The 542,385-nt window shown below is 39.5% G+C and overlaps 26 protein-coding genes, 1 long non-coding RNA gene and 1 pseudogene across 47 annotated transcripts; 15 read left to right on the forward strand and 13 right to left on the reverse strand.

Moving 5' to 3' along the window:
• Positions 1–53,964: 53,964 nt before the first annotated feature.
• LOC108046144 (POU domain protein CF1A) lies at positions 53,965–56,575 on the reverse strand. Its single transcript, XM_017125719.2, is given in 1 exon segment — positions 53,965–56,575. A coding segment is annotated over 1 exon segment (2,166 nt). The 5' UTR covers positions 56,465–56,575; the 3' UTR covers positions 53,965–54,298.
• A 29,939-nt stretch (positions 56,576–86,514) lies between these two features.
• On the reverse strand, positions 86,515–87,124 carry LOC108044407. The gene is made up of 2 exons (XM_017123409.1): positions 86,947–87,124; positions 86,515–86,891 (listed from the first exon to the last, which is right to left on the reverse strand). The coding sequence occupies exons 1-2, from the start codon at positions 87,070–87,072 to the stop codon at positions 86,628–86,630; spliced, it is 390 nt and encodes a 129-aa protein (XP_016978898.1). The 5' UTR covers positions 87,073–87,124; the 3' UTR covers positions 86,515–86,627.
• A 1,342-nt stretch (positions 87,125–88,466) lies between these two features.
• LOC108044406 lies at positions 88,467–89,227 on the reverse strand. Of its 2 annotated transcripts, none has more exons than XM_017123408.2 (3): positions 89,034–89,227; positions 88,755–88,967; positions 88,467–88,688 (listed from the first exon to the last, which is right to left on the reverse strand). In XM_017123408.2, the coding sequence occupies exons 1-3, from the start codon at positions 89,157–89,159 to the stop codon at positions 88,638–88,640; spliced, it is 390 nt and encodes a 129-aa protein (XP_016978897.1). In that variant the 5' UTR covers positions 89,160–89,227; the 3' UTR covers positions 88,467–88,637. The 2 variants fall into 2 exon arrangements, with proteins under 2 accessions (XP_016978897.1, XP_016978895.1); XM_017123406.2 differs by having other exon boundaries at positions 88,755–88,970.
• Positions 89,228–91,266: 2,039 nt separating this feature from the next.
• On the forward strand, positions 91,267–99,910 carry LOC108044419 (radial spoke head protein 3 homolog B). Of its 2 annotated transcripts, none has more exons than XM_017123428.2 (4): positions 91,267–91,681; positions 97,912–98,002; positions 98,072–98,487; positions 99,084–99,910. In XM_017123428.2, the coding sequence occupies exons 1-4, from the start codon at positions 91,476–91,478 to the stop codon at positions 99,598–99,600; spliced, it is 1,230 nt and encodes a 409-aa protein (XP_016978917.1). In that variant the 5' UTR covers positions 91,267–91,475; the 3' UTR covers positions 99,601–99,910. The 2 variants fall into 2 exon arrangements, with proteins under 2 accessions (XP_016978917.1, XP_016978916.2); XM_017123427.2 differs by lacking the exon at positions 91,267–91,681 and adding an exon at positions 94,073–95,212.
• A 688-nt stretch (positions 99,911–100,598) lies between these two features.
• LOC108044409 (IST1 homolog) lies at positions 100,599–103,455 on the forward strand. Of its 6 annotated transcripts, none has more exons than XR_001769299.2 (5): positions 100,599–100,881; positions 100,940–101,654; positions 102,140–102,190; positions 102,354–102,550; positions 102,786–102,845. XR_001769299.2 is itself a non-coding variant. In XM_017123414.2 (5 exons), exons 1-5 carry the CDS (start codon positions 100,700–100,702, stop codon positions 102,996–102,998), a joined length of 1,224 nt encoding a protein of 407 aa, XP_016978903.1. In that variant the 5' UTR covers positions 100,599–100,699; the 3' UTR covers positions 102,999–103,455. The 6 variants fall into 6 exon arrangements, 5 of the variants coding, with proteins under 5 accessions (XP_016978903.1, XP_016978905.1, XP_016978906.1 ...); XM_017123414.2 differs by having other exon boundaries at positions 102,488–102,550; positions 102,786–103,455; XM_017123416.2 differs by lacking the exon at positions 102,354–102,550 and having other exon boundaries at positions 102,786–103,455.
• Positions 103,456–103,606: 151 nt separating this feature from the next.
• Positions 103,607–104,889, reverse strand: LOC108044411 (ribosome maturation protein SBDS). Its single transcript, XM_017123420.1, has 2 exons — positions 104,534–104,889; positions 103,607–104,465 (listed from the first exon to the last, which is right to left on the reverse strand). The coding sequence occupies exons 1-2, from the start codon at positions 104,662–104,664 to the stop codon at positions 103,838–103,840; spliced, it is 759 nt and encodes a 252-aa protein (XP_016978909.1). The 5' UTR covers positions 104,665–104,889; the 3' UTR covers positions 103,607–103,837.
• Positions 104,890–105,093: 204 nt separating this feature from the next.
• Positions 105,094–113,796, forward strand: LOC108044412 (polyhomeotic-proximal chromatin protein). Of its 2 annotated transcripts, XM_044458317.1 has the most exons (9): positions 105,094–105,764; positions 106,334–106,424; positions 106,481–107,182; positions 107,257–109,671; positions 109,730–109,841; positions 110,876–110,994; positions 111,065–111,281; positions 111,688–113,144; positions 113,257–113,796. In XM_044458317.1, the coding sequence occupies exons 2-9, from the start codon at positions 106,344–106,346 to the stop codon at positions 113,581–113,583; spliced, it is 5,430 nt and encodes a 1,809-aa protein (XP_044314252.1). In that variant the 5' UTR covers positions 105,094–105,764; positions 106,334–106,343; the 3' UTR covers positions 113,584–113,796. The 2 variants fall into 2 exon arrangements, with proteins under 2 accessions (XP_044314252.1, XP_044314253.1); XM_044458318.1 differs by lacking the exons at positions 105,094–105,764; positions 106,334–106,424; positions 106,481–107,182; positions 107,257–109,671; positions 109,730–109,841 and adding an exon at positions 110,614–110,772.
• Positions 113,797–115,431: 1,635 nt separating this feature from the next.
• On the forward strand, positions 115,432–130,439 carry LOC108044408. 7 transcript variants are annotated; one of them, XM_017123411.1, is made up of 12 exons: positions 115,432–115,591; positions 116,520–116,641; positions 116,865–116,953; positions 117,016–117,701; positions 117,763–117,987; positions 118,791–120,002; positions 120,783–121,331; positions 121,559–121,683; positions 121,748–125,968; positions 126,378–127,481; positions 128,099–128,806; positions 129,256–130,439. In XM_017123411.1, the coding sequence occupies exons 2-12, from the start codon at positions 116,614–116,616 to the stop codon at positions 130,074–130,076; spliced, it is 9,768 nt and encodes a 3,255-aa protein (XP_016978900.1). In that variant the 5' UTR covers positions 115,432–115,591; positions 116,520–116,613; the 3' UTR covers positions 130,077–130,439. The 7 variants fall into 7 exon arrangements, 4 of the variants coding, with proteins under 4 accessions (XP_016978900.1, XP_016978899.1, XP_016978902.1 ...); XM_017123410.1 differs by having other exon boundaries at positions 115,432–115,549; XM_017123413.1 differs by having other exon boundaries at positions 115,432–115,549; positions 121,194–121,331.
• Positions 130,440–141,835: 11,396 nt separating this feature from the next.
• LOC108044414 (tyrosine 3-monooxygenase) lies at positions 141,836–147,262 on the forward strand. Its single transcript, XM_017123423.2, has 7 exons — positions 141,836–142,324; positions 143,332–143,443; positions 143,712–143,834; positions 143,960–144,043; positions 144,393–145,212; positions 145,509–145,635; positions 146,010–147,262. Exons 1-7 carry the CDS (start codon positions 142,256–142,258, stop codon positions 146,406–146,408), a joined length of 1,734 nt encoding a protein of 577 aa, XP_016978912.1. The 5' UTR covers positions 141,836–142,255; the 3' UTR covers positions 146,409–147,262.
• A 165-nt stretch (positions 147,263–147,427) lies between these two features.
• Positions 147,428–150,534, reverse strand: LOC108044415. The gene is made up of 2 exons (XR_001769300.1): positions 150,443–150,534; positions 147,428–147,818 (listed from the first exon to the last, which is right to left on the reverse strand). It is a non-coding gene; the product is annotated as an uncharacterized LOC108044415 (long non-coding RNA).
• A 2,454-nt stretch (positions 150,535–152,988) lies between these two features.
• Positions 152,989–159,649, reverse strand: LOC108044417 (ras-related and estrogen-regulated growth inhibitor). The gene is made up of 3 exons (XM_017123426.2): positions 158,968–159,649; positions 153,520–153,650; positions 152,989–153,452 (listed from the first exon to the last, which is right to left on the reverse strand). Exons 1-3 carry the CDS (start codon positions 159,050–159,052, stop codon positions 153,048–153,050), a joined length of 621 nt encoding a protein of 206 aa, XP_016978915.1. The 5' UTR covers positions 159,053–159,649; the 3' UTR covers positions 152,989–153,047.
• On the forward strand, positions 155,656–156,848 carry LOC108044416 (cell cycle negative regulator roughex-like). Of its 2 annotated transcripts, none has more exons than XM_017123424.2 (2): positions 155,656–155,807; positions 155,877–156,848. In XM_017123424.2, the coding sequence occupies exons 1-2, from the start codon at positions 155,742–155,744 to the stop codon at positions 156,510–156,512; spliced, it is 702 nt and encodes a 233-aa protein (XP_016978913.2). In that variant the 5' UTR covers positions 155,656–155,741; the 3' UTR covers positions 156,513–156,848. The 2 variants fall into 2 exon arrangements, with proteins under 2 accessions (XP_016978913.2, XP_016978914.2); XM_017123425.2 differs by having other exon boundaries at positions 155,787–155,807; positions 155,873–156,848.
• A 1,517-nt stretch (positions 159,650–161,166) lies between the features above and the next one.
• On the forward strand, positions 161,167–177,225 carry LOC108044413. The gene is made up of 6 exons (XM_017123422.2): positions 161,167–161,332; positions 173,279–173,497; positions 173,716–174,552; positions 174,895–175,052; positions 175,110–175,911; positions 176,262–177,225. The coding sequence occupies exons 2-6, from the start codon at positions 173,416–173,418 to the stop codon at positions 176,627–176,629; spliced, it is 2,247 nt and encodes a 748-aa protein (XP_016978911.2). The 5' UTR covers positions 161,167–161,332; positions 173,279–173,415; the 3' UTR covers positions 176,630–177,225.
• A 23,949-nt stretch (positions 177,226–201,174) lies between these two features.
• LOC108052493 (uncharacterized protein CG32395) lies at positions 201,175–202,356 on the forward strand. The gene is made up of 2 exons (XM_017134881.1): positions 201,175–202,143; positions 202,198–202,356. The coding sequence occupies exons 1-2, from the start codon at positions 201,175–201,177 to the stop codon at positions 202,354–202,356; spliced, it is 1,128 nt and encodes a 375-aa protein (XP_016990370.1).
• A 1,247-nt stretch (positions 202,357–203,603) lies between these two features.
• Positions 203,604–205,409, forward strand: LOC108052498 (eukaryotic translation initiation factor 4E1). The gene is made up of 4 exons (XM_017134885.2): positions 203,604–204,111; positions 204,361–204,460; positions 204,541–204,628; positions 205,038–205,409. The coding sequence occupies exons 1-4, from the start codon at positions 203,771–203,773 to the stop codon at positions 205,196–205,198; spliced, it is 690 nt and encodes a 229-aa protein (XP_016990374.1). The 5' UTR covers positions 203,604–203,770; the 3' UTR covers positions 205,199–205,409.
• A 33,552-nt stretch (positions 205,410–238,961) lies between these two features.
• LOC108052501 (glutamate receptor 1) lies at positions 238,962–251,707 on the reverse strand. Of its 2 annotated transcripts, XM_017134890.2 has the most exons (14): positions 251,583–251,707; positions 251,075–251,393; positions 249,255–249,407; positions 248,795–248,922; positions 246,416–246,545; positions 243,576–243,829; positions 242,665–242,850; positions 242,332–242,571; positions 241,324–241,684; positions 240,941–241,203; positions 240,424–240,882; positions 240,121–240,365; positions 239,371–239,761; positions 238,962–239,304 (listed from the first exon to the last, which is right to left on the reverse strand). In XM_017134890.2, exons 2-14 carry the CDS (start codon positions 251,208–251,210, stop codon positions 239,269–239,271), a joined length of 2,982 nt encoding a protein of 993 aa, XP_016990379.1. In that variant the 5' UTR covers positions 251,211–251,393; positions 251,583–251,707; the 3' UTR covers positions 238,962–239,268. The 2 variants fall into 2 exon arrangements, with proteins under 2 accessions (XP_016990379.1, XP_016990378.1); XM_017134889.2 differs by having other exon boundaries at positions 251,075–251,707.
• Positions 251,708–256,772: 5,065 nt separating this feature from the next.
• LOC108052494 lies at positions 256,773–270,289 on the reverse strand. The gene is made up of 4 exons (XM_044458058.1): positions 270,150–270,289; positions 261,503–262,186; positions 258,947–259,595; positions 256,773–258,139 (listed from the first exon to the last, which is right to left on the reverse strand). Exons 1-4 carry the CDS (start codon positions 270,186–270,188, stop codon positions 257,913–257,915), a joined length of 1,599 nt encoding a protein of 532 aa, XP_044313993.1. The 5' UTR covers positions 270,189–270,289; the 3' UTR covers positions 256,773–257,912.
• Positions 270,290–271,184: 895 nt separating this feature from the next.
• On the reverse strand, positions 271,185–277,438 carry LOC108052499 (small RNA degrading nuclease 5). The gene is made up of 4 exons (XM_017134886.2): positions 277,232–277,438; positions 276,937–277,164; positions 272,801–273,593; positions 271,185–272,740 (listed from the first exon to the last, which is right to left on the reverse strand). Exons 2-4 carry the CDS (start codon positions 276,987–276,989, stop codon positions 271,448–271,450), a joined length of 2,139 nt encoding a protein of 712 aa, XP_016990375.1. The 5' UTR covers positions 276,990–277,164; positions 277,232–277,438; the 3' UTR covers positions 271,185–271,447.
• On the forward strand, positions 274,566–276,510 carry LOC108052500 (innexin inx4). The gene is made up of 3 exons (XM_017134888.1): positions 274,566–274,976; positions 275,036–275,337; positions 275,811–276,510. Exons 1-3 carry the CDS (start codon positions 274,682–274,684, stop codon positions 276,336–276,338), a joined length of 1,125 nt encoding a protein of 374 aa, XP_016990377.1. The 5' UTR covers positions 274,566–274,681; the 3' UTR covers positions 276,339–276,510.
• Positions 277,439–278,081: 643 nt separating the features above from the next.
• On the forward strand, positions 278,082–287,570 carry LOC108052497 (serine protease nudel). The gene is given in 16 exon segments (XM_017134884.2): positions 278,082–278,100; positions 278,801–278,944; positions 279,005–280,335; positions 280,337–280,832; positions 280,883–281,955; positions 282,014–282,505; positions 282,586–282,919; positions 283,027–284,302; positions 284,367–284,536; positions 284,597–284,710; positions 284,781–285,765; positions 285,830–286,299; positions 286,356–286,647; positions 286,704–286,811; positions 286,876–287,019; positions 287,083–287,570. Coding segments are annotated over 16 exon segments (7,866 nt in total). The 3' UTR covers positions 287,501–287,570.
• A 1,990-nt stretch (positions 287,571–289,560) lies between these two features.
• Positions 289,561–339,215, reverse strand: LOC108052495 (calcium uniporter protein, mitochondrial). Of its 4 annotated transcripts, XM_044457610.1 has the most exons (9): positions 339,060–339,215; positions 338,042–338,304; positions 325,495–325,609; positions 295,573–295,818; positions 290,963–291,194; positions 290,801–290,906; positions 290,644–290,745; positions 290,300–290,503; positions 289,561–290,238 (listed from the first exon to the last, which is right to left on the reverse strand). In XM_044457610.1, exons 2-9 carry the CDS (start codon positions 338,150–338,152, stop codon positions 290,002–290,004), a joined length of 1,353 nt encoding a protein of 450 aa, XP_044313545.1. In that variant the 5' UTR covers positions 338,153–338,304; positions 339,060–339,215; the 3' UTR covers positions 289,561–290,001. The 4 variants fall into 4 exon arrangements, with proteins under 4 accessions (XP_044313545.1, XP_044313544.1, XP_044313546.1 ...); XM_044457609.1 differs by lacking the exon at positions 339,060–339,215 and having other exon boundaries at positions 338,042–339,025; XM_044457611.1 differs by lacking the exons at positions 295,573–295,818; positions 339,060–339,215 and having other exon boundaries at positions 338,042–339,012.
• Positions 299,993–324,386, forward strand: LOC108047474 (protein javelin). The gene is made up of 6 exons (XM_044458221.1): positions 299,993–300,054; positions 314,734–315,248; positions 315,887–316,214; positions 318,520–322,144; positions 322,597–322,843; positions 323,253–324,386. Exons 1-6 carry the CDS (start codon positions 299,993–299,995, stop codon positions 324,137–324,139), a joined length of 5,664 nt encoding a protein of 1,887 aa, XP_044314156.1. The 3' UTR covers positions 324,140–324,386.
• Positions 339,216–340,720: 1,505 nt separating the features above from the next.
• On the reverse strand, positions 340,721–409,163 carry LOC108054026 (bifunctional heparan sulfate N-deacetylase/N-sulfotransferase). Its single transcript, XM_044458293.1, has 6 exons — positions 408,366–409,163; positions 367,921–368,941; positions 358,035–358,244; positions 344,818–346,702; positions 343,382–343,734; positions 340,721–342,196 (listed from the first exon to the last, which is right to left on the reverse strand). Exons 2-6 carry the CDS (start codon positions 368,487–368,489, stop codon positions 342,094–342,096), a joined length of 3,120 nt encoding a protein of 1,039 aa, XP_044314228.1. The 5' UTR covers positions 368,490–368,941; positions 408,366–409,163; the 3' UTR covers positions 340,721–342,093.
• LOC108054025 lies at positions 370,784–373,003 on the forward strand (annotated as a pseudogene).
• Positions 409,164–409,638: 475 nt separating the features above from the next.
• On the forward strand, positions 409,639–413,738 carry LOC108044680 (vacuolar protein sorting-associated protein 8 homolog). Its single transcript, XM_017123755.2, has 4 exons — positions 409,639–409,870; positions 409,937–411,244; positions 411,303–412,160; positions 412,220–413,738. Exons 1-4 carry the CDS (start codon positions 409,769–409,771, stop codon positions 413,639–413,641), a joined length of 3,690 nt encoding a protein of 1,229 aa, XP_016979244.1. The 5' UTR covers positions 409,639–409,768; the 3' UTR covers positions 413,642–413,738.
• A 97-nt stretch (positions 413,739–413,835) lies between these two features.
• Positions 413,836–416,338, reverse strand: LOC108044681 (regulator of MON1-CCZ1 complex). Its single transcript, XM_017123756.1, has 7 exons — positions 416,177–416,338; positions 415,629–416,112; positions 415,176–415,568; positions 414,863–415,121; positions 414,402–414,801; positions 414,131–414,335; positions 413,836–414,068 (listed from the first exon to the last, which is right to left on the reverse strand). The coding sequence occupies exons 1-7, from the start codon at positions 416,282–416,284 to the stop codon at positions 413,989–413,991; spliced, it is 1,929 nt and encodes a 642-aa protein (XP_016979245.1). The 5' UTR covers positions 416,285–416,338; the 3' UTR covers positions 413,836–413,988.
• A 307-nt stretch (positions 416,339–416,645) lies between these two features.
• LOC108044679 (zinc finger protein 43) lies at positions 416,646–418,867 on the forward strand. Its single transcript, XM_017123753.2, has 2 exons — positions 416,646–417,392; positions 417,723–418,867. Exons 1-2 carry the CDS (start codon positions 416,706–416,708, stop codon positions 418,590–418,592), a joined length of 1,557 nt encoding a protein of 518 aa, XP_016979242.2. The 5' UTR covers positions 416,646–416,705; the 3' UTR covers positions 418,593–418,867.
• Positions 418,868–418,977: 110 nt separating this feature from the next.
• Positions 418,978–486,288, reverse strand: LOC108045996. Of its 2 annotated transcripts, XM_044457825.1 has the most exons (7): positions 485,658–486,288; positions 461,345–461,366; positions 447,047–447,533; positions 431,213–431,315; positions 427,056–427,078; positions 420,879–421,210; positions 418,978–420,193 (listed from the first exon to the last, which is right to left on the reverse strand). In XM_044457825.1, exons 3-7 carry the CDS (start codon positions 447,429–447,431, stop codon positions 419,831–419,833), a joined length of 1,206 nt encoding a protein of 401 aa, XP_044313760.1. In that variant the 5' UTR covers positions 447,432–447,533; positions 461,345–461,366; positions 485,658–486,288; the 3' UTR covers positions 418,978–419,830. The 2 variants fall into 2 exon arrangements, with proteins under 2 accessions (XP_044313760.1, XP_044313761.1); XM_044457826.1 differs by lacking the exons at positions 461,345–461,366; positions 485,658–486,288 and adding an exon at positions 449,518–449,905.
• Positions 486,289–542,385: the final 56,097 nt, after the last annotated feature.

Here is a 542,385-nt window from a genome sequence, read left to right on the forward strand (position 1 = left end):
AGCCTGGCTTAATGATATCCGCTGAGCCCAAGGCTCGTGGGCTGCCACACATAAAACAACAAGTGATTCTATATGATTTGAAATAATTTATATTTGTATTCAGATACCGCAAGAGTGATAAGCGCCTTTGAAAAACACGGTCATAGAAAATAATTTAATAAATATTTGGCAAGCAAATAATCTTCAATATACAAATACAGGTCACCAAGACCACATGTAAATTTAACTTATAAATTATACTAACATAAACAAACTATTCGTTAATGATTACCTTTAATAAATAGGAATATAAAATTTGTTGAATCATAAATAAATTGATCTCTTTGTTTAAAAGAAATTAAATTATAAAAGAGAAATAAATATAAAATGACAATATAATCTCTGTTATTTAAGCCGATCTATATTTTTTCCTGTGCAAAGACTCTCCTGCCTGATGGTTTCTTATATCTTTTTTTGTGAATGAATGCCAGACGGCGAAGAAGTTGTAATGATCATGACGGCGAGAGATCCATTCATGAAGCTCGCCCTGGTTTTTGGTCCCAGTTTGGTGCCTGTGTGTGGCTGTAATCAGTCCACGCAATAAAAAATGTTTGCAAACCCGGCTTGATTCTTTTTATTGGCTTTTTTTGGGGCCTTTGTATTGTGTTGGCTGTATGGCTGCTTTGAAGTTTTGCTTTTTGACAGTTTTCGAGGTGTGTTGCCAAGATCTCGTCGTTGTTGTCGATGTTGTATGGTCGCAGCCATAGCTTTTCCTGCGTGGCAGTCAGTCAGTCAGTCAGCCCAGTCAGAGGCTGTCGAAGTCTGCGTCTGCGGTGGAGCCCGGCCCCGAAAGCTGTCAATTAAATTAATTATTATTTCTGCGTTTAATGCAAAACTGTTGCATGCCAAATGCAACTAGCAGCAAAGGTCGCTCTCAGCTGGTTAGGCCAACACCTAGGCCCAGTTTTTCTCCTTTTTTTTCACATATCAAATTCTTTTCGGCTGGGTATGTCAAAAGTATGTCAAGCATTTTGGGCCCGCTTAATTCGTTGGCTTTTTCTGTTCCTTTTTTTTTTTGTTTTAATTAATTGCCAACCGCTGACATGTGGATGGTTCCACTAGAGCACAGAAATTGAGGGGTTGATAACAAGCTGAACGAAAATGTTTCTTCTAACAATAGGCGAAGGTAAAATGCCCTGAAAAAAAGTGTAAATGGAAAAATAACAAGATAGACTTCCAAAAGTAATTATGTAAAAACTTTTGAGAACAGAACTCAAGAAAATCTGCAAATAGATCAGTTTGTCGAGGAATGAAAAGCACAAATTTTAATAAGCCTGTTTTTGAAATGATTTGAGTCTGTGGATATTTCTATCATAGAAATTCTGTCCTTAATATGTTATCTTCGACGTACTTAAAATTAATTATAAGTTTGAATAAAAAATTATTATTGAGAGAATCTACATTTTGCCATATTAAATATGATTCAAAAATTTATGCAAAATTTCAAATTATTATTAAATTAATTTGAGATAGGCGTACTACCCCATTAAGTGATCTGTAGTTTATTGTAACCAGGCTGAAGCAACTCGAAGAGTTCCAGTTCTACACCGGAGCCTATAGTGACACATTTTCCGCCCCTGTAGGCGCGATATGCGCATAATTAATGAGCCTTTTATGGTTTATTGAACCGCAAAAGGCGGCAGGAACACGCACTCACACACACGGGAGATGTCATGGCTAGGAAGGCGAAAGTTACCTCAGTTTGATAAGACTTGGCCACCATCAGTGGCTGGTTTCGCTTGGCTAACTTCGAATGCGACTGTGGCACTTGACTGGGTAATTTATGTGGCCGCCTTTATTGTTATTACATTTGTGGCTTTCAGGGCAACACGGCGAACTTTGTGAGTTCTGGATAGTTAGGAACCATCGTATCCATTAGTCAGGCCCAAGCGACGATAGACAAAGCTGCGCTAATTGCTCTAATGACGCTCCCAGCGAATTCCAACCGATATCTTCTTTTCGAGAGCCATTAAAATTAATAATTTGCCACACTCTTATCGGCATGTTTTTATCAACATCTGAATTGGGCTTAATGACTAAGGGGGGAGAATTTTGAATTTTAATTTCAAGTGTTGCCAGAAATTAATTTCTGCAAGGCAACCCTTAACCCTTGACTGCCGGCAGTCGCCAGATAGCAGCGTCGATTGCTGTTGTTCCTCATCATCGTCATTTTATTTCATTTTATTTTTCCATAAATAAACTGCGTTGATTGTCGTCTGGGTTCGGTCTCTCCTCTCGTTTTATGTTGCCACCCTTAACCCTTTTTGGCCAGCGGAGGGGGTCGGAAGAGCCCCCTGAGTGCTTTTAAGTTGATGTCGTTGCGTTGATAAAACTGCAGACGCAACTCAAACATGAGCAGGTTTCTGGTTTTGGTTCTGGTTCTGGTTCCTGGCTTTCCAGGATCCCCAGTTTTCAGGACCCCTCGCCCCAGTCCTTTCGTTCCGCTTCGTATCTTTCAAATTGTTGCCAGTTGCTGGGCGGCTGATTGTTGACTGGGGGCGGTTTTCTGGGTGGTGGACGGGGGCGTGGCATTCACATGTGTGCTTAACAGACCGTTTGCCATTTTTGCATATACGGTACGTACATCCATCCATACACCATACAACATACACCAAAAACATACACCATACAACGCACTGATTATATGGCAGCCACACGGACACACACTTATATAAATTTAATTGACTGTGGACATGTGTGTGTGTGCGGTGGGTTACTCTTTATTTTGTGGGGGTTTCAGGGCTGTGATTCTTGAGGTTTTCAGTGCGGTTAAGTTTAAATACTCGACAGCCATCAACAGGACATAAAACATTTAACAAGAGTGTGTGTGAGGGAGTGTGAATGTGGTGGACAATCGACTGCGAAAAATTAATGTTGCCTACGCACAGGCGTTTGAAAAGGATATTTAACTAGGAAAAGTTCAAAATAATGTATTTAAATTTAAAAGAAATTTTATTTCGAATTAAACGATAGCAAATAATGGCGTTTGAAAAATATATTTAACTAGGAGATGTTTAAGATATAGTATTTATATTCCCGGAATTTAAAAGATATTTTATGTCAAAGTAATCATACCATCCAATAACTGCGAAATTAAAAAAAGGATTGTGGTTGAATTTTTACAATTTACTTGTGGTCAAGAAACATCAAATATTCTATGTAAGAAAGAAAGTATCTGAGAAGATGTAACATAAACAAACAAATATTTAGCGACAAAAAAATAAGTGTTTATTTTTATAAAAGGTAATACGGCTAAGCTTTTATCTCTTTACTTCCATTCTCATAGAATTGTACATCTTAATATTTTAAGTGTGAAAGTTGAATTTCATATTAACTTTGAGTGCACAATAGACGGCAAAAAATAGCCATTGTATATATCCTTGCACCAAGGAAATTAACATGTAGACAGCAATTCCTGCAAAAATCTGCAAAAATTATCATAACCAATTCAATTTGCAAATGTAATGGAGCATTAGGCTTATTTTAAGCCACATCAAAGCCCCGGCCGACCGGTGGATCAGAAGTCTTTATCTGAGCCCCAACTGTTCCAGCTATAACTCTGGCTTACGCACGTACGCAGCTCACTCATCTTCACAAGTTCTCTACTATCTTTTTTCTGTCCCCTCGTTTTTTCCCACTTTTTTTTTTTAGCAAACGGAAAGAAATCTTCTCGGGCAACACGTAAAATTAAAACACCAACGCGTCTTTCGTATTTTTTGTATGAATCCCAACCATCCATCCAACAATTCAGCAGTCAGCATTGTGTATTGCATTTTGCTTATAATCTTCTGCTGCTGCTCGTTCTTTTTTGTATTTCGTTGTGGGGGAAAAGACAGCGGTTGAAGACGAGACGAATTGTATTGAGTGGCACTAAATATGTTGAGAAATGAGCGGGGCATAATGCCATGACCATAACTCCCTTTTCCCCCGCATTTGGTACTCGTACCTTCAACGCCAACGTTCCAAAGTCAGCGTTCCTTCTGTGGCAGCACGCACGTTTTTCATTCAAACGTATGACATGGATGGACTCAGTCGCAGTCTCTGGATTTTTTCTGGATTTTTTCCGTCTTTCATTTTACGTATCAGCGCTCATCGTTGACAACGCCAGAAAAAGCGGCACCAGCGGCAGAAGCGGCGACGCACGAATGAATGGCCGCAGTGGCGTAGGAGGAGGGGGTGGAGGCGGAGGCAGGGGCGGAGGCGGAGGCGGGGACAGTGGCTTAGGGGAGGGGGTGGTGCCAGTGGCGGGGGTGGAGCAGCTCACTCGCTGTACAGCCGCAAAGCGAACCGTTGATCACGTTTGGCGCAGGCTTCCGGTTAATGCCAGAGACAAGCTAGCCATAGGAGCTGGAGGAGCTCCAGCTACACAGGAAGAAAACATGTGTACAACTATGCCAAGCTCGTAAATATATCAAAAAAATATTAAGCAAACACTGCAGTCGCAAACCCATTTTGGAAATAGTTTTAAAAGGCCTGCAAATATTTTAAATTGGTTTTCAATAAAATGCATTTTGCTTGACAAAAAAGAAAATGTTATTCACGGAACAACTTTTCCCAAATGTACTTTGCAGTCTTTGTCTTCTAATCTTTTTATTATATTTAGTTAACTGGGATCCTTTTTATAAAATATGTTTGAAAAAACTGATTTTGATCAAATATATATATATACTAAAATATAGTACTATTCAAAAGTGTGACAAGACTTACTCCCTGTTTCACGGGGTTTCGATTAGGAACTTTACAAAAATAGTTTTAAAACTATTAATTAAAAAGTAATGTTTTAATTTATGCATCGTTTTTTGTAATTTTAAGATGCAGTTTGTGGCCTATCTTTAACCTGGCTTAAAATACTCTTAAAAAAGCCAGGATGTGGTTTGTGGGTATTCCAATATTTCTTTCTCTGCACTCATATATAGCCATATAGCTTTTCTGTCTCTGTTACGGAGCGCGGACCTTATCACTATGGTCATACGACGGCGACGCCCGCGCACGTTGATGGATCGCAACGCACGCGCGTCTCTCCTGCTGACGTTGTTGTTGTTGCTGCTGCCGACGCTGCTGCCAAGTGTAAGAAATTAAAACGTTCCCAACTTGGACTTTGTTTGGCCGGGACGGGAAGGGACGGGACCGGAGCTACGTGTTTGGCAAGCCGGCGAACGTTGTCACAACGATCCTCAATTTATTTATTGTATTCTTCTACCTATTTTTTTTGAGCTACCCGGTGCTGCCAGGGGGAAGCAGGCACGCAGGGGGGAAGTCATAAATTATGTAAGCCTTCAATTGTGGCCCGTTGAGTTTTCGGTCTTTTATGGCCCTGCAACTGCACGCCTTCCAACAAACAGTGTTTCGTCCACAAACCGCAGTTAACTACACTCTTATCAGTCAGTCCACAAAAAAAAATGCAAAAAATAAACCCACAAACTCAAACAACTTTAAGGCCCGATAAGACAACCGAGAAAGCCCCACAGACAAAAATAAACGGAGTAAACAACATTTAACAACTTAGACAAAAGAAATCAGAGCAAATGCTTTGGCGGCATGTCAAACAACTTAAAGTCTCATTTATCATGTTGTGCGAAAACTTTAAGGGAAAATTTATGCACAAGCGAGCAGGGGTTGGGGCGGAAAATAAATAAAAAACACTTTGGTGAAAATAATTTTTGCATAATTTTTCTCGTTTCGGAAAAGCAGACATGACCTACAGCAAGTTTTGGCTACCGAAAAACGTCAGCTCAACAAGTGGCACCACCACCATAAAAATGAAGAGCACACAACAGGCGAACGCTGAGAAATCCATAAGTCAATTTCCAGAAATTATGCAAAATTATTTAAATTGCAGAAGGAGAGCAGAGGCGGCCGCAAAAAATCAACAGGAGACTACCGAAAATACCGAGAGACTGCTCTCGATTTTATATTTTTTTGGCAAGGCAAGCAAAGCGCATGCAAATGCCAAACGGAAATGGCAAACAAACCATAATGTGACGACGGCGGTGGCAACTTCCGCTCTCGGCCGAAAATGAAGTTCTCTCAGACAAAATCGTATGCAAATCAGCTGGCAGGCAAAAGTTCAGCGTACGCTTAACTTTTCACCGGCCACGCCCCCTTTTGGAAGACCCGCCGCCCTCGCAGCGCGCATGAGCACCGACATTGTCTGGCTCATTTGCGCCAATTTTTTAACATAAAAATACAATAACAGCAGCAGCGGCGAAGAAAAAAAATGCGAGTGCCCCCTTTCTACCCCTGATTTTTTTTGCCACCCATCGCCTCGTGCCACATTTACATTTTACAATTTTTTTTCGCCGCTACTGCTGAACTTATTTTCGCATTTTGTTTGTTTGTGCGAGTGTGTGTTTGGTTTATTTTTTTTTACTTTACTTTACATTGATTTTGCATAATTTTTCAAGGTCGTCGTCAGTCGGCGGCGGGTGTTGCATACATTAGCATTTGGCCAACTGGCGACGCTGCAAGGCGCCCACCCAGGAACGAAAGAGAGGGCCACAGAGTTGGCCATTTGTGCAACCAACCCCGGGAGTTTGTCTTTCGGCGTTACGGAGGAAAAGTTGTTGCCACAGTTTTGCATAGTTCGCTGGCCCATTAAGCCACATTCGATGTGCCACTATTTCTGGCAGATATGGTCAATGAGGTGGGGTAGGGGGAATGTCAAACGGAGTTTGAATTCGGGTAGGCTTGCGGTTAGATCAATATTTCTATGGAGTACTACCTCCTCATATTTTAAAATAAATGTGAAGAACAAATATATTAAGCATCAAGGTTATAAAAACACAAGTAAGTGTCTTATTCTTAAGTTACATATATTGTTTTTATAAGTGTAGGTGGATAGTAACAATGAGATATTTATTTTGAAAAATATAATTTAATGTTTAATCAAAAACGGATATTCAGAATTCGTCATATAAGATTTAATTTCTAAATAAATTCGTTTTCTATAAGTCATTGTTGTTATTAAAAGACTTCGTGTTATAAATAAGTAAAAAACTTTTCTGAACATTCTTTGGATTAATAGCTTAAATTTAATGTATTATACAAATTTTGCTTGGAATCGGACCATTATTACATTACAATCAGTTAAATTAAGTCAAATTAAACTATCAAATTGAACTATTTTAACGTTATTGTTTATTTCTGCTCAGATTAAATGTATCCTTATTTCATGTGTATTTCTACTCTCCCTCCGAATATTAAAAAAAAATGTTGGCCAATGGGCTAATGCAAAGCCTCAAGGACTAAGACGGCATTTAGGCCAAATGCGATAAGTGGCCTAGTTCAGCCTTGAACCTGCGGTCAGAGTGGCGACACCAGCCCCGACCACTTGACTCGGCCACCTTTTCCACCTTTTAGCGGGCTGACAACCACCGACTGCACCGCCAAATGCAACTGCACCACTTGGCAGCTGCTCGCCCTCCCATTTCCACTTGGCGATAAGAAAAAGGTAGTCGGTGGTAGTAGGATGGGGGAAAAGTCGCATACTTTCTCGCTGCCGTTTGCCAGACGTCGCGACCATCCAGCGGAGCGTTAATGAATTATAGCCGCGAATGCGAGCCGCTGACTACCATGACATGGCAAAAGGTAGAAGACAATGGACAACGGAGAGGTCCGAGTGGCGAGGACCCCAGCCCGAGGGCTACAGTAAAACACCTTGCCGGAGCGACGGGATCCTTGTCGATCGTTTCGGCCAGGACGACAACTAATTACCGTGCCTGGAACAATTTTTATGGCATTTATGCGCTCAGTTGAACGCGATCGTTGCACCTTCGTTTTTTCTGTGTTTTATATACATTTTTCTTTCCTTTTTTTTGTAGTTTTTTGATCAGACACAGACACCTTTTGTGCGCTGCACAGGTACACAAATTATTTTGTTACCAAAACCGAAGTCAAGGTGCGTCTGGCCAACTTCTTACCGCTCCTGGGCTCGTTTAGATATCAGTTTCAGTTTCGGTCTCAGTTGGCTTCCTTTGCTTTTGGACCGGAGTTTTCTTTCGGCCTTCGTTGCGATGGCTGATAGGCATCTTTCGGGTTGGCCATTGTCTCCGGTTTTGTTGCCAATTATTAGCACTTGAGGTACGAGAAATCTCGCCAAATTGAGTGAGCATTGTCTGCGGCCGTTCAATTAATAACATTTTGTCAAATCAGAGAAATTGCACCTAGAGCTGTGTCGAATTTAGTGCACCGGTTTGTGGGCAATAATCTGATTTAAAGAGAACCAGTTCGATTCGCTCCAGTTTGTCATTGCCCAAGGACGGCAAATTGGAAACGAAAAAGATATCGCAACGAAATTAGCCGACACGCACTTGGGCGATTTATCAATTTCAGGTCGCATACCAAAATGGTGACATTTAACAAGGTTCTAAACATATTTCGCTTTTGGCTTAATCGCAAACAGCGGCGGCAGCAAAAACACCAGCCGCCAGAGTTTAACAACAAGGAGAACCAGAACAACTTCGGCGCGCACCTGGTGATCAAAGTGGTTTTTCAAAATGCAGCCACACAACAAACAACACACACGGCTACGAGACCAACAAATCATAACAGCACAGAAATTATTGAAAGATATTAGAAATATATTAGAAATGCTCAAGTATTCAAAATGTGTGTGGGAATATAAATGAGCTGTGAACCGATGAAGACATTCTTGAGGCAAATACGAGTATTAAGAAAAGGCTATTTATTATTTACAAAAATAAATAAGGGAAAATGAACAAGCCAAACATTAGCATAATAAAATAAAACCACCTGAAAGCATCTTAATATTATTTTTAAAAAGCAAACAACATTTAAATTAAATATTATATATATGCAAGCACTTCTCCAAGTCTACTAAAAGTATTTCCACTAGGCATCAATTTTATTTTTTCAATAAAATGTATTCTTAAAAACATTAAATTAAAAGGCTGGAACCACTTTCGATTTCCACTCTTCACAATATATACTAAGAACATATATTTTTTTAAATAAAAAAATTCAAAAAAATACCTCAAGCTATCTGGCTGAGATTATAATGTTTATCCACAATCCAGTGTAATCTCAAGTCGCCATAAACAGGCTGGAACCACTTTCGTTTGCCACTTGCAAACACGTTGACCAATTTCCAACTACAGCCGATGGATCTTCCTCGGGGATCCATTTAACATTTTGACAAATCAAACAAAGCCAAAACCTGTGAAATCTCCAGTGGGGCCTCTCACTCCCGCGCCGTCTAAAAATTCCAATGAAAATCGAAAACGCGTCAAACAGATGGGGACAATCTATGGGTTTTGGTTACGGGAGACTGGAAATTGTCGTGTTAGACTTTCAGGCATCTCGACGTGCAGCGCCAAAGATTTCATGCTATTTATGAAGAGCAAATAGGAGGCACCGGCCAACATGGACCGGCAGTCCAGAGGCCTCCGGCCAGGGCGGGCAAACAGTAATAAAAACATGACGACAACAGCCAACAGCCAACAACCAACAGCCAACAATCCAGGGAGAGCAGGCTGAAAGCCAAACTCAAACGTGGCCAACAGTACTATGTAGTACTGCTGCGTCGACGTAAAAGGTCAACAATTACTTGCTCCGTCCGTCTTTGGGTTTGACGAATTGTTTGGTCTGTCTAAACTTTGGCTACCAAAGAGTCTAGCTCGGCCAGACTCGAAGATGTTTTGTTCGGGACAGCACAACGGCAGCATCAGGAGTACACTCCAAAAAATAATTATTAACAAAAGTACTTCAAAAGTTTTTACTAGGAATTTTTCATTCGCAAAAATTTTAAAATATTGAAATATTTATATCTTCTTAAAATGTTTTTTTTTTTATATGCCATGTTTTTTTGGTAAATTTTTTGAAAAGTAAATAAATATATATTTTTTAATTCTATATAAAAATGTTTTAAGGTTTATGTTTTGAAACAAGGTTTGAAAACGTTTAATAAATGAAACTCGTTTAAGATCATTAAATGTGGATTGTTCATGAATTGCCTCAACCTCAGAACTTTTATGGTTTTAGAACTCGCTTTTTATTTTGTAGTTTAGGGTATTACACATTTAAATATTTATTTCTACTTTAGAAAGTCAGTTTTATTTTTCCAATACAAATTATAAATAAATAAAAACTAATGTAACTTCAAAAGGCATGAGGTTTTTCTTAATGTGAAGACGACCACGTCGATGATGATGACAAACATGGCCCAAACAATTGTCAATGCTCTCGACGAGCGTTTAGAGCAAATTGTGGGCAATGTTGTAAGTCCGACCAGGTCCGAACTCTTGGAGTTGCAGCAGCCTGGAGAGGCCGCACATGTAAACATCAATAAATCAATTAGGCAAGCATTGGCCAAGTGAATGGACCAAGTGGAGTCTGAGCCCAACTGGCCAACTGACAACTGAGGAATCCAACGCCAACAAAAGTGTGACAATATTTCCATGAAATTGTTCATTAACCGCTTGGCACACATTGCACTTGCCACGGCCCGAAATTCTGGCCAACTCTTTGCCTGCACCACTAATTGGATGGGCCAATAGCCATACTTCCAGCGCCATTGGCCGGTGCATTTCTTCGGAAGCTGTTCGGCTCGCGTTTGTCCGACAATTCGAGGAAGTCCCAATCCCCCCAAGCCCACTGGTCATCGTTCCCGGGTTCCTTTTTGTATCGAAAGGTGTGAAGATTAGTGCGCTCGAAAAAAAACCCTCGTTGGCCTGCTAATGGACTTGGCCCACTCGCCCGTAAGATGAAGCTTGTGTGTTCAAGAATTCACGGAATTCTGTGTGCAATCGGAGAATGTCATGGAGCTGAGAAAAGCTTGGGCAAAGAAATGCCAAGACATGTGTAGACAAGCTGGCGGGATTTTTTCGGGGCTAACAGCTCCTTTCTCCTTTCACTTGTGTCAACTTAAACGATGGCCAATTGACGGTTTTTAAATTTCATTTAATTATTGAGAGGGTTTTAAGCTGGAGACAGTTGATATGAATGAAAAAGAACTTGAATATTATACATAGTTAGAATACCTTAAGCAGATATATACTGAGAATAAACAAGAAAGAAATTATAGGTTTAAAAAAGTTTAGAAGTTTGTTTTGACATTTTCCAAAAAAGTATCATCAAAATGAATATAAGTTTATATAAGCAAATATTATAGTTAAACCTTGATTTTAATAAAATAACTTTAGGGTACAGAAAATATGTTTTTATGTTTTATTTAAGTAAGTGTGACATGTGCTGTCCCTTAATCATAGAAAATCCCTCTCTTTCCCATTATAACCCCACAAATCAAATCTCTCCAATGACAGGGGCAAAAATTATGGCAAAACAAAAGTTCTGACAGGCCGGGCCACCAACTCCCAACATTTTCAACCAATCAAGCGGGCCAAAATCAGACAGCAACACCGCCAACGACAACAGCAGCAGCAATGCTAACAGCAACAGCAACAACATGTGTTGCACATTCAGCGTGTTGTTGGTAATTCCCATATGCCCCGAGCCGGGGCCGCTGACATGTGGTAACGCGGTTTTGGTTTTGCTTTTCGGTCCGCGGTCTTGTAATGCGTATTCAATGTTTCCAGACAGGAAGACAGAAGGACGCACGGACGGGCTGATGGGCCGGAGTCCTCGCTTCTGACCCCCAGACGATGTGGCAGGACACACGCGTTGCTGATGTTGTCGTTGCTGTTGCTGTTGCTGTTGCCACTGCTTCTGCTGCCGTTGTAGAATTTTCCACATTATGCGACGCCGGCCCATGTTGCCTTTGATTGAGTTTTCCTCGGCAGCTTTTCCACGCCGTACTTTTTTGACATTTTCCCCTGTTCGCATACTTTTTCTCAACTTTGAAGCGTGTTAAAATGTTTGATTTTGTCCGAATGTCATTTACAGATGTTTCGGTGCTGCTGCGGTGGGGAAAGTAAGTTAACCACGGTCTGACCACGGTTTCGCTATTTGATGGATGTTTCTCGGTGGTTAGACGGGGTTTTCTAAAGAATCTGAAAAGTAACTGAACTGAAAAAATATTGAAATATAGAAAATAAAATTTAATACATTTTTTATTTTTCATATTTTCTTTTATCATAAAAACCTAATATCTATTTCAACCCCAAAACGATTTTAAATGCAATGTACTATGTATTGTTCAAAAAATATCCTTAATTAATTAAACATTTTGAACATTTAAAATTGACTACTTTGTTGGTATTGAAAACACGAATTGTTTATGTAAAAAAGAGCAGAATTATAAAACTAAGAATAATATTTTGTAGTGATCTTTATTCAATTGTCTTATTTTCAATACACCTTAAGGCCATTTGAGATTGTATTATAAATCGAATTGAGTGAAATAAAAAGTCGTCTAGTAAAATTTTTAAAGAATGTTTTTTGTTACAATATTCAGAGTGGCCAGGTAAAGTTAGAATGTCATATGCCTCAATCCCTCAATCTAAACCAATATATAACATATTTTTGTCCGTGTGCTTGCACTTTCGGAAAAAGAGTTTCCCGCTAGACCATGGCTAATTATGGGGACTTAAACCTCTTCATGCAGCGCTGTAATCTAATCCAGAGCCATAAACTGCAGAACCTTTGTTTTGGTCTGTTTTGCATGTTTGCTTCGAGTGGCACAGGCTGACGCTAATGTTGCAACTTGCAAGCGACAAACCAACAAACGCCGAACACAACAACACACCCCCTGAAACGCCGCCTTTGTTTTGCTGGTGTGCTGGAGCAGCGTTAATTTACGACAATCCCCTGTCCCACGGATTATGGCCAGGAAAATGCAGCAGCAGTGGCGTGGCAGTGGCGATGCCGGGGGTTTCCATCCCGCCCGTGTGAAATGAGTGCGCCCGAGTGCCACCTGATGTTCGTGGTCGATAACGATTTATGACACCAACAAGCACACAACGCACAACTGACAGACGGCTGCTGTTCTATGCTGGCCGTTGTTGTCAGCAGTTTGATATTGCCATTCCATTCTGGATACTTTAGTTTTTTACTGCACTATACAAAAATACGCCGAAATACATAAAACTCTAAAATAAACGAACTCTCGATTTAAGTATATATTAATATTTGAAGAAGACTTGTGGAAATATAAATGTATAATGCAACAGTTTTGGAAATTAATTAGTTTTCAAACAAATTAATTGAAATGAATAAATATGATTGCATTTAAAAATTACCAAATATATTCAAAGAAATATGCAAAGAAAACCCCTATATACAGCTATATACCTTACAAATAATCTGATTAAAAAATGTAATGATAGAATTAAAAATGTTTATAAAATTTTAATACAATTTTTTTATTGGTTACTTGGTTGGCAAACCTTTGACCCTGGCTATAGTATTTCTCTAACACTATCCAATTCCAATTATGTAACAGACATAATTATTATAAAAATTATATAAGAAATAAATTGATGAAATCAGGAAGATCATTTTTATTCCAAGTGTAATCCGTTTCGGAATCGACAGTGTCACAAAACGAAAGACAGAGAGAGGATATACGAATGCGCCACGGCTTAGATGTTTATCACGATTCTCCAGACGACCTGGTCCAAGGGTTGTGGTTATGTCAGAACGGAAGTCAGATATCCTTTGTGGGCCTTTTCCTGGGGACAGGTGCCGGTGCCTCTGCCTGTCAGCAAGGCAAGTCAACTTATAAATTAATCTAATTTACACCCGGCACAACTTTTTCCCACTGCCTGGCTCACTCTGGGGCATTCCTCAACTAAATCTTGGACCCGCACATGGCAAATGGAAAATTCTGTTTCTGTTTTCGAAACGAGTTTGACCCGTTTCGCCAGCACTCCGCATTCGATTTAAATGGTGCGCAAATTAATAAAATACAGAAACAGAAAAAAAACCTGAACATGGAAAACTCAGCTTGGGCAATTTCTAAACAGGGAAAGGGGTAAATGATCAGTGAAATCCATTTCGAAACTTAATTAAAAGCATAAATTATAAGCCGAACATGTTAGGCTGACATTTTCTCTCATAATATTTTTACATTTTTTCCCAAATTCCTCAATTTTTTCCACAATTTTCTTTTTTATGTCTCAATTCCCGAACAGCAGGTGCAAAAAAATGTGGCAAAGCTAACCCTTGCTGTGAGGCAAAAACCCTTTCGACCATTTGCCCGCCACTTGACCTCACCGCCCCACCCACCGACACTATAATTAACAGCTGTTGGGCAGCCGAGGGGGCGGGGACTGCAGCAGCGTAAAATTATGCAAATTTCTTTGTTGTTTTCGGCTGCCTTGCGTGTCAATAAACAATTTTTGACCTACATAATTATGCCAAATGCCGTGCTACGAAGTAAAAAATATATATATACAAAATACCGAGCGTCGAAAAAAATCTCTAAGCAGAAAGGAAGCCGGCAAGTGGCACAATTATTTAAATTATGAAGGTCCTTGTCCCGGGCGAATCGACGACGCGTGTTGCTCGAGTGCCGGTGAAATATGCAAATCGGGTTAGTTCCGGCACAGCTTCTATGCGATCGACGGCTGGATAATCCTGGGCTGCGTTAAACTGAGCCAAATTTGCATAATTATTGGGCCTCAATTTCTGTGGTCTAAGCCTGTCTGGCACCCAAGGCAATTTCCAATATCGAGGAGTCGAATATCGGTGGCGACGGCGGCGTCTAACGATCCGTTTGATCGGCAGTACTAAGTTGGGATGGCGATGGGATTTTATATTTTGGAGACCCCAAGAGATCTCTGGAAATTTATGGTCTGCCCTTTTTTTTCCTTAGTCGTGTTGCCCTAACGAATCTGTTGGCTGCACTTGCTGGCCGACTTTCTTCCACCTTTCTTTGGGACCTTTCTCCCCAGCTGGACACTTTTTTGTATCGCTCGGAACCATTATGTTCGCCAGCCGAATTGTCAATAAATTTTAGTCTCGGTGTGTGTATTTTCCGTGTCGTGTTTTCCCAATTCTTTGGGGTCACAGCTTCCCAGCGCGGCTTTTTTTATTGTAATCACCAGATCCCAGATTTGTTGTAATGAGTCGCTGTCGCAGTTAGAGGTTCTCTATCCCATTTGGTTGTCCCTTCGATAAAGTCTTCATTGATTTGTGACCCTTAATAATAGCGTTTAGACCAGCCCCAGATAGCAATGACCTTTTTCCCGATCACAGCGTGTAACATCTAAGGGATGCTGCCGACTCGGGTTAATTATGTATTTGGACCATTTTGGAAGTTGGGTCTTCGATTTCCCAAAATCCTCCACTTTGACTTTTTGGGGACAGGTGATGCTGTCGCTTTGTTGTAACTACGAATGAGTCGCACTTGCAATTAGTTGACTCACCTGTGAATCATCGATGGGCCATTCACCACAGAGAGTGCAAAAAAATTTAAGCGCTAAGCTTAGGCTATCAATCGACGTTTTGATAAATGAGCTTTTGTCGGCGATGCGTTGTCTTAGAAGAAAAAATAAACAGAAACCAACAACATACTGAAAATTCCCCGAGTGTCGAGTTAAATACGCCGCCAGCTATGGGCCAAGCAAATACAAGATTTAAGCTAAAACAAATAGCTAACTTGGACTAAGACGATATTAAGATACTCTACGAAATCTGAAACATTTAAAAATGTCTTATCGAAACAATTGTATCTAAAATCCTAATAAGGAAATTGGTTTTGAACTACACAAGCTAACTAATTAATTAAAAGAAAATAAACTTTTCTGACAGAAATAATAATGCATCAAAAACCTGAAGGCAATTATAACCGGATATTTGTAAAATATATTATATATAATATATATATTTCAATAAAATAAAAAGTCTTACATTAATTTAAATGCAAATTATTTATATGCCTCTTTTAATAGTACTTACGTTTAATTAATTTATGCACGTTTAAATATTATATATTTAAAATAAATATTTTTGTTAATTGCGAAAACAGGAAACTTATTTTATGTTGTGGATACAGATAAATGTTAAAAATGTAATAGCTTTTGACCATTTCCGAGTAAAATAAGGAAATGATATAACAGTTAAGTAAGGAAAATTTCCAGATCTTAAAAAGTTATTTAATGTTAATAAGTGTAAGCCTCAAATTAATATTTAATGATTTTAAATATTTGTAAGTAAAGGTTCAGGATTAAAAAAATGACTAAGCCCAAGGTAAAAAAATCGTTAAAATTATTGGGTAAGTATTCTTAGAAAGTCAGCACCCATATACTGCTGCTTAGACGGATACCCTAACTTTAAGCTAAGCGTTTTGTTTAGTTGGCTATATCAAAAGTGCGCAGTGTCTGTTTCGGATCTTGTAGTTAATGATAGAGCACATCGAGCAATGATCGAGGGAAAGATTCTCCAGGCAGCTTGTTTGCTAATCAGAGATCACATAGCTGGGTTCCAAACAGTTAGCAGTTGGGTTCGTTTCGGCGGACCGAGTACCGTAAAGTATTTGTCCAAGTTTCTCGGCTACAAGACTGGGTTGTTTCTCTCTTGACGTCATCTACTGCTAAGCTATCTGTGCGAAATCAAATGCCGGACCCGTCGTTGTCAAGCACAAAACTTTCGATCGAATTTTATGTATTTATTTCGAAAAGCCAAAGAAAAAAGCGAACGACGCAAAAACACAAAAAAACAAAGCGGCCCAGACAGCGGCCAGCGGCAACGCATCAACAACGAGCTGGCTGGAAACCTGAAATGCCTCAACACTCGGACCCCCACCGAACATCTCTGGCAATCGAAACGGCCACCAATCCACCGATCCAGCGATCACCCTATCCACATATCCACCGATCGCCCCGATCGAACCGTGCAATCGTCTCTCACACGGATACTGAATACAGACGCAGTGCGGGGCGCGTTTCTAGCCGCAGCAAAGTAAAGGTCTACCGGTGGACATAAATTTAGCTGTAATGCGACAGGTGTATTTTTTATCTATGGAGCGGCATAAAACGAGCCAGCGACGACGGCAACTGAAACCACACAGCAAAAAAATATGGGACCATCTCACCCTTCTTAAAAGATATATTCCACCCTTTGAAATAACTCTAGTGTTGATTGTCTCGGTGGTAAAAAATTAAGAGATTAGTTTTACTCTAAGATCTTGAAATATTCTGAGTATAAATAATGTAGTATCAAAGACAAAATTTTTTGATTGGTAATAGCTCATTTTTTTCTGTCTAAAAATATGGAATATTTAACATAAAGAGAATAATAAAATTAATTAGAATTTTACAGGTCTATAATATCCCTAACTTTTAAAAGCTTTTCAGACAAGTTTTAATATTTTTTTCTAATCAAAATAGAAGCTGTTCAAACTTTTTAAAATTATAATTTTTTATAACAATTTTCTTATGCCAATAACAAATATTTTAAAATTTATTTTAAGAAATGTAGAATTTATTTTCAATATAACAACTTTTTTCTCTGTGCACCCAGCGATCGACTTCAACTTTGTTGTTGCTGCTGTTCCCGCTGCGCATGTGCAACGCATTTGAAACTTTTGAAATGAAATAAAAGTTTTTTTTGTTTTTTTCTCGTATTTGTGCTTGCGCTGTTGTCTAAACAATTTCAATGCTATGTCTCAAATAAATTCTTGATAGGAAAAACGGCAAATGACAACTTTTTGACAGGCGCCGCTGCCGGGCCAAGTGGTTGAGTGGTTCAGGTGGCTGCGGCGGTGCCGATTGCTCATCGTCAGCAGCTTTAACCCGCTCGCCTGCAGTTTTTTCATCATTTACAATAGCCGCTGATTAAAGTCAATTTGAATTGGCTTCCGTGATGGCCCGGCGATTGTGGTCAAGTTACTGGTTTGGCTTAAAGTGATGCGCTCAATCAATGATCAAGGATGAGCGATAAGTGCAGCAGGCAACTTGAGTCGTTTGATGAACGATTAAAGATATATAGCTCTATGGCAAGATGAGTTATACGGATTGATTGTAACTATTATTTTATAGCCCAATGTGAACAGTGTTTGTTGGTTTGGGGCACTAAATATATTAAAACCAATTGATACGTAAATAATTGAAGCATAATTCTTTCAAATTAAAGGTTTGCGCAAACCAATAGCAACAATGCATACATAATGGTTTCTTTAAAAACTAAAATCAAGAAACACTTTATACTACAAAAGTTTACGAACATATAAACACCACAATTGGACAATTTGTTATTATTATCAGGCAATTTTAAGTAACCAAAACAAGCTATTGACTTCAGAAAGGAAGGCTTTACAATGTTCTACAATAAATCGAACCCTTCTACCTGCCATCTCATCTCAGATATATCGACCATCCAACATCCCCAGATTTATCTGAACATATGCGCTGTTCGCGCTGACAATAATTAGCCTTGCCAAAAAGAAGCAAAAAATTGAAAGAATGGCGAGAAAAATAGGAAAGTAACGCCCTGGCTACTTAGCGCAAATCGTTTTCGCTTACAGTAGCAGTCACGTCAACGACATATGTCCAAACTGGGCATGAAACCACCACCGAGCCACCGAACCCACACTCAAAGCCAACCACATGGGTTCCCAATACCACCGGGGGGAAGGAAAAAAACCAAAAAGTAAACACACCATCCTCATATGTGTGTGAGTGTCTCATATTTGCGATTTTTATTTGCAATCAATCATAAAATAAACTGCCTGTCTGTGTCCTGTATTTTGGGTCTGGACAAAAGGGGCGCGCATGAAAATGAAAATGAAAATGCGACTAAGGCGTGGAAGTGCGGATTACCGCAGCTCGCAGCATGTGATCGATCGTTGCTAGTTTTTGGACCAGGAAATCGAGGGAAAAGGTGGGGTAATGGCAGAGCTGTAGACGCCGCCTGCGACACGTATTTTTATACCCGTTACTCGTAGAGTAAAAGGGTATATTGTATTCGTGCAAAAGTATGTAACAGGTAGAAGGAAGCGTTTCCGACCCTATAAAGTATATATATTCTTGTTCAGGATCACTAGCCGAGTCGATCTAGCCATGTCCGTCTGTCCGTCTGTCTGTCCGTCTGTCCGTCTGTCCGTCTGTCCGTCTGTCTGTCCGTATGAACGCTGAGATCTCGGAAACTATAAAAGCTAGAAGATTGACATTTTGCATGTAGTTTTGAAGTTCCTACGCAGCGCAAGTTTGTTTCAAAATGGTGCCACGCCCCCTTTAACGCCCACAATCGCTTATATACGATTTTAAAAATTTAAATATTTTGGAAAAGTAAAAATGCAGTTTTATTGTATTTATCAATACCTATCGAAATGTAGAAGAAATTTTTCAAATCGGACCATTCGTTAAAAAGTTATGCATGATCAAAGTTTCTATCTCCATCTCCCTCGCACTCCCTTTACCTGAGTAACGGGTATCTGATAGTCGGGGCACCCGACTATAGCGTTCTCTCTTGTTTTTTGTATGTTTTTCCGTGCCTCCACAGGAAGTGTGGGTTGTCAGGGGATCTCCTATCCCATCCTCTCCACCTCCATTGACAATATCATGCAAATGCGGCTTAATTAACTTGTTGCACGTCGCCCCGGCGAGAAGCTGGAACAACGACAACACGCATGCGCACTCAGCTTCCACCAAAAAATACAGGAAAAAAAAACCCCAAACACGACCGCCAAATCAGCGCCAAATTGAAGCGGGCCTCACAAGGTGCTGGCCAACAGCCTCGCCCAGCGAGACCAGGTCTAATTTCCGAAACTGTTGCCTCATTTACATTTGGCGCCAGAGTCTGTTCTCGAATCGAATTCCCTTTTGGCCCTGCTCGACTCGGCTCCTTTTTAATTAATTCGATATCACAACAATTTTTTTGTCGGCTACCGGTCTTGATTTTTTTGCGGCATGCCATTTGCATTTGGACAGGCAGCAGGGACACGAAGGACTGCGGCCAGCCATCGATACGAATTTCGGGACATACGAATTTCATTCAGAAATAATTTTTATGTCCAAACGCTGGGAGTCGGATGCTGCCGCCGCTCCTGCTGTTTTGGCCTTATCCTTTTGAACTTCATTTGCATAAACGGCATGAAATAAAATCAACAGTTGCAGCAGCAGCGATGGAATTGGACGGACAGGCGGTCGGACATTCAGACAGGTAGCTAAAATAAATAAAATAAAATTTGGTATCGCATGGCGAAAGATAAAACGATTCGAGGGCAAATAACAGGCTCAGATTGCTACTGTTTTTTGGGTTTTTAGGAGATGATGCTGTACTTTTTATAAAATAACTAAGTTGAAATAAAGGGGAAAGTTCATTTTAAGTTAATTTCAATATTCTCCAAAATTTTTATTTGATTTATTTATACTGAAAATGTATTTACTGAATCGTAAAAACTACTTCCAACTTATCTATGCTAACGAAAACATAAGACAAAAAGTCTGATATATATTTAAATACTGTAATTTATAACCGACAGCGTTTCTTGTTTTAATAGTGGTAAATTTGAATTAAAGACTTATTTAAATACTGGTCAAATATTTTAATTCTGTTTAATTTATCATTCAATAAAAACATTCCTAGTATTGTTATTTTGATAAAACACAGCATTATACTATATTTTTCATAATTCTAGGGAATTCATTTTAAGATCACATAACAAGGAGCTACTAATTGTCTTTTAAAACTCAAATTTCCCCTAAAACCCTTACTGGTTGCTATATTAACCCTCTCTTAAACAACTAAAGACCCAGATTAGCAATTAACCGATCTTCTTTCGGCTTCCTCTCTCGGCAGCTTCCTTCCCAGCATGAGATTGGCTAATTTTCTGTCTCAACACTTTTGTTGTCGCAAGCCATAATCCCGACAGTTTTGCTACCAAAACACCGGGAATTAACATTAGCACTTGGACACCTCCAGCGACTCCTAGGTAGGACCACTCACAATGATCAATCAGCCAGGACAGAGAGGGAGATGGAATGGAATGGTTCGACTTGGGATGGGATGGGACGGAAGGACACAGGACGACGAGGAGTCACCGCAGGAGGGCGTGCAAAAGACAAGATCACGCCTCTTAAACGCATTACCCGGCCATGAAGAAAATGCCGAAGAAGAGGCTCTGAGTCAGACTCAGGCCAGTGCCAATTAAGCGGGCATGACCGAAGACCGAAGCCACAAACGAGCTAATGTGTCAATTATGCGGTTTACTTGGGCCTGGGTTCACTTTCGCGGTAGCTGAGACATCGGTCGGTTGCTCATTCACCCAATCAGTCAGTCAGTCAGTCGACTGGCGAGTGTGACAAATGAGTTGATAATATGGGAAAAGTTACGGTTGCGGCAACGGCTAGAGAATTCTTTAACCTTGAATTAATTTAAGATCACATATCAAGACGTTAGAATTTTAAACAGAAAATTGAGGCTGGAAACAATTTTACCAGATATACGTTACTTTCCAAAGTAACTATGAAAAAACAAATAATTTAAAGCCGTAAAATAAGTTAATATTCAAAATTAACTAATCATTTAGTTATGAAAGCTAATTAAAACGTTGTGTTAAATAAATATTATAATCAACCTTGACCACGAGTTAAGCAAGCAAATAAAACTTTGATTTACAACACATATCAAAGAAAAATTAATTTAATTATATTTTGAAAGCAATTAAGGTCCGTTCAAACTTTTAGAAACCCTTTTTCGCTGTGTAGCCCATATCAAGCTCTTAAATCTGGAATTTACCTAACATTTTCATAGTCATTAAGTGGGGGTATTCTAGAAGTGGAACAGGTTTCTTGAACTTCCCAAAATTCATCTACGATTTCCAAGAACCAAATTTTCTCATGATTCACTTTCAGGCCGAGACATCTTCGATGTCTGACTGGCTATGGCGGGGCTTTTGTTTTGTTTGCTCTCAATTGAAATTGATTGTCCGGAGTTGAAGAAGGAAAGAGTTGGGACTCGGTATTTTTTCTAAGCTTGACCCGTGCCATGGGAAGTGCCATTTAATCAGAGGGAACACCAAAAAAAATGAAAGCAAAGAAAAGCGAATCAGTGCAAGTGTGTCTGTGAGATACATAAAGTATCTAGCAGCAAGGCGGCACGCTAATTTGGCTCGCGTGTTTCCTCAAGTGGCAGTCACTATGCCACTTGGCGAGCAGCAATCGCATAAATTCACCCCCCGCCACCCAGTTCTCTAAAACTTTTCCTAGGCTTTTCAGGCAATTTCCCGCTGAGCTTTGTTTGCTCATTGGGCGCATCCGTTGCCGGTTTGATTCCAAGTCTCATTGTTGTGTCAATTGTTGCCCATGATGTTGCAGCAGTTGTTGCATCTGCTGCTATTTGTCATTTGGCGTGCAAAGCGCACAAATCTGAGGCACACACAGCACTTTATCAAGTCGCAGTCATAGTCAGAGATCAAGGGAGCGCAGGAAAAATGGCAAACTGGGTCAGGCTGCACTTAAGCGAGTCGTGCGTCCGCCAGATCTTTTGGCATTGCCAGTCACTTGGTGCTTGTTTAGTCCCCAATCCGATCCCACCACCCTTTGCTTCGATCCCCAGCCGTTCTATACCATCCCATCCGAGCCGATCTGATCCAGGGCTAATAATAATAGACCCGGTCAAAACCAGCGCACAGTAGCCAACAACAAATCACAAAATCGTTTAACAATCATTTTCATGAGCCCAGCCAGGGCTCCGATGCGATCCAGGGCCAAAGGGAAAATTATAGCGCGATCACTTAACTCACGATCGCGATCGCGATCAGTTGGGGGCATTGAGATTATCCAGCTACTGGCAACGGAAGTTGCCTCGGACCATGGAAACGCACGAAGTCACACAGCGAAAAATGTGCACTAGTTGGAAAATCCAGAATTTATTCTTAGCATCGGGAGGTCTTTAGCATTGAAATATTGCATGTTGATAGAAAAAGTATTTTTGAATTAATAACTCCCAGAGCAACAACTCCAAGACCCAAATCCCCACAATTTAAATATAGTTTAGCTCCCAGAGCAATATACTTATTTATACTTATGTCGTCTAAAAGTATTTTCAATATCTACTTTTTACTAAACTTATGTTATTGCTTTGAGCTTAAAACATCGAAATATTAATGAAGTTTAAGGAGGTTGAGATTTAAGAAAAGAGAGCATTACCGAAATGTAATCGAAAATAGATCAAACTAAAAACCAACTTAATTTGCAAACATTTAAATTGGATTTAATTATTGAATATTTAAATACCAACATATATAGCTATGCAAATTCCAAGATAAATGAACAACCAATATATTTTAAGATGTAACTTTTATGATCAGTATCAAATGCTTTATTTGATATAGTGGTGGATTGTTTTCCCCAGTGCAGCAGCACTCGTTCTCCCTCTCTATCCTGTTCTTTCCCTCGAAATAATTTTTATTGAATAATTTTTCATTATTTTTCGTTTCAATTGAGAGGCAGCAGTAGCCACAGCAGCCGAATCCGCAGACAGAGCCTGGCCAACAAGACCGGAGACCGCAGATCGGAGACCGGAGAGCAGAACAGAACCTGGCCTTCTTCTCCTGGGCCGTCAAAAACAATAAAGTCCAAAACGAGCGAACAATGTAAATGGCAAGTCATGATTTCGCTGTTATGCGCTGTTAAAAGGGGCGCTCGCCGTTCGACACGATCAAGAACAAAAACCAAAAACCCAAAAACAAAACGCCAAGCCGGGCTAAATAAAAAAGGGTGGGGGCACAGGATGGGGACTGGGACTGGGATTCGGATTGGGATTGGGCCAAAAGATGAGGAGGATGCTACCGTTGCCAACAACGACGCCAACGCCAATGCAAACGATGGCCCGAAGACGAGGACCAGCGACATGACCCAAAACAATGCACACAAGCCCCGATGAGATCCCATCCCAGAAGCAAAGTCAGCAGCCTCTGGAGCACCAACAAAATACTTTACTCATACTTTATGCCCAAAATGCTCGAGAGCCCGCGGGTTGACCAGATCAATGCAATTGTTTGCCCCTTTTTAGTCAAGTTGTGCGCACTTCATAAGCAAATACAACAAATCCAAACAACAACACATCCGAAGAAAAGGGCCAAAAGAGCAAACAATGGAAATAACCATGCTTGAGTGCGGTTCTGCGTTTATTTTTTTTTTATTTTTTATTTGGAGGAAAAGACGAACAGAAAAGGAGTCAAGTCAAGAAGGTAGTTTGGCACTTTGATTGGAACTACCGAAAATTGAAGGAGAGAACTTTCTTTCTTTTGGTTAATCGAACCCCAAAATACCCTTAAACTAAGGAAATGATATATATAAGTTTTTCAATAATTAAGCAATAAAAAAAGTTATATTTTCAAAAATGTCCAAGTCCAAATATATGTCACGTCGCCGTTGTTTGCTTAATTCTTATAATTTATTCATCATTTTAAGAATAAGTCACCCGTTTTAAACAATTTAATAATACAAAAACTGACAAATATAAAATTTTGTAGACAAGTATAAGCTAATAGGAAACCAAATAACAAATGACAAAAAAAAATGTAGCTTAAAATGAAGAGCATTTATGTTACGCAAGTCAACCTTTAACATCCCACTTTCTTGGCTTCAGCGAAACTTCTTGAGCCAGTTAAACGTAACTCAGTCGCAATTTGACATACTGACGTGTTTATAAAGTTGGCAAAAAAATAAAACTGGGGACAAACCAAACGAAACTAAATCGCAGACGGTAACAAAACTGTTTCTGACCTTGAAGACGAAGCTGGGATGTGTCTTGAAGCATTTTATCATCATTTCCGACGAAGATTCATTCTTAAACGTGCACACAGCGACAAGCAGCAAACAAACAAACAAAAAAAAAAGGCAGAGAGGAAACAAGCCAAAATGCAACAATGAAATGCGGCGACAAAAAGCCAGAAGAGACCTGCCCCCAACTCGCCCGAGCCCTGAACATATATCCCTATATCATACCCGCAAGCGGTACCGTTTTGTGCGCATGCGTTGCGAATGGCGGACGCGGCTCAAAGCGAATGCCGCCGAGCAACCTTCCGCCGAAGATGGTCGAAAGGGGGTCTGTGGGGGGGTTCCAGGGGGCTACTAAAATTTACGCGTGTGCTAAACACGAGACTTCCACGAACCCGAAAAAAAGGAGACCTTTATGTGGCGTGGCCAAAGGCTACAGTTGTCGTCTGCCTCCTTATTGTTTCTAAAATGAAAAACGAAATTCCTCAAAAAGCGAAGAAAGGAGAAGTAACATTTCGTTGCTTGAAGGATTTCTATTGTTCGGTCGTCAAAATCGTAAGACGAAATTCTTTTCACTCCCCTGAAAAGCTAAACTCCATTTGATTTGATACACAGAAAAAAAATAAAATGTAATACACACATTGTGGCAGAAATAATTGTATGTTCAGTCAGTTTTTAACAGTTCTAAATTTTTATACCCTTGCAGAGGGTATTATAATTTCAGTCAAAAGTTTGCAACGCAGTGAAGGAGACATTTCCGACCCTATAAAGTATATATATTCTTGATCGCATCACCAGGAGAGTCGATCTGCCTGTCCGTTGTCCGTCTGTCCGTCCGTTTCCGTCTGTGTCTGCCGTCTGTCCGTCCGTTTCTACGCAAACTAGTCCTCGTTTTAAAGCTATCTGCTCGAAACTTTCCCAAAGTTGTCTTTTTTGCGGTAGTATGTCGGAACGAGCCGGATCGGGCGACTTTCTTGTGCCATATAACTGACGATCGGAAGCCTAACTTTGGTTTTTTAAAGATGGTTGGGACTTTCTTGGGTTTTATTTTTGGCCATCATCCGACTCCATTTTAGGATCGGCCGACTTTTTTGCTGCCTATAACTGATTGATCAGTGCCATAACTTTGGTGTTTGTAAGTTAAGTTGGGATTTTTTGGGTTTTATTTTGGCCATCATCCGACATCCATTTCTAGGTCGCCCTATATCTTATGTGTATAACTGACGATTGGTGCCACTTTGTGTTTTAGTTGTTGTTTTTTTTAGAATGCATCTTGATATTTGATTAATATTTTCTTCCTTTGTTTTCTTGTTTTTGTTAATTTTAAGTGTACTTTAAAAAAGCAACATAAAAGCTATAATTATAATACATAACTTCTAGTCCCTTTGACTTTTTTGTAAAAACTATTGCAAACGTAATGTTTTGTTATAGGAGTATAATTTATTTTCAATGTAGCTTTCAGCAATGATTCTCCAGTTCTGGGCTAAAGATTTTTTAATTAATTTGTAAATCCTTGTAAAACCAAATATAAAATTTCTTCCCGTGCAGCTATTTTGAAAAACAAACAACAGAGTGGAGCTGCAACCACATGAACATCGGATCATGATCATTAAAACCCGGCCAAAGACATTCCACGTCGTGGTGGGTTTATGGCCAGCGATCGATTACAACGCGAAGGTCGCGCCATCGATCGATCCGTCGCTCATTAGATGCCAAAAAAAATGCGGTATAAAAACATCAACCAAATTGGCTGCGAGACATTTGCGTGTGAAGCGGACAGAAAACAGTTTTGTTCGCCACAAGTTCCCCTACCGAGTGTTAGCACGTTCTATGGCCCATAGCCACTTGACCCAACTGGCGCCACTAACTGAAAACCCAGAGCTTTTACAGCTGAAAAGTGAAGAAAAACTGATGGTTCGGAACACTATAAATCATGGGGCAGCCAAAAAGACGAGAAGATTTCACGGAGACAAAGACCACCAGACGAAGTCGATGGGTTGAATGAGGAAGAAGCAGCCAAGATGAAGCTCTGATCGCTTTTAACGCCCCGAGCATAGGGTACTAAAAGCTAACAAAAATGTATACAAAAGGTACAGCAATCTATCGATAAGGTGGATAAGAGATTGACAACATTTTAATAAATACACTTCTTAAATTTAAACGAAACTTATGAGGATTATTGTAAATACGGATAAACAAAAGAGCCTTATCATATCTTAGTATTGTTAATAATTATATTATCAAAAAAATAAATTAAATTGAAAAAATTGTATCTAACTTATAATTTTTTAAAGCATATAAAACAAAGCTTAAAAATGGCTTTGGTGTTATTTCGCTTATATATATTAATAGTTATTATAGTTAACTTTTATTTACCGACAATTTTTCCTCTTAGTTAGTACCCACTGTCGCCTGTATCAGTATCGCCTAATGTCCGCTGCCTGTGTGTGTTTATAAATCTTCTTTTAATTTGTGACAAGATCAACAAGTTCAAAGTTGTTTCAATCAATTGACCTCGCGGCTCCCAGGGGCTACAAATATTGTAACAGATCAGCCAAGAAACGAAAACAAAGCCGAGGCAACAAAGATGGAGAGGAGGGCAATACGCAAGTGAGTCGAGGCGAGTATCAAATTCCAGCGAAATTTGCGCAACAATCAGCGAATTGTGCACGTGCAACGGACGGGCATTTAATTCACTCACATGCCGCAGATCGTTGCAGGTTGACCTGCATTTTCTGGCTGAGATTTGCAGCGAGCTTATTATTCAATTAAATGGACGCAGCGACACAGAATGTGTGCGTTCGAGTGCCGATTGCAGTGAAAGGCCGTTGCGTATACGCGGCGTGTGTCGGCCACCAGTGCGTCATGTAACCTGTCCTCAGCCAAAACAGACCCATTAACCCAGTTACCCGGCCCCTGTTCCTCTTTCGATGATACTGCTACTACTTGCTGCCTTTGTTTGCCTCAATTTAAAGTTCAATTTCATTGGCCCTGGTCGCGGCTCTCAAATTGATGTGACAACTTTGAAGACGAAACGTGTGGGTCAATGAGCTCAATGCTCTGGCTCAGATCTCACTGCTCTCATATGACGCCTGAGTAATCTGGGGAATTGATAGAAAATGACTTAAAATTTGCATGGAATGAGGCTTTCCTAAGTTTACCGAAAAAAGTGGACATCAATAATGGTAAAATCATCACAAATTATTCATATTAATATTTTAATAAGAAAAAACTTTAGTTTAAAGATGACATTGTATTCACACTTATAGATTAACAATTAAAGATTTTACCTATATTTTTTGTACTTCAATAAAAAACAAGAGAGAACGCTATAATCGGGTGCCCCGACTATCAGATACCCGTTACTCAGGTAAAGGGAGTGCGAGGGAGATGGAGATAGAAACTTTGATCACGCATAACTTTTTAACGAATGGTCCGATTTGAAAAATTTCTGCTACATTTCGATAGGTATTGATAAACACAATAAAACTGCATTTTTACTTTTCCGAAATATTTAAATTTTTAAAATCGTATATAAGCGATTGTGGGCGTTAAAGGGGGCGTGGCACCATTTTGAAACAAACTTGCGCTGCGTAGGAACTCCTAGAATCTGCATGCAAAATGCCAATCTTCTAGCTTTTATAGTTTCCGAGATCTCAGCGTTCATACGGACAGACAGACGGACAGACAGACGGACAGACGGACAGACGGACAGACGGACAGACAGACGGACAGACGGACATGGCTAGATCGACTCGGCTAGTGATCCTGAACAAGAATATATATACTTTATAGGGTCGGAAACGCTTCCTTCTAGCTGTTACATACTTTTGCACGAATACAATATACCCTTTTACTCTACGAGTAACGGGTATAAAAATTTGTCTTATTAATAGTAAGGAAGAGCACCGAATCAACATTGTTGACATTTTCACGGCTCTATGATGTTTAGGAGCTCCTGAGTAAAATTCCAATACAAAGCTTTAACAATTATCAGACTAGCAGAAAATATTTTGTATACCCCTTAGACATAAACCATTTTAATTAATAAAATGCATATTTTTCGATAAAAAAAATGTAAAAAAAAAAATTCAGTTGACCCTGACAAGCTAATTTTTATACCCTTGCAGAGGGTATTATAATTTTGGTCAAAAGTGTGCAACGCAGTGAAGGAGCATCTCCGACCCTATAAAGTATATATATTCTTGATCAGGATCACCTCCTGAGTTGATATAGCCATGTCCGTCTGTCCGTCTGTCCGTCTGTCCGTCTGTCCGTCTGTCTGTCCGTCTGTCTGTCCGTCTGTCTGTCCGTCTGTCTGTTTCTACGCGAACTAGTCTCTCAGTTTTAAAGATATCGAATTGAAACTTTGCACACACCCTTCTTTCCTTTGCACGCAGTATATAAGTCGGAACGGCCGGGATCGGCCGACTATATCCTATAGCTGCCATATAACTGAACGATCGGGAATGCCATAACTTTGGTGTTTTTAAAGTTAGAAAGTTGGGATTTTCTATGGGTTTTACATTTGGTTAATCAATTTGACGTACCAAATTTTATAAGGATCGGCCGACTATATCCTATAGCTGCCATATAACTGAACGATCGGAAATGCCACAACTTTGGTGTTTGTAAAGTTAGGAAGTTGGGATTTTCTATGGGTTTTACATTTGGCCAATCAATTTGACGTACCAAATTTTAAAAGGATCGGCCGACTATATCCTATAGCTGCCATATAACTGATTAATCGGAAATGCCATAACTTTGGTGTTTGTAAAGTTAGGAAGTTGGGATTTTCTATGGGTTTTATTTTTGGCCAATCAATCCGACCTACCAAACTTCATAAGGATCGGCCGACTATATCCTATATCTGCCATATAACTGAACGATTGGAAATGCCATAACTTTGGTGTTTTTAAAGTTAGGAAGTTGGGATTTTTTATGAGTATTAAGAATGCATCATATGAATAATTTTGGGGAATATATTTTACAGAGTATTCTGCAAGGGTATATCAACTTCGGCTCCGCCCGAAGTTAGCTTTCCTTTCTTGTTAATATGTAATTTTTTCTCCTTACAGGAAGTGCTGCAATTGGTCTACATGATTTATGGACCCCCTGTGCAGCCTTGGCTTGGCCCCATTAATCAGCCAACTTCACTGAAAAGTGCAGCACGCAATGGCCCACCCAGCATGCCATGCACCACCCTCTACCACCCCCCATCCAACCCCATTTTCCAGGCAGCCTCAAAATGGCGCCCAAAAGCACACAACAAGAAATATTTTATGCATTCAGGCAGCTTCACAAGCCCCTCCCGAAAAAAAGTGAGAGTGAGCGGCGACCATAAAGTTTAATGCATAAAATATTGAATTTTTGCAGACGGATTAACCTTGACTTTCACTTTCGCCGGAGGAAAGCTGCTGCTGGTGTAGCTGTAGCTGGTGCACTGCGTCCTGTCAAAGGATATAACTTTGAGTGGCGCGACAGCTCGCAATACAAATGTAGCCGCAAATGTAACCAGACCAGAACCAGACCCAGACTCAGACTGAAACTCAGACTCAGGACATTTGTATGCGACACATTCAGAGAGGTGGTGGGGGGGGAGGGGTCTAAAAAGGGGGAAGACATACACTTACAACCACATGTGGCTGCAGCACTCGCTCTAACTGGCTAAATCGAAAGCTCCGCTGGCCACTTTTGTATGCCGCGCAGCGTTTCAAAATATTCGTCCTTGGCGGCGACGAAAAATTGTTTCTCCCCTCCCCGAAATCACCCCCTTCCGTGCATTTTTTGTTGCTGCTTTTTTGAATAATTCATATCGCCGCTCGCTGGCAGGACATTCAAAACACACACGCGATGCGATGCAATCTGAATGCCAAACAAGCCAAGGCGAAGGTGTGTGGGGGGAGGGGGTCGTGAGCTTGGCATGGAAAATCCCAGATTTCCTGTGCTGGGGATGTCCTTCCACATGTTGCTTAGTTGTCAAATTGAGACGCATTTGTGGCCAATTAAAAAATGTGCACTGCATTTTGTCTCGACTTTGAAATAGTTGCGTAACTTTATTGATAAGGATAAAAAGGATATAGAAAGAGGTGGCTGAAAAGGAGTGGTTGGGAGTGGGTGGTGTGGAGGAGTTTCCCTGGCAGGAATTTCCGGTAGCTGTTTGGTATGCAGGATGCGTTCCACACACACAGACACACGGAGACAGAGCAGCCAACGACCTCGTTACGAAACTGGAGCGAGCGAGGTAGAAATAAAAGTAAAAGAGAGGGGACATTCAGGACGATGGAGAGGGTTTTGTAGAGCAAAGGAGAGCGAGCTGTTCTTTTATTTTCCCCCCTTTTTTTGCTGCACTGTCTCGTCCTGTCTCGTCCTTGTTTGTTATCCTGTGTAGGTGTTGCGTGTTTGTGCATTTGAGCATATGATTAAACTACATTTCAGCTGAGAAAACCCCCTTCCCTCTTTGTCACCAAAAAGAAAAGGGGTTAACGACACTTGCCACAGATCCTAATGATGCAGGCCGTGAGAGAGACACCTGCATCGTGTTGCACCCATAGAGATACGAATCTCGAGGGTTACGAACGACAGGTCAAAGGGCAAAGGAAACAACGAGCTCGAGAGGCTGAAGTGTCGTCTCGACTTGGAATCGAAATTCTCACGCAGTCAAGTGGGAATGTTTTGCAATACCGTTGCATAATTGCAAGAAAAGTAGGTAACAATAAGCTGAATCCTTTACCGTTAAAGGATTGAAGACGAGATAAGTAAAAATACAGTTAGAAATGTTTTTTAATGATGGGAAAATCAGCGAGTGATACTCATGTGAAGTTGGAAAATCACTATTTCCCTATAACTGTTGCTGATTAAGGGAAGAAAGGTTGGTGCAAGCGATGGGAATTTTACATGTCTTTTAAAACTAAAACATGATATTATGTCTTATTATTCCCATGTTACTTTTTCTGTTCCCGTATTTGGCAATGGAAGTATTTAACACTTTACTTTGTATATAACATATATTCCATCTGAATCTGAACTCATATTCTAAAATTAATCGTAACTAGGCAAGTTATTTCGACATCACAAATAGGTACCTAATAAATTAAGCCAAGTCTTTATAATCTGCCGGTTAAAGGATCCACGATTTCTTGTAACTTTTTCGAGTTTCAGGGCCCTACTGGATTACCTCATCCCATAAATGGCTTTGCTTTTTGCCCAACTTGTGACGCACATTCCACTAATCAAAGCTCTATTCCCCCATTCAAACCGCGGACTCGTATCAAATGTTACCCGGTTAAATATATACGCTTAAATCGAACCATAGAGAGCTCTTTTTTTCGGCTGCCTTGCCCATCCCTGATATCATGGTCGCTTTGTAATTTATGACATTTTTGTGCGTCTTTTGTGTCGCGCTTGTATTAAATTTACAGCAACAACAACAGCAAAAGGCCAAGAGAAGAAAAAACCCCGGACAAGTCCAAAGCCAAAGTCGAAGAGTCTGAGCCACATTTGCCTGATTTTCACTGCAGAGGGCGAGACGAAATCGAAGACGAACCAAAATTTAAAACGCACGCACAAAAGTCTAAGACCCAGCTGAAAAATTGGGAAGAGAAGGGGGTAGCGAAGCCAAGATCATTTCGATTTTTTTTTTCTTTTTTGGCTTGGGTATCGATTTGGGTTTGGGGCCCTTTGCGAGTGGAAATAATAATAATAATAATAAAAATAATGATAAGGTTGACCTGTTGTTAAAAGGCATTGAATGCCCTTTGGGTAATAATTTATTTGTGGGACACCATCGTGCTTAGATTCGTTTTTAGTTTTTGGGTCTTTTCTTTGCCTCCAAAAAAAAACTTGTTTTAAGTTATTGGATTGAGACTAGCTTACTGATATCGCAGAGTGTTTGTGTTCGGGTTACCTTCTTGAGTCCAGTGAAAGCTGGGGCATCTTAAGACGATATCTGGCTGATATATAGCCTGCTTACAGGTTGCCCAATCAGCTGGAGTTGTGTGGGGGAGACTCGAAAGTGGATCGTGTGACAAAGTCGAGGAATCGATTACCCCATCGATCGAGGGATCGTTTAATTGACTGCAGGCCAGATTGAGCTGGCCGTACAAATCTCTATGATTAGATGTAATTAGACACAAGCGTTTAAATCGCAATCAGTTGTGCCACCAGCCAAACCAACACACACAAAAGCCTGAAATAGAAAAACAAAAAACGTCAACAATACCAAGCTCATAAAAAATGAGTTGTTATGAGGCTGGACTGGCTAATTGCAGGTGCAAAACACTGGCAGGTAAAAACAACAACGGCAGCGGCAAAACGTCAAGCGTTTGGACACCGTCTAAGTGGAATTAAGTACGTGACATAAACTGTAATTGGATCTATTAGAGAGACTGTTTACTGGGCTTTCAGTTGATGGAATTTTAAGTGTTTATAGTCACCAAGGGGTTGGCCAGTGATCTTCTGAATTGCGTCCAATGAAAGTAAGTGAGCTTTAGAAAAGTTCTTATTAATCCTTACAATGACCTCTAAGATCAACATTTTATCTTATTATTTGTTTCCATTTTTTTTATATATTTATTACCGCTAATGCATACAACAAAAGTCAAAAACCAAACACTCATTAATCTCTTAATCATTTACAAAAGCGAAACAAATTGCTACTTTATCCGTACACTAAGTCAACCATTAATTAACCAACATACAAGAGAAGAACAATTAAACATTAAATACAATAGCTTACAGCAAAAAAATTAATAAAATGCAAATGTAAATATTAAAAAAAGGCGCAAAATCGTGACAGTTAATTTGTCAATCAAAAAGTGAGATAAACAGTAAAACAACACCCCAAAAATCCATGATAATTATTCACTTGCTCTCGCAGCTCTTGAACCGAGAAATCATTCATTAAACAACGCAAAATACAATTTTTAAAACAAACAAACAAGCAGCAAACATGTGTAGACGCCGTATGGAACGGAACTCAAAAAATAACAAATAAAAAATAAAATATACAAGAGACGCGCGCCAAAAATGCTGCGTGTATCGCTTAAATAATTAATATTTTAACACTTGGCAAAAATTTTAATTTTTTCACAGATACCGAAAAACACAAGCAAACAAACGACTGCATTGTATTTTACATTTATTATAATAAATTAACGCGAATAAGGCATAATTGCTTTGAATTGGATTAGGCAGGGAGATGTTGTCGCGCTTGTCGATGGAACGCGGTCCCAAATTGATTGAAATGCTAAACTGTCCGACGAGTTGTCGGACGGAATGGAAATTAGTGGCCAGAAGAGATAATCCAAAAATTATTGTGCCAGTGAGGTTCTTCAAACAAGTATTGAGTTACTGCTCCGGAAGTTTTATAACGATTATAAAATAAGCAGAGGCTTAGATATTATTTTGAATCACCTGGCGTCTTCTAACTATTTTCAACTATCCAAAGACATATGCATATTTTCGTATACCCAACGGAAATGAGCTTCATTACCAAAACAAACAGAGAGCCCGGAGAAGCTGCCGTCGTCAGTCGAAGACCCAAAGAGATGACGGACTTTGACTGACTGACTAATGTGTGTAGAATGGGCTGGTTGAAATGGAAATTGAATACCTGTTTGCCGTTTAATTATTTCGTTTGCGTATTTTTTCTCCACTTTTTTTGACTGATTGTCATTAATTAATTTTCTGTATAAGCCGCTCGATCTGCCGCTGTGTGAGTGCGTGTTTTGGCCAAGCCTAAACTGATTTGCGGTTCATTCATAAATCGCCCGGCCCGGCAATGGCAAATTGAATTGTTTTTTAAGTGCAATTGGGGAAGGCATTCCTCCATTAAGCTGAGCACGCGCCGAGCCCAAAGCGAGGATCTCAGACATCCGATGATTGCGCAAATTGCACCTACACAAGCGGCAAAAAGTGCGTGGTACTTGCCAACATTCATCACAGATCAGCGTGGCAAGAGGTGCACTCAAAAAAATGCTCACCCATATTAGATATAACTCCTTTAAAAATGTTTATATATTTTTATTATTAGATATATCCCAAAAAAAACTATCAAAAATCTATCTATCAAAAATCAAAGTCGTATTAAAAAAACTGGTTATGTGAATTATTAAATAAATAACAGATTATATATCAAAAGCACATTTTCTTAAGCTTCAAATAAGTTTTTACTGTACACTGTATACATTAAAATGTGCACATATCAACAAAGGCGCAAATGTTAAAAAATTAAATTGATACTTAAAATAAACAGGTGTCTGAAATGATTCAATTAAATATTTATTGTCCCTTATCTACCATGAAAATCTGATTTTTAATAACATATATTGTCACATTTATAACACCCCAAATTAATTTAAGATGTAAAAATAATTTGATATTTTAATTAGCCCCAAGTGTTCTCTATATTATACATTTGAGTAGAATAAATATTAACTTTTAAAGCATTTCTAAACATTCTATAAGACTATTTCTATTATTTTACACCTTATTGAAGCTATAATTTATTAACAAATATATATATAATATTTCTGAGTGGAATACAGCGACGAGACCAAGACGAATGCGAAAAAGAATCCGGCACAGACAAAAGGCAGTCAATTTTTCTGCACCAAACACACACAGGAAAATTAGTTGCCAAGACCGATGAGTCTGAGTCTGAGTCTGAGCCTGAATCAGAGTCTCAGTCTGAGTCTGGATCCAAGTTTCAGTTGGAGTTTGAGCCTTGCCTTGCCTGTGGCATAAATCACTTGACAGGAAGCGTTGCAAGCCTTGTTGCGCCCACAACAACAGCAACCACAAGCCACTTCTCTATGTGGCCATTAAAAGACATTTGTTTGTTTGTTCGTCAGCCGGTTGGTTGGTTGGTCGGTCGGTCGGACGGTTTTGGCTTTTTGCATTCCATGAACGATGAAGCGCAGCCATTGCAAATTGAAATCGAAATCAGTTGCCAAAGGAGCCGGGACAGCTCGTCATCGTCATCCGAGGCTGGAGTAGCAGCTCCATCATCCGCGCAGCATCCGCATCATGGCTCTGGGGCATGGTTGAAGCCGGCACTGCGTAAGTGCCCTGGTTGACCACGAGACCACAGCGCAAATATGTTGTGCCGCGGCTCACACTGAAAGAAAATACGCGCTTCTGTGCCTAAATCAAAAATCCTGAAGTCTTTTTTGAGAGCTGTAGGAAATGTTGTAAACTCAATACCCGATTTTCATCTTATTCAAACTATTTTATTTTTTATGATTTTTGAGGCTATTATGAACGATTACAAATGTATTTATACTGACAATTCACCTTCAACAGTAAAAGATATTTATTGCCATTATTTTAACAAACAAAAATCTTATTTTTCTATAATTTGTAATAACAAGAAATGGGCAATATTTATAGACAGACAAATTTCAAATTTAAAAATACTATACGAATATTAAATAAGTCTGCTTAAAAATTGTCATTGCCCTTAACTTTTTGCTTCCAATTTAATGTTAGGTATGTTTTTCCCGCAGTGTACTCCTTTTTTCGGTGTTGTACTTTTTCCCTTCCTTCGCTCGCTCGTTTTCCGTCTGCACTTTGACTCGGGTCCTGAAGGGCAAAAACTGGACGAAAGGACCTCGGCAGGGAGGTCGCGGCGCCCCCAAGAGACTGGCCGAGAAATGCCGCAGAAATAATTATTTCTGTTGGCCATATCTCTGTCTCCCGTTTTGGGTTCGGCATTCGTTGGGATCAGCGTGTAGGAGGCGGTCATGTGTGGGTAGATATAGTAAGTGAATCTGAGCTTACAAAGTGAAAATCGCAGTGATAAATGACAGGAACAACTTTGAATTATGTAGGAAAATGAAGGTCAACGAAATGATAGGAAAAAAGCTAATGAGTGCAATTAATATGATATAATAATCGTGAAGAAATTCATAAGGCGAACAATGAATGAGAACCTGTGGAAAAAGTGCTCTAACTTTTAGAAAGGTCGACCACAATTAATTAAATAATTTAATTGAAATAATTTTCTATTTATAAGTGGGAAATACAAAAACCACACAATAAATTTAAGTACATCTGGCACTCCTACAACTTATAGCCTAGGCCAAGGTAATTCCCATTTATGATCAGATATTTATAGATGAGGGGCTTTTGTAGATCATTTTATGCGATACCCTGATCTCGGGAAAATAGAAGCTAAGCCCGAGCTATCGTCGGGTTTTTCCAGTCAATTAGTTGTTTGATTAATTAGCACAACATTTAGCACTTAATGTAGCCCTATAACTAGTTAGTACCTACAAGCTTAAAAATATATAAAACCAGCTGAACCGCAAAATATTACCTCGTGCAAAATGTTAAGTATACGACATGTTTGAACTGCGGTTCAGCAGCATCGAAAATCGAGCGTGAAGATAATTTCAAGCATTTTATACATTTTATGTGACAGCTACAAGATTCGATATCATTAAACTGTTTCGAATCGATTATGGATATTGGAGAATCGGGTGCGCTGCGCACGCGCCTTCGATTACCGGGCAATTCATTTTTTGTATTTTAAATTGAAAATACCCACGCTCCCTCTTTCAACTCACGAGGGGGTGTCGCGGCATCATTAGCCCAGGCAAATCAAAGTTGGTCATAATCAATCAAAGCCAAACACAGCTTTGCAGTTGTTGTGACTGGGCTGAAACAAATATGCCACTAATTACAGTCGCAGCCAGCGGTTGCGGTTAAGAATGCCAAGACATCGTGCATTATGTGCATTATGTGCATTATGCAACCCAAACCCAACCTATGTGCAATAATTTCGTGGCTGCTATATCCACCATTGTTTGCCGTGACTTGCCGCAGCGTCTCTGTGAATCGCCTTTTTATACACAATTACATTATTTATCGTTTAATTAACTCAACCCGCAATTATTTCAATTAAAAATGCTGCTCAGCCGCCCGGTCGCTGAGTAATGCACACAGTTTTAACTCACAGTTGCATTTGCCGCCAAATGGCAACCTGTAGGGTCTCTGATTGTGAGATCTATAGCCATATCGCTGACTGAAAATGGGCGTGGGCCCGCCTCTGACTCAGCCTCGTCGACTGTCTGTCCAACGCGTCAGCCTCGATGCCTCGGCTCTCTATCTGCTTGAGTTTTTCCCACAACAAATTTGATCAGCAATAAAAAATGAGTCGGGCAATAATCAAAATGGAAAATTTTCTGGTTAGATTTTAAGGTGATGTGGGCATACTCTATGCTGAAATAAATAGATCTTAGATTAAAATCAGTATATCATTATCACTTTTATTGAGTTAGCATTTTGTATGGAAATGTTAAATGTACTCTAAAACATATTCCTTATTTTATCTAATTTAAAAAGAGATAGTGGAAAGACTTTGATTGTATGTTATAGTTCTTAAGTTTTTATTAGTTTTATTAGTGAATACACAGATTTTTAAAATATTTTTTTTGGTTCTTAAAGCATACAAATACAATTAAATTTGCATTTGGTTTTGAAATATAATTAAGGAAATATTTCTATTAAATCATTCACGACTCCTGATAACTACTGATATTTTTTACATTTATTAAATAAAAATACCTATATTTAGTAAAACGTTTCCCAAGCCTCTTGAAGGGCCATACTAACCTGCCCAAAAGAGTGATCGATACTAAAACCTAAAACAAGCGCCAAATTAAAACTTACAAATGCATAGAGGTAGAAGAGGCCGCGGCAAAGTCGATCAATCCCACCGATAAGCGATCGTGGCTAATCAAAGAGCCGCCAAGACACTTGTTACCGGGGGAGAGCGATATTTGTTCCGAGCCATCGACGCCTTATCGAGACTCTGTAATTAAGCCAACGACCAGGCGAAGCTCCAAAGCGGGTTCAAAACATTTTCAGATCGAACTCTCTAACAGCATAGATTTTTTCAATCTTTTACATGTGGGCTAAGACGGAAATTTATGGCAGCTAGCTACCCCGAAGTTTCAGAGTCGGTTGGTCATGGCGTTGATTAGCCCAAAAATGAGAAGAAAAAAAAAAAAACTAAAGAAAAAATACAAAAAATACAAATAAATAAACGGAAAGAAAAAAGCAAGTTAGTCGGGGCACAAGTGACACAGCATGGCGCAGTCGCAATCGCTGGGAGATGGAACCCGGAATGGACGGGGCGATGGGGCCTTTGTGTCCAAAAACCATTTGCCGCCATTTGGCTGAGACTGAGCTCGGTTTCAGCTTTTCGTTTTGGCCTTTCTGTAAATTTATGTCTCATCGAGTTGACAACCTAAAGAATGGGCTACCTACAACAACGTCGGCACCAACAACAGACCCAGAAATCTATGCGTTGTTGGATTTCAATAAAAAGGCGTACCGCTAAATTCGAAAGTTACATTTTTGGAAATTGGAAGAGGAGCCGTCAGGTTTCTTTCTCATTAAACTCTTGTGGCTCTTCGGCTCGCTTTTTTAATTTAATACATTTTTGGCTTTACGATGATAGCCAAATGAAAAATATATATAAATATATCTGTTTAAATGAACTAGAAGTCAAGTTCTTTTTTGGCGCTCCTCGAAATGTTGCATAAATTTGCAATTCATTAAAACTAAAATTTTGCCTAATTTTTTCAAGGGATTTTTGTTGTTCTCGTATTTTTGTTTGTTGCTGGCAATCACATAATTTATGCGACAAGTTCTACATTTTATTTACGTGATTGTGATTAAACTTTAATGGGTTCATTGATTGGCTTGATTCGAAATGCTTTACACGTGGCCAAAGGCAAAGCCAAGCCGAGAAATTCATCAATGGTGAAGCTAAGCTTACCCGTAGCTTCTTTCCTGTGTAGAAGGGTTCATAAAACAAATGCCCAGGCAGAGTGCTTAATAAATTTGCTTAGCTAATTTTGTTAAATGCAATAAATTTCAATGAAAACGTACTAAAAACAAATCAATGTACGGCGGGAGAAAAATAGATTGCTCGTTTGATACCCTGTGTTAAGAAGAAGGCAATTTGTTTTTAGATCTAATTTAAATGAAACAAATAATAGTCCGTAAAAGATTATAATTTCATAAATATTTAATTTCGGTTTCAAACAAAGAAATAAAAGATGACTATTAAATGTGTTCTATAAGTTCTTTTTAGATTACAACATCATGGTTTAAAAGAACATTTTCCTGTAGGGCAGCACATCCGTCGAGATGCGTTCTTTAAGCCCACTTCTCACTTGTTTTATATTTTGTTGTTTCCGAACAACATGTGTAGCAATAAAAGCACTGACCAAACAAAAAATTCTACAAAACCAAAACCGAAATATACAGCCATGCCAATAAAAACCAACACTGCGAGAGAGGAAAACAACACAAGACAACACAGCTCGACACAACAAGAGCAAACAGCAAACATCAAACACGATTTGTTCAAATGTACGCAATTATTTATCGGACCCGGACCCGTAACAAACTATCGGGACTGGGCACTTGAGATGAGTTGAGTTCAGTTCAGTTGAGTTGAGTTGAGCCGGGCCAAAAAGTCGGAGGAGCAGTGCGAGATTTATGCACTTGGCCAGGACCCTTTTGTCCGGTCGGGGAAACTCCAGCGACTCAAGCTGCTGCTGCTGCTGCTGTTGCAATTGAGTAGTAAAAAATAATTTCGCTTTATATGAGATTTATGTGGCTTGTTTGCACATTTGATGTAGCCAACACCAACACCTCGGAAAACAGGGGGGCATTCGCGGCAGAAGATCGACTCTCCGTGGCATATAAATTGCAATCAAATATAGAGTCAGTGTTGGGAATGGGATCGGTGGGAGCTCGGCCACGCCCTACTTTCTATCTCTAAACGGTTTTTTATTTCAAATGAAACGGAAACTTTCACCCAAAATTGTCATTGATTTTAATTTTAGTGCCCCCAGCTGAGCTCATTTACTTATCAGTTTGGGGAGTGGGGAGAGATCTACTTAGAGCGTGTGCCGCTTTGAAATTAGTATCAACTAATGGATCCATAAAAACCTCGAAAAACAATTCCGTGCAATTGCACAAATGGCAGTTATAAAACCTAAATAGAGGCAAAACAATGGTAAAATAGAAACTAATAAAACTCCGCTTTAAGTAGCTATAAAAAGCAGAGCAGTGAAAAGAGTAAATGCAAATTGTTACTTGGTACACACATTCTCTTATTTTCTGGGAAAATAAACTTCAGATTCGTTAGAATAACTAAAGAAAAGTGTTGAGCCATATATAATAATTAAATTTTCCGATCATTAAACAAATAAGTTACAGAACTATTTAAATTGTAAATAAATGATATAACAGACAGACAGAAAAATTTTCTTGCACAAACTTTGACCTATTTAGCTTTAATAAACAAGGCGATAATTATTTGAACTATAATTGTATGTCTTTTAAACAAAAATACTTCAAAATCTTTCATTTTGTATAGTAAATATAAATAATAATGTATTAAACAAAGTTGGAAATGCTAATGACAGAGCTAAATTTAGCTTTTAAAATTGGTACCACTTAGTATTTCTCAATTCATCTGAGTTTACCTGTCCGAAGACAACTTTATATCAAAACCAACTCAACGTTAGCCCCTATAAGCTAGCAATCATATATTTAATCGATTTTAAAATGTCCGTAAAATAAAACTCGGCACTCACAATATTGTCTTTCTGTTTGGTTTGTTGGCAACTGAAATAAAATTTGACTTTTTATGTCGTCGTTGACCTTCGTCTAATAAGAGGAACAGCAACAACAAAGGCAGCAGCAAAACAAGAAAAAATTTAACTTTAACTAATGAAAGAAAACAAATTTATAGGCATCATAATTATGCGAAATTTCAACGAACCAAAACGTTATCGAAACCCAGAAAAAAACAACAGACATCGGGCATGATAAAAGTTGAGTTTGTTTTTTATTCGGTTTTTTTCAATATTTTTTTTGGCTAATAGTAAGTTATGAAGTCGCTGGGCGGGAAAGAGACACAAAATTCGTCCATAGATGATTGCCGTTTGGCCAATCAATTTCTGGTTAATAAATTTGGCGCAAAATTGTCAACGGCCAGAAGACAAGGTATTTATGACGATGTGGCTGCTGTTGTTGTAGTGAAATTATTGTTGTCTCCGCCAAGTTGTTTTTGGCTTTGGCCGTTTAGCTTGTTGTTTGTGTAGTGAGGCGTTTCGGATTTTTGTGGTTTTTATTTCAGCGTTTTTTCGGAGTACGGGTATTTCGAAAACGGCACGTGCGCCTGTGTCAGGTTTTTTACGAGCGACTAATTTTGTGGCCCGGTCGGTTTTGGTCTTTAACTCTTGGCCAGAAAGACACTCCGCCGATCTGGGACTTAGTTTCCTTTGTAAAAATTAAGTGACTATGACTATGGGGATATAAGCATATGGTGGAATCGATAACGCTGGTCAAAGCCAAATCCATAAAAAATACAACAGCGACTCAATAAAGTTTTTGTGGAGTCTAGTTTGAATTGTTTATGCTAAAATATCTGATGGATTGATTTGTCGAAGCTATGATTGAGTCGTTTGGCCATTGACAAGAAGGGAATTAAGCTAAAACGAAGATTAGATTCTCTGAAAATAAGGTTATGTTGATAAATTATAATGGAACTAGGCTAAAAAAAATATTTGATCATAATAGTTATATTAAAATGTATTTTATTTTCTTAAATTAGTTAATCCTAATAATTCATTGGAGCTTTCTAGAAATACATCTATTGGCATCCACAATTAATTTGTTTTCGAAACAACAATCAATCAATTAATAAAAAATTACTTATCTCTGAAATATCTTATTTTTAGTGTGTTGACCATTAAAAATAATTAAATCATTACAATTCTCTAAAAGTAATAAAAATTATATACTTTCAGCCCCATCTTAAAGTTAAGATACTCAAGCTCCCTCATGAAGCAAAGAAAAACCCAACACTCCCTCTCGTATTTCAGTCAAATTGCTAATGCCAAATAATCTGATGGATTGATTTGTCTTCACTACGAATTAACTCGTTTTGTGGTCAGAGCTGATGATGATGTGACTTCCTATTGATTTACAAGCTGACAGAACCCAGACATAAACCAACAAACACACTAGCACTCGAAGACAGTCACTTAGCAAATCCTTTTTTATCTTTATGGCTCTGCGTCCGAATGAGTCGTCTGCGGCCAGAGATTCAGCCTCAAGTTCAGTTTCCAACTGGGCTCCATTCATTCATGCAAACTGGTAGCCAATTGCCTGCTGCCAAAGACCCATAAAATTGGCCAGCGATCGCTCCATTAGGCCAAGAACCCCCCCTCTCCGCCTTTTATTCGTTGTGTAATTGTCAACTGGCACGATCAGCAGCATCAACAGCTCATCAGGCTCCTCGGGCTCGAGCTTCAGCTCCTCGGACAACTCAATAAACGAGGCTTGGGACTTACACCTGACCACAGAAATAAAAAAAAAAACCCATTGCCAGGGTCACTTCCCTCCGCCCCTCAATCCTCGCAAGCCTGTTTGATTTCATTTCATTTCGTTTGCTGCGGCTGTTTTGCATGCTTATTGCCAGTTTTGATTGCAGGCGCTACACAGCCACATCCACATCCACAACCACATCCCAGATTCCCAGTGCCCAGTGTTCAGTGCTCAGTTCCCAGCTCCCAGCTCCGCTGCACTGCCTGCTGGCCTGTTAAGAAGGCGTTAAATGCATGATTTGTGGCCACAGTTGGTTAATGGTAATGAAGCTGATGGTCAGTAAGCCAAACAGGCGACGACCGGCCTACCAAGCGGCCAGCATTCGGACTTTGCCTTTTTTTACCTTGATTTTTTTACTTTTTGATTTCAATTAAGCAGCTTTGTGTGAATTGCTGAAATGTTTATAGCCTTGGTTAGGGTATGAGTGGCCCGAATCGATATCAGTTCGGTTTCCCATGAAATTTTTTGGAGAAACCTGAAGTCGCCCGGTTTTCAAGTGATAGTACTTACCACATAAAGATAACATTTCTTACTTAATTGAGCTTCAGCTCGATTTTTCAGTAAGTACTTTAAAATGTGGACATTTAAAAGTTAAAAAAGATTATAAGTTATTAGAGTTCTTAAATGATTAATATATGTTGGCCTTTTTTGTTTTTCGATTTAGTGCTCACAGTTAAGTTTTTCAAACTTGTTAAATTCAGGTGTGTTTTAATATAACCAATTTTGTTCAGTAGTTTTTAGGGTCCATTTTAGATTACCAAAACTCTTACCTATATTTGTTGCAATTTAAAAATCCACCGTATATAGTTTTTTACTTTACTCGAAACTTATACAATATATATAAAGTCATACCAATAAATTTATATGGATAATACAATAGACAATCGTTCATCTTACCAATGAGATTATTTTTTAAAAATAAATTTGAGCAAATTTGCAATTTTTTTAGCGAAAGAATTTGAGAAAGGACAAACTAAGTCATTTATGAAGTGTATTTAAGTATCGTTTACTTCATTTTTGTTTACATTTATTTGGATTTTCATTTCTACAACAGCATTTATTAAGTCTGCCCCTTTCCAAATCGGCTGTATATTTTCGGTCAAGCCAAGGAATCCATCTAGATCCGGCCCTGACGTCACGGCCAATTGGCTGCAGTTTGTCACAGGGCAGTCGAAGGGGCCAGAACCGGCGAAGTTAAGAACCGAAGTCTGTGGTACGCCCAGGGCGCCATAATCACAGACGACGCGGCGTTTTGTAGGTCAAGTCTGGCCGGGCTTATGGCTTATGGCCGCTCTTGCCTGATTTTAGAGCCGAGTGTGGGTGTTGGTGTCAGTGGCGCTGCATAAAACTTTTCGCAGCCGTCAACGGCGGCCAACCTTGTGCAACTTTTCAGACAGCAAAAGAATCTACAAGCTCGACGACTGCGAACTGCAAAAATTTAACTGCAGTCGACGGCGGCGGTGGCGGTGTCGCGACAACTACACAATTGCATTGGCCTGCGTTTGGGGTCTGGGTCTGGCCAAATGGCCAAATGGCCAACTTAGCTGCCAATGCGACTCGGCATCATAAAATTTAATTTCCTGCGCTTTAAGTTGGCCCAAATATGCTGCCCACCCTCCCCCTTGAATGGCCACCAAACGCTGGAAGCCCGTTTTAATTGCGCTTTCATTAACGCGACTTTGATTTATGGCTACCGCGTTGCCAAAGGTTGTTTTTGTTTTATTTTTATATTTTTCCCCCTTTTTTTCCAGCTCCAGCGATTTCTTTTGCAAATATTTAAGCATTTATTTTTTTCCAATCTTTTGCTGGCCTCTGTTTGCCGGGCTGTTTGTATTGATTTTCAGCCACGCTGAGAGGGCTTTTTGTTTAATACTTTTCGGTAGTCAAATTGCCTCCAACACTAACAACATTCGGCCAATAACAAAAGCAACACCAACAAAAATCCAATGCGTTTACGAAACTTTACTTCTCCTTTTTCTGTTTGCCGTTGTTGTTGCCGCGGACGCTTGGTTACAGCTGAATCAACGCATATTTTTGGATTTTTTTCGATGATGATCTGTCAGATTTTGAAAGTCTAGACAACCCGACGACAATACTCATAGCTGGGAGGTCTTTTCGGTTTCTACGGCTCTATTTTTGTTACCAAAGATTTGCATCTGATCAAAGTATAACGACAGGTTAGCTGCGGCTATTGAGAAGCGCAGAGAGAGGTCTTAAAATGTATTGAAATGAAGAACAAAGGAAATAGAATTAGATGTTTTTGCCATTTGCAAACCAAAAACTTTGGCAAATCTGTGGAAAATGTTTTCTTTTTATGAATTGATTTTCTTTTGTACATTTCATTTAATTTATCACTATTTTTATAAAAATGTTTGATTACTTTTCAAGAGTATTTCTTTCTAAGAGATTTAATTACCAGTTGGAGACAGTTGAAATATACATCGGTGATAACCAACAAATTATTATTATTTTAATATTTAGGGAATCCTACTTTTTTTAAAATTTTCTGGGCTTTCGTTAAATAAACTGACAATCTGAAAAATGTTTAATTTTAAAAGTTGTACAAACATTTTTGTTTTCAGATAAATGTTATCATAAATTTCCGCTGATTTTAAAATTAATGCTATAAACAACAACTACAACAAATTTCAAATATATTTTTATTCAGTACCTTAATGGATATTTTTCAGAGGTCAGAAGCAGTGCCTTTCGGGCTGTAATGTGAGCAGGAGGAACCGATGAAGCGGCGCCTCAACATTTTCCACCTCTGCCATTTCCATGCCGCCCCGAGCAGCCACCGCGGCGTCATTGGCGTTGCATTGCAAATGCAAAAAATGCTGGAAAAATTAGAAATGCAAATGCAGTCGATGCTGGCGCTTTGATGAGTCGGTCGTCGTAGTCGTCGGTCGCAGTCGCTGTTGTTTGTCTTTGTCTTTTGATGATGCGCATGCGCAGCGTTGGCCGAGTGCAAAAACGTGCGGCCACGGAAAACGTCGACTGCGTGGCATCGACATCTCCTCCTGAAAATACATTAAGGCAGCCAGCACGTGCGCGCATGCGCAGCAAATAACTCGCCCATCTCCCACTTCCATTCCTCCTCAAAAGTGAAAAACCACTGCATCTTGGAGTTGGATTGTTCATCCCCCATTGAGAAAGGGGCATGCCAACATGCCCGGCTACTTTGTTTATTAATTCTTTTGCGCATTTTTTCGCGCTTGACTCTGGGATGCTGTTTCGGTTTGGCTTGGTTTTCGCCGCCGGCACAAAGATTATTGCCGGTTTTCATTAAGAGATTTATGGCAGCCAGCGAGCTGAGCAGACTGCACCACATCGGCATCGACATCGGCGTCAGTATCAGCTGCTCCCCATGCACTTGACCGCCGCTGGATGCCGATGGCATTCGTTCACGGCCTTTTGCCGGTTCGAAATTCAAATTTTAAAATTCTCTGCTGCACCTGAGATGCACTGGAAAATTTTATTACGCCGTCTGCTATTTTCAAAATTTAACTATACACAGAATTGTCAAACGATTCATATCCTCTTTTAAAAATTACAGAAAATATTAAATATCTTTGAATTAAGGTAATTCAGATTTATCTGATTTTTCCTTTTAGCCCAATTGTTTTCCCACGGAATAAAAAACAAAAATCATTAATTCCCTAACTATTTCCTTTTGGATCCATAACTTGTTCGTGGCCAAAAAGTATACCATCTTCAATTTATTAACAAAATAAAAAATATGTTTATCTAATATGGAAAGTGTAAAAATGGATTAAAGTCATATGTTAAATTAAATTTTAATTTAAAATGCTTTTCTGAACATTAAGAACTTTATATTAAAAATCGTTTCGAATTATAAGGATGCTTAAAATATACAAAATAAATCCCATATGCCAACTGTTAAAGTAAACATGCTTTCCCCATAATTTCTCCCAGTGAACTTGCCTACTATTAACATTAAGATAGCTATCTTGAGCGCTGGGCGACCTTGTTGCCGGTTTTGGCCAAATGTCAAGCAACGTCTGCGACTGTCTGCAAATTGTGTGTGAGAACATAGTTTTTTTCCCATATCGTTTTTGTAGTTCGAAATGGATTCGAAACCCGGGCCAGGGTGGCCCACAGTTTGACTTTATCTGCGCGCCACCCCACCCATTTGCCTTTTTATTTATACGTTAAAAATGTGTGCAAACAGCAGCGAAAAAAGCACCAGCGGCGCACTGCCAATAAAAGCGGCAGAAATAAAAACAGCGCAAAGTGGTTGGCTTTGACACTGCGCCGTTCGATCGCGGCGGTCTTGGTACGAAACTCGGACTCCGGCTCGGACTTCTCTTAGCCAACTACCACTACTGCTGGCTACTGCTGCCAATTTGCTTGCCAAAGCCTCCCCGGAGGTGCGGATCGAGGTGTAGCAACGGCAGCAGCTTATAAAGCCATTAATAACCCGCGCATTTTCAACAGTTTTGGCCGGGACTGCACACCAGACGTAAATGGCGACTGCGGAGACCGGAGATCGGCGACAATGTCATGGTTCAGCCATCAATTGCGTTTGCTTATTAGAGAGATGTTTGTTTCTGAGTCGAATCTCGGTGTAGATGTCTGCGAGGGTGACCCAAGAAGTTTTATTAACTCACGAGTTTACATAATGTTATACTCTAACTTTAAATTGGATCAATTACATCCCATTTCCAAGAAGTCTCAGATTGGGTTCAAAATACAAATATTTTATGAGAATATAAAGTAGATGCTTCTTATAATTTTCAAAATTTTAATTTATAGTCCAACAAAGTCAACCACAATTTTTTTTTGAAAATTTACCAAAAATTAACTTATTCTTTAGATACTTTTAATTTAAATTTATTACTGTAGGTGATAATAAATAAAGCAAATGTTCATTAGCTTTTAGATCAGCATTAAAAAAAAGACTAAGCCCTGAAATGCCAATTTTTTGGTAATGATGCCCGTAAGCCCTTGTAAATTAAATTCTGGACAACATTTTTCAGACTTGTCTTTCCAAGAGAATAAGTGGTGATAACGAAAGGCGCTGTTAGATTGGTTAATAAATTCCCCCTTGTCTGCCCAAACATTTTAAACGTCCCCCTTGATGATCCCCGAAGCTCGCTTGCATACATATATCACAATGATCTTCCATATATAGCATGCCCGCATTATTTGTCTAGGTGTCTGCTGATCCAGCGCTGTAAGTGCCTCCACTGTCGAAGGTGTCGAATGGCAGCCCCCGCACCACCGAACCACCTTCGGAAACAGCACCACCAGCACCACCACCTCCACCTGCCGCATCCCAATTTGTGGCTTGTTTCGCTTGCACTTTACACATTTACACACAGTCACAGCTTAATTCGCTGGTGGGAGTATCTCGCTTTCTATATATATCTTATTTTTTGTGGGTAGTTAAAAAGAATTTCCAATGCTTTTGACTGCATTCAACTTACGTATTCGAGGGCTCCGTTAAGAGGCAATAAATTTTTGTAATTAGCGCCAGGTTTTATAATAGCAGACGCACCGATTTGGCTCGGAACGAAACAAGAATATCCAAGTGCACCTATATAACTTTATATATATGTACTTCCCATCTGGATAGTGTTGTTCATCCGTCTTTTCCTTTGTTTTCTTTGCAGAACTGTCGCACACGAACGCACACGGCCAGAACTCAAAAAAAGAAATAAGAGCGCGGAAAAAGAAAATGAAAATTCCCAAAGGAAGCATAGATAATGAGCACAGAGTCCCCGACACTCCGAATGGCAGTGAAAAAGTCGCCCAGCCGGAGCCAAAAGCCAAGTCACACAAACGGAAAGTGTGGCCCAATCACAGGTCCGGATTGACAGAGTTCGGAGTTTTCGAGGGTTTGGATAAACTCTTTAAATTATTAAAATTTACAAATGGGAATTCCAAATCGTGTGTGTGGCTATTTAAAACTTTAAAGTCTTTGACAATAAATTGTTGCTGGAACTTTACATGAAATAAGGCTATCAAACAATTTTAAAACGTTCTACTTATTGTAAATATATAATTTAAAATATATATTTATTAACTCCCAGATAATTACATTTGCAAAATAATTTAGTTTAGCTTGAAACTATATGCCGAACTTATAGGTTTTTATGTTAATAATTTAAAATAATCAAAGAACTAAGAGAATTAAAAGGTAGTTTTATGAGTCTACTTTCATAAATTCAAATAGAAGTAACCAAACAATTAAAACTTAATATTATGATACTTTAATTATTTGTTTATGTTAATTTATTTTATACGACCTGGATAGTATGACGATTTTGAAAGAGGTTTAGATTTTGTATTTTTATTTGCATTTGAAAAGGAAATGATTGTAATGAAAAGTTGTATAAGTAAGCTAATTAAAAAAGTTTAATCTTGAAACGTGTTATTATAGTATTTTTAATCAAATGTATTTATTTCAACAAATTTAACAGATTTTTTTAAACTACAGATAAGAGGTACCTCCTTAAAATTTTGAAATCCAAACCGAAAACTTGGCCAGTCCGCTCCTGGGGGATGGTCAGTCGGTCAGTTCGTCAGCCCGTTTTCGGGTGACGTTGACTAGTGTCAGCCATTTTGCCAGATCTGCGGCAGTGCTGCCACAATGGCAATATGCCCGTCCATTGTGGCCCGACTCGCAGTTACCAACTTCTGGTGCCGGCTTACCAGCTTCTGTGTCTCTCAGCTGCTGCTTCTGCTGCTGTAGCTTTTGTTTTTAGCCATTGTTAGTGGGACGCTGGTACTTCTGCTGCCTTTGCAACATTTGAATGATTCTCGTTGGTCGTGTCAGTCCCACGGGTAATTATTGACACGGTTGTATGCACGCAGCCCAAAAAGCACACACAGTGAAATGTACAAAAGCAGGCGGCGTGTTGCTTTGCCACGCGAAATAATAAAAAACCAACTCCACTCGAAATAATAATGAAAATGTCGGTATTTGCCTCGAGGAGGGGTTTCTCTATACAGATATATATGATCGGGGAAATAGGGGAGGGTGTGCTGGCGTGTAGGGGGTGTTGCCGCTGTCGCACTCGGCACGCACGGCAACATTAAAACCAATGAAAACTACAATTTGCCCTCGTATATTAGTGGTTTCTTTTATCATCAAATAGTGTGGAATGTGTTTTACCTATAGAGTGACTCTATAAAAAGGTAGTATAACTTTAATAACAAGAGAAACGGATAAAGCTATTGAATTATATTGACCTCATATATAAATTTACCATTAATGTTCGCTAACCAGAAAGATATTCCGAAATTTCTCTCAAACAGGCATATAAAACTCAAACTCTTTAATTAACTTTAAAAAAGATACATTTAATGGATGTAAATAAATATACTATGATTAATCTTCAAACAAATTTTTAAATTTACATTACAAAAGCTTTAACAAACTTCCAGTCTATTTTGACCTACCAAATGTCTAAATATGCCCCAGTAGAAAATTATATTACACAAAGATATTAAACAAAATAAAGATATTAAACAAAGATATTACACTTAATATTTAAATCAACCAAATCCATTAACTATGATTAATCAGTCTGGAATTTACCCCAATTTCTTTTGGACAATCCTCCAAAAACCCCATAAATTCTTAAAGCGTATTTCAACTAGCACATGACCATTAAAAAACCTTTCCTTTCCGTTTTCCATATAAAAGTTTATACAGCCCGAGGGGCAGGTTTCATCTACACGAGTGGGTGTGCGTTTTTGTGTGTGTGCCTCAACTACCCCAAAATGGCAGGTGGCAATAGATAAACGTATAAATAGGCTTGTGGGCAGCCATGTTGTTTCCCCATTAAATTTCATTTCATTTTGCCGTCTACTTTTTTTGTTAGAAAATAATTAAGAGAGCATAGAGAATAATTATATGGGTGGATATATAATACTGTCTATATATTGTTCAAGTGCATAGAGCGCATCGCGTGGGTGTTTGCCTTGTGTAGAAAATATAATTTTAATTTTTATTTTCCATTTTCAGTGCGGTTTATTGAAACATTATAAACCACGCGCCAAAAGTTCAATTTCAACAAAAATAACAACAGACATTTTTATTTTGTTTAAGCATTAATGCCGTCGCATAAATAAAAATCATTGCACTTGCGCTTCTGTATTATATATATTATTGTTATTATTTGTTGTTTGTTATTGTTTTCGCGGCTGTTGTTTATATATTTAAGCCTAAAACTGGCTTTCAATTATGCGAATTTATTTCGTACACAAAAGCGGGTGAGGGCTCGGGATATATTTACAGGCTGATGCAATTTTTATGCAGAATTACTAACCAATATCATCTCGGTACGAAATTGTTAATCAACATCCAATGAAATATGCATTTAAATTATGAATTAAATGTGAAAAGCGTGAGATACATTAGATGACAATGAGGTGGCAGGGGGCAATGTGCAGACGGAATGAGACACATTTAATGATATTTTATGATTTTGTTTTGCATTTTCGGGGCCTTTGAAATAAGTTGGGGGAAAATACTAAAGCTATAGGTGGTTGCAGTATCTAGGAACTCAACCGAGAATTTGGTTCCCAAATATATATTTTGCGATGGAAAAAATAAAATAATGATGAATGTAAAGCTGTATAAGTATTAACAGAAAATGAAAAACAATGTATAAATTAAATATTGAACTGATTTTCCTTCTTTTTTTTTTGCCGAATAAAATAAATTACAAATGACCGCGTAAATCTGGCAAATTGTCACTTTAATCGCCTGCCGATTGACGTCAGATTTTTTGACGATTGTCCATTGACCAGGGACAAACTGCGATCCATCAAATACTTCCAGCAGCACTTATGGCCTTATAAAATGGTAATTTCACGAAATGCCACGCTTTTTAATGGCAACTTTCATTAACGAGCCCAATAACTCGATCTCCGAGGGGTGTTGTTAGTTAATTGCCGATTGCTGCGCTCTGACGTAGGCAATCGCATTATAATATGCCCACTTAATTGTTTAATGGCTTTCCGAACACTTTAAGCAAACAAACGAAATTTAAACGCCCTATCGTAACCAGCATCTGCAAAAGGTGGCTGTAAAATTCCTGTAAAACTGTCAAAACCAACGACTCATAAACTGGTGAACCAAAAACAAACGAAAATAAACGCAAACAAATTGAACCGCTAATTAAATAATAATAAAAGATTGGTTTTTGTGAATAATATTCTTTTTTATTTGTTTTTTAAGAGTTTTTTTTTTGTTTTTTAATTTTTTCTTCTTGGTTTTCCTCTGTGTGGATGTGTGTTTGGGTGGAAATGCACCGCTTTGTTGACTTTGCTGTTGCATATATATGTACGTCTATATAATTTATTATACAGTTGAGGGCATGGCTTAATCTTAAATATTCGGTTTCACTTCTCTCGCTCTTATAGCATAGTTTTCAACATACCAAAACAAAGTACACTAAACAAAAATTTCGTTTAATTCTTAAATATAAAGATACACCCAAAAGATAAAGTTTGATTTTCTTTTTTTTTTGTAAATAAGAAAGTAGAAAAAGTACACTAAAATGTAAACGTATATCAAAAAACACAAAGAGGATTTTTTTACACAATTTTCGTTTATTTTTGTTGTTGAAATAATTTCAATTTTGTTGTTTAGCATTTAGTTTGCCTTTTGTTTTTAATGTACATCAATTAATATATTACAATTTAGCATTTGTTGTATTTGATTATTATTGGTTTGTTTAAATTTTAAGATTTAGCTATATTCTTGTTTGTTTTCCATTCGATTTCCTTGCTTATATAGAAAGTACAGTACTAAGTAACTAAACTTCACGTGCCTATTCATTAAAAATTACCGCCTAGAAATTACAATTTATATTTTGTAAATGTTGTTTATTTTTTTCTGCTGTGGTTGTATTTTTATGATTTTTTTCTTAAAGGGTTTATTAAAAAATCTACAATTGCATTTAAAGCTAAAAAATATGACTTAACTGTAAGTTTTTATTTACAGATGTTTTGGGGTTTTCCATATTTTACTTAATCTTTTTCATCTCATATTTTTGTTTACTTCGCCGCGCGTTAAATTCTACGTTTTTCGTTTTTGTTTCTTGATTTACGTTTTGTTTGTTTATAAATTTTTTAGAGTACAATCTACTGGCTATATATATATAATATATATAAACACGGCTTGCTTATGAACCTAAACCCTAGCTAGAACCGACCGAGTTGCCTTACTGCTGCCGTTTTATTGAGCCTTTTTAACTTGATCTAGACGGCGACAAAGTGTTGAACGAAAAAATATTTTGTGGACTTTTGGGCATGGAAACATTTACCTTGCTTATGGAGAGCAGCTGAGGAATTTGTTTTCTTTGCATGTCTTTTTTGGTTTCTTTAACACTTGGGTCGCACTTTTAACTAGTTTTTTTTTCTTTTAGTTTAAATTTTAGCATTTAGTTTTTAGGTTAAAACAACATCACTTGGTTTCACGTTTGATTTGAATTGCGTGTTTCTTTCGCTTTATATAAAGGAAATTTTTCGTTTACATTTAATTTAGTTAATTTGATTTAATTTAAGCAAGTTTTTCAAACTTTAAAACAAACTAAACTGGTGGATGGCAGCCTCCCCATCTCCTCCACTCCCTGCTCCTCTTTAAGCTGAAGTTTAACACAGATTAATGCACTGGTAAAAAAGACGATCTCTCAACCCCATCATCGGACCTCATCTTATTTCTATTTCTAAAGATCTGCATACAGTCGAACTTGTCTAATGAGAACCTTGAGATGTAATAAATTTTGAGTTAAAGTTTTAAAATTGTTTAAATTTTGTTTAGGAGCTAAAACTTGTTTTATAATTTAACAAGTTTCTAAATATTGAAATAAACTTAGCTTGATAACAAATTCAAATTTTTGAACTTTCAAAAACAGTTAGTATTAAGTATTTTTAAAAATACATCACAATTTAGTTTGATTCTTTAAAATGTTTTGAGAACTTTTTATGCACTTGGAACTTTTAAAAATTGAATTTGAGTTGTAAAGTTAAAATTGTATTCTGAGTTAGAACATATGATTTATAGAGGGAAATTCCAAATATAAAAATTTCACTTACGAAACATTCTAAAAATCTCAGAGCTAGTACAAATTCAGGAAACTACTTCTGTGTGCATGGAATTCACGTTAGAGAAGTTCGACTGTACGGTTCTAGGGCTGCTCCCGCTTGAACTGCGGCCACCCGTTCGACGCCGAGTCCTAGGAGGACTCATAGCCGAACCAGGCGGCCGACGAATGCTATTCCCCACCCGCTCCGCCCGCCCCACCGAAGCTGTTGAAGTGGCGTACCGCTCCCGGCGCCGCCGCCGCTCCGAATTGCAGACTCAGCTCGAAGAGGCGGCGGGCGTGCAACTGCTGTTGCTGCTGCTGGTGGTGGTGGTGTTGCTGGTGATGGTGGTGCTGGTAGTGGTGGTGCTGGTGCAGCGGATTCAGATTGAGATGTCCGCCGAGCACCGAGGATGCGGATCCCGCCGGCGAGGCGGAACTGGGCGGCTGGAGCGGTAGCCCACTATTGCTGCCGGCGCCCGGGGACAATTGTGAATTGCTGCTGGTACCGCCGACGGGTTGCTGCTGCGAGTGCTGCAACTGATCGCTCGTGTGGAACAGGTGCGGATGGTGGGCGGGATTCAGGTGCGGATGCTGGTGCGGATGCGGATGCGGGTGGTGCGGATGTTGGTAGCGCATGGGATCCATGTACATGGCGGCTGCTGCAGCGGCTGCTATGCTGGATGCCTGCTGTTGTTGTTGTTGCTGTTGTTGTTGCTGCTGATGGTGTTTAACTTGCTCCTCATTATTATTGTTGTTATTATTGTTGTTGGTGCTACTATTATTGTTGTTGTTATTGTTGTTAGCCTGATTGCCAGCGGAGGAGCTGCCCAGCGGACTCTGCGGCGACATCACCTGGCTGGTCATCGTAGCCGAAGATCCCGCACTCGATGACGGCGTATTCGGTGTGTGTTGCTGCTGCTGATGTTGCTGCTGTTGCTGTTGCTGGTGTTGCTGCTGCTGCTGCTGTTGTTGCTGTTGCTGCTGCTGCTGCTGTTGTTGCTGGCTTAGACTATTGAGGGATGCAGGAGTGGACGCAGCTGCAGCTGAGTTCGACTCCTGGATTTCTGATTGCTAGTGGGCCGCCAACTGGTGCGCCGACACCGCCGAAGATTGCATGTTCTGTGGGCTCAACATCGGCGGACTGTGCGAGTGCGAGTGGGTGCCCATCGGACTGCCGTGCATGTCGTGGTGCGGATGATAGCCACCGTGGTGCATGTGACCCGGCGGCATTCCGTCCATCATGTCACCACCCAGCGTATTCGGCGGCGTCATCCGCTTCTCCTTCTGCCGCCGATTGCAGAACCACACGCGCACCACCTCCTTCTCCAGCTGCAGTGAGTCGGCCAGCGAGGTGATCTCCTGGGCGGAGGGCTTCGGCTGCTTGTGGAAGTGCTGCTCCAGGGCCCCCTTCACGCTCACCTCGATGCTGGTGCGTTTCTTGCGCTTACGCCCCTGGGCGGCGATCTTGTCAATGGACGTCGGCGAGCCCGTGGTGGAGTCCGCCTCCTCCAGCCACTTCTGCAGCAGCGGCTTCAGCTTGCACATGTTCTTGAAGCTCAGCTGCAGGGCCTCGAACCGGCAAATGGTGGTCTGCGAGAAGACATTTCCGTAGAGGGTGCCCAGAGCGAGCCCCACATCGGCCTGGGTGAAGCCCAGCTTGATCCTGCGCTGCTTGAACTGCTTGGCGAAGGCCTCCAGATCGTCCGACGTGGGCGTGTCCTCTTCCCCGCCGCTTATGGCGTCCCGGTCGCCGCCCATGTGATGGTGTATGTGCAACTGGGGCGATTCCCCGCGCAGCGCATGATGCAGTGGCGCCACACTCTGATGGTGGGCCGCCGCAGCCGCATGGGCCGGATGGTGGAGCATCCCGTTCATCGCATGGTGGTACTGGAGCGGCGAGCCGCCCGTGGTCGCATAGTGTCCGGCGTGGGGGGCGTGCCAGGCGGCGTGGGGCGATGCCATGCCCTGCTGGATGCGCGTCTGCTGCGAGAGGTGCATCTCCTGCTTAACGGTATCGGCCGCCGAGGCGACGGCGGCGGCGGCGGCGGGATGGTGGTGCGTGTGGTGCGTGGGCAGGGACCAGGGGTCCGGATGGAGGGCACTCCAGGAGCCCAGGCCGGAGCCGGGTCCCAGACCCAAGCCCGTACCATTGCCCTGGCCATTTGGCGACGGCGACGAGGGCAACTGATGGTGGGCGGCCGCCGCGGCAGCCACATGGTGGTGGTGATGGTGCTGCATGTACTTCATCTCACCGGCGTCCGCCGCCGAGCGCGGCGACGAGGTGTGGTAGCCACCGCCTCCGAGGGCCATGTCCAGGTCGCCGCTCGGCGGGGTCATGTACGAGGTCGCGGCCATCCCCACCGCTCTGGGGCTGTTCAGGCCCTCCACGCTGGCGGGGTAGGGCTCCAAGTTGGGGCTCAGTTTAACGACTTTGTACACCGATCGATCGAAAGGAAGACCAGGGTCCCTATGCTCATTCCACTCGAACCGTGAGGCAACCGTCTTGACGTCTTTTACGGGCAACGTGGCAGGCGCAAAAATCTTCTAAATCTTTGTTTTTTGGTTTTCGGTTTTTCGGGGGCGTGGCCCTCGAGCGCGCTCAACAAGTTTGGTTCTTATTATTTTTGTCTGCTCAACTCAAAAATCCGACGGCAAATGCTTGGCTTTTTCACGGTTTTTATTTAGCTTGACTAGCGGTTGGCTAACTTTTGTTTGATTTGGGTATTCTATTTCTTTTTTTTCGTTGTTGTTTTGTTAGAATTTCGTTTAGCACTCTTAAACACTTGGCACTTTTGTGACGAATTTCGCTTCGGGGGAAATTTCGCTTTGGATCATAATATTAATCAGTGGTCAAAACGCGAAACTCTGATTCGGATACAGATTGAGATTCAAATTCAGATGCGAGTGTGTGTTTGTGGGTTGACCGATTCGATGCCGATTGAGATTGTGTGTTTGAGACTGAGAAGTCAAGACAGCCGAGAGCCCAGGGAAATTCACGTGCAGACTCGTAGAGCTATCGAAGTGAACTAACGTCATGTCTCGCACCGCAGCGCTACGTTGAGCGCTCTCGACGCTCGGCGGTACGTCACACGGACAGGGCGACGCACACACTCGCACGCTCTCACGCACACCACCCTGCGAGCGGAACCAGTTTGTCCGCTGGCCTTCCAGCCTTCTATGGGTGCGAGCAGCACGGCCAGCGGTGCGACGAGTGAGACGGCCTGTATCGTAGCCACTGGAAGGGAGACTTGCGCTCTATTGGGTTCGCCGTATTCCAGCGTTACGCCCCCAAAAAATGAAAAAAATAAGGAAAAGAGTCGAAGAGCCGGCTCTGGGAAGTTTCCTCAATGCATTCCCATGCAGAGTGACATTTTTAATTGCCCAGTGCGAGAGCGAGAGGGCGAGAGTAGAGCGGCGGCGGCGCATCTCTCGATTTTTTGCTCAACCGCTGGCTATCGGGAATAAGGAATAGGAATAGGAATAGGATTGGGATATGGAATACCTGGCATGGCTAGTAGGCCTCCCGGTTGGAGCTTTTCCATCCAGGACTTCTCTCTCCCTGTGGGAGCTTTGTTTCAGTTCCTTGCAGCTCCTTGGCCAGACAACTTTTGCTTTCGTTTTGTGAGTGTGTGTGTTTTTATTCGAAAAAGGGGAGGAAGTCAGTGGAGGTAGCCATTGCGATTCTGAAAATATATTAGTAACAATCGTGGAAAAGGAATAAACCAAATGTTTAGAACAAATATTTACCTTTTTATCGCTGTGATTTTACTAAGCTTTCAAAATGTATAAACATGCCGGCACACATATTATATTGAACTGTATTATTCAGTTGGCGTTTGTTTATCTTTAAATTTTTAACAAAACATAAAATTAAATGGAATACGGGTTTGCACAATTTGTTAGTGAATTTTAAATTAAATATAATTAAGTTTGTTTTACTATTGTCTTCACAGTTTTACAAATACATATATAACTTCTAATCCACTTAATTTTACGAGGGACAACAAACGTGTCAAACTTACCTTAAAGAAATTTTCTTTAAAGTATTGCTGATTATAAAATGATAAATGTAATAAAATAAAATAGTCACGATATTTTAATACTGGTTCTTAGTTCATTATTTACGTTATCATGTAATTAAGGATTGTAAAAATAAAAGTGAAAATATCAAAGTTGAATCCATTGCCTTGTACACTTAATTACAAAATTAAACGAGATAAAAACCAATATTACTTGGTGAAGCACTAATCGTATTTCTTTTGTTATGCATAATTATCATTGGTTTTTCTATTAAAAAATGTGCCTTTCTTTTTTCGTTGACGTCTTTCTTATTTCCTTTGTGAGTCTGACTTTGTTTTGACTAGTTAACAGTTAAATGATGTCGCATTGACATTAGTTATAGATTTCCATTATCCATCAGTTTCATTGATTCTATGAGCAGTTTGCGAAATTGCCGTAAAACTGGCAACCAATTTGCATGGCTAAAGAAATTGGCATCGTTATATTTTGAATACAAATACCCCCTTTTGTCTCTCAGTGTGCAGTTTTTAAGTTTTTTATTTATTGGATCGCTGCGCCATAAAGGAAAGAATCGAACGGAAATCATCTTAAAGAGTTTCTGTTCGCTAAAACAATGAATGAATGGATCTAAACACAATCTACTGATATATAAGTTTTATTGCACACTTAAAGCAATTTATTCTATTTACATTTCTATAAAATGACGTAATAAATTTAGTTTAACCATATTCACCTTTTTAACCAGCTTAGAAAGTAGACACTTAATCCTTTTGAATATTTATTTTTTTATGAGCTTAAACTTTGATTTTACCATCTACGCAAAAACTACAATTTAATTAAATGAATTTCCATTTGTTAAATAACTTTAACTATTATTGCTATTTTAATAATTATTTTCATTAAAATAACCCAACGTTTATTTTTGATATGTTTTATAATGAAAACCAACCGCACACTATTTCCTGTTTAATATTTCGTGACCTAAATAATTTATCTTTTTAGCCCGTAAGCCTTTTTCTGGAAATGAACTCCCACCCCATACAGCATAACATTCTTAACATAGTTTTAGACCTCTTTTGAGGCAGGTCAAGAGCTCAATCAAAAATTATGCAAACTAAGGTCATCCAACCGAGCAGACGCAAGCCAGACAAGTTCAACCGTATTTGCATGAAATTTGTTTACATTTTTTTCCATGACCATATCCTTTGGCCACGCACTTGGGCATAATTAATAAGCCAACAACCGCTTCCATCCCAAAAACCCAGTGACAAAATAAAGTCACAGTCACTCTCGTTGACTCATTGTTCATCCTTAGACAAAAATTTACATGATAATTAGGTGGCGGCGCTAAATAACAACAGCGAGTGAAAAAAACAGTATTTAAATTTCAAATGTCGAAGGAAAAATCCTGTTTTTGCCGGCCATCCTCCCTCGGTGATTCTGTCTTTTTTTTCCCACTCCTTTCGACGGCATATGCTAAATGCGCACGCGCCGCGTTTTTGGTTTTTGTGGCCAGGAAAGGACTTGTTGCATAATTATGCGCCGCATGCGAGTAAATAAAAAAATAAAAAAAAAAGATGAAAAAAAATGAAAAGGAAAAAATCAACTAAGCGCTGCGTTTATGAATGGAAGATCTCTCGTGGCGGCCGAGACCACGGCGCCGTTGATTTGGATGATAATGAGCTCGATTAGCATTTCGGCTGCATTTTTATATGGCCATCTACCCGCTCCGACTCCGTCTCTATCTCACACCTCGTTCAGTGCCCGTTTTGGGCGCACTTGTTTATAATTATTAGCATAATTTTCTTCTTATTTTGCATTAATTTGTTGTTTGGCAAGCGAGAGTGAGAGACCCAAAAACCTCGACGTCTGCTTTGGTAATTAAAGTGCCATAATTTCCAAATCGAGACATATAAACTGGTCTGCTTTTGATCGCTTTGTTTATCGCGCAATACAATTAATGCACACACACACACAAACTAAATATGTAGGGGGAATACAACGCCACGACTAATTTGTGGCAAATGCAAAGCAATTTTATTTGCTTTAGCTGTTTTTAATGCATTTAAACAGGATTTTAAGTAAGAAAAACATTATTTTATTGGACATGCCAAATGCGGAATTAAGTCTAGCTGTGGGAGTAGTTTTATTTAAGTGGCAACCCCTCGTAACTTGGCATTAGCTAATCCGATTTAAATAATTTTAGCGCCAATGAAAAATCTTAAAAGGAATATGGGCTGAGGTCGACTTTTAGGGTGACGTATCAGTCTGAAGTATTAATATAGTAACAATTAAGGTTGTAAGGTTAAATTTAAAAGTAATATTTAAGTTTGACAAAGTCCTGCTTCCGAATTATTATATAAGATAGAACGTTTTGTTTGCTCGACCTCAAGCTATTTACCTCATCTTCTGAAACTTGAGTTTCAGATAATATGATCTTCTTTAGAATAATAGCTTATAGAACCCTATTTGATTTTAAAGGTAACCCAAGGAGAATCGATTAAAAATCTCACATACAATTAATCCTTACTGTCTGTCCTACCTACATCATCTTGAAAGTAAATTTCATGCAAATAATCCTTGCATCATCTTCCCAACCCCTTTTCACCCTATCCTTACCCCACCTCCCCCCGACTCTATCTATCTGCTCATTTGCAAACAAACGTTTCATTAGAGAGACACATCGAAGGCATCATCATCATCCTCATCCTCAGCTGCAATCCATTTGCGTAAAAAAGAAGCCTCGGACAACTCGTTACCATATGCCCGACTCTCGATTATTTTTTTGCGCGCCAAAAAAACACAAACACTTAAGAAGACAACAGGATGGGAGGAAGTCCTGAAGACGAGACCGCCGAAGACAACCCTTGAGCAACCCTTTATTGCTTTTTTTCGGCAAGGTCAACTATCATGTAGGCAAATTGCATATAGGCAAATGCGAATCTTCCCGTGGATGCAACCCAGCCATTTATCATTTTTTTTTTGCCGACCTCCTGCAATTTCAATTTTTGCATGCAGCGGCCGTTAAAAGTCTCTGGTATGCAATCAGGGCGCTTATCCTTTGGGCCCTCGGCCCGAATCCTTTCACTTTCGCTACCTAGGAGCCGAGACAAGCTGGCAGGGCAACCCAGAAGTGAGTTTGCCAAATTCCGGCACACACTCTCGCTCGCACGCACTGGAAACATCCTTGCTGTCATATGCAAATTAGTCCAGCCAAAAATAGAAAATTTCGGCGTCCCGCCAAAAAAAAATACAGAGCGGAGAAAAAATAAAATGCGAGTAGAGCACAAAATGGCAATTGTTGTCCAAAAGGGTAACGGGTAGAAGTAGAAGCGACCCGTTTGGGTTTAAATGCATTTTTGGTGCGCCTCATTGGCTTTTGGCATTGAAGCCCGACGCCCAACTGTCAATGAGACCGCGCAAAGGGCAAATATGCAAATTAGTTAGCATTTTTCCCTTTTATTTATTAACTAATTTATCTCTGCGGCGCTGTGACACGTCCCATAAGCAGAGCGAACCCGTCAGGGTCGTGAATTATTGGCGAACGACATAGAGGAGGTACGAAAAAAGCGTTGCAACACCTGGACACAAATTTTTTTGTTCAACTTTTTCGTGGGGTAAGCGTTGCTTTCAACGCTTGTTAAATAGTTAAGTAGGTTATGGTAAAGCGGATTAGATCGACGAAAATTTACTTAAATGTTTTTAATAAATGCAAAATAAAATACATTTTAGCTGTGTTTTAATTGTGATCAATTACAACTTTCTTATTGTGTTGCACATTATGACTAGTAGATTTCTGGCGCCATAAACTTTTAATGTATCTTAAAGTTTCGATTTTTATGTCCCAAGCCACTTTATTTCAGTTAAAGATTATATATGTTAGAGTAGTAGTAAACTACTAATGAAATAAAAAAATATTTTATTAATCACAGACAGAGCTTAGCAAAATCATTAATTTAGGTTACAAGCTTGCGTTATGTTATTTTCCAAATATTATTTTTTAACGATCTATACACTTTAATTAATCCCACCGCAATGGTTTTATAGTCAAAAACATGTTTTGAAATAAATTAGTAGTTACAAGCTATACTACCCATAATAAATATATCATAAAATCAAGACTCAGCTTCATTTAAAGTTACAAAACTTGCATTCGCTTAACTCACTTTCAAGATCTGATTTTTATTGTTTCGATTTTGGTTTCATTTTTGGGAAAAATCCAACAAAGAGGAAAACTAGAAAAATAAATAATTCATTGAGGTGTAAAATCTCCATAAACTTCACTTTTGAGCGCTGGGCTCTCACTTTCAATCGCTTCGAAATGCAATCCAAAGCACTCTGCGACAGAAACCCAACCCAAGAAGTATAGCTGGAAAATGTATGAAAATTAAAACTCTGTTCACACCCACCGAAGTGGCGACAGGAAACCCAACGAAATACATACAGGCCGGGCAAAGGGAAAAACATATGTCAATAAAAATCTCTTTTCAAGGAACATTTGCATAATGCAGTCAAAAGGGCAACGCGTTCTCCGACTCTTCCTCTTCCTGTGCCCAGGTGACTGGGACTTCAAACAGAACCCAAACTTGCAAACTATGGCACAACTACGGCACGCATGTTGGTTTCCTTCGAAAAACAGGGAAAAAGTACGATTGCGTCAAACGATATCCATCGCATTTGAGGGGTCGCGGCCTTTTAGGCCCAGGGGTGCATATCATTAGCGACAAAAACAGTGGCACACATTTTCCGACTGACACTTTTTTCCTGGCTCACCAAATGCCTCCTGACACATCAAAGGCCAATCAACTCTTCCAATTGTTTTTATGCTTCGAGTTCTTAGTGTTTTCGAGTCTTATAGGAAGCGGAAGTGAACCCTTCTAACCCCCGACTTAGCCTGTCCACAAACCATCTGCCCGTGGGGTGGGTTTCGAGCGACGCGTGGTGAGTTTCCTTTGACCTTGCCATAAAAATTGCGAATTGGAAAATTGTGTTCGAAAGAAGCCGCGTTTGCCAATATTTTGCACTAATGAGGTAATGTCTAAAATTATTTCTATTTTTTAATTAATTTCCTTAATAAGAATTGTATTTTATTTGTCTTATAAATATTTTAGATATGTATTTTAATCAACTATTAATTTTAGATCAAATGTAAGACGAATACTATCCCGGTTATTCAGTTTAATTCAGGTAATTACATAAAATGCATTTTAGTATTGCATTATTTACTAAGTTATTAAATTACACACTTTATAGAAAGAAAGCATTAAGTTCTGTACTAAACAAAATTAATCAAATACTCTAAGCTTAACAGCTGGCACTTTAAATAATAATTATAATAATTACTGTATAACTGCAAAATACATATTAATATAACAAACAATTTTAAATAAAAGGTTATGACATAAACAAAATCAATGGTAATTTTTCTTCTGGATAGGTATCTTAATCACGCCCAATACGCCAAAAACATCCTACCATATTACATAATTTCTGTATTTATTTACAAGTTTGGTTAAGTGAATTTTAATTGAAACATAAACGACGATTTTATTTCGTAAATCGCACGCGCCAAGCGGCTGGGGCACTTATTTACCGAACGCAAAAAAATGACGGCGCAAATTGCGCAGAAATTGCAAATCGCCCATAAGGCATAAATGAAATTTTTATAATCGAAACGACTGCCGAAAAGTGCCCGAAAGTTGCGCATGTGTCGAATACTTGGTTTTTGCTGCTGCCACCGAAATTGCTTATACTGTAACTGTTATTGTTATTAACTTTTGCGGACAGTGACAGGAGTCGAGAAAAAACTTTTGTGCCGACAAAGACTTGACGCCCTGACGTGACATGGTCAACTTTTATTTTTTTGGCCAGCAGATAACGCGCTTTGATCTGCGGTCGGCTGGCGGAGGTGGATATATAGCACGTGCAGAAAATCCCAGCCGGCGATGGTATCTTCGGGTCCACTATCCTCCAGAGATGTGGCGAAAATCAAAAGACTTTGGACACAAACGCGTTTTCATTGAAACCGCTTTGAGCGCGATGCTTTACACCTGATAACCGACCAAAAAAAAAAACCAAAACGCAAAAAAAAAAAAGGAAAACCTCCATTGAGGCCGCCACAGGACTGTGATGTAATCAGAGTCGGACCCCCGCCCCTGCGATTTGCCGTACGTGATATTGTTAAAAGCTTTTAATTGAAGTCATCTTCTTGCTCAAAACAGGTAGCTGCCCCCAAAGAGTTGGCTTCTTCGCCGGCTGCCACTGCCGCTGCTTCTGCCGTTCGATGTCGAGCATTTTTATGATTAAACTAATTTTTCTTTCCCCATAGCAGGTGAGATGGTTCCCCGAGCTCTCTGATCCCGCCATTCCTGTGCGTCCCTCTAGCCAAGTTATTTTAATAAACTGCGCGACGTGCCGAGCATTCTGAAATGCGATCAGTTTCAATTTTATTGTAGCTGGCTCTGCTGCTGCGGTTGCTTCTGCTTTTCTGCTTTTAGATTATGTAGTTCCAGCACTTGTAAGTGTTGTTAGAAGGCAGCCCCAAAGAGGAGTGCCCCGGACACGGCTGACCAGGCCCAACGTGCTCATTTAACAGTAGCCAGCAAACGTTCATATTTCCCTGTTGTTTGTACCTCTTTGTATAATAATTTAAAGCGGCGTAAAAATATTTTAATGATAAGATATAATGGCCGTTCAGCAGGCGGAGGCGCTTGCTTTGCCCAAGTCAAACAAATCGGTTAAGAGGGCCTTTAAAATTGAAGACCGGCGCTGGCTAGGAATTTTTATCGCGGCTTTGTGTTATAACATAATAAGCTGAAAGAACACTCTTAACTAGGCGATTAGGTATGGTACAATCTGACATTTCCTTGACAAGACTTTCTTGCCTACTTTAAGGTAAAGAATAGTTACAAAAATGAAATTAAATCTTTTCCAGCTTTCTTTAGTAAAATTATTTATTATAGCATTTCTAAGTTCATATATCTGATCTGATTAGTATTGTTATATTTTAATTACTTTACAATTTCTGTTAATTTAATAGTTGTTTATTTAAAAAACATTTAGGGGATAATGCTGAAAGCTTTTGATTTATTTGGAAATATTTTTCATAAATATTCAATTCCAAATAGAAAGCTTATTTAAAATTAATGAAAATGTCTTAAAACTTTTTCTTTTAACTATGCACACAAGCGAAAAATGATGCAAATAAATTCACATTTTTAAGGATAATAGATAATTATTCATCGAGTTATAGAAAATGACTCAAGCTATTTTTTTAGCAAATTCCTCCTTAAAGAACTCATTTGTTTTCCCCCTTTTTCAAAATATCTGCATTGGTTGTAGGCAACCTGTACGACGTTTATTTATTTTGCAATCCTTACCCCCTGAAATAATTTATGCGCTGCAATGACACTTGCTCATGACCTTATCGACGTCGTCATCGTCATTGCAGTTGGGCCCGGACTTTAGCCACAACTTTGGCCAGCGGCACACATTTTTTTTATGGATTTTTTGTTTTGGCCAGTCCTAAACGAAAAACCAATAACAACAATTAAGCACATATACACGACCATGCACAACAACGAGCGCAGAGTTGCCATGAAATTGTATTGTTGCCATTTTTCTTTATGGTTTTATGCGTTTTGGCATAGAGTTCGAGCCGGAGTCGAAGGAGAGTTCGATATTGAGCAAATAAATCAATTTATTTCAATTATAATTATAGGCTCGAGTGCAGGCCGAGGCAGAGACTTCGCTTCTCGCTGCATCCTTCTGCCTTTTTGCCTGCAGGTAATGTTTTTTCCCCCTTTTTTACTGGGAGCGCGCGTGGCCAACTGCTCATTACTTTTGTGGCAGCACACGCCCCGTTTTGGTTATTGAGGCGTAGTTTTGGCCAATTGTTGAAAAATGAAATGGTCTGGCACATAGTTATGCCCCGGTATCGAATCGGCATCTCCCTCGCTTCTGGCTAGCATTCATAAGTTACATGGAGATGTATAAATTTCATTTTTGATTTTAATCAATAGAATCGCCTGTTATTTATACGCCACCGCTACTTCACAACTTTATTTGAATGCCCCAAGCTTTGTTCCTTTGAGCCCTCTCTTTGGTGGGTTTTTTTTTGTTGGTTTCGGTAAGGTTGCAAATTATATGCATTACGCATACGCAGCAGGGAAGTGCTCCTGCTCCCAACTGAAAGCCACTGCGTTTTGTAAATTAACTTATAAGTGGGGCCCAGAAAAAAAGGCTGCAGCGATGAGTGCGATAAGAAAGCGGAATTACCGAAGGTTTTAATCCATATATCATTAATTTTAAGGCTCTTTTATATAAAGTTTTACTGATATGGCGGAAAACGCTAAGACTTTTAAATCAAATAAATCCATTTTAAAAATATATGAAAATGGTTTTCTATGTATATCAATAGGGAATAAATAGGTCAGGTTGTTGGTTTCCATAGAGTGCAAAAGCTATCTATTCAGAGCCTGTTTTTTCAATTCAGAAGTTTGTGCGTCTTAACTCCTAATCAGAATTCGCTAAATAAATTAGTCAGGGTCTGATATACCAGCAACTAAATGGTGCCCTTTACCTTCTGACATTTTCTCACCTTTCGGAAAAAGTCACAGGCGATCTCCAATCTTTATCTCGAAACTGTACTGCACCTGCTATCCCCCAGTTGTCAACGACAGTAGCTCGGGACCCAGTCTTCAGAAATAGTTGTGCCCATTCCGTACCTAAATATACATACGTTGAGATGCCGGGTCCGATGCCTTGCCAACCTGTCTCACATTTCAAAATACATAATTAAGTATGCACAGCGAGTTTGTTAGATAAAAATCTTAAAAACCCTTAAAAAGCTTTAAGCGCCTAAGACAAACACACACTGGAAATTATTCACCTGTATGGAGCGGGTAAGCGAGACAAACGGTGGAGGCAATACTTGATGGATAACTTGATGGGTATCAGAAGAGTTTTTCTCTTTCTGTTGGCGACTTTTTTTTCTGTATCACAACACAGGCGTGTGTGCATAAAACAAGAAAAAAGCTAGAAATACAACAATATATTCAAAGGCAGCAACAACAATCACGTATTCGATGTATGATACAAAAACACTTTGGCGACAATCATGGGAACGATTTTTTTTAGATTTGTGTGCGTCGCTGGCTGCGACCATTAAAATGACCAAACCCAAAGAAGAGGTCAGGCCGATAACGAGCGAAAGCTAAAAAGGCAGTTAAGACGGTCTGGCACCTGATGGTGGTTTTAGTCGATTTGTAACAGAAAGCTTTCACATGTGTCTCCAAAAACCAAAAAAGTAAAAACTAAAAACCAAAACCAAACCGAACCCCGGCGACCAATCAACGACAGAAATCGATAAAGTTTCCCAATGTCAGAGAGACACAGAAGAAACTTAATTAAAAGGTCTCTGTTAATGCTGTTAATTTGAAAATATTGTCGAAGGAAACGACCTGACATACCAGCACACTCACACTAACAGGCCTCTCGAAATCAGACAAAAGAGGCTGCATTATAAAATGGTAGAAGAAACGCCATAAAAACGGCAGCCAACAGCATCAACTAATTTTATGGCCCCCGCATTTTGCGTCTGCGTTGACAGACATCTCGGCGGGATCGGATCCCCTCGGATTCAATCTCGGCCGGTGCCACCTGGCTAATCAGGCCCCAAACGCAGTTGATCAACAATTTCGGCCTGATGACAAACAAGTTCGTTGCTCAACGCATTTGCTCTAAATATTTGGCTGGAAGAAGCACAAACATCGAAAACCTTTTTCAATAACAAGTTCGTTGCCTAAGTCTTTTGTTTTGATTTAAATTAATTATAGAAAATGTGGCAGAATATTACAAAAATAGCTCGGGGTCTATAATGTATTAATTTGCGATAAGCTAAATGATCGTATAAATATGAAAAATGTTTTAAAATCGTTTATTCCTTGTGCTCAGGTGTATATTTATCGAAAGCGGAAGCCCAGATTCATAGAAATAAAATTTGAAGTAAAAATAAGTAAGAGACCAAAAAAGTTTTTTTTTTAAATTTTATCCTACCAACCCAAGTACTTCAAAATTTCAATCATTTAAACAATGAGCTTGGTAGTTAGAAGTAAAATATTTAAATTTATACATATTAAAAAATTCTAGAAAAAAGTCTTATCTACATAAAGTTATTTCCGTATTCCTTTTTTTATCAAAAGTATTTTTGACATAATAACAATTAATTCAGTTTTTTTATTCAATACTATATTTAAATTATGCATAATTATTGTTGCTTGAAAAGTTCCTTGATATGTACCTTAAATATTATATTTAATTCCCCTAAATTTTTGATACGATGCCTGTAAATAGTCTATGGCTCAGGCCTTTGTCTTTTCCCACTTCAATTAAGACCTTAATATATGAGAGCGACCACCGCTCTGCAAATGCACTTCTCGCATACAAATGACTCCCATTTGGCCTTAACCAAAACGAAAATTTCACTGAATTTTCAATGCGACAACCGATTTCCTCAATCAAAACGAAGGCATTGAAAATTAAGTCCCCCCTCCACCGCTGCCCCTTAATAATGGTAATAATCAGGCATAGAGTCGAAGTTAAAGAGTAACATCGGCAACAGAAAACAACCGTGATGCAGGTGGTTTTGGGGTGGGTGAACGGATGGGTGGATGTGTGGTTGGGGCCAATTGCGATTGCTGCGTGGCCTCCGTTTCATTTTTCTATATATGTATATAAATTTTGTGTGTTGTTTGTTGGTACGCCCGAATGGCGTTGCACGCACACATAGACACCCACATATGCACACACGCACTAGCAATGTAACTTCAACCTTCAATTGTTGTTGGCCGTTGTCACGAAACGTTATTCGTGCGGCGGCCATGCGAGTTCACTGCCTCCCCGCACTGCGCGTGTGTGAGTAGCTTTTGGTGCTTTTCACATACAGTGAGCCCTCGAAGGGTTGACCAAAAATTTGGCTAAGAAAAATATATATTAGAGGCGGAATTACCAAAAAAAATGCATACCAAAATCTCTGTTAAAATTATCAACTGTTTTTAAAGTGCAATGTTTATAGTATAACAGAAAGGCACTGAAATATACATTCCCCTATGACTTTTTATGAAACATACACAAAATAACTTGCACCTATTAGAAGTATTAATTAAAATACATTTATCAAGCTTGTCTACCATTTGTCTAAATCATACATCAAAAGACAAAAATTATAAAAGCTTTCAACAACATATTGCATATGTAACACTTGAGATATAACAGTTAAAAATGAGTATATTCTGATTAAATTAAGTTGTATCTTTTTTCAAAAATTTTTAGAAAGTCTTATTTATTATTGTTTACATTTATTTAATTGCATTTGGTTTTTTAATACAGAATCTTTGGATATTATTATTATAATTATTTCTTTTAATAAAATAACTAATAAAATAAAAACGAAATTACAACTCTCTAGTTTTGACTGTACAAAAACACATTGTATAATGTTGTTAGCCATTTGCCGTTCGCTTTGTTTTTATTGCTCTTCGCCGCATTCGTGGCTCTACCAACAGCAACAATCACAGTGAGCTCCACACCATGGCGGCCATATTAACATTGCTTAGAGTACAGTTTGCACCTGCAGCTAAGGAGGGACGTACAGAAAAAAAAACGAAATATCGTTAACTGCTCACAAGTTTAACGACAGAGAATCTATTGTCGAGCACTGCACGTGATTGAATCGAACCAGAGAAGGAAAACCACAAACAAAAACACTGAAAAATTGCGTTGGCTTTTGGGGGCGCATTAGAAAACCCGCTCACGATCAAAGCCAGCTACAAGAACACAACGAACAACAAGCTAAAAACCACAGCAGGGCGAAACGGAGAATTATAGTAAAAATTTCCAAGCTCCGGGCCTGCTAATTGGTCAAGTCAATAATAACAATACGTATTTTTTCTTTATTTTTCGGCAATTTGTCGGCTGTCAACACTCAATCATATCAGTAAATATTTATGGTCGGCTCTTTTTATTTCGTTAGCTATGAACAATAAATATTTTGCATGCCTTTTAATTTGTTCAAATTCTTGTAATGCTCGGTACCTTTAAATATAGTAATCAACCTGAGGAAAAACTAAAAAAGAGAGAAGCTTCCATTGCTGTTTAATTGCCAAACCACATGCAAGTGTAGGAGGTGGGTGAAGATCGTGGTGAGAAAACCCATCAACTTGGCTCGCTGACATGCAATTATAATCTAAATATATATAGCTATATGTTTGTGTGTGGATTAAACCAAAACAATGCGGGGCTCACACAATAAATTCATTAGTTATTGTCTAATTGGCGCATATAACGAAGGCAATTTCAAGTGCTCAATGGGCATGGGGGAATTACTTTTGGCAGACATATGAAGATATATAGAGCAGGGTGAAGAAACTTTCGATCACAGATTAAGACTTCTTCGGGTGTTTTCTTCCCTGACTTTAATATCTTTCCTTGATTTTGTAGATGTTGCCTACTTAATTGATTCATTACTTCCTTTGTGGAGCCCATTTTTTTTCTTGATTCCATGACAATAACCCACACTCGGCAATTAATTTGGGCTGGAGCTTGTTGCCATTTTACGATCGCCAATAAAACCGAGGAGGCTTCCTCTAAAAGGCGCTGTATTCCCCCATATATTTCAACAACATTTAACGACTGCCATTAAGCTCACAACATTTGACGCTGATTTTCTGATTAGGGGAAGATCAAGAAATTAACCGGTCTGATAAAAATAAGTCGGCAGCCAAAAGAGCTATCCCTAAAGATTTTACTTAGATAATATTTTAGTGCCCGCCCCATTTTCCGCTCTTTTCAAGTGTTAATCCTCTGCCTAATGTGCGAAAAGTGTGCAAACATTGTAGGTTGAAATTAAATGAGTTTTATTTTCAATTTTGCCCCGGGCTTAGCTTCATTTTTAATTATTGCCCTCCCACCGATTAATATTCATGAACTCAAGTGTTGCTCTCATGGATCAGGGTCTTCAAGAGAACTCGTGATTGGCTGAAAAGAATTTTGATGAACATCTTCGTTTCTTTTTTCCAGTGGCTTTGGCAAAAGGCGTCACTCGCTTAGAAGTCAATTAAAAAGCGGAAGTTTTTGTGTCTCACTCGAGATAGCGAGTGTCCACGCCCTTGACAGACATTCCAGCTGCATAAATCAGAGCTCCACGCCGAGCTGGCTAATAACAGCAATTGTTGTCAATTTGCCACAAAAGCAGGCGCGAAAAATGCAGACATAATTCTGTTGTTGCTGTCGTTGAGCTTCGAACACACCCTGACAATTGGCTGAATTTAAATTGTTTATAAAAATAGAATATGTCCCAAAACACGCGTCACACACTCGCACTCAACCGAAAAATGCAGCTCACCCTGGCTGGCTGGCAAGTTCGTGCCTTAAGTCTTTCGTTTTGGGGCTACGGCGACAATGAAAGCCTAGGATAGCCGCCTGCATTTTCGGTTCCGTCGCAGTCTCGCCACGAGCATGCAAAATGCCATTAACAATTTGCGCACATAATGCCAAGGCAGCCACAAAAAAAAATCTGTTCCACGCACAACTTAAAAGACCAAAAAAATAAATATAACCGCAAAAAACTGTCTACAAGAGTTTTGAATTTATTTATGTCAGCAATTATTTTATTTATATTGTCATTGCACACAAGCACACACTGTCTCTTTGCATTGTCCGCATCGCCATTCTGATTTCGTAGTCAAAATATGTTTGCAGCTTATGATATGCTACCCGTTTTGAGCGTTTCTGCCGTTTTTGCCGCTTCTGCTGCGGTTGCCTTTGGGGCTACTGGTCTTGTGGTGGCAACCACGGACGGAAAGCCTTTGGACAGATGCAGAAACACACGATTAAAGCACGTAGATCACATGGAAAAAGTGAGGGAGTTCTTTTATGAGAATAAGATGGGATTTGAAGTCATTAAGTAGACGCTACAAATATCAATTTGGACCAGAATAATTCAAAATTACATTACAAAAACGAAAACTTTTTTACTTTGACTTTCAAAAATCTGTTAAATTTGTTTCATATTTAAATATTTATTTATTACATTTGTAGCTCAAATATTTACAGAGTTTATCACCATTAATATTATAATAATTACACATTATAGCGGAAAAATAAAAAAATGAGGTAGTTTTAAGCTTTAAGTTTCCTAAGTTTAAATATTATTGTAAATTTTTTTTTGGGCGTTACATTTTTTTTTTAATTTATACATATTATTTATGATTATTACCCCATATTTAAAGTAAATTGTATTAGTTAAAGAACTTAAAAGCTACACCCTTTCGCTGACTCCTCCACAGAACACATCCAGAATAAACCAAAAACGTCAGCGAAGACGACGCGACACCAAATAATGTCATTCCTCCGCCGCCCCCGATTTCAGCAGCCTCGATTCCTGGGACCAAGCAACAACAGTAGCCTCCAGCACACGGCAGTCCGTCAATTGTCAGCAACAAATAAATTTTTGAAGCGAAACACCAAAAAATAAAATACAAAAACCAAACCAAACTAAAACGCAACCACAAAAATCGCATTTCAAATTCAAAACGCGATTTTTGCCGAGGTTAAACTATTTTATCATTGTCACAAACGGAATTTTTCACCAGCGATCGGATCGTTTCGAACGCCTGTCCCTCGCCCTTGCTGCCACGCCCACCGACCCTCTTTCACCGCAGCCCCCATTTGCCAGTGCGTGCGAAAACGCAGCAAAAATGAGAAGAGGAAAAAAGTCGCTGATTGTACGTTTTAGGGCGTTTTCTGGCCACGGTTTTCATTCTTTTCTCGGCCGTCTTTTATTTTCCTCTTTTCCTCATAAGTTTTGCGTATGCAGTAGGTAGGAAGCGGGGGGCTGAACTTGGTTTATATCTCTTCATTTGCCCGGACCGGCCAGTTATTTATTGTATTTTATGTGCTTGCTGTTGTTGCTGTTTAATTGAAGGCCAAGAGCTGCCGCATTGCTGCATGCATGGCAAACATGTCCTGGTTGCTGCTGCTGTAGTTGTTGCTGTTGCTGCTGCTGCTGTTGCTGATGCGATTGCTGTTGTCGCCGCTTTGCAGCTGATGGCCACTGGCCAGACATGCCCTTATTTGCGCTGCCAGCCAAAACGTCCAGTGCATAAATTATATATGCCAACAACACAAATTTTTCGCTAAATACCCTTGATATTTGGTTACGGCAACATTGTGAGGGCTTTAAGAAAAATGATCAGTTTTCAAGAGTGGTCTCGCCATATATTTATTTTGCGGCTTTACAATATTTCCGACTAACTTAAACTATAGTTATATTTATAATTATTCATATAATTATTATTATTCATATCATTAATAATACTCGATTAATATGTTTTCAAAATTTGTGGATAATTTTATGTACTTTTAAAGTAATCTGAAAAACGATTTTCCCTTTGAATTTGTTGTTAATCAGACAAATAGTGATAATTTATTCTTAAACATCGCATATTTTCTAATCTTTTTAAAAGCGAATACTATCTAAGGATATACATAATTTGTATTAAAAAATAAAATTAAAAATCTAGGTACATTGTACCAAACAAATTATATAAAAACAGGAAAATTGGTGTCGACACTAAAGACTAACTTTGAAGTTTAGAAACATTTATTATTTAACTTTAAACAGCTAATAATCTTTTAAAATCGATAAGGTTGAGCATTTAAAATTTGTTGGGTAAAAGGTTTCTGTTCAAAAATTTGCACCCAAATTGATCTTGGCCTTATTGAAATTAAAACCCTTTTATAAACATTGTCACCAATCCAAAAAAAAAAAAATAATTTTCACGGAAGCAGCTCTATCACCTTTTTACATTTTGCCCTCGAAAGCTTAAATAAATTCTCGGAGTACCTGCAGAGGATTTCGTTTCATGTTTATTAAATCGCTCTTTATTCAGCGAATCCGTTTCAGTAGATGCAAAATCGAAGTCGACGACAAGGGCATTCCTGATTCGGTACCCTGAAGAAAGCCTTCTCTCACCGCGACAGCAACTTGATTTTCATTTTGGCATTGGCTGTTTTTTGATTTGGGCCTGACTGACTGACAGTTTTTTTCTGTTCTCTGTTGTATGTAATCGCGGGACAGAAACAATTTTGTTTCTACATATTTGATATGTACCAGTGCACTGGGGGAAAGAGGACTTGCGCAACTTGGGGCGAACCACTTAGAATATTGTAGCAATTGTATTTGACATCCATAAAACATGCGATCGATTGGCCTCTTTAGGCGGGTAGCTCGCAGATCATGCAAATCGGTTGAGTCGACGAGATCAATTATAAATGCAACAGCCGCCGTTGATAAACATAACTCGGACGCGGCGGTGCCAAATACAGTGGAGATCCCCAAAGACAGACTCGAGGGGGTATATAAAAGTATTGCCAGCCACTCGATAAGAATCTTGGGTCTGGCCCGCCAGTTTATATAAGCAGCCAGCATCCGTAGAACGCGATCGATGTGACAGACATCGATCAACGAGGCGACCAGCGACATTAACGCTGCATAAATTGTCATAAATTACATCAAACAGACTGCGAGTCGAGATAGAAACAGAAACCGAATCCGAAACCCAAGCCGAATCTCAGACCCAATCCCAATCCCAATCCCAAATCCAAATCCCAGGCCCGAAACTCCACGCATTGTGTGGGTATGATCGTAACAGAGATATGCGCACTGCTGTTTTGTAATGCGATAAAACCCGAAAAAGTCAGCATTTAAACCAAAAAGAGTTTTTTTCGCCACACTCGCTGATGGAACACCCCAAAGACAGATCCAACACATCGGGCACATCCCAGAGCGCTACCCAGATACGCATCATCGTTTGGCTAAATGCTTACCCAGTTTGGTCTTATCCTTACCAACTCCCCTCCCCTCCCCTACCACCCCTCACATCCCCCCCACAAAACGTAGATCGATATGTTAAAAATCACGATTAAATGCGTCGAGCCAAGACATTGTGACAAAAACTTTGATTGACACAGCCTTTGTGTTGGAATTGGATTGTAGACGAATCACGGAGAGTGACGAAGGGACTGGTGGGAGTTCTCAAATGGCTATTGTAAAGGAAAAGATCCTTAAGGACGATGGAATGACACGATAGAGTGTGTTTAAGGTTAACGAACTTGCATCCTGGAGGGGAACATTCCGATCACTCTTGGGGTAACAAATATTTTGCACATATTTTCAGAATGCCACAAAATGAAATATTCAAAAAATAAATAAGTATCTACACATATCTAATAGGTATGGATTTAAAGTTTGAAATAACTTTTAATTAAATAAACTTAATAATGTTTTTTTTATTTATTTATAAGCTTAGTTATCATTTTGTTGTATATTATTAAATTTAAGGGTGTTAATACTTGCCTGTTTAAAGGTTAACAATTAAATCATCTTAAAAATGATAAATTTACATAACAAAAATGTAACCTCTTAGTTCTAATTATATAACTAGTTAACCAAAATAAAAAAATGATATCATTAACATGCATTAACATATAACTAAATTCAAGTAATTCAATGTGTTAAAACAATTTAATCATTCAGTCTTAAGCTTCAAACTCGAAAATAAACTAAATGCATTATCAAAAGTGATTAAAATATATTTTTGTACTACCGAGGAAAACTTTTGCCTTGACCATATAATCCGTTTTTTAACCAAATCTAAGCAAAGCCTAAAATGGAATAATCGCATCATAAACGCTTCATAAACATGTGCAGATATTTGAATTGTAATGCAAATGACACAAAACCAAAACTCGCAGCGAGGAAAATCAAAATCAAGTCGAGAAACAAAAGCAGACTTGGCAGGCAACAGGCATAAAAGTCGTGATACTAACAAATTTCATTAATGTACAACAGCGGCAACAAGTTGCAGGCAGGCAAAGTCGCTCGATGATCCTCATCCCGATCCTCATCCTCAACTCAACTTGTAGCCTCATCTGCAGGCGATTCCATTCATAAAACGAAGCGCACTCAGGCCAAAAGACAGACAACAAACACTAAGCGCATTGCATGATTTTGCATAATTTTATGCAAATTTACGCTGCGAGACGATCGGTGGTGCGCAGTCGCAGATTCGAGGCAGTTTTGAGAGGGCGTTGGGGCTTTGGGGCGTGGCAATCGCCATGTCTACGACGACATGATATATGCCACATGATGTGGCCCACGATGCGGCGAACAGTAGCAATTGCTTTTGTTGTACAAGGACACGATTATGGACAGTCCAGGATACGTTGGCAGTTGGATTTTGTTTAAAGTTAAAACTCTTCCGAAGTTACGACTTCACACAATTTATGCAAAGTGCAAAACGTGGCAGCCAAAAGTAGATTTCTGCATTTTTTCTTTTGTCTCTCGCATTTTGTTTTCTTTTCTTTATAAATAATTTTTGGCCAAAATCGAGGAAAAAATCACTGACCGTTTCAAGGCAAGGCGAAACATAGAGATGACAATGAAATTCAATTTATGGCTCAGAAAAATATGGTTTAAAGCATAACCACTAAAGGAAGTGTACTTTTTGAGGGGATCGGAAGATTTTAAGTTCTCGGTAAAGAGGCCAGCAAACCCCACACAAAAATTTAAACAAAAAGCACAGTGGATCAGGTGAATATAACTAAAAATTAAATAATAATAAAAGTTGACTTATTTTACAAGATTTAGTCGGCAGAAGGTTATTAAATGTATAATTATTATTACATAATTATTTTCCCCTTGATAACTATTTGGCAAATGGGTTGCTCTTTCGTATAAATTGTCATTAAATTCAATAAAGTTGCAATGTTTTTAAATTTTGTTTGGCAATTTCGTCAATCAAAACGGTTGTATTGTAATTCTTAGATCTCAATTTATTATAAAGATTCTATTAACATAGTACATCAAGAACTTTCAAATCCATATATAGCTTAATCAATATTTTTGGCTTAACTTTGATTAGAAATAACTTAACTTATTTGTTTAAATGTCATTAGGAAGTTTCCCAACTAATATTTGTCATTCTTGACGTTCAAAAGATCAATTTTAAAATAAATATAAAGGTAGATTTTTATTGCTGAACAAGAACAAATTAAGAAAATTTTCTTATCAATGTTTTGTGTTATAAATTGAAACAGGAAGTTATTTCCAATTTATCTTAGATGATTTTGGCCATCGATCCCCACTGTACGTGATGGAGGATCCCTCGTTGTCTGTTCCTGCGAATTGTGTTTGCAGTGGTGCCTCCGGTGGCTCAATGTCTCAGTGGCTCACTGGCTGCAGTGGTGCTGTGGTGGTGTGGTGGTGCAGTGGTTCAGCGGTTGTGTGGAGGCCGCATGTCAGCCAACGTCAAGTTGGAGCGATGGACGGACGAGGACGAGGACGATGAGGAGCTGCCTTCTGCCTCTAATCAGATTCAGATGTCGTCGAAAAATGCGCGACGCGCTGGCCATTTTAGCCAGCATCGCGTAACACGGTAGTTGAGCCAACTTAGGGCTCCTTCGCTGCCCTCTGTTTCGTTTTTAGTCTCTGATTCTGATTCCAGTGGCATTCAGCACCGGCCGGTGGCAGCTGAAGATGAGGCCGAGGCTGAAGAAGAATGACGAAGTCATAGCCGAGATGCGTCAATTTTAGATTCAACAAAAATGATTGCAATGCATGTTGTGGCCGGATTCCCGTCCTCGATGGATTGAGGATTGAGGAGACGAGACGAGACGAGTCGAGGCGAGACGATCAACCAGTTTGGTGGTGGCACAGACCGACCGTCTGTCAGGGGCAACTTGTGAAATGCCAATTTATTCGTTAGCAAATATTGCATCTGATAGAACGGAGCAGGGTCTCTCCGAACCTGAACCCGAACCCGGGACTTCTGATTTCGATTTCGAGTGGCAGTGCAACATATGCAGACATGACTGCCAGGATCCCGGGACTCGCGGGTCTTCTGGCTACTGAATCATGTGTAAAAATCTTAAGTGCAAACAATTGTACGCGTTTATCGTGTCTCTGGGGCGACGACCACCATTGAAGCTCCATCGCGGAGCCTCGGAAAACACAGAGTCGAACAGAAAGGGCAGTGGAGCGTCTTCGGGCAGACAGCAGCATCCGAGGATCCGTGGCCCAGGAAGAGATTCCGTTTAATTAAGCTTGCTGATTCTTTGCTCTTTTTTTCTGATTTTTTTTTTTGCTTAGTAAAAATTGGTTTAAGCATTTTTTGGAAAGCCCTTAAGGTGGTACATCGATCCGATCGATCGGCAGTCTTTTGCCAAAAATATCCATCAAATTGATCAATGCTCATAAATCAAATGCGGATGCCACAGAGTATTATAAAACTTTGACTCGCTTTTACTGGAAATTGCCCGCGAGAGGGCCTGGCTGGCCGAAATTAGTTTTGCCCTTGCCTTTTTCGTTTGCCTGATGCGTCCGTTATGACGACGCACGCTGACCCAATAATTATGCCCCCCCTCCACCTCGTTCCACACCTAACCACCATTCCTCCTCCATCCGACCAGCTATCCATCCATCCATCCATCCTCTCGAGAAATTGAGAGTGAAACGCAAGCGCAGACATTCTATCCGATACATTTACTTAGTTATTTTGGGAGGGCCCGCGGCGAGTTAACCATTTTTGCTTATCAGTTAGACATAGCCTAAAGATTATTATCTGACGGATACTCTATAAATGGCCATAGGTACTTTACATTTTATAAGAAAGTTTATGGTTTTAGAATTATTATTTTTTGAAATAAAACAAAATTACATACTCAACCAGCTAAAAATTCAGAATATACATTGCTAAATTTTTAATGTCTAGAAAGCATATCTTTTTAATAAAGTAGCAAGACTTTATTTGCCCGTTTTAAGCCCATTTTAAATATTTTCAAATAGTTTTTATTACATGGAAAAAAGGATGAAATGATAAGATTAAAGGTATAGGTCTTAAAAGGTCATTGTGCAAAACAAATTTGATTTCTTTAAAGAGACCAAATTATATTGAACGTTTTTGAAGGCCCCTAGTTTAGTTTTTCAAACTATTCTATCATTTATTATAAATAAATAAATATTGCACGTTTAAAAATTTTAATTTTTAGGTTTAAAAACAGAGATATCATTTTACCAAAAAACAGATTTAAATGCAATAACAACCAAGATTGCAATCTTTGTTATTTTTAAATCCATTGAGTTCAACTTATTAAATTAATGAGCTATTATTGCTATATAGTTGAAATAAACACCCCTTTCTTTTTAAAATTTGGTTTCACAACATTAATATTTATCTGAGTATAACATATTTTTTATTCATAATTTTCAAATAATACCTTTCCCAACCATTTCGTTTCCCTACTTGTAAATCTAATCATTTTTTAGGGTATTAAAACTCCACACATGAAACACCTAATATTTCGCGTTTACCTAATGTTCCAATGATTGGCTAAAATATAATTTTGTGATTGCTGGCAATACAGCACGCGACACACACGCATATCGTATAACATAATAGAGCCCCCAGAAAGTGGCTGAGATATGGGAGAAGATCGGGCCGCGGGCGAATGTCACACCACGCGATAAGCAGGGGGTTTCACTTCGTCTAGACATCTTCTAGAGGCTGGGATTAGGGCTTTGAATTTGGTATTTGGTATCTGGGATTTCGAAGTGTTCATTTTCAGATTTCTGATTTCGGTTTCAGCTTGACCGGGCTAATCAATTTTAAATGTGTTTTTGCGTGTCAATCGCTTGTTTGCGTGTGCGACTTTTATTGATATGCTTTTTGGTCTTTTGATTGTTGCCAAGGCATTTCGGCTAATAATTATTGCCTGACTTGCCTTGAAGTCACTCCTCCCCGATAGTTTCTCGGTCCCTCGATTGTTTTTCTGAGTGAAATTCATTTGATTTATTGCACAAATTATGGAGACAGCGACTGGCTGTCGTTTCAGCCAGTCCGCTGCTGGCCATTATGCAAGACGACAACCTGAAGCGGTGGCAAGCGACAACTATTATGACCACGACGAGAGGAGCCAGCCAGCTTTACACTTGTCTCTTTGGCGCATTTTTACAAATTTGGCACGCCTGCCCATAAAAATTGGTTCGAATAAAAAAGTGTGAAACTGCAAATGGCGTCGCCTTGGTTAGACGAGTTCTTGACTCGATTTGGCATACCGACGATTAGCATAGTTGCTGCCAGATAAATATATCTTCCATACATACACATCGCACCCAGTGATAGATATATCAACTGCAATCGGGGTGGCGGTGTTTCGGGGGGCGTGGCACTGCTGCACGCGCTGCAACGGAAGTCCAGCTCATTTGGCCAGCGAAAGGAATCGAAAAATGCGGCGCGAGCGGAAGGGATTTCTTTTTTAAACGCATCCTGGACACACGTTCGAGGACAACTTCATTGATATATGGTCTGTTTTTCCTCCTTTTTTTAGACCCATCCACGTTTCCTGTGTGCGGCCTTTTGTTTGCCAGCAAACGGCCACCGAAAAAGTGTAATAAATATTCCCGAATTTGGTTCCGTCGAATGGGGGGGGCTCGTTTTATGAACTTGTCTAACCATTTCGAGCTGGCCCAGCTACCAGCCATAAAAATATATAAGAAGTATTTTCAATAATTAAAAACGAGTTGCTTTTTATCGATTCGAAACCCTCTAGAAAATAATAAATAAGGCCAATAAATCCAATGGAGCCCCACAAGGAAAGCCAAGAGTTGTAAAACATTATGAACCAGGTCTGATTCGTTGAGAGCCCCACGCAGCGCCACCCAAGAAACAAAGAAAAAGTCCGTAAAATTCCATTGATTGGTTAATTTCTTTCATAGTTTCCTCCGTTTTTATGGGCCCACAAAATCTCTTTTGTGGAATATGCTCCTTCAATGGCGAGGCGAATATGTTGACAATAAACAATAGATTGCGAGTGAAGTGGATGACTGTTGAAAGTTTGATGAAGTGAGATCGTATCGCCCGATATCCGAGTAGTATTGCTCATAAGGCGATAGAGGGTGAGCCATTAAATACCAATTTGTAGGCAATCGTTAAGTTGCAAGAGGATAAATCTGGGAGAGGGGTTCGAATCACCGCGAATCGCATGAAATTGTTCTATGAATATGTGATTTGATGATGATTTGTGTGGAAACTTCCGTTGATCGAAACAATGGCTGTAAAGATTATGTGGAAAGGAGAAAGAACCGAGTGACTAAAAATACATTTTTAGTGGTTTTTCATTGGTGTTTATTTGGTTTTTATAGATGAAATTATATAAACTTTAAGGTTAATAAATCTGAGATTATAAACCGTAAAAGGTTTAAAATAAACGTACCTTCTAATTCATTGAAATACATTTTTATATTTTAGATAGGCTAATACATTCATGAATTTTACATTCTTATGGTTTTGATTTCGTAATTTTGGAGCTTCTTCTATATATTGTTTTTGGTAAGTTTATGTTTATTAGACGGTTAAAGTTTTATGACTTGAAATTTTTTAAATAAGAGCTTCTTTATATGGGGTCTGTTAAACTTTCCAAAAAAATTATTAATGTCTCTTAGATTGAAACACTGATTAAGTTTTATAGGTCCAAAAACACTTATATAAGCAAGGTAGGTATAAAAATGTGAAATAGATGATTGAAATCAATATTAAATTAATCATGCTGACACTAAAATAGAAATCCAAACCCTTCTGTAAACTCTAACTGTAAAAATAACTCATCATCACACGTTTCTAATCCACGTATAATTCTGAACCCGCTAACACTACGTGACTCAATTTCCGTGTCCCGGTCACGCGCATCCTTAACACTTGTTCTCGATAAAGTCCCAACAGGAAGAACGTTTTCCACACCTTTCGTATCGCTTCCACGGAAAACGGAAGTCATCTCCCAGTTGTCTTGTAGTGTGGCCACAACAGATAGTACTTGGCTAATAAAGATCCTCACTTCTTAACACCACACGTAGTCCTTGGAGATTTTCCGGCTAATTGAGTTATGAGCCAAAACAAGGCAGCACCCAAGAGATCGATTACGATCGAGGCCCAAAACAATATTGTTTACAATTTTTCCAGGGAACCTTTGAGTGTTTTGCACGTGTGTAACAGGTAAATTCCGGGGAAATTCGTCTAGCCAGGAGAGTGAAAGTGTGCCCAGCAAAAAGATCTTTATCCTGGCCCTCATCGTTATCCTTGCAACGGGATAAGGCTGCCACAGGTGGCGCCTAACGGTGCTGCTAGTCATAAAATCCCTTATTTATTTGTGTGGGTGTGTGAAATGTTTGCCATCAAAATCTGATAAAAAGGAACAAAATGTTGCAATCATAAATACTTTGGGATATGGTTTATTAACCTCCTAACATTACAAAAACAAATTAAAATTTTGCAGATTTTAGGAACGAATAAATAAATGTGGATCAATAAACATATTCTCAAATTCACTTAACTTAAAACTTATAATTGTATTATTCTATAATTTATTGGATTGCAAAACATTTATATTTTTTTTTAAATAATAAATAATTTAATAATATATAAATATTTATTTGACATTAATATGGGCTAAGGAACATCCAATAACGAATTGGAATTCCAACATAAATAAACAATTTTGATATATTACAATAAATAAGTTCAATGAAAATACTACAAATACACACTAGTCTTTATTTAATAGTTAAATATACATATATATTTAAAATATAAATATACATTGTTTCATTTATTAGTTATCTAATTATTGGGGAAAGTTTTATACCCTTGCAGAGGGTATTATAATTTTGGTCAAAAGTGTGCAACGCAGTGAAGGAGACATCTCCGACCATATAAAGTATATATATTCTTGATCAGGATTATTTCCTGAGTTGATATAGCCATGTCCGTCTGTCCGTCTGTTCGTCTGTCCGTCCGTCCGTCTGTCCGTCTGTCCGTCTGTCCGTCTGTCTGTCCGTCTGTCTGTTTCTACGCAAACTAGTCTCTCAGTTTTAAAGCTATCGAGTTCAAACTTTGCACACACCCTTCTTTCCTTTGCACGCAGTATATATGTCGGAACGGCGGGATCGGCCGACTATATCCTATAGCTGCCATATAACTGATTGATCGGAAATAACATAACTTTGGTGTTTGTAAAGTTAGGAAGCTGGGATTTCTATGGGTTTTATATTTGGTCAATCAATCCGACCTACCAAATTTCATAAGGATCGGCCGACTATATCCTTTAGCTGCCATATAACTGATTAATCGGAAATGTCATAACTTTGGTGTTTGTTAAGTTAGGAAGTTGGGATTTTCTATGGGCTTTATTTTTGGCCAATCAATCCGACCTATCAAATTTCATAAGGATTGGCCGACTATATCCTATAGCTGCCATATAACTGAACGATTGGAAATGCCATAACTTTGGTGTTTTTAAAGTTAGGAAGTTGGGATTTTTGATGAGTATTAAGAATGCATCATATGAATAATTTTGGAGAATATAATTTACAGAGTATTCTGCAAGGGTATATCAACTTCGGCTCCGCCCGAAGTTAGCTTTCATTTCTTGTTTTTACTGATCTCTATATTATTTATTGCACTACAAGACAATTAAATAGCCCTTCTATAAATATTTTACATTGTTAGGATTTCACAGATTACAGACTCCAGTCATCTGCATATTTACTTCCCCATGGGGATTCACACCCACAGCCTGGCAGAGCAACTTTTCAGTATGTAATTGAAAAATTGCGGCTTTTCCAACTGCATTTCATTTTCCAACTGGCAGACGAAAAAAATCTCAGCTGCAGCAAATGAAGTTTGGCCATTCTTTCTTTGGCTTTTTTTGGGTGGAAGAAACTATTTCCGAGTTCGAGAGGGCGACTCAATTATGAGGAATGGTTTTTGGTTTCGGATTCCAGGGCCCGAGTACTGCCGCAAACATTCGCATCAATTATGCATACGCCAACGCACACAAAGGACTCGGGCAGCTCCTGAAATCCTTGCAGTTGCTGCCTGCAACTCGGCAGTTTACCGCATGGCAAATTCGACGAATTTCCTGCGGTTTTCAAGCATTTCACTTGCCTTGGCCAGAACCCGAGGGGTGAGGGGGAATCCTCGACCGCAACAGCATTGGTCAAATTCAATTTATTGTAAATGTGCAAAAGGATTTGTTGCGGGCCGAGAATGCGAACCGAACCCCAAATGCAGCTGTACTCGAGGCGAAAAAGGGGAACAGTTGTCTTCTCGTTAACATGGCACATCCGCATGTCAAAAATGTCGCACAAAAATCAATCGGGGTCCACTGGGGTCCAAAAGGGAGGGTCAGGCGTACCAGGAACCCAACGGTGGCCCTCGGCACTCGGTAAAAAATAAAGATAAATAAAAACAAAAACAGAAACAGAAACCCAAAGGCAAACCCAAGCCAAAACCCCGAGCCCACTGAAAAGCAAATTAGCAATTCCGATGCGACCATTTATATTGTTCATTCTCATTGTTGTTGACGATCAGACGATCGCGTTTTTATTTTTATTTCATTTTCTATTTCCCCCAGTGTGTGTGTGTGTAAAGTAACAAAAAGCTCGCACACACAACGCTCGATTTTTAAAATATTCCGCCGTGTAGTTTGGAAGCGATCGGCAAACGGATTTGACTGTTATCAAGTCCCGACCCAATGCAAATTAGACGCACAAAAGTCAATCGAGTGGCGAAATGGGAGGGGCGGCAATGTCTAATGTCTGACTAACCGACTAAAACGACATTTTCACTTACCTTGCACATTTGTCAGGCGAACGAAGAAGTTAAAGAGCCATTTATGCTCCGAATGTCGGCAATCAATAATACTTGGAAATATTTCAGTCATGCAAACTTGTACCCCCAAAAAGCCACAAATATGTTTGCGTGTTTTGCATTTCTTATATATGGGGCTTGTCATTAGGAGAAAAATGGTTATATTTATTTTAATTTGGGTGAGTTTGTTTATTGGCTAAAGTTTGGAGAGGGCCAGAACGTAGCTTCATTGTAAATATATAATCTGGCAATTTGAGTCCGTTTTGTTGCCAAATTACCTCATCACATTTATTGAACTCCTGCAAATTCGGCTGGCAATTAATCATCATGGATTGCCACAACTAAAATAGTTCAAATACATTTGGATTTAAAAATAACAATTATTGAAACAACATTTTGTTTTTGTTTATGAAAAATAATAAAACCAAATTCAAAAATTAGTATTCCGTATTTGATTTATTTGCATATTTCATTGTTTTAAAGCCAGTTTTGGCACCAATAATTTTTAAGCCTTGTTAAAATGAAATACGTTTAAAATAAATCAACAATACATTGAATATCCGAAAAATTCATTCGATTGTAAAAGGTATTTATTTATTTTTATTTATTTATATTTATATATTTATTTTTAAATATTTAAAGAATTTTGAGTTCTAAACATTTTTAGCTTTAATATTGATTAATTAATTTAATTGATATATAAAACATATATATAATGCATATATTAATATGTCTCTCATAATTAAAATGTAGCCAAACCACACACATTTTTGTTTTGAATCCGTTTTACACTGTAATTACACTGTGTTACCCATAATGATTTTATTTTTCTGTTGGCGCCACTGCCGCACATAAATAACTCATAAAAAGTGCCCGCAGATAATTAAACAATTGTCTACCGAACGTTTTTTAAGATACCCTACCGTTAGGTACTCGAAGATCACTTTCCCTTTGGCAGCGGGTAATAAATTAATCAAATTTCGAACTGGACGCACTCTTTCCTGGGAAACTGCAGCTCACACCTACGCAGGAGTTCGGGAGGTGCGGGGATGCGTAAATGATTTGTTTGACAACAGGCCAACACACTCAGTGGGACACTTTTCCGGGGGACTTCGCAGAATCCGGGCACTCGTATCTCGTACCTCGTATCTGTGCAAATGATCGGGAAATTGCTGGACAAGATCCCAGTCAGTCGCCAGTGGTCTTCTGTGTGGCCATCATTAACCCTCAACCATTCCGAGTGTCATGTCCACTTATCGACTGTTGACTGAATGTCCCATTGCCCCTGTGATCTTATTAGGCAGTCCGGGATTTCAAGGGGCGCGGGCACAATTATCACCCCCGCATAAAGCGAATCGTCATCGTTGACAGCCACGTCATTGTATTCCGAATTGTTTGTTAATGAATAGGCAAAACAGGACAAAGGATTCAATGTAATTCTAACAAAAAAGGGGGCGATAAATACAAATGACAACCATGCTATGAGTCCAAGATATGGATATGCCTCGGAAAACCTAATTAAATGACACGTTCCAGGGAAATTCGATTCAGGCGGGCCTATGTCAAAACGATTTAACTGACGGCAAAAGATTTAACTTCTGCCGTGATAAATTGCACAAGAAATTAAAAGTCAGATTGCCTTATTCCAAGGAATTAAGGGGATTTTAATAGGGTAATCCTCAATTTAGATGGATTGCAGGATAAGTTTGGTAATTGCGGATCAAATTATTCAAACATCAAACATAATTCGGAGATGATGCACTGAAGCGTTCGGCTGGCGAATCGATTACTTCGATGATCAGTGCATTGGACTTGGACTTAGTTAGCTCTCCTCCAGCAATTTCTGGTGGTCCGCCAGCGGTTGCAGGTGTGGTCACCTTCATCACCTCATCAGGGCCATGGTCATCGGCCTCCGCCAAGGAGTACTCGCCGTTGTGGTCATCTTCTCCATCTTGCTCCTCAATTTGCAGCTTGTTTTCATAGCGATGATGGGAAGTTTTCTGAGAAAAAGCTATCTTTAAGAATTTTATTCATCAAGGAATCATGGTAACTTACAGGTGGCTTTAGATAGGCGATTTCCTTGCACAAAGTCAGCAACTTCACGGCTTCAGAGGCCAAAATCTGCCCCGACCCCAACGAAAACTCGAAATGAATATGGTCGGTTTCTAATAAAAGACTCATTTTCGTACTTTGGGTAACTTTTGATAGAAGAAATTATGACAGAAGAGCCTCAATGGTGATGACGATAATTAATAATTATCGATGATACATTTATCAGTGGATTGTGACAGAAGAGCCTCCAATGGTCATGTCGATAATTTATAATTATCGATGATACACTTATCAGTATCGATAGGGGAATTAATTTATTTTCGTTCAACATAATAGCTTTAAAGCCTTATTTTACATAAAATCAAGACAGCCAAAATAGATTTGCTACATTTTAATAGTTAATACACATACTAATAAATAAAGGACTAAATAAAGGACTAAAATAGCCCTAATTATTTTTTGTAGTCTGTCGACTATTTTTTAATTAGGCTTAGTATTTTCCAGATCGATGTGTTCGATTTTCCGGATAATAATATATATATATAAGGTACTGCAAAATAATATTATTTTATGTAAATTTTCTTTTTTTTTCTTTTTTGCGAAAATTTATTAGGTTTCCGTTCCGTCGTTGTTGTTTATTTTGGATACAAATTCTAGCCAATGTCAGCTAAACACAACCAAAACCGAAATAATATTTAAGTGAATAAATTAAAAAACCAATATATATAACTGCTTGTTATTTTGCACTGCTTAACTGCTTGCGAAAAATAATGTTGCCACATGGTTTAAAAAACATCGCCACGGCTGCCCAATCAAAATTAAGGTTGCCGTATAACTTAAGAAACATCGCCAATTAAGAATAAAGTTACCACACCGTTTGAAAAACATCGCCTTGGGTACCCTTACTGTTCGCAAAACATGGCAGTTGATATTTGAAAAAGTAAAACGTAGGATTGCATTTATTTATAGATTCAATATTGAGAAATATTAATTTATTAAAATAAAGACTGCTCGAAATTTAGTACTCCACAAGTCTTACTGTTTATATTTATTAAATGGCTTTAAGTGGTTATATAATTTACGTTGATTTAGATCCTAAATTTAGCACCTTTCTAAAGCAAAATAATCAAAAAGAAAATAAAAGCAAAAGAAAAATGAAGTCATTACTTCACACGTCTAGCTTAAAGCTGGAAAAGCTCCTTCGAGTAATTTGTGGTTCATTAAGTTTGATTGGGAGAAATAAAAATAGATTACTCATACTAAAAGACAGTCAGTAGTGAATAATATATAGAGAAGTTGAGTGAGAAATAAATAAGCGGAAATTCGGATGGGAAAACACCGCGCAAGGCAACCAAAATTTGTAAAAATAAGAGACAATTCTGTCAATTTGAGAGCGAGATTAAATAAATATTTAAGTAATTAATTAATAAACAAATGTGGATAAGATATTGTAATGCAAAGGACGCTAACTATTCCCAAAAATAGATTTAGCGTAACAAATCAGTCATAATCAAACATGGTACTTAAATGCAATATCTTTATTCTCCATATATTGACGTTAATAACATATCGGTTAATGAGATTTATATAGGCAGGTGCACTTTGGAAGTACTAAAGCGGTAGATACCGCTGGCTATATGTATATATGTTTCCAGTACATTGAACCCGACTTCTAATTCAATAGCTCGCTACACCTATATTTCGTCGTTGACCTCCTTTGACTTAGCCGCCTGTGCCTTTAAGACCTATTTTTAAAATAAATAGGATTGTATTAAAAATTGAAACATAAAAAAATGGTTACCCTTGCTTACCTTTCCATATCTCTTTGAGAACACGTGTTTCTTCTTTTTCATTGCTTTCTTAGTACTATAAATGGGATTCGGAGATGTCGCACTGTTTGGTTTGGTCCACCAGGTAATTCCAGATCTGGTCACCTTCATCTCCTCATCACTGCCATGGTCATCGGCCTCCGCCAAGGAGTTCTCGCCGTTGTGGTCATCTCCTCCATCTTGCTCCTCAATTTGCTGCTTGTTTTCGGAGAAAAAGCTATCTTTAAGAATTTTATTCATCACGGAATCATTTTAACTTACAGGTGGCTTTAGATAGGCGATTTCCTTGCACAAAGTCAGCAACTTCACGGCTTCAGAGCCCAAAATCTCCCCTGACCCCAACGAAAACTCGAAATGAATTTGGTCGGTTTCTAATAAAAGACTCATTTTCGTACTTTGGGTAACTTTTGATAGAAGAAATTATGACAGAAGAGATTATGACAGAAGAGCCTTCATTGGTGATGACAATAATTTATAATTATCGATGATACATTTATTAGTAGATTGTGACAGAAGAGCCTCCAATGGTGTTGACGATAATTTATAATTATCGATGATACATTATTAGTATCGATAAGGGAATCAATTTATTTTCGTTGAGATTTCTCAATTTCGGTTCAAGTAATAGCTTTAAAGCCTTATTTTACTTAAAATCAAGACAGCCAAAATTGATTTGCTACATCCATATAGTTAATACACATACTAATAAATAAGGGACTGAAATTACCCTGCAGTTCCGAAATTCATCACTAAAATTCATCACTGTTTATCAGCAGCGGACTGCGACGCCGGCGAGCCAAGGCAAGTCGGCAGAGCCGGGTGCGACGCGGCGGCCGAAACTCTCAGTCCCCGTGAGAAAATTTATCTCCCTCTCTTAATTGTCTCTCTCCCCATAAAATGAGCTGAGAGGTGGAGGACAATGTATTAAAATCAGATCGACCTTTATACACCCTTGAAAATCAATTAGCATAATTTTTGTATTGTAGTCGTTGATTCTTATTAATTATATTATTTTATGGAAACACTTTTTAAAATAAAATTATTATGATAGTTTTGAAGGTATTGATTCCTTTTTAAGTGAATTTAGTTTGTATTATTTTTATAGTCGGACTGCTTTTATATACCCTGCTTTGACGCGAAGCGAAACATGTAAGACATTAGGCAACGGAAGAACAACAACTGAGTTGTTTTCGCGGTTTTTACGTGCACTTGCTTTGAGAGAACGGGAAAACAGATCGAGCTGGATTTTTGTGAAATTTTATAACTAAATTTATCGAAATTTAGGTAAGTGTTATTTTATTAATTATTTTGAACTGTACCTACATATACTGTTATATATTTATTCATTATTTAGGCGAAGCTTATAATAAACTGTTGGGCCAGATAAACTAAGCTGGACTTGGCCGGCGGCAAAACAAACGGTAGTTTTTATTTTTTAGTAATTTTTCTTTTCAGTATACTTGGTCAGGAAGAGCCAGTACTAAGCACGAAGTCTAAAAAGGGCACGGAAACCGAAACATCCTCAACACCTCCGGGACAACTGAAACGTCATATGTAGATTGAATTAAGTTAAATTAATTAGTTATATGTAATGAAATAAATGAAATAATAATGAAATATTGTAATAAAATAAAAATGAAATTTATATGAAATTTACTGAATGATTTTACTGATGAAAAAGCGATGAAAAGCGATGAAATGCGATGAAAAGCGATGAAGAGCGATGAATGAGATGAAAGCGATGATTACTGATTAAAGAGTGATGAATTACTGTGAAATGTGATGAATTTCCTTTAATCAGTATTTTGTTATCTATTTTCGTTTTATCACTCGTTCATCGTGTTCTCAGTAAACGCTGTTCAAGAGTGATGAATTACTGATTAAAGAGTGATGAAAACTGAAAAGAGTGATGATTACTGATTAAGAGTGATGTTTTTTGATTAATTCCTAGGACATGCATGTTAATTCTCACTATTTGTTGGTTTTGCCGATTAATCGCGTGATGTTTTGGTGATGAAAATTAAAGGTTGCGGTGCGGGTAATATAGCCCCAATTTTTTTTGGCAGCCTATCGACTGTTTTCAGTATTTGCCAGACGCTTGAGAGAAAATAGAGATGGAAAAGAAAGGATGTTCGCGGTCATCGATGTTCCGACTAATAATATATATATATAAGGTACTGCAAAATAATATTATTTTATGTATTTTCTTTTTTCTTCTTTTTTGCGGAAATTCATTGACAGAAGCGCCAAGCAATCAATTTTTTGTATTTAAAAAAGAAACATTTTTCGATCAATTTTATTTGAAAAACGCTCAACATTTATCGAGTGTTCATACGAATGCCACGCTTTGCAACGGAAACCAACTTCATCCTGTTACATGCAAAATCCCATCCCAACACAGCAACAGTTTAACAATGCCGACATTGAATTTCCATGGCAACTGCGGAAATTCCGCCGTTGTTGTTTATTTTGGATACAAATTCTAGCCAATGTCAGTTAAACACAACCAAAACCGAAAATAATATTTAAGTGAATAAATTAAAAAACCAAAATTTATAACGTGCGGATAACAAAGAACACTGTGAAAATGTCACAGTTTATAGAATCACTTTTTTACACGTAAATTCGGCAATCGGTTGACTTTCACCCCATAAATAAAATAATTTTTTAAAACCCGAAAACGTATCAAAGGAAAAGTTAACAATGCCGACGATCCCCAAACGGGACTACAAGCCCAATGGCGGGCGGAAAAGCTCCGGCATGGATTTCCTCACTTCCGGAATCAAAGGCACCGAAGTCACCGAGATGCAGCTTAAGTGGCACGAGAATCCTTGCCCCGCGCCGCCCTGCAAACAGGCATTCTGGTGGGCCAGCCATCCCAAGCCAATCAAAATCAAAGGTTGCCCCAAGTGAGTAGCAAACAGTAAACACCCAAGGAATTTTCTTTAGGTACCCTGTCATTATGGTAGAACAAATTGGGGTATATTTTAGTCCTAATTCAATGGTTAAGTCAATAGTTTTAAGAACTAAAAGCAAAATTCTTTAAATGGCAAAACATTTTTTTGGAAGGTTCTTTTAAAAATTATATTTATATAGATTTGTATTATTCACATTATAAACTATATAAAAAAGAATAAGGTATTGATTTTAATATCTATTATCAAATAGATAATTGTGGAGTATTTTTCAAAATCTGAAATTGAAAAACTAACAAAAATAATAAACGTATGTGAATCTTAAAGATCACAGAAATGCTATTTCCACCGAATGTTCAGAAATATCAGAACTTTCTTAAACTAGCATTTGCCATCTTTATAAGCGATTAAATAATATGTAAAGTAAACACAATTTTGATGATGGGAATCTCAAAGTTGCAAAAGTAATGACTTTTTCAGCGCCTTGGGGAAGGGATTTCCTATATGTCTCCCCTTTGGGGTCAATGGAATCCGAGACCAAAAACGAAAGTCATAAATTGCGTAAATAAATTATTAAACGCTGGCCGTGTTCGGGTGATGGTCAATACAAAAGCCCAACTAAGGACACGCAAACCGGCTACCATTTTGAATGGAAACCTTCGTGTCCCGAAAGGAAACAAAGGATGAATAGGTGGCAAGGGTGATTGGCGGGGAAATTATGAGGAGTGTGCAAGTTGTTGAGTGCTTAAAACTAGAAACTGACGCACTATCATAAAAAATATACATATATATATCGGACTAAAGATAATGACGGGGGCTGGACTTGGGTCGGATTAAGGTCAAACAGGAATTAAGGATGATCCGAAAATGTGATAAGAACACAGTAAACTTTAATGTATCGATATCAAGTTATGGCCAAACTCTCATCCTCCTGAACTCGATACTTATAATTAGGGAAATACTTAAATAGAATTAATAGAGAATCCGTTCAATCAATAGTCTTAAGGTTGTATTTTAAGAAAGTATTGCTTTAAAGTGGTAGACCCTCAAAGGAAATAAATCTAAATTACCCATTTATTAAAACATTATTGCTAGGTCTTACTTCACCTAAGAAAGACATTTCACAACCATCTAATTTCGGGTAATTAGTGTTTTTTGGTTCCAATCATCTCAAAAAACATCGGAATAATAACCCCAAACCCTTGTTTCTCAATCATATAGTAGACCTTTTGAGCTTCTGATGTATTTCCTTATCAAACCTAGTAACAATAATCTCCGATCTGCGCTCTGACCTTTCCTTATTTTGACCTCTCCATGAGCACCTCCTTCGAGTGCCAAGAAATCCACTTAATTATGCTCACTTTGTCGCTGAATTCCGCTTATCAGGCAGGCCAAGCAATCGACCTTGGCCATTGACATTAGCCGGGAGGAGTTCCAAGTAACAGAACCACCCACCTCCGATTTCAATGTCACCAGCGAAATGCGTGAAGTCATCTCCAACATGTGACAGGAAATGTGGACACTATCGAACGAAATTCAAGGTCCTCCGCCGGGCAAGACCTTTAATTGGAGACCCAACGACCTGCGTGGAAAAAAAGCTCTTATGCAAAGTAGAATTCCTGGGAACTTGGATTTGGCCATGCCAACACCACCGACTGTTAACAGTTCGCATTATTATTGCAACACCTGCCCGTCAGGTGCCCCAAACTAGGACTCGAACCTCGAGGAACACTGAGAAATATTGGGGTAAATTCGCTCTGATATCGGAAAGCAATCTATGAATTTGATTTTCTATATACGACCAATATATTTCACTTCATTCAATTAATTCCTGATTTCTATTAAAAGCTAAGGTAGAATTATTTTCACATTATTTTAAATTTATTAATAAAAAAATAAAAAAATATATATCTATTAATATTATATAACCATTACATTAAAGTTTCTTGTATAGCCAAATAAAACTAAACATATTAAAAATATTATTCTTAAGCTGTTTTGAATAAAATCGTATATTTATTTTTATTTCTTTATTTATCTACAGCTAACAATTAGTATTAAACTAAGAGCCTTCAGCTCGGGGCTTAATAGGTTTACGGATCTAATATAAAATCGTATATAAATTATTATTTTCAAGAAAAATCCGACCATAAGAAGGGTGTGTTAAGGCATTGTTTCTTAAGCATTGTTATGAATAGCTTTCTTTAGAGAAATGCTAACCGAATAAAATCAAGGACAATGAGGAGGACAATTTCCTAGAACTAATTTCTAATATTTTTCCGACTGCACAACCGACTGCTGACCACGGGGCGAATAAAAGTCGAAGCGGGGTCCGAGCGCGAGTCCTGCGAGTCCTTTGGTCATTTGGCGTTTGCCATTCGAACCGTGCGGTAGTGTGTTCCGCGGAGAAAGCCAAAACCAAACGAAGCAACACCTCACCGGGCAGCGAACCACAAAAAATATAGGAAAATTATTGATTAACTTTTTCGGTGCGCTGGGCGAGAGAACCCCGTGTGGTGGCTATTTATAATGAACGAAGTGACCGGTGGCCGGGAGCAGGGATAACCGCGGAGGAATAACGAGGAAGACCATGCCAGAGACGGAGCAGCAGCAGCACCCAGCACTCTCACATCCAGAACCGCCACCAGATCCAGACTCAGAGCACATCCCCGCCTATCGACAGGATCGCGTGCAGAACTTCTCCTTCGCCAGCAGCTATCCCTACGCACCAGGCCGCAACTCCTCAACTTCTAACTCGAACTCGAACTCCAACTACAACTATAACTATAACTACAACTCATCCGGCTTCAACGTTCAGCGGTATCAGAGTCCCTACAATTTCCAGCACGTGGTGACCAACGCATTCTCGGTGCTGCGTCATCAGCCCTCGGAGGAGCAGGAGCTCGATTCTTATCCAACGCGACCTCAACAGGCCATCGTGCGTCCCATCAGACGTGAGGAAGCCAACCCGTCGGATCGCCAGGATCAGCATGTAGAGCCCGCCGGGCATCCGCCCCCGAGATCCTTCTTTTCGCGCAGCACTCAGGAGGTGCGCAGCTTCGCCGATGAGCTGAGCCAGAAGCTGCGGTTCCTGGCGCCGGAGGAGAACAACTACGGTGGTCGCCAGAGCGCCAGTTCCGGCGCCTGGATGGACCCGGCCATGGCCCAGAGACCCCGATTCGAGACCACAGTGCCGCAGGGCATATTCCTGCCACCGCCGCATGAGGTCCAGATGATACCGGCCACCATGCTGCGGCGGCATGTCTACGCCTACTCCTCGTATCCCATGATCCTGCAGGGCTACTACACCAAGGAGCCCGCGGGCGAGCCCAAGGAGCAGAAGGAGCAGAAGGTGACCGCCACCCGGCTGAATGGAGTGCGTGCCACGGCGGCGGTGGCCGCGGCCACAGCTGCGGCCTCCAAATCCTCCCACGATCCGCAATCCCTCGCCGGCGGTCTGCACATCACCAAGGCGCAGTTCCAACAGCAATTGCAGCAGCGACGCGGCAACAACAGCGACAAGAGGTAATAAAAAGGCCAACCCCTAAAATGGTTTGGGTTTGGGGCCAAGTAAAAGAGGTGGGAAGGTCCAACCAACTGACCAAGGCAAAGTGGGCCAAAATATATTACCATAAATTCAAATGAGGAATATACTGCCCGGCTGGAATGGAAATGGAACCAGAACTAAACTCCCCTTTTGGCCGCAACAATATGGCTTACTACCTTTATCGATTGACACCTGAACATTTCAATTATAAATATGTTTCGACTGCAAAGTGGTAATATTCAGTTGGATTTTTATACGACCATATGTACGCATACTATTTTGAAATCGACGTTGGTACAATCAAGTGTGCCACAATAATCTTTAAAGCTTATCGAAGCGAAGCCTTTAAAAAAGTGTACCCAGAAGTAAACTTTACCAGAAAACAAAACACTAATTCCAAATTTTCGGGGGGCATTATCATTTTTAGTGTTTTGAATGTACTACTCTTAAAGTTAGCTAAAAAATTCTCTACCTTGTTTCAAGCTCTACACTGCATTCCTAAATATCCTTTAGCATTTTTAAACAATCAAAAAAGAAGGACACAAAATGCAGGCAAATAGAATAGAAGGTTCTTCCCAAGCCAAGTTTTCCCATATTGTGTAAATATACCACCACTTCTAACTTAGTATTGACTGTTTACCAATTCAATTGGAAATGCTTTCCCAATAGAATTTGAACATTGTAAATTCCCTGAACGGTTTGATTAATTTATTTAGCGCATTTTCGAATGGGAAACTCGTTTGACTTGCATAAAAGAACATGCGAGCAAAAGGACAAATGACCCTCGAATGTGTCGTGCCAGCGGAGAATATCCTATATTCCCAACTCGGGGCTTTAATAATTTAAATCAAGATTTCGTAAACAACAACAATGGGGAAAACAGCGAAAAAACTGTGCCACAAATGGAGGGAAATTAAGTTCAATTACCACACCAAAGGAGCCAAAAGGACACCTATGGAATAACAAAAACCAAACGGGTCCTGGCGGGTGGCTCCCCTAAATGGATGTTATTCTGGTAAATGGCCTTTTTTTTTGGTCAGAGAATATTATGAGATATCTTTCATTGTTGAAATGAGAAGGGCTTAAAAGAGAAGACTGAATGCAAACCGTTTTCCCATCCTTTATTAAGGATAATACACACAGTTAAATACAAAAGGTTTAAATCAATTTGATAGTTTCAGGTCAAATATAATTTATCTACTATTGGCTCTATATTAGCTGGCTTGGGAAATATTACTTTGTTATATTGTGAGATAAATTATTTGAATTTTAATACTATTCATAATCTTGCAACTCTGCAAATCGATATTCTTAAAAATATGATTCTAACCTGTGCGATATAATACGCAGAAAATAATACCAAAGGTGGAAGTCCATAATTTGATCGAAAACATTTACACAACAACAACAGTTTTCAAAACATTTTTTTCTAATTATTGTAATTTTGTATATTCTGTCCGAAACTACGAATTTTATATGTATGTTTTTAAAATATCAAATCTATATTTTCAAAATGCAAGTTCAAAAATAGCGTCAAAACTTTTTAAAAACGATGTATCTATACACTTTTTAAAACATTTATGTTCTATATTACAGCCTAAAACGAAGCTTTTTAAAAATCGAGTTTTCTTTGTTTTCGAAAAATCAACAAACCCATTTCAAAATCACATACATTATCTCTTTTGTGCAGGGTATGTATATCCCAAGTAATAGGCATAAGGAAGCCGGACCTCGTTCCTCGTTCCATTAGCTGATTGCTTTGGTCTTCAGACCCAGACCCAGAGAAACGTTGTTAGACATTCGCCAGCAACTTCAATGTGACTTCCTGTTTGTGGGCCAAAAGTAGCTGAAAATTTGCATAGGTCACGAGTTCAGGTGCCAAGTTCTCGTAGTGCAATGTCTGACAATGTTATATACCTCGCGTATGTGCAAATGCGGTAAAAAATGTTTGTTTCCCCGATTTCTTGCCGCCGGGCCATACATATAAATTAGCAAGTCATAAATTACCAGCAACATCGGACTGGACTCGCGTAACCTTAAAGCTTTAAATCGGTGCCCCACCATCTGACCCAAAAGTGTACTGAACTTTGGGGAAATTGATTCGAATCGGAGATGACTTGACAAGCGGCCTGCGAGGGCGTTGAGAAATGCACAAATGTGATGTTTATCGCCTTGATAGTGCAACAGATTTGGGTCTGGGAAAAGCACAAAGGCGTACTGAACAGGAAGGGTGTAAATCAGAAACGAAACTGGAAAATATTACTTAACAATAACTTGATAAATCCATTTCCAAATCCAATCTTTATAAGTATTTGTTTGAATAATCTAAACTTAATGGCTAATTTCTCCTTATCACATTAGCGATATAACTCACTTAATATTAAATTTAGTATAGTTTTAAGGTGCCTTAAGATGTTAGGTTTATTTATCACAGATATTAAAAATTATAATAATATATTTGATATATAATTTGTTGATTTAAAGGCTACTACACATAATTATTGTATATTGTTATTTTTAAACACTTACATTTTATTATTAGTCTACATTTAAGAACCTTTTCAAAAGGATGCAGTTATTTTTCTGCATGTGGAGTTTGTTGAACTGGGTCGAGGTTTACTAATTGATGGCTCTCGCCTTCCATCGCCTCCTTGCTTTCCACTTGCTCCTTTTGCAGACCCATCGTCCCGCCGCCGGAGCCTTACAAGAACGTCATGTACGACCGTCGCGTCATAAAGGGCAGCAACTTCGGCAACTCCTCCATGGTGGTGAGTTTCTCTGGCTCAGTTCTCTGCCAGCCCTGACCCGCAACTAATCCACTTTGCTTTCCGCTCCAGACGGATGTGGATCCCTTCGACAAGGCCGCCGAATTGAGGCGCCGCAATATGTTGCGCAAACGGACGATCCAGTGCCGCAATCAACGTAACGTCCTGGGAACTCCGCCGCCAGTCAAGGGCCGGAAACACGAGACCATTCAGACGGAGAAGTACCTAGAGAAGCTGGTGCAGCGCCCGCCGGAGTTCTCCATCGACACACAGACAGACCTGTTCCTGGAGAAGCCGCCAACGCCTCCATTTGTCCCGGCCAAGGTGGGCGTGGACGTGGGCACCGAGATCGGCGACGGCGAACTCTTCCACTTCGATGCCGAGGCCCAGCCGATCATCGATGTCCTGGTGGACGCCTGCATCGAACAGAGCATGCTGGAGGTGGCCCACGAGATGGAACTGGCCAGTCTGCGCCGCAAGCAGGAAGAGTAAGTGGTCCAGAAATTGGGAAATGATATAGATTTCTCTTTTTTGGAATTATTGTGCTCTAAAATTTAAAACAATTAATTTCCCCCAATCATAAAGCTCCGAAATTTACCCTATCGTTAAAGGGCTTTAAAACCTTTTAAAATTTGTTCTTTTTAAGGGATCAGATATTTTTAAATTCGAGATTCAGCGCTTTAATTGTAACTAATTTTCTTTTATCCTATGTCTTAAAAAATTTTTAATTATTTATAAATTCTTATTGGGATTGATAATCAGATACTGAGAATCTTTATGATATTTATATTCGATATTTATATTCAAAATTTAACAAGTACCCTTATTCTCGTAATATTATAAAATTGCAACTGTAAAATGGAGCTTGATTTTAAATGTCCTAATATTTCTTTTCAAATGATATATCTTCTATCTTCATTTCATATTGAATTTTATTTGTCTCTTGTTAGAAATGGTATTATACAACAACTTCTAGATTTGATAAAATGTTACTTTCAAAAGCAAATATATAGTCAATGATATGTTATTATTAAGATAATCATCCATAAACTCACAATAAATGCTTTTAAATGATTACCAACAGATTCCTGGCCCAACGGGAGGCTGAGCTGGCGGAGCTGCGTCGCCTGGAAGCGGAGGAGATGCGCCTGCAAGCCGAGAAGCAGCGCAGGCTGCGCCAGGACGAGATTGCCAAGGAGCTGGATGCTGAGATGCAGAAGAGCGTGACGGCGGCCAAGTTGCTCCAGGGACACATCGCCAGCTTGGTGCCGGAGGTCCTCGAGAACATTGAGCCGGCCAGTGATGCCGTGAAGAAGGAGCAGCTGATGAAGAGCATCTGCCCGTGGCTGTCCGCCGAGGTGGCCGAGGAGGTCGGCCACATTGTGGACTCGCGCGAAATCCTGACGGCCATCATCCAGGAGATCATCAAGCAGCGGGCGGAGGTGTATGCCGGCTACAGGGAGCCTGAGTCGGAACCATCCGCCCCGGATGCGGGTGTCTGCGAGGAGGAGGGCTGCGCCATCGATGAGATGGAGGCGTGTCCCTGCGAAACCGAGGAGGAGGAGTGCCCCACTCCGCCGCCACCGCCCCCTCATCTCTAAATGATTTCGTTTGAGTTTAGTTAATATTTCGAGTCCTTCAAAATGGCGATTCCTTATCCCGCACACAAATACCCCACACACACACATACACCTGCGAATGTACCGCTATGAACTCGAGGATGGCTGCAACTTTGTAATTGTGTCTGGCGAAGGACTCGACTTATCGCAGGATCCGCGATCGAGCGCCAAACACAATTGCACAGCGGCGGTGGCGAAATGGCATCGAATGGCAAATTGTAAACTGAATAATTGTTAAAGGTTTTTGTGTTACCGAAAATTCAACGAATAAAGCTCAACAAAACCAACCGAATTTAAAGCCAGCCTTTTTACTCTTTTGGCTTTAATCATACACTCTTAAATGGCATTAGCCCTATTAAAAAAAGAAGAAGGAAGCAAAGAAATATATATTTTAGGGTCGGAAATGTGCCCTTCACTGCGTTGCAAACTTTTGATCCTCTTCAAATGTATAATAACTTACATGAAAATGGATCAAAAAAATTAATAAACGTTTAAATGACAAATTTGAATGCATATTATTGGAAAACCAAAATTCTAGTCTTAAGGGTAATGTCACGAAATCAGAAACTTCGAAATAACTATAAAGGAAATGGGTCAAAAATTTATTACGTTAAAATGACAAATTTGAAATTGAAAATTTAATATTCTATAGTTGTCCGATTCTTATAAAAGGAAAACCGAAATTTTAAAAATTACCATATCTCGAAGTATATTTTATCTTACTTTCTTTTTTTTTGATATAGTGGATAAAAAAGGGGATGATATATAAAGTACATTGTACCATATATCATCGGTCAAAACCCCTGACTGGGAGCCAATCAGCAGCCGGCTATCCATCAAAAATAATTGCAGAGGAAAAAAAAAATATATAAAAAAATTTTAAAAATGAAATGATTTAAATTTATTTCAGTTTGCCTATTTCGTGTGGCCGTTCTGCGGAAAGTTTGTGTTTTCACGCAATCGCCGTACGGTCACATAGCTTGTGACGTCACATTAATTTGTTTTTCTATAGTTAATGAATCACCGTCGCAAAATTTCTTGTTTTCATTAGTAAATCTGCTGCCTAGGGCGAAGTTGAGAGATGTTTTCCAGCGGCCCCAACTACAACAAACTGAAAACCAATCTTCGATTGGCTCTGAATCGCCTGAAATTGCTGGAGAAAAAGAAGGCGGAGCTGACTCAAAAGTCAAGGAAGGAGATAGCCGACTACTTGGCCACGGGAAAAACGGAGAGGGCTCGGATTCGTGTGGAGCATATTATAAGGTGGGTGCTCGAATATAACATGTATGCGAACCGCTTAATATATCAGCTATGCTTAAAGGGAGGACTACCTGGTGGAGGCCATGGAAATGGTGGAGATGTACTGTGACCTGTTGCTCGCAAGATTTGGCCTTATCACCCAGATGAAGGAACTGGACACCGGGATCGCCGAGCCTGTAGCCAGTTTAGTGTGGGTGTGTCCACGTCTGCAGAGCGATATAGCGGAGCTAAAGATCATATCGGATATTTTTGTGACCAAATACGGTCCGCAATTCGCCGAGCAATCGAGAACGGCCACAGGGGAGCATTATGTATCGGAGAAATTGATGCACAAGCTCACATTGCAGGCGCCGCCCAAGCTTCTGGTGGAAAAGTACCTCATTGCCATAGCTAAGAACTACAACATCGAGTACGAACCGGATCCACAAGTCATGCAGGAGGAGCAGCCACAGCAGCCGCATCTTATTGACCTATCCGATCGGAACAACTTGAGTGGAGGCGGTGGTGGTGCTCCTCCTCCGCAAATGGGCTTCATTGGTTATCCGGCTATGCCACAACTGCCCGATATGCCGGTACCGCCAAGCACCAAGCCTTTCAACTACCCACCCTTTGGTGGCGGAGGAGGAGGCGGTGGAGCCGGAGCATGTGCTGCACCACAGCCGTTTCAGCCACCTCCTCCATTTGCTTACAACATACCGCCCAATCAGCCGGCACCACCTGCGGTCTTACCTGCTAAATGCGCTGAGGAGAAAGATCTGAACACCAACTTCATCAATGTAAATATATTTATATGATTTTTTATATTATGCCAGAGGCAAAAATCATGTTTTAGCAAATGCAGTTGCAATTAGACTAGTTTTTAAGTAGTTTTTCTCGATCCGAATTTTTTATGAAACGATTTTGTTTTTAATTTACATATATTCAAGATGAAAATATCTTTTATTGGAACGAAGAATTTAAAATTTTTTTATATTTAGCTAAATAAAAAAAAAAAAATTTGGGATATAAGTTAGAAAAATTTATTTTGTTCTTAATTTATTTGTCAAAATTTCCAATTTTAATTTTTATTGTTTCTTTGTTTCATCAATTAATTTTGAGATATTTTATTATTTTAAATTAAAGAACTAACAAATTGGCTTGCTTTTGGGTTTTTTCGTTGTTGATATTCTAATCGCAACTGCAGCTACAGTAAAGACCCCCTTTGGAAAATAGTTTATTGTTAAGCTTTCGCATGTTTTGCATGATTTTTGGGCTGTTGCAGAGTGAATCGAACAATACGGATGGCTCGGGCAGCCCGGATGAGAATATTTTGGTAGGTTTACTTTGTGTAAAATGCTGTTAATCAAACAACTAACTCGCTTATCGTTCTGAAACATCACTAAACAAATGAAAAACGCTTCCATGGGTTCTTCCCCCAACGCTATATCTGTGTGACGTATTTTTCCCGTCTGTGCCTACTGTGCGTGTAAGTCCAGTCATCCAAATGATTCATAGTTTGCTGCCCACTGTCTGCCCACCTGTTATCATTTGATTGTTATGCCTTTTGATTTGTTATTCCAGTGTTTTTTTTATTATTATTTGCCTTATTTTCTTTAATTTTGCTTGACAGCGCCCCAAACCTGAAAATGATCCGCCTCCGCGTTACACCTCTATTAATCCTGTAAATCTCCAGGTTATTATTTTCTTATTTCTTATAAAACCTGTAATCAAACCTTTCTTTTCTGATAAGTTCTAATATAAGAAATGACTCATTATATTATGAAAAATTATGTTAGGCAAATCAGAAAAACACTTTATTGGAATCATACTTTTTGAGCGGTATCAGATAAAGAAGGTTTATTCAATTGTGTGGCATAGGACTTTTAAAAACTCCGATATTAATTGTTTTCACTCTTTTCTTTTCACAGAATGCCAACAAACCCAAACCTCAACCCCGATCTAAGCTGCCGCCGGGTAATCCCACTCTGCCAAGTGCTCCTCCGCCGTTGGATTTCCCCTCGCTGCCCAACGTGCCCAACGATCTACCGGATATCCCGGGTGCTGAAAAGAAAAACGACGAGGAAGAGATTGATTTCGACGATCTCTCACGCCGCTTTGAAAACCTCAAGAAACGAAAGTAGAGCTGGCCTGCAGACCCATTCTTAATTTTACAGTATATTTGTTATAATCTCTGTCCTTCTTTATATACATAATCACAAAAAGAACTTCAGATCCTTTTTAATTATTAATCCTATTAAAAAGCTTGACAGTTAAACTTGTTGTCCTATCCTTCAAACGTATTTTTCCCACAACTTTTCATTACTAACAATCACTTGGACCCGTATATGTAAAATAAATAGCTAGTATCTGATTCAAATTAAAGCCCATGAAGATATTTGTGAGCTTAATCTGAAATCCCAATTCATCACATTTTATGTTAAAAATTTATAAAAGCTATCTATTGCTTCTTCTGTAATCTCGATGATTCATTTATAAACTCGCAAAAAGAAATACGATCAACTTAAAGCGGCAATGACATCCTACTCCATTCTCGTATTATGCCAGCATATAATTAAATAAATGTAAGATTGTCCCAGATATGATTTTTGTATACAAATGTTTATCTTAAATGCAGAATACATGGTCATAGAGAATTGGATAGAGATTTGGATCAAAGATCCTCAACATTTTCTGTTTTACATACAAAAACAGTTCATACCACAATTCACGAAGCAATAAAAAAAACCTCTTTTTCAGAAATAATAGTCCTTATAATTTTCACATATTCTCATTTAAGTTTTACATAAATATTAACAAATGTACAATGAAAACGATGATGTTTAAGGAGAGCCTTTTTATAGAAGAGTTCCTCGCTCTTGACGACTTCCTTGAGCTCGAGAAGCTCCAATAGTCCTTTGCCATTTGTTTCCTTCCTGACCAGTTCATCTATGACGCGGTACTAGCCAAGGAGAACCTTTTTCTAGAAGAGTTCCTCGCTCTCGACGACTTCCTTGAGCTCGAGAAGCTCCAACAGTCCTTTGCCCTTTGTTTCGTTCCTGACCAGTTCATCTATGACGCGGTACTGGCCAGGATCTATGAGCAAAGTGAGGTGCAAAGTGGCCTCGTCCCATTCCTCGTGCTCCACGGTGTTGGCCAACTTGACCACCGATTCCTTGAGCTTGCCACCTCCCTCTTTTCCTGCAAAGCTAACCCGCAACTTCATACGGGATCTTTCGATGGGCAGGTGCTCTCTGAGCATCTTGATGGCCTCCAGTGTGTTCTGCTTGGTATTCCTGTTCATCTTTACCGAGAAGTGGGCATCCTTCAGGGATTTCTCGATAATTGAAGCGGAGTATGGACGACGGGTCTCCGGATTTACACATAGAGCAGCCACCGAGTTAACTATACTGTTTAGCTGGGTGTCCAGGCAACTTTGGCGCTCCTTTTCCGACACTTGGAGTTCTCCCTTGCTCAGAATCTCCTTGCAAATCTCTGTTTCATCTGTTTTATTAAAGGCCTTCTGCAGCTCGTCCTTTTTTGCCGCCTGTCCTTTGGAGACATTGGTGAACACTGTGTGGGTCTGCAGCACTTCATCGATATCCTTTTCGCTTTGTAAAAATGAGGTTGAATTATAATAGATCAAAATAGAGCACGTGCCGGAAATCGTGGATTTTACCTGTTGCTCCTCCAAGAAAGGACCTTATTTTTATAACAGGCTATTTCGAAACGCTTGCCTCCCTTTTTTAGCCTCACAATTGCGACATTTGTAAGGCGAATTTGATTTGTAGGCGTGAATATTTTGGACATTGTTGTGAAAATAAAATCTGCGTAATTAGTGATGAGCTACTCAGCAAAAAAAACTTTCGTAGGAACTAAACGATAGGTGGCTTGAAAATTTGTTTGTCTTATTGTATTTTACAGTCGATAAGAATTAATAAAATTATGAAATATAGTTTATGTTTACATTTTTAACTGGCGTAAACAGAAACTGTAATAATTAAGATATTAAATTAAAGTTTTCTTCTTCGATTTCTATTTTTTTTGCTTTTATTCTTTAATAAACAATAAAAAACATATAATTTTGTTTTACATTTTTTTAAACAAGCAGTTTAAGCAACTATTTTGCAATCTGCATCTTTAAGTACGTAGATTCCGATGTTACATTTTTTAAGATATATCAATTTATTGAATGAATCCATAATTATATTATTTTAGCAAAAATAAATATTTTCTTCCACCCATAATTTTCAGGGCTATCGCCTCACGCCTATCGCCGTTCTCTCATCTCTTCCTTCTGCTGTTGTTGTTGTCTCTCTTCTTCTTCTTCACCCAATTTGTCAGAGCGCGCTGCAAACAACAAAACACAGAGTGCCTAAAACCGCGTTATCAACTACAAAAAAAATCGTTATCACTCGACTTTCGCTGAATAACTCCACCATGGTGCCCACAAAAAGATCAAACAGCAATAACCCGCGCTTAGTGCGAAAAAACGAAGATTTTAAGCCAACTCCAGTGGCCCGACCGTTTAGAGGTCCCCTCGAACAAGCTACATGCCAAACAGAGGGACCTCTAAACATTAGGCGAAGACGATGCCACAGGGAAGACATCGATAAACCAGCGGCCAAAGCAACACTGCAAAATGTTTGTAAACAGCCTCGCGGCCGCCAGGTGGCGCTCTTGTGCGAGCATTGCCAGATTGAAAAATTCACCGAATGCTGCCCTGCATTGTGAACGCCATTTTTATTGCACGAAAGAAAGCCTGAATTTTCAAGCAAAAACGCGAGTAATTAACGTGTGATAATTGTGAAAAGCCAGCGCGAATATGCTTTAATCGAGGAATAAGTGTTTCGGGGTGCGAGCACAGCGAGCGACGCTAAGAAGTTGCCGTTTTTGGAAAGTCGAAGGAGGTGTGTGTGTGTGGGAATGGCCAAAAACGAGGCACAAGAAATGCCCAGTAATTGTATAATAAATTTGCTTAAAAAAGTTCAAATACGCAGAGAAATTGGCAAGAAACATGTGCATTCTTCATCCTTGTTCATTGAACTTTGTATATTTCCATTTTCTGTTTAGAAACCTCTAAGTTACTAGCTCCCTGATTGTGTTTTTGTATGTGTGTAAATGTCTCAAAAATGAGACGCCAGCAATGGCGTTAAAATTGTTCATTAAATGTGTTTAAATGGCATAAATACGTGTCAAAAGTTGGCTTTGCATCTGTTTAGTGAATTGACCCTTATAATAATAAGATCTTTAACAAACTGAAACGCGAAAATAATCCCTTTAATAGTAAATTTAATGTGTTTTAAAATAATAATCATTTCACTTGGTAATTGCTATAACTTTTATATAAATGTAGTATGCTAAGGAATTTGTTAAAAGGCTGTTTAATAATGAGACTTTAACCTGTTTTAAATATGTTTTAAGTGGCCCAACTCTGGATAAGTTAATTAACAGTTAGTTTAATTTTTACCCTTCTTAGGTCCTTGAAAATGGAGCAATATATAGTGCCCCTAGAGGAGCCTGTCTACTCGGATTTGCAGGTAGTGCAAGTGCCTCAAGATGAGGTGGGGGTGAGTAGTATCTAAAATTCTTGGTAAATTCCCTACTAAATCATTATTTCTTTCAGTCCTTGGTTCTGCAAGACGACCAGCAGTTGGTGTTTAACGACCAGCAGCAAGTTGTCTACCAAACGGCAGCTCCTGCTCAATATCAACAGCCCCAGCAGTCGGCTGCACCCACATACCACATAATCGGAGGCGATGATCTCGCCCAGCAGCAGCAGCAACAACAGCAACACCAGCAGCAACAACAGCAGCAGCAACAACAACAGCAGCAGCAACAACAGCAAGTTGTAATGCACCATCAGCAACATCAAGTGCAGCAGGTTCACTACCAGCAACAGGATGCACAGCAGCAACAGCAACAATTGCACCTGGAGCAACAGCAACAGCAGCAATATGTGCAGCACCAGCAGCAGCAACCTGCCATCCAGCACACGCAGCAAATTTATTACACTTCTGAGCAAGTTTTGCAACCTAATGCCATTGTTCAGCATATGCAACAGCAAAAGAAGCAGCAGCAGGTGATGCAGCAGCAACAACAACAGCAGCAACAACAGCAGTATCAGCAACATGCACCCGCCTACCAAGTGCAAGCTTCTCCCCAAGGGCAAGCCCAATTGCTGCAAAGTCCCCAGCAGCAGCACCAGCAAGCGCAGCAGCCACAGACGCTGCAGTTGCAGACTTCGCCGGCCCAGCAGCAACCGCAGCAGCACCAGCAGATTGTCTACCGCATGACCACCACCCAGCAGCCACAAAGACCTATAGGGGTAAGTTGGGGATCTATGTGGCCTTGATTTTACCGATCATTTTTACAATTAATTATATTTTTTCTAACATTTAGATGCTCAACAATACGCACGTGATTGTGCAGCAACAGCCTGTGTTAATCCAGGCCCAACAGCATCAGGAGCTGATTATGCGCCAGACGGCAATTCATCCATACAACAATCGCGTCGTTTATGCCACTTCTCCACAACAGCAGCAACAGCACGTCATCCAGCAACACGTACAGCAGCAAGTGCAGCAGCAACAAGTCCAACAACAACAGCAGATGCAACTGCAGGCCACAGGCCAAACAGCTCACTTGGTTCAGGCGCGTGTTGTGCCGCAGCAAACACAAAACGTTGTTTACCAGCAACTGCAAGTCCAAAAAGTTCCACAGCCGCAACAACAGCAGCAGGCACAACAGCAGCAACAACCACAGTTGGTGGCTCAACAGCAACCGCAACTAGTGACCACCACTGCATCAGGAGGAACCCAACTTGTCAGAGCCTCGTTCAGGAAATCTCCCCGAGGAGGAGCTGTTTTGGGCAGGGCAGGAACTCTTATTACCACCAGGCCCACGCTCACGCCCACAATCGTACGGCAAGTTCGCCCGCGAGGAGGAGCTGTGGGCTCAGTGCCCGGCGGACTGGTTAGGAACATGCGTCCTACGGGCGTGCGACCCACTCGGGCTCCATTGATGGTGCAAACCAGCGGCAGTGAGGGTCAGACTATGCAAATAGTAACTCCCGGCCAGATGAAACACATCACCATCAGCACGAATCTCGGCCAACCGCAACAGCAGGCACAACAACAACAGTTGCAACAGCAGCAGCCGCGTCACATCTATCGCACCCACATGGTTACCGACGGGAATCCCCAACAGCCGCAACCGCAACAGCCTCACCAGCATATGCTGATGGTGCGGCATTCTCCGATTCGTTATAGAGCCCCTGTAACGTTGACCTCAGCTGTTTCGGCACCAGTTCCGGCACCTGCTCCTGCCGCAAATCCCGCAGGCGGAGTGGTTCAATCGAGTAATATAGGCATGGATTTGGAGGAGCGGATTCAGGCGGCAGTGCTGAAGAAGGAGCAACAGAAGCCTCCGCCACCAACACAAGCAGTGGCCCCCAATCAACTGCAGTCCATGCAAATAGGAACGGGCACCACTCTAACCACTTACTATCCGGGAGGAGCTGCTTCGCAAGAAGAGGAGCAGCAACAGCAACAGCAGCAGGTGGCGCAGAGTCAGGCACAAGGAATACGTCCGGCCAGTGGAGCCAGCATGACCCTGGCGGAGTACAAGAAGAGGCAAACCTTGTCGGCCTCGCCAGCGCCTGTTTCGGCACCAAATCCGGGCCTTGCACCCATACGAGCCACTACTCCTGCAACCCTGGTTCGTCCGACCGCCAAAATAACGCCCACACAACCACCGGCTGGAGCTTTGACCCCTGGCACCAGAATCATGCAGCCTCAAAGGGCGGTACCGCCCGCAGTGGTGGCACCACTTCCAGCGCCAGCATCGGCTACCCAGGGATCATCCGTGATGAAGACCTCGCACAACAACTACGAGATCCACTCGCAGCATGTACTGAATAACCGAGCTGGCCAGGAAATAGCAGACCGCGATAAGAACAGTGCCAAGATGCTGGTGATCCTGGCAAGCGGCGAGCAGCGTTTGATAACCTTTACTTTGCCACGTGAATCCTGCACGGTGCAGGATCTTCTCGAGCAGGTCGGCGTGCCATTCGACCATACCACCCCCATCCAGTGTGTCGAGCATCGCGGTGCCAATGTGGACTTTGTGGTCACCGTAGGCTTTACGGTGCAAGAATCAACCAGCGAATTGATTTCACGGGCGGAGGAGAGTCTTCAGATGACGCGTCCGCAGGATAATCAAGCACCAGTAACCGGAGCAGCAGCTAATTCTAGTCCTGCCACCTCGAGTCCTTCGCCTGCCTACGCCCAAGCAAATGCCGCAGCAGAGCAGGCGAAACGCGAAGCAGCCAGTTCGGCAAGTGGAAATACATCGGTGGGGGCTGTATCATCTGCTGGATCCTCCGCATCTTCTCCCTCGGAGGGCAGGAAATTGATCGATGGGTTTTTGGCCGTCTGCCAGCTGTGTGGCTTCACTGGAATGGATCATGCCCGCTGCGAGCGTTGCAAACGCGTCTTCCCGGAGCCTCCAAAACGCAAATCCTACATGCCCAAGCCCAGTGCTTCATCATCACCGGCTTCTTCGTCCTCCAGCGAACCCGTGACTGCAGCTGTATCGGCGGCGGAGAAGAAACGAGAACTGGCAGCAGCTAGGTTATGCAAACAAATTGGAATGTCCTATTCATCCTCAGGAGTTGGAGGACGGGGTCGAGGATCCCTGGCCATGAGGGGAGGAAGGGCTAGAGGAGGCAGGCGAGTGGCCGAAGTTGATCCGGTGGTGCTGCTGAGCAGCGAGGACGAAGCTGATGACGCCGAAGGAAACTCGGAGGCAGGAAATGTAAGTAGCTTTTTCCCTTATGGTTATACCTTTTAAAATTGTTTTATTACCTTTGCAGCAATCATCTAATAATTCCAAACTGAATTCCAATGGCAATCTTCATGAACTTCCCGCCGCCTTTGCCTGCGAACCAAATCTGCCAGAAATCGATGAGGAACCTTTGTACAAAGGTAAGACCTATATAAAGCACCTATTTTTATCCGAAATCTTTGATAAAGTATCGGATTTTGTGGTCTTAATTGTCTCACGTGTCTATTGTTTGCTTCTATATGTAGTCAGATATTTATTTATATATTCTTAGTTAGTTTAGTTTGTCGGGGAATTTATTAATAGCCAGTCGCTTTCTATTTAAAAATTTAGTTGTTTGATAATATTTTTAAACAACGGTTATTTTAAAAGAAAGACTTAATTAGGTAACAAATTACGCAGATAATTTGTTGGTTATACAAAGAAAGAAAATTAGAAATGTAAAATAACAGATATTAAACATGTTATTATAAATTTAAAAAAAAAATGTATCCAAAATCTACTGGTTTATTTTGTTTTAGATTGAGATACAAATACTCTATTAGATGTGAGAATTTGAGTTACGTTTCTTCTGTATTAAATTAAGATACCTGTTTTTTGACTACTGTAATTGCCTTTTTTTTTAATTATGTGTGTGCATTGATAAAAGGGAATTGAAATTTGCATTTAAAAACAGCTAAAGTATTTTTTTACAAATAAATTTGCGAAGATGTTTTGTATTTTATCAAAAAGTAAACAACATTTAGCCTTTTGTCGCCAGTTATTTTTTGCGATAGATATAGCTAGCCGCATCACTTATGCATTGCAATGTCGCGTGTAGAGGTTTTTTGTGTTGGCAACGCCGTCGACCAAGCGGTACTTCGATAATCCGCCAGGGGGCGCCCTCGTTGGCACGAGCACGCCATTTTTATGGTCGGCTGAGAAGAAGAAGAAACGCAAAGCGAATGCGTGAAAACACATCGTTTTCCTCATTCTTTTGCAATATTCCAAGACTCGCGACTTTAAATTAGTTCTAAATAAGCTATTTTAACAACGCAGAGCAGCGGCTATATAAGGACACAATGAACGACGAAGGTAAAGGCGGTGGAATCAAAAACGCAACGATTGGAAAATGTGACTCTTGCAGCCACGAGGAAATGGCATTAATTAAAGGCCTACTGATTTGTTACCTTTTTAGACTTTTCCCGCGGTGATGTTACGGATTTGTCGGATATCTCAGAAACAGAAAAGTTCTCCACATCCTTAAACTGCAGTTGCGTGCGTTTGGTGCCCTACAAATTCGAGATTGCGGAGCCGGTAAGGCCTCACCCCTGCCCCTAAAATGTGTATAATACATTTTGGTAATCTGGTAATTGATTATCCACAGGTATGCTTTACCTCCAAGGGCGTCCGGATTGCGGGCATCCTGAAGGACAAGGACGAGAAGTTTGTGCTGCACATCCATAAGCAGGAGGTCATCAAGGTGATAGCCCACTTTGGAAACGTCGAACCTGCGCGGCCGCTGGTCACGCTATATCTGCTCAAGACCTGCGCGCAGTATGTCAAGAACCAGCTCCAGTTGCCCGACGATCAGCCCCATGAACGTGAGTCATTAACTATAAAGATTCTTTCATTTGTAAAAAAAATAAAAATTTGCATTAATTGTCATCATAGTCCCAGAAAATTAAGTTTCCGAGTTAGTATGGTTCAGCGTCAGCCCTTGACTGGCACGATATAATAGTACTCCTGACGCTCTTTAAAATGTAATTTTGGAAACAAGCTCAAAATATAGTCTATTCGAGCCAAATCTGAACATTCTAATAAATTCTTTTTTTGTTATCATTCATCTTTGACTCGTTTTCAACTTTGTGAGAACAGTATTCTAGGGTATATGTCTGTACCACACAATAAAAAAGATATAATATTCATCCACACAAAAATAAAAGCATATTAATAAAAAACAAATCTTATTTTCTAACTAATAAATATATTGACCATTGATAATTGCAGAAATCGGCTTTAAGACGCACAGCTATCGCACGCGCCGACTGATTCTGTTCTTCGATAGCGTCTCCTCATCCGCGCGCGAGCTCATAAAGTCAATGTTCAGCTGTGTGGACGAGATTTCCTCCACTGATGCAGCCGAGATTCTCGAAAGGTTCGCGGATTCTGATCGCAAGACGCAGGACAAGAGCTCACAGCCCGCTCCGCGTCAGCTGAGAGCAGACGAGCAGGTCAGTCTACTCATGTATCCGCCGAAGGGAACTGGAAGCCTTTGCATCCGCATGGAAGACTACGTGTGCCTCACAAAGGAGTCCTACCTCAATGATATCATCATTGATTTTTACCTGCTCTGGCTGAGAAACACGCTGATTCCAGAGCCGCAACGTGAGAGGACGCACATTTTCAGCACATTTTTTTATAAGAGATTAACAACGTTAACGCGTCCAACAGACATGAAACAAACGGCAGCCCAGAAGCGACACGCCAGGGTGCAAAAGTGGACCAAATTGGTCGACATATTTGATAAGGATTTTATTATAGTTCCTATCAACGAACAGTCGCATTGGTTCTTGGCCATAATATGCTTCCCCAACTTGAAGGGTCCTGTGACGTTCGATACGAATCAGCCTGTGGAACCGCAGCATCTGAAGCGGGCCAGAGGCAAAAAGGTATCGCTCCAGATTGGCAACACCACCATTACCCCACTGACAAAACGTGGAGATGGTGGCCAACTTCCTGCAGCTTTGACCGCCGACAACGTGTGCCGAATAGCAGACGATGAAAGCGAAAGGGACGAGGCGGAAGGCGATGACAGCGACATGGCCTCGGAAGACAGCGAAAACTCGAACTCGGCGAAGGAGGCAGCGGCCACGCCAACCTCGACTACTACTAGCACCCCCAGTCAATCCAATTCACAGTCCACTCCTAGTGGTCCAGCGAGAAACATTGCTTCCGACGAGGTACCAGCCGTTAAGCAACCTCTGATACTCATCTTCGACTCACTCGCAGGCGCTTCGCGAAGTCGCGTTGTGGCCACACTGCGGGATTACCTCACATGCGAGTACCGAGTGAAGAAGCCGGATGCGCAGGCGCACGTCTTCAACAAGGACAACATGCCGGGCCACTGCGTCAAGGTGCCGCAGCAGAACAACTTCACCGATTGCGGCCTGTATCTCCTGCAATATGTGGAGCAGTTCTTCAGCGAGCCGATCAAAGACTATAGGCTTCCCATCAAGCAGCTGACCAACTGGTTCGACTTTCTCACAGTGACCAAGAAGCGTGAGGACATTGCGAATCTCATCCAGCAGCTTATGGACGAGGGCAACCAGCAGCAGAGGCAGATCCTGCCGGTGATTGAATTTCCCACGCTGAATGGGCAGTTGGTGGAGTATCCTGAAGATACGGAGAGCGCTGAGTTTGAGGAGGAGGAGGGCCACGATGACGAGGATCCCAATAGTGAAATGGTGAGTTTGCAATTGGAGCTGATGGTGATTCGAAAACCTTTTCATGTTTTGAAAAAAGATATTTGTTATGTAACTGCTGTAACATGATTACTAACTTTAAATTTACTTGCAGCACGAAGACAACAATGCCGGCACAGACATGGAAGTAGATCCCGTGAATGACGAGCCGGCTCAGGGAGCAAAAACCACCCCGATAGCCACCGTGACCACGACAACGACGGCCACGACTGGCAAGCGGTTCGTGCTGAAACGGCGCCTGCATAATGGATCCATATCGAGTCCCAGCAACGGAAACGGAGAGGCCAGCAGCAATGGAGGCCCACTGATGATGCCCCAGCTGGTAAGCACGGCGACCGGATCGGCGGCCGCTTCGCCCGGAGTCGCGCACGTTCCACGTGGACCTAGCGGTGGTCTGAAGATCCGTAAGATCGACCCGTAGCCCCAACAGACACTCGCCCTGCGAGCCCGCGATCCGGATGCACATATGCCCCACCTGCCTGCGCTGCTCCAGCTGCAACAGCTGCGGCACCACCTGTAAATACACATTACATTTTACATTGGCTATTAACTAAATGTTGCCCCTAAAACTTAATGAAAGTAAACTAAACTAAACCTAAATAAAGACTACATTCGTATGTATGCAATACAAGCAGTTGGAGCGGGTTATAAATGCAAATTTGGATATGGGGAATGGAGAAAGTTCAGAAGCCTTAAGCCAACTTGAATAAACCGTAGAGAAAGGCTATTGTTGGAATTAAACAATCTTTTAATTTCTACTCTTATACGTTTTCAGTTGGCATAAATTAAAAATTATTAACTATCTTATCGCTTTTGCTATTATATAAATCATTATCAAAAATGAGTCTAAAGAAAAGGCTATTGTTAAAATTGAATGTAATTTTCTACTCTTATATGTTTTAGTAACATTTATGATACATTAATATTTATTTACTATCTAATCGCTGTTGCACTTATATAAATCATTTTTATCAAAAATAAGTAAATTGAGTCTAAAAATTATAATTTGAAAAAGAGTGTTTTTATTTTTATGCATGGAACTTTTATTAGTTTTTAATACTCAGCGATTTTAATCTGTTACAAATGTATTAAATAACTGTTCTGCTATTCTAAATACACTGCACATCAAATCTTATTTTATTATAAATAAGACAAACAAAAATGATGTTTTAAAATGTGCGTTCTTGGGGAGGCTTTTCAGGTACCATTCCATTTTACAACCAATTTCGACGTTCCGCCCTTGCCCAAACCAGTTTCACATGTCTCGCCATGTATGTCGGCTAGAATCGCCATGTAGATAAAACCTACATGGTGGGACTCCCCGGGGCAAAACGACGGATGTAATTGAATTTCGGCTAAAATTACCAAAAGGTAAGTGGAGAAACTTACCAAAATTTTCAAGAACCAAAACTTTCTTTGTGCTTTTGATGGTTTTGCATTATTTTGGTTAATCTTTAATTGATAGCCCCTCGACCCGCGATTTATGCCATGTAGTTACTTTAGAATATACATGGCGACCTACATGGTGACATGCACGCACACACGCACACGTGCATGCAAAGCAACAACACACACAAGCACGCCACCATGTAGTTTACGGGCCAAAATGTTAGGTTAGACTCACAGCTGCTCGTGTAGGAGGAGGGGTAAGGAAGGGATGGAAAAAAGAAAGAAAAGCAAGGGGTGGGAGGTGGGAGAATGGCCAATGGCAAGCGCAAAGCAGGCGGCAGAAGTCTATCGTTATATCGATTTCGAAAGACGAGGGAAAAAATTTATGATTGTTCATTGATTATGGATACATTATTATTATTTATATCTGCACAACAACATACCTAATTTATTTTTTGTTTAAGAATATTTATTTAACTTGAACTGAACTAATTAAAATAATAATAAATTTTGACTTCTCTTTGTTATTAACATATTTATCACATGCAATAACAAACATTTTACGTATTGTATCGTTCATAAACTACTCATTCGTAAATATTCTATTTAATTATGTGCTCTCACGATAACCAAAGTTGTAAGGAACCGCAAATAATAGAAATAAATTTATTGAAAAGGTAACTTAAGATAAATAGTTTTAGTTGTTATTTTAATTATGCTTTTTATTGATCGATTTCACTAAAGGATTAGTTTTCTAATTGTAATACAATTTGCATGCTTTCTCAACTATCGTTTGCCCCTTCTGTCTTCTGCCATGAACCATCTCTTGCAAACTATCGATTTTGGCGTGTTGACGAATTCCCGGCCATCACTAGTTATCGAAAATTTTACAGCCGCGTTTGCTGCTCGCTGAAGGAAAATAAAATTAACCAGGAGCGCAAAAAAACGCGTATCGTAATTTATCTGCGCAGCTAGGCAGATCAACGGGATTGAAAAGGGTTAGCAAAGTATTTAACTAATACCCGGCAGCAGTTTGTTAAGTGCGTTCCGTTGTTGTTGTGAAATAATTAATATTATTTTAAGGCAGATGGAGCCCCTCTTGTCCGTGGGGCTGTGTGCGTGCCTTCGCATTCGTGTGTGTGCGTGTGTGTGAAAAAAGAAATTGAGGGGGGAAAGCAGAAAGTAATGAAGAAAAGCTGGGAAATGGGCGTCTCTAAAGTTAAATGACATTTTCGCACGTAACTGAAAAATATATATACATGTATTAATAAAAATAAATACACACTGGCCAGCAGGCAAAAAACAGAGGCGGAGAAAAGCCGTCGGTCGTCAGCCGCCGCGCGCATGCTCCCAAATTGGGAGTAAAATCGTTGGATTTATGCTTATATTCCTCAACTAAATCCAGATATAATCCGGAACAATCGCGTGCGAGTACTGGCCAAAATGAAACCAACTGCCCAAGAACCGTGTAAATTGCATATTATAATTGCAAAATAATCGAGTGCAGTGTAGTCAAAATAGTAGTGACGTGCGAGAAAGAGATGGCAGGCAAACGTGAAAATGTGAGCGGCTCGGCTATTGGCTTGGTGTTCTAGTGCTATCCCGTTTTGGTGCATACATTTGCCGTTTGTCGGCTGTCTGTTTTGATTTTCTCTTCGTGAAAATAAGCGCGCGAAAGGGGTGCTCGTGTACTTTCTTTTGACCTACCGCCCACCGTCCACCCACTTAGCCCACACCATCCCCTTTCCCACCCTCTTGCGTGCATCGCAATGTTTGATAAGTGATAAAGCCAGATGTTTGTGTATGTATCGGCGCCCAATATCCCGACGACACTCGCACACACACATGTTGCGCACATTTTCTCTCGCACTTTTTGCCGCCTTTCCGACTTTTCGGCGACTTTCGGCCGCGTAACTTGAGCCTAATTCGTTAACGCCTGACAACACTCCTTATATTTAATATATACAGCCTGACTTCGCCGAGAGGTACCAAAGAGGCCCAGGAATAGTTTTAGTCACATCTCAAAAATCCCGCAACGTTTCCAATAAGCAAGCATACATAAATGGTTTCTACTTTTATTGGTCTATTAGGTGAGTAAAAACTATTTATTCTAAAGTGGTCAGACTTAAACGCGATTCAAATGCAAAATAAATATATACTTTTGACGTTTAAGAAAATCTTAAATTTAAAATATTATTTTGTCAATAAATCATAGTATTTAACTTGGCTAAAACGTATCAAAATTCTGAAAACACTATTTAAATATGAGTTTAAGGTCAAATAAATATAGAAACAATGATTCCTCTTCCACAGACATTCAATCATGGTGGGAGATACCGTGTATTTCGCATTTCTGTTCATTGTTTAGTTCCGCCTTTGATCTGCCCGACATCGACATCGAGGTAAGAGTTTGCTTAAAACAGTCTAAAGACAAGCCAATAAATAATTTCCATTCACTCCGCAGGACCTCGAATCGGCGCTGCTTTCCGATGGTACCAGCGATGAGGATCAGGTCGCCTTAGTGCCAGAGTTAATTGTGCGCCTGCTTAAGGGCTGCGATGCGCTACAGTCGGTAGCCAAGGAAATCACACACAGCAACTATCAGATGTTCTTGCGTCGCTTCCTGCGCCAACAGTGTCGCCTGCACCAGACCGAGAACCACTTCGACACGGACATTGACTTCCAGTCGCTGCCCGTGCGCAAGCGCCTGCACATCCTGCACGACCTGTGTCACTTTCGCCTAGATTCGGCCGATGTGCAGGTCATTCTCAGCAATCTAGAGGCGGACAGTCTGCGCGTGGAGCCCCTGGGCTACGACGCCAAAAACTCCGGCTACTGGTATTTCTACGGCACGCGGCTCTATCGCGAGGACAAGGCAGCGGCAGCCTCCAGCTCGGGTTCGTCAGGTTCGGGATCCGGAGGCGACGGATCAGCCTCTTCTGGCGGAGCATCGAGCAGCAAAGGCATCGGCAGCAACGGCACAGTCTGGCAGGTCATCTGCTTTACAGAGGAGGACTGGCAGAACTTGGCCGCCAAGTTCAAGACCTCAACGAACGCTAAGGAGCGCGAACTTTTCCACATACTCGATGACAACTTTCTGCCCAAGCTTCCGCAGCTTTTTCGTGAGCGTGAGCGTTTGAGGCGCAGAAAGTAAGTGCGACTTTAAATGTTAAAAACATTTCCTTAAACGCATTGCATCTTTCTAATCCAGACTTCTGCAAGTGCGTAACTCCAGTCGCATTCGCAATATAGCTGAGTTGAAGGCGCGCCAAGAGGAGGAACGCCTGCGACGCGAACGGGAGAGTCTCTACCAGGAGCGGCAAAACGCGCACTGGCTAGCACCGCCCCAGCAGCAACAACAGCAGCAGCAACAACAGCAACAGCAGCAGCAACAACAACAGCAGCAGCAGCAATCCCAGCAGCGCACACGCAGACGGTTAGCACGCCAATGTTCCTAAGAAGGCTCGCGGATTTGACGGCCACATCCCACCCATACATCAGGAACCGAAACCGAAACAGATACATCCAACACACTTGCATACAAAAAGCATCTTTGATTTAAATTTTTAATTGATCTTTTGAGTTGCCGTAATTTTATGATTTCTTGAAACAAACACTTTTCGCTTAAAATTTGTGTTGCTGCAGTAATAGAAACTAAATCAAATCACCATCATCAGCATCTACGTGAAACCCGGGACCAGAATGAACGGAACGAGGATCAGCACTTAATTTGAGTTTTGCCCATCATTTAGTTTTGTATATGGGAGAATTGGTTGGATTTCGTTTTCAAAAAAAATCTGTAAGCATGCTTTTTGATATATTTCTATTCGATATATGTCTTATCTTATGATTTAAGTTTGTTTAAAAATTAAATTCTCATTTTCATTTCATTCACGAGCCACAGACATTGACATAATGATATCAAATTTCCATTTATCATCAGATTATGATATCGTAAAAAAGCTGATTCGTAAAAATATTATTCAAATTAGCCAAATCTCCAATAATTGAACATTTAATTTTAATTTTTCTTTTTTCATATTGGCTCTAAACTGAAATGAATAAACTTGATATTAAATCATGTTTCTAATTTCAAGGTATTATCCCCATATCTTCACTAGGAAATCTTTCATATCAATCAAGAAACATTAAATCAGAATTGAGTTTTAAAGAATAAAAATTATTTCTTGATATTTGGTGTACCATTTAAATAGCTTTGTTTAATACTGTATGTTTTAGATCGCAATCAACATCGACGGCTAGTGGTATTTCAACCTATGCAAGCTCCCTTAGACGAACAACCACAACTAATTCGAGCGAATTTCTGTGCCACAGGGAAACCTTCTGCCTCTCCCCAGAAAACGACGAAGACGACGACGACGAGGCCCTTGACGCGGAGCAGCAGCCAAATCAGCCAGAGCAACAAGAACATCAGCCGCGAGAGGAGGAGCAGCAGCAGGAAGCGGAGGAATTATTAGCTGCCTCAGCAACTGGCGACGATTTTCGCTCTCCAGAAACACCAAAATCGCAAACGCCGGTGGAATTAAAGAGCAAGAGCGGCCACCACCACCATCATCATCATCACCACAAGAAGAAAAAATCGGGCAAGAAGCAGAAGAAGAGACACCATCGGGATAGAGATCGTGAGCGAGATCGCGAACACCATCATCATCATCGGCGTCGACACAAGTATGCTTCAGAGGCGGACGAAGGCGAGGACGATAACAATAACCACAACAGCAACAGCAATAGCAACAGTAACACCAATAGCACCAGCAGCAATAATAGTGCCCAACCAAAACGGCGACGCAGTGGCCACCAGCAACATCAACAGAATCAGCCAGAGGCACAGGAACCCACGACTTCTCTAAGTCCCGAGGACAAGGAGAACTTTTGTAGGCAGCTGCAGCTATTAGACACTAATTCGGCGGCCATCGCGGTTGCCACGAGTATTGCTGATCTCAGTCTGCCATCGCCGGTGGCACATGAGAGTGAAACGGAGCAGGACGAGCAGGTGGATCGGCCGGCAGCAGCGCAACTAGAGCGCCCAGCGATAGCTCCTTCAATGGCGCCAGCGGCCAATGTTAAATTGCCAGGCAGGCAGACAAACAATTCGCTGAGTTCGCTTACTGGAAACATATTTATACCGGGAGGAAGCGCTCAGCAGCAGCAGCAACAATCACAGCAGCAGCAATCGCAGGAGCCTCAGAGCAGCAGTAGCAGCAGCCATAGTGGTACCACCGTCAGCACAGTGCGTTCCAAGAAACAAAAGGCCGTGCTGAACAGCACTGGGAGTAGCAGCAGCAGTAAAGTGGCGGACAAGGCGGATCGCAATTTGAGCAAGGCGGAAGCGGGCAAGTCCAAGAAGTCGACGGCGGGCTCATCGGCGTCCTCATCCTCTAGCAAGGCGGAGCGAAACAGCGGTGCCTACTCGGACAAGAGTGGCGATGAGTAAGTGAGGGTGGAGAGATTCAACCCCCAGACACAACACAATCGTACTATCCGTTTTCTCTCGGCATATCCTTTATCATTCTTTATTCTGCTTGCTGTTGGAGGTGTGGGCATCATGTCATAGATATACGTACATCTTGATTAATAATAAACTTGATATCATACTTAATCTCGGATTTTCAACCCTACATTTTCGGTCAATATTAGTGTTAAATCAGTTATCTATTTAAGTAAAAAGTTTTTTAAATGATAAAGTTGATAAATTTAAATAATAAACAAAAAATCAAAGCACCATCATAAAAACTATGAATAGTATTTCAATATATTAATTATAAAAATTAATAATTAATTATACAAAATTGGCTAATAAAACAAGGCATACATTAAATAAATTTAAAACAATTCGAAGCAGAATTAATCAAGGTATAATTGTATCTGTTATGCAAAAGCATTCATGATGCTCAACTCTAGTATTGTTGTTGATTTTGAGTTTGGGCCAATTGCGGACGTTTCGGTTACTTTTCTATTACACGTCCTCTTCCTTAAGTTGTAAATTTCCATTATTTGTTTCAACTTTTTAAGTTCCATTTATATCTATAAGCCTTGCATGCTGTCGGCTTCTTTCATCCATTCACCCATCAAATTGTATATAATATGATCAATTGATTAACATATTTATCATTGTTATTGTAAACTTTTGTACCCACCCGCAAAAACAAACGAAAAAAAAAAACATTCCGACTGTTGTTTATCAAAAACCCAACACCCGATAAAATGTAGCCATGTAAATAGTAGCAACCGTAGCACCACCAACAACAACAGCAGCCTTAACAACAACAACCATAAGCACGCGTCGCACCACAGTCACAACAACAACAACAGCCATTCAACGACGGCATCGGCTATAACAACAGCAACAACGACAACGTCGCAGGGATATCATAATTCGAATCATAATCATAATCAAAATAATCACAACCACCATACCTCCCACTCACACCACAGCCACCACCACCACCACCACCATACCACTAATAACTACAGTAACAAACATAAATCCAAAACGCACCACTCCCTAACCCACAACAACAATAATCACACAACAAATGCAACAAGCACATCACAACACCTCCCAGTAAACACAAACAACAATTCAACGTACAACTCCTCCAATCATGCGAATCTTCTTAGCTTCACCGAAACGGAGGAGGTCCTGCAAATCGGAATGCACAAGGTGCTCGTCTATGTGAAAAACCATCGCGATGCCTGGCCATTTGTGGATCCCGTGGAAGAGGATATAGCTCCACGCTATTACTCGATCATCAGGAGGTGGGTAGCACTTTTACATATAAGGTTTTCTGCAAACTTTTTTTAGATATCATAAAAGATTTTTATTAAGAATAAAAAATCAACCAGATATTATTAAATTTATTTTTGTCCAAAATAATACAATAAAACATTATTGCTCAGAAAATTGTTGTAAATAAGTTTTAATATAGAAATTGATGAATTATAAAATATACTTAACCATTAATCTCTTTTACTTTGTTATACAGACCCATGGACCTGCTGAAGATGGAAGACAAGCTAGACAGTGGGGAATATCACAAATTCAGCGAATTCCGCAATGACTTTCGCTTGATTGTCAACAACTGCAGATTGTACAATGGGCACAATAATGGTAAAAATAGCTTTCTAAAAAAATAATTTCTTAAAATCCTTATATTGCCTTTCTAATGCTACAGAATACACAGAGATGGTGAACAATCTTCAGGATGCTTTTGAAAAGGCAACCAAAAAGTACTTTGAGAATCTCTCGGACGACGAGGACGATGATCCCAATCTGAGCTATCCTGCAGCCGACTCAAAGATGAATGTATTCCGCGAAAAGTACTTCAGCAAAAAGGCCAAGGAGGAGACGGAGAAAGATGCGCCAGGTCGTCTGGAAAGTAGTGCCGAGGACGATCTCAGCGAGATTGAAGCGGAGGCCACACAAAAAGCCCAAAAACGCAAGCGGAAGGAAAAAGACAAACGACGCAAAAAGAAAACCAAGAGCAAGGCAGATCCGGAAACGGATGATGAAGACTTGGAGCCCGAGAGGGAACCAACGCCACCGGCACTTCCTCCTCCGCCAATAAGCAAGAAAAGCAAAACGGGCAAGTTAACCAAGGAAAAAGAAAAGGAAAAGGATAAAGAAAAGGAGAAAGAAAAGGAAAAGGAGAAAGAAAAGGAAAAGGAGAAGGAAAAGGATAAGGATAAGGAAATAACTTCATCTAAGCGAGGACGCAAGACTAAGGGCGAAAAGTCTGCGTCTAAGCCCAGCAAACTGCAGCAAAAGACCAAAAAAGGGGCCAAGAAGTCGGCGCCCGAATCCGAGCCCGAATCAGATCCAAGCGACAGCCGCGAGAGCGAGGACTATAGCGATGATGACCACATATCGTTGGCCAAGGCCAAGTCCCTGATCAAGCCCACAGCACGAACGATAGCGGCCCAGAAGAAGAAAATAGTACCTGCTGAATCCAAGGTAAAGATGCCCACCCCAGTCAAACGCCAAGTAAAAGGCAAGGGAAAAGGTGGACGCAAGGTTAAAGACGACTCACTAGACAGCGAGCTTTCCGATGTGGATGTGAAGAAACAGCTGCCACCAACGGCAGCTGCTGCTTTAGCTGAATCCGCCGCCGAGCTGGAAGATGACGACGATGATCAGCCCGCGGATGAAGACGAAGATGAGGACGGCTCGCGGTCCCGAAGCATGTCACCCTTCAAGGTTGATCTCCACAAAAAATACTCAAAAAGTGCCCTTAACGATGATCTCTCCGAGCTGCTGACCACTGTGAAGAAGGTTCCCACGGCGGAGACCACAAAACTGAGTGCTCGGCACCAGGACGAAGTGGATGATGACGAGGAAAAATCCTTCCGAGAGTCCGATGGGGACTTTAAATCCTTAAGTAGCAGTCGGGCTAGCTCCCCTGAGCGTCCGCCGGTGGCAAAAAAGGGCAAAAAGGGGGACAACTCAAAAAAGGAGAAGGAAAAAAAGAGCAGGGATAAGGAGAAAGATAGGGATAAGGACAAAGACAGGGATAAGGATAAGGACAAATCCCGCAGCGCTAAGCACAAGAAGAATAAGGAAGAATCCCCACTTTCGGCAGCCGCTTCGGCAGCTGCAGCCGAGCAGGCTGAGCTGGAAATGCTGCTGCCCTTTATGGACAAGTACGATGTTATCAAGTTCCGACGTAGTCGTGCAGCCTTGAGCGGGTCCAGCGCCTCCAACTCGATAGCTCCTTCCGAGGATTCCAAACCAGCAAGCACCAAAAGCAGTAGGGATAGCAAAAGAGCAGCAGTAAAACGGGAAAAATCTCCCGATCCTGTGGAGCACAAGCGCGGTCGTAAGAGTAAAGATCAAAAGCGATCAAAGGACTTGGATAAACTAGAGAAAACTGATAAAGTTTCCAAAGCCGATTCCGAGAAACACTCTGAAAAGTCAACGAAAAAAGAGGAACAACCTAAAGTAGTGGAAAAACCTCTAAAAGAGAAATCACCTGCTCCGGAAGTCCCTCTAGAAACGATAAAGGAACCTCCTGCTCCAGCTGCAGCCCCTGCACCTGCACCCAGTAAAGTAAAAGAAGCCGCTGGAAAAACGGCGGCTAAGAAAAGACCCGACAAACAAATGCCCCCGCCTCCCAAACCAGCTGATAAACCAAGTGAAAAGGGCTCTGGTAAGAAAACTTCCAACAAAAAAGGAGTCCAAAAGGCAGGCCAACCGCAAACCAACAACAACACAAATCTGGAAGCTTTGGATGTGGAAACCGAACAGACCCTCAAAGACATAAATCGCTGGCTGGAGCTTACGCCTCGCTTTACGGAGTTCAGCTCGGCTAGCAATTCACCATCTCGTTATAATCTCTTGGATGATTTTGACTCAGGAATGGGAAGTAAACTAGATGGAGCAGACTTTCGACGACCAGTCGCGTTGGCTGCTCCAAAAGCAGAATTGGTACCAACTAAATTGGCGGAGGCTCTCAATGAACTGGTCAGCGAACCGAAAGAGGCAGCCAGTAAATCAGAATCGGAATCGGTGGCCCCAACGCCCAGCAGTGTGAGCAGCAGCTGTGGAACCCCACCTCATTCGATGCACTCAGGGAATTCCATTGGCAGCACATCCGCCACTGCAGCATCCAGTTCAAATTGTTCTAATAATTCGATGCCCACGCCCTTACCTGTAGCAGTTACTCCAACGCCAACACCTGCTCCTCCACCACTGCTTCCCATTCCCAAGCCAAAGGAGCCGAGTACAACTCAGCTGCTTCTGAATCCACCACCACCGCCTCATATCAAACAGCAACTGGCTAAGGAGGCCAAGCGCAAATCCCTGAAAGAAAAACAGGCGGCTCAAGCAGCCCAAGCTCAGCAGGTGAAAGCCAAGGCTAATGTTATGAGGACAATTGAACGTCTTCAGCCAGGCAAGGCCAAGGGTAATCTTCTGCAGAATGTAGCTGCTGGGAAGTCAACGGAGGAAAGCGGAGACTCCCACGCAAGTGGGAACCCGGTTGCCACCAAGGTTAAAGAGCTGAAGAATGCTCTCATCACTGAAACCTGCGAGGGTGCACCAAAGCTGAGTTTGGGTACGGTTCTCAAAACCCAGGACTTTTCACTGAGCAAAACCCTTGAGGAAATGTCAGGGAAAAAAGCCACAGATGAAGATGACAGCCCCAATGAGGAAAGCAAATCGGAGAAGCCTTCTACACCCACAACACCGAACAAAGAAGCACCAAAACCGTTTGAAGCTCTTTTAGAACTCAGTAAAATAGTCAAATCCTCAGAGGGAACGAAAACGGAAGCGAGTCAAAAGGAAAAGCCTAATCTGAGCGCCTGGCTAAAAGCTTTTGGTGGTCCAAAGGTTAGCAAAAAGTCCGAGGAGGAAGAGAAACAGCAGACGTCTACACAAGATCTTCAAGGTGATGCCAAGGTGGCTCCACCAGCTCATTCGCCTGCTGGGGACAACTTCTCTTTGCCAACGGTGATGCGTCAAAGAAAACCAAGCACGGGGAGCACGAATTCGGAAAGGAGTTCCTTTAGCCAGGACCCGGATTCTCCGAGAATAGCCATCGATGAGCGTTATGGATCCTATGCGGCTGGTTCTTATACCTCGCCAATTGGCGCCTCACCTATTGGAGCATCTCCCATTATGGTTTCCCCCAAGCCTAATGATGATATGGGCAAACCAGCGTCTCCTTATCCCCTAAATGGAGCTATCAAAGTGGGATTCTACCAGGACACTACGACGAAAAGCAGTCCGGACAAGAGTTGCAGTCCCAGGGAGATGAACTCTCCATATCCCCAGTACTCCCAGCATATCTACTCCTCTGCGTCGTCACCCAATGTATCCACTCCGGATATGAGTGGAACTTCTCCCTATGGAGGTGGAAATAGCTACAATCCCTCGGGCTCTGAGGCGTCCAAGACTCCGGCCTACTCTTCCACATCCCCGCTTCCTATTTATGACCAATACAAGCAGCCGCGCTCCCAGGAATCTGACTACAACTCTTCGATGAGTCCGAGCACCCCTAACCCACACTCGCCATACCAGCAGCCCCAAAGTTCTCCGTACACCACGCCACAGCAATCGCAATCGACGCACCCCTCGCCATATCATGGCCAGTCGCCGTACCACCAGCAGCAGCACTCACCATATCATCCACCAGCGGCTCAGCAGCAGCAGCAATCCTCGCAACCTTCCCACAGTCCGGCGGCCCATCAGCAGGCTCTCAGCCCAATGCACAGTGTGGAATCCCCGGCATCGTCGGCAGCTACCCAACCACCTACTCCGCTGGCGCACTCGCCGGCGGAGCAGCAGCACTCGCCGTATCAGCAGCCCGTACTGTCACCTTATCAGCAGCCCCAGCAACAGGTGCAACCACCCGTTGTGCCGCCTGTACAACCAGCAACAGGTGTTGTGCCTTCAGCGGGTTAGTATTTACATATGCTTTTATTATGTTAAAAACATGAGAATTTTGAATTAACAGTGTCAATATTGATTGCATGTGTGTCAAAAATAGTCTGCTTTAAAGTAGAACATATGATACAAAAATGTTTGAAACACACAACTCGATTGTGTAATTTACATTTACATTACATTAATCTACTTCTTAGGATTAAAATTAACAAATACAAAAGTAGAAAAGCGTAACTACTCTTCTGCTACAGAATTCGATCAAAATTTGTTTAATAAATTCATTTAATAATGCTCTCTCACTATAAATAATTTTTTTTTAATTCAGTTATTTTAATTTATTTTTAAATGTTAATAACAAATGTAAAATACAGTATGACTTACTGAATCTGATTAATATTCACCCACTTTCCTCTTTATTCCAGCTCTGAGCAACAACGGTTATGCGCCCACTCACGACAGCTACCAGCAACTTCAGCAGCAACAGCGATCCTTGTATAATCCAGCCACTTTGATTAATCCTCTGCCAAGTTCTACAGCTGCAAATTCCTCCATAACCAAGCCGAATAATGATTGGAGCCTAAATCGCAGTCTGTTGCCGCCCACCATTACCAATACTGTAAATCAGGCAACACAACAGCAGCAACAACAGCAACAACCTGGGCAGTTGCAACAGCAACCGCAAATGCAAGCGACGCCACAGCAGCTGCAGGCAACAACCCAACAGCAATTACAAGCAACGCCTCAACAGCAGCAACAGTTGCAAACCCCACAGCAGCAACAATTGCAGACACCACAGCAGCAACAGTTGCAAACACCACAGCAGCAACAATTGCAGACCCCACAGCAGCAACAACAGGTGCTGGGCCATCAACAGCAACATAAACCGAAATATCCAACCTATGCGCAATATCAGTCAACAAATGCCGCAGCTAATGCTGCAGCAGCAGCAGATGCGGTGGATACGATGCAACAACAGCAACAGCAACAGCAAAAGATTGTGCCTCCAACTTATGGCAGTGATATGGCCACATTTATGCAGCATCAAATGCAGCAGCCTCCCAAAACAGATACATTAATAAATCCTCTCAAACGACCTGGAGAGGAAATTGGCACGGATTACAGTGGAAACGCGGCAAATAAAATGCCAAAAATAGACGAATCTGCCACGCAGCTACCGCAGCCTCAGTTGCAACAACAACAACAGCAGCAGCCACAAAGCCAGAATCAAACTCAATCCCTGCTCAACAAACAACAGCAAATGTTCAATAGTTTCTTGGGTTCCATGGCTTTCGGCAAACCAATTGGGAACATTGCACCCGACAAAGCGTTTGAGATGTATAACAGAGCGGCAGCTATGGGTTTTCCCAAAGACTTCGCGAAAGACAATAGTTGTCAGCTCCAGCAGCAGCAATCGCCACAAGTCGCTACCAACAAGCAGCAGACAAACCAACAAGCGCAGCAACAATTGCAAACGCCCCAGCAACAGCAGCAACAAGAGAGACAACAGCAAACGCAGCATATGATTGGTGAGTATTAGTTAAAATAATTGTATTATATACTATAAATGTTTTACTGCATTATTGAGGATTATTTGCAAAAATACCATATTTATTCAGGTTTTACTGTGTTAGTGTTATTATTTACAAGCATTTTACTATAAATAATGTATTTTTACTTTGTAGTTTTACATTATTTACCAGAATTAGAATATATACAGTGTTTATAAGAAATTAATTACTTATTAAACTATTTAAATAATCCTATCACGCAAAGTGATCTAATAAAACTATTTTGTAAATGGCTTGATTTTCGATAATACTTTCTTCTATACTTAAAAAAAAATACTTTCGTCCTACAAAGATCTACCTTTAAACTATTATTACCCAAAGAATTTTGTTACAATTACAAATTAATGGACACATTTCTTGTTGGGGGAAATCGAACTCTAACGAAGGTCAAAAATATGCGGCATCAGTTCCAATTCTTTAAAAATCAAATTGGCATTGGTTAATTACCAGAGAAGACAGGCTACTTCGAATTCGTGTTAATATATTTTTTTATTTATTTCCCGATGAATTTCCGATGAACTTTATAAATCTACTTTTTTCATTTCTTCTATTCATTCGATTTTCTTTTCTTGCAGGAATGAGTCACCAACAAAAGTCTAGTCTGGAGATACTACAGTTGCAGCAGCAGCAACAGCAGCAGCAAAACCAGGCTCAAAAGTTGCCACAACAGCAGCAGCAACAACCGCAACAAATTAACTACCAGCAACAGCAGGCGCAACTCAACCACAATTATACCGCGCAGCAACAGCAACCTACAGTGTCTGACAAACCTACTGTACCACAGTCTGCAGTTGCTGCAGCGGTGAGCGATGCCAGCAGCAACATGATGCACTTGCCTTCAACCGCCCACCAGCATCATCTCAGCCAGACGCATCATCTGGCCGCCTACAACAAGCCGACGCCGCCTCCGCCCCAAACCTACAGCAACCCCTTGATGCAATCGATGTTGGGCTATGCCGGAAACTACTTCGACAAGACCATGCCGCCGGCGGCCCATATGTACAGTGCCTCAAGTTCAGCGGCCACGGCCTATGGCAATCCGGCTCAGCAATTGCCCGGTAACTATGTTCCCGGGAACAACAATCCTGCACACCAGCAAACGCAGCAACAACAACAACAGCAGCCGCCTCCTTCAGTTGCCCCAGCCGAGGTCAAGGCTCCAGCGAAAAGAGGAAGGAAAAAGAAGGCGGCCACAATTGCAGCCGAAGCAGCAAAGCAGCAGCAGCAACAACAGCAGCAGCAAGCGCAGCAACAACAATCACAACAATCCCAGCACATGATTGGTGAGTTTTATTTACAAGAATTCGATTATGTAATATTAATGTTTTACTTTGCAAGATTGGTAAGAGCTCTTAATTTTTGAATATATTTGATTTTAATGTATAAAGTAAAATCATCTTTCGGATGAGAACTTCTCTGTTTGTTTTTGTGCATTCCTTTCGCACGCCGGTAACGATTTCTCCAAACTTAGACTACTATTTATTAAAATTATTTGATTGATTGGTGATTTTTCGCTTTTTAGTTTTTTGGAATACAAATTGGCATATAAAACTCACATTTTTCAATGTCAATATTTCGAGAAAACGTTTAAATTATTATTAGGTCAAAGATCAAATAACTATTAAAAACGATTGTAAAATATTTAATTATAAGATAATTAATTTTACTTTCGTTATTTTATAAACCTACTTTATCCATTTCTTTTAATTACTCCACTTTATTTTTCTTGCAGGAATGAACCACCAGCAAGAACCTACTCAGGAACTCCTACAGTTGCAGCAGCAAAATCAGACCCAAAAATTGCCACAACAGCAGCAACACCAAGCCATGCCCCAATACAACATGCCCCAGTCGGTGTCCTCCGTTTCCGCAGTCGCGACGACCAATAATCAGCTGCAGGCACATGCGCAGGCGCTGCACCAAGGCTTTCAATTGTATGCGGGCTTAAAATCCGGAGGAGTATCCTCGCCAGCAGCAACGCCGACCACTAGTGGAACTACCAGCAATCAAACGGCGCCTGATGCGGCAGCAATTTCGCTCAAAACATCGACAGGTGGAATGGTGCCGGGAAGTGCCTTCAATTTTGCGCCTACTCCAGGAGCTCTGGGCTTATACGGGGATCAAGCAGCGGCGGCCAGTAGTTATCTGGACCAGTTCAGAGATGCACCCAATCCCTATTATATGCCACCGGCACCGGCACACAGCGGTGCAACAGCAAATCCGGGTGCGAATTCCGCCGATAAGAGCCAGAACCCACTGAATACGGCAGCGGGATCGTATCCCTTCCTGGCGGCGGCACATCCATCAACGCGGGCAGCAGCTGCTGCAGCAGCCTATCCGTTTGCGGATCCCAACTCGCAGCTGTATCAGCAGTACCTACGACGCGATGACTTCCATACGCGGATGATCTTCAACCAGAGTCTGCTGGGCGGGCCGGCCGCGGCGGCGGCAGCAGCCGGATATGGGCAACCGCCGCCGCCGCCTTCCGCCTACCAACGCGCCACACTGGGCATGCCCAAGCCGTATGACATTAATCGGCAGTCATGGTTTTAGCAGTACGCCAGTGCCGCCAACGTGGATCTCCAAGGGGACGACTTGACGGGGGCGGCAACTGGAACAGCATCGGGATCAGCGGCAGCATCAGCTTCGGCGGCAGCCACTCAGCGATAAGATCGAAGGAGTTTACAGGCTTAGAAAGGTTTCAAACCCACAGGCAAATTGGTTCCAAAGAGGTTAACAACCACCTGAGTTTTCGTTTCGTTTGCCGGAATTAAAGTAGCTTATTTTTTGACCCCCGCTCTTTGTTTTTCAAATTCTTAATAATGTTCAAAGATTTTTATAGTTTTGATGTCCTAAGCTGTCAGAGTTATCCCTATCCCTATCAAATTATTTAATATAGACAATATCGGCAACATAGCAGTTTCATTTTATAAAGTTAAATTCCTGCTAGGAAACATAATTTCCATTGTTCATACATGTGGTAAACCTATGGAGGCGAGATTGTTTTGTACTGATATTTGATATTCATTTGCTAGACTCGAATTCCACTGCCCGCCCCTCGATTTTAATTTTGTTGTATTCTACGACCATTTTTTTGTGCAATGTTTCCTTTTGACTGCAGTTGCGCCCTGGACTTTGGCCACGCCTAATTAACAAGTTTGTTGGGTTTAGTTTGTATCTTTTAGTAGTCTTTAGATTCTAAGTCTTGTGTTTATGACAATTAATTTTAATAGGTTTAGCCAATTAGGCCTCTAATCTAATTTAATTGAACTTAATTTGTTTAAAATGCTTAACAAAAGAAACTAAGCAGAAAAGCAAAATAGAAATAATGCAAAAAATTCAAAGAATTACTCTAAAGCTCCCCCTGACTATAATTAGAATTTAGTTTTTTCCAGAATTTAACTCGTAACTTTAGAACTCGTGTAAATTAACTACGATTATTAATTTTATTACTATTGATTATGTACTATGACTATTATAACTATTATCGATTCGTGCTGCGGGCGATTTGTTGAAATATTTATTAATCCAACTAAACAAAGAGATTCGCAACACACAACTAAAGCTAAAAATAAAATTGAAGTGAGGGAAACACTTTTAGTTTGTAGAACGCCAAGCAGATGTATAAATTTTTGTTAAATATGCTAAGTTAAATTTACGGTCTAATCATTAGGTTCCCCATCAAGTAAAATAAACCACAGAGCTCACATGTGCAACATTCCGCCTCAGTCCCTCATCCCCTTCCAATGCCCATAAAAACATATTTGCTGTACATACAAGAAGGAAAAAACAGACATGTAAAAACTTTTCTCGTTTTTTACACATCTCAAATTGTAGCTTTAAAACACTTAAGAAATCGATCGATATAGATTTGAGGAAAAGCAAAACAATTGAAATTAATGAATTATGAATGAAAAAGTGTCTTAGTCGCTATTAAAAGCGAACAGAGCAGATGAAACGAGAAAGAAACGCATTAACCGAGCGCCCATAATATTAATAAATATATATATATATTATATAGTGAAAACAATAAACAAGAGAACCCGTATTCAGTTAAGTTGTTAAAGCTTTCGTTTTGCAAACGTAAATTTTAAATTTCATTACGATAACATAGTTGATAAACCACAAATGAGGAGCGATACGAAATTGCGAAGAGACGGTACCTAGAGCATAAAAAAGCAGCAACAAACATATTTAAAGAACCACAAGCTAAATATTATATTAATAATGAATATGTATACATAAATTATATATATACACAAACATATATATTATATGCAGTAAGTGCAGCGAGTGCACATTATACATAAATCTGTATGTATAGGCAAAAGCAGCAAAAAAAAGTAAATTACAATAAAGAATTCTATTGCATATTGTACGAAAAAATCCAAAGAACCCATGTTTCAAATCAAGGCGATAATTTCACCCAACAATTATTATGCAATTTGAGGCTCTCGACACGGCACGCGTTCATTTGCATACAATTGCAGTCCGGATAGCGACTACTGCCCTTCACCAGCTGGTGTTCCCAGTTTCCAATTCCCAGACTGCAATTGCAGACAGCTGTGCGCTTGATTGCCGATCGAGCGGCTATAGCCATATGCCATTTAGCTTCTAGCTCCATCGATCATCTGTGCAGGTCTTCTAGAACGGCACGAAGTCGGGAAGCGTGTTGCTAATGCATTGTGCCATTTACCGGCCTCTGGACTGAAGGCATTCGAATCAAATGGACTCGAATCGCTGAAAGCAATTGATCAGATTTAATTATCAGCGCCAGGGCGATTACAACATTGTCTTGGAGAGTGGAGTGACATGTGGCGAGTGGCGAGTTATCCCAGGAATCTTGACTTTTCGAGAGGGCAAATTCCCTGGGGTGAGAGGTCAAAACTCCGGCGATGACGTGGTGCAAAGCAGGTTAAGGAAAAACACCCAATTACCCCGAACATGCTGCTAATTAAATATAAAAATCTTAACCCAAAACACGGTGCGTGACTAACGCAACCTGTAGCCCCTGTTCTGATCCAATGCCCTCTTCTTTGGCTGGGTTTATCCGGCAATTAGCGGAGCCATTACATTGGTTTTCAACACCCATTAATACGTCGTAATCTATATCAAAGACCGTCTTTGACTCATACTTCTATATTTAAATGGTTTTAGCGGGGCGGCCAAGTTCTTGTGATTAATGATCTAAACCCACTTTGTTTGTCGGTGGTAAGCGAAATTTTCATCCGGTTAGAACCTGTTGATTTGATTTTTATTTATTACAATTATTGTGTACATGTTAATTGGTTTATTCACCAGCGGTCGAAACAGTTTGAAAATGTATGGAAATTAAAGCAAACACAACGCCAAAAAAAATTCAAGTCAAACCGGCGCGCAAACATTTAAAATTATAATGAAATGCAAGTGTGCATAATAAATTCGAGAATATTTAAATTTCAATTTGTTAATTAAATGCCGGCAGTTGCGTAACGATTGTTATAATTTTTGAGCTCGAAATTCTTTCGATGTTATTGACACGCAAGCATTTGGTTTTGCCTTTGTCGATTAACTTGAGAATTTCAGATATTCAGATATTCTAATTGGCCGAAAATAGGCGTGGCAATACGTACATGGGCCGTCATTGTGTTTAGTCACGCTGCGATTTTCACCTGCCGGCAAATAGCAGCATTCTAAAATAGCCTCCGGCTCGAGATTTATATGTTGCAGTATTGCATAATTTACGAGCTCGGTGCTGGAGCTAAAACTAAACAAATAATACATAATAATCATGTTGAAAGAGTGAAAAAAAAAATTAAAAACAATATTGTGCGTCGTCGTTACGTTAGTGACCAAAAAGGTCATTCAATTTATGCAGTCGCACTCGTAATTGTTGCTATGGCGTTAAGGCACTTTATTCCATTCTATAGGTATATAAGGTATATGTTTTTTCAGTTCTCGCCGCAATTTTGTTTCATTACGATTCGAAGAGAACGTGCTATTTAATTGGGTATCACAGCTGGTCGAAGGTGGTTGAGATATTCATGATGATAATTTCAAATAACGGGGTTAACTTATATTTGAAGATGTTATGATTGGAATTTAGTCCTACATACATTTTAGAACATCTATACTAAATAAATTTTAGACAAGACACTTCTTATTTAATTTCACTAAAATTAAAGCTGGTGCGCAATTAAATAAATTTTAAAATCCAAAATTAGTTTTAATTTCTAATAGGGTTGTAAATATAAATACTGAGAATTACAAATGCAATTTTATTGATTTATTAGCTAACTAAAGGCAATTTATAGATTTAATTTTAGCTTAGAAAAATTTTAATTCATGAAATCTCCCTTTTCAATGTCTTTTTATCGTTAATATTATATTATTATTTTCGATTAGTTTTCTTTTGCCGAGAACTTGCTATAGAAAATATTGCCAATCAAATACCAATTAAATCATATTTCACGATCGCTTCTTTAGGGCATTATATAAGCCCCGTCACAAATGGTTCTTGGCTAAGTAATTATTACATTACATTTGTAATGGGCACGTTAAAATTGACTTTTATTGATTTCGTGTGTAGTTAGCGGCGGTGTTAATCAAGGAAAATGTGCAAATAACATGCAATCAGTTTGGCGAGTCGCTTAGTCAGCCAGTATACAGTATTCAGCATTTGTTTATCACACATAATGCACCTTTTACTTTCTAAATTTAAATTACAAGCCTTGCTCCGAACACCATACCTTACATTGTCGTCCAATTTGCAAGAATCTCCTTAGTCGGTTAGTCAGTGCTTTACTTGGACTTCCGTTTGTGAATCAACTGGGAGAAAGATATCCGCGCAATTAATGCGAACAAATCAAATTAAATCGAACTTAAAAATAGCGTTCCCTTGGCCCCCGTTCATTGAACCTGTGCCTCAGTCTTTTTTCTTTTTTTTCGGAGCTGCCGGCCTTAGTTGTCAATATGTTTGTGGTTTGCCATTAAGACAATGCTTTATAGAGGGTGCGGTTTGAACTTGGCCTTTGAATGAGCGATTATACAAAGGCTGTGTATTTGCCTATGCTCAACAGTTAATAGTTAGTTGCTAATGTAATACAGATCGCGCCCTGTCATCTTTGATATTAGATAATTGCCGATCACAACATTGTTTGGCCACACTTTGATGATTAATGGGTCATTAGAAGAGGATTATGTAGTTGTTGGGCCGGCGCTCACGTAGACGCTGAAATTTACATTGCCGTTTACAAGATAAAATGCCAACGTCGCACATTAACTCATAATCGAGCGTTTCCGACATAATCAAAAGACGAACGCGACTTCCTGCACAGGTGGAAACCAAAACCAACCTGCCCAGCATTCAAGTTCAATGGAATTTTCGTGCACGCGCCGCAAAGTGAAGCGAGAAATTTAAATTTAGAATGCAATGGCAGTTGATTAAATATTGCATTACATAAAATGCAAAGCAAAGTAAAGCAAACAAATGAGCTCACCCCACCGGCGACTCATGACACTTGACGCTAATTAGTCGCCTTTTTTCACCCTCGTTTAAGCATTGAAAGTATCTTAGTATCTTGTTGTAACTACAGCTAAGAAACATCATCGCAGCTGGTCTAATGAAATTGTTACTTGTTTTTATGGGCAGCTGCTCGATTGAATCGTAATTTATGTTAATATACAGGAGCCCACTAACTAACACCCCTGATTCCAACACAAAAAGGCCTTAGAAAGTGCTTGACCTTCGTTGGGTCTAAGCAATTGGCTTAGAATTTCGTATGGATTGCCTTGACAACTTGTGACAAGAATTTGGGGCTGGATTTTGAACGTTCTCACACGGTAGCAAACAAAACTGGGCGTTAAGTGGAGCATATGAAGCAAATTATGCTAAATAGATTGGGGAAAACCAGTTTGATGGCGACAAGCCGATGCCGAAAAAAAAGCTCAAGTCATTCTACTAGCGATTGTTTACCATTGTGAAAATATTCGTATATAGAATGTTTCCTAGGAAATAACCGACGAAGAATTATGCAAATCCCCCAGAAAACCCAGAGCAATCGGAGACCTCTTCTTCGCTAGATTAACCGCAGCATTTCCGATTAGTAAATTAGCACAAAAGTGCCAGAACCAAATCAGAATGCCGATCTCGCACAAAAAACCCCTTGTAACTGGGAAAAATATCCACTTTTTGAAAGTATCTCAGCTGACAGCCGGCCATGACTCAGATAGCAGCAGTAGGCAGCAACAGTCGCTCTTGACGCAAGTGCGTTGGGGAAGACCAAGTCGCGTCAGCTAACTGGCTTTTGTGGCACAGACAGAGCCATCAATTAGCATGTGACTTCTTTGGCTTTAATGGCCCCGCTGCACCTGGCCGTAGGGAATCCACCTCTTTAAACAGAATTTTGTGTGATTTACATTTGGCAAGCGAATCAAAACCAGAGACAGGCACTTGTGAAATGAAAAGCCAGGAGGTTGGTTTCCGTTTTCGGTTTTTGTGCCCACCACCTCACCGCACCTCACCTCAACACACCTGTCACCAGCAGGTGTCTATTGATTTTTGAGCTGACCATCCCCCAACCCTCTTGCTAAACGGGTCAAGGGTTTGGCCAGGGAAAAACATTTTCAAGTGGGCAAAAGGGCCCGTCATCGACACCATTTAATTGGCCTATTACACACGCACTTATCAGTATATGGTATATTTTTATTTTAAATTCCTATATATCCGTATAATCAGAGTACAAAATCTTCCGCGCTTCTTTGGCGCTTTAATTTTAACTTTCTTTGTGCAGTATAGTTGACAAGGTGCAACAAACTGGTTTAGTTCCTCACCGCTTTGTTCAACTTTAGCCGAATTTTTACGACAATGTGATAATAATGGAAATATATATACCTGAGAAAAGCTACTTTTTACCGATTATTTTCGGGGGCTCGTTCCGATACGTTGGTGATTAAGTTGGTGTTTATTTTTGGTCCTCTGCGTGAACACGCCTTGGAAATGTTTTGGAACACATTCACGGTTAAGTAAGGCAAAGTCGTTAAAATCAACGGCAAGCTAAATATAAAGTTGTGATTGGCAGCAGGGAACACGAGCCGGAGTCCTGGCCAGAATCCGTAAATCCCCCAATCAGACGTGACGATTCTCGAACTGTCCGTGGAAAAATGCATCATCAAATTGCAACCTTGCTAAGTGACTTATTTAATTTAATGAGTAGTTTAGTATTCCACACTCATCTATCCAATTTTCCAAAGCTTGCTTAATCTTCCATAATAGATTTTAGGAATAACCCATTCCCCTGGAATGTTTTCAATTCCCACGAATTCACTAATCAATTTTAATTATCAACTCAGCTCAATTTATTAGCCATCATTTTAGCTGGCACACTCATCCAAAAGAGACGTTAACAGGTCCTGGCCAAGAAAATCCCCTGACTCGAATTTATGCTACGCTGCAGTGACTCTGGGATTTTTTTGAACATGTTTTTTGTTTGCCGCACGTGACGCAAAATAAACAGAAAAACAAACGAAATAAAAAAATGGAATAAAACAAACCAAAACAAACACGAAAAACAAAACGAAATGCGAACGAGGCGCGCGGCTATTTTGCATATTCAAATGAACAATTTTACTGCTAAATGCGGGCAATAAAAACACAGCCACAGCAGCCGGCGTCATCTTTGGGCCCCAAGTGAAGTGAATCAGAGGCAAACGAGTTGATCTTAGAAAGCGGAGAGATCCCCCGCCTCCGAACTCAGATTTCCAGCACGTGATTGACATATCATCGGTCTCGGACTCCCCCTTCGACAGCTCATCGACATGGACAATACTACATACCGACTGCATCGATTTGGGAAAGCAAAACCTCAATATTATACACTAATTAGCAACAAAAATGATTGCCATTTGTAATTAATGCACATAATTGCTGGGCCAGATTGGTGCCGTAGAATGTGGCTCAGTAGAATGAAAAAAAAAACTAAATTGAGAATTGAGAATTTTTGAAATGGACTCGTAATTGTATTTATTAATTGCGCTTAATTGAATTATGAATAATATTTGTTCGCCCCATAGGAAGTGCCGGACTGCTGGTACAGTCCTAGCACAGATTTGTATTCTCGGAAGTCCCCAGCAAGGGCATCCAACGAGGGCTGGGAAACTGCCACTTCCAAGTGGATCGCCGCAAGGCTGCAAGATTGTGCGATTTTTATTCGGATTCGGAATCGGAGACGGGAAACAAAGCGATCCAGAGCGGAAGGTTGGGAAAAACTCTGGTTGCACTTTCTGGTTTTATTTAATTATTTATATAATTCTTTAGGTTTTGTTATATCACTTATTTACAAGCTTATCGATTTAAATTGTTACTTATGATTTAATTTCACAATTTCAAATTTGACTTCTATTTATTTATTACTTTTTATAATGCCTTAATAGGGCTTTTTATGAACGAACATAAGTGTTATTTTTTAAATGGAGATTCTATTTAATTTTTTTGGTGTTTTATTCAGTAACATTATTCTGAAAAGTGTGAATTTTATTTTGATTTAATGAACAAACAATTGTTTGTTACATTTATCGTTCAAATTCAATTTACAAAAACTATGATTGCAGTGAATATGTATTTTTAATTATTTTATTCCTTAAATATATTTTTTTCAGTATCGACTGCAGTAACTATAAAAAACTATATTAGTAAATTACGACACCTCTAATATATATCAATAGATCTTAATTTTATTTACCGCTTAGCCTGAGTATAAACTCATTAAAATTTATCTTAAATTTATCCATTAAAATAATCTTTAGATTTGAATTCCAAGTGTTAATCCAACTTTAAATTGATTTCATACATAATTCACTGTATTTTTGTTATTAGTATCTTAATATCGCAGTTTCAAACAAATGACCAACAGGAACTGCTTTCTCCGGATTTTTTGAAAATTTTTTTTAGCATTTCATGCTGACAAATTTGATTGATGGAATGGATACAACAAGAAACTGTACTTCGATATTCCCAAGCTGGGCAAAAAAGTGGACTACGTGACCGAGGCAAACATAAATACACTTTTTAATAGAACAATGAATGTGTGTGGCACAGTAAAAACCCAATAAAGTCCGAAAAGGTCGTTTCCAGCTATGGCCGCTTGTGAAATTTTTAATTATAGAATCTAATTTGTTTGAACGCTCTTTTATCTTGATGATTGATCATTAGGTCTAACACAAAAAAAATACAACATAAAACAAACGAAAAGAAAAAAGTAAATCCGTCTTATGTAACAAATGTTAAAAATTGCAAAAGCCAATATCATCGACCTTCAAGCGCGAGCCAAATTCAGTTCTCAAAGGAGCCATTTCAAATTTATTGTGGCAAACAATTAAACATTGTTTAATGGGAGGGAGATAGAAACATCAAGGGAGGCGGGGATCGCTTATATAGACTGTTTTACTGATTATGGTTTGATCATGAGACTTCAATAAAACAAACAAACTGGTTGACCAAATGCGAGGGGGATAGGGAAAGAGTTTTAGACGGGGGATCGCTTAGGAGCTAGTCAACCGTTAAAAGGTTCACGGCCAAGGACAAGGAAATCCCAGTGAACGGCCACCGCCTCCATGAATCACGACTAAAAGCTCTAACTCCATGTATCTGAAACAATTTTGTGACTTCTGAAACCTTGGGCGTGTGCTCGTATATTCGTTTGCATATTGTTTGCCGTCTTATATCTAATACCTCTAGAATAGGCGGAGCGTATGCGCCGTGCACAATTAAATTTAAATATAAGTAAAAAAAAATTAGAGAATTAAACAGCAAAAATAGAGGCTGTGCCTTAATTATGCAGCGCAAAGAACAATAGTAGAAAACTAATGTCGGAAGAAAAGTTTGCTTCAGCCGTGAAGGTATTCGAACGTGTGAGAGATTAAGATATATACTGGCATAAATCTATAAAAACCTTAAACTGAAATTATAGTTTGATTGGCTTCCTAAAAGATTGCACGAAAATCGGAAGTAAATGTTTGGCCAAATGTGAATGTTATGGAGGCTAATGTGGGAACTTTTGCACATGACTAATGGCTAATATAGTACGCAGTTTAGTTTATAGGCTTAATTGGTTGCAATCTATTTGGAAATAGATTATTATATGTCTTCATTTTGGAATTAGCTTTTAACATGATAAACAAACCAATGATCTTATCTTACTTTCCAGATCTAGACATAAGATTAATAAAAATTTAATGTATTTTTATATAAAATAACATAAACATCTTAAACAATAATATTTTCTAAAATTCTAAGCAATTGCAATATTTTAAAAATATATAGTTTTAATAATACAATTAACATTGTTTTTCAACGGCAATTCCATCAATTAATCTCCATTAAAGTTGTAAAATTGATTTCCTAGCTCCCACAATCGACACCGAACTGAATCATAAAGCCCACTTGATCGATCCAATTTGTATAATGAATCTATCAATGCAATGATTATGTTTTTGCTACTCCAGATGTTATACAACTCGGACACTTAATAACTTAATGCTACTGTCCGATCGGTGCGGATCGAATTGGATAGACGTCTATATGATGTGTTAGCTCATTATCGGGCTCGTTAGCTCAATCAGTCGATTTGATCTACTAATTTGATCGGTCCGCATTAACATCGGCACAAGTAAGTTAGTCGCTAGATGCAGGCTGCAAGGATGACCGGATTGTTGGCAAGTACAAGTGCACATATGTAGATCAATGGCAAATCGCGTCGATCTCGAGCGGCGCTAACTGAATTTGGTTAAAAAGCTGACACGATCGAAAATAAAGTTGCCACTGCCACTGCCACTGAAAATGTCATTCGATGGCGGCCCGAATCCAATTTGAGAAGCGGCGGCAGCCTTGCCAGCGTTATCAACTTACAGGAATATATATTCAAATGCGATCTCGTAATCCGTCAGCTGCCATATGCAAATTCCATTCGCCAGATGTTTTGACGCGGCTTTCAATTAAGCCATAGATTTTATAATATGGCTGTACTTATCGCCCGGGCTTAGTTTAATGTGCTACATTTACGCATGCAAATTAGTTGTTAAATGTGCTTTTAAAATTTAATCGATATGGCCGGGTGCCGCCTACTCAGAACTCAGCCACGCACGTACACATGCGATCGGTACTTCCTGTTTATCATTAGTTTGTTTTTCTGCTCACTTTCACTTTGTCCCTACATATGATCCGCTTCTGCATCCGCTCTAGTTCTGTGGAGTTTCAGTTGAGTCATTCAGGATCTATGGGCATTTGCTCGGGGCTTTGACTGCCACAGATCTGTGACTGTAATTACACCTCGAAAAAATTGATCTAAATAATAATTCTGTAGGCATAATATTTGCTTTGAAATATTACAAAATACTCTGCCTCACTATCTCTCATATGTTTTGATTTAAGTTTAAATTTGTTAAGCAACCAAAAATGAAATATGGAACTTTATGAATTTAAATTTGGTGGTTCAGCAAATTATTAATATTTCCTATACACCTAATAAATTTCATTTAAATCCCATTCTATTTGTACTTTGATTACCTGTCAAAATAAAAAGTAAACAAAGAAATATATTTTGTTTGAAGCTGTTTTTTGCTCTTTGAAACATAAATAAATACCAAAACAAATCTACTTTTTTTTCTAAATAATGGAGCTATTTTAGGGAATACATTTTCGATACTTTTAACTTAACACAGTTTTTTTTGTTTATTTTGAATTTACTAACGACCTTAAAAAGTTTTCAATCAATAAAAAAATTGCCTATTAAAATCAGATTTCGACCCAAAAGTAAACCAAGTAATAGTCTTATTATTTTCCTCCGTGCACGCGGCGTATACTTAACATTTGGCATGTCTTGGCTTTGTTTTGTTTTGGTTTTTTCTGTATGACCTGTTGAGGCTTTTCTAATGACGCCCCACCTGGCCGAGACAATTCCAAATGCTTTTGGGTATTCTACCACTCCACCGACTGACGCGCACGCGCTAATGGTTAACCCCGCTTTTTAACCAAGAGACAACCAGCAAAAACATGGCCAATGCGACGTTCTAGCCTGTTGCCGCACTTGAACTTGGTCGAGTCAGGCCCCGCGATTCTCGACCCACTGCTGGTGAGAGGAAACCCCACGGCATCTCGGCATTAACCCGCTCCAGCTGGGCAACTACGTCACAGCCGCGTCATGCGAAAACCAGTCATCGTCGTGGGTAAAGCTAACATCGTCGTCGGCAATCGGCCGAAACGTTCGTTAACTTGGCCGTCGGAATCTGGGGGTATTTAAGCGGCGGCAACTCGACCTGGAGCATGCATTGATTCGCTATCACTCGCTCTAAAGACTTGTGCCCAGCCTCAAGTAGTTTGCTGACTCTGTTTGTTGTAATACAATTAGCTGACAAGGATAACCATCATTCCCCAGTGAAACACATCAGTTTCGAGTTCGCGAAAGGATCCAGAAAAGTTATACACACATATCCCGCCGTGAATCGAGAGTTCTTGTCCAGCTCAATTCTAGACGCAATCAGTTCAGTCCCAGGAGCGTATTTCTTGCCCAGTTTAAATCAGCCAGATCGCCAATAAGCAGTGAAAGTGTCAACACATTTCGAGTGCTTATTGCAAATCAAACAAGAAAAGCGTAACCGAGCACATAAGCAAATAGTATTCTAAGTGTTTTTGGCAACACTTTGCGTAAATTTTTGTTAATTCAACTACCACACAACAACCAAAACACACACAAAACAAAATGATGGCCGTTGCAGCAGCCCAAAAGAACCGCGAGATGTTCGCCATCAAGAAATCCTACAGTATTGAGGTGAGTCCACAAATCAAAACAAAATCCCAATTTTCGAAATCCTAAAAAAAATCAGAAACAAAAATCCAAATAGAGTTACAAGATTTGGTCTACGTGACTAGCTAAAGGTTTTGTGTTTTGAAAAACAAACCAAAACTGAAATCGTAATCGAAACCAGTTAGCCGGGCAGTCGGCCCATTTGGTGATCCCGCATTTCTTTTCGCAAATTCAGGTGGCCAATTCAGTTGGCCAATAAGTCACACCTCTAGAACAGGCGGCCCAAATCGAAAGGCCCAATCGCCATCGGGCACAACGAGTCGTTTGTTAAGTTATTATTTAACAAATAAGTGAAAGTGGCTGCCTTTATGCCCCTGCACTTAGCCTGGTCGAAACAGTCGCGCCTCATTGTTGACTCGTCTCTGTTTATGTTTATGCTGCGGCTGACCAAAACAAAATATGAAATCAATAAAAATGATTCAATGAGTTGGGCATCTTTCATCAGCCAAAGCGGTGGCCCAAAAAACCAAGAAAAAAACCGAAAAATCCCACCGAAAACAAACAAAAACAAGATGACAGTGAAAACTGCAACTGATGGAAACCTTTTTTCCCCCAAAAAATGAAAAAAAACCTTTAACGGTTGACAGTTGCATTTTTTCCCCCCAGAATCGCATGGGGATTTTCGATGGCTTTCAGCCACACACAAACCAAAAATATCAGTTATCTTCGCACCTTCCCGGCTTTGAATCGGTGACATCGCATTAAATTACCATTTGGGGCTTTGAATCACAATCAATGGAGCGAGGTCTATGAATAGCGAGGTCTATTCAAGAAAGCCAAAGAAAAGATCTGAAAATAACGCTTTCACAGCCATTTTATATAAGTTTCAAAAATTGCGCAATAGTCTGCTTAGCAGCACCACCCAAGCGTGGAGAAAAAGCCACCCAGGCCTGAAGGTCAAGGCGACCGTCCAATTTCCGCTGCATATCCTGCCAGTGTCACTAACACGGATTCATCTCTGTCCTTTCCAGAATGGGTATCCATCCCGCCGCCGCAGCCTGGTGGACGATGCCCGTTTCGAGACCCTGGTGGTCAAGCAGACCAAACAAACCGTCCTCGAGGAGGCGCGCAACAAGGCAAATGGTAAGTCTCAAAAATTCAACAAGTGGGTGGAACAAATATCCAGTAAAGTAGCTTAAATCTGTCTTTGGAAATTCAACAAGTGGTAGTCTAAAAAAACTTAAAGTAACTTAAATTGGGGCCTTAAATTCGGCTTGTTTATCCTTATTCTTTCATATTTTAAATGCTGTTTAATTTAAATTTGATCTTTCATGGTTTCTTAGCTTTTAGTTTATTATTTATCCCTTCATTTTATTTATTATTTCCTTTTATTTTTATTTGAATTACAAAGATGATTCTCTGGAGGAGTGCATTCTGCAAGCTCAGGAGCACATTCCTGCCGAGCAGAATGTGGAGCTGCAGGACGAGCAAGCCAATCTGGAGAACCTTCCCTTGGAGAACGAATATGTTGCAGGTTAATATCAATGCCTTTTGCTTTATTCCTTTTGTCTGCCTCCCCGTTTCCAAGCTTATTATCTTTGATTTGATTTTGATTATGATTTTCATGGGTTTTATTATTTTTATTTCATTCGTTTTTAGTTGAGGAGGATGTTGAGTTTGAGACCGCCGAGCCCGAGCAGTCGCAGGAGCCAGAAGGCGAACGCCAGCAGCCGACCAAGAACGGTGAGCAGGGGGTCTTCGTCTACTCTACCACCATAAGTAGTACTTAACTTCTGAGGGGCTTTTGAAAAGCGTGCGACATTGATTTAAGTGCTTAATATGATAAAGTGCCGGGGCAGAGGAAAAGCACTCAACACACAGCCAGCCACACGGACAATTGAGTGGGAGCCGTTGAAATGTCGCATTTCCCTTTTTCATTTGTTACGCTCGACTTAATAGAGGCAATGTGAAATGCGTTTGCCTGGCAACCAGTGCCACCGTCGCCACGTAGCCCGCTTATCGCTTACGTGACCCAAAGCCTTAGATGATTGCATCTTTACCATATTTTTTCCTTTTCCCTCCCCTTTTGCAGATTACGGTCTCACCGAGGACGAGATTTTGTTGGCCAATGCCGCTTCGGAGTCCCCGGAGGCGGAGGCTGCCATGCAGAGCGCCGCCTTGGTGGTGCGCCTCAAGGAGGGCATCTCCTCTTTGGGCCGGATCCTCAAGGCCATCGAGACCTTCCACGGCGCCGTCCAGCACGTGGAGTCCCGGCAGTCGCGTGTCGAGGGCGTGGATCACGATGTCCTGATCAAGTTGGACATGACCCGCGGCAACCTGCTGCAGCTGATCCGTTCCCTGAGGCAGTCGGGCTCCTTCAGCAGCATGAACCTGATGGCCGACAACAACCTGAACGTGAAGGCCCCCTGGTTCCCCAAGCACGCCTCCGAGCTGGACAACTGCAACCATCTGATGACCAAGTATGAGCCCGATTTGGACATGAACCACCCCGGATTCGCCGACAAGGTTTACCGCCAGCGCCGCAAGGAGATCGCCGAGATTGCCTTCGCCTACAAGTACGGAGATCCGATCCCATACATTGAGTACTCCGATGTGGAGGTCAAGACCTGGCGCTCGGTCTTCAAGACCGTCCAGGATCTGGCCCCCAAGCACGCCTGTGCCGAGTACCGTTCGGCCTTCCAGATGCTCCAGGACGAGCAGATCTTCGTCGAGACCCGTCTGCCCCAACTGCAGGAGATGTCCGACTTCCTGCGCAAGAACACTGGTTTCTCGCTGCGTCCTGCCGCCGGTCTCCTGACCGCCCGGGACTTCCTCGCCTCCCTGGCCTTCCGCATCTTCCAGAGCACCCAGTACGTGCGCCACGTCAACTCGCCCTACCACACCCCCGAACCGTAAGTACCCATCGCCTTCTATATATACATTCGTTTGGGGGGTAACAATCACTTCAAAAGGGGGAAAGCTCTTTGTCCTAACCTAATTGCATTTGCCTGCCTGTGTGTGAATGGGTGGCGGCGTTTCCTTTTCCGCTTTTCCGCTTCTGCGAGGAAGCGAGGAAACTTTTCCTGGAGCCCAGGCAAATTGGCTGCAGGAACTGCGGCAGGCTGCCCAGCTCATTTACCCAGGCTAATTGCTTTATGCGGAGCACATTTTCCACACTTTTAACAAGCACTATTCTCTGCCATTACAGCGATTCCATTCACGAGCTGCTGGGTCACATGCCGCTGCTGGCCGATCCCAGCTTCGCCCAGTTCTCGCAGGAGATTGGACTGGCCTCGCTGGGTGCCTCCGACGAAGAAATCGAGAAGCTGTCCACGGTGAGTTTTTAATTGAGTTGCAATAACGACCTTAGCCCCGAGTGCAGCTATGACGAAGCTGGTTTTTGTTCACAGCCAAGATCGTTGTTTAGTCACTGTCAAAGTCACACAGAAAAAGTCCGATTCAATGATTTTTTATACCGAAAAAAACTGGGTCTTGAACAGTGCATTTTTATAGATTTTTTTTAAACATTTTGGTTATTTATTAAAGAGAAATATAGTCACATTTTAACCTTTTTATTATTAAATACGAAATTCAATTTAAATTATTTTTGCCAAAACACCGAACACCTTGATCTTGAGCTATCTGTTCCCTTTACTTTTGTTTCGAGCATTAGTTACTTATTGGCTATTTTTTCCATTTATAATTCCAGGTCTACTGGTTCACTGTTGAGTTCGGTCTCTGCAAGGAACACGGTCAGATCAAGGCTTATGGTGCTGGACTTCTGAGCTCCTACGGCGAGCTGTTGCACGCCATAAGCGACAAGTGCGAGCACCGTGCCTTCGAGCCCGCCTCCACCGCCGTGCAGCCCTACCAGGATCAGGAGTACCAGCCCATCTACTACGTGGCCGAGAGCTTCGAGGATGCCAAGGACAAGTTCCGTCGCTGGGTCAGCACCATGTCGCGTCCCTTCGAGGTGCGCTTCAATCCGCACACCGAGCGCGTCGAGGTCTTGGACTCCGTGGACAAGCTGGAGACTCTGGTGCACCAGATGAACACGGAGATCTTGCACCTGACCAACGCCATCTCCAAGCTGCGACGCCCGTTCTAAATGGAGGGGGGAATAGAAGAAGCACCCAAAACCACGTCCAAAACACCCCACACCCCCCACTCATATACAGGTGCAACGGTCTCATTTATACAAATTAATTTTAAATTGACATACCGCACAATCCCTCGTACACGTAATCCTTAAAACAAAATTAAGGCATCGCGCATTATTTTTATTTTTTTGTTTATTGTTTTCTGTTTAATTTTATTGTCATCTGAAGTTCTATTTGTCAAATCGCGCACATGGTAAAAGCATATTTATTTGTTAATCACCCAATACACCCGACCCGCATATTTATCACCGCAACTATTATTGGACCAAAAAATCGTTAGACGTTTAAGTGATGTGAAAACAAAGCCAAGCAAAGCGAATTAAGTGAAGTGAAGAGCTGGGAAAGCAAAGTTCATATACATCCGCACTTAGTAGGCAAAGTACCACACAAAACCGCTTGTATACTCAGACACAAAATGTTTTTGTATTATTATTATCTTCTTTTTGTCTCTCACAATATTTACCTAGACTATATAGACACGCGATATAGTATACCCGGTATTTAAACTTCAATCGGAGAGAGTATTTCAAAAGTAAAATCCAAAAAAAAAAAAAATAAACAACTTCAAGCAAACGAACAAAATGGAAAAGATCAAAATGAAACGGAATACAAAATAGAATTTTCTTACATTGTACAATAACTGTAAACGACAATATTACTATTGTGTACTATTATTATTATTATTATCTATTATTATGCTTATGACTATTACGTATTGTATTGTAGGTATGTAGAGTTTAAACATTATTATTTTATTTAAGTTTTGTGTATTAATAAAATTAAAAATGCAATTGAAAAATAATTACTCTTTGGTTTCTTCATTTAATTATATTCTTTGGAAATTAGGAACTCTAAAGTCTGATTCTGTTTAGGGAACATTTTACGACATGAAAAGGGAAAATTTGTTTGAAATATTAATATTATTATTATAATAAAAGCAATGATGAAAAGAAAGTAAGGGATTGAATTTGTGAATTTTAAAGATATATTTATGGGTAAGAACAAGAGAACGAAATAAGAAAAGTGAACAAATTGAGCTATATACAAATTAACTTAACATACTTAAATCTATCGAGAAATCAAAAAACCCTTGGACCAAAATATATACCATTATAAAGTAATTAATATCCAAACGTTTTAAAGTGGATTCAAGAATGGGATCAAGAATATTACATATTTAAAGTTAACGTAGCGTGGAATTTTATTGTTATTGTTCGATGTAGTTGCAATTGGATCGAAAGCCAACCAAGTGTTAACATTTCAGCAAGCAATTAGCCAAACTATAACTAATTATATTCGCATAAAAATATATATACAAGTTAAAGCGCAGTTGGTCCCCAAGCCAGGCTTTATTGGTTCTGAAAAAAAACAATACATGAAAATATTAATACATGAGTAGTGCGCAAATCGTGCAGATATAAGAAATATAACATATATGTCTCTCTTTCTCTATATGTGTGTTTATTCGCTATTATATAAATAAAGTTAAAACCGTTTAAACTTGAAAAGGAACTAAATTTCTGGGAGGGGCTGTGGCACTTAACAACGCCTCCAGCAACTGACAATGGTTTGGTTTTTTTGCACACCTTGACTTGCCAGAGATCCTGTAGTCATGATTAACAATTGGAAAGGGGCCTCTGATGGAATTATTTAATTCTATTCTCAACCTATGCCAATTTATTTTAATTAGCGAGTTCTAGTAATTAATCTTAATTACACACGAGCATGCTATAATTACTACAGTAGAACTTTTCTTTCCTAACTATTATTTTATATGTGGGATTTTCGGTGTCCGCGATTTTGATAAATGTAAAGTATTTATTTAAATAGGTTTTTTTGATCTCATTATCATAAACGACAGCTGTTTCAGCTGCTTAAAATCATGACCTACCTCAGCATATCAATCTTGGAAAGGAAAAAATCCGATAAATAAATAACACCTGAGCGGATTTATCATACGCCAATTACAATATGTGTACGAGTACGAGTTTATTGTGATATAATAATTGGCTGTGTGAATTGGAATTGGAATTGAATGTGCTAATAGCTTCGAAAAGCGGCGGCACAGCAACTGCGACAATTAGCAACTGCTGATCGGATGTAGGCGATATGGAGTGGACTCGTGGGAACGCCCACGTTGTTGTCCAATTATAATGATATTAATATAAAATCAGAACGGTAAGGGACAGATGTATCGAAGTGAAAATGCCCTCGCAGGTGTGCCGATCATCTGGATGGGCTGAGCTTATAAATGAACTAGGGCCTGGGATTTCCCTTAAGCGATATATATTAGCTAATTATTTCTCATGATTCTTATACCTAGAATCTTTTGCAGGTGTTCTGAAAGTATACTAATTTTATTGACTTAAAAAGTTTATGTTTATGCTAATGTTATAGCCATTATAAGGCACGTTAAGTTAATAAAGTCAATTTGATTTAAATTATAATAAATGGTATCTGGTAATTGTGTGCAGAAAAAAAAAGGGGCGTTAGTACTAATTTTTTAAAATTATGGTGTTAAAATCGACGAGTTATTTGTTCCAACTTTGTCTTCTTTCAAAGCTTTATGCTTCAATGGAGTTATCCACTTGATTAAACCTGATATATAAGCCAAGTCTTGGGAATTCCCATGGGTTAAAGTCATTGAATTTATGTGAGATTATTAGCTAATTTATAATTACAATTTTAATGAATCTTTTGCAGGTGTGCAATCATGAAGGTCATTTTACGAGATCAAAAGGAATACACATGTATTATAGTTGTATTTAGATCGTGAGCTTAAGTTATATATCTAATATTTGCTAGCTAAAAATTATTTTTTATCTAAAATACAGTTTTAGAATTTTTTGAATTTTATTAGCAATGATATAAGCCAATAATAATAGTCTCTCACTGGTGCGCTGAAACTATCTTTACTATCTTCTTTTCTGTATTAACAATTTTAGATTAATTCTTTAAATAATAGCAGTTATAATTTTACAGCCCTTAGGCGTGAAATAAGTATTGAATTTATTTATCAACTTGACTTTAAAGTTTAAAATTATATAATGAATTATTATGTCTAACTAACCCCCTGCTTCGATATACCCACTTAACACTTGGTATGCTATAGTTAATGACAATTGCTGATATATCTCCATTATGGCTATTACTTGATACTACAAAATATGAACAGGCAGCGAAGTTCAGCTGGAGCTAAGGTTGGGCATTTATCAACATTAGTTAGCGTTTGTTGGGGTTGTAATCGGCTAATTGTCCGACTGATTTGGGTCAGGTTTAAAAGGCTGGCCAAATAGTTTGCGTTGAGCTTGGCGTGGGCAAACATTTGCACTTGATTCGATTGCCAAGAGCGGCGGACTACGTGCCGCTGGTCAGTTCGGACTGGTAGGCCCATTCGCATAAGGTTCTTATGGTCTTCTGTCAAGGCCACTGAGCAAATGGGTTAGGGTTGCAGGAAACGCGAGGCTGGCACGGGTTTGTTGAACCGACTACGGCGAGATAATTGCCGGAAGCCCAATGCACTTTGCAATTAAACACTTTTCATTAATTGTTTAAGTTTTTTACACTGCCGAGAAGAAAATAAAAATAAAAACAAGAATAAAGGCAGTGGCAGTGGCAGTGCGCAGAGCTCAGAGCGAAACACGTTTCATTTACAGCCGCCGCAACATTTCAAATTTGGCTAATTAAAGCCGCATAAAACACAACGAACAAAACCCAAAATACAAAAGCCAAGGTTAGCTGGAGCTTGGCTTTGACAGTAGCCAAAGGAATTAACTAGAACATGTCTATGGCTATTATTGCTATTACCAGTTGGTATTTGAAATTTGGCTTTGGCTAATCGAATATCAAAGTCAATGACTTACAGCTGGCATGGCCAAATTCTGCATTTGGCTTTGGCATTCTGGCCGCCATTTCGTGCCAATTAATTGCAATCGAAACGCGAGTCTTGAACTTTTCAGAGATACTAAATCTAGTCTCATACTTAGCTGGAACCGAATATCTGCTGGAGGTGTGAATATCTGCAGCCAAACCGTTAGCCAGCCCACTGCCAACTACACGGGGCTTTTGCCCGAGGCGCACCTGTTGGCCGGTTCTAATTTAAATGATCGAGCATTTATAATCGCAATAGCTCTCGGGCTAATTAGAGTATGAACAGGTTTCCACCCCGCAGTTCTCGCGGGGATGCAGTGCTTCCAGGGGCTGGGAGGACTGGTCGTAGAACCCCTCATTTGCATGTCCATGCTCCAACAGCTGGTCTTATGAATATTTAGGGGCGTGAGAGATGCATCCATAAATAACTGAGATATTTTTAGATTAAATATTCGTAATAATAGATTTTTCCCCGTTGGAAATTATTTGCTATCCATGTTTTTATGGGGTATCCCTGAATAGTGACACACAGTAACAAAATCCTACAATCCAAAGGCATATAAATAAGAACTTATTCGATGGTCTCTCGCTTTAAAACGAAGGTTTATTTTTTAAAAGGTGATTAATTATTTGGAACAACTGTTACTTATACAGGTAACATTTAAATATAATTCATATTCTTATCAAAGGCTCTAAAGAGCTGGATGGGTATAGATTCTACTATACAAGTTTTCCAGTCGCAGTTGATAGTATGATATTATATCATTTTTGGCATTTTGTTTATTTAAAAACCAAAAATCCATCTTAGATTAACTATTCATTTATATAAGACAAATATTTATAATGCCTTCTTGAAGGCACAACTATAATACACAATCTTAATTACTGCTTTAAAAGAACCGAAGACTGTAATATATATTCCGGTTTAAACACATTCCATTTATGAAAATAGTTTAGTGGCTAAGAATGAATATTCCATCTGGTTTCTCCGGGGCATGCAAAGGCTACCTCCAGAACAAGTAATGTCACGGGTCCCATAATTAAAATCTATTACAGCACCAATTGGCTAGACAATTACTTCCACGGGTGCCAGCTGCGCGACTGCTAAATAGTCCAAGCCACTCGGAATACGACACCTGGCCCAGATAAGTGGTGCAACAGTAGCTAAGGGCCGAGATACCAAGACCACTTTCGATCATAAATTAAAATTAGAATTTTAAATGTGAAACTAATTAAGCAAAATTGCAGAAAAAGGGGGGAGATAATAAGTATTAAAGGTAGGTGGAGAAAACCTGTGAGATTTCATGCCAAAAGCCGTCAATGTTGTTAAACAATTGCAAGAAAATCGTGCATATAATTTCCCATTAGCGGTTGCCAAGCAGCCGCCCTGTCTGGCTTTTGATGTTAAAGCCAGGTGGTCGTCTTGGCCCGGACAGCGGGGCGTATGAGCGATAATGATTGCATACTGGCAACGGCACGCGATTGGTTCGAAATCGAAATTGAAATCGACTTGATTTGGGCCTGATTCTGCGCATCATTGTAGCCATTCATGGGTGTCAATATTATGGTTTTAGCTGGGTAAACAGATCGGGTAACAGTCGGTTACCCACAAAAAGAGAGCTGACGCAATGTCAACAATGTCCGGAGTGATCTGTTCGTTAGTCCCATCTCAACATCTGATATATAGAGTCTGGAGCCGAAAGTCTTAAGTAGATTTACACGCTCCACTGGACCACTTGTTGACTCTGGCTAATTAAAAGTATTGCACACGAGCTCTCAAAGCGGAAGTTTGTCCAGAGCTGGGGAAGATGCCAAAGGTCGGCGATGAAACAGGGAATCACCTGCCTTGTGATCTGACACATTCTTCTTTAATAGTGGGTTTTTGATTGTTCAATTAAAGTCTAGGTATTTATTACGAAAATTAAAGTTTTAAGTCGATGTCTTCTCTTTAAACATATTTGAAGCCATTATTAAGTTTAAAAATAGCTTAATGGTTTTGTTTTAAATACTGACTTTTTTATAAATTGATTGATAAAAATTAAAAAGCAATTTAAATAAAAATAAAACCCTCGGCCTGTGCCAACAATTATCCCGATAAAATGCTTCTTTAACTCCTTGGCGTTGATCAGCACCTCGGTCAAACCGTCATGATTTGCAAAGCCAGGGATGCAGAAGATTTGCATGTATTTGGGGAATACATTGCATCGCGAAGTATTTTAGACTCAGAAGGTTTATAATTAAACATTTAAAATGACAATAAAAAGAACAACATTTAAAAACGGCGCCCAGAAAGAGTGTTCGCCCTCTATTCCGCAGTAAATCCCGTAAAGCTTTGTAAGAGTAGCCAGAAACCAAACCAAATGCTTAATGTAAAAGCTTTAAAAGTTGTTAAGTTCTGACAAAAGCTAAATGTTGCGGCACGCATTCCCTTATTTTTAAAAAGCATTAAAACAAATATTTTAATTAATAAACATTTATATCCGCAATAGCTATATAGGAATTATGTATAATAGATATATTAAATGTATTTTTATGAAGCATGTCAAGCTGTACATATTTATTTTCTAGCTAAGCAAAAATTATTTCAAAATAAGACATCACCAAAAGTGGCCTGTTACTTTTCTTAGAAAATTAGTTAAAAAGAAAAGCTGAAAACAATCCCGTTCGATTTTAGAAAACAATTTACATTTATTTACATTAAAATTCCATCACCGCTATCAGTCTTTTGGCAAATTGCTGTCGCTCTTCCCTCGGCTGTAAGGACGAGCTCCGCCGAGCATCCTTTCGAGCAGACTCTGCTTGGACTTGCGCTTGGAGGCCAGCACCTCCTTGCACAGCTCGTTGAAGACCTCGGCCACTTGGTCCACATGGTCGGCGGCGGAGACCTCGCTGAACTTGCACTCGAAGTCCTTGGCCAGGATTTCGCCCTCATCGCGGCTCACCTGGCGCAAGTGCACCATATCCACCTTGTTGGCGCAGAGTTGGACGGGAGTATCTGACTGAAGATCGGATTTGGCACGGCGTATATAGTTGAAGCTTTTGCGATCTGTTATGGAGTAGACTAGCAGTAGGCCATCGGCCCATTGCACAAGCTCAGCTGCATTTGGGTATTCGTCTTCGGCCTGGGAAAAGAAATATATTACAATTTTAAACGAATTTATCTTTTAGTAATCGAATGGCTTTACCCACCTTGGGACATGTGTCGAGGATTTCAAAGAGCACCGGCTCGCCATCCACCATCGCCTCGTGCTTGTAGCGATTCTCAGTCTGATGATCGTACTCCCCGATGTAACGCTTTGTCAAGAAACGCACAATTAGGGCTGCAATCAAATTAAATAACCAAAACCATTTACGTAACATGAATTTAATTTATAGCCGGGTTCGCTATCAGCGGGATCAGGTGTAAACCAGGGTAACGCCCTCCAGTCCCGAGCAACCCTCGTCCTGGATTTGGGTCAGCACTTAAGCGAGCGTGAAGTACGAGTAGGAATGCCAAAAGGGATTGCAGGGACAGAAATGCAGAAGGACCCGCGACCGGGGCAGGTGGAAATGCGCCTTGTGGGGTTAATAAACCCGATTCGGCTGCCCGGCAACAAATCGCTGAGCCCTAAAGTTGCGTGTCTCGAGCCAACAAACCCTTCGTCCTTCGTCGTAGGCCTCGTGTCCCATCAAGAGGGTGAAGTTCGTTCTGGCCTGGTCTTTGGTCATTTCCTATGCAAGTCCTTTGAACTCGCGACTAAGCAACAACAACAGCAGCGCTGGGAACTAAAACCTCTGGGGCCACTTCAAGCAAGGATGACAATGTATACAATATACAGTAGAACCTCTGTTATGTTAACTACTATCTGATATGCAGATATGCCCTTTAACCTATTCAATTACATTCTTAAATATAATAGTGTCAGTTTAGCAAGCCTTTACTTCGTATTGTTATTTATTGTTAAAATACATTATCTATGTCTAGAGAATTTAAATAAAACCAATAAAAGCTTACTAGAAATGTTTTATTGTGTTTAAAATCACTAACAATAAATTTCCATTTAAGCTGAATAATTATTTGACTATTAATTTGAGAATTCAAAAAGAATATAATTTAACTCAAATCCATTAAATTCTGAATTGGCAATTATTTTGATATATTATAATACCACTGGCGACCATGTATTTACGCAAAATTAAATAAATATTTTAAGTTGTTCATACAACTACACCCGATTAAAATATTTATCCAATGATAAGTAGTCCTAGTTTTATAAAATTATAAAGCTGGCGAAGTTTGACTGTACTTAAGGTTTTTTGCGTTTGCGTATGAGTTTTTTATGTGGCTAGTGGTTGCCTTGGTTGCCTCGCGACTTTTTAATGACATTTTCATCATTTATTTTCCCAACACCGCATACATTTGGCCAGCGTTTTTCCCTCAAAATTTATGTTTTCCTAATTTTCTTTTTTATTTCCGCGAGGTCAACGTTTAAATTCTTCGACGCACGACGCCGGAATAGCAATGGGGATGGCGTCTTCTCCGCCCGATGGGCAATGATCGCGTCTGCGTCTATATGTCTTATATTCCTATATGTCTATATGGCCAAGTGCGTATGTGTGGCTGCACGGCGGATTCCGAGGGGCGGTGGGAAGTGGGCGGTGGGCGGTGGGCGTGGAGGTGGATGTGGATGTGGGCGATTTAATTGCCCCACCGCATGCACAGGCATAGACACACAGTTGAATTAAATATTTTCCCTGGTCTTTGGATAGAGATTTTGGCGGAGTGACATTAAAATATGTGGCAATAAATTTATTAAACATACGAGTATATGCCTTTGTCATTAAATGTTGTTGGCTATTGAAGGAGGAATTCCATTTGCTGTTTTGTTTTTGCGATACAGGAACTAAGAGTATTTTGTTCTATTTTGTTTGGTTCACAAGAAGTTTAATAAAATGAAATGACATGATTGATTCTTGAAATTAGAAATAAATATAAGTACAAAATAGTTTGCTTTTAATGACCATTGTTTTAAACCATTAAAGTGGTTTATTAATATTTCAAAGGGTTAGAATCCGTCTAATTTTAAAAGCCAAAGTCATTAATAACACCTAGACGTAGCTCATTCGATTGTCACAAAAGTCACACCCAGTCGTAGACTGGCTGCATGTCGTGCTGTTTTTTTCTTGTTTTGTTTTTGTTTTTTTTATCCACATTATATTTATTAATGGAGCATATTTTCTAGTCATATTTCAGACGGCTCGACTGTCCACGATCTTCGGCTGGCCCCGCCAGTTTTTCTTTTTTGTTTGCACTCAGAATTATTTGTGACCGGGGACATATAGCACGCAGGTGTAACCTGAAGTAGACAGCCGGAATAAATATCCCGGCTAAAGCCATCATCATCATCATCTCATGGCTGGGATTTAACAAAATGATACAAATTCAAATTATTTTGGGGTTCCCCAGACAGGAAACATCAGTTTTCACTGAGAAAATTGTAAGAAGAAAAATCGGTCAGCTTGTCTTCAAAACAAGAAACTATATATTTTGTGACTTTTAAAGAAAGATGAGCGCTATTATGCAGTCAGGAACTCCATCGCCTTCGACGGATCTCCACACTCCGCTTTCTGTAATTCATGGCTTCGTAAAAGCCGTTGAAAACGGCTCAATATGCAAAGAACTCGCCCAAGAATGCATTCTTTATGTTTTTGGGCATAACATTCAAGGTGTTTCTAAAGCCACACGCTATTTGAGCGCTGAAATCAAGAATGTATTCGAGCACGAGCATTTCGAGGAGGCATGCTTTCTGAGAGAAGGACTGGAGATCATCATGAAGGAACGGTTTGCTCGAACCTTTGACATCGAGCGACGTAAGACCTCGCATCTATGCATGGATCGTAATGTCTACAATGTGCCTGGTGACATACTGGTGACCCCACCGCGTCCAGCCAACTTCGACATGGACAAGTTACAATTCATCGAGGCCACTGGCACGCTGAAGCGTTTGAGGGATAGCGAATCAGGTTACACTTTTGGTATAGGACACTCTGCTGCAATTCACTTGACTTTGGGCTATCGACACCACAGTCAAGGCATCGAGATCTACCTGGCAGTATATGAAAAGTATTATCCCATCAGCGTGAACATGTCATCCTTGCCCTATAATCCACCGAATGGTAACGACACAGAAGAGGATTCTTAATCAATTCTTGCAGTTCTGGGTACCCAATTTTCAGGATCTTAAAAAGTATTTCAAAGTTTCGGTAGCACAATTTGGCATTGGCGTTTGGTGGACCACAAGAAAACTACCATAAATAAATTCCGGGCTATTCGCAACTATTTGTACCTGTTGTACTTTCGACAAATATGTTTTGTGTTTTATAAAGTCTGTTTATTTATAACTGTTAAAAATTTATATTCCATGCTTCAAATACTCCTTATTCGGAATTTGTTAAATTTGATCTTAGAAAAATGAGAAAGTGTTTGGAATTACTTGTTTTTGAATATTAATCAATAAAAAATTGTGTTGTAGTCGCCATTTTGTTCTGTTTTTTTATCATGCATATTCCGGATTCCACTCTCCAATTATTTACTCGTATATTTCCGAATTGTCAATAAAAGATGTTTTTTTTACCTTTCAAATAATATAACAATTTTGCCACAACAGTGCTAAACTATATAAGGTACTGAGTGAAACAATTTAAAGTAAAGAAACAGGTGTGTGTTTTTTATTCACCCAACAAAATACAAAATTTTAAATCGCAGTTGTCTTTCAGTCCGCTTTCTAGGCAGAACATCAAAAGTAAATCGCTTCCTTAACAACTGATAGCTGAAAATATTAAACAAAATGAGCGATATTGGAACATCATCGTCTTCTCTAGATCTACACACTCCACTGGAGGTCGTGCAGGAATTCGTAAAGGCCATTAACGGTGGACTAGTTGACCAGAAACTGGCCAATATTTCTAGACTAAATTGTTTTAAAATTGAGATGTGTGGATCAGCAGAGTGTAAAGCATTTCTAAAAACTCTCACTTCAAACTATCATCATAAATGTTTTGAAAAAGCAGCGGTTCTGAAGGATGGGCAAATAGATCTTATGAATGAGCTCCTAGGAGACCAGTTGGTCAAATACGAGTTGAAGTTTGTGGAGGCGTTTGGAGTGTTGGAGGACTTACAAAAATCCCACAGTAATGACGAATTAAAACTTGGGGACTCTAAAAAAATTCATTTAATATTGGGATACCGACAGACGTCTCCAAAAAATAGCAACGACCGTGGAATTCAGATATTTACCGCTGTATATCAGCAAAGTCCAGCCATCCTAACTTAGAACTTAAAACTCTGGATGACTACTTTTGGATTCATTTGTTAAGGAACCCAAAAAATTCATGTTCATACGATTCAATCATCACATACTGAAGACTCAGGACCCCGAGATGAATCGTATTGAACAGCTTAAAGTTATTTACTCCTGTTAATTGAGTCAAGGCATTTCCGCTTTACACGTATCAAGAATATACCTATTTGTTTTACTTATAAGTTCATCCTTTTTTTGTGAGTAGAAAGCTTAAATATTTGACTTTAGGGACATATGCAGGGGTATCATGAAGTTGACAGCCGCGGAATAAATTTTCCTGCTAAAGCCATCATCATCATTAGCGTCGTCTTATAGATGGAACCCAACAAATGTTACAAATTAAATATTTTTCGGTGAAGGCATACGTGATGGCCGCCAGGGAACATCAATTTATGGTAAGTCGTTCGCATCGAAGAAATATGCAACGTCTCGGCTGCAATGATCTGTGATCTCTTAAGCCTATACACTATAAAAACCAAAATCTGTTTATTTTATTTTAAAGATTCATAAACATTTGTGCTGAGATCCTCTCATTTAAAAGTTTGGGATAATCCCAAAAATGTGAACAAATTGTAGATGTGTTCTTAAATAGGTCGCAAATAAAATTAATTGTCAGTGTAGTAAGAAACTCAATGCACTGTCGCCCACAATTTGCTAATTTGTTTTTTTTTTAGCTCAACTTAAAGTCCTAAGAACTGTTATTATTTTGTTTATTTTTATTGAGAAATTTTAATAAGCTTATATTTTTATAAATAGCGTTTTGAGAATGTAAATTTTTATAGATTGAAAATAATTGGTGTTAAAAATGGAAAACTTAAAAGGTCTGGAAAACAATAAAACATGGTGGAATAACTCAAAAATTTTCTGTTTTATTTTCTTTACATAAAAAATACTTTTTTTGTCAGTGTACTATGCTATGTGCTCATGGGTCGTCATAAATTAGAGTATGGCCTGGTCTTTTGGCCAGAGCCGCTTGTCAAATCAAACGGTGGAAAGCGATTAAAGCGGCAGGCAATGCCAAAGTGCCAGCAGCCGCCACACACACACAGATACTCCCGGCTGCAAGAGTGTGTAAGTGTGTATGTATCTGCATCTGTCTATGTATGCTGCCACTTTATAAACAAAACAAACAAAAGTCTAAATATACACGAATCGGCGATTGCTCAACTAATTTGCTGTTGTTGCTCGGCATCCATGCTACAAGTATCTATCGGATACGTCTGCTATTGCTCGGATTGTTTTGGTGTTGCTGTTGCTGTTGCTGTGGAATCACTCGGCATGGTATTTCGAATCTTACCGCTCTTGCCAACACTGGGTGCCCCGATCACGGCTATCTTCAACTCCGTCAGCGTGGACTTCTTGCGCCGAATACGCGTGGTCATCTTCTCGATTTCCCTGAGCTCTCCAAATTCCCTGATTTATTTTGTTTTACCCAGCAGATAGGTGGATTCTCTGTTCAGACAGCAGGTGTATACCCGTTGGCGTGTGTTTTCTCCGTTTTAATTATCCGATTGTTATTGTTGTTTCATTTCAATGTCAAAACAAGCGCAAGAAATGCGTTTAAAATTACAGCCGCACACCGAATTTCGCATCCGTGAGATACGTTCATTTGTTTTTTGGGGGGTATTTGGAAAATTAATGAGTTTTCCGCTGCTGATGTTGCTTTTTGCCGTTGCTGCAGGTTATTTTCGAAATAATGTTGCGGATTTGTGTCTTATGCTTTTGGGCATTTTTATTATGGATACGGGAATCGCGATCCGGCTGTGAAACGCGCACTGCACTTTCGACGCGGACCGAAAACTCATTTATTTATTTATTTTAACCATCAATTTTGCGTATTTTTCAGTCCGCTTATCCGATCTGTTGGTAAATGTCTTCTCTACCTTTTCTATTGTTCTCTGGCTGATCTGATTCGGTATATCATGGATTTTAGCCCGCCCGCATCCGTGCGATTTGCGCGGCCAACAGATTTCTACTGAAAAGAAAGAGCGGCGGGATCTGTGCTACGCCGGAGTGTAGATCCCATCGTCCGATCGACCCGATGTCTTTAGCTTTTCGCGAGTGTACGAGCGGGCACCAACCAAAAATAGACAGCACGGAGAGCAGAGCAGCGACCAATTCCAATTCCAATCCCATTCCGAGCCCCATTCCCAGACACGCGCCCTGCAAAGGGTTAAAGTTAAAAGATTTCACTCGGCTAATAGGCTAATCGGTGCCATCGAAAATAGCCCTATCGATGTGGCACATCCGATCGCTATCTGCGGCGATTTGGGCTCGTTTGTGAGCGCCATCATCATCACTCTTGTGGCCCAAGACAAATGCAACTGAGAGTGGCTGACGGCAAATGTCGCCTTAAATTAAATTTAATTGGCACTCTGGGGCCCGGCGAAAGCAGCTGTGGGTAAGCAACTGTTTCTAGATATATGGAAGTCCTCCTTCCCATAGTAGAAAGCCCTATTGAGGTACTAAAACAATTGCAGCTGTTTCGGGAGATTGTGAAGAAAAGTTTGTTTGGTTATTCAAGGTGGTTGCACCTGGCTTGTGAATTAAGTAATTACCATTTGGGGGAGGTTAGGGCAGGACAGAAAGGATTATCATTATTTAAACTATTAATTATTAAGCAATATACCGTAAAAGACTACAAATAAGAATTCGAATTGGTGGAAGAAAAAGTGGAGGTGTTATTCAGCACTACTGATGCAAATTACATTTTAAATAAAAGATTTGTTATCCAATTTCTTAACAAACTATATTTATAAAACGGTTGTTTTTTACTTATTTAAAATAAAATTAGCTTAAGTAGAACTTTGTTAGATATATAAAACAATATAAATAATAATAAAACGTTAAAAGTTACAACAATTTTTGTCTGCCGTGGGAAAAAACTGGTCGTAGAAAAAGTATACTGCATTATAAATAAATCTTAACTGTCAAATTTAACGGGTGGTAAAAGTCAAATAAAATCTACCAAAACAATCATGGATATAATATTTGTATTTATTTAACGTTCCTTCCCCATGCTGACAACTTATTAAAGACCTTTTAGTTATGCATATTAGGTCAATATTTTCTAGTTCATTAAGGAAATGGTCTGTCCATATGCATATCAGCCAGACAAAACACCCTCAGCAACACTGCACGTGTGTCTATCTGTATTGTATTCCCGAGGAAATCCCTTTGTGGGGGTGTTTCCGTGCAAATGTATGCACTGTGTCCTTTGGCTAAGGGTTGAAAATTCCAGACAGCCGAAAAAACAGAAAACATTTCGTTAGCCGGGAAAATCTTGGCAAAAGCCAAAGTGGCTAGGAACAAAAACCGTGGCATAAATAGAGGGCTAACCATTTGCGCCGGCAGCCAAAAGTATGCAACGCTATTTTTCAACCGGCTCTTAAGTCACAGTCGCGTCCCCGCGAATAGGAAAGCCGGCGGACCGGAACAGCTGGCTGAATATTCTCTGGTTTCCCGACCACTGGGTTTAGTTTTCTTTTGAACGGCGAGGCGTTTGGACGCGCACGCGGATTGCCAGACGGAATAAAATCGAAATTCGTGAATCGAAGTCACCCACGCCGGAGCTTCTTTTGTCTTCTGGCAGCTGCCGCCAAAAAATAAAATAAAAACAAAGTCGTTTTTATTTGAAGCAGCCGCGCGACTCGCGCCTTTCGGTGTGTTTCCTTTTGGCTTCTTATACATAGTAATAGTGTTTCCTTTGGTTGCTGTTTTTGAAAAACTTATTTTTGTAGTCACAAACTCGTATTTAGAAATTGCTGCGCGTTTAGTTCGGCAGTGTCGCTGTTATTCTTGTGCCAGCCAGTGTTGAATTTAAAATATTTTCATTTAATTTGAAAAAAAGAGAGAAATAAAAATACAATCAAATACGATTTCGAATTCTCTGGCGACATTTGGCCAGATACGAACAAGTGCTCGTGTTCTTACTCTATATGTGTGATTGGTGGTGTGTGCTTTATGTTAATGGAGAACGTATAAATAGCAAATAATGAACCCCTAATAAATAAGAAGCTTCGAATTGTTGATTAACTGAATAATTAGCCCAAGCAATTGCCACAAGAACGGAAACATTATTAAGCGATATTCGGAAAAACTTAAGGCAACAAGGCAAATTAAATACATATAATATTGATTTTATTTGCATATTGTAATGGAATTGTGGACAATAAAATGTAAATTGGCATGTACATTTTAGTTTTAAAAATGAAAATAAATATGGATATAGTTGGTAAAAGAATATAAATATCACAAATTGCAGAATTTAATTGGCAATTAATAAAATCTTATCAGTATAAGAGTTTACTGTAATGATAAATAGATTACAAAAACTTCGATTCTTAAAATTTGTCTTCGATTTGTCAAGCAACATTATTTCTGAGAACAGAACAATGATTTTAAATTTTATTAAAATTAAACTTTATATATTAAACTTTATATATTCTGAAGAATATTATTATGATCTTTATACTATTATACTTTTTAAAAGTCTTAAGTCTTATGTAATTCCTGATATATCTTTTTTGTAATATCCTTTTTAAGCCCTACATTATGTCCTTTTTAAAGCTTAGTCATCAATCATTTCACAAACAAAACACACTGACACACAATCAAACCCACTCACAAAACTGTGATGTCATCTGGTTTGGTGGCTTCTGCGGTCATCGGTGGCAGCCAAAAGGCGAAGTTAAAAGCGAAAATGATGTGACTTACTGAACTCAAAGTAGGACTTCGTTTGCCTTCGGTCACGTGTTGCATTCGCTTTGAAGGATTCTCGTGATTCTTGTGTGTTTGGGTCTGAAAATGAAATCATCAGTTCAAGGAAGAGAAAATCAATGAAATTGTAGGGGCAAAGTTTTTGGGTTGACGCACTGAAAAGTGCAATTTTCGCGGCGACTCACTGACGCGGAGACTGCCTGGCGACATGGCCATGGCATAAATAAAAAGGACAATTGCTTAATGCACTATGCAATCCCCTTCTCCATTCTCCTTTTGTCCTTTACCCACACTCGTGCACTCGGGTAATTTAATCAGCCGAGCGCTCAATTGACGCCAGGACACTAGGGATGGGATAGTAACCTTGGTAACTACATAAAAGGTCCCACAACCATAAGCCCTGCGTGTTACTATTTGCCGCCCCCTAATGCCAAACACTGGGAAGGGGGCGGGGCAGCCGGCAATTTGCTGTAATTTTTATTGACATTTTTATTTTCCACCCATGACGTCGGCAATCGGTTCTACTTACCATGTTGCAACTGTTGCGTTTCCTTTTTAGCGAACCACATTTGCACCCGTTTTCAGCCCATTTATGCCTTCTGCCAGTGGCAGACGGGCCCCTTTAGAGTTTTCCTTTTATGGGAATGACCTAATAGTTGATAAATAGGTTTATGACTTCAGCGACAAAGTCATTGGGAAGGTATTTCCCAAAATGGTCATTTAAAAAAGTCATTATTTAATTAATTCATTAATTAAATTAGTTCAAATAGCTTTTATTTAACTTTTAGGTGTTTTGTATTTATTAATGTGGACTTCACTGTTCACTATTAGTTGATTCAAATTTGCGCTGTTGTTTAAGGGGCTTTAAAAAATAAGTTACATTATTGTTTTTTAATTGCATTCAGATCATTTAAATGGCATTCCATTGTCGAATTTAAAAGGCTAGGCAATATTTCCTCCAAATATTGTGTAGTTGAATTTCAAAATAAATATTTAAAACGATTGTGTACGTATACATACATCAAAGTTATTTATTTTTAAGCAGCTTATCAAATTTCAAAATCATGCCCTAGCCCTTTATATAGAATTTTTAACTAGCTGAAAAAATATCCTAAGAATGAAATATGAGAGGGCAGCATAAGTTTAATTTTGTTTTTTTTTTTCTTTTTTTAATGTATGGAAATCCTGACACCCCTCTGTACACCATTGACCCAGATATTCTTACATATTTCATGATCTATCAATGAATTAAGCAATTTATCATCACCCTAAGTTACCATAAAGTAGACAAAAAAGTAAGTTATGTGTGTGGGATTTCGAAAAAATGCCAATAGGGTGGAACAAATGCCGGTACGTAAAACGTAAATAATAACAACCACCCCTTTGCAATAAAAGAAGGAAATAGGCATTAAAACACGCCAGGCGTTGCCGTCAATCAAGCCAAAAATGAAATCCAAGCAAAAGAAGAAGGCCAAGAAGCGCTGTTAGAAATGGCAGGAAACCACCCCGAAAGGTGGAAAGTGTCGGGAAACACCCTTATAGAAAGCATTAGACAACCACCCTGTTTCTAAGAAAGCGTAGAAACTTCAAGATATCTCCACCTTGCTATTGTTTTTCTGCCTTACTTTCCGTGCGAGTTTTTGTTGTTTTCAATACACACAAAAGGTAAAATACAACAAAATACATCCGCGTCGTCTGTTGCTTGAACTTGAATTTTGCAGAAGGCAACACAGTCGATGAGGTAGTGTGCCGATCTTTGCAGACAAAAACCCGACAAACAACTTTAGAGCTTAAAACCGGCAGACAAGACATTCTAATGGCAAACAATGGAGCTATACCAATACAAAAAGCCACAATCAATGGGCCAGAGGGGCCGGGATAAAAGGCACATAAATATATATAGGCGGTACCTACATTTATTGGTATGGGTTTAATTTGAAACACAAAACCCGAAACAAGCTTTAGATATAAGGCATTCGAGTGTGTCCGTCGAATATGACATCATTTTGGCGTCATCAGCGATAACCTCATCATGATCTTCCGCTGATCTCTCTGCTGGCCTGTCAGTTTATTTGCCCTCGCATCGAAATTATGTTAGCTAAACTCAAATTCTGTGCTGATTTTTCAGAATTTTAAATTGTCCATATGTATATTATGTTGTGGGTTATATTGTCGACATTTTGAGCCTATCCATCCGCACATGTGTTGGGGATACATTCAATGTGTTCTGTTTTTTTATTTAAACGACCAGGCATGTGGGCAAATAAACGAAATCCTAGTGACCAAAATAATCTGGAAAACATAAATAAAAAATAATATAAGTAAAAAGAGAGAAGGAACGGAAGTAAACATCAAAATGTCGATTGTTTTCTTTGGATCGTTAATTGTTTTGGTTGGTGAAATTGGTTTTTAGGGGGAAATTTGTCACCAAACTGGAGCAAATAAATATTTAAAATTGTGTGGCCTTAAGCAAACATATTCCTTTAAATAATACCAATACATTCGAAGAAATAAACATATTTCCAAATGTTAATTGAGCATCAGCCACATGAAGGGAATATACAAAATAGATTTTGATCTTTAATTTATTTAGATTCTAAAGTGTCGTCGGTCTTTGGCAAAAATCCAAAGAACGACGACATTTTTCAAATTTATTTTGAACTTCTTTGTTTTTTCCCGTAACTGTGTTTGTTGTTGCACAACAAAAGTAAGGTAAAAATAAATAATAAATAGGTTTTTTCCAAACGATCGATCCTTTGTAGTTGTCGTGCACTTTATTTAGTTGTCTAGACTCTTCATACATACCCCAAACAGTTTTTCTTTATGTATGTCAAAGCTTTTGCAAGATTCGGATGACTCAGAGGCGTCGACGCCTCCTTCAGGCTGTCTCAAAGAAATATACCTCTAAATATATATATATGCACAGAGAGCAAGATACTTGTGAGGCTATTTCGGCAACTGTCTTGGACCCGAAAGCATTTACAGTAGCGGCTCGGTTTGTTTTTATTTATGACGCACCACTATTTTGGCGGACCAACGAAACTAGGCCAAACTTTTGTTTGCTCTTTTGTTGATTTTTGGCGACCAAGACTGAGAGTTGGGTCCTGCCAACATTACCAATAAGTAAGGCAGTTAAATAACGCAAAATTTCAATGTCAGACGGCGCCATTGTCGAGTCGAGAACAGCCCACGCCAAATAAAAAGGGATTTGCTATGTCTCTTTTCGGCGTCGAAAAACAGACAAAGGAAATGTTGTAAACCAAGAACCGAGAACATGTTCAAGTTAATGCTGCATTCGAGGAAATGTTTTCCTGTTTACGAGTATCTGCCGCTTGAATGACAGGCCATCGTCAAAGCCAACTTGTAGCTACAAATGTATCTACGTATCTCCTTTTGTGGAGCTCTAGCTGGCGCTCTTGGGGGCCGGTTTCGAGAATTGCATTTGCTGCCATTGAATTGGAAATCAAGTTTTGAGGAAATGTCTGCAATGCGTGACTTGACTTTGTCCATTCCTCAAGACTCTGGGTCGTGTCAGCGCCACTGGCCTCCCCTGACTTCGATTCCCTGGCTCCAAATTTGTAAAGTCCCAGGTTATCATACGTTTATGGTGGGCCCACACTGCGCCTGCGCAACTGATGTCTCAATTGTCGGCGCCGTCTATTTAACTCTGTTTTCGGATAACGGCAATTAGCGCACTAAATAATTAATTGAGACCCAAACTGAAGCCATTACACTTCCAATTCAATTAAATTCCAATTGCATGTCGCAATGGAAACTTGCAAAACTATTTTAAAAGTGTTAGAAAGCGGGGAGGGGGGTTTGGCCTGCACAAATATTTTCACGCTGCAGTGCCGCGTTCCAATTGCATGGGAAAATACGAGGTTATATGCAAATATCTTATTCATTGAGTCAGCATGCTCTGGGGCATGATATCATAATTTGCCTAATGGTGGAAAATTGATTTAGAAAATCTGAAAGGCATGAGCGTCTTTCGTGACAAGTAAATAAGCTTATCAAAACTTTTCGGTATGATATCATAATTTTGTTAGCTGGGAAATAAGTTTTGAAAATCAGAAAGAGGCATGCACAAAACGTGTGAAAAATCAATAAACCTTTCGTAAGCTGCCTTTGTCATTGTGTTTTTTAATGGTTCCAGCCAACCTTAATGTTTTTAATTACTATATTTTAAGTTTCCTTCCTTAGTTAAATTGGATATTTGATTTAGAAATAACCACGCTCGCACGTTCTTCAAGATGAACACATTTATTCATCGGAACCACTCGAATGTGAGTCAAATAAATGTCCCTTCGCCCCCTGTTAGTCTATGATCTGAGTGCCAAAAACTATTTAAATATAGATCGCCCCGAAAAATATTGCGTCAAAACAGCCAGATGATGTCATCGAGGCATTGCTCCAAATATCTCTAGAGAAACGTAGACGCTAAATTGTTGTTTTCGTTGTCGCTGGGGTCATGACACTAACAAATTGAAGCTGAAATAAGTTTCGGACAGTTAAATGGGACTTGCTTCACCACCGACGGCAGGGAAAAGCAACCAGAATTAAATGAGAATATTTTTCGCAATTTATCCACCCACCTCTGCTGACCAGTTTGTCAGACAGCTGACTGAGCAGACATGAAAAACGGACAAGAAACAAGTGATGTAAACAAAAATGCATGAGGAGGCAACAAGTTGCATTTGCTGCCGGCCGGCCCCATTTGCATTCAAGTGCTGGCTGGCCTCCACCTCTCACCACGATAATCCAAACAAGAATTTAATTCTTCTATTGGCTTACCTGAAAATGTACATGTGCCACAGATTCCCCATATTGTGCGGCCTAAAAATAACAATAAAATTGTCTGGAAGACACCCTAATTTGGGGAGACTTTGATGTTTGTATTTATAACTTGTGTATTAAACTACGAATTTAAAGCAAACAATTGTGGGAAATCCTTAAAAATACTTGATATTGATGAACATTATTATAAGAATTTAATTTGAATAAAATTCGTTTTTATTTCAGCAATCTGTTTTGTTTAGATATTTTTGCATTAAAATTGAGGCTTGTGGTCCATATTGAAACTAGATTCTCAATTCAAATATAAACAACAATAAATTCATGCTAGACCGAAATATTTATGAATTTATTTTTCTGGCTGGCGGCGAAGACAAATTTTCTATTTTTGTGTCTCGCACTAATTGAGAGAATTTTCGCCATAAACTATGTGGAAATTATTTCCCCACTGGATTTGTTCATCTGCATAACTTAACCTCCGCTCCCTTGCCGAAATCGGAACTTGTCTAGTTTTCCCTTCGCCCCGGAAAATGGTGACTTGCGTGTGTCTGCTCTATAAATTGCTCAATCATGGGCTCCGCTGGCTTTGCATTTGCACATAAATTCTTGTTGGCCTGTAGGAAATTTTACGAATTTTCCGATTCGGGGAAACATGAAGATCTCAGAGGGTCGGGTCACTATTCCCACCCGTTCTCCCCCATGCACTTGCCTTGTTTCTGTTATGTTGACCCAGTTTCTTGGGCTTAATTAATTAGCCGACAGCGAGCACGAGCCAACATATGAGGTGCACCAGGGGAGAAGGGATTGCGTGTGCCACCCAGTTTGGGGCGTGCCCAAATGGATCCTCGGGGGAGCCTGCTTATCTTATAATACTGTAAATGGGAATGCGTTTTTAAGTGAATTGCAGGCGGTCGTAAGATGCTAAGTAGATTGTAATTTGGACGAAGGCAAGTGGGTGGAATGACTGTAAATAGACTTGATGTATCTATACATTGAAATACCTATGGCACTGAACTACATTTTTTTTTACATTAAATACGCTTTGACTTTCAAAAGCGAATCAATATAAAATAAATATTAAGAAAATTCAATGAAACCAGAAGATTATAATTTGTATTAAATTGAAATAATTTTAATGAAATCAGTTTACTCAGTAAAAACGTACACTTAGATACGTGTATATATGAAATAACTTCAAACTTTCCACTTCAATCAAAAACATTACGAAATAAAAATTCAAATTCAGAATTTAGCGCTTGAAAATTGTATTTTGTCTGTATATAGAAATTGGAAACTCGAAGGGTTTTCGGTTAAAGTTAGTTACTTCTAATAATTTACTGGTCTTAAAATTTCATTTTTATAGCTTTACTATATTTTACTATTTTTTTTTTTTAAATGTACACTAATTTTTGTAGTCCCGTGTAAAAGTTAAGGCCCATCTGAGCTGGCAGCATTCCAGACAAGTTGTCAACACACGATAGTGAGTCAGGAAAATGTCTTTATGGCATTTCCATTATGCACAGGGGACTGGCAATGCCAATGCAAATCTCGCATTCGACAAGACCTCACACGAAAACAATGAATTATTGCACAATATCATTAACAGAGCCCTAACGGAAATGGGCCTTAAAAAATATCGCCAAGGTTTGTCCCGAAGGCGTGCGATGTTGCCTCACCTTAAAACTACCCGACGCATTCATCAATAAGTCACTCTATAACTTACCCAATTGATTAACGGTGCGGTACTTTATTCGTTCATTCAACTATAGATTTTCGAGTGAGTGGGTCTATGAGTGTGGGTCGTTCCAATGCAATAGTAATACTGAAAATAAACCAGAACCTCGCTACGTGACCACAATGTAAACACACGGAGAGCCCCAATTAAGCGTTCAATCTAACGATACAATTGAATTTGTCTTCAAACGAAACAAAAAAGTGAAGTAAACCTATAAACATGTGTTAGTCGCCAAGCTAAGCTAGCGAAACTGATTTGCGTATTGGGAAATTTATGCTGGCTAAATGTCAAAAGGCAAGTGCCAGAAAGTGTGCAAATATACCATTCGGTTTGCAATTGAAATTAACGCTTTGTACGCTCGAGCGAAGCCGAAATGAAAATGAGGAGAAATGTTAATGTTGCGTTTACAGGCGATTCAAGACATTAATAGTGCATTGACTGGCCGAAAAATCTGGCAGAAGTCCAGGGGAAAACTAAACACATTTTCCCAATACATTTTTACTCACTTTCATTGAACCTTTTCGAGAGTCCAGAGTCTAGACCTTCAATGACGCTGCACTTGTCGTGGCATTCGGCCCACGTAAGCTCTCGCCGCCCATGTTGGGAGCCAAATTGCTGACACAGTTCGAACGGTCGCTCAATTTATGCATTTTAAATGTTAATTAAAGCCGTCACAGTGTGCCCAGGCCACCGCACTCATTCATAAATTCTACTAAATGCAAGCGGCCTTTGTTGAGGCTTTTCTATTTTGCTGCAGTCGTGTTACGCATAATTAAGCGGGCGGCGCGCTGTCTGAACACAAGCCCCAAAAAAAGACAAAATCTAAATAAAAACCAATTGACCCACAATGGCTAGTGAGATGTATATGAAAGGCGCGACTTTGTGGCTAAGCATTGCACTCAAGAAAAAATATTAGGCAGTGGCAAGACATCAAGTTCCAGCTGCCAGTAAAGGTGTTAAAAATCGCTTGGCAAACAATGCGAGTAAACAAACAACTGCAAACCCAGCCAATTCGATGCTAACAAATACGATTTGCATAAGGCTTGGGCAAATATATTACCTCATTTTCTTTTGATTTTTGGTCTTTGGCTTTGGCCTTATCACTAATTGACATTTACAAAGTGATTTACTAGACAACTGATAAACAGCAACGACATTAATAGAGGGTCATGCTGATTGCCGTTGGTTGCAATTAAATTTCTATTTTCGGGTAGCTACAGAGTGGCACAATCGTACATAATTAACGAACCGGTGGCGACGCCATCAAGATCCCCCACCAAAACAAATTCAACATGCACGCAGAGTTCTCACAGTTGGTTGTTATTTGGCAGTACACACAAAAGGCAGAGGCATTGCCGCCACCCAAGCGGAAAAGTTGCAAGCGGGCGTGTGGCGAAAAACCGAAAAGAAAACTCGGATAATTTGCTCAGGCGGCAAAGCCGTCGATTGGGAAACCAGATAGGGAAATACCCTAGTTAAAACGTACAAAAACGCATCGGTAATATTATGGTTTTGATCATGATTAGCATTGACTTTGAACTTTTTCTTTTATTTTACAATTGTAAAATCTTTAATCCATTTTTACTTGAAACTATAACATATGAATATAATAAATAATCTAAAAACATATTACGAATAACAATCGTTTTTATTTTTGTATTTATAAATTCGGTTTATTTTGCTTTTAATATCGCGAAGTAAAGATAAAAGCTTTAAAATTTGATTTTAATGGTTCGACAGCAAATAAATTATGTGTAACAAATACTTGTCTCTAAATTCAATAATATTAATTTAAATCATTTTTAGTATAGGAACTACCAAATTACACAAATCCAAAATACAAAACAAGTTTTTATTTCGATAAGAGGATTGGTAAATCCCCTGAAATTTGTTTAAAAGAGACCACGGAATTTCTTGAAAGCCGCGTGGGCGTCAAGGGCAGCAGAATCCCAAAGATAACGAAATGGATTTATAAAGCTCAAAAATGATTTATTTTGAAAATGGAAAATCTAAGTTTTGTGGATACTTTCCAGATGTTTGTCGCCTGCACAGATATATATGGTGTACTATAAACAGTATGGTTAATTGTCAAAAGCCCGTGGGCATGTTCCTTGGACTGAGGGCATCCGATGGCACCTCTTCCTCCGATCTCGAACCACCCGAACACGCAATGGGGAAATGCCAGCCATTTTGTTTTCCCATTTTCCGGCTTTTCTGGGGCTAGCGCCGGCCAAAGTTTACCTTAGGTCATAAATAAGCGCACTGTGTCATACGTAGTGCCCATGTGGGGCAATCACTGGCAGTCCAGGTTGTGCGGGGTGTGTGGGGCTCGGATTTGGATGGTTTTGTTTGGGGTTTTTAGTTTTTTCTTCTCTCTATTTTTTGGGTGTGTGCGTGCTGGGCGTTTTGTCATTAAGTTGAAACTGAAGCTTCTTTTTTGTTTTTGGTTTTTTGCTGCTGGTCGTTGGCTGGTTACTAATTTGAATTTCGGTCTCAAACCCAGCGACATTTTTTATAGCTGCTCTCGTATTGTTTTCGTTATTATTTGGATTACGTCATGCTTTGCTAGTTTGTTGGCTTTTGTTTGGCAGTTTGACCTTTTTTACTACCTCCAGCTAAATTCAAAACTGATGCCTAGATAAGCTCCAGCTAAATTCAATACTGACGCTCCGATAAGCCGGCAATATTTTGTATTTTATTTGTTATTAAAGAAATTTGTTGCAGCCATCAACTGATAACCCAGATTTGTGTTCATCTATTTAAAAGATTACAGGGCATTTCTAGATGATTCATTGGGCAGTCCAAATATTATGTTTACTTATCGATTGGCTTGTGTTTAGCTTGACCTTTGGCAAGGCCGGCGTATTTTACATTATTGATTGGCCCTAGCGGCAGTGTAGCATTAGGAGCTTAGCACTTTATAAATTGTGTGTAAATAAGACCTTGGTGTGTGTTTGAGTTGTTCAATTAGCTGGTGGTCGCTGTAATATTTTGCAGATGGCAGATGGATGCCCATCTGCCTGGCCTTCCTCCGTTTGGGTTGGGTACGTTTCTTTTTGGGGGCGTAGATCACACGCAGAGTCAGTCAAATGTTTCGCTTTTTGCTCGGGGTGATGTAATTTGCTTAGCCGACAAGCCAGACAACCGGTTTTGCCACAAACTACTTAAATCTCGTTTCTTGCCATCTGAGTTCTCTCGAGGGGCTGCGCAGTTGGAAAATATGATAGCCGTCTGGCACTTTCCTTTTCCTTTCCTTTCCGAGTCCCATTGTCAATGTTGAGGAACAGAGCTCACTTTAAGTATCATCTTGCAAATTGCAATTCAGACGGCGAAAGAGTGGGCTTCTTGCTCGACACATGCGTTTTAGGTATTATCAAGCAATTTACTTGTCGAGAGGGTTTAATGCACTGTCTAGTGGATGCATTAAGCCTACAGGAGGGGTCACATAAATAGCAGACGAAATAACAAGTGTGTTCTATATTATAGTAAAGAAGTTAATTCTTAGAACTTTTTTCTCAGTTTTTAGTGTACTAAAATCGGAAACTTGTTTTTTTACCTTGATAATAACTCATGTTTACAAATTTGCAATAAAATTTTGCAAGATAAATGCATTTAGATATGCCAGTATGAATATATGCTCGAATGCTATAAAATTGACTGCAGCTGTATATATCACAATTACCCCTGAAGCCTTTCCTTTTGTCATAATCTCCAGCAAATAGTTTGCTGATGATTAAAGCTACATGCCATTGACAATTTCGTTGACAGTTAATTTAAATTTATGTCTAGGGCAGACACAATATATATTTCATTACTGTTTTGCTGTTGTCATTCCGTTCAATTACTCTGTTATTTTAGTTATGTTGTTGCCCCGTCTGCCGCTGTGCAATGGTGCGTATGTGTGCTATGAATGTCGACTGTGGCCTATTGCCTATTGACACTTGTTTATTTTTGACACCCCATTGTGACACGTATATATTTATATTACATTTGTAGCAGGGGGTCCCTAAACGAGCTCTCAAATGATTTTCAGCATGTTGTGTTTGCCCGCCGATTATCATCGATGATGGGTGGCATGAAATGGCTTGATTGCTTTTTGATATGCCCACAAATTGGGCAGAGTAGCTTCATGTGAAACTTACTACAGGGTGAATAAATAGTTTTTACAGCCTCTGATATCTTATTGTTTATGCGGTTTCAGTTGGTAGCCAGCAAGTTGGTGTTATTTACTTTTGTGGTTGCGTGAGACACTAGTATTTCAATGTCTTTATATGTTGTTCTGTTTACATCTCAGAAATTTTTTGAAATTACATCTTTCTTACTTCGTTACTAACTTGGTTTCTTTCTCTCCATTTTACAGAACACATCAAGTCTAACATGATCAACTGAGTCCCAACGAAACGAAGAGGAAATCAACGAGAAATAACGAAACCCCCGAAAGGTGGCCTAATTACTGAGATTATCTTTATATAGTTTGTAGTCACCCAAATCGACGAAATGGGTTTCAATGCGCAGCACAAGCCGCGTGTCAACAGAACGTTGATATCGCTCAAATTTGTGGTATTCTTTGTCCTTACCGGTGAGTACTTTTATATAGCTTTGAGCTAACAATTAAACAAAATTATCTTTGATTAAAGCTTTAATAAAAAAATAATATTATACACAAAAAAAATGTAATTGAAACAATTCTAATCTTCTGTTTTTCAAAGAATTTGTGTTCAATGCTAATGAAAATAAAAAATTACATTAATTTGTTATTAAGCCAAATAATTTACGAAAATCTTTCTTACTTTGCAGGCCTAGCAGCTTTGCATATTTTGCATGCCACAAAGCCCCTGTTGTTGGGTCTGAACTTTTCGGAATTCCGCACGATCACAATCGTGGCGCCATTTGTTTCCATTTTGGGTCCTTTGCTCGCAGGTCCTTGGGCGGATCGCCTGGCAGCCAGAAACCCGAATACGTTTGGTCGCACTCTGCGAGTGTTGACTGCCGTTTGTTTGCTGATCTCGGCCTTAATCTATGCTTTCCTGTTTGCTGTGCCGAAGATCAGTTTGCGGGGAGATGTCCAAGGGCCACAGGTCAGCTTTGGCTGTGACGAAACTGGAGGATTTCTGTTCCAGGAGCGTTGCGGTTCCAGTTGCAGCAAATGGGAGCAGATGGAGGGTAGCCTCAACCTGTCCGGTTGCACCTACAGTTGCCAGAACCCCAACCTTTACGAGCCACTGTACGTGGCCTGGTTGGAGCAAGTTCCCACGGCGGCCCCTTCCACGGAGCAGAGCTCGGAATTCGATTACGAGGACGAGGGCAGCACTGCGGTCACAGAGAGTTTGCGCGTGAGGAGGGACTTGGAGGGCTCAGATCCCGCCAGCAGTGCTGGTGTGGAGGAGGCGATCAGTGGAGAGCGGCAAGGTCACCGGTCCGTCAGAGAGGTCAAGACGCCCCCCCGCAAGGTCTACGTCCAGCCCCCGCACGTCTGTCTCACCGAGCGCAACCAGGAAGGCAAGAATGTGGTGAAGCACTGCCACGCCTACACCGAGGACACCACCAGCGTGGAGATGAATACTGTCATAGGCTCGGCGATCAGTCAGGAGGAGCACTTCGAGGACTCCGAGGGATGGTGCCAGTATCCTCTGGGTGAGTTTATAGTCCATAGTGTAGTCTAGTTTTGAGACGCGAAGTTTACAAGTATATTTATTTTTCGTTTAAGAAAAACAAATACAATTTAAAAAAAAAAAAGTTTTTTATTTTGCACAGATAATACCTTAATCCCCCTTAACAAAAAATGTATATTTTGTGTTTCATAATCTTTACAATTTTGCATTTGTAATTATATCAAACCAAAAACATTTATTTTTCATTGTATAAACTATTTATGTTGCAAAAAAAATATATGTTATATATCATTCTTATTTCTAATTTATTTTGTAATTCGTAAATATAGTTTTAATAATTTAAACTTTATCCTGACATTTTCAGAGGGTTTCCAGTGCCACATTCCCCCAGCACAGGTGACTTACATGAAGGAATTCAAGGAGTATAAGCTGAACGACAGCAACTGCAAACCGATGATCGAGTGCCAAGTGGTGAATCCTTACCATAAACAGAGCGTGCTTGCGGAGAGTGAATGTACGAATGTGAGTAGTTTTTGAAATGTCCTGAAATATATACTAATGTTTCAAGAAACCCTTTAGGGCACTGCCAATGTGGAGGAAGTCTTGGGGGCTTATAGGACCATCCGCCTGATTGGAGACATCTTCCCCATGGCCGCTCTGACCCTTCTGAACACGGCCATCGTGATCGCGGTGCGTGAGACCTCCGAGGGGAGGGGCGAGGTGTGCCGGCAGTATGTGTGGGGTGCCATTGGCTATGTGGTGCTCTTCTCGCCGCTGGACCTGCTCTTTATCGGTGACGATATCAATAAGGACGCCGACTTTGCTGCTTCTGCTGCTCTTGCTGCGCTTATAATATTTATTGTATGCTTTGTTCTGGGCGCCGTTGTGCTGCTCTGTGCCTCGCAGATGCCACTGAGTCCGCCGGAGTGGTGGTGGCACACGAAGACCGGAATGTTGGTGGTGCCCATGTCCGCCATCCGTCGCTACAGTCCCGAGATCTTCGTGCTCACACTGGTGTCCATTCTGTTTGGCACCTTCTGGAGCAGCATTCACAGCTACCTGCACTGGACATTCGTCGATCAGTATGCTGTGTGCTATTCGGGCTTGATCCTCATTCTAGTCCTGTTCTTCAACGTGGACAAGTTCATCGAGTACTGCGGCCACTCGAATATCTTCATCGGCGGCTTGGCTATCTATGTCATTAGGTTCGCGGCGTTGAGTGATGAGGGAACCAAATGGTTGACCGTCGTCATGGAGGCTATCGAGCCGGCTGTAATTGGTCTGATTTGGATCACGATTATTTTGTATATGCGTCATGCCATGCCGAGGAAATTGACTGCCACTGGACAGGCCATCGCCGTTTTGGCCTTCTTCGGATTGGGTAAGTGTTCCAAAAAAAAGTTTTTATTTAATCGCCAGATTTTAAAAAGTATTAAATTGTGTTATGGGGCTTATATAATAGAAAAAATGACTGAAACAGACAAATGTTTTGAGTTTGAATGTTCTAAAAATATTCGAAAGAAATTAATTTTAGCATTTACATTTTTTTTCATTTGCATTAAAATATCTAAGTATTAAGATAAGATGTTTAAGTTTTTTTAATTGGAAAAGAAATAGGTTTTCCAATTAAAAAAAGGTTAAAAGTTTTCCTTATTTAGAATTTCTTATTAAGATATTTAAAATTTTTATATATATAAGATACTTAGTTCTGACGTTAATTATTCTTTTTAGGCAAAGGCTTTGGAGCTTTGATTGGATTGGCACAGGAGCAGCCTGAGTTGAAGTACTGGTCCTGCACCTACCAATGGCTGGCCATTGTGGCCTGCGTCGTGGCTCTGGTTTACTTCGGGATCTACAACCTGGTCCTCGCCCCACGCTGCACCGCCAAGCCACAACACTCCGAGGAGTTGATCTCCGGATCTGCATCCCAGAACTTTGGCAATACGGGAACCGGAACCGGAAACGGGGCTGGAAATGGCAATGGAGCCGGAAACGGAAACGGTGCCGGTGCGTCACTAAACGGCAACGGAAATGGCAGCTACTCACCACTGAGGGTCTACCACAACGAGAGGGGGAAGAAGGGACAGTTTAGATACTAAGATGCAGTGGGAAATTCAGAGAACAATGGATAATTTATTCTTTGCATGGATCACTAATGCTCCGCCTCTCTCAAATCGAGTGCGAATGATATTCTAGGTTTTAAATGTGTACACCACGCCTCGTCCTTCTCCACCTACCGCCCCCCCGCCCGCTCGAGGGCAACACTGCTAATAGTTTGTAATGCGTATTTTTGCTAAGTGTATACACCAGGAGGAAGAAAAACAAAAGAGAGGAAAAAAAACGAAAAACAAAATAATTAACTTTTTTACATAAATCGCATGTAAAACTTATTTTATTTGTTATTTAATGCCAACTAAGCGAGTTCATAATTTTAATTAAATCGCAATGGGGAAGCAAACAAAAAAAGGTTAACCAAAATCATCAACTGCCCGACTATAATTGCAACAATAGCCATGGAAACAGCAAAAGCAATAACGACTTCCCCAGACATCACGTTGTTCTCTTTACAACGTTACAAAAATGAAGGCATCAATTTTTAATGAAACATTTGCGTGATTTTACTAAGCATAATATATGATGCACTATGAGCATATAAATGTAACAATAAAACAGAAAATGTAATTATACAAAAATATAATTAATGGTAATTAAATGTTTTCAAATTAAGCGTAATAACTGCTGAAGAGGTTTTTGTTGGGGGCTGAAGCAGGAAATATAAATGCGAAGCGGAAAATGTAATGATGGTAAGCGAGGAAGTAATTTGGCCCATAATCCAGGTAATAATCTCTTGAAGAGATCAGCCCAATTTCATGTCTTTATGGTCGAGCGCCATCTACATTTGGCTTTTGCCAGAAAAGTTAAGATTTCTTAGACAACGACCTTTTTAATGGAACTTAGCTGCTCGGAAAAGCTAGATAAGAATTTTCTGCAGCTTTTCTCTGGCAAGCTTTTCTCTTACTGAAAGCAGTTTTCTTTAAATCCAACGCCTTGCTTAATTATTATTATTATTTGCTTTTTTCATTTTGTCCGCCACGATTTGCAATTTATGAGTCCAATGAATTGCATTTACTCAGTCAATGACGTAGTGCAAATATTTTTCCAGCACTTGGCCGGGCAATATATGAGTCCTTGTGTGGAAAGACGGAGACAAGAGCCACAGGATGGCGGTCTCTTGACCCCGAAGGATGTTGGCTGGCTGCTAATAGCCCCAAAACTTAAGAGCAGAAGGGCAGTCACACTGAAAAAAATATTTGATTATAAATATTAGCTCTTTAGCGAAGATTATTTTGTTTTCAGGTTTCTTGTATTAAATTATGATTTTTAAAGAATTTTAGACTAAGCCGAATATAATATAAGATATAATAAATAGATCAATCAAAAATTCAATATTGATCTTAAATCGGGTCTTAAACTGGAAAACCAATAAAAGTCAGATTAAAATGTCTTAAATAACATATAAAATGCTTTAAAATCATATTATTTATATAATGTCATATTGAGGGTGATACATTTTTTTTCCAGTACTTCCAACTCGCAGGAAGAAATCCAGTGACAGTGTCCACTTAACCGAAAGTAAGTAAACACACACAGGCGAACAACCACACACACCCACACCCCTTGGCTATTTACTTGGGTGTACATATTTAGTTGCATAAAAGGAGTAATAAGTGCGGATTTTATGATGCGACGCGACACAGACACACACTTACAGGCACAGTGTGACTCGATTGCCTTCCCCTTGAGTCCTCGTCATGCGTCTGCCCTTTGACATTACACACACACACTCACATGTGAGCGCAAGGACTCGCTGCATGTGTGGGTGTCAAAGTGACAATAAGCCACTTAAGGCAGCGCGCACTTCATTAGTTTTCTTTATTGATATTTTCACAGCAAGCCAAACAGTTATGAGTAGTTGCGAGCCAGCGATTTAAGCGTTCGACTTGTTCAGCGCCTGATTTTGATGATTCAATAAAAATAACGCACAAGTTGTTGCTTTAATTTTATATCTACGGACTCAACGATGCATGGGATTTTTAGGAATTAATAGGGGATCATAAACAAAAGTGGCTTAATGATAGTTTTCAATGGTTGGGGATGGCTTAAATGTGCAAAAAGTTTGGGAGCTAACCCATTCCTATCCTATGCTAATGATACCAATTTATGATAACTGCATTCGGTTCTTAACTGCAGGGATCTCCTTATATGCTTATGGGTAATGAGCAGAGGGCAACCGGGCTTGGGAGTTAAAAAAAATATTTAGTAGTTAGTGAAATATAGTTAAAACCTGATCACTGTTTTTTTTTTTTTTTGTAATTTCTAACCAAGCATCTTACTAAACTTTTAAATGCAGCAACAATTTTACAAATGACAGTAATTTACGATTACAAGTAAAGTGATGGCGCTGCACTACATTTAAATACTTTTTCGCTGTACCACAGGGCGTGTGTGTAATAAACTGGGGAAGCTGCGCTTTGGGGTTTTTGAAATTCAGAATTTAAGGTTTTTCAGGGGGATTGGAGTTGGGGCCGTTGGCCTGAACCAGGGTTCTTCTTTCGGTCTACCAAGCAGCAGAAAATCTTGGCAATTAGGCAGTGACAGCGAAACAAAAGCCCGACCGAGGGTTAGCGTGTGGGTCTGGCTTGTCTCTTCGGCTGGCAGGGAAAGACAAAATTATTGTCACTTGGCACCTCGCAAAAGACAACAACGGAAACAACGGGGAGCGGGTAACGATGGCAAACGAGATCTAGGGGGAGTTTTGCAAGCGCTTTGCCCTATGAAAAATTGCTGTCATTTGCACAGCATAAAAATAGGAAAATTCTGGAGAGAGAATGAGGACAGAAGGACGAGGGCAGGATGCACACATAGAGACTGCTAACCATAAGTTAACGGAAATCCACAGAACCACATGGCCACATCCACATGCAGGCGACATGGGCGGGCTGCAAAGCACTTGTGAAAAATAACTTTGCACATCGTTGAATTTGGTGTGCAATTTTCCCACCAACTCCATCTCTATCCACTTCCTCGTCCCTATTCCTTCTTCCTTTTACTTTTAATTTTGTTTGTAAAGAAAACTCATTTTCATCATTCTGGAGTTGCAACTACGCTTGTCTTTTGTGCGCGTGGAGTGGTAAAAAAGTGAGCTACATGTAATTATTTTGATCATTTGCATTTGCATTTGAGCAGAGAGAACCGCAGAATAGACATTGAAAGGGAGACCCGGACCCTTTAAGGATTTAACTGTGACCCCACCCAGTCCAACTGCCATCGCCTCGTCATCATCATCACCATCAGCATGGCGGTGGCAATTTATGAGCTTGCATGCACCTCTTGCAACTTGCACGTGTGAAAATTGTTTTGCCCGAGTTGGTTTTTGGCTTGCCATGGTAACGCAGGGGGGACGGGCAGGGGAGAGGGTCCCTCCAACAAAAACCCTATACCATCCGCTAACCCCTCGACTGCCCTTTGTCTGCCCCAACATTTATTACTGTCGCACATTGTGTCATAATTCCAGCGTACAAATCTGCACGAATGCACAATTTAATTTTTATGAAATTCTCTCCTTTTGGCTTCATGCATAAACATTCCCTCTGACTTGTGATGTTTACCCACGGCGGTCCAGCTTCAGATCCTGCTCCCTGATGCGTCACCCATGGCTTGAGCTTAAGCGATAAAAACCTGCCAATTGTATGAAAAATTCGTATCCATTTCAATGCTAATTTGTTATATTGTGGAATTTTTTATTGCTTCGTAGGCGTAAATAAATGAATTTCATTGCATACATTTGGGGGGAAAAGCTAGCCATTTTTTCTACGCAATTTATTCATTTCGAAAGTTGGCGTTCTGAAGCGAAACGGTGGAAATGACTCGGCCTTATACAATTGAAATATGGCTAGAGGTGTCGCCTCACTGAATGAATAATACTTTTCATGCGAGCACTAAGAGAATAAATTAGCTTAAAAGATTTTATTTTTAAAAAGGAAATCAAAAATAAGCTTTTATCCTAAGGTTCGTGGGCCAAGCTTTTTCATTAAAAATATAGCTCAAGAAATTGAATCATTTTTTTATACCAAAAACAGTTGTTTATAGAAAATAGAAAATCGAGGTTCCCAATTCACATTAAAAACAACACAATTTTATTTTTACTTAGATAGCCAATGGAATTTTTTTTTTTTGTGCATGCAATAAATTAATTCATTCTCAACGGCAATCAGTTTGACTGAGTGGCTCTTGAAAATATGGTTGAAGTCTGGAGTGGATGTGATTATCGCAGACCGAAAACACATGGCTGCTCATATCAAAGTTATGCAAATTCTCCCCTCATCTAGTCCTCAAAGTTCTTTGAAATAAATTGGATTAAGCCCTGCTGTTGGTTGTTCGGTTTGGTTTGGTCGGATCCAACTATATTCGGGCTATCATTTACTCGTACTTGGGGTCGAGAGGGCTTTTCATTAGATCCGCCCGCCTGACAGGCGCCTACAAAAAAGCCGGATGCCCTTTTGTTTTTAGGCGCAAAACTTTGCTAATTACTGTGAAAATTTTCGCAGCGTGCGACTTTTTTGTTTCTTCAAAGGTGGGGACATCCCGTCCCGTGGCCCCAAGCCATTAAATGTGTGAGTTCAATTCAAGGTGTTGACTTTTTAATTGTATGTGAGGTGAGGGTGAGAGGATGGGGGAAAAAAGAAGAGAGCGGCGGGCACAATGGGATGGGAGGGCTTTAATTTTCCCCCGTTTGTGCAGTTAATGAGAAGCCCTCTTCTTTTGTCGCGGCCCCTTGCAATTAACGCTTTTATATATTACAAAATTTATTTTGAGTCTCGCCAAGGATTGCGACTTTTTGTGGGCCCGTCCTTGATATGTATATGGGAAAAACTTAACATTTTTAATTGGCTATCCATGTGTGAGCCAGGCGTGGACTTCATTGTCTGCATTGAGCTGCTGTCGGCATAATTAAACTTGTAAAACTTTATGCCCGCCACATGCGAAAAATATTAAATAACTTTAACAGGGTTGAAGTGTGCGAAATCAGTATTGCCAAAAGTGCAATTACCTGGCCTTTTTTCATTTTGCTCAAGATTTTGGGAAGCTGCTGTAAAACCTTCTGTTGGCGTTCCATAAATTGTTTGAATTTTATTTAAAAAAGGTATTAAATTTAATTTCGTTGGAAACGACGGTGGCCACGTTGTGATAAAGTCAATATGGTTGGCTAAAAACTACAACCAAAGGAGTCTTATTCAAACTTTGACTTGAAGATTAAAGTTTTAAAAAAAGGAACGTTTGTAAGAGGAAAAAACTTTCTGCATAAAAACTGTTAACTTTAATATATTAATTGATTTATTTACTCAAAGCTAACTTTAGTCATGCCTAGATAAATGTTCTATATATTTTCTCTGTCATGATAAAATCTGTAATTAAATATAAGTTATTAAAATTGTCGTTTGTTATTTCAGGAAATTATCATTGAACTTGTTTCACAGTTCTATAATTCAGTATACGTCTTAACTTTTTAGTTAAGAAAATATAACTTTAAAAAAGCTGGAAAAATAATTTCTAAAGTATTAAATTCCTTGAATTCTTTCTTTTTGTTTCTGAAATGTCTGACTTTAAGAAAAGCTAGCTAAATATTTTTTAAAGTATTAAATTCTCTAAATTCTTGTATTTAAATTGTGTTTTCATTTCTAAGGTGCAAGGAAAACAATTCAATTTCAAAATGCAACTTCAAATCACAAATACATTGTTGATTTGGTTATTTAAAAATTTGTTTTTTTGCCAATTACGGCTGAGATTCAAATAGTTTAACGAAATTTAAAACATTTCAATTTTGCCCGGTCAGCAGACCGCACGCACACACGTTCCACGAGGGGCACGGGGCAGGGGGCGGGGCACCGCCTCTTTATTAGCCGCCGTCTTGAGCTTCCAAAGTTTTTCGCTTGCCAGTGCAGTTTTCATCATCAAAGGATAAGCGTCCCTGCGGGGGCGGGAATTGGGATGTGGGCTGCAGGAGTAGGGGGCGTGGCCAGTACGTCGCTTGCATTCAAAAGCGCACAAATCGCATTTTCTTGAGAGAAAATGTTGCTTCATTTGTGCAGCACGGCGGTTTGTATAGAAAAATGTTTGAAAGGATTTCTCTTTCTATTCGCTTCGGTGTGCGTAGGTAGAGCAGTCAAGAAGCAGCTGGGGACAAGGAAGGACGAAGGGGGTCCAAATTGCATGTGCTAAATTAAATAAAAGCGCAAAGCCATAAATGCAATTTAGCTGCAACGGCAACTGCATTGATAAAATAGATATCAATTGATTTTTAGCTATTATTTAGATGTCACGCTGATTCAGCAGCGAATATAGATTTTCAGGATGAGCATTAGTCCGATAAGAGTGGAGTATTTTCTCGAGGAATTAATGTCCACCTTTATAACCTCTTAGCCAAAATTTATGGGCAGAAATTCGTCGAAAAACAATTAAATAAAATTACCTCCAGCAAGAAGAAGTATTAAAAATCCATTAACATTGCATTGCCATTAGGCACAAATTGTATGAAGTAAGTTATTTTTATTTGTCGTTCCGTTTCGTTGGCTTTGCTTAATTCTTATACCGCCCCGGCGCTGCGGCAATAAAAGATAGAAACTTATTTTATGGCGCTATTTATTTTGCCTGATTACAGTTTTTACGAGGCGATGGCGACAAAGCGAAAGCCGGAAAATGCTGCATACCTTTTGGCGCAGCAACCGAAAACCTAACTCATATTAAAAATTTTTTTGTGAAGGAACTTGGAAAAAATCCAAAAAAAAAAAAATTTTTTTTTTTTTAAAAAAAATTCCTTTCTTTGTTTAACAAAAATTAATCAAAAAAAAATTTTAAAAAAAAAAAAAAAAAAAAAAAAAAAATTAAAATTTTCCCCCCCCCCCCCCCCCCAAAAATAAAAAAAAAAAAAAAAAAAAAAAAAAAAAAAAAAAAAAAAAAAAAAAAAAAAAAAAAAAAAAAAAAAAAAAAAAAAAAAAAAAAAAAATTAAAAAAAAAAAAAAAAAAAAAAAAAAAAAAAAAAAAAAAAAAAAAAAAAAAAAAAAAAAAAAAAAAAAAAAAAAAAAAAAAAAAAAAAAAAAAAAAAAAAAAAAAAAAAAAAAAAAAAAAAAAAAAAAAAAAAAAAAAAAAAAAAAAAAAAAAAAAAAAAAAAAAAAAAAAAAAAAAAAAAAAAAAAAAAAAAAAAAAAAAAAAAAAAAAAAAAAAAAAAAAAAAAAAAAAAAAAAAAAAAAAAAAAAAAAAAAAAAAAAAAAAAAAAAAAAAAAAAAAAAAAAAAAAAAAAAAAAAAAAAAAAAAAAAAAAAAAAAAAAAAAAAAAAAAAAAAAAAAAAAAAAAAAAAAAAAAAAAAAAAAAAAAAAAAAAAAAAAAAAAAAAAAAAAAAAAAAAAAAAAAAAAAAAAAAAAAAAAAAAAAAAAAAAAAAAAAAAAAAAAAAAAAAAAAAAAAAAAAAAAAAAAAAAAAAAAAAAAAAAAAAAAAAAAAATATTCAAAAGCCACAAAAAAAAACAGCAGTGCCATGAGGGAAAATCAAGGAGGGTAAACCAAAAAGCAGCGCAGCCAGAGCAATAAAAATGCATTTTTATGAGCAAAACTACCAACAAGCATAAATCTCTATCGAAAGCTGCTTTGCATTGCCATCGTGTGGAGCATTCCACCTGAATTTTCCCCGGACTCACAATGTGGGCGGAGATGGCAGTACATATGTAGCAGCAGATATACCCGTAAGATAATGCGGCGACTTCACTAAGACTCCTGCGACAGGGAAGCCGAGGCAAACACAGTCGGAGAACAATAACAAATGCATGGGAAAACAAATTACAATTCGTTTGCAGTGGGAGAGAGGGAGCCGAGAAAATAATCCCATTTGTAAAAATTGATTGCACTTTATCGATAAAGAACGTTGCACCACAGTGGCAGTGGCAGTGGCAGGGGCACGGCAGTGGGGCAACCTGAGCAACCGGAGACGGCAGAGAAAGATGAAACACGTTTGTTAAGTGGAACGTTGAGACCAGCAGACGTTGACCAGGCCAAAAGGAGGCACACATCCTGGCTGGCCGGACCATCCATAGGCCATGCCAGCCATATAGAGGCTACATGTGTAAAGCACAGATCATTAGTGTGCCCCGACAGACTCGTGTGGCCCGACATTAGGACGTGATTAATGGACAGATGACGACAGTAACTCCAGACTGGACAATCAGCTCTGCTCCTGGTCAATTACCCAGTCGGTGTTTGGCTCTGCCTTCTCCTCCATTTATTAGTGCATTTTTTTGTGTTGCGACATCTTTCTGGCTTGCAAATTGGTCACAGGATTCGCTTGAGTTGCGGTTTTTTCGCAATCGGAGCTGGCAAAGCCACCAACTTTTTGCCTTTGCTTACCTTATACAAAAAATAGCTCTAAACGTGGGGAGTGGCCTGCATTCAATGGAATTGTGGCAAAAGTTTTCGTATTTTTTGGTCAGACTTTCCTCCTCTTTTTTTTTGTGCTCAAGGGCTACAAATGTTGCCAAGCCAGGGCGCTGCCACTTGCGGCCGGAAATCTAAATTTACAGCATTACAACTTCCGGTAAGCTGCTTATTGGCATAGAAACTCCGACGCTCAACGGTCGTCCAACTGCGAATAAAATCCGACAATAAAATGATTTATAAATAAACGTTTGCCTCGCCATATAAGTTTACATAGCCGCACAGCGTGGTAGGAGGTTGAGAAAACAGCAATGACTGCTCGATTTTTGCAATTTCAATTGGCCAGCATTTGTTGCAGTGGCCATAGCCATCGCCGTTATCGGTATCGCATTATTAGCTTTTGTGCGCAATTACACGTGAGTGGCGGCAATTTTGCGGTAGTTTCGAGGGCCAGGCAATCAGCTAACAAAAATTTACCTACTACCAATCCCGACTGAAGTGGAGTTCAAGTGTCCACGCAAAAGTGGTTATTAATGTTTCAGCCTGAAATGACTTTCGACAAGTTGAAGGATTGTTTAATTGATCGTGATTATTAATATATAAATATTTAAGGGTAAACGATTTTAAAATTAAATTTAAGTGGGTAATATAATTGGAAGGGCCTGTTTCAAGTTTTAAAAGATAAATTAAATAGAACTATCGCAAAATTTTAAATCAACATATAAATGCAGATGTATTGTAATCTAAACCAAATAATTTAAAGATGAGTACATATTTTCCCGGATTTTAATTCTATAGACCAATAAGTGTTGGTCCAGTTTGCGGAACAGACCATCTAATAAATTTCTGTATTTCTCGAAGTTTCAATGTGCCTCGCAGGCATATTTCCCTCACCATTGTCAATCAACTTGGAGGGCAAACCTTTCCGAAACATTTCTGGAAATTAGTGGCTTGCACCTTGACTTTGAATAGAGTTCTGCTCGGTTACCTGCAACAGCTAAGCCCAAATCCAAAACTTTGCCCACGACTTTTGCACTTTGTTCGGTTAAGTTAACTTACTAACCAACTGGCAAAGGCCTGTCGGAGTTGCCAAAACTTACGGCTCATTCTGGCACTGGTTTGTATAGGCGACTGTCAATCATTTCCATCAAATAGCATGGCCACTTAAAGCGGCTAAAACCGCTGGCCTGGGCAGGGGCAGTAACTTTTTAACAAACACTTCATGCAGAATGTTGGCCAAGTTCTCGTTTTCCATCTCGGCTCGCAGAACCTTGAAACAATGTCAAAAGAAAGTTGCTACAAAGGGCAACTTGTCACAAATTGCGCATACGCCGCGTTGTCAACAACTCGGCAACAAACTCCGACCATAAAACCGAAGTCAAGTTCTGCTTGCTGTGGTAAATTTGCGCCATTGTTTCGCTTTCGACACATTTGATGATGCCACTTCTTTGGGGCCTCGTGAAATTGAAAACTTTACAAATTCAGGTTGGGTCACACTCAATACTTACTTATTGCAAATACAAAATGGTTTTCCTCTCCCGCCGGCGCTATCCACAACACGAAAAATAATAAAAGAAACCGAAAAGAAGCCGAAGTGGGGCCATAAAGTTAAATTGAACATAATTTAATTTGACTGTGGACCGCAAAAGTTTTGCGTTTTTAATTAAACAAACAGCAACAGTGAAGGAATCAAAGAGCAAAAACTGCGTCAAGACCTTTCAATGCTTTCACCCAAACCCATCCTGCCATCCTCTGCCACTGCTATCCTGTTTTTGCCCATTCCAGGCCAAGGACTCTACATAAATCATGCTCGGCGTTGAAATTTTGAAAAATATTTTTGCAGCGATAACTTTGCATTGTGCTGCGTTGTTGTTCTTGCCGTTGTCATTGCGATAATTAATCAACATGGCGGCATAGTCCTAGGCGCTGGCATTATCAATTACCAGATGATAAATTGTACAGCAAAGAGTTCTTTCTTTAATAAAATTTATGATGCAATTGTTAAGAATCGGATAAATAATTTCAATGGATTCCATGGACAGCGCAGGCCACAAAAAAGAGTATTAAAACGCTATTAATAAGAGGCATTATTATTTGTGTGCACACGAGAGTCGATGAACGTGTGTGTGCATGGCCATCAAAGTTCAATGTCCTCGCCAAATATCAATTAGTAAGCGCCGTCAATCGCCGAACTCTTTATGCTTTTTATTCCAAAGAAATCCAATTTATTATGACAAAAACCCTTAATCAGTTATTATCCCGCGAATCGCAATTATTTGCTTCTGTAATGCTGTGAAATTGTTTCCCATAAAAATAACAATTGAGAAATTAGTTGGTCCAAGGAGGAGGGCAGAAGAACAGCAACTTGATATCAAACAACCTGCCTTTTGTTTTGCAGTCGAACTTAATTGCAATGGAAGGGGCGGGAAAACATCCAGGACATTGGCCAGGAGCAGTGGCAGGACCTGCTCTGTACCGAATTCTCAGGCTCAGGAGAAGCGACAGCAAGAGCAGAAAATATAAATTGCATGCGAGCAAGGGCAGCTATTACCTGATGCACACAGATACACAGATACAGATACGGATACAGATGGAGCCACAGATACAGCTGCACACTCACAACGACTCGTCCAAAGGAAAAGAAGGATGTGTGTCCGTGTGGCAGGCTAACATGCAGCTCCCCCGCTCTGCATCTGTATGAGTGTGTTGTCTTTTGTGTGTAATTAAACAGTGCTGTTGGCATGAAATAAAATATAAGCACTGGCAGTCAACAACAAGAATCCTGCGAGGGCAGCAGGGTCGAATTGGGCCGGGTGGGCAGCAGTGGGTTAAGGCGGAGGGGCAGAGGGGCAAAGGGGCGTACGATGCGGAAACGTACAAAGCATAGCATGAAATTTTCTTGTCTTGGCATCCTGTCGCCGGATATGTTGCCTCAATATGGCCGCCGGATGAATGATGCGTGCACATACAGATGCGAATACATCCAAAGCTACAAATACTGATTCACATGCCGTACCATACAGTACAAAAGACACAGATACATCCTACAGCTGAGCACCAGGACAATGGATATTTTATTGAATTGTGCCTTTGGAAATGCGTTTCGTTCGGATTCTATATTGTTTAAAATTTTAGCTATAAAGTATTTCTTAGGCCATTAGTTTGACACTTGAAAATTTAGTGCGCAACAAGGTTCGAATTCGATTGACCCCCGCTTTACCCCTTTTGCACTTGATTATGGGGCATTCCTTGGCTGCAGTTTATTTTGTGTCAGGGAATGGCATTCAACTAAAGCCAAATGTGCTGGAAATAAAAATTGACAAAATGGTGGGCATAGAAATAAAACAGTATACAAAAAAATACAAAACGAAGGTTTATGTTTTTTTTTTTTATATAACCTACTATTAACTGCAATGTGGCATTTTTGTGACTTGTCCCAAAACTTAAGTATTAATTTGTCGCTGCTAAATTGTTATTTTGAAAAATACAACCCATCCTCTCAAAAAAAATTAAAGTTTCTTTGTATAAAAGCAGAACATATTCATATTTTTACTATGGAATGACTTAAATGTAGAACTTTAAAATTATTCCGACTCAATTTATTGATTATGAAGGTATTCCGTTTAAAGTTTAATCCATGATTTTTATTTTCGGTGCAGAGAGAAACCTGTACAGAGAAACTTCTTAGTTAAATTAATGGTGGTGTTTCATGAATTTGTAATTACAAGGCGCATGTAAACCGCAGACAAACAACAACATCTAGTCGCTCATTAACACAGGATGCAATTCAGCGGCAGTTAAACGAAAGCTAAGCGAAATTTGAAAGCGCCAAAAGCCAAAGACCAAGTACCTCTTCCCAGTTCTCCACTACATGCTGCCTGGTATTTAATTACCTGCGGTCGGGGCTATAACTTATGCCGTCCGCCAAATGTGTTGCAATATTTTGCACCTTTTGTTGCCTCTCGCAAGTCTGGGGAAAGCGGATTTCCCGCTGCCGTGGAAATTGCATGCAATTTTCTGCAGCTTGTGCGAAAATTGATAATAATATTAAAGTTTGTGCGCTGGAGAAAAGTGCGAGTAACAGCCCGAAGAACATGCCGTGTTATGTAGCCAAGGCATCAGCAGCGGAAAACTAAAATACTCTGCTAAGAAGCTTTCCCCAACAAAGTTGTGAAAATTTAAAATTATTTAATTGATAACTCTTAACATGCTTAAAATTTTTGTTTGATTTTCCAGGGTACTTAATGGTGCTTACGGACCCATCACAAACTCATTAAGTTAACCAACATGCCCACGCCGCAGTTGAGAGTGTAAAATCCTTTTTTGTTCTTGCGCCTCGCACTGGAAAATTGCTAAGAAACTTTTATTATTCTCGCATGTCGACTGGCAGAGGAAGAGGTCGCCTGATTGCAAAATAAATGCAAAGGCAAATGCATTTAAAAACTTTTCCAAAGAACTTCTCACAATGGCAGCAACATTTTCCAAAATCGCTCCACGCATTTCAGAGGGAATGTCCCAAAAACCAATCAACTCGCTTCGAGTTGCATATCAAAATGAGTTTTGTTTTGCTGTTAGTTAGTAGGTAAAATGTAATAAAATGCAGCACTTAAACATTTACACGGCGACATCAATAACACGCGAAACACATTAAAATAAAACTATTTTTATGCGTTCCCTACCATTTACGTTTTATACGTTTTTTTTTGCCAAAAATTTCATCGCACTTTTTGGTGTACTGCTGATTGTTATTGCTATTCCAGCTATTTTGTTTTAGTTGGCAATTAAAACCGATTTCAGAAATTCGCCGGCAGCTGACTGTGTTTTTCGCCCCTCCCCTCTACACCTCCCCCCAGCGTTCACCTTCGACTGTCGTAAAAGTCACGCACCATAAAACTGACAGCTGTTAAAATGTTGTATGATTCGGGGTAAAGTGTGAAGTAGTGGGCGCTGTGAAAATTGAGAGGGTGAAAATGCGGGGGAAAAGCTGCGGTTGCTTTGATGAGTTAATGTGCCATTAAGCGTGCAACCTCTTAAATCCCGCCATTGTCTGAAGATCACTTGAAAAGCAACTACAACGGGAATATAGCTGAACAAGTAATCGAACGGAATGCCTCTATTTAGCTAAATTGTGGCATAAACTTGATTGGTAAATAGCCATCAAGTCCAGGCGGTAATTTCGGATCAATTTATAGATACCAAGTTTATTTGCTAGCACTTCCATCAATATCCGCAACAACTATTCCATATGCAATGTGTGATATTTTGACAATGGCTTCAATTACTCCCCGCCGTCACATATGCAGCTCAAATCCGTTCAATATCCGGACGAGATATTGGGAACCAGAATTTGAGCCATTATATATGGCCATTTCCGCATCATTTTCATTTGATTTTTGTTTCGTGGGGGCAGAAATTTTAAATGTGCAGCGGCTTGCATATTGATGTGGCATCATTTTGCATTTCGGTATTGCATAATTTTGGGCATCGTGGTTGAGAGTGACGCAGCTGCCGGGGCTCATGGTAAATGCTTTATGCAAATATCTGTAAAAATCACAATTAAAATCGGCAATTCGAGTGGAGTTTTAGGCCAAATCAAACGAGACAATGGGGCGTATGAGTGACGCACGGAAATAGCCAAAAGCTTTTGAGAATTTTGTCGTTTATTCTCGGTTTAGTCGTAAGCCCGGTCAGCAGTAGCAGGACTAATTTATTAGGGCCACGTGTAATACTGGCAATTATTGAAAGCGTGAGACAAATAAAAATATATGGCAAAATCTATAGGGAAGACAAATGTGAGCGGAGTTTGTATGTGTGTTTGCGAACAAATTGCAGTTGCCCGGCACGTTCGTGGCCAACAAATCACAAGCAATTATAGAAATTTAAGAAGAAATAGCCTGTCCCGTTGCCAGTTCGGCAAGGACCAACAGCTGCCGCTGACGCAGGACACGGCCATAAAAGTTGAGATGGGCACGAGTATTTGTTTAGTCGCCGACTATATCGAAATTGTTCGCAGATAAACGTTAAACATAACGTGACAGTGGATGGCAAACGGCGGACGGCGGACGACGGACGGAAATTGTATCTGCGATTAGTGAGCCTGTGTCAGGATGTCAGGGGTTACACTCGTAAGCACTTTATTGTTAAATGTACAAGAGCGATTATCGCCCTGTTCTACATATTTGTGTTCATTACAAGAGATTAGTGCACGGCAATCGATCCGTAATCCGTTTCGGAGGCCGTCCTGTGCATATGCACTGTATGTAGGGCGATTGGTGTCGCGCCCTATAAACTCCATTAATTTGCATAATTGCACTCAAGCATGTTTAATTTGTATTTATTGCGTTATTACGCATATCAACGGACCGCAAATTCAACGACAACCGCCGAAACGCAGCGTGCTCAGAGCTGCAAATGCAGTGGAGGAATGCATCCAGATGATGCATACCCGGAATGATGATGATAACGATAATGATGATGGGCCAGGCCGGGCTCAACGGCGGTCGATAGTTTCAAACTATGCAGCGCGAATTGCGAAATCCGTTGGCTGAAATACATTGTGTATCAGAGCAGGCTTTATACCGTAACACCGCAGAGAAGCTAATAATTACTCAGAGGTAATCCCAAATCGAACTATTTTGAGCACAGAAAAGTGGTCCTCAATGATGATCAATGGGCTGTCGGCATAAAAAATTCCTCCATCATTCCGTCCATCATCATCAAAGTATTCGATTTTTCTGATATATTTGAAGTTCTTTAAAAAGTGTTTAGTACTCAGGTATCAAATATTTATCCCTTTTTGTTCGAAATTAAAGGTTCTTAAAGTTTTTTATAGTATACAGAACTGTTCTGCCTTTAGTGTAAGTACATATTAAATTATATGATTTATAAAAGTATTAGAAATACAATTTCCTCATTAAGATTATTTATTATACAGTAAGCCAAAATAGACTTTGATACAAACAACACTTACAAGTTGAGAAAAAAATTGTTGTTTCTGCCGAATTGTTAATTATCACTAATAGTGAAACAATTTGCCAAAAGTAATCAAGGTTCAACAATACATCTAATATACCCTTTTCAATTTCCATCTTTGTAATAATTAATTAAGCCATACGGATTTGAAACAGTTTCTATCCTTGCATTCTATCTTATCGGTACTACCTTCACCACACATTGTGTGGGTATTTATTTATGGCCAACGGCTTTCGGACCCAGCTTCTCTATTCAGGGCAACAAGTGGGCGATATAGATGCATATACAATTCCTGTTAATTATTTAATTAAAACTTTTATCTGGCCACGCACACGCACACCAGATTTCCACCCTTTGGGTTCGAGCTGAACTGAAGTTTTTGTTTCTAGACTGTTTGAGTTTAGTTTGGCCAGAGTTTCCATGCAAATAGTTTTCTTCGGAAAGTTTTTATCAAGTAGCTGCAATGGAAATTGCAATTGTTGTGTGTATTTGGATTTCACCCGCTTACGAGGGGCTCTTTCCAGTTTTTTTGGGGCGTGTGATGGGGTTCGGTAATTAACATCATGAAGGGTTTTAGATGGATGTGCATGATTTATCTTTGCACGTTTTGAAACACACTCAAGAGGTTCATTAATTCTCGCCTCACACGTCGCAGATTACTCATACGCAACTTTGCCTGCCTGCTGTGTATCCCACATATAGCAACAAAGCTGAAGCGAGCAATTAAAAGCTCATTAGCATTTGCATTTTTCACGCCAAGTACTGTAAAATTCATCCGAGCAAATCCCTGTGAGACTTGTCTAGCGGATTTGAGTTTTTTCCCCTGCTCAAATAAATAATGCTCTGTTGACTAGAGAATTTCTCACGCCGCATGTAGTCTCTCCAAAGTTTTTATTAAATTCTTTTTTGCCTCGCCGACTTGCAACAATCAATTACGTGGCCCGTCCGACATTTATGGCTTTTGTTTGGCGGCAACGGCAGGGAAAGCTAAAGCAAAAGCAAAAGTTATTTTTATTATAATAATTTTTGCAAAGGTGGCCAGGCCGAAAAATGATTGCAAGAGTTAAAATTAAAAGCAAATGTAAAATCATATTTCTATGTGTAAACTTTTGCCAAGGCCTCAAGGTCCTTGCCAGCCCGCTAGCCGAGTGAAACAAAAGTTTTTTAATAAAATGTTTGCCTTTCCACAGTTCAGAACTTTATTGAGAGCGGTGGAGCTGCAGGTGCTCCATCTACAGCTCCGGGAAAAGCAGAAAAAATCGCCGAGCTCACAGTTACAATACCAGAGCGCAGAACTCAGAGCAATAGGCCACCTCAGAAAGGTAATCGAGTATGAAAATTGGTATCGAAGCGGCTGCCCTACGCCCACACACGTTCTTTAGAAAGCAGGACTAAACAAAGGAAGCCCCAAGAACAACGCCGCCTTCGGGAAATGAAAACGAGCCGCCAAAAGACAATTGAAGGCATTTTGCCCGGGCTCACGGTGCGTATGCGTGTTATTGCAGCTGTATTGCTTTTGCGAACGCCAACGCAAAACTAAACATTGCCCAAGGCGCAAATTTGAAGTTGCCATTGTCAATCGCAGACAGCGGAAAAGTTCATTTAATTTTATCATCGATTTACGAAACTCGATAAAAATCTTGGTCCTTCCACTCGAGGGCCAAGGTGCAGATTGAAAATTTATTACATTTTTATTGCTTTAATGTGCGCGATAATCGAAAATTTATTTAACAGGAGGTGGCTGGCGACTGCGGGGCATCGTCTATACAGGGGGCGTGGCCAAGTTTGATTTGTGGCCACAACCGTAATGGAACTACCAGAGCTTTAAACTAGGGGTATAAAGATATAGATAGAAGTATCTACAAGCAGCTTTGCATGCATAATTAACCGGCCAAACGAAGGCAAAAAAAAGGATGGGCAAAACGAAAATCCCGGGAAGTGGAGTGGCCAAAGTTTGACCCACAATGGTTATTGAGCTGCTCTACCTTTTGCGTTTTGGGCTGGCCAACTTAATTGTAATTTCGAAGCAATTTCCTGAACCAGTGTTGATAATTAGTTCTGCAGAGTTATTTCTTTGACCGACGATACGAAATGGCTCTCACAGCCAATACTCCTCGAATTTACCTTCCTGGCATCGGAAAAGATAGGGGAAAGTTTGCTATTCAAACATTTGTGTTAATCTGCAGGTAACCAACTGCAAATAAGTTGCCAACAAACTACAGGCAGCGTCCTCAGTGGGTGTGTGTGTGTGTGTTTGTGGGAGTTAACATTGTAAGCCGCTTATGCTGAGCCAAAAATTTTTGTTTGTTTTCTGAATTTAAGCCGCAAAATGGCGCATGTGTGTGAGCATTATAAAAATATACAGCCATTCAGCTGAACAGCGCTGGAACTATGCTGATCCTTTGCACACAAAAAGGACTCCCCGAGCATTGCGCATACGCCGCGTGGCCGAGGTCGAAACTCAGTTGAGGGCGCTCGTTAGGGAAAAATATGCAATTATTACGAGATGTTTATGGCATTCATTAAATAAATATTATAATTTCAGGCATTCACTTGGAATTACAGCGAAATGCAGTTCGCATATTAAATATGCTCCATAGCATTTGAATTATTAATTACTATTCAAATAAAGCAGCAAAAGTTAAATTGAGAGCGTTTTAATTTAAATAAATATAAATACAAATATGCACAAATGGGCTCTATAATGCGACTGCAACAGATGGACTTCAAGGATTTGCAATTTTAGGGGGCGATGTTACTGATAATGATTTTCATCATAATTCGTAAATGGTCTAAAGTAATAAATATGTAAGTAATATTGTTAAACTTAAAAAAAAACTCTAAGGAATGTATTTAAATATCAATTAAGATTTATTGATTTAAAATATGAAATTTATTATGATTGGCATCATTGTTTGAAAGATTAAATTGTTTTCACATATTAATAATATTCTTTTTCATTATCATTATTATGGGAAGTAATTATATATATAAAGTAATAATTAAGTAGTGATTATAACACTTGTAATTATAGCTTTATAATTTAAAACAAATTCGTTAATGATCTACTCGAGAAGAAATTCAATGTCGACACATATGGGATTAATTACAATTTTTATTTGCTTTGCTCCCTACAATGAGCTTGTGTTTTTCTGCGCCTTTTTTGTGCAGTTTCAGTGACAACAGCTGCCGTTTTGGGCAAATAAAAATAAAACATTTAAATGCATGACATCGAATGGAAATTGACACATTCAATTTGGCATCAATTTAGCCGGCCAGCTGCAACAAATTGCCAAGAGATTTACAAAGCCAGCAGCTGCCAAGTGCCCTAACGTATCCCGTGTCCATGTTCCCCTGCCGGATGCCCCATCTTCCCAGCCGAACTTTGCTTTTGCAGCAATTTAAGTTTTGACTGGCTCGTCTTGATTTCATTTTGAAGTTATTCCCCATCCCACCACCACCACCCCCCTGCAACTCTCAAATGCAAAAACTTTGCTAATGCAGCAGCCCTGCCAGTTGGCAAAAGTCAATCGACAAATGCATTTCTGATATCAAACATGCTCTGTTTCAGCCCTATCTGCATATACCATTCTTATGCCGATTGCGAAAACTGAAAAGTTGCAATTAAAAGTTCCTTGGATCCGTTTTACAAGCGCATTAATTCTGTGCAACGCATAACTAATGATTTAATTTGTCCTGCCCACTGGCTCTGGAATGTGGGGTTGCTGGGCCTGTTTTGCCATCATTAGCAACTTAAAAATGATTATTTGCAATGCAAATTCAGTCGGGGAAAAACGGAGTCTAGAGAATATGAAATGTGTGCCATCTGCATGAGAAATGCAGCAATTATACCAGACTCTCAGGGCAGAGTAAAAGCAGAGCTTGAAATTTAAGCTTAAGCTGAAAGGCAAGCGTTTTTAAAGAATGAAGGCAACAAATTCCCCAGATTTTCGGTTTCTACACCTTTGAGGTGCCGAATATTATCACACTTTGCACACTCACAACAACCGCTCCCCAGATGATCCCAAGGATAACTTTCTCTATAAGCGTAATAATGACCTCGGCATAATAGACAGCAACTAGACGCAATCCCCACAAAAATTGAAATACAGCTCCCAATGCACACATTTCCCACGGCCAGCTGGGCGGAAAATCTGACGGGGCGAGGGGGGAGGACTGGGAAATGGGGACCACGACGCTGTAGCATTTTTCACTGCCTACATAGCGGCGAGGCGGCCATAATGTCATTTAATTAAACGCCAGAGAGCAGTTGCCCGGGCCTCCTGGCTGTTGTTTGCTGCTCTGTTACTTGTGTTACATTTTTGTCTTTTTTTTTTTTGGGTTACTTGTGCGGGGTCAGCGGCAGCTAAACGGTTAACCAAAGTTAGCGGGAAGCCGACTCCACATAATTTGGCCAACTGAGGGGAGGAGGGGCGAATGCTGAGGCCAAGGACCAGCAATTTATGTTCATTTGCATAGATATTAAAAATTGTTAGGAAGTCATTAGTAGGCATCAGTCAAATGACGCAGCCTGCATATAAATTAAGCATAATTTTATTAGGCGAACTCCCCGGGAAGGTCACCCACTTGACAAATGTCCGCGGGGGGCCAACACTGGAGATGGCCTGGCTCCGAAAAACGTGTGCTTGTTGTCGTATTAATTATTAGTTTTAATTGCGTTTTGTTTGTGTATCTGGGTGGGAGAGTTTTTTTTGTTTTGTTTTTGTTAACCAAATCAGCAATTCATCCCCCAGCGAAGTAAATCTCGTTTATCCCTGACCAAACCCACACATATATATTCCCTGTTTGACTTTGCCATTTTGGGCAAGGACGAAGGGCCTGCTCGAATAACCCTAAAAATTGTGTGCAATTAAATACTTTAAACCATAATGTATTTTTCACAAGTTGAGCAATGTTGACCATTTGGTTGCGGATGTGGTTGATGCCCCTATTCTGGCCCCACCGCACCGCAACCCTGCTGTTCAGTGTAAATTACATGCACAAGAGGCCAACAAAGAAAACTCATTTGTATTCCGAGACCCAAGGACCCCCACCGACCACTTAACCCCACACTGACCACCGCCCGCAAGTCAAAAGCTCAACCACAAGCAATTTTATTATTTTTTCCTTTGCTTCTGCTATTTTTTTTTGTGTGTTTTTTAACACATCCAGAGAGATAACTAATTCGAGTTGCGTCTGCTGTTTGCTTATCAAAATTTTAATTGCTTTTTTTTCGCTTTTTGCCAGCTGCCTTTGAGATTTGCCGCCGCGGCTTATCTATTTATTATGTGTTGTGTGGATTTGTTTGGCCAACTGTTCGATCTGGGCTTCCTTTTTGCCGAATCCGCCAGGGAGCCTTGGCGCCATCACAGCCAGGAACAAGTAGCCAGCTAGCTCACGTTCGAGCCCTGGCTTCCACCACGGGCAAAAACTCGCACTCGCACTCCCACTTCCGCATCCGCTCCGATATTAAATGGTGCGCGTAATTAGATTTTAAATTTATTGTTCTGTGTGCTGGTATTTATTTTGTCTGCCTTGGTGTGCATAACAATGCAATGGCTGCAATAAATAAATAAACAAAACGTGAATGTGAATTCAATGGCGCGGTATCTGCGTCTATGTTTGTGCAGGGATAGCTGGGCCTCCGAGGAGCAGCCCGATAGGATCTACACAGAATAAAAATGCACAGTGAAATCACAGCCAAATTTTTGGAATTTAAATTTTAAAGATATCGAAATAGAATAGTAATTACTTTGTATGTTATGCCAAAACATTTGACATCTTTCGAAATATATCCCTTGTACTAACAAACATCTTACGAAGCGTATAAAAATATTGAGATAGTTAGTTTTTTATTTTGTGTCATGTAAATTGTGAGAAGAAATAATACATTTTTAATAAAAATATGATAATTGTGATTTATTCATATTTTTAAAGTCAACATGAATACCCAATTAAGAGAAGTATATGTTGCTCTGAAGTACAAAATCGATAAAATTTTGCTAGAGTGCGTTCATACCAGCCTAAAAATGTTGAATTTCTTTCAATTCAAAAAAATTACAAACAGTTGGTCAGTACGGCAATTACTAACTTAAAGAAATGTAAAACATGTATGTAAAGTGATACCTTTTTCCGTCAGACTTTTACAAGTCCCAAAAACAAATATGTGTATATTTAGTTTCTCAAGTAAATTGCCAATGTTTCGCACAGTGTAATGGCAGCTGTGGCGCCTGGCCAAAATGGCTCCTTCAAAAGTAAATTGAATTTGGAAATCGATTACCTGATTGATGCTGCAAATCTCTGAATGCTCAATCATTGGTTAAGGTACACTTCAAACATGAGCAGATTTAAGAGTTAATCATGGGGCCTCGTTCACGTTGTACATGCACTCAGCCCGGCAAAGTCCGACCCCCTTTCCGACTAATTTATGGCTCATCTTTGCCGAGCTCCTGCCACAAAACTGCGGCCATCCGGCGACCGATTCATGCACTGTCATCCCAACCGCAGATAAGTGGCAACACAGACAAGATACTGAGGCACTGGAACACGGAGAGCTGCCATCAGACCATCCACTGAACGGACAGATGGACAGGTGGACAGTTGGACACGCGGACATATGGACTGGCAAAGCCTTTAAATGTACATAAATTTTCGGGATGGCGGCGTGAGTAATGAGCGCTTAATAAGGCGCCATTGGCATATTTTTAAGTTCCGGATGGAATACAGTGCATGTTTCATAATTTACATATTGCGAAAATATTTGTGCTCATTAAATATGCGCAAAATAAATGCGAACGTGCGACTGCAGCTGAAATTGTTACTCGCTGTTTGCAAAATTTCATAAATCACCGCTGTTAAAAACATTTCTGCCGCTGATGATGATGAGTTGTCCGGTGCTAGCCGGCGGCAATATCAACTGGCATATCCTGTGAAAGGCAATACTGTTTGGGGCGTGGGTTGCAGGAGGTGCTCGACCATCTGCCTCGCCTTGTTTACACATGTTCAAAACGCAAATGAGCCGTAAAGCAGTGATAATGCAACAAACTGACAATTGACGATTTAACACATTGAACGGAACACCATCCCCGACAACAACTTTAAAGTTTCCATACAAAAATTAAGTTTAAACAAAATTTGTACTACTTTTTCAAAAGAAATGAAGCGAAAAAAATCAAGAAGCATCAACTCATTCATACATATATTTTATTTTATTAAAACTAATTTTTTTTTTTAAATAAAAAAGTTAAATAATTTTAAGATTAATAGTATCAAAATCAGATTATGTATTCAATTTAAAAAAGTAAGCCAAAAAACAACAAAGCACTTATATTATTATTTTAAATGGTTTGAAAATTATTTGACCAAGCGACTATCAATAATTTTTACTATTGAACTAATGGTGTGAAAAATTAAACTTCAGATAAGCAAAATAAAACATTAAAATGGTTTTAAATCACCATATATATTTTTATCAGTATGAAAATGTAGGTCTCTTTGTAAATTTTGATAACGTAATATTTTCAAACTGATAATTGACATGGGTTGGTTTTGACAAATCTTAATTAAGCATGTGCGTTACCCATATTGTTTTAACTTGAAATTCGAGTGAGAGAGATTGACCCTCCGATTGACATTCATTTGATGGAATTTTTCGATGTGCACCTGACATCTGATTCAGGTTTCTGGGCCATCTGCTCATTGTTTTTCAGTGCCCCGACCGCAATGTTATTATTCTTTTTTCCGGCGTTGATAGAGTCATTCCATCCTTGAGCTCCTGTCTATATCAGTTTGCCCCGACCTGTCGGCAGCGTTAAAAAATATGCCAATAACACGGCCAGCTCGCCGGCATCGCAAATGATGCGTTCTCGTTTCAGAGGCGAATCAAAATGAGCTGCCTGCCAGGAGAGATAGCTCATGCATGTCGGCACTGGGCGGGAAAATGGGGCGGACCACGCCTCCTTCGGACAATGGCGCGAAATGTGTAACGGAAACCACAGCTGAGTGCACGGCAGTGAACGAGGGATCGAAGGATTGAGTCCAAGTCCGGACTCGAACCCGGATCTGGGTGCCGGTCCAGTAATGCGGACAATAAAATTTTAACGTAAATGTTGCGTAATTAAATGTGCTCGCCGCACGGCAGCGTAAAACGAGATTGAGATTGTTTTTCCTCCGAATTGACCGGCAAACAAAGGAGAAGAAAGATATGCCAGCCGGCAGTGGAGACCGTTTCGAATCTGTTTAAAGAGCACGCAGCATAACTCAGAACTTATTGGGGTTAATGGAAGTGGAAGTTGCACTGAAGTAAAACTACGATAATAAATTGCAAGAGTGGTTTTCTGTCAGGTCAAAATGGTGCCTTTCTTCAAGATTTGCATGTGCATAGCAGCCAACATTTTTTATTTAATTCGAGTTATTAAACAAAATGTTTTTAATGTACAATATGAATAGGTTGACCATCAGTTCAATTAAAAATATTACTTACTTACTTAACTTAGTTTTTGGATTGCGTTATTTTTTATTCATTAATTTTAAATAATTTATATAAGTTTATTCTTATTTTATATGAAAAATACAGCAATTGATTACAAATAATTGCAAAATTATATAACGCCTTAACTTTTTGTCCTAATTTGACCGCAGCTCTGGTTATTAACACTCTATACTAAAATGATTTTTAATTGTATTTATTTTATACATCCAACTTTGTGTATTTTAAATTGTGCTAAATTTTTATTTATTATAAATAAAATATTTTTTATAAGTTGGTGCTTTTTTATATGTCAACCTATTGCCAAAAACATTTTAATGTGGTTAGGCCAAATACAAATACAAATATCTACCAATTAATTACCAACTAAACCACTTTTATTAAATTAACCGCAGCTCTTGGTACTTTCTTTCTACCTTAAGCTGATTCCCAATTAAAGTCCTTGTTACCTAATCCCTTCCTCGGCGTAATCAAAATGGTGGCATACTTTTGGGCGCTGGAGCGGTAACCACAGAATATGCGCTGCGGTCGCGGGACAAGAATTGCGACGTCGTCATATCGATTAAGCCATCAAAACTTCGACCGCTTATTAATGCGCGTACATCAGCGCTAAAGTGCGGTCATAATTCAAATGGGCACCCTCTGTTTTCGGTCCTTGAAGTGCGGGAAGTGCGGGTCTCGGATCAATTGTTTGGCTAGCCGCGATGAGGAAGGTGAATCTGCTCAACCGCTGTACTCGAAAGTTTCTGTTTCTTATCGTGTTGGTGACCCAAATCTGCGGTGTCACCACTTTCGTCTACTGCTCAAGGAAGCAATGCTTCCGGCAATCCGGTATTCTGCGCTTGCACTCCAGCGTAATTCTTTCCATAACCACATTTATTCTCGTTTTAAACATAAGTCAAATGTTGGGTAAACCAAAAGAACTATGGCCCAGTTTGGTGGGAAGTATTGTGATCCTGGTGGTACGAGTGCATGGTTTTATGGAGAGTCAGGAGATCGTAAAGCTATTGAACGAAATGCATGGAATAGTGAGGCAGGTGAATGTCATGGCCAGACATCCGAATATCTTCCGCCTGAGACACCTGATGCTCCTCCTCCTCGGACTTCAGAATCTCCTGCGATCCCTCAGCATGTTGGTGGGATTACGCAACCTCTCCAGTGATGCATATGACACTTTGCTTAACAGTTTTTTGCTCCTGATTTTACTAGGAGTTCTTCTCAGCTTTCTCATCCAAGTCACCATCAATATTTGCCTTTTTGTGGTGCTCATTGCTTGCTACAACGAAATACACCTATGCACACGAAGAATCTCAAATGATATGGATAAACTTAGGCAATCTGAAGTCCTCAGTAGCGGACAGTTTCTGGTCTTGGTGAAACAACTTCAAGGGATCACTAAGAGGTTGATTCAACTGCGTTCGAAAGTTTTTCATCTGACACTTCGGATTATCCAGCACTTTCGGTTCAATTGGCTATGTACCATCGTCTACGGGCTATTACCCTTTTTGTGCTTCACTGCTATTGATTGGGATGGTTTTTATTATCTCACTATTTCTGCACTGAACTTAATATTCCAGTGTACAATATTTAAGATTCTGTCATGTGAATCAAGGGTGACCAGGAGTTTTTGCAGTTTTCAGTTGGGCAACTATCACAAGGAAACCGACAGAACCGTGAGTAGGTATTATATTTTAATATAAAATGTAAATAATTTCCATCAAAAATAGATTGACGAATTACTCCATCAGGAAATCAGGGAACGCATCAGGATCAACATATATGGCATTACGCTGGACACGAAATTCCTTTTAAAAGTGCTGTCCATTTGCGTGTTCTGGGTGTTTGTTAACCGACAAGGATACTTGCACTTTCAAAGCCCTCAATAGATACTGCCATTTAACTGTCCAATTAAAGTCGCTGTTCTTGCCAAAATTTCGATAATTTCGCTATTGTCTATTATTAGCATTAGGGCTGTCATATTATCGCAACTGTTGTGCGGGGCAATGTCAATTGCACAAGTCAAAAACTGTCTCATAGATGCCTTTCGAGATACTTTGCCGGCAATTACGTAGCCGTTTCATTGTTCCTTCAGCTCGAACAAGCTTCATAATATTTTCACTTTTATGGCAGGCAACATAAAAGACGACAGCTCTGGCAATAGCAACAACATCATCATTATCAACACCATCAAAGCCCGGAAAATTCCACCTTCTTCGAGTCCTCCCCCATTCGCCCCTGATCCCCCTCAATTGTCATAAAATCATAGGAAAAAAGAAAGGGAGGCAGCAGAGGCGAAAAGTGTGAGTGCGTAAATTTCTCTCTGGACTTGGAGTCGCTCAAGTGTCCTTCCATTCTGAGTCATAAAATTAACGCTTTATATGAACGAAAGCATAAGGCGCTCGATTTTTATCACCAAGGCCAACAAGATGGCCATGAACGAATCCGGAACATGGAACTGCAGTGAAGAAAAATTATAGACTTATATTTATTTGAACTACTCAGAAAGTATTTCTGTTGAGACTTAATAATATATGTTGAGTATTGTTATGTAAACTTTTAAGGGTAATTATGGTTCTAGCAATGTATCATTTCCTAAGTAACCTTTAGGACCCTTATACCAAATACAAAAATGTCTGGGATAAGTCTTTTTTTACTTACCTTGTATTCCATTAAGTAATAAATATTTTAAAAAATATATAAGGAACTATTTACGGTATTATTAAGCATTTATGAAGTTTTAAACATTTAAAAATGTGGCATCTCCACTAATTATAGTACCGGACTATTTTCAAAGAAATTTAGATTACCAATTTTACCCTGAAATCTTTGTTAACTTACAGTTAAGTAAAAGAATATTAAGAAGATATTTATTTGTAATTTTTTAATAATAAATTTCATTAATTTTTTGTAATATTTTCTTTCTGCAAGTTATAATCTTTTAAGAGAGTAAAAAGTTTAAAGTTAAATTAGAAAAGCAGGAAGTGGAATCCAAGGGCTTGAAGAGATGGCCCAACGAGTGTGTAATTATTTACATGCAATGCAAGTTATGAATTGGGGCCATCCAAATCGGGGCAAGTAATAATCCGCACAGCCCTGTGCCTTTACTGTCTGGGTTGTGTCAGATGTCTGGGAACGAAGTTAGTCTGGTTTCGTAGACAGGCCCTTAAACACATTCTCGTGTTGTGTCTATGTGTGCAATCTTTATTCCAAGTGCTCTGAAATTTCAATAGCGTCCAGTGGTTACCAGGCGTGTTATAAATTTGTTTCAGTAAACTAGACAATTTACGAACATCCTCGACAATGCTCACGGCCAAGCAGACCGACTTGAAGATGATGGACTGCGGCACGGAGATGCTGCCCGAGTCGCGTTCGAGCTCCAATACGGATCTGAATACTCTGGCGGAGATGGATCTGCGCAGGCCCCTCAAGGAGATCGTTGATCTGCGCTTGAAGCATCCTCTGGAGCACACCTGGACGCTCTGGTACCTGGAGAACGATCGCAGCAAGTCCTGGGAGGACATGCAGAACGAGATCACTAGCTTCGATATGGTCGAGGACTTTTGGAGTCTGTACAATCACATAAAGCCACCATCCGAGATTAAAGTCGGCAGCGATTATTCTTTGTTTAAGAAGGGCATACAGTGAGTGAAACATTATTTATTTGTATGTTTTTACTAAATTAAATAAACAGCAATATGTTTCTGCTACCGAACTGATTTGGTAACCAGATCAGCTTAACAATTTCAAAATTTTCTCTGGACTTAAAAGATTTTTCTTTATTATAAGTAAACATTTCAGCAACTTGAATTTAAAATTTAAATGGAGTTGCATTCGATATCGTTTCATCTTATCTATCCCTTTTACTCTTGCCTGTTCTGTTTTTCTTTCAGGCCCATGTGGGAGGATGATGCCAACAAGTTTGGCGGCCGCTGGGTCATCAATATGGGGCGTGGCTCCAAACTGGAGCTCGACAAACTCTGGCTGGATGTGGTAAGTAGCCAGAGGAGCTTTGTGTCCGTCGACTGTCATATCTGTTGCAACTGAACAACCTCTTTTCCGCCCACTGACAGCTACTCATACTGATTGGCGAGGCCTTTGAGCACACTGAAGAAGTCTGCGGCGCTGTTATCAACTTGCGCGGCAAGAGCAACAAAATTTGTAAGTAAAACGCAAAAAAAATTGATTTTGAAATATTCCATTTGAAAAATTTTCGAAACATAGTTATTGTTTTATAACATCTTAATTATGTTACTTATGTATTATAATTCCCAACTGGTTCTAGCTCAGCTTTTTCGTATTCTTAGTCAACAACTGTTAACTCTTAATGGTTATTGGTACATTTCTTTTTAACGCAGACCTGATGAAATATATTTAAAAATTTTATCTTTTCTGGTGTTCATTTTAATTATTGATAAGAGCCAACTTTTTTTTATATTTTAACAAGTACAGCCAGGGTACTAAGAGACATTTAAAGATATCTTACTTTTTTTTTTGCAAGTGCCCTCTGCGTCACTAGCCATTGAACAGTACCATGACAACTTCTAACGCAGAGCCTCTATTCCGCCAGCAATTTGGACCGCCAACGGGCACAACGAGCTGGCCGTCATGGAGATTGGACTCAAGCTACGCGACCTGCTCGTCCTGCCGCCCCACCAGCTGCAGTACCAGCTGCACAAGGACTCGATGTCCAAGCAGGGATCGGTGGTCAAAGCGGTTTATTGCGTGTAAGCCGCCCTGGTCGTTGATGCCCCCAACCAACGTAAAACAACCAACCAACCCACATCCACTTCTTCCATGGCCGCCACCGTCGGTTGCTGTTTTCAGCGCGTGTATTCCAAAAACGTAAAAAAAATGTATCTTGACACAGAACGGGTTTTATGAATTTGACCATGTTAAAAATTACAAAACAAGCTGTAAATATATAGGGTTCTATATGTGACAAGTCGGCGTTAAATTTCTAGGCTTTAAGGACTGAAGTCGAGCCCCAAGGAGCTCTTTTTATGCCGCTAGTTTGGGCTCTTTACGCTCCACGAAATGTTATGCAAACATATGCCGCACCAGAGCGCAAATAAAATGGTTTATATACACTTGCAGTTTGTACTTTTGGCCGGGCCAACTAGAAGTGCACAGTGACTGCAAAAGATAAACGTCCACTTGGCTCGCTTGGCTGGCCGAGCGAAAAACAAAGGACCGAAAAGGGTCAACAATGGCACGCGGATTGTCCGTTTTAGCGGGAGCCGTTTCCAGAGCTGGATCTCTGGGATCTGGTATCTGGCACTGGCGTCGAGGGCCCCGAACTGGAGACAATTGAATTTTGATGAAAGGCCGAAACGGTGGTGCCTCCCCCAGCATTAAAATTCATGCTAAGTGCTTCGAGTTGCTTGAAAGAGGGGCTCTTTAACTTGAACATGGGTAATATTTATGTAATAAAATGGTTCTTTAAAAAATGTAAATTATTAAATAACTTAAACCTTTAAATAGTTCAACTCGAAGCTGCACGTCAAGCGGTGCAGACGTGTAAATTAATATGCCCTGAGGCCAAAATGTAAAAAACGTTCTATTTAAAATTTAGCTTTCAACAAAAAACCCCATCGACCTCGAGCTGGCTAACAACACCCTTAAATAATACATTGTATAGGTTTGTCAAGATTTTTGAATTATTTATTCAATTAATCTTTGTGCTATTCCTGGAAATTTTCAAATTTATTTACTAAGTACTTCTTTTTCAGTTCTTTAAGTCCATAATAAAGCTAAGGGGACTTAAAAGCGGTTGATCCTTTGACAAAAAAAGAAACAAAAATCCCTTCTGTATCCGTATTTCTCTGAACCAGAGGTCACCTGGCCTTTCAATCAACATTCAAATTCCGATGGCAGCAGCACGTGCAGTAGCAACTTCATTATGAGCCACTTTAAGCTGACAAAACTCATCTCTATCCGCATAGCTCGTTGACTGCATTTTATGGGTCCAGGTGGCGGCGGCTTACATGGGGAGCTGTTAAACCGAAACCGCATCAAAACCGCACACGTCCCACATGGCATGCAACTGCCTTCACCTGTATTTTAGCCCACCTCTTGCACCTGCCCACCCACTTCGCGTTCTTGCACCTTTGACATATTGCAGGGATAGAGGTGGTTTGCTGGTGGAGCAGCCCAGACCCACACAACACCGCAAACTTTTTGCCTTCAGACGAATATTTACAAATTAGTTGCTGGAAACGTGACATCGAGAATGTTGTTGCACTTGCAATTGGAGTTACATGGTAACTATCTGGCTTTGGGCCGTGCCTTTCCAGAAATGTAGGTAAAAACTTTGGCAGCATGCAACTTAATTAGCACATAAATAAATTATGCTGCCATTAGATGCTTTTCGACACGTCTGGGTGAAGACCAGAACTTCTCAGATTAAAAGCATATAATTTGTGTTCCTAAAAAACAGCAAATTTTATAAGAGGATGTCACCACTATCATATGATACATCCATTTAATTGGAATCACGGACAATCACATTGATTTTTTTTATTTGTTGTAGTTCTAATATAAAATTGCCAGATTAAATCTGCAACCGAGTGAGGGCCAACCATTTTAGCTCGCTTATAGACTGGTATAGATCTATCACCCCATCACTCTCTACCTCCACGTTGGCCATGCATATATCAACACTTTTCATATGGCCAACACAGACCACATTGAGCTCCAGCTTTGGTTTTTATGGCCACACCAGCTGGACAAGCACTACGGCAGCACCACCCGGAAAACCACCCATCCACCTACACACTACACACTACACACTTCCTTCCAATTCTGCTCAGCTTTTGTTTATTTTGTGTATTGTTGGGAGTCGCGCGTTTGCTGGTTGTAGCTCTTTGGGTTGGGTTTGGCTTGGTCTTTTTCTCTTTTGGCAAAACAACACTACACAACATAAAAATAAATTGCACTTCTGACACTTGAATACAGTGGAGGAGTTGGGGAAGGAGTGGGATTGGAGTTGGATTCGGGAGTGGGAGTGGCGATGGAGATGAATCTGGAATCGGAGGAGAGTTTGGGGGGCAGCTGCTACTGTTTGGGCAGCGACACATGATTAAGTGGAGTTTGCGGTTGGCTTTGTTTGGGGAATACGCATGTAAATCTATTTGGGTATACATTATCGTCGTCCAGTTGAAGCTTAACTTTTATCATATAATAAAATGTAATTTTCCAACTCGTAACTCTCTGGTAATTAGAATTTATAGCGAACTTAATCGCTTTTGGCACGCAGACTAAGTGACGGAGGGTGGATCTAGTGCCGGATCTGCTATCAGCATTTATATCATTAATTTACGCAAGAAGAGAATTTCATTAGCCGCCTAACGGCAAGGCATGCAACAATTTTTGTGCAATTCTCGCCAAAAGGCATCACAGTATTTCCGCTCGTATCAAACAGCCAGACCGCATCAATGCGGAGCATTCGAAATGAAATATTAATTTCCAAAATTCCTCAGCCCGATTCGCCTGGCTCTTCACAAATTTTTATTATAAATTAATAAGAATTTATGGCGCAAACAAAAATGAAAACGAATTTACCAACCGCAAGGCCTGGGATTGTACTTTTGAGTTCACCTTCAAAGAGGCCCGAGAAACGGCAGGAGACGACAGCCAGCCGAGATATTTGTCTACAAATATTATTGCTATTCGAAATGTGTAGTAGCTGCTGCGCCCTTGGGTTCGTTTGTTCGTTTGGGCCAAAAAATTCCTGGCTGGCAAATATGCAGGAAGAATGCCTCTCCTCCACCGCCTGCTAATGGCAAAATTCAGTGAGATAAAGGCCAGTTCGGAGACTCAACCTATCCCCCCTACCTTCCCCCATATAATTCTTAATATTTCGCTTCATAAATATGTAAATAAATGCCGACACGGGGGCGGCCGAGGAGGGAAAGACAAAAGAAATCTTGGCCTGCTCTCCTGTACTTTGTTAGCCATTTCCCAACGAAGATGTTCGGGTGATAGAAACTATAAAGGAATCCCGCAAAAACCGCACGGAACTCACAACGGGATATTAAGCACAAAAGTTGGCCACAAAGATTTTCGGATCGAGCCAACTTAATGAAATAAAGCACTCGCTTAGCACACACACACATACTATACACATTCGAGGACCCGAATCCGAATCCGAGTCCACGGCCAGGACCTTAACCTAAAGCATAAGAAGTCAGTCATGAAAAGCGTACGTGAGCAATGAAAAAGTCGCAAACACTTTATTATACGTGGCGCGAGGAGATGTGGAGGGTGATGGGCTGGCGGTGGTGTGGCAGCCACATCAAAATGCTACGCGGCGCGTATACGAAATAAGTCCTATGTAGATGCAGTCCAACAACCCCCCCACGCCCATTACTCATACGCCGCGTCATTGTGCCGCAGTCAGATAAAGACCGAGGGCGAAAGACAAAAGATGGCCACGGGACGCAGGACACGGGACACTGGACGGAGCGGTGGGTGGAAAGGGGAGGGCGGAGGTGGCAGGACACCAAGGACGAAGCGATGGCAATGCACATAATGGCACAGCACCCGCTCCCTGTTAGCCGCTTGGTGCGTGAGCTAGGTATTTTGGTATTTTAAACATGTGCCCGGCAGCTAATGCATAGTTTATGGGTCTCTGGGCCTATGGCCAAAAGTGTTGGTCAAATTTGGTCAGCGATTTGAGCGTCCTCCCAAGGCGCTTGTGGGCTAAACTGATGGCCTAACTTTAACTAAAGCGTACAATCAACTAAAATTGTGCTAAATAAACAAATAAAAATGGTACATCTTAAATGATAGTAAGACAAATCTAATAACCTTTTATCTAAGGCAGTATTTTGCTATGGATTTCTGTAGCCAAATTTTATTCCTACATTTTTCTTACACTTTTTTGCTCAGTCATTTTAGGATGACCGAAGCATTTTCTTTCAAATTTAACATTGTACTGCTTAAAATATTCCAAGAGATGGCTTCCATTCTTAGTAATACAATTTATACATATAGTTTATTAGCTGAGATAAGCTTTAGTTAAAATTAATTTCCATAATATTTGATAATAACTTTATCTTTGTAATTATATCAGCCAATAAACCGATGTCTATTAAAACAAATGTCCATCTCCGCAGTTAGGTGAAAACTTTTGCTTTTAATTTCACACACAATCAATTTGTGTTTATTAGCTCATTATAAACATTTTGAGGCTGCCGAACACCTTCTTTCACTTGGCAGTCCCGGCACGTGGGTCGTATACTTAATTTGCTTAGTCAACGAAGCAAATCATTGACCGACCAGCCTTTGCAGGACGTGCGTGAGATGGTTAAGGATTTATGGAGAGGCCCAGACAAATTTTATAATTTGAACAACAACCAAAGGCGAACGGCGAACGGCGAAACTACAAAGTGCACTAATTTGAGGTGTTGAAATGGCCCAAAGCAGATCCGCAGCATGAATCCCAGCCACAGGCTTTTGATGTGCACTCAAGGGTTGAAAGGTGGTATAATCAAATCAACGTCTGGACCTGGATCTGAACCCTCGAAAAGGTTTATTTGTTTTCTTGGAAGTCTCTTTGTTTGGCCGTTTGTGGTCATGTTTCTGGTCCGACACTTAGTTGGCATGCCAAGCACATATCCACAACTTGAGTGGGATTTTGCAAATCTCTGGGTTTCGTCCTTCTTATTAAGTGTCACTTGGCATAATTTAAATATATAATCCAGTACGACTCATATTCTTTTTAATAAATATGCAAATAGCACTTTCACAGAAACGCGAATTTCTTCGCTCAAGTTTTGTTTTCCAAATTTCATGTAATTTGAGTTTGAGTTGCTTGTAGTTGTTTATTATTTTCCCTTCTGGTGAAGTTGCGTCTAGACATTTTAAGCGCGTCAGAGATTATATGAAATTCATAAGCGACACTTTGGTATGAGGTTGGTTCTTTGGGGACTTAAAATACCAAAATGTTGGTTAGCACGAGTGTGGATGGGGAAAAGACCTCAACTTTTCGGGATTAACACTTTTGCTTAATTTTTTAAAGCACACAATGTTTACAAAATATACAAAATTATTTACTTGTATAATTTTTTTCTTTTCTGATCCAGGAATGAAAGATATTATATAATAATAATATAGTTTCAACCAAATCATTTCAAATGATTATCTATTACCTTGATTAACGTAAGTAAGAATAACAAATTTATTTATTGGCGTGAATTTATAAATTAAAAAGGTTTTAATAAATATTAATTTAGTTAATAAAGTTAAGTGATAAATAATTTTTTTCTGTGTACAACATCTTTCGGAAAATACATATCAATTGGATTTTTTAAGATTAAACAAGTACTCCGATTGATCAATAGATTTTATACTAGCATGGTGGTACATCGATGGAAATAGTTTCTATACCATTATGATACATCGGAAAAAACAATTACAAAAGCAGCACATAAACTCCACTATATCATCTTTCATTTCCGTGTTGCTTTTATTCCTTTTACGATTGCCAAAGCAAATTGAATTTGTTGCACTTCAGCAGTAACCACAAAGTGAAAAGAAACATCGTGTAAAGCGTTATGAAAAAGGGGTTTTTTTTGTGGGGTAGCGACAAAGTGCTTGCAGTTTCCAGCAGCTAAAAATGGGTAAGCGGGTATAGTGGGCAGATAACCGTGATCCAAGGATGCACAATACCGCCAGGCAGCCCTTTTTTCTACCGGATCCTGCTGCTTTATATTAAGTTAATTACTGCACGAAGCTGTCATAATTTGCCACCTATGCATGCCCTTTGCTTATTGCATTTTTATGCACAATATTCGCAGATGTATATATGTATTAAAAGTATGAATGGAAGGGAGATTGTTAATACTGGGTACACACATTTATGCGTCTGCGTCCCCATCGGTCGCCGCCAGCAATGGACGCTTACTTAAGCTAAAAGCTTTTGTGTATAAATTTTAATTAAAATGCAACAATTAAATGCACAGCATTCTGGCCAGACTCGTTCTGGATGTGGTACCCGTTTCATTTGCCGCCTTCATCGCCGTTGGCCATGCGTGTAAGTTGTAGTTACAGCGGCGGCAGGCGATGCATAAACCAGTGTTAAGCTCAAATTAATGACATTAATTTACGGCCACGCCCAGCGCCCACCGACCATGAGGTTGGGGGGTGATGGGGGGCAACACTAACGCCTCATTGCGTTTTAATAAGTTAACAGAAATGTATTGCCTACTTTGCAGCGCCCGCTAATTTGTATTTTGTAATTGAAAATGCTCACACTTGGCCACTTGAATATCGACGCTAGAGCTCTGTAATCAGGACTGCTTAAAGCCAATTAGCCGCAAATATGGCCGGTAAACCACCCAATTTCGCCTATCCGTTGGGGGGTTTACTTCGTAAATGGGGCATGAAACGCGTTTTGTTCGCATTTTGTCCATGCCACGCCCTTCTGTCCACGTTTGCGGTTTGTTTGGTGCCGGCAATTTTGTGATATGGCCGCTCCTTTTCGTTCCGCTCGAACATTGTGCAAACGCCGCGTTTGCCGGTGAGGTGTACGTGTGTGCGTGTGTGTGTGTGTGCAAATAATTGGCAACATTTGCGCTGGCCACACACCCACACTCACACTAGCGCCAAACCTCGCCCGTTAGATACCGCTGAAAATTGCACAGCGAAATGAAATTTGCAAACTCACAAAAGGTGTTGACAATTATTTGCATAACAAAGTAAATTCCAACTCCCCCGCTGCGCCCAACCTAAAAAATATATGTATATCCAACGGAATCAACATTAGGAATTTAAACTTAAAGTTTGCATTGAATTAGTTGAGCATTCCAGTCGGCAGGGCTTATGGGAAGGTGGGTTCAATTTGTCACCTGTCCGCAGAGGAATTCCAGAACCAGCACCAGCCACCCCCAAAAAACCCTGTAACCAGCTTTTCACTTTATTTGATGTTAACAAGAACAAAGCTCACATGCAGGTGGGCCCCGAGACGAGGTCCATTCGAAACCACTGAGGAGTGGCGCCCCTGATTAAAGACGCCCCAAGGACCGCAAGTGTAAAAATAGCCTAAAAGCCCAATACGAGATGGCCAATGGGGAGAGTAGTTGCGGGTACACTGGGGATAACACTAGGTAACAATATTAATTCTAAAATTATATTCATGAAATTATTATTTATTTTTTGTCGACTTTGTGTTGGCTTTGAGAAAATGTTCACTTAAAAACTAAGCAACTACAAAATAAGTTGGCCAAAGAAAAGTACCTAAAAATTTACTTAATTGAAATTAAAAAGGTTGTTTGTGTTTGATATTTGAATAAGGTATAATAAAATGGTCTAACCATAATGCATTTTTCTTGGTTTTAAATATAGTATATAGTAGAGTATATTTCATGCTATTTATACATATAGTATAATAATTTTTTTCCTATGATATGGTCATTAAGTTCTTCAAAAGTTTTTTTGGGGTACTAAAAACTGTTCGATGCTATTAAATATGTCATCAAAACAGTACAAAGATATTTGACAATATATTTTAAAAATACATTTTAATATGTCCCTAATTACATTTCTAAAAAACCTTTAAACTTAGAGCAATATTTTCTCTTAGTGCACAGGCACCACAAAAACCAGCGAAACATTGGCAGATTAATGGCGTGTAGCGTTAAGTGAATCAATTTGGTTTACGTATGGCCCAGTGGCACAAAGATACCATCTCCGAAACAAACAAAGCAGTAGGCCATGCGTGATGGCAAAGTTTCCTGCTATCTGTTAATTACATAACATTCAAAGTTATAATCTGGCCCCATCGTCAAAGTTCCTCCCAAAATAAACTGACAGCCAGATGGTCAAATGTGATTTTTTAAGCGAGTTTCCTTTTTCCCACGTCCTCCTCTTTTTTTCTGCTGAGATTTCGTTTCGGCTAATGGAAGCCACAAATTTGAGTGAGAAGTGGTCGAGGGAGGCGACATAGACAGACTACAATTTGACTTACACAACTGCCAATTTGCAGCACAAAACTATAAGGAAGCACCTCCGCAGTTCCCCGATTCCGCCCCTCGACTTGTCGCACGTTTATGGCTCCGACGAACATTTTTGAGTAACAACTTTGCTGCGTGACACGAATGTCGAGCAATGAGGCACTTATAAAATGTCTTGGCATGTGATCAGCGGGTGCCTGCTGATGGCGATGATGATGATGGCGGCGATGATGATGGCAAGGTGACAGGAACGTGGTTGGCTCCGAAAAGGGTTTCCGCAGGTCGCATTATTTCGTTGATAAATTGTCCCAAAGTGACCCGGACTAATAGAAACCGTGAGTGAGAACTATTTAAGAAATCGAACTGAGGAAAGTTCATTTACCCACCTGTCATACATAAGTCTTCGTTGATGGAAAGTATCCAGTGGATCATAAGTGTACACACACAGCTTGGTACCTATTTACATTGATTGGTACTAAAAACGAAATTGGTAAAAAGGATATAAAAAATACTACTTTGTATTTTTCTAAAACTAAGCTTGAAAAAAAATATATAATGAGTTATTGGAAAAGAATGCTAATGTACACTCGAAAAGTAAGGTGAGCCAAGCATAGTTTTGTGAGTTACAATTCTCATAATAAAAATTTTGTTAACCTTTACTTAAAGTTTAGAGCTTATACCATACGGTAAAATAACGTTTTCAGCTCTATCTAATTTAATATTTAAGTCTATCTATTAAAACTATTCTTCATCATAACTAGAAAAATGTTTTACTCCATACACGACAACAGAGCTTGTTACCTCTTTATTTAAATTTACAGAATGTAATAAGCCCTTTGATGGTGCTTCCTGGCCAACAACCCACGACGATTCCATTTATCAGGTGAGACCGAAAACCCATCAGGAAGGACTTAACTCCTCAACCAAGGAGATGTTGACAAATTCTTTATCGTTTGGCGTACACTTTCCGCTGATATTTATACAGAGCGTTTGCAACTGGCATTGTTGTTGTTGCTCCAGCCGTTTGTTAACCCATCATCAACAATCGTGACAAAAGGCTCAAATCTGTCACATTCAAAACACGTGAGCGAACATCATTTATTTTGTGGGCTTCCCCCTTTGAAATCGCTTGTAAATGTTTTTATTTCCCTTTGACTAGGTCCCCACCTGTGTGCGTGAGTGTTTGTTTGTGCCAAACGCAATCGGAATTCACAAATTTCGAATTTGAAATAGCATTTTTTATTTGTGTCTCTTTTTATGGATTTTTTATTTATGTAACCGCAAACAAATTGACTTTGGTAAAATGAATTACTTTGCATTGAAGCCTGAATAATTGGTTAGATATTTTTGATGACAAAGTCATAGATTGATCAATCAAAATGTACGTGTACTTTCGCTGTTTTTCAATAGTTTCACGATAATATAAAAAAAGTCGCAGTCAAACAAGCTTGGAGTTAATAGCAGGGATCTAAATACAGTTTGCAGTAAGCCACGTTGGACTGAGGTATTAGAACACCGGTTGACCTACATTTGACAACAAGTAGGTATGCTAATGTCTCGAACGAGTCGAAAATCCTGGCCCACATCTCGGCCATCGATTGGCCATTTTCATTAGAGTACATTGCTTTGTTCTCCGTAGCCGGAACTATGAAAATCCTTGGGTATTATTTTTAATAAGTCCCGGCAATCCGGGCAGCCACTGTCGCTTGATCTTTATGCCAAAAGTGCTTACTTACGATACACTCGAAGCCACTTAACGTGAGTCAGCAAAGCGAATCTCATTAACAGGCTTTAATTTTGAAAACACACTTAAGTGCGAGCCTCAGCCTTCCCCCTTTCGGCCAATCTCCATCTTCGTCCTCAGTCAAGTCGACAACTCGACAAGCCGGCAACGGCAACCCTCATCAGGAATATAGAAGGACAACCAGTCTGAGACTGAGAGCAAGAACGAGAGCAAAGCAAGGCAAGCTCATCATCAGCCGACGGAGCCCGCCGTCATTTAGTAGTCTACTTAACTCGTCTAAGGATGCTAGTGGCAGGAGGAGCTGAGAAAAAGCAGAAGCAACAGCTTGAGCAGCCGTTTTAGTTTCCAATTGGAGGCAAAGGAACAAGGACGCGCCATGGTGATGGCATCTGCCGGACCCACCAACCGTCTCCATATCCCTCCTTCCCACGGTTAATGAGCTCACACAGGTAACTGGCTGCGGAGGAGGAACTACCTCTGATGGCTGAACAATCCCGCACACTATCTCCGGGAAAAGTCCGCAATCTGCTGGTAGTGACAGCGCACAAAGGGGCAAGTCTTTCGCCATAACAGCAATTAATTGGCCCAAGTGGCTGACAGTAAATAAAGAGTTTCTTTTTATATTTCGCCAGCACAAAGCTTTTTGTCGAAATGGAGCTGATGCTGATGCTGAGTTGCCCTTTTCAAATGAGCAATTACCCGGGCGAAATTGAGCTCGGAATTTAAAATTAACTTTAGGATGGCTGCTGGATAATAAGTGGGTAAATACCATAAAGGTTGAGGGCACACTTAAAAGCTTGAAAACTTTTCATTCAAATCCGGTGGAATCCCCAGCGCCCAAAGGCTGCTCCATGGTTTAATCCAATCATTGTCACGTATGCGCCTGGGGCATCGTATTTGTTTTATTCCAGGAAATTAATCATAAACACATGAGGAGGCGAGAACTGCATTCGACAGTCTGTCAGTGGACCCGGCGAATTTTAGGCTTTTTTTCCTGCCGCCCTTCAGTAGCCATGAAAATTTCAATTTATTTTCGCCTGCGGCTGCAACATTTTCTGCTAACTGTCTTCGTCGAGGCAGTCTTTAATTTCCGCCTGGTCCCGAAAGTAAACATAAATAATAAATCTATATGTTTGGATAATTATTTTGCTTATCAAAAATGCCCAGAATGCTAGCTCGTGTGTAAAAATTAATATAGAAAATGGCCAAAGTTCCCTTAGCTCCAAAAAAATAAAAAAAAGAACAAAAAAAATGAGAAGAGAAAACATTTCAAAAGTTGGAGCAACAACAATCAGAAAATTGCTCAGCAGGAGGCAGGAGACGCAAAATGGGTGTGGCCACTAAAAGCCCACTTAAGTGGCTGGCCAGCTGACAGGGGGGTGGGGGGACTGACCCGCATGAGGCGCCTGGCCGAGGTCGAAGGTCAAGCTCGAGACGAACTGCCCTCTGTTTGCCGTTTGTTTTAGCCGCTCGCAAAGTTCTGGCTGCATAAACAGCATCAAATGGCTAGACTTTAATGTTTTCTTAAACGCATCCACTCAAAAAGCTTTGATGTTTTGTAATCCCATCCCTTTTTATTTTGCTGGATGAAAATCGCTTGAAGAGGTTCTAACTTAAAGGGCCACTAAGCTGCGGTCTCTTCGCAGAAAAGACTTGGATATTATTTAGCTTTCGCCCGCACCAATTGACAATTTCATCCTTTTCAGCAGGCTCCCCCATACAAAATTCCTCCTTTCGCCTGGCTGCCTCGAATGCTGCCCATATACCCTCGTACATATTTATACAATTCCGGTTAAGTACTCAACTCGGTTGCCAAGAGTAATTAGGGCAGTCGGAGGCATCGGATTGGAGCTCAATGGGCAGATTCAAGTGTTCTCGAGTGCCTCGACGATGCGGCTGGTCAACAGCTGCTTATCGGACGGGCATCGGTTGTAATATAATCTCTATATATAGATGGGTTGCATTAATTCCACCGCTGGTCGGTTGGGGAAAATTTAATAAACGTGTAATGATGTTATGCAAACTAATTTCATTTCCCTGTATTTGCTGTTTAAATGAATTTCCATTGTTTGCCTGCTGATAATTTACACTCCCACTCGTTTTACACCCCTTCCATTCTCCCTTTTCTTGCCCTCGATTTCAAGACAATTGAATTGTTGGGCCCTAATTAGAACATGAACTCTCTTCGAAACGGACATAACTGATATGAAATTAGACATATGCTTATCGTATAAATTGTTTTGCTTCACCTGAAGGCTTATATATGCTGCATTGTCCAGGCAGTGACCTTTCGAAAATGACGATTATAGCCCAATTTAAGTCCGCATTCCAATCAGTCAGTCTCAATTGCATTTGGAATATTAGGAAGCAATTTTCTGAAAGAACGTGGTGCCGAAAAACATTTATAATCAGGGCATTCGCATAGGATTTAACTTCGCCAAGTACTCGTCTTTAATATGAATAATATATGTTAACATCGCTTTTACTTTACTGTTCCATTTAACAGGCAAAGGCTGCATTGGTATAAGCTCATCTTAGCTCGCTTCGTCGGCGTCACCTCCTCGAACAGTTAACCTAGCAGGAGGTGTTCTATTTGTCTGACACGACACTCAAGGCGTCATCGGCGGTTAGGTCTTCTTCCTGGTTCTCCAGGATGGGTCCACACATTCCTCGGCTCGCTTCCTTTAAACCTGCAGACCTTCGCTGCAACTAGGTCATAGGCCTGCTGCAGCGAAAATACTGCTGCAACTTCCTTACTGGAACGGTTCTCTCTTCCTTCAATACCTTTTCGAATTGGTTGTGCAATTTCTTTAAAGCTGCCTTGGAAGCCCTCTCAGCCACTTTTCTAATCTAGGGTCAATTTCGCAAACGCGATAATGGGATTCCACTAAATCTTTGAAAATTTGGAGGAGGCGATTGCACCGTTGCGTCAGGGCTGACATGTTGCTGGCAAGTGACAGTCAAAAAGCTTGCAGCCACTGAAATGCATTCAATGCGTCGCTCACAGTGGTCCCCATTCCAAAATATTTGGCCTACCAAATTTGCCTTTGCAAATTGCAAAAATCAAATTTGCCAATTTGGCCCATTGTGCAGGAAAAATGCTAGCTGCAATGTGCGTATGTATTGTATTAAACATTCAAACAAAATTTTTTCAAAGAACACGTTTATTTGTTCGAGCCAAAGCGAGATGACTATAGCATCTAATCTTCATAACTGTAAGGCATAAAAACACATACATACATATATAAGTGCTACATATTATTACTACATATATATATTAATTACCCCGTGGAGTCGAAATCCAAGTCCTCCAGTAGGCAGAGAAGGCAGATGATTCTCCTCAGGTTTAGCTCGCTGAGATTTGGCTCAGCGTAAAGGCCTCGACCATTAACTCGGCCGTCAAAGAGGCCCACTTCTGGCCGGTGGTCTCCAGGACTCCGTTGTTCGCCTCCCTCGTTGAACGGCGTCGAGCATATGGTAAACCGGCGGCTCACAACGTCCCGTAGCACGCGGATCTCGCGCACATGCGCCTCTTGGCACTGCCAGGAAAGTGGCTCGTCCTGCCAGGCCAGCTCCAGCTTCTCTGAGCGTTGTGCTCCCGGAAAACCATCCGCCTGTGGATATTGAGCAGGAGTTGAGAACATGGTTCATGTCCGCGGCAACTATTTTGGCCAGGTGGTTTAGGTCTGCCATCACCGGATAGCCACTGTGGACATGAAGCAAGGCGTTGTTGGGGCAATCGTCCACAATAATTGCAATTAAATGCTTTTCAAACTCCACTAATGCGATGGCCTCCGCACCTGCTCAAACGCCGCCATGATCTGCATGCACTTTTCTTCTATATAGGTAAATAAATATATTTAAGTACTTACCTGCCGTGATCCTTTAAACGATTTACGCCGTCCAAGTTTTTAAGGATCCCGCTTGGCCGAGCGGATCATCCACCTGTGGGAGGTGCTTTTCCACCTGGGCGCGCAGGTGCGGCATGGCAAGAATTTAAGACTGAAAAGGTCCATTATATAAAAAACGCAAGTATTGTCACTTAAAAGTTTGAACAACGGCGCTAAAACTGTATGACCACCTTGGAGAAAACGGAGAATGTCCCGTAACGCCATGCGAAAGTGGCCAAAAAAAGATTATATTTGCGTTGAACCCAAAGGTGGTCACACTGCCTGGACCTGAAATCTGTGTGTCGCGAAAGCCTCCGTTCGCCGCATTTCGCGAGAAAAAGTGACGTCGACGGGAGTGATCGAGTACACAAAATTTCCCTCGTATATGCAAAATACAGTGCTGCCAGACCGTCAAACTGAACTTTACCGGTTTTTCCCAATTTCTCAGTTTTCCGAACTCGCCCTGAGACCCCAAAAGTTGCGCCCGGCTACCCCCCCGACCCTGGGAGACCCTCAGAAAGCGTGGAAACGCTCCCAAGCCTCCCACTGTTCCCATTTAACAGGGGAAATTCAGCTGTTATCTTCTTCTTCAATTATAGGGGTTGTTTCTATGTGAACTGCAGTTGGTAATGTGGAATGTAAATGTTGCAGAGGGGTAAATAGCAGAAATGTTAAATGAAAAGGGGATGATTTTTTATAGGAAAGGACAACAGCTTTGTCAAGCCTTAAATTCTGTTAAGGATAAGTAAAGGATATCTGTTATTTAGGCTATTTCTTAAACTAAGCGTATTTAAAGCACTTGTTAAAAAATTAAAAAACAATAAAATAGACTAAATAATAGATACAATAGTATATAGAGAAAAGGGATGAAAGTAAATAAAGCTTAATTTGTTTTTTAATTGCCAACTACATTTAATACTTAATACAATGCCTTATGTATATTGTATAGAATAAGTATTATAAGTCAATTTGGCTTAAATCAAAACAAAATATATCGTTGACAATATTATACATTGTATATATACATATAGTGGAACACACAATACAAAATTCGCTTTCACTTCGAAAATTATAATAATTTCAGTAATTATTTTGATATGCTCTGAAGCTTATATTTCAAACAAAGGATATGTGTTATAAGCCAGCCTTAAATACTGGATCACTCATTGAAAACGTCAACTGTGTGGGCTTGGTCCCACAAGAAAATCAAAATCGAAATCAGGCGCAGGGCAAAATGCCCATGGCCGCAATTCAATTGTGCGACATAATTGGAATATTAAATGTTTACAAAATGCAATATACAAATACGATGCCGGGGAACCGGTTAGTGGTGAACAGGGGGTTAGGAAGGGAATTGAGAGGCATCCGTAACATGGCTACAATTTGCACTTAAATGCACACGCAATGGGCATAAATCAAATAGCAATAATAACAACAATAGGCCCATATCCTGATGGTGTGGAAAACGGGGAAAATGGGGGAGTTTGGGGAATTAATGGAGACAATGCCTATGCTCTTCGGAGGTCCTCCTGTGTGCTGTTTAGTGGCCTAGTGGGATGATTTGCATTTGAAACAATGACAGCAGTTGGATACCGATCTCCTCCCCAACGCGTTGCCTTTGTTCGGGCTGATTAAAGCGAACATTATGGACACTGCCCGTGGAGTGTCAATCGAGTGACCAATAATGTAAAATTGATCCAAATTATTTCCCCTGTGCACGTCGATAGTTGTTTCTATTTGGATTGTTGTCCGGGGATACCCCACTTGATTTCAGCTTTCCGCTGTTTGTATGTCAACAAAATTTTGCCAAGTTTTACCACCACAACCACCGAAAACGACAACACCAATCAGTTTTCAAACGCTTCCGTTTCGAGGTAAAAGGCTTTTGCCACAAAATAAATTATAGCTAAACATCGGACTGACAATATTAACTGTTGATCCAGTGGTGAAATTGTTAAATCAAGTTTTTATTAGTTTTGCAATTGACATTTGCTGTTTTAAATCAATTCCACATTTATTGGCATTTTTTATACATGATAAACTAAATAAAATGCTGTTTAATGATGATCAATGAAATCATTTCTTTAATTGGTTGACCATCTAGACAAAATTCCCCCTTAACATTCTAAACATATTTTATAATTGCCTTTAAATTTTAGTTTGAAAAAGGCTTCTGAAACTCTTTATATCTACTAAGCCGTCTTAGTAACTTAAATGAAGGGCAATCTATCACTATTAAAGATTATTTTTGGTCTCTCAATGTACAAAGCTCTGGAGAGAGTCTTGACTGTGAAATATCAAAGCCATAATGAATAGACCACGCCCACCGACGACAGGCAGGGGGCGCTCCACATGTGCAGCTGACAAAAGCACAAGCACATGCACAGGAAATACAGAGACGGAGAAAAAATTAGTTTCAGAGCCAAGAAAATTGTTTGCACTCAAAACATAAATAAGAGAAATATAGAAAAATCTTGGACTGTTAGTCCGGTCCTTGGTTTTTAGTTTTAGCCCGGTGGCCGGCAGCACAGTTTTCCAAGTGCGGATATTTTATGAATTTTATACGCTGCTTGAACTGCCTTGGTCAACACTCGCCTCATCCCTCACCCCCCGTGGCTCACTTTTAACCCCCCCTCCCTTTCCAAGCCCCATAATATTCCATTGTTTGTGTTTATTTTGGACTTGAGATTTTTCGGGTTCGAGTTTTGTCGCATCGCTTGGGGGGTAAGAATGTTTAACTGGAATGTGACGGCTTCTTGGCCCAATGAATGTGGTCCTCTTTTGGAAAATTCCAATAATAATTAATTATGTGTTGCGCCTCTCAAACAAGAGACATGCTGAGATTCCGGTAATTGAGGCTTAAATAATCAATTCGGTAGTCACTCAATTATTGAGCCCTTCATTATACACACCCTCGAAAGCGAATTAACGCTTTAAAGCAGACCCAATGTCGAACATCCTGGATAACCGCACACACATGTGAGATATCCTTATGCGGACGAGAAGGCCAACTTAACCGAGTGTATCCTCAACCTGCCCCATCCTGCTGACCACTCAATGCTTAATGAGCAACAAATGTAATTTATTTATGTACGGCCCGCCAACATTTCAAGTCCTTGGCCAAGGGACCTGCGCAGACCGCAAAATGCTTCAAGTTTTCAGCACAATTACCATAAGCACACATAGAGGGAGATGGGGATACGGGCTACCAGAAACAGAGAGAGAGAGAGAGAGGGCGATAAATTGCTGGCCACTTTTAGCTGAGCGTTCTCAATTGCTGGGCAGCAAAAGTGTTGATATTTATGGATCATTTGCATGCGAGACTCTCGATTCGCATTCGTATATGTGTGCCAAAGCTGTGTGGCAACAATGGGCCAAAAAAAGCGGAAAGAAATACCAACTGGCGAGACAGTAAAGCATTTGCTGCCACTTCCGCACACACAACACACACTCGGGCAGAAAAGGAGCAGGATGCTGAAGCTGCTTTTGAAAGTTGTCCAGTTGCGGTAAACATAAATTCTCGTTGACACGTTAATATTGTTCCCTTTTGGCTTTGTGTATGTGTGTTTGTGTGTGAGAAAGCTGGTTGCCTCCCATTTCCCAGTTTTCTCCCCCAATTCTCCCCGCTTTCCCGGCTTACTGCTGCTGCTACTGCAGACTGCAGCTACTACTACTGAAAATGTCCAACAAAAGCTTAAAAACATTTAAAAAGGATTTATAGACATTTGGGGAATATGCTACGAGGCAGCCGGCATTCAAAGCAAGCCATTCCAGGACCAGACCCAGGATCACACTCCCCTGCACACACATACACACACAGTTACGTAGCCAACACACAATGCTGTGCAAAAGTCATTTAGCCAGTCAGTTGGCCGAAAACAATAACAATTTTCAAGCTCAAAATCTAATTCATGATTTCATTACCAGAGGGTTGAGGGTGGCCAGAAAATCATTTCCTGTTTAGCACTCCTTTCGGGGAGGGGTGGTGGTAATGGACCACGCCCCCTGAGTAGTTGTCTTTTTTACGGCTTCACGATGGCCATTGAAAGTGTCACTATCGATGAAATGAAAAGCCATTAAAGGAAATTACCCGACTTGACTTTGACACTGGTCCGCGCCGTTAAATGGCACATTAACAATGAATTTAGGAGCTGAAAAGGTTCTATCGTTGCTGCACGGGGAGGGGGGGATCGAAAAACAAAGCCCAAATTGTCTATGAAGTCATCAAAGTGCCTGCTAATCACATTGCCAGGCGTTGCTCATACGCACTGTATGCCGAGGAGCCTGGAGCAGAAGAAGAAAAAGACGAAGAAACCGGCAAGGCAGCTCGCTTTGATTCAGTGTAAATTGAATTGGCTTTTGAGGTAGGCCATTAAATTTGATTACAGCTCAGGGTGTGTCAGGAAAATGGCCTGCTACCTGAGCACAGTAGCTCCAGTAGCTACATTTTATACTATTTTATTTATCACACAGTCAAGCGAATAGGAAACTTCGCCACCTTTGTGAAATCATTGCCAGGCTGAGGAAAATATGTATTATTTGTTTTCACCCATGTTGAGTGGGATTATGCATTCAAATATTCTTATTTCCTGCATCTGACTGGGCAAATTGTCAAGCTGACATGACAGGCAGATTGGAATTTGAAAAGTGCCAGCATTTAAAAAGAATTTGTGTATTTGTGTATAAATTTTGTACATGTCTCCGGCCACCAAGTGCTGCATAAAATATTCAAAATCTAATTTCCAACCTGCCAAGTTTTTCCACTCATTGCCGTTCGTAATTTTTATAAGCTTTTCAACACGGCCAAATGCTAAAATCGCTGTCCGCTCAAATCGCCTTGCTGTCAGCCACTCTGACAAACCGAAAACAAAAATACAAGAAATAAAGCATATATATGTATATGCGCTAAATAAAATGTCAACGGAAGGCCATTTAGGAGCGCGTGCTGTAAACTGAGCAAGATTTATGTCCAGACAACAATAACGCAGGCCCATTCCGAATATTTACAGCTCGGCATTGTTAGGCCAGGAAATGTGTTCGCAAATGCAAATCAAAGCAGGCCTCTTCACCTGCTGGAGACATCCGTTTTGAAGAGCCAATGACACTGGCCATCACATCAAGTCAAACTCAGGGTTATGGCCAACATGGAATCGCCATTAAGCTCGGCTAAGGCAAGTGGAAATGCAGTCTTTGGCCCAAAAATATGAGTGACGTCTCGGGTGCCCTTCTGTGGCTCAAGTCCTGTTGATTGGACGATTGAACGATCCGTACTCCCATCTAATAAACAGATTGAGGGAGGTCTTCATCAATGTCGGAAGTTTGCCTTGCCAACAACTCTAAGTTTTGTATGGCACAAGCCAGATACCTTCGACAGCGAATCAGTCGGTAAATCAAAAGTGAATTTATATGTGCCTTTGTGTTTCATTAAGGCTTTATATTGAAATCGAGTAAATTCAACAATCTGTGAGTGAGGACAAGCCTAATTCTTTTGTTGATATTAATTGATTTATGGTATTAAACGATTCAAACATCTGCAATCTCCGCCTCTTATTAAACTATCCCTTAAAGCTTTTTATACAAATTTACAAGCAAACAACTTTGTTTACTCAAATGATTAAGGTAATGGATAGTTTAGATCAAACACCTAAAGTGTTTTGAGTCATGTATTCTAGAGAGTGTCTCTATTAAATTTTTTTCCGTGAAATAGTTTGTCTTTTCTTTTGTTTTGGCTTTCTTTTTGGTACTATGCATATAGAACATACGAACTTCTTGAGTGGTTCACTCTTATCATCGTTCTTTGTACGCCAAATGGCTCTTGACAAAAACTTGCCGCAACCACTTCCGTTGTTGTCCTGTTTTCTCAGCCACCTTTCCCCCAATTTAATTGAAACCCAGTGAAAACATGCCACAGAGTCATGACACACAATGCAGTCAAATGTGGCCAGGAGGCACCTATGCTTCAAAGTGTGACCAACTTGTTTTCCAGGCTACAAAGTGTGACCGAGTTGATCATAACACTGAGTGAACTCTACATTCCCGGATTGATTTGTGGTTTCATTATTGCAACAAGAGCAGTAAAACCTCAATGGCAGAGTGAACTCCCCCACTTTGGATGCTGCGACACATTTTCTATTGTTCAAGTTTGGGTTTTTTGCTCTCTTAACGATTCCCCATTTGCCCCCATTTTCCCCCTCGACCATGTTCCATTTTTTGGCTTTTTCCAGTGTTGAGTTCTTTTCATGACTTTACTGCCTTTTCTCCATCGGGCTACTTCTCTCTTCACTTTACTCTTTTTTTTTGACATAAATTTGAAACTTTTGCAGTTTTTATTGTTGGCAGACTCGTTGGCAGTAATGGATTTCAAATAGAGTTACTCATGGGTAAAATGCTTCATACTTTGGGGTATTAGCAAATCTGCTAAGACGACGACGCCGAGACTTTCCAGCTCGTATTAATATGTGTGACTCCTCTGGACTGGATTCGCTGCATTATTTTGTTTTGTTTTGTTTGGTTTTGCATTCCCCAGCACCGGCAGTGCATTCTTTTTGTGCACACTAAAAGCCTCAAGTTATTTGTTGCATGCCCTCTGCTAATGCACATTTTATTGAAATAAATTCCGTGCCCGTGGCTCACGGCTGGCCCGCTGATCCACTGGCACTTTGGTGTTTTGTGGCTGCTTTTAGCTGATTTTATGGCCCTAAAAGGAGCCCGCAGTGGCCCTGGCGTTGATTTGCTGCCGCCCGCGGTTGCCGCTGCCCCGGGGCCAGTTTATAGCCGTGGCTTAACCTCCAGTTGGCCAGGTTCCTCCGGATTTTGCCAGTTTGCCAGCTAGCGAGCTGCTTAAAGGCGCGACTCGCTGCCCACGGCGCTCCACTTAAGAATGCAAATGATATTTACGTTTGCTCGCTTTCTTGCCCGCTTTCCCGCGTTCAAACTGCTCCTCCTGGTTAAGTGCAAAGTTAAACGACGCCCCGAAGAATGCAACAAGGGGGTCTCTGAGCAGCGGGAGGAGGTGCCGGCTTGGCCTGCATTTTTAATTACACTTGGCAAATCAGCAGAGATAAACGCACTGAAACAAAATATATACAAAAGTTTAGGCAAATATTTTGAACATTTCTTTGTGAGAAAAACAAATAAGAATGTAAAATTATATGCCTTTTTTCATACATTTAGGTATAATTTAAAGTTCAAGTAAAAATTCTTGTTTGTGAAAATAGAGATATAAAGATTAATTCTTTTCATTACTTAAAAATTAGAAACCAAATTTAATTTAATTTTAAACCGAATTTATATGAGTCATACACAATTTTCTATTATTTACATTATGCTATTTCTAGGTATTAGGTCCTTAGCTTGTAACTATGTCTTTTAATGGATAAGAAAATGCGTTATAATATGTTCAACAAAAATCGTAAAACCTGATCATAAAATATGCTTAAAGGGAATTTTCTTAAATACTTCAAAATAATTGGTTCGAAGTTTGACTATAAGTTAAGTACACAATTTTAAGGACAATCATGCTCAATACTTTCGTTTAGTGCAGTACCCTCCAATGAACGTGTTCCGGCTGGTAGATCTATCTCCATTCCGAGCAGTTTTTGAGCGTAGTCGCCAAACCGATAGGTATAAAGTTGGCATTGTGGCGTTAGTGGGCGCCGGAACACGGCCATATATCTCTCGCCTATATATGGGCCACACTTCCGCCAGCAGAACGCCAAGTTGGCGCATTTTAATGGCCTCGTCTTGGCACACTGCATGGGGCTGCATTTCAGTGTCATGCTGGCATTTAATTTCACTCACTGCAAAAATGTTTTATGTCTTGGCCAAACACTTGGGCCCGAAAGAAAAAGAGAGTTTTATGCGCCGCACGACAATTTAGCAGCTGCTGCTGTTTTGCATTTCGTTTTTCCTCCAGTTGCTCTTGTGTACATTTCTCCCAGAATTTCTTGTGTTTTTTTCATTCCTTTTTCTTCCGTTTATTTCGTTTTTTGGTAAAGTGAAAGTGAAAAACGGCAACAAATATACAAAGCGAAAAACGCAGCATACAGGTGCAAATTTTATATGCACACTTCGCACCTTTTGCGGCGTCGCATGAGTGTGTGTGACTGGGTGGAAATTTGCTACTTTAAATGTTGGCGGGCAAAGGGTGCACGCCTGGATGGATCCTGTCGGCCGAAAGTGGAAAGTGGGGTGTTCAGGGGTCCAGAGGTGAGAGGTCTGGAAAAGTGGGCCAAGAGCCGCCAAAGTGTTGCAAAATCAGAGCACAAAAGAATTCAATCAGCAGTGCTTAGCTGGGCGCCAGCCATACCAACGCACACATCCACATCCACATCCACATCCCATCCACACTGCAGCTGCGGTTAACAGGCCAAGCGTAATGTAAACTTGAGCTCAAAAGCAGGAGAAAGTCAAGCGAGAGAGAGAAAGCGGTGAATGCTGCCACGTGTGTGTGTGTATGTGTGTGCGTGGTATTTATTTTTGCATTTTAAGCTGCACAAAACAAGCGAGGCAACAGCAAAATGGACGCCTCTGACGTTGGTAACGACGTCTCCGTGGCAAGCGCAAAACCGGAAATGCACACACACCCAGTCACCCCGCACACACACGAAAACACTCACACACACGCTCAATCACACATGCAGCAGTAAAGGGCAGCTTTTAAACTGGCAAACAAAGGTGTCAGAGTGGAAAAGCCGTCACCAGCTTCGATTTGTTTGCCCTTTAGGTAATACCTCCATATTTTATTAAATTGAAAAAAGAAGGAATTTTTGGTCCTCAAATCAAGAATACAGACTTAGTATCAAATAACAGAATGCAAAAATAAACAAAAAAATTACCGAAATAAAAGCTAATTTATTTGCTAACAAAAAGTAAATGATATGTTATTTCTTTAATTTGACCTCGAGTCTAGTTTTTTAGTTTTGGGGTTCAGATAAATAAACGTTTACATAAAAGAACAAAAATGTCAAAATGTGAGACAAAGTACCAACATTTTAAATTTTTTAACGAAAATTATTCCATCAGACTATCATTTGTAACAGCCAAAATTTATTTGAGCATTATCTGCTAAAGATTTAAGATGGTAATGAGTCAAATTACAAAAGAAATTGGTTAACTTTCAAAAGTTTTTAATATGCTTTTTCATTATTTTGACTTATTGTGTTTTATCTTTTTGCTTTAAACTTTACTCAATTTTCTAGCGATAATGCTTTAAACTTGGTGTAATTCATTTTAAAATTTATAATTTCGTCTAATATTTATTTATTCTCATTTGACCTCGAAAGGTGATGAATGATACAAGAACTGTCCACGTTCAGAGCCATCTGTAACAGGTGAATAAGAGCAACAATAAAATATCCCTACCAGGCCCAACTTCATTTCGAAATTCATTAAATTTTAATATGGTCCGGACGGCAGTTCATTTGTCAAGCGAAACCAATTTGCAATTTGTATTTATTTTGCCTTAATGAAGCGAGCTCTCCTCAAACTGATAAACAAATATGAGAGCGGCAACAGCTGTGAACTCCACCGCATTGTGGGAACCCCAAAAGAAAATGGTATGTCAAGCTTTTTGGGACTCCAAAAATTGGAGCTGGAGAATTTCCTTGTTTCAGGTGGGTTGGGGCAGGAAGATGAAAACTTGCCCTTGGCCTGTGGGGCATTTACAGCTAAGGCCAAATTATGGTTTCGCCTGTTGTTGTTGTTGAGTAAAAATTTTCCACAAATTGTATGCTGTCTTTTTTTTGCCAGACTGCTGCTTTGCAAGCCACCTACTAATTTTGAGGCGATACAAACGAAATGTATGTAATTTCCCTGGAGCGAAATTGACATAAGCAAACGTAAAAACGCCAACAGCCATATATGACAAAAAACGTGGAAGGGGGAGCGTTTCAAGGGCTGGCAACATGGCTTCAATCATTATTCATCATCCATCAACGTTGCGAATTTTCCTTTCCTTTTTATTATATATATCTTCTGTTCTGCTCTCTTCCCTTTTCCACACATTTTTTTTTGGCAAGCAAATGTGCAAGTAAAATTTTGTGAAAAAGAGGAGTGAAAAAATAAATGAAAATTGTTGCCGCCGGCACTTTTGCAGGACGACTAATTCGAGCCTGCGAAGCGAACGGAGTATAAATTATCATCATGGAAAACAAGTGGAAAATGTCATTTATCATATTTTCGGTGCACCGAAAGAAGAGACAACAAAGGCACAGGCTGTCAGGTCTATGAGCACAACTCCGCCCACGCACGCCACGCAATCACAGCAGCCATAATCGTAGTGACCATATGCGATCGGATGTATCATCAGCAATGGCCGGAATTTCACTCTAAATCGAAGGCTCCCCGAAAAGCAGTGTTTTAGAAAATATTGTTAACGAAATATTTGGCCAAACTGGTATTTAATATACAACGCAATTCAGATATCCCTTTGACATCGTTTCAAGTAACTGAATTCATATTGGTTTAGGGCATAATTTTATTAGGTATCACAGGTTGGGTAGGTCAGAATCAAACCTTACTTACAACATTTTCATGTGGCTTTCTAGGGCACAGTTAATTTTTATTTTATTTGATAAGGATATTTTCTTTAATTTTTTTTCTCATGCCCCGCAAAAGACTTCAAAGCGGAATTGATGGATGCGGTGGATTCGGTCTTGATGCCTGGCGAACTTCATTAACATTTTTATGATGCGCCTTGGCAACCGCAAATGTGGCCAGGGTTCGCGGCAGGAAGCTGGAGGAAGAAATAGGACTGTCCGGGACTCTTTAAGGACTCGAGGTCCGCAGCGAAATGCTTTTGTTGCTGCCGCAGCCTTGGCGCATTTTTTGTGCTCTCGCCATTATGATGATTTTTTATCTAACTGTTTTTGTTTTTTTTTATGTTGCCTTGGCCGGGGACTAAGAACAATGGGGCGATGTCCTTCGCCTCCTTTCGGGCCACCTGAGCTATAAGCCACGAGCCATGAGCCATGACCAAAACAAAGCCATTACAGTTATTTGTTGTCTATGCTGCGCTCTCTCTTGTAATTTACACAATAAACATTGACAAAGGGGCCGTCCACTCAAATGAAGCGAGTCCTGGCCGAGCCATCTTCAAGTCTCCGAGTCGTTCAGTTTTCATTTGGATCCTTGGGTGGATTAAAAAGGCAGGGATCACATCCCAGATGCCACACCAAATGCACAGTGAGCAAAATAATATTACTTTTGTTTATTCCTTTTTTCACTTTCTATTTATTTTTAAATTTTATGCATTGCAAATAATTGAAAATTTTAAACATTGACTATGTGACCTAATTTGCATATACTAACAAGGTAACAATAAATTATTTACTTTTTTTAAACATTTGTAAAACAATAAACTTACAATTTTTACATTGGCTTACTGTTGACTGTTAGTCTCAATATTTCTTTATTTCTTTAATATTTTTATTTATTTTTTTATTTCGTGTTGAACAGCATTATTTGCCATATTTTTCCCAGTGCCAAACACATGACTGTTTGAACAGGCCATGGCATCTAACAATGCCTTTCTCCACCTTGGTCTCAAGTTCTCAGTGGCTGAAGCTATCCGAGACTTGACTTCACTTCAATTTCCCCATGTTTGCCGTTCGCTTTATTTTCTTATGGCTCGCTTTGAGCGTGTCCCCACTTGCCCGCCCCCTGCCACTCCCCTTTGTCGTCTTGCTAAGCGTTTTCGACTGCAATCACGACTTTTCCGCAGCTTTCGAGTGCCATTTTTTACGCTCCTCAGTTTCGTTCCTTCTTCTGGCTCCTTGGATCCTTGGATCCTTGCTCTTTCCTTGCTGACTGCAAAGAATGCAGCATACCCGCGTGACAATGTAGATTCTGTGGGCGGGGGGAGGTCGTGGCAGCGCAGGGGGTGCGGAGTGCGGGGTGCGGCGTTTGGATGGGCAGGCGAGACTTTGATGCTGGTTGCAGATTGTCGGCAAGTGTCAATTGTTTTTGGGAACCAGAACCAGAGGAGGCCAGTCAAGCGTATGTGGCAGCTGAACGAGCGAAAAAGGCAGTCGAGGAGATGAACTTGACTCGAGATTGACTTGCCCATAAGACAGACATTTGTCGGCGAAGACAGCGAAAAGACTCAGTTTAGCAGCCAGGCAGTTGTACTGACAATAAATTAAAGTCATCTAAGATATACAAATATAACTCAGAGGACATATAGACGGTTTTAAATTTCGTTATTTAAAAATGGTTAGTGTAAAAGTAAAATATTAAATATCACATCACTGTTCTGATTTTTAATCAGTAATACAAATTAATTTTTGGATTTGGAAGTCCTTTCAAATTAAGAAGATTGTCTGTGTTTAGAACATTTGAAAGATTTTATGTGTATATCATGTTTGTTATCCTAACAATTGCTTTTATTAAAACAGCTCTTATTGTTTAATTTGACAAGAATTAAAAACTCTGTAAAGTGAGATTAGCTGTCTGATAACACGAACTTTAATTGACAGAAGGCGTTTTTCCTTAGGTGCCAGAGCTCAGCCCTGCCGGCGGGCCTTAAAGCAATCAGAAGCTACCTGGGTGATTGCATTAGGGCCGTCCTGTTTCCCATTACCATTAGCCGGAGCTCTGATTTCATATTTAATTAGAGACCCCAAACTGACCCCCTAACCTCCATTAGCTAAACCCTGCGGCTGACTGCGGTTGAACTGCTCGCAGCTCGCTCAATATTTCAATTTCGCGCTACACTTTGTCTGCCAATCAATAGCCTCGCATCGCCCTCAACCGACCACGAGAGTTGCCAATTTAACCGATGTTCTAGCCAAAACTACTAATTCAGAGAGCTATTTGGGCGGACTTTAATTTGATCAAATAATTTTCAACCATGGGATTTAACACTTCAAAAAATGGTATACCTCATTCAACTAAGAAAGAGATTCTTATAGATTGTCATTTAAAAATGTAAGCATTTTGTTTTCATACCATGTAAGCAAAAAAATTGTTATTGACACCTTTGTCCAAAAATCTTTTCAATCGAAATCAGTCAATCATATAACTGCCAATGCTGCTGTCAGAATCAGGAATAAGAAATGGGTCAATACCAGAACTAATTAAAATAAATATTAAAACTTATAAAAATGGGCTGTAAGAACTATTTAATAAATAATTTTGCATAATACTAAAGAGTGTATATTTTACAAATATTTAAAGGGTTTTCTAGCGGCTTTGCCCTGACGATCTGCAGCTGACAGCACTGTTGGTCTACTGGGCAGCCAACTAGTGAGCTGCCAGAAGTCGTGGTGGCATTCTGCATATGTGAGGGTTCGGATTCGGGGCCTGGGCCTCCACTCTCGACTCCGGGACTCTATCGCTGGCATGCCTGAGATGCCCGGGCATGCGGCTCACAAAAAAATGCCAATAGTTTTTTGTGAACGCCGCGGGGCAAGGCATTTTTTAGCGCCAAAACCTCAAAACATCAAAAAGCGAACACACAAGGGGCCGGGTGATGGGCTGAATGGGCAAATCGGGGGCGGAATCGTGAGCGGAATGATGCAGCCCGGATGAGCGGGCATATTGGCCACTGTGACCGCGACCAGGACTTTGGCATTTGGGTGAAGGTTGCATAAAACATGCCAGCGATAAATTTGTGCATGCCGCGCATAGATTTCCGACCCATTCCGCAACCATGGGCGGAATTTGTGGGTTGGTCGGGGGCGTGGCCTTTGTAGTTTGTATATTTATTTTTTTCTTCGAAATTCTCTATTTTGTATTTGTTTTTTGTATTTCGCGGCACCGGATGTGGTATGAAAAACGGCTCAAAGTGCTGGCTGATTAACTTTATGAGCTACGTGCGGCTTTTAATGCCAAAAGGGTAGGCCCTTTTGGCCTTATCGAGCCCGCGGATGTCTCAAGTGTAACATTGCGAGCACTTTAAATTTATGCAGGACAGCGATGCACCAGCACTTCCCGCCATTCCACTTCGTTTTATTTTATTTTATTTGCATTAATCACGTCGCCAGCGACGCTATTGAAAAATATATTTGCCTGCTGGGAAATTTCTCGCTCTCGCTGGCTGAGCACAGCACAAAATGCACAAGGACGTTCGGAGTCCTGTGTCCTGAGTCCCTTTTCCTGCGATCTGGCAGTTGCATACGCTTCGCTTTGGCTGTTAATGTGAAAACGATGGCAGCAGGTTTTTGGCTACCACGAGCGCAAAAGAAGTGCCAAAGAAAAATTGCATAAAAAAATGAAAATATACAAGCGTATAGTACCTGCAAATACATATATAAAGTCTATATATATACTCGTACTTCGCATTGTAAAAGATTTTCCCGCGTAAGCTGCAAATATTGTAGCAACATTTTTATTGAGGTTTTGTCTGTTTGCACAACAAATGCGAGGGGCGATGGCGTTGGACGGGGCGGACGGAGTAAATCTTTCCTTTATTGTGGAGGAGTTGCCTTGTATAATTTCAATGTAAAATTGCAGCAATAGTACTTTCGTGGCGGTGGAGAAAAGCAAATGCATTGAGGCACAGATACACAAAAGCCAGCGTGGCGTATGCGCAATTATTTGCAAAAAAATAAAGAGGGACAAGGGAAAAGAGAAAGTTGCGGCTTCAGATTGAGATTGAGGCCGGTATCCAGTCAGTGCTAAAGCCTGGCTAAAGTCTCTTCAAATTTGGGATTTCATTTTGTGACGGCTTACATTCCATTCAATGCGATGAAAGAAAATTTGAAAGTCAAGGCGGATTAAAAGTCCTTTTTTATTTCCGGCACTCTTAGGGATCAGTTCAAGGATATTCAATAGGGAAAAGGAAGCCTTGACAAATTAAAATATAAATTTCAATGTTTATTCATTTTTGCCCAAGTTAGATATGACAACCATAACATAGTATGCGAAATAGTATTTTAATGTCAATTAGTCAAATTTGGTCATGACCTAAAGGAATGAAGTATCCTAATTGGGTATATATTTGAAGTGATCTTTAAAATCAGAAAATATGCAAGCAAAGCAAACTATCCAACATACATATTTTGCAGAAGTGTGACATATTAAATAAAGAGTTTCTCTTCGATATTTTTCAACTATTTTCCGGCAGCTAATAAGCTTTTCAGAAGTGCAAAAAGAAAACTACCAGATATGCGAAAATCTTTTGTGCTGCATTTAATGCATGCCTCTTTCCACCCACGCTCACAAACAATATGCATTTTAATTTGTTTCATATTGCTACGTTTTGTTTAAATGTAGAGCGCTTTGTTTGCGCTGTTCTTATTGTTTCAGTTTTTGTTTTGTTGATTTCAACTTGCCGCGATGTGCGGCGTTTTATGAAAATTCAATTGGATGCCGAAACGACAGAAACGACAGAAACTGAAGCTGAAACAGCGACATCAGCATTGGCAGGAACAACAGAACTCGGCGTTGCCGTCTCTGCATATTTGGTTAAAATCGTTGCCTTTCACTGTTTGCCATTTCAATTATGTGCAACGCGGCGTATGCACAATGTTGTAATGAAATGGGCATATAGCCCCGATTTTCCTCGCCCCTTTTCCCATTCTCCACGCATAAATATTTTGGCCAGCAATCGCCGGAGGGCCCAATTGCGCAAAGAGTTGCTGTTTTTCTCCGCTTTTTGGCCCTCCAAGTGGACTCTGTTATTTAAAAAGGCATTTTGTCGACGACTACAGCTGCAGCTGTTTCTGCATAGTGTTAAAAGTTCATGCATATTTATGGTGTCATTCATTTTAAAAAACGTTCGAGTATGAAACGCATTTAAACGGCCTCCGATTGTAAAATGCCCTGAATGGGGGCCAAATCCAGTTGAAATGCATTGCGGTTTGAATTGAAATGCACGCAAACAGTTTGCATTTAGAATTTTTTTAATAGTCTTGGTTAGATTTGCAGGACTTTTGAAACAATAAACAAATGAAAGACGGGATCAGAGTGCCCCAGCAAATTAAATGCAGCTCTCAGAAAGTCTTTTGTTGACCATGGCTTTGCCTTCGGTTTGTCTTCCCGTGCATCATAGGGCTTATTTTCGCAAAAGTTGCCTTTGGCTATTTGCAAAGTTTCCTGCAAGTGGTGGGGGGTACACAAAATCCACCAGAGATCGACAATCCCCACTCACATCCACCATTAGCAGCTACTTTTCAATGCGGTTAGCTGGCAAACAAAGCGTTGCACATTTGCGCAGATAAAGTTCTGGCTCAATACAGAGGGGAAATGGGGGAAAATAGTTAAAAATATGTAAAAGTATTTCGCATTTTTTTGCCTTATTTTATTTACGAAAAAGTTCAGATGAAATGCACAACAAAAGTTGCCCCTGCAAAACTCCCCGCCCATACAGCAAAAGTTAATTGCATGTGTATTTGTGTGTGGAAACTAACTTTTTAGGTAAGTTTAAAAAGTGGTGCGGAATGTGGGGGTCAGGACAAGGTTCCTTGGCAATAATTAAACACACATTTTATGCTGCTAATGAAACATTAGTTGTTTACATTTAATTTGCTATTTAGAAGCCCCGGCGCGCATAGCACCCAGGAACACCCATCCATTAAGTCTGGCAGTTGCATCGACCAATGACGAAAAGAAAAGTTCATCTGGAGTCCAGTTCAGAGTAGCACACAGAAAGAAATAATAACATTTTTCTTACGAAGCTGTTAGCTTATTTATAAATTCATTTTTTTCGTAACTAAATATTCGCGCCCAGTTCACACCAATACACCTTTTATTTGTAACCCTTAAATATGCAATAACTTATATTTTATAATTCATTTGGATTAAATGAACTTGTTGAATTAAATTATTCGATGTACTTATATTTATGTAAATTTATAGTATAATTTATGCCTATTAAATGCCTTTAGGCTATCAATTATTAATAGAGACTCTTGCAACCTGCATTACCTTAACTTTGAAAAGCTTAAGATTTTTCTCAGTGCCCTAACTAATCTATTCAAAATAGTTACAACATTTGGGCTATTATTATTTTTCTGGCAATCAACTGCGCTTCATTGCCTTTGGCTGCCGTGCGGCTTTTTGGCTTTTGATTTGTTGATTTTTCAGGCAGAGAGATTTATGAACACACCAACTGACACACATGCCGAAATAAAGTTGCCTATATTTGGACCGACAAAAGCAGCTTATATATGCAAAATTTTCCAGCTTACACACGAAAAGTTCCTCCCATCCAGCTTAGTTGTAATTTATTGGCTTGATAAAAACAAATGAAGAAATAACAAGAAATTCTGCAATAAAACAAGGCAGGCAGCAAATATGCATTGTGCAAATTTGACTATGTGAAAATCGTTGCAAAATTGAAATCGTTTTTGATCCACATTCGGTTATACATAACTATTCCTTTTGGTTGACACACATTCGGAACTGTGAAATTTTTCATTTACTTTGATTTGCTGCCAATATCTCTCAATCATCTCAAGGTAGCATAAACCCCAGCTCTGTGGTTTGTAATTTATGAACTTCTTCACAGTGCAGTGGCTGGAATTTCACATTAGTTACCGTCCTTGGCAACATTTTTTGGCGAATTGTATGCAGCGATGCGTAAATTTCACTTATGAGCATGTGCCAGCACATGTGGTTTTCGGAAGGCGGTTTTGGGGGGCATGGAAAAACCAGAGCAGAAGGGTGCTCGCAAAAATATTAAAAACGGCAAATCAAAGTGCTGCCTACATATTTTTGGGCAAATGTTTGCGGTTGGGAATGATCCTTTAGCTGGATTACTTTCATGTGGCTGCAGTACTTCTCAAACAAAAGAGCCTGCACACTCGTACCACCCCTTTTTTGTGTATTACAAAATTAAAATGGATTTTCTGTTTTTAAACAATACGTTTTTTACGCTAAATGCCGTGCACAAAACGCTTACTAATTGAAACTGTCAAAAGTGATGGCTGGATTAGTAAATTAAATAATTCATTGCCCTGCGGCAAAATCAATTCAAATTAACTATTACATGGTAATAGATTTGAAAAAGGCCACACAATTGACAGCAGATGTAGACAAAAATTATGTTTCCAATTGACGGTGGCTTTTTAATTATGCAACAATTTTAGTTCTATTTTGAACACAATTTACTGGTATTTTTATCAATTTCGCGAGCCAGAACAAAGGCAATAATAATTTACCATAATGGAGCTATTAAATGGTTAATTAATAAAGGACTTTGAATCAGCTCTTTGTCAGAATTAAAATTCATATTGTGCATATGCTGGGTCAGCATTTTCCGCTCAAAGTTCATAGATTTTGCAATAACAGAATTATGAATTTGTTTGTGCTCGCAGAGTTGGCATTACGACAAGTTTATTGCAACTTTTTGCTTATAACCCCCGGAAAACTTATCAAAAACTTTCACGTTCATCATTTGCAAATATTATGAGTTTCTATGCGAGACACACATTCGCATATAGGAATTCCAGAGCATAAGGAGGGCGGGCATTATATTTCTGATTGCGAGTGCGTGGCGCATCTGACAAAGCATTTGCCATCCTCCAAGGATCCCCGCTGACAGTTGGCACCACAAAGAATCCGTTGTGATTTCTGGCCATTACCAAAAGCAGCCACGCTTATCTCTGCCAGAATGCAAAGACCCATGCGGAGATACATGTATCTATGCAGATACTTTTATCGCAAGTCGGGGCAATTCCTCAGGAGAAACTTTCAGCGCACAAGGATTGACAAAATAAATAAATATGAAAATTTACGGCAAAAGTTCGGGTTTTTTTCCACCCGCTCCCCGCTTTCACTTAAATCGGTTTGTATGTGGGGGGTTGTGGCTTTTAACTTTTGCTACTGAATTTATTGAAAAATCGATTGTGGCATTAAATGCGGCATGCAAAAAGGCCCGAGTACTGCCTACTGTGTCCCAAATCCTTTGGCTTTTCGGCAAATCATATCGGCTTGCAGCTGCAAAACTGGCGCGTGACTCTGTCGAACTCGGCCGGAAAATTTATGCAAAGCGCTGGCAGATACTTAAAGTAATGCCAAAGCCGCTGCAGCAAGTTTTCCTTGCGCTCTTCATCTTAGTCGAAAGTTTGAGGTACAGAATTGGGTTGGCAGATGATGGGTAGCAAAATAAGATTTGCATAAAGCTGCGAGCTGTCGAAGGGCAAGCCACGCCCTCGAGCGTTTCAATTGGATTTTATTTGTCCACGCTATTGTATTACAAATTAACAAAGCCCCTAAGCAGTTGCCAGCAAACCAACCAAAAATGCTAACAAACAATGTGCAAATTAGGCCACAAAAATACACCCAGCCGGGTAAACAAAGGGAAGGTGGCGACACAAAATGTTGGCTAAACGCTTGGCCACAATCGAAATAAAAATACCGAAACGCAGCGGAATAAAATCAAATCAAATAACGCTAATTCTCGCAAAGCCGATTTGGCCGCAAATTTAGGCAAATTAAAATAATTGCAAGACATTTATACAAAATCAAATTCCATTTCATTTGATTGCCGATATCTAATTAAATCAGCAAAACCGCAAACGCGCAAGCAAACACAAACATACAAGCACAAACAAACAAGTGCGCAGGAAATAACAATTAAAATAATTATATTTGCATTGGCTTACATTAATTTGAACTCTAATTTAAAATTAAAACAATCGACCGAAAAACTATACGCAGCAAATAGAATGTGGCTAAGGATTATCCCGATGCCATGTGTTTGCCTTAAGTTCGGTATGCTTCTACATAATTCAGCGGGTAAATCGGTTACAACCACCGCAGACGCACAAAGTTTCAGCCGAAAGCCTCTTAGGCTACAGCCACGCCCCCTTCATACCCTGCCGCTCATGGCCACCCTTACCCTTACCCTTACCCTTGCCCTTGCCGGTTTTGTTAAAACTTTAAGTCAACTAAGCGGCTTACCTTGCGCACACACATCGCTCATACGCCACGTGCAACCCCCAACAGGAAATTCCAGCTTTGGCTTGCTTAAAACATACGCTTTATTTTTATTTCGGGATAATTTTCACTTAACCTATGTACAGTTTAGTTTAGTTTAGTTGTAGTGGTAGTCGTAGCTATAGTTAATTTATGCACTCACTTTGTATACATTTATCAAAAATACAATAGTAATTATTCATGGTTATTCTGTACAGTTTTTGAACGCCGCCGCCTGCCCGTTTGACCCGAGAGTTGATTGCCAGCGTCGTTTAGTTATGCCTTTTTCATCGTTACCGGATAATGCCTTAATTATTTACAAGATACTCGCACAGCTGAGGGAAGCCCTTACATGCTGTATTGATACCGCACATTGGAGGCCAACTGGGGGTTTGCAGAAGGGGGTAGATTATGGGGATTCTTCAGGAGATTATTCCGATAAAAGCTCACCTCAACGCCCACCAATCGCTCGTCGTACTCGCTGCTCGCCTGCATCGCCAACTTGGCCTGCGAGTGCATGATGGCGTCGGAGAGCGAGTCCCGCTGATATGTAGAGGAGCCCAGCATCCCGGGCACACCGCCGGCAGATCCGTTGGACGGCGCCTTCAGCCGGGCGGTCTTGTTGCGGCAGAAGAACTCCACGATGGCCACGATCACCGCCAGCAGGAGGCCCCCGATCAGGATGTAGTATATCCCGGCCACGTTGCTCAGCGACAGCTCGTTCGGTGTGGAGGTCTCCTGGTCCAGGTTGCACTCGGTCTTGTCGAACCACCATTTGTTCCGAATCCGCAGCAGCTCGCCGTTCTCTTTTAATGTGAGCACGGCCTCGTTTAGCCGCTTTCTATATTTTTAATAGATTTATGGTTAAAAAGGGAAAAATCTATTACTGTACTAAGGGTTTTTGATAAGTTATGGTATGAACAAAAATTTGAAAAACTAAGATAAGTCACATCACTATATAAATGACAACATTAATATTATTGACTAAATTAAAGAATATTTCTAGAGTAACTTAAACTACATAATGAACTTGGTTCATTCGTTAATTTTTTAGAACTTTATACTTCATTACGAGTCAAATGGATACAAATTAAATTAATTATTTAATAAGATTCAGTTCAAATCAGAACAATTACTAATAAAAATGTATAAAACGTCTTTATAAATTCATATAATATGATAAACTTCCCAAAAACCTACCTTAATGGCGATCCTATGGGCGTGGCCACGCCAAATCCCTTAGTGTCGATATTTCGGCCCACCTTCATCGTGTCGCATGGAGGCCTGGCATTCACGTACTCGTTTTTGGGGGACTCCACCAGTAGAGCATACTTTCCCTTGGAGGCCCTCACCCGCCGAATGCCCTCGTCATAGGAACGCACTGAGTGATGTTGGTTGGCATTCATGTACTCCCACATTTTGTTGTGCAGACCGATTTGTGAACGCTAAAAAACAGCTCTATTCAGAGGGGAACACAAAGGAGCAACTAGCTTTTGCACACACCTTAAAGAATTCCCAAGTGGAGCCGTGTAAAATTGTTCCGTAATTCACATCCGTTTGCATGGCCAAGTCCTCGGGCGTTTTAATAGGAGCCACCATGCGTTCCACCGTGAGGAAAGCGGCCAGATTGGCGGTGTACGAGGATATCAAAATGATGGTGAAGAACCACCAAACGGCAGCTGCAATTCGTCCGGCAATCGAAGGAGGCGAGAGGTCGCATCCCTGCTGCATAAAGGCAGCCAGGGAATACCAAAAGGAGTTTAGCAAAGTGAACTCATTTGGCGGAACCGGTGGCTGATGCAATTGCGATTCACTGAGAGTAGCACCTCCAATGATTCCCGGTGGTTGCTGGGCATTGGAATCCGGCTGCGGTCGCCTCACAATTCGCCACTCATAAGGTGGAAAACGGGTCACAAAATAGAGAACCAAACTAACTCCCACATAACTGAGAATAACACTTATCTGAAATTTTATTATTATTATGAACTATTTTTGAATCATTTTGTAATTTTCAGCTTACCCAAATTTCCTGGGACAGAGGATTTAGGAAGCTAAATACTCCTGGTGTCTGTTTCACTGGTTTCTTGATCATAATGGATATGCCCAATGTCATAAAGGGTTTGCTGAAGTCTATAACCCGCTCTCTTTCCGCCGTGATAGTCATGGCCGCAATGGCTATATCCGCCTCCTTGCGAACTAGCTCACCCACCATGCCATCCCAACCACCAGGAGCATACTGATTCTCCGCTCCATAGTTGCCATCTTGCACCAAGCGGAATTCATCTAAGGTGAAAGAAATATATTTATAGAAAAATAACTAAATAACATAATCTCCTCAAAATACCCCTGAATAAATTACCTAATATCAAGAAATTACTTTTTTTTCTCTCTCAATTAACTCACATTTTATTCCCAACTGGGCGGCCAGCATATCGGCCAGGTCCTTGCAGTATCCTTCGAAGCGATCGTTGCCCACCAGGTGCTCGCCGTAGGCGTATGGCTTGAGCCGCAGATAGGGCTCCTCCATCACGGTGCTCACGATGTACGTGTGGTTCCGGGCATAGTCTCCGGTGCTGGCCGACGCGGAACGCGATGACGTCGCATAGCTGTGGCTGTGCAGCGGAAGCAGTCCGGCGTCATCACGCCACTCTGCCACCTGCTGCAACGTGCTGTTCACGGACATCTCCACCACGTGCAGAGTGTAGTTGATGCGACGTCCGTCCTCGTCGAAACGGATCTCCCCCGACAAACCATCAATTTCCACCTGGCGAGGTAAGAACAAAGGGAGCACAGGATTATGCACAGAACAAAATAATGCTTTCTACTTCTCCTCAATTTCAGCACACAAACAAAACATATTAAAGAATTTTATAAGTTGTCTCCGTTGAGAATCTCTATAAACAGTAAATTATGTGAGCTAATATTTTAACAGCCAATTAATTTTCAACTATTAAACCAAGGGCAATGTTCACTGACATGCACCCAATTAACTGAAGAACTTAATTTTCTTTATGAAATTAAAAAAAACAGCAAATGTCAAATGAAGAAACAAGATGCATAACAAATATAATCCTTTAAAACTTTACTGGATTCTGTACCCAAACAAAAGAAAGGTAGTTTTCAAAATTTACGAATACGTTTTTACCTAACACTCTGCAAACCCTTTATATTATATTATAATCCGTAACAAACAAATTTAATTCTTTTAAAGAAGACAAATATTTATATGCAATCATAGCATAAAATGGAATATTAAAATATCAATTTAGGGATTAAAAAATTATTAAAATATTATAAATTTAGGGATTAAAAAATTATTAAAATATTATAAATTTAGGTATTAAAAAATTATCCAAAGGTGATATTTCAACTTAAATTTCTTTGTTTAATTTTTCAAGTCCTTCCACTCACCTTGCGAAGTACCCTGGATATTTTCTCGCCCTGCTCCCAGGGCGTGACCCAGCCCTTGCTGGTGTTGCAATCAAGGAGGGCACTGGACTCGTTGGTGCCCGTGGCGGAGGAGGAGGAGCTGCCCCCGTGGCTGCGGCGCTGCAGATGATTGGAACGGAACTGATCCGGCTTCTTGCGCAATATGCGATTGAAGGCCTCGACGAGCACGAAAACCGCATCGTACATCAGTGCTGCCTGGGCCTGCAAAAATCAAGTGGTGGTAGGGGGGGAAAGGGTTTGGTTTTGGAAACTAGAGTTGCAGGCGAAACAAATCAATGACGGCTGACAATTTACCGAAATGGCCGGCAAGCTGTTGGCCCCCGCTGCGTTCTGGCTTTGGCTTTGGCCCGTTGGCTCCAAACGCTTCCGGCTGTCGTGGAAATCACGCACCGCCCGCCGATTAGAGTCGACAATGCGAAAGCCGGTGATGTTGATGGCCCCAAACTCGACCACATCGCTGGGCCAGTGGTTGTCCATGACCTAGAGGTGGGAGAAAATCAAGTAAGAAAGGTATATCCGAGTGCTATGGATTCGAGGTACCCGGTACTCTTTTAAAAATCTAAATACTGTATCACTTATTTTTCTACTTCAAAGATTTTGTTTGATAAAAGGAAATACTATCGCAATGATTAGTTTCAATAAAAAACCCAAATTAATTAATTAATTAATTTTAAGCGTCTTCTAAAATATAATCAGTTATATGAATTTGTTATATTCAATAAGTGAAAGATGTAAAATCACTAAGATAAATGTAATACATTTGAATGAAATATACGACCAATGTTACGTAAATATATGACATAATTGTTTTGAAGTTTATATAGACGCACTTGAATATTTTCTGATTAAATGTGTTAAAAGGAAAATGATGAAATCTCTTAATAAATTTGGAAATATTTGGTAGCTCCAAAGCACTTTATATATTTTTGATAATGCTCTAAGTCTCAGTCATCTAGCTATTTCCAGTAAAGATACAGATAAAATAAAAGTACCCTTGCCAGAAGCGATATCACTTGATTTCCCCTGCTCAATAAAGCTACAATAAATAAGAAATGCACATATAATCCGAAAGTACCGGGTATAAAGAACCGACCGCCGCCAAAAAATGTAACAGGCGAAGGATCCCCGAAACGGAAGCCGGCAATAATTGCTTATTAAAGTCTCCCAGCTGCGGAAAAGGAGACTGGACCATGGGCTCCACTCACCAGTCCGCTGAGCAGGTAATGATAGGTGCGCCGGCCCAGCTTGATGTCCCGCACATGCTGCACGATGATCTCTTTGGCCATTTCCGCCGGGCAGTCGAGCACGATGCGCTTTTTGCTGAAGCGCCCCAAATCCTCCAGCGTGTGCAAAAATTCAATGGCCATCGTTACGTTGGCGATGCGTTTCACCATTTGCACACGGAACGTTTCATTTCCGGGCTTCAGTTCTTGATAGATTTGCTGCAGCCGTAGTAAGCCTGTCGGGGCATCCAAAAGCGATTGTCGGTCGGTTGAACAAAGAGTGGCTATTGTGGATGTTCTTTGTGGGTTGTGGGTTGAGGGTGGTGGTGGGTGGATTAAGGTATCTGGGGTATTTGGGGTTTCTGGGGCCATAAAAAACAATCTGATAATGCAACGGACTGAGAGCCGGGCTTTCGGTTTTATGATAATGCCTGCAATCTATAAACAATTTCCAAGCTGAATGAATTTATTCGAATAGATTTATCTCTCTCGGGAAGCATGTGTCATTTAATCATATTCTCGATTCTCTTTTTTGCCCGCAGTCGAAAGCGAAGCTTCATACCATCTTTCAATCTCGTTCGCCCTTCAGATTCCCTCACAAGCCGCAAGGACGAAACAAAAAAATATATATTTTCACACGCCATTTGTTGCACGTCCAATATGGACCTCAATGTTGTTGTTGTCATTGATTTGCTGCCTGCATTGATTCGCCAAAAAACCAAAAAAAAAAAAAAAAACGAATAACAAGAATGGAAAAACAAGCCAACAAGGGAGGAAAAGCAGGAGCAGTAAACACTCGCGTGGAAAAGCGGAAACGGAAGTGCACACACAATTGAAGTACTTTTTTGTGGTGTCCTGGTAACATTTCAATAAATAGCAGCCTGAAAAAATCCACAATGCGTGCGGGTGTGCTTCTGGTGCTGCCGTTTTATTGAATGTTTCCTATATAGTCGAAGGATCGATGGGGCTGCAGGGTTCCTAGGGTTCCCTCATTCGCTGGTATTCATGAATGCGCCAAAAAATATGCTACCAATTTGTCGCCGTGTGCAGCCGTTTCAGCCAACCCAACCAAAGTGATAACAAGGCACAAAAGGGGCGTTGTTGGGGCGTTGAACAAAGCAATAACAACAAACTGCTGACAGCGGCATTAAAATATAAAGTCCCGCTGTGGTGCCTTTCGTTAACAATGTAAACGCCAGAGTCGAAGTCGGCCAAAAAATGGAATGGAATGGTATGAAGTGCCTCCTCTGCAAAACGGAGCAAGTGGAACTGATGCTGCCGCTGCTGCGGCATTTCCTTTTCCTGCAACGAATGCCAGCGGCAACAATGTCGGCCTACTTTTCGGCGCCGAGGCAAATATTAAAAAATGGCCCAAAAAGGCAAAATAATAATAATGTTAAGGCAGAACTCAGCGCACAGGCAGCAGTTGCATAAAGTCATAAATTTTATTTCACACAGAGTCATTAACACATGACACACACACACACACATACAGACGCGCACACGCACACATGAGCGGGCTTACAACGGCGTGTGAACTCATTATAAAGGAGACAGGACGAAAAAAAAAGAGTGGGGGAAAAATCACTGCGGCGTATACGTAATATGAAATTTTTACAGAGCCTGTGTGTGTGGCGGCTGTGTCTTTTGCTCCATCTGATGTCTTCATCTTTGGCCGTAATTGTTGCCGTCGTCGTATTGTCCCACGTAGAAGGCAGGAAATTGCTTTGAAATAAATTTCAATACAACAAAAAGCAGCCTAAGACCCATACAAACACACACACGGACAAAGTGTGTACGCACAAAGAGCGGGTAAACCCGAGCATATGTGTGTGTTTTACATCCCAGTGTGTGCGTGTGTCCTTCTCTTGGCTGCTTAAGCTCGTTGAGGAGCCACTCGAAAGAGCGCTCTTGAAGGCACTTGAGCGTCCTGTCTGCCGAGCTCCTCCCCCTTTTTAGACGACGCACGACGCTCTTTGTGCCGCTTATTTAATTACATATTAGCAGAAATGAAAAGACACGAGCTCGAGGTCGCCGAATTAAAAAATAAAGTGGAGCAGAGCTGGCACATAGAAAAAATTAGAAGTTGTAGGTAAAAGCTATGGGGACTTTATACTGCGGGAAAAGTAAAGTTGTTTTATAAATTCGATATTAGCTATTCCAATACCATTTAATTTTATTGTAAAGAAATTAGGATTATTAAAAGGCAATTAAAGAGAAAAAAGAGCATTAAGATAAAATCAAATCAATGTAAAAAATGTGTAAAACATTGTAACAATAAATAAATTCATAAAAAACATATTATTAGATTTTAAAATACTACATTAAAACAACTAAAGAGAGTATCAAAAAATGATTTTCTTAAGTTTAATAAAATTCAACATAATAAGTTAAATGTGTTAATAAATTAAGCTTTACACAATTTTACATTATAATCAGAAAATTTATATAAAAGTATAAAATGAAATGATTACGGTCCTGACCAAAAACCAACATTTAACGTAAAAAACTTATAAAATAAAAATGCTTGCTGCCTTTCAGAAAACTTTAAATTGAAGTGCATTTAAAACCGACTAAAAGTCAAAGGCAAAAAAACACTTCACTCGACCCTCGCACTGACACACTTAATCCCGAGCAGAAACATTGCCATAACCGCTACTTAAATCCACTCCCACCCGATTTACTCCCTATTTGTTTATGGCAAATGAAAGTCAAATGAAATGAAATCGAAACACAAAGCAACCAAATGGGCAAACAAACAAGGCCGGGAGATAATGTGTGGCTGGATGGGAAGGAGTATGGAATGGGTCTGTGTAACTCACCATCGTGCGAGTCGTAGAGATAAATAATGCTCTGCCAGCCGTAGTACTGGATGGTATCGATAATCGCCTGATGATAATCCGGACGCATGCTGATAGCGAAATCCAGCAATCCCGACGACGGCGTGAGCACCTACAAGTATGCAAAACAAAACCATGGCCTCATGAACTGCTGTAACAATGTAATGTGCACGCTACATGAAGCAATAATAAAATGAAACGCGTTTCCGCTTTGCGCCCCGCCAGCGACATGTAAGTCCATGGAGGGCGGTGGCGGAGGGGTTGGCTGAGGGGGGCGGCAGAGGGGGCGGTAAGGCGACGCCAACAAGCAGATACATCCAAAGAGATACACACAGATACTCGTTTCCGTTTAGCTCAACGTACACATAAACAGAGAAAAACCATATAAACAATTGTTTCGCTTGGTCTTATTAAAATGCAAAATCTCTGTATATCAAAAAAATATATAAGCAAATATATAGATTTTAAGCTAATAACATAATTGTCTAAACTAGACAATGAAATCCTATAAATAAAGTCTGTTTATATCATACATAATTTTTTTTTTTTAATTTTTATATTTATAGTAGGCTGCTAGTTTTTGAATTCATTATTAATAGACATCAAAATATATATTTAAAATTGAACTTTTAATTCCAAGCCAACTTTTATTGAATGGACACTTTTTTATTACATCAAAATTAGATTAAGCTTAATCCTAATTATGCTTTGATGAAAAATATTTGTGCTTAATCAAAGTTAGTTTTTAATCGAATCTATCTATCTTTTTATAAAGTTAAATAATTACGTATACTTTTTTCATTCATTTTAATCCTATAATCCTAATAAACGAAAATTATGTTAATACGTGTTGAGGGTGACTTCTCAGCATTTTTTTCTTCATTGTTACTTCTTTTGACATTACATTTGCTACGATAAATTTTATAATAAATAAGATATCAGGAGTACTTAAAAATTAAAAGTAATATTTTAGCTGTAATTTTTCTCTGTGTATGAGACCGCCCCGAGGAGCACGCAAATGCGCAGTCAGTGTGTGTGTGAATCTCGGTATGTGTGCTGGTGCTTTGCTGGCTGGAGTCGGAGTTCTGGTTCTGGTCCTTATACTTTCGCCCCCGCCGCCATATCTTGATTTATAGTGATTGAAATAAAAGAGGCCAAGAGCGTGTCATAAATTTTTTCGCTCTCAGTGTAGGAGTCGCTCCTCGTTCGCCGCTCGTTTGGCATTGTCTTCCGGATGGCGGAGCGTTTGGCTTTCTGTTTCGCAAGTGACAACAACAGCAGCAACAACCGTAACAACAACAACAACTGCTGTCGCACTGCCTGTCCGCTTTGTTGCTGTTGGTAGTAAATTTTCTTCAAATTACAATTATTATGATTTGTGCTTTGGCTTTGATTTAGTGCAGTGTCTGAGGGCACCGACGAACACACAATTGGGCACTGTGTGTGAACTGTGAACCCGCTACGACACCCAGTGCTCCACTTTATGCAATGACTTCATTTTTACAAAATCGACGAACTGGCTTGGGATTAACTTCCGCACATTCTTTTGGCATGTGGGGGTTACGATCCCAAGCTAATGTGATTGGTAATTGAAAATGTAAAACTGTTTGGGGACTTTTCGATACAAACTTTGTGAATATAGATTTTAGCCTGAAACATATAAAATAATTGTATAATTCTATCGTGCTTTTGTCCTTATCATTTTAGACTTGGAGTCAATAGAATGGGAATCGCGTACTTTATAATTTCATATACTTATTCCCACTCTGATAAATAAAAAACCTTGCTTGTTTAATGTTTTCTGAATTTGGTTGATAAGCTAAATTGTAATTTTAAGCCAAATATACATTGATAAAATAGTATATGGCCGGTCCCCAAAGAAAATTATACATTCTTAAGTAATATTTATTACTAAAGAATTCTATGCTCTTAAGCTTCATTTCATTTTCTCTTGTACTCTAGTTAAACCATTTTAAGTGAATTAATAAAATAATTTAGCTGGCTACTTCTTATCTCTTGTTCTTCAATTAATCATTTTATTCGCTGTCATTTGCCATTATTTCAATGTCCTACTTCATTAACCAGCCAAGCACATAATTAAATAGTTGACTACGGCTCCCTGGTTTTAATAAGTGTTGGCACTTTAAAAACTTTCCCTTTGTTTCTACAACCTTTTGCCCAACTTCATTAACGCATAACTGAGTAAACCGTACCGCCCCATTCCGCCTGTCCTATCGCTCACATCAAAACCGCAAAATGTAAATAATTGCGCACAGCGACACTGAAATCAATTACATATGACAGTTTTCCTTCTTTTTTTTTTGTTCCCCTCCCTTCGGATACCCATGGTGCAGGACTTACCTTCTCGGGGAACCAGGGCGTCACAAATGGCATTTGGAACGTATTCGAGTAGGAGTGCAATGTGTCAAAGGAGTCCGGCGATACGGCGCCCAGCATTGAGTAGACTCCGCGCGAGAATTGATTGCAAACTGGAGGTTACAGTAATAAATTCGTTTTGTGTTTTTCTCTTTTCGTTTCAGTGGCAGAATGGGTGGAAAATTGATGGTGGTGCCGAATGGGTGTGGAATGGAAATGGAATGGAAGGATCGGAGACAGTGTCTAGGTCGGGAGCAGAGTGCGCACAATTAAATTGCAGCTTTGAGTGCGGAGTGTGGAGACGTAAAGTAAAACCAATTTTCAATAAAAAATGCACATAATTAATGGGGCACCATGTATTGTGTAAAGGTTCTTATTTTTTTTTTTTGCATGTTTTGGATGGGGTTGGTGAAATGACGGGGTAGTGCTTGATAAAAACACATACTCAGGCGGGATAATTTGAATGCATCCGCTGTATTGATGACATCGACATACGCCTGCAGCTCGAAGCGTCGAGAGCTCACATTCAGATTGTGATTGAGCATTGCATATTTAAAGGCTGATTGCACATCATCCGTGCCCTGTTCGAAAATTGCACCTGCGGGGGGATAGAAAAAAAAATTATATTGAGGGGGTGGTAAGTTCAGTTGGAAGCGAATATTTTTGCTTCGTTAAATATTTAGGCAGCTTTTGACACGGTCCTGTTAATATTAAACGAAAAAGCGCACAGAGCAAATATGTACACAAATGATAGCGTAATGTCACACCCACACATTCACCTGCTCAGGCACACACAGATACTAACACACACACTCACACACACTTGCAAGTAGCGAGACAAGCCGCCCCGACAGGCAACAACAAAAAGCGCAAACGAAGTGTTGATGCAGCAATTTTGTGCTGCGCTTTTGCATGGCACCTGAACAGGTAGCACCTCCTGGGTAGCCATCCCCATCCAGTCGCCATGGCGAAGCCCGGATTTGAGTGCAAGCCAGTCAGCATGACTGTCACATTAGCAGCCACCAACCAGATATATATACATATATATGTATGGCTGGGTATTCCAGTGCACGGGGCCAAAATGACTGCAGGTGCAATGACTGAACGCCATCGTGTAATAAAAATAAGGTGGCAAAAAAGACAGGAAAGCGTAAAATAAAATGTGGCGCAACTAGGTAAGTTCTTGCAGCGACTTTCGACTCCAAATCGTGAATATGGAAAATGGAGATATTTTAAATGCAAAGAATATTCAAGCAGGGTACTTTAAAAGGCTAATGATAAAATATTAACAAAATTACTGTTTGTTGAATAAATTTAAAATGAGTTAGCATAAATTAGTTATTGGTATCAATCATATATAAATTATTTAAAATATAACAACAAAATATAATTGCAACATTTTTAAATTGAAATTAAGTTAAGTCAAAATTAATGAAATTCAAACTAACAATTAAAAAAACGTGTTGATTTTGAATACTACAAGCTAATAAATGGTTGAATACTATACAACTTTTTAAACAAGAATAAAAATACAAGTTTTTAGGAAACTTAAAACTACCAAAAGTAACATTTACTTTAAAAGTACTTAAATTTGATCAGCAAGACAAAACAAAATCACCAACATTACTAAAACGAAATATTTCGATGAGAATTATGGCATTAAAGCTAATGGAAATTGATGTTGAAGCCCAAAATAATTAAATGCCGAAACGAAGGGCGTTAATGTGCTTTAAGTAATAAACATTTCTGCATTTTGAGCAATTACCCCTAATAAAGATTTTAAGAAATTAGTGTCAAACTAAAATTAATAACTTAGATTTACTTTACGTAGTTTCTAATTGTAATAAACAAAATTATTATTAAGCCATAATAATTCCAAAAGCAGCACTCATTGCTCCAATGTTAAAACGGAAATCTTGTTTTCGACGTGTGAAGTATTTTGAACATAATACTCTACTAAAAATCATTCTGCATACTTTGTGGAAGTGGAGGACGGAGTGTAGAAAGTCAGGGATAATCTTTGAGCATCAGCCATACCCAATTTCCCAAACGAGCCATGGGAGGAAACTGAGAAATACATTCCGGGAATCGGCAGGCACACTCAACAATAGGAGTATATGAGCAGGAGCAGGACATTGTAGCCAAATCCCAGCTACAAGTGCAGTGTAAATGACAACTTTTGCTCCAGCTCCTGCTCCTGCTCCTGTATCGCAGGATCCTAGGATCCTGGCTGGTGACTCGTTTGGCGACGCTTTTGAGACTCACCTAATGGTATTTTCTCGGTTAACGACGCCGCCTGTTGTTGCTGTTGCTGCTGCTGAGCTGCGCTGAATTCCGGCCAGAAAATGCTGCTGGCGCATATTAAATGTAAATATGCCAAGAATTTTAGCCTCGAATGCATTTTGCCTTGTAGTTTGTTGCAACTATTTCGCCAAGTTTTTTCCACTTTGAGTTTCGAGCACAATCAAGTGTATTTTCTGGTTAAATTGGTTTTGCCATCACGCAAAAGGTTTCACTTTATTTGGAGTTGTTTTAATTGTATTATCTACTACTTCTTTTCCTTTTGATTAAGTTTTATGAATGGCTTTATTTTATTAGATGCACTGCTTGTTTGTTTGGCCAACTTTTTCTGTAGTTTCTAAATAGCTCTTGTTTGTTTTGTCAGCTTTGCTTAATTTCACTATTGTTTGTGCTTATTTATTTATTTATATTCCCTTGTGCAACACTTGGACTTCTCAATTTTTTGATTAATATTTGCACAGGCTTTTCTCACTTTAATTCGTATGGGTTCGCTTGACTTTAACTTCGGGCTTGTTTAGAGATTTCCCTCTGCCGTTTCCCAAGGAATCGGAAAATCAACACTCGCCACTGTTCATCCGCTCACTTCAACCAAACGGCCACGCGTTGTAATCAGCACTAAAAACTCCTAAGCTGGCCAGTAATACGAGGCTCCGGAAAAACCGGGCGACACGGCCACAATGTCGCTTTGTGGTCCAGGTTACTGGGAGCGTGAAAAGCCGAGAGAGTCGCCCAAGGGATGCTGTGCTCTTTGTACTAAAAAATCCGAGTTTTCCGGCTCTCCGGCTTCTGCAAAGATAGAGAGAGGGAGAGAGCGTGGAAAGCCGATGGGGTGGAAATGAGAGCCGGATGCTGTAACTGACCTACTGCATTTTGGCCGCCACACAAGTTGCAGGTTGCTGGTTAAATGTTTGTTTACGTTATGCCTGCGTTTTTGGGCTGCATAATTGATAACAACAGCTTGGGAGGCGGCGGAAAAGTGGGCGGGAAGATGGGGTTGGCGCAGCAGCGATTTTCGGGTTTTTCCTTTGCCCCGTTGCGTTTTTATTTTGTTGGTAATTACGAATGATTTGGACGAACAATCCCTTTAACAAATCTCATTACGTTGTCAATTACGCGCCATTACCAACAACGCGGCCGGAGGAGCGACTCTCGGCTGGCGTACTGAAATCTCATTAACAGGCTTTAATTTTCCAAACAAACTTAAGTGCGCCAAGGATGAAGGAACTCATCCAACGGCATTCCAAACTTAGGGATGTTATAGCAAGTGGAGGCGGAGAAGCTTAAGATGTTTATAATATTATTTTCATTGATGTTAGTATGCTTTCAATATTAAAAAGATAATAAATATATTATGTATCGTAAATAAAATGCATTTCAAAATCATATTGGACATATTTAATTGCAATTAATGCCAAATTACTGTCTTAACTTGAGAATACTGATATTCCTGATATACCATCTAATTATTATATAGTATGTGTAACATTTGTTAAGAAATAAGATATACTTCAAAACCAAGTAAATTTACAAATATTTAAGTTTATTTTATTAAAAAAATGTAAGGCTTTTGCTACCTGATTATTAGGAAAATAATAAATAAAAAAATATATAAAATAATATTCAAATTCAAATACCATTTTATGCCGACTGATTGTGCCATCTCTAGTCCTAGCTGCCGCCCCATATTGTCGACTTATCGTGGCGTACGATTTCATCATAATCTGTAATTAGTTTATAATGCGCACAGGAAATGCTAGTAGAAAGCTCGCTAAGAAGCGGCAAACAGGACAATGCCAGCAACTCCTGACTTAACCTTTCAGTTATAACGCAAACTGCGATTAGGGGCCAAGTCGATAAACATAAAAGTTAATGGTAAAATTTTTTAATTAAGAAAATCAATGAATATTTTTTCTCCTACTTCCGTTCTTTTTTCCTTTTAACTTGACTGCATTATGGGTATTTTGCTGTTGAGCTTTCATTGCCATTTCCTCCACTTCGGATGGCACCATTTTAACATTTATGACTTGCGATTTTCACGACTCTCTGGAATAATGGAAGGCACGCGAAAAAAACGTCTTTCAAGTGATTTCCTTTTTTGTATTTAATAAGCTCAAAAACAAACTTGCTGTCGTCCAATTATTTAATGCAAACGTCTATGGATTTTAATTGCCCTTTTTTTCTATGCCCTGGCTATTTAATTATGAATCACAATTTATGCGGCTGCCTAAGTCAACAGAGTTAAAGCGTTTAATTAAATCGCAAAAACAGGGCCGCTTAAAGCCGCAACAAAATCAAAGCCGCAAGTACAAAGATAAATAAGTGGCATTGTCGGTTTCATTTCCGGCTGCAACATTTGCATTCAAATCGCTGTGGCTGTGTGGGTATTCGTGTCAGGGTGTGCGTGTGCCCGTCGGTGTCGTTGTAAGCGGTATATAAGTAGACTCCCAACTGGTTTTATATTTAGGCGTTTGCCTCCTCTAAAAGCACAGAAAGAAAGCAATAAAAAGCAGCACGCCGCGACTGCGAATCCAAGTCAAACCGATGGTGTGGGTGGCCTTAAGATGAGGTGGGAGGGGGGATGTGACGGGTTTTGTGGGTGGTACTCCCGTTTAACAGCAGCTGTCGCTTCCGTACCGCCCACCCCCATTTGTATTGGCTGCCGCGAGTTGGCCTCGACTGTCTTTCAGTTTCTCACTTCATCAGTTACGCCAAAAAGGAGACTCTACAATAAATTTCGCTGATTGCTTCCGTTTTTTTTTTTCGGCTGCCCCTTCGCATCTACGCTGCCTCATTTTTTATGCCGCTTGATAAAGTAATATCCGTTTTAGGTTCACTCCGTTGTAGGTCCTGCCAACTAGACCTGACGGCACTTTGGCGGACTTTACAATACCCTGAGGGTCCCAAGAAAGTGGTAGAAAGTCAGTGTAGGGTAGCATGGTATGGGTTCACGAGGGTAATAATTCCAAATGGTTAAGAACTTTAAACTACTTAATACTCCAAAACCTTTACCAATCCCTTGCAACTGAACTAAAAAAACAATTATGTAAACTCTAAAAAAAAATTTAATGAACATAACCGTTTCAGCAAGCAGTTTATCTTAAATGATTAAAAGCTGTGCAGTTAATATTAAATTTGCTTTAATCTCCAAGTTAATAAATATTTCATGAAAACAGCTAACCCAATGGCAAACTCTTTGAGAATTAAACACCAAATTCAATTAATTTTCACAATTTATTCAATGCCATTAGTTACGAGAATGTTGCTGCAATTTGATTTAGGTCAAAGATAAACGATTCAAAGTGCTTTTATTGAAATTTATTTAAGACTTTAGCTAACTAATATGAAACTAAATAACTTTATTTTAAACAAACACATTAGTTGGACTCAATGCGGCACATATTTCATGTTCAAGCATAAATGGAGGAAAGTAATTAAATTTAAAGCATTTAATAAATGAAAAGCCATTAATGTTTAAAAAAAACTTCAACGGTATACCAAAAACCGCAATAGTCCCAACTCTGGCTGCATAATTAGAGGGTATTAACTACAAGGTATACAAAAAATGTCAGTTGCTGCAAGTAATGTTCCAACTTTGGGCTATAATTTGGTGGTCCCACCCCGCACCGTCCCCTTCCGCTCCCAAAGTGCACTAGTTTTGCGGGTCTAACACAGATTTGTGGCCTTGGCTGTTTGGGGGAAGAGTTCGGTGGCCCATGGGGCGTATGCGTCATATCAGCACACGCATACGCCGTGTAGGTCAATGCTGTTAGACCAAAACGAGAGCCATTGCCACAGGCGAATGTGTGGGTGTGTGACTTTGGCCAAGTGTGTGTGGATGTGTGTGCCGGTGTAGGTGTAATTGAAACTTCCGCTTTGGTCAGTTAGCGCAATTTAGCAAGCTGCAAAAAAGTTAGGTACGGCTGAAGTAACAGGCAAAGTGCAAAGTCCATTGCAGCTACTTGGCTTTCATTTCATTTAAAACTTTGGCAACCCAAAGCCAACACACACGCACATACACAAATGCACAAAAGAGGCAGGCAGACATGGAGAGTGAAAATTATTTTAAAATGATTTATTTCACAACAATTTTCATTAGGTGGCCGACTGCAATGCAGGTTGCCTCTTTCCCGCCTTTCCCGCATTTTTCTCCCCCAGCTCTGCACTAATTCACTTTTGCTGATTTCTGTGAAAAAATATGCGAAAAATGCCTTGAGAGTTTTGGGTGTATGTGGATGCGGATGTGCATGCCCCACTCATGTTTCATATATGAAATAATTATATGTGCGGTCAGCACAGTCGCTGCCAAAAGGCCGCCGACTGGCTGCGGGCAGTGCAGCATTTTTCCCTGGCAGTTTCTAAAAAAAAATCATAGAAAATTTGTGGTCCTGCTACATGTTCCATGTTCCTGCTGCATAACTTTTGCGGAGATTTCCCTCAGCATCGCGGACACGCCCCCCTAGTTTACCGCCCCCAGGGCCTCTGTCATCGTCTGTGTACAAAATTAGTGGCAAGCAAGATGCGAGCGGAAAAAACGCCAAAGGAAAATGCAACTGGCTAAAGGTTAACAAGCGTCAGACAGGCCAGCAGCAAGTCCTGGGAAATACCCCCCAGCAACAAAAAGAACTTATAATTTTTGGCCACCATACAGAAGCCATAAAAATGGCTGAAAAAAGGGTCTGGGCCAAAGAGGAATGTTAATGAAAAGCAAGCGTGAAATAAAATCATAAATTTTCCAGCGGGGGAGTGAAAAATGCAAGTTTCCACTGCGGACTTGTGTTGTTATTATATGGCATTTGTATGCACATGCGAACGGGATGAAGAGTTGGAGGAATACTTAGAGCTAGAAAGGGGATTGGGATTGGACTCGGGTGAGTGCATTTGCGGTAAGCCCCCAAATGCATACAATGATAATGTTATACTTGGGGAAAGTGCCAGTATGTGTGTGTGGTTTGGCAAGGATTTTCCGCCAGTGAAGTCCTGTCCAGGGTCTAGACTTGGTCAGCTAAGCCGGTGATGAGGAGTTGTCAGGAAAGCGAGGAAGGGCAGGAATGCTGATGAAGTTGATGAGGGTTACAATGAGCAAAAGTGAAAGATGGCCATGAGATGGGATGAGATGTGTGTATTTAGGGAAAGTTGAATTAATAACACAGAATCATAAAGGGAAAGAGCATGATGTGTTCCTTTTATGTTAAGTTCTGAACAAGATTTTTTTTGCCATTCGTCACTAAAAAACTTAAAAACATTGATAAATTTGACAAGCTTTCACTCGGTCTGAAACTTGGCTAACACACAGACATTCTTATTTTCCCTCGAACCTTTTCTGAGCTTTTACACGTCTTTCGTTACTAGGCTAAACTCCCTTCTGCCTTTTCAAATATAAAAACTGCCAACTACAAAAAACTTAACATCTTTAAAAATGGCTAATTGTATGACATTAATTTTTTAACAATCTTCACACATTTTAAAATGTATATTAAATGTTTTAATCTTTTTAATTAATTTAAAATCTTAGAAATCAGCTACAACCTTTTATAATTTTGCAGTTACCTTTGCAAAAAATATTTTTAATTTGTTTTCTTGTTTTTAATTTCTATTAATAGTTTTGTGAGGAGCGCATTACTTACCTTTTCCCCAAATTGACCAAACAATAATAATAAGTCCATTAGGTATTTTAGAAAATTGTGTACATCTTTATTATTTGTTTAACTACTTTTTGTTGAATGTATTTCTTGTTTTGTGGTTGATGCTTCGCTTCATTGATATTTCGCACTGGAATTTCTCTTTTTCAGCCTAGAAAACGTGTGGCAACGTAGGCGAAAACAATTCGAGGCGTTCTTTGTTCTAAACATTAACTAATAAAATGCATAAATCTGTTAACAATTTGTGTTTCCACTGCGCTTTGCTGGTGTGCTTACATAAGTAATTCGCTATGATTAATGCTAATCTGATTGTAATTGTTATTTATGCGATTTAGCTATAGCACTTCGTTATAGGAGTTAAAGCCAAGAACCGAGTAACGGCAACATAGTTCTGATTTCAACGCATTTCTTTCTATATTTGTATATATAGTATATGTGTGTATCGTATGAATGCTCGTGAGTGTATACATAAATTCCATTTGTCGACAATTGCACAACAGTTAAAAGTATAGTAAACAATTAATAATAATGACTTTAGCTATGGCCGGGCCCAAATACGATTTGCACTATAATTTTTGTGTGTTGATTAACTTGATGTACTTTGTGTGAGAGATATCCCTAGCAGTATGTAATAATGTCCTAAGTTTGGTAATTAGTTTTTACTTTCTTCGGTTTTCTTTTGTTATGTTATGTTTGTATTTTGAGTCCAGCTACAAAACGTTGCATAAAGTTGTATAAAAGTTTTGGTATTTCCATTGTTTCCATTTGACTAGCGAGTAAATACAAAAACCCAATCGATCCGCAGGCGACAGTTCAACCTACACACATCGCATATATCTGCGTGTATATAAATAACACTATATAGTATTGTTAGAAACGGCTGCTATAAAATCACTGCCACAGTAGTGGCCATTACTAGTCCCCATAAGACGTAACGTAATCGTTAACTCTATGTATAAGTAATTCATAAGCGCTAATATTCGTTTAATTCAACAAGTCTATGTGGGATCGTCATCTCATCCCCCGACGTTTCCATGGATATTTCTGTGATCCCCATCCCCGTGACCTCCGTGTCCATCGTCTCCGAATCCGTCTCCCTCATCCTCGTCCTCTTCGTCCGCCTCCTCGTCCTCATCCTCCTCCTCTCCCTCGGACTGTTCGGATCAGTCGAATATGCAGACGAAGATGCGCAGACAGTTCATTCCCACCTTCTCCCAGCATCCCTCCTCCGTGGGTCGCCCATCGTGGGCCAACCTCATCTTCTTCGGATAGTTTTTCGGACTGCTCCGGTCACTCAGGTGCACGGGCATCCGGGCGTACTCCGCGCGGGGCTGGCGGAACTTCTCCAGCAGCTCCGCCTGCTGATCGGTGAGGTTCTTTAGCTTTTTGCCTGCAAACACAAATATTTTATAGTAAGTAAAAAGCTCATTGCCTTACAAATAAGTTTTAAACTCATAAATGCAATACAAAAGTTTTTTCAAGAAAACAAACCCTACTTAACAATGTCCAAATTTACTTTAGGCTTAATAAAACCCGTCCGATGTCTGATAACACGATAGCTTTCCGGTTTACGATAAAAATTTAAAATAAAAGCTCATAAATGCGCCTATCAAATCAAGTCGTCATTTCTTCAGTGCCCGATGGGTTGAACAAATAAAATCATTTACAGAATAGAAACTGGCTGTGACAAAATATAAATATATAACGCAAAGTCACGACTTGATAAAAGCAGCGCAATGGTTTAGACTGCCAGTCACTGATTCAGTAAATTTAAATGATTCAAAAATGGAACTTAATTCTGAAAATTAAAATGTTTTAATAAATAGAGCGCTTATCATCAGACATATTATTCAAATACGAAATGAATAAGTTATATATATTATATATTATAATATTATCTTTAACATAAATAATAATATTTGTAATCACTTGGCACATAACAAGAGATACGAAGCTTCAGATATAGATCAAAAGCTTAAGTATTTTGCTGAATCGCGCAGAATCGTCAGTAAGCTTTACATTAATAGTTTTGTAAAATGAAGCTGCACTTGTCACGACTTTTTTATGTGTTTTTTATAGAGATAAAGTTGAAACCATTCATTTTTCTCGCGTTAAACGAATAAGTTAAATCTTGCTGTGTGGTTCAGTGAACTTTAAAAGATAAGAATAACTACTTTTAGTTTATGAGTTGACTCACCCTCGAGGGCGTCGGTGATGAGTGATATCTCAGTGCGAGGCAGTAGCTCTAGGCGATCGCAGCAGCGTCGGAATTCGCTGGGGGTCATCCGGAGATAGCGGGGCGTGAGGCAGAGAGGTCCCAAGACCGTACGCCGGTTCTCCGGCGTGGCATCAATCTGCTTGCGGGCACACTCCGCCAAACTCCACGTGGCCAGGCACTCGAACAGTGTGACCTCCGACCTGAGCTGCAGAGTATCCCTCTTGGCCAGTGTCTCCAGCTCCTCGAATCTCAGACTGCTGATCTCCGGCATCGAAAGCTGCAGCTCCGCATGCATATCGATCAGCTGGAGCGTGTTGTGCAGCAGGGCCACGCCATAGTCCTCGGTGGTGAAGGGATTCGGGTTCGGAATTAGGTTCAGCTGTGCCCCATCGCCATCGGCTCCGTTTTCGGTGGACTGGGAGGCCTTGGCAGCGGCCAACTGCTTGGCCGCCGCCTTCGCCTTGGTCGCCTTCTTCCTGGCCAGCTGCTGGCCCGTCTCCTGGGTGGTGATCACCGTCTGGTGCTGGTTGGTCAGCGCGATGCCCTGGTAGAACCACAGCGCCTTGAAGATGTCCAGCGCGGTGGCACATGAGATTCTGAGATCAAGTTCGCGAATACAGTAGATGATCTGGAATAAGAAAAAAATTTGTTTTCGATAAGCAATGAGACTTCTCTAAAGATTAACTTTAATGAAATGCCAAGAATTTGTACATCCTGAAAACCACAATTTATATATTTTTCTAAAGTGTTTTTTAATAATTTTAATCAAAATAGTAGATTTTTTGGAATTGGCAACAATTTAATGATTCATTTTTGGAAATTCAATCTTTAGTAATTTTAACACATTTTGTTTTGAATGACACTCATACTCGAGATCTTGAAATAGATCAAATTAAAATATTTGTATTGGTAGCTTTTAAAGTATTTTAAAAATGATTTGATAGCCTTCAAAATAAATGAACAATATAATTTGTGGCGTAGAAATTATAGATATAAAGAATAGACATTATCTAAACTCAACTGCGATTTGCCATGGATTTGCCCGCTTAAGTTTTTTACGCAAACGTTTAAAAGAGTGACGAATAGAAAGAATAATAATTTACATTGTCACGCTTGAAACAACTTTATCAAGAAAGAAATTGTTGACGACATTTTAAATATTTCCATACGATTAAAAAAAAAAATTATGAAAGTTATGCACATGTTATTTTGGGATTAGTGTATCTAGCGTGAGGTGTATGTACTTTATTAATTGGTAATTTGTATTAATAATTTAAAGTAACCTAATATTTCCCATAAAAACGGCAAAATTCCTTAGAGCTGTTTGGGTCAGCCATAGAGTATTTAAAAAAAAGAGAAGAATTGGTTTAACAATCTGAATTTTTTTAACTTTTCATTGTATACACACATGCATAACATATGTATGTTCAACGTATTCTCTTCTTCTCGACCGCTAGAATTTCGCTTCCTTCGTGGCAAAAAAATGTGCAGAGGCGCCGCAAAGTCAATACATTTTTATACCCTTGCAGAGGGTATTATAATTTTGGTCAAAAGTGTGCAACGCAGTGAAGGAGACATCTCCGACCCTATAAAGTATATATATTCTTGATCAGGATCACCTCCTGAGTTGATATAGCCATGTCCGTCTGTCCGTCTGTCCGTCTGTCCGTCTGTCCGTCTGTCTGTCCGTCTGTCTGTCCGTCTGTCTGTTTCTACGCGAACTAGTCTCTCAGTTTTAAAGATATCGAATTGAAACTTTGCACACACCCTTCTTTCCTTTGCACGCAGTATATAAGTCGGAACGGCCGGGATCGGCCGACTATATCATATAGCTGCCATATAACTGATTGATCGGAAATGCCATAACTCTGCTGTTTGTTAAGTTAGGAAGTTGGGACTTTCTATGGGTTTTATATTTGGCCAATCAATCCGACCTACCGAATTTCATAAGGATCGGCCGACTATATCCTATAGCTGCCATATAACTGAACGATTGGAAATGCCATAACTTTGGTGTTTTTAAAGTTAGGAAGTTGGGATTTCTTATGAGTATTAAGAATGCATCATATGAATAATTTTGGAGAATATAATTTACAGAATATTCTGCAAGGGTATTTCAACTTCGGCTCCGCCCGAAGTTAGCTTTCCTTTCTTGTTTTGTCTCCTTTTTACATTAAGTTTTACGTGAAGATTGCTCATCTATTAATTTTTTTGATCAAAGGCAACTGTGCGTATGAGTAATAAACTTAATACAATCCTGGTATGACCTTTAAATTTGTATATATATTTGTATTCAGCGTCGAGCATTTCTTTAATTGTTATTTTTGTTATCAATTGATAATAGAATCTCTTCAGTATGACATTGAAACAGAATGTTTTTAAATTCTAACAATCAAATAAAATGACACTTTTTAAAAAGCTTATTGTAAAATCAAAAGAACGTTTGCAATTCCGATAAAAATTTTACCCTTTATATCTTAATTGAAGAAAATATTCCCGGGTATAATGGGTATAAGTTATATAATTCTCACTCACCAGGTCTGGAACGTTAAAGCGATCGGATAGCTCGAGTATCTTGAGCAGGTGCTTGTGATCGCGATAGGGGATGAAGTGCTTCTCCATGTAGCGGACGATCAGCTCGAAGTCGTTCTTGTCCACGTTGAGTATCTGGAAGTGGTTGTCGCTCTTCCGGCCACTGTTCGGACCGGCGTGTATCAGCTTGGCCAGTTCCACACTCCGCTCGAGCACCGATTTCCGCTCGCACCTGATCATGTACCGATCGTCCCCGTTGACCACAATGAAGTCTATGTACGGATTGACGATGATCGGCACGCCTGTGTAGATGTTTGTCTGCCCCCGGGAGTAGGCGGGTGGCATCATGTGGGCGGGCGGGGCACTGGGCGCCGGAGCACTCTGGATGGCATCCACGTGGTGGCCATCGGGCCCAAGTCCGAACGGTAGCACCATCCTGTCAGGCTCCCTATCGTCGTTGTTGTTGTTGTTGATGTCTTTCGGCTCTGAGATCTCCCTCTCCTTTTCCCTCTCCCGACGCCGTAGTGCCTTGTGGACCAGGGCTCCCACCAGCGGGAACTTGGCGATGCGCTTCTCCGGGGTGAGCTGCTCCTCCAAATGGCTGTCGATGCGGCGCTGGCGGTATTTGTTGCCGGGACGAGGCTCTAGGCTGTCCCTGTCGTGGAAGGCAGTGATTTTGTTGGAGAACTGAAAAAAACAAAGATATTTTAGACTATTTTTGCAATTGTATTGATTAATGTGAGGTAGGTTTTTTTATTTGAGAAATGTATCTCGAAAAATATAGTTATATTAGCATTTTTTAAATTTAAGACTTAAAAGCCACTAATTTTAAACCATTTTTTGTCAATTTAAGAATAGTTTTCCATGAGCTCTTTGAATTATATAATTTTTATATTAGCATTTTTTAAATTTTAGACTTTGACTTAAGAACCCCCGAAAAATGGACAGCAGAAAACGGTATTTTATGCCACCAATTTTAAACACTTTTGTCAAGCCCTTTAAATTATCATTAGTTAAATAAAAATGCATTCTAATCAAAAGGAATGCGAAGATAAACTAAAGTACATGTCTAAGTTCCTAGCAAAGTTAAACATACCTTTTTATATATTCCCTTCTTACATTAAACAGATTTTTTCCACTTGTTTTTAAATTGAAAACCTATTAAGTCTTTAAGTTTCAGTACTGAACAACGTTCTCATTTCAAGTACTAAAGCTCACTGAGGCTCCAATTCAAAGAGCTTGAGTAATAGGATCGATTCACAATTTTCCCGAGGGAACTACATTTTTTATCTTAAGCAATCAATGGATAATATTTACGACCCCTTGCGATGGCCAGTTAGTCATGCCGGCCGGTCCGCCATTTCGCCACGCTGGGAAATCTATAGGAGTTTTTTAATAGGCGTTGTAAGTACTTTCCCACCTGACTGATTGATTCATTGGCCTGCTTATCAGTCAATTGGCACACTTCAAAACATAAATCGTTTCGTGCTCTAAACAGCCTTTAATCGCTGATTTTCGCACTCGATAATAAATTAGGCGTACTATCTGAAAGTGTATGCCGACTAATTAGCTAACCAGCCGTGCCCCAAACCAATTTCCTCAAATTTTTGGGGCCTGTTTAGGCTAGCATATGTTCTAATCGTTTGATTGCCACCAACTCGGCTGCAATCCATCATACTATAGCTATAAATCATGTCCCATATCGAAAACGAGTGCACTGCTACCTATTCGACAGCCGAATTCCGCGCGTGATGTTATAATTCCCCCTAAAAATATCACCAAATGATAGAGCAAGTTTAGAGTACCGAGCCGAAGGAAAAGTCTCAGTATTTAAGCTTCCTTGTTAATGTATAGGAATTTCGAACAACGCACAAGCCATATAAGCTGCACCTAATCAAATTGATAAATATTTGATCGTTTTCAGGAAAAATTTGGTTCCGTTTATTATAATTTAGTTAAGTCTTAAAAGACAATTTATTTAAATGTAAATGCTTAATAGCTTGCTGAAGAATTAGGTATTTAAGGTATGAATACTAAATTAACTCTTAAGTGTTTGCATAGGTAAATCAACTCATATTGAATCAATTTATAAATCTACACGTTTTGGATATTCAATTACAATTCATATATGTCTTGTATGGTTGTCGAATTACATTGCTTTGCATTGATATTTACATGCTAAAACTTGTATAACATTTACCAAGATTAGGTAACGAGAACCTTAAAAATAGGAAGCAGTTATGGGCTTGGGAATGATAAGATTGCCAATTATATGGCCAATATAGCAGATAACACATTTATTCAAAACTTAAAAAATTTCCAGCAGTAAAAATATGTATAAGAATAAAGCAATATATATTTAATAAGAAAAAAAAACAATACATAATATGTTGTTTGAAATATTAAGTACTTTAAGAAGAACCTTAAACATTATATTACGTATGGTTCTTAGTGTTAGCTACATTCAAAAATGTGGGACTTAAATAATGTCTAGAGATAGACTAATTAAGGAATGTTATTTTATTTGAACAAATGTAACGATTTTAGCAATTAGTGCTTTTATAATACGATTAATTAATTGTATAACAAAAATGTTTCTAAAATGATTTTTTACGTGAAAGGCAATATATGCTTTTATATTAATATTGCAATGTTAAAGTGTTTTGGATACATTTTTTTAATGTCTTTCTTCAAAGGCTTCACAAAGAAATCTTTTTCCCAAAAGGTAAATACATATATGTAGGTGAATTTCAGCGAAAAACATTATGAACTAAAGCCATTGTTCATTTGCAGAGTTTGATTTATAGTTCCTGTTCTTGTTATTGCTTAAAGTACAATGCAAACAAAATTAATTGTGGCACAGAGAGATTGCGAGCAAGTTCGCGGCGGTGCCACAGCACATGAAAAGAGTGCATGGGGAAATATTAATAAATAAAATAAGTTATTTCGCGATGTTTGAACAGTTGTAAGGAAGACGGAATCGGGCTTCGAGTGTTGACGACTCCGTGACCGTAGCTCGTTTCTTTCGAGAGGGGATCGTAACGCCTGATATTCAAATATTTACCCACTGAACAATCAAGGGAAACTGTGACGACTTGTGATAGTCTGATAGTGCAATAAATAAATTATCGTATGCAAATAAATTTATGGCTGTTGATGGCTCGACATGAGGCTTTATCATCTGCACAGCAACCACAATGGGAGATGTGTTTTATGCACAGCACAGGCGTCGAATTAGCACTTGGGTATCGAGTCACTGCCCGGTTTCCTTTTGTTTATCAGCCTGCTCTATATAATATCATTGAGGGCGTAGGTGGGCTCTTTCCATTAACAAAAAATCAAATTAACACCCAGACCTTGTCCACCCTCGTTCTTGAACTTTACAACGCACTTGTCATTTGATTCACTATCGCAAACTATCATTTATATCATGCACTTCTTACACTTTATTTGTTGTTTCTGCTTATCGACTCATGGCCCGTTCCATCAATCAAGCGATTAACTTCGGCTTGCCCCTGTCTACGATATGTTGGAAATGAACTCTTTGATTTATAATTTGGCGATCAAATTTTGTAATAATTTCCAATATTGTAAATCACACACTAATTGGTTGGTGGACACTCGGCTCTGTATTCTCGCACGAAATCGACCCGCACACCATGAGTTTGAAATATCGAATGCTCCTCAATCCCATTCGCAAACTGCGACGTCGACCGAGGCAGCGGCAGAGGCAGCGACGCTTGGGGTTGTTCGGCAGAATGTGTCATGATCGTGGCTGCAGAAAAAGTGCTCCATTTCCATACATCATATGGAATAAAACAGGGAGAGCAGCAGAATGCAAAAAAAATTTTTACTAAGTTATAAAGCTATTTTTAATTTTGAAAATTGTTATTATTACCTCTCCATTTTATGACTTAACGAACAAATAATGAAAGTAGAAAGTATTCTTTAAACGTTTATATCCGAGAAGACTTTTCCCAAATCGAGGAAACTCATTCTCAAAAATGAATTCGCAATTCGAGAACCCTTCTTTTGGAATTTTGTTTAATACAAACGTTTAAAAGATTAAGATTTAAAATATTATATTTTGCACTTTTTAATTTTCAGTTATTTGCTGGGTTGTTTTTTAAAGAATTAAACAATTCAAGTAAGAGATAATCTAATGTTAAAATATATATAGTTCCATATTTTAATTCTAAATAACTGTTTTGACTGTTATTGTTGATATTTCGAATAAAAAGGAATAATTTTGATTGAAGTTATTAAAGCACCCATAAAAATAAAGCCTGCCCGCATTTAGCAGCAACTTTGAAGTTGCAAAAACCAGAGAGACCCTTCCAAAATGCAGGTCGAGCGGAAATCAAGTTCTCCGCTTCACAGCCTCAAGAATCATTCATGACTCGAATTATCAACTCAATTTGGTGGACAAACTGGGGAGCAAATAAATTCAATTTGTGTGCCAAAAGAGGCAAATATTTAAGTTAAAGGGAGCACCAGCAGCTGGAGGAAGATTTCACTATTGGCTGAACCAATTAACACGGCGATTGTGTGTGGGTGGATGATTTTGGAGTGGGTGGCGTTGTGGGAGTGTCATATTTGACAACTGTAATTGTCGCAGGCGTTCTGTGTACGCACGAAATTCGCCTTATTGATAAGCAATGCAAATACCATGGCGAGAATAAAAAGTACATGCCCTCACACAAGTGTGGGCGTAATAATAGTAACAAAGAGCAGTACACCAAGGCTCAGCTGAATAGTTATTATCAGCGGCCAAGGCCAGGACAAAGCTGCAAAGCTGCTCGAGTTTGTTGTGTGCACAAGTATTTATGCAGCCAGCGAGGGTTGCCGCAGAAGTTGGGAATGTGAACTGCCCAACGCCACCCAGATTAGATAAAAATGGTTGGAGTCAATTTATTACTATTTTTATCGAATTTTTATATGCACTTTAAGACTTTATGAGCCTTCCAACCGTATACAAGTGCAATGCACTTTACGACTTTGAAAATACTTTCAAAAAGTTGTGTCCAAAAATGTGTTAAAAACCTATTTGTTAGGCACAAAAGGCGATACACATGAATTAATTATTTATGCAGTAGATGAGCTGAATAAATGAGCCACTTGAAATGAAAATCGAACTTCTCGAACTCCCTTCGCCGAGGTATGGGCCACTTTAATGTTTACATATGTATCCACGTACATATATTGTGTGGGGCTGCTGGGGCAACTAAGACTGCTAATGAGTCCCCATGTAAAGCGGAAGCTCCAGATGAGAAAAAACATGAAAAAACGCCCAGAACAACAGCAAACAGTTAACGCTCAAACTTCGCCTCACGGACGACCTTGACACTGGCGGGGTGTCGATGACAACAGGGCCCACTGTACACCATTTCCCCAACATCAACACGATCATCGGATCGCTAAAACCCGTTTATGATCGCCGCCCGAAATCAAATATTTGCATTCATAAGGGAAAATTTAATTAGCAGCATCAACAAAGTGGAGCAGAATCGATATTTACCCGAACAGGCGGGAGGCGAAAATGTTTAATTAGTTGAATTTAACATAATTACTCACATTGTTGGCTGCCGGTAAACAGCACGTAAAATGCGTAGTTCAAAACAAACAATCGAACCAACAATACTGCAAATACACAGCCGAAAAGAATTCCATGTGTAAGCATTAGGAGCCCCGAAATGGAAATGGAAGCTAACCCAACCCATCTTATCCCAGTCCAATTTGCTTCCTGATCGGCGGCCAAACTCTACCTGCAATTGCCGCACAGTTCAAAAATAAAACACTTGCCACATTCCTTGGCGAACCGGGAAAAGTTCACAGCCAGTGCGATGGCTTCTCTATTTATACGCTCCTAATGAGGTGGTTTATTAAAATTAGCCCATAAACAGAGAGCCAAAGTGTAAGTACTGCGAGATTATGAAACACCACTAACAGCAAGGCAAAAATTACATAAATATACATATATTTAGATGAGTAAAGAAATGGAAAGGCAAACCCAAAATACAACTTTACTGAACAGTGACATGAATAAATTGAATTATAAATGGGATATTTACCATTTAAGTAAACTGATGTAAAATTGTAGATAAAACAACATTCGTTTAACTAATTTAATAAAATACCTATAAATAATACGTATTCAGCAATACATCATGGGTGCTGCTCTAGTGAAATATTAATTAGTTTGCATTTATCACCTTATCAGGGTTAGTGAACTTTGTAAATGTAACATGGATAGTTAAGATATTCTAAGGTTACATTTTAAAAACTTACGTTCGGCATCCAAAAGCTTATCTCAATTAACATACATTTTGTGGCAAAATAAATTACACGTGTCATTTGAACGAGTTCCTAATAAAATTAAACTATAATTTCAAAACAACAAGTTTTATGCAAGCAATGAGCAATTTTAGACTGTAACAAATGCGATTTGGATCTTGAACTTCCCACTTGAAGCCCGTTAACTGCAGTAGTCCCGATGAGTAATTGAATTTGCCACGGACCTGCGGCATTGTGGCACCTCCAATCCGTGACTCTGACTGACTCATTCGCAATGCCTTTGTTCTGAGGTTGGGGCCTTGTGCTATGTGTTATAGACACCACCGGACAAGACTCCGACTGACATATTCGTAGGGCCGTTTGTCTGTGGTTGGGGGCCTATATGTTATAGACACCACCGTGCAAGACGCCATTTCAGAACAGGAAAATGACATCATATGGTATAGTGAACGCCGTGAGACAAATACAAAAAGAACAGAAATTGTTGTTTTGTCTTGGCTCGGGAGAACTGCATTACTCATCCATCCCCTGCGAAGATCCAGCAATGGAAAACGATTCGACAAAAATGACGAGCTGAAAACCGGACAAAATTGCTGTCTAGTCTTTTGGCAGTGTGCCAAATGAACCAACAGACACGAAGTATACAAATTGATTAAGGGAAGGTGAGGGATAGCATCAAAACAATTATCTACACAGGAAATTCAACAGAAAGTAATATATAGGTCATTTATAAAAATTGTTAGTTCATTAAATGAAAAGAAAAATAACCAACGCATTTTATCGTTCACAGTTATGTTAAAGAATTACAACCCGACAAAGATAAAGTTTAATCTTTGATAAGAGAAAGGCAAAAATAAATATATTATTAAGTAAAGCCGGGTCTGACACACAATAAACACAAAGAGTAATCTTTGATGAGGAAACTTTAAATACAAACATTGTAGATTTTAGATTATAACTAAATGGGGAATCCCACCTAAAAATCTTGTTTATCTGGTAAACAAAATTAACAAAATATTGGAAAACCAAAAGACTAAGAATTAGTTTCTCTCACATTTATTAATGCCAAATGAAACACAGGAGAATACAAAATTATTATTTTAGGTAATGAGTAAAATTAAATTCCCATAAAAGTCGTAAGAATACAAAAAAGTAATTAAAAATTTACATGGTCGAACAAAAGACCAATTCAATTTCCTTTTAGTCCTCATAGAAAATCAAATTTTGAGGACTCGAGCTTGGTTTCCCATTTGGCAGAACCTGAAGCTAACAAAAGCGACGCCTTCCGAAATACAAACAAAACAGGAAAACGGAAAAGGCGAAAAAAGCGAAAAACTCACCCTCAACACGCAGAAAATTCGCTTGAGGTGGGGTCGCGAAGGGAAAACCCTACGCAACATGTTCCATGTTCGGCGGGGAAAACAAAAGGGCGAGTGGTCTGAATGAAACTGGAGCAGCGGCGAAGGGCATCAGCAAACAGTTGGAACAAATTTGCAAAGGCTGACAAAAGAAAGAACAAGTTTTTGGGGCGAAGAGACCTTTGCTAAATGCAGAGCGTTTGGCATAGGCCAATAGCCAATATCAAGAACGCGATTCTGAGAGAGGTGATTCTGGGGGGGATTGGGGTTGCTGGGGCAACCAGTTGGTGCCAAGGGCGAAGCTGGGGAATGGACGTGAGTGCTCGTAACAATTGACAATGCGGCGTATGCGCGATGGATGCCCAGCTGATGATACAATGAAACACTGACACAGTGAACGACTTTCCCACTCTCCCACACACATAATTACACCCACACACACTCACTTACACACAGTCGGAATAACTTTCCTTTGAACAGGCTTTCATTCGCCAGTGTCTGTGTATTTTATGGATACACAATTTATGTTGGCCAATTGCTCGCCTCTGTTTGTATACAGCATTTCTTTTTTTGATTAATTACACACGGTGCCAAAGACTTACCCTAGTTTATGGCATAAATTTTATACCAGCTTATCCTTAATTTATAGGCCAATTTTTTTGGTCTTTCTATGAACTTTGCCAATTTCCGCCCGTTGCAAAAGGTTGATAAAATTTCTGTTTACGCAAATTTGTTTATGCCAATTTAAGGCCGCTCGCTAGACTCTCCGCACTCATGGATATACAGATATTTTGGCTATATAGAACTGACTCGCGTATATCTTTCCGATCCGAGAGTTTTGCGCGCCTCGTGCCAAACGGAATTGGGAAAGGCAGCCAACAACGACAACGTCTCCGCTCGAGAGCCGAAAAGCGTATATACAACAAAATTTACACGAAGAGCGCCAAAGCCAAAAATATGAAAAAGAAAAAAACAAACGAGGCAGCAGGAAAACATACCAAATTTCCCAGGCTGGCGTTGCCACCGCATTCATCCATGTCCAAGAAATGGACCCCATATAGTTATGGTCCACCTGGAGTAGTCGTTTTTTTCGCTTCCACTTTGGTACCGCCTGGAAACACAAATATTTCGCCTGTATAAAATATAAATGTTTGAAATATTTGGCAATTGATGGCAAAATACCAGCCGTCTGGCAACTTTCCACCGGGACAGGGGAAAATTCTCAGCAGCTTTTCCTCGAACGGACATGCGCATGGAGTGTGGAGCATCAGAAAACGACCCACAGGTCGTATGAGCAGCCAAAAGACGCAACATTTTCGAGCGTGTGATAAGACACAGATACGGGGACTTTCCCTTTCCGGAGAGAGGGAAATTGAAAAGCCAGGGAGAGCGAGAGTGCGTGGGCTTCTGGGGAGGCCCATTTCGGGCTCGGGCCCTAGACAACGGAGCACTATATTGAGGGAGGTAGGAAATTTATTGCTGTTATCAACACACACGCCTGGCCAGCGAGAACCTGCAACAACAAATATCGGGCAATGCAAACTAACCGAAACTAGGTCAAATCCCACCAGCCCGTTTGGAATGCTTCACCCGGAAAATGTATTAAAAAAGTCGGAGTCATTTCTAATTGATTTTAGACACGAGGAATCCTAAAGGCGTTTGAACTGTTTATTTAAAAATATCCTTTCAGCCATCATTAAGAAATTACTTTTAAAGTTAATAAGTAAAAACCATTCAATAAAATGTAAATAACAATTAAGGTAGCAATTTAATTTAATATTTGCATCTAAATAAAATTTATATTTAGAACGTTCCTTATGCTCATTTGTTTTTTAAATGACTTAATATGGAATTTTGCTTATTTATTATTGTGCATAATTTAAAAATGTCCTAAACCAAAAAACAGGGAAAATATTTATGTAATCTATATTTAATTATTTTTAGAGTGTTCTAAAATTTGAAAAAAAAATGAGTTGGATATGAATATCAACAACAAAATCAAAAACTTTCTTTTTTGAAAAAAAATAAATGTACATTTTATTATTCTTGTTAAAGAAATTTTTTTTCAATTTGACAATTTTTTATCGGTACATTTAAGCATGTAGTGCGTTTTCGAGGTAAGGTGAAACATTAGTCGGTCATGTCTTGGGGATGATACGGCAAATTTGATTCCGCTTCGGGATTCCGTCTGACCTTCTGGATCACCAGAAGCCGGAAGGGTTTTTCTGAAGTAAAACCTAGTGGCATATGGGATCGGGCAGAGGTGAATAACAGGAGACATGTTCTCGTTCGCTTCCTAACTTCCAATGGGAGCACTTGTCTGTTCCGATCCGTTTAGTCGCTTGATGGCTATTTTGGCCACGCCTTTGGTGCACTCCGTGGATCCGCCCATGAGGACGAGGAAGAGTCCGTTGTGCGCCACCGTGTTCCACAGTCGCTCGATGGTTCTGTCCAGCTTCGCAACATTCCGCTCCGCGCTCTCCAATGCAAAGTCCTGCTCTGGCACGGGTAGATTTGCAATGGTAAGGGCATTTTCCAGCGCAATTTCAGAGACCTTGCGCACGGCTTCCTTGGACGTGGACACCTCGTGAACACGGACCGCTAGGCTGTGATCTTTGGGAGCAGCCTCTCCTGCCTTTAAAATAACATCCTTGAGCCGGGGCTGCAAATCTCCAACCGTGACGATAGCCGTTCGCTTATCCCGCTTGGCTACATGGGCAAATAGGTTATTACTGATGGTATCACCGCTGGAGGCGTTCGCCAATTCTTGTAATCGCTTTTGCTGCGTAAGGATCTCGTCGCCGAACTCGATGCTGTTAGCCAGCTTCATCTTGACCAGCTTCAGCGTGGCTCGCGAATCCTCAATGGAGTCATGGCCGTCGTCGTTCTCCTGAATCGTCTCCTTTAGGAAGGTCTTGGCCAGGTCCTTAAGTTTGCTCTTGCGTCTTCGGACACCGGAGATGTTAAAGCACACACTGGTGTCAATCACATACGGATGCATCATCCGCATGGCGTTCAGATCCGAGTTTAATGACTGCCCCACCAGTATGGCATCCGGAGGCAGCAGTTCAGACACTTCCTTTTGCACATCCTTCAGTTTTTTCGTCACTTTCCTCATGATTTCCTCAGTGATGCCCGAGTACTGGGTCAAATAGTTGGTGATTCTGTTGTTCGGCAACACTAGTGTTTCGTATACAGTCATGTACTTTTCGTTGACAATAGAGATTCGGGTCAGCTCGTTGACCCCCGCCTCCGTCTGACACATCTCACAATCCACTCCAAACATGGGACTGCGATTGGTCACCGGCTCGTAAGAATTCTTGGTGAACTTGAAGCTCCGGAAGCGATTGTGCAAATCGCCTTGGAACGGAATTGGATAGCCCTCGTCAACCATTTGCAGGGCGGATAGCAGGAGCTTGGTGCGTGGGAACTTGTCGTCCATGTGCAGGTCATCCGGTTTCGTCGGCTTTTTCTCGATGGGAAAGATGGTCTTAACGAACAGAGTGGGATCCTTGTTTAGCTCCACAGCGGACTCTAGGGAGCCGTGCTCATCAATCAGCTTGCGGGCCTGCACATTGGTAAGGGGAATCTGAAAAAATTAAGAAAATTAGATATAAATCTTGATCGGCCACCTTAACCTGAGTCTTACCTTGGCTATCTCTTCGATGATCTGACTTTCGTCCTGCGGGGGAAGAATCATCTCCAGCTTGGTGTTGAATATCCTGTTCGTGGCCTCGAACTGGCTCTCGTTGGAGAGGTAGTGGTAGAGGGATAACCCCTCCAAGATGACCACCACGCTGTGAGACAGGCTGAGCCACTTCTCCACGCTGCACCACCGATCCGGCCGGCAGGGGCTCTTTTGGCCAATGAGGGCCGACATTAGCAGGTTCTGGATGTCGGTAAGGAAGATGGGAGTGCGTGCATGCTGGGGCGTCTCAAGAGATGCTCGCTGGCCCATCTCCCGCAGTCGCAGGCCGGGAACGTCCTCGAGTTGGCGTTTGCGACGTCTTAGCTCCGCCGACAGCTGTTTGTACTGCTCCTCGGACAGAGAGCTTATTTCCTGGGGCAGGCTATCCCCGCCAGCCTCTTGGGTACGACTCTTCTTCGAAGCCGGCTCGTCGCTATCTGTTGTGGTCTGGGGTGCTCCCGATTGCGCCTCCGGTTCGGGATTACTGCGGGCTGTAGCACGATTTCGGGACTTCCGCTTGCTGCCCACCGTGATAAAGCCGTCGTCCGCGTCGTCCTTTGCCTTTGCGGGGGTCTCCTCCGTTTCGGCTTCCTCTACATCCCGTTTTTTGGCCAGCTCCGCCTCGTGCAATCGATCCCGATCGTTCAGCTCCATCAGATTGGCCAGCGCCGCCAGCTTCTTTTTCTTCTTCTCGTTACGCTCGTTCTGCTTGGCAGACAGCTGTTCCTTCATCCTGGAGCGCTTACCGTTCAAGCTGCAGGCGATATTTAGCTGAGTACGTTAATTACTTAAATTTTCAGCAGGTTTCGATTTTGTCAACACGAAGGTCTTCAACATGTGCACATGTGTAGAGAAGGGGCTAACGCGTTATGGCAGCGTGTTGGTATTTAAATACCAAGGCAATGGGTCTTGGCATTGATAACAATAAGCTGACTGCTATAAAAGGCATTTGGCAGTATACAGTGGAACATCTGCACAGAAGAATACTTGCTAATGATAGTGACATTTTAATAAATTAGTGAACTAAACTACACTACACTACAATTTGTACAATCATATACAAATACAGAGGACACTTAAGTTAGTAAGCTTATATATAGTTTATATGAGTCAATGTATGGATCGTAGAACATCGAAAGATTTTTAACAATTAAAGCCCGTTTATTTGATGAACCATGTAAAATAAAATCAATATTTAAAAAATAAAATTTCAGTCGAATTACCTAAGCCATAATACAATTTTGTCAATTCCAGCGTTCTGAAGAATAACATGATCTCTGATAGATTTCTTTTTCAGTATCTGCGGTGAACGGGAATGATCACTGATCGTAATACAAAAGATGAAAGAATTCTATCATGATCAACAACAAAGGAGCAAATAAACAAATCGCAGGCATTTTTTGATAAAACAAACATTAGAAAAAAATATATGTATTTATTATGAATCAGTTTTTTTGTCAGAATTTTTTCAATTGAATGTTCTTAAGAATGTCGTGCATAAGATTTATGAATAGTGCTGTAATTTCGGTAATTTACTGATTACTAAAACATCACGCCCTCTGATTCCACAATCAAATTTTAATTTAATTCGTCTCTTAACATTTCTACTGTATAGTGTGTGACCTTAACTTAGTATTAACAAGCTAAATGCTATGAAACACACTTTGTATGTATCGTGTTCCCGCTCTAACGCACTCTGATCCTAGTAAGATGGAGATGGCAGCATTGCAAATCACCGTTAGGATGCCGCGTGCTTTTGGAATTACTTATAGTCGACAATTTTAACAAGCTCCGGATAATATATTTTTTAAGCTATTGTTTGATTAAATAAAACGCGCCAAAATGTATACAGCTGTTAAGCCGCTTTCCAAGTATCTACAGTTCAAGTCGGTACACATATACGATGCCATTTTCACGCTGCACTCGAAGTGCACAGTGGCTTTGCTTTTGGCCTGCACTTTTCTGCTTTCCTCGAAGCAATATTTCGGAGATCCTATTCAGTGTGTCAAGCAGAAGGATGTGGACATTTCCATGGACTACATTCACGCCTATTGCTGGATCTACGGGGCCTATATGCAGGACAATGTCACCTTGGCGCCTTCTCGGCGCGTAAACGCCTTGTTGCAGTGCCGGCCAGGTAAGATTAGTAATCTTTCAAAGATTTCCAATTTTTTAAGCTATGATTCCCGATTTCAGATGTTGTGGGTCGCGAGGTGCCACCAGAAAATCGCCGCTATATTCGCTATTACCAATGGGTGGTGCTGGTTTTGCTCCTCGAATCTTTTGTGTTCTATTTGCCCGCCTTTCTCTGGAAGCTTTGGGAGGGCGGTCGGCTGAAGCATCTATGCGACGATTTCCATAAAATAGCTGTTTGCAAGGATAAGAGTAGGAGCCATCTTCGCATCCTGGTAAACTATTTCACCAGCGACTACAAGGAGACCCACTTCCGCTATTTCGTCATCTACGTCTTCTGCGAGATACTTAATATAAGCATCAGCGTAAGTTTCGTGGTCTGCAAACAAAATCCTTTGACCAGAAGTAAAGAAAGCATCTCATAAATATGTTAGTGCGGTTAATAATAATCCATTTTTTATGTGTAGGAAGACCAAGTTGTTATATGTGTAGGCTGACAAACAAGCTCGAATTGAGCATAATTTCAAGATCTTAAGGCGTATGACTCGAATGTCGTTTAAATGTGCATCACAGTTTTGAGATTTAATAAAATTCTGACGACTTTATAACTACTATAGCAGGCTTATGGGGTCAACAGATTTAAACTTTGGCTATCCAAATTTAGTATTAATTTTTAACAGGTACAAATATTGAATACACAGAATCTACAGACTCCATTTTGACATGTACACCATGTAGGTCAGCTTATGTCAATCTAATTTAACCCATACTAAGAATTAGCTATCATTTACCCATTTACTAAGCCCAATCCTTATTAACTATCGAATTTGCTTTACAGCTGGTAAACATCCTTCTGTTGGATGTATTTTTCGGTGGCTTCTGGGCCCGCTACTATGATGCATTACTGGCCCTCTATGATGGCGACTTTGAGCAGTGGAACAGCATCACCATGCAGGTCTTCCCCAAGTGTTCGAAGTGCGAAGTGTTTATTGGCGGCGCTGGAGGTTCGGACAGCAAGTACGACTTCCTCTGTCTTCTTCCCCTAAATATGTTGAACGAAAAGATATTTGCCTTTCTGTGGATGTGGTTCATTTTCGTAACTGGACTGGTTTCCCTAAAGTTTCTATACCGCTTGGTAACCGTTTTTTATCCCGGAATGCGGTTCCAATTGATGCGGGCTAGGACCCGCTTTATGCCCAAGTCTCACTTGCAGTTGGCTTTGCGTAACTGCAGTTTTGGAGATTGGTTTGTGCTGATGCGCGTGGGCAACAACATCAGCCCTGAGATGTTCCGCAAATTGTTGGAGGAGCTGTACGAGGCACAGAGTTTGACCAAGAGAGTCCCGCCAGGAGCGGATGAAATTTAAAATCTCAACATTGACACTTCATTTAATCTCAAGATGCTGAAGTAAGTTTTTCTTTTCGAAATCATATATCTAGTAGAATGCTAAGATGACATTCATATTCTTATTACATCTTATCGATATGTACATATTATCGAACAAATTGTTAACTAATAAAACCATAAACATAAGTGAATATTGCATTTTTAGTTGCTCAGCACATATTGATACTAATTTAATTCTATATTTTTCACCAAATTTTTTTTTTCTTTTAAGAGAAGTTTAATGTTTTACAAATTTATGTTGTGTTAAAAATCAAAATCAAGTTTCCTGCAAGATATTTATTTTTGGTTGTGGTTAAATTCACTTCACAACCGAGTTTGGTGCATCCTGTAACTTACTAAGCTAACAAAATGTTGAAACAATTTGGTTAAGATATGCTTAAGATAATCATCATGACACATTTACTTTAACATTTGTATACATAAATTAAAAAGTCATGAGTAATTTATGAGACATTTAAAATAAGATAGTTCTATAAGTTGTGAGATGATTGAACATCTTTTAGTAAGTAAGCTTTGAATAATCCCTAATTATCCCGATAATATACTCCGCGACCTACCTTTGCGATCTAGCAATGCTGCGCAGGGCGAGTCTCGTTCGGGTCCACATCATTTCGGTTATCTCGGGTGGGAGGACAAAGGATAAATGACCGCTTTGCACATGCCGTTGTAAGGCCTGTGTTTAATGGAACTGGTCAACCTTCTGCTAACCGCTGGTTCCTTTGATGGCTGGTTGAATGGACGGGCACAATTTTCTTTGCTTGCGCATCAATTTTTATTGACTGAGTCTTTCGGGTTCAAGGGAAAGCAAAGTTTGACATCAATTCATGTATTATTTTCTTAGTTCATACTTACAATGTGTCTGATAGTAAAATTTTGATAAAAGATTTTTGACAATTTTCTAATAAACATGCATGTGTTTTTATGTTTTACTGCCGTTTGAGTTTTTTTTTGGAAGAGTTTTCTGGCAATTGACGTTTGCGGTCTTAGCTTTTTTTTTGTGGACCTTTAAAATCTCAAACAAAAATGTTTGTATTTTGAGTGCGCTGTACGAAATTTGTAAAAAAAGTGATTTTGAAACGTGTAAGTAACAATTAAGAATTAAGTCTGGGCTTGCTTGGGTCGAACCGAACTAAAATTGCCAACATTGACACCTTGGGGTGGTGGTGTGGTTACATTCTTGGTTGACTGGGTGGGTGGTTGGTTCGTTGCTCTGCAAATTCCCCTTCAACTTGCACTTTTCGTCGGTCATTTCAGCTGACCGCCGCAGTTGCCGGGCCAATTTTCATTAACTAAAAAACGATAAAGTTCGAAACGTAGCAGAAAAGTGCAGCAGTGGCCGGTAGAAGTGGGTCGTTTGACCGCTGATCCACTTTCCGGAAGCCTTCATAAGCAGCGCACTCGACCACCGCCGGCTTCAGTTGCCGTTCGCCGGGCGGATCGCGCGGAAGTCGTCGTCGTGGTCTCTTGGATATCAAATTCGGTCTTTGCCATTGCTTTTTGTGGATTTTTGTTTAAGTGAACTGCTGTAACTCGAGGCTCCTTGTTGGCCAGCCAATTTAACAAAGTGCTAAACATTAAAATAAAAGCAGAAGAAACTGAAGATATAGGGTTTCAACGATTATGTGGAATAAAAGTTTATGTCACTGCTTAATTTAAAATGGTTAAACAATAAACCTTAACGTACAATAACAAATTGTGAAATATGAATTACAATATGGATGGTATGTGTGAAGCTCTTTAATATATGTAAAGCATACATTTGTTAAGACATGTTAATGGTCCGCTATATTAAAAATTATATGTAAACTTTTGTTTATTTGTGAGTTTTAAATATATGAACACTATTATCAAATTTTATAAAAGTCCTAAGTTTTAGAGCATGAATGATACTCATCTGGAATGCAATATTAATAAAAATGTTTTGACATAGTTAATCAAATGCTACTTTATAATAAGGTTCGAATTATTATTGTCATCAACAAATATTCATAAATCAATATTAACTGCGTTTCCGTACGCGTTGGCAACAAAGAGCAACGAATTTAAAAAAAATAAATTTTTTTATAACCCAGTTGCAATTTTCACCCACGTCTGTTAACATTGTAAGCATGAAAATGAATTCCATAAAATGGTTGTAGGTAACCATTTAATTTGAACAAAGTTCAGCATTTTTGTAAAAATTATTGCGAAACTGCTGAGCAGGGAAGAAAGTGCTGACCAAAATAAACCAACAAAAGAGGCCAAAAAAGTTTTAATTATGCATGTATGGTGAAAATAAAAGTATGTAAAATGAATCCGTAAAAGAAAACAAACAAGTAAACCATTTAATAATTAGGCAATTGGGTGATTAATAAGGCAAACGTAATAGGCTCTAAATGGGTTAACTTTTTTTATACAATAATTTCAATCGAAATTCTTTAGAGCTGGAGGCCACCAGGCTACTTCGACATCCCCGACGATGGTGGAGCAATGGTTTCAGCAAACGAATTTTGGCCATCTCGGTTCTGGTTATCATCGTTCTGCTTTTCTCCCTGATTTATCATGGACTTGTGGTCGAGAGAATTGGTAAGTGTAAGAATTATGCTCTAATATGAAGAATTTAAGTATTGGTAACACTCTTAACAGATCGCGTCCAGCAGATTGCCGCATTAAATGCCAGGCATCAACTACTTTTCAACCAGCCCTTCGAAGAGGATCAGTCTGCTTTGATTGTGAGTCCTCAAACTTTGCATTTTAAACTGCTTGACGATGATAAGAATAAAGCGATGGATGAAAGCAAAAATATAAGAAGGAAGCACTTGAAGCGTATGCTAGTTAAGTTCCGATTGCAAAAGAAACATCGCACACGTCGGGAGTTGTCTAGTTGGAAAATGCTAGATCCTATCCAAATGGAAGCCAATCTGCAGAATCTGTACTCCAAGCTGAGGAACAAAAGGGCGAGGGAAGCTCTTAACCAACTGGAGCATGAGTATGTGCGCTGCAAGAAACAGACTCCCCATGATTGCATGTCCGCTTTTTTGCGCATGTACAAAATGGCCATGGAGGTGACCGAGAAAATGGAGAAGATGAAGGCTATTATGCGGGAGCAGCAACCAAATTTGGAGTCAAGCAGCCGGGAATCTTACGAACAATGGGGTAAATTTTCTTCAGGAGATTTAACCCAAGAGACAACCATAGCAACAACTACGGCAGAGGAAAATGCCACTGAAAAACCAGTGCGAACCAAAATTAAACCTTCCAGGATCAGCTGGATCATCGATGGACACGATCATGATGAGAGCGGAGTTTACACAGATGATCACGTCCAGCAGAAAACTACAACCAAGGATCTAGTTTACACCACTCAAGTTGTGAACAATACGAGGCCAGAGGTAGAAGAAACCACCAGCGAATGGTTAAGTGTTGGGAGCACAACAGAGAGGATAAGTTGGATTCTAGATCACTTTGACAAGCCCAAAGAAATTGTGCGAACGACTGAAGGACCAGGGTATCGAACAACTAGAAATGTAACCTCCCCCAGAGCATCTACTAAGCCTACTTTGATATCAGAAACTACGAATAGTGATTTTGTTGGTACCACAGAAAAAGGTTTAGAACTGAATATAACTACAGATGCATCAATTGAAACCAGTCATACCACCGCTCAGCGAAAACTATCATTCGACTGGATTATCGATGGAGAGGAAAATGAGGAGCCACAAGAAAAGACCAGCAACACTAAAACAACGACTGCCACTGTCCCCACAACCGAAATCACCAGTGCTACCACAGAGCAGCCTAAACTACACTTCGATTGGATAATTGACGGTCGTGATGTAGTAGAGCCGCAGGCAAACTCGAATACCACCTTGCCAGAGAGCACCACCGAGGCCACAGGTACCACCCCAGGGCAACGAAAACTGCAGTTCGATTGGATAATTGATGGAGAGGAAGTTGTAGAGCCGCAGGAAAACTCACCTCACCACCACCACCGCAACAACAGTGACAATCAGGACAACTGTAGCCAGCGATGTGCTGGAGAACTCCACTGCCCATCCCACCAAGCCACAACCGGTGAAGATCAGCTGGATTATCGATGGCGAGGAGGCCAGCAGAGAGGCTAGCAGCAGCTCTACTATCCAACCAAAGTTAACTACCAGGGAGGCGATCAGCGATGCGGGAACTCCACGATCCTCGCATCCTCTAGACAACCCGAGCAGCATCGAAAACATGCTGGAAAGTTTTGAGCGTCACGAAGAGAAAAAGCCTATTCTCAGGGTACTGACTGGGAATGAATCCTCTGAACAAACCACCACTGATCTATACGAGCGCCAGGTCTGGCTGAAAAAGTTTGAGGAACAGGCTAATCCAAATCAAAACGAACTCATGGATACATTTGGAACAGTTTTAGACGCCAAGGCGTTGGACAAAATGGGACCTAAGATCAACCCACTTAATAGACACACATGGAATGGTGAGATTAATTAGATTTTAAATACAATCAATAATTTACATTTTTTCCAGCTGCCGATACCCAGATCCTCAGCCTGTGCGAACGAGTGGCCCTTAAGATGCGCAATAAGGTGGCACCCTTGGCAGAGGCTGAGACCAAGGAGAAGGGCGAAACCATTACGGCCTCGCCCAGTATGCAGTTTACAAGTCGAGCTCCTGGCGGATTCCCCGTATCAGGGGAAACGATGAAGGCCTCGGCTCAGTTCATGTTCAACCCCAACTTCGGGATGCCCAGCATACCGGTGTGCTTCTACATGACGCCTGCCAACTTCCGTATGCCCATGTGGTCGAATTCGCCCTCGTTTATGGGAATGCAGGGTGCTCACTTTGGTGGCTCCTCAAACCCTGGCGGTGGCATATTTTTTGTCCCACAACAATTTGGACCAAGTGGTAACTTTTTCGGAGGGAGTGGTGGATCTGGAGCCGGTGGTCAGGGTGCCAATATCTTCTCGAAGAACGCCTCACCCCAGAAGCCGTCCAATGGTCAGCAGCAGCAGGTTTACTGCAGCTACATGCAGAATCAACCGGGTCAAGGAGCAGGACAACCCCAGACTTCGAATCAACAGCAACAGAGTGGTCAGACAAACTTTTCCAATGCCAACTTCAAGATGAGGCATGCCAATCAGTCGAGCTCTGCCCATCAGCAGGGTCAGGTTATCTACGCCAGCTATGCAGGATTGCCGCATCAACCAATCTTAGAGCGATCCAGATGCCCGGACCCGGAGCAGTTATCCTGCTTCGGTCAGCAGGAGTGTATCGCCGCCTCGAGGTGGTGCGACAATGTGGTGGACTGTTCGGATGGCAGCGATGAGTCCGCCTGCACCTGCGCAGATCGCGTGGACGAAGAGCGTCTTTGCGATGGTTATGCGGATTGCCCAATGGGTGAGGACGAGCTGGGCTGCTTTGGCTGCGAGCCGCTGGCTTATTCCTGTTACGAAAATCCAGAGGAGTTTGCCAAACATAATCACTCTACAATTTCCATGTGCTACAATCGGCTGGAGCGCTGTGACGGGTACATGAATTGTCTCAATGGACGCGATGAGCAGCAGTGCAGCATGTTGGTCACTGATGTGGCAGATCACATGGTAGTTAATGCACATTTTTTTAAGGAAATCTTTTATAATATTCTTTAAATCTTTCCAGTCTCACGCTGCATCTGCTTCTGAAGGATTTCTGTACCACAACTACCGCGGCGATTGGCACCCTGTGTGCAATAATGGCGATAAATGGGCGGCTTCAGCCTGTGAGCTGGATGGCAAAACTGGAACGGATCTGCCAGCTTCGCTAAATGTCAGCTTCTCGGCCATGAGTTTACCTGGTCCTTTTATTGAACCCTCACTTCACGCCGGAGTCCTCTTTGCGCAGGCCTGTCATGGACGCAATGGACAAGATTCCCTGGTGGATCATATGGCCTATGTAAAGTGCCCACCAATGAAGTGTGGTATGCCACACAAAACCACGAAACCGGAGCACTCAAAAAAAGTGAAAAAAGCAGTATCGGAGTCAAAGGAGATCGTTGGCGATGGACGTATTGTGGGCGGAAGTTATCCAAACGCCCTTCAGTGGCCATTTATAGTGGCTATTTACCGAGATGGCAAGTTTCATTGTGGGGGAACCATCTACTCGGATCGTTGGGTGAGTTTATTATTATTTAAATAATTGATATTGTATATCTTGTTACGCTTTGCTTAACTATTTTATTATTCTTTCGACAGATCATCAGCGCTGCCCACTGTGTCATCAACTTTGGAAAGTATTACTACGAGGTGCGTGCTGGTCTCCTGCGTCGTACCAGCTACTCACCCGCCACCCAGATCCAGCCCGTAACCCATGTCGTGGTCCATCAGGCCTACGAAAGGAGGAGTATGCGCAACGATCTTTCTCTGCTGCGTCTAGCAAATCGGCTGCATTTTAATCGCTGGGTGAAGCCTATCTGTTTGCCAGACATGGGAAGAACCACGATGGGCAAGGATTGGATCTGGGGACCTGAAGAGAACACTTTGTGCACGGTGGTGGGATGGGGAGCCATTAGGGAAAAGGGTCCGAGCAGTAAGTACCGTTCCCCAGCTTGTGGGGGAACCATATCTATTTGAAATACCAACCTATATATAAAATTGATTTAAATGTATATTAATACCTGTTTTATATTTTCCCAGGTGATCCCATGCGACAGGTAGTAGTACCTATTCGCAAACGTTGTGTTGAGCCAGAGGACCAAGCTTCAGAGGATATTTGCGCCGGCGATCCGAACGGAGGTCGCGATGCCTGCCAAGGTGATTCGGGTGGCCCGCTCTTCTGCCGCAGCGTTTCTCAGCCAGAGGAATTCTATCTGGCCGGGGTGGTGAGCCACGGCAACGGATGTGCTCGTCCCCAGGAGTTCGGAGTCTATACGAGGGCTGCTCTCTACTTGGACTGGCTGGAAATGGCGGTTACTCCGCGTCTGTTGCCCACTCGACAGCCGCTCCAACTCTGTCCGGGATTCATCTGCGTCTGGGGCGGTAAACGGTGTATAGCTAAACGACAGAGGTGCGATCGCAATGTTGATTGCCTGGGTGGCGAGGATGAGGTGGGATGTGTCTACAACTTCATACCAGATATGGTCGGTGGCGTTCGACAGAATGTCAGCACCACAACCGAGAGTGACTATCATCCAGTAAAGGAACACAAGGAGGAGCTGGCGGAGAGTAAATTGCGAGAGGTTATTCCCATTAAAGATTATGATTTATGGGCTGAACAGAATGAGGAAGGCGACTGGGAGAGCACTACTGCTTTTGAGGAAAATAAAACCACCCAATGGCAAACGGATTTACCTTTAACTGACGAAACTTCCTCAACTACTTCTGCTGATTTATCAACACAGGGAGAGACCACAGAAAGTTATACAGAGATTGCTTCAACAAACCCTTCATCTATTTTGTCTTCCACAAATGCACAAACAACCATTTCATCTACAATAAGTGATTCATATCCTAGTACAACGGAATCTATATTGGAGACAACATCAACTTTGCCAGTAACTTTACCAAGTACAATAGCTCCAACTACAACAATACCCACATCAACTGAGGATTTAATAAAGCTAACCGATTTGGTAACTAAGTTTATTGAGAGTACAACTCTTGGAACCACCAAGGCGGTAGAGACGAGTACTGCATCTCTAACCACAACAGAAGCTGCCACAACAGTTACTACGGAGGGAGTTAAGGGAACTACAGACACAGAATTCACAACCACAATTAGCACAAGTACCAGCTTTACCGTCTCGCCTCTAACCACAATCACTACTACCGTAACTACTAAAAACCCTGTAGAAACCACATCTTTAGCACCAACTACCAGCACTCATTCTGTTCAGACAACCACCACAAAGAGTAGCAGCACTCATTCTCAAAAGAATCAAATGCAAATTCCCAATAAATTCGTCTGTAAAATGTTAGTACACTTAGTATAAATGTATTTAGTTAATTGTAATGTGCGTTTTTCTATCTCTCCGTAGAATGTCTCAAATTGTGGATATTATGATGCGTTGTGACCGCAAAGTGGACTGTGAAGATGGAACTGATGAACTGGATTGCACATGCAGGGACTTTTTGAAGGGAAGTCTGAAGGGCCTCATTTGCGACGGCAAGGCAGATTGCGAGGACCTCACCGATGAGCAGGATTGCGGTAACATCTGGTTCATGTTAAATAAACATTTAATATCTGATGTACTCTAATTATTTTCAGTGGATTGTCAAGCTCACGAGTTCCGTTGTCCGTTGTCCAAGACTTGTCTGCCCCTAAGCAAACGCTGCGATAATAAAGTGGATTGTAAGTTCAAGGAAGATGAAAAAGATTGCTGTGAGTATACATAAAGCCGATCTAGAATCGTACGAAATTTTATTTATTATTTATGAATATATTCCACTAGTTGCCCTGACCAATGGTCATGATGTTCACTTCGATGTGCATCAGCAGCCTAAGTTTAGCAGTACCGGTATCTTCTCCAGAAATGCTCATGGCGTGTGGCGGGTTGTTTGCACCCATGAGACGGGCTATCATCAGCATCAGGCCAATACGGCAGACGCCGTGTGCGCTCTACTTGGCTTCAAGGGTGCCCACAACTTCAACAGCTCGGAATTTGTAAGCCAGCAAGAAATGCATCCCATTACACCTGAGCTAAAAGCAGGCAAGACTGGCATGGTGGCTCAACTTCGATCCATGATCGGTGACAATATCCAGTTTACGGATAACGAGGTCATAATCCCTGAGCTTGGTCCACCGTCCGCCTCAAGACCGGATAAGGATCGATTATTGCCCCGCAAGTGTTTGGGCATCTACGTGGAGTGCAATCCCCTATCTAACAAAACCACACCCCTAAAGACCTTTAGTGCTGGTCAAGCTGTAAAGCAAAAGCCAAAGGAGCAGGTTCCAGTGCTCCTTCCAACTATTGAAACCCACAACAAGCCAAATGTGCACTTCAAGCCACAGATCCCACCTGTAGTTGTGAACAAAAAGGATGAGATCCTGGATCGGTTGGATAATCTAATCAAGAGTAAGAAGAACAAAACCATACTGGTGAATGAGCAGCTCCACGAAGCCATCGAGGAGTTGCACTGGCCTTGGCTTGCGGATGTCTATTCAAATGGTGATCTCTGGTGCATCGGAGTCCTGATAGATAAGGCCTCTGTCCTGGTCCACGAGAGCTGTCTATTTGGGATTGGCTTGAATAGCCACTACCTAAGCGTCTTGTTGGGCGGTGGCAAAACCAAGAGATCGGCCCACAAGAGCAATCACGAACAGATCCGGCGGGTAAACTGTTTTCAGCCAGTTCCGAAGTCCGATGTGCTGCTGTTGCATCTCGAGAATCCTGTTCGTTTTACCCATCATGTGCTGCCTACTTTTCTGCCTGACAGGTGAGCTCATCTTTTCGGTGTAACATTCCCTACCTACAAATTTAATAAACACGTATTCTTGCAGCTCTCATTACAACCAAAGTCCTACGAGGGACTGCATAAGTGTGCTTCATGACAATGCCACGGGTCGCATAAAAACGGTGGCCATAACCCGCATAGACAACGATGTAAACTGCAATTCCTGCTACAAACTGCAGGAAAAGCAGCCGCCGGCCAATCTAATGCGCCTGCTGAATGTGAGTGCCGAGGACATGGCATCAATTTCAGAGGAGGTGGAACTTATTAACGGCGTGGCGCCCACAGAGCTGCCGGCAATTACAAAATTCACAAGCTGCAATCAATTTGGCCTGAAAAATGTTAGCGACTCGCATCACAATCCCAGCGACCAGGGGATACTGGTATGCCGTGATTCCCACACCGGCTGGTTCCCAACTGCCATGTTTAACTACAACAACTCTGATTGCCAAAGTTTTAGGCAGCCCTTTAGCATAAGGACCCTCGAAATGGCATATAATTCGCTGCAGAGTATTATAGGTGTGTTCTTTGTTTTCCCAAAGCTTAGCAAATTATAATTTGAATAATCCGAATAGACAAACCCAGCTGCAAAATCCTGCAGCCAGCTCTGGAATGCAACACTCATCGTTGCCCGCTGGGCAATTGTTTGCCGCAAACAGCCATTTGCAATGAGCGATTCGATTGTCATGATGGCAGCGATGAAGATGAAACCAAATGCCGCCAGCAGAAGCAGCGATGTGCACCCGGCGAAATGAAGTGTCGTACCAGTTTCAAATGTGTTCCGAAGAACAAGTTTTGTGACCACGTGTCTGACTGCGAGGACATGACGGATGAACCAACCATCTGCAGTTGTTTCACCTATTTGCAGTAAGTTGTACCTTACATTATTAAAGTCTTGTAGGCTACAATTGCATATTTTAAAGAGCTACTGATCCCTCAAAAATATGTGATGGCAAGCGAAACTGTTGGGACAAAAGTGATGAGAGTTCAGTCCTGTGCAATTGCACTGCAGATCATTTCCAATGCAGCTCGTAAGTAAACGTCAAATAGCAAAAAATATCAGACTGAGTTAAGCTGAATTTTTATTTCAAACAGCTCTCCTGAGGATTGCATTCCTCGGGATTTTGTGTGCGACAGAGAGAAAGATTGCCCTAATGGCGAAGATGAGCGATATTGTTTTGGAATAGAGCACCCGCTGGATCAGCAGAAGAAGGATTTCTGGGCCAAAAGTCAGCACACGTAAGTATATAAGCTACGTTTTAAAGATAACTAAAGATATTTACTTAGTCTTCAATTTCTTAGGCAACCAGAGATAGCTCCCCAATACGGTCAGGTTATTGAACAGACCTATGGCATCTGGCACACGAAATGCTTCCCCAAAAGCAAACCCCCACAAATGGATGAAGTGCGCGAAATATGTAAAAAGTTAGGCTACAACCCGTATAGACAGCCCAGCTATCGGTTAATTGACGATATGGAGAACAAACCCGTCCACACCTACGAGTTGGCGGATCGACAGGGACGCAGTTTTAGTAATGAGACGCTGGTGGGAAAATACCGCGACTCCACAAAGGCTCTGATTATCAGCAAATTCTCGCCACTGCAACTCAACGAGCGTCTTACGCTTTTCCTGAAGTCCAGCAGACCAATTGCCGAATTGGTTAAGTGGAATGCCACGGATTCCAGCATGTGCTACAGGCTGGAGATCAGATGTGCCTAATGCTTGATGATATATACTTGGTAAGAGGTCCCTCCGTACTCTCGTGAATGTCGTTTTGTGCGTTTTAGTAGCAAATAAATGCGGGAGCTGTACACTTTTAATTATTAACTTGGTTTTATTTTAATTTAATATTATTTTTTTTATCAGTTTGCGCTCGCATATAATGATTTTCGTTTTAAGCTTGGGATTCGGGTAGTTTCGTAATTTTAGTTTAACAAACGAGTTTTTTGGTTTTATAAATGTAAAAAATCGCCTTTTTTTATGTAAAAGTTCAAACAATCTAATTAATTAAAGCACTTAATTAAAGTTGGGTTTCCTTTAAATTCGTTAAAAAGACATAGGTTATTGGTATATTAAGATTAGTTGTTTTTGAAAAAAAGGTACTTGAGAATTATAAGTATTTGCACCTCTCGAGAGTAATTAAGCAACATTTTGGAAATAATTTAATTTCTCCGGCGCATCGTTGGTAATATAATAATATATGTATATAAATGTTAGGGGCTTAAAAATCGTTAACGTCAGTTAAAGGGAATGTATAAGAGTAACTAGTTAAATGTATTCATAAGTCTTTGGCGCTGATTAGGATTAAGATTTTGGGAATACTTCTAGGAGGTAATTTATTTATAATTTATAAGATAAACGCAAACGTTAGTTGGGATTTGGGTTAGGCAAAATACTTTCAAAGTTATTCGATTTAGTTTGATTAGTGTCAAGATCTCTTTGTACAATAAATAATTTCCATTTTATAATTTGAAATTGAATCACAAATGTCATCGAAGTATTATAAGTACGCATAGGTAAATGCTTAGGCTACAGTTTATCAATCCGAATGGCGATTAGTTAGTTAGTGTGCTATTTTAATGAACCGTGTGTGCGTTTTTATACCCGGTACTCGAGAAGTGTATTATTTCTCATTAGGAATTTAAATAGCTGGTTCTACACACTCAGTTAAAACATTTTTAAATTTCATACCGAACATGTTTGAACATCTGACATTTTTAAAAATGTTAGCTTATATTTGATTGTTTTCGGTGCATTAATTTCTGCAGTAACATCTCTTAAATATGGAAAATATTTTTCAAAAAAACAATGAGTACCGGGAATCTAAAAGTCGGTGATATCGACTACAATATTCATTGTTGTTATGTTTGTATATAGTGAGCGCATTGAAAAGCGATGCATGTGTATAGATTGCAGATAGAGAGTGAAGTTTACTGATTGGATTCTAGGATTGGGTTTATAGCACAGGCAACACAACCTTTGACGATTCTAAGTTTAAGAGTATATAGGTTTGTAGAGTTTGGAAGAAAGCGTAATAAGGGTAAATTTTAGGAGCCCAACTGGTTTACTATAAACTAATGTTAAGCTTTTTTTCTCTTCTCGATTCGCGCAGGGCAAACAAATTTCAGTGATTCTTACATATCGTTTACGTTGTCATGAAACACAGCAGTTTATTTATTTACATATCTAACATACCTACTAAATTACGCTTAGGATTTCGTTAACTTTACTAACTACGGCGTCACTATGAAATGGTTTACTTTCCGTTGCTAAAATCTTAAAGGAATAGTTGGTGCGTTTTTATTTACAAATTGATTCGTTCTAGTTGTTATCATAGTGTGTGGTATATTAAAGCTTATGAAGAGTTAGTAGATTTCACTGGATAAGTTCAGATTCACTGAAAGATTGGACCACAGGCATTCAGGAAGCTGAACATCCGTGCACTGTTTATAACTGTCGATGTAATTATGTGATGGTACTTAGATGATTTGTATATTAAGATAGTGGCGATATTTTGCTGTTTTATGCAAAGGTGATTTAAATAAATTTAACAAATAATTGTTACAGCTTTTCTGTTCATTTTTCTATAGGTGCCGCCGCCCAAAAGCATCCAAGCAGTTCTTTGAACCAAAATTTATAACAGTCCACCCACTTTGTGGCCATAAAGTATGCAGTACGCTCTACTCTTAAATGCTAAAGGTAAGCAAGCATTATATCAGGTATTTTCCTTGAAAATCGCTGTTCAAAAGAGGAAATAACTTTTAAAACTCAAAAGGGAATAATAGTCAATAAATAATTCATATATTTTGCTAAAACTTGCACACACAAAAATTGCCTTAGGCGTTAAACAAATCTCTCACTTGCAATAAATAACTAAAAATTATAAGTAAAATAATGTTATCAGCTTTGATAAAACTGCAGGCGTCAGAATAACCTTGTGCGTTTTTATGAATCGTCAAACTTTGGCTTAAACTAATTAATCGTAACATAAACAACTAAAACATTTTAGTTAACATAAAGAGAAAAACTAAAGTTGAATTTACACAACATGTGATGCGTACACAAAATCCTCTCAAACGATTGCTACAACATTTCGATCACCTGAACTTCATTATCTAAAAGGGGAGGCTTTTATTTGTTATCTAATTTGAGGGAGCTAAAATTAGTTTGAGTTTCCATTTTCCCCTGTCTCGGCACTGATTGTTACGAAGTCCTTTAGTTTACTTCCGCTCCGTCTTCTCTTCGATTTGGGTTGGTGGCGTATTTTCCTGGGTCCGTACCAGATGCGATGGCAATTGCATATTAAGTGGATCGTTAATCCTTCTAAGATTGTACTCCAACTCAGCGGACTTCCGCTTCAGTTCGTTGTACTGCTCCACATCGAATTGGACCTTTTTGGCGTTCCTATAAAGGGTAAGCGAGTACTCGCGATTCTTAACATCCTCCATCATGTACTCCTAAATGGGAAAATATATTTTGTTCATAAATTCTTTGATGAAATTATGCCCATAAACTTACCCTCTTGGTAACGCAATAGTAGGCATACATTGCCATTGTCGTGCCGTAAGTAACAAAATAGGTGACCGGCTCCATAATATCCCAAGAGTATTCCCACCAAGTCAGTCGCGCCAAGATGCCAAATTGCACAGACATAAGGCCCAGACCCATCCAAGTCATAAAATTTGTGCGACGAGCTGCCTTTTTGCTAAGTTCCAGTTTTTTCTGAAACGTGAATATTGATTAAGAATAAGAAATTCATTTATAATAATGATTTTGGTCCAAATATAAATCTATATCATGTTAAGAACAAGTTATAATCATTCTTACAATTAAATATTATTTAATATTCTTTGGAAACTAACCTCTTCCAGTGGCTCCAGTTCGTAGCGTAAGGTCTCCAGTTCTTTGGCCAGTTGATTGCTCTTCTCCAGCTGATATTCGCCCACGTTGAATGCCTCATAGAGCTGCATTTTGTTTTAAATTTATTTTAAATTCAACTACTATTTAAAACTACCTCACCTGAGCAATAACCTTGCGAACATCACCCACTTTATCGACTGACTCCACCGTAATCCTTTCACGTTTGGGTGGATTCACCTCCAATGTGCGGTTGTTGATTTGTATGCTGTAGTTGGATATGATTTAGTTTGGTGGACACCCCAATCATGAATATTTACTCACCTAAAGGAGTCATCCAACAAACTGTCGATAGTGCAGGACGAAGCGATCCGCACACCATGCCTGTTGATCACCGCAGCTCGATCGATGCCGCGGTCCTCAGCTTTTAGCATGGTTAACAGATCGCCTACGTTGTGGGAGATTGGTTTCAGGGCGAACTGGCAGAGTTCGTTGCGACTGGGAAGTCTAACAGTCATATGTGGCATACCATTCACATATTCCACATAGATGTCGTCTGGGGATAAATAAGAAGGCAATGGAAATTAGTTTGATTAGTATAACTCTTAAAGTCATTTTTAAAGCCCTGTTTACGTGTGAGACCCTTTCGTATTTTCAATTTTATAACTACAACTTTTGTATTTTTAATTTTATAAACACAATTTTTGCTATATGCAAATATATTTCCCAGGTTTGCTTATCAAAGTATATTTATTAAGTGTAAATGAAATATTTTATCACACGCAATTGCCTGCAGCATTTTAGTTAAAATTAAAATGCTACAAAAGCAATTTAGTTGTGTTTATTTTCTGGCCGTTGTTTAAATAGAGAAATCTAATGGGTTTAAAAAAATATAGAACTTTGATTTTATGAAATTGATTATTAATTGTTAAAGTTTTATATTATTTATATCCAAGTGTTTCGCATCCAATTTTGCATTAAATCCAAAGATGAAAGCTGTCAGGGAGTTGGCAGACATTCCTGATTACAAATTAACGATACAGTTCTACAAATTCCCTTCACTTCCCCACACAGTTTCTCTAGTCGGATGTGTGCCACACTAAGCTGCAGTTTTCTTGGGTTGTAATTAACCAAAAGCCACTCAAGGTTATTCGCCAGCCTGGCTCAATTCAAATGCAGTTAGGCGTTCGAATTACTTGCTGAGGCATGACTTCTGCGGCGCCCCTCTCGGAAAAAGGTGCAACAAAGCCAGGCAGCAGGCAGTTTAGTCTTCGAAAAAGATGACACAGTGGATTTTGACAAACATTTCAATTAGCGGCATCTAATCGCATTCCTGGTGGTGCATCGCATCGCGAAGATGATAGTCATCTCGAGCTGTGCGGCCAACGAAAAGTTTTCACTTTGTCGCATGTAGGATTTATGCAGCCATGAAGTAGCACAAACATATATTTATCTGTATCGCTGCCACTCATGCAAGCAGCCACCGAATGCAACCACACGCCAATGCAACCACCAACACAGCACCACCAACTTCTAATAAAGATTTTCTTCTCATATGTTACACGGAGAAAAAAACATGAAATTTGGGTTATGTGATATACTTTATGTTTTGTTTTAAAACTTCTTTAAATATTTTGAAGTAGGTTTTAAATGAAGAAAAATGTTAATTATCAAAATAAACTTTTAAGATTTAAATGATATATTTTTTATTTAACTCTTTCAATAAACAACAAGACAAATGATTTAATTTTATATCAAGCAGTACAACTAATAATTTTAAGGGTTTATGAATGGGTACCGCAAAGAAATAATTATTATTTAATATTTATCTTTTTAAGATTTTACTAAAATTATCCTAATTATTGAATAAGTTAAATTCATAAGTTTTACAGCCATAAATGTTCTAGATTTTGTTTTGATTTTTTTTTTTACAAGAAATTAACATAAAGATGGATCCAAATTAAAAAATGGAAAGTATCTAAAAGTATGTATATTTTTTCCAAATGGTTCAAATATATTGATTTCATTTCTGTTATAACTTTCTCTCTGTGTATCAGTTTATATCGCCTTACCAAATGGGCTTGATTGTGAGTGTTAGCTGGGTCTGTTCAACCCATTAGCAATTGTAGTCGGCGCCAAATGTGGGTAACTAGTGTTGTTACTGTTGCTGTTGCAGCTTGGCTAACCGTCGAAGCCGAAGAAGCCGCCGCTCATTGCTCGCTGGCTTCTACGATGATTATTTTCATGGACTTTGATTTTTTGGGATTTAAAACATTTTATGTTTTCTTTTTCTTCGCTGCTGCTTCGCCTCCTCCGTAGGCTTCTTCTGCTTTTATTGATAGTTTCAGATTTTTGTTTTAATTTTCAGTTAACTTTCAGATTTTCGCGCTTGCAGACGTCTGTGTCTCTCTCTCTTTCGACGTTTGAGTGGCGGATAATTTGTGTGTACGTGGCAACCAAAAAAGCAATCAATGCTGACTATAACATAATAATCTCAATTAAGTGGGAAATTGTGAAAACATTTCATCTGTGGTGGCCAAAAAGAGATTTATTGGACTGTTATCGGGTGGGCAGCAGTTGATGAAAGAAACATTCCCGATGTGACATAAAAAAAGGACAGATACCAACAAAAAAAGTTTAATTTTCAAACTATGACAGCCACAGCAAAATGAAATAAAGTTTGTGCTGCTATGACAGATTTTGTTGGCCCGCAAAAAAGCAAAACCATAAAACTACCTTCTATATATGTGTTTATATAGCCACAAATTCTGGGCAAAACACGAACAACCGCAGACAGCAAACGTGCTAACATTGATAATGCCATGTCACATGTTCGCCCACGGCACCGCTTTGATAGGCCGCAACTTTGCTTCATCAAAACTTAATAGCCAGTTTCCGCATCCCTGCCAAAACAAGGCTAACAAGTGTCAGGCAACTCGCACAAAAACCCTGCCCGAGTGTGTATAGTGTATGAGTGGAAACACGTGGCTCGCAAACCAAATGAGGCCAGAGTGTAGACCGGAAATGCAAGCGGCAATCAGCCCACAAATTTATAACAGTCGACTCCTTTTTGTGTGTTCATGTTCTCTATGTTAGAAATGGAAATGCACAGGGAATAATAAATTAGACATTTCATTAATCAAATCATTGTTGAGAAAAAAAACCCAAAGTGTTAATGTTTTTTAATAGTTTGGTATTGAAATAACGTATTCATTGGATACTTTAAAGCTATTCCTCTATATGCATATTTTTTCGATAGTCATACAAATATAATAATTCATTGGTCGATTATAATTTGCAAATTGTATTTAATTTATTAATTGAATTCAAATTCAATCATAACATATCTATTGATGGCTTTATTAACTCAAAAATGTTGACACAAAATATAATAGACAAGCTCATAAATAAATCTTTGATTGAATACATTCTCAATGCTTGTTTCATATTTTTCTAGAGTACAACATTTTTAATGATTTTAGAAAGAACAATTTACAATCCATTTAATGACAGCTAAGCATTGTTTTTTAAATAAAAAATTTTAATTTAGTGTGTCAAATTAAAAATTAAAATGGTTTTCTCGCTGTGAAACCTCTATCGCCTGCAATTAACTATTATTTAAATTTGTAACCTAACTGTTCCATTAGCTGAAAGCCATAAATGTAAAAAAAAAAACAGCAGGATGGAGATGTGGAAATTTCAGAATTAGACCCAGCACTTAAGTTTCGTTTTCCCGATAAGGCGCTGTTTCAACCTCTTAGCTTCGATTATATTTTTCTAGTTCACATCGCAATCATGAGAAATGCCCTTTCTAATCTTTAGCAGACTTTCTGACTGCCGTGATTTTCATGTGTAAGAGAAAACTTGCGAACTGAATATGTGAGCGGAGTGTAGGTGCGTGTGTCTGTGCATGGCCATTGCATGATTACATGGCGGTCCTGTGCCTTCGGCCTCACCGTACCTCCCCTTACCTCCAACCACCCTGCAATGCTAGCAAAAATTGTCCTTTGTGCATTATTAAAAATTCCGGCAACCGCCTCGTGCTTGCATATTTTTTGTGATTTAATTTTGCTTGTACATTTTTCAACAAGATTCGCGTGCCAGGTTTTTTTGCCGAGCCTGCGAGTTTGTGTGTTCCCTTGCATTTAAATCAAATTAAAAAGCCACACCCCAGCCCGACTGACAGCGTTAAATAAGTGCATGCATAAAATATTCAGCAAAAACATACGTTTAAATTGAACGATAAAAAAGGAAAAATCACGCCAAATTTAAAGGACACAGGAAGCGCAGGACCGAGCGATTAGCGGGTAAGTTGGGGGTGGGTATTAGAGCTGGATGGCAATGACAAAGTGAAGACTACAAGGTTTTCCGTGCTCCGGGCTCCGTATCATTTTTGTTACCTTATTTGCCGACTACACCAGTTTACAAAAATAAAAATATAAATTTGCCTTCAATAAGCAATTTTGGTTAACTATAGCAGTTGGTTATCCTAAATAACAAAAACATTTCTTAGAGCAGAGTTTTAAAAACAAATGTTAGAAACTTTGAATTTATATTTCACAGATTTTTGAATGACTACAAAAGAATTATTAGATTATAATCTGCAAACAAAATAAAATAAAATTCTTTTGTCTGTTTATATGTTTTTTTTTGCAATTCAAAGTAGCATACATATGTAAAATGAATCATTCAGTCTCGTTCAATTTAAAGTTGTTTAAAATAGTAAAGGTTTGGTTTATTTTAATTTTTAATTTATAAAGGATATTTTTTTGTTGTATGCACAATAATGGGTTCAATGCTCAATAAAAACATTTTAATATCCTATTCCTATGCTCAGCATATCCAACTGCACCAGAATATCTAAATTGCATGTTACCGGCATAACGAATGTAAACTAGTGTTTGGGGAGCTAAATTTCTCCCCACCTTACCTACCATTTTGTTGAACAGTGTTTTTGGGGACAGAGGTCGTGTCGGAATTATTTACGAGCTCCCCAATGAACACCTCCGACGACAAATTGGAACCTGTTGTTGGTATCGCCGGCGTTGTAGCCAGTGTTGTTGGACCGCAGTTGGTGGATTTTGTTAGCCGTTCTACTAGGTCTTGTTTTCGGCCCGTTGCACTCAGTCCGAGGGCTCTTAGCCGCGTTTTCAACTCGGCCACAGTGAGTCGCGTGATATCTGGGATGATAATGAGTGTGTAGGCATGGGCAGAGGCGCAAAAAGTAGGTGATGAAATAAAAAAGGAGATACGAAAAAGAAATTAAACAGAATTTTCCATCAAAGGGGGCTTTTTGGCAGAGGGCTTGGCCTAGGTTCCAGGTTCCAGGTCCTTCCCCTTTTTCCCTTTTTTTTTTGGATAATGAATCAAAAAGCAAGCAACACAAAAAGGTAGCCCAAGGAGCTTCTCACACAAAAAGCGCAGTAAAAATGATGGCACGTGCAGTTAACGCCGCAAAAAATGCACATAAAAAGGCGAGTCGAAAATGTGTTTAACAAAATAAAAAATACAGCAGGAGAAAACAGACGTTGTGAATGGAGAAAAATGTTGATGGAGAGGCACGCGCTGGAAGGAAAAGCTGGGGAAAATAAAAAAATAAAGGAGCCTCTGGCTTGTCACAACGTTTTCTTTATCGGACCAGGAAATGACACGCACACACAGAAATGAGAGGCGGTGGAGTGGGGGTGAAGTAGGCGTGGTCGTAGACCATCAAAAGAAATGCAGACACATTAAATTTAATGCCATTGTCATTCACAAAATTAACACAATAAACGGCAGGCAAGGCTTCAGTTTGATTGCCTCGAAAAGGATGAGTGAAATAAAATGGTGTGCGGTTTGCATAATGTCACAGAAAAATAGTGAATATTTTATAAATCTGGTTAAAAAGTCATGTTGCAAAATAATTACTGTTTAAATAAATTTTAAAATACACTTTTAAATATGTTTTATATAAAAAATGTTTTAAAGGGAATAATTTTTCAGAAGAAATATTCTTTTTTTGACTATGCAAACAAAGGATAATTTTTTCAATTATTTCTGATTTAATGCTTTCTAATCGCCTTATTTGCATAAACCACATTTTTATATTTCCTTTACTAATTCATAAATTATTTAAATCACTTTCAATGCATAATATTTACTGCCACCAGAAATTAATCCAATTTCCTCGCAACTCCTGGCTTCCCTTTCGCCGGATTAATGTGGCCACAGTTAAACTTCTACATTTTTAAATATGTTTTACATTAAAAATGTTTTATAGGGAATAATTTTTCAGAAGAAATATTCTTTTTTTGAATATGCAAACAATGTATAATTTTTTCAATTATTTCTGATTTATTGCTTTCTAATCGCATAATTTGCATAAACTAAATTTGTATATTTCCTTAGCATTTTAATAAATTATTTAAATCACTTTCCATGCATAATATTTACTGCGATTAGGAACTAATCCAATTTCCTCGCAACTCCTGGCCTCTCTTTCGCCTGATTAATGTGGCCACAGTTAAACTTAATTCCGCGCCATCTAAGCGGATAAAAGCCCTTCATACTGCTTCACATTATTTAAATTAAGCAAAAACGAATTTTCCGAAGTGGAAAAACAAAACATGAAATAAAATGGGAAAACTTTGGAAGAGAGGAAAATATGCGTAAGCCGAGGGCAAACAGATACAGGACCCCATACCAACATTCAGGCAGCTATAAAGCATCGATGCGCCTTTAAGCTCATAAAATATTTATGAAATTGCAGGACAGGACAAAATCTTTTGAAATATCCTGCTTTATGTGGCCCTTTATTTTGGTGGCTTGTTTGTTTGTTTATAATGCTAGCCGTAAAGTCCTTGATTTTCTGAACCGAATTATTTGGCCCAGAATCGATTTGTGCTTATTTTCACCGACTGACAATAATTTTTGGGTTTTATCCCGCTGAGTTTCACGACAATTAAGTTTTGTAGAGAGATAAATATTTTTCTTTCCTTTTTTTTACCCGCCAGGTATCCACTTAATTAATGGAAAAAGGCCGCGGAAAGCGCAGAGAGTTTTGCGGAAAACTCAACAAGCTTGGGTGCTTTTGTGGGTGGTGTTTTGTGTGTGCACAACAAAAGAGAGAGTACCGCAGCAACCGCAACCTCAACCGCTTTGCGGGCATTGTGTTTTTGCATTGTGCTTAGGCCTTTTAATATTTTACTTGCGTTTGCTCCTATTTTATTCACCTTGATCTCATTCTGCGCCATAAGCCAAAGGCAACTGCGAAGTTGGCAGAATAATCCCAAACTGCGGGCCAAGACAAACAGCGTGTAACAAAGTGCAGGGATGCAGGCAACTTCAATGCAACTTATTCGAGTGTCTGGCGCACAGCTTTTTGCCTTATTTTTTTTGGAGAGACATTCGCAGAACTGAAGGGCAGCATATAGGAAATATTTATGGCCATGAGCACTTTGTAGTATATGTTACAAGGTAGAGGGTATCTGTTTTTAGAGGTCCATTAAAAATTTGCAATGATCTATATGTGGAGCGTAGGCTTAGCGAGGTCACAGAATATAATACTTTACATTGTGGGTAATGCATTTGTCATGTCTAAGATATAACTTTAATATTCTGCCTATAAAACGTATAGCAAAAATGCCGCTGGGAATTTGGTTAGACAGGCTAAGAATAATGGTTTTTTTTAGTAGTTTACATACGTTGTAGTGTTTCATGACTTTATGTTAGAATTTCGTTGATAGAGATGTTAGTAGGAGTTTATTTTTTAAAAACATAGTTTACCATTGAGTTATGAACCATAAATCATTACCGAAATTACCATTTGAAAAATTGTATTATAAAAATTAAATGAAACCTTTCTGCTTTTATAAATGAACTTTTCTTAAGAAGTTTTATATTTATTTTTTAGTTTACAAACTGAAAATGAAATTGACCCTGTGTACTCATGATTTTATTCACAGTTTATATTTAGTTGATATATTAGGATTTGTTTAACAAAGAATTGAACTGATACTAATAATAACTGATAATTCATATTAAATCATAATTGATTACTAAGTATAACAAGAGAGACAAGGGGCTTACTAGGAAAAGGGGGTGAGGGATATGGAGATAGAAACTTTGATCCTGCATAACTTTTTAACGAATGGTCCGATTTGAAAAATTTCTTTACATTTCGATAGGTATTGATAAACACAATAAAACTGCTTTTTTACTTTTCCGAAATATTTAAATGTTTATAATCGCATATAAGCGATTGTGGGCGTTAAAGGGTGGCCATTTTGAAACAAACTTGCGCTGCGTAGGAACTTCTAAAATTACATGCAAAATACCAATCTTCTAACTTTTATAGTTTCCGAGATCTCAGCGTTCATACGGACAGACAGACAGACAGACAGACGGACAGACAGACGGACAGACGGAGAGACGGACAGACGGACGACGGACATGGCTAGATGACTCGGCTAGTGATCCTGAACAAGAATAAATTATTTTTTTAGGGGGGAAATTTTTTTTTTTTTTTTTTACGATTACAATCATACCTTTTACTCTACGAGTAACGGGTATAAAAATACATATAAATCAATAGGCAATGACTTTGTTTTAATCGATCGAAAGCCCTATACTTTAATATAAGCTGTTAATCCCACAATCATTTTTCGCTTGTCATGTATGTGTCGGTTGAACTTATGTCAACGAAAGTTCAACAGGATTTTCCTTGTACTTGCACTTCATATTTTACTGTTTTTTGTAAACAATGTACCTTGTGAAATCTTTGCCTTGATGCGCCTTCCTTTGGCCCAAACGAAGCCGCCCGCCCAACCTTCTAGCCGTGTTTTTCCTCCTCACCTTGGACTCTGGACGCACAGTGCGGAAATTGTGTTTTCCCCACTACACTGATTGCCCTGAGTGTGTACGGTATGTAATTCCCGGGGCCGGTGGAAAAACAAGACAAGAACCCCAGGAACGCTTCGGTGAACTCTTTAAGCACTTCATAGGGCGACAACGAGGACATTGAGGCCGTCGAGTGGCGACATTTTGAGTGGGGCAAGTGACGTGTGGAGTCTGGAGGGTCCTTCTCCCCATCCGCCCACTTGGCTGCTCATTAAACAGATAACGCCTCCGCCATATGCTGTTGCTTCCTCGTGTGTATTTTTAGACGCCTCCAGCAAGTTTAATTAATTGCACAAACTTTACGCAAATTAAATGTCAAGCCGTAGTTTTATTATCTTCCACTTGCAGGCTGTCTGCCCACCACGAAACTACAACTAAATATTAGAGCTCCATTGGAACGTCCACCTCCGAGTCCGGCACATTTTGCACGTCAAAATAGGATCCGGACAGAGTCACAGCCTCTGCTATGGCGGCACGATGGGCAACGGATATTTTCGAACGTCACAAACGTCGTCGTCATCACGACAACGGGAAAAGCGGTAAGTGCCACCGAGTTTCACCATGACTGTACTCAGAATATAGAAAATGTACTCTAAAATGGATAAAGCATTCTTTTGGCACACTTAACAAAAACTTTTTTGTAAGAAACGCGTGAAAACTATCGCATTACATAAATAATAAAAAAAATATTGGTCGCGAAAACCCATTTTTAGCCCCTAAACCCTTTTTCATAACCTTGGTCAGCCAAATTACAATTCAGTACACAGCAAATCTATTAAAAAAAGGCTTTACTTCCATTCTTTTTTTTTATATTTGTTTCTATTTTTTTTTAATAAGGTAAAACTATTTTCTTCGTGATTAATCTAAAAGAAAACCCAATTCAAACGCCTTGATTTATAAACCAAATTCTGGGTTCTATTCACAACATGTTGATGTGGGCTTTAAATTCAATAAAAGCCTTCGATTAATGTTGACACTTGTCAGTTTGTCCTTAAGACAAATGGAGAAACATGCCATTAATTTGTTTTCCCAGTGTAGGAATGATTCGGTTCTGGGTCAAGTACCCTGGGGGCATAGAGCTAATAAAATATCCTTGCGGACGTATGTGAAAGTAATGGGAAGGGTGTCCTCGCAAGCCATAAAAGTTGCTGTCGTTTGAGTGACCACCGACCCAGATCCCTCCCTCCCCTTCCCCCATCTGTTTCTCTAATCAGCCTCAACTGGACATCAATATTTATGCCCTGTGGTTGAGGGGGGAAACCCAGTTTGTGGGTGTGACAAATGGTTCCCTAAGACAGAAGGGTTTAAAAGTCAGACAGTTAAGTTTGGCCTGACTTGGCAATTTTCTCATAAGATTTACTGTTTAATGAAGTGAAGATTTGCTTAGAAAAGCTTAAACCATAAAGGAAATAGATAAATTGAAATTTTTAACTCAAACAATGAGTTTTAAAGCGTTCACTTGATTGGCTGTGAAGTTTCTAACTTTTCTAGCGATAAAGCGAAATTCTGACAAAAACATAGGAAAAATAAATAATAATTGTTTTTAAACAAGAGGGAATGGTAAAAAAAACAAAAAAGATTAAAACTTGAGCGTTTTTTTTTTGGTAAATCTGGTTGAAAAAGGATTCTTTAAAAGTTTTATGCGCCAACCCAAGACCAAAAAAAAGGTAAGGAAAATGACGACAAAACTTTTTGGCTGACAAAAGGTGGAAGATGAAAATTAATTCGTCGAGATTATTGCAAACATAATTAGTGACCTTTTCTTTAGCGATGACTTTTAAATCGATTTGATTTTTAAACTTAATTGGCGTGGCAGAAAAGGCAAATAGCTCCGGATGTCCGACAGAAATAGAACACTTGACCAATTAATTAAATGGCAGCAAAGCCAAATTGAGGCCGCAATTGTGGACATGGCAAAAAGAACGGCAATTAAAATCGCCAACGGCGCCTACATGACATGGATAAATACTGGAATAGATGAACGGGGCGTGGCCGAGCATGCATTCATTCAGTGTGGGTCCTTGTGGAGGGCGGTGGGTGTGGGGCTTTCGACAGGGGGGCGTGGCAGCTGCTCCCAGCTGACAGCTGTTGGCGCTCAAATTCCAATCTGCCGCCATCGAAGTGGCGAATGCATAAGCCCGAAACCTGATGAGGGTTGCCAGAAAGCAATTAAAATGGATTTTCATTTTTCGCCTTTAATGTGTGGGTGGCTCAAATTTGTTCCAGTTTATAAACACAGGCATTCTCAGAAAAGTATTTTCAATTAGTTTTTCGGAGTTTCTTCATTAGTTTTTAAAAGCATGTCTTTTGGACATTTATGATTAAAATGTTATGGGAAATTAAAACTTTCTATTTTAAAAATCGTTCAAAATTTAATTAAATTACGTTTTAACCTTAAAATAATTGTTTTCCAAAACTGACAATCCTTCTTTTTTAGTTGGTATACTGCGTGGGTCAATTTTAAGGTAGCTAAAACTCAATAATTTGAAATAATTTAATAATAACTGTGATTGAACTTTTAAGTGGTTTAAATTTAAAACTCCAAATTCCACAAAACCAATTTAAAGTTTATGTTGATATAAAGCTCATCTCGAGCGAGAAAATTGTGTCGATTTTCGACTGCTACCAGAAAACTCACGTGAGCACAAGCTATCCCCTTAGCTTTCCCAAAAATTGAATTGTTTCCGGACGCAGCCGAAAGTTTTGTTTTTTTCTCCTATATTTTCCGCCAATATTCCGACAGTGTTGGTTCGCCTCCATTGCAAACCAAACGGACTAGCCGACAGGCAGTCGCTTCATTTGCATATAGAATGCGTGTTCCGAGGGGCGGTAATGTATCGACGGGCTTTTGGCAACTCGGGAATGGAAGATGGATGCAGGATATGGGGGGATGTGGGCGGAAGTGTGTACATAAAGTTGTCAACAGCGATTGGATGACAATTTTTTGGCCACTGGGCCGGTATAAACAAATCGACTCATGCATACAGGACAGATGGGCACGGATGTGTCAATGGGGCGTGGGTTAAGTCTAACCGTTTTAGCCTTCTAAGCATTTCAAAGATTTAGTCACGTATCGTTGAAGCTCTACATTTTTATGGAAATTGCTATATAAAAGAATGTCTTTGTGTTTGGACACTGAAGAAAAAATCCAATACACAAAAAAGAGAATTTTAAATCACAAGAATCCCAACTAATTGGAGGCCTTCAGATAGGTTGAGCTAAGATGTTATTTATTTTCATTTTTAACTAGTTTTATAAAAATATGGTGTTTTTAGTTTGTAAAAATATCTTTAAACTGATAATTAACCCACATTTAAATTCAAATTAATGTCGATACATTTAATACATTTTAGTCGCGAATTTCTAAATTTTACTTCGATTATTGTTTTGAATGTTCAAAAGTTAAATTTTTGTCAATACAGAATAAAATAGAACACAAAAATGTGTATTTTAAAATCATGGTGGAGTTATTTCTGTTAAAATAATGATTTAATTGACCTGATGAATGTCCCTTAACATAGTAATAAAGACATTATGTTGTTCTATAAACTTTTCTTTCAGTGTATATGGGTGACGAATTCGACTTGTGTATTGTGAGAGTGTTGTATGTGTTGGTGTCAGCATTACGTGTAAGGCATACTTCTCGTGTATTTTTCTTTTATGGGCCTGCTAAGTCTTATTTAACACTGTCAACTCACCTGTAAACAGAAAAGCAAAAAAAGAGAAAATGTCATTAGAAATGTTGTTAAGACTCAATAAATTTCGTAGAAATAGTGAACAAATTGGATTGACTATCAATGTGTGAGTGCTACCCAAAAATCCATTGCATACTTCCGGGAAATAAACTTTTTTTATGGACGTTCGATGTTCATTAAAAAAGTTTGAAGCACATTTCGGCATGCAAAAACCCAACCAGAAAATAGAACAACAACAACCAGGACAAAACTTAATTTGAATGGTATAAAATAGAGAGAATGGGAGAGAGGGAGAGGGAGGAAAACTGTCAGCTGTCAGAATGAGACGGAAGAAGGAAAGCAGTGAAGCCTCAAACAATTTACCAATTAGAATGTGGAAAAAGTTTGTACGTCTGCCGTCAATGTAAAGTACAAAATAATTGCATTTTTTCTCCTCCCAAAACGCCTGCGGTTTATGACGGAGACCGAATGACTGTATAATAAATATTTCACACTAAATTGCACAATGAGAATGAAAAATGGAAAGGAGCAACGATCCAACGACGCTTAAATGAAGCGAAAAGCGGCCTAAAGAAAGAATGAGTGAGGTCCACAAATTGCCGCTGAGTGTGTGCAAATGATGGCAGCAGAAAAGCGATGGAAACTTCTGGGAAATAAAGCAAGAGCTAAGACAATTTCCGCAAACGAGCAGAGACAGAAGAGCAGGAAAAGCGAGGAGCCCAGAAGCAGGCTACACAAAATACCAGCCTACGTGTACGTGTGCACAGGCAAAAGGCGTAACGAGCGAATATCACCATCCCCATCCAGCTATTTTGCCCTCTTTTTTTACCTCTTAGCTTCCGACAGTGAGATTGTCAATGTCTGGCGGAGCGTATAACACTTACACAGACTCGTGTCTGATGTCTGATAAATTCTGCAGCCTTCCTCCATCATCTGTCCCATTATCTTCGCCAGATTTCGCCTTGCACATGCAACTGATTAATGCCATGCACAAATTGACAAGCGAACAGAACAAGCTTCATTCAACCAGGCCCAAGCTAATGTAAATTACCGGAGTACCCGCAGCCCTTGGAGGAATGCCAGCAGTGGCGGATTTATTGTTTTGTTTTCTACCAAAATTTAGAACAAACTTTCCACGATCTACAATAGATATTATTGGCTATTTTTTATAACTGGTTATTTTTAAAATATTGAATTATTAGTTATATATTAACAATGTTAAGAATATTTCTTATAATTTTAGATTGTTAATTGTTTAAATACCACTGATTTTGTATACGATTTTCTGAATGAAAAAATCATTGCCTTCTTTTAGACATCTTAACATATTTTAAATTTTTTTAAGCCCCCGAAATATTTTCCGGATCCGCCCCTGCATAATTTTCATCCATCCATCCGGAAATACATCCATCGAATGACTAGCAGACGAATCAGTAAGCATACGGGTGCAACTTATACATTTTGCATATATTCTGAGTATATAGACACTCTGCTTTCTATTAGCTTGACTTGTTTGTGTTTTCCCGACTTTGAAAATAAATATTTACCATGTTTTCATATAGTGGCCCAAACAATAGGTGGCTCGGTTTTGTAAATTGCAGCACAGGGCAACATTTTAAAACTAAAAAGAATTAACTTAAAATATTTTATTTCACAATTTTATTGAATAATAATTGTCAATATTAAAATATGCCTAAAATATAAATTTATTTATTTGTATATTTGACTGGAATTTGTTTAATTTATTAAATTCATATTCATGCAACTACCGAATCAAAAAAATAATTAAATTAACAATCTAAAACTTGTGAATGAGAAACCTAAGGCTTAAGGTCTACTTTAAAAACTAAAGTTAGCCAATTTCTAAGTGCACTTGATATACTTGTCGACCAATATTTGCCTTGACTTTGCAACAACCATCTGGTGCTCGGAGTTGCCTAACAAGATGTCAAAGTGTTTCCACAAGCAGTGTGAGAATAATTCCGAATAAAGAACTTTTGCCATCCGCCCTGCGTGAATGTATGCATACTGTTTATGTGTCAAAACACCGTAAACAAGTTTGCGATTTTCTCAAAGAAAGGGGGGAAATCTCTTAAACAGGATGGGAGAACACAACAAAAACAAGGTACTAAGTTGCCTTTTATGCACTGCGCGACTCTAAAAGAAAAACGAAAAGGCAAAAAAAAGCGGCAAGCATGTGTTTTATTTATTGTTAGGCTGCACTTTCATAGTTCTTTTCAGCGTTTGCTTTCGACGCTTTATTTCTCTATTTTTTACAACCTTAAAGGCTCAGAAAATACACAAGTTAAGAAATCCAACAGAACTCAGATTCGGAGTGAAAGCAGTCGAGGGCAAATCTTAAGGAGACATTTTGGGGGGTAAGGAATGGGGCCTTTGAGAATTCAAGAGGTTCTGGCAACTTGGGACAAGCGCCCATGATTCGCTAAACATTGAGGATTTAAGCACTTGGGTAATAAAAAATACAGAAATAGTGCGAAAAGCTTTGCACCATTTGTCCCAATTTCAAAATTCTCATTTTCATTTCGTTGCATCTTCAATATGTACTTTGAAATATTTATTCTGCTCTGTTTCGCTTTGCTGTTCTTTGCTTTGCTCTTATGTAAAAACAGAGTAAAAGAGTAAATGTAAGTTGGAGTTTAAATATCGTTGAATTATTCTGAGTAACTGGCCAAAAAACAGACTGTAAAAAATATATTAAATATGGATGATATATAACTGTTAGCTGGTCGGGAAGTTTTTTAATTTGCTATTACCCTTGATTTTAAAATAAAAATCGATAGATGGGACCATATCTAAAATTTAAGCCTAAAGAAGGAGAAAGGCATTTTCTCTAATCACTGCAATAAATACGTTTTGATATGTTTTAAATCTGAAGAATATATAGTGAACAAAAAGTGAAAATAGATGGGCTGACAGCGAAAACAAACCAGATTTTCCATTGAAAATATGCATTTAGAAAGGATTTTGGCTGGTGGTAGTATCTGTCAATAGAAAACTGCTCACGTTGCAAGTGCATTAGAGGCTTCTTCTTCTGCGTACTACTTGCAACTGCAAATTGGCCCAAATGCATTGTTGCCGTTGCTTTTCCTTCACTTGCGAGACACGCAGTTGGCAATGGACTTCGTCTTGAAACACGTCTTCATATAAAACATTCCGCTGGAGGATTTAATTTGATAGTGCCCGAGGACTGAAGGGGCAAAAGGGGTCGGACATAGCTCAAGGATGAAGCTTTTTAGTTCAAAGGATCATCTGGGGTGCACAAGTGTAATTCGTATCAATTTATGCAGGACGTGATGCTGCCGCTGATGCTACATAAATTGGCAGGAACGGTTCCTTTTGGGAGAGCAAAAGCAAAACACTATATAGTGGGAATAGAATGGGATGGTGGTTAAAAGCATAAGTTATCCCCGGGCGTAATTTATTTTTAGTCAAAATAATTCCATTAGGGAACCCAGAGCTGAAACAAAATATATTTGGCAAACTTTGTGAATGTTTTTTAGAGCAGGATGAATACACTGCAGCAATACGAAAATGCTTAAAAGCTTATATTTTTATACCCTTGCAGAGGGTATTATTATTTTGGTCAAAAGTGTGCAACGCAGTGAAGGAGACATCTCCGACCCTATAAAGTATATATATTCTTGATCAGGATCACCTCCTGAGTTGATATAGCCATGTCTGTTTCTACGCAAACTAGTCTCTCAGTTTTAGTATGTTGAACTTTGACACACCCTTCTTTCCTTTCGCAGTTATATGTCGGAACGGCCGGGATCGCCGACTATATCCTTAGCTGCCATATACTGATTGATCGGAATGCCTTACTTTGGTGTTTGTAAGTTGGAAGTTGGATTTTTATGGGTTTATTTTTGCCATCACCGACCTACAATTTCTGGATCCTATAGCTCCTATAATTGACGATTGAAATGCCTTTTTTGGTGTTTTTAAGTTGAAGTTGGGTTTTTATGGTATTAGAATGCATCTATGAATAATTTTGGAGAATATAATTTACAGGTATTCTGCAAGTTTTTTCCAGTTAGCTTTCCTTTCTTGTTAATATTTGATTTTGCTATATTTTTATTTTAATTTCCATTTTTATTATTTTTTGTTACTAAGGCCCATTGCAAGCTCAGCTTTCAAGGTTAAGAAGTGGTTCCAAACGAAAGAATACATTTAAAGAAGACTTCGTAAGAATAAATTAAAATTGTTCCGCTATATTATATTACACAACCCCAATTAAAAATATTATTACTTCATCTGTGCTGAATGGTTGCACTCTTAGAACTTTTATTTACCAGTTCCGCTCAAAGGCCATTTAAAATATTTCTGAAAAACCATCTCCAGTCACACTTGACTTGTTTCATTACATACACGCCAAAAAAGCCACCGCCGAAAAAAATAGTATATCGTATTTATAATAAAAATTCTTTTGTTGGCGCTGCACTCAGCAATGAAAAGGCTAGAAAAGAGCAAAAATTATTTCATGGGTTACGCTGGCTGAGCAGAAAGCTGGATAAGTTGAAAAATGGGAGGGGAGTCAAAACAAAAGGCGACAAAACAGGAAGCTCATTCCCGGCAGAAACCCCAATCAAAAGCCCGAGCCATGCGTGCATGGCAACCAATTCGACCACGTTGGAAAATGAAATGAAAGGGGAAAACTCTGTTGGCGACACATGCGTTTCCAGCGGCCACATGTCACAACATTAAAAAGTCATTTTGAGCTGGCCAAAACCAGAGAAAGAGACGGCGCGAGTTGGAGAGTGATTCGGACCATTTGGGAGCAGTTTCTTGTGCCCGTGTCCACGGCATTTGCATCAATTTGACGGCTGCTCTGCGCTTCACTGCCTCTGTGCCTCACTTCCCCACTCCTTCATTACCTCAATTGCTCAGAGCGACAACCAGTACACAGAGAAAAAATATTATATTTATTTAAATAATTTTAAGCTTTTTATTTCTATCTAATGCTTATGTATAAAAATTTAGTTATTGATTAAATTCGAGGTCATACGTTGGTTATATTTTAATTTCTTCTATAACACAACGTTTATTTCCACTTAACTTTCATCATACTTGCACTCACTGGGAAGTGAACCCGTGATTATATCGTTTAATATTTTTACGAGTAATTATCAACAACCTTCTCAATGGCGAGTTATTTCTGAGTTATATCCAAATATTTCTGGAATATTTAGAACTTAAGTTATTTATTAAACATTTTAAAATGTTAGGAACAAAACATTAATACAGAAGAAAGCGATATATCATTCCATAAATATGAAATGTTTTAATATGAAAAAAATAAAAAATTTGAAATTTTTTAATGTGTTAGTCCAAGTACACAGAGTGTTGCAATCTCTCGTTTTTGCTGTTTTATGATGAGCAACGCGCTGGCATCCGCTCGAGTTACTTGATTACAAGTCAGCAACGCATTTCCGCCGGCTTTGTTGTTGTGCGGCGAGCGGTTCGCAGATTCGAACCCCGAAATACGAATTTAAACTAGGTGACGCCGCTCTCCCCGATGACGAAAAATACGAAATACCTGCCAGCAAAGTCAAAAGTTCAACGAGTGAGTTAGGAGAGGAAGCGAGTTCGGTACTTGTGGCCTCATAGTTCACTTGAGTTCATTGCTGGGGCTCAAAAGCCAGAGCCGGGCCCAAAAGCCCATCAGGCGAACCCTTGCCATTGGGAACTTTTTGTTTTGCATTATTCACGAGCATTGCCACATGGTAGCTCACAGTGGGTCGAGTGTGGTCTAGATGAGGAGGGAAAACTTTGGCCAAAATTTAGGGAGAGCAACTTGAGTTAAACAATAATACTTGCGGATGTTTTGGGAAATTGTTGTGTGGAATACTTTATAAAAATAAGGCTTGAAGTTCAAGTTAAAAATTAGATATGAAGGGTTTAATAAAATAATTTAAAATTACTGTTGTCACTATACTTTATTTGTTCTAACTTTTTTCATTAATATTCGAAAAACAGAGACAATATAAACAAAAAACCTACAGTTTCTATCTAGGTGTTGCATTAAAATTTTGTTGTTTCGGCTTTGGCTTGCTCCTGTATTTCCACAATAACTACCTCCCACCGAAATTCAGTCTTAACAGCTTATACCACCGAGTAAAACAACACAAAAGAGGCAGACCCAGCTCATTTGACATTCAAAAGGCATCATCTCCAGAAGAAGCTGGGGAAAAAGAGCCGAAAAAGAGCCGAAAAAGAAAGGGGTTTCACGACCTTTCACCTCGTGCCGCAGATGCCGCATGCGGATTACAAATTCGTATTTGATGGTGCGGCAAATGCTATTTTCGGGGCCAACCCATCTCGACTCGATAATGAGAGTACTGGTTTGCTACTGGATTTCGGTTTAATTGGGCGCCAAATTACTTTTCACTTTGCCATTGCGATTAAACAAGAAAATTTCATTAACTGAACGAGCCTCACACCGGGTGGCCATAAAAGCAAACGTAAGTGGATAAAAGTTTGAAACTCGAGACTCGAAATTGCTCCATTGTTGCTGCAGGCGAACAATAACAGAGCAATATAAAAGGGGCGGGAGGCGGGACAGCGTGCCACTGAAAAAGGTTAACAAAATAATAACAAACAAATGAGCAGTGTTCAGAAAGACGTCGACAGAGCAGTTGCTGCGCAGTCGCCACCTGCCTCAAAAGCAGCGGCGCATGCGCTCAATATTTTTCAGCTTTTCAGTCAATGGCGAGACGTAAAAGCGGCAACAACCGAGAAAACCGGTGAAAAGCAAAAAGTGGTTGAAAATTATATGGCAGCAAAAATAGCAATAGCAAAATCGCGCGCGTTTTTCTCTTTTTTTATCTATTGCTTTTTGGCCATTTCATGGACAATAAACTCATTTTGCATTAACCACAAAAATCAACAAACTGTGCAAAGGCGGCGCCATCAGTAGAAAGCATTCAACTGGGTTAAAATGGGATGTGGCAAAAAGCAAAGAAGATGAATGTTTATTTTCACAGTGAAGATGTGACCCACAAAACCCAAAGTAACATCAATATTTGCGATAAATGGAAGACAACCTCATCATTAGCATTTACACAACAGCCCCCAGGAATCAATGCATGGCCCATTAATCTAAACGCATTAATGATTTAGGGAATTCATTTGTCATTTCGGTAAGATTCTATCGACCTGAGTTTGGGAAAATTAACCATTAATTGCGGTAAATCTGGGGATAAACTCGTAGATTAAATCAGCAATATGTCGGATCAGGTCTTGACTTCAACTTGAACATGGGTTTCTAAGTGGTTAATGAACTAAACTTTATGTTTAATTTAATAGATGGCTTGAATTGGATATATAAAATAGTAGTTTCCATAATAATAAACAATTTAAATAAACAAACTAAATAAACTAAATAACAATCAATGCTTTTATCACGACGTTTAATAAATTAAGATAAATTATATTATTCCTTGTCACAATTTTGCTGCTAAATTGGAGCATTAATAATTGGAGTAAATAAACTGGAAGAATCAACCCCACCTATTTATCAAGTTGTTTAGAAACCATTAATTTTGGTCAAATATACCCCTCAGCAAAATGTTCTTATAGCGTAAGTTTCCACTTTAGATGATTGAGTGTCCTGCGACAAATGGGGATACTTGTTTGTCCGCTCATTGACAGAGCCGGCAGCCAAGTTTGGCTTAATTTATGTCCCCCGTCGCATTGAAAGAGGAGTTCGCGTGCAAAGGCTGAAATGCAATTTGTGGGCAACCGCAGCTACAGCAGTAGAAAATTGATTTAGCATTTATTTCCAACTCCCCTGACCTACACAGCGATTTTGAGCAGCGATGTTGCGGCAAGCGAAAATTGTCGGAAAATGTCATTTGAAATGTCGCCGTCTGGCAACAATTTCGACAGGCTTTTTCGGTACATTCACAATGGATGAACTGATTCAGATCGAGTCTTGAACAATACGCTCTGATTATTCCAGTTCTTTTATTTTATATTAATTCTATTTTGCACAATTGAAAACCCATTGTCTGGCCGTGTGATAATGCCGATTGCAAATGATTTTATATGCCTATTTTTATTCGAGTTTATGCTCCGGTGGCTGTGTTTGGCTGCTTTTCATGTAAATCGCTGTATGGCGGTTTGCCTCTTTGCTTATTTTTCACCCAATAGATATCTGTGTTAATTAATTTGGCGCTGTCATGCGAGTTTTGCCATTTTCATTTTGGCACGAACGTGTTTATTTCACTGCAATTTCTTTTTTGTTGTGGTATAATTTAATTAGCTGCTCTTAATATATTTAAAGGCCTTAACTTCTTTGTATCGATATTACCAGCTTTTACCATATTAATGTTTTTTTTTGAGATGAGCTAAATAATTTGTAGAGCTTTTTTCATTATTTATTTAAGACCGATTAACTAGCCACTTCATTATTTTATTTGAGCAAACAGCGGGTTGAAAATCGTTTGCTAATCGCACGCAAATCGTATTTAGCTTTTCTCGCTGTTTTCATTTATTGTTGCCCTTGGACATATGTTCGAGAAAAGTGAGAAATTTAATGCGGCGCGTGTCACAATAAAATCAAGTTTAAAACGAAACAAAAAGCAAACACGTGACTGGGAAGCCAAACCGAATTTGTAATTTGTGTTTGTGCGAGAACAGAGAAACCGAGTGGCAGTATGGCAGAATGTTTATAAACCCCGCTGTCAGTCATAAAATGGCATTAAAAGCAATTAGCAAGTTGCTTTATATTCTGCTCCGAACGAACATATTGCCCGGGGTAATTAAAATCCAAAACTCTTGAGGCAAAACAATTGGAAGGAAACGAAAGCGGTGAAACGGCAAAACGGGGAAACGACGCGTCGAAACTAAAAATAAAAGAAGTGAGATATTATCGGTTGAAACAATTTTGTTCAGGAACACGCAAATAAACTATTTGCAGGAATACCTCTGCACAAGTGTTGACATCCGCGTAATTAACTTTTAAGTGAAATACAAAATGTGCTACGAAATGGCTAAAGCCGTTGTGAAAAAGAGCATTCCCATTAACCTTTGACCCCTCCTCAATGTGTGTGAGCCCCCAGATGTAGGCTAGCCAAAAACGTAATGGAAATGAGGTCAGGCCAATGCTAAGCAGTTGGCAGAGAAGAGCGCTCAGCACTTTCTGGCTCTTTATTTTTTTATTTTTATTTTATGTCAGCTGCTCGGTCCATAAACTCAGGCGCCGCTGTGAAATGTTGGGAGAACAAGGACAAACGGCAGGAGAGCCGACTGCAGTCGCCAGGATGTCGCCTCTCATCCCCATGACGAGGCCTGAATCCCCTCCCCCAGTTAAACATTAGTTGGCAACATTTGCAATTGTAATGACTCGCATCTAAAATGCAACCATTCGGTAAAATGTGTTGAGCTGGCATCTCCACCTTCTACACCACCTTTCCAAAGGACCCACAGGCTCCACAATGAGCAGTCGTCGAGACAGCTGCAATTAACACGGAAACTATAGTGCCGGGTCGTGGAAAATGCCTCCACTAGCTCTGAACTTTGGGCATTGGAAACCATTTTGTTGGATGCAAATTAGGCGGAGGTTAGAGAAAAAGTTCTCTGAGGATTGTTCACCAAAATGGTTGTCACAGGTTATTTCAGTTTATAACTTTCAGAAAGAGCCGAATTGTTATTGAGTCTTGATGCCGCTCTCATAAAGTTGACAAACTTTTAACATATTTTTCGTTTTATAAAATTCTTTGAAAGGTCGTCGTTAAGCATTTTAATTTGAGTTACTTAAAAGTTGTGCGGATAATGAAAATTGGGCATTGAGAAATTTAAAAGTGACTTTGCATTATACAGTTGGAAGCATTTAAGTTTGACTAATTTGAGTACTTTGCTAACATAAATGAGAAATCAAATATATATAAGTAATATAAACTTAAACTACTTAAAGGACAAACTATATACTAAAGAAAACACTTCTATTTGGAAATTCATTCAAGCAGAATTTAAGAAAAGTAGTGTTGTTAAAACTTTTACAATTTCAGAAAAAGTTTCCTAGAGTTAGTTTCAACAAAAATGAAACTGCTCCCAACGAATATTCTTTTTCTATTGTCAGCCAAATCCTTAAAAACAATACAAAACAGTTGTTTAAAGAAGACCACTGGCATCTAGTAAAATCCCCATATACATATGTACATAGGAACCCATCCGAAAAGCTATGTACTATTAAAGAATCATTATTCAAATCGAACTCAAGTTGTTATTTTGGTATATCTTCTTCTAAACAATAACCATATATAATTTATGACAATCCAGAGAAACATAGCAATTAAATTTCTGGGATTTTTGACCAGACAAGTATCTGAATAAAATGCGTTAGCAATAACTCAACCCCAAGCTGAATTCCCCAAACCGACCAGAGTACAGCAGCAATTTTCGCAATCAATCTGCCAATCCATGGCAGACGTATTCCATTTGCAAATGGCAAATAGCTTTTTAGACTTTTCCGGCTTTTCACACAGCGAAAAGCCAAAGTCACAGTTGGCGCAGTTCTCACGCTTCATTTGACAGCACAGGTAAAAAAAGCTGCTGGCTAAGCAATTTTTTGCCAATCAGTCAAGGTTGCGACCACCCACACATCAATGGTGGTGGCGAAAGGCAGTAAGCAAATAGTCCTTTGGCTTAAACGCTTCGAAGAACAAACTTTCTGCATCCGCTGCCTCGTAAAACTGTTTGAGTTTTATAGTGGAGTCTGCGAGTCGTCTGCGTTCAAGTTTCAATCGAATGAATGATTGCAATGGCAGTCGGCGGGAGAAAACTAATGCTTACGACTCTAGAATCACCATTGGGGAATTAATTTAACTGGCGGACAGGTGGCAATGGCTCATAAAATCGAGGCAATTTCTTATGTTCTTCAGACAACACATTGCTCGAAATGAACTGAATTTTAATGCCTTGAGCAGAGGAAAAGAAATGGTCTATAAAACAAGTGGGTGCAACAAAAACATGGGTAACAAATATTAAGCAAACACCTTGTTTCGGTTCTAAGTAAAAATCTTAATCTTGGGGCTATATACTTTATTAGTTTTATTCAAAGTTTAATATTTCAGATAAAGGCTATAAATTGATTATTTTAGAATGTTAGAAAAACACTCTATTAATTAACTCAAAAACTTATAAATTGAGTAACAAAGTTTTCTACATAATTCATTAAATTATAATAAGCAAATTTATTTAAATTGATTCAAAACCTAAAGACTTAGTAAATGCTTTGGTGCAACTACAGAAGAAATTTAAAAGCTGTTGCGTTTCTTATATCTTTAAATCCTGTCAACGGTTTAAAGCATAACAAAAAAATAAATAATTTATAGCCAGGAATTGCAATTAAGCTTGACTAAATAACATACATTTTTAAAATAGGAAAACATTTTCGTATTCCCATTTAAAATGATTTATGTCTTCTTGAATTTATGGCATACACTGTATTTTAGTGGCCTTGACTTTAACCATTTTGTTTTACGCATATATCCTTCGCAGGGGCAAGGACAGCTACAGCTACCAGCACAATTACGTGGATCGGGTGCGTTTAGAGGACACCACCGGCGGGCAACACCACAGCAACCACCAGCAAGCCACCCATGATCCGAGGTGTCTACAGTTGAGGGCCGCTGGCTGGAGGCATACCCACAAGTCCGTTTCGCATCTCGACTTGGCCACCAGCTGTCATGAAGCAGCTGGAACTGGCTTAGGTCGCCACTCGCAGCAGCTGCTCCACAACCACAGCCAGGCGAATCAGCACCACCAGCAGCAGCAGAACCACCACCATCTGAGCTCTCACTCGCACTCGCACTCGCACTCCCACCACCCACACGCCCAGCCCCACTGGACGCAGTGCCGGGTGGGCGTGGCCGGAAGCGGAAACGGGCAGCTGAGAAACGCCCGATCGCTGGACTACACGCAACTCGAGCGGGAGGAGAACGCCTTGGACATCGCCGAGTTCTACTGGCGGTTCGATGCGGAAGGTCCGCTAGACCAAGTCGAAAGCTACGCGGGTGAGTGGCGGCCTTCGGGCGGATTGGAACCACTCGGCCATGTCGTATTGGAATTATTGTAAATCCATCCCACATCATAAAGATATCAGTTTAAGTGTCCCAGAAATAATTGAATTGTTTTGCTAATTAACATGACAATGTGCATTTCATATGATGCTGTCAACTTAATTTTCAATTATACCCGTCATATTTTGATCAGGTTTACTATCAACATAGAGGCTGGCTGGGCTGGTGGTGTGGATGGACTTAGTGGATTGGTGTGTGTTTTGAGTTTTTATTCTTTATTATAGTTTTTCAAGGATAAAATTGTATATAGTTAAAGCATTATCGGTTTCAAAACACAAATAGCTACATACACATATCAGACTCAGCAGAAAAAAATATTTTTAAATCAAGAAATCGAATTGTAGGAATGAAGATTAAATCGTATTAAAAGACAACAGATAGGTGCTAATCTCAAATCATTAAGGAAAGGCACAAAAAAGAATTGCGGTTAAAAATAAAATAACATTGAGTAAATAAGTAAGTTTCAAGTTCTCCAGGAAAATAATTAACAGCAATCAGCTTATCTGATAGGAATATTTACTTAATGATACAATTTTTAATAGTATTACCAATTTCTCGGTATTTCCCTTTAGTACTTCCAATAAAAGACAACTTTAAGCCCTCGTCAGCGGCTCCAAAGGCTGTGGGATCAGGAGAGGCAACCACAAACAGCACCACCACAATCTCCGGAAAAGTAAATGGTGGTGCAACAGCCACCGTAACCACTGCTGCTGCAAACGCACTGCTCGACATTTTGGGCAGCGAGTCGTGCAGCTTGAGGAGATCGCGCAGTTTGGCAGTAATACGTGAGGAGACGTTTAGCGACCTGCAAATTGGATCGGCAAACAGCAGTCGTCGTCGATCGCAGCTAATACCGCGTGCCCGGCTCGTTAATCGCGGATTTTTCCGTGAATCGCCACGGTAAGTGAGTCACAAACACTGCACTACACAAATAAAACTCATAAAAAGTTAGAGATTATTATGCGGTTCTAACGAAAATGTAGCGTTTTAGATCATAAAATCATAAATAGGCTTAATAAAAATATATTTTAGTAAGATTTCAATTTTTTTAATAATTTATTTAAGATTTTTTTTTAATTTTGGCTCAATTAGGTTTTATTAAAAGTTCGGCAGCTTATTTTCTTATACGCAGAGAAAATTACCTAACGCAAAAACAAGGTCAAAATATTTTAAAAAGGGAAGGAGAATGGTCCAGAAAAATTTAATTTGACCTACTCTTTTTTAATGTTTTTTAAAAGTTTTTGAAGAGTAGTTAAACTACTTTTCAGTTAAATATTCTTTAAGCAGAACTGCTACCGACTAGAGAAGGCATTGTTTTGCTCTCGAGTGTTTAAAGCCCGGCCATTACGTATACGCCGCATAAACACCGGCCAATTCGAGCTGACTCTGGTCGTGTCAGTCGTTGTGCGACGCTCGCCGCAAACTCAACAGGTCTCGGAACAATTTTCAGTTTAAACAATCCACGAGCCTCCGGCCAAATTGCTGCGGTTGGTTTGTTGTAGCTGTTTCATTTTCCGTTTGTGATAGTGGTGGTTTTGGTGGTTCGCGTCGAGTTTTTTTGAATCTGTCGGCCGGTCAGGGTCATTATCCGATGTCATTGTTGCATTAAGCGCTGCCACATAACCTGTGTGGCACTGACTGCGGTTGGTCGATTAAACCTAACCCTGATTGGTGACAACTGCAAAGTCCAAACGATCGAACAGTTAAGCGGGTTACATAAGAACATTTCATTTTTATGAGCGGTTAAGGTTTAGTGCGGAGTGGTGTTTTTCAGTTGGTATTTTTTCCTTGTTATTTCTCGTTCAGTTGTTTAATTAAAATTGCGAAAAGTTTGTTGTTTGTCAATTGTTTGGGCAGCTGCAGCTTTATGAGTCGAATGAGTCTAGGGGAATGTGACAGTGAGCTGGAAAAGCTTTTAGATATATGTATGCTACTCGTTCTGCCATTAACACACACGTTATCCTGCACATCCCGACAATGCCAACTGCAGTTGTCGGTTGACGTTGCCATGGCTCTCGGAATCGCATCCTTCCTGCACCGTCGCACTCTGTCCTCGGTTTTTATTTAATTTGCCGCAAATCGTCGCGTCAAGTGGCTGGGTAAACTATCAACCTCCCCGCTCAAGTGCATCGTGCAGTTGAAACGGATCCGGTCCAAAGGGGAAAATGCCAAGCCAGCCAACTCAACTTTGACGCGGGATAATAGAGGCTTTTAGTCAGAGCTCTCTATTAGAAGGTCTTTAGACTCCGATAGTGAAATATAAGCTCGTATGAGATCAATAATAATAATTAAATCGTAAATGAAATCTAACCTTTATTTTACAGTTTATTATAGCAATTTTAAGAACAGCAATTGGGAAATGTAATAACTGTAATAATGATAAAAGAGATTTATTACAAAATAGTGTGTTTGTTGAGGTTAATTAAGATACAAATCTGAACCCGATATCTTGCAGATCTACGTTAAATCCTCTCAATCAGAGTGTAAATTAAAAAAGCAATTAAGCTTTAAACCCAATTTAAATGAAAGCAATAATAGTTAGAATGGCTAGTACTCGTAATTGCAATGCAAAAATGGCAAAAACCCTTATTTTTTTATATTTGAGCTAAAAATAGAGAAGCTAGATTGCAATTATTTTATTGCCATTTCACTAAAGTTGTTTTATTGATTTCAAATTGAAATAGTTGTTAGCCTAAGTTTCGATTTCTAGATTTCTTTATTCAATCATCAAGGTTATTCAAAACATTCAAAACATTCGCAAGCTAATATTAACTATAATTTGACAAGCCATTTAAACGTTTTTCATGTTACCCCTGCAGCATTCTCTATTGGACCCAGCCTTCGTCACCAATTTGACACATTTAATTTCATGTTTACTTCCCCAACTCTATAAATCACCTGTCGCAAGATTTCTTTTTTTGCTGCAGTTGAATGCCCATTTGAATGACAAACAAGAACCCACTTTTGACTGCCTGACATTCTCAGTTTGGTTTCTGTTTGTTTATTCGATTTGTGTGAATTGATTGATTGAGACATCACATGACTGAAAGTTTTGCAATTGAGGTTCTTTGAACGAGGCCAGCAAAGTGGGAGATGTGCAGGCAGTCATCATTCCATTAGATGTAATTTAGTTATGATAGGCCAAATGCAAAACAATGGCATCATTAACGAGCCCATCCTCCCGTTTCGATTCTCCCACCCACAGATTGAACGGCAAACCGAATCAGACGGCCTTGGTGGGTGAGCAGCCAGCGGATCAGTCGACGGATGACGCCCAGAGCCAGAGAAGCAACTCGGGCACTTGCGATTCGCATCAGCAGCAGCAGAAGCAGCTACAACAGCAGCAACAGCAGCAACATCAACAGCAACAGCAACATCAGCGTCTTAACCGAGAATCGCGTGACTTTGATGTCTACTACGATAATCTGAAACGCTTGGACGCCTTGGCTTTGGGTCTGAGTGAACAACTGCATCCTTGGCACAACGACAAGAGCGACTTGGAGAGCTTGAATTCAGATTATTTCAAGAACTCATTGCATCAAAATCACTTGGATCAACAGCAACCATCTTCCTTGGAATTTGACGCCATCGAGCAAGTGGCAGTTAGTTTGCTTAAGGAAAGACCCAGGATTTATCAATCCAGGAGGCAACAGCAGCACAGGAATCTTCACCACTCAAACTGCTTACAACGTCACTTGGACACTGGAGGGGAATCCTGTCCAGAGCACAGTCAAAGCAGTGCTTTTCCCGAGACAACCACCAGCAATTCGGATGACCAAACGGATAGTCCTTCGCTTTCGGAGCAGGAATACGATTTAACCCAGATCGAGGAGATCTACCAGCAGGGAAATCACGTGGAGGAGAGCTACGAGTTAATTAGCCTGACGACCACTACAAGGACACGTTTCGAGAGCAGCGAGGAGGGTGAAGAAGAAGAAGGCGAAGAGGAGGTTGTGGAAACTCTGACCACGCCCACAGAGCCACAAACCAGCGATAGTGATAGCACCTTAAGGCAAAATCACAGCGATCCCTTGGACAAACTGATAGCCTACGATTCGGTGTACCTCTCCTCGGAAGACAGTTCGGATTGTACTTTAGTTGGCGAAAGCTGCGAGTCCTTCGAGCAAAGAACTTTCACCAGTTGTGGGGAAAGTGGAGAGTTGGAAACCCGCAGCTTACTACACATTTCCATAGAGGACACGGTTTATGAGCCACAAGCTAAGCAACACAAAAAGGGCGTTCATCAAGAGGATCAACCCCCACCACTATTAACCACAACAGCCAAAGTTGAGGCACAGATCTTCACACAGGTTTTGAAAGTAGAACATACACCAAAACCCAAGATCCTTGCAGTAGTGGAAAAACGTAAACTAAAACAGGAGGAAGTTAAGCAGCAACCGCCGGAACTTAAACGTCAGGCCACCGATTCCTTCATAGTTACTGCCAACAAATCCAATCTCACAGAGAACCAATACCATAGCCTGCCGGATGTTAATATAGGGGTGAGCCTTAAGGTGTGCGAGAATATAGACAAGGAGCTCAGGTCGTCCTACAACCAACAAAGACAGCAGCAACGCAAGGAGGCCAAAAGGGAGCAGCAGGTGACTCGAGCGGAGACCTACGATTCCATTAGACGTTTCGGACGGGCCCATCAAAAAGCCCGGCAAAAGGAATACCAGGAAAGGGAGCGGGAACGCGAAAAGGAGGCATCATCCGCTTTACAGGAAAAGGATAAGGAAAGGGAAAAGGAAAAGCCAAAGATAAACAAGGAAGTTTCAGCTCAGGAGCGGAAAATTGAAGTGAAAGAAACGACAAAGACTCAAGATTTAATCAAGGAGAAAGAGGAAGTAGCCGAGGAAGTAGCAGCGGAAGAAGAGGAGGAGGAACCACTGCCACCACCGCCCCCACCTCTCATAGAGGAATCTCAACCAGAGGACTCTCCGTCGGAAGTGGAGGAGGAGGACAATCTATCCGTATCCATTTCACAACCGGAACAACCCAAGGAGGCGCCCGTCATTGAGGTGGCCAATTTCAGCAGGCTAATCGAGCGAAGGGCCCAGGAAATCCGCGAACGACAGGAGCAAATTAAACCATCCTTTCATATCATTGTCACCGACGCCCAGAATAATATCATCCAAAAGGAGGCCATTCAGGACAACAAGGAAACCAGACAGAGGATTAACCCCAATTCCAATTCCAGCACGAAAACAAACTCAAATTCAAACTCAACTTGTAATCCCATTCAACGCCCCCTCCGTCGCTCAGTGAGTTCGTCGAGTGGCAAACCGCTGGAACATCGCATCCTCAGCACCGGTGCTCCCATTTACAAGGCCCGACCTGTCAAGGTTTTGCCCTCCTCCAGCAGCGATTCGAGCTTCTCCCGAGGCAAAATGTCACGACCACAAATACTGCATGTTGTGGATGGCCGGGGAGGAGTTGCGTCGGGCGGAGGAGCAGGTGGCACGCTGCGAAGGAGGAGCAGTGCCAGGAGCATAGCCAGCACAATTAGCTCAACAGGAGGCGAGGTGGCTAATGAATATCTGCAAAAAGTGGACGCAGTCAGATGCTATTGGAACAAGCTGGCGGGCAATGAACCAGAAACACGGAAAACAGAACAGCCTGCAACCGAAACCCAGCCAGGCATACACTTCCAGTTGGGTGGAGAAACTACAACACATTCTCCGGATAAATCCTCAGTTGCCAATGATTTCTGCAGCATGATGCCACATCCATCCATAGAAATTGTGGAACTGGGTGAGGGCGCTCAAAAAGCAACCATTGTCAAGGCTGCTCTGGAACAGGATGAGGATCCAGATGAAGATCAGGATCAGTTCGATCATATAAGATATAAAGTCCTGAAATCTCAGCAACTGATACGCAACAATTTCCTGTCTACAAGAAACAAAAAAGAGGCCCAGTTCGATGGGTTGATTCAGTACCTGCAGGAGTATAGTTTCCAGGAGTTGCTGAGCAATAATAATGTGGTCATTGTAGAGCCTGTGAGGACTAAGATCGAACGACCTTTACAGGTGGGGATTAATAGTGGTGCCACTACTACGACTGTTCCACCTCCGAAACCTCCAAGAGTAGTAAATGCCACGGGCTCTCAGCCTCGGAAAACTAAGCAAAGACAAACTGGAGGAGCTGCGGCGAAAAGACATTTTTTCTACCAACCTGTGAGGGTAAATAGAGAGCTCTACGAAGATGAACTACCAGATCCCGATACAGTTCGCAATGTTCGTCGCTTTTTCGAGCAGAATGTCCTGCCAACTCCTGGTCAGGGTTTGCTAGTGCAATCCCAGCAAAAGTTTGGTGGCTCTGCCTGTCAATTGAGTCCCAAATCCAGAAGAGCTAGGGGTTACCGATACCTAACCATCGATACTAGCTTCGGGGGAGCCGGAGAGGAGCAGCCCAAGGGGATGGATCTGCTCGAGGAGCACAAGGCCAAGCACTGGGACAATGCCAGTTTATCGAGTGGTATTTCCAGTGGTGATTTGAGTTCGCCCTGCGGGGAGTATCATCACCAGGAATCACCGGTAATGGCCTGCAAGGATGTCCATGTTCAGGATGTTGTTAGAAGACACAATAGCAATGCTGCCAATGCGAAAGCTCGAGCTAAATTTGCCAGCCGACGCACCTGGTGCATGGGAACAGGTCCTGGAGGAATGGGGGCAAATGAATCCCTTTATCGGCAAATTTATGAAAATAATTTGGGACATTCCGAGCAGCAGGAGAATAGCGAACATCTGGAGGAAGAGGACGATGAGCAGGATGACCAGTACGAGGACGATGTGGAGCAGGATATTTGCGAGAACTATTACGTCAGCAATGTGAGTACACAGAAAAATAAACATAGAGGCTAAAGAATAATAATTACTGTTTATTCTTGTCTTTTTAAGACATCTTTGATTATATTTATGATAATTACAGTTTTTGATTGATACATAGTAGTCTTAAAATAGGCTATTAACAAGTCTACTTTAACTTTATTAACCAAAAACACAGTAATAAGGCAAATATATTTTTTAAAAAGTTTGGTTTTTATTAAACTTATTAAAGACAATTTTAATGGACTTTAAACTTATTAAAATTGTAACATAAATATCTTTTATAAAATTTTATCATAGTTTACATGTAGTAAAAATAATTTTTTGAATGCGTAAGCCTAAATATATTTTTTTAAATGTACTGCCTTTGGGTGCGGCCCTTTTGCGTGTGGCTTTATGGACCATTAGGCTTTGATGGGAGTCCGTCGACTAATCTTTTCCCCTTTTTTCTTTAGGACGTGCTGGCCAAGATAAGGGAGTGCGGCTCAACTGTCACCTATTACGGAGGCCGGGTTCTGGACAAGACCGCAACCAGCACCACAGCCCCGCCCACAAAAACCACTCAGCCAATGACGGGGAGTGGCACCCGCTCCCGAGTTCGTCAAATAGAGGCCTGCAATGTGTGCCTGCCGAGCGAAAGATGCGAACATCGATTGCAATCCAAACAAACGGCAGCAGAACAGCAGCAGGACTCATATCAAGGTGGGTAAATTGTCCTTACCATAACCAAAGCCATTCTCAAAATTGCCTTATACATCCAGAAAAAAATATTTCGAAGTGACTTATAAAATAAAAGAAAAGTATGAACATGCGTATTAACTTAAATAAATATTATTTTATATTTAACTTGTTATATTTAAAAAACCGTACTATGTTTCAGAATATCAGTACTAAATATAATTTATAAATGTTCCTATTAAATAAAAACGAATGCCAGTTACAAAGTTTATAACATAATCTTTAAACATCCCCACAGAACATTTCACAAACATCTTTTATTCATCACGTAAACATTTTCATAACTTTATCCCATTACATACACGATAAACATAAAACCATAAACAGCAATGCCAGTATTAAAGTAAAATGATTATTGTTTTTCCCTGTGCAGGCATCAAATTTAAGCTGGTCAAGTCCAATAGCTGCAGCAGTCGGCTCGAGTTGGCCGGAACGAGTGAAGATGAGGTCACCGCCGACAGCGAAGTAGTTCGAAAAATGGTACATCACTTCGAGGCGAATCAGACAACCACGGGCAATGATGGCCAACTGCTGACCATCAACAGCCAGAGTCAGATAACGTTGGCCAAGGAGCCGGAGGAGCTCCAGCGACGCCAAGTGACAGTAAATAATCACATCAATGTGCTCGGGGACATGCCCGAAGAGCTCGAGAAGGCTGAAAACTTTAATGTTCAGCCGGAAAATGGTTATGGTGGGGATATCTTGCCCACATACGAAACTCAAGCCATGAACATACGCCTCGATGTGACTGAAGGCAAGAACATCCTGCAAGCTGCTGCCAGCAAAGTTTGTCGCAATAAAAACGTTGACTTGGCCTACACGTTGGTCAAGACAACGCCAAATCCTCCCAAGGGCAAGCCCATCGAAGCTCCGCGCCAGAAAATTGGAAAACAACAGCGCGAAGTGGAGGAAAATTGCGAAATAACTGCCGTGACAAAGGCTGTCAAACCGGCGAAGCCCTCACCACAAATCATAGTGCCTGCGGATATACACAGTCAGGCCTCGATAGCTGCAACCGGTCCGATACCCGAACGCCGATTGAGCAATGCCAGCAGTAGTAACTCTGTTGTGGACAAAACCGTGGTCCGTCACTATGTGGCCAATGATAAAAGCATCTATGAGCGGCGCAAATACGATGAGATTGAGTTCGAGGAGTTTGAGGTCTACGATCCCAGCAAAGAACCACCTCAAGTGGAGGAAAGTCCGGAGAAAATTCCCACAGATGCAGAGCTCTATGACAGCTTGGATGACAAAATGTGAACGAAAACTAATGCTCAATACACCTTACGAAAACAGCAACGACGACTTCTTGGGGTTTTGGGTTAAAGCGTAAATCGTATACATCCACATCGGTAGCCTAGCTTAGCTTTACAGGTAAAGCCAAAAGATTATACCATAAATTATCCAAAGTATAATATATTATTATTTAAATTTAATTTGCAATACAAAATTCTTCACCTGTACATTATAAATTTATGACTAAATAAATATGCAATTTATTTAACGAGCTGTGACAGCTGTCGACCAATTATTTATTATACATTCAATTTACCGAAGGCAATGGGCAGCCCTCTCTGCCTTATTACTAAAACTATCTGTCACCTTTCTGTGTGCAGATAAACGGGAGACCACAGCAGCCACTAATTGGTCAAACTAATCTTAAATTAACAGATAATTGATTGGCAATTATAGTTTAAAGCACACACCTAATGGCGGCCATAAAATAATTAGAAAGGGGAGAGGAATTTCGTTGCTTATTCAATTATTATTACATTTTAAGCAATTAAAGTATGCTTTTGCAATGATTTGCCAATTAAGATATTATATGTTGTTGGCAAGATATTATTATTATGCAGTATTTATCAGATTATGATTCGAATCTTTCAAAAATAAATGTCTTACCATTGCCAGTTTTCTTTTTAGTTTTCTTCCTATTTAGTAACAATTTCTTCTTTCTTTTTCTTTTCTTGAATGGATTCAGTTTACCTTAGGATGGTAAAATGTTTTAAAATATAATTTTAATTGAAAACAAACTTACATAATTCTCTTTTGGAGTGAGCTATCTCTTTATCATGAGCCCTTATTAATAAATTATCTTTAATTTTTCGTCGGTGTTTAACTTTTTGTGTTCTTTTCGCCAATTTTTTTGTTTTGTTTACGACACTTAAATCTTGCTCTAGGTTTTTTTTACTTTTGGCTTGAGATTTTTCTCTTAAGCTTTTAAATTTTTGAATTCTTGCTGTTAAATTGGAAGAGTAATCTGACTTTGGAGTAGGTTTTTCCTTGCTTACATCTGTTTCAGCTAGTTCTTGCTCTTTACTGGAATTACTATCTTCGCCAGGGGGTGAAAACTCTTTAGATGTTAAGGCGCTTTTTTTGTTCTTAAACACATATGGATTGGTTTTCGATTTATTTTCTTTCGCTCTTCGATAAGCTTCAGCTTGCTCATTCACATGCTGACTTGAACTGTGACCTGCGATTAGAATGATTGATAAGCTTACACTTAGACCCTCCCACAAGGTTGTCAAATCCAATCAGTTATTCGCATTAAAGGAAAATATTTACGAAATATTCGCAAGGTAAATATCTTCCCGATTTCCCAGATTCCCACTCACCTCCCGTCGTCGGTTTTTTATGCTTGTCCGACTTCTTGCCGCCGCTCGTCTCGTCATCCTCCGCCGTGGATGCGAAGCTTCTGTGCTGCTGGAGCTCATGACCTGGCCGTAAATGCTGTAGAAAGAAGGAGAATATTTGCAAATTAACATTAATGACTCTATTTCGCATTATTGATTGTGGCTTTTATAGCCCAAAGGTCTGGTAAAAAGTACTCAGTGGCAAGATAATGCATATGTGGGGTAAATTATTATAAGCCTACGCCATCTTAACGTATAACCATATCATTACTGTGCGTGTGGGAGTGATTCTAAGGGTGTGTACCTTAGGGTGAACCTTCTCTTAAGGTTAAAAATAATATTGCAGATAAAAACAATTAAATCTTAAATTTATTATTCTCGTATTAAAGAGATTAAATCTATCATAATCATATGCATTTTGGTATTCCAACACAAATACATGAATAGTTAAAAAAAAATTCCAAAGCAAACAACAAACATAATAAGAAATAAAATGTAATGTATTTAGAATTAGTAAAATAAAAAATAATTTTATTGCATTATATTTTGTTTATTGTTTGCCTTAGAATTTTTTTTTCAGAAAATTTCGCTTCAAGTTCATCCCAGCTTACATAGTACATTCCTCAATATACTTAGTAAGTCCCCCATCCCCACCATTCCCATCATTTTAGACTGGCATTCCTTGCATGTTTCAGCCCTACCTAATTAAGTTAAAATGCTCCCTAGTGAAATCACGTGCTCTCCATAACGAACGACAAGGACGCCAGCAAACTGGCACTCAAAACAAAAAAAATAAAAGGAGAGGAAATGGGGAAATGGAAAATGGGATGCGTAAATACAGTTATTGTTAGGACACCCCGATTCTGAGGGAGTTTGTGTGGCTTTAACCCATAACCCGGTCTACGTCTGCCACTTTTCTTTCACAACTTTTTTGTATGTGTCTCAATCTGCCGGCAACGTTGCGTATGAGTAATCACACACGCACACACACAAAGACTCGAGGGAGGACACAAATGGGCAAAGGAAATCGAAACCGTAACCGTTTACCTTGTCATTTTACCAACAAAACCAGTCAGGACTTTAGGGAGGATTTAAAAGTTGAAAAATAGTTGAAATTAAACTTTTAACAAGACAAAACATTCGAACTAAAAATATATAATAACGATTTTTAGTTCGCACTAAAGGTGTACAAAAACAACATACATTTTTAAAAGTTGACATTAGATTAATGTCTCTCTCAAAAAAAATTTTAAATTGGTTTGGGAGTAGGAAAAAGTTGTAAAAATTTAATGTGACCACAAACTTAAAGAGACTTAAAGGTAAAATCATAACGACATATTTAGCTGTACTTAGTCAACAAAGCAAGAAAGGTTTAAAAGGCATTTCAGCTAAACCAAGAAAGATTGTTACAAAGTTAAGCCATGCCTCACAGTTATCTTTAAAGTAATATTTAAATTCAACAACAAGACCCATTAATTATACTTTGAAAATATGAAGTTTAAAATCCATTCCGACATTTTAATTTCCTTTAGTTATTCAAAGTCACAAACAAAAATTTATACAAACCGACCTCGCAGTTTAAGCTTGTGCTTGAAAATATAAAATAACATTGCATAATTTTGGGTGCAGCTGTCAATGTGTGTGTGTTTGTATGGGAGAGCATAAAGATATATGCATACGTTTAGATCCGAGCAGGGAATTGCGACTTTTCTCATATGGTATGCACGTGTTGTGCGCCGATTTCAACTTTTACTGATTGGATTTCACGCTCGACTCCAATCAGGCGCTTCAATAATTCAGGCCCTCTCGAACGTGTTTGAAAAATGTAACAAAATCAAATGTTTCCCACGAGTAATTGAAATTTAAATGGAAAATAAATTCCACAGAAACGCCCACGCAGTTCGTAGATCAAATTTTGTTGGCTGCTTTTCCGCAGAAACTTCGGTGATTTGTTGCCGCGCATTATTGATGGACTTGGGGGACAATGACGATGCCATGGAACATTTCTGACAGTTGGTCAGACTTTCTTTCACAGACCGCACACAAATCGAGTTTGGATGATGGGACACTGGCGGAGCTGGAGGGCAGAAGTAAAAGTTATGACCCCCGACGAGCTGTCAGCCAGCATCAAATGTTAAAAAGTTGCCCCACAGGCATTTGCAGTGAAGCAAATGAAACATTAGGCGGCACATAAATTTAACAAACTCCGACAGACACAGAAATCCAAGTTCCGCCCGAGAGTATGCCACTTTCTCGGGGCAAAAGTTTTTACGATCGTCCAAATAAATTGAAATCGTAGCTCAGCTTAGCTCAGCTTTACCCTGAGATGAAAATGAAAATGTAATTTCATAAATTACACCTGCTGTTTTTGCCGGGGTGTGATATATATTGTGAAAGTTGTGACCGCAACTTGAGTCGAATCATGCTAAGTTAATTTGTGCTGTGGGGCAGCTTTAAAAAGTGAAGGGGACAGCAGTATGCAAACATCAACATCCTTGGCCCTTGCCTGCGACATGTTGCAGCAATTGTCTCTTAATGAGCCCGACAATGTGGCCACGTGCGGCGCTCAGCCTAAGCTCAACGAAAAACAAGACGGCACACAGGACTCGCCAGGACAAACATGAAGGCAGGACAAAAAGGCTCTCAGAATAGAGGACAATAAGTGGAGGGTCGGGGCCATAACAATAAACAAAGACGAGCCGAGTGGATGTCTCTGGGTTCCTCAAATCTTTTTCGTCTGGAATTCACCAAAAAAGCCAAAAAAAAAGTCTCCCTACATTAGAGATAAAAATAAAATTTCAGTGGTTCGTGTAATTTGCATAACATTTCCATTTCTCTCAACTTGCAGAGATCGTCTCCTGCATGTTCGAAATTACTTTTCATATTTCAAGGCAGGCTGAACAACTTAAAGAGAAACTTTAAATTGAAATTAAAATTCTTGAGGCATACAATTTTCTTAATCACTAAAGGTATCTTAAAAATGTTCGGTAATATACTACACAATTAAGGATGATAAGGTAAGTTCATTGTTAAGAAATAGAAATCATTATTTTTCAAAACTAGCTTTCATATTAAAACATATTCCAAAAAGTTTTCCCGAGAGAAATGAAATTAGAATGTCGCTTAAAACTACCATAACAACTTAATTTCTTTGAACATTTTGATCTCCTTTTTAGTACTCTGACATGTTAGGCCCATTTCAAGAGTATAAAAACTTTGAGAAATTTCTTTACGCATTTGTAAATTGATTAAAATTGAATTTTAAGGACCCCTCGCAAATAATTTAGCATGTGAAGTTCCCGGTTCAGGAAGTCATGCAAGCTAAAAAGTTGTAAGACAGGAGAAACCCTAGTCAACCACTCCCCTTTCAGCCCTTTGTTCTTGGCCAACAAAGTCGCGTGTCAAGTGCTGCATTGTCGGGCATCTAGCCAAGAATAACATGCCGCGATGCATATTGTTCTTTATGCGTTTGATTGTCTCTGAATGAGCTCGTTAAGTCTAGGCAAACGGAATAATGAATTCCCATCAAAGCAATTTGCCGGAGCTGGTGATATGCAATTGAAGTTTCGCGCACAGACTCTTTTATAGCTCGTAAAAGAAGAGGTCTATCGCAAAGCAATTTATTATTATGAAATTGAGACTGTCGGCAATGAATCATAAAAATAATACGAGTGAGAAAATCACCGAGGAAATTAGATAAATAAAACGACATCAAAGGAGAAAGGCGAAGACAGGATAAACCTTAAGGAAAAATACCCGTAACATCTCAAGCCACTTCGATAAATTTCTATAAATATGTGAAAGAAAAAGCAGAGAGATAACTAATAAATTAGACACATGTTCACAGCAGGCAAGAGATTTTTTGTCGGTTTTATTTTTTCATTGGCAGAGTGAATAGATTTGCCAGAAAAGATTTCTGCAAGTAAATATTTAGCTGAGAAAAAACAGAGCAGAATAGATAAACAAGTTGGGGAGCACAAACATATACTCACACATTGACTATCAAAAATCATCAGATACAGAGAGAGAAATATTGAAGAGACAACCCAGACAGACTAAAATTAGTGTGCGCGCCGCGTACATATTGATAAAAATACGCACATCCTATAGATACAAAGATACACACAGCCCAAACGAAAATAGACAGTTTTTTGTCTCAGAAAGAGTGCCAAACGCTGCCAGAAATTTGTCACAGATCTCATAATTCATAGTTAAAGAAAATTCGGTTAAAAGTAGACATATGCCTGACATTCTAACTGACTTGAATGTGACTGTAAAAACAAGAAAATAAATGTGTCTGAAAGAAGTTTGCTAGGCAATTTCATCTCCCTGTCCCTTAGGAGTTGGCCAAAAATGAGCTTTATATGCCCATTTGTAAGCGTTTTACTTCAGTTTAAATGCATGCTGTCATGTGGGAATTGTCTGGGCCTTCTAGTTAAATTCATTTAAATTGCGTATACGTAATATTACGACAGGCCTCTGGGCTGGTTTGTTTATTCAGCCAATTTTGTTAATGGAAATTCGCCTGAAGTAAATGAAAGAATTTCATTTTATTCATCGATTCCATTAAAAGTGAATTAGCTAAGTGTTGTAAGTAAAAGAAGAAATACATGTCACTCTCACGCAGTTAATTAATAATACACGGGTAAAATGAACTTCGAGTTAATTAAGCTTTAATTATAATTGGAAAAGGTAATAAGGGGGAGTGAAAAATCCCACAAGGATTACACGGTCACATATTTACACCCTCTGCTCTGTGCTACCTTTATTTGCCCCCAAGTTGGCCAAGCGAATTTCAATTACAGATATTCCATATTCAGAGAGTCTGTGGCGTGCCCCCATGTGATGGACTGCCATCAGTAAATAATGCACATGAAAAAGCAATGTACATCGACCAGAATGAAAAGGAGTTTGGAAAAAGCTGCAACAAATTGAGCCACTAAAAGCTCGGTCCATTCAATACAAAGCTCAACAAAACAGGAAACCATAAACTTGTGGGTTAACCACACAATATTTTCTTGCACATCCAGCAATCAGGATCTGAGGAGGCTAGGGTAAACATAAAAACAAACTCAGTAATTGCATTACTCACTCAAAATAATGGCTCATTAACCCGCGGGCCAATGTACACGAAATGGTAGCTGCTCGACTTTAATTAGTGACTACAATATTCACCTAAGAACCGTCAGTCTTCACTGGAGATGAAGTTTTCCAACAAAAATGCACAAAGCAAACACGTTCGCCTGGCAAAAAATTGCTTTCTTACGTAAAATTTTCTCCACCTCTCTTGTAAGCCAAACTAAAATCCATCTGCCAACGCTCCAAAAAACATGTTCCCTTAAAGGACCCTTCACACTTCCACCCAAAAAGGGTGTGTGTGTGTGGTTTTTCTTTGAAATTATCTTGGCCATGTGCATGTGGTATATTCAGGACATAACCTTGCCAGGCGAGAGAGCGTGGGCAATTTTAATTTTAATACAATTAACACTCACAAGAGGCGATAAAAAAGTCTCAGTGAAAAAGGGACGGCTGCGGGCCACGCCCCAATGCTTATCAGAAAACCCCGAGGCCACATCCCATTCTAATTAGTAGGCGACAAAAAAGCGCCAACGGAAACCCAACCGCATGTTGAGTGCTCCATTTAGTGTAAACCGCATGAAAACAACATTATGCAGTCCCTTTTTTATGGCTAAAATAAACTAGAATGGCGAAAACAAAAAGCAGGAATTTTACAAGGACTTAGCTGCGTTTATTGAATGTCCTTTTTTAATGGACACGCTATGATCTATTTATGTTAAAATATACAACAAAATTTAAACAAACCTTGAAGGTTTTTAATAACATCCTTTAATGGACACACAGTGTTGTATTGATTGTTGTTATTTTCAAAGCCTCAAATATTTAAGGTATTATGTATGGCATTAGTAATTATTAAAACAGTTGCGTAAATATAAAGTATCCATATTATAGGACACAACAAATTAAAAATTAAAAACATTTAAATAAGTCTGAAAGCTTTTATTTCCCTTTTAACATTATTTTTTAACTACACAAATTTTGCTTTCATAATATTTATTAGTTAGTACGTTGCAAATATGTTAACTGGAATATATTATAATTATTTATATAAGTGTGGGTAAGTGTAAAACCTCAGACTTACACAATTTTAGTAGCTAAGTAACATACTCGCATTTGTTATTTAAATCCCTCCTTGCCAGCCGTGTGACAAACTAAAGTGCTTATTATGGAAACCCTTACCCAGAGTAGCACACCAAAAGCAAATTTATGTAGCTCATTTTTGAGGCAAACGCGCTTCGCCTGTGGAGCGCAACGAAAATTTGCATATAATAGGAGAATTTGCGCCTTCAAAACCCGGGGAAGAGACAACAAAAACAGCCGAACCGAGAGCAGCTGACACTCAACTCCAGTCGGGTGACTTGGGAATCTGGGACCAGAACTCACCCGTAGAGCCTGCGATGCGGCCTGAATTAATAACGAACCTTTTATGCGGTACACCCTGGCCGGGTGCCCAGGCTCGCCTTTGTTTGGCCTTTAAATTGTCTAGAATTTATTCAAAGATTGGTCCAAAGATAGAGTTCTGTAAGTGGCCAACGCCGCAAATATTTGCCAAATAAATTAGCAGCCACTTGGCTCTGTTTGTGCAACGCATTTGGGAGTCAATACATTGAATTAAAATCAGTGCATAAACAAAATATGCGAGTGGCTTTCCACGGAATTACGCTGACAACATTGAGTTATTTTATGGCGCAGGTCAATCGCAATCGGGAAATCTTCCCCTGAATGCTTTAAATTGAATTGGGTGCTTTATAAATTGAACAAATAATTTATTTAAGCAGAGTGGTGGTCGCGTGGCCTCGCCTCGTCAATCGAATTATGTATTAAAAATTCAGCGACTGAGAGTGCTGATAAGTACTATCAAAAATAAAAATGCTACAAATTGATAACAAACACTGGGTAAATGTTAGGTGGATTCTCCCCTGGCGCTTACAGTTTAACCTGCACTGTAAATAGTTTCGGAGATTGGATTACAAGTGCTCGCCGAAAGGGGAAAAGGACTGGAGGGCAAATCAGATACAGAGAGGGCTTTTGGCCACTTGTATCTTTGAGGTACACATACAACCCAGCTCAGTGCAGCGTCATTAGATAAACATCAAAGCGAACATTGAAAGCGACTAGTTGCGGGGGATTCGAGTGGGATGGGGTTTATATGTGTGGTTTATATGTGTGGTTTACATGTGGGGTGTTTATATGGGGTTGCTCCGCAGTTGGCGCCCTTGTCGACAGCAGAAGTCAAGTGCAGGAGAAATGGCCATAATACGCAAAGGCTAAGATAGCTAAAGTTATATTACCATGGCTACTAGGCGGAAAACTGGGAACGATAAACATAAATATGAATACACTCTGATTTCAGACAGCATTAAACACAATTTATAAATTATAAAAGAAATTTGTCTGAAAAAGAATATGTCCTAATTAACACGAACTTACTAAGCCTAAAATTTTATTTAAAATACAAATCTGATTAAAATTTGCATGACAATATTGATTAAGGCAAAGACTTATAAATTAATAGTTAAAGATCCTAAACAAATTTTTTAGAAATTTCTCTGTGCAATGTAAGTCAAAACGTCAAACAAATTGTAAACGCCTTAAATAATAATTAAATTTAATTAATAAATAATCTTAATTTTTTTAAAGATATATAAGTTCAACCTGTGAGTTGATTAACAAAAAAATATTTATTTATTAAGATTATATATTTAAGGATATGGTAACACTAATATATACTTTTAGATCATACAATTTACTGAAGTTTTAAATTTAAAAATGCCTAAAATATTTAATTTAATCTATATCCATCTTATAAAAAAAAAAGTTATTTTCCAATTTTGTGAACTACTTTTAAAATATTTTCTAAAAGTGTAAGTATTATGAATGGCCAAAAGATATTAACGCAGTTAGCAATTTGTCGGTTGAATAATATTACGACCAAGTTATGCCGTTTATTTCGGAGGCATAACTTTAAGTTCTGCTGATGAAGCGACAGCGACAGCTCTAATGAGGGCTTGCTAGTTTGCGACATCAGCAGAGCACCCGTTGCCGCCCCCTCCCTCGTCGGTTTACGATAGCTTTAATTACGCGTATATCCTCGCCCGTCCTCTTCTCCGAATATCCCCGCAATCTGCACGCTTTGCATATATGTATGCAAATGTTTTTGCAACGTCTGGTTGGAAAATTTGCTTTTCGGTTTTCTCTGATAGCTAGGCAAAGATTTTGCAGCGCTGATAAATGTGCGAAAACGTGCACAAGTTTGCAAGGAAAATCCCTGGGGAAAAGAATAATAAAGAGGGTGAGTGGGTGTAACGCAAAAGCCTGCTCTATAATATGCAGATTTTCTGCTCTTTAACTGTTTGTGTATGGGTTAAGTCGAATGTTTTTAGGAGACTTTAAGGTAAAAGCCGCGGAAATTTGCTGATCAAACAATAGTTGATAGTATTTAAGAAGGAGATTAGCTAAAGTCTAGAAATAACTGCTGATAAGTTAAGTGCTTTACTGTGCTCTAACAGACGCAGAAAACTTGTTGGAACTTTGACTTTGTTAGGAATTAGCAGGAAAAACTTGCGATTAAGGTTGAGCAAGTCTTAAAAAGATTTAAATAAAATTGAAGGACAGAAGAGCTATTCACCCTAGCAAGTATTTATGAGAATCTTTCCCTTTATAAATGTATAAAATAAAATAAAAAATTACAAAAATTTCTTGAATTATTTTAAATGACATTAATGATCTTGAACCCGGTCAACATTTAAATGTTTTTAACAAATATAGGCGGGATTTGGCAAACGTGACATAAAATGTAATCGAGGTCGTTCGCTTTAAATTAAAAAGTTGAAATTCCAACTTGATTTGAGGTTTGTGTTTTTTGGTTTTCTTTCCAAAGTGTGTAGTTTTAAGAATATAATGTGGATTTTTCTTAGTGCACCTGCTGAGCTAAGCTAAAACCCATGAAAAGTGTGCAGGAAATGTGTAAAAACTTCCACAGCTAAAAAGTGAATTTTAAGTATCACTTACTAAGCCTGATATAATAAGCGGATTTGGTAAAAAGTCCCATATACCACAGCCACACGACTATAAGCCCTGGCTTTAAGTTGCTGACCCTTTGCTGCATTATGTGCAACCTGCGCAGGTTTGCTTTGGATATGATGAATTCCATTTGCATAAATACCGCGTTGTTTTCGTTTGCCGGACCATCGGGCTTTATGCATGCATGTCTGTGTTCATTTGCACACTGCCAAACAGAGATGCACAAATAAAGCCGGTTCCAAAGCCTGAATCATGGCACTCGTGTATTTAATCAAATATCAATTGATCGCACATCGGCCCCTTTAAAAACCATTGTTTACCGGGAGAGAAATTTTCTGTTTACCTACAATCGCGGTTAATCATCAATGTTTTTTATTATTAAGAAACGAGTATTTTAATAAAATACATTAATAATAAATATGTTTTAAAATTACATATCCAAAATATTTAATACAAATCTCAAAGAATTGAAAATGTCTAAATATTGGATTCAATTAAATCTTTTTTAATTTAGAATGATAAACAAAGTCATCCTTTTTTATTGGTAATTGAAGTTTAGTTTTGTATTATTTTAACATTATAACATTTCATACAAAACTATTCTTGTTATTTAAAACTTTATAGCGAAACAATTTGTGAAAACTTTTGAAATTGAAAAATAATTGTATAATTGGTTTGAATTATATTCTCCCAATTTTTCAAGAACAATAGCGAAGCTAACTATTATTTCAACTGTCACTGTTCTGCATATAAGTACATATATTTGTGTGTGTGCCACGCCCCAGGAAACAGGAATGTAGCAAAACAAATGGCAACACAATGCAAAAAAGCCAAAATTCGAGAGCAAGCCAAAAATCCCATTGAAAAGGAAATGTCCGGGAGAGACAGCTGGAGGGGGAGGAAATGGAAGGGGAGTTGTAACAACACACGTTCTGTGTCTATGTCTTTTTGTGTGCGAGTGAGTAAGTGTGTAGTGTGCGGCAGACCAAATGGCGCCAATAAAAGTTTTTGTTCCCTACAAAAACCCAAAAAATTGGGCAGAGGTCTCCCCAAAAAATGGCACAAATCCCCTGGACTTTATTTATTTTTTCGAACGCCCATTGATTTAAAGTGCAGAGAAAAAATTGGAGCGTGATATGGTGACACCATGACACGTTAAGATGCCAAGATCCCGAATCCGGGTCAAGAAGTTTCCTAAACATTTGAGCTTGACAATCAATGTTGTCGCCTCTCTTATCATTTCTGTTACTTTTTCTATTTGCTTTAATCAGCTAACACAAAGAGCTAAAAAAAACAAATGCAAATTGAGACAGACACTCGTACGTACAAAAAGTCGAGCAAATAACCTGCAAAAAAGTAAATAATCCCGGTACAAAATATATCCCCCTTTTTTTTCCCCCACCAACATCGCTTTTGTTTGGCCCGCTCTCTTCACAAATAAAAAAGCTTAAAAGCCGTCCGCTCTTGCCGACTCTTGAACTGAGCAAATAACGGCGTATTTAATCATTTCGTATGCAAATCGAGTTTGTCATAAAAGAAATAGTAGAATACATGCCGGTTAAAGGCGCCTCTCAGTTACAGTGGAACGTCTGTCACACAAACTTTTATCGTGGTAGAAAAAATTGATAATAATCATAATGTTTCTGATGAACCAAAACTCATTTTTTAAGAGATATTTATTGTTTATTAAACCATTTAGAATATTCCTGATATTCATATTTTAAAAAAATATTTAAAAATTTAATACCACGTTTTCATTAATATTCCAATTGTTATATACAAAGTTATATTTTTTAAAAATATGTATGAAGTTATTTTTAATTTAAGAATTTTGTATATTATGAATGAAGTATTAACATAAAAGCTCCAAATATAATTGGAAATTTTTGAGATATTAAAGTATTTTAAATACTTTTAAAAATGGTTTGTACTCGGAATATATGTGTATTTAAAACTATCTCTACATCTTACATTTCATAATTATTAGAGTGTTTTTCAAACGTTCTTAGAGGAATTTTACTGTGTTTTGAATGTACTTTCATCTCAGTAGCTTTTGTTGACTCACTTGGCTTAGTTTGAAATGAAACTGATAAGCAGAGATGTGTTTTTGTTATTGTAGGACAATTAAAATCAGTCCCGGCATCATTGAAGTGAATCATCTTATAAAAATTAATTAAATCAGTGACCTACAGTTTTATGGGCATTAGGATGCCATAGCGAGTGCTAATTGTTCAATACTTCTCTCTCTCAAAAAAATGACCACAATCACTCATCTATGAACACACCTCCCCCTTTACCGACCCGCCCCCTTCTATCATGTCATGTGATGATAAACATTTCTGACAGCTGTTTTTGTTGTTATTGCTTTGGCCTTTTTTCGCGCAGGTGCAAAAGCAACAACAACAAGAAACGGAGCTTGTAACTTATTCACCGGGAGAGAGAAAAGGAAAGAGCGTAGGAGAGTAAAAGATGGAGAGAGTAAACTCCAAATGAAGTTTGCACCGCCAAAAGGGGAGAGAGAAAGAGCTTGGATGAGAGCCATATGTATGCCAAGTAGATATGTAGGCATATATTGTATTTTCGGACTGGTTCTTTGCATAAATTTTAATAATTTTGAAACACAAAATGTGCCTACACATAAGAATATGGACAACGAACGCATGTTGGGTGTTTCTATATAACTATGTATGTGAGTATTCTGAATTATATCTGTGTTCAGACAGTTGTAGTCAGATTTATAGGACTTACTAACTTAAACGAATTCCTTCAGATAATTTTTAAACCACCTACAAAATATTTGTATAAAATATATTTATAAAAAACAATTGTTTATTTTTAGGATAAATTTCCCCGGCATGAGACCCTAATCTATCTTTGACCTAGTAAGATATTTTAGGTCTTATTATATTAACGTTTTAATATATATTTTTCTCAAATACAATTTGAAAAAGATGGTAAGCTATAGGGCTTCACATCTCACGACTTGAATGGGTTTATATCTTTATTTTAAAATGTATTGTAATACTAACATTCACAATTTAACAATGTTTACTTTTTAACCTTTTTCCTATCTTAACTTTTAAATTAGTAACTATCTTATCTATATAAAAGTTTTAACTACCAACTACATGAAACTTCTTACATTGAAATCAAAAACGGTCCTACACACTTTTTATTAATTATGAGGTAATAAACTTTTCGTTCAAATTTTCTGTGATTCACCTGCTTAGAGGTATTGTTTTAACCGCTGCTGTAAGCACGCGCTTGTTCACAAACATAAAACAAGTGCGTGTATTTTTATAGATCCGATACGGCGGCGACAGCTGCTCCCCTGGAGCGCGACTTCCCCAGATAGTATTCGAAAGTATCCCTATACTATATATGTATGTATGTAGGTACTTTGTGCATGCATATGTTTAGTACTTACCAGGGCAAAGGTCGTGACGGGGGCCAAGCGAAGGGCGAGACTTCGATGGGTGGTCGAGGGGCGCAGGAACAGCTTGAAGGCGCTGACCATGGCAGCCCTATTTCTGGACATGATTCTCGGAGTTAACTGGAACTGGTTCTACAGCTGGACGCACACAGCACACCGAATACTCTCTTCTTTATTCTTTTCGAAGGTCGTGAATCACAAAAACACCGGTTATAGAGGGTAAATAATGAGTAATGTTGAAACTCTGGAACTTGTGGCTTTTGATACAAAATAAACTCAAAATATAAATAACACTGGGAGGCTTTTCACGATTTTTCACTCAGAATCAAATTTGGAAATTTTTTGGACGATCCGATAATTTTTTATTCGCACCGAAAACTTCAGCGATGCCTCTTTCATTCTTGTGGATTTTAAAGGCACCGTTAGAGTTTTCCGAAACTGACAAACTCGACCAAATAGAGCTCACGATAAATAATCAAAATAGACCAACATAATTTTTTGTCACTTAACATTTTAATATGATTTATGATTATTTTTGATTGCTTAAACAAACGTAAGTTGTGAAACGGAAAATGCAACAAGCCGCAAATAACAATAAAAACAACAAAGAACGGCGCCAAAAAGAAAGATGGGGATATTTTGCAGAGATGGGGGAAAGAGAAATTACCGGTTTTATTAGCGAATTTTCTTTAGCTTTTCATACGCGGCACATGGGATAAACCCAGACGATTAGCACTCGGAATAGAAATATATATGGAAAGATATATATTCTGGCAATTTTTAATTGGCCAGGCGGCGTTTTAGTGGGCTTTTCGCTCTCTCTTTTTCTCTTTGCACTCTCTTTGCCCCAAACTATTTTTTTATTATAAGCCGGCTATAAGAACACGCGATTTTACTATTATTTTCTTTTTGCAACTATGTACTTTCTTATTTTCAAGTACCTGTTAGCACGTGCTATTTTTATCGTGCTACAGCTATCTAGTTAAATATTAAATAAATAAAAAGTGGTTACGATTCAAATCCGACGCGCCAAGCATATATACCGTTGTATTTTTTAAATAAATATATATATATTTTTATAAATATATTTTAAGAATGAAGTATTTGAATTTCAATATTTAAAGTTATCAACAAAATTAAAAAACATTGACACCCAACAACCGACACGAGCGAAAGACAAAAATGAACTAACGCCGCTATAATATACCGCCCGGATCATAAATACCTAAATAATACTTCTTGATAAACAACAACAGTAAAAATAATAATATTAAAATATACCATCAAAAATACTATAAAAAGGTTTATGTATTTGCTAATTATATAGCGGCAACTTAAACCGTACCATGATGTACTTACAACGTTTCGGCAAGTCCGTGAAGATTTAAATAAGTCGCGGTAAATTGAGAAATGTTATCAAAAAACATTGTTGTCGTTCATACGGAACGATCGTCCCATCGGCAAAATGATCAGTGCAAACAAAAAAAAATGATTTGGAAAGCGTTATATTTAAAGCTATTAAACTAAGCAAATGAATTGCATTTAAATATACGCCGTATGGTACTACGAAAAATATGTTACAGCTATCGGATAAAGACAATTAGCGTTTTCAAACTTGATCAAGAATATAAATACTTAATATAGTCTGAAATGTATCCTTTCCTGAGTTACAAATTGTGGGCAAAATTATAAATTCTGCAAGGTTATATTCAACCTATTCTTCGGATACTAACTTTTTTTTTTACATTCCTAGATTTTTAATTTAATATAGGCCAGGGGAAAATGTGCGACATGGGCCGCTCGCTGAAGCAGTTATTAAATTTTCTTAATTTAAAAATCAAGTGAGTGTACTAAAGTTTTAGTTCAGATCTAAGTAGTCGATAGTTTTGCAAATGACATGGCGAGTTATCGGCTTTTGACACCGTTGTCCCCGTGCGTCTCCGCTTTTAGTCCGTTGCTAAAAAGGGTGTCTCGGCTTTTAGTCCGTTGCTAAAAAAGGTGTCTCGGCTTTTAGTTCGTTGCTAAAAAAGGTGTCTCGGGCTTTAGTTCGCTTCTAAAAATCGGTGCCCTTGCTTTAGTTCCAAGCTATAAGTGTCCTCGCTTAATTTTTTGGTCTAAAGTTGAATTGAAAATTTAACTTTTTAAAAAACTTAATACAATCCGAAGTATAATAAATTTCAGATTATAATTAATTTTTTAATCAATAAACGGATTTAACATTTCTTAATAAGACAAGTCAACAATGATTAAATTAAATATATTACGTGGCATAAAAACCTTTTAAAAAGTATTAAGTGGCTGAAAACCAAAAAAACCTACAAAATTGTTGATCCAATTTCTAAACCATTTTTTTTTAAATCTTTGCTTTTACATTACATTTTATTATGTTCTTAAATTAAATTAATTATTATTGTAGAACTATACAACGAAAATAATTAAAAAATGTTTTCATAAATATAAATCAGTTAAAGAGATTTTTTTAATAAAAAAAAATCTTATTTATCTCAAAATATTTTGCTGGCCCAATGTGTGGCTTGAACAGATTTTTGAACTTAGCTTAACTTATTTTTGCCCAAATGTTTTGCTGGCCCATTGTGCGGTTTCAAACATTTTTGAACTTAACTCAATATCATTTTCCGATAGAGCTAAGTAACCAAGAAGAGAAACAACATATATTTTACACTTGCAATAATTTTCGCTTTTATTATTGTCGCATTACCAATCTAAACTTGAACTAGTTCTCATACATTTACGCATATATCCAACTATACAATAGAGCTTTGCTTAGTGCTGCGTTAAAAATACAACTAGAGTTTTACAGTTTTACATCGAGGCCTGTGACAAGCGCATTTTAAGTCTACTCACTAGGCTTAGGCTAAAAACATCTATAATACACTTAGGGGATAGAGGCAGCCTTATGCTTAACGTACTATTCCGATATACATATGTGTTTTGTATAGCACTCGTTAACTGCTGGAACGAACTTACACTTTTGGCATGGATTTAAAATGCTTAAAGTACACAGGAGTTTTCGCAGCTGCCATGTGGGTAGTAGTAGTTATGTGTTCTAGAGTTGTCAAAAGTTATTTGATCAAGTCTTTAGGATGCGGAGAGCTGAATCGGTGTCTGAGGTAATAACGAAAGTGCTGGATTATGCGTAAACTTAATTAGGCGCTTAATTCGCTATTATCAACTAATAAACATTAAACAACTAACAAAGCGCATTTATGCATTTATTCATGATGCCTCATGATATTATTTATGATAATTTATAATGCGCAAGCATCCACACACACGCCTATTTACACAACGTTCGCAGATAAACACACAGATACGCACTCATACACTGTACAACTTCAGCTGACAACTGCAGTTCCATTAATTAGCTGCAATAGCAACAAACAAAAAAGATTTATGCATGTTAAAAGCGACTAATTATGTTATTTTTTCCTTCTTAATTTATCTTTTTTCTACAGCAGCTGTTTTTAAGCTGTTTGTGAGCAGGGCCTTTTTTGCTATCCACTTTAGGCAAGAGCTTGCGAAACTGCTCTCCAATTAATTTTGGTTTTAAAAACGTGATTTAATTAATTCAAATAGGGAAAGGAAGTTTAAATTGCCTTAATAATTGTAAATTTAAATGATTTTTAAAAATGAAATCGACATGAGTTCAAGACATATTGACAAATTTAGAAATCAAAAATATTTTACTTTCACAATTAAACATTTTGCAATAATTAAACAATATGATCTCATATATTCAGTGCATTTTTATATTAAATTAGGCAAAATCAGACGTTAGATATATGACTCATAAAACATGCATTCGCAAAAGCTCGCCGAAAGTGAAAATTAGAACAGGTCTGATAGTTTTTCCTTTGAATTTCCGCCTCATTTTCGTCCTGTCAGTTGTGACGTCGTCGGTGCTGAGCGCTTTCAACATTTTCGGCCGCCAGATGCAGCCAATGCAACTGTTTCCTGAGTTTTGCCCGCAATTTGCGATACTTAATGCCTCCTATGCCGCCGCCAGCTCCTCCGAACAGCTGCTATCACGTGCCCGTGGACAGGTCGTCTTTGAGCCACTGCGGTATTGGCCGCGAGCCGAGCTTTTTGAGCAACTTCACCAGCGCCGTATTGTGATTCAGATAGTATCTGCAAGCGAACAAAAACAGAGAAATATTCCATCAGAAATGTGGTGCAATTAGAATTTCAAATCGCTCGGGTTTTGTCCCAAAGTCAGAACAAATATGCAGATCGACAGGGACTTATCTTCGCAGCCACTCTTTGTTAGCTAAGTTTTTGAATATTTTATTTCAGCTTCCTATCTTTTGAATTTTTTTGTGAACCATTTGAATTACTCAGAGCTCAAAAGAAGATTTGTGTGCGGGAATTTCGGCAAGTTGGTCTTGCCTTTGTAAAATGAAACAGAGGAAGATTGGCTTTTAAGCTGATCATCTAACTTAATAAAGATTGCATACTTTTATAATAACACCTCAATTTTATATAAAGGTTTTCTATGGTTAAGATATCTAAAAAAAACTCTATATATAAATATCTGCTTTTCATAAATAATATTTTTGAAATAAAATTATTTGGTTTTAAGCATTTTTCCAATGTCAATTATAAATTTTATATTAATAACTTATTAAAAGCTTTATAATAAAAAATAATGATGCTATTTTAATTAAGGAAATAAATCCAATCTCTATTCGTTATTTCCAAAATAAACTTCCTACTTTACAATTCCCATTCTACTAAACCCACATCCTGACATATTCTCGGGCTAACGTTTCACCCCATCATCATGAAATCTCGCCAGGAAACGAATTTCCTCAGCTTACAGGAACTTTTATTTGGCCAACTCCCCTGATATATTTTCCATTTACTCCAGTTGAATGCCTCACAAAGTAGTCCATCTGTCCATCTCCGTTTCCGTTTATTTTCCGTGTGGTTGTTGGCCTAGAAAAATTCCAACCAGCAAATCGTTTCCCTTGTCAACTGACAACAGCTGGCATACCAACGAAATCGCAGTACAGCAAAGTGCACTTTTAGCGGCCGCAAAGTGGCACATACCCTTCACACCAACAACAAAAAAAAGAAGAAAAAAAACCAAAAAGCGAGGAGTTTTGTCCCCACACCCATGCCCACATATGTTCATTAATCCTTCACTCAAAGCAGCTGCCTGGGTGCCGCTCCTTCGTCCTGTCTGTCCCAAATCACTCACACCACGCCCACGAGGACTGATGGCTCGAACTTTTCATGATTTTCCCACCTTGCCGGTTTTGGTTTGGTCCCTCTCTCTTTTTTTTTTTGAGTACGAATTTCGATTTTACTCACCGCTGCAACAGCTTGGCACTGCGCTCATCCATCGTCGGATACTGACGGCCCTTGGACTTTCCGAGGCATTTATTGCGCTTCTCGCTGACGGCCTGGCAGTAGAAGCCCTTCTTCACGTCGTATCGCAGGTGATTTGAATAATCGAGCAGCGGCTGGATTTTCAGGAAGCGCTGCAGCTCGTTCATCACATCGATGGGGTTCAGGCGCAACTGCTCGCCGTCGATGATGTGCAGCTGCTGGGCGGGATAGTAGGCCAGCCAGTGCTCCAAGTGCTGGGCGTACTTGCCGGGATTTAGGCAACGGTTGCGCAGATCCTTCAGCGCCCTCGGTGCCGAGTCACTTGCCGTTATGACCTGTTCAAGTGGTGCGGGGAGAAAACAAGGGAAATGGCGTTGAATCAGTGTTATTTTACGAATTTTCTCATATGCACCAAAAGAAATTGGACTATTTTCTAAGATAACAAAAATATTGACTCAAAAAACATGATGGGATAAGGATATAATTCTCTTAACGCACTTTAAAATCACTAAAGGAATTTTGAAACATTTTTTAAATTTACAAATAGTATTATAAACATCTTTAGGTACATCTTTTTAGTTTTTCCCTAGAAACTTAAGTCCACTTAGGCCAATATCTATTACTAATGAAGGATTTAATATTTAAATCAGTAGTTTTTTTAATGATATTTTTTTCTGCATCGAATAGTTAGTAAACTAACTCATTGTATGCTTATTTATTTTGTCGGAATACTTCGTGAATTCTTAATTCAAAGTGTATAATAAGTGGTGGAAGAGGCAGGGAGTGGCGAACGGGTTTTGAATGGCTATGCCTGGACCTGGACACATGTCAGAGCAAGCTGTCGGACTATTCTGAGGCATTTGTACATGTGTTAGTTGTGGGACAAGACCGGGTGCAAAGACATTTTCCGGCATGGAATTCAAATGAAATGTGCCAAACAATCAACGGAAGAAGCTGCAGGATGTGAGGCACCTACTTGCCACAATGGAGCAGCAGGTCCCACAAGTTGTTCGAATTAAAACAGGATTTTCCTACATTTAATTTGTTTTTGTTTGGTTTTTCTCGATTATCTTTTGAGGTGAACCCAAATGAATTTTCCTATTTGCTCAAATGTTTCTTTTCATTCTCCCCCACATTGGGAGATAAGAAATTGCAATTTGGGGAATTTGTATTTGCTCGAGTTGATATCGATTCAATCTAGGGGGCAGCATTCCTAATTCACAGTAGGCGATGAGGCGAGTTAATTATAGTTTTGAATGGAGTTGACTTGAAGCTTTGCAGAAAATTGCGTTTCTGATTTTATTTTGAAATACTTTTAGCTTAGTCTTTGGTGAAAATTCAGAGCCTAGATTTATGAATTAGTTCTCTTGACATTTTCTTACGTCCATAAATATTAAATAAAGTTAAAAGTGACCTACCTGATAGAAACTGTAGTTATTGGCTATAACATCTCCGTGGGATCGTTGATGTTGGTACCAGGAGTAGGCCCTCTTTGCCGGAGATATCAGAATCGTCACAATCTTGGCATGAGGAAGCAGGGCGTGAGTTCTCTTTGGCACAGCCTCGCCATCGAAATAAGTAGCACTCTTTTCGAACATAAAGCGTGGCGATCCCAGTTGCGTGGGCATCGGAGAACTCGAATTCGGCATCGTTTCCGAGGGGAAGAAGTCCATGTACCAGTCCAGTCCCCGATAGTAATTATTCCCATTGAAGAACTGCACTTCCTCGAAGGTTTCCGGACTGGCGATATTACTCGCAATACTGCCGTGCATGGATAGGAATGTATACAAAGCAGTAGTGCCCGTTTTCTGCGGACCAATGACCAGAAACTTTGGCAGCGATTCGCAGTTCTTGGTCTTCGACCAGATCTTCTTGTGCCGCACATCGTCACAGGGATTACCCCACACGGGATCCACCTCCTCGGGATGCAGCCGGAAGTACATCTCGGCCAGCTGAACGGGTGGAGCCGAGGCCAACTTGATATTGGTCCAGCATTGCAGGAACTTGATCACCGATTGGAATGTGTACAGGGCCAGACGATCCGATCCGTAGTTGGACATGTGCGTCATGAAGATGTTGATGGGGTTATACACTATAGTCTGGAAGAGTTCACCGCCCTGTATAGACTCATCCAGTTTATCTCTACCACCCGGATAGCGATCAATGTACATGGTGTGTGTGAATAAGCCACACGTTTGCCTCGGCAACACCATTATATTGCGATGAATGAATCCTCTTCTCAAACGAGCGGGTCTCAAGTGAGGATACTCTTCCGTGGACGTAACCTTCACGTTCCACACTTTCTTCCATGCTAAATACAGTAACTCATGGGCGGGATACACACCCGAATGATGTGGTGATATGGAGTAACCCGAATCCGTGGGTATATTGTGATCCACGGCAAAGGCGTAGTTTAAGTGCATTTCTGCCATCAGGAGGGTTAGGTTCTCATACAAATGCGGCTGCTGATGCTTCCACATGTGCGAGAACCAGTTGAACTCTTGCACGTTCTGGAGAAGGAAATCATCTCCCAGGTTTTCCTCCCTCGTGCCATGATGGTAGTACTTTCCTGAGAATCCCAGATTAAACCGGAAGCCAGGAACCATGGCTGCTATATTTTTCTGTGTGGCTATTAGTGCTCTAACATCATCTGGTCGCAGCCTTGTGCCCTTTTCTCCCACGAATATATCATCTATATCCACGAGAATCATGCGCTCCAGATTCAGACTTAGTTGACCATGACTTAGATAGCTCAGAGCATCCAGGAAGACCAAGCGATGAAGCCAAAACCGCAAACTGCTGCCGAAGAGCACTCTTTGTATTCCATCGAACTGTCCTCGATCTTGGAGAACAGTAGTTAAGGGAAGCTGCACCTGACCCACACTATCCGCTGGATATTCTTGGGTGTTTCGTTGCGCCCACTCCACTGGCTCATACGTACTGTGATTGTGCTGGAAAACAGCCCAATCATCTCCAGGTAAAGCCCCCCAAGCCGTTTCACCTGCCCGAGTTAATCGAAGCACTGATGACGAAGGATTCAAGCTGGCATCCCTCAGTCTCAAATTCGTGTTCACAAACAGAGGAAAGTCACGGAGCTGTGCGCCCACTAAGGTTTCCTCGCTGGGACTGACAAAACCAACAATTCCCACTGAATACTCCCGGCAATATTTGTCCAGCAGCTCCCGATTCCACTTGTCCATATTGAGGTACTTGTCTAGGTTCTCAAATACAATCACTCCATAGCGGCCTTTATCCAGATTTGTGAGAACCGGTAGGCTCTTGCCCGCCACCTCGATTTTGTATCTGCAAAGTAAAGAAAATATTTATTGTTTAAGTTTTGCATGATATAGATTCGATGAAGAAACTCTAGAATGATTTAACTATAAATTATTCATCCCAAAGGAGAAAAGCTTAATAATAAAAACTTTGCAACACAGAAACATAAGTTTAAAAAACTTTCAACCCAAACATATTCTTCAGAGTTTCAGCTTACACATTATTGAATAAGAAATTGTATACGGGAAATATATATATATGTTGCTTAAACTCGATATACTCAAGTATTTTTTCTAACCCGGACGGGATTATTGCAACAAATGCCATATCACAATCAGTAAAATATCTATGTGCCATAACTGTCAAACCAGAAACAACATGGCGTTAGGAGGAGAAAGCACAGATGGAGAAAGAAAGAAAGTGCTTGTCAAATGTGACGTTCATTGAGGGTGTGGGTGAATGAGACAAACGGAATCCTTCTTGGATTCGGGAATAGAAGTGCAGCGAGAGCTGCATTTGACAGCTGAATGTCAAAAGCGGTTGGCTATGACAAGCCGTAGAGCATGGGTAACACATACCAACATTGCACTCGCAATTGCGATTCCAATCCGAAACGTGAGTTGCATCTGATAAGCTGGTGTTTGTTTTAACTGCGTTGATAAGCTTAGATTGCTCTGTCAAGAAAAACTATGGCATAAATCTCAGGCCTCGCTTTATGTGCTTCATTTTCATTTGTTACGTCTATAATTTATTTACCTACGACATTAATATTCATTTTCATTTACATATCCAGCTAGTACAGAAAACACAGCCAATGCCATAATTACATTGAACACGGTTGCATAAATATGCAACGGCACTATGAATAAAATCATATTCAATAATATTATTTTCGCAGGGTAAACCTGCTAAACGCCGGCGTATAATATCCTCACTACTACTACTACTACTACATCGCACTACTCCCTTCGCCTGTGCGTAAATATTTTGCATAAATATTAAAATATTTTCACTGATATGGAATTTCCAATTGATTGAATTTCAGTCTGTCTCTGTGCATTTCTCTTTGGGTGGAGAATGCATATGCATGCGGACCAAATGTCGGTTTTGGTTTTGCGTATATCCTGCATACACTGCCAACCAGCATCCTGGATCCTGCATCCACCACATCCTGTTAGCTGGCCATTTAGTGGATTTTAAAGCTAAACAAACCAAGCTCGTGACCGAGGCCAAAAACCAAAAACTCAATGCTGTCCACTTTATTCAATATGCCAAGCGGTGTTTCCACCATTTAAGGGGCCAGGCCAGCACACGTAAAAACCGAAACGGTACGTAAAAAAAACCCAATGGAGCAGCCATTGTAAACATTTTTATTTCTTTATTTTTTAACTCGCCACATTCGCCGGAGCATATTAAAAATATTTGCAACTGCCCCCGCAACCGCTCGGCTGCATATAAAAGTCATAAAGCAAAACAGTTTATATATGTCTGAATGTGGTGCTCCACTGGGCCGAAACTGCTCCCCGTATATTGTAGATATATAATACATTTGTATATATATTGTGGGCTGCGAGCTTGCTCGTGGGTGTGGCATATTATTGATAGTTTTGTGCGATGGGCCTGACAAAAAACGAAATGACTTTTGGCCTGCGCCCCGCTCGACCCGCTGAGTTATGGGAGTTGGAAAATAAAATCAGGTGGGGCAGGCTGGTGGGGCAGGCTGGTGGGGCAAGCTGGTGGTGCTCGCTGGGTGGTTGGGTGGTGGGGCGGTTAAAACGCTGACACACTGCATGCATTGCATATTTTATAGCGCGTCAACACGAGACCATGTGTCACACGGCATGGGGTCTCCATTCTGGAGTGAAGGGCGGGATTCTGCAGCAAGCCCATCAAAGTGGTCATTTATGTCCCGCCCGGATATTGAAAAATCGCACGCCCAGCGACAGCTCGTGGACGACATACGTATAAAAGAATGGAAACATAAGGAGGTAAATTAAATTGTAGGATTTTGGGTCGAAGGGGAGATGACCTAGAGGCTGTCAGTTCGAAAAACAAATTAACCTTTTAACCTTTTACAAAATTTGAAGAGACGGCATTTAAATTATCAAAATTCTGGACTCAATAATTATATTTCAAAAAGTAATTATTTTACAATCATTTTGTCAAAATTATAAAGTTTTAAGAATGGAAAATAAGGTTTCAAAATATTTAATTTCAGAGAAAAAATGTATTTAAAAATAAAAGCGACAGAAATAATAATTGAAATTATCACAAAAATGTTTAATTATAAGAAATTTGAAAATCACTTAAGAAGGATTTGACAGTTATATTTAAAAAAAAGAAAAATAAAAAAATAAAAAAAAAAAAAATCAAAAAAAAATTAATTTTTAAAAAAAAAAAAAAAAAAAAAAAAAAAAAAAAAAAAAAAAAAAAAAACCCCCCAAGAAAAAAAAAAAAAAAAAAAAAAAAAAAAAAAAAAAAAAAAAAAAAAAAAAAAAAAAAAAAAAAAAAAAAAAAAAAAAAAAAAAAAAAAAAAAAAAAAAAAAAAAAAAAAAAAAAAAAAAAAAAAAAAAAAAAAAAAAAAAAAAAAAAAAAAAAAAAAAAAAAAAAAATAAAAAAAAAAAAAAAAAAAAAAAAAAAAAAAAAAAAAAAAAAAAAAAAAAAAAAAAAAAAAAAAAAAAAAAAAAAAAAAAAAAAAAAAAAAAAAAAAAAAAAAAAAAAAAAAAATATTTTAAAATTTAAAACGTGATACTATAAATTTTAAAACGCTAGGATCTCTATCCGGCCGTTCCGACTTATATACTGCGTGCAAAGGAAAGAAGGGTGTGTGCAAAGTTTCAATTCGATAGCTTTAAAACTGAGAGACTAGTTTGCGTAGAAACAGACAGACGGACAGACGGACAGACAGACGGACAGACGGACATGGCTATATCAACTCAGGAGGTGATCCTGATCAAGAATATATATACTTTATAGGGTCGGAGATGTCTCCTTCACTGCGTTGCACACTTTTGACCAAAATTATAATACCCTCTGCAAGGGTATAATAAAATCCCAATGGTATTTGTATATTTCTGAATATTTTCTTGTTTGAACTAAATTCTTGTTACTGACCGATTTGTTTTCTTAAATTTATATTTTTTGGTTTTATGCCCACTGCCAAAGATAACAGCAAACCCGCCGAGAAGCCCAAAACGACCCACATCAAATGACACAAACGAGCCGCACAGGCATGAAAAGAATTTTCATTGCATACTTTTCAGGTGTTCGAGGGATGTTGGGGGAGATTAAATGCCAACTTCTGCTAGGTTATTCGAGTCCTGTAAGAGCATTAATTAAAGCGTTTTATCTGCACAAAATGTTTGTTTAATTAACTATATAATGACACTTTCCCTTGTGCGAGTGTGTGGATATTTGAAATTTAATTGCCAGAAGGAAAGAGAGGAGTTCATTTACAGGCCCGCAGCGGATTTGTTTTAAAAACCCATTACCGGGTATTACTTGCAAGTAAATAAATGTTTTTTTTTCCACCCAGCAATACGTATGTGCTGTGGAGGTGTTAGAGGACTTGCGCTCATTTGTTTGCATTTGTATGGGGTGTTAAATTATCCTCGGGATAAACGTAAAAGTGCAAATGCCGGCGTGCGCGCAACCAGAGAGCTTGTTTTTCCTTTTGGCCCTGTTCTTCTCCTTGTCTCCGTTTCCGGTTCGTAGGTGTTCCCTGTTTGTCTGTCTGTCTGGTGTATGTGACTGTATGTGTGCGGGTGTTTGGCTGCGTTTGTTGGCCTTGTCGCGCTTGTCGCTTATGCAACGCAGCTTAGTTTTAGTTGACTTCCCACTGCCACTTTGGCTTACAGGGTCTTGTGTCGACTCCGCTCGAGCAGCTGAAGCATTCCGCTCAACCAATGCCCCCGCAGCCCATATTCCGTGTTGTAATTTCATTAGAGCGCCCTGGGGCTGCCGGCTTCATCTTGGCTTTACATCTCTCTCGGCCTTGTTGATGTTTTGCTCAGGAAATTAAGCTGTAGGGCGAATCGCAAATAGAGATTTCGCCACGGGCTACGAAATCCTTGCAAAAACAAGAATACATTTTCAATGCGAATTTATTTAATTCGAACAAGAAAAGGAACTCGAGCATAACTAGATATTATCATTTAATGTAATTTTCTTATGAAATTATCAGTTAAAATTAATACATATATCGTAAGTAGAATAATTAAATTTCATTATTAAAATAGTTCCTTAAACTGATTATGAACATCATTTCCATTTAAATTGAATATTGTTTTCTAGCATCCCCAAAAATTATATTATATTATCAATAAAAATATTTTTCTCAATGTACAAAAGGAAACATGTAAGCTGGATATCAACATAGATAGTCACCTCCTTTAATAGAGCAATCCACAGCATTTATTTGCCCATGGCCAGCTCCCATTTAAAGCCGTGTGCCGACTGGTTTTTGTGGCTAGTCAGGTGATTTGATCCCTGCCATAAGAACACATCAGTCGTATGTACGGTCCAACCGACAGATGGCCCCAAAAAGTGGGCGCAATGGCAAAAGTTGCGCCGTGAGGCAAAGTTTCAGCTTATTAGCTGTGAGTAATGATGCAATTAGCACGGCAGAGGCCATGGACTACCTGATTACTTGATTAGATGTGCTGTGCTGTGGAGACACGTGGGCCAATTAGTTGCCAGGTGAGTGGGAGGCGATTGATTTCTATCACTCGGATAAGGCAGCCGGAAATGGGAAATTTGTAACCTTCTCAGTATATTTACAATCGATACTGCCATAAAGTATTTGAGGGTATTTTGTTTGCTTTAAGATTAACTTATGAACATAGAATTGACTTAAAACAATGCCTTAAGTAATAATTTTGAATTGACCCTATAAAAAGTTTGTTTATTTGTAGGTTTGGCTCTCTTTAAAACTTTTAAATTGGTTCTGGTTTTTATATAATGACTACACTATTGAATAATATTTTTGTGTAAAAATACCCCGACAATTAAATATATTTTTGCTTTTATTCTGTATTGATTGATATTTACCAATAGCGCTGGAACATTTACAATACATGTTAATTTATAGGTTCATACTTTATTGGGGCAAAATTACTCTTTAATTAAATTTCCCCCAGATTTTCGTTTTGAATATAATAGGGTTAAAATTTCCTCCAAACCCCACTCGAATTTACAATTTAATTCCTTGCGTATTAAGACATTTTCCCCGTGGCCTATAATTTTCAAGCGTAATTAACCCCACCCCTCAGCAGTCACTTGAAATGGGAAGTATTTACCCCGGGAAAAAGCACTTTGCCCGCTTCTTCAGCAACTGGCTGAGTAATCTATATATCATAAATAAAAACCCTCGAGGAGGCAACTGTGTGCTCGAGTAGCGGAAGTTACTTTTGGCTCGGGACACTAAACAATGTGAAAATTATACAACAAATGGCCATTATATGGCATCGGCTGGGAGGAGTCGGAATCGTTAGGCCCGCCCACTCAGCCCGCAATCCATTCTTTCATCCTTTCGACGAGGGCAATAAATGAGTTTAAACTAGAAAATTTATTATACGCGGCGAAACTACTTAAGTCACACACACAGGGAGGAAAATAGAGAACAGGAGACACGCAAAGGCAATGTCCTTAAAGTCGCGACTTGTGAGGTTCGCCCCCCAACCCCTCAACCCCCTGTTTAGGCCAATATAATCACGCAAGCCAGACGACGGCTCCGGGAAAAGTCGGGGAGTCACCTCCTGCTGCTTGAGTAATTCAATAAAATAACCAATTTGTTGAAAAAAAAGAATGAGAAGAAAGTGGAGAGTAGAATAACAACAAGCGACAACAACAAGAGCCCCAGCAAAAAGCCAACTTGTCACACAAAACATGAGCGTGGGGTGCTTCGGGTTTCAGGGGGTCAAAGGTTGCGGGAACAATCTCTGTGCACAGCAGCCAACAAACTCCAACTGCCGCGTCACGTGCCAAGCGCTAGAGCAAAAATATTTTTATTTTTTTCCCCTATATTTTCTGCACAAACACAAGGGACAAAATATAAAGACCATACACATATGGCCTGCATATATGTATGTGGACTATATTGCATAGCCATTGTCGTGGCCTAAACAGTGGAAAACATTTCTATGAAATCTTAATGGAACGATTCTTATAAATTGAATTCGGATTTGTAGAATTTTTAATTGCAAATGAAATGGAATTCTAAATTTTTAAAAGGCACTCTTTGCCGCTTGGTCGACTCACACAAACATTCTTGATAATCAAACTCAGTTCTGTCGGCTTAGAAAAATACCAAATGGATTTGTGGAATTTTTAATTAAAAGGAAATGGAATTTAAAGTCTTAAGTTGTCAAGTTATTTATTGAATGGCAAGGGACATTTCAGATTGATATCTATGACAGTCGCTTGAGTTTTCTGAAGCAGCATTTATGGTATTTAAATTATAATTTAATTGATTTATATTAATTTATTACGGCATTTTGAATTTCGGCATTAAAAATATTTATTTTATTTAATTTATATTATAAATTATGGATTTAAGCACTATAAATATTTATACATTTAAGCACTAGACATATTTATAGGTTCAACAATTATGTAAATGTACATATATAGAATTTGTGAATAAAAAATGTTATTTTGTATTTATTTAACATCCCGATATGTCAGATGTTATATCGTTTAATTATTAATATAAAACTAAAAATAAAATATCAATTTTCATAAAATCTTATGTTTGGCTTCAATAAACCTAATACCTGATATCCCCTTACAAATTGTATAATTTTACAGCCCATTGATTCCCACTGTGGCACAACAGATAGTCTGCCTGGTGGCTGGTTAAACTCCATTGACTTGTGAAAAATTGAAAATAAAAATTTTCCGCGACATTATTAAAGTAAACATTGGCGAAAAGGGTGTGATTATGACGAGCCAAGCACAGGCAGCATCAGCTAGGGGATCCAGGAAGCCCAGAAAACCAGGGAAGCGGGACAAAAAGGAGAGGCAGGTCCTCTAGCCATGGCAAGCTTCCAATTGTGGTGCCTGTTTATGGCGCTTGCCATGTGTCTGCGCGAATTGACGTCAGTTTTGAGGAGTATGGGGAAAGGGTAGGGGAGAGGAGGGGAGTATTGGGGCTGGCTGGTGTTCGTTATTCGCCTTTTGCCATTTCGCGTTTTAAAAAGTTCGGGCTCCCAGTGGCGCAATCAGCGCCCGGAATAAGCGAAAGGATGAGCGCAGTTTTTGGGCTGAGCCACCACAAAAGCATGCTACATTATTCACACAACCACATGCCCAGCGGGTGGGCGTGGCTGAGGTCTGAGGGCGGTGGTTCAAATGATAACAAGGCTGCTGATGACTTCCGTGTGCTGACTTGACTTCAGTCAACAGCCGCCTGACTTGGCTTCCTTAACCTCCTGACTGAAGCCGAATCAAAAATTGAAAATAAGGTTAAGTAGCTATTACACGCATACACGCCCCCGCACTCTTGTGCACATTATAAATGGCAATTTAATAAGCGTCAGCATAGCGAACCATTGAGGCGATGTCTTTTGGGCCGCGTAATTACCTTGGAAAATTTCATTAGAATTTCACGGCGCATTAGCGGCAGAAACTTGCTTCTATATAGCACTCACCATTTCCGATCCCCGCCAGGACCTCCTTTTTTTTTTTTTTGGAGGCCGGCCAGCTTACAAATGGCGGCAATCCGGGCGTAAAAACTTTTGCAAAACTTTGCATACTTGCTGGCGCGCGCGCTCGGCTTTTGGCCAGAAATTTGTATGTACAACGTGGGCCATTTGTCCGGAACCAAAAAAAATAAGGGAAGAGAAAAGAGCCACCCAAAAGCTGGCAATCAATCAATTGGTCAGGCTAATTGAAGCGGCTAAAGAGCAGCGATAACAAAGCGAGAAACGATGTAGCCAAAGTCCATTAGTAAGACGGAAATCTCAGATATTCTCCTACTTAAAATGCAGCTGGGACTCCTGCAAATATTGAATAAATTTAACGACACTTTCTACTGCTTTGCCGTATTACGCATACGTCAAGTGCGACACTTGGAAAGTCACCGAGTGAATTTTTCATGACTAATTGAGTGGCAACTTGGGAGCAATGAGCAGCGACGCTTCGGTTCATAAATAATTGATAATGGGAAAAGCGAGTTCTAGGATTGCCGTGCCATAACATAGATATATAGCCGTTGAATGCACCTGCGTCCCGCCCACGCACACGCAGATCCCTCCATGTCCTGGGACGCATTTCAATAATGGCTGCCATGGCGCCAGCGACAACTTTGATTGCCTGGCCTCAGTTCTGGAGTAAGTGTGGCAGGGGTCGGAATGTACTGCTCCTGGCAGTGCAACAAACTTAAACTACATAACATGCCATGGCAGTCCTTCTGCCGCTCGCTTGCCCCATTTGTGCACATGGAGAAAAGTTGGAAGTCCAAACTGCAAGCAGTTTTAATTATTTTATTTTAAGAAATGCAGTTTCCTTTACACCTAAAATAGACGGGTTAATAAGAAAAGGGTCTATAGCTAATGTTGGTAAATAAATTGAAATAATAAGGGATTTCATTTAGCAATTTAAATTCATAAAAAACATTACCCATAAGAACACAGCTTAAAATTTCCTATTTAATTTAAGATGAAGAAACGTTGATTCATTAGAAACAACATGATTACTTTATATAAAACTAAATAATATAAATGTTTTAAGTAATGATATAAAAATTAATTATTAGGATATACCAAAAATAGAAAGCAATGCAAAAATTAAATAAAATTAAAATTGAGAGAAAAGGGAATTCTTATAAATTTACAAAAGGCGAATAACTTTGACGAAATCTAAAAATATATTTGTTTTAATTTTGTGTGTTTCAGGCTGCGATTAATGGTTACCTAAGAAAAGCGAATGATACTCGCCTTTACCATCTTTATAGATCATTTACTCTTTGATATTATATCCCTTCTTCAAATGTCTGTTTTTAATTAACCGATTTAAGACCGTGAGTTTAAGTACTAATGAAAATTCAAATTAAGCTTATTCAGAATTGTTTTAAGGCTTAACTTATTTAAGTTTAAGTAGCTATCCACATTTGCTTCTGTGTACTTATCCTTTTCTCCTCTCGGTTCTGTGATATGCACACACTTCAACTCCCTCACAAAAGTCATCAGCAATAATGAGATGGTAATGTTAATGAAATTTGTTGCCCTGCTCTCGGGATCGGGCAAAGTTTGGAGTACCCGAAACCCCAAGGAAGCGGCAGCAGACTAGTCACTGAAGAGTACACTAATGAAGCCATTGATAAGCAGCGGGAGTAATGGCAGCATCAAGGACCCACCCAGCAGATACTCCCGAGCTCACATGGCCAAGTTGATTAGGTCATGAGAGTCATTCGCCTGCATATTTGGTTACAGCGCGAGAGACAATGGCTGGCATTACTCAACTTGTTTGGGGTTGGGATTGGGGCGGAATCAAAGGGACTGATTCTTCGGCTGACTGAATGCCATTACTGTTGCTATTTGTACTTGAAATCTCATTAAAGTTCAAGCACTTGTCTGCCGAAGAAGGAGTCTTAGGGTAGTGGCAAGAAGCAGAAGCAGAAGCAAGAGCAGCTAGTTTGCCTTCTGCCATAACGACAAGATTTAATTATACAACACAAAAGCCAAGGAAAGGCAAGGAGTCCAAACAACATCAACAAAAGCTGCGGCAAATTGAAATTTTTGCCCTTTGACTTTTGGAGGCAGCAAAGTCCTTTGCTTCGGGCCTCTCTCCACAAACCATTCTTCCCGTCCTGGCTATAACCGCAATTTACACAATTCACAAACATGTATGACGTGCATTTAAAAAGAGTGTGAAGAAAAAAGTTCGTATTGAAAAGTTAGCCACGCCCCGGTGCCAAAGTGCAGCTGGTATAATAATTGCGGTTATTCGCAGGAGTCTGCATCCTGCGGTCACTGCGGTTAACCAATTGGGCGGGCTCGACAGGCTCACACCCACACAAAGGACACCCACCCACTCACAAGCACACCAGTACAAGGCGGCCGACAGGAGAATTACAAAGGCATAACCCAAGGAAGGAATAACTCTTTGTGCGGCAGAAGGTAGGCAACGAAAAAAGAGCCAAGAAAAATAGGGAACTCGGAATACCCTAGGGGAAAACGGCAGCATAAACGATAGAGGAGGTTCAAAAGGGAAATTAACTAAAGAAATTAAACATTTGCATATGGTTTATTACATAACAAACAGCATTTTCCAGAAATGGACAAGAACGACCCTTTTTAATGTAATCTTGTATTTAATTTGAATTATAATGTATATATTTTTATCTACGAAAAGTCATACAAATTATTTTTGGGTCAGAACAATTTTTTAAATATTTAATGTGAAAGTTTAAAATTATAAAATAAGTTTCATTTACCGAAAAGTTTTTAGTTTAGATCCAATTTACGTGAAGATAAGATAATTTGATAGAAATACTGGTTATATTTATTTTCATGTATTAAAAGGAAGACTGCATTTATAAGAACCACAGAACCAAACATAAATTAATTGGGACCATCTAAGTTAAAATGCTCTCGAATTATGCAACATTGCTGGCAGACTCTGTGTGTTTATGGCTTACAGTCATCCCGAAGGGACTCGACTCCTCCTTTAAGTTCAGCACTTTGTTGGCTGACTGGGAAAAACTGCTGACTTGGCCAGAGGAGACATGCGGGGGCGGGGGAAGGTAGCGGGGCATCAGGTGAGACATTGGCCAGAGAAAACGAGACTTCCGCCCGAGCTGGCCCAGATGGATGTGCTGGATGGATATGGATGGTATGCCCCGGCAAGGATGCTCGGCATGCGGCGGCGTTTGGCAGGCCACTCGACCACAAAAGCATAAGTTGCCAATTAAACTGGAATGCTTTGCTGGTTGCCCGCAGCAGCAGCAGCAGCAGCAGAAGCTGCAGCACCAGCACCAGAGGAGCACCCCCGAAGGCTCCGCCACCAGAGAGACACAGCATAGCTTGGCATTAATTTCATAACCTGCCTTTTTATGGCCAACTACCCAAATTGGGTCAACATTGACAATGGCCGGGGCTGCAGCAAAGGAACAGGCGGAACAGAGGAAAGTAGAGCATTCCGGAGTCCAGAGTCCAAAGGACCTCACTTGGCACTCGCCATTCATTTTCCCTCTGTCTCTGTGTGCGTCTGTGTGTGCAACGTGGTGTTGGTTACGCTGCCACTTCCGTTTCCCAGTTACTTTGAGTGTAATAATTATCGCCGCATCGCTGCCTTTGCAATTATGCAAATTTGCCAGAGCTAATTGTCTATGATTTCTCTTTGGCCCTGCGAAACTTACTTGATCCGATTGTAGACGAGCAGCTCGGCAATGTCCCTGCCCAGTCCGGAATATGTGGTCTCCACGAAAACGAGGACCTTGGGATCGATCCGCAATCGAGCCTCGGAACGATGGTCGGGAGCTGGTGAGGCATCCCGGATGTGCTTGCCGCCCGAGTTGATCATGCGGCAGTTGATGATGGGAGCGGGATGAGTGTCACGTTGGATGAGACTGAAAAACAGAGAAATATTAATTAATTCTGTATAAGAAAGGTATGTGTAATAATAAGAGTGCTCTTTTAGAAAATTAAAATGTTTTAAAAAGACTACAAACATTTATATTTCCATTTCTACCTTTAGCTTTGTTTAATCTTTTATTTTACATATTCAAACGATGTTGGAATTCCCAACACTTAGAAACATTTTTAATGGATAAGGATTACATTTTATTTAAAACAATAAAAATCAAAAATATACTAATATTATGTCCATTTTTATATCCACACAAACCTTTGACTAATTTTTGTTCGTGTACATTTCCTGTCACATCCTATTTCTAAGTAACCGTAAACAACTATGCTAAACTTTAAGCTAAATGTTTCCCTTTGTTTTGTTACCTTTTTGAGCACACTGAAAAACCCCCTTCAAGCTCAAATATTTAAACATTTACCAAAGCAATTAAATGATATGAAGGAACAGACGTTGACTTTTGGAGCCATGACAGGGAAAATTCATGCATAAAAAAATATGTTAGATATAATAAAATGGCAAACTGCACAAAGCCCCGAAATGCAACATTTTGTTGGAGGGTAGATAAGCAAGAGGCGGCAAACTTGCCATCTGAGGGCTGTTCTTCCGCTCCAGATGAAGACGATGAGGCGCTGGCAGCGTTCATTTATTGTATTTGCTTTGTAGCGCAAATGCTGGAGGGGATTTTGGGGAACGATGGGGGAAAATTGGGGAGAAGCTGTGACACAACACCGCATGTTGCGAGCCAAAAATAAAGAAGCAAAGGGGGAACGGGGCAACGGCAGCCAAATTGAGATACGCGACAACGCTGCGTATGCGTAATATGCAAACATCGTTGGCGGTTGTCGTTAGCGTTGGCTTGATGTTGCGTTTGCCGGTGCCTGTTGGTTGCCACAAGATAAAAGCCAACCACCAGCCGTCTCCCAATACCGCATTTGTTATCCCACACGGGTAAAAATTTGCTTACAACATTTTCAATGCTATTTTTCAATTTAAACCTGTGCACAGAAAAAATATGTTTATAAATTAAAATATAATTGTATTATTTGTAATCAAGGAAAACAAAAGCAATCGTTATTTTTAATAAGAAAGGAGAAATTTTTAAGATCAATATTTAAATATTTCCTTGGATTTATTAATATTTATTAGTTAAAATGTTTTGATGTTTAATTTTATAATGTTCAATAAAAAAACAAAGAATATTACTTAAGTAATTTAATGCCATTCTTTTGTCGAGAAACTTTTTTGTGTGTTAAATTAATATTTATTATATCAGATTGAATAGATTTGATGAAGCAATAAATACACACATAGACATCAATTTCAAAGAAGACCTGTTTAATTAAGTTGTCTTTTATTTTACAATTCTTTACAAATAGCCCTTGACGAAATAAAGGGAATACCATATTAAACTATGATTTTTAATTTATTTATTGTTCTCAAAATCAGAACGTTTTTTGGTTTGGCTTTTCCTACAGTGCCTTCTTTCAGAAGCTCATCCCCAGGCCTGTGTCACATATCTTCATTGGCTTGGTGTTCCTGGGTCCTTGTGCTCCTTCGTCCTCTTTAAAAGGCAACAATGTGGCTCATTAGCAAACCAACAACGAGCTGAAAACTAAGCTACCTAATGTAAGTTTGTGAGTCTCAACTTTCCTTTCGGCTGTCTCTGTGTGTGGGTCAGAACTTTTCTCATAGGAGTGGAAAAGTTTGTGCCCTAAAACTACCTGAGAATCACCTTTGACCTGGGCAACTTTTCTATTTAGATTTTATCATACCTTCGATGCCCGGCCCCTTCTCTGTGCTTTATCCTTCACGTCGAGTGGAGCGTTTTATTATAAAGCTTATGCAATTTCCACATATCCTTGTAGCTTCCGTCTAACCTTTTGCGAGCCAGTCTTCAGGCAGTCCATTGCAACAGGAAGGAAAATAATAATAACAAAAACAAGCGGCAGTGAAAGCGCTTAGGTGAAAGCGGCAACATGTGTAAAATCCTTTTGCTGAGCGCCTTTCAAGTGAAATCCCCAAAATTAACAAAAACCTATTAGGCCAGGCCCCGAAATCTGCAAAAGGTACTGGTGCACAGGACATGCATGCAGGACCCACCTGGCTGCCTTGCAAAACGTAAATACTTTTTGCATTACACAAATAGGGAAAAGGCCGTGCGGGCGGCACGGATACCAGATCCTGGCAGGCTGGCAAAACTTTTGCACTGCCAAAACAAAATATTTAGATAGAAAACGAACACACACAGCACACCAAACACACGTCCACATAAAACAGGCAGGTCCACTAAAAATATCAGAAAGGAAAGTTTTGCCTTTCCTTCTTTTTTGCTACTCCAAATGCCCTATAAACATTTGAAAAAGTGTGGGGAATAATGCGAGTGTAGTCGGTAAATCAAAACATTAGCTATAAATATAAAAACGTACAAGTTTTACTTTAGAATCCAAGTGCACGTCAAATTTATGCGAAATTTGTGTGAGTTAACGAAATATTTTTGGGGAAACACCTAGAACGTGGCATCCAAATGGAAAATAAAATGTAATTTAACTCCACTTTGAACGTGTGCTGTGGAAAAAGTTTGAATATGCCTCAGATTTCAACTTATTCATTCCCTTTATTGAAGCATCAAAACGTAATTAAGTCATTTTGGTTGACTGTGAGGAATATAGTTTTAATTGAGACGGTGTAGTTTGTATACCTACATCAACATAATATTATTTATTTAGAAACATATCTAAGACACCTTCATTAAAACAGAGTGCGGAAGGAAACTAAACTTTTTTTAATAATAATTTTTTTTAAGCCTCCAATTACAACTTTTTCTTTCATGTTTCTTGTATGCTATAAATTCTGGATAAACTGACAGGAAGTTGTACAAAAACTTTTTCAATAAAATTCATTGTTATTCATATTAATAGGCTAGGAGCTATGAAATATGAGCTTCAAGAACGCAAATTAATAGTTTGTATTAAAGAAACAATACGTTATTAAAAATTAATTTTATTAAAGCAGCAGTTTTGTTTTTTGTCTTTAATAAATATAATACAATACAAAATATTGTAGATATTCTTAACTTGATAAAAGTAACACTTATTACTTGATTGATCAAATGTTGTTAAAAATTATATTGCCACTGTGTATTTACAACTTTTATGACAGTTTAATCTTTAAGAACACATTTATTTATCTACTTGCCCTAGTAAAAGTAACAAAGTAACTATTTCCTACTTTCGCAACCTTTACAGGACGTTTTCATAGTTGATCAGAGGAGGTAAAAACTTTTGCGATTCCTGATGCCCGACTCCTGCGGCATGATGAAGAAATTTTTGCTGCTTGCTCAGCCTTCTCGTTTGCATTCCGTGCAACCTGTTCTGTTTTGGCCTGGCCTCAGTTCGCTGATTTATTTGTGCACAGCACAAAATTTCCGTTTCCGCTGGCGAAGGGGCGATGGGCGTGGTCGAAAAGAAGGGGGGCGGGTACGGGGGTGGGATCGAAGGACCGTAGTTTCGTCTTTTGTGCTGCATAAATTAGGCAACAAAAAGTCAGTTTATGCATTTGCGACGTGTTATTTATGCGGGCGTGCAACAAACTTGGCAAACAGCTCGCTGCTCTCTTGCAAATGTTGCACTGTCAACGAAGCTGGGAGAAAAGTGGGTAAAAAGTGTGGGGGGAAAATGTGGGAAAACAGCGGACGAGAAGGCTTACGGCCATGAGCGTGGCCAAGGCTTATTAGTCAAGTTGAAAGACATGACGCGAGGCGGTTTTATTGAATCCGTGAGCGCATACATTACAGCATACACATACGTATATGTAACCCTTGGGACTTTAAAGCTTTTCCATCGTAACAATGGGATAGCCGCATGGCCCAGAATATGACTCTGAGTTTCTGGGCTAGCACCGCTCAGACAATAAATCGTATGTAAAAATTTGTACTAAATTTGCAAAGTAGCAAATGCAGCAGCCGCAAAACGGAGAAGCGCGGCCAACGGGGCGCATACGTAATGCAGATTTTCACCGAAAGAAAACCGAAAAAACGGGGAAGCCCCAGCCGCCGCAGCAAATGCATAATAAAATGCGAATCTAGCACAAGGATATGTGTATGCTATATAAAAGGGATATCTGAGGACAGAAAGGAACGTAAAAAATATTTAGTTCCCCCCCAAAAAGGAAAATGAATAAAGCAAACAAAAAAGGAAGAGTGCTGGGCAAATGCAAAAAGCAAACTAACTGGGGGAAAGAAGACAAAGCGGCCACTTAAACAAAACTGGTAAGAGCAAAGAGAAGCGAGCTGGCGAAATGAGCTGGCTGTGCAAACTAAGCGCAGCTTTTGGCCAGAAATATCGCTGGCGATTTGCGGTCGAAGCCTGTCAATGTCAGAATAAAGTAAATTAAACTTTAGTGCAGGGAAAACGTTTACTTTGGGGGAAGACTGTAATAGCAACAATATTGCACTGTCATTGTGGCTTGAACACCCACAGGAAATTCGGAAACGAAATTGTTCTTTTTTTCTATTTTATTATCTGAATACGACAAGAAAAGGTTGTACATTTAAGCTACTTTTAAATGATATACATTTTTAGAAGATATTTGATAAAAATTTGAAATCCTATAGTAAAAAAAACATTTTGCATTATTGATGAAAAGCTTTTGTGATAGCTGTGTTTTGAGAAAGTTATGTAGGTAAACAAATTGACTAGCTGAAAAGCAGTTTTAAGTTACCAAAAACGTTTAAAGCCTCCGATAAATTTTGTGATTTATATCTACACAAATTTGTCACACATTTTGTATACTTTATCCTTAAGAAAAACATTTTTTCACATACAATTTCATTAAAGAGCTTCCTACTTTTTAAAACTTAAGTATTGGCCTCATAAGGCAAGCAACTTTTATATTACCAGCAGATTTCGTCAAGCGAAAAGGTATGTTCTTGGATAAAGCTATAAAGGCAAATTGAATAATATTGTACAGCCATTGTGAGTCAAGTATTCTTCTTTGTTCCGCTCGCATATTTTCGAACTCGAGCAATAAGAATTCCTCCGGCAGTCGGCCACTTAAGAACAATTGGAACGAAAATCTGTAGAATGGTAACCGATGAAAACACTTGAAATAAAGCCTCGACATCGACGACTCAACGATTGTGGTCGGATCGACGGGGAAATGGGAAAAAAAGTTAATTAAATAAATCAAGCAAGGCAAGTTCAATTGAATTGCAGCAGGGAAATGAGTGGGAAAATGTCAGGGCAGGACGAACACAGGATGGAGAAAGGACTTCCCGCTGGGAGAAGCTGGACACTCGGCCAAATGAACTGTGAACGGGGAAAAGTCGGGAAATTGCCAGACGGCGCGGGATGTGCAAAAGGCGTCGTCCAGCGTCTGCCCGTTTGTTTGTTTGTTTGTAATTGCATTTAAAGCAAATAAATGTAATTATTTATTGCATTTCGCAGCACTCGACACAACGGCAGACAACACTGGCCAGTTGAGTGTCCTGGAATCCCTATATGAGATTCGTTTCGTTTCTTTTGCCGCATGGATTTGTGCAAATACGCATATGTAATCGCATTTTAACAACGTGCATTCAATCGATGACTGCGTCTCTTTCCCGCGGCCATTTGTCGCTTATAATCGCATTTTCAATTAAAATATTTAGTCAATTAATGCACACAAATGTGAATCACATCACGTATATGTCATGTACAACGCAAACAAAAACACTCGCTGTTTACGCTCAAATTACTCGACCGACAGCAGTAATTTATGTGTTGATTATCGAGAGGCATTTGGCGTTTTTAGTGAATTTATTCCAGTTTTAGTTTTCCGCGTATGGCAGGACGTCCTGCGGAAAAAACACATCTAACATCAAATTGCATTTATCGCACTTAACACGCAAAGCAAATAATGTCCCAAACTAACACTCAAGCGGACATAGTATATGTGGGTCAGAGTGTGTGTTTATATATACGTGTTTATTTGGTGACAGCCGTTGTGATTGCACGTGACAGGCGACCAGATAGTCGGAAGCGTACTGCCAGGATAACAGCTAAATAAATGCATTTGTCAGCGAAATTAGCAAAGTAAATCACAGAACATTTCAAATTTAAATGGATGACGAAGCGTATTAAATAAATGACTTGATTTTTGCGGACCTTTCTGTAATTTATTTGGGCGCTTTTCCCGGCATAAGTTAAGAGTTTAAGTTTTTTTTTTGTAAATAACAAATCTTAGTTTAAATGTGTTTTATTTTCATATATCTTGGTAGCGATATTTTCAAATTTTGTTAACCTTTTTTATATAAAAGCATAGAATATGTTAAGACTTGGTATAGAAAAAATAAAAAGTTAAAAAATTAAGAAAAAGTAAAAATAATAAAAGTAACAGTAACAGTAAAAGACATGAATTTATTTTCTTCATCACAAAAAATATAAGTTCACTAAGGTACAATAGAAATTAGATTATGAGCCACCAAAGCTTTTGAATTACAACATTAGGAAAATTTAAATTATTCAATTCATTTTACGAACTTCCTAAAAATGTTTTGCATTTATGTAAATTTATAGTTGCCTAAAAAACACTTGTCATTCCTTTAATATGTACAATATTAAGTATTTGGATGTTTTGTAATCCAATTTTATTGGCTGAAACCCAATTTGCAACTGCCACTTCATTTAAATGCGGAATTAGAAATTACATGTTTTTAAAAATTCATGTAAATTGGTGTATTTTTGCAGTGAGTTTTGTCAGGTTTTGCATTACAAATCAATTATTGCCGGCGTGTCGAAATGGTGTTTCTGGCTGTCCATCCCGCTGCCACTTCCCCTCCCCCCTTGTCACACATCCCCGCCTCTCTGTCAGTCACTCAGTTTCATGCAAATCACGTACGTTTGCATTTTGTCAAAATGCGTTTTGCACCTACAAAGGCAACAGCAGCAGAAGCAACAACAAATGCATTTATGCATATGCCAGCCAGTGTGTGCTTGTGTGGGTGATCCCAGTAGTGGCTTTGTGTGGGTGTGCGAGTGCAAATAATGACAGACAGCATAAACAAACACGCACATCAGACTCTAACTGGCGTCTATGGCCACAGGGGCAACCTCAGTAGCGGAGGAGCGAAAGCCAGGATGCAGGACACGCCCACAAGCGCCCCCACCCACCCACAGACCCCCACACACACACACACACACTCAGGATCAAGGAGAGGGGCTGGCTTTAAACTTGGCACGTCACTTGTTTCCGCATTTTGCACGTAACGGACGGATGGCCATAAGAAATACGGCATGCACTTAAAAAAAAAATAATATTTTTAAAATACTTTTCAATAAGTAAAAGAGAGAAAGAGATTTATAATCAAAATACAGGATTTATTTAATTATCCAATTATGTGTTTCAGAGGATACTATTATTTACCTACATAACAAAACTAAACTCACAAAAAAAAGCTCTAGATTTGTATTGGAGTTCAGTTCCTAGCCTGTTTAAATTAATACGATTCTTTACTCAGTATGAGTACCCTATATATTGTGTGTTTTCACTTTCTCTAAGTGGAACTAGTCCACAACTAACGCACACACCCGCAGCTCTCTCTTACGCATGCAACAATCATGGAGCCCAGGCCATCAGAATTCATTAAAATTTTGCATACACACATGCAAACACATGTCGCATACAATTACTCGGACTCGGGCTATTCAATATAAGGCAGGTCCTTTTTGGTTCTGATTGATGGTAGCCCACTTAGCCAACTAATGAACTTTGCCACAGTCTTGGACCGTAAATTAAATTTCAGGCACTTGACCAGGGTAAATATTTAATAATCAACTGGCATTTGAAAATTGTAAATAACATTTTACCTCGACAAGGATAAGAACCAGGCTCCTGCTGTTGTTGTTTTCGGTTATGCTGGCGTGTTGAAAAGTGAGAAAGGTAAAAAAAAAAAAAACAAAAGCAAGGGTCCACCCACGCAACCAACTTTGCAGCAATCTTCCTGGCAACGCTTGATGAAAGTAATCAAAAACTTCGCTGGTTGTTTGTGCAACTACTGCGGGGTAAATGGAATGGGGTTTCCGCAGAACTGTTTGTAAACCATAATTGCGCGCAAAAGTAGCTAACAGCTAACAGCCAGGTGAGCAAAATAACTGCTGCCTGGCAGCCAGCTAAAAATTTCATGTGAAAAATTTAATATACACCCGCCATTCTAAAGAGGAAAACTCGCACAATAATCACCAAAAAGAACACACTGCAAACTAGTGCGAACAGCCAGCGAAAGCTTCTTTAGTTACGCGCACAATTATGAGCAATATTTTTCCCGCATTTCCGCCCACTTTTCCCATTCGAGGACCACTTCGGAGTTCACCCTATGCGAAAAGCTTGCACCAAATGAGTTTTATTCTCGAGTATGTCATGGAGTAGACGGGAAGTCGAAAAAGAAACCCCAGGTGCTGCTGCTGCTGCTGCTGCTGGGTTTTCTTTGAGCATGAAGCCAACCAAAAAGGTGTTGAACTGAACTCAAGCAAAAGTGGAACTTGTCGATAGCAATGGGTAAAATGAAACTTTCCTTTTTTGTGTCGCTGGCGCAAAAAGCCATAGAAAAATCGCCTGATGATTTGCGAAAGGTTGTTTGGGCGACCAGGTGAAACTTTTGGGGTACTAAAAATTGAATGGGACTTAAAACTTTGAGAAGTGCATAGAAGGTATTAAAATTTTAGTGCTGCTTTTCGCGTGAGCTAACCGAAATTCGGATTAAAAATCCTTTTAAATCTCTGCCGCGTAACATGACTTTCCGTTTACTAGAAAAAAAGGGTTTACCACATAAATATTTTTCAACTTACATCTATCCTTTTTCGTACTTTTTTGGCCAGCCACACACCTGTTTTAATTTAATTTGCAGCATATTGAAAACAACTCGGCTCCCTGGTTCCCTCGTAAACCACTCGAAAATGAACAAAAAATCCAATCAAACAGGGCACACAACAAAACGCTTCCCCACGTTCATAGCCCACAGAACAGAGCAGACATGAAGTGCATTTTCGCCATCGACGCCACTTGAGCACAATAAAAATTCGCTGAAATGCTCGAAAAAAAAGGGTAATGGGCACGGTTTCAAATCAGATTTAACCTAAACAATAACAATTGATCCGCTTTTTCTTGCTTCGAAAACTCAACCTCAAAGGTGACGTTTAATATTAGTACAAATTATTAAAAGAAATTAAATCACTAGTTTTAGGGATCCTTAAACAATAAACTAATTAAACCTAATTAATATTAAAAATCGTAATTTCCATTTTATGAATAAATCTCAAAGATTATTTCTGTTCAATAAAATATAATTTAAGCCTGTTTCTTTTTCAATCGCTTGTGTTGCAATTTACCAAATTCTTACTTTAACAATTGTTAATTTTTTTGCTCAAATAAGAGCCAATCTTCATTATACAAATGTATAAACCAACCTAGTTATAGGATAGGCAAAAGACTCTCTTGTCACCCTCTGATATGAGCTTATCTATGTAATTGCATTTTAAAGACCTCTAGCAAAACGGGAATAGACAGGCCAAATGTGCTGCCTCCTGAACCCCATCAGCACGCAATTTTAATGGCATTGCACCTCGGTTAAAACGGTCAGAAGAGGTCACTCTTTGATTCATTTCATTTCATCCGCTACTCACCCATTGAACACGCCCGTATCGACATAATGCGTGTAGTAGAAAATGCTAACCACCGTAATGGCCAGGAGCGCAAAGACACAGCGTCGCACGTTGATGCCAAAGCAGCGACGTGCAATTAAATTACAGCAATGGCACATCCAACCCGATGGCTCGTTGCCACCGAGTCCTCCGCCAGCCAGGTGGGTGCTGCTACTGCCGGCCATGCCAATTGACGTTGATGAGGTAGGACTGCCGTCGAACTCCAGGCTGATACTCCCGTTGCCATTGACGTTCCCATTCGCGTTCCCATTCGATTTACCCTTGTACGTGACAATGCCGGCGGCGTTGGCAACATCGTCCTCCAAAGGCAGCAGCATTGTGCGATCTGTGATGACATGACCATTGCCGAAATGCTTATTGAAATTGCTAAAGTCCTGGCCGACGACATTCGCATCCGCAACTCGGCTGGAATCCACATCCGTTTGCGTTCCGGTCACGGACGTTCCAAATTGCATCTGCGGCTGCTTAATGAGTTTTTCATATTTGCGATTTGCATTGTTATTATGTTGAATGCTTCCCGATATTGTCATATTGTCGCCGCTCTGCCTCGCTGCTCGGTGGTACTCTATATATCTATTTAATTGGCGATATGTCCTTCGATTTCTATATTGACTAAACAGAGCGAACAAATTGCAAACACTCGCTTTTCACTATGGCACTTCGATTCCGTTGCATGAATGTTTATTTTCAGTTGTCCAGTTTATTCTATAAATATGTATATTTTTTACGTTCTTTCGCATAAATCTCGTTTTTATAATATTCTTTTCGCTTTGTTTACTTTTCATTTCGCCACTTGATATGTTTCCAAATTTTCAAATATTCATTTTGTTTGGCCATTGTGGCGCACTGATGTTGCAATTGTTGTTTCGGACAGGGCAGACGGCCATTATCAGTCATATAAAGACGGAAGAGACCCAGTTCCAGACTGTCCACTCACAATCAGCCATTGACTGCCATTCATTCCAGTGGGGCGTCTTCTTATCTGCAAAGCAAATAAAATAGAAAACATAATAAATAAATAGTTGTCTTCATGAAGTTTGCTCGAAAGGCAAGAGGTATAAGAGGTAGATTTGAATTAGCAGTAGGAAAATCGTTATCACCTAAAAAAAAACAAGGTGTATCTTTGTGTAACTATAAGCTTTTTTATCTAATCAGGTCAAGAAGTTGTTGAGTTTTGTTTACTAATAAAGTAAACAAAAAAATATAATTAAACTACAATCAAGATAAATGAATATTAAACAAACTTAAGTTCTTAATTTATTGTGGAAATTAAATTTTGTTAGCAATAACTATTGTACCATTTTGTACAAATTAATATGGCACCACGCAATGAAATTTATTTTATTTGGAAGTATGTAAAACAAACAGAAATAGGAGTTATTAATGGCTGAACATAAATTCAGTTCAAATCAGCCCCTTCCGCTAATTTACTACTCCTATTTCAATATACTTTGTGGCACCTTTGGTTGTCAGCCCTTTTCAATTATATGTGTCACGTTTCATCGATCATCGTTATCACAACTAATTGTTGGTGTCATTTTGGTTGCCCTGCCCTGGCGCCAAACAATTTATTTTGAGTTCCCTGCTCAGGCTTACGGTTACCAAAAAAAAAAAATGTGCTTTCGTTAATATGTACCTAAGAAACTTGTCAATTTGTTTTCACGGACTCCTCAAATGGAATGTAAACAAAGTTCTAAGGAAGCCGCAAATAAAGCGACAAATTGCCAAAGCCGCAAAACGGGACATAGATACGAATGTATCTCGAGGTCTACCCTGAATTTGCCCTGGTGAGTGTGTGCTTAGCCATTAAGTGCATATGCCTGCCGCAGTTTACAAAGGTCTTAATGGCCCTACACATACATATATAAGCACTCCCCAACATATTTGGTGCGCGGTGTTCAGTTTAATTGGAAATGGTTGCCGGCTGTCAACCAAAAATAAAGACAACATACTTCGGGGCGCTTTATGTCCCGGCGAAATGAGTCAATAATGAGTTTTAGATGGCCAACGATGTTTGTCATGATGTTATGTCCTCGATAAACAGCACTCGAACATGTGTTCCCCGATAATACAACAGATAAATATGTACTAATGTGATTCTCGAGGGTGGATTATAAGAATTTCAAGGAGCAGCTTTAATGACTTGAAGCATGGGAAAAAGTATACATAAAAGCATGTGTCATAATTTGCTATATATATATATTTTTAAATGTTTAAATTTTTTAATTGCCTTGTTTCTTTTTAATTTTTTACATATTGTGGTTGTTTCAACTATATAACAAGAAAGGAAAGCTAACTTCGGGCGGAGCCGAAGTTGATATACCCTTGCAGAATATTCTGTAAATTATATTGGTTGAACTCTCAGTTTTAAAGATATCGAATTGAAACTTTGCACACCCCCTTCGTTCCTTTGCACGCAGTATATAAGTCACCGAACCAAACTGGGTGTCTGGGTTCTGCCTTAAAAACATTTTTAAAAATAAATTTTTTAAATATATTTCCACTACTTATTTAAATAATAAGTATTAAGGAAATTCGTGTACTATAGACAGCGATTCGATAAATAGTATTTTTCTTTTGATTGTTACCAGATGATACCTTTTTACTTCTATTAGAACGCTTTTAATCGATTGAAAAGTAGTGTTAAAAGATTCAGCAATTCATTAGCACAGAGGTGTAGTTTCTATCCCAACTGTTAGGTGGCAATCCAGATCCTTCAATCTAGTAGCTTTGCCTGGTCACTTTGAATTTTCCTGAATGACAGTTGTCGCCATTTACCCTTTCCCCAATTTCATTTGGCAGCAGTCACCCGACGTTTGAGCAACTCAGCAGCAGCTCCGGAAAATTAAAAAAAAGTGGGGAAAACCGAGGCCTGAACGTGTAATTTGTTCACAGTGTAAGAGATCAAGTTGAAGAGATGCCCAAGGAGAAGGGGAGGAAGGCAGAGGTCGGAGTTGAGCCGCCCACAAAGCGGCAGAGGAAGGATCGCAAGGAGCGCAAAGATCGCATGGAGGTAATCCCCACCGGGGGAGGAGGAGAAGGAGGAGGAGAAGAAGGAGGAGAAGGAAAAGGAGAAGGAAGAGCTGGTCCAAAGGTGAGGGACAGGTCGCCCACCCCCTCGATCGCCACGAAGAGCAGCGATTGGGGCGACAGCGAGTCCAGCTACTCGGACTCCAGCTTCAGCTCCACCGCATCCTCCAGCTACTCCAGCTCCACCAGCAGCAGCTCCTCGTCCAGCGACAGCGATGAGGATCCGGAGGGCTCTACCAGGAAGCCGGATCGTCCGAAGCTCTCGTGCTGCCGCCACCGGCATTATCACCGCCATCGGCGCTACCACCACCGCCACTCGCACCGCCGTCGTGGGCGTGGCAGCCGCCACCATCGCTCCGCACACGGCCGCTCCACGAAACGTTCCTCCAGGAAGGGGCGTCGCGACGCCACCTCCTCCTCCGTCAAGGCTCCAGTTGTGATCAAGGAGGAGGCCCCCGCGCAGGCCATCCAGACACCGGGCCCCATTCCCCTGCCCGTGCCGGCTCCCATTCCGGCCGTCCTCGCCACGCATCCGCAACCGCAACCGCATCCGCAGCCCGTGCCGGCTCCCGTTCTGGCCCCTGCCCCTGGTCCTGCTTTTGCTCCTGCTTCTGCTCATGCTCCTGTTCCTGCTCAAGCTCCTGCTCATGCCCATGGTCATGCTCATGGTCATGCTCATGCTCCGGTGGCCAAGCCAGCTCCCCAATCGGTGCCCATGGAGCATCATCACCGCAAGACGCGCGTGCGCAGCTCCGGTTCCGGCTTGCAGAACCTCATCCCGGCCACCAGCAGCCAAAACCAGGCCGTCTTCCAGTCGAAGACCGTCACCGTCACCAAGAGCACCGCCACTCCCACTGCCGCTCCAACCGCCATAACCATGCCCAGTGAAGAGCAGTCGATGGGCAATTCCTCAAAAGGCAAAATCAAGGTCGGCGGTGCCCGATCCTCCACCACAAAGATACCCCTTGCCAATGCCATGGCCAGCGAATCCGCCACCCAGGTCAAGACCCCGGTAGCCAGCTCCTCTTCGAAAGCTGTGGCAAATCCTGTTAATCCCCATTCGAGCCACTCCAATGTCAACCCCCCCACCGTCGGCAAGCCACCTGCATCGAAGGAGCACATCAAGAATCCGGAGACCAGCAGGATAAGGACTTCCAACAATAAGCGACCGCCTCGTGGACCTACCACGCCCACTGGTCCGGCACCAAAGCGTCAGCGGGATGATGAGCGGAGTGATGGCTACCAGTGGAAACAGCAGCGTAATCGTAGTTTCGAAGGATCAGGAGGAGGCGGAGGAGGAGGAGCCAGAGGAGGAACCAGAGGAGGAAGAAGAGGAGGAAGAAGAGGAGAAGTAGGAGGAGGTGGTGGAGGAACCAGAGATGACTCTATTGATTATCCCGACGCCGAGGGCAGCCAAGTGGCCTACCGCAACGGCAAGCCCACCATCAGATTCCGCCAGCCCGTCCGCACTGTGCGTCTCCACATCAAGGGACTCACCCGCCAGGTGACCAAGGAGCACATCTCCGAGATCTTTGGCCACTTTGGCGCCCTCACCGCCGTCGACTTTCCCATGAACCGCTACCAGGGACGCCAGGGGCGTGACTACGCCTTCGTGGAGTACGCCCTTCCCGAGGACTGCGCCTGCGCCATCAAGCACATGAACGGCGGCCAGATCGACGGCAAGCGGATCATGGTGTCCGCCTTCCAGGACAGCGTGCTGAAGGCTCCGTGGCGCCACAACCGCCGTTACTCGCCAGTGAATCGCCGCCAACGCCACAACTCGCCGTCCCGCTCTCGCTCACACTTCCGCTCCCGTTCCCGCTCCCGTTCGCTGAACTTCTCCCGCTCCCGCACCCGTTCCCGCTCACGTTCCCGCTCGCAGTGCAAGTCAGGATCGCGCTACAACCGCCGCTACCGCACCCCCTGCCGTTCCCCCTTTTCACGCGGCCGCTCGTCGCCGCATTACCAACGCCCTATTGAATAAAAAAACGTTGATCACTTTTGAATCCCTCAACATTCAAGCAAAGCCATAAATATTTAAAGCAAATCTAAGCGTGTGAAGTATTTGCATCAGAGAAAGTCAAACCCTTTCACTTAACCATAGTTTTTCAATTTATACGCTCAACTTCGAACTTCATTTCACTTCATAAGCAAACCGCTTGCCCTCTTTCTTGGGAAACACTTAGAGCAATTTATAAACTGGATTCTTCCGAAGGAGCCGCAACAGGAATTACAGCGGAAAGCGAGGGTTCCAACATCCATTGCTGGCATTCCTTGCCCTTGTTTTTCTCTGCATGTTACAAATTTATCATTAAAATGTCAAAACTTAAATTGATTCAAAAAGTTTAGGAGCGGCAGCAGTGACAATGCTGCCACGCCCCCGCCCTACGCCTACTCCGACAACGCCCAGTGACCCCGCTTTTCATTGCTGCCACTGCAGCAGCAGAAAACTCAAGCAGTGGCTGAAAGAAAAAGTTGGGGCTGTTGTCGGGAAAGCTTTTGCTAGGGGTTTTTCCTTTCTTTTCCTTCTGATGATGCCGCATACTTTAAGGCGCGCTGGCAAAAAACTTTCTGCGCTTCTTCGTTAGGCAAACTTGTTTAATTTCCTCTTCAATTGCCCGGGAAACCAAGCGAGACAAACCAAAAGTTGTCCTGCCCCCGAGTCTATCTGTGTCTTTCATTCGGGTTTTCTTTTTGGGGTTTTTCTTAAGTTTTTTTTATTCAATTGTTATTTGTTTGCTGGTGATTTGCTCGTCAGGCAGTCTCACAATCTAAAATTGTTTGGTAAATATAAGAAAATTATTATTTATTTCAAGAAGTGATGTGTTAATTTTGATAATTCGTTTAAACAAATATTCATTTACTTAGAGTTAATAAACATATTTGTATGCTACTTGATTTAAAGGCTTTTATATTGTTTCAATATTTTCTTATACTTTTCATAGGAAAATATTTTAAATAAATAGATTCCATAAGTATTTTTCTCTCTGCAACTGTGTAATGTTACTCATAATTAAAATTCATTTCAGCATTTATTTTCACCTCGCTATTGCTGTCACTTTTCAATATCTGGCTAATCACACATGTTTCACACAGTTTATCCGTATTAGCAGTTTGAGTTCTCGAAAGTGTTTTATGTTTACTTTGAATTCATTACGGCAGGGGGAGAAAACGATTTAAAGTTTTCACACTTTTTTTTTTACTTGGTACTGGCTCTTTCCCCTCCTCGAAGAACGGTTTTAAAAACTATTTATTTTACGATACATTTTGTTTACGTTCCTCGAGGTGGAGCGGCGATGCGAGGCTCCCTCAGCATATTTTTCCCTAAATTGCATCGAAGCGTGTGGCAAAGAGCAGTAGCATCAACATTGGGTAACACAATGAAGGGCACCCCCGAGATACCACCCGCTGCCACCCCCGCTTTTGGCCCTTTTGCCAGCCTTTTGTGCTGGCCATTTATCAGTCAGCGAATGTTTGTTGTGGCTTTGTTTTCCCTCCACTTTTGTAGTATTTTCTTTTTATTCTTTCCCCTTGTTAGTTTTTCGCGCATTCATGCCTGTTCCCCGCTGACCCCGCCTGTCATTGCCCAACATATTGATAATCGTTTTCAATTTGTGCCCCGCAATAATAACAAAAAAATCAATTGTCTTTAGTAAATTGAATGCAGGCTACAATACGTGTACAAACAAACGAACACGCAGGGGAAAATAGGTCTGGACAAATGACTTTGGCTTTAACCGAACTGACAAGACAAGACCTCAAGTCTGAAATCTCCAGTTTCTGTTTCTGTCTGGTTATTATTTTGACTGATGAATGTGACTTTTGCGTTTCCATTACATGACGCCATGCCTGATTGCCTTTTTCATTTAGATTTCTCCCCTTTTATTCCACGCCAGATGCGTGGGCAGCACATAATTTACAACTCCTCCGCACTCCCGAAAAATAAAAGAGAATGTGTATATACACCTATAAACAAATTTGTAACTTAATGAGTTTTTCACACTTTAGCGCCTTTCTGTTTGTGTGTCTTTGTCTTGGAATTTCCATCGTCTAATGTTCTTTCAATGTTCTGTGTGCGACTCTTCATTATTAATGTTGCTATAAATCAGTTAGGCAAGACAATTAAATTGACACATTCTGTATATTTGAGGTTTGTTCTTAGATTTGTTTGAGCTAACAGATTAATAGCTTGGCTGGGAGTGATTTGAGTCTTATGAAGTCCCATTGTAGTTTAGTAAGAAAATTTCAATGAAAATTTAATTCATTTCGAGCCAGATTTTGACGTAAATTATATATTCAATAATAACAGCATTCATTCACTTTTTGACAGCAACACAATATCAATTAAAGGAAAATTAATTAATCAATTTGACCTTTCTTTAGTGCACTATTCCCCATTCAGCATTATTAAAAAGTTTTCATTTCGAGACATTGAATATGAGTTAACTAATTAAGGCCAACGCTCACAAATAAATTTTTTTTTGTATAACTATTATTTGCTGATTTTATTCGTTTAATTATACCGATTACAATAAATTTAACATTATAAAAAGGATTATATTTATTTTTATTTTTTAAATATAAATAACAGCAATATTAATTCCCAACAAAAATAACAAGTTTGAGTTCATTTTATAAGATGTTAGTAAATTAATAATAATTATAATTAGTAAATAATAATAATTAGTAAATCGTTTCTATCTCAAAACATAATTTTTCTCGGAAAGTGAATTATTTCATGTTTGAAATCTCTTTCACAGTTTCCATATTAACTTTTTCTTTTGTTTATAACTCAATTTTCCTTATTCCCACAGTTCTCACTCGGCAAATGTCAAGTGTCACCGAAGTGTATCCTAAGTGTTTCTGTTCTTCCCAGCATTTTCCCCTGCCACTTTCCCCCTAATTGTGCAGCTCTCTGGTTTTCCTTTTTTATGTCAATTATCCATGTACATTTGCCTAATGGTTTTTATATTTGTTTTTCCTTCACTTTTGGCCTTAAGCTTTTCTCACTCTCTCTTTTCATCTGCAGGCTAACATTTTTCATTTACAAACGGAAAACACTTAAGTGGGCATAGCAAATCATAAAACATTCTCTTCTTTGCCACACAATTGTATAGTTGTTATTGGTTAATTAGCAAAACATTGAAATGCACTTTATGCAGAGCAGAAACAGACAAGTTTTATATAAAGTGACAATTTATTTGATATTTTTCAGCAGCCATAAATCGATGTTTCGTAAAGGAGGAAGAGCAAACTTTGTTCAAGGGGACACTTGCAATATGTTCATTTGTAGATTTTCTGTGCTGATTTGGGCCAAAAAGGGGAAGAGGGCGGGCCAAAAGCAGGTGGCCTGTCAGACTGACTGACCTAGTTTTGTCTAAAAATACTCAGGCACCAATAAAATGCCAGTCCAAAGTGTTTGAATGTATTTTACTTCACTTTGATTTTTATTTCAATTCGCTAAACGGAGGGGGAGTTTGGAGGTGGTGCATTGAGAGGGGGAATCTCAATCTGAGGGCTTCAGGCTTCAAGTGCTGCACACTTGAGGCTGTGGCTCTGGTGAGCAATTTGCACAATTGAAAAACTGTCTGCCCTGCGCTCAAGTCTCCTACTAATGAGGGTTGTGAGTGGAAAATCGCAGGGGAAATACGATTTTTCTATTTCGGGCGCTGGCTGCAGTCTCGGTGTGTGTATTGCATATAAATGATCCCCACATAATTTAAAAGAAATAACTCAAGATAACATATATATTTTACTTGGACCCTGAAGACCTAATTAAAATTATCTTTAAAATAGTTGTCTGCATTTTTCGTCAAAGATTAAGATAAACTAAAAAGACATTTTATGCTATATAAATATGAAAATTATAGGTATGAGGTTTTCCAAATGCTTATTATTTGTTGACAACTAAAATATACAAACAATTTAAAGTTTTTTTTATTAAATACAATAAATGCAATTTGTACTTTTAATCAATTTAATTTAATTAAATTAATTAGATGATTCTTGAAGCTATACAAATGTAAAATGCATTCTGAGTAAACCACACACCTCCAATTAAAAACAAAAGTTACTGATATATTTCCCCAAATCATTCCTGCCCTTGCACCCACTGCTTGTGGGTCAGATATGAAAGTACCACTATAAAGCCTGTTGAGTCTTGCATGAAACATTCGCAGATGGTAACCAATAACAAGTCAAAACCAGTTACACGCCCGGTCAATTACACAAAGAACCGAAACGAAAAACCGAGGGAAAACAACGAAACAGCAAGGAAAGCCAACACCAACGCAGCTTCATCGCTTATGACTTGCACTACCAACTTCGCCCCCTTTTGGACCAAGCCCCTGAAAACAGGCTTGCTTGTCTGCAATTTGAGGCTTTACTGTCACTCAGTGTGGCTCAAAACCAAAAGGCAAAATGCGTGGGCCACCATACTGAAAACCCACGCGCCAAAATCTTAGCCAAATTGTTAGTTGCACTTGCACCATTTGGGGGATTTATCGGGGATATTCCGGGGACGAGGTGTTCCAGGCCACAGAATGGATTTCTGGTTTTGCGGTCGAAACGGCATGTGGATGAGTTTGGCTCGTTTTCGGTTTCCCTGCCGAAGAGTCCGAGAGCCGAAATCACTTGCAGACATTGACAATAACCCTGTGATTCAATGGTTTCACAAGAGGGAAATGAAACTTTGGCAATCCGGGGGCGGATTGAGGGAGGAGCAACGAAGTCCGGCCACGTGGGCGTCCATTAAAAGAAAACGAATTGCTGGCCCAATTTGTGCGCCGCTGGAGATTCGAGTCAACAAAGTCAAGCCCAATTCAGTTCCCTGTCCGCTCACTCTTATTCTTTTATCATCGTAAAGTATTGTGCAATTGTGTACCGAACGAAATCTGGTTTAAGTATTGATCTTATTAAATCTCTGAAAATAAACCATAGTAAAAAATAAAATACAATATAATAAATAAGAAAATTGTCAACATCTTAGTTTTTATTTCAGTTTATAAATTGATAGCTTTCATTTACATAATCAGAAGGTACTAAAATTATCAAGTAAGAATTTCTTTCATTAAAGGAAAAAGCAAATGGAAAATTACAGTCTATGTTTTAATATTTTAAATAATCGTTTTTCATGTGTTGCAACTTACAAGTTCTAAGACTATATGTTATTAATTTATCTATCAACCTGAAAAGTAAGACCTGTTTATTTGCAGTGCCTATTCCTATTTATTATTCATTTGTATAATTATTTACATATTTACGGCTGAAGTGTGCAATCAATTGGAACGCGATAAGCGGCGGATGGAAACAAATGAAGCTCTAGAAGTGATTCCAATGCCACCGGAACGCGGGGCGAATAGATGGGAAAAACCTTGAGCTATGTCAACAGCACCAAGTTAATTCAATTAATCGGCTTGTGCCTTTTGCACTGACAAAAAAAATACCCTTATATGTAAAGAAATTAGAAGCAGTGACTTCAATAAATCCTAATCAGTTAATGGCTTTGTTTAGCCATTAGAGATAATTGCAGTATCAATTAACTTGGAGACAAAAAGCAAATGAGGTTCTCTTTAATCAAGTCATAATAGTTAAGAAAATCGCTGCCTCATCACAATTTGCTGGCCTAATAGTTTTTTGCTCTTAAAGCTTTACTATTGGCATTATATTCACCCCCTGGAAGCGCCACATTGTCCTAGGCCTAAACAAACCCATGCAAATATAAGCCCAATTTCGTCTATTATGGTAACACACACAAATGCAAATCCTGCCCCCCACTTTCCCCCCGGTTTTCTCATCAATTTATTATGCTATTTGTGTGCGCTAAAATTAGTTAATGAACCCGGACTCAATGTAATAATGGAAACCCGTACTCGCCGCCCTCACGCTATAAACTCTGAAACTGAAACTGGCGTTGTGATTGAACGTCCCCTGTAATGGGGGAATCCCCCAGCCTGGTCGTCCTCTCATGGGCTCGTTGTTGTTGTCGCCTTGTTGTTGGTTGTATAAATTAATTCCCCAGGTTAACTGCAGAGTAACGTTTTATAATTAAGCCAGCTGCATAATTATGAGGAGCAAACACACACAAACCCACAGCCATGCAGGCAGGCTGTGCGGCCACATATAAAATAAATACCTTTATATGCACTCTGGAAAATTCATATAAACGATAAGTGTGATCCGGATCAGAGCATTTCCATCAAAATAGGAAATTACTTAAAGCAAGCTTATTACTTATTTTATACAAATACATAGTCCTTTACAAAAATTAAATGAAATCCAAATTAGATCTCTGGCTCGCGTATAGATATTTTAGTCACTAAATTTATGTTCAGTAAAATTTAGCAAATATCGGTTTTGTCTTATATAATTTGAAACTTTGGACACAAATAAGTAAAATGTAAATAAACCTTTTCGAAAACTGTATAAATCCAGTGTAAGAAGGTATTACAAAGAATGGAAAATATATAATATTTTAAGGTCTTTGAAATTCAAGAAATAAAAAATGAAGGAAAGAATTTTGCCAAACATACTTGTTGTAAAGTCAAAATGTAAATTCCTTACATTTTTAAGATAATTATTTAAGTCGATGAATTACTAGATAGTTGTTTTAAAATAATATTTTAAAATATTCAATTAACAAAAATCAAACATACATAGCTATTATTTAAATAAATTAATTATTTCAATTTATTTTCAAGTGCATATAGGTATAATATATTTATAGAAAACCGATATCGGTTGAGAACTGAGATACAAGCAATTGGTGACATTTAAGCACGCAACGTTAACCCCTCGATGACCGAGACCCAGCACACACTTATTATCATAATGAACATCAACGGAGTGAGGGGGACAAACAGGACGGAGACGCAGGATTGAGCGGTGTATCCAGGACACGGTTAAGTGGTTTGCCGCATAATCGACGGAGAGGCCTCGGAGGTCTGGAGGCGAAACGGATCGAGGCGACTGGCGGAGAGAAATGTTCATTAATATACAAAAGCTCGGGTCATCCGCAAAGTGTCCGTCACACGATGGCCAATGGGGATACGCCGCGGAGGTCCTGTGACGTCCTGCCAGTCCTGTCCGGCCCCCTCATTCTCATTCCCTTTTGCGGTGGCCCATCAAAAAGCTTTATCACTCGGAACCACCCCGCTTTCCACTTTTCCATCCATTTGCTCCGTCAGCGAGTTATTGCCACGGCCTTTTTGGCCTTGCCTCATGTAAAAGCAATAAATAATGGCCCAGTTTACGGGGTATGTCTCGTCTATGGCGTGGAGCGTCATAAAAATATTTTATCCATTAGACATTGTCTCTCATTGGGGGCTTGAGTTGTTGCTTCAGTTTGCTTAATGGCCATTAATAATTGTTGAATTAATGCCAACTGAGGAATTGGATCACAGTTCACTTGTGCATATTGCTTGGGCCTTGTGGCGCATATTGGATGATCATTTTAAAGGCCATCTAAATTGCGAAAATGCTTAAAGCTAATTTTTGATAACTTAACAGAGCCTTAGGCCTTAATAAATTTGCACAAAATCTGCATCTGCTCCAAAATCAATGTTTATAGTTTCGCAATTTATCTTCTCTCCAATATAAACAACTCTTCGGGGTATACAAACTCAACTGTTTGTCCTAGTTTCGCTTATGCTTCTGCCAGCGAATCAAAAATCAACTAGGCAAATATACAGCTTGGAAAAATTGCATCAAATAAATATTATTCATAGGCATGCCTCGTACATCATCATCGTCGAGAATTTCGGCATTTGGCAGTGTAATTTTTCATTTCTAGCTTGTCACGAACCAGCGGACCAACAGAAACCAGGGCGAGTGCAGTTCAATGACATAATTTGTCGCAGCGCATCAATAGAGTGGACAGGGTACTGGGAATGGGACTACGACTGGGACTGGGCCGAGAATGGAAACCGAGGAGTTTGGCATGGGGAATGGGGCAGCAGTGGATTGCAAAACAATGGGGCACCGGAGCAACGTCAACATTGTCCAAACGTCAACGATGTTGTCGTCATCGTGAAGTCATCATCGTCATAATCATAATCATCGTCGTCGTCATTGTTTCGCTTGAACTTTATTGTTTTGATTTATGCGCGTGCACAACGAGAGCAAGCGAAAGGGAGATAGAACTAAGCACTGAGAAAAAGTGTTGTTAAAATCTTCAGAACCTTAAAATAACAAGAAAGGAAGCAAACTTCGGCAAGCCAAAGTTTATATACCCTTGCAGTTATTACAAAACAATTAGCTCAAAGAAGTTTGGTCGAGTTAAATCGAATTTTTGAAATTTGAATAGCATAATCATTGGCCCATTTTTGCCATTTTTTTTTTTTTTGCAAGCCTTTAGTTTTGAAAATATGGACTTTTTGAAAATTTTTGAACTTTTTCGAAAACATTAAAGTTGACTTTTTCCAATTTTTTTTTAACGTATTTGCCTGCAAATATGACCATGTTTGCCCATCTCCTAACAAGTAAGAATAAAAAAAAATCGTTTGCCCACCGCTTAAAACAGGCATTTTTAACATAAACTGGGGGCAAACCTATATTTGTAAAGAATGCTATTTTAAAAGACTTTTGCTCAGCCAAGCGCGCAGAATCTATAAAATTATTTTATTTTACTGGAATTACTTGTTATCCAATTTGATTGTAGTTTGACATAAAAATTAACCATATGGTTTCTTTTCGCTTCCATAAAAAATTAGAGATTAAATTTATGGAATATTTGGGCAGAATAAGATTTGTTTAGCCAACATCTGGTTTATTTGTATGTCAAATTAAAATCATGATAAGAAATCTATACGCACATGGCGCGGTTTTTATAAAAGCGAAAAAGAAACCATAACAAACCATAATTGATAAGAAGTGATTTACAAACACTAAAGTTATGGCATTTCCGATCAATCAGTTATATGGCGGCTATAGGATATAGTCGGCCGATCCTTATGAAATTTGGTATGTCGGATTCAGTGGCCAAATATAAAACCCATAAAAAAACCAACTTCCTAACTTTAAAAACACCAAAGTTATGGCATTTCCGATCGTTCAGTTATATGGCAGCTATATGATATAGTCGCCCGATCCGGCTCGTTCCGACTTATATACTACCTGCAATATAAAGACAACTTTTGGGAAAGTTTCAAGCAGATAGCTTTTAAACTGAGGGACTAGTTTGCGTAGAAACGGACGGACAGACGGACAGACGGACGGACAGACGGACATGGCTAAATCGACTCTCATGGTGATGCTGATCAAGAATATATATACTTTATAGGGTCGGAAATGTCTTCTTCACTGCGTTGCAAACTTTTGACTGAAATTATAATACCCTCTGCAAGGGTATAAAAATTTTGCGTAAATATTGGGCCTGGCCTTACCAATTTCAAAAGGCAGCATTCAAAAATAAAATTATAATTATTTTGTTATGTCCTTATATTTACAAATATAATAATTGTTGTTATAAATCCCTAATACCTAATAATATTTTATTTCGAATAATGTGATACTAATTTATTTGTTTAAATGTATTATCCCTACATAATTTACTCTAAGTTCTGTATATAGTTGTCTCCTTTTATAATTTAAAATTACAGTACAATTAAGTAAGAAAGTAATCATTCTATAATTTGTCATAAAATCCTTTAAACTCTTATAATGCTTTGACTTACTAAACATTTTTAATTAAATGTTGTCTTCAGCAAGTCATTTTTGTGGTTTGACATAGGTCGATTCAAAGTGACCCTTGACCTCGAGCTGGCAAAAACTCTTATAATTTAATTTGATTAATTAGGAAATGGCTTTTAACTTTTTTTTTGACAAAGTTTTGAAAACTTTTTGCTTTCAAGCTACCCTTTTTTTTCGTCAGTGTCAAGAGGTCAGAGCAAAAGGGAGCAGTGCATGGTAAGCGAAAACTTTGCGGGTTTCAAACTGTCGTATACTGTCGTTGCTGGACCCCATTACCCCGCCTGTCCAATGCCACTCCCTCTCGTTAATTTCGCCTGCACTGGACACGTCGCGTTGTTTATTCCGCCAACGCCAAACAATCGCGGACCCATTCGCCCGGCACTGTTGTTTTTGTTGTCGTTGCCGCAGGCGGTGGGAGATTGGGAAAATTCTCGGTGCAAATGAAAATGATGTTGTTCGCTGGCAGCCACTGCCACTAGCATCCAGACATCAGAGCGGCATCAGCAGAGCCATCACCGTTCCTGGGCCCGTTGCCCGATTATGTTAATGTGCCCAGAGATTTCTGCCATTATGATGTTGTTCACTAGACGACCACTCTGCATATATTTGACGGGGACCGCAGCAGTGACTCAGAGAACCCGAGGGGCAACCGTCACCAGTGCAACATTTTCCCGCCTTTCAGTCTTGGCGAAAAGTTTTCCCCCTCCCGCAAGTTTTCGCTCAGGCACTAAACAATTTCAAGTCTTTGTTGTTATTTTAGCCATCGGCTGTAGTTGGTAGAAAGTAGGGTGAAGAATATGCCATGCAGAAGTACTCAGGCAAATATTTGAGAAGCGTGGAGAAAGGCTCAAAACAAAAAGAGACAGGATTTAGGCTTGAGATGAACTGTATATATGTTTTCACCATAACATTTTCAAATCATTAATCCTATATTGAAAAAGAAAATAGTTAAGCTGTTAATGTAAAAAGATAATCGCCGAGGAGACTCATAAACTAAAAGCTCAGCAATTAATTTAAATAAGGTTTCAAATACAATGTAATAGGTCGATTGGTACTAAAATTATTTTTCACCAGTTATTAGTGACAATTTTAAATATATTTTAGCTATGTAGTTTCGTTTAATTTAATTTCAACATCTAAATCAAACAATAAACAAAAATTTGTTGCAATTTCTCTGCAGTTTATCTCCAAAAATAAATTAAAGTGAATTATGGTTGATTTAGTGCATTTTTGTCCTTTTCCACGACCCGCAACGATGGCTTTATTAAAGTGCAACAATTATAATGCAACACAAAAAGGCAATAAAAGCAAAAATTAATTTACAATGATAGTTTGCTTTGGCCGCACAGTTTTTACGCAGAGCTGTAATAATAAATAATATCATCTAATGCCCGAAATCGGCCCATATAATTAAGCGGGCATGCAAAATTTGTAAAAGCAACAAACAAAATTGCGGGCAGCAGCTGCATTATATATATATTTTATAACAACCTCCCACAGTAATATCCCCTATTTTTCTCGTTTTCTCCCAAGGGGAAGCGAATGCAATATTGAAACGCATTTTTCTCTGCTTCTCCTCCGTCGTCTCTGCGCGTTTTTTGTCATCAAAATCGTGAAAAATTGTTGCAAACTTTGACAGGGCAAAAATTATGATAGCTGTTGTGCTGAGGGAATTGGGGGTGTTTCTGCTTGGCTGGTAATAATTTTATGTCATAAATAAATCGTTGAATGTTGTTGTTGGCAACAAATAAAAAATCGTCCCATTTGTTATTGAATTTAAGCTTTGGAATGTGAAATGTTTTCAAAATGATAAGCAAACTAGGGTGGAGGCCAAAGAGCAGTATTTTTCCCCGGAAAAGCTATATTTTACCCTGTTCCCGGAATGACAAAAATTCACTTGCTCTGCATTTTTTTATAAACGATAACACACGCGTCAACGAGATTTCAACGAATTAGCAAAATGATTAAATTTAAAACGTTTTAAACATTTTACGCGCGCAGATGTTCAAATTATAAATGACAAGCGGGTAAAGATTTTATGTGAAAAAATTCAAATAAACATACCAGAGGAATGCTTTTATTTTCTTTGCATTTTACGAGCTGTCGAATGAGCTGACAACACTCAGGTTACAAAAAATTATAGCTGCAGCTGACAGATTTTTATGACTTAATAAAGCAGAAGCGCGAGCGAAACGAGAAGTTCAAGTTTGTGTGGGAGTAAATATAGGTTATGGGTTATGGAGCTGGTATATATAAATACAAAGTTGGGGCGCAGATAAGACCCAGTAACTTACTGCCCAGACATTTCAGACACCTACCCGACAAACAACTTTAAATTTCAGCCCCATGAGAGTGTTATTTGCAAGAGAAGGAATAGGAAGCGAAACTTTTCCCTGAACTCCCACTGGCAAAAGTTAATCGAAGCCGGAGAACTTTCAACAAATTGACCGGAAAATGTTTGCGAATTGCCAACGGAACTGAGTCCCCGAACTTGGCTGAGATTTCGGGCAGTAAACTGGCCAGAGGCTATCGATACCAAGCACACACGACGGTCAGCAAATTAAACAGGCAAAAGTTAAGTAAAGAAGACAAAAATTTCATTTAATAATACAAGTTTTTTCCAGACTGCGGGACATTGAAAAAATTATTATACCCGTTACTCGTAGAGTAAAAGGGTATATTGTATTCGTGCAAAAGTATGTAACAGCTAGAAGGAAGCGTTTCCGACCCTATAAAGTATATATATTCTTGATCAGGATCACTAGCCGAGTCGATTTAGCCATGTCCGTCTGTCCGTCTGTCCGTCTGTCTGTCCGTCTGTCTGTCTGTCTGTCTGTCCGTATGAACGCTGAGATCTCGGAAACTATAAAAGCTAGAAGATTGGCATTTTGCATGTAGATTTTAGAAGTTCCTACGCAGCGCAAGTTTGTTTCAAAATGGTGCCACGCCCCTTTAACGCCCACAATCGCTTATATACGATTTTAAAAATTTAAATATTTCGGAAAAGTAAAAATGCAGTTTTATTGTGTTTATCAATACCTATCGAAATGTAAAAGAAATTTTTCAAATCGGACCATTTGTTAAAAAGTTATGCGTGATCAAAGTTTCTATCTCCATCTCCCTCGCACTCCCTTTAGCTGAGTAACGGGTATCTGATAGTCAGGGCACCCGACTATAGCGTTCTCTCTTGTTTTTATTTCTTTTCAAGCGCAAACAGTTGAAGAAGAGATGGGCGGGTGAATTTTATTTATTTAAAAGATTTCTATGAAACATGGTTACTTTTCTTTGTGAAATTCAATTAAAAAATTATTAACACTTGATAAAAATAAATTTATAATATAACTAAAAAGCAAAGCAATTAAAGTAAAACTGTTTCACTTGCTCCTCTCCATTTAATAACCAAACTTTTTTTCCAATCTGACAGATATTGATAAAAAAAATTTTTTTTACAATTGCTGAAAGGTTTGGGTTCAGCAAACTTTCAAAGGGTAGAGCAGATTTTCTAATAAAATTTATGAAATTTTATTTCTGGCTGCCAGTGGAAAGTTATTTACGCCAATTTGGGCCAATGAAAGTTGCCACCGCTTCGAAATCAATTGCATTTTGATAAAGTTCTGTTCCATTCTGCTAGCGAAAACTCCATCCAGCAGCTGCAAGTGTCACTTTTCAGTTTGACACTTTTGTTGAAGCCGTGGAAAACGAGAGGAAAACCCAAAGCCAATCCCAAATAGCAATAAAATGTTCTATAAATGGAAACAAAGTCAAGCCAGTTGACATTCTACGACGTTGTCGAACTTAGGGAAACTCGGCTAACAAAAAGATTTTTCCACGGGTTTGCCACTTTTCAGCAATTTGGATGTTTGTGTTCGACATGGCCAAAAAGGAGGAGCGCAGCCCACAAAATGGGTATAAAAATAGTAGAACAAGTTGAATATGCTAACCACAACAGACGGCCGCCAACTATTTTAGATGCCAAAAAGCCAACAGCAACAACAAAAAGTCAGCTTGCATGTTGATATCGCGCCGCCTGTGAAAACAATGCCAAAGGCCATGTGCAAATATGCTATGCAAAGTTTTTTCTTCGCTTTTCCCGTCCGCTTTTTATTTCTGCTGTGGGATGAACGTCAGCTTTTCGCATAAATGTCGATGCACAGTGGAGCAATGTAATTGCGGGAAAATGTCGGCCAAATTAAGTTCTTCGAGTGGAAAAGTTTTCTTGAAAATGAAAAGTAAATTTGACTTTGCCGTAGGAGGGTTGGTTATACGGGGCCGGGGAAGTGTTGGTGTCGTTTATTACTATTTTATTGACAGATATTTATTGAAATTCTTTTGCTAGTCTTTTAAATGTTCTTTCAAGTGTTATTCAGCAAACACATAAAATAGCTTGGGAAAAATATTTAGATTTTATTAGATGAACTTTAATTGTTGTTACTTAGTAATTGCAGATTTCAAATTTAAATTTCTATCAAATATCATAAGCATTAAGGGAGTTGCATTTTTTGCATTAAATATTTCAATTCTCAAAAGTTATTAAATTTTTAATCATTTAATTTTGTAATTTAAATCAATGTTATTGCCTTTTGTTATTCATCACCACTCAAATTTTTTAGTTTTTTTTTTCTAGTTCAAACGAATTGTTTCATTATTAATAATATTGTATAGTTTAATAAAAGTAAGTTCTTTTGCAGTTTCAGTGAGTTAAAATGTTTTAAAACCTAAATGGCTAGCTGTAAAACTATTTTAATTACGTTCTCAACTAATTTTCTACCCCCTCGCCCTGTTTATTATAAACATGAGTGTTCCTTCATCTCTTCGGCATTGCACCACTCATTCTTTTAGAATTTTTGTTTCTAATTCAGACCCACACACTAGCAGCTCGGCAAGTCAGCTTCAGTTTTGTAGACTTTTTTTATTTCTGTTGAGGTTGCCGCTGTCGTTGCCCATGCACATTTAGCAATGTTAGGCAGTCAACCAAAAACAGATTTTTTTGTCACAACGAACGCCACAGGCCACAACACAGCTGAAAACAACAACGGCGACGACAACATCGAAACGTTAAAAAAAGGAAAGAAATCAACTTGCAACATACAACAAAAGCCGCGTTTCGTTGCTGTCGTTTGGGCCATGTCACTGACCGAGAAATTCCTGGCATGAAAGTTGCAAAAATCCTAGGCTACACAACACAGGGAACTAGAAAAGAAAAATGAAAATAAAAATAAAAAGGCAGCGACGATGGCGGTGGTTTTTATTGCCTGTGGCAGGATAATAGCAAGCAACAATAGCCGTGGGAAGGCATTGCAGCTGCATCCTTGTTGTCATTTCTAACGGGGCTCTCATTGCTGTCCTTTAAGACCTGACTCCCTACTACAGTCATTCCCACTCCTTTCCCCAGGAGCCTTGTGAACTTCATTTTGTTGTCGTCAACATTCGCTGAGAGTTTTTCGCAGAAAAAAATGTTAGGATAATTCGTGTTTTTTGAGTATTTTAAATAGCTATGGAACAATATCTGGGTACCACAAAAATTATATTTTCTAAGCTAATAGCCATTCTAAAACAATCTGAAGACTTTAAAATATGTGACCGATGAAAACAAACTTTGGTTTTCTCTGGAGAGATTAATTTTTATTAAATTTTCGAATTTTTTATTTAGTCAATCCACAAGTGGTTTCCAAAAAAAAAATTAAAAACTATTTTTTTTCTTCTACAGAAAAATTAACAGCTAATATTTCCAGTTGTTATTTTCCATAGTTTTTTTCTGTGTTGACCCCAACAACTTGATCGTTGTCTGCTGTTTTGTTTTATTTGTGCTTTGTTTCGTCGCCGACAATTTTTTTATGCCTTTCGCATTGCTCTGGACTACGTTTTTTTCTCCTTTTTGGGGGTCCTTCGTTTTGTGATTTGCCAAATTGAATTTCCAACTCAATTTGCCGACCCGACAACCTCATCTACACCGACTAATTAGTCTGGCGCTGAAAAGTATGCTATGACAAAAGTAAAAACCCAAGAGCAATACAGCCTCAAAACAATCGCCATTAGTCTGGGGAAAATTGATGAGGATATAAGGCGCCCGAGCTGGCCAAAATGCAAGCATATTTCGTAAACAGAAACCGGCCAGGCTGAGAGGCATGCATAAAATGAATATCAATTAGGCCAAATGAGAGTGGAAGGCCGGCTTCGATTTCAAAGATAAACCCAAGAATGTGTGTGCAGCTGCTCTGAGTTTTCAGAGTATGTTGTTGATTAAAAGTCTGTTTACTATGCCTGAAATTTCGACCAGTATATCTTCACTATCTTCACAACTACACCGACAAAATAAAATGAACGTTGTCATGTATGCACTATTAATTAAAAGGATCCGGTTTATTTTTGAAAGTCCTGAACAATTAAACAAAATTTTCAATAACTTTGTTAGTAAGTTTTTTAAATTAGTTCACATTTTTAAAACTACTTATTAACAAAATAAAGCTGAGCGAAGTTATAGAAACTCTTTTCTTTGAGTGCAGACGAGTATTCTAATTTGTTTAGGAGCAGATAAATATATATCCCACTTTGTGTTACTCTAATGTTGCTTTTCGGATTCTCGTATTTCTCACCAGAAAATGGAATTGGGTGGCGATTTCTCATTTTGATTTGGTTGTCCGCTTTTTGTGCTCTTTTATTATCTGCTGATTTCTATTTGTATTTGTATCTAAATCCGGAGTCTGTGTGTGTGAAGGCGTCTTTCATGCTCCGATAAATAAAATGAATTGAAAAAGCAAAAACCAACATACAGACCAGCACACAAGAAGGGACTGAGGAAAAGGAGGACGTACAAAAAAAAAAGGAAACTCAGCTCAGGGATAACAGATTAGTTGGCGCTGACTAGCAGCGTCCTGTCTTCCCATGGAAATCAAAACATTTTGTTAAAAGGAAACACCCACACAGATCCCAAGCCTATTCACACAGATACGGACGCGTTTATCTGCGGAAATGGAGATACGTTCTACGTGCTCTAAACTGCCAACTCCGCTTCAATGGAAACTGTCTATCAGTGAATCCTTGTGGCCGCCACTGTGTATGTGTGTGTGTGTATGTGTTAACGCATTTTGTTGCCAACTTATGTGTAATAAAATGTAATAAAATAAAACTCTCATATTAGAGATGTTTTGCCATTTTTTGTTGTTGTCCTAACCCCATAAAAAGCACACCAAATGTCGGCTACTTTCGTTTGGTCTTTTTGAGCTGTCTGTGGTTGGTATTAGCCATATTACACATACGCAGTGTTGCCCGGACAGAGATTTTCGTGATGGTAGTGGTAATCATCATAACAATCAGACTGAAGTGGGCACAATGACACATAACAAGGCTTATTAGGATCAGCCAGTTAATGGTAATGTTGATTAACATCAAGTGGTCTTAACAGCAGATTTCCACACTTGATTGATGATTCCGTTCAGCAATTATTCATTAAATCTGATTTTGCTACATGAATTCGTTACAATTTAATTAATATGTCTCCGTTGGCTACAACATTTCAAATTGTAAATTCCCATTTTACGAATGACTTTGTTAGTTAAATTAAGAAGTTCAATGTGACTAGAAAACAAGGAATAGGAACAATTGTTTTTCACAGAGAGTAAAATTTGTACAATTTAAAATAAAAGTGAATAACTTTGCGTTTCCCCAACGACACAAAACAAATGGTCAATATATTGGACCACTTAAGCGAGAGTTTTGTGAAATTCGCGAATTTTCCAAATTGTCCTTTCCATAAACATGGCAATTATTTCAGTGAAACAAATTAATTATTCCGCTTGTGGCATTCAAACAAATATAAAAATTAAACTCATATCAAAAAACATTTAAATGTCAGTTAAAATAAATCAAGCGGCAGGCAACGCAATCTGTCAGTTATTGCCCCCCATAAATGCTAACAGAAAAAAGTTTTCCAAGCTTTTTATGGGGACATTTCAACTCATTAGGCAGCTGCTGCCAAAAAGCAAACCGAACCAAACGAAACCATTAATTACATTTGGCTGCCGGCGACAAATTGAATTAACTTGTGTCAAAGTGCAGCGTATTGATTTTCTAATTGCGCCCAACAAAGACCACAAAGGCAATGAAGGGCCATTAAAAAAATCATTTTCCATCAGCGGAAAATTAATAATTTTAAATGAATTTTCTCAAACAAACAGAATGGTAAAGGAGGAAAACTTAGAGCTGACCATTAAGTAAATGAGGGTCATTGTGGAGCGGCATGTTGGCTCTTAACACCTTGCAACAGCTGATGACCACAAAGAACGCGCCGGATGATGATGTTGTTGTTTATACACTCGCCTTTCGTTGCCACCCCCTCGTTTCTTAAACTACCGCCCCCAGGATATTCCACAGCGGCGGAAAGCAACGGATCCAAAGGACTTTTTAATGTGCCAACTTCCGTCGGCGGCGGACAGAGAAAAGGAAGATGGCGACGACGACGAGGACGAGGACGACTACTGCGGCGGAAACGGAAGCCAAACAAATATGGCCGACGCACGCCTGGGCGGACAAAAAAGCAACAATAAAACTTTTTTAATGCATTTTTAGATGCCCCGGTTGGGGGTGGCTCTACTGGTACGCACAGTGGAGCAAAACTTGTTTAAAACCAGGCTTAAACTAACAAATGATTTATGATCGAAGCAACGTTTTCTTAATGAAAATTAATTAGATAATGAATGAATTATTTATAAATATAAGCAGGCACACCAATCGATCAATTTATAAATTATAATAATTAACTTTATATAGATTTTTCATAAATTCGAGTACTCAAGTTTGACCTTATATAATTTGGTCAATAAAAAATTGTATTGAATTTGTTGGGACAAAATAATAATTAAAGTTATTATTATAATATAGAAATTCAAAAACTCACTAATACTTTTTTCTTCTTGGTACATATATACATATGTAAAGTCTTTAGCTCTAAAACCCAAATTAATCCGCAATCAAGAGTAAAATACCAAAAAAAATGTACTTAAGAGCTCTTTAAAACAAGAATTATAAACCAGTTTGTTCACATCCGGAAACTTCATTAAAACCCATCTTCATAACCCGGCCTCAGTGTAAATTCACTTTAATGAAAATAAATGTATTCATCAGCCGAATTCCATTACCCAGCTTATCCCTTAATATTGCCGCATTAATTATAAGTTTACGCTAATTAAAATTTCACAACTTCCTTCGCCACCTCACCACTGTGCGAACCCGTGGATTATTTCTGTGTGTTTTTCCGTTCACTCCCCTCAGGGGTCAAATCATCCCCCGCTGGTGTCTTTACAAATTTTTGATTTGCCTCTGAAATATTTGGGCCACATTTTATTTTCGTTGTTTGTTTTTTTACGTATTTATAATTTACGCCATTTATTTTTGTCGTTTTTAATGCTCTCGTTTTTTTTTCATTTTGGAGCCTGTGGTTAGCGCGGGGACCGTAAAAAACAGGAAGTTTTTGTCTCTGACGTTGATGATGATGATGGCAGAAGCGTAGAAAACAAAGCGACGATACGAGATGGGGTGGAGGAATGCGGTAAAGTTGGCCAAATGACAGAGAACAGTAAACAGGACATAACGACAATTTAAATGACATTTTTAGTTGGCATTTATGGTTGAGCAGTGAAGGATAATGGTTTCTTTTCGTATCCAACCAACTCTATCTCATTGCCTCCCCTGTGGTTTCTCGTTCATGTGAGTGCTTTGGATAGTGACATGCGATATTTGATCAATAAACTTGCCAGGACAGAACAGGATACGCCGGTGATGTGTGTATCCTGTTTTTGCCAGTTCCCCGAGTTCCTGAAAGGAGCTGTGTTTTACTCCCCCGTTGGCTGGTTGGCTTATTTTTCCTTTTGACACAAGCCGCATTCATTATGGAAAGCAAACAAGGTAGACGCCACTAGACGCCACATCAATCCGGCTCTTTCCCGTAGTCGGGCTACTAAAGCGTTTTCGCACGTTTTCCTTCGCCTTCCTTGGCACCAGATCAAAGGACCTCGTCCTCCGCCTTGTCGGTGGAGGTGGCACTCGAGGGGTTTCGCTCTGGCAAAACAAAAACCCTCGGGCCTGTCTCAAGCGTTATTTATTGTTAACGAAATAGCCGACGCCTACATACCCCACCTGCAACCCAGCCCAATGCACAAAATCTCTTAGAATCAACCCCCAAGCGCCTTGAGGGCAGGTTAAAGTTAAAGGGTCTCGGATCCGCTCGGGGTTGCCAGACCTGCCAAAAGGACAGAGGCCGAGACATTATCATTATTCCGAGCTGTCTGGCAATTAATCAAATGCTAAATGCCAACAAAAAACGCATTTTGCGGCTTACAAGGCTGTCGACTTTCGGGGGTTAAAAGCAAATTACATTGAAAGCTTTCGTTTGCTAAAATAAGACGTACAGTGAACAAAATATGTAAACAAATTAACACGAACTGTGCAACAAGTTGAAGCTCTTTAAATAAGACTTATAAATTTATTAATATTTATATAGTTTATTATTCATTTTGAATCTTCATTTTTCATTTTGTTGCTTTTAAGAGTTACATCTTTTGTATTGTTTTGGGTAGGGTTTTAAACTAGCATTGTTATAAATTAAACTCATTTTGTATTTATGAAATATTACAACTTGGTATCATATATATTTATAAATTTTTATTTGTGTGCAAAAAGCTAAAATACTTTGTTAAATTAATAATGTTTTAGTCTAAATTTAGATTTTAACGACCACACATAGTAATAAAAAAAACCGCTTGAATTCAAATTATATGACTTTAGCTCAATTTTCCTATGTGTAAGGTAATTTAAAGTTCATCTCCCCTAAAGTGACGCATAACACATTAATGCAATTAAATTGACCGCTTTAGTTGACTTTCACTGTAACTCACCGAAACTTGGCTGCCGTTGTTGTCTCGTTATTGTTTCAATTGTTTTCGGGCAGCCTGTCCCGATGACAACAAAACTAAATTAACACAGACAGAGGCAGCCGGACAAACCCATGGAATCACTACTGTCCTGCTCAACTTTCCTCGATTTCCCTCCAGCAAACCCCATCAGCTTCGCACTCTCGTGTTGGTTCTCTCGAACACACAAAGCCAATTGACAGTATGGATGCTCCAAGGGAGATACGAGGGGACTTTTCAGGAGGAGGGAGCCAATTGAAAGCAGCACACAAGGATTACAATCTATCAGCCCTGTCCCTGGTACCCTTTCTCCGCTTTCCCCGCTTTCTCCCCGCTTTTCCACCATCTCCACTCATGAAGAGTCCGAATTTTTGGAACTTGTCAAGGATTCAAAGTTCGAACCATGGTCCATATTGGTCGCTATCTCTCTCTTTCACTCGTTTTAAGCTTCCATCTCTCCTTCCCTTTCACTCCTTGTTCAACTGCAGCTCAGCTCTTGTCGCATTGCAGTTTTGCCAGGGTTCAAGCGCTTTGTGTGTGTTAAAACGCTTTTTATTGTTGTAAATTTTCGGGTGCAAGGTTTGTTTGGGCTGCCTTTGTTGGGCAGTCAAACTTGGCTAAATTAAATCGAAAATGGGCGGCGAGAACGATTTTTAAGTTTTTTTTATTGGTTTTTTATATATAAAAAAATAAATATACGATTATTTTTAGAGTGATAAATATTCTTGTATCTTTAAAATTGGTACTATTGCGACAAAGTGGCATGTTGTATATTCTATAATATATCATCTCTTTGTTCTAATATACATTTATATATTGAAGCTTGTTTAAGATAAATCTTCCTAGGGTATTTTTAAGTTTTTCAGCAGGTCGAAAATTTTTAAAAAGTAGTTTAGCTTAGAGAAGTTAACCTGTAGTTGCTTTTGGCTTTCCGATGATTGCTATAGGTTTTTACTTCTACCATTTGCATGGGCCAACAGTGCGGCTGTGTGCGTGAGTATCTGAGCCTCTATCTGTGCCTGTATCTGTGTCTGGCAGGCAACTCTATTACACTTAAAACGAGTCAATGCGTTTTAAAAAGGAACGAACCAATTGAACCAGCAGCCATACATAGGAGCAGGTCAACACGGGATCTATGTAAGAATGTGTGGGTGTAATGTGATTGTGCAGGAAAGAGAAGGACGAAGGGGCGGGGTGGCACCTTGGGGAATTTGTAATTGAGGCACGTGTATGGCTAAATGATTGTGATCTTTTGGGCATTTCAAATATGCAATTAACGAACAGTAATGAGTACACAAATGAGTGGAGGGAAGAGACTTGAACTAAAATAGAACAGAATACTTTTACAACAAAGGAGGTCTAAGTGAATTGCATTAATTTAGAAGCTGTGCGGTAAACCAATTGAAATCGTAGTTGGGGCATTTCACAGAATTTAATTAGTTAGTTTAAGATTAGATCTTTAAATGGAAAATGGGTTGTTTAGCAGTTTTATTAAAACTAAAGTAATAAATATTTTGAAGATGGTTTTGAAAATATAATTCTAAGAAAATCTTTGTTTTTAAGATTTTACCCAAAAATTATATATTTAAAATAATTACACCCTAAGTAAAATTACACTTAATTTGAATTTCTTAACAGATATTGGCAAATACTCATTACAAATACAAAAACAATATATACAAAAATCCTTTCCTGAAGAATACTATCCATTCCCTATAATCCAAATCTTTTAAAATTTCCAAAAAAGTTATTTATCAGTCTTATTCCATTTGTATTAGAATTTTTTAAATACAATTTTATTTGCAGACCAATTTAAAATTTGTAATCACTTTAATCGAACTACGGTATATCCACTTTTTGACTACCAAAAAATGCCCGGGATAAATCTGTCCCGGCAATCCGGCAGATAAACTAATATCTCTTTCTGTCGATATCCGGCACGAGCTTTCCAGTCCATTGATGACCAACCAAACCGGCGCACCATTTTACAAATTGACTTTATGCCATCCATTTCGATTGCCTTGCCGCCCACCCGAAACTCCCCGTCCTCCGTACACAATCTAATCCATGGTCCCTATTTATCCACCCAACCCCCGTTTCCACACCAGCCCATCAATTCACACAAAAACGGCAGCTTAGAGCAAAGTTTTAGCAACTAAAAACGGCGTCACATAAATGAACAGTGCTGTGGACACAAAGGCGGGGAATATAGAGGGACTATATATATGTATGGAGGATATAGAAAGGGTTTTGGCAGGGGGACGTTGGGCGGCGGACGTGGACATGTCACGCACACTTTATCCTTTATCCTGGCAGCGTCGTGGCTTTTGGAAACGTTTCATTTTCCGTTCTGTCAAAGGTATACAAAACAAAAACTTGCCAACTGGACGGGACGTCGACGACAGCTAAATGCGCGAAAATGTTAGAGCGTAACACCCTTTTACCTCCTCAAAAAACCCCACATTTTACGTCTCTTCAAACACAGCACAACATTGCAGGGAACACCAAAACCAACATGCAATTAAAATGTAATTTTGTAATGCTGTAACTTGATTTCTTTTGGCCCTTTGATCCAGTTATTTGCCATTTTTCAATTTCACATGGCTAACTCTCATAGTTTGACAGCCCGTGAATACTAAACTGTGCACTAATTTGATAAGTTAAATAACTGTCATAAGCATTACACAAACATTTAAAAATAAATGGTAAATTGCATGCTGGGCATACAAATATGGTTGTTCGGCATAATGCCTCGTAAAAAGCATTACAAAGTGATACGGGGATTTCGGGGGTTGGGTATATATAGCGCTTAAGCGCCGGAACAAAGCAATCAGCAGAAACCATGCGTGCGTGTGTGCCGTCCAAGAACAACGCATAAACATAAAAAATATGCAAAAATAAAAGAAATAATAAATGGGCAAGAAGCAGCGCCCGCAGCATTCAGAAGCGGTATACGGGATAAACTTTGGATGCCACGCCCCTATAAACAAAATGCCGGGCTTTACAGCTTGCGTTGCTTAAATTTATATTTTTTACTCAGGAGGAGGAGGATGTTATATTTTTTGCTTACGAGTTGGTAATACACAGAAAGAAATTGTATTTTTAGCCCCTTTGAAAAAGAATAAAGTTATGTAATTTTCATTTTAAAGTTGTGATACGACTTTTAGAATACATTACAAAAGAAAGTGCTTTTTTTTAAATTTATTTTAGTGGTTTATTCGTTTTATAAGTCACCTACAAATTCATGGTTTTGTTTTTTTTTTTTTTGAAGTTTTTACACATGATAAAAATTTATTTTTAATTTTTTTGAAATAATATTTACTGTCTTCAAGTGTATTTCTGGACCCCTAAACGAATATCCTAATTTCTTGTGTTTTTATTTTATTCCTTTTTGGTGGTCTTAACGCGGTATACAAATTTTTGTTTAACAACAACACAAAGGCACATGCTCATCATACTTTGCGGCGGGGAGGGGGTAGAACCAAAAAAAAAGGGCACCGCCAAGCAAAAACGGAAAAGCGCAGCGCGAGAAAAGCCTTCAAGTTTGAAAAATGTGTGCGAAAAATGGGCAAAAGCAGCCGCATTGTGTGGCCAGCTGCGTTGCGAGTGTGTGTAAGTGGAATTCCGAGCGTGTGTTGGCCAAATAACGACAACAACAGTTACAAACTGCAATTGCAACCTATATAAAAAAAGTGGAATACTAGTAGCACAGCTGGTAAAGCCGACGAAATGTTGCAAAACATTTGCAACGTTTAAAATTTTAAAATACAAACAGAGAGAACCACTGAGTTAGAGATAAAGGGAAAAGGGAGTAGCTGGTGAAAAGCTCTACCTAATGGAGAACAATAAGTAAAGAGGGTTTCCCACCAAACTTCACCACCAGCTGCCCCAAGTACCAGAAAACCTTACTGACAGAAACATTTACTGCAGAAAATAGGGTTTAAAAAAAACAAATGATAGCCGCAAAGCTGCTTACAACTGAGCTTCAGCAAATGAGGCTGCTATAGTTGCACAGAAAATGTATTAGTTTATAAAGAGAATTCTGGAAAAATCATGGGGGAAATGGGATAATAAGGAAAGGAAGTTCATAGGGTTTCAATCAGAAAAAGAAAAAAATGGTAATGGGTTTTATTACCTTCCATAACGAAATAAAAACGAGTAGTGAAAAAATAAATGAAGTCTGAATCAGATAAAAGATTATAATTATTGAAAAATGTGCAAGGCAACTATAATTAATTTAAATTAATATGATTCAAACACATTATAAAGGGAGTAAATAACACAATATAAGTCTGAATGAGATAAAATATTATAGTTATTAAAAAATTATGATTTAAAACATTGTAAAGGCAGTTCATTTGAAACTTCATACACAAAAACTACGCTCATTCCAAAAATAAATCTATTCAAAATAAATATTAAATAAAGAAAAATAAAAAAAAACATCATAAACAATTTATTTCGTCAAATTTGTATAATAACAATCGACAGCACATATATGTATGCTCTTAAGGGCAATTCTGTTATTAAATTCACACTATAAATTATAAATTTTAATAATAAATGTTATTAGCAAAATCGTAAAAATCCAATCTCGCAATATCTAGATCGTTTTCCACCGGCAATTATTACATTTCAAACGAATCAATAAAAGCCATGACCAAAATCCTAAAAATACAAATAATAAAAATCTCGCAGGTTTACCAGTCACCGAAAATTCTGGGAAATCCATGGTGAATAGCAGAGGCCAAACGCTTTTCATAAATAGAACCGCATTGCCCTTTGGCAGTTTTTATTGGTAATCCTGCAACTAAGAGCGGACCGACGGCGGCAGCTGCATAGATGTGGCATCCACGGCAATAACAACAAACAAAGGCAATTATTAGCATAGTCATTAACACAGTTGGGCACACCAAACCAATCCAAAAGCGAATCCGGACAAATCTCGCGGAGCAGAACCTGCTAATTAGTAGGGGCCACAAAAAGAAAAATATCACCAGCTAAGCAGGCAGCGAGTTCGATGTGAAATCAATCCGAATGCGGGCTTAGAAATACATACGACCCATGTACTCGAATAGAAGCATGCACATAATCCTTTCGTATATATGTTGGGGACCCTGGCAACTCGACGCGTATGCAAATTCGGTTACCAAACGGACTCTCGACCTTTTCAGGCGGCTTATTTCGCATTTCGCTTTCGTCCCAGCGGCAAATCATAATAATAAGAAAAAACAAAAGCAGAAAAACAAGGACTCCCACAGACCATGCAGCAAATCATTTATTAAGAAGCCCCTTCATTTTCATCTGAGCCATATTTTCCCCGCCCCAAGATCCCCACTTGGCCCGGCTTTTTCTGGGCGAGCTCTTTGGGGCTCTTTGATTGTCAGCGGGCTCGGAATAATGGCTAAGCCGAATGCACTGAGCATCCATCTGACTCTGAATGCTGGGCGAGCATGAAAGAAATATGAACGGGGGCGCATGAATGGCTGCCAGCCGGAGGAAACTGGGACACTCAATGCATCATCTCATCCTAAGCCGCATCAAATGAGATTTGTCAGACGGGCGTAAGCAGCAGAAAGGCGTGAGCTGAAATTTAGACATAATAGATTGCCGTAAAGAATGGGCCAGATTAAGTCCTAGATCGGCTTTACTCGTGAGTGAAACGAGCCGTAGAATTAAAAAAAATAGCTCGTCCAATACCAGTACTTACAGTTCTTCATCCATGTGAAGACCTCCATTTAAAATCTGAACTATGTTTTGGATTCCAAAACTAAACAAATTTGGAGATCCCATCCCTCACTGAGTAAATCCAATTGTCTGTTTCATTTTCCAGATTTAATCATTTTTTATTACCAAATTGGTAAATGACTCATTTGTCTTGTTTTGGAATCCAAAATGTAGCTTAGATTTTAAATGGAATAATACATATGGATATAAATGTCTATTGTACGATTTACCTAATTTGAAAAAAACAAGAAAGGAAAGCTAACTTCGGGCGGAGCCGAAGTTGATATACCCTTGCAGAATACTCTGTAAATTATATTCTCCAAAATTATTCATAAGATGCATTCTTAATACTCATAAAAAATCCCAACTTCCTAACTTTAAAAACACCAAAGTTATGGCATTTCCAATCGTTCAGTTATATGGCAGCTATAGGATATAGTCGGCCGATCCCTTTGAAATTTGGTAGGTCGAATTGATTGGCCAAATATAAAACCCATAGAAAATCCCAACTTCCTAACTTCACAAACACCAAAGTTATGGCATTTCCGATAAATCAGTTATATGGCAGCTATAGGATATAGTCGGCCGATCCCTTTGAAATTTGGTAGGTCGAATTGATTGGCCAAATATAAAACCCATAGAAAATTTCAACTTCCTAACTTTACAAACACCAAAGTTATGGCATTTCCGATCATTCAGTTATATGGCAGCTATAGGATATAGTCGGCCGATCCCGGCCGTTCCGACATATATACTGCGTGCAAAGGAAAGAAGGGTGTGTGCAAAGTTTCAACTCGATAGCTTTAAAACTGAGAGACTAGTTTGCGTAGAAACAGACAGACGGACAGACAGACGGACAGACGGACAGACGGACATGGCTATATCAACTCAGGAGGTGATCCTGATCAAGAATATATATACTTTATAGGGTCGGAGATGTCTCCTTCACTGCGTTGCACACTTTTGACCAAAATTATAATACCCTCTGCAAATATAAAAAAATGGTTTAATTTTAATGATAAGACTACCATTACAAAGTGCTTTTTTTCCAGGCTACAAATTTAATAGTTATTGGCACTTATATTGCTAAAGGACTACCGTGATTTTTATTTAAAAACGGTTTTACATTTAAAACAAAATAGGTAGTAGGTTTTTATACATAAAAGTCAAAATAACAATTTTCGGTCTGGTTTTTGTTAAGTGGAATCCAGTTTCTTGAGCAAACCAAAATTGCCAAAAAAAATAGATCGTGTTGATAAAAATCCAATTCCATGAATTATTTTTGTGTTATTGACGGGTCCTAAGACATCTGTTTTTTTCTAACAAGCTGATAACGAATTGATTGGTCAAATATAAAACCTATAGAAAATCCCAACTTCCCAACTTCACAGACACCAAAGTTATGGCATTTTCGATAAATCAGTTATATGGCAGCTATAGGATATAGTCGGCCGATCCCGGCCGTTCCGACATATATACTGCGTGCAAAGGAAAGAAGGGTGTGTGCAAAGTTTCAACTCGATAGCTTTAAAACTGAGAGACTAGTTTGCGTAGAAACAGACAGACGGACAGACAGACGGACAGACGGACATGGCTATATCAACTCAGGAGGTGATCCTGATCAAGAATATATATACTTTATAGGGTCGGAGATGTCTCCTTCACTGCGTTGCACACTTTTGACCAAAATTATAATACCCTCTGCAAATATAAAAAAATGGTTTAATTTTAATGATAAGACTACCATTACAAAATGCTTTTTTTCCAGGCTACAAATTTAATAGTTATTGGCACTTATATTGCTAAAGGACTACCGTGATTTTTATTTAAAAACGGTTTTACATTTAAAACAAAATAGGTAGTAGGTTTTTATACATAAAAGTCAAAATAACAATTTTCGGTCTGGTTTTTGTTAAGTGGAATCCAGTTTCTTGAGCAAACCAAAATTGCCAAAAAAATAGATCGTGTTGATAAAAAATCCAATTCCATGAATTATTTTTTGTGTTATTGACGGGTCCTAAGACATCTGTTTTTTTTCTAACAAACTGATAACATTCTTTTTAAAATTCCAATTTCTGTCATAAAAAAATGTTATACACAATTTTATTAGGTTACTTACTCATTTAACATTTAAAAAAAAATTCAAGTTTTTCTTTGTGCTTTTTTTCCAGGCTACAAATTTAATAGTTATTGGCACTTATATTGCTAAAGGACTACCGTGATTTTTATTTAAAAACGGTTTTACATTAAAAAAAATAGGTAGTAGGTTTTAATACATAAAAAGTCAAAATAACAATTTTCGGTCTGGTTTTTGTTAAGTGGAATCCAGTTTCTTGAGCAAACCAAAATTGCCAAAAAAATAGATCGTGTTGATAAAAATCCAATTCCATGAATTATTTTTGTGTTATTGACGGGTCCTAAGACATCTGTTTTTTTCTAACAAACTGATAACATTCTTTTTAAAATTCCAATTTCTGTCATAAAAAAAATGTTATACACAATTTTATTAGGTTACTTACTCAAACATTTAAAAAAAAATTCAAGTTTTTCTTTTGCACTATCCATAAATATTTAAAGGTAATATAAATTCGATTAAAGTTCTTATTAGTAGGTTTTTATACATAAAAGTCAAAATAACAATTTTCGGTCTGGTTTTTGTTAAGTGGAATCCAGTTTCTTGAGCAAACCAAAATTGCCAAAAAAATAGATCGTGTTGATAAAAATCCAATTCCATGAATTATTTTTGTGTTATTGACGGGTCCTAAGACATCTGTTTTTTTTTTCTAACAAGCTGATAACGAATTGATTGGTCAAATATAAAACCCATAGAAAATCCCAACTTCCTAACTTCACAAACACCAAAGTTATGGCATTTCCGATAAATCAGTTATATGGCAGCTATAGGATATAGTCGGCCGATCCCGGCCGTTCCGACATATATACTGCGTGCAAAGGAAAGAAGGGTGTGTGCAAAGTTTCAACTCGATAGCTTTAAAACTGAGAGACTAGTTTGCGTAGAAACAGACAGACGGACAGACAGACGGACAGACGGACATGGCTATATCAACTCAGGAGGTGATCCTGATCAAGAATATATATACTTTATAGGGTCGGAGATGTCTCCTTCACTGCGTTGCACACTTTTGACCAAAATTATAATACCCTCTGCAAATATAAAAAAATGGTTTAATTTTAATGATAAGACTACCATTACAAAGTGCTTTTTTTCCAGGCTACAAATTTAATAGTTATTGGCACTTATATTGCTAAAGGACTACCGTGATTTTTATTTAAAAACGGTTTTACATTTAAAACAAAATAGGTAGTAGGTTTTTATACATAAAAGTCAAAATAACAATTTTCGGTCTGGTTTTTGTTAAGTGGAATCCAGTTTCTTGAGCAAACCAAAATTGCCAAAAAAAATAGATCGTGTTGATAAAAATCCAATTCCATGAATTATTTTTGTGTTATTGACGGGTCCTAAGACATCTGTTTTTTTTCTAACAAGCTGATAACGAATTGATTGGTCAAATATAAAACCTATAGAAAATCCCAACTTCCCAACTTCACAGACACCAAAGTTATGGCATTTCCGATAAATCAGTTATATGGCAGCTATAGGATATAGTCGGCCGATCCCGGCCGTTCCGACATATATACTGCGTGCAAAGGAAAGAAGGGTGTGTGCAAAGTTTCAACTCGATAGCTTTAAAACTGAGAGACTAGTTTGCGTAGAAACAGACAGACGGACAGACAGACGGACAGACGGACATGGCTATATCAACTCAGGAGGTGATCCTGATCAAGAATATATATACTTTATAGGGTCGGAGATGTCTCCTTCACTGCGTTGCACACTTTTGACCAAAATTATAATACCCTCTGCAAATATAAAAAATGGTTTAATTTTAATGATAAGACTACCATTACAAAGTGCTTTTTTCCAGGCTACAAATTTAATAGTTATTGGCACTTATATTGCTAAAGGACTACCGTGATTTTTATTTAAAAACGGTTTTACATTTAAAACAAAATAGGTAGTAGGTTTTTATACATAAAAGTCAAAATAACAATTTTCGGTCTGGTTTTTGTTAAGTGGAATCCAGTTTCTTGAGCAAACCAAAATTGCCAAAAAAATAGATCGTGTTGATAAAAATCCAATTCCATGAATTATTTTTGTGTTATTGACGGGTCCTAAGACATCTGTTTTTTTTCTAACAAACTGATAACATTCTTTTTAAAATTCCAATTTCTGTCATAAAAAAATGTTATACACAATTTTATTAGGTTACTTACTCATTTAACATTTAAAAAAAAAATTCAAGTTTTTCTTTGTGCTTTTTTTCCAGGCTACAAATTTAATAGTTATTGGCACTTATATTGCTAAAGGACTACCGTGATTTTTATTTAAAAACGGTTTTACATTAAAAAAAAATAGGTAGTAGGTTTTTATACATAAAAGTCAAAATAACAATTTTCGGTCTGGTTTTTGTTAAGTGGAATCCAGTTTCTTGAGCAAACCAAAATTGCCAAAAAAATAGATCGTGTTGATAAAAATCCAATTCCATGAATTATTTTTGTGTTATTGACGGGTCCTAAGACATCTGTTTTTTTCTAACAAACTGATAACATTCTTTTTAAAATTCCAATTTCTGTCATAAAAAAATGTTATACACAATTTTATTAGGTTACTTACTCAAACATTTAAAAAAAAAATTCAAGTTTTTCTTTTGCACTATCCATAAATATTTAAAGGTAATATAAATTCGATTAAAGTTCTTATTAGTAGGTTTTTATACATAAAAGTCAAAATAACAATTTTCGGTCTGGTTTTTGTTAAGTGGAATCCAGTTTCTTGAGCAAACCAAAATTGCCAAAAAAATAGATCGTGTTGATAAAAATCCAATTCCATGAATTATTTTTGTGTTATTGACGGGTCCTAAGACATCTGTTTTTTTTTCTAACAAGCTGATAACGAATTGATTGGTCAAATATAAAACCCATAGAAAATCCCAACTTCCTAACTTCACAAACACCAAAGTTATGGCATTTCCGATAAATCAGTTATATGGCAGCTATAGGATATAGTCGGCCGATCCCTTTGAAATTTGGTAGGTCGAATTGATTGGCCAAATATAAAACCCATAGAAAGTTTCAACTTCCTAACTTTACAAACACCAAAGTTATGGCATTTCCGATCATTCAGTTATATGGCAGCTATAGGATATAGTCGGCCGATCCCGGCTCGTTCCGACTATATACTGCGTGCAAAGGAAAGAAGGGTTTGTGCAAAGTTTCAACTCGATAGCTTTAAAACTGAGAGACTAGTTTGCGTAGAAACAGACAGACGGACAGACGGACAGACGGACAGACGGTCAGACAGACGGACAGACGGACAGACGGACAGACGGACATGGCTATATCAACTCAGGAGGTGATCCTGATCAAGAATATATATACTTTATAGGGTCGGAGATGTCTCCTTCACTGCGTTGCACACTTTTAAATTAAAAAAGGGTATAAAAATTAAATACCTTTTAAGGTGTCGAAAATAATTAGAGATAAAGCATTTATGTGAAGACAGATGTACGCATCTCTACACAGCTAACAGCACCAAGTTTATATTTAAAGGAAACTCAAGTGCCAGATAAATTCCTCACTCGAGTTTAATTAACTAAAATTATTGATAATAATCACTCGCTCGTCAAGGCTTTGCCCCAAAAGCTGTTCTTCCGGTTTCTCATTCAAAAATCAACTAATCAAAACGTCTAATTATAAACGTATTCTATCAGAGAGTCACTCGAAGCACTCGAGTTGCAGGCCAAGAATGCAGAATTGGACAACTGGTTTTATGGCAAAAGTCGAAATCAAACAAAAAGGATGAAGGATGGGCCGATGAAAAGCACCTACTGCTATCAAGTGGCAGGACGATGTTGCAGCAAGCACACAATATGTTGCCAGCTGTACAAAGGGCCACTTAAACGACAACAATAAAAAATTATTAGAATGCCAAAGGCAGCCGAGGCAAAGGACTCAGCTAAGGACTCGGCCCGGGACTCAGTCCGGCACTTCATAAATCTACCAAAGGCATATGAAATACGAGTATCCCGTGCTGAGAGCAGAGCCAATCATGTTGCATACAACCAGGGGATGCTGCACAGGAGCACACAGAAAGAAGTGATGTTTGAGATGTTTTAAAATTATTATTATTCTATAGTTTCATGATGACATTGATAGGTACCAAAAATGTTTATTATAATGCAAAGCATATTAAAATACATTACATGTGTTAGGATATTATGAGTATTTATTTTTTAATACCAAACAATACATTTTTAATTTAAATGCAAATCTAATAAATAAAACGATAAATCCTAAAAAGTTTTCAATTTTGAATTAGTTATTTAATAATTCAAAGCTGCAGTTCAATGTCAAATTTATTTATTTGAAATTATTATTTGTACATCAAGTGAAAATTGCCACATGTTATATTTTTTTTTTTACTTTTAAAGGCTTTAAAAGAGTTTAAAATATTGTGCACCTCATTTTCTGTTTCATTGGAAACATTATTATAAAAATAAAATCATTATTCCAAATAAAAACCTCGTAGGGAAAAATGGAGATATCAAATATCCCAATCTATATGTTCATCTACATTTTGTTCCAGTGAATACAAGTAACCATACAACCTTGTTACTACTTTTTCTGCATGTCCTGACCACCCAGGACATACATATGAGCCCAGGACCTGCACAGAAGCTCACACACGTTTGGCTTGTGATTTATTAACAAGCTATCGTTTATCATGTGGGCAACAAAGGGTTAATGCCTGATGGGCCTGCTGAGTTATGCACCAGCAGCTGCAATTGCCAATTTGCTGGATGTGGCTATATGCTATATGCTCTATAGACCCAAAGTGGAAAGGAAGGGGCGGGGCTGCACCCGAAAATATCTGAGAGGCATCAAGATAAACATTGCCTCAAGATAAACAAAAGCGGAAAGTCACGAAAAGTATGCGCAAGACAAACAATAAGCCACCGGGGAAAAAAAAACGAAAAACCATGAAAGCCGCGAGAAGAATTCCGCACCGATAATTTATGTGCGCCGCCAAGTTTATAAAAATTAAGATATTTCCCATTAAACTTTTCATAGCTGGAGAACGGAACCCATAACTTATCTTGAAAATATTTGTTTTGAGCGCTGCGCTCTCGAGTTTTTCCGTATATTTTATTTTGGGGAAAAATCTGAACGTGTTGAAGCGTCAAATTTCCATGTGGGCGGCCGGCGAGAGAATGGCCAAGAAAAGACGAAAAATAGGTGGAACGAGAAGCAAACAAGTTGCAAGCTGGGAAAGGAGTCGACGTGGGTGCCGGGGCCAAGATAAAATGTTGACCAATAAATTCTGTGACCATGAACGAAAAACACACAGAGCGAGAAGAAAATAAAAGACCAGACGAGAAAAAGGAACAAAAAGCGCATGGTCAACAATAATAAACAAGAACGATTAGGGGACTAGAGGAGGCACAGGCCAAACAAATATGGAATGCTCTCTCAACAATACTTATTTGGGTCTTGACCAGTTCAAGAACACAATCAAGACGTTCAACGAAATTACTATAAAATTTCAATTGCTTTCAAAATATTCCAAGGTTTACCCATTCAAATAAAAGCATAATGTGAATATATGATGATCGTGTAATGAAAAATTAAAATATAATCTTAAATCAATGTTTCTTGGCAACAGTCTTCATTTTACTTTGACTATGTTGATAACAAATTATCGCAATTAACATTATCACGAAATTTGGGTGAACTATATTTTTATTTTTGTAATAAAATCCCAAGTCATTCAATGACACCTTTCAAACGTTTAAATAACAATTAAAATGTAGAGAGATTTCACAGATAATTGTGAAAGCACAAAGTTCTGAAATGTCTAAAGCATTTAACGATTATTGTGCCTTATAAAAAACACCTTATCAAGTAATAATTGGGAATGTCTGACACGATGTTTAAGAGTTCAGAAAGGGCGCCAGTACTTATATTAGTGATTTTAATATGAAATATGAACAAATTGTGAATTAATTTTCTTTTATTTTTTTTTTGTTTCGAAAATTTTACCCATCTTTGAATTTCAGACAGGTTCTGGGCTACCTGTCTGAAATTTCAATTATGGGTAGCTAAGTTAGTGCATCATTAGTTATTTATAAAATGAAAATGTGCAATAACTACAGCGATTTTAAGATTAAACAATAACTTTCAAAACAAATTATCACCAACTCGGAAATTGATTTAAGATTTAAGGTTTATATAAAGCATTGTTACCGATCCTCCATAAATATTTGAAGTCATTGTTGGAAAGTTTCATTTAACATATCATAATTAGAAAAACTAGTTCTGTTTTAAGATCAAGCATAATATTATGTGTATGGAAATCTTAACCGAATTTGTAGTCAGTTAGAAAAATAATACAGTGAATGGTTTTATTTTAATTATTGACCTTTGTATTAACATTTTTCTCAAGAAATTCAGCTAACTTCTTACCAAATAATGTTTCAACCCGTTCAAATCGTTAAATAAACCTTTTATTTTGTATGCCCTGCAAATAAAGGACTTTGAACCTTCTTAACCAGAAATCCAGGTAACTCCTTCCCGACAGTTAGGGTATGACAAATGTGGAAAAACTAGCGCGACGGGCGACTGGCGACTTGCTCGCAATGTCCAGCGATTTCCGATCGACAAGTTGGGGCCACAAGCGAGTGATGGACGGGGGAGGAGGCGACGGGCGGGGCCAGAAAGAGAAGAGCAGAGAGGGAGGAGCCGCAGTGTGTGCAAGAATGCTCTGCAAGCTTCATTAACGTGCCGCTCAACTCGTTTTTCTTATCTCGAAAAACGTAATCGAAGCTGCATGAGTTTGTTGGGAAAATAACCTGCAAAGGTGCCGCCTTTCCGCCTAATTGCTAAGTTCATATTTGTCTACACGAGGCGGATTGCGTAGAGTAATTAACTATGGTAATTTGGAAAATTGGGCATATTTTGGTGGCTGCTTCTTCTTACCTGTCGCATCAATGACGCACGCTGCCGACGCCGACTGAGGCAGCGACGCTGGCAGAGGAGTTACACTCTCTCTCGCTCACTCGCTCGCTCTCTCCCACTCGCACACAAACGTGTTGCGCTCACTAACACCAAGGCGAAATTGCACAGCTGAGCCAGGAAAATGCAACGAATACGGGGCACAAAACAGAGATCCGAAAACAATATACTGTTGTCAATTTGTTGCTGCTTGAGTTGTTTTCGTTGCCCTCTTTTCTTTTGTTTTCTTTTATTTTTTGGCACGTGAATCTACAATCGCATTTTTCAAATTCTTGCACTCTTTCGCTTTTGTGCATTTGTTTACGTCACTCGTACACGCACACCCACACACACGAGCGCGACTGAATGAAAGGCGCGTAAAGAAGAGAGTCGAAACAGCAGAAAGAGAGCGACGAATTTGGCAAGCCGCTGCACGCTCAAATAAACAAATAAATTAATTATATTTCTCGCCTAAATACATCGCCAATACTCATCATCGGTAAAGTCTACTGATGCCCATTTTGCACAAGCGTTTCATGCATGGCAACAAACAATACAAAAATCGAAATTTCCACTCGCGTTTTGTTTTTGGCTTCCGAACTCTGGCTTTCGCAACTCGCAGATGAGGAAATCCGATTATAGACCTATCGCGCGGTGCTATGTTGTGGTTCGCGCTATCAACCGAATTGGTTTGAGAACATTTTATTGCATTTTAATTAATATGCTGGCCTCGCGAGCAGCAAAAAATCGTCCGCTGCCGACCACCAAATGCGATGAAAACAAAAAAACTGTGTGACCGTTATTGCAAAAGAAAACATAACCGCGGAAAAGTCAAAAATACCACCGAGCTCTTAAGGAAATACTTTTTATAAAATTTTCATATATACCATAAATTTATCCAAGCTTTCAACCATGTTAGGAAACCACTTTTTCCAACAGGCCAATCCTCTGTTATTGCTCTTGTTTCCTGGCCTTATTTGGTTTTATTCGATAATTGTTTACTTATTGATCTATAAATCGAGTTTGCAACAGCTGATCGTTTTGATTTTGCTGCCACTTCTTTGCCGCCTGTATTTTGTGTTGTCTGTTAATTAAACTGCCAACAAAGACAAAACCAAAATTATTTAGATATATGTTTTAATTATTTTATGGTTCAAAAATAATTTTTCGGTGCACATATCGCAATTATTTATATGTCCACGCTCAAAACATCGATAGGCAAAACCGATAACATACTTAAAGTTTCTTAGAAAAGGAGTGGACAGTCTTTTTGTTTTGGTAGTTTACCAACACTAGCCTTTGATGGGCGTAAAAACTCATTGATAAAAACAAAATCGTTTAAAATTATAAGTTTGGGGGGAGGGATAACGATCGAAAGAACTGGGAGCATGTCGGAGCTGAAGGCGCCGTCGCTGCAATCGCTGCTGGAATCGGAGCGGGGTTCCACGGACAGTTTGCTGGCCGAATCCCTGCAGCTGGACTTCGAAGATGTAAGTTGGATTTTCTGCAAAGAAAATGGTTAATCTAACGATTTCCGGTGATCCATCCGATTAAAGCTGGATGATGCTGAGTTTGCCATACCACCCACCGATGTGCTCCCCACTTTGGAGGCGGTGCTCAGTGAATTCGAGGCGGACTCGGATGTGGCCTCCGAATTGGGAATGCCGGTGCCTCATGCGACGCCCACTCCTTCGATTGGCGAGGATTCCACGATACGAACGGATGGCAGGGGAGGCGGTGGCTCCATCATGAGGTATACCCTCCTCCATGGCATTTCCGCGCAACTTTCCTCCGCCGCAGAGCGTGTAAACGCCGGAGCGGCAAGTTCCTGTGCCGTGGCCGCTTTCATAGCCGTTGGAACGTCCCACGGACACATCCTTAACTTCGATGTCACCCAAACTTTAAGGTGGGCCCATCAGGACAAACATGGCCAGGGTGCAGTGGCCAGTTTGGCCTTCAATGCAGATTCCACCCGGCTTTTGGCCGGCTACTCCAGAGGATTGGTTGCCATGCTGGACACGCACACGGGCGATGTCCTCCGGGAGCTGTTCGATGTGATAACCCCGAATACTGGAGTCCTACACGTCAAGTGGACTTCTAGATCCTCGCTGGCTCTTTGTGCTGATGCTGGCGGATCTGTGTGGTCGCTTAATTTCACCCGGAAACTGGGCATCCGTGGGTGCCAGTCAAGATGCCTTTTCTCCGGCGCTCGCGGGGAAGTCTGTGCCGTGGAACCTCTGATTATGGATGCCCAAGGTCGCCATGAACTCGATCAGTACTGCATTGTTGCCCTGGCCACTTTGTCCAAGTATTTTATAGTCACAGTGCGACCAAGATTGAGGGTCATCAAATATCATGTGCTCCAGGGACCTCCGGATTGCCTGCCCCTTCTCGCCTGGCACTTAGTCCTCATTCAAGCGGCAGACACCACCCGTTCCGTGGATCCCGTGATTGTTGTTGGCCGCGGCAACCAGTTGTTCTTTCACCAACTCTTTGTTTCGAATGGAAGGATCACTCTTTTGTATCTACGACATGTGCAGCTGCAGGGAAGTCTGCTGTCTGCCCACTGGCTGGGTCCCAAGTGTGTTGCCTCGTTGGATACGGCGGAAATCCTTCATCTGGTGGATGTGAGATCCAGCAAGGAACTGGAGTGTATGGACATGGCCAACGCTGGATTAGTTTACGGCTCGGCGCAGTTTAAAGGTCTAGCAACAGGTGGAAATGTATCGCCTGCCTTCGCTTTGGCTGGCACCAATGCTTGTTACAACTCTGTGGTTTCAAGAGGAACGCAGCTGTATGTACTGGGAGCAAGATCCCTGCATATTATTGGAGTCAGGACATGGTCGGAGAGGATAAGCTACCTGGTAAGACCATAAGTAAGAAATATAAAAAATACCTTTATCTTACTCCTTTGCTTTGCAGGTAAAACACCATCGTTGGCAGGAAGCCTGTCAACTAGCCTTAGATGGCTACATCGCCTCCGTGGATCGACCACGAAAACGTGCCCAAGCCAAAGAGCGTATCATCATGCTCTTTAAAGAGTACATAGCAAATTCCGCCCGTGCACCCGACTATTGCCTCGGAGCCATCGTCAACTGCCTGATAACCGTGGGCGAACTCGATCTTCTTTGGACGCAGCTATGGGAGAAGTTGCACAACAGCAGCTTGGAACTATTCCTGCAACACATTTCAGAGCACATCGAGCGGGAAACGATCCACAGTGTTAATCCCGTGATCTCCCAAGCTTTGGTTGATTACTGGTTGGAACATTCGCCTGCCAAGCTGGAACAACTCATCCTGAAGCTGGATTGGATGTGCCTGGATCTAAATCAAGTGCTGAAGGCTGTAAAAAAGCATCGCTTGTACAGAGCTCAAATCTACCTCAACACCCAGGCTTTGAATGATTATACGGCGGCGCTGACGGAACTTCTGCCTTTGGTGACTCCCGAGGAAACGGATTTGGGCAATTGCCTGCTGGTCTATGTATCCAGTTGTCTGGCAGGAAGGGGATATCCTAGCGGAGAAATTCCCGTGGAGTTGGTGCATCAGGTGAAGCACGACGTCCTGCGTTGTTTGACCTCCCAGCAATCCAAAGAAAATGCCGGAGATGAACTGCCCTATCCGTATCTTAGAGCCCTCCTCAAGTTTGACACGCGGGAAACGCTGAATGTGATATCGCTGGCGTTTCAGGAACAAGAGTTTAGTAACGAGCTGGGACTCTCACATCGCAAGAGGATTATCAATCTGCTGCTAGAGATCATGACGCCCGAGAATGCAACGGTAAGATTTAGCATATTTTTTCGACAAAGAACGTATCACATATTCCCTTTTATTTCCAGTGGGCGGAGATTGGCTGCCTGCTGAACTTCATTGCTCAGCAGATTTCGATGCAGTGCCTGCCGAGGGACAGACAGCTTTTGGAACGTGTCTTGAGTCATCTTGCGCAGGAGGAGATTGCCAACGAGAGCAGTCGGCAACACTCGGAGCGGGAGAATGCCTGGCACGAGCTACTATCCTCCAACTGTCTGGCCGAGATCAGCAGCGATGAGGAGCAGTTGAGCTTAGCGCAGAGGGCGAGGTGCTATTGTGTGGTGGAGTATCTGCTGGAGAAGCTTCAGCGGTACGATACCATCCTGGATTGCTATATCCGAAACGAAGCCAGACATGAGACTATGTTTGCCTATATGGAGCGTCATGTGATCACTCCAAAGAGATGCATTTACGGGCAGTTGAAGAGGCATTTGAGGGAGTTACTAACTATCAATGCCAAGGAAACTACTCGCTTGCTGGCCCTGCATTACCCTGAAAAGATCTATGAACTATTGGATGATTTGAGGAAGGAGGAGGCTTTGCTGTATGTGTTTCTCAAGTGCCTCAACGATCGAAGAACCAAACTGGAGGCCAGTCAATTGGAGTTGCTACTGGAGCTGCATTGTAAATTGGATTCGGCCTCTACTGTTCAGGAATTCCTTTGCTCCAATTCCGGTTATCGGTTGGAGCAGGCCATTGCCATTGTCGAAAGCCATCATCTAAACCGAGCTGTGATTTATCTGTATGAAATGCAGGAGAGCTACACGAAAGCCTTTGAGTTATCAATGGATCTTTTGAAGACTATGTCGGGCGAAGAAGGAGCCATGGAGGCTCGGATTATAGTGTCTCTTTTGGCTAGGTCTACTCAAACTTTACCCGCTCAGGAACTAGAGCGCTGTTGGTTTGTCCTCTTGCAATACATTCTGCCCCATCAGGAAATGCAGTCCGTCACCAAATCCATTCTGCACGAGGCCTCGCAGCATATTGATCTACATAACTTGGTTCAATTGATTATGAATACCCACAATGTGTCAAGTAGCTTTGGTGATATTAAGGACCTGCTGATGGGCATGCTAGATAGTTCGAGGCATCAAACGGAAGCTTTACGGAATGGTATTGAGTTTATGTGCCAAAATTTGCACCACACATTTGCGGAGCGATATCAACAGGCGCGCCGTGGCCTCTGGGTGACGACTACCAAGTGCTCCGTGTGCCGTCAAAGGCTTTACGATCACAGCCAGGTGCTAATATTGGGCGGATGTGGTCACGGCTTGCACGAGGAATGCATGGAGGAGGCGGAGACTCAGTTTGAAAAATGTCCACGCTGCGTGTCGGCGATTCCAGACCAAACACTGAAATTGCCACACCCAAATAAAAATCTAATAAGCATTTCCTCCTCCCTGGAAATGGGAGCGTTGCAGCTAAAGGCACCGCCTAGGCGATTCTCGTAGTTGGATTCTTGCTTTTTGTATATTCCATTTATTCCTCTATGTATTTATTGTACAACTCTGTGTATTGTAAGTGTAAGTAAAGCAATTGCATGTTAAATCTATATTTTATTGGGAGATTATAAAGGGATTTTTAACTAAAAGATTTCCATTAAAATACATATTATTATTTTTGAGTGATTTAAACGAAGTGGGACTTGAAACGCAAAGTTATTTTTTTATTTTCGTATAAAATATATATTTATGATGGTATATTGACCGAACTATTTACAATACAAAATATAAGTATATTAATACTTTCAAGCACACTTTTGAATTACAATAATAACAAATTACTTAAATAGGTGCCTTCAGCATATAGGTGGTCTTGAAGGGTTATCAACAGGAAAAGTATTATTATAATGCTGTATAAACTCCGTGCATTGTTCAGCTATAAAAATAAAAAAGGTTTAAAAAATTGCTTTACAAAATGAAATGCTCAAAAATGCTCACCCTTGGGAAAAGACAAAGTCTCATAAAGTTTCAGGTTTCTCATTTGAAAGAATCTGAAAACGCTGTGAAAGATGAGATCATCTTTTGTCTTATAAGCCGCTTCCAAGAACTTCCTAGCTGGCACTTTATCCAAGCCCAAAGAGTTTTTGGCCAGTCTCAATGCATCGATTACCTTTCCTTGTCCCAGCATGACTTCAATAATAATCTGAAAAATGTTCAAAGAATAACGACATCTCTGTAAATATTGATTGATTGATTTAAAAATACGCACCTCATGAGCCTGAATTTTTCCCAGCATATCGATGGCCACTTGAGAAATTGCCGAATCCACATCCGAATGGGATAACAAAAAGCAAGCCACCGATTTCGACTCCAGTAGCATTGAATAACTGACCAAACGCCGCAAGGTGTCGAAGCTGCGATTGTTGATCAGTTCACTGATGATCATCTTGCTGAGCTCCTCTTGGGCTGCAATGTTGAACTTGTTCAGGGATTGCAAGTAAAGCATCAGGATGGATTCAGTATACGGTCGACGCGAAACGCGCTGAAAGATCTGCACCATATCCAGTTGCTCAATGAGGACAATGGGCGGTGTGCTTTGTTTCAGGGTAGTAGTCTTTACATTAGAGGGCTGTGCTGTTTGGTTATGCAATTCTAACTGCACCCACGAGCTGGAATACACAATTCAATAAGCCGTTGATGCTTTTGGTAGTATTATTATCTATTTCTTACGCATATATCTTGTTAATTCTGCTGAAGATGGTCTCCAGAACTGGCAGCAGACTTCCTTTATACTGATCGTCCACTAGCTGACTCACAACTTTTAATAGCACCTGTTTCCCACTGCTGCGCTGCAGCAAAAACTCCGTGAGTCGAATGCGATCCGAAATCAGTTGGGACAGGGGTTCAATACAAAGGTTCAGGAACCACATACAACCCAATTTGGCATCTATGACAATGTTTGGCTGGAAAAGCACCCAATGGGTGGAATCTGCAAGGAATTAATGATCAAATTAAGGAATTTTTTGGGTTCTTGTAATCTTACACAACTCGCACGGCAAGATTTGTCCATCGGGCGATAGAGAAGGCAGTTTCAAGCCAAATGGTTTGATCGAGCGACCTGGAGTTATGGGAGTATGGTGGGTTATTTCATTGATCACCTCTCCGGGGAGTGAGATGTCGAAAAGCAACGAGGTGCCTGAGGCTTGATGGTGCACCACAATCAGATTATCCACCGTGTTGATGGCAAAGCGACCCACTAAGCTTAGGCGAAGTACATGGCACAGGCGAGGAGCCAAACCTGGTCCATTAAGTAGGTGAACTTCTACCTCCATTTGTCCAGAGCTGCTATTTGACTGCAAGATGAGCACCGCCAGCACGCCGTATACTTGACCTAAGGTTACTTTGCTCTCCTGCACGTCGCGACTTGGGCTGCCCACTGAAATAGGATATATTGGGGGTTACATAGGGTGCATAACTTAAACATTGCTCTACTTACAGTCCACTTTGGGCAGCTTGGTGATGACCTTCTGCTTGACCAGTACCGGGATGAGGGAGTTTCCCTCGCTGGTACAAAGCAGAGCCACATTGGCATCGCAGCACCAGGCGAACCACTTGATACCGATGCTCAGAGATTTCACAGAGCGCACTTGCCGTTTCTCCGGCACCACAGTATATACCTCCACACCCGTATTCGAGATCAGGGCCACCTCCCGATTGTGGACCCAAACGAAGCCATGGATCATATTCTTCACCTGGTGGGTGATGATCTCCTGCAGCAGAGGCTGGTCCCCCTGAAAACATATGAACTCCACGGCATTTTCTTTTCGCTGAACGGCCAGGATCTGATTGTCCGGCGAGAATTTGATGGAACGGATTGCGCCACCGCGATCGCTCATGCAAAATGAGATCACAGTATCATCGGTGGAACCGGGACCTTTAACCACCACACCAGTAGCTCCTCCAGATCGAACAGCAAATATCTGAAAGATAGAAATTTAGTTTTAGCACGTCTTAATTTGATTTGGTAACTTTTTTTGGCTTTACCTGCTTATTGGAGTCATCAAAAAACACATTTGTTAGCTGACTCACAGCATCGAACCGTATGGGATTTGGGGAAAGCTCAATATAGTGGATTCCATTGGGATTATCCATTGTTTTGCTAAAAAATAGTTAACAACAAACTGCAAAGCAACTTTTTATACGCCCCCCATTAGAGATGTGACCCAACAGATGTATTAGGGATGGGTCACGTGTGAGTCACGCCGTGGATTGAGTCACCGCTACAAGTTTTATTTGTTTCTTTTAATTCCTTATATTCTTTTATAAGTAAAAAAGTTTAATTTATAAGTAAAGACTATTTGTGACTTAATAAGTAATTTTGATCATCCCTCCTTGTCACTTATTTTAGTCACAGTTTCCCTTTGGTCATCCCTATCAACGATATCTCTTCCAGTCTTATCAACTGTGAGTGTTGTAAAACACCAAATGTATACAAATATACAGAGAAGAAGAAGCACGACTCCCCTGGATTTTATTGCTTGTGAACTTTAATTTGTTTAATGTAATACAAGTAATGGGTCACCTGGACAGGTGCCGCATTTGCTCCTGCGGAGTGGCCAGCGACGACGAGGCATACAACCTGCTTGAAGAACAAAACCTGGCAGTCAAGTTTACTGAATGCACCGCTTTGAAAGTGGATCCTGAGGAGCAAGATATTTTGCCCAGCGAAATATGTGCCGAATGTTACGAGATGCTCGAGAAGTTCCACTCCTTCCGAGCATTATGCATTATAGCCGATAAGAAATGGCGCTCCAATAGCCTGGTTACCAAAAGGAAAATAGACAGGAGTAACCGCTTTCTCGAGGTGGAGGAAATCGAAGAGGGGCGGGAAGATAAACTGGAAGAGGAGGATCAAGAGGAGCTGGAAGTGGAGCTGGAAGAGGAGCATCAAAAGGAGCTGGAAGTGGAGCTGGAAGAGGAGCGTGAAAAGGAGCGGGATGAGGAGCTGGGAGAGGAGCGTCAAGAGAATCTGGAAGAGAAGGGTCAAGAGGAGCGGGATAAGGAGCCGGAAGAGGCGCAGGAAAAGGAGCAGGAAGAAGAGTGGGAAAAGGAAATCCAACATCCTTTGGAAGAGCCGGAGTTAATCATTTGCGATTCCAACATGAGTCCCGAAAAGTCACCCCTAAAATTGAAGAGGAAAACTGTCGCAAGAAAAGTGAAGAAACAACCAAAACCTCAACCGGAAAAAAAATCTCAAAAAGTGAGTTGATGTATTGGATTTGTAGAGGTTTTTTTTATATTAAGTAGACATATATTCCTCTTAATATGACACCATTTAAATTAAAAACAATCACCTTTTATTCACACGGACTTTAATAGTTTTATAAAAAGAATAAAAATAATAATAATAAATTAAATAATTGGTCGTAAAAGTATGTTAATAATGCCTGATTTTAACACAAATTTATGTTTAAGTTTTTTTTATTTTTAATTTTCTGTAATCAGTTGCACTTTAATAGAGTTCATTCAATGTTGAAGAGTCTCGTGCTTATAATAAATTTAATGTTTTTAAATTTTACCCTCATTTTAGGAACTCCCACTGCCCAAATTCAGGTGCGAGATTTGCTCCGACGAGTTTATAGAGGAACGGCGCCTGATCCTGCACAAGAAAGAGCACGAAGGCCACATGCTGTATCATTGCTCTGAGCCTGGATGCGAGAAAGCCTTTAACCGATTTGAGGATCTCAGACAGCATGAACTGGAGCACTCGAAGGTGGGCACGCGGTTCATCTGCCAGGAGGAGGGCTGCAACAGGATGTACCGGCATAAAGCTTCACTTAAACATCATCAGAGCAAGGCTCATGCAATTGGCAAACCTTTAAAGACCCATATGTGCGAATTCTGCGGCCGGGTGTTCAAAAATCTATCCGCCTTGAGTCAACATCGGTTTACGCACAACGACCAAATGCAATTGCCCTATGCCTGTGAAATGCCGGACTGCACTTGTCGATTCTACAGCAAAGAGAAGCTTAAGATCCACATGATGCGCCACCAGGGTATAAAGAACTATAGCTGTCCTTATTGTGGACTCAAGAAGACTACGAAAAATGAACTGCGACTACACATTAACTTCCATACGCTGGAGAGAACCTGGTCCTGCAAAGATTGTCCAAAAGTTTGCAACAGTTCGACTAGTCTTAAGAAGCATATTCGCGCGATTCACGAAAAGGCACGTGATTACGCCTGCAACTACTGCGAAAAGAAATTTGCCACCTCGGATACGCGGAAATACCACGAGATGACCCACACAGGCGAGAAGAACTTTGAATGTCACGAGTGTGGCAAGAGATTTATTCAGCCCTCTGCTTTGCGTACCCACCGCAAAGTCCACGAACTTGAGAAGGAACAGCAACCAGTTTATACCATCCTTAAAGTTACTAGGATGGGGTCAATAAGCTAAGCTTTTCAAATGATGTAGCTTCAATTTGCAACATATTTTAGTCAATTTAATCTATACAAAACACTCCAAAAAGATCATAGAAGTAATCATCTCTCCAACTTATGTTTAATTGAGCAAACTGAAGATATCTCATAGTTCACAAAATGTATCTATAAACATTTCCATAATATATCATAGTTTAAGAGAAAAAACGGGTTAGTTTCCTAAGTGTTGATAGGAAGCCATATTATTTATTACAAAAATATATTTTTCGTTGATTAATTTATATTCATTTTAATTCGAGAGCTAAATATTGAACTGTTACCGCAGCTTAATAGTACTTACTGAACGCTTCTTAAGCCCATAAATTTCCTCCAATAAAGAACACAACTTCCGGTTGGGATTCAGAATGTAAATAGCAATAAATTGTTTAATTATATTTTCAACTAAAACAATAATGTACAGGAATTGTGTGTGTGTTTTCTTGCGTGTTATTAAATTAATTAGGCATGGATTTGCATCTCGCCGAGAGCTACTATGAACTAAAGTACATCTGCTAAGGGTCGTGAGTCTGTTTATTGTATATGGTATAGTATATAGATAGCTATGCATACATATGTGTAATGGTGTGGTAAATGATATGACGTGCCACGATAATTTCCCCCGGTAAATATGGTGAAATCTGTTGCGTTAAAATCGTTGTAAATATGATTCCTCAGATATTGTTATAGATATATAGGTATTTATATATTGGTGAGCTTAATGCGTTTTCGGCTTTTGTAAATATGAGTGTATAAATATGTTGTATTCGTATGTATATATCGTTTCTATATTTGCGTGTACTGTTCCTGGGGGGAAATACGATTTCTTGTCCTTTCTCATCTTCACTTAGCCTACGAAAAATGCGCTTGTTGTCGTTTTTACATTTTTAGAAAATGTTTAAAGTACATAGAACATAAGAATATAGCATATTTTTAGGCTAAATATCACCCACGATTAAATCGTTGCTTAGAGACTATATAAAAACTAGACATATAATACATTCTCGCCTTGTAAGTGTGTATAAATATATCCCTATATCGGTAACGTGTACAGATTACAATTCAGACATAAACCATAAGCACTAAGTGGTATACAAGTGTTAAATATAATGTAAATTTAACCCTACAACTATGGGGTGTATATAACGTATGTCTATATCCTATTAACATGTTAAGCTCGCTGAACATTTCACATTATTTGTATTTAAACTTCATAATTTAGACATAGTCCGAGGGCACAGTGCTGGTGCTGGTCTCGTTGATGGCCGCCAATCGAGGACCTCGTCGTTGCGTCATCGCCGCCGCCTCGCCGGCCGTTATTCCATTGCCACCACCGCCCGCTCCAAGTATGGCGGCCGCTGCTCCTGCGGCCCCACCGCCTCCGCCTCCTCCTCCATGATGATCCCAGTTGGGCAGCGGCTGGGACATCACGTTCAGTCCGACGATCTCGTAGGCGCCCTGATTACTGCCGCTCGCTCCGCCGGGCATCGCCGTCACCGACAGATCCGAGTAGTAGGCACTGCTCGGCGCGGAGGAGACCACCATGGGAATGTCCTGTTCGTGGCCCTGGTAATTGTATTTCTGCAATGGAGAGAGTAGGCAGATTTAAGAATAAGTTTGGGACTCTAGATTTTACTTAAGGATATAAGCAGAAAAGTAGTTCAATTTAAAAAAAAAATATGAAAGTATAAGAAATTTATTTCGCAGATTTATCATTATTCTAAATTGTTTAGCTTATATGTTTTAATATATATAAACAAATTTAAAACATGAAAAGATAACTTGTATAGTATAGTTTGTTGTTCAACTTAAATTTGAAATTTTAGGTTTATGACAGTGTGTTACAAATGCTACCTTTATTTGTTTATATGTAAAAAAAAATAACATTTTAAAGGTGCTTATCAGTGTACAGATCACCAATCTGAACATTTATCTATTTATATCTGTTATTTATCTATATAAATAAAAGTATACTTTTTAATGGCTTTCGATGTAGATGGCCATGAAAATGTTTCACCATGTCTGCGTTTTTAGAAAATGAAAAAATGCATTCAATAATTTTTGAACCATAAACTGTATATTCTTTTAATGAAAATTTGTGGCGTATCACAGTGTTAGTTATGTGCTCTTTAGGGTAGGAAGTTTCTTCATGAATGAATTTATAAGTAGATTGTAATCATGCGTAAATACGTAAGTATTTATTATTTGCATTTATTTTTATAATAGTAATATTTTTGTAGCATTTAGGTGTATGCTGATTACTCACCTCGCCGCACTGACTGTAGGCCGTATTCTGGTACGAGGGGTTGGCAGAGCGCACGGATTCGCGATCCAGTTCCGCGTAGAGTGCCTCGCTTACGCCCACCGGACTGTAGGCATCGTCCATGTGGGTATAGTGGTTCTCCGCAGGCGACGTGGACGGCGGTCCGATCTGGTCAGGACCGGCGGACGAGCGACGGCTGCCGCCCAGCCAGGTCCAAACGCCGGAGTTGCTCGTGGGCCGCCGGATGCTGTCCGCCGAGTGCTTGATCGAGATGGGCGAACGATTCTGGCCACCGTTTCGGTTATTGCGACACCACCAAGGCTGCGGGCGACCACCTGCAAGGGGAAATGGTTGAGGGGTTACACACGAGTTCGATATCTTTTGTTTGCTTAATTAAAATCATGTTACTCATACGACACGTTGTCCGCTGTTCGGAGATAATGGCAAAAACTACATATTCAACGAAAATTACGGTTGCTATTTGTGTGGATTATCTTTGACATTTGCTTCATTAAAAATATCTAAAAATCTTTAGGGGAATTGGTCTTAAATTGGTGTGATTGAAATATAAACCAAATTTTCGTAATAGTAAAACACAATGGTTTTTAATTTCTTTTGTTTAACTATTTTTAATTAAAAATATCTTATTCAATAAAATTTGTTTCAATTATTATGAACAAGAAAGGAAAGCTAACTTCGGACGCAGCCGAAGTTAATATACCCTTGCAGAATATTCTGTAAATTATATTCTTCAAAATTATTCATTTGATGCATTCTTAATACTCATAAAAAGTCCCAACTTCCTAATTTTAAAAACACCAAAGTTATGGCATTTCCAAACGTTCAGTTATATGGCAGCTATAAGATATAGTCGGCCGATCCTTATGAAATTTGGTATGTCGGATTGATTGGCCAAAAGTAAAACCCATAGAAAATCCCAACTTCTTAACTTTACAAACACCAAAGTTATGGCACTTCCGATAAATCAGTTATATGGCGGCTATAGGATATAGCCGTCCGATCCTTATGAAATTTGGTATGTCGGATTGATAGGCCAAAAGTAAAACCCATAGAAAATCCCAACTTCCTAACTTTAAAAACACCAAAGTTATGGCTTTTCCGATCGTTCAGTTATATGGCAGCTATATGATATAGTCGACCGATCCGGCTCGTTCCGACTTATATACTACCTGCAATAGAAAGACAACTTTTGGGAAAGTTTCAAGCAGATAGCTTTAAAACTGAGGGACTAGTTTGCGTAGAAACGGACGGACGGACGGACAGACGGACGGACAGACGGACAGACGGACAGACGGACAGACGGACATGGCTAGATCGACTCTCCTGGTGATGCTGATCAAGAATATATATACTTTATAGGGTCGGAAATGTCTCCTTTACTGCGTTGCAAACTTTTGACTGAAATTATAATACCCTCTGCAAGGGTATAAAAATGTATTATCATATATCAAAATATTATTACCAGTTATATTTTTAGGGTCAACTTTTTTTTCCTGATGAGAGTTTATAGTTTCTTATAGTTTCTAGGACACCTGTTGAAAGTGAAGTAGGGACACTAATAAGTCGATGGATTGGTGGTTTTCTTGTGGGAGAAAAGTCCAGCAAATCCAATCCGAATCGAACGCAGTAGAAATCTATGACATTTCGGCTTATAATCGGGCGATAAATCAAACATTCACCTCAGGACGCGAACAAAAGACAGAAACAAACAAACAAACAAAGCGTAAATTAAACGGCTGTCAACTGGCAGCGAGGTGGCAAACAAACTGCACCACCGCTGCACCACCAAGTGGTTGCAGTTTGTGTTTCTGGTGGCAGCCAAGTGGCCGAAAATGCCAAATGTTTCTCCTTTCCGATATCAGCACATGTGATCTCATAATGCCCAAGTGGGCATGGGAAGGTTAATGGGAGCTTGCTGTGTGTGACTCAACTAAGCGTTGAAAAGCACTCAAAATCCAAATAGCCGGGATTCCATAAACCGCTACCGTCATTAAGCTCATAATTTATAGACAACTAACGCCAAACGCCCAATGAGAATCGCAGGGCGCAATCACGTATAATTGCTGGCCGTAAACGAAGTAGACCTGTTCTCAACATCCGAACATCCGCCTCGGTTTCGAATTTCCAACTCATCCCCAGCTAATTTGCCTAGAGCTGGTCGCAAAAATGTGTATATATTTCTTTTTATATATTTTAACTCGCCTTTCACTCTCATTAACTTGGAAAAGATGGAGCCACTCGGAGCCACTTGGGGCGATTTAGCTAATTAGCGTGGTGCATACGCAACGACAGCGACAGTGGGACCGCTGGTTTCCCAAGTTATGTACATGCATAATGCAGTTCCTCAGGCACAGAGAAAAAATGTTAGAAATTGCATTACATCTGTATAACTAACATCCGGAAAAAATACAATATAAATCTACAATACGAGAAAATTCTTGTATCTGAACGTACATATCAAATTATAGTAGAACCACCTATATATATAATATAAACCATCTATGATCTAAATTTTGTATTTAAAAAATATGTAAATATATATTCTTAAATATTGAAATAATTAGGAGACAAATTTATAAGATTTTTTAAGATGAACAATTTTGTATTAAACTGATTTAACAAATTTTTTGTAATTTTAAAACATTTTTTGCTAGCCCCTTTTACCAGAAGAATCAATTTTAATCAATTTTTTTAACAATTTATAATATATTTATTATTTATACAATTATGTTTATAAGTTTAATTGCAATTTTCTGGGAAGCAGTCAAGTCTCCAAATAAATGGTAACATACACTTTAGACTTAGCATATGTATTATTTTTTTCCGTGTGCACTTTGCATTGCGAAGTCGGAGTCGAAGTCTGTTTTATGCTTATGATTTACGTACTCCGACTAAGCGAATGTCCAGCAGCAATGGCTTTGACTGCGGCGATTATTACCCCCAAACCGAAGTTATCGTACGTAGGTGCTCATATACATGCATTTTGTGCATGTCACCAATGCCACAAACACAAGTCCCAGACTCCGAGACCCACTCCAAGACGCCAAGATCCAGCTCCAACTGGAACTCGGCTTTAATGGCTGTTTTTGCGCCGTGTTAACGATGTTGCCGCGGCTACTGCACAGCTAACTCAGCTGAATCGATCCAAAGCCAGTTGAACTGAGCTGGAACTGCAACTGCAATGCACTTACGATTTTTTTTGGGGTTTCTCAATGCAGCGGCACAGTGGTAGTCCCCAGAAATGTACTAAAAGTTTCATAAGCCTTCCTATAGTTAAATGTAATTTGTATTACAAAACATTTTATACCATTATCGTTGTTTCCCAAGTCTTTTTAAATCATAAACAATTTTAGTTACTCATAAAATATATTAGCTATTGCCATTTCTTAATTTTTGTTTTTTATATAATAAAATTCTACCAAAATTAAAATTTGTTAATAATTTAAAAGTTTGAAAAGATAATCTCTTCTATTATACTCTTTTCATCATGTCAATACAAAAATAATATTTATATGCTTAGATAAAAAGTAAAGTAGATTGAAATTAGTAAAATTAATTTAAGCCAAAATATTTAAATTTTTAGTTGGAATTAAATAAAAACCTTTATTAAATTTCGAAAAAATGTATTAATTTTAATAATATTTGTTCGATTATCAATGCTTAATTTTGACTGTATCCTTCACTGTACTTCAGAGCATTATAACAGCTACCGTGGCAGTCTTATCTTCGCCTGCTTATCGTAGTCACCAGAATGGTTGCAGCACCAGCCAAACAGCAAACGGCAAATTGTTGTTAACAAAATATTTCGCAGTCAACTTTTGTTCAGATGAAAAGCGCACAAAATCAAAAATAAATAAACGAAAAATTAACGAGCACTTTGGTTTTGGAATTTAATTTGTGTTGTGTGGATTTTTATTTCACTCTTGGCTTGGGTTTTTTTGTTGCTGTGCAAATGGCAAATATGACATGTGTAATGAAGTCTTAATAGTCGGCCAGATAATGCCAATCGCAGTACGATGTCTTGCCCATTTAATGCACACAAATGTCACATGGCAATTTTCGTTTATTTCTATTTTTTTGTGTTGCTTGATTATCGGGAATTCTTTGTGTGTTTAATTAAAATCATGTTACGCATACGACACGTTGGCTGCTGTTCAAAGATAATTGCAAAGAATTACCTATGAAATTGACACCATCGAATGTTGCAATTGCCATTTGTTGTGATTGCTTGCAGCGATTGCTTAAATATGTAAATTAAGTTCATAAAAAAGTGCAAAGTTTATTTTTAAACAGTAGTTAGTTTCTTTTCAAGGGATTTGATATATGTTACATTTTTTTTTGATTATAAATTTTATTAAGAAATTATATTAAAAGCGAATATCTGTTTTATACAAATGATCAAAAGAAATACTTTGGAAACTATATTGCTGGACCTCAATACATCTCTAAATTTACGACTACATTTTTCAGTTAAACATAAATGTTGCAACAAGTAAAAAACCATTAAAGGGAAATTTTTTGCACATTTTCAGTCATATAAACCCCTATTTGAAAATAAATGAAATGTTTAAGCACTTTTTAACGACACCAATAAAAACCTAGTTTCCAAAATTTACAGTCTGCATTTGAATTAAAAAACTTTTTCGCCATTACAAAAACATGTTGCAACAAATAAACACCACTTAAATGTGCATTTTTGGACAATTGAAAATTTTCTCTTTCGGCACAAAAAGACTCGGGAAAAATCCGCAAAAAAACTCTTTGGCAACTGGCGCTTGTCTCTCAACTCTCAACGTTGACTCGGACATAATCACGCGCTTTAAAAGCTGCTGACAGTTTAACGATTTGTGGCGATTGTTTGTTTCTCGGGTTGTTTCTTTTTTTTTTTTTTTTGCTTTGCCCCAACATGCAACCGTGCGTACCACCAACGAAAAATGCCGAAAAAAAAAACAAAACACAAACAACAAGTGGGCAACAAAAACTTTTTGGCAAAATAAAAAAGGAAACCAACAAGAAACGAGCATTTTCATGGGGACAGCTAATTGGCTGCTGTGACATTAAATGCCGTCAACAATTTGTCCTGCATGTCGATTGTCAGGCCCACAAGACGGACAGTGAAATTGGCGCCAAGCCCGAAGAAAGGGAAAGATTTCGAACTGAAAAGGGATCGTTTGTCAATAATTCGCCTACTGCTGAAAGCCCGGCCAGAATCGCGAGTCGAGCAACTAAATCAAAATAGCAAAAAAAAGAGCCTCTTTTCCTCTCCCCATTTTGCACGATTTTCAAACGTGTTTGACGAAGTCTGCGGCCATGACAATTGTTTTGGCTTTGCCTTAATTTGTCTACAAATTTTCTTTTACTCGAAAGTTTTTTCCAGCACGTAGCCAGGGGCAATATAAACCCCCGGGCTCTCGATTTCGGTTTCAATTGCCGCAGGAGGAGCAGCAGCATCTCTGATTTGTGGCACGAACGTGAAGTTCATGCATTGTCGTCAAAAATTTGTCTTCATTTTGTTAGTTTGCCTTCCTTCTGCCACAGTCGCAGAAAACAAATTAAAATGTTGCCACAAAAAACAAAGGGAACTGAAGTCCAGAACGAAAGATTTCTTTGAATTGCATGCAACGGCAGAATTATGCAATTAAAAATGGAAATGAAAATTCAAAGAGAAGACAAGAACCTCGATGATGAGCAGAGGTAACAAAAAACCCGACCTGACTTGGCTTGGCTAATTAATCAGGACTGGAAAAAACGCCAAGTGGTGAGGTTTTTTGAGGAAGTGAGATATTAAAGGAACAGCAATGGATGGGAAACTCATTTGGGAAAGGAAATTAAAGTTGAATATGTTAAATTTAAACAAAAATATTTCTTAAAAATCAATTCAATTGATAAGATCTTATAAATTTTTAAAGTATTTTGTGGTATTACAAGTGATTTTCATATACTTTTTCTTCTCCTATAGAAAATAATAACAAGTTAACGCGTGCTTCTAAATAAAGAATTTTAAATATTATTTATAAGTTAATTCTTTTTTGTATTTTACTCCTGTAGTTAATAAGCTGTTAAATATCTTAGCTGCTAAATCACATTTAATTGCCTCCTACAAATCATTCCCCTCATTTAAATAATAGCTTTGAGTAGAGAAAACATTTGTTCACTTACCATTGGCATTCGCTGATTTAATTCTGTAAAGATAAGAATAGAAAAAATGTGTACCAATTAATAAACAGAATTTTAATAGACTGCCGGGCATAAATTAGTATAAAGTAAATGTCAAACTTGTCGAGCGACAAAATGGCAAATGCCAAAACGAATGACTTAGGACACAAACTTGAGCGAACGAATGACTCAAGACACAAACTTGGGCCACGCAAATGGTTTAAGAGCCAATTGCGTGTGACGCAAACTGACACACCGATAAAGCTAATACAACGTATCTGCTGGGGCCGATAAAAATCCATTGGCAACAACGGAATTCCATTATCCAGCAGCCAGAAAACACATTCGCCATTTGTTGCGATTAGATTAGACCCAAGAAACAAACCAGTGAGGATGTTTTTGGCATTTAAAACCGGCTCGAAGTCTGCATTTCTTCGGCCTGAGTGATTTGTGCCCGAATCTACAAATCAGCAGGTGTTTGCCTTGGCTTTCTATGTCTTTTTTCTGGAACACATTTTCCATTCCGTTTCATTTTCCCTCTCCAAACTACATATTTGCACTTGCTGACTCCGCTTTTCTGGGTCACATCGAACGGCACGAACCTGGGGCCCAAATGGCCATATACCTCTCGATATATATATTCGATCTGTGCGTATCAATTAACCGACTGTCCGTTTTGATTGAGTGCAGCGCGGCATGCGCTGAATTTTCCCCTCGCTTTGCCTTGATCGATTATAATGTTAACTCAACTCGAGCCCCAACTGCCAATTCGTTTTTCTCTTTCTTTTTTTTTTTTAGTGTTAGTTTCAGTTGTAGTTTTTGTTCTCCTCAATTCAATTAAATTGAACAAGCAGTCGCCGCTGTCTCGGGGGCCTTGGCTATGCGCTAATTTACCTAGCTCGGGTCTTTTAGCTTATTTTCCTACGATTTTCCTTCGTCGCGTTATGTTCAATTTTCTGCGCTTGTAGTTTCAATTTTTTTGTAGCCTTTTTTGGGTTTGATCGAGTTTTTTGCATGCTTATTGAACACGCCTTTTTGTGTCTTAAATGCATTAAGCGGTTTAAACTTGACTTTTGTTTTTCGCAATTAAAAAACTAACTAAAAATAATTTAGAGGAGCGGGCCTCGGGTTTTTAAATCGAAATCTATATAGAAAGGTGGAGTATTTCAGGCAGAGATTGGATTAAAAGGGTCAAAGCTATTAATAAGGTTAATGCTTATAATTGCATTTAATGGGGGTAATTTCCTATTTGAAAGGAAAGTTGTTGTTCATATAATTAATTTTCTGTTTTATAATGGGTTTTTACAATCATTAATGTAACATCTCATATATTAAAAAAATCAATTTATTTAAAACATTAAATACACATTAGGTAGAAAAGTAAATGTATTTCAATACGATAAAATAATTTATTGGAAGTTTAACTAGTTTGGGATGAATTCATTAAAAATTTGTTTATAAAAGTAGCATTAATAGAAAATAAAAGTGTTCCACATTTTGACTTTTTTTATTGGGCTGACAAAAATAGTCAATTAAAATTTATTTTAAACGAGTGTTATGTAAACACAGCTTGCCTAATTAAAATCCACTCCAATTTTACCGCTCCTTTAAATTATCCAAGTGTCAAAAACAAGACTAAATTGCAATGGCACTTTGAAATTTTTCCGACAAGCTTCTGTGACCATTGGAAAGACATTATCCCGTCTAGACGTTGAGCAAACATTGTCAAAAAAGCAACCAAAATGCGAATGGCAGGTGCCACTTAGGACTTAAGCTCAATATGGTGGCCGAGCTAAACAAATCAAGTCGAGCGAAATACAGAAACAAATGCAAAGGCTGGTGACTTGGTGGAGACATGTGCCAAGCAAATTTATAGCACCATTACGACCAGATCGAGAATTGCATCAATATGCAAATAAGTGTAACCGATATTACATGTAATTGCTGCTAATTTGGCAGCCAACACGTCCGACCACGACGTGACATGCTCCACACACCGACAGACTGGAAAACTGAAAAACTGAAAAACCGAGAAACGGTTGCGAAAACAAGTCCCAAAATGAGTGACTAAGGCTGACGGCAAGGCAACCGCCGTGACATTCAGGTGACGGGGGTATCAGGGGATGGGGTCCACAGGTGATTAATGCAAAATCAAATTTGGTCCAAAAAGCGTGAGAATAGGAGACCAACGGCACTTGATTGAGTCAACTTGCCACAGGAAAGGTGAGTTTGCTTACTGCAATATTGAATACGTTAGGAAAATTTAGAAAAAAAACATACAAACGTAGGTCGTTAGGGTCTTTAAAGCGCTAATGCAATGTCCCCCAATTACTTTAAACACTTTATCCCAAAATTGTTTTCAAATATTTGATTTAAGCTAGTGTGGCTAAGGTGAATTATTATCGTTCAATTTTAAATAAAATACTAAGATATTTCTGAAAACGATTTATTCTAAAACTAAAATGTGATGTAAGGAAAGCCTAAAATATTTTTAGAATAAAGAAATGGAAATAATGTTAGTAATATAATTTTTTTTTAAATAATTGTTCGTTTAAAATAAAAAAGTTTATAACTACACAGTGTCTGTGACTTTGAACGATCAAAGTATAAAAGTGTATTAGGTGTCTTAAAATGCAATTGAAGAAATAAAAATGTAATTGGTTATTATAAAGCGATTGAAAATCATAAAATAAGATAATCATCTTTGTTAATAAAAGCAAGACCCAATCAATATCAATCATAGTAATAACAAGTTCCTCTCCCTTTTCAAAGCGTATTCATTTAGTCATCTACCCGAACAACTCCATTCCAACTCCTGTTTGGACTCGCATTTCGCATTTGTTTGTTTTGGCTTGGGCGGATAATTTGCAAAATTAATTTTATGCAAACATGCCGCCAAATAAGACGACATGACAATTTAATTGGACGCGACATGTGGCCAGCGTTTCCACTTCAAACTGGAAGCCCACGGCAGCAGTCGAATAACAAGCGCGGCGCCTGCGCAACCGCCGATCGAATTGGACAAAGATTTCTGTTAATTTGGCACTCGCGTGTGTTGTTCTGTACCTCCCCCCCCCCCACCGCAGTACCCTTCCCCAAAGACATCCTCCCCTCCCCCCATTTAAATGTACTCAAAATAGCAAATATCTAGCGATTGGAGTGTGTGACCCACTCTCCACAGCCTTTTGATAGACTCGAAAAACTTCGATTTTGGCCATATATAAACGCCTTTGGCAAAAGCTCTGTGTTTCGGCTTGTGTTTCGCTTAAAGAGCAATTAAGTAATAAAGCAATTTCATGTTCCTTTGTTTTCGGCTTCGATTATTCTCAGTTGTTGCCGTTGCCTTTTTGCCGTTGACTCACTTAAGAGGTTTTATTTATTTTTTGGTGGGCGTTTAATTGAATTGCTGGTGTTGCCTCGTCGTGCCGCCCGTGTGGGCAATGCATTGTAAATCTTTATAGTTACACAGATCCCACAGCTCAGATATTCGCGCAAATATGAGACTTGAGACTGGAGTCTCCATACGAGTAAATATATTCAATTTGTCTGGCGTTGTAAATGTCGCCGTCGCCGGAACATGACGGATCGCTGGGGTCGTCAAGGGGTTAAGAGTTGAATGTCCTCTTCCCTCTTCTTCCCAACTCATGTGTGTATTTTTGCTTTTTTTATCATGACTAATTGCGGCATTTTTCTAGCTAAATGCCAAAATGTGACTGTTTATTTATTATTTTCATTATTTGCATTTTTATTTATTCGCCGCTTGTTTTGGCCAATTAATTTTGAATGGCCAATTTATGAGGTCTCTTGGGGAAGAGTCAAATTTATTTTTGTTTGCAATTGAACATGTTAAGGAAAGTCCGAAATTTTTTTTTGGAAATTTCCATGTATGAACGACCAGTGGTGCCATAAAAAACTTTAATTTGGCAATGATGATTTATTTGTTATAAACTAATATATATTTTATGATGCTGTTTCTTGCTGTTTAGTTATTTTTTTAATGTTGCCTTTGGGAAGATCATAAATTTATTTGTCGATACTTGACTAGCTCAATGAAAATAAGAGGAAATATTGCAGTAGTAAATGAGCTAAGCTTCGGGCTATATTTCTTAATTATAATTTTAGCTCTTTAAATTATTTACGGTGTGTATTCATCGACTTACCTTCTACATCTTAGAACTATGACCATTACAATAGCACCTATGAGAGCCGATATGATTGAAACTATGATTAGGGTGAATGCCCATCCAAGTTCACCGGTGGTTTCTGCAAAAGAGGAAGGCAAAAAAAAATTGTTAATGAAAATAAGTGCAGACATATCTGAACCTTGTGTGTGTAATGAGCATAATAAAACTTGCTGATCGGCCTGGCCAACAGGTGTTATCTTACTTTTATGATTATGCAATTTTTATGGACCGATGGCGATAAAGCTGATGAATTCATAAAAAGTTATGAATATGAATAGGTAGTGGAGTATGAAATATGTATATAACGTGAATTTATTTATATAAATAGGTATACAGTGGTCGCACTCATTCTAGAACCGTAAGACCGTTGGCGGCTTATAAATAAATTCCAAATTTAATAGTTTTGGAATTCATTGTTTTGGTTATCTAGTGGTACAAGATCACAATATTTGTCCGGCACTCCCATATATACTGTTAGAAATACTTAACGAATTTTAATTTCCCAACCATTTAATTGTAAAACTTTGAAAAAATGTTACTACATTTTTTAATGGCTTATGTAAAAACTATTTTTTTTCTTACATATTTTAAAGGTGGTTTCGTCTAGATAACTTTTCAAGTCGTGAGTAAAGTCAATTAGGACTAGACCTGCGGTGACTGGTTGGTGATTAAATTCGCTTCCGAAAATACTGGGACTTCAATTCATTCGCGAGCGGCTTAAATTTTCTTAAATGCTCACTTACATATATATAGCGCATTTAACGATGCAAAATTAATTACAAACTTTATTATCTTAACAACTTGAGGCTGACGTCGCCGTTAACGTCGCTGCCCCCGCTGGTGATTTAGAATATTTATGACCGCAGTTAAATGAGGCGCGCAATGGAAGTGAAGGGGCGGCAGAAGTTTGGGGAGGGGGCATTTTCCTCTCATCCACATCGACCATATCGGTATCTCTTTCCGACTGCCCAACACATGCGGCTGCGTTTTTGACCCTTTTTCGCCTAGTCTGTTATCTCTAAGTGGGCATCGGTCGGCCATATAAAGGGGAAAAAGGTTAAATTCAGCAAACAGAAATCAACACGCATATAAATATTTCAGCCCGCCTTTAGCCTTTCTACGCTATGTTTTATATCCTTTTGATAAAAGCCGAAGCGAAATTGAAGATGAAATAAACAGTTTGCAAAAAAGAGGAGAAGGTCGAAATATTAATACTCTTTACTTATAAATTTAAAAAAAAAACGAACAAATATCAGTTTACTATTTAATTTAATTTATTTAACTTTGGTAAAAAAACTAATTACAATATGTGAAATTTGATAAATGGGTGTAAAAACATTTCAATGAAAAGCCTTATTTATGTATAATTAATTATAATAATCGATAATTCCATTGTTTTCGTTATTGAGCTCCTGCACCTTTATTAATTTATAATAAGTAGATATACGTTTTCTTTAGTTACGTCATATTTTACCTTGACCTCTTTGCTCTATTGTTTTCGAATTTCACCTGTAACTACTTGAACTCTTTCCTAGGGCAAAAACAAACAAAAACAGGAGGGTTTCCAGCAAAATGAACGTAATTTAGCCGCTACTAACTGATGAATGGACTATCAACATTTGCCTTGTACTCCTGGGTCACGCCTCCCCCTTTCGAAATTGACCCCATTTTCGCGCTTATAAATTTACTGACTCTCCGACCCCCCGCCCCTCATCGTTTGTTATCTCATTGCCAGTTGCTTAAATATTTATACTATGCTCGGTGCTATAATGAAAGCAAACGCCATTATGTTTTTTCTGTGCTCCTTTCCTTACGGCATCTTTCGGTGAATTTCCCCCTTTCATTGTCTTCGGTTCGTTATAATTCAATTGGCCAAAAAAAAAAAAAGAAGTGGATACCCCGAACTCGGTAACTCGAAAACTGGTAAACGCGTAACGTCTTTGGAAACTGGGTAATTAATAACAAACAGAATGGGAGCGAGTGAAAAGCAATTTTCGCTTGAATTGAGGATGTGGGCGTGGTCAGCAGGAAACGTGTTAATAAGCGGCGCCTCAGAAAATGTTAAACAAAAAAATGAAAACAAAAAAAAAACAAAAGAAAGAAAATGAAATGAGAATAACGAGCTCAACTTGTTAATTGAACTAACGAGTTGAGAAAAAAGAAATAAAGCATTTTACTGACTTGTGGTCGAGCTTCGCCACATGACTTCTATGCGTGAGTTAATCCACGGAGAAAATAAATTACTATGCTGATTTGCATTAAAATTTACAGCTTTCTGGTTGGAAAATGGTTTAGCCATATGCGGATTTCCTTTAATTAAGATGGGCTTAAATACTTTTTTTTTTTATAGATTTATGCTTGACTGCTTTACCACTAACTATTAGTTAGAACAAACATTTAAGGAGACCATCAAATGCAGTTATGGTATTTTTAATTCTTAAACATTTTTAGTCAGATAAAAAAAGTTTGCTTTTGATAAATTATCGTTATTCCGGCAAAAAAAAATTAAATTTAAAAAAAAGCTTTACTACTTCATTAAAAAAAGGATTTTGGAAAGGTTCATAAAGTAGTAAAATTACAATGCAATCTCAAGAGGTTTTATAAATTTCTTTTTGCTACTTAATAGCTCAATAAAGATGTCAAGCTGTTTTTGAAAGTTAATAATTATTGATTTATGTTTTTTATATTTTTTTTTTGGAAAAAAAAATGAACAATTGGAAATGCTTAATGGTTTGTTGGCATTTTGGCAATTATCTTGGAATGACCTTTGGGTATTTGCATACTTTTTCCTGGAGCTTATCGCATGTAACATCTGCATTCCAGCTCACGGCATTTCCCCCAGCTTTTCGACCAAGGACTTTGGCCTGTCGGATGCTGTCAGGGGCCGATGTGAATGTAATTCCCCAAAAGGCTCGTAAATAGCTGAAACATCAAGCTCCATGCGAGGACAGGATGGAGACCCTTTTATCCAGCCCCTCGAACTCGTATTTATGCCACTCGTTGGCAGTCAACAGCCAACAGGTGTGCGCATCTCACCGCTCTACGCAATCGGCCTGATTTCAGGTATTTACTTACAGGTATTTATTAGCAGTCTCTCCTTCCTGACTGATCTATTTCAGTGGCCTTTCGGACCTAATTGGCAACTCATTAAAATAATTTCGTGCCGGACAATGGACTTCAGTTCATTTTTGTATTTATTTTTTTTTGGTTTTTGGCATAGAACATGGCCGGCCAGTGGTTTTTAGCTTTTCTCGGAACTTTTAGGACTTGACACGAGCAAATGTTGCTGCAGCTGTGCCGAAGTTTTCCGCGGAACTGTGCATGCAACAGCAGCAGCAGCAGGAGGTTGCCGCAGATACATCCATCAGATACAAATGAGGGCCCGCAGATGCAACCGCCGCCAACACACAACACACAACTCACGTATGTATCTGCCTGTCCGTCTGTCGGCAATTGTAATAATCGATCTGCATGCCGAGATGATTGATGATGCGTTTCGGCCAAATGCTCTCAAGATTTATGGTTGCACCTTATTGTGGCTCGCATTCGACTTATCGGCGAAGTTAACAGGCTTGTATCTCAAATATGCCGAAAGCAAGCGACATAATTCCGATTCTGCGACGTTTATTGCACATTATCGCATAATGCGGTATATGCATATGCAAATTTCGACACCGCTTAGCCCACCTGCCGAAGTGGGAGAGCCAGTTAAGTCCAGCTACTGCAGTAAATCATTAAAATCCCCGGCCCACGGCAATGCAGCTGAGCATTTGGGCCCCGAAAACTGTCGCAGTTTTCCTTTTTATTTTTTGTATTTTTTTTTTGGATTTAATTGCCTGGCCAAAAATGCCGAAAATGAACAGGCTGGCACACAGACAACAAGTTTCCCTGGCATTATCTAACAACGTATCGGGGCGGCAGGGGGCGTGGCCGGGGGGCCTGCATTCGTGCAGAAATAAAAGGCATCGGCTGGCCAAACTACGACTCAATTAACAGTCCACACAATTAAATTAAATGGTCGCATTTGTTTTCAAATTGAGCAATTAAGAAATGATTTAGCGACTTTTTTGGCATTGGAATTTTCGTGCGCCGACGGTGGGCGATTCGTCGATTTAAATTACATTTGAGATAATTAATTAAGTGGCCCGGAGATGATTAAAACGGTAAGTGAATTTACTCAAAAAATTAAATATAATAAAAATGATTTAATAGAATTATTTAATCCTAATAAGAAGAAAACAAGTTTTCCTTCTGTTATTTTGTAATTTATTTATAATTTTATACAAACATATAAAATTTTACTTCATTTTCTTTAGACATTCTTGAGTCTTTTATATAGGACCAACAAAATGAATTACAAATTCTTTCCCTCTGAAAACACTTACAAAAGCTTTTGGGATATTTAAACCGTACTTTATTAATAAAAAAATTGATGTTCGAAAATTATAACCCCTTAAATTAAAGCCATATTTTGTATGGAAATAACAGATGTGGGCCAAAAGTCAAACACACCTCCCAGATGCACATATATCTGTCACTGCATATGTACATTCAGATATTTCCTTACCGAACTTTCTTACACATTTCAAGGAGAACATATGGCAAAAAAAACTCGATTCCCAAAACGAAAGAAAGCACCAAAAAAAGCGAACAAAAATTAAATGACAAATTAAATAATGTCAGCAACGCGGCGGTTGCCCAAAGGTTAAAGCCATAAAAAAGAGGGCCAGGTTGCGTACTCGGTTAAGCCAATATAATAAATTACATGGCGACAGTGGCGATAATCAAATGAACAACAGCAACAACAGCAAAGTGCAACATGCGTCCGGACCGAAAGTCGTTAAATAAAACGCACTGAAAAAATGTTTTTTCCCTGCCTTATATATATATATATTTTGGTTTTTTTTTTGCTGGTCAGCGGCTGCAAATTGTCAGCGAAAATGAAATAAAAATTAAACTGAATGCGCAGGCGCAGAGACATCGAAAAAAGGCGGGGAAAAGAAGGGGGTGGGGGACTGACAGGACCCCCAGCGGCGGCGCCACCAGATACAAGATACAGATACGAAATGTGGATTGTGGATTGGGAATGAAGGCAAAGATGCGACATATGCCGAAAATTTTCAACAGAAGTTTGGCTCACAGGAATTTCGCATACAATTTCAGGAAATTGTAAGGTTTTGGTTTTTTCTCTACTCAACTTAATTGCGGGGATGCAGAGCCGAGGGCTTAAGAGTATCATTAGCGCAATGAAATCCTTTTCGCTACCAGCAATAACAACAATTACGTGCACAAACAATTAAAGCGAAATTGAGTTGTCAATCCCGGGGAGTTGGATGTCATGTAAATACATTTGAATTGAATTGCATGTGAAACACTCTTCAAACAGCACTCGACACTCGTCAGTTGCTCTGGGCCATTGTCTGGGTTTTGGGTCTGTCTCTCTGAGTCTGCACCTTTTTGGTCTAATTAAGCGCCACAATTAAGTGCAAATGTGTATCCCCGTGTGCTGGTAATGTGCACCGTAATTACGCACTGCAGACGAGTTGGTAACATTTTTTATGGCCAACGTTTTGCGTTTTCTAGCAGCGGTGATGAGGGGCATGGTTACAACTGTTAATTTGTGGTCAATACCACACGATATTCCAGTTGCTACCCTGTTGGAAAATTACCTTTCTGCGTTTTTTCCTCAGTTTTTTTTCGTGGCAGGTGAGAGAAACTGGCTACTGTGGCCATCATTAGCCATTGTTTATTCAGTGTTTTTCAGTGCCTGTTTTTTTGTGTATTTAATGACTTAATTTTACCGCAGTGGCAAGTGGTATTGTTGGTAATTAAGTGAACTGCACATGGATTTTTTCAGTTGCGGGGGTGTTTTTTTTACAATATATTTGTCAAAGGTACAATAAAGGCCATAGGTTTTATGATAGAAATAATGTGGTTAAAAGGGGAGGGAGATATCTCTTATTTGAGGAACAAAATTAAAAGTTGTATGTATAACTAAAATTATCTTTGATAACACATTTTCGAATGTTAATGCCAGTTAAAGTTTTATAGCACTTAAAGCTGACTTAACTAATAATACTTATTAATATCTTATCGTTTTCAGTGTGCTTATCGTATATTTTATAAATAACAAAACAATTCAAAAGAATCGTATCATGAATTAGTAATCAATAATCTGCATTTTTTATCTTAAAGCTACTTTTTATTAAACCTATCCCCACCGAAACGCATGGTTGTTCAAACTTTTTACTTAAAAAAGCCGCCAACGAACTGTCTGCCAAGTTTTTTGCCTGTCTTGATTACTCCCATTTTTTCACTGCTGTTTGTTACATTTCAGCCAGGCAAATGGAACTCCCCTTGCCATTTGGCACCCATTGCAGATATATATTGGCATAATGCCATTAAATGCCTTTGACTTGGCAAGTAAAAGCCAAAATCTGTTGACTGTCACAGAAGATAGAAACGAACCGAGCCCGGCGAGAGTAAATTCAATTATGCAAAAGAGCAAGGAAATTCAATTTAGCAACTGGGATCCGCTCTGGGAAATGTTGTAATGGGGTGAAGTTTTCTGGCCTAGACATTGCATTGGATTAATGTAATGTCAACGTAAATTATTATTTATTTGTTTGCGGCACGAGAGACAGAAACTTTTCTCCCACATAAAAATTGATTAATTGCCAAAAACAATTAGTGCATTAACACGCTTGTGGAACAACCAAAAAATAAAGAGTGATATAAGAGGACTGGCAGGCATAAATTAAGACCGACCAGGGTTGCCACATAAATTAGGCATTACCCGACTTGATAGCGATCGGATCGCAGAGAAGCCAGGCAAATTAAGCAGAGACAAAAGGGAATTTTTTCGGCCTCCGCCGTTTGTCAAACTAACCGACTGAAAACTGAAACCGACAAAAAAGAAGGCATAAATAAAATCTACATAAGAGTTATCATTATTAATAAGGAGAAGCCAAAGCCGTGGCTTTTTTAATTCTCATTTAATATGCGAAGGTATCCAGAATGTGGATGGCATTTCCATACAATCAAATGTCTCAATTATGGCTGCAACTCTTCGCTCCTTTTCGTGGCGAACAGAATTTGCATAACAATGCCAACAAATTATCTACTAAAAATTCATGTAATTATTTAGAAGCAGAATTATGTCCGAGAATCTCTCATGCATATTTCTCAGATATTTCACTGGGCCACTTCATTCGTAGCTCTTCTCTTTTGGCGGCTCATTTAATGTTGAAATGTCTTAATTGAATTTTATATCTCGTGGGGCTATTTCTCCAGAAAGAGGAAACCTTTTAGACATTCTATTCGCTGTATCACAAATTGAAATATTTAAATGTCATGGCAATGAAGTGACAACAGTTTTTATATGCCACACGGCACACGATTTTCTCAGTTGTGTTCGGTCTCCAAAAGGCAAGCGTTTTCCCGATCGTTATCGTGAGTTTCCCAAGTGCCCTTTGCTCATTAGGTTTATCACACGCGTTCTGGGCCAAACATTTCACCTTGTCTTTTAAGCTGTCCTTTTCTACGAGGGCACCCCGTAGTTAAGCCTAGACAGGTAAATAAAATTCCAGTTCCTGTTTGACTTTTAGTGCCGCATGATAAATGTCTGTGTAATGCTCAGGTGTTTTGTTGTCGCTTCTTGAAATGAGTTTCCATTTCTTTCGGGTTTTGAAACAAGATTCATGGGTCGGGATTTTAATTGTTCAATGATTCAGGATCCTTGGCGTTCAAACACTCCCAGCTCTATTCAGATGAACGCAATTTATCAAACTTAATGTTTTCCCCGCAGACTTCTCATTAGTTTCTGTTAACCCAAAGACTGATTAATTGTATTACTTTATTCTTCGCGAGAATTTACCAAGTTTTCCTTGAGTCCTAACCCTGGCAACATTTGGCAACTTTCAAATGGGAACCTATCAATGGCAGCTTTGCCAGTTGCCACCAAAAAACTTTGGCACTCGAATGACAAATGGAACCGCAAGGAAAAGCCAAGTAGGAATGCGCCCGTTCCCAGGAAACGGATGTAAAACGAGGGGCGTGGGCGTGTCAGAGTACATATTTTACAATATTTATTGCTTAGGCGAAAACTTTTTGCCAAGTTGAATTTTAATTAGTTTTGTATATTTGCCTCTTTGCAATTCCACGAAAACTTTGCGGCAAATATAAATCTTGCCAGGGCGTATTTGTGAGTGTTTTTGTTAGGAGCGAACTTTATAGGCAAAGTCAATTAGGCCCTAAACTTTAGCCCAAAGTAAAAACATTTGGTTATGATCGAACCAAAATAAACAAATTCAAATTTGTGATTTAATGAAGCGTAAGTCAAATTTAAATTTACCAAGGAACAGCGACACATAAATGCCTCATATCTTGGGAAGATATGTTAATTGGTGCAGAAAGCTGTTTTTTTTATTGTTTGAAATATTTTTTATGCGCCCCTAAAGCTAACAAAAAATGTGATGTTTTATTTATGAGCCAACAAGAAGATTCTTTATTTTTGGATTGCCATTTGAAAAATGCATAAAACACGCCCACTCCATTCGGGCAAATGGAAAATTCTGGTTTTTCTAGCTGATTATTTATACGGCGCATTAGGTTAATCTCAAATATATGCTCTAAAAATCTTTTAATAGTTTTCGAAAGGGTCTGAAGTGTGGTGGCCCTCGGAATGAAGCTTTGCTGGTATTTTATAGTTTATATAAGAGATTGAAGGATTAAATCATGCAACCAATAGATTATTTTCCCATGCAGGTTTTTTTCACTTTCCAATAAAAACAATCTATAGTATTTTGGACGTCGTAGAAACAAGTACAAAAGTTCTTCTGAATATCATATCTCCGTGGGTAAGAAAAGAGCTGTTGACACAACTCCGTAAATTATAAAACGAAAGTCAACCTTAAATGCCAACGTAAAAGACAATTATACAAACAAGAGGCAAATCGTAAAAAATGTAGAAAACGAGACGAAAAGAGAGACATTTTACTGTTTTTCGTTGATTCATATCGCTCGCCTATGCAAATGCAAAATGTAACAGACCGAATGCGGCATGCACTTAAAAAAATTAGTAACATAGATTTTATAAATTGTAGAAATATATGGAAAAATCAATGAATAATTACCTTAACTGTATTTCTACAAGAAAATTCTAAAAATCTTTAGTCATAATAAGGAAGTAATATGTGTATTTTTTTATAAGTTAAAAATTGTTCTAATATAGAAAAAAATATATATAATTTTTTGAGCTTAATAAAAACATATTAAGTAATAAGTTTTTGGAATAACAATATTTAATTCTACTATAATTTCTTCTGAGTGTGGATTGATATCTTGGCACGATCACCATATAAAAACTGGGGGTACGACCCAAAAAAAAGTCAACAGTTACATGAGGCTTATCTCCGTCATGGATCGTCTAATCAAAAATTAAACAGTAGAACAGGCAACGTTCCCTCATAAAAACGGCACAACTCGGGCTATTTTCTGAGGGCTGACCAGGTAGGTTGTCGTAAAAACATATTTGAAATTAGTTAAACATTAGGTGTTACAGTAAACATTGGGTTGGGGGGACAGGAGCGGCGGTTGTCGTTGCTGTCGTTGTCAGTTCATAAAAATTTTATGATCTTTGACCTGGCGAGGTTTTTTTTTTAATGAATAGAGACCAGGTCCCACTCCCACCTGCGTTCGAAATTGTGTTTCCGCAAAACAGGACCGTATTTTATTGTAATTTATATCTTATTTGATTGCCAGCCTCGCTGATCTTTTTGTGTCGCCTTTAATGGCCAGAGTTTACCTACATTTTAATTTAATTTGCGGCAACTTGAATGACAGTTGGGGGTCACTAGTTACCGGCTCTAAGTGGAGAGTTTAGCCTTCCATCTGTGGGCTGATGGTTAGATGAATGGCCATTAAAGTGGGAAGCTAATTAAATTGCCTCTTGGCGGAATGCTGATTGAATTTCTCCCAAATTACGCCGCTGGGGGAAAATGTTGTAAGTGCATCTTTAAACGGCCAGTAAATAAATTCCCTGGATTACATTTAGGACAGCCATACCCTCACGTCACTCACACTGACCTCTGCCACTCAACAACTGGATTTCCCCAGAGCCACAAAACAAATTTTCCCCGAAAATTCCACCCAAGCGGGTGAAAATTTAATGCTGACTGACGCACATAATTATCCGCGCATGGATTTTCAATTAGGCGAAATTTATGTGCATTTCTCAAATGCTCACGGCTCATTAGTAAATTAGATTTTTCAGTCCCTAAAAATATACCAGACAGAATTTGTCGCCTCGGTGCAAACTTTCGTAAGTTGCTCATTTAGTTTTGTTTTATTTTCTTTTTCTACCTCCCCCTTTGCTAATGAGCTGTGTGTTTTGTGGGGGAGAAGTGTAAAAAAAATTGATTTTTAATTTTTATTTTTCGCCGCCAACAAATAGAGATTCCTCTTTCCCCTTCAAAACTGTTTATGTTTCGGCGCTGGAAAACTGAGTCTACAGTTTCCTTTGATGTTGTCGCTTGAGAACGAGACAATGTTTGTCTGACGTTTTGCGAGATGGCTCTTTGATCTTGAACGACAGAGTCGGATATCGTTTCACCAATAATTAGTACACTGAACCAAAACTCCAGTTTGATTTCATTTAACAAATAACCTCTCGTTAATATCACGTTTTGGGAATTATTTTCAAATGCAAATCGTCGAAAGCCTTTGGAAAAAATTATTTTGTAATTGGTTTTCAGTTAGTTTGGCACACTTGCAAGGAATATATTAAAGATACTACGGGGTCCAATTAAGGTTTTTAAAAGCTATTAGACAATTCGAACTTCACCCTTTGATAGGTTAAAGTTGTTATAAAAAATCATTAAGCTTATCCTCCAATAAAATCAATTTTTTCACTGTATCAAAACGCTCCAGACGGAGTCCCTAGAATAACGGCACGAAATTAAACCCATAAATTGTAATTAAAAAGTGAAAACTATTTTAATTAGCATTTCAGCAATTCTATTAGTTCTGCGCCCGCATTTTTTAGTTCATCACTCAGAGTGTGTGTGGTCCAGCACGTTTCTCGGGGCTGCGATCTCATTTTTCTGCCCGGGGACTCCGATTCTGCCCCCTACGCAAGTCTCGCCCTAATTGATTAAAAAAGGAACAAAAGCGGAGGAAAACTGAGCAAGGGAGCAGGTCCACGACGACGCCACAATAAAAATGCAAAATGTAAACAAAGTTAAAAATATTACGGACAAAAAAATACCACACACAACAGAGACCAGTACCATCATAATCTTTCTGATGCACTGGCAGTAATAATAATTTTTCGATCTCTTTCCGAGCGTTTCTTGTTTATCTTTTTAAAACATTTTTGCATGACTTGGTGGGGGCAAACCACAAAAAAGTGAAAAAAGTCTAGAAGGAAACTCCAACAACAAGCGAAGCAGAAATTATGGAAAATTCCATGAAAATAGCAAATAAGTTTTCTCACTTCCATTCAGCTCCTCGGGTACTGTGTGTTATGTTTACTTTTTATGGCTTCAGGCCACAGTGCGTTTGCTGCAACAATTATACGACTCAGAGCACACAGAAGGAACCACGAGGTAGTAGTACATCACAAAAAGTGGAAAGAACCAATAAAAAACTCTACAAAAATTCACTCATTTCCGCTTACAGTTGGAATATCTGAAAACAGATACCGAAAAAAAAGGAATCACGTCTCATGCGGTTTTGCATAAATTTCATAATCTTCAGATTAGTCATGTTTTTGGCCAAAAGCTTGGCGCTAACGAGCGGTGGCCAATGGTCAGTGAACACAGCCGGAGCGGAAAATGTTGGATTTTTATTTGCGGATGGAAGATGATGGATTAACATTTAAATAGAACTATAAAACAATTCAAAAGACCTCCAAGCATTCCTCAGCACTCAGCAGAATTAAAAGACAATAAATAAATAATAAAAATGTTATCTAGTTTTTATGGCTTTAGTGTGCTCTTTTATAATAATAAAAAAATATATATATTATATTATTTCCATTTGTATCATAATAAACAACAACCAAGGAAATTACTTATTATTTTGATTTGCCAAAATTAAATGTAGACTTTGGTAACCTTCAAGGACCTGTTAAAGTTCCAAGTCGCTTACTCTCACCCCAACTTTTATCGCATCATATGTTTTACTAATCCTGTTATTGTAGGGAAATAACTTTCCGAATTGCGTTGAGCTAGCATAAATCTGCAATAAATGTTTTCGTCTATGGTCCTTCAATATTTATGGTGTAGGCAGGACAAAGGCTCTAATGGACAAGAACGGGAGGGCGAGAGCTTCAGAACTCGTAAGGTTGACTTGTATTGCTTTATGCGACCAAAGTCAGCAACTTAAATTTATTTATTTGAATTTATTTCACCGCCACAATAAAAATATCAAAATAGGCGGAAGGAGCCGCCGACTTCAACAGCTGCTGTTTTGTTGAACGGACGTTGCCTTTTCTCATTGTTCCCCCGATGTTGTTGATATCGTTGTTATTGCTATAAAACATTTATTCAACAGCCGCACAAAGTCAAACACGAGTCCTTTTTTGGGTTTCGTTTGGTTCGGTTTGACTTTGGCTTCGGTCTGAGACCTTTCATTTTTATTATTGTGCCACAAATTGCTGTAAATATTTGCAGAATATAGAATTGTTACCCTTTATGCTATTTTTTCGTTTTGTTATTGTTATGGGTGCGACGGGAGCATAAAGTGGGGCATAAATTATACAAAATATGTTGTTGAAATAATCAAGCGGTTAACCTAATCTGCCATAAAGCAAAAACATGTGAGACTAGAATAGCTAAACGAGTGGCTTAAGTAAGCAGGAAGTGCCATAAAAATGGGGATATCCTATTATTGAAATGGTTCGAATGGAAAAATCACCAGGCGATAAAACTAAACGGTTTCCTTAAGATTTTACTAGGCACTTAACTGCTTCCTGAGTTGTATATTAAAGTATATTTTAGGTGGTAAAAGTAATTAAAAACTAATAATTGAATAAAATTTCTAAGATATAAAAAATATTCCATTTCCAAGAATAGGAAAAAATATATTTTATAATAAAATAAATTATTCTGAAAAAAAATTTTAAATTTTTTTTAGATATATGTAAGGTATAGAGTCCATCATTTAAGGATTTAAATAAGGAGCTTGGAATTTCTCTAATCAACTTCCTAATTTGATATAAGCCTCTTATAAATTTCCTATAGTGTTCCCGAAATTGAGGACTGTCTAACTGGCTTCCATTTTTATATAAATCTCATACCTTATTTTTTGCTCACCCTAACGAGCTCCATTTTCAGCCAGCTCAACTCCTAATAAAGACATTTAGGCGGGTCGAAACTTTTTGGTTTGCTTTTTGTTTTCGCTTTGCAACTTTGTTAGAATAATTCCCAGAAATGCCTCGGCACCCACCAACTAAATGTGTCGCCTGGGATTGCCTTTACCTTTCCGTGGCCGTTGTCGAATTTCGCATGCCATTTGATTAATTGCCATGCAAATTATGGTGTAAATATAATAACATTTTATTCAGCTGTCAATTCTGCGGCAGAGAACCGAAACAGCCGCAGAAACATAGGCAGAAACAAAGCAAAGTCCCCAGACATGGGCACGACATGCAAAAACTCAATTTAGAGACCCGACGAGATGAAGCGAAGTGAATGGCATTCGCTGCAGTCCAGGCACGACTTTTCCGCTTTTTTCAGGGAGTACTCATAGTGTAGCGTACCGCCATAGCCGATATGACTGGACCCCTAAAACCGAAACGAACCGCAGCAAACACCTAAGCACAAAATTAAGACATTAGTCAAATTTTTTTTTGCGGCTCTTCTCAGAGCGGGCTTAATCCCTTCGCCAAAAAAAAAAAAAAACGGTGAAAAAAATATAAAATATTTGCCAAAGGCTGCCGCAGGTACTTCCATGGAAGTGGTGCCCCACGTCCAGGTGAGTGTTGCAAATTAGTTGACACGTCGTTTGGGGCCACAGGAAATCCCAGACATTCGGCGCGACAAACAGTCGCCCAGTCGGCATGAATAAAGTCATTTATATATTCTGAAAAGCTGAAATGTTTCGCCACTAGCTCCGCTCCGGCTCTATAATTAGCCTAATAACGCAGGGCACCCATCGCAGCCTGCGTTTCGGAGTTCGGACCTCGGCTCAGTGGAGTTTTACTATGTATAATGACTTCAATTTGCCCTGAAAGCGATTCCTGGAAATCAAATACGGCAAACGGCTAAATGCCATGCCATATCCCATCCCACAGTGCGGATTGTTTATCAGAGAGGAGTTCGTGACGTTAATTTCGACGTGTCACGGTCAATTTTTCATCATAAAGATAATAAAACAAAGTATTTTTACTCCTTTTTAGTAAATCCTTTAAGCATTAAAATAATAAATTCATATATTTTTAATTTATTTAGTCACTTCAAATGTATGATTTTAAGTTATTCATGTCGTGACCCCCAAAAACTCAATCCACCATTTGCCACCAAAATAAGTTAAAGAAATGGAGACTTCTGGTTAACATGTCTTTGTTGTTTATTGCCATTGAAATGACTTCGAGTTATGTATATTTTTTCCCAAAGACATCCTGTCATGACTCAAATTTCTCTCACGCGGCCACCACTTTAATAAACGTATGGACAGCGGTCATTTGGTATTCGCTTTGTGCTATTACGAGTATTATTTGGGTTATGGGGTGAGTTCTAACAGGTTATCCACCGTAGGGCGAAATTTGCATTTAACGTAAATGAAAGCTGGATTTTATTGCAGAGTTTGAGTAGTTTTAATTTAGCTGTACATTTCCCCGAATTTCCGTTGGCCGAAATACTCAGTTCACTCCTTGACTACCTTCATTTGTTCTCAGATAAATTAAAGAGCTCGCTGGCTATGTCCTATCTATCTCATCTGCGCCTGCCCACGCCCATTGCTTCATATTTTCATAAACTTTTCCGCGTCTAAGCCGCCGCCGTTTCCCTTCTTTTCCCGCCTGGTTTCTTTTACAAGCGCAGAGACAAATTACTGGCGATGTGCCGGGGCGATAGTGCTGGTGGATCCCCGGATCGCGGGCTCGAAACTTTGGCGAAACAACGCCTAAACCAAAAGCTGCCACAAAGAGTTATGTGTGCAAATTAAATTTGCAAACGCAAGTGCACACAGAAAAAAATGAATCAAGAAAATTTAGAACTCTTGATTACAGATTTTTTTAAAGAAGGTGGCTATTTCAACCTAATTTTTGGTAATACTCTTAACTCTTGTTCCGAAAAAAGAATTTTATTTAGAAAATAAATAGGATGTTTAAATGGTAATATGATAGGTTTTTGAATTCGGGTCCGTTTTATAATCTAAAAGTACTTTTTAAAATAAGAAAACCTGTTGAACTTGGCAGCTTTAAACTTTTACTGTTAACACAAACGGATCTAAAAATATCCCACATCCTATGACTACGTAAATAACTTGAATGGTTGGATAAACATAATAAAATATTGGGATTTGAATAAATCTGTTTTTCTTGTTAGGAAAAAGGAGTATTTTATTTTTTTTAAGTGCAAAAGGCGGCGAAGGAGGAGTCTCTCCATCTCGCTTGCCGAAAAGCAATCGAGCCACGCACGCCCAACATCAGTTTGATAAATTGATATCAGCGATCGATGCACGGCCGCCAGATTATTGTCTTGGCAAGGAGTTTTAATTGAAAAACGACAGGAGCAGAGGGACCCTTGATGAGGAGTGATGAGGAGGACGAGGAGGACGAGGAGGTGGATAATACAAAGTACTCACCTATCGAACCGTCCAGGGAGTAGGCATTCCGCTGCCATGCCCACGTGCACAGATCACAGGTGGTCAGGCCGTCGGCGGCGACGCTTTCATCCAGGAAGGGCGGGCGGGGTGGCGGCGGTACAAAGTGTCCGTTCCACAGTCCATTTTCGCTGGCATCGAAGGCCAGCGGTGAGTCGAAGGTGTCCACCTCGATGGCATTGGCCCACCAATCGTCGTCGTTGAGCGGGTTATGGCCAATGCTCGAGGCAGTGGTGACTGCATCCGGATCCGGTGGTCCTGACAACTGGCTCTCCATCCGGCGATCCACTCCGGCCAGCGAGTCCAGCCGCGAGTTGGGGAAGACGGAGCGCAGCGTGCTGCTGGCATCCTGGTAAATGTCCACCATTTTCTACCTTCGGGCGGACCTCAGTCGGTGGGCTCCGGCCACATCGATCTGGATCTGGATCTAGATCTGGACCTGGATCGCGTCTTGTGCGGCTGGGCGACTCTGCAATGGAGCAGTCAAACTTGTTAACTAGTTGCCCAAAACAAGCCATTTGTAAGTAAAATAAAGTCACTAAAAATAATTCATAAATATTGGCAAATGTTGTCAAATTTGGTGACCAAAACTGGTCTGTAACATGATCTGGTCAGCAGGTACAGTAAAATATCTTTGATATCAACAATTATTTGTCTTAATAAAATAAAATCCTTTCCAATTTAACCAATGCAATAACAAATTATTGGTTTCTAATTGTTTTTACCTCATAAACAAATAAATTAAGAAATTTTCAGATAATAAACAAAAGTATATAATCAATACCCACACGGTAGACTTGCAAATTTTTATTACCTACCTAAGTTTGTTTAGAGTAAGACAATGCATCGCTAATCTTTTGATCGCCTACTGTAATTTGAAAGTTGTTTTTTCCCAAAACTATGGAATGCCCATTGGTGGTGCTTGGTTATCATTATTATTTTATTTACCCGAACCCACCTCATTACTATGCACACCCCCAATGTCCACCCCAATTAATAACTTCAAAATAAAGACTTAAAGCCGCGGACTAACACAAAAGGGGCGTGGTTATTGAGGCAGAATTTCCATGGGTGGTATACAGGTTTTTCCACCTAGGCTACCGAAAAGTTTCCCTCCTGTCTGACACACATTAATCAGCTTAAGAAAACTGCCGGTTGACACTAATGAAGTTTCCTAACAAGATTAAAAATTGCTGATAAAAAAAATGCCAGAAATAAATCAGCATTAAAGGTAGGTTGGTTAGAAAAAAACATCCACAAGTATTTGTAGTTCAATGGGTCAGCAGTGTGTAAGTTAAAAGTGAAACTACAGACAAATGTGCTAATCAAAGAGTCGGCCAACGGCCAACAGATCATCGGAGCCGAAATTATATCTTTTCACCGTGATTTATAAGCCAGCAATTACAAGCTCAGCTCACTGATCGCCCATTATCCGGCTTAATAATGCAAAAATAAAAAGAAAAACACCGAAAAACTCTGGGAGTTATAAATACCGTTCAGACAATGAAACTTTGAAAGAAAATAGTGAATAAATAAAAAACGCCGAAATCATTTATCATAATCATTGTGATTGATTCGTTGGGAAAAAATAAAATATCACAAGTGAATAACCAAAAAATTTTATATCGTTTCAAAAGGCCGACCGATTCGAGCATTTCGGCCGCCCCACAGTTTCGCTCATCAGGCGTAAAAACGCTTTTGGTTGTTGCCACAATTGTTGTTGTTGGATCACGTCTTTAGCTCACGTTTTGCTCCATTGAATCACTCACTCAGCTGCGTTACCTTTTGGCCAAGAAAAAAAAAACAAAAGCCAAAACAAAAAAAATTTATAAAAATTGTTTATATTCGGTGACTGACCGGGTAGCAATTGAACTGCCCCCGCTGCTCGATCCGCATCGAATCGGCGGGGGCATCGGGGGTTATATCGCGAATATGGCCACATACTCGTATTTTCTAAGTTCCCGTTGCGGTCGCCTTGTTTGCAACTTTCGAATATTATCAATCATGCAGACATTTTTACGCCCGATTCGCTGTCAGGCGACCTTTAAGCAATTTGATTGTTTCTTACTTAATGGCTGAATTGTGTTCCAGATGCTGGATTTGCCCAGCAGAGTTTACCTCTAAAATTAGAAACATCAAAGCAAATAGTTTTCGAGAACTCTTGAAAAAGAAAAACAAAGAGGAAGGAAGTCTTTAGAATTACAAAATGTTTACTTGGGAAAGAAGTCCCTGGAGTTTTGGTATTTTAGGTCAAATATCTTCGTTTCAAAAACACTTTCTATATGATTTTTTCAATTTGTTGTTCTGAATCTCACATTGTTTTTTAAGAACCGATTTTTGTAGTTTTGTTTACAAGTAATTGTAAAAACAAAAAATAAACTGAGTAAAATATCAAGTGAATTTTTGTACTTTGAATTTGGTTATTTTCTTATCTCGGGTGAAATCAAGCTTACTTTTTTTATAATTTACTTCCTTGATTGAGTTGTCTCTCTGTTTATAAATAGCTATTTTTCAAATTTATTTTTATCTCGTTGCCCAGCCGCTTCTTCTTTTTTTGGTCACCTTCCATATTAATCACACCGCATGAGTTGCTTTCGGCAGACAATGGAGCCATGTGCCATCATCTGGGGGCCATCATCTAAGCGACCTGCGACGGTAAGTGCAATAAAAAGACTTTTTCTGGTTTTCGTGTATGTCTGGCTTGACTTTTTTTTTGGCAAAGTAAATCGGTTGACCAAGTTTTCACTTTTTCTGGTTGGCACAGACTCGAACACGCGTTGTGCGTTAGTCAAGTGGCTTAATTTATATTTATGAAACAGACACTGGCGAACTTGTGGAAGAGTTATGACTCTGACCCACACTCGCCTGAGACTGGAACTTGGACTTCGGCCATATAATAACAATTTAGGCTTGTTCCCCGTCTCGGTCGGCAATTTTTCACATTAATTACAAATTACAGATTTATTAGGTATGAGAGTCGCAGTCCCAGACGCCGTGCCACGCCCTTTTCCCCCCGCCCCTTTACGGCTATTTTTACTGAACCAGTCAACATTCAGGTTACAAGCTTCCTTGGACCTGTCGGCGAATAAAATTCCAGGCCAGTCACATGTTACAGCTCTTGACCAACTACGCAATATGCACTCAGGAAAAAAAGTAACTTAAGCAATAGATTTTGATTTAGTTCATATACAAATTTTAAATATAAGAAATATCAGTAAAGCTATAAGATCATATGCCAGTCGTGTTTTTGTAAACAAATATAATATCAAATTAAATAAACTGAGTAAAATACCAGATGATTATTTGTATTTTGAATTTTTGTTCTCTAATATTTTCTAAAACGTATCTCAAATATTGGAAGAATGATAATAATGATCAGATTTCAACAGTATTTTTTTGCACTTATTTATAAAAATTGAATAAAGTTGTTATTAAAAAAGGTTATAATTTTTAATACTGTTACTAAGAAAAGCTTAAGGTTTGATATTTACATGAGTACTTAAAATACTATCAGACTATTACCTTAAGTTCTTTAAAATACTGACAGTAGTTACTACCATAAATATTCTTCAATTTTACACTTAATCCAAAAACACAAAAATATGTAAATTACGAAATTATATTCCTGCCTTTTTTCTCCGTGCACACACAGAACTTGGCTAAAATATTAATGAGTGTTGTAATTTGTTGCATTGTAATAAATTAATTTTGTGCGCCGCGGCACTCGTGAGAGCTGCGTCGAGTGGCGGTATACGGATTCGGATTCGGACCAGGAGCGGGAGCGGGAGCACCCATTTGCATATGAGAGCAAACCACTTGGAACTTGCCGACCCACCAGCCAACTTAGCTAAGCCAACTCCGCCGGCCGGCATCCGCGGCTGCACCTCTTGGCTCTCAGCTCTTGGCCCTGTGGGCTCTTGGCTATGGGCTATGGACTCTTGGCTCTTGGCGATGCCGTTGCCCACCACACGCTACACAGAAGTGCATGAGTAGACACTTGAAACGTACTTGGCACTAGACTGATTATAGTCAATTCGTTGAATTGGACCACCAAGTGGCGGCGGTCCGTTCATTCCCTCGAATCCGAGACCAGCTCCAAGTCATCATCAGCAGCTGAGCCGAAAGCCAGACTTAGGACCAAAGCCACATCCACAGCCATGGCCAAGCGGCCAGTCATCGTCATCGCAAATGCTGTCTTGGCCAGTTGCACAGGCATTAATACCGAGTCCAAGAAGATGAACAGTGGTTTCGGCGTGGGAAAAGCAGATAAAAGACTGAGAAAAAGAACTTCATTCAAGTAAACGTTTGGAAGGTAATGTTTGGGGATCTATAATTGTTTCAAATATCTTAACATTTTATAAAGTTTCAATATAAATGATAATATCAATAAATGTAATTAATGCTAATCTATCTTGGCTTCAATTGCGAAACTACCGGTCAAAAGTGTTAATTGAGAATTCTGAAATAGGTAAAAAAAATATGAAATGTATAATACTATTAATTAAGCAATTGTGTAAAGTTAAGAAGGGGAATTTATAAATTTTAAAAACCGTAACTAATATCTTAACATATTAAAATTGGTATAAGCTAAGCTATATTTGTGAATTTGACCAAATTAAAAAAAAATTATTTGCTTGAATATTTTTGGAATGCTACATCTTTCATCATTAATTCTAAAATATATTTACTTTTTCAAAACATCTATTTCTTAAAATGTGTCAAATTTTTCTTTAACTGGTATCTTAGCCATCTCGATGTAACCACTGTGATTGTTTCTGGAGCGACAATCCAAACTTGAATGGCGCGTGATTGTGAGGCGTCTTCCTCCGGTGGTTCCACACTCTCGCACACACACTAAGCACACACACCGAACCCACTCACACACACACTTGCGGTCTTACACCCATTACAACAACCACTTCAAAGATGGCCACAAGAGTAGCATCTTATTTTGCGCTGCCTTCAACTTCGATGGCGGGCCGTTGATTTTACCCTAGAAGGGGATTTTCAGGCGGGGATGGGGATCGCAATGGAATGGGGGATCTATCTGGAGGAGCTGGAATGAAGCCACATAATGAAAAGAGTGTGTGAAGAATTTTAAATTCAAAATTGCATGAAAAGTCGTGAGTCGCAAATAGCTTGTTGCTCGATTCTGTTGGCCACAGCAGACAGATATCCTACTCATCACTTGAGAAAATGAAAAAACAATCATAAACAGCAGGCAGCAACCTCTACCAACAATGTTTCGAGTGTGTACAGAGTAAAATCCACTCGAAAGAAATAATAAAAGCGCCCAGCAGACAATCGTTTTTTCCTGTTTTTCTTTTATTTTTGTTTTGTTTTACCTGTTTGCCATTTGTTTGTTGTTGTTGGTTTGTTTTTGCTTTCTTTCTGCAATACACCTGTTTTTTTTCTCTTTTTGGATCTAGGCAAAAAGGGCGCGGGTGGATCGCTGCTCGAGTCGAGACTTAATAAAGTTATTATAATTTAAGCGTTTTGATTATGCGCCTTGGCAGTGTTTAAAATACCAATGCAACGGCGCCTTTGGGGCCACATTTTTGTGTGGTTTTAGCCATTTTGTTGTTTGCCTGTGTGTGTGTGGGGGTAATCTTTGTGATTGGTTGCGATTTGCCTTTAATTTTGTTTGCTGGTAAGTGTTGCATGCACGACGGCGATGTTGCTGCTCTGCTGCTGCTGCTGCTGCCAATGTTGCTCATGTTGCTGTTGCAAGTTCCATGCATCCCGTTGGCAAAATGTGCAGCCATGTTAACTTGCAACTTTCCGCGTGGTAAATCCATTTCCCCGCCTGCTGCTTGACTGACTGACTCACTGAGTGAATGACTGACTGAATGACTGAGAGACTGACTAACTGAGTGACTGTGTCGAGTGTTTCCTTGCGGGGGTGCCTACGACTTTCAGGTCTCTATTAGAGCGGCAGATTGGTTGTGCAAAAAAAAAATGAAGAAAAATAAATAAAAACTGGAATCACAGTTGAGTTGATTTCCTACATGCACACATTGCGCTTGCATAAGGCATCTGGAAATTAATTGGTTGTGTCATGTATGGAGATTCTTAACAACAATTGCTGATTAGAGATGCATCTGCCAGATGAAATGGAGTCGTAGGAGCTGGAAATGAAGTCATTAAATGGAAGATGTATCATACAAATTAGGTGAGCATAGAGCATGAAAGAGGTTGGTCTGGGCTTTCATTATTTTGACTTCCCTTGTAACTGGGTTTTACCATAATATCTGTTTTAGCCCTTTACATTTTTGTCTGTTTAATAATAGCTTGGAAACATTTTTTTTTAATTCAAAGTTTATTTAATATATATTTACTTAAGATACCTAAAATTTCACTGAATATCAAACAGTTTTTAGTAACACTTCTAGTTTCTAACTTAAAGTTTACCAGTCGCTACAAAAAGTTATATATCTGCCAAAAGAATTTACTTCCCAAAAAGCTATTTTTGAACATTTGCCACACTTTCATCCATTCCTCAAGCTCACCTTCACCCCAAACGAACCGCATTCTCTTTCATCATAAAAGGCACACTTTCCACGCCACTACCGACCGACAAAAGAAAAACGAAATAAAAATACTCAAAAGGTGACAATTACTTTCAATTTTCCGCCAACTTTCAAGCATACCCATAAGTCCCGGCATGTAGAAAAATAAGTTTAAAAAAAAATAATAAAATGTTCATCTCACTCTCGACTGCAGTCTCCTTGGGCGATGTACTGCAAAAGCCGGCTTCATCTGCATCTGGAGCTTCAGCATCGGCTACAGTTTCACCGGGCAAAAGCGGAAAAAAAGGAAAACTGTGAAGAATAGCGAAAATATTTTGCCACAGTCACAATTTCATGAACTCTTGCCCTTTATGTCGAGCATTTTGTGCCGCTGGCAGCACACTCCAAACTCCACACGATTGCATGAGGAGAGGACCTGCCTGAAATTCGAAATGCTGCAGCAGCAGCAGCAACAGCAACTGCAGCAACAGCAACATCAACAGCCACGGCAGCAACATCGGCAGCCAGAAAGTGCAACTTGATCGGGCGAGTGCAGTGAGGCAGTCGATGATCGTCCCGCTTCGATTTGTATCGCTTTGCATTGCCTCAATCTCTCAATCCCTGACCCCTCCTTTTACACAGGAAAAAATTCAAGTATTTTACATAAAAATGTTGTTTAATAATTTTACCCCTGCATATTGATAAGAATTAGATCAAAATAATTATGCTTAGAAAGTATTTCTAATTTGTCAAAACTTTTTGAAAACACAAGATAAAACATCATTATATAGCTTAAATCATAATGTTTAATGTTTTGAAACAAAAATCTATAAAATATATCAAAAGTCAGTACTATCATTGGTTATTAATTGGAAAGATTTGAGATTTTTTTTATGTCCACACATTTTTAAGTTTACTTATTTTCTCATATATATAAATTAATTTCTTCCTTGATTTATTATGAATAATCATAAAGATGTCTAATTTAAAAATCCCTAAGTCGGGAAATATCAAAGCTGCCAATAACAAGTTTCGCGTTACTTATTTTTGTTTGTGCAATTCTTTCTTCTCGCTTTCATTGTGCACTGATTTTATTCAGTTGGTCCGTGCCGCGTGCCTCATAGATTTCCCAATGATTCGAGGTCCAGGCGGCGTCGCCTTGCACTGGCCGGGGAATCGAATATTTCATAATAATAAGTGGGTCCGCCGATTGAGACCTGTACCTGAGTCTTGGCGACGCGACCTACAGCAGACCAACTTCCCGGTGCCCGCTGGCCATTAAAAGCGAAAGTCGTAAAAAACGGTCGGTTTATGCCCTCTGCTCATATGCAAAATCAACACAATTTTCAAACGCCAAGTCAGGCTGCTCAATTTTATTTACTCACTGCCATTTGAAACAATGGCCGGGCATTTGAAACGCTCACTCAGAGCCATAAAACACAAAACCGAATGCTCGTTGGAGCCCAGCTAAAAATTTTATAGCGTCTTCCAATCACGCGAAAGGAATTACGTTGAAAATACGCTGAAATGTTTATGACGGATGAATGTGCCAGATTCGAATCGCACACACAGTTTCGCTTTTGCCTATGCCAAATCAAGTTTCTACGTATTTATACTTATAATCTTTTAGAAAAAAGTTACCAAATTGCCAGAGAAACAAAGAAGATAGCTTGGCTTTTTATTGGCCAGGCTTTTATGCCCCCATTTAGTGATGGTCTTTATGAGCCCTGTTGATTGCCAATGAAATCATGCCAAGTTTGGTATCTTGTCTCATGAATCGAATGGCAGATGATTTAAGCTCGGATTTTATGATGTATGTATCGCATAATGAACCAGCTGCTTAACATCAAAATTAGTCAGCAATTGGTGCATATCTAAAGCATATTATATATCTTTTATATGAAACAAATAAAGAAAAACAACATTTTCAAGTATTGAAATTTAATTCTTCGAATAAGAAAACAGCCACTAAAATAATACAAATGCGTAGGCTAAGTCATAAAAGCCATAACTTGTATATTCTTAAGAAAAAGCAAATGGAATTTAATCTGTATATAAATGTAAATATAGTTAAAGGTTTTCTGAGCATCCATTAAAGCCATAAACACACCCCAAGAAGCATCTCATATATATCGAATAAATATGTAAATCTTTCATAAGCTGATTGAATTCGGAATTCATATTAATATCTTCTGGTTTCTGGGGGATTCCATGCCAACGGCGCTTCCTGTTCGAATCGGAGGGAAAACTTTTACTGCCGGTAACAATGTTGCAAAGTTGTTAAGTTCCACGTTAGGAACAAGCGCATTACATACATTCCAATTGTCCCGACAAAATCGTGCCCGGCCATCTAATCGCGAATGGGAAACAATATCTATGCTAATCTGGGTACAAGATCATTGACAATAAAATGGTTTTCCCTCCCTCGAAAAAAATTGGGAACAAGAACCTGTAGCCGAAAGTACAAGCAACAACAAATAATGAGCCGTAATGAGCAATGATCGCCACACAATTAGCCAAATTTCGCTGTTGTTGTTGCCATTGCATTCTGGCAAGTTTATTTTTTTGGGACAAATTAAAACAAAATGAAAAACAAACAGAGGGAGGCTGGAAAAAAATACACGAAATTAAACAAACATTGAGGATTTATATGGCCCGGCACTTGGCGAGGTTTCTTCGTACTTGGAAATTGCCGGAAAATTACAAGAAAATCGTGCAACTCTTGTTTGCTCTCTGAGAGAGCGAAAAAAAGTACACGGAAAATCAAATGTGATATGATTGAAAATGCTATTTAATTAAGATTTTAAATGAATGCCAATGTTGGCAAGATTAAGTACTTAAATGCTTAAAGAAATGTATGGAGATCTTCATAAAAAAGAAGATAATTAAATACCCTTCTGGTTTTAATTGTTTTAAATTTTTATTTAGTTTTTATTTTTTATATATTCTTTAACGTACAACATCACGTATTATCTTGCAGTTAAGATTTTATTATGTAAGTCCAGGATAGATATCCTTTTTATATTTTATGATTTATTTTGTAGATGCTTTATGCCATTACCTTAAGTTATGAAAATGAATTTTTTTCTGTGCAGAAAAATCGAAATGTAGGCATGAAAAGGCACAGCTCAGTTGGTATCGGTGGACTTTCCAACAAATTTAAACGTTACATGCGAGTAGATTTCAACGCGATCCGATCATCGATTGCTCGTGCACCCACACAGATACTCACGACTACACTTAAAGGCCGCGGGGCATGATGCAATGCAGCAACTCCTTTTGCCCTCAGGTGCCGCTTTTCACTTTCCGCCAGTTCAATCCGTTCAATTGGCAATTGGCCAAACAAAGTCAGTCAAGTCAGTCATTTTTAGTGACTCGACTACGGCTTTTGTTGATTTCAACGATTGGCGGCGTACCGAATAACTGCAACTGTCATTTTCTATTCGCGGATTTCTGTGGCGACCTGCTGGGCTTGCCTTCTTCTGGCTGCAGTTTCCAACAGCCATACGAAATAGCTAAAAAAAAAAAACAATTCTTGGCTGCCTGTCGAGAGGCGAAATGTCAATTTGGCGTTGTTTACTTTTTGTCCAAAAAAAACCTTTAATTTTAGCTTTTGGACTTTTGAGTTGCATTCGTTGCGCCTTCAATTGCCGCAATTTAGCTGGAAACACCCGCCTGCCACCTCAAAACCCCCCTACCTTCCACCAAAATTCGCTTTAGGCGCGCCGTTGAGTGTTAATTAAGCATTTATTCAGCATTGGGTGTCAAAGTTGGCTCTAAAGAGCCGAAAATTAATGCCAGTTTGTGTCGATTTTCCTTTGTTATCAATTGAAAATTTATTTTCGATTTCATTCTCTGCCTGATTTCGATTTCGGCCATAAAGTTAAAGTCCAAGGCGCAACTTCATCGATCATTGTCTGTGGCATTGTCAAAAAAGCATACACAAATGAAATGCCAGAGGCCCAAAAAGGTTGATATGCCTTCCTTGATGACTTGAGAGACAGCTCTCGACTTAGATGAATCATTTCCCGCCTCACTCCCCCAGCCAACCACTTCGAAATCACAAGCATTTTTAATTGGTCAATAAAAAGCGGCACGTTGGCTATAATAACAGAGGAAATGCCAGAATTACCGCATTTAATTTGCATATTTTGCTTTGGAAATTTGACAGTTAAATGTGGCTTATTGGTGTGTAAAATTTCAAATTAAAGTCAAATCTGCGCGAACCTGAATGGAAATGTTGTTCAAATTACTTAATAAGATTTGTTTGGAACTATTAATGGAGCTGATTTTAATTTTCCTAAGGGTATGGGTTATTGTCTTTAACGTTCAGACTTGTGTTAAAGGAGCGAATAAAGAAAACTATTTTATACGGAATTTTAAGTATTATGGAGACTTAAACGAACCATTTTGGAGAATTTTTTTCAGAGTAGGATAAATGCTAAATTTTTCATACGATTTACATTCTTGAACCTAACACTTTTTAATACTTTTTATATATTTATTTTTTATTTGCTTATATTTAATTAAGCAGGACCTTTTTTTTAATATTATTAATTGTTAGTTACATTAAGCTTTCATTTACATTTACATTTTCTAAAGTCTTTTTTTAATAATTCTTCAAAACAAAACTACTTTTTTAAAATGATTTATAACAATTAAGAATATCTTTAAGGCAGTTTTAGAATATTTTCTGGTATCTAAAACTAATTGTATGTAAGCTATGCACCAACTTTTTCCTAAAATACTTTAATATGATAAGAGATTGTCTCTTGAATTTCCCCTTTAACATGCAGCGTTAATTGAACTTTGGCCACCCTGTCGCCTCGCAATCTCTGGCTTAAAGTGCGCTAACCTTAATCGGCGTAGGAAGTGCAACGGTAAACATTATCAAGTAGCGCCTGCATGGGCGGTGGGTTTAAAGGGGGCGGAACCGAGAGGGTGGTGCCAAGGGGGTGGGTCTGCGTGAGCTAGGAGACCGCGACGTCGACAAGCTGATAACCATCGCCCAGTACAATGAGGCAGACTCTTCTAGCCGGCTGCTTCCTCCTCCTGAATGTTGCTGCGGCAAGTGTTGCTGCTGCTGCTGCTGTTGCTGCTGCTGCTGATGTTGCTGCTGCTGCTGCAGTCAATGTGCCAGTTAGGCAGTCAACTATGCGTGTCTCTGTGTGTGCAACCTGCAACACTTTCAAACAACTTTATCAAGCCGGAATCTCAGCTGGCTGAAAGACTGACTGACTGACTGAATGACTGAATGACTGACGTGGTCTTGATTGAAATGCGACGAGCGCGTCGACAAGCCGAGTGGGTGGCAGCCGGGAAATGGAAAATGGTAGCTGGTAGCTAGTATAAATGGGTGGCTGGAAAGCCCGCTCCCAGGTCGGTGCGTATGTATTAATTAGTGTCAAGTGTTGTCGCTTTGAGTTACGCGCCCAGGGGACTGCCAACGTCAGCGATAACACAAAGCGATAGTAACAGCCACTTGTTTGCCCAGCTACCGCTCTGTTCCCAAGTCCCCTACCCCACTCCCCACCTCCCCCCCTCACTCATTTTCCTGGCCATATAATCGATGATGACACGTTTCGGCTTTTGCCCATGCGCAAGAGCCTCCTGGAACTGCAGCTGGCTGCAAATTGCAGCCTAGACACCCAGTATGGAGTGTATGTGCGAGTGTGCAAATTTATAAACACTCTCCTCTGGATACTGTAATATTTTTTGCGCATCCAATTACATTTATGTGCTCGTAAACTAAAAATTCTGCACAGCTTGCAAACCGGGTTGCTTCACAATAATTATAAGCCCAAGAGGTTGGCTACCCTAGATGCCTTAGTGCCTAGATGCCGCATCATATGTGCTCGGTGGGCCTGTGGGAGCGGCCGTTTAGTGGAGTGGGTCTGTCATGGGTTATATTTTATACACTTCCTGATTTATGGGTGGAAAATATAGTAAAAATCTTAAATGAAACCGCTTCCGGAGCTGCTAGGAAAACTAATCTGAAATTAATTTCCTTTAAGATCTCTAGGGCGAGGGCTGTAAAACTTGAAACTTCCAGCGGAGATTGGTAAAACCTTAAACACCTTACGCCCTATTGGTGGAAAAACTTTGCTCGCAATTAAGTTTATATTTATTGAATGATAAAAAATATATTGCTTTTTGTTTAAGGATAATCATTGCCAATGCTTTTTAAAATACCTTAACATGATCATCGAGCATACCAAGCTTCATTTCATTAAAACTATCTTGAATTCCTTAGTGAACGTTTTAACGAGTTGGCCAGCTTAAAAAAATAACAATTAATTGATCTACATTGCAAGCTTATAGTTTTTTTTATGGCTAAGCTCAAGGGAGACAGACTGGAAAACTAAATTCGTGAATTTTGGGGATCACCCGCAGAAATCCTTGAGGAATAATCAATTAAAAATATGGGTTTGTCTAACCCGAAGATAACATAAAAATAGGAAAGCAGTAAAACCGAGGCCTAAAATCACGTAGGCTTAGACCGAAAATCTTGTCCACTTTCTTTTCAAGTTTGGAGGGAAATCTCATCGGAACCCCCGTCCAGAAAAAAGGCAGCCCACATACTATTGTGAAGCTCTTAAACTAGAACTACGCCCCGAACAACCAAACCCCAAACAGCAAACACCAAACAACCAAACAACCAACACCAGAAAACAACATTAACCGCAATGGATACTGCAGGCAGGCATTGATTGGTTTTTCATTTTCGCTGCCACCAAAATGGTGAAGAGCTAATACACGGATGGATATATATTACCATTGCAGGTTGTGCGGTGTGAAAATTGTTTTGGCCCGGGGCCTTTGGGAGAGATACAAAATTATGTGGCACTTTCATATGGCCATAACGAAGCATGTGAATGCCAGAGTCAATTGCAGTTGCTGTTTTTATTTTCTAGTTCACGAGTCGGCCGATTTCAAGGCTGCCACCGATCTGGCCAAGTGGCAATTAAAATTCTTTCGCTTTTAATGCCCGATATCCGAGGCATGAAATTAAAACATGTTTTCTCAATCTTGGTTAATGAATTTTCATGCTTTTTGGTCCGCACCCTTTAAATACTGTTTAGGGACCGTTGTCAGTTTAATAATCAATTATGTTTGTACGTGTTGTCATTGACCTTCAATCTGGTCGAAAAGATCTGTACGGATACACATCCACACCCAGCCCTAATAGATCAGGCAATTACCCGATTTTAAAGCCTCTTAGCTTCTTTTATTTCCCATCTATTTATGAAATTATAATTTGATATTTCAACATAGTTGTCAATCACAGCTGTCGCTGTTGTTGTGCTTATTGTTGTTTCCCGAACAACCTTTTTTCTCTTTTTTGGCCTGGGCGTGGCAGAGGCACAGGTATCGGGTCTCTTTTGTTGGCGTTATTAATTTGATCGTTAGGTTTTCTTGTCTGCCGCTGCCACGGCTGCCGTTTGACACGATGATGGGTCTCCCTCAGCTTTAAACACACTTCAACATCATTTGGACAGCCAGCAGCCCCCGTATTCTGGGGCCTTTGTTGGCATAAGAAATATATAAAAAAAAATAAATGCGGACGGAAAAAATACTTTGTACGGCCCACGCACTTGTCATAATAGATTCGTTTATAATTTTATTTGCTTTGAATTTTTTTTCTACTTTTTGTAAATTTTTTATGCAGGTTGTTTTCGGCGGGGCTTGCCACACGAGCATTAATCGTAAGCGGCTTTTGTGCCCATGAACAGATTTAAATGCTAAATGCGGTGGTGAGGGCTTTACGTACCTCATAAATCCATGGACAGGTTCTGAAATGGGAAAAATAGCAATACATTAATTAAATATTTATTGCAGTAAATGGAATTGCATTTATGTTGAAGTCAGTATACTCAGTATATGATAGTTTTGATTAAGTCATTTTAGAAACTTTCAAAAAGGTTTCTTTAATAAGCTATAAATCATAAAATTATTAAACCTTTTCTAAATTACTTAAAAAAAATTAAATGATAATTCCTCGTTATGTCCTATTTGCTATTTATTTGTTAGTGATATGGTTCTAAATTGTTTTTCAATCAATGGCTTTTTAAGTTAAATTATAGCTGGGTATAATATACCTTATCTGAAAATTCTGTGCGTAAATAATAGTTCATTTCCTTTGTTATTCAGTTAATTTTGTCCCAATGCGTAAACGTTTTTACGATATTTTCCACGCACAACTGTACCCTAAAACAGCATTTGCACATGCATCAAAGAAGTGCACGCCAAAAGTGTTGCCTACTTCAGGGCGTTTAAGCACCATCCTCGTGATGAGGAACATTCTAATGAACATATACAAAAATCTCAAGTGCCAGACGCGACGATGACGCGACGCTTTTGCCACCTAGCCACGCCCCCAGCTGCCCAACGCCCCTATGATTCCTTTTTTTTTCGTATCGCCCCAAGGGAATGTGTCTGAGTTTGAGTCTGTCTGTCTAGCCATTGCGAAGATTGCGTTTAAATGCAGGCATTGTTGTCGTTTCGGGTCCCCGTTCTACTGGAAGTCTCCGAGGCCCAAGACAATTGAGTCTGAGAGCGTAATTTGCAACTGCCTGAGACGGCGAAGGAGATGGAGTCCAGGATGCAGGGCCTCCGAATCCCGAAGCCCAACTCTGGCAGGATACGGTGCAGACACAAGTGCAGCCAGTGCCTAATGAGTGAGGAAATCGGGGGGCTGTCCTGGGTCCCCAACTCCACCCCCCCCCCCCGCCCGCTGGTCTGTGACATGTTGTTGCCGAGGCTGTTGTTTTTGCCCGGTTGCATTTTGCATCCAACGGCCGCTGCAGGCGAATGCACCGAAAAAGCAACACAGCCACACGGCACTGTTTGCACAGTAGCCTGCCTTTTGGTTTCGAGGAGTTTGAGTGGAAGAACCCACCATCCAGAATCCAGCATCCAACATCCAGCATCAAGAACCCTGAACTGGAGATGGAGCTATAGCTGCAGTTGGACCCGCTGCAGACATCGTCCTGTGGCATACCCAACAGGCGTTAATAATCATTCTTGTTTTTCGCTTTTTCTGCACAAAAAAAAACAAAAAACAAAACAAGAAAAATGCAACGAGTGTTTTTTTTCAACTTTTTATGTTGTTTTGTTGGTTGTGGAATTGCTGTTTTCAATACCCTGGGAACTATGATTCTCAAGCGGTTTTATGGACCTAGCATATAAGTTAAATGGAATTTTATGGTTTACTATTCTGTATTCATTTTAAATTGCTTACAACAAAATATATATTCAAATCATAAAATACGCTTATTATTTTTTTATTTTTAATAATAAATTTGAGTTATAAGTTCGTTTAATTTTAATACATGTACCCAACAAACCGCTTAGATACAGTTCTTGTTAATTAATAGATTTTATAACGTGTATTGAATTGTTTTATTATTTTAGTTTTTTTTTTTGTTAAATATTTTTCCTTATGTCTTAATTTACCATGTATTTTCCCTTAAATTTTCTAATAATTCTGCCGAATAGGATATTCTAAAAGCCCTCACACATCAGCATAAAGTGCATGTTTTTTTTTGTTTCAAGTTTATCCTTTTGGGCCTTGGATTTCATTATTTTTTTTTTTGCGAAACTTTTTCATTTTGTGCAGTCAGACGACGACGACGTCATAGAGAGTGCATTGACTGAAGTCTACAAAAAAATAAAAATGCAGAAACCGAAAAAAAAAGAAAAGCAACCGAAACCGAGCCAAAACGGCAAGTGTGTGGAGGTGGCTGCAGTCTGGTGTTGGCTGCTGCATCTTTTGTTGATATGTAGCGACATGCACAGTGCAGTTTTCCAGGAAAATTCTGCGGGAAAGAGGGCGGAAAAGTCTGCCCCGCCGAGTGCAACCAAAGTTCAGTAGCTGGCAGCTTTTCGTCTTACAGGAAGCGTTTTAGCTGCGAACTAAAACAAAAAGTTGTTTGCCATAATTAAGACTTGGCTTTTGGCTTAGGCCCAGGCTTCAGTTAAGTGTTATTAGTTGGAGCATTTCTTTTTCGGCCATTGTATCCCCGGGTTTTGGGTGGCGGAAATGGCGGGGAAGGAAGTTGCCAAGGAAGCGGAGCAGGATGAGGATCAGGATGAGGATGAGGAAGCGGCGGAGTCGTTGCACTTGTTAATTGCCGCGCCAGTCTTTTCCCACCCGCTCACGCACTCCGCACCGGCCAAAGTCAAACAGTTTTGTCCTCGAACTGAGACCACCTGCTTGGCCAGCACTGGGAAAAAATATCTAACAAAAATTACACCTTTATATTAGGAAATATAAATCGTTTTTATTTTAATTGCATTTTAATTAAATAATTTTAGTTGGGTTAAAAAATACAAACTGTTTTAACAGTCAAAAAACAATTTGTATTAGTCACCTTATGTAAAATTCTATAAAAATGTATTTTCAAATAATGGTTTTCACTCAAAAATTCTTCCCCTTCAGTACTTCCAAAAAAAATATAATAATAGAAATGCTAATTTTTAGCAAGCCCAAATCTGCTGATTGAAAAATATTTCGATTGTTTTTCTCTCTGTGTTCGCGTGGAATTGTTTGGGCCACGTAAATCATTAAATGCCGAATGGCCGGCAGAGAAAACATTTGGCGAAATTTCAGGCACCAGTGAAGCCTGAAACAAAGGAATACATTTAATAGGAGTATTTCCTTTTTTATACACATTTTTTCGCTTGAAAAACTTCCCCAGGAGCGGAAAGGAAGGCATGAGAAGGAGCCAAGGCAGGAAACTTGCAGCAGGCGACTGGTTTTTCTGTATTTAGTATTTTTTTCAGCGCGACTTTGGCGGCTTTGCTTCGGCGGTTATTAGTCGCTGGCTGCACGCGAATTTGCTTTATTTTCACTGGTGCCGCTGTGGTTGTTGTTTTGTTGCTGGCGATGCAGCCACCAAAATCCAATTAGCTGCTCAAAAAGTTTTGCAAATGCGCGCAGAAAATTTAATTAATGTTGACACAAGTTGAGGCCAAAACTGAACGGAATTGAATTTGGTTATGGCGCGGAGAGGTGAGGAGAAAGGAGAAAGCCGGGTTGGTGATTGAGACACCGGTTTTTGTGCTGATAAATATATAGGAAAAAGTGCACACAATTGTGATTGGTGACCTTTCACCGCGAGAACTTTGATTGCTTCACAAAAGTCTATTGAATAAAGAAATTAGAAAACATTTCTTCTCCATTATATTTGGTGGCTTTTTCATACATTTTAAGTAAGTTTTATTTTATTTATTTAATTTGATAATCTATGAGAGAGATCTAAATTTATTTGCACTCATAAATACTAGAAACATATTTTCCAATTCCTTGATTAAAAAATAAAAATAGTCTAGAAAATGATTTGATAAATGTTTTCACGAACTTTGAGAAGATTTATATTTTAGGTTTATTATTATTTGTTCATTTTATATTTTACCACGAATCTACTTTATTATATTGATATAGCATTTTGCCATCAATTTACTAGCAAATTGTACAAAAATATCCTCACCTTTTTGTGGGCCAGGTCACCTGTCATTTCGCTTAAAAAAAACCTGGCTAACAGCAGACCACCATTAAAATTAAGCGTGGATGAGCAGAGAGTCAAGTCAATAACTCAAACCAGCTACGAATGTTAACCAGACCTCACCCATCCAAAAAACAAAGAAAAGAAAACACAAAAATAGAGCATAGCCAGGTGCGGGAATTTCAATTGGACTGCTCCGCTTCACCTCCTCTTCAGTCCAAACATTTCCCAGGGGGACAGGCCACCAAAATGGACGCGGCCGCAGCTTTTCAAGCGTTAAAACATAAAAATGTCATTAACACTCAACAGATTTCTGGTGCGCCAACGGCCAAAAGCAACAACGGCCAACAACAAACGGCTTAAATGGCCAATAACAAATTGTTGCAAATGTTCGTTGCAAAGAGTTAAGAGTAAAACAAAAACAACAACAAAAAAATGGCAAAGAACAGCAACGCAAAAGTTTTTTCCTTTTAGTTTTCCTAGTACTTTATTTTATTTTGTTTGCCGGCTGTTTAGGTGTAGACTTAAATTTATTTGACGCTTAAACCCGAGCTGCAGACAAGAAAATGACACAGAAACCGAGTTAAGCCGCGGAACGCGTTTAAGCCGAATTGCGAGCCGGGCTCGAAGCTTGAAGGTCGTTTATTGTCGCTGGCCGAAAGGGGGTGGCCGTGGCTGGGGGCGGGATTGGGTATCATTTACGCCATAATTTTTCCCAAGCGAAATATTTTCCTTAATGGTTTTTAATGAGCGGGTTGAAAGTGTTCGGCTGCGGACGGAGGTGTTGAGAAATATGCCTGATTTATAGAATCTGCAGTCTGTATTTAACGGCGGTGCCGATTCGCAACGAGCTTGCTGAGATTTTTGGGCGTTTCTAGGCAACCTACATAAAAGACCCGGGTGGTGTTTTCCTCCAATCCGCTACGGCACTATCAATCGTTAATAGATTTGGTTTCTTTAAAGGAAAAGATCTCAGATCTCAGAATTGGGAGCAGCTCAATGGGGATCCGTTTGAGGAGGGCCTCGAAAGTGTAACTGGAAAGTGAGGAAACTTTTCTGACGTCTAACAATAGTAGTTATTATCTTCATCTTATGTCTTATCTTTTAATCTTTAATATTATGTAGCTTACTTTGACCTTGATTGCTTTGGTGACCCATGATAATTGTGTTGTGACCTATTAACCTAGAGTTTGTGAAAAAAATGTATGTTTAAAAATACATCTTATACTAAAAATAATGAACAAATTCAAAATGAAATAAATTGAATTATAAGCCGATGGAATTTAAAGTAACTTTGCACAAAATCATTTAGCCAGGTCATCTTTACACCGAAAAAATATCTAATATAAAACAATAAGTCCATTTTATGCTTGAAATATTCGGAATATTTTTTATAATTTGAAAACCTTTAATATTTTAGGAAATGAAAGTTGTTGGTTAGCCACATTTCCCAAAATTTTGTAAAAGTCTTTTATGTTGCTCTTTACCTTTTAACTACAAATAAATATGCCCCCATTACCTTCCCTTCTTTTTTGATTCTTCTTTTTGAAGTTGTCCCCCCTTGAATTTTCCATTGGTTGCACAATCTCCGAAAAATCTTTTTTAACCCATCTCAGGGCAGTTCCTTTCCCATGATCAGCCCCAGATCACCTGCCTTGCCGACTTCCTTCGACCTACCAATTACACTTTTGATTGCCTGCTAACTGTTCACATCCTTATATGACTACGTGTTGACAACAAAATTAATTCAAATTAGCAGAGTGTATAAAACGAACCCACTCCGAGATCCAAGGTTAGCACAATTTCAACAGCTCCGACTTTGCGTGTTGGCAGCTTTTCTCTTTTTTGCAGCTGCCCAACAAATTAAAAGTAAAGTACCCACAGCATGTAACAACAATAACCGAGAACAACGACGGGTAATTGGATTTGCCTGAGCCTCAGATCCCGGCTTGATCTGGATTCTGAATAATAAAACGTGCAGTTTATTTTATTATGAACTGGGGACATAATTGGCACAGGTTGCCTTCGTTGATCTCAGCCCGGTTTTCACCCCTTCGCTATCAATTACCCCCTTTGCGAGGTGAGATGATTAGCCTCGGGTGACTGAAGTCAAACAGTGGCTGCCAGCTTTGTATCTATCGCCCATGTCGCTCCTGCCGAAGTGAGACATTAATCTCAGTTAGGTTTATCTTTGATGCATAATAAATGAGTCGCTTTGGTCGGCTAAAAGCAGCTATTTATTAAATGCGGCTACTCAAAAAAGCCGGATAGAGTGGCGGCCCACGGTCCGGCGATCTTATTAACCCAGTTCCCCGACGACTACCTAAAATATGGCCAAAAGGAAGTACCAAAATCAACATCTCCAGCAACTTGAATACGTCTTGTGTTTGCATTTGCATTCCTTCCTGCCTGATTTTCGTTTCCTTTTCGTTTTACCCGCCACCCAAAATACAGAAAAAAAAGGAAATCTGCTCATGCACAAAGTAAACATGGCGAAATAAGAGAGCAAAAATTGCAATCACTTTCGGCCAAGTCCACAGTCTCAACCCTGAGCAAACAGCCGCCAGCATCAATCTTCTAATGCGTTCAACAATTTTTTTGCGCTGTTCCAGCAGTTCTTTATACCCCAATGTTAATTTTTTTTCTTCCACTTTGGCGTTTTTTGGTGTTTACATTTAATGTGGGGAGTACCCTTTCCGATTAGGGGTATAAAGAAAGCTGTGAATTTATGTAAGTCGGTACTTTGTGTATTGCAAGGTATTAACATGGTACAGGATCCTGCTTGAAAGTATTTAAAAATAAATCTTTGAATACAAAGATAATGTTAGTCATGTTTCTATCAACCTAGCTGTAATTCTAAATGGCATTTTTTAACTCATCACCAATGTGAATGCAGAACTCATAAAGTATGGTGAACTATTTATTACAAAATCAAAATTATATTATGTTAAATCTAAAATTGTATGTTAAAAATAAGATTTGTATATGCAATGTGCACTTTGGAGATAATTATATTTTTTCACAAGGCATTAACTCTTCTTGAAATTAAAATATTGGCTTAAATTTATGAATGTCTTCAAAATGACAGATCTATAAACATTTTTAAGTACTGTAATATAAATTGTTTTCTTAATAAAAAAGGTTAATGAAGGGTACTGATATCTTCGTTATTATACTTCCTTGTCCTGTCTTGTCTGTTAAAGATTTTTCACTTCTCTGGCCTGCCGAAAACAGATTTCTGTGCTACATTTTGGGCCCACAGAGAGCCGAATTGACTTGTTGTCACGCCCCCTCATAACCTGGCCCCCTTTAGCGATCCCTTGCCAGTGACAGCGACATGCAAATTTATGAAAGCCGCTTGTGTTCCTTTTGGTTTTGCTGTGCTCGTGTATTAATTTTTGCCGCTGCCGTTGTTGTTGTTTATTGATGCCGTCGGCGGGACTGCGGACACGCCACTTCAGCTGAAGAAGTCGGAGCTGGAAGTTAAAGCCGGAGCTGGGAGCTTCGAAGCTGGAGTTTCGAGCTTGTTTTCGTGCGGAGAACGTTGTTAATAATTCGCTCGCATTACGCGCCGATCTCGAGGAAGATGTCGTCTTAATGACTTCATTAATATTGAGTAAAACACAGTGCATACACAGTGGTGAGGGGGGTAATAAAGTGCAACCAAAGCAGGCCAAAGGAAATGGCAAATGCTAAAGATACTACAAGAAATTCGCGCTCAATTGCCGGAGTGCCGAAAACCCAAACCGAAATGCTTCACTTGCTTCGATTCAAGTTCCACTTGAAGTTCCTCCACCTCCTTGGATTTGGATTTTTGTTGTTGCTGCCATTTCCGCTGGGGACGCAAATTGATGAGACAGCAACAATAGCTGCCTCTCTGTCCCGCCGACTAGGTGGTGTAATTAAAATTAATTCGAAACCCAAGCGGTAAATCAGTGAGGAAGCGAAGCGTTTGGGGAATTATACACCTGATCAACGCAGAGAGCAGAAAATGTATTTAATATTAATTACTAAGTCGGCATTAGTGCTAGATTTTGTGTCAGATAAGTACATTAATGGGGGGATTATACAGTTGCTGATTCATAATTTAATATGTATTATCTTGGCAATATATTTAGAATAATTACTTAAGAACGGCATACAGACAAACACTTAAACACTTTTTAAACACTTTATTCCGTTCACAAGTGGAAACTTAAAGATAGATAATAAATATTTACCTACTATCCGTTCAGGCAATTTTCATACAATTTTCATGTTTTTAAAGGTATTGAATTTAACCATTTTCAATTTAAGTTTTGCAGCTTTTTTTATAATTCATTAAGTATAATCTCCGCACTGTTTGAAAACTTGTTGATTATAGGGATTTTCTTTTCACGGACTAAAAGCTTGGAAGAATCCCCCAACTCTTCAAAAATTTAGGTTGCATTAAGTTTTGGCCAACATTTTACGAGCTTCACCATCTTAAGTTTGTTTCTCGTTTAGTATCTGCTCAACTTCTGCGGTTTTCATTTAATGAACTGCTTCCCCACATTTTCAACTCTGTTGCATTTTCCTGGTATCAAAGCCATAAAACTTATAATGCTCCATGGCAATATACACATCATCATCTGCTGCTGCTGCAGCTGCGACTGAATCAGCAAAAGTGGAAGCGGTGGAGCGGCCTTATGTCACATCCGCGTGACGACATCAAGGCGAAATTAAAATAGCGACATTTTATTGAGTTGTCAGTTGCATGGAGCACATGCAAATGCAACAGGCCACGCCCCCCTCAGCCTCCCCCAATACACCCATCGCAGCCAGTTGTGCCAGCCCACTTGCAGAACACACCCAAAAAATAATAAAAAAGGAAAATAAACTGCGAAGCCAAAAAAGAAAATAATTCATGCAAAGGAGTAGAGGCGACACATGTATGTGAGCCAAAGGATGAGGTGCTGATATTGCAACGCCCTACAGAGCAGCTTGGCTATATGGAAAACACCAAAACAAATGCATATCAATTTAAGATAGATATCTGAAATGGATTTATTAAGTTTTGAATTTAGTTTTTTATGTGGTTAATATATATTTGATTTGGGTTTCCAAATCTCTGATCTTCTGATCTGTTTTTGAAAAATGATACCTATAAATTAATAGAAATATTTTATTTTTAAATTTTAAACATATAAATAATTCTTTTTTTTTCTGTGTTTCCTGTTCGACCCCACACCAAAGGGGTACGTTTTTTAATTCACAAAATGTACCAATATTTATTCCCAAACATGATTGTGGGCGTCCACCTCTCCCACGTTCTCAGTGGGTGTGGTCGCCTTTCTAGATTTATTTCCCCCTCGTTAATTTCTTCCAGTGCAAATTTTATTTGTTAACCCCCGAGAGGCCAAGCGAACATTCTGCATAATTTGGCAGAAATTAAAAACGAGGGTAATATCCATATATATAACCATGTACTCGCCATATTATATCCATATGCATATACATGATTATATATGTAGATCCGTATGCTTGCCAAACAAAAGAAGGGCGTTGAAATTGACACCTCGAGTGTAAAAGAACAGAGCCGGGGGAAAAAGGCGAGAAAAGAAAAAACAAATAAAGGCCGCTGAAATAAAAACCCTTTTTCGACAGGCGAACGAGAGGAACTTGGTCGGTGTGTCCTGCTGGCTTTCTAAAAAGTTCAGCGAAATATTCACACTCATGTACTAACCCTAGAGAGGAGAGCGTGAGGGGGACTTAAAAAATAATTTAAATTTCCAACAAATTTAATTTAAATTACATGATCACTTTTGGAAAAGGATTTGATTATTTGAATAATTTAAATCAAAATATACCAATGAATAACTTTATTATTCTCCTAACTTTTCTGGGTAAAACAGTTTTAAAAGGTATTTATTAAAACCAATATATTTGTGTATCTTTTTACATTTTGTGACAATTAAAAGTAGATTATGGATTATTCGCTCTTTTTAATACATTTTTGTTTAAGTCATAATTTGTTTAATAATGTTTATTTTATTATCCAGAAGGCTGTTTTGAACCCAAATACATTTTCATATCTATACAACAAAAAGCCTAGCAAAAATGAAAACATATTATAAATCAAGTTGCTCTCCACCTTATCTACAGGTTTAAATTCTTAAGTTTCCTGTCCCAAAAGCGAATGCTTCCCATCCCTAATTTGCATTCTCCGCTCCTGACGAACGACGCACGTCTGCTACGGACACACTTTGGCAATTCATTTAATTATTATATTATAACGCACACTTCCACATCCCTGTATGATATATGCATGTACACTCACACAGCTGCATGATAATAAAGAGGAAAACGACCATAAAACGCTCGCACAAAAGTGCCAAGAAACTTGTGTAATTCATATCGCATAAAGCCAAGGGAAAGACAGCTCATCAGAGGGTGGAGAAAGGGGGAGGGGGTGGTGCGACCGCAAGGCAACTGAAACACACAGATACCAACCAACACACGGACACATATATTTTTACATGGCTTTGACAATCGAATCCGAATCCGAATCCGCTTCATCGTTCGCGTCCCTTGGCCATATCAATTGCACTCGGGCCGACAACGTTTGGCATTCTCCCCCATCCGCGAACCCTCCTCTTTTACCTTTATGTTTTGTTTTTTTTCGGTACGAAAACCACAAAATTACATTGAGTTGGGACTGCTGCCGGTGGTATTGGCCCAAAGCCGAATGCCGAAAGCCCACAGCCCAATCCCAATCTCAACTTATCGCCGGCTCTGGTCATGTTAATTTTTAACCTCAGGCTTCAGCCAAATCGAAAGCTGATCGTATAAAATTACGCCTGACAGCGGACGCAGAGCGGTTATATGGCGGGATCTGTGGATCCGGGGATCGCAGATAGGGGATCGGGGATCGGAGCTGAACTGAGAACCGCAAAAGGTGACACTCCGATGGTTTGGGCCGCTCCCCTGTCGCTGTCACTATATATAGATTACATATAGATATCGTACAGTTGCTGATCTCTGGCCGACTCTTTGCCTTTTTTGCCGGGGTGGAAAGTAAAAGTATGGGGAATAAGTAGCTGGTTGTTTTTATTTTGGTTACGGTGGTGCACTGATGAGAAATCATGCATTTTTGAATGCTTTACGGGGGTTCTTAACCTTTGGGCATAAAATTTTAGTGCCTTTTAATATGTTTAGGTACAGTTCTTTTTTGCTTAACAATGTCTTTTAGAAATTGAAATAAACTTATCCAAAAATAACCCTTCTCTGCAGTTCTCAAAAAGTTGTAGTCCTCAAGGTACTTTCTCATATACTCACATAATAAACAATTTTCCAACTGTTAGTTGCTTGGATATTTCCACGTTTAATTTTGTACCCACCTCTATGCTTTTCAAAATGTGGCAATTATTCCGCATTTTCGTAAAGTCTCAACAAGTTTTCGTAATAACGGCACAAATAAATCTCCAAGTACCTCTTTTAATTAAAACCACTAATAGGCAGAATAAATAATCTGATACACAACACCCTGGGGAAACTTTCACCCGCTATAAAATCCTCTTTTGTAGCTCTCTAATTAACTTCTACCCTATGGAAAAACAGGAAATCTCTTCATCAATTTGCACGCAACTCAGCCAAAAATGGCAGTATAAATGTGTGTGCCTGCCATTGATGCCGCCATTTATTGCGTAGGGTGCAGTCTTGTATTGTGTTGACCAACCCAAATAGCTAAATCGCTGTGGGAATTAGCTGAAAAACCAATGACCAAAGGCTTGGAAATTGCGTGGGAGAGCCAACGTTAAAGGGATAACTGGTTATATTTGGCGGGGACCGCCTGTTGATTTGCCAGCGATCTAATACAATATTAATTCGGCAATAAAAATTGATTTTGTTGCCATAAATATGGCCGGGTAATAAACACAAAAAGTGACACAATCAAAACGGCAAGCGGCTCATTTATTGATAACAGTTGGAGACCAATCAACCAGTTGGCTAGAATGTCTATTGGCCAAAGGCCCACGAGATTGGCCAGCAACCGGTTGGTCATGGAATAACTTACTGGCACTGGGCGTGTTTAGCATACCGACTTTTTTTGTTGTATTTTTTTTAATGGCGCCAGCTTTAATAAGCATAAATAGCATACTTAATTGACAAATCAAAGGCAATTTGATAAATAAATGAACGCTAAGGCGCACGCAAATCGAATCGCATAGAATGCAGTTCAGACTTTGCTAACTAAGAGTCACTTTGACTAATGAATCAATTTGCCGGGGCCGCCAACTCAATGATGAAGTTCTTTATCCCCGATGAGCAGGCATGACTGTCTGATTATTTGCCCCTCGCTCTTTCCCAGCTCCGAACTTAGTTGAGTTGATTAGGGGAGCCCATTAATGGACAAGCTCACAGGATATGGGATACAAAGACTGTCCCAGACGGTTCACATGACGTCTCTGTTTGTTTGTTTCTGCCTCTCCCTTCAAATCTCTTCTTTTTAGTCGTCGTTCCTCAATTAATTGCAGCAAGGCAAAATAAAACAAAAAAAAATAAAACACAAAAACGAGTAAACACACAAGTAAAACCAAATGAAATCAACGAACCCAGGCGGGCAACAAAAGCAAAAGCTTAAGCTAAAGTTGAAATATACCGTTTAATGCCCAATGGCCACGCCTACTTTTCCCACACTATATGGCCAGACACGACGGGCGGGAGGGGGCGTGTGTGCGAAGGGGGTGAGCGGGTGGGTTGGGGGTGCAAAGGGGAGGAGCGCTTAAAAATGCGTAAAAGAGTCAACTTTGACTGCAATCTGCAATGGGATGTTGTTTGAGTTGTTGTGATACCCTGTAATGGGAGGATTAGGTGTGGGGTATTAGAGAAGGGATATGTAGGAGTCTTCAAGATGTATTTATTTATTTAATTTTATTGTATATTAAAAATAAATACTTTAAACAAATTATTTGTAGCATACTTTTTTTTCACAATATTTTTGGCCCACAAACCCCCTTCTGAATGTCGAGTTCCCAGGGTCAATTGTTTTCTAAGCTTTGTTTTGTCTAAAAATTAAATTATTTGTTTGATAATTAAAAGTTTTTTTTTGATATCTAACATTGTCTGAGTTTTTTCATTTATTAATTGGTTTACAAAATTTATTTACAAAGTAAAAACATATCAAATAATACCTTTGTAATTAATTATTGGTCTTAAATATATATAATATATAATTTATTTTTTCCTCACTTTGAGTAATGGATTCTCTGTGCCTTATTTGAAACTTTTAAAACCTACTTTTAGCTTACCATGAGGACGGACTTTATATAAGTACTTTATTATAAGTAGTATTATTTCAGTTCCATTTAAAAAAAATTGTGGCTCACGAATATAATAAAAGTTTGCAAACCTGAAGTAACCCTCAGTCGGTTCCTTTATTGCTCCTTTGCTCTGGTTGCTATGCAGTTTTAGCTTTACTTTTAGCATTTTGCAGTTTGTTTGCTCTTCGTCTGCGTCTCCGAGTTGATTGCACCACCACCCCTTGCACCACTCGCTCCACCCAAATGCACTTTTATTGACAAACTTATCGTTTTATGTCACTGATTAATAAATGAAAAGTTTTACCAAAGAAGCAGAAAATTTCGTGCTGACTTTAACATTTTCACAAAATGCCAGAGCTTCAATTTTTTTTGGCAATGAAATTTTTGTAACATTGATTTTTAATTGCCGCATAGAATAAACGCTGAGCCACGAATTATGTACTACCAAATTTTCGATGTTGCAAAGTCAAGAGCAGACGGCGGATTTTGTCATTTGAGAAGATCACGAAAAGTACGTGAGTTATGGGTAGGCACGTGCCGGAAAAATCGCACCTAACTGGCCATCTAATAAACAAGTTTGCTGGCCGAGGAACGCGTGCTTCCCCCATTTAACTCTCCCTATTTCGCTCTCCATGGGCCGCATTTTCCAGCTGCCTGGCTAATCGGTTGCGTAATCTTAAACGCGACGCGGCAATTGAAATGGATTGCGGTGTCTTCGCGTTTGGCTTTGGCTACCTGGAGAATCGGCAGCTGCCAGTGGCCAGTGGCGTCTCCCTGGCCAGTCTTGTATTCGTACATTTATATCGCTTTTTCGAGGGAGTTGCGGAGCTTATAGCCAGCTGTGCTTGGCCTGTCAATGGGTATGACCCACAATCGATGCTCAAATTTCATTGCATTTTCCCCGTTCACTTTGGCTGGTATTTATTATATAAATATATATGTGTACGTACATTTTTTGTAAAATTAATTTTACGCTTGGCCGTCTTAACGCCATCCAGTCTGGCATGGTTGGGCCATATAGCCTCCAATGCCCTCGTGTGTGTTCGTGTGTGGCAAGAATAGTTGCAGGCAACTGCAGCTAATTGCAGCCAGTTGCAAAAATAAAGACAGCAGCGGATTAAGGCAGCAGTTGGGAGGACCCACTCAGGGGAACGGGGCACAGAGGCTGCGCGGAGAATGTTGCGCCGTGGGTCATCATAAAAACATTATGGGGAGGCGCGCAAAAACAAACAAAAGCCAGAGAATTACACCGAAGGAAATAAGATACACGAAGAGAAAGCAAATAGCTTACATTTTAATTTATTGGTCGGCTAATTCTTCTGTTAAATAAGAAATAAAGAGGTCTTAAAATGGCAATGCTTAAAAAGCATTTTAAAAGATAACCACAAATTTGTAAATTAACTTTTTGAGTACATTGTAACCTTAAGTCAAAATTAACTTAAACAATTATATTGTATATTACTAACTCACAAAGCAAATTCAGTCTATAACTGCACTGTAGATGGAACGGATAGATATCAAAATATGTTGGCTATAAAAAAAAGTATAATTATTCATGAACATTTTGATTTGAAATAGGCATATTTAAAAAGATGTAAATTGGTTGATTTATGTGTATTTTTTTTATGATTTTCTTTGCAAAGTAACAAAGTTTATAATCATATTTTTAAAGTCTTTCTTGAACTGTTGCATTTATAGTGCCTGAATAATTAATACACTTTTATGGTGATAGCCTTCTTTTTTATTGCAATTGTTTCCAGTGCCACTGCAACTGGTGGAATTTTTCAAAGGAATTGCAGCGAGAGCAGCAGCTGCAGATGGCGTTGTCACTGTGCAGTTTGACAGGGCAACATGCGAAAGTTTGATGAGCCCGGCAGTGGTGGCAGGGTGCCCCCATCTCCATCTGGGGCTCCAGCTCAAGCTCCTCATCCATTCGAGTCCCCAGTTCCCAGTCCCCTGTCCCCAGTTCCAAGTCCACAGCCCAATCCCCATCCAAACCCCATCCAAACCCCATCTCTCACCCACATCTCTCATTCAGGCCTCGCACTCCCTTGGGCATGACGAATGTGGCGTCTCTTGGGTGGGTGTGTTCATGGGTTCTCTTCTCATCTCGGTGCCTCCACTCCATAGTTTTTCTTATTTTATATTTCTTTATTTTTTTTTTTGCAGAAAGGTCAGGTTGTTGTATTGCCTATTGTTGGCGTCACGCCGCTCCAGCGATCCAAGTTGCCAGCGTGCGAACACGTTTCGCTCGCAGATTGGAGTGCACAGGTGTCTTGGCTTTAAGTTGGACCTCTGTTTCCACTGACCAAAACCCAGCTCGTCGGTGATTGGCTTTTAGCCGCTGTCGCCTGTCAAAGCTGGCTGGCGTTTTCGGATTTATTTTTAATAAAACTGATGTCATTTATTGGTGTACGTTTATTGTTTATTGTTGCTAAATGCCTGTCGAAGAGACTTCACCCAGGCACGAACATACTATGCTACACTACACATATATATTCGTGTGGGCCGGCGTGAGATTGTGTCTACAGGGGTGTAACGAGATACTCCGCCGATGTAAGGCACACAATGTAAGAGCTTTGCTTTGCGAAACTCGATGTCAAGGACACCAGAAAAATGCTATAAAAAAGTGTTTTAAAACAAGTAATAACTCGATGCTGTCAAGAAACAACCATGGAATTCAATCAATTATTATAATAATAAGCTATTGTATTTTATCGCACGTTTGTTTTTCCTAGTTAATTGCCACAATTTTTCGTAATTAATTTAAATTAAATGCAATAATATTGAATATTAAAAGGTTGATAATTTATTCAAGAATTTTATTAATTAAAATAATATAATACAAATAATAAATAATATAATGTTAAGCCTCATAGAACAAAAAAATTCTTTTTAATAAAATTTGTCTGGATATACATTTTAGAATAAAAAATTAAACACCAGTTAGGATATAAACTCTTTTTATAAGATTAAAAAATATATACATTTAAATTATTTAAATATTCCATGAACATTAAAAGAAAAAGAAATATCACGTGTGGAATTGAAATATAGTGTTTTGATTTATGTTGATTTGTTTTCTTATCTTATGTAGTATTTAAAGATCCCAAGTGAAATGTGACCTCAAAATGAGTTATTTTTAGTGTCTAAGATTGAAATCCCCTCAAGACTTTATCCGCTGATGCAGAGCTGCCAGCGTTGAGCACTCCATCTAAGACGTGCTCGTCTCAAAGTAAAAGGAAAGCTGCAATGGGATGCACTTCAGCAGCAGCCCGACTCCTCTTGGCGAATATCCGTGGCCACCTTGATGTGTCATCACTTGAGAGCGGTAGCCGGAGTCGAAAGTCGAACATCTCAATGCAGTTTTCCTTCGCTGCGCTCGCCAAAAAGGCAGCCGAACGCATTTTGCCAGCCACTCGAGTTCAACGATTATGAGAAATGTGTAGCAGACGTGACTTTGATGTTGATGCGCCAGACAGCTTGGGAGCTGACAGAAGCTCCGATGTGGAACAGCTGTCACAAGTGCCGGGGCTTCGACATCTATCGATGGGGCTGCTTGTAATGCAGTTTTAATAGCGGCCAAAAACATTCCGGCCCTGACCTTCTTTTTGGGCCGAGACCGAGACTCTCGTTTTTCATCGCTCACGATACGTTGCGTGCGTCTGTCATTTTCGCATCCATAATTAAAATGTGTGCGGCAAGTGGCAATTTTTAATTACAGCAGATAAACTTTTTCATACCATCGTAGTCCAAAAACAATGATGACCACCCGGCGGGTACCCATCGAATATAAATACGAGGTAGCAGCTGTGGATCGCCGTGGGCAGCTATTAAGCTTTTGTTAATTATCGCGATAAGGCAACAAGTTGTTGGCGCTACAGTTGGAACTGCCGGAGATCTTTGATACCAGCTGCCCCTCTTTATTCATATTTTTTTGTTTATTTTTTATGTGTTATTTGTGTATTCTTTGTATCGATGAAGCTGACTTTGATGGTGCCGGTTCAGCTTCAACTTTAACCCCAGCGATGGCTAATTGAAATGCACAGAGATGGAATCTGTGAGATGATTGATGGCGAAGCCATAAAGATGTTTACATAGAAACAAATGAATGTTTATTGGAAAAAACTTTGATGTAAAACGACCTCGATTAAGTAAATGCTATCTTTTAAACCCATAATTAAAGTTTAATGCTCACATTTAACTTTGGTTGGCGTTGCCTAATCCTCATTTATATATTTGCTCATATTAAGTCTTAGTAGAACACTCGTATCAACAGAAAATTTCGTTAAATTGTTTTTTGAGTAAACACATTTACAAAGTTATTGATTTTAATGATGCTCATAAATAAATCTGAGGGAAATGGCTTGAATTTAGAGCAAACTCTAAAACAAAGTCAAATAACTGGAAAGCAATTATTTTGTTGAACGGAAACTAAAACGGATTGTTATTGCATTGGTGCAACAAAGGAAAAGTGCTGCTTTTTAATTAGTTTATATGCGAGTCAAATAAAGTGAATTTGAAATATTTTCTGTGTTATCTTGTGAAAGCTTTTTGAATTGGCTATAAGAATTATTAAAGATTAAAATATGCAACAGTTGATGCACCTGTAAGTTATTTCTAACCTCTCTATCCGCCTTTCAACTCTGACCTTTTCGCACACTTTTTCTCTTTTCGCGACTAATTGAAATGCATAGTGGCATAAATATGAAATCTTCTAATTGGCTGCGATCTGCGCTGCCATGGCTTTTTGCTTTTTTTTTTGTTGCTGCTGGCACGTTGTCTGGCATGCAGTTACCTGCATTCGATCGGGCACCCCCCATCGCACCTGACCCCTCCATAATCCGTCCGCCGACGGCATGCACTTCCTTTTTGGGCTCATCTGGCAGCAAAGAGGACGCATAGAAATTTTCTTTATAAATCAGTTGTTGTAGCTGCAAGTTGAATGTTGTTTGCTGTTGTTCGAACGTTCATCGCTCGCCGGCTCGCTGAAAAGCAGCAAAGCAGCCAAGCAGTACAAGCAAAGTACAAAGCAAGTTGTTAAAATTCCTGTTTAAAGTTTTGTACGCACATGCAATGGCCTCGCCAGCTTCCTCTGGCCCTCATCCCAATCCTCCCAGCCAACTTCAAAGGAAGCTGCTGTTGCTGCTGCTGCATGTTTGCATTAAAGACGCATTTTGTTTGCCCAGCAGATCCAGCAGATCCAAAAGACGATGACGACGACGATGATGAGGACGTCCGCAGCGTGTTAGAATACACAACATGTAAGCCAACAAAACAGTTGGGGCCACTCATAATCAGGTTTTAGCCACGAACTGAGCCTTCTTGCCCGGATCCGTGGCCCCGGCATAAAGGGAGTAAGCTGCGACCATCCACCACAACATTGAATCGCCGAACAGCGTCGGCGGCTCCAGAGCTTATTGCCTGCGCATGATTGCACAAAAGAGCAGCAGTGACTAGGCACAGTGACCTGGGGTACTGCCTTAAAACTAAATAAAATATTTTGAGCCTTAAACAATATTTAATTTTAGTACAAGAAATAATTAAAATTTTTCTGCATTTGTTTATATTTTACTACTCGACCCTCAAAAGTTAATATAGTACTTGACTTTGACTTTAGCTTAAAGTTAAAAAAGTTAATATAGTACATGACTTTGACTTTAGCTTAGGGTGACGTCCAAGCCAAACAAATTTCAACATCCAAGTGCACACTTTCTAAGCTAATTTATACTGTTAAGATTTTCATCTTTGATATAATATATTCAATATCAATTTATGTTGCTCTATCTAGAAACTGAAATTATTTAAATTAGAAGAAAAAAAACCCCGTATAAAGATATATTTTCTGATATAATTCTAGTTTTTTTTAATTTTTGTATTTAAATTTATTTAAGTTACCCATATCAAAATCTGCAGTGGCCCACTGTGATTTAGCCGCCGATAGCATAGCTCTCAGGTGGGCCAAATCCTCGGCTGGGGCGGGACGCTTTTGGCCGCTTGGGCTAACTAAACAATTATGGCAACGGCTACGCGATCGCCCAGCGACAACGGCTGAGAAGACAACAACGATGGGGACGACGATGATGATGAGTGTGGAGTGTGGAGAGACTGGAACAGGGACCTGGGGGAGATGTGCGATGGTACGATTGGAGAGGGAGGCAGGAGCTGGGTTACCCATGGCACATCCTCCGCTCGTCCATCTAACTATCCTCGTATCTATGCATCTATAGTTATTTGTATTATTATTTTGCTTTGTTTTCTCTCACCCAGCATTCGCTTTCCCAGCTGCCTACAGATAACGAAATTTTCTTAAAACTAAGGTATTTTTCATATTGATTTTTCACATATCCCTTGACTTTTTTATTATTTACGAGTCATTTTAATTTTGTACCCATGCAGGTTCGGTTAAATAGTCTCAATAGAAAAGGAAGTTTTTATATGTTTTATAACACGAAACAAAGAGTTTTCCTTTAAGAGAATTTAAAAGAAAATGACAATCCATAAGATACTAATTCTAGCATTACAAATGTTTCTATACTTTTGATGATATGTTATTACTTGGAAAATGATATTTCCTTTGTGTATAGTTGCTGTGTGTTATGTGTGTTTTCCTCGCCTTCCCCCTTTTTTGCGGTTAAGTTCATCTTGGTGTCTGTTGATTTTTTTGCTATTGTTGGCTTTTGGTTTTATTTATAGTTAGTTTGGTTTTAACGCTCGCTTGTTTAGGTTGCTTGGCTTACCTCTGCACATCTCTCTGCATTGCATTGCTGATGATGCCTGCAAGCTTAAAATCGTCATAAATGCATGGTTACCCACACACGAGTACACAGGCAAAATGTAGAAACCAGAGGAAGGATGCAGACGATGCAGGGTAATTGCATCTGCGAGGGCTGCTCGAAGAGTTCGCTTTCTGGAGCAGTAATCTCGGGGATCTCGAGCATCCCAATCCGCTGGTAATCGGCCAGAACTTTCGTTTTAACCCCCTTCCACATCTGTCTCATTCATATGGAGCCAAATGCAGGAGAGTTTATGTGTTTTAGTTTTTATTTTCATCATATTCGAGTGGCGTTTTTGTGGCTGGTTTTCTTTAGTTTCTTCTGTGTGGTTTTATTTTCCTCTCCCCCATTTATTTTTTGCAGTGCCAGGTTTTTGTTGCGGTTTTCACGTGTTGCTATTTCTGCAAGTTTTTTTCTTGGCAATTTGTTTTTGTTTTTGTTGTGACTACTGCCATGAATAAGCAGCAAAAATAAAAATATAAACAAAAACGCCCGCCCCACCCACTGACCCTGCCTCCTCTTCTTCTGCTGCCGGCGATTTGTGTGCTAATAATTCAGCATTTGTTTCGAATTTTTTCTTTTGTTTGGAGTGACTCTTTTTGTGGCTCTATGTTGCGCTTGTGTTTAGCTACTTCTTTTTTGTGTTTGCCTGTGTGTTTTGCTATTTTTGTGTGTTTTTACTTTTTTGTTTTTTTTTTGTATTCTACACATTTTTTGCCCTTGCCAGTTTTAGTTTGCCCGTTCAAACATTGTAAATTATTTGCTGGTAGCAACATACATAAATATAGATACAATTTATCAACTCGGATGAGTTAGAGCTTAGCTGGGCTCTGTTTATTTATCTTTTGTAGGTTTTTTTCTCGCTTTTTTGTTACTCTGTTTTATTTACAGCATCGGCTCGTTTATCAAAGTTTGAGCCTCAGATGGGGACATCATCACTTAATAATATTGACACTTCTATACACAAAAGGCAACCAAACCGAACGGTGGGGATAGAGTTCCAAAAGACGATTACGAGCTGAAAACGATGGCAGAGACACACACAGATGCCGATTGTGAGATACAGATATACAATCACAAAATTAAGTGATTATGTTAACCGGTTCGATTTTTTTATTTTTCGTTTTGTTGTCTCGATTTTTGCCATTCGTTCGTTCAGGTACCAAAACAGAAATTTACATCAAAATTAACTTGTTATGTGGCCAACAACAACGAGAACAGCGGCGAGGAGCTGAACTGAAACCGAAACTCGGGCCTCCAAGCTGACAGCCTCTTCAGATCTCCATCCTCAGCTCCAGTTCTTTCTTCTCACAGCCAATCTTGTATAATTTCGAAATTAGAGCTCATCATCAGCCCATATCAAAGTCGTTATTTGGCGTCGGCGTATTCTTTATTGTGTGTCTTGGAAGATATAGAAAAATCAGAGAGTCGTTGGCCCCTTTCGGTTGCCAACTCTTTTGCTCCTCCTTTAATTTTATCTAAACAAAGTTTGTTTGTGGAATATATTTCAGCTTCATAGATAAGATTAAATTAGCGAAATTTGCATTCGTTTGGGTTATATAAATTTGTATGGTGTCGATTGAAATGATATTTGATAAGACAGATCACATAAATATTCTATGATTATGGTACTCATTAAAGGAATTTAAAGTTTTTAAGGAACTAAGATGTTTTTTATTGGAGATAAGTATTGTTCGGTGGAATATGTTATTGATAAGATGGCAATAAATGTATATTTTTTTTTGATGTTCTGAGTATTTTATGGTTTAGATGTCATAAATTGTTGGTAACACTAATTAATGAAGTATTGGTAATTTAATCATTTTGATAGAGGAATATATTAGCACAAAGATTTACATTCAAACCATAATTGGATTGCCTTAACAAACCTAAAGCTTCATATAATGTCTTAATTAGGAATTATTGCCCCCGACTCGCATGTTAATATAATCTATGTATGATTAAATAATATATCTGATTGAAGCCACTCTATATTAACTAACAATACGATTCTGTGCGCACACGTGTTTTATTAATAATTGGCTTCGGATATGTTTCCCACTCTTGCCAAAACCTCATCATGATTACTGGCTGGATTAATTTAATTTGCCAATGAGCACTTGTAATTAATATTTAACTCGAGTGTGCCCTGAGTAAGTTTCCGAGACTAACTGCTTGGCATAACTTTTTGGCAGTTGCAATTATATTACGCATACGCCGTGTGGACGTGTGGAGGAAAGGCAAAAGTTTCAATTAAGTGGCACAGTTCAATTCCCTTTTCCTAGCTGTCTGCCATACATATATAAAATTAATTATAATATAAATGAGCAAGCTCAGCTGAATCCATCAACATAATGGGTGGCAGAGATAACACAGGATGGCAATAGAAATCTCTAATTAAAGCCTTGACAATAGTTGACAAAGGCTGGGGACTTCGATGGCATGGCTGGGAGGCCACTAAGCGGCTCTCTCTTGCCCCAGACATCAAGATCTGGGCAAACAAAGGTGTCTGGGCCCGGGATGATGGCTGTCTGGTCTGGTTAGCTCTGGGGGAGTCGTAGTCGCTCCACCTCCACGGATATCACCCTCGTCCAGGCTTATTTCATTCATGGGCTGTGGCGTGTTTTTGTTTTTCCTCTTTTTTAGTAGCTACACACATGCGAGGGAAGAAATATGGTATGCAAAAAAAAAGGGTTGCCACCAACCACCGAACCCACACAGAATCCCGGGAAAAAATACTTGTAAAGGGTCTCAAGTTCAAGTGCAGTCTCCAGCTTGGGCTTCCTTCCTGCTAAAGTCTAGACTCTCAGACACAAAACCAGACACAGACAAGCGGCTAAGACAATCGGCCAGCGGATTTGAATAAACATTAGAGAAAGAACGAAACATGAAAGACACATTTGTTTATGCAAAATGCCTGGAACAGTGCGAATTATAATAGCCCTGGGCCTCATAAATTAAACCCCAGGCCGACAAAGACATCATTCGCTTATTTAAATTTAGACTCGAAGTCGAGCTTACCAAAAAAAAACTTCGATTGGTCGAAAGTACGTGTTGCAAATTTGTTTTCAAAATCTTAATATTTGTCAGACGGAAGTCGCCACGTTCGTGAGCTTAGGGCACCGAGCTAAATGTTGAGAACTGGCAGCTAAGGGCAGCTGCTTATCGAGGTGTGCCTCTTTCTGACCTTGTGCTGATTTTGCTTTTACACAATCTTTTTTTAGTACTTTCAGTATTATGTTTATGCTTGTTGCAGCAAGAAACATTGCATGTCTTGGGCACTCCAAAGTGGCAAAAAAGAAAATTTGTTTTGCCCTATTTTGTGTGTGCATGTTTATGTGCATAAAGCAAAGTTTGCCAAAGAAAAAGTTTTGTCACTTTTGCGCTTGTTTTGGACATTTTAGCACGTTTAAAGTAAGGGCTCTCACAACAGAAAAATCTCTGTCTGTCAGATAAACAATTATGTGAATAGTTTAGATAGGTTCTGGACTGATATCTGTCTTGTTGATTTATTGCAGCTTTGAAAAGTCAGCACTTGCTGATATTGATAGCACTTAGCATATCAAAGTAAATTTTTGCGAAATATGTGTAAGCATTTTGCTTTTCTATATTTATATACGAAATTTCTGTGGCTTTAAAATCAAAACTGATCATAAGAACTGATGCCAGTTTAAGACTATTTAAGAATTGATATAAGCCCTCTTTAAAATAAGTTTACATGTTAGCAAATTTTTGTAGGAAAAAAAAGAATAACTTATTAGTGACCTTTGTAATAATCACAAACAAACAACAAAGGTATGTTTCATAAAAAAAGATATTACAACAAGTCCTAAACTCTATTTCTCTCGGTTCAATGTCAAGTGAATACTTGCTTTGATTCCAACCGCAAATAGAGTAACTAATGTCATTGTAAATCACCAGTAAAGTATTCCGCCCATTAACCATGATATTACAGCCAAATCTGGAGTAAAAAACTAAGCAACTGGCCCATTAAATCACGCCCTTGTAAAGTGGGCCTAATGTGTGCGTAGTCATTCGGTTGTTGGCCTAGTTAATAATACATTAGGCCAACATCACACACTCATCGCTGGGCCAATGCCGATATGTTTGTTACGAGCCATGTAAAACGCCAGTTGAATTGTCAATTTATACGAGATTTTCAACAATTAACATTTAACAAACGCTCACACGCGAGAGGAAGTGGAGCGATTTGAGCCATTCAGATAAGGCCAAAATGCTGTCAACTGTCAAATTTAATCAGACTATAAAACGCAGGCTATAAAAAGCCAGCCATGAGATACAAGATACGAGATGCAAAGCAAAACAAAACCAAACAAAAGCTGGCTGACTGACATTATTTTGGCATGTTTTGAAGCTTACGACAAACGCCAGCTTGAGTTACTTTATCGGTGTCAGTGTCATTATCGTGTGAAATATTTTCATAATGACTTGCTTCTATTTATTTTCATCTAACAAAAGAGCTTTCCTGCAGCAATAGCTAATTATCCTGTTGAACTTACCTTCACAGAGGCCGCGTTAGTTAGTCTATTGCAAATGACAGCCAACTTCCGTTTCCGGTGTCCGTTTGGCAGAAAAGTATCCAATTAGATTTTTTCCAACAGCTGCGCAGGCATCACCGCGAAAAGAGGGAAAATGGCGGGGAAAAACGCAACCCAAAAACAAATGCGAAACTTTTGCCACAACTTTTCCAACGCTGCAGAGATTTTTCAATTTGCTGTGATGCACTTGTTGTGAATTTTTCATTCAATGGATTTTATACAGACAGATGGATTTTAATATTTAATTTACTGCTATTACTTTATTTGCATAAAACTTTTCTCTTTGGCACTTGAATGGGTTTTAAAAATAAATATTTCGCATCCTTTGTTGCGTGTGTGTTAGATGTGTTAAATTTAATCCGGTAAATGCAGGCACTTGATACAACTTTTTCACGCGAAATAACGAATTGGTTTTTCAATAAAACACGAATTTCCCAAAGGATTTCAATATTTGTACACCGAGTAGAATAATGCTGAAATGTTGCAGTTGGATTTTCGCGAAATTCTCGCCGCAGATGCGAATTGCAGACGGCCGCGGAAATGCGTTGTACGAACGTCAGAAAGCGCTCAACTTGAACTGAACCCAAAAGTATCTCGAACCGAACGTATCTGAATCTTTTTCCAGCATAAGCGGCGGCAGCGCTGCCGACGTCGGCGTCGACAACAACATAGCCACAGAGGACCGACTGGCAACGGGCCACTCGTTTCCGTTTCGTTCCGTGCCACTCGTTCCGCAAACCGGCTTGCGCATGTTTGAGTACCTGCGGAACGAGTGGACTGGAGAACTGGTTTCGTTTCGAGTGACTTTTGGAGTTAATTACTCAATTATGCTGCTATGCACTCAAAACAAATATAGTGCCCATAATTAATAGAGATTCTAGTTAGTCTGTAGAGTATTGAGCCGTAATTCTTACAATCATATATTCAATAAACTAAAAAATAAGTTGATTAAAACTATACAGTATTTTCTTTTGTCCAAGGGACTACAAAATAACTTTTTTTTAATTTTAGCATTGGTTTGTGGAACATTATATCCAACAAAATTAACTTAATTAAATTACTTGAGTCATTCAGATCCAATGTATTTATTGAATTTATAAACATTAAACTATATTGTTATTGGAGGCTTTATATTGTTAATAAATGTAAAATAAAGTATTTTTAAAAAAGTTTGTTTTGATCTTAAGATCTAACAAGTTTTGGTAATGTATTTTTGGTAAGTGTTTTTTAAATCCAAAATAATATTTCCATGTAGATTAAATTATTAAGAAAAAAAACTATAACTATAAAAACTATAGAAAACTATAATTTATGGCCAATCAATGGCTTTTTTTGAGTGTACCCGAAAATAGGAACTTGATATGTGGCCACTATGTGCGCGAGATATGCAATTTAGTGGTTTTGTTTTAGAAATTTATTGTTTTTTATCGGCCAGAGTTCACAGGTAGATGGCAATTGAGATTTTTCATTTCTTACAATGTTTTGGCGCTGGATTTATGGCCGAGGCGTCAATTTGATGAGCGTGTGAAATGCTGGGATATGAAGGGAGACATGCGATGAATCCCGTCGGGCAGGTGGACTCTAATTAGGTTGAGCTACGGATATGACCTCCAATCAACCTCAAATGCTTAAGTGCTTACAGTGAGAAAAAGTCGGAGCGAAAAAAAACCAATATATTTATCAATGCAAACAAATTAAATTTTTTTTTTGCAAGTTCTAAAAGATAAAAAAGTCTATTAATTATTTAGAAGATAGTATTTGCTTTGGTTGTGGTATCTGGCTTAAATTAAATGTTTTTTGTCAAGTGTGAGCTGAAGACACATTTTCTTCGACGTAGTCTCGTCAAAATATTGCAACGTTCAGTGTGCAATTCACTTCACAGCATTAATATCCATAAATATTTATGTGACGAACTGGAGTCCTACCATTCCAGGAAATTCCTCATCCTCTCTCTCCTTTGGCTAATTTAGTGTTTCTACTCAAATTCTTTCACTTCGCAAATTTGTTACGGTACTTTTTCCGGCTCCTAGGCCAACCTGGCCAACTCCCAGCTCCAAACTCCAGGCTCCCGGCCAAAACGAAACCCCGAAGAGCAAACATATTTATGCGAGCCAACGTGGCCTCGCACTTCAAGGCGATGCCGCCGAATGGGGAGGGAATGCCAGTACGAGTACGAGTACGAGTATCTGTGACAAGTGTCTTTCATTAGCATAAGTAAATCTCCTCGAAATCCTCAAATTTATTTGTCAACACTTGACAATTTCATTGTTGACGTCTCGGCAGGCGCAGCTGTAAACGAGTTGGATGCCACCAGCAACATTGCCAGCAAATCATGATTTGTGTCTTGCATGTCAGTTTGGCATGGCCAAGCCTCCAACATCTCCGTGCTATTGGTAAAAACAACAGGCCAAGACAATGCAAATGGTCAAAAAGGGTGAGGGAGATGGAGAAGTGTCGCTTGAAGTCCCGAACTCCGGCTTAAATCAAAGACAAATATTTAACAGCAAACGGACAGCAGTGGCTCACTCGGCATCTCTTCTTCCCAGAGCTTGAACATTGAATTTTCTTTGATTTTTACTACCCGAAAAAAGAAAAGTCTGATTTGTGCAAGCCTTTCCTCGCTATTTTGCATACCTCTCTTTTTTCATACTTATTTTTCGGCCTTCTTTTGTCTTCGTAGTTGAGCTTTACGACCATGTTGGGTTGTAAAATATTTTATGTCATATTTTTATGCCGATATCAAAGTTTTCCATTAGGCTAAATGTTTATAATTTATGCTTACTACTGGGGATGAGTAACAGAATTACATAAGATTCATTATGTATTTTGTATTATCTCAGTGAATGGAAATTATGGGAGTGCTTAATTTATGGCAGTTTTTAATGAGAAATTCTTAATTTAATTGTAATAATAAAAAATGGTTTACCTTTACTTTATGTAAATACGAACCTATTAAGACAAAAGAATTTATGTTTACTTGTAAAGTCTATAAGCTAATAAGTTAAGTTTTCTTAACTTTCTATTCATTTTTTATTCAATTAATGCAAATATCGTATTCCTCTTTTTCTATAGCCAATCTACAATCTACAATCTACTTTTATTGTTTGTATACCCTTGCAGAGAGTTTTATAAAATGGTGAGAAGATTTTAACGCATTGAAGAAGACATTTCTTACTTTATACATTCTTGATCAATTCTATTAAACCTTTTGATATAGCCATAGACGTCTATCTTTCTGTTTCTATATGGGTTGCGAGCTCAGTTTAATAGATAGAGATCAAGATTGAAAACGACTTCGATCGGACGTCTATATTCTATAGCTACAAAAGGAAGAATCAGGTTAAAATGTTCTATTTCGCTGTTTTTTTTAAGGTTCCGTTCTCGTATTTTAATAAAAAGTTTAAGAATCGTCTCTTTTTATTTAATATTCTGTTTTTGTTCTAATAATAAATTTCTGTATTTTTCTAGTGCCATATTCACTATTATTTTCTAACTTTGCCAAGGTTAATTGCCACCCTGGAAAGCAAGACAAAGGAAAGCTGAAACTAAAACCAAACTAAACCACTGACTAAGCGAGGACGCTTCTTATCTGGCTTATCGCTCCCTGGGCCAATTTCGTCATCGCTGGCTGGAAGACTGGGTCTTGTCTTGGTCGTCAGCGTCATCGTCATGGAGGCATTATGGCCAACACTTCATTACCAACAAAGCCATTGCCATTCATTAACAGCTGCGGCTTTGTGGACCTGGGTTTCTTTTGAGTTTCTGCTGTCGCCGCAGTAAAAGTTGGCAACGTTGGCTTTGCAGGTCTCGTGGCGACTCTTCCCGCTCCCTTCGCGGCGGGCTCATAATGCCAACGTAATCTCAAATTACTGCAAATTTTCGCCGCTCACCTTTTATGCGCTTATTTATTTTATTGTGCATTTTCATTGCACTTTTTGTGCCAGCCAGCGAGCCCCACACCCATGCCCATTGGAATCTCCATCTCATTTCACTGGCCATTGGTACGTTGTAAATCTTGTATTATTTTGATTGTTGTGCAGTTTTATTGTTGTGTCAATAATCTGCCTTTATGCTGTTACCAATAACCAAAGCTTCTGGCCAAGGCAGAAGCGCATTTCCGCTATTTCCAGGCGCCTTTGGCTGCGACGACAGGTGCACAAATGGTCCACAGAATGGGCGTACGATTGAGCCACCCCTTTCTCCACCTGATGGCAAAGCGATGAATATAATGATTTGTTTAAGTCGCCGGCAGCAAAAAAAGAGGGGAAGTGCCCGGCCACCGCAGGCAAATACCGTTGAAGCGAGTTTATCAACGAGATAAGCATATAAATAATGAAGGTTTCTTCTGGCCGTAAACACGCTGGATGAGTTGGCAAAAGTTTTCCTGTTACACGGCGAAAATGGCTGTTTGAACTTAGTAAACAACTTATTGGCAAGGGGAAATTCAAACTTGTTTCAAGGAGGATTTTAAAAAAACTTTACTCAACATTCTTATAAATGTTCGAAGTATACTTTGGTCTTTATAAAAAATTCTATCGCAAGTTTCAATAAAGTTTTTCTTTGATTATCATACCGTACTTTTCTCTCTCTGTGATCAGAAATTAATTCCTCATGGCTTCAGTATAAGCATGCAGAGGAATTTTTGTCGTAGAGGAAACCTTGAAGCTCTTAAACTTTTTATTGAAGGCTCAACCATTTGTGATTTATTCAAATGTTCCTCCATCAAATGTCCCATTTTTTTTGCCACCTGCTCGCACCTGTTCCCTTGCATTTGGATTAAGCAAGCCAACCCAAATTAGGAATTGTGACAATTGCTATACATACATACATCATCTGGCAGCACTTTAATTGTGCCTGGCACTCAATCTTTCAATCACGCCAGCTAGTTGCGGAGGGTCAGGGGAAGCCATGTGGATTACATGCGGCTGAATGGAGCGAAGGATGGATGATTCAGGCGACTGGCAGAGGAGCTGCAGTCGAGGATGGCGGCCAATATAATCTATATAATCATAAGAGTGTACCATGTTGTAACATCCCTCCCCCCGCACTCCCCAGAAGAGCCACGCATTTGCGACATGTTGTCAACTCGAATTGCGTTCGACTGATTGAAGGCAGCCAGCCAGGCAGAGCCCATCCTATCCAATCCTTTGCTATCCGATCCCATAGCATCCCATTTTACACAGAAAAAAATGTTTATAAGTTAGACTACCGGTACCCTGAAAAAAAAACTTTTTCAAAATGTTATCGTTGTCTTTAAATATAAAGATATTATCTCTTAATATCCTGACCAACACAATAGCTGAAGAGTTTTATTATTTGACCTTATTTTATAGCTCTATCGCTGAAAAAACCTTTACATATTAAGGAGCGATTGATGATATCCACAAACCAAACTCATTCAAGAAAATAATGAATATATTTACAGTTTTTTGTAAGCTTTACTAATTTTTTATTTTACAGAATAATAACAAATAAAATCAAAATAAAAATTTATAAAAATAATGTCTAAGGTATTTATAGATAATTTACCTCTCGATTCGAATTTGCCAAACCAATATAAATTTGATTATTTTGTCCTGTGCAGTCCATTGCCATCGCTCAGCCACGAACAGCGACAAGTTGATGGCCAAAGCCAAAGTCAAAGCCGCAGCCAAAGTCGGCCTACAATGTAGGCAAGTGGCCAAGCATCGACTCCCAAAGAACTCTTTGCAACCAGACAGGTTTGTCGCCTGTCGCCAAGCGAGACACCAACAACGGAGCGGAGATGGGAACGGATCTGGAGTTGGACTCTTAGATGGAGTTAAGGCTAAAGTTGGAGCTGAGTCTCGTGGATACTTAGCTGGACGAAGAGGATTCTTCGTTTTTGGGTAGGCGTCGCACAGATTGATCAACAGACCAGGACGTTTGTCTAAGACTTGGCCTGCCTTGTTTACGTTTTAGGGATTGCACTGTCATGGAAGAGCCCAGATAGTTGCAGGGAGGGATTAGCAACATTTGTTGCTTAAAATACATATTTAACGGCCTGTAAATTTATAAAATTCTTAAGACAAAGGAAACACCTTAAATTTACCACACAAGCCGTTTTACAATTTTAATTCAATTTATATTCCCCTTAAATATATTATTATTTTAAGTGCACATTTATTTAATTGAAAATTGGAAAACTGTATGACCTATTATGTATGACCTAATAACATATCATTTCTTAACTTTTTTATACTTGTGATCTAATATTAGAGATCTGATTATTCAAGTTTCTTATTCATAGGTTTTATAGCAATTTGGGTACTGTAAACTATTTTTAGAGTAATCAAAATATGTATTTAAATAAATTTTTTTTTGGGCCCCCCACTACGCCAAGTCCGCTCCTGCTCGCTGCTCCACCTTCCTGGCATTTCGCAAACATTTAAAGTAATTTCGCCATCAATCTTTCACTTTTGCACTCGTTTCGGACGCAGTCGCTGCTCTTGGTCATCTGCCTGAGTCACTTAGTTTGAGGGATGGCAAGTGCCCGGTCCGAAGATGACCTTGTCCAGGTAGTTGTTGTCGTTGTTGTCGTCGTGCGTTCTGCCCACTCACCTGAGCCGAGCATCTGGATGCGTAAAGTTTATTTTGATCTTGGTGTCTCCGCGATTTGCATAACTTGTCATCCCCATCCGCCGCCGAGGTTCCACAGATCCAAGATGCGGCATCGGCGGCGGGAGGAGGTCCATTGTCAGTATCAATAAATATCAACGCGCCATGCGACAACTTCTTTTCAGGCGACGTCGTCTCCTCCGCGAAGAGCCTGATTCCATTTGGCAGTGATGAGGCCCAGTCCGTCAGCAGGATGAACATTTTGCTATTTTATGCGCACCGATATAAATGATCTTTTAATTAATATCACTTTAGATAGCGCACAAATTGATGGAGCATTCTTATTATGCAAAGTGATGTTTACGATTATGGGCAGGATCCTTGTCCCAGTCCCAGTTGCAGTCGCAGTCACCGTACCAGTTCCCTTTTCCTTTTCAGTTCCAGTTTGGATTGCCTTTAAATACTCTTAATGACACTGGCCGGGATTAGGGCCCTGGCTTGGCTAAAGCTGATCCGACAAGTTGGTCTAGGCGCGGTCTCCATAATGTGCACGGCCTATGATAATCGGATCAGATTACCAGCCTGATAGTACTAAAAGCTTTTTGCAATTTGCACTACAAATTTGTTTTGGAACCATGCCCGATTTGAACAAAGTTATTTTGCACTTAACACCAGGGACAGAACTTGTATAGGGCCATAACTAACCATTCTGAATTGAGTTGTGCTGCGGGGAAATTTCTCTTTTCCCACATTACTCGAAAGCTTTCCATATAGCCAAAGCAGGTACGATACGATGTGCGATAAGATCGCAATGGTGGAATGCCAGACGCCGCTATTTTGGAAAATGAAGTCATTAAATGCTATTACAAAGCGTAATTGTTCACAAATTATACAGGAGAACGGGGAACTTCCTATATACCCTTTTTTTTTGCTGCGGCACAACCGAAACAATGTGCGCATTACACCACTTTGGTATCTTAATTATAGGCCTAGGAGTGCCACACCAGAAAGAGGTGAGAGCAAGACTGGCGAGGGGGTTTACCTGGTGCACCTGTCATATCTGCCATGCTCCGGGTCCAGAAAACGAGTGCAGATGAGTGACACTCGCGTCTGGCATTCATCAAGCTTCCTGCTCTAAGGGCGATAGAACTTAACATAATATTTTTATAATTTTTCTGCACAGCAAAAATAACTCTGTTATCGTAAGCATAGAAAAAAAACTACATCTGCAATGAAAAGGATTTTATTGCCAGCCACAAACCTTTGAGCTTGATTACAAAAATTTGTTATTAATTATTAATTTAAAATTTTATAGGTGAATTTATTGTATAATCCCTTTTAATTCTGCACAGATATGATAATTTATTTTAGAGTAAGCTTTGTTATATTTTTTTAGGACATTTGTACTGCGTTGTCTTGCATATATAAAATCAAGTACTTGTTTCCAAATATTTATTATGATTGGATATGGTTTTAGTGTTATTAGTTCTCTTTAACTTTCCATTTTAAAATCAGATTTCTTTTGTGAATCAGAAAATAAATATAATTTTTTTTAACTTATTATGAACTTAAAATATAAGTATACATTATTCCGTATTTAAGTTATACAACTTAACCAATTTTGTAATTCTTTCATTCATAGACTTAAGCTTCTTATTTTCTCTCCGTGTTACCATTACAACCATCCAACTCATATGGCTGGCAATTTGCCAGAGCTCGAACAAATGCTGGTTAATATTCAATTTATTACAAATCATCATCGCCTTCATTTAGGCTGCTACTTATGGAGTACGGAGACCGTAGTCGAGTCGCTTCCCTTCATGTTGAACTCTCAACTGTGACGCGGAATTCGATGCTCCGCATGTAAGTAGTCCGGTTTTGTGCCGACTCATCGAGGCAGTCATGAAGTCATGTGTCTGAGAACTTCCTGACAAACGCGGGCGGAAAATAAACCATTCCAGTTTGAGAGGGAGCCCGACTCCGGCGGAAATTGTGTCATGATTATAGACTAAAGCGCCCATTTAGTTACGCCTTATTATTTCCAATTCCTTTTCGGCGTCCCTGGCCCCTTTTGCATTCAACTCGGCCTAATTGAAGTTGAGCTGTGTGTATGTGGAAATGACTCGGACCTTTTTCTCTAATCTCTTCATTATAAGTATTCACTCAGGCTTAATTTGGTTTCAATTCGTTGTCTGCTCTTTGTTTGACTTTATTCGCTTTGTGCTGTTCTTAAACGAAGCTTGGTAATTGGTTCTGTTAATTAACTAAACTGCCCCGAATTGGTAGCAATTTTAGTTGATCTCATAGATCGGTTAAACGATCTCGAGATCTATTCGGAGACTTGTTTGTGCCGCTTTGGCCGCAGATCAATGGGGCTCAGCCCCACCTATTTATTAACCATCTAGCATCCATTGCAGCTCATCAATAGTCCACTAGGCGTTTCATAACCCGTTAAGGAAGCTGAATGCTTCTGACGTTCGAGGAATTAATCAACACGAAATGGGGAATTCTGTTGTGTGGCACTTGTTTCTAAGCTTTCCTCATCAATTAAATGCTCAGGCAAGCTGAAGGAATCTCCCAGAACGGCACATTGTCTTAGCCAAATTAAAATGGCCATCTTTTCTGGTCAACTGGAGAGCCCGGTCTTCGGGCAGTAGCCGACACCTGAGTTTGAGTCAAGGATTTTTCGGTGCGCATGCGGAAGCGTTTTTCGCGTCATTTTTCATGCTGAAATTTAATAAAGAAAATTAATTTGTGGACATTTGACTCGAGGCGAGACACAAAATACAACGGCGAAAAAAAAAGAAGAGGCAAGAAAATCAACCTCATATACAGAGCCATCTTCGGGTCTTACGGTGCCGTGCCCCAAGTCCCTCTCATGCTCAAACTGCACGCAGACTTTGATCGATGGCACTCATGATGCTGCAGGCGAGCTTCCACCAAAAGCCACCGAGAGCCACCAAGATCCACCGCCAATCTCCCCCAGTTCCGACGACAAATTCAAGTTGGGAATGCCTTGCCCTAGTACCCAGATACCCAGGAATCTCGGTGGCGAAGGAGGAGGCGGCGATGGCGGAGGATTGGAGGACTTGGAGCAACCTGAAGCCGGGTGCCGCATGAGTTGCAAGTTAGCGCAATTAATTTATTTCAACACGAATTTAACTCTCATCGTCCCCACTCCTCACTTCATTTCACTCCACTTCACTGCACTTCATTCCCAATGCGTTTTACATCATTCTTATGAAAGGAGCGCGGCGCAGACTTAGCATTTATATTGTAAAAATTTTGTCGTTACCTTATCTAAATATGGCCATTGCATATAAAGACGCGCCATCCATTCGGGCAGCTGTTCACCACAGGATTCTTCATCCCCACTCGCGACTCGTCTTGGTTTCACTGAGAAAAAGTATTGAATTTCTTTAAAAGCCTACGGGAATTCAAGCACTTTACACGAAAATATTCGAAACTATTTAAACATGTTCAATGATGATTATATATTTTATTTATGTTATTGTGTTGAACAAATTTTTAAAGTTATTTTTTATAAAAAAATCGTAAAGAATAATATAATGATTTCAAGAAATACTATGTATATTGTTGGAAAGACAAAGGTGCATTTTTATAATGTTTGGAACAAATCGGTTTTATTTATGATTAATTGAACTTAAAAGTTAACTTGTTAAATGGTCTTTTAAATTTAAGTGTTATGGTTTTATATGCTGATACGAATACTGTTAGAAATCATAAATAAAATAATCAACTTAAGAAAGTAAAATATTTTCCGTTTTCCCAAGACTTTTTATTTCAATTGGATGCTTCAGTTATTTAGTAAAAATATACCTTTAATAGTTTCTGTCTTTTTTAAATGTTTTTACGTTTTGTATACTTGATCTACTAACAATTGTAAGCCAACCTTTTTTCGGCAGTGCACTTGTCGTCCGATGCTGCGTCACTCATTTTTGCACAGTCCATTAGTTCGCGGATGCAGTCGGCACTGAAGGTTGTTCCTCTTGTTGTTCTTCTCGTCTACCGGTTTGACAGTCGCTCAGTCGCAGTTCCAGTCCCGTTCCCAGTTCCCAGTGCCCAGTTCGCAGTTCCCAGTTGTCTGAGCCCAGTTTTAGACCCTGCCCCATAGACCGCGTCCAGTTTCCAGCTCCATTAGTTGCCCCTTGCTTGTAAGTTGTACTGTGCTCCTGCGCCTGCGACCCCTGCCTGGGTTTATTTTAAGCACTTCTGGGCGCGTCCTATTCAAGGGCTAGGCTCCTGCACCCCCCTGCACCCCTCTGCCCCTCTCATTTGTATGTAATTTTCGGTTATGCGAAGTAATTTGAGATCGCGCCACACGCGCGGCCTTTAATGACTTCATTAAATGCTCGAAACTAGTTTACAGCGACTTGTTCTGCTGCCTGGTGTCTTGGGCCTTGGACAACTTCCGATGATGACTATAAAATGATTTCTCGAGGGCATTCTTCAGTTACTTGGCACTTGCAGTTGCCCGGTGTTTTGGTTGTGGGCCATATTTACAAGACCACCTCGGATGCATGTCGCTCCCTATGGAGTCCCAGTCGAATCCTTCGACGCATAACTCAGCGATGCGAGGGTCCTAAATCTCCTTGACAACATTTACCTGATCCCACTGGCCACTGGCTTAATGACTCGAACTGGTGGTTAGGGATGATCGTCACTCTCGTAAAATGTAAATTTTCAGCTAGCTGCCTGATGAGTTTTGAGGGACGAGATATATGGAATAAACTTCTAGGATGAATATAATACAGAGAGAAAAATAAACAATATTTGAATAATTGTATACTTAAGAAAGCCTTTTTTTAAGTAGGCTTTTTCCAAAGGGAAACTATTATTATGGATAATTTAAAAGCTTAAATTCATAATGAAGTGAAAATTGGTATAAATCAATAAACTTCTATACCAATATTCACTTTATAATGAAAGATTATATTATGCAAATTATTGTACTTATTTTCTATAAATAATAGATACTTAATAGATAAAGTAATTTGAATTTGAATTTTTTTTGGTAAGAAATAGATAAATACATATTCTTCTAATAACCTTAGTAGATCAGCACTTGAAATGGATGGATCGATTTTTGTGGACTTTTTATCAATGACTATTGGAAATTTACCTACTTAAGAACTAGCATATAAAATGGGCGATCTTTGATCTTAATTTTTGACCGGACTTTTGCTCTCTGTATGGTCTACAGAAGTCTGTGTCGTCGTTGTCCATTTACTGGCACAGTCGTTACTCATTCTCAGGACCGAGGACGACGGCGAGTATGTGGATGAGTCTCGAGATGGGAATGGGAATGGCAATGGGCTTGGAATTGGGGATGGGGTGGAGGTTGTGGCTCTGGGTGGATAATTATGACGTTGCAACAATTCCAGCGTGGCATCCAGAGCTTAGGAGACGTGTTCTGGGATTGCGATTGTGATTGCAAGTGTCTGGGTAAGTTTGTGCTAGTGGTGGTATGTGGTGTATGGTGTATGGTGTGTGTGCCCCAAGTGACAGTGCAACATGATTGCTCTCGGGCTCGCCACATGCCACATTTATCATTCGTCGAAACGCTGAAAAATTAGTCATTCCTTTATTTTACACCCAAATGCCGAGAGCTCTTGGCGCAAACCAGTTGAGGAGAGGCCAAGACTATGGCCACTGCTTGGATAAATCCTTCTTGCATTACTTGACTTTGTACAGTGAGATGTGGCTAAATGGACATGAGGAGTGCCATATTAATAATGCACATAACATTTGTATATCAAAATGGCAACTTAAATGTAATATTTCGTATGTTTCGAAGTGGATTTTCCATAGAAGACTAAATCTATTTAAAGAAAGCATTCCTATTTTAACCTTTTTATTCAGAAAAGTATTAATATTAAGTTTGTATAACAAATTGTTATAAAAAATCTTTTTTTTTATGGCTTGACCAACACGTATACTTCTAGTTAGACTATTTCCATTTTCCTTCTTCAATAAAACCAGTTATTTATATGCAAAAAAAACGTATCCTATTATTATTTAGTATTTACTTTCTTACCCACATTTCACTGTATTTTAGTGGTCACAGCTTCTCAGCCTCGTCGAGCAACAACATGCAAATGACTCTTTTAATTTTTATAAATTTCTCTGATTACGAAAATTGCTTCTGGGCTTTGACTATGCAGCACAGCACACATCCTCAGCGCCAACATGCACCACACTGCACCACTCGAGACGTGGAGGAAGTGCATGATGCATCGCGCATCTTCATTAGTTGACGCTGCTCCGATGTCAACCGACGGCCAAGACTAGCAGATACTTCGTGGCCATCATCGTTTTCAGGCCCAGTTTGGAAACCGCTGGCGGGTCTTTGGGACCTGGACTCGGACTTCGACTTCAACTTGGACTTGGACTTGGAGTCGGTGTCCGTGTTTGCCTTTCCTGTCGCATGTTCATGTCTAGGCAGCGTGAGCAACCGGAGCAGTTCTGGATCTCTATGGAGCCGGCTCATTGGTGTTCAGCTCGTGGGCTCGAATGGAAATTACAAACCAATAAATCATTGAACACCGCCACTCGAGGAGACCGCGCTCTGCATTCTGGATGCTGCAGTCAGTGTCGGTGGCTCTGCCCACATGGCTGCGATGCATCCTTCACCTGCTAAGTTCCACTCCTCACAGGTACCACTGTAATTAGTTGAAATTGTAATTCATGGCGCTGGATTAGATAAAAATCTGCTGCCAATTAGTAATGCACTTGGCCGTGAATAACTCTATATGGCAAACGATGGCGTCTAATATGCTTATGACTCTATTCGCCAATCTCAAATGCCTTTGGGGCATTGGTTCTTGGAATTAGGGGAAAAAAATCCATTTACAAAAAAACCGGTAGATATATAACATGAAATAACATGAAAATATTCTTTAAAAAGTAAAAAAAAGATTCAATAAAATGACTTACAAAGTTATCTATAATGATCAAGATTTGGGTCTTTTTGGACTTGTCTTATTTTGGATGTAAATTAATTAAATATATGCGATATTCTAATTTTTAAGACATTTTTATGTAATTTAGTTTTTTTTTGGGTTTCGTTATTCTTTAAACTTTAAACAAAAATCAGTGCAACAAAAAGGGTAATAAATAAAGCCATCTCTAACTTTCTTTTATAAAAAAAACCATTTTCTTGTTTAAAAACGTCTTGTTCAATTGATTAATTTTAAAACTAGACAAATAAACTTAATTGATTTATTGACTTACAAGTTATCTTCAAGTGGATCAGTCTTTTTAAAAGGGTTAAAGCCATAGCAATCATTATAGTTGTTCGCATTTAATTTGCAGTTTTCGGTTCAATTACTCAATACACTTTAAATGATTATCTCGCAATCTCTCAGAGTTTGACTGCTGGAACTTTATGAAGCCTTTGCGATCATATCTCGGCCGTTCTAACCGCGAATTCTCGGTCCCAAGACCCCGTTGCAATTGTCGTAGATCAGGCCAGTTCAATTGACCCCTCACGACCACCGCGGCTCAGTGATTTAGCCTTGTCTCGACTTGGCGGAGACCAATTAGATCCTTTAAGATCCAATCAGTGGCCGTTTGCCGCCTCAGCCACCGGGTCCACCGAACCCTGCCCTCCCTTCCGCCACCCAGCAACTTGATTTCAATAAAAATCCATTTAATTCGACATTTTGTGGCCCGAAAATAAAAGTAAAGGAAAAAAAAACAACAGCAGGCGAAACACTTGGCGATTAGTTGGATCGTTTTTGGCTGCCGGCTGCGTTCGTTTGAACTCCGTGCGGGTGTTTGCCAGTGGTTCAGCCCCCTCTGGTGCCCCCCCTTCTGCCACCGCCCCTGTGGCCAACCCCTCGGCCCATATAAATCTCACGTTGTAATTGCCACGATAAGCTGCAAGTCCGAAAAGAGCGCCGGCTGCGGCTGCCACCGTCGCTTAAAACCGGTGGCCAAATAGCCACCACTCGGATCCAGCTTCCAATCCTATATATACACGCGTATATATGTACCAGTATTTTTTTTGGGGGGGACGCAGAGCAAACTACATAAATTTCGCGTGAAATGCATTTGCGGGCGATAAATTCGGCAACGGCCAGCTTGGACAGCGATAATCAACGCAATTGCAATCGATTTTGGCGTAATTTAGGTTTGGCTTAAGTGGCTGGGACTAACAAGGCAGCGAGAAACTTCGCCGGTCACTGGTAAATTTGATTGGGCCAAGTTCGGGAAAAATCTGGACCAACTTCTACCCAGCAGGCGCCGCAGAGTATGCAATGAAGTCTGAAATTGTGTGGGGCACAAAATATTTTTATTATCCTTGCCAAACTTAACTACAAGAAGTTTGAAATATCTTAAATATTTATTAACATTTGTTGAATCCATTAACTTATTTACTTTTTATTTGCTTAAGAAGTTTTATATCACCTTGTATGGCTCTTAAAAAATGTTTGATCCAAAATTATGAATAATATTTGTCGGCAAGAAAAAGCAACAGTTTTTTCCAATTGAATGAAGTTATACATGAAATTATTAATATTTATAAAATCGTTTTTCACAAAATAGTATAGAAAATGAGGAACAAAATGATCTTCCAATCTCTCCGTTACAAATGGGTATTCCACTCTTAAAACACTTATTTCCCCTGGCGGTTGTGTGTGGCCCAAAAGCGGCGGCAGTTGGCCAACAATAGCAACGATTTAAATCAAACGTGATGGAATTGTTAGGCGGTCGAATCGAAACTACCGTTAAACTCACTTTCGCAGCGGGACGCCCGATGCCGACAAAAATTACTCATACGCAACGTGGCTGACCCCAAAGCTGCAGCAGCCACTGTCTTGAAGGGGGGAGGCGGGGGGCTATTTTACAAGGGGATCTTTCTTGTTGCCGCCTCTGCTGACACTCGACCTCGCCCGTTTCACGCCGCCGCCCCTCATTCCATCGACCGCTGATTAATTACACCGCCCGCTGTGCGAATTCTTCAATAAAAATCATAATTTCATGTTTGCGGCCAGCGAAACAAAAATAAAGATAAAAACAAAATGTATATAAAAATCGGTGGAGACGGAGAACCCAAAAATAAATGATGATTATTGCCGCATTTCTGTAAGCCGCAGCTTATTAGCTGCACGAGCTGCCATCTCCAACCCCAAAATCCCCATGCAAAGTGTAACGAATTTTTGATTGAAACTTTAAAATACTCGTTAGGAGGCTTTCCTCGTCGATGCGCGTGAGTTTATCTTTTGATTAGATTCGTTAGACTTTGTATTGGTCTTTTGTAGCGCTCAGAAATTGGGCAGCCAGTCCGGGTCGTTTTGGCCGCGATGGAGTCATTATTCACAATTTAGTAACACTTGATTTGCGTTCGGCGTTTTCTATAAATTTTCATAAATTGTTTCTATTTCGTTACCCGCGCCATATGTTGGCCAAAAAATATGGTTTAGATTGCCTGATTGCACAAAGTTTCGGCTGGAGGGTGAATAACTCAAACTGACCTAGTTGGAGGTTTAATTGGGTTTTTATTTTTGCTGATATTTTTGGGTTTTTGGGTTTGAAAAAGAAAAGGATTTGGTATTTTATTTAAATAAAAATTCCCCCGAAACGGCAAGGGTTTATCACTCGCCTCGCTGACTGCTGCTGTCTGCTGGCACATCTAATTAAGACACAGTTCAGAAGGCTCACAAGCAACACCGAAAAAATACACACATATCTGACAAGATGCCAAGTGTAAAGTGCAAAAACTTCGAAAGTCAAATAACAGCATCGAAATTAAGTATGCTCGGGTGTGCTAAAATGAGGCCCAGCATGATGTATTCAAAAATCATTAACGGCCCTGATGCGGTGAAAGGAGTGCTCCCCAGTTGTTCCCAGTTCCCGATTCCCAGCTTATGTCTTAGCCCCGGTCTGATCCACATATCGCGGTAAAGTGAAGCGGGAAATTGCCTTGACGTTGCGTCAAAATTTCACACTTTTGCGCCAGATAAAAACGCAAACATTCGAGGCGAAGGCAAAGGCGCATTCCCCAAATATTTGCCAGCCTGCGAAAGATCATTAAAATAAAGGAGTGCTAACCATGGGCCGCTGAGGTGTACGGCGGGGGTTTGCCGAACAAGAGGAGTTAAATTAGCATACAAGTCGCGCTTTTGCCATAATTTGCATATAAAATTAGCGCAACACGTTGCAGCCAGCCTCCGGGTGACACATGAGGCTCTGGCTCTGACTCGGGTTGCTCATTTGGCGACTTGCAGCTGCTGATTGGTTGTACACACTCAAATCGGGGAACTGCTAATCCAACATCCCACACTTGACATAAAAACAAATAATTTTAAGATTATTTTAATAAATAAATATTGCCTATTTTATTATTGACATTTTCTTAATTTGTAATTTTCTTGATGTTGTAATTTTATTAATAAGATAATTTCAGTTCAAGTTCAGTCAATAAATTTACTAAATTGCATTAAAATAATATTTAATAATTGATAATACCATATCTAAATCCATTAAACCATTACAACAATTAATCAAGCCAGTTCAATTTTTGTGTTACTAACCTTTTGAAAGTTTGAAAATGCGCACTAATAAAGACTTTCAATCAACCTCTGAACATATAGACATTTTTTTAAATTTAGAATAGTCTTACAATATCTTATAAGTTCCCAAATTTCTTTCCGTGTACCGCGAGTGTCCGAATGTGCTATGATAATTAAGCTGGAATCGCCTGGCCAAGAGATGGGAGCGCGAGGACAATGCCGGGATATCTTGCACTTGTTGCCGCAATTTGCATGCCTCGTGGACTGGGGGGGATTCCCCCTTTCGGAGGCGGCGCCTTCACGGCAATTAGCAGCCGGCAAAACTTTCCGTAGCCGCAGCCCGGAATGCGAACGAGCAGCGCGGCCTGATTAGTCACGGCTGCCTGCGCATCCGTATCCGCAGCTGACAAATAGACACCCATAAATAATATCCAGAAACATATAGAAAAAACTCATTGCCTATTCCCTATGCTGAGCTCATTTTTGGAATATTTTTCATACTCATTTGGGTGCTGTGTTTTTTCACCGTTTCCCACAACGCACAAGCGTGAAAATGTTAAAGGTTAATAATTATGCTGTTTAATTTGAAAACACCAAAAGCTCTGTTTGGGTGTGTGGAAAAAATCGATAAAAAATTTACGAATTTTTGGTTTGTTTTTGGTGATTGTTTTTTGTTGGTTAATTGAGTCTTAGATAGCTTGTTTACCCAAATATGCTGATTGGAATGCTGGGAGAAGTGAAAAAGAAAGGCAAACTGAAGGAGGATTTAACGGGGGAGTTCCCATCCACATAGAGTGTGACTACCATAAAAAGCATTCAGCCAGCCAGGCCTTAAAACGAATAAATAAAAAACCGAAAACGAACTGGCAAGCATAAAAACCATAAATAAGTAAGCATTTAAATAAATATTTATTTACATATAATTGCTTGTCAGACGGAGCGGGAAATTAATACGATTGCAGTTTATGACAAGCGATTAAATGTTATAAACGAGCCGCGCGAAGGGGACGAATGCTAAATGGTCGAGGGGTATTCGGGGGTTTAGTACCTTATTTAAGTAGCACAGAGATGCCATCGCCAGATAGCTGGCTACCAAATACAGATACAGATAAGGCCAAGCGAGACAGCTCCCGGAGACAGGCGACAAACGGAATCCAGCTGCCATCCAATCCCAATCCCAATCCCAATCCGAGTCCCATCCAATCGCATCTAGCAGTTCATTAGTCAGCCGCTAGGTGACAATCAGATAGGTCATGGGAGACCTTTCCCGAAATGGGACAACCTGTAAGCGCATTCCCCGAGTCAAGTGGGTCGCCTTATCTCCGGAGAAAGTCGCAGCTTTGTCTAAGGGCCTTCTCCCCCCGCCCCCCTCAACACTCCCCTTTCTTTCTCTTTCTCCAGCGACAAACTTGAGATGTCCCGCGGCGAGATAAGCACACAGACAAACGCATGAATTACTCGTTTCACAAAGACCCGAGTGTCAATAAAATTGCGTAGATTATTGCAAGCGAGCTCGTAAAATTGTTTACAATCGATGGGCGATGGTCTCTGGTCCAGATGTTTGGGAGTTGGGGTCCTCAATGGCCGGGCAAAACCATTCAACTGCCACTTTTTGTGTGCGTGATGGGAGCTCCATGTCCAATGGCCCAGTCGCCTGGGCCCCGTCGGCGTTGTGCAGAATTCTATATGGATTTATTAAATAAATGCATTAAACTATAAAAAAGGAAGCTTGGGGCGCTAAGTTCTAGAAAGGCGAAAGTCGAATGCTCTAATGGTGGATCAACTATGTTGGGTAGACATACATTCACCACCTTTACAGTTTCAATATTTAAATTATAAAAAAAAACCAAAAAGGTAAATAAGTTCTAGCATATTCTACATTTTATAATTTAAATGACTAAAAAGTGTCTTCTAAAACTATCAATATTTATCGTTCTTTTTATTTATATGGAAATATTGGCCTTAAACGTATTTATTTGTAATATAAAAGTATGAATGGAAATGTTAGTTGTTGATATTGACTTTAAAATGTAATATTATTAAAATAAAAATTTTCATAAGTTGTCACATTTATAACTATGCATTAATAGCTAGCAGGCTATCCAAAAAGTTCGCTTAATTATTTTTTTTAAATATCTAAGCAAGTGTTTAAATATTCATAAAATTTAAAAGTAAAAGCTTAAAGGTATTTTAAGTACTTAGGTACCTACCTATTACAAATTAAACCGAAAAGTCTTTACACTCGTACCCAGAAATAGTGTACATTTGGACGTGTGCCTTTCTTTTTTATTAACCCCCACCTGCCCACGGCCATGGATGGGATCCACCACCTCTCGATGGGGGGCAGCCGGCGGTGAGACAGATAGAAGTGTCCCCCATCAGATGGCAGTTTTCGTGTTGCGCCCTCAGCAACTGCAATATTATTGTTAATTTCGTCGTAAATTCGAAAGTCTTATGCTTATTGAATTTTCATGTTTGCCTCATTCTAGGCGACATGTTCTCCTTCATTCGCTTTCCCCCGCCCCGCTTTGCATGCAAATGATTTTAGTTATGATAAGACACTGTCAATAAAGGCAAATTCAGATTTAGATATCGCTACGAGGCTGCTCCTGCCGCTCTATGTAAAATTAACTTTATTGCCATTTTATCAATTTGCTGGCAAACAATTTTCCTCGACTGTGTGTGTGTGTGTGTGTGCATTGTGTATTTATCTAGGCTCAAATGTGTTTGTGCTAGTTAGTTTTCCTTGTTATTGGTAAATAATAATAGCAATCAAATGTTTATGGCTGCTGCTTTAATTGCAATTTTATTGTTTGTCCTCTCTAAGCTCTGACAAAGTTCAGTAATATTGTTGACTGCAGCTGTCATTTATCAGAATTAAATTAGTTTTGATTGCTGTGGGAATATCTGTGGAGAGGACCAAAGCTAATGGCAATTGCATGCAAACAAAAGGCTTTTGTTATTCATTGAAAATTAATGCCATTAAGAGTCGGCCAGGAAAACAGCAATTGCCAGGTAAATTTGCTCATTTAAAAGCAATATAATTAGAGTCAGGAGTGGTAAGAACAGCCCTTGGCAAAAATAAATTTCAATAAGAAACATAGAAAGGTTTTAAAACATTTTATTGGTTGAAGATAAACATGTCGCAAATTAATAATTTTTTTTTATTTATTGTTTATGTAAATAAACAAGTTTTATGATCTATTTAAAAATAGAAATTATATTTTCCCATATATAAATTTAAAAAGAAGAATACTCAATAGAAATATATTATTTCCATACTTACATAGTTCTACTAATAACTACAAATTTTGTAACACGTTTTTAACTTGTATATTTTATAAGGTAATCAAATTTTAGTTGAAGTGCACGTAAAATGCTAGCAAACAGGTTTGCTTTTCTTGATTAATCGTAATTATTTTTTATAGTTATCAGAAGAGCCTTTGCAAGTCCATTTATAAGTACTACATGACTTTTCTACATTGTTTTGATGGAATTTGCGTTATTGATTAAAATACCTTTTCCTTTTTTGCTAAGCAATGTTGTATGAGATATGAAAAAACGATGCCATCTATGATTTATTCAAATATTTCAGCGTTTCATGTAGCCGGAATGAAGTGCGACAATCTTTATCGGTGCGATCGATGGCAAAAAGTATCGCCTTACAATAACAAACAACCGCATTTTCTGCATGCGAACACAAGATCCCCAAAGGCACTGGAGGCACAAAAAACACGTGAGCCTGAGCACTGAGCTCTGAACACTGAGCACCGGCAAGCAAATAACTCAATCCTTAACAGAAATGGCAGAAACCTTATAAATACAAGAAAATGCGAGTGGTGCGATGGCCAGAAAGCGACGCTCCAGCGATCCGGCGATCCAACGATCCGGCGATCCAACTATCCAGCGATCATCCGATCTCCCCGATCCGATCATCTGCGGTTACAAAACGCGACATGGGAATGCGGCTCTGTGGCAAATTGGGAAGGTCTCTTAGAACAAGTTTCACTTACTTAGAAGTCGACTGTGCACTGACTGCTCAATCCCATCTGGCGTTGCCTTTGGGTGTTTGTATTGAAAACTGAAAACAGCAGATTTAATTTGTCTAACAAACACAGACAATCGGCCGGGACAGCCGTCATATTGAGATCTCATCAAAAGACCGCACAGCGCGTCGATCCCTGCCCATAAAAAAGCGAGCAGAGATCGGGAACGGCAACGGGAACCCATTGAAATATTTTGACAGCGGGCTGGCAGGCGTTGAAGTTCAAGAGAAATGTCTCAAGTGCATTCGGAGTATCCCCACTGACAGCTGTGCGATCTGAAATCCAGATGGAATGGGGATGGGGGGGCTAAGAACTGGTAGGCCTCGATCGATGGCCTTATCACAGTGATAATGTGGGCTTGGTCTTGCACCAACCTCAATTTGTTACACATCCGCGTCTCAAGATGCGTTTTTATTTTCTTAACATATTTCCAGCGAGACTGTTACACTTCCACGGACCACTTAAAACTCATTTTTTGGGGAAAAAAAAACGTGACGCGGTTTCGTATTTTTTTCCTTTTTTTTGAGAGTGTTTGTTTTAGGCTTTATCGTTGATGTTGATCTTAAGTACGGAGAGGGGCAGCATTATTAGAAGCAATTTTGAAGAGTCACTTTGAATTACCATAAATTTCGTTTCAAGCTTGAAGGTTTTTTCCGAAGGTTTATGGTAATGCAATTGGTTCAGGAAATTCTAAATATAAATCGTAATTTTCGTTCATATGTGGGGTTCTCGTAAAATATTCCAAGCACTTTCAATTTGTTATTGCAACAAATTAATGCGGACATGCAAGTTGATTGCAAAAAATCTGTCCAATTGGTATTAAAAACCTACGCCTAAACAGCAGGCCCTCCATAATCCAATCCCCTGAAGTTTCTGCTCCCATTGTCAGCCATCAAGTTCTGATCCGGCCATATCCCCGTAACCCTTTCTCCGCAGATCGTCCGGTTGACAGCTGGCCAAATGCGAAACAGATCAAAGCAAATTATGTGCAACGCCTCTTAGCTGCTTAGCAATGAACGAGCTTGGCTCTTAGCCGCCTGGCCAACTCATCCATAAGCCAAAGTATCTCCCAGATACTCAGATATACGTACTCATGGGGCAAACGGAGAACGCGTGCCCGTCTCCATGAAATCGGACGATGGGCAATGGATTTTCATTTGCGAGCACAGCGCAAAATATTTCATAAATCAACAGCGGCCGACGATGGCAACCAGAGAATGATGGCTCGATTAAATGGATTTCAATGCGGACTGCGACTGGCTCTAGGTCTGGGTCCTGAGTATTTTGCATTTCCATTTCATCAACGGTCCCATAAAGACTGAGACAGATGCAGTCAGCAAAAAGGCCACAGCTCTAGTAATTAGACTGAAAATATGTAGCTCATATAAAAAATTTGAAAGGTAAAATTTATTATTTTTAAACTATTTTAATGATACATATTTATTCTTGGAAAAATACAATTTTATGTTAAAGCTTACTAAGCTTTTAAGTATGTATCGTAACCAAAAACCATTAAAAATATAAATATAAGGATAGAAAAAATCCTTGAAATCAGTTAGTAATAGTTCAATAGTTTATTACGCTTTTTGATACAAATTAAACAAAAATTATTGTTTTATCATTACCCTTGAAACTATTTATTTAAATAAATAAACTAAATTTTGATTTGTGATTCACAAGATATTAGTTTAATAACAAGTTTAAGCAATCTAATTATCTGTATACTAGTATTTCTGAACTTATAAGCAATGTTAGCCTATTAAAGGTTGATTTTGGATTATTAAATTTGTTTTAGTGTATTATGACAGAGCGAGATGGCGAACTCATAACAAATTTGCGCGCTTTTATGGCCACAAATTGCCATGTCTTCAGCCAAGTGACAGTGCAATTATCGAGGGCCTAGACCGGAGACCCTGGAATCGAACGGAGCGAGGTGCTTTTGGGGCTGGGAGACACTTGGTAGGGTCCCCATTTCAACTGCAGTTGACAGTTTGAATGGTTCCAGGGGGTTGGCAAACGGGGCGCCGAATTGATGAATTGTCTATTTTTGGTAAATATCCCCTGGCAACAGGCGCCAAACCGAACTGGGGCCTCTAATTAATAGCACGTCCTCTCACTTCGAGCTGTCTGTGGCGTTGTGTGACCTATGCAGATTCTCACTGCATACAACTCGCCCCAACGAGGGGATATTTAACATTTCGCTTAACATTCTGCAACATCAATGCGGTCCGATGCAATCCGATGCGATTGGAAGCGATGCCACGAAAATTATCATACCAGAGGCTGCAATTATGCGCTAGCTGGAATGCTACACATTCAATAAGAGCGGCAACAGAAGCCGCTGGCAGCCGGCAACAAATGTACATTTGGCCGGAACAATGGACCGCAGCTTACAAATACCATCTGCAAACTCCAGCTGATGCCGAGCTGGATTCTGGCCAAGTGTGTGAGTGCCATTTGTCCAAACCGCGCAGACATTGCAATCGAATTCGTATTCGCATTCGCATTTGTTTGGGTGGAATCGAATGCCGAAAATACAATTATGGCCGCCGATCTCTACACGATCTCTTGAAGAGGATGGGATGGAAAATCCCATGTGAAACATAAGAGGTGATTTTGTACCCTTCAAAAAATAAATTGGGAATCTAGGAATACTCTGAAAATCGTGACTTCTAAAATAAATGTTAACTAAGGTTTTACGTCATATTTTATGTCGAATTAATTAAAAATAATGCAAGATAGTTTACGGATTTATTTATCTATTATGTGACTTTCCAAATTTCAACTTCTAAAAGAAATGTATTTATCTACTACATATTTTGTATCAATATAATACAAATTTAAATTAGTAAAAAGGTCCGGTTATTTTTTTTTTGATATTCTTCGTAATAAGGATAAAAACCATAAGGATAAAGACTATGCTAGATGTTTAAGTGTCATCCAATTATTTGAGAGAATAATATAATATAATATAAGAATATATAATAGCCATTATAGTTTTGTTTGCTACAAGCAATTGTAAGACAATATTTTATATAGAAGATGTCGAGGCTAGGTATAATTGTTTGGAACAAAATAATATTCTATTTATTGTCTTTAGCAACTCTTTACTCGGAAATGTTTAATCTGTATTAATATTTATAGTAATCGAGCCAATAGGTACCTATATTTAACTTATAAAACAACGAATCGTGGGAAAGCTTTTTTATTTGCTGAGTAAATATGTTGTTTGTTATTCACAAGTTGGCTAAGTGGCTCAGCTGAACCTGCCTACCCCGTTCGAAAAACATCTTCGATTTAGAGTATGGCCAAAAGCAGAGACAATGCCACAATAAAAAGAAAGCAAATCAAGGAGAGCAACGAGCGATCAGCGGACTGTAATCGGCATTCCTGCACCGCTTGTTGTTGGTCCGGCATAGCTCATTCTAATGCAAACACTGGCTAAGAACACCTTTTGGCCGAGAGCCGCTTTTCGGCCGCCAATTGATGGTTATTGCCAATTTGTATGCGGCCCGGGACAGAAGAAGAAGACTGGACGCAGACGCAGGGTCGGTGCCAGCATATCATTTTCAAACGTAGGAAGTGGCCCGGCCACAATAAGAACAGATGCTGGCGATAATGGCGATAATAATTGTCTTTATCTTTTTAGCTCAAAAGACGGCCCGGGGCCCGTTTGAATCCGTTCCATTCCGCTTAACATTGGCCAACAATGAAAGCCATAGAACTGCCAAGTTGAGTGCCACACTTTCCCAATGCCTGACCCGCACAATGGGCACAAGTTAACAATTTTGGCCACAATGGCGAGGGAAGGTGGAGGCTCGTAACGACCGTTTCAATGGTGTCCAGTTTGCATTAATTTTGTGTGAAAAGCGTGAGGCAATAAAGTTTTCAAAAATATGTGTTGAAAAACAGAAATTCAGTTATTTGCATATCAAGTGAATGGGGGCACACAAAAGGCAACATCAACGCGCCAAGCAAATAGAGCCATAAAAATTGATAAATGCTCCACATTTTGTGGAACTTTCCTAAGCGCTAGACTTTTCTGGAATTTAAATTGATCGCATTAGTTTTTCGAGTGAAATAATCATAAAAACCAAGTTTACAAGTTTTAATTTGTTGGAAGTGGTAGGAACCTTTTTTGGGTAGTGTTAATTTTGAGTGAAATGTGGCTGGACATAAAAGCTTTAGCTCTTAAATTACACTGCTACAAGAGATGGGATTTGATAAAAATGTATAATAAAATTATTACCGAAATATTTAATGAAGAGCACTTTAAGATTAGAAAAAATTTAATGATTTTGATCATTGTAATAAATGCAAATGCATCTTTATAAATTATCAAATTTGATAAAATTGATTTGATGTTAATGTACAGAATGTGATATTGATAATATAAAAATCATTTACTGCAATGTTTTATTGCCCTATTATATAAACTCTATACAGTTATTAAAGAATTATTCTTATGTGAAACTGTTGTGAAATTCCAACCCATTTATTATTTTATAAGTGCAATAAGAGTTCTCATAATTAAAAGAAGATTTAGCCCTGTTTATGAAGCTCCTCCACCCCCTTTCAGCTCCCACTTAACCCCTGTCGGATACTTGAACAGTTATGACGTCTCTGTCAAAGTCAAACTACTTTACAATATTTGTTACTCGCTTGATGAAGTCGCCGCTCGGCAGCAGCTACGTCACTCACAGATACTCTCGCACACGGGCTGCTAGAGGCACCGACCGACAGCTACTCATACTTGTACATTTTATGTCTTTTTTAATTGAAAACTTAAATTTGAAGCGACATGGAAAGGCTTTTATCTGCGCCGTAGTCGATGCTCCCTATTCCCTACCCTACCATACTGCCGGGGAATCCCCCTCTTTTCCGCTTTTCATCGGTAACTTCTTCACATAGAGATGTGGCCTCCTGAAGTTGCAGCCTCGGATACCGCTTTTGAGCTACTGGCAGCTTGTCAACGGCGGAGCTTGAAATGATGTTGATGATAAATAAAATAACGAGTTGGCATTAAAATGATGACAGCCTTTTGAGGCCCTCTGACAATGACATCCACGTTGGCGCTTACTAATAATTAGGTTGACTCGTCGGGGGCAATTAACATGCGCCCGCTGCAGAGTGTCTCTGGTAATTAGAAAACTTTCCAACTACTGAAATGGTTTTGTACACAGAAAAAAGTGCAGCTTGTGATCAATGTAAAGTTTTGAAATCAGATACTTTTAAAACAAGGTTGAGCTTAGAAAAAATATGTTTAATTTTATTAGTTGAAAAGATAAGTATTTGAAATTATATAAGTCATATTCATAAAATCAAGTAATAAAATCAAGTTTAAAATATCAATAATATAATTTAAAGTGGCCAGCTTAAATATTGTTATGTATTTTACATTTATTATTATTTATAATTATTATGGAAAGTTATTTTTATATTGTTTGCCATTTTATGCCTTTTAAATTTGGTTTTTGACCCAAATTTAATTTCAATCTCAGGTCAAAAATGTTTTGTGATTTACATTTATCGGCACAATAAATATAAAAATTTGTGAAAACGATTTTTAATAATATAGAATTTATTTCTGTGTACAAATGAACCCAGTGCGTAATAAACTAATTTTCGTGGCCCCAAATTCATATTCATCAATGTAAATGGCAGCCAAGTGAGCTGCTCGCTTGTAATTACCCAATCGCAGATTTTTCTTTAACCTTCATTTTTTGGCACAATCTTGACCACCTCATAAATTGATGGACGGTGGCTTTCAAAGTATCAAACCCGGTGAAATTGCAGGTTACCTCTGTGGAGCGGATCACTGGCTCCCTGCTCATTGAAAACGAGTTCATTTAGACCACAATTCGATCGAGGCTCATTTCAATAAAGTGTTTTTTCCACTCACATTACGGCGGCTCCCTGGTCATAACCATTACCGGAAGGCGATTCCTCCTCGGTTCGTTTTCATTTTTTATTTTTTGTGGCTTCCTTTGGTGAGAGCTTGTTATTGAAATGATCATGCAGCGAACTGGGTTTATTGAAATGTTTCACGGCGAATTCCCGCAGAATTGTTGTACTTACCGAGCGTGAAGACGTCCGGGAGGAATCGGGATCGCATAAGGGAAATCGCTCAAAGATGTGAGAAGATCTGTTCAAATGGAAGGAAGGATATGGCGGTGCTTAAAGTCAAACGGCAAACCATTCGTATTATCAGCTAAACGTTTCCTGCCAGTTAAAAACGAGGAAACCCAGCGCAAAAACTCTTTTGCATAGACGAGGGACATGCCAATGTCTCGCCTCTTTTTTTCCCAAGCAGCTGTCCAATTTCTTAAATGTCCAGGACCAGACATTGGGCCGCCGTCACTGTCAGTGGATCAAAAGTTGTCAAATATCAGTTATCAGCAGGCGGAGCAACATGCTGCAAACACCGAGAACACAGCTCAGTCAAGGGAACAGGGCCGATGGTCACATATTGATGTTGCACAGAACCAAGCGGCCAGCCCAACTGGTGCACTGACTGACTGACTGACTGACAGTTGACAGTTCAGCGAGGGACCAGGGCCAGGGAACTTGGACTGGGAGATGGGATACGGGTTGCTATGGGACTGGCACTGGGACTGAGAATGGGACCTCGACTTCGATCCGAGCCAAGCTGTCTGGTAAGGCAACGTGGCTGTTTGTTGTTGCCATAAAGATAAACGGCCAGCGTTTGACAATTAAAGCAAAACAAAGTGTGCCACCTTATCGCCACAGAGCTGCCAATGAAATGGTACAGACGCCTCGCCAAATGATTGAGAAGGGACTGAAGTTATCAGTAATTTTCACTCGACATATGTTTGACACTTTGGGTTTTCTGTGTTTTTCACACTTATAAACAAGACTTTTAGATTTTAATAACAGCAAGTTAATGATAAATGTTCCCTTTAAAAGGCAAGAAAACTTATGTATAAAATTATTTATGTTTTTTATACCCTTGCAGAGGGTATTATAATTTCAGTCAAAAGTTTGCAACGCAGTGAAGGAGACATTTCCGACCCTATAAAGTATATATATTCTTGATCAGCATCACCAGGAGAGTCGATCTAGCCATGTCCGTCTGTCCGTCCGTCTGTCCGTCTGTCCGTCTGTCCGTCCGTCTGTCCGTCTGTCCGTCCGTCCGTTTCTCGCAAACTAGTCCCTCAGTTTTAAGCTATCTGCTTGAAACTTTCCCAAAGTTGTCTTTCTATTGCAGGTAGTATATAAGTCGGAACGAGGGGATCGATTATAGCTGCCATATAACTGAACGATCGGAAATGCCATAACTTTGGTGTTTTTAAAGTTGGAAGTTGGGATTTTCTATGAGTTTTTTTTTGGCCAATTAATCCGACCTACCGAATTTCTAGGATCGGACGACTATATCCTATAGCCGCCATATAATTGATTGATCGGAAATGCCATAACTTTGGTGTTTGTAAAGTTATCGTTGGGTTTTTATGGGTTTTATTTTTGGCCAATCAATCCGACCTACCAAATTTCACAACGATCGGCCGACTATATCCTATAGCTGCCATATAACTGAACGATTGGAAATGCCATAACTTTGGTGTTTTTAAAGTTAGGAAGTTAGGACTTTTTATGAGTATTAAGAATACACCATATGAATAATTTTGAAGAATATAATTTACAGAATATTCTGCAAGGGTATATCAACTTCGGCTCCGTCCGAAGATAGCTTTCCTTTCTTGTTTGTATTTTCATCCCCTTTGTAAAAACAGCATATGTTAATGGCTTGGAATCGTTTTAAAATATCTTTAAAATACATTTAATAGGGTCCTCTTCAATTTTTAAAGATTTTAAATAATAAGATTTAATTATTTAAAATCTGTATTTGGTAGTATGTATATATTCTATATATAGTTATCCCAGGCTTCTTAAATATTTAATTTTGTAATAGTAGATTAAGCTGAAAACATATAAAATGTGATAGCTATTTAATTCTAATTTTAAGCATTGTACTTTACAAAGGTAAATAAAAAGTTAAAACAAATATTAACGATATACAAAACTACTTTTAAACCCTTTGAAGCTGTAATGGTAGAGCTCCAACCAAGCACAGGGCGATATTCGTTCGGATATTCCTTCCGCTGGAATTTATGATGCCCTGCCTAAGCATTCATTAGAGGCTTCCTATGTTTGGGTGGCTTGCCGCATTCCTAGCCGCGGACATGGCCACAACTCACACGGTGCCATCTTCAGGTCTCCCAGCTCTGCCAGTTTCAAACTTGCAACTGCCAACTCCTAGCAGGTATTCATTTCAACGCTGGCCGAGCTCGTAAAACTGTCAAAATGCACCGGCCGCGGCTACTGGACGGTGGAGGTATGGGTTCCAGTACCATGGGATCCTAACTGAGCTGGCGGTGGAGGCTTGTAAATGCAATCTACGCCACACATGCAACAATTAGCAAAACAAACGCGATATCATAAAATAATATTAATTTGTAAAACAATCGCCGGCGTAAACAACAACGACAACCGAACCGGCAAACCTGGCTACGTTGGCTATATCCAACTGCAATCCTCCACGTTATGTGGCAGTGGCAGTGGCACCCCACAATTAAAGCCAGCTCGCTGGACGCCGTTGCGCATGCGTAATAAGCACTTTTCCGTCTGACAACACAATAAAATGTCATGATATGCCCCACGCTCGGTGGGGACCCCAGGTTCAGGATAGGCCAGTCGTCGCAGACCGCATCGCCTGGCCATTTGTATTTGTTTTCAGCTTGTCCAAAACTATGGCCACTGTCATGGCTGCAATCCTGCGATCCCATCCCACCAGCTGCGCCGTTTCGGGGCCTTTTGCGCATTCTTATTGCAAATAAACGTCTCGGGTTGCAATTAAAATCAATAAATCGGTAACTAGCCTGCCAGCTGGTTTATAACCGTTGAAGAGCACAGCGAGAGGGAGATCAGTCCGGATTGGGATGGCATCGCAGTGGATTGGATCGGAATCGGGATCGGGATCGGATTTGGGAGCGGGATCGAGATCGGTGGACGACTTGTAGCATTTTATGTGATACGCTTTTAAAACTAAATGGTAACCACTTTACAACTTTTATTGTTGGCTTAACGAATCACGGAAGTGCATTTATCGCTGTAATTTATTTATTCATTCTGGGTATTTGGAGCGAGCGTACATGCATTTCCTTTAATTGCTCTCCCATAAAAGATCGCAATTTACATTACTTAAATTTATGTTTTAAACCATGGATAATAAAAAAATATAAGTTGATTTATGACCAAATAGACTATATAGCCTTATTGGTGCTTAAGGCAACATAAACCAATTATGTCATTAAGCCTGATAGACTTCTACTAGGTTTACAAATCTCGAACAATTTTTGTTAGTCAAAATCTTATGAGAATTTTCTTATGTTTTTTTCCGGATAAAAGATATTTTAAATCTTTCAATGGAATCATTTAATTTAAATTTTGTATAATTTCAGTCAAATGTTTGTAAAGTTTTCTTTCTGTCGCATATACGTCGGAACGGGATGAATCGGCCTATATAGTACCTCTCATAGAAAAAATCGGGGAAAAAAGGGAAATGCAAATTTAACTTTGTTGTTTTTTCTTCTATACTTCAAGATACAGTGAATTTTAACGATTCTAGCATTACGGTTTTATTTTTATAAAATTAGAACAACTATATCATTTAGCTGCCATAGGAGCGATCAAAAATTGCCCTAGCTCCACTGTTTTAAAACATCGAAATCGAAATATAGAGTATTCAATTTGTAAAACAACTGCAAGGGTATATGAGTTACGGCCTTTGTTTCCTATCCTGTTTTTTATGTTTTACAAAATTACGACTAACACAGGAACTAATAGTAAAGATGTTATAATTGTATCTACATTACGGTTGTTTTATTTTCACATATTATTTTAATTTAATATAAGCGATGGGAGCTCGAACAAAAACACGAAATAAATAACTTCGATCACTCTTTAAAAGTTTTTCTTAGTGATTTATTTATTCTTGGAAATAATTTCGTATAAATGAATGCAGCTATTTCATTTCGTATTCGATCGAAGCAATAAGATCCCCTTTACGACCTACCCCAGTACGAGATGCTTGCCCTGATTATCGCCGCTGACAGGTGAACCATTTCGTTTGGGTGACCGTGTGCGATCGACGGCTATCTTGGGTGACCGACGACCACCAGGTGACAGCAGCTCCTTAAAAAGCGTGTGCGCCTTTTAATCGCTTCCAATGACGTCTCGAATGATGCCTCACTTATGTGTGAACCTACCGGGCGGCTGTCAATATCTGCCGCTGCCTGTTTGTAGCGATCGATAAAGATGATCTCGTCCGCCGCTCGAGGAGGCCATCCCATGTCCCATCTCCATCCCCAATCCCATCCTCCTGTCGCCTGCCAATAGAAATGTTCGTGGCCGAGGGACGTGGCCGGCAGTCAGCGTCCAAACTCTGCGAACATTTTGTTGATCATGATTTTTGAGTTGACAAGATGTCACCGCCGGCGATCGATGAAGGAGCAGGAGGAGAGAATCGAGGCTAGAATGTTGCCTGGCATGTTGCGTCCTTGTCGAGCAACATTTTGCAGTCGTCGTCGCCGCTCTTCTTAGTTTTTTTTTTTCGTTTGTGTCCCATCACTTTCTTTGGCTGACTGGCTTCGTTTAAGGTTAGATCGATGGGACCGATCGATCGATCCACGGTCGATTGCTGATCGTAGATCAGCTGGCCTAGCCTGGCCTGGGTTTTTCCTCGTTTTTCCGACCGTCCCGGCAATTGGGAGCGCATTACATAGATTGCAATGCGGCTGATAAGCCCGAAGATTGGCTTAGCCAAGGGGCCCGAAGATCGTGGTTTAGCTGCAGGTGCCACACAGCCGATCGTGGCCACATTTTGGACATGCCGCGAATTCCCCAGCATAGTTGCTACACCAGCGGACCAGATGTGCTGGAATTTTAATCAGGCCTCCGACGGTCTTTAATTCAATTACATGCCACGCTCGAGTTGAGGGTTAAGCCGGGGTCCCGGGTCGCCATAGTTGCGTGGGTTAATGCGTCTGGTTTTATGTCTGGTTTTGGGTCTGGCTCTGGTTCTGGTTCTCTTCAATCAGAGCGTAAAGTGTTCGTTGCGACTGCCTGATTGATTCCGATTAAAGCGGCCGCAGTCTGGTGACAGCTTTTGTAAATGGCTTCCGGCAACACTTTTGATCGCAATTAAAAACGAAAACTAGCAGAAAAAGGGCACAGAGGAGCTCGCCGACGACTGCAGTCAGCGGGTCTCTATCGCCGCCATGTATCTGTATCGGAAACCTAACCGAACCGATCCGAAAAGAACAGAACCGAACAGAACGTCTTGCCCGTTGGCGCACAATTGTGCGATTAATCATTGCGCGTTCAGTGAGTTGTCAGCTGTGACTGTGACTCCGGGTTTGAGCTTGGCCTGTGACTTTGCCGCCGCCTCGGAGATCGCATCGTTCGTCACAGGCGATCGGACACCCGTTCCCAGTTCCATTCCCAATCCCAATGCTATTGCTATTGCTGTGGCCATTCCCCCATTGGATTCCCAGTTCTGGTCAGGCCAGCCAAACGGGCGGCGACAGTCGGGCCAAGCTCACCGAATCGATCCCAGCCCAGCTCGAGTGCACTTCAAATGCCCTGTCCAACACTTTTTCTTTTTCGTGGAATACTCTGCACAGGCAATAACTCAACTTTGACTTGGGGTTTCATTCGATGTGTATTCCAGAACAAGTGGCATGCATTCTTTAATAGGGGATTTTCTGGTTTGGGAAGCATATATTTTTATGCAAGAAAGAAATCCTTTGAAATAAAAGGGGTATTTTTAAAAATTGTAGTTTGAAAATTAATTTATATCAGCTTGACCAGAATGAAATAGAATATTATTACGTTAAATGGGATGCAATGGATTTAGGTCCAATCTATGGTAAGATATAAAAAAGTTTTAAATTGTTCCAGATTTTACCTTACATTTAACTATTAAACAAAAATATGAAAGCGATAAAAAGAAAAAAAATAAACCAAGTTAATAGTTTAAAATACTGTTAATAGTTAATAAAGCAAACCCTTAAAGGAACAACAATCAATAATGGAGGAACTCAATATTATATTAGTAAACAATTAAAGTTCATATGTATATATAGTTTATATATTTTTTCAAGCGTTCCTATTAAAGTCATCAAATTGCATTTAAAATAAATTTTCATATAAAACATAATTTAGAAAGAGTATTGAAACTTCTTCGTCATGGAGTCTAATGTTTCTATTTCTATTTCGTATTTTCTATGGGCCAACTTTGGCATTCATGCGTTAAGAATCGCCAGTGACTTTTGTCGATTTGCAGCGCCGTCAATTTGCTGTCTCACCCCCCACCCTATCCCCGTCACACTCCTCTCCCCATGCTGCCTCACCCCCTCCCCAGGAAAACCATTCCCTTTCAGCTAGTAGCCCTTCATTTGGGGTCTGCTTTGTTTGCACTTCTCCTCCTGGAGTTCTGTGTGTTTTGCTCCATTTGAGCTGCTAACGCATCGAACTGCCGCTCAACTTCCGCCACAGAAAGTTCCGTTGGACAGGGGGCTGTGGGGGGTTAAGGTTAGTGAAGCGCGGAGAAGCAGTGGATGTGGACGTGGACGTGGATGGGTTGACTGCTTGCTTTGGCCGGGAATAGAAACGGGAACGGGCACCTCGACGGGAACTGCGTGCTGCTGGGCCATTCCATAAAGTGTTTTATTTAATGGAAAATCTTTCAATTGTGGAAAATGGTGTTAATTAGCCGCCATTAAGATCATAAATTAGTCGCTACAAACGATTATGACGCGATTGTTCGTTCAGCCCGTTGCCTCTGTTGTTGCTCTTCTGTCGGAATTTGTACAAAGTGTTTGGCTTATATGGCAGTTGGCTGGAACATGTTTGCTTTACGGTACATTTGCTGTTATGACTCCACATGTAGGTAGTCGGCAGTGGGGGGATGTTTGATTTACTAAATTGATTCTATCGCTGGACACGGGAGTTGAAAGGGAGAGTTTGATTTAGGTGTGTGAAAAGGCAAGGGGTGTGTTAAAATTAAGTTTTTGGGTGGTACAAAATTGGGCAATGTGCCATAAATTAAGGTTGAAAAAGTGTTTTGCTTTGTTATGGTTTTAATTGAATTTCTGAACAAAATGATGGTCTAAGTTCTGAATTGAATATAGCATTTATACAAAATATAATCCTTCTGATCCCCTGTTTACTAAAAAATGTAAGTCTAGATATTGGAAAAAAATCTAAAGTCTTTTTAAATATTTGTTTAAATGAATTGTAATATGCTTTCTGTTTATAAAAAATGTATTTTTATTTGTAAGCATTTTAATTTTCTATGAATATTATTAAATTCAATCACATATAAATATTTTGTATTGAATTCTTGCATATCCAAATATTTGATTTAAAATGATGTTCCACGTAAGTACCTTTAAAAATCGAACTATTGTCTCATTTGTTAACATGTAAATTTAAGATGATTAGTTTTAATTCAATTATACCTAAATATTTGGTTTAAAATTGAGTTCAAATAATTTTTAGAACCTAACTAATTTTAGCTTCTGCTCCTTTATCCGACTTCGCAACTAGGAACCACTCCAATCAGTGACCGCACTTTAAGGCACTGCCCCTTGAGTGTCCAGCCCTAATTGAAAGCACCCACCAAGTGGAGCACTATCCTGTCCCTCCTCCAATCCATCGCCCCCCCTCCCCGGCAGTCACATTTGTAGAGTCAATCGCTCATTATCAGTTGTTTGTTGCGGCTGCGATTGTTAATCAGCGTGGGCGTAGGAGATTTGTCAAGCTGGTCCTCGGCCGCATCTGCATCTGCATTATATGTAGGTTAACTCAGCGCACAACTCAAGATACTCGGTCGCGATGGCACTGCATCCAGTCCAATCCCGAGGACGGGACTCCGACTGGCTTTGATTAGCATTACAAATGATGCGAGTAATGTGCACTTAAGCGAGCGCAGTGCATCCTGTACCATCCGGGCTTTATCCTAGACAGAGTGACGTGTGTTCTGGATATGGCCCGACTCCCAATGACTTGCAATTCATTTTCGGAGGTCCGTCCTCGTCGGATTTCTCCCTCATCTGGACTGCGGATGTGTGGGCACAAGCTGAAGTCTCGACTGGCGCCGAAAAACAGGGGAGTGCGGAGCAATGCACTGAGAGAAAAAAACATGATTCATACTTGATTATTTAAAAAATAAAAACCGAGTATTTATTGGAAGTTTTGTAATACAAACATCCATTAAATTTATTTATTTTGTGACTTTATAAATACAAATTATAAGGTACTTCCTTTTTAATCAAACTATTTCACTTTTTTTTATAAAAAAATTATGACTTTTTGGCTTAAGGTGGATTAAAAAACAGAACAAAAAAAGCATTCTAAATACTTATAGTTCTCGATTTGTTTGGAGTTAAGTTTTTAAAAAGTTTTAAGCGCGCTTGTATAACAACATAACAATTCAATTTGTCTTTTGTAATGTTTTAAATTCTCTTAAAAGTCGAACTTACATTTTTATTGTGTAGACCCAAAATAAGAAATCATCTAAATTTTTGGACAAGATAAGCATAGCCAAGTCTTTTAGGAGCTTATTGGCTTATTCCATTGTAAGGGAAATTTTATTTATTGGGTTTTCTCCTAGTGTACCTATGGATCTCAAACCGATCCACCTTCGTGGAGAATCTGCATTCCCGTATGCAGATTCACACTTGCCACCCCGCCAGCCGCTCGTCCCTCAGTTGGCCATAAAATATCGGCATTTTATTAGCGCGTGCATCCCATTTGCCGCTTTTCATTGCGATTTTAAAAGTGTTCCCGTGTTTTGATAGCCGCACTATCAGTGACCCATGGAAATAAATGTGGCCTATAGAGATTATGCCATCCAGCCTGGACAGGCCGCAGACTCGAAGTCCGACTGCTGGCCACAGATGGAGAGTCTGTTCTGGCCAGAACTCGCTTAATGAAATATGGCGCAATAATCCAGTATAACGGCTATTTAGGGCCACTCATCGAGAGTTTCGGATCGGAATCGTCGTCCTTCTGCCTCTAATGCGTCGTTGGGTTCGCACTTCTGTCCGCTCAATTCGTATTCGATTCGCAATGCAAAAACCACAAATTAACTGCACATCAAACATAATCATTTGTGAAAGCTGGCAGGACCAATAACAACACCTACGGATTCCTCGCCTTTCCCTGTGGCAAATTAGTTAAACACACGGCAGAGTATACGGACGGGATTTGTTAAGGGGTTGGACACATCGGACCAAGTCGAGTTGCCAAAAATACGCGGGATATTAAAAATCGAAGTCGAATTTGCAATGCTCTCAATTTTTTAATTTTGTTAATAAATAGAGAATGAAGTTTTTATTATTAAGAAATATATTATAGCTATTTTTAAGAGAATAAATGTTTAGCATTATGTTCAAATGACATGTGTATTATTTATTAAATCTAAAGACTTGATTGTTTGACAAAAGCATTAAAGATTATAATCTCAAATTTGTTTAATGATTTTCATAAAGCAAACATAAATCTTATGTAATTTACAAAAATACCAGATAAGCACCCTGGTATTCATAGGTATATTGTGCGCATTCTAATTAAGTTATTTTTGTGAAGCTAGGAGTATTATTTCTAATTTATATGAGGTGCTAACACCCAAGCTGTCTTACCTCCGAATACGCTTCCTTCCTGCAGTGCTTTATAATAAACTCACTCTGCCCGACCTTGCCTGCGTGTCTGGGAGCGGTTCTCCCCCTCGTTCCTTTTCGATGTTGCATACGGTCGACCAATTGGCCAGTTGACAACAAAATTTTTGGTGGACCGCCCGCCACAAGCGATAATTCTTCCACTGCTATGACAACTAAATTGCCATGGCCGTATTTGAGCAGACCGGACCCGGTATACGAGGTCCGAGGATCGAGGTCCGATGTCCGAGGTCCCAGTTCCAGCCAACTTCCAGACCCAATGCTATTGCCGAAAAACCCTTTTGCCGGGGCTGGATAATTCGCATGATGATGAATTCCAGCGAAAAAAGGCTAAGTAAAAGGCAAGGTGCTGGCGGAGGAGCGGGTGGAGGTGGCTCGGAGTTTTGGGCTCGGTTTGGTTTCGTTTATTCACTTGACTGTAATTGCTGGCCTCAGTTTGGGCCTGGTCTGGTCTGGGGTCTGTCAGTATGAGAGTCTGGGTCGCGGGTCCCACACAAAACAACAGAGCAGAGCACACTCAGAAAAATGGGCAGTTAATCTATCTTAATTAAACAGTTTTTAATCGTTTAAAGCTGATAAAAAAGAGTTTCTTAACCAATATAAAGGCGCTTTTCCGACGGAAAAGATTTGGGGGTTACTCCGTTAAAATAATCCTGAACAATTATATATAGGAGTTGGATTCATAGTTAGATGTTGTTTTTGTTTTTTTAGTAATTATAGTAAATAATAAATTAAATTTTCCATAAAATAGTTTGGTTTTAGTTAAGATTTCTTTACGGTAATGTTAATAAAATAAAAAGCAATATTTCTTTCGAGTGCTGACATGAGAAAAGTTGCGAGTTTTGCCAGTTAAGTTCTCACTTTGTGTATTGCCAACTTGGCTTCGTTTATTTGAAAATTTCTTCATTTTTCGGAATTTGGTAATTGCCGGCTCTCGAGTCTTTCTTGGAGTCGGAGTTGGAGTTCGAGTTGGACTTGGACTTGGACTTTCAGTGGGGCTGCCATTGGGGCCTTGCGGTTTGTTTGCTGATCTTCCGCTGATTTTTTGGCTTTCTGGCATTGCCACGGCCGCCTTCTGGTTTTGCCTCCTTTTTCGGGGCTCTCTTAACGTTATCAATGCGCGACTTGGTGCCAGTGATTGCCACTTAAAACCGTTAAGCAAACGCCGCTGGAAGGGGTCGTCGAGATTGGGATTGGGCAAATGACTCGCCTCGAACTTGGTTTTAAATGAACTTCGGTTTTTGGGCTGCTGGGATCTCGACATTCCGTTGCACTTAACGCATTCCCAGCAGAGATAAGTTTCAATTACAAATTGTGTTGAATGTTTCCTGCTTTTGTTTTTTTTTTTTTTTTTTTTTTGGGTTTCCTGGCCTGTTTTAATTGACAATGTTGCCGGCCCGCAGATATGAATCAGTTTGATTTGTTATCCGCTGGAAGGAAAGTTGGCTTAACAGCGATCGCCGCCCTATTTGGCTATAATTCCCAGCTGGGATCTGAACCGCCCCCCGCGTTCCCCGCATCATTTCCTCGCTTCCATTGTGATCACGCAGTCGCAGCTCCACACAGGCAGCTCAAATATGCCAAAAGCTGTTGTTCTGCTCGCTGTAGTTGACAATTTCTTTGTGTTTGTATATCTCCGCCTCCTCCTACTTGGCCACAACAATCCGAAAGCCATAGAAATGCCGACCTGACCGGGTTCCTGGGTCCCGGACTCTCGGTTCTCGACTCTCGGCTCACAATCTATGGCCAACAAGCCCTTAATCAGAGGCAGTCGCGGAATCTCGGAGGCAAAACTGAAACAACTGCAAAGATTTAATTGCCTGAGCCGCGCGGAGGCAGCTACTGTATCTGCTGGATGCGCTAAATAGTTGGCATCATTCTTATGCCTCACTTTGCCCCCGGATTCCCTCGGATCCCGGGTATCTCGGGGATCTGGAGGATCTTGGGGCAGCGCATGCCAATTGGCAAGTAGCTAAAGAATTGTCATTTAATTGCGCCGCGTACGTGATCGAAGCATTCGAGCCAAGGACCCCGCCGCTTTCCTAGGCTAGGGCATAAATTTTATGCGTCTGCTTGCAAATACTTTGTTGGCCAACATCGATGTTCGATGTCCAATGTTTCGATGTTGGCCCGGCAGCAAACAATTCGTTAATAATCCAAATTCCCACATTGCCCCTGCGCTGGCCGCCTGTCAATTATTATTATTTTTCATTGGAAAACGCCGAAGCGGAAAAATGAAATGCCACAGAGAATGCAGTTTGCTAGTTTTTTTTTTCTCCTCGACGCCGCCGCGCTTCTTTCTAATGCGTTTGCCACTTACCAATACACACACTCGCTTAACCCATTGTTGCCGGCTGGCAGCTAGCGCGTGATTAAATCTGCCTGGAAATTGGCCTTTGTTTTGCGCTACCGAAAACAAACTCAAACGAGCTTCGATCCACACACACGCATCGCTGTGCAGCGCATCGGGCCAAAGGAGCAGCGATCGACCAACTTACCATAAAGCCCCGTTACATTCTTCTTCCGCTAACAAACAAACAATGCTTTGGGCCCAGGCTCATGCGTAGCCAGTTGGCCATGGCTATTGCCTTTGGCTAGCAAGCTGGCCGATTGCGCCTTTTCGGCTTTGGGCTCGGACTCTACTCCCTTTATAACACTCGGCCAAAGATTACGTTTGCTTTTGTGATAAAAAATTAAATAAGAATTGGAACAACCTCTTGGAAATTTGAAAAACCAAATATTCATTGCCGATAAAAAAATAATAAATTTATTATCATAACACTTTAAAATATTTGATTATTATCTAGAATTCGTTTGTTAGATATGTATGTTGCTTTTAATTCATTTGTATACCCATCGTATTTTTACAAGATTAGCAAAACTATCTAATTTTTAATACCAACTTTCATGTTTAGACCAACAAATTTTAAGACTTTTTGAAGTTGTCAAAATTATAAGACCCAACGAAGGTTAAGGTTTAAATTTTTATAAAATGAGAGCAATGATTTGATTTCAACATAAAACCTGTTGAATGTAAAATATAGTTTAAGGTTTAAAACTGTGCCTATTTTTTAAGGCTTAGCTTTTTAAGAGAAGACAGAAATTTGTAATTTCTTAACATTTCTCCTGAAATCATTTTAACCATGTTGACCAGAGTAACTTGTTTAAGCGCAAACAATTTATATGTACAACTGAACAATTTAAGCTGTGCGAGTCGAAGGCGGTTGTTTTTGGAGAAATTGGCCAAAACCAAAGTCGAAACCCGAATTGCAATGCTACAACTGTGATTCCGATTCTAAACTCGAAATGCATTTTGGTTAATTAAGCGCGTTCCGGCGGCGATTTCCCGCTGCTTGGCAACCAATTAAGTGGGCTCCCAGACCCACTTCGTGGCCCACAAGGAGATTGAGGGGGGACACGGGACCTTGAGTTGGGCCCAGGATATGGGGCGTCAGTGGTGTGCGTGCTGCAGTATCTGTGCGAAGGGTATATAAATTTGCAGGCCGCTGTGTGCGAAACTCAAGGCGAATCTTGGTCCAAAGCCTGCCCACGGCTTTCGAAACTCACTCTCTCTCTGGACTAGGAGTAGGTGTCATATTTATAATTTACAACATTAGCTCGCCATGGGGTAACTTCGCAATCTTGCTGAATTTATGCATAAAGTAGTTGATGTTATATATTTGCCTGGGTCCCCATTCCGATCCCCGCCAGCCCGGAGCATTTGCAGCCCTCCTGGCGAGTGCGTCGGTCCTATGCATATGTAACACACGTTTACGAGCATGTAAAATGCGTGTATTTTATTTCGCCTTCAGTTTCTGTCCCAGCCCAGTCTCTGTGCCCATGGTGAGCGGGTCCGGATAGTTAAATGGCCCATGGCCTGCTAACGAGCCCGCTCCGGTTCGCTAATGTCGTCCGAATGAAAGATAATGGAGAGAGAACCAGGCAATCGTCGCCCGGCAGTGAGACAGTCAGGAACAAAATAATAGTTTTTAAGTTAACAAAAAATATAAAAAATCACCCTGAAGAATCTAGTGAAGTTATAGTTGAAATAGCTTTACAAATATCTGGAAATGATCATTTAACACAAAAAACTTATAAAAAATATTTTATTGACAAAATGTTTTTTTTTATAAATGCCCAATTGGATTTTGTCTTCTTAATAAGAACTTAGATATAATTTATCCGATTTGATGTATTAAAGTTTTTTTTATTAATTAAATTTAAGAAAGGTTTAGAATACCTTTGTCTTATTCAAACAATTAGTAGTCTTCTTATTAGTTCTAATTATGATTTAGTTATCTCTTTAATTAAATATATTAAAAAAAGATACTATAAACATTTTAATTATTTTATAAGTGATTTTATAGGTTTATTGCTTTTAACATGATATTTAAAAGTAAACTTTAAATGTTTAAACTCTTTTTGATTATAAAGAGTTCATGAAGAATTTGTAGCAAAAAACTTTATTAAGCTCTTTGAAAGAATTTGTCCACTTTGACCGCAGCTGTATGCATATTTTAGTTTCCGTGCCTGAATTTCAAAGAAGCTCCTGTCAGCCTCATATCCGTCACTTTCCCATAAGTCGCCAGTGCCCGGGTCAGACTTGGGGAAAACTTCTGCTTCTAATCAGTAAACTTTTCCACCAGGAAGCTGTTGGCCAGCAGGAAAAAAATGTGGAAAAAGGAAAGGTAGAAAATTTACCGGCAAGAGCGTAAACGCCAAATATGGAAATGTTTACAAATTGCACGAGACTGGCAGACGAACAGCGCGGTGTGGGTATGTGGATGTGTGGCTCTGGATGTTGGCTGCCCTGGCTCTGAGCCATCAGCAGTTGGTGGTCAACTGGTCAGCGGATTTGCCTGGCGGCTCTGGTCTGCAGATGCTCCAAAAATGAACAAAATCAGCGTATGCAGAGGGATCAAGGGGCAAGAGGGGAGGGTGATGGTGAGCCCCCGGCTCCTGGCCTCATCATCATCTTTGGGCCATGTTGGCCGAGGCGGCGGCGCATCCTTTGGCTTGCCTATTTTGTAAATTCGTTAGTGCTGCTGAAATATGTTGATTGAATTTTTCGGGAGCAACTGCATTTGATTAGAAACAAGGAGAGTGTGCTTGGCCAATACGCAGGCCAAAAATGGTCATGAGACCAAAACAGAGGAGGACCAAAATGCGATGGTTATCGAGCTAGCAGACACTTTGCTGAGGTCAAAGGTCAAACCCCCTCAGCCCCCTACCCCCCCTGAAAACAGCTAAAAAACCGATTAAACAAGATTTATTAATTAACCAGCTATTTACAACTTATTTACACTTAATTAGTGGCACCCCTGGTACCTGGGGAAAGTTTTCTCCCAAAGGCGTGGGCCCAAGTTTGTCGTCTTGGCTTCCGGTTCCCCTCAGACTCCAAGTTCGACGGAAATTAATTGTTTAAGCTGGTAATTTATTGGCCCAAGACAAACTCGAATCCAAAGCTGGTTTCTTCGCCGCTCCACTTCGTATCAGTTTTCGGTGCGTGGGCGAGAGCTTCAGGAAACCATCCAGACGATAACGCACTCTTATTGTTTTTAACGTATTTAAAGCGTTTAAGAATCTAAGCCATTTGATGTGGGCCGAGCGACTGACAGAGGTAATTTTAATCCATTTTCACATTATAAACAATTTTTCAAAGTGCGTAGGTGCCGCAAGCTGATTTTCGTAAATCATCAGGGCAGAATTTATATATCTTCATATTTCGGCTTAAATATTTTCGTGGGTGAAGTGCAGGCAATGCGGGCATCGGGCTAAGCCGCGAAATGACTTCATTAACGAATATTTCATATTTCATTTTTTTCTCTCTTTTTATTTTTTTCATATATTTCGACGGATACTTCTCGGTGGTTTTTCTGCGAACAAATTAAGCTGAAATGCACCACATGAGGCAACCGCATGGCGGCACTTTTTGGATGTTTTAAAAACATTTTTTATAATTTTCGGTTATGTGGTTCCTCGTGCCTTGGCTTCTCCATTGGCAGTGAGCCGATAAAAGCCCTGCTAAAAACTTCATTAAAGCTGTCATGAGAGGCTGAGATTTAAATGCGACACATTTCGGCTGCAGTTTTGTTCGTTAATTTGGGTCATCCTTTTGCTGGATCCGGCACGAGTTTGGGGCCAAATAATGAGCCAACAAATGATCGAGATGATGACACATGAGCTCTGAAATTTAAACAGGTTCAAAGTTCATGCTGTAAGCTGATGAAAAATTGTACCTTTCACCATCAAATTAGCAATATGTTTGCTCGGGAATTAAGTGGACAACTAACTGGAAATCCGTGTGAGCTTCAGCTTAAACTTCAGTTTAGTCTACAGATTAAGCTCCAGGTAAGATTAACCTTAAAGTACTGCATCCTGTGGCTTCGTTTTTTGCTCGCTCAACCTGGCATCCAATCAGATTCGCAAATGAAATGTAAACAAACCCGCCGAGCTTACGAATTTTGTCTATGCAATTTAACCCCGCATATGAACGACATGGGGAGGGTCAAACTACTTGAAATGTAATCGGCAGTGCGGCACTTGAATGACCAACTGCCACTGGTCCAAGTTCCCAGTTCCCTGTGCCCAGATCCCTGTTCCTTTCAATTATTTGCACTCCTCCTCCGCAGCGGCTCGGAAAAAATGCCGAAAAAACAAAACAAAATGCAAACATTCGAAGAGGACCAGAACGAAAGAGCATAACCAGGACCAAGAGTACACAGAAAAAAATAGGAACGTATTTTGGATGAAAGGCTACTAGTGTTCTCAATCTTCAGTAATGATATGATATTTTTCTAAATGTCAAATATACCCTATTTAAAAGGTTAAAAAAAGGTATCTAATAATATCATTGATTTTAATTTTATATATTAATTTTTTTTCCTGTGCATGACCAGTGGGTAGTGAAGGCCTCGCTGGCATTGTCCAATCGTCTGCCTGGTTCCAAGGTCCCAAAGGATTTCCTTGTTATGCGTGCGATGTTCGTTTAACCCTTCTGCTTCGGCTGCCCTTTGTCCAGGTTCAGGCTGCGACTCAACTCCAGGTCGTTTGTTTGCCCAGATCCCGCTCCCCCGCTTCACTGCGTCCGCCCGTCGTCCTGTCTCCCTCTTTTGAGCCCTCTCTTTCTGCACTCGAATGGTTTCGCTTACATTTTACGTGCGAATGTTGCTGTTTTTTGAATTATGGCGACAGGAACCGAGTCGAGGCAGTGCCCCAGCCAAGCCACAGTCGCCGTCGCAGCCTCAGAGAGAGACCCCTCTTCCGCCTGCGGTTTTGTGACTCTTGCACTGCATGGTGGTTCCAAACCACGAGAAGTTGTGGACCTGAATTGAGACAAAACTTCTGGAATATTTATTAATTTTTAAAACTATTTTTTATCACAAAAAAATGATATGGAAAAAGTTTTTGTGGGTTCTTATTATATCATTTTAAATACCCCAAAATGTTTCCAAATAGGGTTGCGATAAATACTTAAACTAAACTAAACCGTTTACTTTTAATGCTTAAAAATGATACCAAAAATTGCCATGTTAATGTTATTGTTTTGATTTCAGAAAAATATTTTAATAGATTCAAAGCAACTTTTATTAAATTCGATAATTTTCAATAAATGAGTCATTAGCATTGGAATTTATGTGGGAATATAATAACTATGGACTTAAAATGATTTTACTGATAAATTAATGAAATTAAATTATGAATACTTCTGTTGTCCTTTTTTTATTTTTGTCTTATTTTAATAATTTTAAGAAATCCCAAGTGTATTTAAGCCTTTATGTTTCTAGTTTTATGTCACTTTGAAGAACTTGAACCACAGTGCCGGCCTTTGAGGTCCGCTCTTCCTTCCTGGCCCAAACCGCAGCCGAAAGTGTTGTGTTTCAACGTTTCGACGTTCCCGTATTTTATTCAAAATGCAGCCACGTAATAGAATTTTTGATGCCAGCATGTCTGGGCCCCATAAAGATGCCACCACGATAACGGTCAACGCCCGTTTCGGGTCCAGTTCCAGCCCAGAATTCAGAACTCAGCACTGAGAGCCCGGAGTTGGGAGTCCAGAGCCCAGAGCATCGTGTATCTACCCCATCCACGCACCGGGGCAACTCCTAAATCAAGGCAGGAGTAGGCTCTGTCGGAGAATTTTTGGTGACTTCCATTTCAATTGCATCTGGAGCCGCAGCCGGAGCTACCGGGCAAAATCTCATCATAAATTCATTAGCTGCGACTGCACTGGGCACGCAAAATATCTGGCAGGATGGAGGTTGGAGGATGGCCAGCTGGTAGCTGTCGGTTGGAGGTGGTTCCCGAGAGCAGGCCGATGATTTATGCACCGGGTTGTTTAGAAAATATGCCAAGTGTAGTCGGGGGTCTGGGTCTGTATTGCGCTGTGCAGTGCAGTGCTGAAGCCCAGAAGGGATTTCTTTGCCATGTCGGCTCTATATCCCATATCCATGTTTGATTAAGCTAGGGACTCGGCAGCAGCGCCACAGTCCACTAAACGCAAATCAACGACGGCGTTGATAATGGCCAACGGGCTGACCAGTCGGACCTTGGCCCTGCCCTGGACTTTTAGCCACATCCCCACTCATGTCAGGAGTTGTGAAAATATACACCTCGCTGTTATTTGGCCTTAGTCTGGGTGCCACGATCAAAAGCTGCGACAGGTGCGCTTTTTTCTAATCAGAGGCGTGTCTCGAGCCCTGTTCTTGGCCAGTCTCCCGCCGACAGTTAAATGGTTGTTCCACTTAGATGCCAACGGACATTCAAATGGTCTCGCCGATGAACACCAAAGGCGCCAGCTGAATTTTTTCTACGAATTTTCATGCCTCAGCACCACCAAAGGTGTTATTTATGGAGATCATTCAGCACGTTGTTGAAAACGCTTTTAAAAATATGCAAGATGTATCATAGCATAATGAGATTAGCTTGGTGGGAAGTGAAAGCATTTTAAATGACTGGATTTGTTGGCCTTATTGATGTAATTATGGTAATATCGGTACCATTAATAATAATTTTATTTTTTGATTAAATATCCGTAATATTTCATAATAGTGTGAAGTTAGTTTTACTCATTACCTAATATAAAACATTTAAATTAAAGTTTTAAAACGATATTGCCATCAACAATTTTGGAGCTTTAAGAAGCATTTTTTAATTGCTTATCTCTAGACAACATTTTTTTAAAGTTAATAACTATATACCATTAAATACAAAAACTATTCAAATTAAGTTGGATTTGTCTTTTAATATTTGAAGAAAATTAATTCGTATTTTAATTTACAAGGAGATAGTTCGCCAAATTTGCTCTCTTCAAAGACAAAGACCGCACAAATAACCTCATGAAGAATGATATATTGTTGAATTTCCTAGAAAGGCCTTTTCAAGAATTCCAAATGTAAATTTTTTGAATTTTAAATAAGCCCAGAACGAGCCTCTTATAACTAATTCCCTAGTTTTACATCAAATTATCTGGCTGTTGTCTATAGTTCGCTTAACCCAGTTTCCCGAAACGTGATAACTCCATTAGCGACTTCCTACAAAACGTCTCAATCAGCCCATGAATGTTAAGGCCTCACGATCGGCCCGAAAAGCTGCCATAACTCACCAAACAAATTAAGTGGGGAGAGGTCGCTTAGAGGAGCAAATACATACTGCCTCCACGGCTTCTTCTGGGATTGGGCGCTTTCATTTGATATTTATTATAATTTCGGGGCAGGGGGAAATCAATGCAAGATTAACCAAGTGAAGAGCATGAATGTGGGCATAGGTTGCAGGCTCGTATGCATTTTTCAATCGTTATCGTCAATTTAGTAAAACCTTTTGTTTTTTGTCGCCAACCGTTTTTTTTTTTTTTTGCTGGTGGGAAGAGCAGGCAGCTCCGTTTGCTTTCGGTTTTTGTAAACGCTCTCAATGCTTATGACCATAAATTGCCCAGCAAACCGTGACCATAAATTGGAGCTAACAAAGAAATTATGAAATTCAAATGAAGTGCGTTCGTTGCTCGGCCCTCGACTTTGGTTTTGGCTTCGCTCCGAGGATGAAACCGAGTCTGAGTTTGACTTTCAGTCGGGGTCTGGTCTGGTCTGGCCTGGCCTTTATTCTTGGCTTGGCTCGGGAACTGGACGGGAACTGGGCAGGAATCGGCATCGCAGACTGGGCTTTGTTTTTGCGCTGCACCTGAGGCCTGAAACGAGGCAAGGTCTTGTGCTCAGATTAATCCCCACTGACAACCACAAGGCGGCCCGGGCGGAGGCCACTTTTATAGAGCAACAATTGCTTCGCCATCCTCATCCTCATCCTCGGCAGTTGGTTGCAGTTTACATGGTAAATTGTGCAACTTGTTCACTTTTTGCATAAAAATTGTTCATTGAAAATGCATAAATGTGCAGTCTGCACAAAGGAAATGCCGGGTCTGCGGACTGCATTGGAAGAATTATTATGGATAGAAAACATTGAACCCCGGCCAGCAGTTCGATATCGATGCAATTGCTGATTGCTATTGGCCCTGGAATGCCGCTTGTTGTTAACTATGAATTGTCTTTAAATACACGGCATTAAATAGCATTTATAATATATTCATGAGCGTTGATACGCTTCCCGGTATTGCTCAATATCTAATGCCCCGGCCAGACGAAGCGGTTTCGACCATATCTTCGGGGTATCGGTATCTGTATCTGCACAGCTCCCGGCTGTTCCACTGGACCCAGTGGACCCAATGGACCCAGCGGGCACGGCTTCCTCCGACTGGCATCACCACAAAAGGCTTTTAACCGTAAGCATGTGGCCCAGACAGTTGCATGGCCCATTTTGTTCGCCCCGGGCCAAGTCAAAGTTTGTGGTGCCGGTGCCCCTTGCCACGTAGCCTTCTCCAGGAACTCGAAAGACCAAGTGGAAACGGGCGGAAATTAAGGAAACAACACATATTTAATGCTCTTTTTAAATGACTCAAAGGCATCATATTTACATAAGATTTTCTTAAAGTATGAGCTGTGTTTATTTAAAAAAGTAGTTTTAAGATTGTTCATCGTTAATAATAACAATTAAAATTTTTACAAAAAAAAATTGTTTCTAGAATAAAATTATAGTGCGTTTATTTCCAATTCCTTATATAATTTGTTTACCTTTAGAAAATAATTAACTTTATTTGTAAGTATTTTTAGAGTAAAATATGGGCCCAGTTTTATGTCAAATTTATTGCAAGTTTTTAAGATCACTTATTAATGAAGATGGATTTTTTTTATTTCAGTCTTATATTTTATAATGGTGCTTTCAAGTAATTAAATAATTTTCATAAGATTATCTTTTTATAAATAAACCTTCAAAAAACAAAATAGAACTTTTTAAAATTTACACGATCCGTATTTCCCATGATACTTGGGTATTTCTAAGGAACAATTTAGAATTTATAAAAGTTAACTCTTGATTGCTAAATTGTAGCCAGAATGGTAACTTTGCTAGCTAAAGCTTGACAAAAATAATAATTACTTAATATTTAAAACTATCATGTGATGTAGTACAGTTAAATAAAGGAAAATACATTCATTTAATAATTGAATTGTTGGTTAATTGCAATATGCAGAGTATTATATATTTGGAGGCCTTTTTCACCGCGTTTCCAGTGTTGACTCTCCCATTTATTGACCCGTTTTGGCTGGCACCCCGATTCCGTACCCGCGACGCGGTCTTGGGAACTGTGCGTATACGTATTGTCTATTGTCTATTCCGGGGCCACGCAGCTTGTTTCTATATTTGGCCAGACTGCGACCACGCACCGTTCACCATTTGGGGCCCAACTCCTGCCCCAGCATTCCTATGACCGCCGAGATTTGCCTTTTGGGTTCGGAGTGGGGACTTGGGGTTTTCGGATTGTGGTTTTTGAGTTTGGGTGGCTGGTCGCCCTCTCCTCCATCAAATTCGATTCAATTATTTGCGCGAGCTGGGAAATTGTCAGCCATTGTCTCTGTTAAATGCGTGAAATTTATAGTTATGACCGCGGCGGCATTATGACCTCGCCTCCTGACATCTGATTGCTGGCGGGGTGACAGAAGTCGCCTGCCTAGCCACGAATTATGGCCAGGAATGCGACGACCATTCACCCGATTTCGATTGGCAACATATTGATGTGGGGCAGGGCTGATCGCAACACTGATTTGCGATATTTATTAGAAGCGTTGAGCGGTCAGGTGTTCCCCGAAAAAGTTTCTCCAGCGATTCGCATTCGATCGATCTTACCCGAGGGGGAATTCAAATTACCTGCACTCGAGAGGGCAACGCAAATCAGCTCCAGAAATCTGGCAGACAAAGGTCTTCCGAAATAAGCAAAAATAAGAATCGGCATTTCATTAAGGCTTTTTTTTTGCCGGCGAGTGCAATTCAAAATTGAATCCGAAATCTGCAAATACACATCTCGATGAGATCATTATCGGCCGCAACAACGACAGGCCAATTACATTAATTAATTATTAAGGCAACGCAGGAGCAGCAGGAGGATTGGAGGAGGGGGGGAAGGGGAAGGGTGGAGGAGGAAGAGGACTGCCAGGATTGCAGCATCAGGAGCAGGAGCAGCCAATGAGTGTCACGTACGGACGCAATGTTCCCAGAGCGCAGTTGCTATCAAAGAATGCAATCAGCGATCGGAGGGAAATCGAACAAGCTCGGCTTACGTTCCGCCTCAGCTACACTGGGGAAAAATTAATAGTAATAATTTAAAAACAATTGCTCATACTTAAAAATTGTTTTAGAGAATTAATTTACATGCTTACAAAATAAACGATTATCGCTTGAACATAACGGTTTTAAATTAAAGTAAATATGCCGACCAGAATTTTCTATATTAGTAGAAAACACTCTTTACTAAATTCCCAAAATGGTATAAATATAGGATTTTTATCAGAAAGATATATGAATATTAAATTATTCCGTTTATATTATTTGTATTGTTGATTATAGCTACCTTGCTTGTTTGAACCCCAATCCCCCAAAAGCCTTTCCTGCATTGGATCCGTCAACAATATATTGTGTATATATACACAAGTTTTTAATTCTTTTTTTCTAATAACTCATTTCGATTGATCAAATTGACAAAAAAGCATATAATTAAAAACATTTTACACATTTTTTGTTTAAATATTTTTTTAATACAAAACTTTTTTTTCAGTGCATAAGTACGGCTTCAATTCCAGCTGAAAAGCATCTCTGGCTGGGGGCGTTTTGGCCACGCTGTGTGACTAAGCAGGCGAGTCGAGCGAGGCGATCGCAGTTGCCTCACTGCCCATGCCACATTGCCCCTTGCCAAGATCGATCGGCTCGTCCATCCGTCCGCTTTATGATTTGCAGATTTTCAAATATGCATCTCCTGCTGCTGCTGCTGTTGCCTTTGCTGCTGCGGATTCTGATGCAGTTTCTGCCACTTGCCGCGTTAGGCGTGCGATGATTAATTGCTGCCGGCTCACGCAAACCGATGCCAGACTGCCTTGCGTGCGCTCCCCGAATCTCTGCCCCGACTGAATAATGATCTTTAGAATGTCTTGTTTCAAAAAAGCTAATAAGATCATTTATAACACAGTTAGTTCAGGTTCTGGACCGGCCAGTTCGGCTCTCTGGGGGCCGTCTGTCCGTCGTCTGCTTAGGCAATTTCCTGCAAACAACTCTTGATAAAAACAGGGCTGTAGTTAACTTACAAAAAAAGGGGTACAACTTCGATAAAACATATTTTATTGATAAAGAGTGATTACACTTAAAATGTATTAATTAATTCATAATAATTACTTATTTATTGAATTATTTCGAATCGTTTTAAAAAATATTTGAAAAACTATTCACTGTTAGAATTTATAGAGCTTCCTAAGGCTTTGCAAAAAAATGGTTTACCATCTTACTTGTTTTTTAAATCTTTAAAGAAAGTTAAAGAGAGTTTTTGAGAGTAAGCATTTAATTTGTTGTAGAAATTTGGTACACATAGTATTTTGCGACACTCCGTAAGAATTTTTTTTCTAATTTTTTTGTTCCTTTTACATTTTTATTATCGCCGCCTATGATTTCTTGCTGTTGATGCAATGAAAATGCCTTAGCAGCAATTAATCGACAGCTTGGCTCAAGTCATTCATTTCGCGGCTAGATTCAAGTTCTCAGCTCCCACTGGGTGTGACGTCACAAATTCACAGTATTTTACTGGTAGAAATTAATGAGTATTAAAGGTAAGTATTTAAGGTAACAGGAAGTGACACAGAACGTGGAGATGCGTGTGCCTAAGTAGGACACTTTGGTGCAGCCGCCGACAGCTGATTGCTATTTTCTGCAGCAGGATGTGTGCGAATCCCTTTGCCGCTCCCTTTACCCCTTCCGTCCCTGGGAGTCAATTAAACTGCCAACACTTGTTAACAAGCTGCAATCACAAACACGCCCCGAGCTTGGAACTCCAATGCCTGACTGACCAGCGAATTATCACCGAAGCCCCGAAAAAAAATTGAGGCGAAAATACAAATACACGAAGAATAAAATGTGGTTTTTGGTCCTGGCGCAAAGGGGCGTGTTTGGGGCAGTTATGTAGTTTTGAAAGCGCCTCTGACCCGCTCCCCCCTCTGCGCCCCAGCCCCTCGCCGTTCCCACCATGCTTGGCAATTTTTTATTTATTTGCAAAAGGCAATTTAAAGGCCGCAAAGAGTCGGGCAGCCGCACAACTTTTGCCTCGCATTGAATTTCAATTTGTGTTTCCGCATAAAAATGCGCTTCGTATTTATTTTTGTGGGTTATTTGTGCCTTGTCGAGCTGCGTTCTCAGATCTTTTATCGCTGATAAAATGCGACCCTTCGAGGAGGGCGTACATTGCCAGCCACGCCCTCACTTTTTGATGTTGTTGTTGTTGCTGTTGTTGTGGCTGCTGTTGTTGCTGCTGTCCCTGCTGCAAGTTGCTGTTATTGCAGTTGTTGCTGTTGCCGTTGTCGCTCTGCCTGTTTTACAATTGTTTGTTTTGGGCTGTTTGTTAAACACCTTCCGCTACACGTTGGCCATTGCCAAATCGCCTCCGTTTCGCACACACTCACATCCGACCGGGACACTCGCTCACGGACACGGGCACACATCCTTTGTCATGTTTCGGGCTTGGCGAAAGATTTAAGGTCCCACTTCATCCCATCCCACAGCCCTGGGCAGCCACTTCCCCTGTGCTTCCATTGGGTCTTATGCTCTAGCTTAAGGTGTTATAATATTTCACTGAAATCGACTGGCCACGCATTGTAATTAACATTAAATAAATTCAAAAATTCCAGAAATTATGTTTGTACCCCCTGAGGAACTAAGAAAATAAATTGTTTTGATTCAATGTTAAAAATTAAAAAAAAAAAGTTAAGAACCTTATGCATGTATTTTTCTTAGAAGTTACTATAAAGACTCTTTTAATAATTGCTTAAATAAAAGAGTCGATAATTATATTATTCATTAAAAGGTTTCAAATTAGATTTTCAGATAAATTAGTAAAAACAACCTTTTATGGATTTTGAGATTTAATTTCTATTCTACTTTTAAGGGTCGTAAAAATGCAATTAAATACCGAATCTGAGACTAGACAATACTTTAGGAAGATACTAAGTGGAAAGATTTGTGAGATGTTTTTAGGCCTGCGTAAAAAGTTTTCGAGTGTATTCTCATCTTCGGTACTGAGGATATTTCCCCCAGCTCGATCTCCCTGTTCCTGTACATCCCCAATATCCTCCATAGGGCATGGCCTGCCCTTTGATGTTGCTCCTCCTCGTGTTCGCTTTTGGCTCGCCTCGCATAACTTTGCTTGTTAACAATTGCATTGTACAACAACAGCAGCAAACATCGGCGATCCCAGGGAACGATCCAATCCCCAGCAATCCAGCAATCCTCTCAATCTGAACCCAGCTCTTCTGGTCTTTGCCATTTTTAGGTATCAACGTCGGCACCCCAGACCAAAACCGAAAACCAGAGACCAGATACCAAAGACCGGCGACCCCGGGACACAATGGACACTCTTTTTCGAAAATAGGTGGCTTGATTTATTTGTCTGCGAAATTCGCTTTCTCAAAAGGCATTTTCGGCCGGAGATCATGCTGACCCAACTACTTATGGCCACTTCCGAGCGAGGTTCTTTGAATATGCCTAAGCTGCCGCATTCATCAAACAATATTCCGGTTCTGGTGTGGGTTCTGATTATTCCGATTATTCTGATTGGGTGAGTGGGGAGATTTCCATCGAAGTGGTGATCTCAAGCACTTGGATGAAATCCAAACCCATTAACGCTGCTTCCCAGAGACAAATACTTGGAGAACATGTCGAGCAGTCTTTAACCTAACCTTGGAACTGCAACTCAGGTGACTTTTCCTGTTGTATTGACAGGCATAGGAATGTATCGTAAGCCAGACAGAGAAAATTGTAAGCCATTAAAGTCCTTGTATGTTAAATGTAGAAGAGGTTTACAACATAAGAACCATTAATCAGAGAATGATGTAGAAAAAATATATATGATTTGCTACTAAAAAATGTAAGCCATTACCACATGTTAGTGAAACATTATGCAAGTTATTGCTCTTTTTAAAATCAACCAATAGTAGATTATTGATTCGCTGATCTATTTTTTACTGTGCAGGCCAGAAGCCTTGTAAATCTCGGCTCCACTTTGCCTGCCAAATGTCGCGCACCGAGAACACAAAAAGCAAATCCCTTGCAAAACCGACGGCCCCGAGCAAGTGTTCAAATTCCATTAAAAGAACATTTACAAATTTGGCAAAGATCAGTGGGCAAGAGCCAGAAGTGCCCGCGGAGCATCAGCATCAGCATCCGCAGAGTGCTAAACAAAAAATCGAATCCACTCTAAACAGGCGCGACACCTTCGCCTCGAATGGGGGCTGCTGGGATCGAAAGACCTTGAGCACCCCGAGCTTTGGCTCTAAAAATAATGCAAGACAAACAACGAGCAAACAAGCGGCAAAGCCAACGACGACTGCAACAATGCATTTGGCGGGCAGGGAGAACCTTTGTCTCCAACAGCGTTTTCCCTAACAACCCGAGGTGATAAATAAAATTCTTTATATGCAATCTTTTAATGCAATTTACAATAAAATCAACATGGAGTTTAGTTGCTGGTGGTTCTCGGACGGCAGCTTCTTCCTTTTGGGCCCTCGCTAAATAACAAGGGGGCACAGCTTGATTTGACATTAGCACAATCCCACAGATCACCTTCCCAAAATGGATTTCGCCGCCGTCGTTCATCGTCGTCGTCGTCGTCGTTCGCAGTTCGAGTTCGTACTTCTTCCCTCGATGGCCTGAACTTCTGCACAGCCGCAGAAACGGAAATGGAGGCCCAGCGAATGCGATGATCACTGCGACCGGGCAATAAATACAGCATAGAAATGATGTACGGAAAACGATCGCAGCCGAAGCAGCTTCAGCAGATTCAGCAACAGCTCCAAATCGAGAATAGCCATCCCATCCCAGACAGCCACAACACACGGCTCCTCCAGCCAGCAGCTCAACGGGGGTGCCTGGTTGACTGGCTGAGTGCCTGTGCCTGGGCCTAGGAAATTGGCACAGTGGTACCATCACAATGCGTAATGGATAGGCCCTTTATTCACATCGATGCCTCAATGGGCAATTAGTTACGAATAAAATGGCTGAGCCACTGAAAACGTCAAGTATTCAGTTGCAGAGGTGTTATTAGTGCCTAATAGAATTTATCGACTTTGCATATATTGGTATTTTGTATTTCTAAAACGAGAGTTGCTGATTTATACTATCAGTTTTCGCAAATTACTACGATTTACTTCAATAACAGTCATTGAGAATTTATAGTTATTTTTTCCTAGTTAATTCCTATTAATCAATAAATCAAATTTAGCACTTACTTCAATTCAACTAGTGTATTGATTAAATATCACAAATAATTCGTCCACTTGAATTATTTTAAATTATAACTTACATAAAAAAATATTAATATATTTATAAGTATTTTTTATTCATAGGATAATTTGGAATACTAAAGTATCTACTGAACTGCGACAAGTGTATTAAATTTGTGCAATAAAATATAGACCTTTATTTTATTATATATACATATAGACAATTAATTGTATTAATGTGATTCTTTTCAAGTAAATATTTTAATTTCGTTAAAGCTGAGTTCTTTAAAATCTCCACATGAAAATTGTGGTTTTTCTTTAAACATAGAATAATTATTTATGCATTTAAACAATCATTTATGCTTCTACCCATTTTAAGCCACCATACCCACTGTTTCTGCCCAGGGTCTGGCAGCTGCCTAGATGCCCAGATGCTTGGGGCAGCGCCTCCTGCCTCCTGCCACCGATCCCGATCCCGATCCTGCCGCTCGTTTGGGCTACCACTTTGCGTCTGGAACTGCTGCCGCTGCCGCAGATTCCGATTCCGCTGCTGCTCCTGCTCGCGAAGCTGGCGCGGCATTATTAATGATAAATGTGGCTTGCACTCATGATAAATACAGAGAATCGTTGAAAGGTATAAATCAATAATAGAGAAGTTTGTTTGCAGTTAGGCAGGCGCAGGATGGAGCCGTGATTTTCAGCCAGCAGACAATGAGTTTGCCCGGGCATAATTCACCCAGGAGCAAAAGGTCTTCGTGTGGAAGCTGGCCGAGGAATCTGATTAGACGAGCGGCCCAGGAGGAGACCGCAACTGCAATTGGATGCGGCTGTCCCCGAGTTGGCTGCTCCACAAAATCATGTTCATTAATTGACTAATTAATCGAGGGCTGCGCGGCAACACAACAGAGACATAACAGGCAAGGCGATTATCAATAACAATTAGCCGACGCCTCTGCGTCGATCTTTCAAATATACGCTGGCCCTGTACTGTAACCCCTCTGCAATCGTGGCCCCTTCTCTCAAGTTGGCCAGTTGCATTTGAATGCACGAGTTACGCATCCATCAAATGTCAATTGTTTGTCTTGGCTTGGCGCTCCGTCTTCGGAGACTCGGCGCTTTTCTCATAAATCATTCGAAAGGCTCTCTGGCGGGCAATGTATCGCAGAATCAGAATCCCGGCATCGGCGACGACGTCTTCTGGCTGTCAGAGGAGTCCAATGGAGGAGGAGGTGGGCCTGGCCCACTCGGATGCCCATCCAAGGCATCGAACTTGTCTAGCGATGGCCCAGCTGAGTGTCGGCCCTGTCCATCATGAATTAGTTGAGCAGTCGCAAGACATTAGGTGGAGCGAATGGCTGACGAAGCTTACTTTATTTAGTTTGACTTTTAATGCATATTTTCAAAGCATTTACCTCTCAGGGAGTTGCTCAGGGACTGATTAAATTTATTTTTTAATGCATTTCTATGCTTTCAGGCGACCGAAGCAGAATTTTAAATATTTTTAGTCTCTTCTCATGGTTTTTTATCGACTGTCTAACGATGACTAAACTTCTTATGTCTTACTGCAAGCTTATGTTGAAGCAATGTGATTTACTCCGGAAAGAATGGGCTTTATTTGAAAAGTATTTTTAATGTGCAATAAAAACTTCAAGCCTAGTTGAAATGGATTTCTAAATGATTATTTCACTGAGTGAAAAGTTTGCAGAAGGAATATAGCAAAATTTCCATTATCCAAAATTGGAAAAAATTTATATTTGCTTAAATATATTCCACTTCTATTTTAGTTGAAGCACCGTTTTCATTAAAACAGCAACTTTCAGACTCACCTGCCATAATTTCGCTCGAGAAGAACACCTAATGATATTAAGTTTAATTACTGATAAAAGCAAGAACTAAGTGCTTTTTTCAGCCTT

Source organism: Drosophila rhopaloa, unplaced genomic scaffold, assembly GCF_018152115.1.
Source record: "Drosophila rhopaloa isolate 14029-0021.01 unplaced genomic scaffold, ASM1815211v1 contig_163, whole genome shotgun sequence".
In the NCBI taxonomy this organism is placed as follows: domain Eukaryota; kingdom Metazoa; phylum Arthropoda; class Insecta; order Diptera; family Drosophilidae; genus Drosophila; species Drosophila rhopaloa.

Excerpts from the sequence above, each read along its gene's own strand:
- LOC108044407 (XM_017123409.1), bottom strand. The coding sequence starts at position 87,072 with ATGAGTCTTTTATTAGAAACCGACCATATTCATTTCGAGTTTTCGTTG. Across the intron at positions 86,892-86,946 it reads TCGCCTATCTAAAGCCACCT|AAAACTTCCCATCATCGCTA; the intron begins GTAAGTTACCAT and ends GCTTTTTCTCAG.
- LOC108044406 (XM_017123406.2), bottom strand. The coding sequence starts at position 89,159 with ATGAGTCTTTTATTAGAAACCGACCAAATTCATTTCGAGTTTTCGTTG. Across the intron at positions 88,971-89,033 it reads TCGCCTATCTAAAGCCACCT|CAGCAAATTGAGGAGCAAGA; the intron begins GTAAGTTAAAAT and ends TCCGAAAACAAG. Across the intron at positions 88,689-88,754 it reads TCTCAAAGAGATATGGAAAG|GTCTTAAAGGCACAGGCGGC; the intron begins GTAAGCAAGGGT and ends TTTTAAAAATAG.
- LOC108044419 (XM_017123427.2), top strand. The coding sequence starts at position 94,278 with ATGCCAGAGACGGAGCAGCAGCAGCACCCAGCACTCTCACATCCAGAA. Across the intron at positions 95,213-97,911 it reads GGCAACAACAGCGACAAGAG|ACCCATCGTCCCGCCGCCGG; the intron begins GTAATAAAAAGG and ends CTCCTTTTGCAG. Across the intron at positions 98,488-99,083 it reads CTGCGCCGCAAGCAGGAAGA|ATTCCTGGCCCAACGGGAGG; the intron begins GTAAGTGGTCCA and ends GATTACCAACAG.
- LOC108044409 (XM_017123414.2), top strand. The coding sequence starts at position 100,700 with ATGTTTTCCAGCGGCCCCAACTACAACAAACTGAAAACCAATCTTCGA. Across the intron at positions 101,655-102,139 it reads TGAACACCAACTTCATCAAT|AGTGAATCGAACAATACGGA; the intron begins GTAAATATATTT and ends GGGCTGTTGCAG. Across the intron at positions 102,551-102,785 it reads TTAATCCTGTAAATCTCCAG|AATGCCAACAAACCCAAACC; the intron begins GTTATTATTTTC and ends TTCTTTTCACAG.
- LOC108044411 (XM_017123420.1), bottom strand. The coding sequence starts at position 104,664 with ATGTCCAAAATATTCACGCCTACAAATCAAATTCGCCTTACAAATGTC. Across the intron at positions 104,466-104,533 it reads CTTTCTTGGAGGAGCAACAG|CGAAAAGGATATCGATGAAG; the intron begins GTAAAATCCACG and ends ATTTTTACAAAG.
- LOC108044412 (XM_044458317.1), top strand. The coding sequence starts at position 106,344 with ATGGAGCAATATATAGTGCCCCTAGAGGAGCCTGTCTACTCGGATTTG. Across the intron at positions 107,183-107,256 it reads AGCCACAAAGACCTATAGGG|ATGCTCAACAATACGCACGT; the intron begins GTAAGTTGGGGA and ends TCTAACATTTAG. Across the intron at positions 113,145-113,256 it reads AGGATCCCAATAGTGAAATG|CACGAAGACAACAATGCCGG; the intron begins GTGAGTTTGCAA and ends ATTTACTTGCAG.
- LOC108044408 (XM_017123411.1), top strand. The coding sequence starts at position 116,614 with ATGGTTTCTACTTTTATTGGTCTATTAG. Across the intron at positions 116,954-117,015 it reads TGCCCGACATCGACATCGAG|GACCTCGAATCGGCGCTGCT; the intron begins GTAAGAGTTTGC and ends TTCACTCCGCAG. Across the intron at positions 117,988-118,790 it reads CAGCAGCGCACACGCAGACG|ATCGCAATCAACATCGACGG; the intron begins GTTAGCACGCCA and ends TGTATGTTTTAG.
- LOC108044414 (XM_017123423.2), top strand. The coding sequence starts at position 142,256 with ATGATGGCCGTTGCAGCAGCCCAAAAGAACCGCGAGATGTTCGCCATC. Across the intron at positions 143,444-143,711 it reads GGCGCGCAACAAGGCAAATG|ATGATTCTCTGGAGGAGTGC; the intron begins GTAAGTCTCAAA and ends TGAATTACAAAG. Across the intron at positions 145,213-145,508 it reads CCCTACCACACCCCCGAACC|CGATTCCATTCACGAGCTGC; the intron begins GTAAGTACCCAT and ends CTGCCATTACAG.
- LOC108044416 (XM_017123424.2), top strand. The coding sequence starts at position 155,742 with ATGATACAAATTCAAATTATTTTGGGGTTCCCCAGACAGGAAACATCA. Across the intron at positions 155,808-155,876 it reads CAGTTTTCACTGAGAAAATT|ATGAGCGCTATTATGCAGTC; the intron begins GTAAGAAGAAAA and ends TTTTAAAGAAAG.
- LOC108044417 (XM_017123426.2), bottom strand. The coding sequence starts at position 159,052 with ATGACCACGCGTATTCGGCGCAAGAAGTCCACGCTGACGGAGTTGAAG. Across the intron at positions 153,651-158,967 it reads ACCCAGTGTTGGCAAGAGCG|CCCTAATTGTGCGTTTCTTG; the intron begins GTAAGATTCGAA and ends ATTTGATTGCAG. Across the intron at positions 153,453-153,519 it reads TCCTCGACACATGTCCCAAG|GCCGAAGACGAATACCCAAA; the intron begins GTGGGTAAAGCC and ends TTCTTTTCCCAG.
- LOC108044413 (XM_017123422.2), top strand. The coding sequence starts at position 173,416 with ATGGGTTTCAATGCGCAGCACAAGCCGCGTGTCAACAGAACGTTGATA. Across the intron at positions 173,498-173,715 it reads GGTATTCTTTGTCCTTACCG|GCCTAGCAGCTTTGCATATT; the intron begins GTGAGTACTTTT and ends CTTACTTTGCAG. Across the intron at positions 175,912-176,261 it reads TTTGGCCTTCTTCGGATTGG|GCAAAGGCTTTGGAGCTTTG; the intron begins GTAAGTGTTCCA and ends TATTCTTTTTAG.
- LOC108052493 (XM_017134881.1), top strand. The coding sequence starts at position 201,175 with ATGAGGAAGGTGAATCTGCTCAACCGCTGTACTCGAAAGTTTCTGTTT. Across the intron at positions 202,144-202,197 it reads ACAAGGAAACCGACAGAACC|ATTGACGAATTACTCCATCA; the intron begins GTGAGTAGGTAT and ends CATCAAAAATAG.
- LOC108052498 (XM_017134885.2), top strand. The coding sequence starts at position 203,771 with ATGCTCACGGCCAAGCAGACCGACTTGAAGATGATGGACTGCGGCACG. Across the intron at positions 204,112-204,360 it reads TTGTTTAAGAAGGGCATACA|GCCCATGTGGGAGGATGATG; the intron begins GTGAGTGAAACA and ends TTTTTCTTTCAG. Across the intron at positions 204,629-205,037 it reads CGGCAAGAGCAACAAAATTT|CAATTTGGACCGCCAACGGG; the intron begins GTAAGTAAAACG and ends CTATTCCGCCAG.
- LOC108052501 (XM_017134890.2), bottom strand. The coding sequence starts at position 251,210 with ATGCATTCGAGGCTAAAATTCTTGGCATATTTACATTTAATATGCGCC. Across the intron at positions 249,408-251,074 it reads AACCGAGAAAATACCATTAG|GTGCAATTTTCGAACAGGGC; the intron begins GTGAGTCTCAAA and ends ATCCCCCCGCAG. Across the intron at positions 242,851-243,575 it reads ATTACCTGCTCAGCGGACTG|GTCATGGACAACCACTGGCC; the intron begins GTGAGTGGAGCC and ends TCCCACCTCTAG.
- LOC108052494 (XM_044458058.1), bottom strand. The coding sequence starts at position 270,188 with ATGGATGAATGCGGTGGCAACGCCAGCCTGGGAAATTTG. Across the intron at positions 262,187-270,149 it reads ACGCCAGCCTGGGAAATTTG|TTCTCCAACAAAATCACTGC; the intron begins GTATGTTTTCCT and ends TGTTTTTTTCAG. Across the intron at positions 259,596-261,502 it reads GCTTTAACGTTCCAGACCTG|ATCATCTACTGTATTCGCGA; the intron begins GTGAGTGAGAAT and ends TTCTTATTCCAG.
- LOC108052500 (XM_017134888.1), top strand. The coding sequence starts at position 274,682 with ATGTATACAGCTGTTAAGCCGCTTTCCAAGTATCTACAGTTCAAGTCG. Across the intron at positions 274,977-275,035 it reads CTTGTTGCAGTGCCGGCCAG|ATGTTGTGGGTCGCGAGGTG; the intron begins GTAAGATTAGTA and ends TCCCGATTTCAG. Across the intron at positions 275,338-275,810 it reads TACTTAATATAAGCATCAGC|CTGGTAAACATCCTTCTGTT; the intron begins GTAAGTTTCGTG and ends TTTGCTTTACAG.
- LOC108052499 (XM_017134886.2), bottom strand. The coding sequence starts at position 276,989 with ATGATGTGGACCCGAACGAGACTCGCCCTGCGCAGCATTGCTAGATCG. Across the intron at positions 273,594-276,936 it reads AGCATTGCTAGATCGCAAAG|CTTGAACGGTAAGCGCTCCA; the intron begins GTAGGTCGCGGA and ends TATCGCCTGCAG. Across the intron at positions 272,741-272,800 it reads TCATCGAAGAGATAGCCAAG|ATTCCCCTTACCAATGTGCA; the intron begins GTAAGACTCAGG and ends TAATTTTTTCAG.
- LOC108047474 (XM_044458221.1), top strand. The coding sequence starts at position 299,993 with ATGGGCAACGGATATTTTCGAACGTCACAAACGTCGTCGTCATCACGA. Across the intron at positions 316,215-318,519 it reads TTTTTCCGTGAATCGCCACG|ATTGAACGGCAAACCGAATC; the intron begins GTAAGTGAGTCA and ends TCCCACCCACAG. Across the intron at positions 322,844-323,252 it reads GCAGCAGGACTCATATCAAG|GCATCAAATTTAAGCTGGTC; the intron begins GTGGGTAAATTG and ends TTCCCTGTGCAG.
- LOC108052495 (XM_044457610.1), bottom strand. The coding sequence starts at position 338,152 with ATGTCCAGAAATAGGGCTGCCATGGTCAGCGCCTTCAAGCTGTTCCTG. Across the intron at positions 290,907-290,962 it reads TTGTTGGATGACTCCTTTAG|CATACAAATCAACAACCGCA; the intron begins GTGAGTAAATAT and ends ATCCAACTACAG. Across the intron at positions 290,239-290,299 it reads ACTATTGCGTTACCAAGAGG|GAGTACATGATGGAGGATGT; the intron begins GTAAGTTTATGG and ends TTTCCCATTTAG.
- LOC108054026 (XM_044458293.1), bottom strand. The coding sequence starts at position 368,489 with ATGACAATATCGGGAAGCATTCAACATAATAACAATGCAAATCGCAAA. Across the intron at positions 346,703-358,034 it reads CTCGTCTACAATCGGATCAA|ATACAAAATCGAGGTGGCGG; the intron begins GTAAGTTTCGCA and ends TTTACTTTGCAG. Across the intron at positions 343,735-344,817 it reads ATAACTACAGTTTCTATCAG|GTCATAACGGCAAGTGACTC; the intron begins GTAGGTCACTTT and ends CCACTTGAACAG.
- LOC108044680 (XM_017123755.2), top strand. The coding sequence starts at position 409,769 with ATGTCGGAGCTGAAGGCGCCGTCGCTGCAATCGCTGCTGGAATCGGAG. Across the intron at positions 411,245-411,302 it reads CGGAGAGGATAAGCTACCTG|GTAAAACACCATCGTTGGCA; the intron begins GTAAGACCATAA and ends TTTGCTTTGCAG. Across the intron at positions 412,161-412,219 it reads TGACGCCCGAGAATGCAACG|TGGGCGGAGATTGGCTGCCT; the intron begins GTAAGATTTAGC and ends TTTTATTTCCAG.
- LOC108044681 (XM_017123756.1), bottom strand. The coding sequence starts at position 416,284 with ATGGATAATCCCAATGGAATCCACTATATTGAGCTTTCCCCAAATCCC. Across the intron at positions 414,336-414,401 it reads GAAAAATTCAGGCTCATGAG|ATTATTATTGAAGTCATGCT; the intron begins GTGCGTATTTTT and ends AACATTTTTCAG. Across the intron at positions 414,069-414,130 it reads GACTTTGTCTTTTCCCAAGG|CTGAACAATGCACGGAGTTT; the intron begins GTGAGCATTTTT and ends TTATTTTTATAG.
- LOC108044679 (XM_017123753.2), top strand. The coding sequence starts at position 416,706 with ATGGGTCACCTGGACAGGTGCCGCATTTGCTCCTGCGGAGTGGCCAGC. Across the intron at positions 417,393-417,722 it reads CGGAAAAAAAATCTCAAAAA|GAACTCCCACTGCCCAAATT; the intron begins GTGAGTTGATGT and ends CCCTCATTTTAG.
- LOC108045996 (XM_044457825.1), bottom strand. The coding sequence starts at position 447,431 with ATGGTGGACATTTACCAGGATGCCAGCAGCACGCTGCGCTCCGTCTTC. Across the intron at positions 431,316-447,046 it reads CTCCCTGGACGGTTCGATAG|AAACCACCGGTGAACTTGGA; the intron begins GTGAGTACTTTG and ends CCTCTTTTGCAG. Across the intron at positions 420,194-420,878 it reads CCTACAGTCAGTGCGGCGAG|AAATACAATTACCAGGGCCA; the intron begins GTGAGTAATCAG and ends TCTCCATTGCAG.